This window comes from Agelaius phoeniceus, chromosome 1, assembly GCF_051311805.1.
Source record: "Agelaius phoeniceus isolate bAgePho1 chromosome 1, bAgePho1.hap1, whole genome shotgun sequence".
Lineage (NCBI taxonomy): Eukaryota > Metazoa > Chordata > Aves > Passeriformes > Icteridae > Agelaius > Agelaius phoeniceus.
Genome location: NC_135265.1, coordinates 101,229,173 through 101,805,888, shown reverse-complemented (window position 1 = coordinate 101,805,888; position 576,716 = coordinate 101,229,173). Strand labels below are relative to the sequence as shown.

Genomic DNA, 576,716 nt, shown 5'->3' with positions numbered 1-576,716 from the left:
AGGCCACTGCTTCTATATGAGACCAGAAGATTAGAACAGAGCATGCCATTAGGCAGGTATACAACCACAGGTGACTGAGACATAAAAGAAAGACACAGTCCCAAATTTTTTGCTCCTTAAAAGTAATAGGAAAAGTCCATAGTCTACTGCCTTTGCCTTTGTGTCTAAAGAATTTACCAGTGTGGCAATGTAAAGCACCATGCAAAATCTTTTTGTTGAATTGTATTAATATTGTCCTCAATTAATCTGAAGTAAATTAGAGATTAACACCACCAAGCAGATGCATGCTTAAATAGCCGCAAAACCATCCTAGTCAAAAGAAAAGGAGAAATCAATTAATGATACAAGCCTTCAAGACTTCTGGACATCATCAGCTGGTAGCTAATGAGATGAGGAAAGAGCTTGACCTACAAGCAAGTACTGTCAGCAATATTACACCAGCCAAAATGGGATGCAAATCTGATCAAGGAAGGCCATGCACCTATCACACCTTCACATTGAATTCAAAGGTATTAGAAAGGATCAGACAGTTTTTGAATTTTTTACATGTCACACAGCAATCAGGTGGAGTCCATAGCTCAGTGGTCATGGTTATAGTATCATGGCTAGGAATTTAAAGCAGGACAGATGGAATTTCCTTCATTTAGGGAATCCCAAAAGTCTGCAAGAAACATTTGACATGCTCAAATGGTTTTTATGAATAGAACACTGTTATCTAACATGAAATTTTGCCATTTCTAGACCAGAACTCAGCTAATACAAATTAGCACGGGCTTTCCTGCAGGAAGTAAAAAATAAATATATCATGTTAGAACTACAGGGGGAATTTCATGTAGGCAAAATCTAATTACACAAGATGGAGTACAGCCAGTGACACCAAGTAACACACTTACTCTTTTGAAATGTGTAATAGAAATTTTTTTTAATAGTTAGGCTTTCTCTGGGCCTTCCTTTTTATTCATCTGAAATGCTCATTTGTGCAAAATCAGTTGTAATGGATATAATGAAAATTTACACAGGTCTTGTATAACTGGATTTAACAGCTAGAATCTGAAGTTTAGGTTTGGCCAGCATCAGGCCACAAAGGCACCTTTGTATAGTGTCAAAATTTTTTTGCAGAAACTGGAGACAAGTGGCAATAAAAATTAAAGTGTTGAGACTGTCTTTTAAAATACTTCACACACTTCATAAATAAAGCTCTGTATTTTTAGAATATTAATAAAACTGTCCTACTTCTACCCCTCCGGTTTTAAGTATCCATCGTGTCCCTTTAAAGCAGTGACCCCTGAAAAAGGGAAGGAGGCAGAAAGCAAAGCCAGTAATAGAGCACATATCCTGATGAAACAAAACCAGAAAATTATTGAAATACTCCCCACAGAACTGTTCAAAACCTATACAGCAAATTTCAAAACATCAATTTGTGATTGTGTGTGTGTGTCTAATGCCAACAAAATGGCATTGGAAGTTATATATGATTTCCACATTGCCCAGAGTTCTAGGTGGCTCATTGAGCCCTGTGCCAAATTCAGTGAATTCCTCATGTGTTCAGTGGCAAGCACTGTTGATCATGCAATGGTAGTAGTAGTGGTGCTCTGTACCAAGAGCTGGCATTTCTAGTTCTCTATGTTTTAATTCCTTCCTCATGCCTTTGGGGTACTTCTGCTGCAAAACACCTTTGCTATCCTGCCACTCCAAGGCAGAAAGAACATCATGGTGTGCAATTTGCAAGAGAAGAAACCCAGGAAGAGCGAGCATAGCTGCAACCACCCCTTGTATAGACACCTCTTTGGCTTATTGATTAAGGCTCCCAGAAAGCAGAAGCAAAGGAGATTCTCTGCAGGAGTATTTGTACTCCACACACTAGCATCAAGAAAACAGTCAGCAAAATCAATCAGCAATAGTATTTTTTTTCCTCCAGTTTCTAGGATTTTTTTTTAATACTTGGAGCACTGCAAAGTCATGCCCCAGACATTTCACATTACATTTACATATGGCTTGCTCGTCACCCATTTTTGTCTTTCCCATTCCAAAACGAACAAAATTATCTTCCATTTGCTCATAAAAGAAAATTTGTTCATATCCACATTACATGTGGAAGAGATTCCAGCCAAAATGATGCCCAGTTATCTCTGCAAAGCTAAAAAAATCCCCAAACGGGATTTTAATACCCTGACATGACAATAGGCATTTCAGAAGTTGGTCTTCGTCAGCTGCATCTTGCTCTGTGTTTGAGATTCTTTCTTTTTTAATTGGATTCTGTAAATACATATCTGCTAACTAACTGTACTAAATAATCAATATCAACAAAACAAGTCCATAAACTGAAACAATGTTATAAAATCAAATACATATTAAAGTATCAAAAAGACACTGACTTTTTAATCATCTTCCCACTGTAGCAATCTCACTCACATATATATTTCCATTATTAAATTCAGTAAGTTAAAAAAAAAATCACTTTTTTACATACAAAAGTACTATTCTGGAACATATATTGTTGGGATAAGGGGCATAGTTAAGATAATACCTTGGGAGAACTCTAGGTAAAACCAGAAAGCAAAATTTGGACCAGAACACTCCCTCTGTTCAGAGTTAGTTTGAAGCAGAGTATTTTTATTCAGGTCTCTCTGGAAATTGTTCCTGTAAGCAGAAAATCTACTCTTTGACTAGCTTCTAGCACTTCAAAGTCTGGGCTCATGCCACAGGATGAAATAGCTATTGAGTGAGAAAGGGAGAAAAAGCTTTCTGAAGCCACCTTGCCAACATGACTCAAAACAACTATGAAGGGACCATCTATAAAGCTTGAAAGTTAAAGCTATCTTCACACAGCATTTTTTTACCTTTCTGCTAAAACTACCAGAAAGCATAATTTAGTTCTTTAGAGCTTCTGGCATCTCCAACCCGCCTGAAACCACCAGTTTGTCTTTTGAAAGGCAATGATTTTTTTCACATTTTTGCTTACTGTAACAGTAAAGATTTAATACAATGTGATCTATGAACACATTCTATTTGTCCTGAATATTAATTATCATAACAGAAAAATGATTGTGCTGCACAGCCAGTGCGTGGCTAGACAGTAGAGAAAATATTTCCACAGTAAATAAACAATGTAGCAGACATGGGTATGCCTGAGTTTATTTCAGGTGATCAAGTGATTAGCTGTTGTTTGAATTCCTGAAAGGAAAGCTGCCATCATCAACAATGTTTTCTTTTAATTTTTCTGCCAAATAAATAGGTATGTACACAGGAGATTTCCTCTAGTACCATAACATCTGTATTCAGAGTATGAGACAAACAATTAGTCTGTGTTAGCTGTCAGAGGTCATTAAAGAAAAATGGGTAACAAAAGAAAAAAGAGAGCACTGGAGAAATGGGGAAAACAGACTGTGTATGTGTTTCTGTTTAAACATTTGCCAAGCAGACCTCACTTACATCTTAAACACATACATGACACAAAAAGGAAGAAAAATCCATTTCATGAGGAACACTTTGTTTAGGATATTTCTTTAATCATGTGTTTATCAAAATTTTTGTATTTGTGCTTATCTATAGAGTTTAAAGCTACTACTCATATTTTAAAAACCTTTTGCTTGTTCAAAAAATAGTCCTTTCACAATCCCACAGCTTGAAACCTGTAATTTTGCCCACATTTTCTCTGTGCCTTGTGTCAGCTTCTCATCTTTCACATGGTTGGCAATTTTCAGCATTAAAATATGTGTAAATTACTACTTTTGCAAGAGAAATTAGCAAGTCATTATGGCTAGTTAAAAAGAAAGAGTAAATATGGAAATAGAAATATTAAAAGTATTGTCTTCCCAGAGTCTCTGAATGCAAGAAGTATTCAATTTTTCAAAAAAATTCAAAGTATTCCAGATATTTTATATGAAACAAACAACTATTGCTCTCAAATTGAAGAAGTTTTGAGGAAAGTATTGGTGTTAGTAGATGTTATGTTCTATCATTATTAAAATTTTTTTAACCTTATTCTGAGACCAAGTGGAAAAAAATATTAAAATTTATTACAAAGGGGAATCAGCATTCTGAGTCTCTAGATATGTATCCTGAATAATTAAAAAGTGGGTGTCTTTTGTTGTGTAGAAAAGCATTGCTGTAATTTTTTAGAGTTTTTGAATGTCAGAGCAATATGAGGGAATTAAAAGACGAACTTGAAAATGAAATCCTAAGGGGGGTTTTAGGTAGTTAGAGTTATGTGGTGATGCTAGCTGTGATATTTTTATATTAATCCTACTCTTTTTTCTCTATAGATCATAACTTTCTTAAATATTATTTACATTTGAAACTAGTCTCAAAGTCACCAAGACCTGTATTATCAATGAAGTTGAACCAGTGCTATCAACCTGCCCACTCTTTTTAGTTGTGACAGAAAAATTTCAGGTGACAGAAATTCAGTGTAGCATGCAATCTACTAAAATATATTTAACAAATTGTTAAAAGCAAGCCATATACCAACTGATGTCTACCCCTCTAATATTATTTTATTTTACTCTAAAAGGCTTGAACCTAACAGGAGAGGTGTCTTACATGGTTTTTTCTAATGGCCATTGAATCCATAGGAACTGAAAGGAAGCTGAAATATTACAGCTGGTGTTCTGAGAGAATGAACAAGATAAATGTACCATGAAAAGGATGGATAATAAAAACACTTCTGCAGGTGAAACTGAATTCTTTTGAAGAATATATAAACTTACTAAGTCATAATCATTATTTAAATAGAGAGATTCATGTCATTTGTGAAGAACAAACCGCCAATAGACTCTGAAGTTTCAGTCCATTAAATACAGAGGAGTTTTATACTATAATAGAAATATTCTAAAAAATTTAATTGTTGGTGTCCTATTGTGCAAAAAAGTATATCCTTAACTCTGACACCAAATCCAGTCACAGTGAGAAAGCATTTCAAACACAAGGTTCTTAAAATGTAGTTGAAACAAAAACAGTGGCAGCACCATAAAAACATGGAGAGTGAATAATGGTGAATATTTTGCACAAGAAGAGAACATTCAGTGGAACCATTGGGTATCAAATTTTAAGCAAATGGAAGCCGCAAAGTATTTCTCAAAATAATGTAAATTTATGGTGTGGAATCCATTGCCACAGGGCACTGTAAATGCCAGAACTATAAATACACGGAAGAAAGGTCCATCAGGGGCTATTAACATACTAGATGAAACGACCAGTTCAGGAAGTGCCCAAACTTTAAGCATTCATGGAGTGGTCCTTGTCAGTGGCAGGACAGTCGGCTAGAAGAGCTGTAGGTTTGCTTGGGTATGACAAGTCTTAGTTCTCTTGATGCAAAAGCATGCCACAAACAGTTGATTTCAGGTCAAGCTAAAAATAAATAGTTAGGAACTTAGCTCAGTGTGGCCTGGAATACACCATTTAGAAAAAGAAAACCATGTAAGGACAGAACCTTAAATGCAACTATATACACAAGGTACTTGGCCACTCAAAGTCACGGCAGGTTAAATTGAAAGAGTTCATCATATTGGTAATTCAGAGAAACCCATTTAAGTTAATGGAATAAGATGCTGATGGAACTCCTACAGAAGCACACAGTTAAAATCAATCCAACTGAAAAGTGGAAGCATTTTTGGGAAGTAGGATATCAAATGACACACTGGATAGCTACACAGGTTTTGGATTAAGATCAGGAGATAAGATGAAGTAATGGTTTTTTATCATAAGATATACCATAGAAAAGCATCAAGTAAAGTCAGCACATAGTGCTTAAACATTCTTAAATATATCATAAAAGAATTTTGAATTTTGCAGTATGCAACATTCATTCAAGAGATATTCCTTAAAACGTACCCAATGTCTAGGACCATGCTTCTCACCATGATGTTTTCTGTATAGTGGTGCAGTGCTCTGCACAGGTACACCTTCATATGATGTATCACCTTCGACAGCAGCCTGTATTACAGCTGGCACATGACATTAAAGTAGATGAGTATGGGCATTTGTCTACAATATAAAATTGGAATGAGAAATGCTTATTTGGAAGAAAAGACATGAAAATGCAGCTCAGAGGCAGCTTTTAAGTTTATATTAGACATTACAGGATATATTGCAGGTCTTCCAAACAACCACAAATTATTCATTCAAGCTCAGTAATTACAGTTGCTGGTATTTCAGGAATGTCACAAACTAAAAGTTACATACTAAAGACAGTACATAATTTTCTCCAAGGTATATCAGAAATCCTTTTCCTGGATCAAACTGGTACAGACAACTATTTCACTTGTGAAATACCTGGCAGGTAAATTTTGTTTAATTGTTGGTTACTAATCTAATTCAAAAGTCATTAAAGCCTGCCTGCTTCCTCACTGGTCAACCTACTTATTAAGGTCAGCTCTATTTGCATAATGAATGGTTACACTGGTGAGCTTCTGCTTGAGTTTCTTAGAAAAGGCCACTCAGTTTAACTGGAGATGCTCACAATGTCATGTCCAAATCAGAGGCAGCTCAAGTGTTTCAGTTAAAATTTAGACTCAGATGTTGCACTGCTTGTAAGGCTTTGCCTGGGGTGTGGGGAGATGTTGGAAAGCTGCCAGTCAAGTCACTGCATTTCTAATGCCAGTTCTCATATCCAATACTCCCACAATTTGCTTTCTCTGCTTAATAGGAGTCTTATCTCACTGAACTCTGCTGAGTGGACTGAAATGTTAGAAATTTGTATCTGTTCACCTTACAGATCTCCCATCCTCCTACCTGGATGCATTTTCAATGTTCAATTCCTGCGTTTCAGTTTTGACTTTTCAAGCACCTTCCAGCAGGCTTTTAGGTGTTGTACAACAAGGGTTGCCTGAGACTCTTTTTATTTGTTTTTCATAACATGAGAAGATATTTTGTGGAGTTGGCTGCACTCCAGTTACACTTCTGTTGAAACGGTTTCACAGGCACAGAAACTCTTTCCTTAGCGGCATTCCCAGCCCCAGAGTAGAGCAGCTGGCAAAGCACGTACTCAAATGCTGTTGATTTGTAAAATGCAGCCTTATTCTGCTCCAGTTTGAGCATGGATATCACCAGACATCTCCCACCTCCCTGACAGAAAAAGCGGCCAGAACTGAGCACCTTCCCCTGTAGGTCCCCTCTGGACCTTCTCTGGGTTTTATATATATTTAGGTATTAATCTGGAGGAGATAGAGGCAGCAACAGAAAGTAACTTTATTTTATGGCCCACAGAAAATAAAGAGCACACAGCTGGGAGGTGGGATAACACTGTCAAAGCTGTATGGATTAAAGCAGCTTTTCCCACACTCTGGGTGGAAGAGCTCAGTGTCTGTGCCAATAACTATAACATACTTTCTAATTTATTGTGTAATGTCAAGAATATATGGTGCATGCTATTTATTCCTTTGCCAGTCTGGCTGTTAATTTCTCTTTCTTCTAGTTTACAGGTCTCAAAGACAATTTTTTTTACATTACATTTAAAAGTGTTGCCCATGCCTGAGTCGACATCAGACAACTTTGGACAGGCTAGTTTAGAGATGCCAGCCAGTCTACCTGCTAAGCAATGTGGAAGCAGTGCCTAGGCCTTTTGCCAGGCCTTGTTTTTCCACTGTGACTGCCCTTGAGTCCTTTTTAAAACAGGATGGAGAGGGGGTTTGGTATTGCACACTTGTTCCACATTTTAAACAAGATCAAAAATATTAGGATTATCCATGAATTTAAATCAAAATGAAGAGTGGATAATCAGAGAAACTCATCAACATTGAAGTGCCACATAACTTCATGTCATCATTCTTTTAATTCTACTGTTTCACAGTGTGTACTTATGAGAACCTATTCTTTGGTAGCTTCACTCTTACCTAACAAAAAATGGCTTGACTTTGCTGCCAGCTTTTGTCTCCATTACTCCTCCAGACATGTTCCCTCTTATCCACAAGTACCAAGTTTTCTCCATCTTTACTACCTCCCTCCCCTTTTGTTCAGACAACAGTCCTCATATTCTTGTTCACAGGATTTTCACACAGCAATTAGAGCTCACAGGAAGAAGATTCACAGGAAGCTGTTTCCCAGTGGGATTCTTTCATAAACAAATTCAGCATGTGCAGGTCTTATTTAGTACATTTCACACAGTGTGTTGTGAACTGCTATGTATGAGGAGCCATATTTTTTTAACTTCCTGTATTTTTATACCAGAAGTCCCAGCAGAGCTGACTGGCTCTAGAATCTAGAGCAGGATGATCAGGTTCTAGTAATTAGTCACAGAACGATAGCTATTTGTCAAACAGCCCTAGGCAGCTGCCGATCTTGGGTTCTCTCTTTCCTACAGGAAGCAATAACAAAACCTCAGTCCTCTTCAAATCAGTGAACAGATGGGTAATCACCTAACTGTAGCAACCAAGGATGACCCCATCCCTACATGATATCAGGTTCAGCTTGATGTACTTATTACCCACCATTACAGCATCTCTTATGGCATGCAGATCCATAAAGAAGTTGGTAGCACAATCTTGTCAAATTTCTTGGGTATGCAATTAACCGAAAGGAGAAGATTCTGTCAGAAAAATAGGGATTTTTTAGTTCTCAGCTCACATCATGATTTTCTCTAAGAAACATGAATTACCATTCTGAATTAGTTGAATCATCCATGGAGAGCAGCATCTCCTTTAGTAGGATGTGTTTCAGTGTTAGGAACTTCAGAGAATTCTGCAACAGGATGAGTGTAACAACATGCCATCAAGGAGGTTTCTTCCATCCAGCAACAAAATTGTCAGCTAAGTTATAGCTGATACCTGCTTCCCTTGTGTTTAAATGAAACAGTGCTCATCACTAATGGGCTGGTACATCTGTTCTAAGTACCTAGGTAGGGCAAGAAACATTTAAATGCCTCAGACACATTGACCAAAGATCTAGGCTTTGATTTCCAAAGTATTTCACAAATCATTTTCTAGAATCTTGCTTACACAACTCAGCTATAAATTCAGCTCCACTTAACCATGGCCTTGTTATGACATCCAAACAAAGCTGATGAGAAATACAACCTCTGAACTAAAATGAATTATTGGCAGCTATATAACAAACTTTCCACAGGACAACTCCAGATTTCGTCTATCTTTAAGGAACATTGGAAAATCTCCTTTTCATGTAAATTACTTTATTGCCAGTCACACATTTTTTTTTTCAATCCCAAGTTCTATGGTATTTGTTACATGGATATATCAATCTTAATCTATTTATTTCCTTAAGAAGACTCTAGCCTGCAGGTCTACAGAGAAAGGCCTATAAGCATGTACCATAAAGGCTCAATCTATAAGAAGATCTCTTAAAGAAATCCAAGCCAACTATTTCTTAGAATCTCATTAAGTTATACAACCTTCAACATAGTTTCTTGTGTTAGAGGAGATAGTGAAAAAATGAGTTTTTCTGACATGATTTTTTAACTACCACCACAGTTTCTGAATGTTTGGATTGCTACTACTTGGTAGATAATAATTTTTTCACCCTAGGGAGAATTACTTTCACTGCATCCTTGGCCCCTATAAGCATACAAAAATAAAATAAAATAAAATAAAGTCTTACCCATTAGCTCCTAGATATGTATAAAGACTGAGATAGTTACACCACTTCTCATCCCTGGATGAAGAACATTTCTTTCTGTTTATACCAAAGTAAAGTTACCTATTCCGTTTGTCATTCATTGGTTTTATATTTGTCTGTCATACCATATTCCCCACTTCCTTTTCCAATTACACATCATGTCTTGTGATATTTAAATAACTGCTAAAAATAAAATTTCACTTTTCCTTGCTCAATGAAAGGAATGCACTCTACCAATTAAAGAGCTTTCTATGAAGAAATCTAATTATAAAAACACAAGGCCTAATTCAAAGCCTATTTTAGTCCATGGAAATACATCTATTGACTTCTTTAGCCTCAAGTCCATATTCAGCAATATTTAAGTTGAATAAGAGAGCTTATTTCAAGTTAACAAAAAAATCATGGGCATATTAAATGCAAATATATACTTACATTATCTCTACATGTTCCTATGAAGCATGTAAATTGACCACTTTGGAAATACAGTGTTGTGCCGGACCAAAAACTTCACATGAAAACTCATATATTCCTGCATATCTATACAGGATTTTTACAGATAACATATGGAATGAGGAAAGAATTTCCTCTGTGAACATCACGTAATGGGGATGTGAAAGCTTCTCTGGGAAATGTTGGCATTCTTCAAGTTAAAATTCCTCATTCAATAATTTCCCATAAGTTAATGTCTGGATTTCTAGAATGGTCAAATAGCCAGAGGCTATACTTGTTTATTAGTGGGCATGTCTGCAGCCTTGAAAACCTGTATTTATCAAGGGACCTGAGCACAGAAATTTTCTCTCTTTCTTCCCCTCAGCAGGGCAGTGGAAGCAATGGGATTTGCTCCTTTTTTGCATTGCCTGTTTTGTGAAAGACCCAGTGAGCAAGCCATTAGTAAATGGAGCTGGCAGAGGAAGGGCTTGCTTTGGTCAGTGAAAAGACTACACCTAGATCCAGCCTCTATGCCTGAGACAGCTTGCTGTGCAAAACAAAAGTCTCTGTGTGCAAATTCCCTCACCACACAATTTCTTTCTCCACTGTGTGAATTCAGCCTGGCTGGGAAAATGCCAGAACTACCAGCTGAGTAACTCAATAGAGGAGAGTTTGTTTTGAGGAAAGGAACAGGACTTGTGGCTCCAGCCCACCTTAGTGTAGGAGCTGGAAATTAACCACAAATACTGACAAGTTTTTCTGTTTTCTCCCTCAGTAGAAAGAATTACATTTGCAGAATATTACCATTCACAGGAATGGGATCAGAACTACATTTCCAAACTTTTTTAAATAGAGAAAATCCCCTGAGTAATCACTACAGCAACTAAAGATTGTGGAGGGGATGCCAGCTATAAAACATGAATGTATATTTTGAAAGCCAGCCAGAATATTTTTAATGAACTTTCTCAACCCATGTGGCCTCTAGATAAAAGAGAGACTTTGCTTTGAGCGTATGTCCTGAATGCAGGCAGACCCTGTGTCATTTGAAAAGGGAGATGAGTTTAAAACAGTAAATTTCTGCTAAATTCAATGTTATTTCAGAGCAGAACTTTGCATCTTGGGCTTATTCTGTCTCAACACGCACATTCATGTTTATTTCCCAACCCATGTTTTTAACACAGCTGGCTAGATCTGCCTTCCCATAACTTTATTTAAGGAAAGCTATCCAAGTGTTTTCTGGACAATGCTAACTTCCCATTATATTGCTAGATCTCCAGAAAGCAAAATCATTTCTAAAGGCATCATAGCACATTCTCAGCAGCAAAATACTATCAGATGAATCATGACATTATTATTTGAGTATCCAGAACCTTTTGTGAAGTAAGTATGAGTGACAAAACACAAACTTCCAGTACAAATACTGGAACCTCATAAAGACAGGCATTAACATTACAGGTCTTGACTGAAGTTTCCTGAAGCATGTCCATATGTAAAATTATATAAATATTGCAATGTTAATTAGATGTGTGCATTTGATTCACTGTAATTCATCGGACTACTCAAAAAACCAAACCAAACAAACAAAAATGTAAAGACTGTGAAGTCCAAATATAATAGAAATAGTCACAAATTATGTAAGACAACATTCCCTTCTTGCAAAAGATAAAATACAATTACAGGAACAAAAGTATACACGTTGTGAGCAGCACTGTGGATATAATTATCTCATGTAGAAATTCGTAAGAAGTTTGCTTCCAGTTTTGATCAAAGATTCAGTTATAGCATATTCCTCAATTCACTGTTCTTTTCAAGCCTCTAGACATGAATTTGTTATAATTATTCTTAAACACAAATCAGTACTTTAGTCTTCATTTTTCTGTCTGCCATTCTGTGAGTTTAACACTTCAGTCTTCATCATTGTTTCAGCATAAATATTGCAATATACTGTAAAACAATGAATGATAGTAATTCATGTACAGCTGCATTGTTAAACCAACATTATTTCTGTATGCTATGGATTTCTCAAAGACCAAAATTACTCAGTTGCAAAAATCCCCTGTATCTAAGCAATTTAAGAACTGACTGTTTGGGAGTATCTTTCAAAAGAAAATGAGAACATATTAATGTGATAGAAAAGCTTGCCTAGTAGAAAAGACCCATTTATAGTAATGGAGATAAAGACATTAATTGGCTTATAGTGGTTACTAAAAGCCAGTCAATGGAATATCAAATCTCTCAAAAATGGAGGGAGGAAAACACATTGTAAGCCATCAGTGTTAAATTAATCTTTTAGACTGCAATGACTGACAGACATGTCTAGCCTAAATGTCCTTGGATAAAAATTCAAAATGAGTTTTTCATAACCTATATACAAAAGGCAGGGAAATCTGTTTATATCTTTCATTTCTTTTGCTATCTATTTATGGGTGACTTGCTTAAACTCCTGATGAAACTTCTAAAACTCAAATGGAGTATTTGTACTAATTTTCTGGACTGCAGATCACAACTTCAGTATGCAAGAGTTCAGAGACTAAGCTCCTCTATCACTTTTGTCATTCCCCTGGATCTATCTAATTTTTGATAAAAATCCATATTACATCTATAAGATTCAACTAAACAACCTTGAAATGCATCGCATTCATTTGTTACTATTTAAAGAAGATGAGGACCAAGTCAAAAGCTTGTATACAGACCAGCAGAAAAAAACCGACTGGAAACACTGAGCTATAAACTGAGACTCGAGAGTCAAACTGGGCTATGTTGTAGAGTAGCTAGTTCAGCATATGAATGGAGGCAGGCAGAAAACGGGAGTGCTAAATGTTCAATACTTGGTTAAAATCAGATCTTCCAGTTTTAAGGAACATCACTTTTTGGCACAAATTCAAGCCAATCTTATTCAAAAAGAGCTTAACTAACCACTAAATTTATCTCTAAAATCTGTCTGATCAATTTATTCTCTCTTTAAACCATTTTTAATGCCCATTCTCTTTATAACATTACATTTTCTTTCAATGACTCTGTCTCTCATTCCTTATCTGAACTAAAATATGGACTTGAACTTTAGATTTCATATAGAGCACCTTCTCTAGTTGTCCTAGAAAAGCCAGACACTAGGAAAATTAATCCTACTTGAGACTAGAAGACGCTTGTGGACTCCTAACAAGCCAAAATGCCGTTGTTTTCAATAGGTAGAGGAAGCCAACAGGCAGCTTTTACAAAAAGAAACCCAGCTGCCATGCACAGACACATATACTGTATTATGTGTGCATCTCTCTCTATACACAGATGAAATGTTATTCTTGACCTTGATTCCACTTACTGCACTGGAGGTTGAAATCTGGGGGGTGATGTGGGCATGGGTGTGGTGTTTTCAGAGGAACGACCCACCACCATTATGCTGTGGAAACAGAGCGGGGAGGAGAGAAAGTTAATTCAAGCATCTTCTCTGATTTCCTTTATGTGTCATCTGTGAGAAGTTGCTGTCTGAATTCCTTGGACCTGAAGGTATTCCAGAGCAATTAGACAGTGCATCCCGTGAAGTAGGATTGCAAATTTTCTGAGCCTTGTTAGATCTTTTGATTCTTTTCTGTTCAATTACCTTGGTGGATAGGGAGGGGAATGCTTAGGGCTGTATCACAGCATAAATCCTTTTTAAGACAAAACATGGATCTCTGTTTGTACCCACTCACCAATGTAACCAACTCTTTTTTTCTTCTTCAGTTTTTCAGTTTGTAAGAAGTTTTGAAAGTCTGTGAGAAAATAGCAGTCAAGTTCAGGACTGTAGAAAAATGGAAAGCTCAGATTTACCTGACTTCTTCTTTAGTGACTTCAAAACCTGTGATGTGATCAACAAAATACAGACAAGAATCTGTATTCCAAATGCATTCAAGAGTCATGTGTTAGCTGAGGATCACAGAATCACAGAATAATGAGGTTGGAAGAGACCTCTAAGATCACCAAGTCCAACCTATGCCCTAACACCTTAACCAGACTATAGCACCAAGTGCCATGTCCAGTCTTTTTTTAAACACATCCAGAGATAGTGATTGTACCACCTCCCTGGGAAGAGCATTCCAGTACTTTATTATTCTTTCGGTGTATATTCAAACAGCAGTTCATCCAAATTATTTCATATTATTGCCTGTTTGACAATATGTGTGTAAGTCTTCTCAGATGGAACCAAAACCAGGCAGTGCCAAATCTGGAAGCCTTATTTTAAAGAGATTTAAAGCCAGGGGAACTCAACAGCAGAAGAAAGTTGAAATGTTAGCAGCATTGAATCATGCAAGCTCCAGAGGTCAATTCCTTTCCTTATGTTTTAAAAGATGGCTTTTTAAATGTTGATATAACTCCAAGTGTATGGTGTTACTGGCTTCTTTACATCTTAAATATTATTTGATATACCCACCATAGCTTTTTAAAGGTCTAGAAGCCAGCTATGCAAAAAAGGAGCTCTCCAGATACTAGACTCTTAACACTGCATTTTTTCAAGTATTGGCACACTGTTTATGACAGGCTTCTATAAACTTTTTATTCTGATTCAGCAAAATAATCTGGCTTGCTGCAGAAAGGAAGAAGCTGCTAGACGGAATATTGCACAAAGAGTAGCAAGGTACGAATACAGTGTCTAAGTGCATTCTTTGCAATTATGCTAAGAAAAATGCATTCGAACTAGGTGAACCTGTAAAAAAAAATATGTAAATAAAATAGTCATCAATGTCAGATTAAGCAGCACTTGTAACAGAAGAACATTGCTATATCCACTGCTTTTTTTCTTTCCAGGCTTCAGTCTAAACTTTGAGCTATGTTTTTTTTTTTATGTATTTTACGCTCCTCTGAATCATCTAGTAATTGCATGTGTGGACTTAGGTAAAGATGACAGTTTCCAAATCAACTCAATATATTGCAGCAAGTTCTTATAGATGCTGTAACTTAAAGTTCTTGTAGCACTTAACTGTTCTGAGCCTGTGAAGTCTCATGATGCAGGACGGTAAAGAGCGATATCCTTCATCACTGTCTAGTAAGTATTGGTGTAGTTTCATATCCAGAAAGCCAACTTCTTCATCCTCTTTTGCTGCAGATGAGCCATTGTAAAGTCATTTTCCAGGAAAGTATATAATCTCACCTCACTGCATCTACTGTCACAGGGAAGAGGAGAAGATCCCCCTAGTCTCTCTTCTCTTCTCTTCTCTTCTCTTCTCTTCTCTTCTCTTCTCTTCTCTTCTCTTCTCTTCTCTTCTCTTCTCTTCTCTTCTCTTCTCTTCTCTTCTCTTCTCTTCTCTTCTCTTCTCTTCTCTTCTCTTCTCTTCTCTTCTCTTCTCTTCTCTCCTCTCCTCTCCTCTCCTCTCCTCTCCTCTCCTCTCCTCTCCTCTCCTCTCCCCTCTTCCTCTTCCTCTTCCTCTTCCTCTTCCTCTTCCTCTTCCTCTTTCCTCTTTCCTCTTTCCTCTTCCCCTTTCCTCTTCCCCTTTCCTCTTCCTCTTCCCCTTTTCTCAATATGGGATACTCGGGGAGAGCATTCATCATTGATCTCCATCCAGACACTGAGTTGTTGACCATCCATCAGGTCCATATTTCTCCAGTCCTGACATGTCAGCTGGGCAAGAAATGGGTTTACATGCATGAAACACAAGCACTCACAGAAATAGGGTAACACAGTGTGTCCATTTCCACCATAAATTTTCTTTCTTAGCATACGAGAGCAACTGAAGGCACTAGGGACTAATGAAAAACACACATCTCTGTCTTGTGATCCTGGCTGAAAGTAACTTCAATTAAATGCCAGTCTGATTCCTTTCCCTCTAAAGGGGAAAGTCCTTCATTCATTTTTTGCAATTAAAGTAACTCCCATTCCAAGTAATTTTCTCAGTGGTGCATTCTTTATTCTTCACAAACTCAATAGATATCAAAAGATTTACTACAGTTTAGTAATCTGCACCAATCAAAACTCTTTTACAGTGTTTTCACCATCCTGGCTATTATTTCCTCCTATGTGCCACAACTTCAGCTCAGTCAACACTGCTGTCTGGGTCTCATTGAACTATAGTCATTTTGAAGTGAAATGTACATAACAAATACACAAATATGTAACTTCTGATATTGTAGCCTTATTCTTGCTTCTGAAAGGGTGTCATGGCTTTAGGCAAACCCTTTAAAGAAGCTTCACTAGGTATATTCTATCCCCAGAGATGTGAACTAGAAAGTTAGAAAGCTGTATTAAAAATACAGGTGTTCTTTGTGACATTTCCACAATATGTGTGGTTGAGAACACCATGGGAAAATGAAGCTTCCCTAAACAACTAAGTGCATGACAGCACATTCAACAAGCTTGGACCTAGAAATAATGCAATTTTTTTTTTTTCCAAAAGGAGAAAAGGCTGCACCATTGTTTGCTGACACATAAAAGTTCTCAGAGCAGCTTTGGCCCAGGCACAGTAAATGAAGTGGATTACAAAACAGAGACAGATCCTACTTTCATTAGTCTACTGCTATCAGTATTTTATAAACCTTCTATTATTTTGGAGAAAGAGAAGAAGTTCCCATGAGACCAAAGAGGAAAGGTTATTCATATTATTTATGATATTTAGGTTCCTACAGCCATTCAGATGTAAAATAATTCCACCTCTGGGTAAAAGGTTATTTATAAGGGCAGTTTATTTAAACATATCAATTTTTGAAGGTGTTCATATGAAGATATACCGTTGCTTCCTCGATGGTGTGAATAATTCATTCTTTTCAAGAAAAGCATACACTCATTTCAGAGAGGAAATGCCTCCAAAACCACATTTATTGACTTGGGGACTAGCATTCACCAAGCAACATCAGATAAGTAACTCACAGTAGGAAGTAAGAGGAGCTTTAAGAAACATGCTGAAATGAGAAAAAAAAATTAAAAAGTTTTTTGCCCTTTACTGTTCACAGCAAAACAAATGTTGTTTCTTCAACAATAAAAACCCTATTTCACATTTATTAGTGTTAAAACTTAAAAAGATATTCTGGCTGCAAAATTAAGCAAATGGTGTACCAAGAACAACTGAAAGTAAACTGCATCCTGCCTTTCTCAGTGACTGGAGCTCTCCGGCACAGGGGCCTGTTAAAAGGCCCAGCAGTGTACCCTGCCCTTGGAGAAATGTAACCACCTGGTTTGGGGACACAGCCAGATCCACAAAACTACTTGTAGTACTTGGCTACAAGCTCTGAAAGACTGCACAATGCTCCATTCTCAATCGTGCAAGTGGAGCCCTCTTTTGAAGGGTCAGGTCTCTCAGGGATTATTTAAGGGGGTTGCCAGGGTATGCAGGAAAAAAGTACAGAGGCCAAAGCTCACTTCGAACCTAATTTGGCAACTTTTGTAAAGGATAATAAAGAATGTTTTTACAAATATAATAATGGCAAAAGGAAGGGTAAGACCAACCTTTGCTCTCTACTGATGCGGGAGGGAACTCAGTAACTACAGATGAAGAGAAGACAGAAGTGCTTAACACCTTCTTTGCCTCAGTCTCTAGTGGGAAGACAGCTTGTCATCAGGACAACTGTCCTCCTGGGTTGGTAGATGATGTCAGGGAGCAGAATGGTCCCCCTGTTATCCAAGAGGAGGCAGTCAGAGAACTTTGAGCCGCTTAGATGTTCACAAATCTATGGGACCAGATGGGATCCATCCTAGGCTGATGAGGGAGCTGGCAAATGAGCTTGAGAAGCTTCTCTCCATCATTTACCAACAGTCCTGGCTCACTGGTGAGGCTCCAGATGACTGGAAGCTGGCCAATGTGACACCCATTCCCAAAAAGGGTGGGAAGGAGGACCCTGGTAATTATAGGCCAGTTAGCCTGACCTCAGTACCCAGTAAGGTAATGGAACAGTTTATGTTGAGTGTCATCAGCCAGCACCTACAGGACGGCCAGGGTATCAGGCCCAGTCAGCATGGCTTTAGGAGGGGTAGGTCGTGTTTGACCTACCTGAGCTCCTTTTATGACCAGGTGACCTGCCTGGTGGATGCAGGAAAGGCTGTGGATGTTGTTTATTTGGACTTCAGCAAGGCCTTTGACACTGTCTCCCACAGCACACTCCTGGAAAAGCTGACAGCCCATAGCTTGGACAGGAGCACACTTTCCTGGGTTAAGAACTGGCTGGATGGCTGGGCCCAGAGAGTGGTGGTGAACGGTGCTGCATCCCGCTGGCAGCCAGTCACCAGTGGTGTGCTAGGGCCAGTTCTGTTCAATATTTTTACTGACAACATGCTTGAGGGTATTGAGTCCTTCATTAGTAAATTTGCAGATGACACTAAGCTGGGAGCATGTGTTGATCTGTTGGAAGGTAGGAAGGCTCTGCAGAGGAACCTGGAATGGCTGGATGGATGGGCAGAGTCCAATAAGATGAAGTTTAGTAAGTCCTGGATTTTGGCCACAATAATGCCCTGCAACATTATAGGTTGGGGACAGTGTGGTTAGACAGTGCCCAGGCAGAAAGGGGCCTGTATCAGGAATAGTGTGGCCAGCAGAAGCCAGGAGGTCATCCTTCCCCTGTACTCGGCACTGGTGAGGCTGCGCCTTGAGTGCTGTGTCCAGTTCTGGGCCCCTCAGTTTGGGAAGGACATTGAGATGCTTGAGCACATCCAGAGGAGGCAATGAGGCTGGTGAGGGGCTTGGAACACAAGCCCTGTGAGGAATGACTGAGGGAGCTGGGGGTGTTTAGCCTGGGGAAGAGGAGGCTCAGAGGTGACCTTATCACTCTCTACAATTTCCTGAAAGGTGGCTGTAGTCGGGGGGGGATGGTCTCTTTCACCAGGCAGTAACTGACAGAATGGGAGGACAGTCTCAAGCTGCATCAAGGAAAATACAGGCTGGATATTAGGAAAATTTTTTTTACAGAAAGACTGATAAAGTACTGGAATTGTCTGCCCAGAGTGGTGGTGGAGTCACCATCCCTGGATGTGTTTAATAAAAGACTGGATGTGACATTTGGTGCCACGGTTTAGTTGAGGTGTTAGGGCATGGGTTGGACTCGATGATCTTGAAGGTCTCTTCCAACTTTGTGATTCAGTGTGTGATTCTGTGTGTGGTTCTGAACATCACTTCCTGAGGCACCCACCTGTGGTGGCTCATTCTACTTAGACACAGCCATAGAAGCAGTAAGATATTCTTTCTACCAGATTTTGTATAAAACCCTCAGAATTTGCTGTAGAATGGGTTAGTCTCTGATTTATAGTGAAAATGTAGTTTAAAGAAAAGTTTGTGGACTAAGTGAAGTGAAGCAAGAAATTGTGGGGTATGGGTGACAGATGACAGCAGACTGCAGAAGAATTTTTCACCAAAATCAAATGAACCAGACAATACACAACTTCAGAAAGAAAAGTTACCTTCTCATGTAAAGGGCACTCCATTGGCAATTATAAGTGTACTGGATTCACATTCAATTAAAAGGGTTTGAGATAGCATTAGACAGTGGGGATCTATTTCCTGCTGTGCTTGAGTCCTGGTCACTCGGCAGATCTGGGACTAGCTCCTGAGGTGTACATTCACATGCTGCAGCAAGGACATCTGGCTTTTTTTTCAGTGCCACTCTTTCCCTTCCAGAATGTAGAAAATTCCCTACATAAAAGCATTCTCTCTATATAAAATCCAGTATTTATAGAAAAATGGATGTGTATTGTCTTACATTTTGAAGGGAGAGGGATGGCAAGAAGTTCTCAGATGTAAATCTTCAAATGGAGATTTTCAGATCTTTTCTTTTATCTTCCCAAATCCATAAAACAATTGGACCTCCACCCATGAGCAACTTTACAACATATTACAAAATCAGAATATTTCTTTAATTCAAAACAATCATTCAGCTCACAAGTTCCATTATCATTCTTCATTGAAACAGCAGAAAGATCAGCAACCCAACACATTGCAACAGACATGCCATAAAAACCCCTTATGCTTTTAACAACCAATACATCACACATATTCCAAGTAGGTAATTTTGACAGTGTGAAATACAAGCAAAAAATACAAACTTAATATTATCTATAATAAACAAAGGTGTTTCTGTGCAGGCAGTCAGGACAGCTCAATGTCTTTACAACAATTCCTGAAGAATAATCTTCTAAAGAGTAATTTTTTTTTTTTTTCAGTCAGCATTAATTGTACACTTTCAAAAGTGTTGCAATAGAATTTGTAAGAGGATCATGACTGAAACTCAGGAGAGAAGTGGAGAAACTCTAGTCCTGTAAACTTTTAATAATGAGAATAGTTGCCTATGGTTTTTATGGCAATATTTACACAAGTAATATTGGAAGTTATTAATGTTTGCAAGGTAAAAAAATTAAATTTGCAAAGAAAAGATTATAAGCAATTCTACTCTGGCATCTTTCCCAATAATGAAATGGGAAACTGTATGAAGTCAACCAAAACCAAGTATTTACACACAATTCTTAAGAACCTTGATACCTAAGAATAAAGTTTTTAAAAGTACCTTGATTAGCAGGGCTGAAGATAGATCCTTTCCCAAAAAATTAACACAAAGCAGAAGTACTCTTTTTATTCAGAATTAGAATAGCATTGGAAAAAAGTTTTTTAAAAGGACACAAAGTATTTTTCATGTTATGGAAATCTACAAAATTCATTAGTGAACAGTACTAATACAGACTCTCAGTTCAACCCAAACCACTCTTCTTCACATGCTCGTCCTTTCTTTTGAACAAAAAATCCCATCCTCTAAGAATTCATCTTCAGTCATGTTTACACCCTCACTCCCATTTTTATTAGTCATTTTTATTTCACTGTCCCTGTGAACAAAACAAGAACAGCGACTCATTGTGGTGCATGCCGCACAAACAGGCCAACATCAGGTACTGCCCTGCTGAGCTTGCATATAAAATAAGAAAATAGCCATGCATTTCAATAGCACAAATGCCCTTATGAACCAATGTAGAGACAGTCACAAGAAGAGGAAAATGTTTTACAAAGCAATCAGGAGGGAACATGCCAAGTTAATATTTCAGAACATATGTGAGCTGATGTAGTTTCAAAATAGCTGTAATATTTTCCATTGTATTTCTCAAAAAATGTTCTTATTATTGAATCTAGAGCTGGACTACAAGTAAGTGGATCAGCTTTCACACAGTGCCAGATAAATTCAGGATCGGTTCAACTCTACCCTAAAAGCACCAAAGGCTGTTCCAATATCAATAGTATTTTCCTGTTTTAATAATCATTATATTTGCTCATACATGCTTTGATTTCACCTTTCATGAATCTGGTACAATAAGCTCAGCATTTATAAGAAAATTAATAGCCAAGGGAAAAAGTTATTTCCTTTGGCTCAGGCCTCACTCTAGCTGGGCTGGGCAGAACTATTCTTGACCCAGTTTTATAGGTTTCACAGTTGGCTGACCCATCCATTGTCAACTGATACGGATGTTAGCTCAACATTGTCCTAGCAACCAAGAAAGCACACAGAGATCTGAAGGAACCCCAGCATTTAAACACATAATCTGAGATCTCCCACTCAGTGTGGTTTAGGCAAGTGCAACAGAGAACACCAGCTAACATGTAGTAGGTAACAAGCTGCTTTGTAAAAAAGGCCAATAGCTCAGCTGGCTAAAACAGGGTGCACAGCATGCTGCAAATGACTGCCTAATTAATAAATAGTCTAAAGAACATGTGTCCAATCCAGAGATCATGTACCAAAACTGAATGAAGCAGATGTGACTATCCTGAAGTGCGTGCATACTGACAAAAAGCTCTTCTCCTTCCAGCAATAAACAGCAATAAAAAGGGTTTGTGCAGACTCAGAAAGGTTGAGAGTGTCCAAAAATAGCCACGGCAACCCTGATACCTCCCATGAATCAAGTTTCAATATGCTGTTAATTACTTGTCCTTCCCTTTCTTGTGTTTTAACTGTAAGTAACAATGATGCCACACTTTGTAAAGTGCATCAAATCCAGGGTCAAAGGGAAGCACTGCTGTAAATAATTTTAAATTTTAAAAGAAACATGTAGTAATGTAGTGAGTGAAGTTCACCAATTATTGTAGAATCTCCACTCATGCACACTGCTCCAAAATGGCTTGGAATTACCATGCTAATTTAAATCTGAAAATTAAGGTAAAAGCAAGAAATGGAAACTTAACTTCTTTTGAAATGTTTGCCAAGTTGAAAAATATTCAGAAAAAGAGGTTCAAGAAATAATAGCTTGCACTGGGAAAACAGTCTTTTCTTTATTACTGTGTCAATATTTTATAGGTTACTCATGTAATTCTTGTAACAAGCTTCTTAATTATATTGTACTACCTGAGTTCATTTCATTAGTCACCTTTTATTCATTCTTTCATATATTCAAAAGATTTTTTGGTCCTTTTTCCTGTTTTACATGTTCTGGACTATCATCTTGCTCTTACAAGAAAGCTGCCATATGAAAACAGGAGCAAAAATGTCAGTTTGTGGCTTGTCTATATTTCAGCAATCCACTTGGCATTCTGTGCATGAATTACAGCTTTCCCATAGCTAAGGTATGTGTGACACTATATTCAGATTAGTACGCCTACAGATTTGGTGGAAAGCTCACATGTAAAAATCCTCATGAAATGGACTTTTACTGAAAAGTTGTATTTACCCTTAACTAGGTATTCCTGCTATTCCCTATATATAGAAAGAGAAAATGCAAACCTGTCATAGGAAGTTTAACCAGAATAAGTCATAAAGAGACAGATTTTAAAGGGTATTCATGGCACTGCCTGTTTCTTATTGCAAAGTCTCTTAGTGACTCCATACAACCAGCTGATTTCCCGGTTTTTCTAACAGGATTTTCCACTGGCATCAGGCACCAGTCAAGGTGCTACACTGTCATATATTGCTCCAAAACAGAGCAAATAGGTGGCTATTATTCCCACTCTTCCTGTGGAATGAGAATAAGATGCATTTAGGTCATCTATCTACTGATACCAATGAGATTATGAATTTAAGTCCATAACAAGGAAATTCTTCCATTATATAGAGCTTCTGGGTCACATAATCAGAGAATATGCTGAGTTAGAAGGTATCCACAAAACTCATTGAGTCCAGCTCCCTGTCCTGCATAGAACTATTATCCCCAAAAGTCACACTGTGTCCCTGAGAGCTTCCTGAACTGGTCAAGCTGGTGCTGTGACCATTTCCCTGGGGATTAGGCTCCCCAGGGAACACTCAGCCACCCACTGGGTGAAGAACCTTTTTCTAATATTCAGTCTGAACCTCCCCTGACTCAGTTTTGTGCCATTCTTTCTGGTCCTGACACTGGCCACCACAGAGAAGAGAGCAGTGCCTGCCCCTCCTCTTCCCCTCATGAGGAAGTTGTCAACTGCAATGGCTCCCCTCAGTCTCCTCTTCTCCAGGCTGAACAGACCAAGTGACACCAACCTCAGAGCCATGCGCTGACCTGATGGATTTGCCTATTCTTATCAATATAATTAGGAGTCAGCATTTGCCACAAAAGCAACAGTTTTCAGAAAACAGTTTTTATTTTGTGAGTTATAAACTGGATCTATTCACTCCACATCTGTTGAGCCAAATGCTCTGGAAAAGATAACTATTTATCTGATGGGATTGTTTGTTGGTGATGGCATTCTTGGCTAGCACAAAATATATGAAGTCCTTATATTGGGAAGGCAGGAATCAAAATAGACAAATCTAGAAATATAGTATTCATTGGGAAATCCAGGGATTATTTGCTTAAATCGTTTCATTCTTGCAGAAACATTTCACCATGGATGATGGATAGTACACTACAGTGGATGATGCTATTTTAGCTGAATATACTATACATTCTAATGTGGTAGAGAATAATTCCTTAACTAGAAATCATGTAATGACAATATTTAAACTAGGTTTAAATTCAAACCATTTTCTAGATTATAAAGCTTTGCATGGTGCACTTTAATAACTTTCTGGTATTTAAAGTAATTTAGTGGACACCTACTCTTTTAAGTCCCTGTATGGTAAAAGATTCTAAAGTAACTATTATGCCATTCTATATTCCTATAATGTTTAATTTTAATAAGGACTATAAAATCAATATTTAAGTAGTACTCGTCTCAAACTTGGGGTTTTTTAGATTTCCTCTGGCAGTACAGAGTGCTGTGTCAGACCTTTCACAATTCTGGAGGAAGACATTTTTCCTAATTTTTAAAGAGGGAATTGAGACTTACTATGGAACATTTTTAATTGAGCATTCATTAAACAGCATTTAAGAAAGAAGATTGGGAAAGTGCATATGCTTTAATGTCTTCAACATTCACCATAATTTGTCACCAAGTACTTCTCCTAACTGATTAACATTATTTAATAATTTTGTGAAGTCATTCAAAACAGAATTAGTAAATATTAACCCAAGCTAAGACTAAAAATACTAAAATATCTTTTCAGTTAAATTTTTTGTAATCTCATCTCAGAATACAAAGATAACTCCTGATTGAAATGTTCTGCACTTGTGTTATTGCTTGAATTCTGCTTCTCTTTCAGACTTGAGTAGGTAAACAACACTCAGGTCTGTATGCATTCTTCTACCAAGCATGTAAGAAGTACATAAAAGAAGTAGAAAAAGACCACAAATAATTTATTAAAGTATCCAGTGCTTCCACTGTCATGAGGATGTCTTAAGGTAATTTACTCCACAAGACATTTCTCCCTTTTTGTAAAGAGAATTTGTGTTCTATTATCAAAAATAAATTCATTTGTGTTTCCATACCTGCTGAAAATAATAGAGAGGGAAAAAACCACCAAGAGTGATGTCACCAACTGTGACATTAATAAATAGCCAGAAGTACTACACTAACAAATAATGCAGAACCAGTTAGACAGTTAGACCTTTAATGTCAACAGTAATATTGCCCCATGATGAATGTGGTTAAAGGGTCAACTTGGAATAAAAGTCAGCAAATTTTTACTTCCTTATTGTTAGATTTATATGCAAACCCATTTTTTAGAAAAAATTTAATCCCTGTATTCAATAATTCTTAATTAAAAACAACACAGTTCTCCCCAGGTTTTGGAGGAAGAGTGCATGTGAGATGCCAAATACAGGTAAGTAGACAAGTCTGAGGAAACTTAATATGAACAGTTTGGCAATAACCATAAAAACCAACAAAGTCACAGCTTGCACAAAAAGAAAAGAGAACCATATAAGAGTGGCCCAGCCTTTCTATTTACCAGCCAAACAGTACCAGCACCACCACAGCTCACAGGACAGCAATACCTTCATGTTAGAAATGTGAGGGAAAATTAAGCTATTGTTTCCTTAATTCTTACAGATATCACAGGTAGCTTGGATTTCCTTGTCTAGTTTTCTCTAATGCTACAGGTGGATCTCCCCACTGACCTCCAGGGAGTATATTTTCTTTATCAGGCCTTTTTGCCTCTCTTTTATCATCTACCAGCCTTTTGGTAACAGCATTCTAAAATGTTCATTTACTCATTCTTCTGACAACAATGGGCATAAAGATGAAAGAACAAAAAATACACTCATGATACAAGTCATATTTCCAAAATGTAGCACTGTACAAAAATTACTAGAGAATGGCTACTTTGCCCACACTTTGAAAACACAGGCCTTATATTAAAAATGTGCATTCTCTCATCTTCAACTGTAGTGATTGTTATGCAGAAGTCACAGATATAGATAGAAGCAAATCTGATGGTGTCTGTTTATTGAGCTATCTAAGATTAATTGGTCACTTTTCCATCAATGATAGTTATAAGCACTACATTCTGTAGTTTGTAGATATTTTGTTAAAGAAACATTTCTTCTTATATCAGCAGTGTTTTTCTATTACTGCATCTTTCATAAGCTGAGATCCTTGCTTATTTTGTGTACACATGAAATTCAAATTGAAAAGGATTGTGGCAGAAGAATCGGAAATGCTGAAAATACCACAGAGATTTTATGCGAGATTACTTAGTGAATGCATATTTTTTAAACACCTAAAAAACCCTGTTCAGAAGAATGTAAGAATGGAATTTCATTTGGAATGGTCATGGGAAAAGGAATTGTCATGATAAAATAAGGGGTTTACCAGGAATGCTTAGATTTTAAACTACTAGCTGGCTTCCAATTACTTCAATCAGTGACAGCATTCAAATCACAGCACACAAAATAAAGGCTCAATGAGAAAGGAAGACTGATTTTCCATATTCTATAGAATTCAATTTCAAGTAAAGTACTTGAAGAAAAATTTAAAGTAATCTAATCCAGTTAAAGAATAAGGTTTTAATTAGTCAAAGGCATTACTTTTATTTTAGTTATATCCCTCTGTTCCGTAACAACAATTCAGAGTTCAGAGGAGGTTATGATTTTCCATTACTAAATCAACTGCATCATAGAATTGTACAAAGGAATATTTTTTCCCCAGTGAGTGGCAAGATTTTTCATTTTCCAAATATGCTGCAAGGATCCTATGAAGTTAAGAGACTTTCACTAATAATTTGTTTGCTTGTAGATCAAAAAAAAAAATCCCAAATCTATGCAAATCTAGGAAAATACAGAATCCCGTAGTTAAAATGTTTGTCCTTTCATACCTATAGGAAGATATTTTACATAATATTTTGGACTGAAGCATAGGAATTTTTGTTACTTGTAACTAACCAGGGCTGTAGGAACAAAAGAACTGTTCCTACCATTTCCAAGCTGAAAAAGACATTGAAGTTTTTTGCTCCTAGTAGGCTTTACATGCCAAAGACTGCTCTCATCTACCTAAATTCCCACATATATCAGTAAAAGACAATAGTATTATACAAGATATAAAATCACCTTTCATTTCCTCAATATCCAAGAAATAAGGACATAATTTATAATGTGATCTGACTTATGAAAGTCATGACCCTGAAATTTGGTTGGTGGTGGTCAGGACAAAGAGACACATGAACAGTAGACAGAGGCACATGTGGCACATTAGCCACAATCTGAAACCTTCTGGAAAAAGGGGTTTTTTTTCCCATTAAGACTTCTGGAGAAAAGGATCAAGAAGAAAGCATACTATGCAAATTAAAGGTGAGACCAAACAATAAATGCGGATTATTAAATTCTGCAAATAAAAGGATTCATTTTTAAAAAGTAAATTATTTGCTTTTTCAAGGATAGTTTTTATACTTCTCTAGAATTAAGTTCCTGATTAAAGGTCAAGTACATAATGTAATTTACAGCTGGTGTCAACACTTCTCATAGGCATAAAAATTTTGTATCCTCTCAATGCAAGTACATATAAAAATCACTAAGAAGAATGCTAGGAACAGGGCAGTGTAATGTAATATTTTTTTCAAATTTCAAGTTCTGGTGCGTTTTAATGTTGGAGATGCAAGGACCATACCTAACTAAGCCATTAACTGATTCCTTAGCAGTAAAAAGACAAGCAGGTATCTGAAATACAAGAATTAACTACTATTTCTGCTTCAAACTGATAGCAAAAGCCATTGGGATAAAAACCATCAATTTAAAATTCCTTGGTTCCTGTTATTGTGCATGGCAATTTCAATCACAGGACTACCTCAGGTAAACATGGGTCAGTAAGCCTTCTGTCACATTCTTTCCAGCTAAGAACTCTTCTATGTTTCAACAGTGATTAAAATTCTTGTGGCTGAAAGTAGTTGTTATCGTGCATTCAAACCATTTCACTTTATTTTCCTAATTTCCTCATTCAGATTTTCATTTTTTCACTAGGTGGCTTAAAATTTCATTTTATTGGAGCACATATTTCTGTGAATATTTAACACAAAACACATGTTCACTGTTCAGGCCTCTGAGAACTCTGAAATCAACAAGGAATTTTAACTGCAGTCCAGTCACTTCACCATGAAATCTTTGTGTCAAAAGATTCATACCAAAACAAAATATTTTTATGAACAGATATTTTCCTTAACTTCTGGTGTTAGGACAATAATTATATTGTCACATCTTACACGGCACTACAGTTTTTGTTTTCCCTTTCACATTTTCAGTACGTAAATTTCTTAGAAATTCATTCATCAAAAAGCCTGACATCAGAAACTGAAAGAATTTATTGAATTTCTTTTGAACACAGTTGATGGCACAAAACAAAAAGCATGTTGTTCTCTTGAACTAAAATACCATGTTATTCCCAGCTGAACAAGAGAAAATGCCACTTCAAAAGAAAATCATCAGAACATTTAAAGGAATAAATTTTCAATGATTTCAGGAACATTTGATCCATATAAATGTCCTAGAAGTAAATGCTTTCAGAAGCACTGCTCAAGCAGTAGGCAAAAGGGTTTCCATTTATAAAATGGTTCCTATTTAAGGGAAGGAAGGGAGTGCCCACTCTTGCTAACCCGCCGGGGGCTGTCCTTATGCTGCCATTAAAGCTGTCTCTCAACTCATAAACAGAGCCATTTCAGTTTAAATGAAAAGGGGAAAAGTCATTAAAAAACATAAAGAACACGTAAAAGGAAGAGACCTTTTGCAAAACGCTTAATTGCACTAAGCTTTTTGGAATCACAAACAATAGGGTTGTTCAGTGGAAGCAAAACTCCCAGCTACAGTGACTATAGCTCAGGCAATTTATTAAGTAGCCTTTTGATATCCAAGAGGACTTTTCTTTTTCTTTTTAATTAATAAAAAAGCACAATACTGAAAGGATCATGGGAGATCCTACACATCCATCCCCTTTCTAAGCTGACCTACAAAAGCCAGCAGACATTAATATTACACAAACCTTCAAAAATTTGCTCCAGCATGTTTTTTGCAAGATTTTAGGCTAGGTCTAGCGAATTCTTGCATCTGGAATTCCTTTTTTGGTTAATGGGAACTAAGGACTTTCAGGAGTGAGCACAGGTCTATTTGGAAATGGCACTTCCTGCTTCAACAAGACGAAACCCACCTTCTGATCAGCAAACATGAACTGATTAAAGAAAGTTATGTGGCAATGACAGAGGCACCAATGACTGATTGCACTGCCAGGTACTTCTCTATTTAACCCCTGCAAAGATACTGTCAAGGAGGGGATAATAATATATGCTATAGCTTTTTCCAACATCATGTGATGTACCAGTGAACAATTTTTTCCTTTCCAGCTTTGTTTCTGGATTGCAATCTATCTATCTCTATCAATGAGATAGCAATCTCTCATTGAATACATCACTTTTCAAAGCTTCTAGTTTATTTCCCTTACCTAATTCCCCTTCTTTATGAAATTTTATGTGAACTTTAGCTTCTCCCTGAAAATTTTCAACAGTTTCAGTGTTTTACGAAGCATGTAGGAATAAAACATTAGTATTCTGGGGGATCTATATCAGATGGAACAATTCAAACAAATTAAAACTTATTAAACACAATTCTCAAGAAGTTACTTTGGCAAGAGCATTTTAAACCATTCGTCATACTTGAACAGCACTCAGTAAGGTCTTTGGACAGAGTAGAATGTGCCTCCAGGGTTTTCCTTGGCAAATTAGGAACTGAGTTCCAATCAAAGACTTTAGTAGTTACCAAGGTAAGTACCTTGAACGAATCAAAATTTGATAAATTAAGAGAATTCTCATTTAATTATATTTTTTTAAAATTTTATTCAGGGGAAAGAGCATTATTTGAAGAAGCAACAACTGTAAGGTTGCTTTTCCACAAGTTAAAAATCAGTTTCAGGTCTTGCAGTGAAATAGGGGGAAAAGTCACTGACACTTGGCACAATAAAAGTAGAAATAACTGCACCAATGGGCTTGAAATGTCCTTCCTTACAGAGAAGCCAAATTCAGATCTGCTCTAAGCAGTAGTAAATCCATTAACAGTAACAGCATATTCAATTAAAGTTGCATTTGTCATAGATCTGAATGCAGCATTATAAACCCACATTAACAGCAGAATTCCAACTCTACAGTAGGTCAGGGTTGAGTGCAAGAAGGTAACCCCAGCCTCTGTAAAAGGGAACTTTGTTGAATGCTAAAAGCTTAAGTCAGAGCCAAATTATAAACCAATTTGCTTTCTGCATGTCAGGCAAGATGAATACCATTCATTGGCATGAATGCCTGCTTTGAAGTGTAAGAAAGCCCCTTCTCTTTTCCAGGAGATATGCAATTTTAAGATCACAAGATAAAAACTGTGAGGACTCATAAAATAGTCAACCAACCACAATGTGACACACGATGCCATTGGGTGTTATGTCCCTATGATAATGAAGGGCATAATTTTCCTGGCCCCTGCTGTACAGATTCCAACTCTGCAATGGGAAAAACAGTGAGTTTTAGGCATACATTACTTCCATGCCACATTATCAAGTCAGAAGATTCATGATTCCACACCAGATTACAGACTCCTGCAGCATTCCATTGTTAATTAGCACATATGTTGGGAGCCCACATTCGTCCATTTATATGCAAGTCTGAAAATGGCCATTGTCCCATCCTCTAGAGACACTAGACACCCACTCCCATACAGGACTCCTCTGGGTTACCAGTTTATCTTCAACCATTTTTGACGCAGAACTTAGCTCCACAGGTCACTTTTTCATTATAACATCAAATAAGCTGCTTTTACAAGTAAGGTCACTGTTTTAAGAAATGTTCTTTGGGCAAATGTGCCCTGGGCAAATGTTCTCCTTAATTATACTGGCACAACCAGATCAAGTTCAGCAAGGTTGAACAAATATAAACAAGAGAAATGCTGGACACATGATTTCAAATCAACAACTAGCTGGTCCTAGATGAAAGGCTCTGGATAGATTTTAATGACCTTAGTTCCCTTGCTAATCCATTGAGAAGTAAAACATAACACGATCTCTGGAAAACATATCAAGGAGGTATTCAACAAGCATAATTACAGAAAGAATGAAATAACATGGGTTCGTAAAAGTCCAGAGGAAAAACTAAAGAAACAATTGATGAGGCTGAATCAAACAAATGGATTGATTCTATCTTAGAAAACATAAGATAAAATCATAAAATCATCAATTGAAAGCTTGAAATAAACACTTTTAAGTCAGTAACAATCCTTTGTAGTATAATTTAAATCATGGAAGAAAATAGCATTCTTAAATTCCATTATTTAACAGTTAATTATGCATACTCATACAAGATAAGAATATGCTATTAAGAAATACTCTCTCATTTAGGAAGTGGAAGAAGAGGCTCTAGTTGCTGAATAAAGAAGCTTACTGTGAAGAAATATTTGTCTGGTTTGATCAAAATATTCAGTCCTGCTTTTATGTCTATGAATCTAGGTTTTCATGTTTTGAATTTAATAATATTTATCCCTTCTGAATGCTCCTTCCCCATGAGAAAGCTTCTTTTATTTAGCTGCATTGGCTTTCACGGTCATTCATTTCTGTAGACTTGACCAGAATAAATTTCAATTTTGGCCTCACAGTCTCCTAAATATTTGCTTATTTGGACCAGATACTTTAGAGCCTTTGTACAATTAAAAAACAAAATACAGATTCATATTACACCCTTGCAAAATAAGTCTGCAAGGGAAGAGGGTGCCTGCATAAATCCCTGTAGGGTTTGCCAGTGGCTGTTTCTACAATCCACTTTCTCTCCTCACAGTGTCATTCTTTATCATTTTTATCACTTTCCCAGTCTAGCTTCGTGAGAAATCTCTTAACTATGAAGTCCACTAAAAAACCCCCACTTTTAGAGAGTCATCTACCTTTTCCCTTGGACTCAAAATGGTTTGCCCATGCCACGTTGGAACTTCACAGTACCAGTTGGAAACCAGGATCTTGATTTTGGGGGGATTGTTTGGAGCAGTATGTTATAAACAAAATGAAAATATAGTATCTGGTAGATGACATCCGTCTCTCCTCTACTTAAATTCTATGTGTCAAAACCAAATCTGGAGGTTTTGAAGCAAGGATTTAAAAATTATTCACCCAAAGAGTTCTATCAATGGACAACATTGATTTTTAAGAAGTTTTTTCTTTTAAACTAGGGAAGGGCTAAAGAACTGGAAGCTGGAAAGCGTGAAGTTTGCATATACCAATTTTAACTGCATTATTATTCCTTCTTTTCATGCAACAATTAGATATGCACTGATAAAGGACAAGAAAAATCTAAAGGATTCAACCCTTTAGATTTCAACAAGACTAACAATAAATTCAAGACTAACAATAATTTTTTTGCTTTACTGTGTATGAGGTGTGATTTGTCTTTTCCCATAAGCAAGATTTTAACCACAATAAACTGAAAGATGTGAAATTTTTGCTGACAAAAATTTTAAATTTTTTTTATTTTACAAAAGCTGGGGAAATATCAGGTAGGGAACCTCCTAGGCCATCAGCATGGAATATGCTAGAAAATAATGGCATTAAAAAATCCAGCTCACATCCAGCCATACTTCCAGATCTATCTTAGCAAGCTGAAAATCTGCAATAGCTATAGACTGAGAAACTACACAATAGTTGAAAGTAAGTCTTCTATAAAATCTCCTAACAACTAGAAACTATTGATTACATTTTTCAGTATTTATATGGTTTTCTTTTCTCTTTTGCAACTTCTATAAAAATAATGCTTTCAGGCTTCCCTAGTGAGAAAGCACAAGAAAGAAGTAAAATGCTAAATAGCTTTAATGGTTTAGGGCCATCTTCAGCAGGATATGTAAATCACTTCCCTGTTGGATTCCATTGAACCAGAGTTCTCTAAAACTTTAAACTATCATATTAAAACATTGATATAGAAGAGGGGATCTATTGGTGTGTAGTCTGCTATGTATAACAGTATGTGTAATCATAGAAACCGAGAACTGTACAGGAAAGGACATCTGGAGATCATCCAGTCCAATCCTCCACTCAAAACAGACTATTTCAGAATCAGATCCACCTTTGAAGATATGTCAGGTTGCTCAGGCCCTTGTTGAGTTGAATTTTCATAATCTTGAAGTATGGAGATTTCACAGCCTCTTCAGGCAATATTATTCTGTGTCTGACTACCCTCAGAATGAAAAAATTCTTTCCTAACACCTACTACAAAATTCCTGAGTTTTAACTGTCACCTGTTGTCCCTTGTCCTGTCACTGTGGCCTACTAGAAGCACATAGTTGCATTTTCTCAGCATCCACTTAATTGATGCTGAGGAGAGCCATAACATCTTCTCTTAGTCTTTTCCACACACAACTATCCAACCCTCTCCATCTCTCCTTAAATGCCATGTGCTTCAGCCCATTACTGCCTTGATGGTTCCCTGCTGACTTTGCTCCATTGCTGAGTTCTGTGTAATCAATCATCTAATGTATAATAAACTACCCAAAGGCATGGGTTTTCAAAGTATCAAATCCTCTAGAAAAACAGTGGAATAAATATGTCATTGCTCAGAAAATTCACCCACAACTCAAGACATTATATATAAGAATGGAGGATTTTGAACTTGTCACACAAAATGATCCCTCTGTACAACATCTTCTAGTGTAGCACAAAGAGTCTGAAGGATACAAAAAGCAATTTTTAAAAAGCAGCGTAATGCACGTAACAGTGGAAAAGAATGCCAGTAATCGAGTCTGACTGCAGTATCAGACAAAATTAGAGAGTGGAATTTAATGACCAGCAAGAATATTAATTTAGGTGTTCATCTTTCAAGCCTGTAAGAATCTGTAGAGACAATGATAAATACCCAAAGAATGGTCATGGGCATTGAAAAACATATTTATTAGATCCCTAGGAGCTTTTTTCTATTTATCTAGGAAATCATCTAGATAAATTTGAAGACCAGCTATGAGGGGCTTAGCGTTTAGCTTTTCAGAAAAGTAGAAAAGATCATTTAAAGCTGAGAACAGATAAAATGAGAGAACTGAGGGAACTAACTGCCTCAGGAAGAAGAGCAGTTAGAGGAGCCACCAGAAACCAGACAAGTCCCAAAAACAAGGTAGCTTGAAGAGACCAGGATGGAAGCTTTGATTAGAGTTGCAGAGCCCTCTATTTTATTTCATCATGGGCTGGTCTAGCTGTTGCCTTGGAAAATTACACAAGACCCTGTTCTGTTCTCTTTCTTAGTGTCATCTTCTTTCTCCCTACCTGGAAAAATCAAATCAGTGGGATTATGGCATAGCAGATGAAGAAGGAAAGAGGGAATTCTGTCCATTTTGTACCTGAACACAACACTCTAAATAGAGTGTAAAGGGTATGGCATGCCATGTTGTCAGTCAGTAGTGTTCATTCTGCCCAGAGGGACAAAGTACAGATGGGAAATCAAAGGAAATAGGAGTGTGACTGCAACCAGTGCTCCCCTTGTTGTGTCACATGGAAGAATACTTCCCATCACACTGCCTCCCAATGCACTGCTGGAGCTGCATATGGCACCCACAGACCACACAGCTACCACTACATTCAGTTTACAGCTAATATTGGCACGTAATAATCCATCCGAAAACAAGAAAGTGCTCTGTGTCTCAGGGTCTTGCTATCTTTCCAAAGATTTTTCTTGTCTTACAATATCATGTTTTTCTTTAAATTCCCAATTCAACTTAAAAAATAGTAGGAGCTCAAACACTAGGGAGAAGGTGGGTAGAAAAATAGTCCCAGGCAGTACAGGAAGGCCCCTTTGGGTGGTAACCTGCATTTAGACTGGCTCACAGTGCTTGTGACCCCACAGTCTCACTCTTCCTAACCATTTTTCTTTCCCAGAAGAAGGAGTTCTTTATTTTACTGTATACTTTGCAAGAAGTTTCAGTAACTGCTTAACCTCTACCATATAAGCAGATCTATTTGACAGTAATATGTAACCAAAATATTTTCTAAGCATAGCAGCAAACTACTTCGCAAAAATCCTTTTGAAATCTGCATTTCATAAATTATATTTGGTTCTGTAATACTAGTTGTTAGTGTCAAAATGTTCATGAAAAGCATTTGGTTACCAAGAAAATATAATTTATGTCCATTAGTGTTTCAACAAGAAATTTTCTGGACTAAAGAAACAAAACAGAATCAGAAAAGGAATCTGTCCTCCTCTCTTTTGAAATCTGATTCCCAAATATGTTAGGAATAGGTATCAAAGTAAATAATTCTGTTCGCCTGCAGAAGCTGGCAACCACACTTTACAATCCCATTCAGAATTATCAAACTACAATCTGAAAACAAGATAATGCAAAGAAGCCCCCAGCAAATCTAACTGACTGCATGGGAAGGCTGTTTCAGAACCTCAGCGTTTCTGTGACTGGAAGCCCTTTCCAAGTTTTTTGCATTCTTTTGCTTATGACCAGTCCAGATGTTTTTCTTGTGCCAAATTATTCTTCAGGTTGAAGAGTTGAAACAATGTATCTTTATTTACTTTCAAAGTAGCTTGCTGGCCTCCCTAGCTATAAAGGGACAGGAGAGAGACAGATCCAGAACTTCATTTGAGATTGTTAGCTGCCTCCTCTCTGTTACAACAACATGAAAAATAGCATTCCAGTCCTCCCAGGTCTACCTGAACTGCCCTCTGCAAGAGACAAGCAGAATAAAAGTAAGCAAGCAACAAATTTCTTCATTAGCAAAAAACACATGTATTTTCACTGCAGAAAGACAGGACAAAAGTCTAATGCTACATCTGAAGAACATAAATTTGAATGAAAAACAGATTTCCAGGATGATTGATTTGGAGAGCATGAAACCTATGATCTTGTTCATGGGCTCAAATTTGGAGTTCTTGACCTATCTCCTAAGAAAGGGCACATCACCATTGCTTTTATAGGCACTATTCTCAAAAAAACATGCCTGGAAGAACAATAGGATTTCTAGGAACATTGTTTTTTTAATTTTCAGATCAGAATAAAGGCAATATTTTCAGGACATTGGAAGCATAAAGCCTTCAAAAGCTCAGGAGAAAAAAGTAGACTAAAAAAGCCGTATTTTTCAGTTGCACAGGATAAATTTACAGTACACTGACTGATCATTAGAGCATAGAGAAAATCATGCTGATATTTTCAAGGCTAAACTTAGGGCTTGGGGAGTATAACTGTCTCCAGGGTGGAGTTTTTTCCTTTTTTTTTAAATCTCAGTTCTACTTTTGTTTTCTCCAAGGCAGTGAAGTTCCACGACTTTGAGCAGAGTTAGATGCTCCGAGTTCAGCTTTGAATCTGTCATCTACAGTCTGAAAGATTCCTCCTTATTTTTATCATCTTAGTTGGAATGAAAGAAGCATTTTCAGCTATCTTATCAGCTAGCATTGCAAGACTCTGTTCTAACTCCCGTCTTAGGATGTATTATTAATGATAGAAAAGAACAGCAGGCAACAGAATTTTACACAATTGATGGTGCTGAGTACCATGCCAAGATATTATTAATGTAGCTTTTTATGAAAACAAAAACAGTTTTAAAATACAGCCTGTAGGTCTACGGTTTAATATTTCAGGACAGGAGTCTTCTGTGGACATTTTGTTTCAAAACGAAAAGCAAGATGGCTCTAGGTCAGCACTACCCATGTCTGTGTGTGTGTCTCTACTCCTTGTTTTACCTCCCCAAATCACTGGGCATTCTCAATACATCCTCGGTGCTTTTATCCCCAGTCTAAAATCCTGCAGGAAACTTGAGAACAGAATCAATTATTTTTGTTGTGAAGTTCAGTAAGAGTCTTCATATCACAGTTTCACAAAAACAGTTATTAAATCAGAATTGGAACAGAATCTAAGTTGGTTCGCTTTCAAGGTCTGGTTTAACTGCCAATCATTGTCCAAAAAAACCTACTGAAAAACTTCATTGTTTTAGCTTATTTTCATTATCAGAGATGTTTTGCTTGCTGTTCACATTATTATTGCAGAGAATAAGAAAAGAGTTGTTCCAATACTAGTCTTCCACACTGAGGCTATGGATACGAGGATCCCAAAGTTCTCACAAAGCAAAGGCGGTTTGAAGAGAACCTGAAACTTCGGTCAGGGGTAAGATAATGCAAGTATCAGTTTGGATCTAACAGCAGTCAGGTATCAGCATTGCTCTTCTGCTTGCAAAACACCAAGCACTGGAGCTGTGGCTTGCCTACAGGAGTTTTCTCCCAGCAGTTTCCTGAAAGCCAGAGAAAGATGAACTTCATTTCCACCAGTGAACTGTAACGGGAGAGCTCTGATGATACATTACGCATAAGAAATGAGTCATGCTGCGGTTTCCTGCTTCAGTTGATTGAGTGCAGAGTTGTTTGGCCTTTTTCTCCAGCCATGACCCTTCTCCTGCTCACAAGTCCTTGAAGATAGCTCTTTCCTTTTCCAGTCTCCATAGTTACAGTAAGGCTCAAGGATACAAGTTTGTTATGCAGACTCTTACTTTTGGCCCAGAGGCAAAATCTTACACCCACATCTTGTAAAATCTTGTAAAATCACAGTGGCCAACAACAGCCTGAAAGACAGACAAGATCAACAACTATACAGCTGGCTTATAGCTGCACCAGTGTTTTAAAAATAATCATTATTAAGGAGCTTTATTGTAAATTCCAAATAATTCCGCAGGCTGCCTTTCTGATGTCAAACTCCTCCAGAAACAGCAGCATGATGGTTCTGAACAAACCAAGAGCTGCCTGCTGATTTAACATGACAGGGCCAGAAGTTCAGAACACTCTAGGTACAATCAACTGGTTGAAGGGAAATTTGTGCAGTACCTGATAATTCTTTTATCTAATAAGATAAAGCATTCTCATATATACACAGCCATCATAGGAAGTTAATGGCTTATAATTATGGTTCAAATATTTTGCTAATAGCTTAAATATCAGTTAGGTATGGGAAAGGAAAGCCAATAATGAAGTGGAAGTGCCTAAAGAGAAAGTAAAAAAATCAGTGCTCTAAACAGTGTAAACAAGATATGAAGCAGAAGAAAAAAAATGCAGATGGTCACTTTTGACCCCATGATGTGTGCAACTGCTTATCAGGGGTACACAACCATGGATCTCCTTGGAAGACAGTCAGGCTACTCCAGTTCATGTCTAACTAAGCTCTTGTCCTTGAAATCAAGAATGCTCTTGGCTACAATACTTTTTGGTATGTGAATGTGAAGTGTCACATTTGACTAAATTTTATCATTTTTCTATATGCATACACATGCAAATCCCCGCTGTCAACCTGCAGATTCCATACAGTATGGAATTTTTCTTTTTTTTTTTTAATTTTCATTTTCATTTTTCACATGAAATACTAAAAATGTTATTCTTTTGACCAAATCATTTCCCACATCTGCCTCATTGATCCCTTTGTCCTCATACCATCTTAACATATATTTTCTCATTTTCTGATATTTTAAAGGATCTTCCACACCCCTTCTTACTAGCTTCTTTCAGAATAATCCAAGTTCTCTTGGAGCAGCAGTGACTGGCAATTCCTTCTTCTTAACAATTATGTAACTCTTAACTCTTTGCCAGTGACAGTCTTATCTTCAAACTCCTTAATATTGCTGGAAAGTTCCTTGAAACATTCTTCATGAAAGGGAGTTGCATTTTGGCAGCTCTTATGCAGTTTTCTTTTTGTTGGAGGCAGAACTAATTCATCTGAAGGGCATTTTTGTCGTCATAAGGATTATTGTGGTGACAAGCAGTAGGCATTTTGAATTCTTCTCTGGTGCACCTACTACTCACAGACTTAGCTCTTTTAAAGCCAAATCCTTCATATCTACATCAGGGAGGGAAAGTTTGTAAGCAAAGCTCTGCAGATGTGTGCAAGCATTTACCCACCATTACATGTGGGACTCAGATTCAGCAGATCTTGTGGCTGTCTCTCAGCTTTCATTCCCTGGATTTCCTAATAATAAGGGTATAAATTACAGCCAATTAGGATGATAGTTATTGCTTGGGGAAAGGCAACTGAAAGGAAGAAAACTCTTATTTCAAAAACATTGGGAAGAGGGCATTCATTGATGGGAATAGTTAATTTTTATGGAGTCTATTCAGTCTGGTTTCTAAGTGCAATCTTAAGTGGTGCTGAAAGCACTGCAGTAAGAGATAAAGTATATGATGCATTAGAGTCTCATAGCACCCAGTGCATGATTCCAGTCTTCACATGATAACAACTTTTAAGACTAGATCAACCCTGGATAACATCAGGAGAAATATCTTTTTTGTCAGCTATGCATCAGTGCAGACCCCAGTCTTCCCTACTGCCTTTTTAACACAGAAAAATCACATTTAAATCCCAAAGCTATATCCACCATGCTGGTAAGTGACTCTCACTAGCCTTAGTCACCCAAATCTAGATAGAAACCCTTAAAATACTTTCTCCAGTCACTGGTAATCTAATTCAAATTATTTATAAAAAAAACTTTTATACATCTTCTGAATTACTGCTGGAGTCCTCTATTAGCTTGAATAGTCATTTTATTTTTTGTGTTGCTATTTAGTTCTAATGCAGCTTGTCATGTCTCCCATCATTTTTTGAGAAAAATAAAATGTGAGCAAGTTACAAAACAATGTTTCTGTGAATGAGCCGGTAGGGCAGGAGTTCAATACTTTAATAACAATTATTCTGGACATATTTCACTTTAATTTGCAAAGAGATGAGTTTTAAAAATACAGCTTTTTCTGCAGCAACTCCTGTTGTGATACCACATATCTTTTAATGGTATAGGCAGTAATTCTGTGCCTATATCCTCTGTTACAATGTCCCTAAACCCTCCTCTGGTTCTGCCTGTGAACAAACTGTTAACCAGGTTCTGGGATCCCTACAAGTAGATTAGCACAGTCCAGCAGAGCACCTCCAAAGGCACTATTTTCCTGAGTTGTTTCTAAACTTGTCTGTGGGTGTCTGGACACACAGCCAGAATTATTTGTTTCAATAGTCCTTAAGATAATTTCCCAGGGAATTCCTTCATCTGTGAAAGATTGTATGAACTGTTGAGCTGTGGGAGCCTGAAGAAAGCCCTCAGTATTCATAAGATATTTTCTCCTTATGAGATGCATGAGCTCCAGCCAGAACTAAAATCATTCCTGGTTTGCAATACACTAATTCAGGTGGGTAAACTGCAGCAAACTTTCACTTCCATCAGACCCTGCTCAGAAATGGTTTTGCTTTGTCTAAGCATAGTACAACCCCAGACTCACCCCTGAGTGTGGGTGTTATCCCCCCTTATCAACACTGTGCAAGGGCTAAAATTCAGGTAACAGCCCTTACTACTTGTGCCTTACAAACACACCCAGACAATTACTGCAACAAGGGGCAAGAAGGACAAAGAAAACACTGGACAAGTGTTAAATTAATTCCTGTGTCAGAATATATTACGAAGTCTTCTCTGCCCTTTAAGGAATAACTTAACATCTTTATTTCACATCTGTATGATATAGAAATTGATAAAGCTTATAATAAGGAGAGAAGTGAAACTACTTTTTTAAATAAAGTGAAGTTGTTGTTTTTTTTTAATGGTACTTAATTTATTATGATAACAAGAATACATTTCTTGTCCTCGTGCTTAGACAAAAGAACTTGAAGGTGTGATTTCTTTAACCCCCTGTGCTCATTATTTGTAACATCTGTCTGCTTGAAAGTCAGTCCATTTATTTATATTTTAGAGTAGAACTGTATCTGGAGTACATCAGTAAAAATATTGTATGGGCTTTTAAGCAAGTTTTCAAATATTTAACAGGAAAAAATGAATTTCCATGTGTTTTGCTGACACACACGTGTTTCAGGAGGAACCACTTTAGAGTTTCTGACCCCACTACAGGAAGAAATATGTTGGAAGTATCCATGTGAGTAGATTTGAACTTGATTTGTGAGACCTCCAACACTGGTTTTGACTGTTTTCATGCAAAAAATGTCTGTTTGTGAGGTTCAGAGAAAGGTGGATTCTGTGGATAGTGTTTCTATAGTGTGAATTAACAACAGAAGCAACTCACATCTGCTGGTGGTCATATTTTTCATCATAAACTACATCAATACCTGGCTAAGAATCAACTTAAAATCATGACTAACCTAGAGTTTCTGCAGCACATTTCTATCCTGAACTATTCTCTACTCTAAGAATCAGACACACATTTTTCTACAGGCAGTGGTCAACCTGCCACCTTCTTCCAGTATCTATGAATCTATCATGGGGTAGAGAAGAAATGTATTAGAGAATGTAGAAAGTATGATTAGAAGTATGTTCTAGTAGTACTTGTTCCATAGAGTGTATTTCTCTGTGCCCTGCAACACCAAGAGCTGGTGGGCATCCACTTGACAGTAAACTACAGGGACAGTTTCCCAAAAGTATCAGCCTGTTGCACTCTTCAAAAAATTACTGGTGTAATTCTCTGTCTCAGAGAGACAGAAATAAGAGATGAAGATATGTAAAAACAATTTTTGTATTGCTTGCAATTATCTCTAGTAATCACTTGCAGACTGAGTGTGTTTTTGTATACGGGGTGTTCAGGATATGCCTACAACAATTGTTTTAGGAATGTCTGGGACAAAATGATTATATACTTCTGTAGTTTTCTGCAAATTAATAAATCATTACAAGAATCACGTGTGCACATCTGAGAAATAATAGATGAGATAAATGTTAACACGGGAAAAACAAAGATTAAAAGCTGCAAACAAATTGCTCATGGAATTAATTTGAAAAAGATTATTTAAGGACCATTTTCAAAAAATTATACAGTACTTATCAGAACTGGCAAATTTAATGTGCTGGATTTCAGCTTTAGAATGTTTTGTTGGATTTTGAAATTCCAGCATGTTTCATTTAGGGATAGGGTGGGATGAGATAGGCGGGGATGGATTGAGATGGGAGAGATGGTGCAAAAAAAGAGGCACTGCCTGTAGAATAATGGTGCATTTTTCAGTAAATAGATCACAAGCATTAAATCATTCCAATTATATGCGAGATTGTTTCTTTGATGTGAAGAGGATATCCTATGTGTCTTTAAAAGGAAAGATTTACCCTAAAAAGCCAAGGAAACTGTGTTGGTATTCAAGATAAAAATCTTGAAGATTTATATTTTCTGAATTCAGCATCTGAAGAATGTAAATCATAGAGAACAATGAAGTTATAAAAAGCATCAAGTGTTCCTCCATGATCATTTGTGAGGGTTTTTTCCCTCACACTTTCTACTGTTGTGACTCAAACAAACAGTAAAACTACTTGGTTTAACTTTGTTATTTCAGTTAAATTCTTATTTCCTGTCATCTCTATTGTGGATTCTACAGACAGGATAAAATACAAAGAGTTCATCTGTAATTAAAATTGATTCTATCTCTGCAGCAAGACAGAGCATGATAGAAGATAGACAGTGTATTTGGTGAGTAATTTTAATTAGGATAGTTGGGAGAGAAAAAAGTCTCAAAGCTTTAATTTTCTGGTATGTTACCTAGAGAGTGAAGTAGATTAGGGACTTTTAATTTAAACTTGTAAGGTAGATGATAAAATCTGTATTACAAGTATATATTAATATAGGCTGAATCAAAAGGTAAAATGTAATTTCAAAACTGGGTTTACACAAGTGAGTAAATCCTAAGGAAGCTTCCAAAATTAGTGAGTAACAGAAAAAAAAAATTTCTTCTCTAACTCCCACACCTATGATTTGTAGTCTCACCTCCTCATGCTTTCCCATGCTTTACCTCCCTAATCTGGGGTTTAGAAATTCTTTCTTACTAATAAAGGCCAAAACCCTTGTGCATTCATACGACTACAATTGCTGAAATGGAGAAAGGGAAGCAGCAGCAAGCCCTGCAATAAAATCAGGAAAGCTGGCAGACCTGACGCAGCCACTACTTCCACCGCATTTCCGCACAGCTGGCAGTGATACAGAATAAATCCACTGCCCACTGCCTGTCCTCCTGAAGAGTTTAGGTCTCTGACCTCACCACTGATTCCAGATGGAGATTGCTGCAGCAAGTAGCTTTCCAGCATTTTTGAAATGCAGTTCTATTGCCTCAAGTCTTCGAAACCTTGTCTCCAGGTTCAGTGAATGACAGATGGTGCAGTCTGCCACAGCCATTAAGTTTCTATTCTATCCTTTCAACACTTCTGGAAATTTAATATCTGTTAGCAGCCTTATTTATACAAGTGAATAGAAATTATGCAGAAGGAATTCAAAATACATAGAAAACATGAGTCAAGATCCATTTTTATGGATCTTGTAGGAGTATAGGAGTCAGAGGAAGCTGACACCTGATCCCTTTTTAGCCATCTGTAAGTAAATGAAAGTAACAAAACCAAAACTCAAACATACACAAAAGCATGCACACTCTGAGATTACTCATCCCCTGGTGAAACTTCAGCTCCCCTCTGCATTAATTCACCTTTCATCCTTCACACATAGAAACATTTGAATTAATAAACCACACAGGTTCAAACCCAAAATACAGGGTCATCACTTTTCTAAAACCCTAAGGAACTGCAGGGTTATGATTCCTGATTTGCAACCATATTCTCTGAGAAATGTTTTGGACAGAGAAGGCCAAGTATGACCAGAGAAAAAGACTTCCACTTTTTACAGCAGAATGTCCAAAACTTCACAGGTAGGGAGACGTTCTTATGGGCAATACCTGACTTGAAGATGCACATCCAGAACCTGTCTTCAACTAGTGGAGATGTGCAGCCAGTCACCTCCACACCTTCTCCACCCTCTTGACTGTATGAAATAGAAATGTCTATTCCCCTGGCACTCAAAGATACTGAAATTAAATAAGTCCCCAAATATAAATAAAGAATCCCCAAGAAAAATTATTAAAGTGACACTAGAGCTGAAAAGAAATCTAATTTTGTAGTTGTCTCCAGTAGGACAAGTCACGGAGAGACAGTGTGATCCTCTTTTTCTTTTCTTTTTTGATAATTTCCTTTTAACTGAATGATCAGTTTGAAAGAGAGAGGAGAAAAATGTCCACAGAGGTACCAGAAGGCAGCAATACACAGCCATTTAAAGCAGTGTAATAATACCATGGGGCAGGGCAGGTTTGAAATCATTAAGGAGACCAAATCCTGAGAAAGGAAATTGTTGCAAGATTGCATTATTTATAAAGTTAAACTATTCACTGGACTGAATCCAAAGTAGTCGTTATTAAGCAGTGAAACTTTGCCTGCTATGAACAAGCCATTCTGTCCTGTCTCATATCTATATTACACACAGCTGGTTTTAGTAAAACTCCTGGTAATGAGTTTTGGACCTATGTAATTCTGCTTCTGATCAGCTTTTTAATTTTATCATTACAAGTCTCTTTGAATGAAGTTTACAAATGTGCATGTACAAACAATCCCTCCAGCTATAATTGCAGCATTTTCAAAGGAAAGAAAGAAGTTGAAGTCTGACCTGCAAACAGCCTACTTGCGTTCCAATGTCTCTCTCATAGCTTGAAAATGTTCCTGAAAACTTCTCCACAAGTTTCATTTTCTGGTTTGGTGGCCAGTCCTAAAAAAAAAAAAATTATATAATATGTAGATGGCTATCAAAATCTTATGGGTTATCCCCTGGGAGCATGACCCTACTAATCATTCCCATAAAGATTTTCCTTTTCAATAACCATGGAGAAATTGGCAAATGTGCTCACTCTAGGCACTGAGAGATTTAAAGCATGGTGCTGTAACATTTCATTGAGGTTGGGTAAAATAATTTGCCAGAGACAATATCATTATGCACCCCACCAGAATCTTCAGAGTATGGGAAGAAAAAAGGGATGGAGAATGACAGAAGAGTAAGCAGAGAAGAGTAAGTAGCAAAATGCAGGAGATATTTCTTAGTTCTCTTCAAATGGCTTTGTCTGTAAGAGAAAACGCAATATTCTTGTTCATGGTTTGATCTTTCTTCCTGTAAACACATTAGGACATAAAATAAGAATTGAGGGCCATAGAGGTACAATGTTTAGTTTCATCAATGCTGAAAAATAGGATCCTCCAATGCAGAAGTGGGATTAGGAAACTCATCTAAACAGGCTCACAAAGCAAAAAACAAAAGGCATTATTATATCACATTTGAAAGCAGCATTCACAACAGGTTCAGACCCTGATGGACCTCTATTCACCTCCCACAAAACCTGTGGAGGTCTCACACCATGCCTGCAAGGGAAATTTTACAGATCCCCAACAGAATCTGTCAGAAACCAAAGGGGAGATTTCCCAGTAGGAAGAATAAAGCTATAACCACACTACCATGCTAATAATGCTACAGCTGGCAACAGCTCTCATTATTTGCTCTGAAGAAGAAGAGTTTTTAGAAATCATTATCCTATGGAACACTGATTTCCTAGTAACACAATGAATAGTGGAAAGAAAATGAAAGAAGTTTTTTTACTTTGAACTGCAGTAGGGATATTGAATTTTATGAATGAAAGTAAAGGTGCCATTCCCATTCAGCACCAACACCCCAGTCCTCCTCTTTATGAAGACTTCTGAAAATAAGGCAACTCATTGCAAATAAACAAATAATTGGGAAAGAGAAGAGTATGAATATGTTCATACATAGTCAATGCACAGAGGGTATGTATTCAGCTGCAAACATCTTGAAATGAAGCCAGAATGCTCAAAGTTGTCTTTTCTTAATGTGTATATGTTTATAATTTTGAACATGATACAATTTTCATATTATAGGTAAACAAGAACAAAATAAAGTGATATTATCAAATTTCCACTCCACTTGATAACTTATTATCCTTAAAAACAACTGATGGATTAAAGTGACAGATTTACAATTACCTGTATCTCAGGAGAATGTAGCAAAAATATTTTCCACAGATGGCACACCAACAGATAATAACTTTATTTATAAAATGTCTATGTGGAGAGCAAAGAAAACACATTCTTCCAATTTCCCATGCTCCATTCTTGATGTTTACAGGCATTTTGAGGGAAAAAAATCTAATGGCAATTTTCTACAGAAAATCAGTTTCTGTGCAAGCCCTTTAAATAAATGTTTCCTAAGGACACATGCAAAGGGAAACGAGTGACCTGTATGTCAGGTGATTATTCCCCTCCAGTGGATATAATTCATATAATTATTCAATAATCATCAAGATTTGAATAATTATATTAATCATCAAGACACAAGTGGACCATAATAAGTGAACTCCTTCAGATCATGATGCAAATCTTATGATTGCTGTAAGTTTAGGCAGCCTTCTGCACAGCACCACAAATCAGTCTTTTCTCAGAGAGATCCTTGAGGACTTCTTTTCACAAGGAGAGGAGAGGAAAGGAAGAAAGTAATAGCAAATTGTATGGATTTGAATCACTTGCCAATTCAGATTCACTTACTAGAATTCTTTTCTGACTGTTATTTATTTTTCAGGAGAAACAGGACACCGTAGAATGAATTTACTTCATGTTTGACATATACAAGTGTAATGTTCAGTCCATATCAGGAAATGTCTAGTTCACATAGCACATATCACCCAGAAGGCATTATTACCTATAACTGAATAAAAATTAAAAAATAATAAAAATAATAAGGATCTGGTTTCACATACATAGTTTTCTGGTTTAAAGAGGAAGGTGGAATATGTTTTCCAGAGAGTATAGAAATATTTCCCACGGAGGATACTCCACAGCAGAAAGTACCAGAAAAACCACATTAAAAAAACCACTCTGTGAAACTCAAGTGTTTTCAGATGAATGTATCCACTTCGTTCACGTACTTCTTGCTTAACAGGGATGACTAATAAAATTCTTTGCAATCACCAGTCAGATAATTATTTGAAAAGATGCTCGACCTAAAACGACCTAACAAAGGCTACTGCAAAGAGACCAAAATACAAGACCAAGAACAATCTAACATAGTTTCTGCTGTACCAATATATTTTAACCATTTTTTGTTTATTTACTTGAAACTGAATCACAACATGATTCCCTGTGTAAAGAACTTATCATTATTTCAGGGTCATCAAAAGTTCAGCAACATCCATCAGCATTTTGTATGAAATTCCAGCCAAACCCTGAAGTTCACCAGATGTCCTCATATTGGATTTAGGTATCATCACAGGGCAGGGTCAAGAATATTGCAGCTACCATTGGTTTTTATACATGTCAAAAACAAACAACTCACAACAGCACAAGATGAAAAAGGTTATAAAATAAAAACATCTCATGTAAGCAAAACTGATTGAAGTTGATTCCTGGCATAAAAAACAGTATCCTCAGAAAGTATAATGCCTCTGTTCCTGCCAAACATCTGTGATGGGTTTACAAGTCAGCCAGAGCAGGGGGGTAGCTTTGCCTTGATCTCTCTCAGCAACTTTCCCCCAAAAAATAATAGACTTTAAAATGTAAAAAACAACTAAATCATAAAGAGAGGGGAGGGCATGGATGAGACACACCAAAACCTAGAAAATACTGAAACACTACTTTTCCCCTTTAATTTTATCTTTTTGGTCCCATCTTCTCTCCAGCTTGGAACCAGTGATTATCCTGGTTGCAACAACCTCCACTCAGTTTCCTTTCATCATTAAGAAATTTTATGACATTCAAGATGTGACTGTCTAATACTCTCTGCCCCTCCCAGGGGTAGTCTCTAGACTTCTCTCCCATTGTGGAGTCTTGAGAATTTTCTCTTTCCTGAAAAAAATTCTTGCCATGGTAGATCCAATCCAATTTGTTTAAAAGGAATACAATAGGATTCAAATAGAATACAGTCCATCCAACACCTTCAGTGTTTCCTCTCTCAGCATATGGTCCAAGCTTGAAGTACTTATTCCTGGGCCAAATCCTCTACCTTTCTGTTACAAAGAGTGGGAAAGAAGAATAGAGAAAGTTTTGCTGGATTACAGCTTTACTGCCACATCTGCTCTGACTGCAGAGGCATGGTTTGCAAACAACTGCCTGGACCAAAAGCCAGGACAAACATACCAAGTTCTGTCTGCAGTTTATGTGCCTTAAGACAAAGAGACTGTTTCAACATTTACAGCACTGGCTATATTTTGGCTCCATTGTGCTTCCCAGGAACTGCTGCTATATATGTGCAGTATTGTATTTAACTTCAAACTTAGGCGTTTTATTTCTTCATGTTTAATTTTGGGTTTTTTTTTCCCAAAATGTGTAGGAGTTAATGAATTAATTTGCAATTAATTTAGACTAGAGTCCTCAACAGCTATTTATGTGTTGAAATATCTCATTAATGAAAGCACAGCAGAATATAATCTAGCAGCAAAAGGTAAGTCTATAAGCATCTTACTTCTAAGCCCATCTTTCTCTACTACAGCTGTGTCTGACTGTGTTTTGGCATAAGCTAATCTCCATGTTCCCACACAGCTCAGTGCTCTTTTAGAACAGCTGCATAGCATTTGGGGGGGGGGGGGGGGAGGAATTGCATGATGTGAAGTATTACAGTTAACAGCATTCACTCTGTAATTATTTTGAAGCCACACAATGTCTAATTGGATTCTAGGACTTTAAAAAGGGATAAAGGAAACAATACTCTCACTCAAATCTTCCGGTATCCCATTAACCATCTGCTTCAAAAATGCACTCCAGGTTTTAGATAGCAGTAAAGCAACATGTGGAAGATGCTATTGGATGTTAAAATTCATTATCATCATCAGTTTTATAGGTCTTAGGAGCCATGAGTCCAGCTGATGGCAGATGAGTTGAGGGACATCAAAAGAGAGATAGCAGAAGACTAAGCAAAATCCACAAAACTTTTTTTCAGAGCAACTTTGCTCAGTTGAACACTACTTCTGGTTTCAGCCTGGACACAACTGTAATGCAGACCTGGCATGACCTGCATGGAATGGAGTGATGACAGAGTCATTTTTCTAAAAACCACTGCAAACTTACTCTGAAGACAAAATCAAGGTTTTTTTAGTAGAATGAAAAGAAGTGGCCATTACAATTTGGAAGTTCACCACCACAGCTTCCAATAATTGATAGCTAGCCAGTTTTGTACACTAGAACAATCTTCAAGCTCTTCTGGAAGCAGGTAACATTTAGATACTAAACTGCATTAGAAGTGCTATTCAGACTGTCTGCTCCAGGTGTACAGTAAAGGAATTCAGAATTCCTTTTCTTCTTTTCCAGACTTAACTCCCTCTGTGAACTGCATAGGTAATTCATCTCTGAATTTTTAATTATATTTAAATGAGAAAACGGATGGATCCAGCCCCTAATCTTTCTCTTGCAGCAAGCACAAATCCTACAGGGCATTTCTGGTTAAGGCCCATTTAACAGATGTGGAAATTTCCTGAACAACAAGCATAATCAATAGTTCCTGAATAGTAAGTGTAAAGAATAATGACAGGAATGCTTGATGGCAATGGAAAAATATTTTGCTCCCAGATCCACAGTGTTCATTAAGGATGGTGGAGGTACTTTTGTCATTGCATGAGATTTAGCATGCTCTGCATTTTTCTAGATGACAGATAAGAGAGAGAAGTTTATCCAAAACCTAACTGAACTAGCTGAAAACTACCCTGTGGGTTGGAAAGGGATTGTGGGTGTCCTACTAGAAACAAAAAGTACCTGCTTCCTGCTTCTTGAAGCATAGCTCCCACTTTGCACAAATTCCTTTTGAGGAAGTGAAAAAGTTCTCTAGCAAAGGAGATGTTGAGAATTTTGTCTTCTCTGAAAAAAACAATTCTTGCCATGGTACTTCTGATCCAATTAGCTGGATGTAAGAAAGAAAGAAACTTTATAGACATGCCAGTCCCATGAAAATCATGCATCTGAAAATCTCCAAAACCGTTGAGGTGGCGTTCTCACACCTTAAATGCTGGCTATAAGAAAATAGAAAGCATTCTGCCAAGAAGTAAATTAACAGTATTTGTATAAACATTTATTAGTCATTGTTGGTTTGGACTGAGATCCAACACAACAGGATGGATTTAAAACACAGGAAACTGAAGAGGTCAAACAAGGTGAGTACACATATGTACTTAGTACATGACAGTGACATACCCAAGTCACTGTGTTCACAAAGGACACACTGAGAAAACCTTGGGAGGCTCTTCTTCTTCCAAAGCAGGCATTTTACAGCACTATCAGCCAACCATCCAAGAGAGGGAAAAAAGTGGACAGCTGGCACATAAACTGTCTGAAGGTTCACAAGTTGCTACATTCCATGTCAGTTAAAATCACCATCCCTAAATGTAAATATTCTCCTGATAGCTCCCTGCCTTTCCCAGGAGCACTTATCATATCTCTTATTCTGCTTTCTGAGCATGCTGACAAAATGCTTTAATAAAAGTTTGTTCTTTTGATTAATCACAAATTAAGCAGCCAATGAGAGCTGATAAATTAAAGAGAGAGCAAGTTTAATCTCACAAGAAATTTTTATTTGACCTCTTTTCCCTTTTGTCCTCTTTCTCCCAACTCCCTCTCCTGCCCTTTGTGAGGAGATATGAGATATTTCAAAGCATAATGAAAATCTGGAAATATTCCCCTGATCATAGACGAGTCCACTGCTCAAAGGCGTACCTGTTGTTAGAGATACCACATGGGGCCACTCTGCTCTGGATACGACAATGAGGATCAGGGAAGATCTCTCAGCATTCTTTTAGCCTAAAAAAAGCACAATTCTTTCAATGGAAAAAAGTTTACAAATGCATAAAAATCTACTGTTTTGCATGCCCAAGGATTGTGATGCTTGAGTACTTACACAGTAAGAAATGTCACTTAGCTGTTCCCTGGAAGGAACAGCTGCTCTTTACCTTCACTGTCTGACCACACCCAATAGGAAAGTGAGAAGGCAAAAAAAGGGAAGCAGACAAGAGGTAGTGAACATCTTACCTTACTGTTTTTTTCCATAGGATTCTTCTTTAGTAAACAAAATTATTGGTTAATATTACCTTTTGATATGCAGAGAGTTTTATTCATCGTCTCAAGGCAAACTGCCAGAATTAAGCACAGAGCATAAGAGCTCAAAATGCTGATCAAACCATGTGCCAAAGTACTTTTCCTCCCTTGGTTTCTTGTCTGCTGTAAAAGCAGTTATAGAAACCAAGCAGTGATGCCATTCATTGCATTTAATACTGATGGCTTCCTTTACCTTGAGGTAAGCAGCCAGCCAAACAAAAAGAAAGAACAGGAATGAGCAGGGCACTTGGTACGGCTGCACAGTGGATTTTCTAGTTTTAACAAGCAAACATTAAGCATCTGGCTCTCTTAAGAAACTAAGCACCTAAAGAGGCACATAGACCAAAATGACAGAAACAGAAGTGCTTAGCCATTGTTTGAAACTATCTTACTAAATGCACCTACTGGATTTTATTGCAGTTTCTCTTTTATTTTCCAGCAGGACTGCTCCACAGCAATATCTACCTGGATTTTGTATCTTTCCTTTGATGAGTAACGTGCCAGACAAGAGTCTGATGTCTGGCAGACCTGTGCCTTCTCTGAAAGCATATACTGGCCCAGAAAGGCAAGTGGATTCAAGGTCTTGCCCCCATCAGCTCAAATCTCTGTGACAGAACCAGGTAGCAGCAACGCCTCTTGCACAGGTTCAGTCACTTTCTCTCAGTACCTACAGCAGAAGTCTGGTTCCCTTCCTGTACTAGCACATGATACAAAGAGAGATACAAAATGGTTTATGAGTAGCTGAGGGCTTTTGAACAAGTTTACAGGCGCACAAAGAAAGTTGGCAGATTGATACAAAGGAGGAGTTGTGCTGTATGGAGGGGCAGGGAAAACATAAACTCTCTAGTCCAGTGAGCTGCTGCCTTTTTTGTACCCACAGGAATATCATTCTAACTGCTTGTTCTGGAATATTTTCAAGTAAAACAAGACCTAGGAAGGGGCTATCCTTTCTGTAGTAAGATTAGTATCTTGAGTCAACATTGGGAAAAAAAATAAGACAAGAAAATAAGAGATTGCTGTTACTAAGTAGAGAAAGTATGTAGCATATATGGTCCATGTATAAAAGAATAAAGCACATGTAAAAGAATAGCACCTTAGTAAGAAATTATCCTTGCAAACTCTACTATTATTCTAGCTCCTTAATAAGTAGCATATTTAAAATACTTTCCATGATTCCTTCTTGAAATGCATTTCAAACTTTTTAGGCATCTTAGAACACTGATTGGGAAGTTTAGAAATTAAGTAGCAAAATGTGAATGTTTCCAGAGCACCTGAGTATAAAGTTCTTTTCCTTAGTATCTTTCAGGAAGTATCTTTCAGGAATGGCCTCCAAGGTAAGTAAACTGATGATACTTTTCTTTCCAGTCACATTTGGGGAGTTTTGAGTTTCAAGTCTCAATGAAGTCAAGGAACTTATTTTACTTATTGTTTTTTATCTTTGAATAAAAAAAAATAGAGTGATAAAGACACAGTCACCTTTAAAGTGGTTTCTTCACAAATCAAGACACTTCTGATGCTTTAGAGGGAGAAATCTGTGTGAATGACACCAAAGACACTCAAAGGAGGAAGTCTGAATTTGTTCCAAAAATCCTTTGGCTTCATACAGAGAAACCCCAGCACCATAGTTTAGGGATAAAAGAATAGCTCTCTCTACTATAAAGATAATTCCTTTTTATTTCTAGAAAAGGAGTTTTACAAAACCAGTAAAAATAGTTTTCCTCTGAATCTTCCAACAGAAGATTCAGACAATGCTCAGCAATTCCCAGAAAGAGACAATCAAAGTAGATGAGCTTCTATCATTAAATTGTTCTCAGAGAAAATATTTGGACTATTAGCAAATTCTTACCTAGACCACAGAAACAGGACAGAAAATGTTCATGTCTGTGTTTTATCCTCCTTTTCTTTGCTTAAAAGGGTTTTGATTAGTAGGCAAAAGGAATAAGTGCTAGCTCTCATTTCCTGGGGAAAAGTATGCCCTTCATCCCATGTGGGCAGAGACTAACAGCTGCAATCTACCTATTCATTTCTGCAGGTGACATCACTCTAAAAGGGCTGGTTCTTTCAATGCAGAAAGCCACAAGGGACTGATCATCTGGGGCAGTATTCTCCTTATCTCATAGCCAGACACAGTTTTAATCAAAGATTTTTTTTTGTATGAAAAAGAAAATACAGGGTTCGCAAAATGAGTAAATTTCACCCGAATTTCACTTCTGATTTCATTTAGAAATGCATTGGCATTTTCAAAGCTTCTTTGTTGCCATTTCATGATTACTATTTGCCCGCATCACCATCTTGTATTTACTACCATGTGAAAACAGTTTACTTCATAAACCACAAAAGCCCTTAGATATTCCTTTCAGTGTAGCATTAATAATGTAATCTGATGCCCTGGGCATTCTGCTGCATAGCTTATCAACAGCACATTAACCACTCAGTACTTTCTGCACAGTGTTGCTATCTTATATACCATCAGTTCCTGCCTAGATCACATCTATTTTGACTGAGAAAAAAAGGTACCATCAGCCCACTAGCTGATGGTGATTAACTGTGGTCTCATCCCAGAGACATCAATATGGTTCTTGAGACACCATAGACAGTCATTCCACATAGCATCTGAAAATGAAATTTCAGATTTACAGGAAAGGCTGCAATTCTTCAGCAGACCTATATGCAGCAGAGTTCTTATTGCAAGATCTTTTTTTTTGACCTTGCAAAATCTATTGTTCACAAAATCCCAAAATGGTTTGCATTGGGAGGTACCTTTAGGGTTGCCTTGTCCATCCCCCTCTGATCAAGTAGGGCCAATTGACTCACTTGTATTCAGCAAGAAGTATATGAATACCAAACATGAAAATCCAGCCCCTTGCTACAGCTCACCATCTTTTTAACCAGTCTGACAGCAAAGGGAGATATGCAGTAGCAACACTCATCCTGGCTTGCCTCACTGCAGGCTGCAAGGGGCAGTCTGCCTACCCAACACACTCCATCCCAGATCATCAAACCTCACACCACCTGGATCATGACTTCAGCACCTTCATATCCCTTGTACTCAAACAGGTACTTTTTTTTTTTCTTCCAGCTTACCCCTCATAGTTTTCATCCCTGTAACATACATACTTTACTGTTATCCTCAAATTCATCCATTCTTCTTTGGTGCAACAAGCCCAGAAGATTAGGCAAAACCAGATCACCCATTATAGCTTTGGCTTGAACTTCACTTTTGTACACCCCATGCTTCACTGCTTTATTTCAGCAGTTCTTGAATGTACATTACTCGCAACTGAGATCTCAGGAGATTTATTTCATTTGATAATAAGCTGACTATCAGCAGAGCTTGCCCAGCCTGACCACGATGCACACAAGCTGCACTTGACAGAAATTTTTTGTGAATATTTGCTTATGATAAAAGGTAATTCAAACATTTGAAACTACAGCTTCTTTAAAATAAAAATTACAGCAGTTTCACAGCCTCATAGTGAGAAACCTTGTGGGAGAGAAATCTGACCTACAGTAATTTCAAGTTTTCACAGTCTCAACCATTTTTAAGATATTCATACCACTGTTTGGGCTCAGAAAATAACTTGATGAATTTTCTGAAGAGTCTCAGGCTGGATGATATCAGAAATTCCAATAAATCTTTCTTTGCTCATTTTTTTAATGGAAATTTGAATCAAATCACAGGAGTATCCAAAAGTTAACTCTAAGGAATATGAGATAAGTGAAATCAATAAAATTATGCCAGTATTGTTTATGTTAAAACCAAGACACAGAGATGTACCCCATAGCTGTTCTTCATACAAAAGTACAAGGAAAAAAAGGTATTTTGGCCAAAGTATGTGAAAATTGAGCAGCATGTTCAGATTTTAATGGTAGTCAAGAGAGAGTTCAAGAAGCAGCATCTGGGCAATTCTCACAGGGACATGGTGGGATCCCGGGGTTGCCCTGTGCACAGCTGAGAGTTCTGAGTCTCTTCCAACTCTGGATATCCTATGACTCTGATTCTAGAAAAGTAATTTTGTAAAACACAGACATCTAAAGCATGAGGTCTGAGGTTGGGACATGGTTGTCCAAATATTTCTTGAATTCTGTCAAGCTTGGTGCTGTGACCACTTCCCTGGGAGCCTCCTTCAGTGCCCAACAACCCTCTGGGTAAAGAACCTTTTCCTCGTGTATAACCTAAACCTCCCCTGACACAACTTGAGGCCACTCCCTCAGGTCCTATCACCGGTCACCACAGAGCAGAGATGAGTGTTTGCCCCTCCTCTTCCCCTCATGAGAAAGCTGTTGACTGCAAGGTCCCCTCAAGCCTCCTCCAGGCTGAATAGGCCAAGTGACCTCAGCCACTCCTCATGGGCTTCTCCTCAAGGCCCTTCATCCTTGTGGCCCTCCTATGGACACTCCCTGAGAGTTTGCTATCTTTCTTAGACTGCAGTGCCCAAAACTGCGCACAGCGCTCGAGGTGAGGCTGCCCCGGTGCAGACCAGAGGGGGACAATCCCCTCCCTTGCCCAGCTGGCCATGCTGTCCCTGATGCCCCCCAGGACAGGTCTGGCCCTACTGGCTGCCAGGGCACTGCTGACTCATGTTCAACCTGCCATGCTTTGTAATGAATAAAACATTTCTAGGTTAAGTCCACAACTTAGGAAATGAGACAAGTTAAAACAAAAAGCTGCTGCAATGCTACTAATTTTAAATATTTTGGCTTCCTATCAAATCAGAGATCTTCAGGTTAGGTTCTAAGGTATTTTAATTACAAGAAGTGTTATCTGAAGTTCTAGATGCTTAACACTCCCAAATGCAATGTAAGTTTGCAATTACATATCATGGGCTTAAAACCTTGTATGAGAAGAAAAAGAGAACTCTCCTATACTCTTGTTTAGTTCTATAACTGCCTAGGCAGGGCAAGGTGGCATTTTTAGGGGGAAAAATCAGCCATTTAAAGTTACAAACATAATGTGTTGTTGACTGGGCTGCAACTGTGTTTCCTAAATGGATTCCCATGGTGCAGTTGGTTGAAAGAACCAGGTATCAAAAATATCAGATATCACGGATGGGCACATGAACTTTTATTTATGCACAAAAAGATCCCAGCTGCTAAGCATTAATACCACAGATGGGGTTTTCATTACATCACTCTTTTCACAGAGGATGAACATATTCTGTGTTTATACAACTGCACAGAGAGAAATAGATGGTTGGTTTTGCTTGTTGCCAGAGAATCTGAAACTTCTTATAAACTTAGAAACTTATAATCAAAAAAATAGCTGTCCCATCCAACATATTCTTATTTTCATAATGCCACTGAAGACAATACTGATCAGTACCAGCAAGAATTCAATCTTAGAGGCAGAATCAAACTCTACCACCTCAAGTTTGTACACAAATTAATAACATACCTTGAAAACTGAGTATAAAAGTTGTGTCTCTTCCAAATCTAAGTGGTTAGGCTTGAAATGGCTGATTTAAGTTCGAGGCATGCAGGTAAATAGGCAGTTCATAACCACAGCAGCTAGGTCTGTGTTCATACTTCCACCCATTTATCAAAGTCATTCTCAGTTATCTTTGAAAGGTCATGGCAACTTGGGGAATGTTCCTGAGGACTGGCAGAAAGCAATCATCACTGCTCTCTTCAAGAAAGGCAAGCAGCAAGATGGGAGAGCTATAGACTGGCAGCCACACCTTAGTGCCCAGAAAGGTGATGGAGCAAGTAATCCTACAAAACATTTTGAAATATGCTATGAACAAGAAGAAAATTGAGACAAGTCGTCATGGATTTAGAGACTACTCAGCCCTTGGTGAGCCTGCATCTGGAGGGCTGGGTCCAGTTCTGGGCTCCCTGGACAGAGATGGGAGTCAGTCCAGAAAAGTGTTGTGAAGGTGGTTAAAGGACATGGGGGATCTGACACACAAGAAGAGACCCGAGATTGTTTAGCCAGGAGAGCGGAGATAAGGGGTAAGACTCAAGGGTAATCTCATCAATGCAAATAAATATCTGATGTGAGACAATAAAGAAGACAGAGCCAGACTCTGCTCCGTGGGGTGCAGTAACAGGACACGAGGCAATGGGCACAAATGCAAATCCACATAATTAAGCTTAAATATAGCAGAACCTTTATTACTGCAAAGGTGGTTGATGACTGAAACAGGTTACCTAGAGAGGTTGTGGAGTCTCCATTCTTCAATATAATCAAAACCAAACTGGAGAAGACTCCCAGCAACCTACTCTAATTGAAGCATTAATGTTGAACTACATGTTTTTCTTCTATCCCAAATAATTCCTCTTTACCAGGACAAAGCTAGAAGAAAACTAAAATTCCATTATTTTTAGGTACCCTTTCTGGTCATAGTAATGAAGCACTAAAGTTGTGTGCATAGCTGTCAAATCTGTGTTCTTTATACACCTTACACCATGAGGTCTGCTTTCCACATTTGTTTAGTAACAGAGAGCTGTGCAGTTTATTACTTGGCTCAGAAAGATAAAGTCATGAGCTGAAAACAGGGGAACTCATGCAAAAGGAAAAATATGAAGCCCAGTGACAAAATTTCTCTCCCTAATATCATCAGTGTATGGCCATGTCTCCCATTGAGCTCAGATGAAAGGTCACAGAGGGAAAAATCTCTAAATTTTACTAGAAAGTATAGGCCTTTACCAGAACACCTGATTCCACTAAAAAGGATCTAGCTGTGCCCCTTTTTCTGTAATACAAGGTATTTCAGGTCTGCAAGGGCACAAAAGGGAAGCTCTGGAATACAGCTTCTCATCCTGGAACTTTCTCTAACCATTTTATTCTTCTCCACATGGCAGCTGCTTTTCAGAAACTATTAAAACCTCATGTCATTTCACCTTGTCTCTAATACATACCACTCAAAGGAAACAAATTCCTCATTATTTCTCTCACAACATTACAGAAGCACAGAACAGAACTAAATAAAATGGAGACCCACTACCCATATGCAATAGTTATTTCCTTCACAAATTTCTCCATACCCCATCTGTTTAGGGGGAAGGAAGGGGTACAACATCCCTCCTCCTCAGAAGTTATGGCACAATGCAAAACAAATGGATTGGAATGGAATGGAATAACTGGGTTTTGGTACCATTCATTGAGTGCAGACAAATGAATTCACCACACATCATCTTATTCAGCCACAAAGGAAAATAATTTACTGCCAGGACAGTGTCTCTCAAAATCTCTGACACTTCTCTCAACTCTATTCATCACAGCCTGGATTTATTAACTTGCAAAAGATTGTTTAAAACTGAGCTCTTCTGGTACTTTAAAAATGGGAGGCTGAGTAGGATAAGAACAATAGGACTCTCATTTATGTGATTTAATTAAGTTCGATGGAAGCTTCTGATTAGAATATGTGTGGGCAGTGGTTTCTTCCCTATTTAAAATGTTATTAGAGGGAATCCAGTAAGTGTTTCATTATTGTTAAGTGCAATCAGGGAAGTTGTTTTCTACCAATTAAATGCTGCTAAATAAATAGTTAAAAGCAGTTAACAGTATAATGCTTTGCAGCTGTTGGATTTCTTCTCAGAGACTTCACAGTAGACATGTTCCTCTATGCACACATATAAAACAAGAGAAATTTGAAGAAAGCACCTTAAAAGCCAGAATTATATCTATTCATTGTCAAGATCATACTAATGAGGAAAAAATAACAGCTTTTTATGTAGTGGATAACAGGATAAATGGCCTTCCATCTTTCTCATACACAGTTAGAGCCTGACTTGCTGCATGATAACTTGCATGTAGCCTGTGAAACTCCACTGAAGGGGGCTTCTGTACCCACATACAAATGTGTCAGGACTCTGTATTGCAAGAACACCTTAGTTCAACATCTTTTTTTAATGGAAGCCTGAAACAGAGACCTGTACAACAAATTATTACCACTTGTCTTGTGGATAAAATCCAGAAGAGTTGGGGTTAGGTAACCTTCCCCCATGCATCACTAAGCCTTGTACAGCTCCACAGCTTTGGGAACAGCTGGGAAAAGACTCACTGAGAGCTGTTCTACAAGCACTATTCCCATAGCACAGGGCTGTACCTGCTTAGAGGGACCTTCATTGCAGAGGTGAAATTAGGATGACAAAACCACACTTGTATAAAAAGGGAAAGTTACAATTTCTAAGTACACAGCAGAGAAAAGAGATGGAAAGTGATCTTCCTAAAGTCCCCAACAGCTAGGTAAGTGTTTGTGGTGGGTTTTTTGTGTTGTAGCAAAACAAGCACATTTAGGGCACTTCCATTCCTAATTAGACATCATTGTGCTTATAAAAAATTTTGAAATAGCTTAAATTGGAGGTGAGTCTTGTGGCTTTCTTAAAGCCCACAGAAAGCCTTTAAAACAAACAGCAGTCAAGCATAAATAGAACATGGATTTTACTCTTGACACATGCCCATCCCATTTCACCAGCAGAACATCTGTGAAGCATTTCAGATGTGAATGTAACATTGTTCTACTCCTAAAATGAGAGGTGAGGGAAACAAGAGAATAGATTCTGAGTTGCAACTCTGCCTTTTTTCCTTTTCCAAAATCCCTTTTGTTTTATTACCCCTGTATGCTTTGCCTGGCAACCCCAAAGCACACTTGTTTCCCTCTAATACTTGTGATTTTTTTTTTCTCCTTGTTTCCCTCACAGTTTGGTGTGGTTTCTTGCATAAGCATGGTATTCCAAGCACGGAGTTATATTTAACAATCCTCTCATTTCATTGTTTGTATGTCAAGTCTAACAATGGAAAACCACATTAAACACAGACATATTTGCTCTTTAAAGGCATTTTCAACCAAGGCTCACAAGATGGAGTCACAACTGTCTCCTCAATAATATAAGAATGTGCAATCTTTGCCAAGCAGCATGGTATTTTGATACTCCTCTACTTATCTGAGTTACTGAAAATAAGTGATCTCACCTTATCCAAAATGGTCTCAGATCCCCTTTCTTCATCTACAAATAAATTGGGGCCCTTTCTGCCATGCTATACTTTCATAAATTAACGAATAAGCAGTATCTGAGTTTCTCTCAGAGGATATAACTTCATGTTCTGCATTCATTTACAAGTAGTGTTACTCTACCATGGTTACTCCTACAGGTACACAGTGAGAACTCGCACTTTGAGCCATCTTTCTCCCCGCCATTTTAGATTGTTGTCTACAGAAATTTTCACACTGAGATAAGAGTTAGAATCTCCTCAGAGTCTCATGAAGCATCAGGAAATTAAATACAGGGGAAACCAAAAGGGGAGCAGCAGACACAAATACCCCTGCAGTTATCAGAAGACAGAAGTACAAGATAATCATAAATCCTGCAGATAACACTGCAGCCCAGAGACAGGAAAGTCAGTTGTGGATGTAGGCCTGTGAAGGGCTGGGTATCAGTCCTCTCCTCTGCCAGTTTCAACTCATAAGCTGGCACTGAAAAGTTGTGAACTGTCACAGAGAATTCGTGGGCTTCCTACTGAGAAACTGGACAATCAAAAAAACCCCTTGGAATCCACAATGCAACATCTCCTTTTTTTGATTCTCACTCTAGGGTTTTATTTTGGTGCTGACTGAGAAACTGCCCACTTTTCTGTGGAGTTCTGTGGAGTCAGCAACCCACAGAGCAGTCAACCTGATGTGTGTGGGTCTGTGCGGTGCTGCTCAGATTCCTTGGCTGCAGGACAAACTCACTCAGCTGACAGAAACAGAGGAGCCTGCAGGTAGCTCCCACTTGGTACCAACAATTATCCTGCCTGGGAGGTCTTGCCTTATCTGAAAGTGTGGCAAGAAGTTCTCATGATAGCCTCCCTCAGGAATACAGCTGTTTTCTTTTAAAAAATTTTACCTTGGAGGACCAAAAGAGAGAGGATCTTTTCACAGACAGGGTTGGGTCTGCTCTGTGCAATGCACCACGGAAAAAGGCATCTGGACTCCAGCTGATGTTGCCCAGCTGTGGAGAACCCAGTATCTGCAAGGATGCAAGATTTGTAATTTATATTCATGTTCTTCTATCTAATTAAAGAAGTTATTAAGACTTTTTTTTGTTGTTTAGACTTCCTTAATGAGATCCAGAAAGAAACCTGCACTGTCTCTCTTTCACCTCAATGCTCCTAAGCTTCCCAAGCCCATGCAGAACAGATTTGGAGGCCTGTAGGTCCAACCAACAAGTGTACACATGAATTTACAGCTGCTAAGGGAGACAGGCACTCTATGTACTCTGAACACCTCTTCAAATATGGGATATAGTTTTTAATCCCCACTTTGCAATTTGTGCAGGACCTTAATGACAATTCCTGGATTTTGATGTAACAGCTAAGCCTGAAAAAACTTGGAGACAGAACAGAGGTTAGTGATGTTAGATGAGAACCAATGTGAAGGCAGCACCAGGAACAGGTAAACGGGTCATTAGTAGAAGAGAGGTGGCCGCATACACATCAAGAGAAGGTTGCATCACTTGAAAAGAAAAATCTGCTTTGAGAAGCAAGAGAGGTATTACAATAGATTCAGTCTTGATTATGCTGAAGGATTGAAGAATTCCTATCACTACAAAGAACTTCATTTTTGGAGAGTTTGTTTGCAAGAGCTCAGAGCACAAGTACATGCTATAAAGTTAATCAATACAGTTTAAGAATTTAAGAATCTGACAGAACTCCCTCTGCAGATGGAGGGAGTTGAGACCCTCTGCATTTTAGTTGGGCTTTGTTTGAATAGTGCTAAACAGTATTCAGTGTTTCAAGTACAATGAATACTGTTATGAAATTGGGAATAATATAAAAACTACATTACAGGAGTTTGCTCCTAGTGCATCAGCTTATTCTCAGTAGGACTATAGAACTACTAAACTGGATCATATCCATAGCCTGCTCCAGTACTGCCCTGCAGCTATGACCAGGACCAGACATTTGAAAGGAAGAAGTAATCAACTCCACAGGACTCGATATTGTAAGACCTTCCTCCAAACCAAATTTCTTCCTGAGTCTGTGCTGTTAGCTGCAGCCTGGCTTACACCCTTAACCTATCACTATAGTTAGAGACACTGTTAGTCCACAGGAGCTGGAGATGCCACACAAAGCATGTCCAGAACAGCTGTTCCAGTGGAGCAGCTCCTTGGTTAAGAGCAGGCCGACAGAAGGTTGCCATGAGCAAGTACTGCTGCCAACTTCAACCCAGTGTCCTGAGCACAACTCATTTAGCACTTTCCATTTTACAGCAAGAATTGTTCATCAGACACTGAGCCCAAACCACACAGTCTAAAACACTACCATGCTAAGCATTGTTTCACAGTGTGACATCTGAACCTCTCTTCCAAGATATTTCTCACTCAATGTTCCATGACCAAGGATTTCTCCACAGGAGCCTTCTTCACAGAGTCAGAAAAATATTCAACTCAAGATTTTTGTGGACATGACTTTCTTCTCCTTTCACAGATCTGATTTTTTTTTTTTTTTAAGAGAGAGACTAAAAAGAAATCCTGGATTTAAGATTTAATCCTATTGCAGCTAGGTTGCTGACCTACACATGTTTTTTCTGACCATGCTTCTAGTTCAACTGAGCTCTTCCAGCAGGTGAGTATGTTGAATTAGTTGCTGTATCCCAATTTGTATCCCAAATTCAACTATACAAGCTAATTGAGTTTACCAGCTTCCATTAATTGTTCCTTTTCTTGGTCAATTCACAGATTCTTGTTACGCTTTTGTTCTCAATGCCTTTTTGTGGCATTAGCCAATGTATAACAGCTACAAATTTCCTTTTATATGCACAAAATATCTGCATATTGCAAACATTAATAAGTGAAACAAGTTCAGTGGGATAGAAAAAGAGAAAGGAAATGGGATAGAAAATTATTGATATTTTTCTTTCTTTAAATAGAGGCTAGGCCACGGCAGAGTAATTGTTGCCTGCTGGTCTCACAAACTATGCTATAAAAATGTATACACTGATAAAATATCATTTATTTTAGTCCTATTCAAAATCACACCACACTATGAACAATTACGATATGAATAAAATGGGACCCAAATAGCTTACATTAAAATACCAAATGGAACAGGAATAATTTTGCAAAAGAAAAATTAATCCACTGTATGAACACAAACATTAACCTATTTCCAAGCAAAAGATGTACTGTGAGTGGAGTAAGGAAGGGCAAAGGGCAAAGTATTGAGACTGGGAAGCAATATAATTGCATTCTATTGCTAGATCTGCTGCTGATTTCTAGAATGCCTTTGCATAAGTCAGTTAAAGTGCAGAGCTTTTTCAGCTGACATAGCAGCCCCTCTCCTTCTTCTTCCTTCCCTTTCTCCCACTTATCTGGAGCCATGTTCATGATTGGAACACTCTGAATTTCCCACTGCCTGGCATCCCTAGAACTCAACAAGATCTGAAAAAAATTATAACCTATTTTGATGAAAAAGTAAGAATCAGATGTAAGTTTCTGATGTTTAATAAGTAACACAAAAATAAACATTTACCATGACAGTTTAGATATTAAAGACAACCATTCTAACAAATTCTATTTTTTAATACAAGCAAAAAATCAAGGTATGTTGCAAATTATTCAAATCAAAACATTTTAAACTTCACCTAATTAATCAGTAAAATGAAATCTTATTATTTTCCCTGTTTGTCAATATAAGTTCAGTAACAGAAGTCAAATGCAAATTTTTTTAATTTCTACTTTTAAGGCTTCTAGAGGACATGCTGCCCTTAAATACTGTGGAGAACTAAAAAGGTACTCAGAGTGCATGAGGATCAGCCACTCACTGTTTATATGCAAAGCGCATTGCCTTGACCTTCCTATAAAGCTTCTCACACCAAAAAAAAGTCTGTCAAAGTAAATACAAAAATTAAACAGATTACTTTTTCCTTGTCTTCCATCATGTTTTATTACTAAATGTGAAGTGTGATCAAATGCCAGAGTTAGCTTTATGATATACAATAATCTTGTACTAAGCTGCTCCTGGCATTTAGGAAATAACATTTTAGAGATACATTGGTATGTGATGCTACCTATGGCCAAAGCAATTTAAATTTATCAGGAAACCATTTAGTCTATTAAAAAAAGAGGGCCTAGTTAAAATGCTTTGACAGCTCCTAGGGACTCTAAAATCTGGGGTGCTCATTTGCCATATGGAGTTATACCACTGTAAGAGCTTTTGGGGACACTGCACACACTTGTGTGAAGCTGTCTGAGGGACTGGGGTGCTTTCCCCTCTCCCCTGAGTAGCTGCTAAGTGTGTGCTTCCATACACATAGCCAACCTATCCAGCCTTCAGCCAGTGTCAATGCATTGTGCACCCTGGGGACTAACAGCACTGCACATTGCTCTGCTTCCTCAGGTGAAAACACTGAAAAAGTTTGGTCTGGAAACTGGAAAAAGAGTGGTCTGACCTTTCAACCTTTCCAGCCTGCAGAAGAGCCAAGCACATTAGATCTCCTCTTGCTCTTACTGAGCACAAAAAAATGAGAACATCACCTCAACAATTATACTAAATCTGTCTGTCTATAATGCTGAAACTCATTTTCTCTACCACTTTGAGAATCACAGAGTGATAAACACTGATGAACCCTGCATATTCAAACAATACAAGGAAAGGATACAAGATGTCTTCATTTGAAGTGGCTTTCCAACAAGCCCTGGTTGCATTCAAAGAGGAGCAGTCAATGATTCACCATTCCAATGGACAAGTGGCATCCTTCAAGAGTCCATACTGGGACCAGTAACAATGATGTCCATATTTAACATAATTGACAGGAACATGGAGAGAGGAATTGAGTGCATCCTTGGCCAGTTTGTGAGACAGCACTAAGAGGAGTGGTGCAGGGAAGTGGTGCAGTGGCAAGGGATGTCATCCAGGTGATCCTAAGAGAAGCCTGAGGCCCATGGGAACCTCAAGAAGGTCAACAGGGTGGAGTGCAAGGTTCTGCACCTAGGTCAGGGCAATTCCAAACATGGATTCAGGCTGACACATAAAGGAGTTGGGAACAGCCCTGAGGAAAAAGGCTGTTGGGGGTACTGGTGGATGAAAAACTGAATACAATTTGGCAGTGAGTGCTCACAGCTCAGAAAGCCAAACGTGTCCTGGGCTGCATCCAAACCAGTGTGGCCAGCAGGGAAAGGGATGGGACTCTGCCCCTCTACTCTGCTATGGGGTTACCCCACCTGCAGTGCTACATCCAGCTCTGGGGTCCCCAGCAGAACAAAGCCATGGAGCTATTAGAGCAGGTGCAGAGGAGGCCACCAAGCTGATTAGAGGGCTGGAGCACCTCTCCTATGCAAACACACTGAGAGACCTGGGTGTTCATCCTGGAGAAAAAAGGCTCCAGGGAGATTGCTATAAAGCAGCCTTCCATTCCCCAAAGGGACCCTGCAAGAAATGCAGAGAAAGAACTTTTGCATGGGCAGGTAATGATGGAAACAAAGGTAGTGGCTTTAAACTGAAAATGGGTCGATTTAGATTAGATGCAAGGAAGAAATTCTTCCCTATGAGAGTGGTGAAGCACTAGAATAGGCTGCCCAGGGAAGTTGTCAATATCCCATCCCTGCAAGTTTTTTAAGAGCAGGTTGTGTGGGGCCCTGAGCAACTTGGTCTAGAAGAAGGTGTCCCAGCCCATGGCATGGGGGAGTTCAGAACTCAATGGTCTTTAAGGTTTCTTTCAACCCAAACCATTCTGTGCTATTTTACAAGCTGACAAGAGTGATCTTTCTGAAACATGTCCTGTATTTCCAGCTAATATTGCCCTAAATCCTCCAAGAATATTTTTCCCTGAGCATCACACAATGGGCCAGATATTCAGGAATTGAATGTACATGTCTCAGATTTAAATCAGTCATAGATCTTACCCAATGAGCAGGGAAAAGCTATTCTATTCTTTTGCACATTATGGGACACAGAAGAACCCAACCAAAGCAAAAAATATGTTAGCCAATTGCTAATGGGAGGAGAGAGACTATTTTTTTTCTTTCTGATGCATGTAAAAGGTAAAATGCAGGTCTAAATGCAAGCATTTTGCCTGTATTGACATCATTTATAAGTGCAACATAAATGAGAACAGTACAAGGCAGTTTATAGCTTTCTTTCTTGCTATTAACAACACCAGAGTGTATTTTGAGGACAGAACTGAAATTAACAGAAACATAAGGGGCAAAATAAGGTAATCTGAGATGGCAGCTTTCCAGACAACTACCTTTTTGCCAGTTATTCTTTAAGTAGGAAGCCCAGGACAGACGCAAGTAGCCAAAAAAAAGTAAACTTTGTTTCTAAGCCAACACATACAGAACAATTTTTAATACTTTATATGACCCTGATATGGAAAGAAGAAAACACTGATTTTTAAAAAAAGAATATTTTACTCTAATAATTAATTCCAGATCTAGTCAACAATGGTTTCTAAAGATTTTAATATAAACATATTTTCACTTGGTTTATATTAGACATTCTGCTCAAAATCTATACTTAGATATTCTCAAATACCATAATAATATGTACCAAAAATACAGGGGAAAGTAGATTGGCAGATGTGATTTTAAATCCCGAGTAGCTTCAGAACTCCACTAGCACAGACTATAGTTCACAGGCAGTAGAATAAATCATGATCTTCTCAAGAAAGTGTCTACCTTAGCATGATAATAATGAGTAAATGAATGTTAGAAAAATCTCCCACAATTTTGTTAGAGACATTTGTAAGTTGATCTGTAATTGGGGTTAGCCTAAAAAAATTGGGATCATTATCTGAACAGCTTGCAAACTATTTCTCTAAAAGAAAAGTCTGAAAAGGTAAAGTGCTTCCCTCTGACAAATGCAGCAAGGAAATGTTCATATTCCAGTCTCATAAAGAAGTTTGGAGGACCAAAAAAAAAAAAAAAATTAGGCTGGATAAATTACAGACAGTCCCTAAGGGATGGAGGAATTTCCTTCTCCAAGGACAGTGGAATACCAGTTTAGTCATCCAATAATTGCAACCAATATGGATTTGGAATATATTCTTCTTTTTTTTTTTTTTCCTATTAGCCATGGTCCACTAAACACATCACTCACTGGTATGTATGCTCTGTATGCTCTGCTGCAGAATCTCCTCCCTCTTAACTCAGACCTAATGGCACATATGGCACCTGAGTGCTTCCAATACGTCCCAGAGAGCTAATACAAGCTTTATGGAAGGACATCCTGTCCAAGAGAAAACATTATGTTCTTTCAAGCCAAAAGCTCCACCTTACTCCTTTCTGTGACTGGTCTCTCTCCTTACTTCAAATTTTCAGTTCTTCAGAGCTTTTTGTCTCTTCTCACATTCATGCCATACAGATGTACTTATTTCTTTTAATGTGAGAAATTAGGAGTGTCAAGCTACCAATCCAATACACATATTTTTAATAAAGGGAAGACTTGATAGCAAAGTGGTATTGCCCCAGTTCTCTCCCTTTGAGCAAACCATTATGTCAGTACCTCGAAATATCAATTCTGTCCCAACCACCAATCATCATTCTGCTGTCCCAATGCTGTGAGAAAACAGCATCAGTGGAGCAGAAAGCCACCTTCCTGCATAAGGGCTGTTACACTGTACAGTAATTGCCCAAGAAAGGAAAAGAAGAGGTTTTGGGGAAAAAGCATACTTCCTTCATATCTACTACACAACACATTGGCCTTCTAACAGATGTGTCTTTTTCCAGGCAGGACACAGCACTGGGTTATGCTTAGGAAGTTTTAATCTATTTAAAGGATAATGTTGATTTATTTTTCTTTCATCATGGTTCCACAGCCACATTTAAGAAATGTGATTCAGGCTGTCACCTAGAAAATAAATGTGTAGATTGGGTTTTCTGGTGTCTTTTCTCTGTATTCCCTCTTAATGTGTGAAATCCTGAAGAGGTTTAACGAGTACTACTTCTTTTTGTTAAGTAGTTCTTGAGAGAACTATTGTCACCAGCTGCTTCCTATGCAGCGGCAGCACACCTCCATCTGCACTCTGTCCCTGTGGGGATACTCATCCTGTCTCCATGTTTCTGTCTGGGAGGAAAGAGGGGCACTCATCCTTGGCCTTCCTGGCTGACCTCAGAACAAAGAGCTCTGAGCAGAAGGAAGTGCAGATGAAACTCACCCACATGAGCTAATACTCACTCCTAATACACAACTAACCCCTCCCCTGCACTGTTCTTCCAAAGCAACAGTAAACAGATAAACACTTATAGCTGGAAATACTGTTGTAAGATGAGTAAGAGGAGCACAGAGGCAGATGTAACATCTGCAACTCTGTTCTGATCATAACAGATTCAAATTTATATCACACGGAATTGTTAAAGTTTTGGTTTTTTAAGGTTAGATCTCAAGTAGAACTTTGCCACTGCAGTATTTTCCCTCACATGCATGGCAGTGGTGAAATCTATGAGTAAGTGGAGATAGTTTCTGGGATTCTATAAGGACAATGGTATTCTCTGTGGCCTAGAAATTTGCTTGGATAGGCATTTAACTAAATTACCTGGATTTTGATTTAATAAATTCTGAACTTGAAATCAGAGGACAAATATTAAAGTAATTGTTACATAATTTCAAAAAGAAATACAGAAAAAGAGAAAGTTCACAACAGTGATACACAGCCAATGAAAATACTCTAGTGTATTTGAGTGTGCAATACAAGATTTATTCTCCTATGTATATAAATCTGTTTCACACATCCAAATAAATGCAGCTGTGTTTATTCCAGAGAGCAGAGTTCCAGATGTATACATACAGAACTCCAGATATACATATGAGCACCTTATTACATTACAATTTTCCATTACATTTTTCTAACACGTAGGATTTTATGCCACAGAGCCCTCTGGAATATGCCCCAGTACTTTCAGCACTTGCCCAAACAATACAACCTGAAATCCTAAGGGCCACCCAAGTTTGAATGGCTGTGATACCACATCCATGTTTTGCCTGGAATTTAGAGGAGGCTTTCAGACTGTAAGAATATAAGGTACAGGTTCAGCACTTGAATAATACCATTCTTTCAGCAGAGTGGTACAACTGTGAAGTCTTAGACCTTACATAACTTCAAACTATACTAAAAAAAAGAGCAACTCCAGAAGAAATTCATATTTTTGCAAACAGGCAATGTCTGCTTGCAGCCACAGTATTGAAGATATGCCAAAAAAGCTGACAGTGATACACACACAGGAAAGCACTGGACTGAAAATGTCTGCTGATTTTTAAACAAAAAGAAATTCTTCTCTAAGTCAAATTACATTAGGATGGATTTCAGAGCCTCACAGCATTAAGTAGCAGTTCTCATTAATAAAAATGCAAAAGGTATTAAGAGCATAAAGCAATAAGCTTGAAAACATAAACCACACCATTCACTGCATAGCCTGCTTTTTAGATACCATCAGCATTATGGTACTATTTAAGACACAGACTATAGAATTAGTACTGCCAATGCAAACTGCTGTGTTCTATAAAGTGCAAACAAGAACCCTAGACAATTTAGATTACAGTTCTATAGATTATTTCACATAATTGTTTGTTTAGCAGATTATATTCTCAATATGAAATGTACAAAGGCAATATACATAGTAAATAGTGTCATGGAGCACAACCCGAAAATCAAAGCCACAAAAGAGTGTAAAATAAACATAAATACAGGGAAAATTCTCTACTAATGTGCAAAATGGGTTACTTATATTAGGAAAAGTTTAATTTTTTAACTAATAGCAAAGGACTGCAGCAGGACAATATAGTGAAAATACTGTTATCAAAGGCAAAAATTGAAGATCACTTTAGACATTTTGGGTTTTTACTCCATCAACTTATTGTGAAGATTTCAAACAACTAGATACTAGAGGCATTTATTTTTTTTGAAACCATTGGTGAAACCTTTGTGCAAATCACACTGAAACCTGTAAATAAGTATTTTTCAAAGAATAAAAATGTAAGTGCATTTCACAGTTGTTTTCTGATTCAGTTCATAATTTAGAAAGCCTGTTCTCTGTAAATGATCACATGCTGTATTGCAATTGGTTTTTAAAATAAATCAATTTTTCAAATAAAAAACATCTATCTTTATTGACTAATAGCACAGAGACAAGTTGGAAATACTTAAAACATAATTGTTAAGGGATCTGATCCCTGAAAGAAGAATTTTGCTTTCCGTAAAATTACTCCATAATATTTTAACTCCTTCATTGTGCAGGCAGTCTAGAAGAATAGTACCAAAAAGCTTCCATGACACTTCCCTTCTGGCCTGAGAAGTTCTATATAAGGAATGTACACAAAGGGCACATTTTAGGAGGTTACTGGCACCTGAAAGTGGCCCCTGAGGTACAGATGTAGCATTGCTACCATGAGAGCTTATAGTTAACAGTTTAAAAATGAGGTGTGGAGGGAGAGAGCCCAGCATTGAACCTTTTCCGGCGCATACACTGAGGCACTGTACTGCATATGTATCCAGCAGAACCCTCATTCAGCTTGTAAAGTCTAATCCCATACCAGGCATACTTCATGGAAACAGTTTAAAAATAAGTTTTCCCAGTGAATAGCAGGTGGGACTGCCCTACAAAATCTTTTTTGGCTTGGGGCACAAATCTGCTGAAATACTTCACCCTAAAGAACGATAAAAGAAGAATTGCTTGAAACTTTGGTCTAGTCTGGCTGGTGTCTGGACAGAGCCTGATAACTCTTACATTTTATGAAGGAATCTGCCACACTGTGTGTGTTTACACTGCAGGTGATGAGCAGCTGAAACAGCCGGTTTCTGTTCTAGGTGGTCTCACAAGTTCAAGCATTTTTTCATCCAGAGACAGACTGAAGGGAATCCACTGTACACACAGAGCTGTAATGGGATTTACAAGCACCTAAAAAATGAAAATACCTTATGCTTGCTGCAACTGAAACTCCAGATCCTTTACTAGCAGATGACTGGATTGCTGACAAGATTTCAAAGAGTTGGTGATAATGAAGTCAGGCATAAGCAACCTGCACACCCTGGAGGAGTCAGTAAAGCAAAGTAAGAGGGAATTTGCCAATTAGATTGTGTTAGAAAGCACTATAGTACAAGGCAAACAAACTAAAAGATGTCTGACAAGTCAGCAGTGAGATTATCTGAAATAGTCTAAATTTATACTAATCCGCCTATGCCCATTTCTCCCTCATATAGACTCAAAATACCTTGGCAGGACTATTGGCTGTCCAAGTGAGGTATAATTGAACTCTGATTTAGCATTTCTACAAGATTAATTAAAAGGACATGAATATTCAAAACTGAAATTGTGTTAATTAAACATTCTCTATATTATGTGCTGGTTTTGACTGGTGTAGAGTTAATTTTCTCTACAACATCTAGCACACAGAATAAGACAAGGGACTTAGAAAATGTGATAAATACTAAAATAGTTTTCCTAATGCCTGAAATATGACACAATATTATATTTTGATCCAAAGTCCAGGTCTTTACTGACTGAGTGGGACAAATAAAATAAACTAATGACACATCCTACAGAAAATATAAACACCGAATATAAAGAACATTGATGTTGGGTGTTACACTACAACAGCCAAAGTAGTGGCACAGGGGACTACTTTTTCTGGATTTCACCTGTAAGCCACTGGGAAAGAGAAACTCTCCCAAAGGCTAACTTAAAGCATCCAGATTGGGCTTCTCTCAGGCTGATTCCATAGTGGATTCACTCTTGTAAGAATAGGAAGCTTTCTCTTCTTCCTATTTATAAACAGCATTTCCTAGTCCCCATTGAACCTATTTTTCATTGAATTCTAGCAGCTCACTGATTGTTTCCCAAACTGTCTCATCTGTGCCCCCAAATCCACACCAAGTACATTTTAATGCCCTATTCATACAGAACTGAAAAGGGTCATTTTCATGAATAGAACTATGAATGCTAATACTTGACCAACTACAAAGAAAGTCTGCTGCTACTCATCCATACCATCCCCTTCCACAAAGGATAACTGATCTTTTGCACTCAGCCATCTGTGCACAAAACAATTCGTGGAAGCACAGAAGAAGCCAGACAACCTCAATGACTTCATAAGGCTGTGCTTACTCTTTCAGTATTTCTCTACAATATCCTGTCCAGTGCCTGCAATGTCTGTTTCCATGTAGAAAAAAAAAATACACCAGCAAAAAATACAAATTCAGACATGAAATATCCTTAACCTGTGACACTCTGATAATAATCTGCAACAAGCACCACAGAAGTGGAGGGTCCTGGGCTGCAAGGTACTACAATGTTAGCAGTAAAAGTAAGTTTATGTTACTATGACAAGAGGGATCCAAATCCCAGTGTTACATCTAATCTGCAACATAACAAACTGAATCTCCATGCCCTTCTGTGCCAAATTTTAGTCTCTAGAGCATTTCTTATTTTCAACCATCATATAGTTACTGTCCACTGAGATACACAAAAAGTTGAAAAGTCTTCCAAACAAGAAAATATTCTCAGAAATAGATATGTGAAACCAATGTGGGTATTATCTCTTTTAGAGAAGTAAATTAGCATTTGCTCTATGTGATTAAATAATCCTTTATTGATCAGACAAAATTATGCTTTTCAAAAAAAAGAATGTATCAGTATACCTCACCAACTCTGTATGAACCATACACATGCAGCAGACTGTGCTGCTGCTACACACTATTTATTCCTTTAACACTGGACCACGGAATGCTGGGGTTGGATGGCACCTCTGGAGGTCACCTTGTCCAACCCCCTTGCTCAAGCAGGGCCACCCATAGCTGGTGGCCCAGGGCCACGTCCAAATGGCTTTTTAATATCTCCAAGATTAGAGTCTGAAAGACTCCACAACCTCCCTGGCAACCTACACCAGTGCCCAGTCACCCTTACATTAAAAAAAGTATTTGTGGAGATTCAGAGGGAACCTCCTGTGCTTCACCATGTGTCCACTGCCTCTGGTCCTTCAGATGAAGGCCTTGCTCTGCTACAAAAGCTTTGTTTCTACTGCCAAAGTTTATCACTCATTTTATTTCCTATTTCATTTGTATGACAAAAATAGATATTCTAATATACATGTAAAATCTCCTCAGTTAGTCATCAAGGTTTTGTTTGATCCACAAGGCTGTACTACCCTACATCACAATGGCATTTAATTTTTATTAACTAATGAATACTATTTTAAAATAAAGTACTCTACTCAAGCAGCTGGTAAGATTATGCCTCTTTCTTCCCTAATTTTAAGGCAAAATGCCTACTGTAGGTTTTGTGCTCCTCCATATAAATTTGCATGCAAATAGGTGCTGTGAATTAGGTAATGAAGTAGGCCCTGGCATTATTTTTGTCATTTCCAGCAAATCCCAATGGCAGGCAGCACATTTAAGGCAACTTTTTATCTGAAGTACAAGTTTGGCTGGCATCAAGGCTGCAGACTGCCATGAAAAAGGCAAAGTAAAGAATACAACCAGCAAAGGGCAAAGTCAGAGGGTTCTAGATGAACTTCTAGCTGGAGATACCCACTCCCATGAATGCCCTGGTGCCAAGAGAACCACACTGAAGGAAGTGTCTTGAGGTACTTGAGTTTAGATGGGAGGCTACAGGCAATGTGAGAGAGGAGGGGCCCAGCTGTGCAAGCACCCTGGCACTGTAGCACTGAAGCAAACACTGCTGATCTGCCAACTGTGAAGTTTTTCCAGTTGCTAAACTGATTTAAACAAGTTTGGTACGTGTTAGTGCTTGTTCACAGCACTACATGAGGAGAATTTGAATGTTTATAATGTCATGCTTGGCTAAAGGCATCTTCTCATTGCCTGATTGCCAATAACCTCAGCACTTCTACAGCACTTTGGGGCAAGAAACCTCACTGCAATTGAGGGCAGATGGGCTAAGTCCCATGCAAATGTGAGGAAAAAGGGAGACATCTCTCTCTTTAAATATCCAAGGAAGAGTGGCAGTAGAAGGAAAAACAGCTTAGGGCTAAGAAAACACAAAAACTTAAAGCCTGGCAGACAATTACATCATGAACTATGCACAGTGACTTTGATGGGCAAAAATAAATAACATACTGAAAATACCTCCCTTTTCATCACTTATTTAAGAAAAAAAGCAATGTAATATCAAGAAAACAGTTGGGCAATTATTAAGCAGACCCAAAAGAACAATGAAAATGTTTTTTTTTTTAAAAAAAAGAGTGGTTGAATGGGGACAAATAAGGTGAAAAGTCAGTTTCTTCACTTCAGATGAGAAAAATTAGGTCAGACAAAACTCCAGAAAATGTGCTTGAGGAGGCTTATGAGCTGCCAGAAGAACTGGCATTAGCCTAATGATTAATTGGAAGTCAAATTATTCAAAGTCTTACTTAAAAATACTTGAAATTAAACAAAGATCTTGGGACTCATTTTCCTTACACTTTGAGTACAATTGTAGAGGGGCTGATATCATGCACACAGTCATCAAAACAATTCCTGTTCTACCTATTTAGCTGATGAAAGATAACAGTTAAAGAGTGAATGATAATGAAAGTGCTCACAAAAATGAATGGAACATATGTTAAAATGTGGAGTACTACAAACTAATGGTAAAGAAATAATATCAAAATTAAGCGGTAATTCTGACACGTTTTTATATATCATAACCAAAATATGTTTGCAACATTTAAAACAAGAACAAGATCATATTTAAAGCACAAAAGCAGGGATTGAGAGATGTCCTTATTTGTTTAGAGTAATTTTTGTTTGGTTTTTTTGGGGTTTTTTGTGAAGTGAATTTTACTACCAGAATTTCAGAAAGAAATATCATATCTGAATGAATACTGCATTCACATAGGACTACAAAGAACAGGAACCCATCAATCCAAAGCAGTCTTAGAATGTATTTCAATATTGCATTTTGGGATATCACATACTGTTTTTTAACAAAAGAAATTGAATATTGAACTGATTTTTCAACCAAAATTTAGAGGGTGGGCCATTTTGGAAATGAATAATTAAGGTATTCAGCAAAATGTTTTTTCAACATTCTCTCATACCAACTGTAATGAATTAGTTAATCAATTTTTATGAATATTAATAGAAAACACTGGGGAATCTTTTTTTTTTTAATCTGTTATCTACCTTTCCTGTGGCACCTAAACCACTAGTACACAGATGTCTTGATTAATGACATATCCACTATGGAACCCATTATTAAGCCTTGGTTGCACTCCACTGGATGCCTGAGACATCTCAGAACCCTCATTAATGAAGCAATGTATGTTAGATAGTATGATATGTTGAATCATCTCATTTCTGTAGCAGTGGACAACTTTTCTGGGAAAAAAAAAGGTATCAGGAAATCAACAAGAAATTTATAATCTTCACAGAATTTTACCCCAGGGCAGAAAAGTGAAAATACCAGTCTTTAGAATCAGAAAAGGTTAGAAATAACACTAAAAGTCCTGAGGCCTGAAATAGCCCTATATGCTATTTCTCAAGTAAATAGGAAAGGAAACATTTATAGTTTGCAGAAATGTGCAAAACAACTGTCCTGAGCCTTGCTGGGATGGAGTTAATGTTCTTCATAGTCACTAATATGGTGCTGTGTTTTGAATTTGTGATCAAAGCCAGTTTTGGCTTTTTCTGAACAGTGTCAAGGCTTTCTCTGTTTCTCACACCTCCTAACCTGCAAGTAGGCTGGGGCTGCCCAAGAGGCTGGGAGGGGACACAGCCAGGACAGCTGACCCCAACTGATGACATCATCCTCAGCAATAAAAGAGAGAGGAGTGGAATTTTGGTAGGTGAGCCATACTTCATTGGGGAACTGACAGGGTAACGTTCTAAACACAGGAGTTGATGCATGATTACATTTGTATCACCTGTTTTCTTTTCTTTCTCTTTTCTTCCTCTTCTCCTTTTCTTACATAACAATTTTTATCCTGACCCATGAGATTTCCTGCTTTTGTCCTTCCTTTCTCCTTCCTTCATCCCCCTGCAGGGATGGGGGGAGTGAGAAAGTGGCTGTGTGGTGCTTAGCTGCCTGTCAGGATTAACCCACAACAACAGTATAGTTAGTAATGGAGAAATGTCCTTTTAAAAAGTCATTTTGTAGCATGAGTCAACCTGGTTTGCTGCCAGAATGATTTGACATTTAAAAGAGTTATACCAAAATGTGCCCGTGTGCCACGTCTCGGATGACAAGACCTGGCTGCCTGCCCATTCACATCTGTTCCCAATATGTACCCCCAGAAAGCAATGAAAATCCTATGACCACAGCCTCAATATTTATTTATTTTTCACAGCAAACAACAAGCTTTTTCATTAACTGAGCAGTGACATTAGATCAAATGTGTTCAGATCTAATGAGTTCCTGTCAAACAGGAACAAGCATAACCCTTGACAGATGAATTCAAATAAGGATTTGTAAACCTTAGTAAAAAAGGAGGTAGAAAGAACAGATAAAAGGAAAAGAAAATATAAACAAGTATTAGGACAGTTTGCATTTCGGCTTTCACCTCCAGCTGCATATTTAGTTTCAGAAGGCTTAGAAAGCATAAACAAAGTGTCCAGACATAATGAGTTCTTAGTTATGAAAGTAGATTCATTTAAAAAAAGCAGAAAGTAATCATAGCCATCTCCACCTCTAGGACAGCAGATTTCTGAAGACAGGATAAAAAACAAGGACAAAATTTGGACCCAAGTTAGACCTGTTCTAAATTACATTTTTTCTACATGCTGAGTATCAACATCTTCCATCTATGTTCTTTTCAAAAGGACTGACTCTTGCAAGTGATGAGTACTTCCCACTTCAGTTTAAATCTGTTACTTATTCATGCATTTAGATGTCTAATTTTAGACATGTGTGGTTAGCAAATATCAGCCTTGGACTATATTAAAAATAGCATCAGCATTTCTTTGTTCTGCTTTGAATTCTCAATGGAAACAAAAGAATGCTTTTCAGTTTTTAAGCCTCAGACTTTTAAAAACACTCTTTTCTGTCCTGAGGTATATGGAAATCAAGGGTGCTTGTTTACAGTGCATTGCTCATCTTCTCCATTTTCCCTCTCCCACTCATCACTCCACTTGAAGGCACGCTCCCAGTTCCTGCTTTGTTCTCTGGAGAACTGAGGTGTGATAATTCACCCTCCTGCATTGCTACAGAGTAGCAACAGATTCCATTTAATTACAGAACGGACAATCAGCCCAAACCTTTTGTCCACACACAAGGTGTGTTTTTTACAAACATGTATCTTCTCTAACAAAGCAAAACATATATTTTAGAACAAATAAAAGCAAATTTCTAAGTAAATGAACCAGCCTATAGACAAGGACACACCACAAGTGACAAGCGTGAGTCACCTCTCTTAAATGCACTGGGAACGTGTCTTGCTCTTAGTTAATGAGAGTGGTATTAGATCCTACAGGTTCTCACCTTCACCTCTCCCTTAGGAAGCTGCAAGTGGTGGCTCTGGGATGTAGATATTACACAGAATTCTTCTCATACTCAACCTAGCTGATTAACAGCAATATCACACACAAAAGCAGGGTTACGAAGACACATAACATCACCAGGAGGTCTAGAGACTTTCTGCTGAGCAAAAGCCTAAACACTTTCAAAGTCCTAAAGAAAGGGATCCATTTGGTTTAAGATCACATCTGTCCTAAAGCAGGAGTTCACTGATATAACCCTCTACTAGCACAGTGCAAAACTACTTCTACCAAACAGAAAAGAAAAAGAAGGAAACCAAAAGCATCAACAAACCCCTACCTGGTGTCCCAAAAGCACCAAAACATGAGAAGTTCATCACACGTTCTTTAAAATTATATAAAATTTTATTGAGTAGTTGGTGTTCTCCATATTTTCATGTAATATTTATACAGAGATAGAGATACCAAGACATAGATGTTTGATAATAAAATACTCAGTTATGAGTAGTATTTAATCTTACTTAATAATTCTAAATCCAGGAATAAGCAAGATACTTCAGGCATGTTCTGCTTTTTAACCTATAATGTCCAAGTCCCCAAAATAGTCAAGAAAATGCTTCAATTTTCCCTCACGTGTCTTTAGTAAAAAGAGTTTTGTTTTGAAGAATATTACTTGTCTTGGTGCATCAAGTGTTTTTCTCTGACATGGATATATTTGCAGTCTGAGTAAAAACTTTCATTCTCTCTAGTTTTCAACTTTGGATTTTTCTATAATAATCAATATCATGCTTACTTTAAAGTATACCTATTTTGCCATTTGCAATTTCAGGAATATTTTCTAAGCCTCATCTCTAAGTTCCAGCACCTGCATACTAGAAAAAATCAGGCAGAGCCATGGAACAAGGTGTGCATTGTGGATTGTGCTGAAGCATTACCTATGACCATGGCTCATCTGGCTGCTGGGTTAACAGGTCACTGGCATGGAGCCACCAAATTTCAGAGAACAGCCTCTCATGGTATTTTGATATTTCCCTTTCTGGATTTGTCCCAACAGGGAAGTGCTGGAGCATATGAAAACTGGGAGTGGAGCTGGGAAGCTAACCAAACTATTTCAAACCTCAAATGTTTAGGTTAGATGTTTATGTGGTCTTAACAGACTCACCCATCCCTAAATATTAAAGCATCAGGAATGATAATTTAAAAATACAGGAATGATACAACACTGCCAGCCACTGTTAAGAGCATTTCACATTTCTTGCAATCAGTTCTGCACCAATGAGCACACTATGTGAGTACTTTGGGCATAGTTAGAGGAATAGGATTTTCCTAACTCGTTCTAAGCATGGCATTGTAGATTGCCTGGATATGCTATCCATTTGCTGTCTTTAACCTGGAGCTGCTGGAAGAGCAAGCTAAATTGAATCTGCTAAATAGTCAGGTATCAATGCTGGGGAAGAAAACCAACAACCAAAACCAAACAAATCTATACAAACAAAACCACCTAGCCCTATATTCCTGCAGAGAACATGGTATTATCCCATGCGTGGTTCAGCCCTCACTTGAGACAAAAGGAAAAAATAGTTCTGTGCAAGATCCTGGATTTGGGTGTATGGGATTCATGGCTATAAAAAGACAGTAATCATTTCTCTACGGAGGGGAAGGGGAGATCTTGTAGTGCTTGAAAGGGTCCTTATCACTGCAAAGCACATTTACTGTGGAGCTTGTAGGGCCATAACTACATCCTTTGATTTCAGGGGGGTTTTAATCTCAATGCTGAACAATACAATAGCACCGAAAGACTCAAGGGTCTGTTAGCTGAAACAGAACAAACTGTGTTTTTCTTTCATTTTACTTACAGTTCACAGTGATGGCCTCATCGTTCACCAGTTTATTGTCCTTTTTTTGTGCTGGGCACCTGTGCCCAGGCGCCGGGGGAGACTCTGTGAGGGGAGCCAGGGCTGCCCTACAGCCCCCAAAGCTGGCTCCAATGGACACTCTGCAGGACACGGCTGAGCCCCACAGCCCAGATGGAGACCGCTGGAAAAGACAGCTAAACACGGGGCAAAACACTGCCTGGGAGAGATGAAGGAAGGGGCTAGAAACAGCCCCACAGCCCAGGTGGAGCCGCTGGAAAACACAGCTAAACACGGGGCAGAACACTGCCTGGGCGAGATAAATGAGGGCGAGGACGGTGCTAGAAACAGCCCCCGAAGGAGGAGGAGGGGGAGGAGCTGCTCCCGGCGCCGGAGCAGAGACTCCTCTGCAGCCAGGAGGGACCGAGCTCCCCCTTATCATTTATCTCACTCCTCCGTTTGTTGCTCTCTCCTCACCGCTCTCTGAACAGGCCCGTGGGTGCTTGACACAGCACACCCTGCAAGTGCACACCTGATGGCGCAATCAGAAAATGAGAAAGGAGGAAAAGAGCTGAAAAACCTCCAGTGTCAGCTGTGGGTGATGGCTCTGGGCTAGGAGAGGGACTCCTGAAGGACACCAAGTGCAGAGCGCAGCTGCCATGGCTGCCACTGCCAGTGGGCCTCCATAGCCCAGCCCTACGCCCAAAAGGGGCCCAGAAGGATAAATGTATCATTCCTTTCGCTCTGTTTTACCATGGGCATTTTAAACTGCATTAAGAGGCTTATACTAATGTTTTGAATCATTACGCTATCAGACTTTCAGTTTGACTGGCCACTGAGGGCAGACCTGAAAGCATTCAATAATGTTTCAATATTTAAGTGCATGATGATGATGTAGAACAAACAAACATATGTTTTATCAATAGAGCATAAAGTATAGCCATGAACTGTGCAAAACAAATCTGGAATGACAAAGCTCAAGCTAATCTCATCAGCCCAGCAACCTGCTATGTAAGATTCCTTAATGTCTTTGGTCTCATCTCTGACACTCTGCAAAAGTGATGTAAAATCCTTCACTGTGCAATATTGAAAAATCTGGGATGGGGAGTGATAGCAATGTGTGTGAGCTCCTTGAAGGGCTGAAATTCAGCATCCAGCTTGGAGAGGGAGTTTGAGCTTGGTTTGCCTTCTTCAGTCCCGGAACCTTGAAGATTTACTGCTCATATCGTAACTGATCCTAAAGGGTAATTTTGGGGGACAATTATTTTAGAAAAGATAACTCAAGAAACATTTGAATGAATTTAGAAGGAAATGACCCACCTAAGAATAATGAACACACAAAACATTATAAGTTTTCAGCCTAGGACAGTGTATCCTTTCAAATTTAAGCCAACCTAGGGAAAAAGAGAAAAACAGACTATTCAGATAAGATGGCAGGTGTTTTCAGACACATTGACAGATGTCAAATAAAGCTTTAGTGGGAATGACAGTGACATTCACCAAAGACAAACATGTATGCCAGACAGTGGAAGAGCTAGTGACTTGTAAGTGTTTAAGGTTTTTTTTAAATCCTCCTTCTACAAACCACTCTTCTTTCATTAAAATTAGAGACGACTTTGATCAGACAGCCTTTCACACCACCAGTTACTTACAGAAATTGAAGGAAGCTCCTGGTAGAGGACAGCAGTTATTGATATAAAGGAGGTGTAAAGGTAAATGAGGAGCAAAGGTTTTTTTGTTTCTTGATTTTCCATGCACTTAAAAAGGCAAATTTGCTGAGTGGCTTTGTTTACAAGTGTAGATTGAATGCAGGTACTACTTGACCCAGAAAATTGATGATTAAATATTTGCAGAAACATTTAGAAGTTAACATATTCTGTTTTGAAACCTTTTTTATAAACTATTGTGTTTCTGTTGTTCAATCCAGGAAGTGCCAGAATTTCTTTTGAACATATTCTATATTCCTAAGCAAAATTTTCATGAGTTAACACCTTAAAACTCAAGACAATATTTTATTTATTTAATTTTCCCCATAAGACTTGAAATAAAGTCCTATTCAGGTATCCAAACCAGAAACTATTAACAAAAAATAATATCACCTTGTAAATAAAACACCCACAAGAATTGGAAGAGGGGAAATTGATGGAAGCTAGAGAGGAGGGAAGATACCTAATCTAACAGCCATGGTGCAAAAGCAGCACTGGTTTCAAAGCAATGATTTTGATGGTGCAAAAGCAGCACTCGTTTCAAAGCAATGATTTTGATGCAGCTCTATGGGTGATTGGCCTTTGTGGAAGTTTTTGAGTATATAGGAATATGAATGCTACACTGCAGAATTTAAACCTCAGTAAATAACAGTAAGAACCTTCAGCTATTTATCAAAGCTCTTTGATCTGTAAACCACACAAACAAATTTTACTATAAATTTTATATTCTACTTCTTGAGCCCTGTCCACAGAAATAATGATACTAGAAATTCATATGCCAGTAGGAGTTCAAGTATATTGAAAAAGAAACATAGAATAATTAGCTATGAAAATATACTTTAAATGTATCTCTCCACAGTAACCCACATGACTACAAATAATCTCTAATTATCTACATGGAATTTGTTGTGTCATCCACAATCAGGAATGATTAAATGTGCTCCTTTCTTTCTGCATTGTTTATTCTGCATTAGATATTTTATTGATGCAGCATGTCTTACCTGAAAGACTACCCTGCTGTGGAGCCTTGACTTTAACATTGTAGAAAATTAGCTGTCTCTAGAAAGATATAATTTTTTTTATGTTTCCTTGAGCACAGACAAAATTTCTTGATTTCTGGTTTAACACACATTTTCTTACTAATTTATGTACAGGTGAAACTGAGTGCATGTTGAGTAAAGAGAAGATATATCCTCCCAGCTACAATTCTAAAAAAAGATTTTGCTTACAGCAGATATCCATAGTGGAATGACTTCTGTGTGTGCCATTTGATCCAATATGAAATAAGCAATAGTACATAATTTTTAGGTGGCAATCAAGAATAATGCCTACACATACTGTGCAAAGAATAATGAGGGAGCTCAGTTAATCACATGAAATTGTAGCAGAAGGAACCATTATCTTTGTTACCCAAAACCAGCAGGTTTTAAGAAAAATTTTTCATGGACGAGGCTTGATCTTATTCCAAAAACAAAAGGGTTTGGAAACAAAAAGATTGAGACAAAAGACTTTAACAAAGACAAAAAACTATTTGCATGTGTGCATCACTACATTTTCCCAGCAGAAGGATAAGTAATGTAAAGTCTCTTTGGTCCTCCTGATATACTAGTCCATCACAGGAGAAACTAGGAATGCAAAGCAATGAGAAGAAATAAGAGATGCACTTTGAAAAACTATCTAGTGTCCTAAGAGGAAGATATTAAGAACTAAATATATTATTGACAAACTGAACCCTTTAAACTGTCCTAATCTTTGTATATGGATGTTGATCTTTGCTGGAGGGATTGTACCCATTTTACTACCTCATGTAACATTGTTTTGGTACAGAATCTTTGTGGATCTGGAATATCCTTTACTAAGACTGAAATTTATTCATGATAGATGTCATCTTTCTCTTAGGAAACAATGGGATGAAGGAGACTAACAGTAGACATTTCAGAGGCATAGTTCTTCCAGAAAGTAGATGTATGAGCAGTGGAACAGAGTTAATTCTTTATGTCTTTAAAAGCTCGGCTACGAAAAACCAAACAGCTTCACAGATGCTCAACAATGCCTCTGCTAAACCACAAACAGTTGCCAGTAGAAAGTATATGCCTGAGAAAAAAAAACATTTAAAGCTTTATGGAAGGTAAGCTACTGTGAGAGGTTCACAATTCTTTTGGGACTCAGCTTTGAAAACAAAGCTCATAATGTCAATATAGAAAAGCCCTATTGCTTTTAAACTTTATTTGAAAACACTGTAAGGGAAAGAGCTCTTTGTTTTGTTTTCATATGTAACAGTGGGATTTTTCAAGTATCTGTTTATGACTTTTACAGTCTGAGCATGGCTGAAAACAGAAGTAAGCACAAAGTAATCAATGCACAGTATTATTTGTTTTATTCCATTCTTTTATGTCTACCTTTCTCTTTAAGAAAACTGGTCACATTTTATGCTCTAGAGGATAGGTTATATAAAAATTTGTCCTATATAGAAAGCAAGCATCCTCTGAGAATATAATTTCTTCCTGGCTAGCCCAGCAATATTTTTATGCTTTCATGTAGTTAAAAAATCTGTTTGACGTTTCTGATTTAATACTGGAAAAGCACAAGCCAATTTAGAATATACAAAATCAGTTATTATGGCTGAGTTCTCTTACCATGGCCATGTTCTCAATCAGTAGTACTACATGAGAGTTGTAACAAACTTCAACTCTACTAGACAAAGGATATTCTATTTCAGAGCCCCTGTCCACTAGTCCTCTGGAGTAAAGCTTATTGTTGTTACAGCATGATTAATGGAAGTAAAATAAAACATGACCAACAGCAAAACAAAACAAAACAAACAAAGAAAAAGATAACTGAATTAGGTTTTTGAATAGTACTTTGCAATTATCATTTTGTTATGTTTGCATATCAGGTTACAGAACATAAATGTATTTTCTACATAATCCTTTTTGGTATGATGCCATTGGTGTTCTTTCCTAGTTAATTTATGCAACAAAAGTTATGTGCTTTGTGTAGCAGGACATCATAAATGAAGAATTATCATCTTGTGATTTCAATTCCAACCCATTTAGAGATTTTTACCTCAGACTGATTTTCCACAGTCCCAGTAGCGCCCCCAAGTATAACCTCTTAAAATATGGAAGAGAGAGGTACACAAGTGCAAGAGCTGTCTGTATGGTCACACAAATGGAAATGATGGCTGTGTGGTGAGAAAATATTGATAAAGAAATTCTTTTTCTTCCATAACTCCTTGTTTCCCTTTAGAAGATGAAGGATAACACACCATACACCCTGCCCTGTTTGCAGGTGCTCATGCTTTGTGATATTTATCAGAATATACAGTTTGGCTTCCCAGCAGCAGGCGAGGAAATCAGTTTTCTGAAAACTATGCCAAAGGCTTAACATGTGTTGAGTGTTTCCAGCTCTTGAGATCTCTTCTGGAGTGTGATCCAAGTCTGGTTAGATCTGGAGGCAGCTTTGCAACACCCTATTTCAAAATCCACCCCTTTCTTCTCTCACAAACTGCCTCTCACGCTTGTTCACATCTGAGATGGATGATGACCAAATTTGGAGCCAAGGCCACTGGAAGAAGTTGTCAGAGCTCCTCCACCTTCACATCTGAGCCCACACTTCTTCAGGAAATGAGGCACACAAGCAGTTGGAAGAAGCTTTTCTCCCTCCTTTGTCACTCCTTTTTTTTTTAGGAATTAGGTAAGCCTTGAGTTCTTCCTTTAATGTGCAGCCTGCCTCTAAATTAGGAGTTTCTGAATAGGTTCATCCCAGCCTAGAGGTTTCATACAGGGTTGCTTCTTTGCTCTAAAGCCTTACAGAATATCTTCCAAAATACAAGTTGGACAGAGGGTTGGTCAGAGAGCTCACATAAGAGGTTCAGGCTGGCTAACCAGAAAGCTGACAAATAAATTATAAAGTTAGCAGAACACTATTTATTGAGGCAACTAGGATATAAACAAGGCACAAAGAAACACACCAACAAGGCAAATTTTACCAGTGAATATAAAAAAAGACAAAAACAATGAGGAGGGGGACATTCATTGAAAGACTCCCTCTTGTCATTCTCTGCTGTATGTTCTTGACTTTATCAGCCCAGAATGTGGACACACCTTGGAGAACTGAGTCCCTTACAGAAGTCACCAATGCCCTGCAAGATGTCTCAGGCTGACAGAAAGAACATCTGGAAAATGAAGCTTTCAGTTTTCAGGATGTTGGAACAAATATGGCAATCCCAGTAGTCAACAGGGCAATCCCAGGAGTACAGCTCTGCTCTCAGAAACATAATATTTGAGAGACAGAAGTCACTAAAAAAAAAAAACAAGGACAGTATAATCTTTCTTTTTAAAAATCTGGGTCAACTATCAGATCCTATCTGATTTATGGCTTTGAGCCTTTGGATTGCTGAAGCATACACTGTTGAGTGATTCACTCTTGTACTCTCTCTGCACATCAAGGGAAGCTGCTGCATAAATACGTGCATAACCTATTCTACAGGACAACTGAAGTCATAAAATATCTACCATACAAGGCAGATACACAACCATAAAGTGTTCCAAAAAGCTATGAAATAAGTATAGCTTTAGAACTCTATAAATATATATGAAATATATATTTATATATATGAAATATATATTTCCAAATATATTTGGAAATATATTAAATATTTTCAATGAAGTAAATGTCTTTTACTTTTTCATTTAAGATTCTTTTGAAGAAAGACATTTTTCTTTAAATGTTTCTTATTTTTCTTTTAAAAATTTCTTTTTTCTAGAGAATAAAAAATAAATTTCTTCCTAGGAGTATTTAACTTGACATGAGAATATGAGGCTTAACAAACACAATGATTAATTTTGCATTCTATTAGCCTTCTTATTTGCAACATTGTTAATGCCAAGGGACTAAGTGGGACTTTTTAGGTGTTTAAAAATAGGTGTGAAAGGTAAAATTAAGTCACCTAGTAAACACTGAGAGGGGTCTTAAACATTAAATACAGGAAGTACTGGTTTTATTTCTGCTCCTCATATGAGAGAGTAGTTGTTGTTTTTATTCTATCCTTAGTCTCCACAGCCCTCTTTTGACACAGTGTCCTAGTACATTAGGGAAGGTACTCCAATAAGTGTGCTAGGTTTTCTGTTTGAGATTGCTTTTCTCTCCACCTTGTTCTTTTCTTGTTACTTTATTATTGGTTGCACAGAATCTTCCTAGAGGAAGGGCTTTTAATGTTCTCTTCCTTTTGTTTTCCACAGACAATCTGCACTTTCTTTCATACTCTTGAAGGGAGGCAAGCTAGCAAACATATTGGTGTCAGCCCTAAAATAGTCTGAATGCAGATTTAAAGCTGCCAAACTGACAGGAGACACAGTAGCACTTTGTGATTTCTCTGGTGGCAAAACTAGCTCCAGATATATTCAGTTTGCTGCACTCTCAGTTTTGCCAATTCAGCTCTCTGCAAAGTAGACTCTAAACAGATCAATGAGCCCAGTAAAAAGTGAGACTAGGAAAAGTCTGTACCTGTGTATTTTAAAGGCCATGAAGCATTCAGGAAAAAAAAAATCTTGGATGTAGACAGGACCTCAGCTTGAAAATCCAATTCTTAACACATTATATAATGATCTCTAGTCCTCAAATTCATTGATCAGTCAAGGACAATGTGTCAGATGTGTCAGATATGTCATTTCTCAAAAGAAACTCAAGCAGACAGTAGAAACAGAAACTTACTAGAACAATGTCACATGGAAGGAAATAGTACAAAATAGACAAGAGCATCTGACAAATTAATAAGCAAGATAAACAAACAATGTTTTACATTACCTTAATTGGGGGTAAGCTACACTATGAGAAACAGAAAAGGCATCTATTCAATATTCACAGAGGGAAAATTGATTGAAAAAGCAAATCTAGAGAGGCAGAAGATAAGTGGAACAATTTTACTAGGGGTTCTACATATGAGACCTTCACAATAAATTAACTGAATTTATCTTCATGACACCTTTATAAAGGAATATTCTCATTTCACAGATGAAGGACCAAACCACAGAGGAAACACATGGCTGATCCAACTACCAAACTCATATCACACATTCCTTCAAAGCTAAACTGGAAAATACATTTTGAATGTACTTCAGAAAGTAAATAATAAGAAAGGGAATGAAAAGGGAGGAAAGAGATACAATGCAGAGTGTTACTGAGCAGAGGTGTGATTTTCACTAACCTTCCATTATATTTCAAACTTATTGTCATTTTGAATAGCTACAGTATGCTTGTCTACTTGAAAGAGGAGGTTTTAGTGCGCATCTGTGGTAAGTATCTAGAAGTAGTCTCTTTTGTTGAGAAAGCAGATTGTGTTAAAGTCAGACCTAACTTCTCTCTGTTCTCTACAAAATTAGTCCAAAACCCAGAAAGGGACTAGTGCAATAGACCAATCTCATAACAGGTCCTGTATACCTTTGAGCAGCAGGAGTATGTCTATACGAACAAGTAGTACAGTGTAAGAGAAGCAGGTCTGTGAGGTGAAATAGCTGCTGCAGAGCCAAGATCTGCTCCATATGTATTTCAGGCATTTTACATCAGACTAGCTCTAAACAACTTGACAATCACTGATCACTGGAAGATGTTATATTCACTCCTGAATCACACCTTCTAGTCCAGCTTCATTCAAGAGCAGCCCAGCTGGTTGCTTTGCAATCACTCCACAAGGCAAACCCTAACATGGTAAAGGGGCCACTGCTGCTGTTTGCCCACATATCCAACAAGAGCACTAATTTAAACATTCTTCTATATTGCAAACTCAGCACTGTGTCAGATAAAAATCCTTGAATTCCTTGTCTTTGTGTACAATTTTATGCCATAACATGGCTGAGAGCTGGGAATTTGGGAGATCTGGTCTTTGAGGTGTCACTAATCGTCACTTTCTGTGGAGCAGATTCAGTACAGGAAGATATATTTACCTACAGCATACATGATTATGCAAATTGGCTTGAATGCACAACCAGACTTGGTTAGCTTAGCATGCAGATTATCCCTTAGGGATAGAAGAGACTTGCCTACCAAAGAATAAAACACTTTCCTGGAATCAGAATGCTGCAGAAAGAAAAAAATCCCACTAAGAACTAAAATCTCTGTGGCCTTCCTCAGATATATGACACATATTCAGTCTATTCCAGCCACAAACACACATCATTATTATCTGGTTGGGGGACTGCATCAAGGATTGCTTTTGTCCAAAATTTGAAGGCACAATTGGTTAAGTATTCATTAATGCTTCCAGGAATGCAGTGAGTTACCTTAGCAATTTCCTTCTCACTAGGATGCAGACAGTATTCCCATGCAATGCCTCTAAGGAGAAATCATGGCTGTCATTTCAAAGTTAACATCTTAGACTATTAAATCCCTAATTTGGTTTATTATTTTAAAGACTTACCTTGTAGTCATTTAGACAGGCCTTGGAGAGTACTGGGAGCCATTCCAATTAGAAATGAAATTAGAATCTAAGTCTGCAAGAGAAATCTCAGTGCATTTCCCGATCAGCAGACATACCCCGCTCCAGTTCTTTTCCCATAGTCCAAAAGATCCAGGAAGGGAAAGGATCTGAGTATATCCTGTGATGCTTACTGTATCTCTATATTCCAAAAACGGCTGACTTCCAATAAGTTGTAGATTTAACAATAAATGCTCTTGACCAAAAATAGTTTGGTGTTCAATTACCAAATGCATTTTCCTATATTGAGGGTTCAGTTTTGCTGAATGCCCTGAACAATAAGATGAATAGAAAAGTGGTGGTTTCCTGTTGATTGCTGCAAACTTATTCAGGATAGTTAAAAACTGGCTGCAAGGAGTTGCAGAGTTGTACTGAGTGGTTGGGAAATAAAAAGGCAAGTGGAATTCAGTGTTGATAAATGCAATGTGCTGCACATGAAAGAAGTGTTTCTAAATAAAGATGATGGGTTTAAAATTCGTATTATGACTAGTGTAGCCATGTCTTGAATAGCAGTCACAGTTGCTATATGGAAGCACATAATGAATAGTAGAAATAGAAAGTTTGGTGAAGAATGTATGATTTGGACAAGTTTTTTGCTTAAAACTTGTCCAAATCATACATTCTTCACCAAATTTGGTCTCTTCAGCCTTGAAAATAGATAGCTAAGGATTATATTAAATACTTATGTAAAATTTCTGCTGTCCCAGAAAATGCTTCTATCCTGTGATCAGAGAATAATGCTGAATCCCTCAGATTCTCCAAAGCTGTTAAGCGTGAAATGGATGGTATGCTCACGAGGCACAATTATTTCATTAAACTGAGACTAAGAGATGTCCCAACATAATATTAGCTGATATAAAATATGACAGGGTGAACAGACTTCCAAGTTCTCCTCACCAGTGTGTACTTACATAACCATATATACTGTCTCAGTCAGATAGGGAATGAATGTCCTTCCAAACTCTGTGTCCCATTGTTAACTCAATTGTCTTCACTGGCATTTCTTGTTATGCCATTGGTTTCAAGGAGAGCTAATTTTTCCATTCTAACTCCCACCATTGTCCTCATTGCCAAGTTCTTGAAACTTTACCTGTTTGAGTTCCATATTTTAGCACAGTAACAAGCACATTTGCAAAGGTTAGTTTGGTTCTAAATGTTAAATAACGAATGGTTATAAAGGGTGTTAATGAAAGTTCTTTCAAAGGACAAGTGAACATTAATTTTGCTAAAAATTAGAGGACTCACATGCTAATGTTAAAATAATAGTAGTAATTTTTTGTATGAATTCAGGAGAGGTTTACATTGTTGGCATATGTTTTATACAAGCAGACATTCACTATAATTATCTTCCCATTTTCCTTGCCATTTGATATTTGACTATCATTACCTCTATTTTTAGTAAAAGTATTTATATTTAAGTTTTCAAACTACTCAGAATGCATAAACAGGCCTTTGCCACAACGTACAGAGTGCCAGGCACAAGAAGAAACTGAATGTTGCTAGAATATCATGTCTTGTTTCTCTACATGAATAGAAAAATCAATTTCAGTCATACAGCTGAAAGGATGGAGACAACATGTTGAGCAACTCAGCTTTTCTCACAGCAGAAGGCAGCCATTTCAGAGGCAGACCTCATAAAGACTATGTTAATAAAACACAACTTTTATTTTGTGTTAAATTGTGGAACATTAAATTTGAAGAGCAAAAGTTTCAGACTTAATGGTGGAACATGAGCTAGTTGGAACAGTTCTTAGCCAAACACTGATTGACCATTCCTAAATATCACACAGAAAAAAGCAAAGCATTTCATTGCCTGATAACCTTCACACACCTTCATGGAAAGAAAATCTCACTGAAGGATATTTAAAATGATAAGATTTGTTTCAGGACAGGATTGAAAATCTGGAAAGCGTACAAAGAGAAAGCACTACAGGAATTTTTTTTTTCTAGCTGGTAACAGTGGGGAGTGTTGGATGTATGGATCAGGGCTGGTCATGACTGGAAGCCGCAGGGTGTGATAGCAAGAGGCATAGCTGCACATCAGCCACCTGTTTCTCACAGAGAATGAGGTTCTGTCAGTCAGCACATAGCTTTCTATCCAAAGTCACACTGAAAACTGGCAAATTAGAATTTGAAGCTCAAACCCAAGTTCACTTCTGGTTTGGAGGTTGTAATTTTCCTGCTGTTACATATCGTATCCAGGGATGAATGAAGAACTTGGACATCCTGCACACTCTGCTGGCAAGTTGAATTATATTTGCACTTTTCAAACATAAAATAATAGTTATGCTTCCAGAATTCCTCTAACATTGGACAACAAATTATTAATTTTTTTAAGGCATTTGATCTTCTTTCCATACAAAATCCATTCATTCAGTTCCATAGCAGAGCAATTTTTTGAAGGATTATGTTCTTAATGCCAGAAACAAGGCTGTTACAGAGTATCTGGAAAACTCTTATTGGTAAAATAATCTACAAAAAGCCTATGACTAACAGATAAAGGCTAAGTTGTCTAATGAGAGGCATGGAGCAGAACAGAAGTTAATGTAGTTTCCAGAATCAGGACCTGGTGACAAAATGCAATTTACATAGGGGGTTTGTCTGATTCTAAGATACAGTGAAAGTATCAGAGCTCACCATGGCTGGGTTGAAATGTGATAGCAAAAAGATTATTAGAAAACATATTATTTCTAGTATTCACAAGACATGGTAATGTGAACATAAAAACTTTTGTGCCTGGGTGTTTTCTTTTGAAGAGCCAGAGAGTTACATATGGAACATGCAGACACCATGTAATACTTCTGTTTCTTTACAACATATAAACGATTTGATGGCTTTTTCCATAAAAGTAGCTTTTTTAATGACTCCATTAAAAATATGTTTTATTGAAAAACAGTGGTGTAATGAGGTTTGCCTCTGCAGTTTGCAGTAGAACAGGACCAGAAGCCCCAGGCTCAATGGTCCAAAAAAAATTACAGAACTGTGATTCAATGTGATGTTAAAACATAAAGAAATCAAATGTAATGCTAAGAATTTAGCCATAAAATACTAACCAAATTGTCATGTCATGTCCAGTAAATCAACATCAAAAAATTTAAATTTAATTTGCTTTGATTAGAAAATAAGCCAGCAGAACAGAATCCCAGTACATTGCACATGATTTTTATAGTCATTTGTATAGCATTGCCTTCCCCAGCTGATTGGAGTTGGGCTTTTAATACAGCTGATTGTCTTCTGCAAACAGGATGTGATGCAAGTACAGAACTGGGCATTGCCTGGTATATGCTGGCATTTTACAAGCGTCAGAACAAAGCACTGTGCTGCACCTGCTTCTTGTCTGTGGGGAAGTGAGACCACTAGAAACATGATGGGCCTGCAGTAAACCATCCTTAGAATCTGTGCTGATATTCCAGTTGCAAAGATGTTTCCAGAGCTTGTGTAAATGGAATGTAATTTGGGACAGTTGAACTAGCTTAAATTTACAAGAGAGATCTATCAAGGTAGTAGGGAAACTATATATTAAAACTCATTTCTGAAAGAAAGACATATAGCCTACCCAGCCAGCCACCTGGAAGGTCTTATTCACCTCAACAAGTTCAGAGTACGCGATGGTCCTGACAAACTTCATCCTTTACATAATGAAAAAAAAACGAGAGCTACTGCTGGCTCCAGGAAAACTCCTCCTGCTTTTTAGGCAATAGTTTGGTCATCCAGCTGGCCAAAAGCAATAGCAGATGCAAAGAAACTAATGGGATAAGATAAAGACATTTTAACGTGTGAAGGAAAGGTGAAAGGAGGGGAAAACAAACGCAAAGGCTCTCATCACCTCCCACAAGCAGACAGATGCTCAGCTAGCCCCAAAGCGATGGCTACTTCCCCCAAAGCCCTAAGTTTTTATTGCTGAGTGTGGTGTTAGCATGAAATAACCTCTCAGCTTGGATCAGCTGTCCCAACTGTGTCTCCTTCCAACTTCTCTCCCACCCATAACTTCCTCTCTTGAGAGACAGAGTGGGGAAGCAAGAAAATCCATTATCTTCTACCTGAGAAACCTAACTATGGCTTTGATAGGTCATTGCCTTGGTACCACATTTCTTGCCATGAGCACTGAGATATATCGCAAATGTGAACACTCCAGGTTTTGATACTGATGACAGCACTTGCTCTGCCCCAGTTTTTTCTGGCAATTTTAAAGTAAAAAATGTTCTCATTTTCATTGTAAGAAATTGGTGAAAGTTTTCAAGCTTTGTTTCAAAGTATACTTAAGGTATAATGGAAAATCACTAATATCTTATTCTTCACTTGTCCTGACTCTCTGTTCCAGTGGGCATAATGGGTTTTCAAAATGAAGATGTAATGTACTGTAGATATCATTACAAAATCAGAATATATTAAAGTTGTGCCAGCAACATGCTATTGGAAGTTACTATTGCTCCTTCACAGCAGTGATATATAAGCCAGCATTTCTGGGAAAAGTTCTCTGTGAACATCTCTGAAATGCTTTTTGGAAAACTCTTGAGTTGCTGCTAAGTTCTTAATTTGGGTCAGTCGTCTCCCTTTTGGTTTCAAACACAACTTGTGGAGTCCCACATTTATATAGTGCAAGAGCAATTCTGCTGCAGCTGAGCTTTTCCAATAAAGTTACCACACTTTTTGGAGCATGAATAGTGTAATATTTCATAGGGCTCTTCTAAAGAGGGAAGAAATACCTCTTATTTTTGAAGTCCTATCCATCTTTAGCGTATTTTGCAATGATAAAATGAGCCCTTGGTCCTTATGCAGGGCAATGTGCTCAATAATAACACTGCTGTTCTCATGGAAGCTGTTTTAAGTAGATCATACTTTGGTAGCCACTTAGAGGTAAACTAGCAGTGGTAAAGTCTTACAGAGAGTTCTGTCTGTAAATGTCATAATCAATACAGTTTCCTTTTACTAAATCCCCAGAAAGTAGTTGGGTCTCTGCTGTAGGTAAAGGTCACTGCTCTAGTCAAATTTTCTTCCTTGCACTCAAAAGAAGCAAAATCAGTGTCTATTTCATCCACTGGGCCATTCTCAAAAATCCAGACCAAGGGATTATAATGGTGAAGGAGAAGATAGGTTTCCCCTTCAATTAATTGTGTGGTCTCACTTTTTTTTATGACTGGCTTTTACTCACTGCTGTCTGTATTTTTTTCTTCTATTCTTTATATGATTCTGCATACTCCTCATCAGTGTGCCTGACAACTAACTTTAATTGTATAGTTGTATATTTGGATATCTACCTCATGTGGAAATATATGAAAGGGAGTGCTAAGCAGGTTAGAAAACATGAGGAAATTATAATAATATGGTGATAATGTTGGCATGTGATGTGGGAATTCAGAACTGTGCTGTCAACACTGCAATGTTCCTTGATTAATGTTTCTACATAATTAACTTCACTTGATTACATAGACAAGCCTGAACCAAAACAATCAAAACCAGGTAACTTTTATATCATTGAAACAGACTGAATAAAACTATTTAGTAAACCTGAATAATAACCTACCCATCCCTGAGAAAAGTAGATTTGATCTTTTTGCTCCCCAATAGCACATCATTTTGGATGAATATGAATTGTTGCTAGAATATAATTTCAGAAACATTAAGGCTTGTATAAATGTATATCTAAAATCTAGAATCTAAAAACAAGTCAAATGGAATAATTTTAATTTCCTATTGGAACTTCAATAATCAGATGTGTAACATAAGCAAAACGACCAATCTGTTTAATACAGAAACCATTAAGGTCTTGATCTTGCAAATATTTACATCCACAAATTCAAGCAGAGATTTAACTGTACTTGACTCCCAGACCTCTTCTTCAGCTCTCTTTCCATGAAATGAAAAACCTCATTTGATGGCAATTCAGACAAGAGTTTTGATGACCACTTAGGTTTAACAATTTAATCTCTCCCTTTGTTTCTCTCCACTGACACACTCCTTTTCTGCAGCATCAAAATCTGTCAGTGATTTCACCTTAGGTATATTTACAAAAAAAACCCCTTCAATGTCTTCTATATCAGAGCAAACTACTTATGCTCATGTATAGTTTTATTTTTCCTGTGTTATTTTGTATGTGAGAGGAAAAACATTTTTTAAAAGTTCAAGAAAACTGCTTCAAAACTTACCATTCCTTTTGTAATGTATCTTACATGTAAGATAACCAGTTTCTCATATAGTGCTTAAAACAGAAACATTCTGGTGAAAAGTGTGCCCTTCCTAATTTTACTGGCATTAGGTTTGCTCTTGTGTTGCATTCTCTTTTTCTCTTGGTTTGGCTTTTTTAAAAATTTCTGGTAATTGCTTTAAAAGAACAAAGCTCTTTGTTTAAGGGTAGCTCAGGGACATCATAATTGCTGTAAGGTACAAGACTGTTTCCAAGTATTTCTGAATTGCTTCTCTTCTGTATTAAATATTTAATGTCTAATGTTTAGCCAAACTGTAGAAATTCCCCCTAGAACATGGGTGATGACTTCAGGAAGAGAATCAAGACCTGTCAATTCAATTTTCAATATGACTCTCTTTAGAAAACCACAGCTATTAAAGAGTGGGTTTTTTAAAAAAATGATAATTCCAGGAGTACATGAAAATGTCCTTGGTGAAAAATATCAAGCAATTAATTCCATACTATAGATTCACAGACCATGAATTTAAGAAAGTGATAATCATGCTTTCCCTGCTGAAGGTTTTTGGTTTGGGTTGGGTTTCTTTAGGACTGCTGTTAATATAGCCTGGTTGGTCAGGTCTTCCCCTCCCCCTCATGCGCCAGTTCCTCATGGGCTTTGTCAGACAGACCTTACTCTTATCTCCAGCTAGAGCCAAGAGTAACGTTATCTGGTGGCATCCGGCAGCAAGGCCATAACCCAGCAGCCCAGGAGGGAAGTGTGTCAAGGCCTCTTTTGACCAGCAAAATCCTGCTGCATCAGCTAAACAGCACCTGCTCCTTGATCAGATGTTCCCCTTCCAGATGGCCTGTTTTCACCTAAGAGATCAGTGTGTCCCAGGAGAGCTGACTACTACTTTTTCATTGTATGAGAACCTGACAGCACCCTGGGAATAAACCATTTCAAAGCCTAATGAAAACAAGCATGTGCTTCCTTCCTAGCCAGTGACACAACTCTGATGTGAATGCTGGTGATCACAGAATATGGGCCAAACATTACAATAGCATTGTACAAAATTGCACATTGTACAAAATATAAAAAACATCACATCATTTTGATACTCTGTAAATTGTTTCTCTTTCCCAGGCTATTTCAGCTTCTGTCAGGACAGATGGACACCATTGTCCTACCCACCCATGATCACTGACATATCTTCACCATGCAGCTAAGTATGGGAGGAATGATATAACTGATTCAAAGAGCCATAACACCACCTTATTCCAACTGCTCAGCAAAGTCTCATGAAGGGCATATAACCCAATATATTGAACTGGCTTCCAACAGTTTAGGAGAGAAAAAGATCAAAAGGAAAGTCAGTAGCAGAAGAACAGAACTTATGTCAGTCAGAATTGTAATAAAATTTCAATACTTATGAGTAGTATTAATTAAGATATATTGCATGTTGCATGCTAAAGTTTAATTTCATACAAATCACTATTTGTAGCATCAAGTATATATGAAGAAATAGGTTTAGTGTTGCTGTTTTACTGTGCTCAAAACCATCTATTAAATATCTCATCATTTTGTGATCACTGTGGGCGTCCTCTAATAACTTAGGAAAATAGCCTTTGTATTTAAACTTAGAGTGTCCCTTTTACACATCACTGTTCCTAATACAGCAGCAGCTGCTCACAATAGAGAAGGTGGGTTGGTTCCTGCAGGAAGCTTTGGTTGTTTCTGAATTATCCAGGAGGCAGCTTTCCACCTTTCTTCTCCCTCACCTTTCTTTTGCATATTCAGTCCAAGTTACCCAAAAGAAAATTCAAAAGCACATTCAATGTGCTGTCAAGAAAACTGACCACAGGTGAGGATTAACACACTCTGAAAATGCATTTCTTGCTTCAGGGGAGAAGGGTGGCTTCCCTAAGAGAAGCCACTCTCCAGGGCTTTTCCAGGGTCCCCAGGCCTCAGGTCTGTATGAGCTCTCTGCAATGCAAGAGAGGAGCAAGATGGGGATCCTAAATTAGAACCCAAGTTCAGCTCTCAAACTGAATTCTGTGGATCCAGTAAATTTTAGTCTGAGATTCGATTTCCTCACACTGAAGCATGCCACATGCAACTGCCAAGCCACAGGCTAGACCCAAAACAAATATTTTAAAAATGGTGAATGAAATAAGTAGCTCCTAAATTTAGATTTAAAAGTCCCCAGTGTTGGCACATTCCTTACTTCTGCTGGCAATGAACTTTAAAAGTGAGTGTCTGTTCCATAATCTAAGTAACAGTTAATAGTTTAGTGTCTACTGATCTCTAGTAGATATGCACAGAGGTGGGAGTAAGTGCACACATGAAAGGAAAAATTAAAGAATGAGAAGCAAATCAAACAAGGAGTCTTCTATATTTGCTGAGATGATCTGTTGACATAAAACTGAATCTTCAGGAGCTTCATAAGTAGTCAAGTATTATCAGTATCTTGGAATCATTGTAGCACAGTCAAGGAACAGAATCTGGAGTATGTTACTGTTCAGCAACAAATTAAAGGAACCCCTCTGACATCCAGAGGGAGCTGATAAACTTGGGTCTAACACATTTCCTTAATACTTGGTTTCAAGAACAGCTAAGGTTCTAAATGCTTCTGAGAACAAAGTATCTCAGATAGGTCACCCAAGAATTGTGTCACATGAAACTATCGACCACTTTTGGAAACTTGGCCTGGCTGTTGGAAACCAACATTCTTAACAGTACGCAAGCTAAAGTAAATACTGAGAAACTCAAATGTAAAGCTATTATAAAAAAAGCCCACCTAAAAGTTCAAGCACAAAGTAAAAACATCTTTAACCAACCTAATTAAAATATAGTAAAACCTATTTTTAAATACAATCTTAAAATCAGAAGGCTGAGCCAGCCATAGGAGAAAGTAGAAGCCAAACCACAATCTTGCTAGAAGACACTCAAGTATACAATGCCACACACTTTTTCCATACTTGAACATAAGAAATTTGGACTGCACTTCTCCAGTTTTGGTACCTAGGTATTGAACATGATTGTTTTACCACGTTGCTTAAGCTCTCTGCCAACAAGCCACATAGCATGGGAAAGGTTGATAGAAATTCAAAACAATTCAGTACAAAGCATATTGTATATAGGACAATTGTCATGTCAGCTTCATAAAGCAAAAAGTAATCTTCATTATATACATATGCCTTTGATTAGCAGCCAAGAAACTAAGTCTGTAAGTTAAACCCAATGTCTATGTAGTGTTATCACCTGTACAAAGGTTTTCCAGCATGATTGGAACAATAGAATCCATTTTGAACTGACCCATTATAGAACAAGTAGATCTTTTTTTGTTTGTTTTGCCTAATCTTGAATGGTGGGGCACTTGGTTGTGCTTTTATAATCACAACACCAGGACTGCTACAAATGAGGATTACTCATCTGTCTGATCCAAATTTTATCCAGACTGGAGCCATGGGGAGGTAAAGTCTTTGTTTCTAATGAAATAATAGAATATGGCAAAAAGATGTTCTATAAATTTGAATTTCCTCCTGGATTTTTTTCTTAAATATGAACAGAGATAGTCACTGTTAGTGCATAGGACATTACTGGAAAGCAAGTCCTTTGTCCAACTTACAAAGTTTTTAAACTGTGAACCGAAACTATTAATAAAGTTATCCTTCCTGCTCTTTAGATTTCTACCACAACTGCTATTCAGATTTATTCATGACTTCCTTTTATTAAGGACATGCCAAATCTGCTAGATTGTCCACCTGGAAAAATGCCGACTGTTCACAGCTACTGAAGTAGTCAGATATTAATCTTCATAATTTGCATTGTAGCCATCCAAACTGTTTTCACTCTTATGAAAGTTTTAAAGCAACATATTTTTTAAATGCATTTTGAAATACTTTCTTATGAAATTAATTTCTCAAACTGGAAGGTTTTGTCTCATTTATACAAATGACTTATTTACAAATCTTGTTTTACATTAAAAAACTGTGGTTCCAAAACTGTCTGGTGTCTCAGAACACAGAATTCCTTTTAGGGAAATCAGAGATACTTTTCATGTGTGAGCACTGGTTTTAATTAGATCCTGCTGGGTGGTGACATAAGTACGACAAAACACACATGCAAAAAAATCAACTGAAAAATGAGAAATTATGTTTCACAGCTCTAGCATCCCTACTGAAAATTGAGAAGGTTTGTGCAAATATGTTTAGTCGTATTGTCTTTCTTTTCAGTGCTGATCTCTTCCAGACTCTTTACCGAATCAGCATTCAGGATAAAGCTTGCAGAGCTAGTGGCATAGATGAGTTAGAGCCAAGCTCTTAAGAGTCCCTTTCATAGTGGCAATGACAACTCTTGGAGTTTATTAAAAAAAATAAAACATACAGTAAATGTAGTGTTTTGAATAGCACTATACACATACTGCCACCACTGCTAGTTCCCTTGTGTGGACTCGAATCATGGTTAACAGTAACTAGGAAAAAGAAGTTTAAATGCAGCAATGCTCTGTTGAGGGGTTAGAACATCACAGAATCTGTAGAAAAAAACACAAGTGCTGCTGTACAGCCCCAAATAATCAGCTGGAAAGGCAAAAGGGACCTCAAAGAGTTAGGGTTCCTGGGGTGGGCATGCAGACAGAAAGAGCCCCAGGATCCTACAAGCAGCCAGCCAGAGTAGGCAGCCCACTCCTCCAGGGAGAATCATTCCCCACATCTTTGAAGTCTTGTCTCTCCATAATGTGTTTCAGCTTGAGGACACTTCCATCCACTTATCCACGTGCTACCTGATGCTTGAAGCTGTCATTTTCCCAAGCTGCACCAGGTGCCTTTTCCTACTGCTCATTCACATTTTCTGGTTTCACTGCTGCATTTTTTCTCTTGTTACCTCCTAGCTCTTAAGAGCACTCTCAGTGTGCAATGCTTGACTACCAGAGAGTAACTGATTTTCTTGAGACCTGTTTCCATCCTTGGATCATATTTTCAAGACCTTTATAATTTCCCCACATTTAAACACCACATCATAGTGGGAGACACACCTCGTATATTGATTCACAAGCAACTCCATATAAGTTGATACAAGAACACAATAACCCAGAAGTTGGACTCTGTGCTCCTTGTGGGTCCCTTCCAGCTCAGGGCATTCCCTGACTCAATGATTCTAGGCCAGGATGGAGACTTCGAATGAGTAGCATTAAGCTTGTAGTCTGTTACTAGCAGCAGCAATACTGGTTTTAGTGGACAACTTCACAGCTCTAGATACATCATGAGTTTTTCCTCTGAAGTTTGAATGCATTCCTGCTGCTAGGTCACAATACAGCAAATCCAATGCATAAACATTCAATGGGAATTTCTTAAAAGAATATAAATGTCTGGTTTAAAGTCATTTGCACTGGATATTTTTCCCACACAGAATCTTGGGCCATTGGATAAAAGCCTATGCATGGGAAATGGTCTACTGTCATACAAAGCAAAGCAATTTCCTTTGAGTTCCGGGGTGCACATGTGGAGCAGGGGGGAGGCACTAGAGTATTGTTGGAATCATCTCTAGGTCATGGGGAAATAAAATGAGCTTCAGTAGAAGCCAGCAGCAGTAACTAGGAATCTACAGTATGTTGTATAGAGATTTGCTCCTATTTTAACATTTATTCAGAGTATAGAAATTCTCCCTGCCAGGTTCTCAAACCTGGGCCAGTAATCCCTTATATACTCACAAGAAAAATACAAAAGCTTCTCCCTATGTTTAGCCAAAAGACATTGGCACTTTGCTGCATCAGATGAAATTTTTTGATAGTAGCACCAGGATACTTCAGTCTGACAAGTTCATCTGTAAGTTCTCTCACCTGTAGAGTGGAACCAAGGGAGACTTCCAAGTGCTTTGAAAATTATTAAATATTTTTCCAGATGGAAAGCTAGACAGAGACAGGAAAGCAGTAAGGGATCAAGCCACTTTTATGTCTATGTTGTATTTTTATCAAAGGTTTGAACTAAGGAGCAGAGATTTATTTTTGCCTCTGACAGGATAAGATAGAGAAGAATATGGATATTGGTTTTTTACATTTATATCAATTTTTTTAAACAGGTCCCAGAAAAGTAAAGCTAATTCAAAAAGAAACTGAATTAGAACCTATTCATGAAATCTGTTAAAAAACATCACAATATATTCCCATTACCTCCATTACCCCCAAACCAGCATCAAAGATCAAGAAATAATCACAGTACATTACTAGTTCTTAGAATAAATGGAGCATGAATGAAAAAAATTTAGTTTGTGCTCTACTGCAGATAAAAATATCATCTATATAGTCTGAACAAAAGCATGTCAGGGTCTAGGAAATAAAGGTGGCACTTAGCAACGTGCTGAGGTGTTGCAGAGGACAGCATAGTGACAGCAGCTGAATAAAACAGTAAAGCCAGTTTGATTTCACCCTCCCTCCTCCAGTACATTTGTACAAGTCAAACATATGTTGGTGGGACCAGAACTTACTCCTGCATCATCCTGTCAGCACTGGCTACCCTATCATTATGGAATTACTTCACAATTTCCAAAGTGTTTCAGTCCAGATAGCTAGGGGAAAAAAAATAACAAAAAAGAGAAATAGAAAGAAAAAAAAAAAGCATCAATGTATTCACAACAGCATTTCATTCAAATATGATCACTGGTGGAGTCAGCACAAGAGCTGAGAGAAAAGAATTTCTGATACATCACACATGGTCCTGGGTCCTCTAGTCACACAAAGGGAGGAGATTTTAAAGCTTTTATTTGGACTGTGCTAATTCTAGCTAGTGAAAATAAGACAAGGGTTGCAGAAGTTTGGGATACAGCTTTCCTGGCATGAACACACATTTTCTTTTTTTCTTCCTTAGTAACATTTTCACTCCTATCAATCTCTGTGTTTCACAAACACAGCCCCTAATGGCCCATGAAAAAGTTCAAAGTGGGTCACAGACTGCTGTGGGGTGAGAACAGACTGTATTAATTGTCTGCAATGGGGAAACTAAGTTGCTACCAGCAATTCAAGGAGGCTAATAGCTCCTCAACTGATGTAAACACTTGCAGCCAGCAATTACAGCTATCGCATATTCCCCAGACCTGAAAAAATTGAACTGATGCCATCTTGTCTGAGAAGTGGTAATTGACAGCTTAATTGACTTTTTAAAATGGAGAATGGGAATTCAAGCTACATGAGAGCAGTAAAGTTACTAATTGTAAATCAACATTATTTTTAATTGTAGAGAAGTTTTTAAAAAGAAACACATGCAATGTGGATTTAAGTTCAGGGGTCTCATACTCAAGAGACTGGCAGCAAGACTCAAGGAAAAGAACTTCTCTGCCATACAACAACCTACCACACAGAAAGCATCACCTCCCTTGTCCTGCTAGCCATGCTACTTTGGATGCAGCCCAGGGCACAGATGGGTTTCCAGGCCACAAGTGCACAGTGCCAGTGCATGCTCAATATATCACTCACCAGTACCCCCTGTTGTCATTTTACTGCAAAACTCCCATAGCTTCTCAGTGAGTTCTCATAGGCAGCTCCTTGCAGCACTGATTCCGTCTTCCTCACAGCACAGCCAACACAATCCAACTCTCTTCTTGAGGAGCTAGCCCACTCTTTTATAGCACTCACCCTTATTGGACACAGCTGTGGCCTGTTAAGGGCAGGCCTGTTCCTAATCTTTGGTAATTAGTACAGCTGCAACTCCTCAGGAGTGAGATTGCCTTCTGCACTGTCTTTATTTTCTTACATTCTATTCCCCCCCAATCCCCAAGCCTTTCTCCACAGGGCTGCAGTCAATCCCTTTATTCCCCTGTCTGCACTGAGATTGCAGATTGCCCTGACCCGTGTGTAGGACCTTGCACCTGGCCTTGCTGACCCTCATGAGATCCCCATGGGACCCCCTTTCCCTCCTGCCAAGGTCCCAGTGGATGGCCTCCCTTCCCTCCAGTGAATTCACTGCATTGCTCCCTTGGTGTCAATCCTGCTGAGGGTGCTCCCAGTCCCACTGTCAGGGCTGTTAGATGTTAAACAGCACCGGGATGGGAACAATGAAGGGATGAAGGGATCTTGCTTTAAGGGAAAAGCCTTTAGCTCCTTCAGGACAATAAAATATGAAATTCTAATGAATGCATCTCTTCTGTGACAAGCCTTTTCCTGCCAGAGCCCAGGGACCCTGCAGCAGGATATTAAGGAACAGAAAATTCCACTTCAGGTGGAATTGAGTTTTTTTCAATAATACATATAACATCTAATAAAACTAACAAGAAAAGATACCACGTATTAATTCCCACTTCACTGAATATATTTCTTTTTTTCCTATTCCTGCCTACAAAATAATAATAAAAATAGTCATAGGGAATTTTTTTTTAAATAGTAGATCAGGTTTGGTCAGGCAGCACAGCATTAATACAGCTGCAATATTAACCATGGAGTTATTTTTAGTAGTCAATTTCCTTTGCTTTAGCTTTGAATATCATGCATGTGAGATGTAAAAATCATGTTTAGCTGACCATGCCCTTGGAATATCTAAGCTCTATTTTGAAAGTCTTACATCTTGTTCAAAGACCCCTGGTTTCACTTATTAATGCTGTTAATCACAGCCTAGAGTTCTGGCACTATTAGGATCTGATGAAACTAGGAGCTGAGAACTGCATATGCAAATGTAAAGTCTAGGGCTTAAATTGCACAGCAAGAACATAAAATATAGATAAATATGCGTTAAAGAGGTGCAGCTGGGCATTTTCCAATGTTTCAATATGCAATATACAGTCTAGGTAGAAGCAGTGGTTCTGAGATCCTGAGAGGTAACCAAATCGCACTTTATGTGCCATAGGAAGAAGCCTGAATTTAGTTGCGATTTAACCTGAGGTCTGTGACTGTCATGGTAAATTTTCTTAGTCTAAGAAATATCCTCAGGTTAGGAAGACACAGCACAGCCAGAGACTCCAGAAATCCTGCAGAAGTCAGCTGCCATCCTGAGAATGGAGGAAACCCCACAAGTTAAAAACATAATCAGAAAAGTACCTTGATAGTAACAGCTAATTTAGCAGCAGATTATTGGTGTATATGTGGGATTGGTAATCAGCCTCAGATTTTAAGATTTCCCTTCTGCCACACTTGAAGTTTAAGCTGTTTCTTATTTTGATAGCAATAAAGTGCCTTCTAAAACTCTATAAGCTGTTTCTTGTTTTGATAGCAATTAAGAGCCTTCTAAAATGCAAGATCATCAATCCATAGCACTATTCCCATACCTCTAAGAATAAGAGTGTAGGAGCTAAAAATGCCAACATGAGCTAATCAAGGTATGCAATATAATGGATCAAAAGGGGTGATAACAGTAACAAAATACTGAGTATTTCCCACCTCATTGACCACTGTAATGGTAGCTCCATCTAGCTCAGCATTATTAAAGATCAAGTGCTCTGATCCACTCCATTTTATTGTGTGAAGAAGGGAACATGGCTGATGACCAAAGCTGCTTACAGGAGATGCTTTTTTATTATCACTAGCAATTATTTTCATTTAAATAAATTTTGGCATAATGAGCCTTCATCCCTTAATGGCTGCTGGGCCTAATGGAATTACCAAGACAGCAATTTTATGGCTTCAAACTTAGGCCATGAGATTCTGGGACTTCCACTGGAATGTGCATTATTTCTCAGGTAATCTGATAATATGCATAAAAATAACAAGAGAAAATATTAAGTTAAAAATATAGGATGACTGTATAGGAAACTGCAACACACAATGTCTTTAGCAATGCAATACTTGGAACAGCTGCTGCAAAATGAGTTTCACAGAGCACCTGGAACCTGGGAATTCCAAAAATTGATTAAACATAAGCTGAAAGTTTCTTGTCACCAACAAAGAACAGCATCACACAATGACATTTAAATTTTTCTTTAAATATTTATGATGTTTCAGAGTGAGAAAAGAACATTATCTGCAGGACTTTTGTGAACAATTGTTGAAGAGAGACCTGATGTTGGAAACATAGTGGAGGCACCTACCCAGGAAATTGTCAAGGTTCATCAATAGTTTTATTTCCCATTACCTTACTCTAATTTGACATTTAATAAATTAAATTAATTAATTTCGCCAAATAAGATCTGATTTGCCTGTGAAAGTAGTTGCTGAGTGATCTTTCCCCATCCTTATGTCAATCCATGAGCCTTTCCTATATTTAGTCTCTCCTGTCCAGATGAGGAGAGAAGTGATAGAGCAGCTTTGGTGGCAGGGAGGAACATCCAGCCATGGTCAACCCACCACAGCACATAGCAAAGAAATTGTTCCTCCTCACAAATTGAATGTAATGAAAAAAACATCCCCCCCAAAGGTAGGAATGTAGTCATCTCACAAAATAATCTTTTTTGCTGTTGAAAATGTCAGACATTCAGTAAGATTAATCTGCTTAAAAATGGGCATCTCAAAAGATGGGAACTTCTAGACATAATATCTTGACTTAAAGTTGATATTTAATAGTGGCTTAAATTAAGACAGCTTCTTCCAGTTCACCTTGGAAATCAAGTAGTCTCAGTACTAGACATGTGCAGTAAAATATTACTGAATCCCACCTTAAATGTCACTGAGTGTGCTTTGTTTTTACCCATAAATAAGTATTTAAAACCAAAAAAAATGCCCAACAGAGGAAGTTATAGGATAACCTACCTCTTTGGTAGATCTTCAGTACAGCCATAGCAAAAATTTCATCTCTATATCTGTGAAAATGCAACCAGATTCTTTATTATTATTATTATTATTATTATTATTATTATTATCACTAACCAGTAAAACAGAATTATTAGAGAAGACAGTTGCTAAATTTGCAACCTCAAGTTGGTGCTAAGCTGTTGAATGAACAATTGAAAAGCTAAAAAATCAAGATCTTCATTGGTTACTCCATTATTTTTTCCCCAAATGCTTAGTGTATGTTTTGGAATGAGATAATTTGTCTGTGTGGTCGCTGGTTATGAAAACAGAAGTATCAAAAATTCTCCCCAAATCCTTTTTTTTTATTAAACAGAATGCATATTGTAAATTTTTAAAAAATTAAAGTTTTTCATAGAACCTGCATCTATATCACTGCAGAACACCACCAGAGAAAAAATATGGTTTCTAGGTTTTCCCTTGCTTCTTAAATCAAAGGCAATTTAGTACAGAGGCACAAAAGCATCTCCTACAAAAGAATGAAAAAGGCACTTGTCCTTTTCATTTCCCAAAAACACCAGAAAAAAAGCATGCCACAGGAGATCCCATGGATTAGACAGCCGGAAAGAAAAGACCAAGGAGAACAGAGTAGACAATAAACCCTGAAAGGATTTTGAGATCCAAGTGATGAAGTAAGCTGACTGAGGAAATATACAATGCGGCATTTTTTTCAGAAAAATAAAATAAAGCAATAGCAACTGGCCTTTTGAAAGTAGAAATCTTAGATCCACTGGAGACATGCTTGGGGTGAACCACGCACCTAAGTACAGAGGCCTCTTCTCTCCTGGGGAACCTCTTCTCTGTGATGCTTGCTCAGCACACTAATATAATAAAGGTCTGTAATAGCTGTAAGCTCAGATCTAGATTTTTCATTCATCACAGCCTGAAAACAATATGTTTGTCTTTTGAACCCCCATTACAGCAGTTCAATCAACAACTGTTTAACCTGCAACACCTTTCAAAACTCTTCCAAAATTACGTACATTTTTATAAAAAGCAAATTGAACAGCTTTGCAGCCAATTTTGTATATGCTCTGAGAGAAGACAGTAGCTAGGGGGGTTTACTACTCAGGGGTAGTAACAACAAGCTAAAATGCTCCCTCCTACTGAGGCCTCTAAGTTAAGACCCCTCCCTGCATCTCCCCATAAGCTAAAAGTTGACCCAGAGTGATGGCATGCCCAAGTTAACATAAAGTTTTAGACCTGCCTAGGGCTGCAACACCAAAAATGAGTAAGAATGCTGCACAGTCCCACAGGAAAAACCTGAGGGGATGAAACTGTGCGCATAACCATGATGGAAAGGGTTCTAGGAGTGTATTAGATCTGTCCAAGCTGCCCTAGGGCTCTCTGATGGAGAGCTCTATTTAGTCCTGCTGATCTCAGACTGACAGCCAAACTGCCAGTGGGGATGGTGGAGAAATCCACTGATGGACAATGGCAAGGTGCAGCACAGAGGTGTGCCCAAAGCTTTTCCACAAACAGGTGGAAATGTAGCTGCACTTGTGGTCAAAGATGAGACTAGATAATTGTCACAGACATGTTTTATGAAAAATCCTTTCCTTAAGATTTTTTCTCCTGAGAAGCTGAGAGGCCTCAGGAACAAAATGTAAACAATGATTATCTGCTGCTGTGGAATGCAACAGGTGGATCTGTGATTGGTCTCATGTGGTTGTTTCTAATTAATGGCCAATCACAGTCCAGCTGTCCGGACTGTCTTGGTCACACAAGCCTTTGTTATCATTCTTTCTTTTTCTATTCTTAGCTGGCCTTGTGATGAAATCCTTTCTTCTATTCTTTTAGTATCGTTTTAATATAATATATATCATAAAATAATAAATCAAGCCTTCTGAAACATGGAGTCAACATTCTTGTCTCTTCCCTCATCCTAAGACCCCTGTGAACAACTCCACAGATAATGTGTTGGGGAGAGAGCCAGTGACAGAAAGCTGCATCATCCCCTGTGAAGCAGATGATGGGGATCCATGAGAACAGCATAGGAATCATTTTGTTCACACATACATTACTACAAAACTTCTCCTTTATGTGTTTTCATTTATCTTTGATTCATATCTTGCAACAGCAACTTTCTGTCCAGCAAGTGGGCTCTTTTCTGAGATGTGCTGCTTCCTGACCTCACCCTGTGTTCACTCTGTTTCATCTGCCTAAATTTACTCACTGAGAACAAAGACATCATTGTACACCACTGGCCCATCTGTTCTAGAGAGCTGCTTCAAGTTGTAGTTAGCACCAGATGTTTCCTAAGGAAGCACCCTCAATATTCTGAATATCCCCAGTGAATGTTCAGATGTATTAACTGCAAGAAATACCATCACATATTTATAAAAAAAGGCCTTTTTTGCATGTTTTGTTACTGTACTTCCTTAAAAATAGGATAAGAGTTTTTCACAGTGAATTATAACACATTTTCACATTCTGCAGTTGTCTGTCAACATTTTGAAGTGTTTAAGATGATGTTTTATTTCACCAAAAAAAAAAGCCTTAGTATTTCTTGCTGCATAGAGCACTATACTGATTCCTCTAATGCTGAGAACCTGCAACAAAATGATGAATCCTCTAAGTCCTTATATGCCCCAATTAAGGCTTTGGGAAGAATTCCTGTATCCATAGTCCCGAAACTTTTTAGAACCCACGTTTTTCACCTGGCTCCTGTGACACTGCTACTGTTTTCAACAGTTTTGTCAAAACTTAGTGGATTTTGTCATTTAATTGTGCAAAATTAATAAAATGTGGGGTATCATCTATAGCCATTTGAATACTGAGTGAAGTCATGCCCCTCTACTTCAGACTGCAGGATAATTTTTTTTTTAATAGGAAATCAGGAAGGAAAACTTCTTCATTATACATTTCTTCAATTTCTATTTGGTTTTTTTTTCTGAGTTCTATTTCCAGTTGTTTAATTGTCCACTGTTTCTGCCTCTTGAGACTCCCAAAAGCTATTGCCCTCAATTGTAACACATATATGAGCTGTCTGCTGAGCCATACCTCTGTGCCAAGTAACTGTTGAGGAGCTAGTATAAAGTCCTTGTTTCATTCAAAGCAAGTATTAAATCTTAGAAAATGTTCTGAATTACATGGAAAATGTCTCTGAGATTACTTCCTTTTCTAAATTAATCTATTTTTTTTTTCTGTAAAGTATTTTTACTTTTCAAAAAGCATGAGAAATTACAAAGCCAGTAAATGAAATCCAAATAAGCAGAGATGGAGCACATGTTCATTTTAAAACAGGAGGCAGGTCTTTCTTAATAATTTTATCAAGCTGTCATCTCAGAGTGGCCACCTCTGAGAAGCTGTCAGTTTCACTGGTATAAATGAAGTTGGAACAAGGGAAGATTGCCAGGCACAGGCTGCTCCAAAGGACCATAAGCAACTGCAGCCTCCAAGGGGCAGTACAGTGAGCTTCAGAAGAGTATTCTGGGCATGCCCCAGCACCCTTCAAAACTCTGGGGAAACCCTGTAGAAAATAGTGGTACTGGTGAACATGGTGGTGGTATACTAACTATAAAATTTCATCTTGTACAACCAATCAGTCTGGGCCACTTCAAGTGTTTTTAACTCTCCTGAAGGTGTATAATATTTATTTCTAGTTAGAATTAGACTGCTTCCTTTTTTCCACTGCTGGATCCTGTTGCAGTTTGGCCTGCTAGCCAGAAGAGACCATTGTTAAATTTCTATTTCTCATATATCTTCTAAAATCTTCCCTTTATAAACATATATTTTGTCTTTTTAAACATTTTTCTTTCAGTGAGAAAGAACAACTTGATAGGCAGACTCATCTTAAACTTGCTATTACAAAGCATGTTTTCCAATTCTTTAATAAATCCTATAGCTACTAATAGCCTTCCTTTGAATGTGGATATCAAAACCAGGGCTAGAATGCCAGTTATGCTGTGCTAGAAGCCAAATGCTGCATTATCCACCTGCCTATGTATCTAAAGATTACATTAATCCTTTCTCCATTGCAGTGCTCAAGGAACTTCTGATTAACCACAAGCTCAATTTTTTGGTCCCACTCTTACCACCCCTTCCGTATTCCTTCCATTTCTTTCTGTACATAAGCCCAAGCTCCATATTTCCAGGTGTCTGACTTCTCTAAATTCAGGGACTCAAATCACATGGATCACTCTTCCATTCTCAGTCTTTCTGTTATTTTTTTCCCCAAGTTTATCAATAAGAAATCATATACCTTGTGGCCAGAGCATTTTCTCTCAGTATACAAATCCCCACCAAAACTCAAAAAATAATCCACCAAGATTCCTGGTGTGTAATACAAGAATATGTCATTTCACGTACATTTTGAAGCATTAACAGAAAAGTAACAGATTTCTAGAAATATTTGTAATATACCCTTCTTTTCACAAAGTGATGCTGTTTTTTGGTTTCCACTGCTTCAATTGGAAATTGAGGCTATAAATGATAGGAGTGGAGAGCTGGTAAAGCACTAACAAAATAAGACAAAAGCATTGAGTGACCTGAAGGAAGGAAGGAAAACCACTGGAAAATGTTTAAAATAACTGAATTCTATCTTAAAACAATTGGAGACATTACCCCAAAGTAACGGACAAGTTGAGTTATAAGGAGGAAGAGCATGTGTTAGGAGGTTACATCCTGAGCTAAATGTGAATGGAGGATAACTAGACAGCTGCATGAACTTACCACCTTTTTACCAGTGTTAAAAAACCTACATACAGGTGAGTGGTTTCATGTTAGTGTACACATTTAGCCAGGATTCAAAAGGATTGAATATTCATACAGGTACACATCAGACATCTACTCAGTCTACACATTTGCACTGGTACTTCACTTTTTCAAATGCAACCCCCAATATTCTTATTCCTCTGTCAATGGTGTGATGACAAGGGGAAGCAAATTCATGCATGTTTAACATCTTTGCTGTATGTGCACAGCCACACAGTCATCCAAGACTGGACCGTGGGAGAGGTCTGACTGACTTCAGCTAAGTAAAACCTCTGTGGTGAATCTAATTATTTCTGTAGAGAGCTCTGAATAAGCAGTCATTATGTCATTTTTTTTGTTTGTTTTCTTATTTAATGGGCAGTAAAATTGCACCCATATACCTAAAACATCTTTGAAAAAAGATGTGTATCACCACTATCATTGCTATAATTTCCACATGCAAGATGGAACATTTTTGGCAGTTGTGCATGTAGTGTTAGCCCACAATCCTTCAATCAGTAAATATTTTCCAGATGCATAAGATTGTGAATGATTCAGTGAAAATCATATAGTGAGGGCTGTATGTGTCAATATAGAGAATCTCATCACTTTGCAAGTCCTGAGCATGACAAAGAGTCCATTAATAAAATAAAGTCACAATCAAATAAATACAAACAAAGTATCATAACAAAATTAACAGCAAGTGCTGGTAAATATGATCTAAAAGTGAGGCAAATGCAACATGAGGCAGAAAATATTACTGTAATAGTTAAATCTATGTTTACAGCTATTTTTAAAGCCTTTGAATTCTGGAAAACTCATTATTCACTCATTTACACACAGATCTTGACCTCAGATTACATTTGTTTTTGTGGGATCTTCTAATGCCCCCAAAAAAGAAATTTACAGTATTCACATAAAAATGCCTAAAAATGCCACAGAATGTATGTAACAGCATTTTGATGATCAGGATGGAATTTTGAAACAGTATAGTTGTAATATTTCTATTTTTGTGGCTATTCAAGAGACATGATCAAGTCTATGTTGGATTCAATATTTGTTTAATGTAGAAACTTCAACAATGAAATGAACTGTTTCTTTGTTAAAAAGGAAATACTAGCCATCTCTGAATCTGCATTACACAGTTCCTTCATTCTTCTGACCTTTCCTTGTAGTGACAAGGAAAAGCCCTTCCTTCCATGTATTTATTGAGTAAACTAAGCAGCAGGATTTCTCATCAGATAAAATGTCAGCTGCAACCATCTTCAAACACTTCCCAGAGCTCTCCCATTGTTTTTTTTTAAGAAATATTTTAATCGCTCCACCAAAATCAAAGCTCTTAAATAGTTATTTTCTGCCTGGATTAAAATTGGTCCTTTCCAGGCATTCCATATAAAGGATTTGCACTTATATGGGGTTTAGATTCACAAAGATTAACAATATTTCATTAGAGCCACATTATATACTGATTTATCAGTATTTCAGGGGACTACTGTACCTATATTGGTTTTAATCCTTTTGCTTCAAATGCAGTTCTTACAGAAAATCATTTCTATAAATGGATTCCAATATTAGATTACTTAATTCCAGAAGCTTTCACAAAAAAAAAAAAAAAAAAAATTAGTCCTGAGGTGTCAAAGAGTGAATGGAGAAAAATTTTTTCTACAGACCAGAGATGAAGCAACTCCTCTGTGAAATCTGCAAAAATGTGTGAATAAATGGAATGTGTTAAAGGCTGGGAAGGAATATCGGCTCTGCTTTCAGAGAGAACAGGGTTTGAGAACGTGGCACACAAAAGCCATTGCCTAGCTTGGAGTTTGTTCCCTAGCTCATGGTTTTATCCCTGCCTCACCCTCAGACTTCCAACTTGATTTAATCCTGGTTTTATCAATGTTAAACTCAGCAAGAGTGAACTTGGATATTTATTTTGTAAAAGAAATTAGAGCTGAAGGGTGGCATGAGACAGCGAAGTGCTTGGAAAGTAGAAAAACTGCTCCAGTTGGGGAAAAAATAAAAAATAAAAAGAAAAAGAAAAGAAAAAGGTCCAAAATACTTTTAAAATAGGGACAATAGCAAAGTGATGCCTGGGTCAGTTTCCTGCAGGGCCAGGGAGCAGGTCTGTGCTCCCCCTGGGCAGGTGCCGCAGCACCGCCGAGCGCGGCTCCCGGAGCGCCAGGATCCCACCAGGAGCGCCCAGGCGCCTCCCGGCTCGGACGTCGCTTCTCTTGGTTGTTTCTCGTACGTGAAACAACCAAAAAAGTGAGGAATAGCTGAGAAACTGCTGGACTCTCGAGTAGGAAACGCTTTCCCCCTCAGTGTTAGCTTTGGCTGTCTCAGCAGGACAGCTCTCCTTCAGTGCTGCGGGTCACAGTGTCCTTCCAGGAGGGTTACACACCCGCTGGGCACTGCTTCCAGCGGGAGAAAGTCCTAGAAATGGGATCAGCTCGAGCCGGTTTTTCCTATCCTCATCCACCCGTAAAGCTCCAGGGTGAAAAAGCCTCTCCTCCCTTACAGAGGGTCTCTGGATACAAACCCCACAAGCAGGAGCTCTTCCCTGAGGACGCGCTCCCTGCAGGCACACGGCGGTGCTGACCGCCCTCCCCTCACGGACAGCGGGCAGCGAGCTGAGGCTGGCCCCGTCGTGTGTGAGGCATTTCCCTGGCCCTCAGCTGAGGCTGCCCCTGTCGTGTGTGAGGCATTTCCCTGGCCCTCAGCTGAGGCTGCCCCCGTCGTGTGTGAGGCATTTCCCTGGCCCTCAGCCCTCAGTCACTCCCTCCCTCCGTCTCCCAGAGGAGCCGTTCCCTGCAGTGTCCCCGGCAGCTCCGGGCGCTCCCCGCGCAGGGCACTCGCACCCTCTGCTGGCGCTCCGCGGGGCCCCGCCGGAGAGAGAACTCGAGAGATGTTAAATGGATCTATCTGACCCTCATCCCTGTCTCTAGCTGTCATACACCGACTGGCTGCACGGATGAACAACCGGTTTTAAGGAAATGGATGAATAAACGAGATTTAATACATGTCTTTCTAAGATACGTCCATTTAAAACCACTTTTATTTAAAGTGTGTTTTTATTTTAAGGTCGAAAGGAACTATTCAACATCTAATGTGAAAACAGTAACATCCGATTTCAAAGGCATGGCAAAAGTTTCTAATTTTCTTTTTTTTGTTCCAATAAATAAACTTTTTAAGTATTTCCACTAATATATTTTACCACAAGGACTTTACATCTGCTTTATTATTTCCAGTTAACTTAGTAGAAGAAAACTACAGGAATAATATTCCACTAATAAAATTCCCTCTACTCCAAGTGACACATACTGTTATGGATCATAATCTATAGAAGTAAGGCCTATATAAAAAGATGTCCTCAAGAATTTCCCGCGCACTTTCTGGGACAAGTCTTGGAACAGGTTGAAAAAAATCCAGTGAAATCAGCAGGGTCAGAAGCTTCAGCCTCATCTTTTTCTTTGGCAGAAACACCTGAGTCCTCCTTCTCAGGGTGTGTTTGACTGCATGGCTGTAACCCAGAGACAAACTGAGCAGAAGCAGAATCTTTCTCCAAGTGGCAGCTCATAGAGACTGACAATCACTTTTAACCGGCTTCAAGAGTAAATATTTTACACCCAAGAACATTCCAAGTAGAGCACCCTGACACATAAACAAGACTTTCATCTTCGGAATCCTCTGGTCAACAAACACAAGAATAAGAACATATTTTGATTAACCCTTCCACTTCAGAATGAATATGGATTCACATTCAGTGGTCTCTCTAGTTACAGAGAGTTTAATATTTCTCTCAGCTGAAAGACATTTATATTTTTTTTAATGGTTCTGTTACTAGTTGAACATTTCAGGTGTAAGTCCCTAAAGAGCCACCATATTTCACAAGTTACTATCACACCCCAAACTGGTTTTTACATTCTTTGAGAGTGAAACACGTTTAGAAGCATTTTATGTAGAACTTCAGAACTGGTTGCGGTTTGTGCTGTGATTGTGAAAGGCTCTGCACAAAATGAGGCTGTTGTCCTCTGTAGGTCATGGCTAGGAGTTAAGAGGGTGAGAGTGGAGTGGTCTCTCCTGTCCCCTTAATTTAGTCCTAGCTGGACTCCAGGAAAAAGATGTTGCTGTTAAGGTAGACAGTCACACTAATGGATAAATGTCTCCATGGACTTCCCTGTAGGGACATAGAGCCTGTTTTAAACACAGAACTTCTAGACAAACCTTCATAAAGTGGCTGCTTCCAGAAGAAGACTTGAAAAATGATGTCAAGGTCGTTTCATGTCCTCATTTTTCCTTTGCTCTGAGCAGGTGCCACTTTCAGTTTGCCTTTGATGCAGACAAGTCAGGAAAAGGTTTGGGTTTTTGTAATGTATTGCATTAGCCCTGGTCTTGCCAAGAAGATGTCAATAGTCCAGAGACTGAACCAACAGAGTTATAAAGAAGTATTACTAATGCACCTCTCTCAATGGCATCAAAGCATTTGTCTTTATGATCTAAATCACTTAAATCATTACAGCCAAGTCAGAATATCTACTATACTATACTGTAAACCAAAAAAGTATTAACCTTTTGGGAAATTCTGTTTTACACAACTCCAAATCTCAGAACCTCTTGTTTTTTTCAATGAAAATTCAGGCTTGGTATTTTTACTTTCTATTTTACTTTTCAGTATTCCCAAGCTCAATAGGAAAACCAGATTATTAATATAGTACTTGAGCATTTTAATAAATTATAATTATCTCTGCAGCTTTAAGATTTTTTTCAGCCCCAGTTTCCAAAAGTGAAAGAAATCAGACACAGACACCTGATTAAATTTTTTTTGTTATATAAATCTGTAATAATTTAAAAATTAGAAAGAGCCGCTATATTTTACAAGTATTGAAATGGATAATCATTAAATTCTATTAGGTCATCTGCCAAAATGCAACATTGAATTTTTTTCCAGATAAGAATGGGAATATTTTTAAGTCTTCATCCATAGGCATCTGTGTTTTCTGGTGGTGTGGTTTTATGATCTTTGCTCACTACCATTAATAAATGAGAAATAAGTGATAGATGTTGAAAGCAGATAATAATGATTGTTTCATTTTACATTCCAGTGATTTGAGAAGTACTTGTTCATAGCTGATGTCAAACCACATCAAGCATTAAAGAACAGAGTGTGTGTACTCAGGGAACACATCTCTGTGATGCTGAAAATTAGTCTTTCGTCACGGTTATGCAGGTCAGCAATTTCCAAATCACAGAGGCCAAGGGTACTATGCTAATGCTCATCATTTCTAACACTCTTCTGCTGTAGCCACATTTAATTGACCATTTTGTTAACTGAACTTCTCAGTGTGATTCTCTGCTCTGGGTCATAAAACTGTCCAAATGCACTGTGAAGGCAAATGAAGTATCCTCATGTGCCCTTCAGTTCCAGTGGGTGCCTGTTTCCTCAGTGACTTCCTGACTCAGTTTGAGAGCATCCCAAGACTGGCAGCACAGGCCACTGTGCCTGTGACAGTTCACATGGACAAGGATTACAGTACAGGGCTGAGGCTGTCGGAGACAGCACCTTCTTGTTCTCCTGAAGCACTGTGGAAATACAAACACGAAATACAAACCAGCTTCAGTCAAAAAATAGGGTCAAGTGAATGCCTTTTGCTGTGGCTGCTGCAAGAGGCAGTCATTCCAAGTAGGTTTGGTCTGGAGCACAGAGAAATTAAATCCATCACAAGGGCAGAAGAAACAGTTCAACCTGCACAACATCATAAATAAGTTGGTAATGTGCCTACCTGCTGGTAGAATGAGGTTATGAGTATTTAAGTGATAATACAGAATACAAAAGGGAGTAGAAGACAGAAGGAAAGTTTTCCAATGTCTATGCTTTTTAATATGCAGTGGAGGAAATTGCAGTTCTTTTGATACAATTTTTTGATGGAGATGGATCATTTCTGCATTTTTGCTGTGCTTTTTCTTGTTTATTTTTCTGAATAAGACCATTTATCTGTAGTGTTAAGTAATAGGAGACCTATTACAAAACATAATGTTGTGTCAGCAGGCTCCTGGTTCTATCAAATAATAGATTAGTGAAGACAGGGCATGATGAGAAAAGAAGTTTTCAAAAGGAGACAAACCTTTGGATCATGTTACAAAGCCCTCCTGAAGCACACAAAATGTTTTGGCTTTTTTTTTCAGGATAAAACTACACAGGGAGATCCATTCAGGAGCACAGAAAATGCGCCCCTGCTGCTAAGTGAAGGGCAGACTGCAGGCCACAGCCTTAGTTTAGTTAAGCTCTGTCTTTTTCATGCCTTGTTTTCTGTCATGGACCCAGTCATCAGCTCTAAGCCAGAGGAACAGCTGCATCACTGGAGACTTCCTCCTGGCCTTCAGCATTACCTCTCTTAAGCAAGGCACATCTGTGAGCTCAGAGACCTTCTAGCTGTCTCAAAGACCTTTGAACCTGGATATCTGAGCACTTTCCTAACCAATTTTGTTGGCTTGGCTTTTGACTGACAGGTGAGCAATAAGCACTGAGAACAAATACTCAGGAAGGCACAATGTTTACTGAAATAATTCAGGCTTCTTCCTCATGTACTTAGAGTTCAGGGAGTTGTTAGCAAGACTGGAAATGAGAGGGTGGCCCTGAGAAAGGCAAAGTCTGGATGTACTTTCTCAGAAATAAGCCAGGTACTGAGTGTATTTGGACATTTGTGGCTAAAGTGGGTTGTCATGTTCTTACCCAATTCAAATGCAATCATTATAGTGGATTTTAAATAACATAAGTGTTTATTTGAACACAGAAGTATATGAAATATAAAATTGGTATTCTTGAAATTGCCCTTTACCCTCCCATCTCAGTTCTGTGTATGAAACAGTAGTGCTCTGTTTCTAAATTGGCTTCAAATCACTAGTGTGTTTCTCATTTATAAAATACTTTTTACAGCCTAATTGGGAGCAGTTTAGTTCTCAGATTCTCAGCTCCCTGCTAGACCAGTTAAGACTCCAATTGACTGTAACGATTCAGAAAGAGGCTCTTTTGGAGCTTTTACAATATGTCATGTAAATTGGTGTTCAGGGACTTTAAAAAATTATTTATATTATATTTAACTAGAATATTATTCACATGATAGGAGCCCCATGACATAATGGATGGTAGAAGCTTAGAAAATTGGTCACAGTTTATGGCCTCAAGGCCAATGAACATTTTACCCTGGAAAATGGTCCACAGTGTAATGCATGAGCCCAATTCCATGTCACCAGAAGAACCTAGAAATCTCAGATGCTCATTACTTGCCCAGTCATTGAATTCTGTTCCCTACACATTTATCAGTGTTCATGAGTGTCCCACCTAATTTTTCTATAATTATGAAATCTTACTTATTCATCATTTCCCTTTGATGACTGGACAAACTGACTTACTAGACAAGACATAGGAATAGATCCTTCACAGATCCATTCTAAAACCTCTGTTAAAGTTATTTCTTTCTAAATAAAAATGGCCAAAAATTGTGAAGCTTTTCCTTACAATATAATTACTACACAGTTTTCAGCTGTGGCTGTCCAGTATCACAGCATGAGTTATGACTGGAAAAAATATATAAATGGGTTTGGAGGTTTTTTTAATAGCTATTTCTAAAATAATTTCTTCACTAACCCTTGCACTTCTGCACTCCTAAGGTGATTCTTAAGAGATGTGTTACAGATAGAGGAACTTTTGCTGCATGGATGAACTGCCCAGTAGGGAGAGGCAAAACTTGTTCTGCAGAAATAATTAATACAGATAGCCTTTCTCTTGAAGGGATTTTAATCAGAAACAAAAATGGTGCCCATAGGATTCAGGCATTTGAACTGAATGAGTCAAGACACTGAGAGGTACCAGCAGCAGGATTTGGTGGGTTCTGCTGCTTTGAAGTGGCAGGACTGGACTTTTAGCTCCATTCTCACCATTATTAATCACCTGGAAGGTTACATTACAGAAACGCCTTCATCTCTCACTCCTCCAATTCTCCACATCCACCATCTTTTTTGTCTCATTGGATTTTTAATTCTGTGGAACAGGGTCTGTTAATCTGTATTCATGGTTCCAGATTTTTACAGAGGCTTCCAGCAGAACTTATACTACAATTCATAAATAATAAAATCTGTACATTTTCCTGGGGATTTTTCTTGACATTGCTAGTCCTATAAACAAAAGCATTCTTTATCAAAACAAAAAATGAATGTTTAGAGTACCTGTGAGAAATAAAAAGGAGATGTTATATATTTTCTGTTGTGGGAATTGCAACTCAATCCTCCTCCCCTCATGCTGATATACAGTCAGTCACCCACTTACTTTTCTGAAAGCAGATCTAAGTGACATATTTCTTTTATAAATAAAATGCTAACATCATAACATGCTGCATGAGGTGAAATATGCAACAGATTGATGGAGTAGCAAACTGATGAGCTGTACCTAAGAAGTGCAATCTGATTTCAGAAAGCCCAAAGGGGCTACAATGCACAAGAGGAAAAAAGAAACATTGTTTAATCACTTCTTTCAAAATAGACTGCTGTGAAAAGAGGGTCGTTTATTTTACCACAGAAAGGGCAGAACTCAAAATATATGTGCAGGCAAAATGCTGAAACTAACCTCTTCATAAAAGGCAGCTTTTTCTCACAAGTTTGTGAGCACCTTCTGTAGGGACAATTACCTTAAAGTGTATCATATTGATCTGCAATATACTTTGAAAATGTCAATATATACCTAGTCTTGCTGCCTGCAGCATATGAGGAAGTGAAATAAAAATGAGTCTGGACTTAATGACATGTAACCATCTTGGATGAATAATGTATATATGGTCAATCCCCAATCCTCAGGAGACCATCAGGCTAACTTTAATGTTTGAGACAAGCAACTGTATGTTTTAGATTTATCACTTGAGTCCTAATGCACTTGCCAAAGGACATTAATATTTAAATATTGAAAAATATACTATCAGCAGGAAAATAGGCAGATTTACAGTTAGGGAGGTTTTCTTTGGTTAGCCTTTAAAACATACCTTTTTCTTTTTCTGAGAGAGTTTAGGAAAACTACTACTCTTTTAATCTAATTCCATATTATGAAAGATATTTAACTTCCTATTTTAAGCCTAGAAATATATGCAGAAGCCAGTTTTTAGGTAGTTCTGTTCTGAGGTCCTCTATAATCTCCCCACTAAAGTCTGGTATAAGATTTGTTTTAGAAATACATGAACATGCCAAACTTCTTTTGAAGTCACGAGACCTCAAAACATAGAAAAACAGAATTATCCAAATCAACCAATAATTAGATGAGAATCTCTTCTAATACATTCCTTACCAAATAAGCAATAATTTTTATTATTCTTCCTGAGTCATCCCAGAATATGTTAAAAACATAAGACTTCCTACAGACTGGGTTTGGCTCAATCTTTGTCTCTATTTCCTGACTACTTAATGTGGTGCTAGATGATATACTTGGGAAGTGAATTCCCACTTTGTTGGGTAGAGAGTGAGCAGCACCACTGTATTTGCCTCCAGGCTGCCTGGCAGACATTGGTTGAGATTTGTTTAGGAGACACTGTGGCTGCTGGTGAAAATATTCAAATTGTGAACCTATTTTACATTTGGTAGCACATTAGGATTCATGGTAGAGACAATGTTTTCATTTGCTCCGTTGCTCTCCAAAGACAGTAGAGACATTGATTTCACATTTAGAATATGAGTGTAAATTATTATGAGGTACTTCTTCATATTTGAATTGCATGATAGAAAAACGTGCTCCACTATGCCATGAAGTAAAAAGAGATCCCAATGTGATGAGTATAGTTAATAAACAATATACTTTCTGATAGCTGACAGAACCTTCATTAAAAGCTGAATGTAAAGAAATACTGAGAAATAACAAACATCTTCAGTGCTGGCTCTAATAAGTCAAGGTCTCAGAAAGTTTATAGATTAATTCTATTCTCTTGAGCTCAATAATAAAACGTTTGACACTAACAGGTAGCAAACCCTCTTCCCCACTGCTTTCCCAAAGGTGCTCTGGGAAGACCCATGTAACAACCTCACAGCAGATGATGTTGTTAAGTAGAAACAGGGAGAGTTCCAGGCAACTGGCTAGTCCCCTTGGAATGAAGACAGAGGAAGGGATCAAGGGCACTCTCAGCAGATTGGCAGATGACACCAAGCTGAGCAGCACAGTTTACACACCTTAAGGGCAGGATGGAATCCAGAGGGACCTGGACAAGCTCCAGAAGTTGGCCCAAGGAAATCTCATGAGGTTCAACAAGACCCAATGTAGAGTAGAGGAAATGTATTTGAATATCTGTATAGAGGCTTTGCCCCAGAGGTCCTGGTTGCCCTTGATGGGCTGCAGCTGTGATGTCCTTAATTGGGCTGCAGCTGTAACCAATGAAGATAACTGGGATAAAAGTGGGCAGGATAGCGAGTCAGGGAGAGCTTTGGAGGAGCCCTGGCCTGAGAGAGAACAGTGTGCAGAAGAAGGAGACAGTGAAGACCTGCAGCCATAAGAATGCACCAAAGAGGTATGGACTTTAGAAGTCTGATAATATCATTATAAGACTCTAGAGAAGTAATAGAAGAACCAGTGCAAGCTGCTTTATCTGGGCTGGGGAACCTCCGGTATCAACACAGGCTGGGGGATGAACAGATCAAGGGTAGCCCTGCTGAGAAGGATGTGAGGGTGCTGGTGGCTGAGAGGATGATGTTGGACATCAGCCAGCTATGTGAGCTTGCAGCCCAGAAAGCCAAATGTGTCCTGGGCTGCATCCAAATAATCAGCAGCAGCATCTGAGGGAGGGGATTCTGTCCCTCCATGTTGCCCTGGTGGGATCCCAGCTGGAGTGCTGCATCCAGCTCTGGGGTCCCTAGCACTAAAAGGACATTGACTTGTTGGAGAAAGTCTGGAGGAGGCCACCAAAATGATCAGAAGACTGGAGCACCTCTCCTGTGAGGAAAGGCTGAGAGAATTGGGAATGCTCAGCCTGGAGAAGAAAAGGCTTCAAGGTGACCTAATTGCAATCCTCCAGTACCTGAAGGGAGCTTTCCAGAAAGATGGGGGGGAACTCTTACAAGGGTATGACAGAAGAAGAGGGAATGGATTCAAAGTGAAAGAGTGAAGGCTTACATTAGAGATTCTGAAGAAATTTTTCACTGTGAGGGTGGTGAAGCATAGGAACAGGTTGCCCAGAGAAGCTGTGGATGCTCCTTCCCTGGAAATGTTCAATACCAGGCTGGATGAGACTTTGAGCAACCTGCTCTAGGGGAGGTGTCCCAGTGGAAGGTGTTGATGCCCATGGTAGGGGGTGGGATCTAGATGATCTTTGGGGCCCCTTCCAACCCAAACCATTCTATGAGTCTACAAAATTTCTTAGAGATCATTAAGGGGCATGGTTACCTAATGTCTGTGACATTATGCATTGGTAAAATACTAGGCAAAGTATATTAAAAGTATATATGCATTAAATTTATAAGTATATATGGATGTTACATAGTTTTACAGAGTACAGTATATTTTTTACAGTCTATTTTGTCCAGAAGAGAGAGATTTACAACACCCTTCAATTCTTCCAAAGCAGGGAACCAAGCCTGTAGCATTAAATGAACATAGGTGGTCTATTGCAGCATAGAACTTGGCCCATTATGGTATTTGGATATTAGCATTCACTAAGATTTCGGGGCATTCACCATATTATAAGGGAGCTCTGTCACCATTACAAAGGAAACACTTTCATTTCAAAACCCCTATTTTATTCTCAAGTTGTCCTTTTAAAATGATTGAATTCATAAAGAATCTAGATCAGCTTTCTGACATAATCCATACTGAGCTTTTCCTATTAAGTCTGATTCTAGAAATTAATAAAATGGCTGAAGCCTCCTTTCAAATGGTGAAATACAGAAGTGCAGGTCTATAAGAATTTATTTCATATTACTTTTGCACTGTAAGAATATTTAAATGAATCTAAAATTGATGGGGGGAACATTTATCAATGAACGTTTAACTTACATCACATATTTTAAAAGAGATAAAAAGAGGAAGAAAACGAAAATCAGTAAGAGCAGTGCAAAGGACAAAAACATGCAAAACTACTCTCCCAGAGGTTGCAAAAGCTGGGGAAAAAGTCAAGGAGGAAGACAAAACTAGGAGGGTAAGATATAAAAGAGATGGCATGGAGGCTCAAAACAATATGGAAAAAAAAAATTTTCTTTACAAAAAATTTTTCCCTGCTCTTCCACTATCTGGGAGCTTACTTTTGGCATCTTTTGGTCCTTGGCACTGCTCTGATAGAACCCCGGTGCATTTTCCTCTTCTCGCTAAATTGACCAAATTTCCCAATTTTCTTTTTTTTCTCCTCCAATTGCTATTCCTTTGAAGGGATCTCCATTCCAGCCTCTTTCTAAGTCCTTCTTATCTCTTTTGGCCTTCAGCGCGGACCAATTTTTGGAAGCTTTGCTGCATGTGCCTGCACTTGATTGCATATGGGGAAGATATTTTCCTTTTCTGTTTTTATTTTTTTTTGGTGATTAAGCCATGTCCCTCATATCTTCCCCTCCAAGTTTTGTCTTCCTCCTTGCCTTTTTCCCCTGCTTTTGCAACATCTGGGAGCTTAGTTTTGGCATCTTTTGGTCCTTTGCAATGCAACTCATTTCTTCACAGACCATTTCTTGAAGGCTCTAAAACTCCCCATTTTCTGGTTTTTTTCAGTTGCATTTCATTTGATCCTATCTCCTTTCCAGAGTGTTTGTAAGCCTTTCTTTTGGGGGTCGCAAGATTCCCTTTCCCTTCCCGAAAGGAAATGAAATTTCCTTTCGGGAAGGGAAAGGGAATCTTGCGATTTCAATGGGCACCATGAGAGGAATCTTTGGTGCATGTCCCTGCACGTGATGACATGCCATGCCTTTTGATGGCTTTGACTTTGGGAAAGATTTTTTCTTTTTTTTTTTCCAGTTTTTTGCAGCATCCATGCCATGACTTTTCTATCTTCCCCTCCAAGGTTTTTCTTCCTCCTTGCCTTTTTCCCCAGCTTTTGCAACATCTGGGAGCTTCCTTTTGGCATCTTTTGGTCCTTGGCACTGCTCTGATAGAACCCCGGTGCATTTTCCTCTTCTCACTAAATTGACCAAATTTCCCAATTTTCTTTTTTTTTCTCCTCCAATTGCTATTCCTTTGAAGGGATCTCCATTCCAGCCTCTTTCTAAGTCCTTCTTATCTCTTTTGGCCTTCAGCGCGGACCAATTTTTGGAAGCTTTGCTGCATGTGCCTGCACTTGATTGCATATGGGGAAGATATTTTCCTTTTCTGTTTTTATTTTTTTTTGGTGATTAAGCCATGTCCCTCATATCTTCCCCTCCAAGTTTTGTCTTCCTCCTTGCCTTTTTCCCCTGCTTTTGCAACATCTGGGAGCTTAGTTTTGGCATCTTTTGGTCCTTTGCAATGCAACTCATTTCTTCACAGACCATTTCTTGAAGGCTCTAAAACTCCCCATTTTCTGGTTTTTTTCAGTTGCATTTCATTTGATCCTATCTCCTTTCCAGAGTGTTTGTAAGCCTTTCTTTTGGGGGTCGCAAGATTCCCTTTCCCTTCCCGAAAGGAAATGAAATTTCCTTTCGGGAAGGGAAAGGGAATCTTGCGATTTCAATGGGCACCATGAGAGGAATCTTTGGTGCATGTCCCTGCACGTGATGACATGCCATGCCTTTTGATGGCTTTGACTTTGGGAAAGATTTTTTCTTTTTTTTTTTCCAGTTTTTTGCAGCATCCATGCCATGACTTTTCTATCTTCCCCTCCAAGGTTTTTCTTCCTCCTTGCCTTTTTCCCCAGCTTTTGCAACATCTGGGAGCTTCCTTTTGGCATCTTTTGGTCCTTGGCACTGCTCTGATAGAACCCCGGTGCATTTTCCTCTTCTCACTAAATTGACCAAATTTCCCAATTTTCTTTTTTTTTCTCCTCCAATTGCTATTCCTTTGAAGGGATCTCCATTCCAGCCTCTTTCTAAGTCCTTCTTATCTCTTTTGGCCTTCAGCGCGGACCAATTTTTGGAAGCTTTGCTGCATGTGCCTGCACTTGATTGCATATGGGGAAGATATTTTCCTTTTCTGTTTTTATTTTTTTTTGGTGATTAAGCCATGTCCCTCATATCTTCCCCTCCAAGTTTTGTCTTCCTCCTTGCCTTTTTCCCCTGCTTTTGCAACATCTGGGAGCTTAGTTTTGGCATCTTTTGGTCCTTTGCAATGCAACTCATTTCTTCACAGACCATTTCTTGAAGGCTCTAAAACTCCCCATTTTCTGGTTTTTTTCAGTTGCATTTCATTTGATCCTATCTCCTTTCCAGAGTGTTTGTAAGCCTTTCTTTTGGGGGTCGCAAGATTCCCTTTCCCTTCCCGAAAGGAAATGAAATTTCCTTTCGGGAAGGGAAAGGGAATCTTGCGATTTCAATGGGCACCATGAGAGGAATCTTTGGTGCATGTCCCTGCACGTGATGACATGCCATGCCTTTTGATGGCTTTGACTTTGGGAAAGATTTTTTCTTTTTTTTTTTCCAGTTTTTTGCAGCATCCATGCCATGACTTTTCTATCTTCCCCTCCAAGGTTTTTCTTCCTCCTTGCCTTTTTCCCCAGCTTTTGCAACATCTGGGAGCTTCCTTTTGGCATCTTTTGGTCCTTGGCACTGCTCTGATAGAACCCCGGTGCATTTTCCTCTTCTCACTAAATTGACCAAATTTCCCAATTTTCTTTTTTTTTCTCCTCCAATTGCTATTCCTTTGAAGGGATCTCCATTCCAGCCTCTTTCTAAGTCCTTCTTATCTCTTTTGGCCTTCAGCGCGGACCAATTTTTGGAAGCTTTGCTGCATGTGCCTGCACTTGATTGCATATGGGGAAGATATTTTCCTTTTCTGTTTTTATTTTTTTTTGGTGATTAAGCCATGTCCCTCATATCTTCCCCTCCAAGTTTTGTCTTCCTCCTTGCCTTTTTCCCCTGCTTTTGCAACATCTGGGAGCTTAGTTTTGGCATCTTTTGGTCCTTTGCAATGCAACTCATTTCTTCACAGACCATTTCTTGAAGGCTCTAAAACTCCCCATTTTCTGGTTTTTTTCAGTTGCATTTCATTTGATCCTATCTCCTTTCCAGAGTGTTTGTAAGCCTTTCTTTTGGGGGTCGCAAGATTCCCTTTCCCTTCCCGAAAGGAAATGAAATTTCCTTTCGGGAAGGGAAAGGGAATCTTGCGATTTCAATGGGCACCATGAGAGGAATCTTTGGTGCATGTCCCTGCACGTGATGACATGCCATGCCTTTTGATGGCTTTGACTTTGGGAAAGATTTTTTCTTTTTTTTTTTCCAGTTTTTTGCAGCATCCATGCCATGACTTTTCTATCTTCCCCTCCAAGGTTTTTCTTCCTCCTTGCCTTTTTCCCCAGCTTTTGCAACATCTGGGAGCTTCCTTTTGGCATCTTTTGGTCCTTGGCACTGCTCTGATAGAACCCCGGTGCATTTTCCTCTTCTCACTAAATTGACCAAATTTCCCAATTTTCTTTTTTTTCTCCTCCAATTGCTATTCCTTTGAAGGGATCTCCATTCCAGCCTCTTTCTAAGTCCTTCTTATCTCTTTTGGCCTTCAGCGCGGACCAATTTTTGGAAGCTTTGCTGCATGTGCCTGCACTTGATTGCATATGGGGAAGATATTTTCCTTTTCTGTTTTTATTTTTTTTTGGTGATTAAGCCATGTCCCTCATATCTTCCCCTCCAAGTTTTGTCTTCCTCCTTGCCTTTTTCCCCTGCTTTTGCAACATCTGGGAGCTTAGTTTTGGCATCTTTTGGTCCTTTGCAATGCAACTCATTTCTTCACAGACCATTTCTTGAAGGCTCTAAAACTCCCCATTTTCTGGTTTTTTTCAGTTGCATTTCATTTGATCCTATCTCCTTTCCAGAGTGTTTGTAAGCCTTTCTTTTGGGGGTCGCAAGATTCCCTTTCCCTTCCCGAAAGGAAATGAAATTTCCTTTCGGGAAGGGAAAGGGAATCTTGCGATTTCAATGGGCACCATGAGAGGAATCTTTGGTGCATGTCCCTGCACGTGATGACATGCCATGCCTTTTGATGGCTTTGACTTTGGGAAAGATTTTTTCTTTTTTTTTTTCCAGTTTTTTGCAGCATCCATGCCATGACTTTTCTATCTTCCCCTCCAAGGTTTTTCTTCCTCCTTGCCTTTTTCCCCAGCTTTTGCAACATCTGGGAGCTTCCTTTTGGCATCTTTTGGTCCTTGGCACTGCTCTGATAGAACCCCGGTGCATTTTCCTCTTCTCACTAAATTGACCAAATTTCCCAATTTTCTTTTTTTTTCTCCTCCAATTGCTATTCCTTTGAAGGGATCTCCATTCCAGCCTCTTTCTAAGTCCTTCTTATCTCTTTTGGCCTTCAGCGCGGACCAATTTTTGGAAGCTTTGCTGCATGTGCCTGCACTTGATTGCATATGGGGAAGATATTTTCCTTTTCTGTTTTTATTTTTTTTTGGTGATTAAGCCATGTCCCTCATATCTTCCCCTCCAAGTTTTGTCTTCCTCCTTGCCTTTTTCCCCTGCTTTTGCAACATCTGGGAGCTTAGTTTTGGCATCTTTTGGTCCTTTGCAATGCAACTCATTTCTTCACAGACCATTTCTTGAAGGCTCTAAAACTCCCCATTTTCTGGTTTTTTTCAGTTGCATTTCATTTGATCCTATCTCCTTTCCAGAGTGTTTGTAAGCCTTTCTTTTGGGGGTCGCAAGATTCCCTTTCCCTTCCCGAAAGGAAATGAAATTTCCTTTCGGGAAGGGAAAGGGAATCTTGCGATTTCAATGGGCACCATGAGAGGAATCTTTGGTGCATGTCCCTGCACGTGATGACATGCCATGCCTTTTGATGGCTTTGACTTTGGGAAAGATTTTTTCTTTTTTTTTTTCCAGTTTTTTGCAGCATCCATGCCATGACTTTTCTATCTTCCCCTCCAAGGTTTTTCTTCCTCCTTGCCTTTTTCCCCAGCTTTTGCAACATCTGGGAGCTTCCTTTTGGCATCTTTTGGTCCTTGGCACTGCTCTGATAGAACCCCGGTGCATTTTCCTCTTCTCACTAAATTGACCAAATTTCCCAATTTTCTTTTTTTTTCTCCTCCAATTGCTATTCCTTTGAAGGGATCTCCATTCCAGCCTCTTTCTAAGTCCTTCTTATCTCTTTTGGCCTTCAGCGCGGACCAATTTTTGGAAGCTTTGCTGCATGTGCCTGCACTTGATTGCATATGGGGAAGATATTTTCCTTTTCTGTTTTTATTTTTTTTTGGTGATTAAGCCATGTCCCTCATATCTTCCCCTCCAAGTTTTGTCTTCCTCCTTGCCTTTTTCCCCTGCTTTTGCAACATCTGGGAGCTTAGTTTTGGCATCTTTTGGTCCTTTGCAATGCAACTCATTTCTTCACAGACCATTTCTTGAAGGCTCTAAAACTCCCCATTTTCTGGTTTTTTTCAGTTGCATTTCATTTGATCCTATCTCCTTTCCAGAGTGTTTGTAAGCCTTTCTTTTGGGGGTCGCAAGATTCCCTTTCCCTTCCCGAAAGGAAATGAAATTTCCTTTCGGGAAGGGAAAGGGAATCTTGCGATTTCAATGGGCACCATGAGAGGAATCTTTGGTGCATGTCCCTGCACGTGATGACATGCCATGCCTTTTGATGGCTTTGACTTTGGGAAAGATTTTTTCTTTTTTTTTTTCCAGTTTTTTGCAGCATCCATGCCATGACTTTTCTATCTTCCCCTCCAAGGTTTTTCTTCCTCCTTGCCTTTTTCCCCAGCTTTTGCAACATCTGGGAGCTTCCTTTTGGCATCTTTTGGTCCTTGGCACTGCTCTGATAGAACCCCGGTGCATTTTCCTCTTCTCACTAAATTGACCAAATTTCCCAATTTTCTTTTTTTTCTCCTCCAATTGCTATTCCTTTGAAGGGATCTCCATTCCAGCCTCTTTCTAAGTCCTTCTTATCTCTTTTGGCCTTCAGCGCGGACCAATTTTTGGAAGCTTTGCTGCATGTGCCTGCACTTGATTGCATATGGGGAAGATATTTTCCTTTTCTGTTTTTATTTTTTTTTGGTGATTAAGCCATGTCCCTCATATCTTCCCCTCCAAGTTTTGTCTTCCTCCTTGCCTTTTTCCCCTGCTTTTGCAACATCTGGGAGCTTAGTTTTGGCATCTTTTGGTCCTTTGCAATGCAACTCATTTCTTCACAGACCATTTCTTGAAGGCTCTAAAACTCCCCATTTTCTGGTTTTTTTCAGTTGCATTTCATTTGATCCTATCTCCTTTCCAGAGTGTTTGTAAGCCTTTCTTTTGGGGGTCGCAAGATTCCCTTTCCCTTCCCGAAAGGAAATGAAATTTCCTTTCGGGAAGGGAAAGGGAATCTTGCGATTTCAATGGGCACCATGAGAGGAATCTTTGGTGCATGTCCCTGCACGTGATGACATGCCATGCCTTTTGATGGCTTTGACTTTGGGAAAGATTTTTTCTTTTTTTTTTTCCAGTTTTTTGCAGCATCCATGCCATGACTTTTCTATCTTCCCCTCCAAGGTTTTTCTTCCTCCTTGCCTTTTTCCCCAGCTTTTGCAACATCTGGGAGCTTCCTTTTGGCATCTTTTGGTCCTTGGCACTGCTCTGATAGAACCCCGGTGCATTTTCCTCTTCTCACTAAATTGACCAAATTTCCCAATTTTCTTTTTTTTTCTCCTCCAATTGCTATTCCTTTGAAGGGATCTCCATTCCAGCCTCTTTCTAAGTCCTTCTTATCTCTTTTGGCCTTCAGCGCGGACCAATTTTTGGAAGCTTTGCTGCATGTGCCTGCACTTGATTGCATATGGGGAAGATATTTTCCTTTTCTGTTTTTATTTTTTTTTGGTGATTAAGCCATGTCCCTCATATCTTCCCCTCCAAGTTTTGTCTTCCTCCTTGCCTTTTTCCCCTGCTTTTGCAACATCTGGGAGCTTAGTTTTGGCATCTTTTGGTCCTTTGCAATGCAACTCATTTCTTCACAGACCATTTCTTGAAGGCTCTAAAACTCCCCATTTTCTGGTTTTTTTCAGTTGCATTTCATTTGATCCTATCTCCTTTCCAGAGTGTTTGTAAGCCTTTCTTTTGGGGGTCGCAAGATTCCCTTTCCCTTCCCGAAAGGAAATGAAATTTCCTTTCGGGAAGGGAAAGGGAATCTTGCGATTTCAATGGGCACCATGAGAGGAATCTTTGGTGCATGTCCCTGCACGTGATGACATGCCATGCCTTTTGATGGCTTTGACTTTGGGAAAGATTTTTTCTTTTTTTTTTTCCAGTTTTTTGCAGCATCCATGCCATGACTTTTCTATCTTCCCCTCCAAGGTTTTTCTTCCTCCTTGCCTTTTTCCCCAGCTTTTGCAACATCTGGGAGCTTCCTTTTGGCATCTTTTGGTCCTTGGCACTGCTCTGATAGAACCCCGGTGCATTTTCCTCTTCTCACTAAATTGACCAAATTTCCCAATTTTCTTTTTTTTTCTCCTCCAATTGCTATTCCTTTGAAGGGATCTCCATTCCAGCCTCTTTCTAAGTCCTTCTTATCTCTTTTGGCCTTCAGCGCGGACCAATTTTTGGAAGCTTTGCTGCATGTGCCTGCACTTGATTGCATATGGGGAAGATATTTTCCTTTTCTGTTTTTATTTTTTTTTGGTGATTAAGCCATGTCCCTCATATCTTCCCCTCCAAGTTTTGTCTTCCTCCTTGCCTTTTTCCCCTGCTTTTGCAACATCTGGGAGCTTAGTTTTGGCATCTTTTGGTCCTTTGCAATGCAACTCATTTCTTCACAGACCATTTCTTGAAGGCTCTAAAACTCCCCATTTTCTGGTTTTTTTCAGTTGCATTTCATTTGATCCTATCTCCTTTCCAGAGTGTTTGTAAGCCTTTCTTTTGGGGGTCGCAAGATTCCCTTTCCCTTCCCGAAAGGAAATGAAATTTCCTTTCGGGAAGGGAAAGGGAATCTTGCGATTTCAATGGGCACCATGAGAGGAATCTTTGGTGCATGTCCCTGCACGTGATGACATGCCATGCCTTTTGATGGCTTTGACTTTGGGAAAGATTTTTTCTTTTTTTTTTTCCAGTTTTTTGCAGCATCCATGCCATGACTTTTCTATCTTCCCCTCCAAGGTTTTTCTTCCTCCTTGCCTTTTTCCCCAGCTTTTGCAACATCTGGGAGCTTCCTTTTGGCATCTTTTGGTCCTTGGCACTGCTCTGATAGAACCCCGGTGCATTTTCCTCTTCTCACTAAATTGACCAAATTTCCCAATTTTCTTTTTTTTCTCCTCCAATTGCTATTCCTTTGAAGGGATCTCCATTCCAGCCTCTTTCTAAGTCCTTCTTATCTCTTTTGGCCTTCAGCGCGGACCAATTTTTGGAAGCTTTGCTGCATGTGCCTGCACTTGATTGCATATGGGGAAGATATTTTCCTTTTCTGTTTTTATTTTTTTTTGGTGATTAAGCCATGTCCCTCATATCTTCCCCTCCAAGTTTTGTCTTCCTCCTTGCCTTTTTCCCCTGCTTTTGCAACATCTGGGAGCTTAGTTTTGGCATCTTTTGGTCCTTTGCAATGCAACTCATTTCTTCACAGACCATTTCTTGAAGGCTCTAAAACTCCCCATTTTCTGGTTTTTTTCAGTTGCATTTCATTTGATCCTATCTCCTTTCCAGAGTGTTTGTAAGCCTTTCTTTTGGGGGTCGCAAGATTCCCTTTCCCTTCCCGAAAGGAAATGAAATTTCCTTTCGGGAAGGGAAAGGGAATCTTGCGATTTCAATGGGCACCATGAGAGGAATCTTTGGTGCATGTCCCTGCACGTGATGACATGCCATGCCTTTTGATGGCTTTGACTTTGGGAAAGATTTTTTCTTTTTTTTTTTCCAGTTTTTTGCAGCATCCATGCCATGACTTTTCTATCTTCCCCTCCAAGGTTTTTCTTCCTCCTTGCCTTTTTCCCCAGCTTTTGCAACATCTGGGAGCTTCCTTTTGGCATCTTTTGGTCCTTGGCACTGCTCTGATAGAACCCCGGTGCATTTTCCTCTTCTCACTAAATTGACCAAATTTCCCAATTTTCTTTTTTTTCTCCTCCAATTGCTATTCCTTTGAAGGGATCTCCATTCCAGCCTCTTTCTAAGTCCTTCTTATCTCTTTTGGCCTTCAGCGCGGACCAATTTTTGGAAGCTTTGCTGCATGTGCCTGCACTTGATTGCATATGGGGAAGATATTTTCCTTTTCTGTTTTTATTTTTTTTTGGTGATTAAGCCATGTCCCTCATATCTTCCCCTCCAAGTTTTGTCTTCCTCCTTGCCTTTTTCCCCTGCTTTTGCAACATCTGGGAGCTTAGTTTTGGCATCTTTTGGTCCTTTGCAATGCAACTCATTTCTTCACAGACCATTTCTTGAAGGCTCTAAAACTCCCCATTTTCTGGTTTTTTTCAGTTGCATTTCATTTGATCCTATCTCCTTTCCAGAGTGTTTGTAAGCCTTTCTTTTGGGGGTCGCAAGATTCCCTTTCCCTTCCCGAAAGGAAATGAAATTTCCTTTCGGGAAGGGAAAGGGAATCTTGCGATTTCAATGGGCACCATGAGAGGAATCTTTGGTGCATGTCCCTGCACGTGATGACATGCCATGCCTTTTGATGGCTTTGACTTTGGGAAAGATTTTTTCTTTTTTTTTTTCCAGTTTTTTGCAGCATCCATGCCATGACTTTTCTATCTTCCCCTCCAAGGTTTTTCTTCCTCCTTGCCTTTTTCCCCAGCTTTTGCAACATCTGGGAGCTTCCTTTTGGCATCTTTTGGTCCTTGGCACTGCTCTGATAGAACCCCGGTGCATTTTCCTCTTCTCACTAAATTGACCAAATTTCCCAATTTTCTTTTTTTTCTCCTCCAATTGCTATTCCTTTGAAGGGATCTCCATTCCAGCCTCTTTCTAAGTCCTTCTTATCTCTTTTGGCCTTCAGCGCGGACCAATTTTTGGAAGCTTTGCTGCATGTGCCTGCACTTGATTGCATATGGGGAAGATATTTTCCTTTTCTGTTTTTATTTTTTTTTGGTGATTAAGCCATGTCCCTCATATCTTCCCCTCCAAGTTTTGTCTTCCTCCTTGCCTTTTTCCCCTGCTTTTGCAACATCTGGGAGCTTAGTTTTGGCATCTTTTGGTCCTTTGCAATGCAACTCATTTCTTCACAGACCATTTCTTGAAGGCTCTAAAACTCCCCATTTTCTGGTTTTTTTCAGTTGCATTTCATTTGATCCTATCTCCTTTCCAGAGTGTTTGTAAGCCTTTCTTTTGGGGGTCGCAAGATTCCCTTTCCCTTCCCGAAAGGAAATGAAATTTCCTTTCGGGAAGGGAAAGGGAATCTTGCGATTTCAATGGGCACCATGAGAGGAATCTTTGGTGCATGTCCCTGCACGTGATGACATGCCATGCCTTTTGATGGCTTTGACTTTGGGAAAGATTTTTTCTTTTTTTTTTTCCAGTTTTTTGCAGCATCCATGCCATGACTTTTCTATCTTCCCCTCCAAGGTTTTTCTTCCTCCTTGCCTTTTTCCCCAGCTTTTGCAACATCTGGGAGCTTCCTTTTGGCATCTTTTGGTCCTTGGCACTGCTCTGATAGAACCCCGGTGCATTTTCCTCTTCTCACTAAATTGACCAAATTTCCCAATTTTCTTTTTTTTCTCCTCCAATTGCTATTCCTTTGAAGGGATCTCCATTCCAGCCTCTTTCTAAGTCCTTCTTATCTCTTTTGGCCTTCAGCGCGGACCAATTTTTGGAAGCTTTGCTGCATGTGCCTGCACTTGATTGCATATGGGGAAGATATTTTCCTTTTCTGTTTTTATTTTTTTTTGGTGATTAAGCCATGTCCCTCATATTTCCCCTCCAAGTTTTGTCTTCCTCCTTGCCTTTTTCCCCTGCTTTTGCAACATCTGGGAGCTTAGTTTTGGCATCTTTTGGTCCTTTGCAATGCAACTCATTTCTTCACAGACCATTTCTTGAAGGCTCTAAAACTCCCCATTTTCTGGTTTTTTTCAGTTGCATTTCATTTGATCCTATCTCCTTTCCAGAGTGTTTGTAAGCCTTTCTTTTGGGGGTCGCAAGATTCCCTTTCCCTTCCCGAAAGGAAATGAAATTTCCTTTCGGGAAGGGAAAGGGAATCTTGCGATTTCAATGGGCACCATGAGAGGAATCTTTGGTGCATGTCCCTGCACGTGATGACATGCCATGCCTTTTGATGGCTTTGACTTTGGGAAAGATTTTTTCTTTTTTTTTTTCCAGTTTTTTGCAGCATCCATGCCATGACTTTTCTATCTTCCCCTCCAAGGTTTTTCTTCCTCCTTGCCTTTTTCCCCAGCTTTTGCAACATCTGGGAGCTTCCTTTTGGCATCTTTTGGTCCTTGGCACTGCTCTGATAGAACCCCGGTGCATTTTCCTCTTCTCACTAAATTGACCAAATTTCCCAATTTTCTTTTTTTTCTCCTCCAATTGCTATTCCTTTGAAGGGATCTCCATTCCAGCCTCTTTCTAAGTCCTTCTTATCTCTTTTGGCCTTCAGCGCGGACCAATTTTTGGAAGCTTTGCTGCATGTGCCTGCACTTGATTGCATATGGGGAAGATATTTTCCTTTTCTGTTTTTATTTTTTTTTGGTGATTAAGCCATGTCCCTCATATCTTCCCCTCCAAGTTTTGTCTTCCTCCTTGCCTTTTTCCCCTGCTTTTGCAACATCTGGGAGCTTAGTTTTGGCATCTTTTGGTCCTTTGCAATGCAACTCATTTCTTCACAGACCATTTCTTGAAGGCTCTAAAACTCCCCATTTTCTGGTTTTTTTCAGTTGCATTTCATTTGATCCTATCTCCTTTCCAGAGTGTTTGTAAGCCTTTCTTTTGGGGGTCGCAAGATTCCCTTTCCCTTCCCGAAAGGAAATGAAATTTCCTTTCGGGAAGGGAAAGGGAATCTTGCGATTTCAATGGGCACCATGAGAGGAATCTTTGGTGCATGTCCCTGCACGTGATGACATGCCATGCCTTTTGATGGCTTTGACTTTGGGAAAGATTTTTTCTTTTTTTTTTTCCAGTTTTTTGCAGCATCCATGCCATGACTTTTCTATCTTCCCCTCCAAGGTTTTTCTTCCTCCTTGCCTTTTTCCCCAGCTTTTGCAACATCTGGGAGCTTCCTTTTGGCATCTTTTGGTCCTTGGCACTGCTCTGATAGAACCCCGGTGCATTTTCCTCTTCTCACTAAATTGACCAAATTTCCCAATTTTCTTTTTTTTCTCCTCCAATTGCTATTCCTTTGAAGGGATCTCCATTCCAGCCTCTTTCTAAGTCCTTCTTATCTCTTTTGGCCTTCAGCGCGGACCAATTTTTGGAAGCTTTGCTGCATGTGCCTGCACTTGATTGCATATGGGGAAGATATTTTCCTTTTCTGTTTTTATTTTTTTTTGGTGATTAAGCCATGTCCCTCATATCTTCCCCTCCAAGTTTTGTCTTCCTCCTTGCCTTTTTCCCCTGCTTTTGCAACATCTGGGAGCTTAGTTTTGGCATCTTTTGGTCCTTTGCAATGCAACTCATTTCTTCACAGACCATTTCTTGAAGGCTCTAAAACTCCCCATTTTCTGGTTTTTTTCAGTTGCATTTCATTTGATCCTATCTCCTTTCCAGAGTGTTTGTAAGCCTTTCTTTTGGGGGTCGCAAGATTCCCTTTCCCTTCCCGAAAGGAAATGAAATTTCCTTTCGGGAAGGGAAAGGGAATCTTGCGATTTCAATGGGCACCATGAGAGGAATCTTTGGTGCATGTCCCTGCACGTGATGACATGCCATGCCTTTTGATGGCTTTGACTTTGGGAAAGATTTTTTCTTTTTTTTTTTCCAGTTTTTTGCAGCATCCATGCCATGACTTTTCTATCTTCCCCTCCAAGGTTTTTCTTCCTCCTTGCCTTTTTCCCCAGCTTTTGCAACATCTGGGAGCTTCCTTTTGGCATCTTTTGGTCCTTGGCACTGCTCTGATAGAACCCCGGTGCATTTTCCTCTTCTCACTAAATTGACCAAATTTCCCAATTTTCTTTTTTTTCTCCTCCAATTGCTATTCCTTTGAAGGGATCTCCATTCCAGCCTCTTTCTAAGTCCTTCTTATCTCTTTTGGCCTTCAGCGCGGACCAATTTTTGGAAGCTTTGCTGCATGTGCCTGCACTTGATTGCATATGGGGAAGATATTTTCCTTTTCTGTTTTTATTTTTTTTTGGTGATTAAGCCATGTCCCTCATATCTTCCCCTCCAAGTTTTGTCTTCCTCCTTGCCTTTTTCCCCTGCTTTTGCAACATCTGGGAGCTTAGTTTTGGCATCTTTTGGTCCTTTGCAATGCAACTCATTTCTTCACAGACCATTTCTTGAAGGCTCTAAAACTCCCCATTTTCTGGTTTTTTTCAGTTGCATTTCATTTGATCCTATCTCCTTTCCAGAGTGTTTGTAAGCCTTTCTTTTGGGGGTCGCAAGATTCCCTTTCCCTTCCCGAAAGGAAATGAAATTTCCTTTCGGGAAGGGAAAGGGAATCTTGCGATTTCAATGGGCACCATGAGAGGAATCTTTGGTGCATGTCCCTGCACGTGATGACATGCCATGCCTTTTGATGGCTTTGACTTTGGGAAAGATTTTTTCTTTTTTTTTTTCCAGTTTTTTGCAGCATCCATGCCATGACTTTTCTATCTTCCCCTCCAAGGTTTTTCTTCCTCCTTGCCTTTTTCCCCAGCTTTTGCAACATCTGGGAGCTTCCTTTTGGCATCTTTTGGTCCTTGGCACTGCTCTGATAGAACCCCGGTGCATTTTCCTCTTCTCACTAAATTGACCAAATTTCCCAATTTTCTTTTTTTTCTCCTCCAATTGCTATTCCTTTGAAGGGATCTCCATTCCAGCCTCTTTCTAAGTCCTTCTTATCTCTTTTGGCCTTCAGCGCGGACCAATTTTTGGAAGCTTTGCTGCATGTGCCTGCACTTGATTGCATATGGGGAAGATATTTTCCTTTTCTGTTTTTATTTTTTTTTGGTGATTAAGCCATGTCCCTCATATCTTCCCCTCCAAGTTTTGTCTTCCTCCTTGCCTTTTTCCCCTGCTTTTGCAACATCTGGGAGCTTAGTTTTGGCATCTTTTGGTCCTTTGCAATGCAACTCATTTCTTCACAGACCATTTCTTGAAGGCTCTAAAACTCCCCATTTTCTGGTTTTTTTCAGTTGCATTTCATTTGATCCTATCTCCTTTCCAGAGTGTTTGTAAGCCTTTCTTTTGGGGGTCGCAAGATTCCCTTTCCCTTCCCGAAAGGAAATGAAATTTCCTTTCGGGAAGGGAAAGGGAATCTTGCGATTTCAATGGGCACCATGAGAGGAATCTTTGGTGCATGTCCCTGCACGTGATGACATGCCATGCCTTTTGATGGCTTTGACTTTGGGAAAGATTTTTTCTTTTTTTTTTTCCAGTTTTTTGCAGCATCCATGCCATGACTTTTCTATCTTCCCCTCCAAGGTTTTTCTTCCTCCTTGCCTTTTTCCCCAGCTTTTGCAACATCTGGGAGCTTCCTTTTGGCATCTTTTGGTCCTTGGCACTGCTCTGATAGAACCCCGGTGCATTTTCCTCTTCTCACTAAATTGACCAAATTTCCCAATTTTCTTTTTTTTCTCCTCCAATTGCTATTCCTTTGAAGGGATCTCCATTCCAGCCTCTTTCTAAGTCCTTCTTATCTCTTTTGGCCTTCAGCGCGGACCAATTTTTGGAAGCTTTGCTGCATGTGCCTGCACTTGATTGCATATGGGGAAGATATTTTCCTTTTCTGTTTTTATTTTTTTTTGGTGATTAAGCCATGTCCCTCATATCTTCCCCTCCAAGTTTTGTCTTCCTCCTTGCCTTTTTCCCCTGCTTTTGCAACATCTGGGAGCTTAGTTTTGGCATCTTTTGGTCCTTTGCAATGCAACTCATTTCTTCACAGACCATTTCTTGAAGGCTCTAAAACTCCCCATTTTCTGGTTTTTTTCAGTTGCATTTCATTTGATCCTATCTCCTTTCCAGAGTGTTTGTAAGCCTTTCTTTTGGGGGTCGCAAGATTCCCTTTCCCTTCCCGAAAGGAAATGAAATTTCCTTTCGGGAAGGGAAAGGGAATCTTGCGATTTCAATGGGCACCATGAGAGGAATCTTTGGTGCATGTCCCTGCACGTGATGACATGCCATGCCTTTTGATGGCTTTGACTTTGGGAAAGATTTTTTCTTTTTTTTTTTCCAGTTTTTTGCAGCATCCATGCCATGACTTTTCTATCTTCCCCTCCAAGGTTTTTCTTCCTCCTTGCCTTTTTCCCCAGCTTTTGCAACATCTGGGAGCTTCCTTTTGGCATCTTTTGGTCCTTGGCACTGCTCTGATAGAACCCCGGTGCATTTTCCTCTTCTCACTAAATTGACCAAATTTCCCAATTTTCTTTTTTTTCTCCTCCAATTGCTATTCCTTTGAAGGGATCTCCATTCCAGCCTCTTTCTAAGTCCTTCTTATCTCTTTTGGCCTTCAGCGCGGACCAATTTTTGGAAGCTTTGCTGCATGTGCCTGCACTTGATTGCATATGGGGAAGATATTTTCCTTTTCTGTTTTTATTTTTTTTTGGTGATTAAGCCATGTCCCTCATATCTTCCCCTCCAAGTTTTGTCTTCCTCCTTGCCTTTTTCCCCTGCTTTTGCAACATCTGGGAGCTTAGTTTTGGCATCTTTTGGTCCTTTGCAATGCAACTCATTTCTTCACAGACCATTTCTTGAAGGCTCTAAAACTCCCCATTTTCTGGTTTTTTTCAGTTGCATTTCATTTGATCCTATCTCCTTTCCAGAGTGTTTGTAAGCCTTTCTTTTGGGGGTCGCAAGATTCCCTTTCCCTTCCCGAAAGGAAATTTCATTTCCTTTCGGGAAGGGAAAGGGAATCTTGCGATTTCAATGGGCACCATGAGAGGAATCTTTGGTGCATGTCCCTGCACGTGATGACATGCCATGCCTTTTGATGGCTTTGACTTTGGGAAAGATTTTTTCTTTTTTTTTTTCCAGTTTTTTGCAGCATCCATGCCATGACTTTTCTATCTTCCCCTCCAAGGTTTTTCTTCCTCCTTGCCTTTTTCCCCAGCTTTTGCAACATCTGGGAGCTTCCTTTTGGCATCTTTTGGTCCTTGGCACTGCTCTGATAGAACCCCGGTGCATTTTCCTCTTCTCACTAAATTGACCAAATTTCCCAATTTTCTTTTTTTTTCTCCTCCAATTGCTATTCCTTTGAAGGGATCTCCATTCCAGCCTCTTTCTAAGTCCTTCTTATCTCTTTTGGCCTTCAGCGCGGACCAATTTTTGGAAGCTTTGCTGCATGTGCCTGCACTTGATTGCATATGGGGAAGATATTTTCCTTTTCTGTTTTTATTTTTTTTTGGTGATTAAGCCATGTCCCTCATATCTTCCCCTCCAAGTTTTGTCTTCCTCCTTGCCTTTTTCCCCTGCTTTTGCAACATCTGGGAGCTTAGTTTTGGCATCTTTTGGTCCTTTGCAATGCAACTCATTTCTTCACAGACCATTTCTTGAAGGCTCTAAAACTCCCCATTTTCTGGTTTTTTTCAGTTGCATTTCATTTGATCCTATCTCCTTTCCAGAGTGTTTGTAAGCCTTTCTTTTGGGGGTCGCAAGATTCCCTTTCCCTTCCCGAAAGGAAATGAAATTTCCTTTCGGGAAGGGAAAGGGAATCTTGCGATTTCAATGGGCACCATGAGAGGAATCTTTGGTGCATGTCCCTGCACGTGATGACATGCCATGCCTTTTGATGGCTTTGACTTTGGGAAAGATTTTTTCTTTTTTTTTTTCCAGTTTTTTGCAGCATCCATGCCATGACTTTTCTATCTTCCCCTCCAAGGTTTTTCTTCCTCCTTGCCTTTTTCCCCAGCTTTTGCAACATCTGGGAGCTTCCTTTTGGCATCTTTTGGTCCTTGGCACTGCTCTGATAGAACCCCGGTGCATTTTCCTCTTCTCACTAAATTGACCAAATTTCCCAATTTTCTTTTTTTTCTCCTCCAATTGCTATTCCTTTGAAGGGATCTCCATTCCAGCCTCTTTCTAAGTCCTTCTTATCTCTTTTGGCCTTCAGCGCGGACCAATTTTTGGAAGCTTTGCTGCATGTGCCTGCACTTGATTGCATATGGGGAAGATATTTTCCTTTTCTGTTTTTATTTTTTTTTGGTGATTAAGCCATGTCCCTCATATCTTCCCCTCCAAGTTTTGTCTTCCTCCTTGCCTTTTTCCCCTGCTTTTGCAACATCTGGGAGCTTAGTTTTGGCATCTTTTGGTCCTTTGCAATGCAACTCATTTCTTCACAGACCATTTCTTGAAGGCTCTAAAACTCCCCATTTTCTGGTTTTTTTCAGTTGCATTTCATTTGATCCTATCTCCTTTCCAGAGTGTTTGTAAGCCTTTCTTTTGGGGGTCGCAAGATTCCCTTTCCCTTCCCGAAAGGAAATGAAATTTCCTTTCGGGAAGGGAAAGGGAATCTTGCGATTTCAATGGGCACCATGAGAGGAATCTTTGGTGCATGTCCCTGCACGTGATGACATGCCATGCCTTTTGATGGCTTTGACTTTGGGAAAGATTTTTTCTTTTTTTTTTTCCAGTTTTTTGCAGCATCCATGCCATGACTTTTCTATCTTCCCCTCCAAGGTTTTTCTTCCTCCTTGCCTTTTTCCCCAGCTTTTGCAACATCTGGGAGCTTCCTTTTGGCATCTTTTGGTCCTTGGCACTGCTCTGATAGAACCCCGGTGCATTTTCCTCTTCTCACTAAATTGACCAAATTTCCCAATTTTCTTTTTTTTCTCCTCCAATTGCTATTCCTTTGAAGGGATCTCCATTCCAGCCTCTTTCTAAGTCCTTCTTATCTCTTTTGGCCTTCAGCGCGGACCAATTTTTGGAAGCTTTGCTGCATGTGCCTGCACTTGATTGCATATGGGGAAGATATTTTCCTTTTCTGTTTTTATTTTTTTTTGGTGATTAAGCCATGTCCCTCATATCTTCCCCTCCAAGTTTTGTCTTCCTCCTTGCCTTTTTCCCCTGCTTTTGCAACATCTGGGAGCTTAGTTTTGGCATCTTTTGGTCCTTTGCAATGCAACTCATTTCTTCACAGACCATTTCTTGAAGGCTCTAAAACTCCCCATTTTCTGGTTTTTTTCAGTTGCATTTCATTTGATCCTATCTCCTTTCCAGAGTGTTTGTAAGCCTTTCTTTTGGGGGTCGCAAGATTCCCTTTCCCTTCCCGAAAGGAAATGAAATTTCCTTTCGGGAAGGGAAAGGGAATCTTGCGATTTCAATGGGCACCATGAGAGGAATCTTTGGTGCATGTCCCTGCACGTGATGACATGCCATGCCTTTTGATGGCTTTGACTTTGGGAAAGATTTTTTCTTTTTTTTTTTCCAGTTTTTTGCAGCATCCATGCCATGACTTTTCTATCTTCCCCTCCAAGGTTTTTCTTCCTCCTTGCCTTTTTCCCCAGCTTTTGCAACATCTGGGAGCTTCCTTTTGGCATCTTTTGGTCCTTGGCACTGCTCTGATAGAACCCCGGTGCATTTTCCTCTTCTCACTAAATTGACCAAATTTCCCAATTTTCTTTTTTTTCTCCTCCAATTGCTATTCCTTTGAAGGGATCTCCATTCCAGCCTCTTTCTAAGTCCTTCTTATCTCTTTTGGCCTTCAGCGCGGACCAATTTTTGGAAGCTTTGCTGCATGTGCCTGCACTTGATTGCATATGGGGAAGATATTTTCCTTTTCTGTTTTTATTTTTTTTTGGTGATTAAGCCATGTCCCTCATATCTTCCCCTCCAAGTTTTGTCTTCCTCCTTGCCTTTTTCCCCTGCTTTTGCAACATCTGGGAGCTTAGTTTTGGCATCTTTTGGTCCTTTGCAATGCAACTCATTTCTTCACAGACCATTTCTTGAAGGCTCTAAAACTCCCCATTTTCTGGTTTTTTTCAGTTGCATTTCATTTGATCCTATCTCCTTTCCAGAGTGTTTGTAAGCCTTTCTTTTGGGGGTCGCAAGATTCCCTTTCCCTTCCCGAAAGGAAATGAAATTTCCTTTCGGGAAGGGAAAGGGAATCTTGCGATTTCAATGGGCACCATGAGAGGAATCTTTGGTGCATGTCCCTGCACGTGATGACATGCCATGCCTTTTGATGGCTTTGACTTTGGGAAAGATTTTTTCTTTTTTTTTTTCCAGTTTTTTGCAGCATCCATGCCATGACTTTTCTATCTTCCCCTCCAAGGTTTTTCTTCCTCCTTGCCTTTTTCCCCAGCTTTTGCAACATCTGGGAGCTTCCTTTTGGCATCTTTTGGTCCTTGGCACTGCTCTGATAGAACCCCGGTGCATTTTCCTCTTCTCACTAAATTGACCAAATTTCCCAATTTTCTTTTTTTTCTCCTCCAATTGCTATTCCTTTGAAGGGATCTCCATTCCAGCCTCTTTCTAAGTCCTTCTTATCTCTTTTGGCCTTCAGCGCGGACCAATTTTTGGAAGCTTTGCTGCATGTGCCTGCACTTGATTGCATATGGGGAAGATATTTTCCTTTTCTGTTTTTATTTTTTTTTGGTGATTAAGCCATGTCCCTCATATCTTCCCCTCCAAGTTTTGTCTTCCTCCTTGCCTTTTTCCCCTGCTTTTGCAACATCTGGGAGCTTAGTTTTGGCATCTTTTGGTCCTTTGCAATGCAACTCATTTCTTCACAGACCATTTCTTGAAGGCTCTAAAACTCCCCATTTTCTGGTTTTTTTCAGTTGCATTTCATTTGATCCTATCTCCTTTCCAGAGTGTTTGTAAGCCTTTCTTTTGGGGGTCGCAAGATTCCCTTTCCCTTCCCGAAAGGAAATGAAATTTCCTTTCGGGAAGGGAAAGGGAATCTTGCGATTTCAATGGGCACCATGAGAGGAATCTTTGGTGCATGTCCCTGCACGTGATGACATGCCATGCCTTTTGATGGCTTTGACTTTGGGAAAGATTTTTTCTTTTTTTTTTTCCAGTTTTTTGCAGCATCCATGCCATGACTTTTCTATCTTCCCCTCCAAGGTTTTTCTTCCTCCTTGCCTTTTTCCCCAGCTTTTGCAACATCTGGGAGCTTCCTTTTGGCATCTTTTGGTCCTTGGCACTGCTCTGATAGAACCCCGGTGCATTTTCCTCTTCTCACTAAATTGACCAAATTTCCCAATTTTCTTTTTTTTCTCCTCCAATTGCTATTCCTTTGAAGGGATCTCCATTCCAGCCTCTTTCTAAGTCCTTCTTATCTCTTTTGGCCTTCAGCGCGGACCAATTTTTGGAAGCTTTGCTGCATGTGCCTGCACTTGATTGCATATGGGGAAGATATTTTCCTTTTCTGTTTTTATTTTTTTTTGGTGATTAAGCCATGTCCCTCATATCTTCCCCTCCAAGTTTTGTCTTCCTCCTTGCCTTTTTCCCCTGCTTTTGCAACATCTGGGAGCTTAGTTTTGGCATCTTTTGGTCCTTTGCAATGCAACTCATTTCTTCACAGACCATTTCTTGAAGGCTCTAAAACTCCCCATTTTCTGGTTTTTTTCAGTTGCATTTCATTTGATCCTATCTCCTTTCCAGAGTGTTTGTAAGCCTTTCTTTTGGGGGTCGCAAGATTCCCTTTCCCTTCCCGAAAGGAAATGAAATTTCCTTTCGGGAAGGGAAAGGGAATCTTGCGATTTCAATGGGCACCATGAGAGGAATCTTTGGTGCATGTCCCTGCACGTGATGACATGCCATGCCTTTTGATGGCTTTGACTTTGGGAAAGATTTTTTTCTTTTTTTTTTTCCAGTTTTTTGCAGCATCCATGCCATGACTTTTCTATCTTCCCCTCCAAGGTTTTTCTTCCTCCTTGCCTTTTTCCCCAGCTTTTGCAACATCTGGGAGCTTCCTTTTGGCATCTTTTGGTCGTTGGCACTGCTCTGATAGAACCCCGGTGCATTTTCCTCTTCTCACTAAATTGACCAAATTTCCCAATTTTCTTTTTTTTTCTCCTCCAATTGCTATTCCTTTGAAGGGATCTCCATTCCAGCCTCTTTCTAAGTCCTTCTTATCTCTTTTGGCCTTCAGCGCGGACCAATTTTTGGAAGCTTTGCTGCATGTGCCTGCACTTGATTGCATATGGGGAAGATATTTTCCTTTTCTGTTTTTATTTTTTTTTGGTGATTAAGCCATGTCCCTCATATCTTCCCCTCCAAGTTTTGTCTTCCTCCTTGCCTTTTTCCCCTGCTTTTGCAACATCTGGGAGCTTAGTTTTGGCATCTTTTGGTCCTTTGCAATGCAACTCATTTCTTCACAGACCATTTCTTGAAGGCTCTAAAACTCCCCATTTTCTGGTTTTTTTCAGTTGCATTTCATTTGATCCTATCTCCTTTCCAGAGTGTTTGTAAGCCTTTCTTTTGGGGGTCGCAAGATTCCCTTTCCCTTCCCGAAAGGAAATGAAATTTCCTTTCGGGAAGGGAAAGGGAATCTTGCGATTTCAATGGGCACCATGAGAGGAATCTTTGGTGCATGTCCCTGCACGTGATGACATGCCATGCCTTTTGATGGCTTTGACTTTGGGAAAGATTTTTTCTTTTTTTTTTTCCAGTTTTTTGCAGCATCCATGCCATGACTTTTCTATCTTCCCCTCCAAGGTTTTTCTTCCTCCTTGCCTTTTTCCCCAGCTTTTGCAACATCTGGGAGCTTCCTTTTGGCATCTTTTGGTCCTTGGCACTGCTCTGATAGAACCCCGGTGCATTTTCCTCTTCTCACTAAATTGACCAAATTTCCCAATTTTCTTTTTTTTCTCCTCCAATTGCTATTCCTTTGAAGGGATCTCCATTCCAGCCTCTTTCTAAGTCCTTCTTATCTCTTTTGGCCTTCAGCGCGGACCAATTTTTGGAAGCTTTGCTGCATGTGCCTGCACTTGATTGCATATGGGGAAGATATTTTCCTTTTCTGTTTTTATTTTTTTTTGGTGATTAAGCCATGTCCCTCATATCTTCCCCTCCAAGTTTTGTCTTCCTCCTTGCCTTTTTCCCCTGCTTTTGCAACATCTGGGAGCTTAGTTTTGGCATCTTTTGGTCCTTTGCAATGCAACTCATTTCTTCACAGACCATTTCTTGAAGGCTCTAAAACTCCCCATTTTCTGGTTTTTTTCAGTTGCATTTCATTTGATCCTATCTCCTTTCCAGAGTGTTTGTTAGCCTTTCTTTTGGGGGTCGCAAGATTCCCTTTCCCTTCCCGAAAGGAAATGAAATTTCCTTTCGGGAAGGGAAAGGGAATCTTGCGATTTCAATGGGCACCATGAGAGGAATCTTTGGTGCATGTCCCTGCACGTGATGACATGCCATGCCTTTTGATGGCTTTGACTTTGGGAAAGATTTTTTCTTTTTTTTTTTCCAGTTTTTTGCAGCATCCATGCCATGACTTTTCTATCTTCCCCTCCAAGGTTTTTCTTCCTCCTTGCCTTTTTCCCCAGCTTTTGCAACATCTGGGAGCTTCCTTTTGGCATCTTTTGGTCCTTGGCACTGCTCTGATAGAACCCCGGTGCATTTTCCTCTTCTCACTAAATTGACCAAATTTCCCAATTTTCTTTTTTTTCTCCTCCAATTGCTATTCCTTTGAAGGGATCTCCATTCCAGCCTCTTTCTAAGTCCTTCTTATCTCTTTTGGCCTTCAGCGCGGACCAATTTTTGGAAGCTTTGCTGCATGTGCCTGCACTTGATTGCATATGGGGAAGATATTTTCCTTTTCTGTTTTTATTTTTTTTTGGTGATTAAGCCATGTCCCTCATATCTTCCCCTCCAAGTTTTGTCTTCCTCCTTGCCTTTTTCCCCTGCTTTTGCAACATCTGGGAGCTTAGTTTTGGCATCTTTTGGTCCTTTGCAATGCAACTCATTTCTTCACAGACCATTTCTTGAAGGCTCTAAAACTCCCCATTTTCTGTTTTTTTTCAGTTGCATTTCATTTGATCCTATCTCCTTTCCAGAGTGTTTGTAAGCCTTTCTTTTGGGGGTCGCAAGATTCCCTTTCCCTTCCCGAAAGGAAATTTCATTTCCTTTCGGGAAGGGAAAGGGAATCTTGCGATTTCAATGGGCACCATGAGAGGAATCTTTGGTGCATGTCCCTGCACGTGATGACATGCCATGCCTTTTGATGGCTTTGACTTTGGGAAAGATTTTTTCTTTTTTTTTTTCCAGTTTTTTGCAGCATCCATGCCATGACTTTTCTATCTTCCCCTCCAAGGTTTTTCTTCCTCCTTGCCTTTTTCCCCAGCTTTTGCAACATCTGGGAGCTTCCTTTTGGCATCTTTTGGTCCTTGGCACTGCTCTGATAGAACCCCGGTGCATTTTCCTCTTCTCACTAAATTGACCAAATTTCCCAATTTTCTTTTTTTTTCTCCTCCAATTGCTATTCCTTTGAAGGGATCTCCATTCCAGCCTCTTTCTAAGTCCTTCTTATCTCTTTTGGCCTTCAGCGCGGACCAATTTTTGGAAGCTTTGCTGCATGTGCCTGCACTTGATTGCATATGGGGAAGATATTTTCCTTTTCTGTTTTTATTTTTTTTTGGTGATTAAGCCATGTCCCTCCTATCTTCCCCTCCAAGTTTTGTCTTCCTCCTTGCCTTTTTCCCCTGCTTTTGCAACATCTGGGAGCTTAGTTTTGGCATCTTTTGGTCCTTTGCAATGCAACTCATTTCTTCACAGACCATTTCTTGAAGGCTCTAAAACTCCCCATTTTCTGTTTTTTTTCAGTTGCATTTCATTTGATCCTATCTCCTTTCCAGAGTGTTTGTAAGCCTTTCTTTTGGGGGTCGCAAGATTCCCTTTCCCTTCCCGAAAGGAAATGAAATTTCCTTTCGGGAAGGGAAAGGGAATCTTGCGATTTCAATGGGCACCATGAGAGGAATCTTTGGTGCATGTCCCTGCACGTGATGACATGCCATGCCTTTTGATGGCTTTGACTTTGGGAAAGATTTTTTCTTTTTTTTTTTCCAGTTTTTTGCAGCATCCATGCCATGACTTTTCTATCTTCCCCTCCAAGGTTTTTCTTCCTCCTTGCCTTTTTCCCCAGCTTTTGCAACATCTGGGAGCTTCCTTTTGGCATCTTTTGGTCCTTGGCACTGCTCTGATAGAACCCCGGTGCATTTTCCTCTTCTCACTAAATTGACCAAATTTCCCAATTTTCTTTTTTTTCTCCTCCAATTGCTATTCCTTTGAAGGGATCTCCATTCCAGCCTCTTTCTAAGTCCTTCTTATCTCTTTTGGCCTTCAGCGCGGACCAATTTTTGGAAGCTTTGCTGCATGTGCCTGCACTTGATTGCATATGGGGAAGATATTTTCCTTTTCTGTTTTTATTTTTTTTTGGTGATTAAGCCATGTCCCTCATATCTTCCCCTCCAAGTTTTGTCTTCCTCCTTGCCTTTTTCCCCTGCTTTTGCAACATCTGGGAGCTTAGTTTTGGCATCTTTTGGTCCTTTGCAATGCAACTCATTTCTTCACAGACCATTTCTTGAAGGCTCTAAAACTCCCCATTTTCTGGTTTTTTTCAGTTGCATTTCATTTGATCCTATCTCCTTTCCAGAGTGTTTGTAAGCCTTTCTTTTGGGGGTCGCAAGATTCCCTTTCCCTTCCCGAAAGGAAATGAAATTTCCTTTCGGGAAGGGAAAGGGAATCTTGCGGTTTCAATGGGCACCATGAGAGGAATCTTTGGTGCATGTCCCTGCACGTGATGACATGCCATGCCTTTTGATGGCTTTGACTTTGGGAAAGATTTTTTCTTTTTTTTTTTCCAGTTTTTTGCAGCATCCATGCCATGACTTTTCTATCTTCCCCTCCAAGGTTTTTCTTCCTCCTTGCCTTTTTCCCCAGCTTTTGCAACATCTGGGAGCTTCCTTTTGGCATCTTTTGGTCCTTGGCACTGCTCTGATAGAACCCCGGTGCATTTTCCTCTTCTCACTAAATTGACCAAATTTCCCAATTTTCTTTTTTTTTCTCCTCCAATTGCTATTCCTTTGAAGGGATCTCCATTCCAGCCTCTTTCTAAGTCCTTCTTATCTCTTTTGGCCTTCAGCGCGGACCAATTTTTGGAAGCTTTGCTGCATGTGCCTGCACTTGATTGCATATGGGGAAGATATTTTCCTTTTCTGTTTTTATTTTTTTTTGGTGATTAAGCCATGTCCCTCATATCTTCCCCTCCAAGTTTTGTCTTCCTCCTTGCCTTTTTCCCCTGCTTTTGCAACATCTGGGAGCTTAGTTTTGGCATCTTTTGGTCCTTTGCAATGCAACTCATTTCTTCACAGACCATTTCTTGAAGGCTCTAAAACTCCCCATTTTCTGGTTTTTTTCAGTTGCATTTCATTTGATCCTATCTCCTTTCCAGAGTGTTTGTAAGCCTTTCTTTTGGGGGTCGCAAGATTCCCTTTCCCTTCCCGAAAGGAAATGAAATTTCCTTTCGGGAAGGGAAAGGGAATCTTGCGATTTCAATGGGCACCATGAGAGGAATCTTTGGTGCATGTCCCTGCACGTGATGACATGCCATGCCTTTTGATGGCTTTGACTTTGGGAAAGATTTTTTCTTTTTTTTTTTCCAGTTTTTTGCAGCATCCATGCCATGACTTTTCTATCTTCCCCTCCAAGGTTTTTCTTCCTCCTTGCCTTTTTCCCCAGCTTTTGCAACATCTGGGAGCTTCCTTTTGGCATCTTTTGGTCCTTGGCACTGCTCTGATAGAACCCCGGTGCATTTTCCTCTTCTCACTAAATTGACCAAATTTCCCAATTTTCTTTTTTTTCTCCTCCAATTGCTATTCCTTTGAAGGGATCTCCATTCCAGCCTCTTTCTAAGTCCTTCTTATCTCTTTTGGCCTTCAGCGCGGACCAATTTTTGGAAGCTTTGCTGCATGTGCCTGCACTTGATTGCATATGGGGAAGATATTTTCCTTTTCTGTTTTTATTTTTTTTTGGTGATTAAGCCATGTCCCTCATATCTTCCCCTCCAAGTTTTGTCTTCCTCCTTGCCTTTTTCCCCTGCTTTTGCAACATCTGGGAGCTTAGTTTTGGCATCTTTTGGTCCTTTGCAATGCAACTCATTTCTTCACAGACCATTTCTTGAAGGCTCTAAAACTCCCCATTTTCTGTTTTTTTTCAGTTGCATTTCATTTGATCCTATCTCCTTTCCAGAGTGTTTGTAAGCCTTTCTTTTGGGGGTCGCAAGATTCCCTTTCCCTTCCCGAAAGGAAATGAAATTTCCTTTCGGGAAGGGAAAGGGAATCTTGCGATTTCAATGGGCACCATGAGAGGAATCTTTGGTGCATGTCCCTGCACGTGATGACATGCCATGCCTTTTGATGGCTTTGACTTTGGGAAAGATTTTTTCTTTTTTTTTTTCCAGTTTTTTGCAGCATCCATGCCATGACTTTTCTATCTTCCCCTCCAAGGTTTTTCTTCCTCCTTGCCTTTTTCCCCAGCTTTTGCAACATCTGGGAGCTTCCTTTTGGCATCTTTTGGTCCTTGGCACTGCTCTGATAGAACCCCGGTGCATTTTCCTCTTCTCACTAAATTGACCAAATTTCCCAATTTTCTTTTTTTTTCTCCTCCAATTGCTATTCCTTTGAAGGGATCTCCATTCCAGCCTCTTTCTAAGTCCTTCTTATCTCTTTTGGCCTTCAGCGCGGACCAATTTTTGGAAGCTTTGCTGCATGTGCCTGCACTTGATTGCATATGGGGAAGATATTTTCCTTTTCTGTTTTTATTTTTTTTTGGTGATTAAGCCATGTCCCTCATATCTTCCCCTCCAAGTTTTGTCTTCCTCCTTGCCTTTTTCCCCTGCTTTTGCAACATCTGGGAGCTTAGTTTTGGCATCTTTTGGTCCTTTGCAATGCAACTCATTTCTTCACAGACCATTTCTTGAAGGCTCTAAAACTCCCCATTTTCTGGTTTTTTTCAGTTGCATTTCATTTGATCCTATCTCCTTTCCAGAGTGTTTGTAAGCCTTTCTTTTGGGGGTCGCAAGATTCCCTTTCCCTTCCCGAAAGGAAATGAAATTTCCTTTCGGGAAGGGAAAGGGAATCTTGCGATTTCAATGGGCACCATGAGAGGAATCTTTGGTGCATGTCCCTGCACGTGATGACATGCCATGCCTTTTGATGGCTTTGACTTTGGGAAAGATTTTTTCTTTTTTTTTTTCCAGTTTTTTGCAGCATCCATGCCATGACTTTTCTATCTTCCCCTCCAAGGTTTTTCTTCCTCCTTGCCTTTTTCCCCAGCTTTTGCAACATCTGGGAGCTTCCTTTTGGCATCTTTTGGTCCTTGGCACTGCTCTGATAGAACCCCGGTGCATTTTCCTCTTCTCACTAAATTGACCAAATTTCCCAATTTTCTTTTTTTTTCTCCTCCAATTGCTATTCCTTTGAAGGGATCTCCATTCCAGCCTCTTTCTAAGTCCTTCTTATCTCTTTTGGCCTTCAGCGCGGACCAATTTTTGGAAGCTTTGCTGCATGTGCCTGCACTTGATTGCATATGGGGAAGATATTTTCCTTTTCTGTTTTTATTTTTTTTTGGTGATTAAGCCATGTCCCTCATATCTTCCCCTCCAAGTTTTGTCTTCCTCCTTGCCTTTTTCCCCTGCTTTTGCAACATCTGGGAGCTTAGTTTTGGCATCTTTTGGTCCTTTGCAATGCAACTCATTTCTTCACAGACCATTTCTTGAAGGCTCTAAAACTCCCCATTTTCTGGTTTTTTTCAGTTGCATTTCATTTGATCCTATCTCCTTTCCAGAGTGTTTGTAAGCCTTTCTTTTGGGGGTCGCAAGATTCCCTTTCCCTTCCCGAAAGGAAATGAAATTTCCTTTCGGGAAGGGAAAGGGAATCTTGCGATTTCAATGGGCACCATGAGAGGAATCTTTGGTGCATGTCCCTGCACGTGATGACATGCCATGCCTTTTGATGGCTTTGACTTTGGGAAAGATTTTTTCTTTTTTTTTTTCCAGTTTTTTGCAGCATCCATGCCATGACTTTTCTATCTTCCCCTCCAAGGTTTTTCTTCCTCCTTGCCTTTTTCCCCAGCTTTTGCAACATCTGGGAGCTTCCTTTTGGCATCTTTTGGTCCTTGGCACTGCTCTGATAGAACCCCGGTGCATTTTCCTCTTCTCACTAAATTGACCAAATTTCCCAATTTTCTTTTTTTTCTCCTCCAATTGCTATTCCTTTGAAGGGATCTCCATTCCAGCCTCTTTCTAAGTCCTTCTTATCTCTTTTGGCCTTCAGCGCGGACCAATTTTTGGAAGCTTTGCTGCATGTGCCTGCACTTGATTGCATATGGGGAAGATATTTTCCTTTTCTGTTTTTATTTTTTTTTGGTGATTAAGCCATGTCCCTCATATCTTCCCCTCCAAGTTTTGTCTTCCTCCTTGCCTTTTTCCCCTGCTTTTGCAACATCTGGGAGCTTAGTTTTGGCATCTTTTGGTCCTTTGCAATGCAACTCATTTCTTCACAGACCATTTCTTGAAGGCTCTAAAACTCCCCATTTTCTGGTTTTTTTCAGTTGCATTTCATTTGATCCTATCTCCTTTCCAGAGTGTTTGTAAGCCTTTCTTTTGGGGGTCGCAAGATTCCCTTTCCCTTCCCGAAAGGAAATGAAATTTCCTTTCGGGAAGGGAAAGGGAATCTTGCGATTTCAATGGGCACCATGAGAGGAATCTTTGGTGCATGTCCCTGCACGTGATGACATGCCATGCCTTTTGATGGCTTTGACTTTGGGAAAGATTTTTTCTTTTTTTTTTTCCAGTTTTTTGCAGCATCCATGCCATGACTTTTCTATCTTCCCCTCCAAGGTTTTTCTTCCTCCTTGCCTTTTTCCCCAGCTTTTGCAACATCTGGGAGCTTCCTTTTGGCATCTTTTGGTCCTTGGCACTGCTCTGATAGAACCCCGGTGCATTTTCCTCTTCTCACTAAATTGACCAAATTTCCCAATTTTCTTTTTTTTCTCCTCCAATTGCTATTCCTTTGAAGGGATCTCCATTCCAGCCTCTTTCTAAGTCCTTCTTATCTCTTTTGGCCTTCAGCGCGGACCAATTTTTGGAAGCTTTGCTGCATGTGCCTGCACTTGATTGCATATGGGGAAGATATTTTCCTTTTCTGTTTTTATTTTTTTTTGGTGATTAAGCCATGTCCCTCATATCTTCCCCTCCAAGTTTTGTCTTCCTCCTTGCCTTTTTCCCCTGCTTTTGCAACATCTGGGAGCTTAGTTTTGGCATCTTTTGGTCCTTTGCAATGCAACTCATTTCTTCACAGACCATTTCTTGAAGGCTCTAAAACTCCCCATTTTCTGGTTTTTTTCAGTTGCATTTCATTTGATCCTATCTCCTTTCCAGAGTGTTTGTAAGCCTTTCTTTTGGGGGTCGCAAGATTCCCTTTCCCTTCCCGAAAGGAAATGAAATTTCCTTTCGGGAAGGGAAAGGGAATCTTGCGATTTCAATGGGCACCATGAGAGGAATCTTTGGTGCATGTCCCTGCACGTGATGACATGCCATGCCTTTTGATGGCTTTGACTTTGGGAAAGATTTTTTTCTTTTTTTTTTTCCAGTTTTTTGCAGCATCCATGCCATGACTTTTCTATCTTCCCCTCCAAGGTTTTTCTTCCTCCTTGCCTTTTTCCCCAGCTTTTGCAACATCTGGGAGCTTCCTTTTGGCATCTTTTGGTCCTTGGCACTGCTCTGATAGAACCCCGGTGCATTTTCCTCTTCTCACTAAATTGACCAAATTTCCCAATTTTCTTTTTTTTTCTCCTCCAATTGCTATTCCTTTGAAGGGATCTCCATTCCAGCCTCTTTCTAAGTCCTTCTTATCTCTTTTGGCCTTCAGCGCGGACCAATTTTTGGAAGCTTTGCTGCATGTGCCTGCACTTGATTGCATATGGGGAAGATATTTTCCTTTTCTGTTTTTATTTTTTTTTGGTGATTAAGCCATGTCCCTCATATCTTCCCCTCCAAGTTTTGTCTTCCTCCTTGCCTTTTTCCCCTGCTTTTGCAACATCTGGGAGCTTAGTTTTGGCATCTTTTGGTCCTTTGCAATGCAACTCATTTCTTCACAGACCATTTCTTGAAGGCTCTAAAACTCCCCATTTTCTGTTTTTTTTCAGTTGCATTTCATTTGATCCTATCTCCTTTCCAGAGTGTTTGTAAGCCTTTCTTTTGGGGGTCGCAAGATTCCCTTTCCCTTCCCGAAAGGAAATGAAATTTCCTTTCGGGAAGGGAAAGGGAATCTTGCGATTTCAATGGGCACCATGAGAGGAATCTTTGGTGCATGTCCCTGCACGTGATGACATGCCATGCCTTTTGATGGCTTTGACTTTGGGAAAGATTTTTTCTTTTTTTTTTTCCAGTTTTTTGCAGCATCCATGCCATGACTTTTCTATCTTCCCCTCCAAGGTTTTTCTTCCTCCTTGCCTTTTTCCCCAGCTTTTGCAACATCTGGGAGCTTCCTTTTGGCATCTTTTGGTCCTTGGCACTGCTCTGATAGAACCCCGGTGCATTTTCCTCTTCTCACTAAATTGACCAAATTTCCCAATTTTCTTTTTTTTTCTCCTCCAATTGCTATTCCTTTGAAGGGATCTCCATTCCAGCCTCTTTCTAAGTCCTTCTTATCTCTTTTGGCCTTCAGCGCGGACCAATTTTTGGAAGCTTTGCTGCATGTGCCTGCACTTGATTGCATATGGGGAAGATATTTTCCTTTTCTGTTTTTATTTTTTTTTGGTGATTAAGCCATGTCCCTCCTATCTTCCCCTCCAAGTTTTGTCTTCCTCCTTGCCTTTTTCCCCTGCTTTTGCAACATCTGGGAGCTTAGTTTTGGCATCTTTTGGTCCTTTGCAATGCAACTCATTTCTTCACAGACCATTTCTTGAAGGCTCTAAAACTCCCCATTTTCTGGTTTTTTTCAGTTGCATTTCATTTGATCCTATCTCCTTTCCAGAGTGTTTGTAAGCCTTTCTTTTGGGGGTCGCAAGATTCCCTTTCCCTTCCCGAAAGGAAATGAAATTTCCTTTCGGGAAGGGAAAGGGAATCTTGCGATTTCAATGGGCACCATGAGAGGAATCTTTGGTGCATGTCCCTGCACGTGATGACATGCCATGCCTTTTGATGGCTTTGACTTTGGGAAAGATTTTTTCTTTTTTTTTTTCCAGTTTTTTGCAGCATCCATGCCATGACTTTTCTATCTTCCCCTCCAAGGTTTTTCTTCCTCCTTGCCTTTTTCCCCAGCTTTTGCAACATCTGGGAGCTTCCTTTTGGCATCTTTTGGTCCTTGGCACTGCTCTGATAGAACCCCGGTGCATTTTCCTCTTCTCACTAAATTGACCAAATTTCCCAATTTTCTTTTTTTTCTCCTCCAATTGCTATTCCTTTGAAGGGATCTCCATTCCAGCCTCTTTCTAAGTCCTTCTTATCTCTTTTGGCCTTCAGCGCGGACCAATTTTTGGAAGCTTTGCTGCATGTGCCTGCACTTGATTGCATATGGGGAAGATATTTTCCTTTTCTGTTTTTATTTTTTTTTGGTGATTAAGCCATGTCCCTCATATCTTCCCCTCCAAGTTTTGTCTTCCTCCTTGCCTTTTTCCCCTGCTTTTGCAACATCTGGGAGCTTAGTTTTGGCATCTTTTGGTCCTTTGCAATGCAACTCATTTCTTCACAGACCATTTCTTGAAGGCTCTAAAACTCCCCATTTTCTGGTTTTTTTCAGTTGCATTTCATTTGATCCTATCTCCTTTCCAGAGTGTTTGTAAGCCTTTCTTTTGGGGGTCGCAAGATTCCCTTTCCCTTCCCGAAAGGAAATTTCATTTCCTTTCGGGAAGGGAAAGGGAATCTTGCGATTTCAATGGGCACCATGAGAGGAATCTTTGGTGCATGTCCCTGCACGTGATGACATGCCATGCCTTTTGATGGCTTTGACTTTGGGAAAGATTTTTTCTTTTTTTTTTTCCAGTTTTTTGCAGCATCCATGCCATGACTTTTCTATCTTCCCCTCCAAGGTTTTTCTTCCTCCTTGCCTTTTTCCCCAGCTTTTGCAACATCTGGGAGCTTCCTTTTGGCATCTTTTGGTCCTTGGCACTGCTCTGATAGAACCCCGGTGCATTTTCCTCTTCTCACTAAATTGACCAAATTTCCCAATTTTCTTTTTTTTTCTCCTCCAATTGCTATTCCTTTGAAGGGATCTCCATTCCAGCCTCTTTCTAAGTCCTTCTTATCTCTTTTGGCCTTCAGCGCGGACCAATTTTTGGAAGCTTTGCTGCATGTGCCTGCACTTGATTGCATATGGGGAAGATATTTTCCTTTTCTGTTTTTATTTTTTTTTGGTGATTAAGCCATGTCCCTCATATCTTCCCCTCCAAGTTTTGTCTTCCTCCTTGCCTTTTTCCCCTGCTTTTGCAACATCTGGGAGCTTAGTTTTGGCATCTTTTGGTCCTTTGCAATGCAACTCATTTCTTCACAGACCATTTCTTGAAGGCTCTAAAACTCCCCATTTTCTGGTTTTTTTCAGTTGCATTTCATTTGATCCTATCTCCTTTCCAGAGTGTTTGTAAGCCTTTCTTTTGGGGGTCGCAAGATTCCCTTTCCCTTCCCGAAAGGAAATGAAATTTCCTTTCGGGAAGGGAAAGGGAATCTTGCGATTTCAATGGGCACCATGAGAGGAATCTTTGGTGCATGTCCCTGCACGTGATGACATGCCATGCCTTTTGATGGCTTTGACTTTGGGAAAGATTTTTTTCTTTTTTTTTTTCCAGTTTTTTGCAGCATCCATGCCATGACTTTTCTATCTTCCCCTCCAAGGTTTTTCTTCCTCCTTGCCTTTTTCCCCAGCTTTTGCAACATCTGGGAGCTTCCTTTTGGCATCTTTTGGTCCTTGGCACTGCTCTGATAGAACCCCGGTGCATTTTCCTCTTCTCACTAAATTGACCAAATTTCCCAATTTTCTTTTTTTTCTCCTCCAATTGCTATTCCTTTGAAGGGATCTCCATTCCAGCCTCTTTCTAAGTCCTTCTTATCTCTTTTGGCCTTCAGCGCGGACCAATTTTTGGAAGCTTTGCTGCATGTGCCTGCACTTGATTGCATATGGGGAAGATATTTTCCTTTTCTGTTTTTATTTTTTTTTGGTGATTAAGCCATGTCCCTCATATCTTCCCCTCCAAGTTTTGTCTTCCTCCTTGCCTTTTTCCCCTGCTTTTGCAACATCTGGGAGCTTAGTTTTGGCATCTTTTGGTCCTTTGCAATGCAACTCATTTCTTCACAGACCATTTCTTGAAGGCTCTAAAACTCCCCATTTTCTGGTTTTTTTCAGTTGCATTTCATTTGATCCTATCTCCTTTCCAGAGTGTTTGTAAGCCTTTCTTTTGGGGGTCGCAAGATTCCCTTTCCCTTCCCGAAAGGAAATGAAATTTCCTTTCGGGAAGGGAAAGGGAATCTTGCGATTTCAATGGGCACCATGAGAGGAATCTTTGGTGCATGTCCCTGCACGTGATGACATGCCATGCCTTTTGATGGCTTTGACTTTGGGAAAGATTTTTTCTTTTTTTTTTTCCAGTTTTTTGCAGCATCCATGCCATGACTTTTCTATCTTCCCCTCCAAGGTTTTTCTTCCTCCTTGCCTTTTTCCCCAGCTTTTGCAACATCTGGGAGCTTCCTTTTGGCATCTTTTGGTCCTTGGCACTGCTCTGATAGAACCCCGGTGCATTTTCCTCTTCTCACTAAATTGACCAAATTTCCCAATTTTCTTTTTTTTTCTCCTCCAATTGCTATTCCTTTGAAGGGATCTCCATTCCAGCCTCTTTCTAAGTCCTTCTTATCTCTTTTGGCCTTCAGCGCGGACCAATTTTTGGAAGCTTTGCTGCATGTGCCTGCACTTGATTACATATGGGGAAGATATTTTCCTTTTCTGTTTTTATTTTTTTTTGGTGATTAAGCCATGTCCCTCATATCTTCCCCTCCAAGTTTTGTCTTCCTCCTTGCCTTTTTCCCCTGCTTTTGCAACATCTGGGAGCTTACTTTTGGCATCTTTTGGTCCTTTGCAATGCAACTCATTTCTTCACAGACCATTTCTTGAAGGCTCTAAAACTCCCCATTTTCTGGTTTTTTTCAGTTGCATTTCATTTGATCCTATCTCCTTTCCAGAGTGTTTGTAAGCCTTTCTTTTGGGGGTCGCAAGATTCCCTTTCCCTTCCCGAAAGGAAATTTCATTTCCTTTCGGGAAGGGAAAGGGAATCTTGCGATTTCAATGGGCACCATGAGAGGAATCTTTGGTGCATGTCCCTGCACGTGATGACATGCCATGCCTTTTGATGGCTTTGACTTTGGGAAAGATTTTTTCTTTTTTTTTTTCCAGTTTTTTGCAGCATCCATGCCATGACTTTTCTATCTTCCCCTCCAAGGTTTTTCTTCCTCCTTGCCTTTTTCCCCAGCTTTTGCAACATCTGGGAGCTTCCTTTTGGCATCTTTTGGTCCTTGGCACTGCTCTGATAGAACCCCGGTGCATTTTCCTCTTCTCACTAAATTGACCAAATTTCCCAATTTTCTTTTTTTTTCTCCTCCAATTGCTATTCCTTTGAAGGGATCTCCATTCCAGCCTCTTTCTAAGTCCTTCTTATCTCTTTTGGCCTTCAGCGCGGACCAATTTTTGGAAGCTTTGCTGCATGTGCCTGCACTTGATTGCATATGGGGAAGATATTTTCCTTTTCTGTTTTTATTTTTTTTTGGTGATTAAGCCATGTCCCTCCTATCTTCCCCTCCAAGTTTTGTCTTCCTCCTTGCCTTTTTCCCCTGCTTTTGCAACATCTGGGAGCTTAGTTTTGGCATCTTTTGGTCCTTTGCAATGCAACTCATTTCTTCACAGACCATTTCTTGAAGGCTCTAAAACTCCCCATTTTCTGTTTTTTTTCAGTTGCATTTCATTTGATCCTATCTCCTTTCCAGAGTGTTTGTAAGCCTTTCTTTTGGGGGTCGCAAGATTCCCTTTCCCTTCCCGAAAGGAAATGAAATTTCCTTTCGGGAAGGGAAAGGGAATCTTGCGATTTCAATGGGCACCATGAGAGGAATCTTTGGTGCATGTCCCTGCACGTGATGACATGCCATGCCTTTTGATGGCTTTGACTTTGGGAAAGATTTTTTCTTTTTTTTTTTCCAGTTTTTTGCAGCATCCATGCCATGACTTTTCTATCTTCCCCTCCAAGGTTTTTCTTCCTCCTTGCCTTTTTCCCCAGCTTTTGCAACATCTGGGAGCTTCCTTTTGGCATCTTTTGGTCCTTGGCACTGCTCTGATAGAACCCCGGTGCATTTTCCTCTTCTCACTAAATTGACCAAATTTCCCAATTTTCTTTTTTTTCTCCTCCAATTGCTATTCCTTTGAAGGGATCTCCATTCCAGCCTCTTTCTAAGTCCTTCTTATCTCTTTTGGCCTTCAGCGCGGACCAATTTTTGGAAGCTTTGCTGCATGTGCCTGCACTTGATTGCATATGGGGAAGATATTTTCCTTTTCTGTTTTTATTTTTTTTTGGTGATTAAGCCATGTCCCTCATATCTTCCCCTCCAAGTTTTGTCTTCCTCCTTGCCTTTTTCCCCTGCTTTTGCAACATCTGGGAGCTTAGTTTTGGCATCTTTTGGTCCTTTGCAATGCAACTCATTTCTTCACAGACCATTTCTTGAAGGCTCTAAAACTCCCCATTTTCTGGTTTTTTTCAGTTGCATTTCATTTGATCCTATCTCCTTTCCAGAGTGTTTGTAAGCCTTTCTTTTGGGGGTCGCAAGATTCCCTTTCCCTTCCCGAAAGGAAATGAAATTTCCTTTCGGGAAGGGAAAGGGAATCTTGCGATTTCAATGGGCACCATGAGAGGAATCTTTGGTGCATGTCCCTGCACGTGATGACATGCCATGCCTTTTGATGGCTTTGACTTTGGGAAAGATTTTTTCTTTTTTTTTTTCCAGTTTTTTGCAGCATCCATGCCATGACTTTTCTATCTTCCCCTCCAAGGTTTTTCTTCCTCCTTGCCTTTTTCCCCAGCTTTTGCAACATCTGGGAGCTTCCTTTTGGCATCTTTTGGTCCTTGGCACTGCTCTGATAGAACCCCGGTGCATTTTCCTCTTCTCACTAAATTGACCAAATTTCCCAATTTTCTTTTTTTTCTCCTCCAATTGCTATTCCTTTGAAGGGATCTCCATTCCAGCCTCTTTCTAAGTCCTTCTTATCTCTTTTGGCCTTCAGCGCGGACCAATTTTTGGAAGCTTTGCTGCATGTGCCTGCACTTGATTGCATATGGGGAAGATATTTTCCTTTTCTGTTTTTATTTTTTTTTGGTGATTAAGCCATGTCCCTCATATCTTCCCCTCCAAGTTTTGTCTTCCTCCTTGCCTTTTTCCCCTGCTTTTGCAACATCTGGGAGCTTAGTTTTGGCATCTTTTGGTCCTTTGCAATGCAACTCATTTCTTCACAGACCATTTCTTGAAGGCTCTAAAACTCCCCATTTTCTGGTTTTTTTCAGTTGCATTTCATTTGATCCTATCTCCTTTCCAGAGTGTTTGTAAGCCTTTCTTTTGGGGGTCGCAAGATTCCCTTTCCCTTCCCGAAAGGAAATGAAATTTCCTTTCGGGAAGGGAAAGGGAATCTTGCGATTTCAATGGGCACCATGAGAGGAATCTTTGGTGCATGTCCCTGCACGTGATGACATGCCATGCCTTTTGATGGCTTTGACTTTGGGAAAGATTTTTTTCTTTTTTTTTTTCCAGTTTTTTGCAGCATCCATGCCATGACTTTTCTATCTTCCCCTCCAAGGTTTTTCTTCCTCCTTGCCTTTTTCCCCAGCTTTTGCAACATCTGGGAGCTTCCTTTTGGCATCTTTTGGTCCTTGGCACTGCTCTGATAGAACCCCGGTGCATTTTCCTCTTCTCACTAAATTGACCAAATTTCCCAATTTTCTTTTTTTTCTCCTCCAATTGCTATTCCTTTGAAGGGATCTCCATTCCAGCCTCTTTCTAAGTCCTTCTTATCTCTTTTGGCCTTCAGCGCGGACCAATTTTTGGAAGCTTTGCTGCATGTGCCTGCACTTGATTGCATATGGGGAAGATATTTTCCTTTTCTGTTTTTATTTTTTTTTGGTGATTAAGCCATGTCCCTCATATCTTCCCCTCCAAGTTTTGTCTTCCTCCTTGCCTTTTTCCCCTGCTTTTGCAACATCTGGGAGCTTAGTTTTGGCATCTTTTGGTCCTTTGCAATGCAACTCATTTCTTCACAGACCATTTCTTGAAGGCTCTAAAACTCCCCATTTTCTGGTTTTTTTCAGTTGCATTTCATTTGATCCTATCTCCTTTCCAGAGTGTTTGTAAGCCTTTCTTTTGGGGGTCGCAAGATTCCCTTTCCCTTCCCGAAAGGAAATTTCATTTCCTTTCGGGAAGGGAAAGGGAATCTTGCGATTTCAATGGGCACCATGAGAGGAATCTTTGGTGCATGTCCCTGCACGTGATGACATGCCATGCCTTTTGATGGCTTTGACTTTGGGAAAGATTTTTTCTTTTTTTTTTTCCAGTTTTTTGCAGCATCCATGCCATGACTTTTCTATCTTCCCCTCCAAGGTTTTTCTTCCTCCTTGCCTTTTTCCCCAGCTTTTGCAACATCTGGGAGCTTCCTTTTGGCATCTTTTGGTCCTTGGCACTGCTCTGATAGAACCCCGGTGCATTTTCCTCTTCTCACTAAATTGACCAAATTTCCCAATTTTCTTTTTTTTTCTCCTCCAATTGCTATTCCTTTGAAGGGATCTCCATTCCAGCCTCTTTCTAAGTCCTTCTTATCTCTTTTGGCCTTCAGCGCGGACCAATTTTTGGAAGCTTTGCTGCATGTGCCTGCACTTGATTGCATATGGGGAAGATATTTTCCTTTTCTGTTTTTATTTTTTTTTGGTGATTAAGCCATGTCCCTCCTATCTTCCCCTCCAAGTTTTGTCTTCCTCCTTGCCTTTTTCCCCTGCTTTTGCAACATCTGGGAGCTTAGTTTTGGCATCTTTTGGTCCTTTGCAATGCAACTCATTTCTTCACAGACCATTTCTTGAAGGCTCTAAAACTCCCCATTTTCTGTTTTTTTTCAGTTGCATTTCATTTGATCCTATCTCCTTTCCAGAGTGTTTGTAAGCCTTTCTTTTGGGGGTCGCAAGATTCCCTTTCCCTTCCCGAAAGGAAATGAAATTTCCTTTCGGGAAGGGAAAGGGAATCTTGCGATTTCAATGGGCACCATGAGAGGAATCTTTGGTGCATGTCCCTGCACGTGATGACATGCCATGCCTTTTGATGGCTTTGACTTTGGGAAAGATTTTTTCTTTTTTTTTTTCCAGTTTTTTGCAGCATCCATGCCATGACTTTTCTATCTTCCCCTCCAAGGTTTTTCTTCCTCCTTGCCTTTTTCCCCAGCTTTTGCAACATCTGGGAGCTTCCTTTTGGCATCTTTTGGTCCTTGGCACTGCTCTGATAGAACCCCGGTGCATTTTCCTCTTCTCACTAAATTGACCAAATTTCCCAATTTTCTTTTTTTTCTCCTCCAATTGCTATTCCTTTGAAGGGATCTCCATTCCAGCCTCTTTCTAAGTCCTTCTTATCTCTTTTGGCCTTCAGCGCGGACCAATTTTTGGAAGCTTTGCTGCATGTGCCTGCACTTGATTGCATATGGGGAAGATATTTTCCTTTTCTGTTTTTATTTTTTTTTGGTGATTAAGCCATGTCCCTCATATCTTCCCCTCCAAGTTTTGTCTTCCTCCTTGCCTTTTTCCCCTGCTTTTGCAACATCTGGGAGCTTAGTTTTGGCATCTTTTGGTCCTTTGCAATGCAACTCATTTCTTCACAGACCATTTCTTGAAGGCTCTAAAACTCCCCATTTTCTGGTTTTTTTCAGTTGCATTTCATTTGATCCTATCTCCTTTCCAGAGTGTTTGTAAGCCTTTCTTTTGGGGGTCGCAAGATTCCCTTTCCCTTCCCGAAAGGAAATGAAATTTCCTTTCGGGAAGGGAAAGGGAATCTTGCGATTTCAATGGGCACCATGAGAGGAATCTTTGGTGCATGTCCCTGCACGTGATGACATGCCATGCCTTTTGATGGCTTTGACTTTGGGAAAGATTTTTTTCTTTTTTTTTTTCCAGTTTTTTGCAGCATCCATGCCATGACTTTTCTATCTTCCCCTCCAAGGTTTTTCTTCCTCCTTGCCTTTTTCCCCAGCTTTTGCAACATCTGGGAGCTTCCTTTTGGCATCTTTTGGTCCTTGGCACTGCTCTGATAGAACCCCGGTGCATTTTCCTCTTCTCACTAAATTGACCAAATTTCCCAATTTTCTTTTTTTTCTCCTCCAATTGCTATTCCTTTGAAGGGATCTCCATTCCAGCCTCTTTCTAAGTCCTTCTTATCTCTTTTGGCCTTCAGCGCGGACCAATTTTTGGAAGCTTTGCTGCATGTGCCTGCACTTGATTGCATATGGGGAAGATATTTTCCTTTTCTGTTTTTATTTTTTTTTGGTGATTAAGCCATGTCCCTCATATCTTCCCCTCCAAGTTTTGTCTTCCTCCTTGCCTTTTTCCCCTGCTTTTGCAACATCTGGGAGCTTAGTTTTGGCATCTTTTGGTCCTTTGCAATGCAACTCATTTCTTCACAGACCATTTCTTGAAGGCTCTAAAACTCCCCATTTTCTGGTTTTTTTCAGTTGCATTTCATTTGATCCTATCTCCTTTCCAGAGTGTTTGTAAGCCTTTCTTTTGGGGGTCGCAAGATTCCCTTTCCCTTCCCGAAAGGAAATGAAATTTCCTTTCGGGAAGGGAAAGGGAATCTTGCGATTTCAATGGGCACCATGAGAGGAATCTTTGGTGCATGTCCCTGCACGTGATGACATGCCATGCCTTTTGATGGCTTTGACTTTGGGAAAGATTTTTTCTTTTTTTTTTTCCAGTTTTTTGCAGCATCCATGCCATGACTTTTCTATCTTCCCCTCCAAGGTTTTTCTTCCTCCTTGCCTTTTTCCCCAGCTTTTGCAACATCTGGGAGCTTCCTTTTGGCATCTTTTGGTCCTTGGCACTGCTCTGATAGAACCCCGGTGCATTTTCCTCTTCTCACTAAATTGACCAAATTTCCCAATTTTCTTTTTTTTTCTCCTCCAATTGCTATTCCTTTGAAGGGATCTCCATTCCAGCCTCTTTCTAAGTCCTTCTTATCTCTTTTGGCCTTCAGCGCGGACCAATTTTTGGAAGCTTTGCTGCATGTGCCTGCACTTGATTGCATATGGGGAAGATATTTTCCTTTTCTGTTTTTATTTTTTTTTGGTGATTAAGCCATGTCCCTCATATCTTCCCCTCCAAGTTTTGTCTTCCTCCTTGCCTTTTTCCCCTGCTTTTGCAACATCTGGGAGCTTAGTTTTGGCATCTTTTGGTCCTTTGCAATGCAACTCATTTCTTCACAGACCATTTCTTGAAGGCTCTAAAACTCCCCATTTTCTGGTTTTTTTCAGTTGCATTTCATTTGATCCTATCTCCTTTCCAGAGTGTTTGTAAGCCTTTCTTTTGGGGGTCGCAAGATTCCCTTTCCCTTCCCGAAAGGAAATGAAATTTCCTTTCGGGAAGGGAAAGGGAATCTTGCGATTTCAATGGGCACCATGAGAGGAATCTTTGGTGCATGTCCCTGCACGTGATGACATGCCATGCCTTTTGATGGCTTTGACTTTGGGAAAGATTTTTTCTTTTTTTTTTTCCAGTTTTTTGCAGCATCCATGCCATGACTTTTCTATCTTCCCCTCCAAGGTTTTTCTTCCTCCTTGCCTTTTTCCCCAGCTTTTGCAACATCTGGGAGCTTCCTTTTGGCATCTTTTGGTCCTTGGCACTGCTCTGATAGAACCCCGGTGCATTTTCCTCTTCTCACTAAATTGACCAAATTTCCCAATTTTCTTTTTTTTTCTCCTCCAATTGCTATTCCTTTGAAGGGATCTCCATTCCAGCCTCTTTCTAAGTCCTTCTTATCTCTTTTGGCCTTCAGCGCGGACCAATTTTTGGAAGCTTTGCTGCATGTGCCTGCACTTGATTGCATATGGGGAAGATATTTTCCTTTTCTGTTTTTATTTTTTTTTGGTGATTAAGCCATGTCCCTCCTATCTTCCCCTCCAAGTTTTGTCTTCCTCCTTGCCTTTTTCCCCTGCTTTTGCAACATCTGGGAGCTTAGTTTTGGCATCTTTTGGTCCTTTGCAATGCAACTCATTTCTTCACAGACCATTTCTTGAAGGCTCTAAAACTCCCCATTTTCTGGTTTTTTTCAGTTGCATTTCATTTGATCCTATCTCCTTTCCAGAGTGTTTGTAAGCCTTTCTTTTGGGGGTCGCAAGATTCCCTTTCCCTTCCCGAAAGGAAATGAAATTTCCTTTCGGGAAGGGAAAGGGAATCTTGCGATTTCAATGGGCACCATGAGAGGAATCTTTGGTGCATGTCCCTGCACGTGATGACATGCCATGCCTTTTGATGGCTTTGACTTTGGGAAAGATTTTTTCTTTTTTTTTTTCCAGTTTTTTGCAGCATCCATGCCATGACTTTTCTATCTTCCCCTCCAAGGTTTTTCTTCCTCCTTGCCTTTTTCCCCAGCTTTTGCAACATCTGGGAGCTTCCTTTTGGCATCTTTTGGTCCTTGGCACTGCTCTGATAGAACCCCGGTGCATTTTCCTCTTCTCACTAAATTGACCAAATTTCCCAATTTTCTTTTTTTTCTCCTCCAATTGCTATTCCTTTGAAGGGATCTCCATTCCAGCCTCTTTCTAAGTCCTTCTTATCTCTTTTGGCCTTCAGCGCGGACCAATTTTTGGAAGCTTTGCTGCATGTGCCTGCACTTGATTGCATATGGGGAAGATATTTTCCTTTTCTGTTTTTATTTTTTTTTGGTGATTAAGCCATGTCCCTCCTATCTTCCCCTCCAAGTTTTGTCTTCCTCCTTGCCTTTTTCCCCTGCTTTTGCAACATCTGGGAGCTTAGTTTTGGCATCTTTTGGTCCTTTGCAATGCAACTCATTTCTTCACAGACCATTTCTTGAAGGCTCTAAAACTCCCCATTTTCTGGTTTTTTTCAGTTGCATTTCATTTGATCCTATCTCCTTTCCAGAGTGTTTGTAAGCCTTTCTTTTGGGGGTCGCAAGATTCCCTTTCCCTTCCCGAAAGGAAATGAAATTTCCTTTCGGGAAGGGAAAGGGAATCTTGCGATTTCAATGGGCACCATGAGAGGAATCTTTGGTGCATGTCCCTGCACGTGATGACATGCCATGCCTTTTGATGGCTTTGACTTTGGGAAAGATTTTTTCTTTTTTTTTTTCCAGTTTTTTGCAGCATCCATGCCATGACTTTTCTATCTTCCCCTCCAAGGTTTTTCTTCCTCCTTGCCTTTTTCCCCAGCTTTTGCAACATCTGGGAGCTTCCTTTTGGCATCTTTTGGTCCTTGGCACTGCTCTGATAGAACCCCGGTGCATTTTCCTCTTCTCACTAAATTGACCAAATTTCCCAATTTTCTTTTTTTTTCTCCTCCAATTGCTATTCCTTTGAAGGGATCTCCATTCCAGCCTCTTTCTAAGTCCTTCTTATCTCTTTTGGCCTTCAGCGCGGACCAATTTTTGGAAGCTTTGCTGCATGTGCCTGCACTTGATTGCATATGGGGAAGATATTTTCCTTTTCTGTTTTTATTTTTTTTTGGTGATTAAGCCATGTCCCTCCTATCTTCCCCTCCAAGTTTTGTCTTCCTCCTTGCCTTTTTCCCCTGCTTTTGCAACATCTGGGAGCTTAGTTTTGGCATCTTTTGGTCCTTTGCAATGCAACTCATTTCTTCACAGATCATTTCTTGAAGGCTCTAAAACTCCCCATTTTCTGGTTTTTTTCAGTTGCATTTCATTTGATCCTATCTCCTTTCCAGAGTGTTTGTAAGCCTTTCTTTTGGGGGTCGCAAGATTCCCTTTCCCTTCCCGAAAGGAAATGAAATTTCCTTTCGGGAAGGGAAAGGGAATCTTGCGATTTCAATGGGCACCATGAGAGGAATCTTTGGTGCATGTCCCTGCACGTGATGACATGCCATGCCTTTTGATGGCTTTGACTTTGGGAAAGATTTTTTCTTTTTTTTTTTCCAGTTTTTTGCAGCATCCATGCCATGACTTTTCTATCTTCCCCTCCAAGGTTTTTCTTCCTCCTTGCCTTTTTCCCCAGCTTTTGCAACATCTGGGAGCTTCCTTTTGGCATCTTTTGGTCCTTGGCACTGCTCTGATAGAACCCCGGTGCATTTTCCTCTTCTCACTAAATTGACCAAATTTCCCAATTTTCTTTTTTTTTCTCCTCCAATTGCTATTCCTTTGAAGGGATCTCCATTCCAGCCTCTTTCTAAGTCCTTCTTATCTCTTTTGGCCTTCAGCGCGGACCAATTTTTGGAAGCTTTGCTGCATGTGCCTGCACTTGATTACATATGGGGAAGATATTTTCCTTTTCTGTTTTTATTTTTTTTTGGTGATTAAGCCATGTCCCTCATATCTTCCCCTCCAAGTTTTGTCTTCCTCCTTGCCTTTTTCCCCTGCTTTTGCAACATCTGGGAGCTTAGTTTTGGCATCTTTTGGTCCTTTGCAATGCAACTCATTTCTTCACAGACCATTTCTTGAAGGCTCTAAAACTCCCCATTTTCTGGTTTTTTTCAGTTGCATTTCATTTGATCCTATCTCCTTTCCAGAGTGTTTGTAAGCCTTTCTTTTGGGGGTCGCAAGATTCCCTTTCCCTTCCCGAAAGGAAATGAAATTTCCTTTCGGGAAGGGAAAGGGAATCTTGCGATTTCAATGGGCACCATGAGAGGAATCTTTGGTGCATGTCCCTGCACGTGATGACATGCCATGCCTTTTGATGGCTTTGACTTTGGGAAAGATTTTTTCTTTTTTTTTTTCCAGTTTTTTGCAGCATCCATGCCATGACTTTTCTATCTTCCCCTCCAAGGTTTTTCTTCCTCCTTGCCTTTTTCCCCAGCTTTTGCAACATCTGGGAGCTTCCTTTTGGCATCTTTTGGTCCTTGGCACTGCTCTGATAGAACCCCGGTGCATTTTCCTCTTCTCACTAAATTGACCAAATTTCCCAATTTTCTTTTTTTTTCTCCTCCAATTGCTATTCCTTTGAAGGGATCTCCATTCCAGCCTCTTTCTAAGTCCTTCTTATCTCTTTTGGCCTTCAGCGCGGACCAATTTTTGGAAGCTTTGCTGCATGTGCCTGCACTTGATTGCATATGGGGAAGATATTTTCCTTTTCTGTTTTTATTTTTTTTTGGTGATTAAGCCATGTCCCTCATATCTTCCCCTCCAAGTTTTGTCTTCCTCCTTGCCTTTTTCCCCTGCTTTTGCAACATCTGGGAGCTTAGTTTTGGCATCTTTTGGTCCTTTGCAATGCAACTCATTTCTTCACAGACCATTTCTTGAAGGCTCTAAAACTCCCCATTTTCTGTTTTTTTTCAGTTGCATTTCATTTGATCCTATCTCCTTTCCAGAGTGTTTGTAAGCCTTTCTTTTGGGGGTCGCAAGATTCCCTTTCCCTTCCCGAAAGGAAATGAAATTTCCTTTCGGGAAGGGAAAGGGAATCTTGCGATTTCAATGGGCACCATGAGAGGAATCTTTGGTGCATGTCCCTGCACGTGATGACATGCCATGCCTTTTGATGGCTTTGACTTTGGGAAAGATTTTTTCTTTTTTTTTTTCCAGTTTTTTGCAGCATCCATGCCATGACTTTTCTATCTTCCCCTCCAAGGTTTTTCTTCCTCCTTGCCTTTTTCCCCAGCTTTTGCAACATCTGGGAGCTTCCTTTTGGCATCTTTTGGTCCTTGGCACTGCTCTGATAGAACCCCGGTGCATTTTCCTCTTCTCACTAAATTGACCAAATTTCCCAATTTTCTTTTTTTTCTCCTCCAATTGCTATTCCTTTGAAGGGATCTCCATTCCAGCCTCTTTCTAAGTCCTTCTTATCTCTTTTGGCCTTCAGCGCGGACCAATTTTTGGAAGCTTTGCTGCATGTGCCTGCACTTGATTGCATATGGGGAAGATATTTTCCTTTTCTGTTTTTATTTTTTTTTGGTGATTAAGCCATGTCCCTCATATCTTCCCCTCCAAGTTTTGTCTTCCTCCTTGCCTTTTTCCCCTGCTTTTGCAACATCTGGGAGCTTAGTTTTGGCATCTTTTGGTCCTTTGCAATGCAACTCATTTCTTCACAGACCATTTCTTGAAGGCTCTAAAACTCCCCATTTTCTGGTTTTTTTCAGTTGCATTTCATTTGATCCTATCTCCTTTCCAGAGTGTTTGTAAGCCTTTCTTTTGGGGGTCGCAAGATTCCCTTTCCCTTCCCGAAAGGAAATGAAATTTCCTTTCGGGAAGGGAAAGGGAATCTTGCGATTTCAATGGGCACCATGAGAGGAATCTTTGGTGCATGTCCCTGCACGTGATGACATGCCATGCCTTTTGATGGCTTTGACTTTGGGAAAGATTTTTTCTTTTTTTTTTTCCAGTTTTTTGCAGCATCCATGCCATGACTTTTCTATCTTCCCCTCCAAGGTTTTTCTTCCTCCTTGCCTTTTTCCCCAGCTTTTGCAACATCTGGGAGCTTCCTTTTGGCATCTTTTGGTCCTTGGCACTGCTCTGATAGAACCCCGGTGCATTTTCCTCTTCTCACTAAATTGACCAAATTTCCCAATTTTCTTTTTTTTTCTCCTCCAATTGCTATTCCTTTGAAGGGATCTCCATTCCAGCCTCTTTCTAAGTCCTTCTTATCTCTTTTGGCCTTCAGCGCGGACCAATTTTTGGAAGCTTTGCTGCATGTGCCTGCACTTGATTGCATATGGGGAAGATATTTTCCTTTTCTGTTTTTATTTTTTTTTGGTGATTAAGCCATGTCCCTCCTATCTTCCCCTCCAAGTTTTGTCTTCCTCCTTGCCTTTTTCCCCTGCTTTTGCAACATCTGGGAGCTTAGTTTTGGCATCTTTTGGTCCTTTGCAATGCAACTCATTTCTTCACAGACCATTTCTTGAAGGCTCTAAAACTCCCCATTTTCTGGTTTTTTTCAGTTGCATTTCATTTGATCCTATCTCCTTTCCAGAGTGTTTGTAAGCCTTTCTTTTGGGGGTCGCAAGATTCCCTTTCCCTTCCCGAAAGGAAATGAAATTTCCTTTCGGGAAGGGAAAGGGAATCTTGCGATTTCAATGGGCACCATGAGAGGAATCTTTGGTGCATGTCCCTGCACGTGATGACATGCCATGCCTTTTGATGGCTTTGACTTTGGGAAAGATTTTTTCTTTTTTTTTTTCCAGTTTTTTGCAGCATCCATGCCATGACTTTTCTATCTTCCCCTCCAAGGTTTTTCTTCCTCCTTGCCTTTTTCCCCAGCTTTTGCAACATCTGGGAGCTTCCTTTTGGCATCTTTTGGTCCTTGGCACTGCTCTGATAGAACCCCGGTGCATTTTCCTCTTCTCACTAAATTGACCAAATTTCCCAATTTTCTTTTTTTTCTCCTCCAATTGCTATTCCTTTGAAGGGATCTCCATTCCAGCCTCTTTCTAAGTCCTTCTTATCTCTTTTGGCCTTCAGCGCGGACCAATTTTTGGAAGCTTTGCTGCATGTGCCTGCACTTGATTGCATATGGGGAAGATATTTTCCTTTTCTGTTTTTATTTTTTTTTGGTGATTAAGCCATGTCCCTCATATCTTCCCCTCCAAGTTTTGTCTTCCTCCTTGCCTTTTTCCCCTGCTTTTGCAACATCTGGGAGCTTAGTTTTTGCATCTTTTGGTCCTTTGCAATGCAACTCATTTCTTCACAGACCATTTCTTGAAGGCTCTAAAACTCCCCATTTTCTGGTTTTTTTCAGTTGCATTTCATTTGATCCTATCTCCTTTCCAGAGTGTTTGTAAGCCTTTCTTTTGGGGGTCGCAAGATTCCCTTTCCCTTCCCGAAAGGAAATGAAATTTCCTTTCGGGAAGGGAAAGGGAATCTTGCGATTTCAATGGGCACCATGAGAGGAATCTTTGGTGCATGTCCCTGCACGTGATGACATGCCATGCCTTTTGATGGCTTTGACTTTGGGAAAGATTTTTTCTTTTTTTTTTTCCAGTTTTTTGCAGCATCCATGCCATGACTTTTCTATCTTCCCCTCCAAGGTTTTTCTTCCTCCTTGCCTTTTTCCCCAGCTTTTGCAACATCTGGGAGCTTCCTTTTGGCATCTTTTGGTCCTTGGCACTGCTCTGATAGAACCCCGGTGCATTTTCCTCTTCTCACTAAATTGACCAAATTTCCCAATTTTCTTTTTTTTCTCCTCCAATTGCTATTCCTTTGAAGGGATCTCCATTCCAGCCTCTTTCTAAGTCCTTCTTATCTCTTTTGGCCTTCAGCGCGGACCAATTTTTGGAAGCTTTGCTGCATGTGCCTGCACTTGATTGCATATGGGGAAGATATTTTCCTTTTCTGTTTTTATTTTTTTTTGGTGATTAAGCCATGTCCCTCATATCTTCCCCTCCAAGTTTTGTCTTCCTCCTTGCCTTTTTCCCCTGCTTTTGCAACATCTGGGAGCTTAGTTTTGGCATCTTTTGGTCCTTTGCAATGCAACTCATTTCTTCACAGACCATTTCTTGAAGGCTCTAAAACTCCCCATTTTCTGGTTTTTTTCAGTTGCATTTCATTTGATCCTATCTCCTTTCCAGAGTGTTTGTAAGCCTTTCTTTTGGGGGTCGCAAGATTCCCTTTCCCTTCCCGAAAGGAAATTTCATTTCCTTTCGGGAAGGGAAAGGGAATCTTGCGATTTCAATGGGCACCATGAGAGGAATCTTTGGTGCATGTCCCTGCACGTGATGACATGCCATGCCTTTTGATGGCTTTGACTTTGGGAAAGATTTTTTCTTTTTTTTTTTCCAGTTTTTTGCAGCATCCATGCCATGACTTTTCTATCTTCCCCTCCAAGGTTTTTCTTCCTCCTTGCCTTTTTCCCCAGCTTTTGCAACATCTGGGAGCTTCCTTTTGGCATCTTTTGGTCCTTGGCACTGCTCTGATAGAACCCCGGTGCATTTTCCTCTTCTCACTAAATTGACCAAATTTCCCAATTTTCTTTTTTTTTCTCCTCCAATTGCTATTCCTTTGAAGGGATCTCCATTCCAGCCTCTTTCTAAGTCCTTCTTATCTCTTTTGGCCTTCAGCGCGGACCAATTTTTGGAAGCTTTGCTGCATGTGCCTGCACTTGATTGCATATGGGGAAGATATTTTCCTTTTCTGTTTTTATTTTTTTTTGGTGATTAAGCCATGTCCCTCATATCTTCCCCTCCAAGTTTTGTCTTCCTCCTTGCCTTTTTCCCCTGCTTTTGCAACATCTGGGAGCTTAGTTTTGGCATCTTTTGGTCCTTTGCAATGCAACTCATTTCTTCACAGACCATTTCTTGAAGGCTCTAAAACTCCCCATTTTCTGTTTTTTTTCAGTTGCATTTCATTTGATCCTATCTCCTTTCCAGAGTGTTTGTAAGCCTTTCTTTTGGGGGTCGCAAGATTCCCTTTCCCTTCCCGAAAGGAAATGAAATTTCCTTTCGGGAAGGGAAAGGGAATCTTGCGATTTCAATGGGCACCATGAGAGGAATCTTTGGTGCATGTCCCTGCACGTGATGACATGCCATGCCTTTTGATGGCTTTGACTTTGGGAAAGATTTTTTCTTTTTTTTTTTCCAGTTTTTTGCAGCATCCATGCCATGACTTTTCTATCTTCCCCTCCAAGGTTTTTCTTCCTCCTTGCCTTTTTCCCCAGCTTTTGCAACATCTGGGAGCTTCCTTTTGGCATCTTTTGGTCCTTGGCACTGCTCTGATAGAACCCCGGTGCATTTTCCTCTTCTCACTAAATTGACCAAATTTCCCAATTTTCTTTTTTTTCTCCTCCAATTGCTATTCCTTTGAAGGGATCTCCATTCCAGCCTCTTTCTAAGTCCTTCTTATCTCTTTTGGCCTTCAGCGCGGACCAATTTTTGGAAGCTTTGCTGCATGTGCCTGCACTTGATTGCATATGGGGAAGATATTTTCCTTTTCTGTTTTTATTTTTTTTTGGTGATTAAGCCATGTCCCTCATATCTTCCCCTCCAAGTTTTGTCTTCCTCCTTGCCTTTTTCCCCTGCTTTTGCAACATCTGGGAGCTTAGTTTTGGCATCTTTTGGTCCTTTGCAATGCAACTCATTTCTTCACAGACCATTTCTTGAAGGCTCTAAAACTCCCCATTTTCTGGTTTTTTTCAGTTGCATTTCATTTGATCCTATCTCCTTTCCAGAGTGTTTGTAAGCCTTTCTTTTGGGGGTCGCAAGATTCCCTTTCCCTTCCCGAAAGGAAATGAAATTTCCTTTCGGGAAGGGAAAGGGAATCTTGCGATTTCAATGGGCACCATGAGAGGAATCTTTGGTGCATGTCCCTGCACGTGATGACATGCCATGCCTTTTGATGGCTTTGACTTTGGGAAAGATTTTTTCTTTTTTTTTTTCCAGTTTTTTGCAGCATCCATGCCATGACTTTTCTATCTTCCCCTCCAAGGTTTTTCTTCCTCCTTGCCTTTTTCCCCAGCTTTTGCAACATCTGGGAGCTTCCTTTTGGCATCTTTTGGTCCTTGGCACTGCTCTGATAGAACCCCGGTGCATTTTCCTCTTCTCACTAAATTGACCAAATTTCCCAATTTTCTTTTTTTTCTCCTCCAATTGCTATTCCTTTGAAGGGATCTCCATTCCAGCCTCTTTCTAAGTCCTTCTTATCTCTTTTGGCCTTCAGCGCGGACCAATTTTTGGAAGCTTTGCTGCATGTGCCTGCACTTGATTGCATATGGGGAAGATATTTTCCTTTTCTGTTTTTATTTTTTTTTGGTGATTAAGCCATGTCCCTCATATCTTCCCCTCCAAGTTTTGTCTTCCTCCTTGCCTTTTTCCCCTGCTTTTGCAACATCTGGGAGCTTAGTTTTGGCATCTTTTGGTCCTTTGCAATGCAACTCATTTCTTCACAGACCATTTCTTGAAGGCTCTAAAACTCCCCATTTTCTGGTTTTTTTCAGTTGCATTTCATTTGATCCTATCTCCTTTCCAGAGTGTTTGTAAGCCTTTCTTTTGGGGGTCGCAAGATTCCCTTTCCCTTCCCGAAAGGAAATGAAATTTCCTTTCGGGAAGGGAAAGGGAATCTTGCGATTTCAATGGGCACCATGAGAGGAATCTTTGGTGCATGTCCCTGCACGTGATGACATGCCATGCCTTTTGATGGCTTTGACTTTGGGAAAGATTTTTTCTTTTTTTTTTTCCAGTTTTTTGCAGCATCCATGCCATGACTTTTCTATCTTCCCCTCCAAGGTTTTTCTTCCTCCTTGCCTTTTTCCCCAGCTTTTGCAACATCTGGGAGCTTCCTTTTGGCATCTTTTGGTCCTTGGCACTGCTCTGATAGAACCCCGGTGCATTTTCCTCTTCTCACTAAATTGACCAAATTTCCCAATTTTCTTTTTTTTCTCCTCCAATTGCTATTCCTTTGAAGGGATCTCCATTCCAGCCTCTTTCTAAGTCCTTCTTATCTCTTTTGGCCTTCAGCGCGGACCAATTTTTGGAAGCTTTGCTGCATGTGCCTGCACTTGATTGCATATGGGGAAGATATTTTCCTTTTCTGTTTTTATTTTTTTTTGGTGATTAAGCCATGTCCCTCATATCTTCCCCTCCAAGTTTTGTCTTCCTCCTTGCCTTTTTCCCCTGCTTTTGCAACATCTGGGAGCTTAGTTTTGGCATCTTTTGGTCCTTTGCAATGCAACTCATTTCTTCACAGACCATTTCTTGAAGGCTCTAAAACTCCCCATTTTCTGGTTTTTTTCAGTTGCATTTCATTTGATCCTATCTCCTTTCCAGAGTGTTTGTAAGCCTTTCTTTTGGGGGTCGCAAGATTCCCTTTCCCTTCCCGAAAGGAAATTTCATTTCCTTTCGGGAAGGGAAAGGGAATCTTGCGATTTCAATGGGCACCATGAGAGGAATCTTTGGTGCATGTCCCTGCACGTGATGACATGCCATGCCTTTTGATGGCTTTGACTTTGGGAAAGATTTTTTCTTTTTTTTTTTCCAGTTTTTTGCAGCATCCATGCCATGACTTTTCTATCTTCCCCTCCAAGGTTTTTCTTCCTCCTTGCCTTTTTCCCCAGCTTTTGCAACATCTGGGAGCTTCCTTTTGGCATCTTTTGGTCCTTGGCACTGCTCTGATAGAACCCCGGTGCATTTTCCTCTTCTCACTAAATTGACCAAATTTCCCAATTTTCTTTTTTTTTCTCCTCCAATTGCTATTCCTTTGAAGGGATCTCCATTCCAGCCTCTTTCTAAGTCCTTCTTATCTCTTTTGGCCTTCAGCGCGGACCAATTTTTGGAAGCTTTGCTGCATGTGCCTGCACTTGATTGCATATGGGGAAGATATTTTCCTTTTCTGTTTTTATTTTTTTTTGGTGATTAAGCCATGTCCCTCATATCTTCCCCTCCAAGTTTTGTCTTCCTCCTTGCCTTTTTCCCCTGCTTTTGCAACATCTGGGAGCTTAGTTTTGGCATCTTTTGGTCCTTTGCAATGCAACTCATTTCTTCACAGACCATTTCTTGAAGGCTCTAAAACTCCCCATTTTCTGGTTTTTTTCAGTTGCATTTCATTTGATCCTATCTCCTTTCCAGAGTGTTTGTAAGCCTTTCTTTTGGGGGTCGCAAGATTCCCTTTCCCTTCCCGAAAGGAAATGAAATTTCCTTTCGGGAAGGGAAAGGGAATCTTGCGATTTCAATGGGCACCATGAGAGGAATCTTTGGTGCATGTCCCTGCACGTGATGACATGCCATGCCTTTTGATGGCTTTGACTTTGGGAAAGATTTTTTCTTTTTTTTTTTCCAGTTTTTTGCAGCATCCATGCCATGACTTTTCTATCTTCCCCTCCAAGGTTTTTCTTCCTCCTTGCCTTTTTCCCCAGCTTTTGCAACATCTGGGAGCTTCCTTTTGGCATCTTTTGGTCCTTGGCACTGCTCTGATAGAACCCCGGTGCATTTTCCTCTTCTCACTAAATTGACCAAATTTCCCAATTTTCTTTTTTTTCTCCTCCAATTGCTATTCCTTTGAAGGGATCTCCATTCCAGCCTCTTTCTAAGTCCTTCTTATCTCTTTTGGCCTTCAGCGCGGACCAATTTTTGGAAGCTTTGCTGCATGTGCCTGCACTTGATTGCATATGGGGAAGATATTTTCCTTTTCTGTTTTTATTTTTTTTTGGTGATTAAGCCATGTCCCTCATATCTTCCCCTCCAAGTTTTGTCTTCCTCCTTGCCTTTTTCCCCTGCTTTTGCAACATCTGGGAGCTTAGTTTTGGCATCTTTTGGTCCTTTGCAATGCAACTCATTTCTTCACAGACCATTTCTTGAAGGCTCTAAAACTCCCCATTTTCTGGTTTTTTTCAGTTGCATTTCATTTGATCCTATCTCCTTTCCAGAGTGTTTGTAAGCCTTTCTTTTGGGGGTCGCAAGATTCCCTTTCCCTTCCCGAAAGGAAATGAAATTTCCTTTCGGGAAGGGAAAGGGAATCTTGCGATTTCAATGGGCACCATGAGAGGAATCTTTGGTGCATGTCCCTGCACGTGATGACATGCCATGCCTTTTGATGGCTTTGACTTTGGGAAAGATTTTTTCTTTTTTTTTTTCCAGTTTTTTGCAGCATCCATGCCATGACTTTTCTATCTTCCCCTCCAAGGTTTTTCTTCCTCCTTGCCTTTTTCCCCAGCTTTTGCAACATCTGGGAGCTTCCTTTTGGCATCTTTTGGTCCTTGGCACTGCTCTGATAGAACCCCGGTGCATTTTCCTCTTCTCACTAAATTGACCAAATTTCCCAATTTTCTTTTTTTTCTCCTCCAATTGCTATTCCTTTGAAGGGATCTCCATTCCAGCCTCTTTCTAAGTCCTTCTTATCTCTTTTGGCCTTCAGCGCGGACCAATTTTTGGAAGCTTTGCTGCATGTGCCTGCACTTGATTGCATATGGGGAAGATATTTTCCTTTTCTGTTTTTATTTTTTTTTGGTGATTAAGCCATGTCCCTCATATCTTCCCCTCCAAGTTTTGTCTTCCTCCTTGCCTTTTTCCCCTGCTTTTGCAACATCTGGGAGCTTAGTTTTGGCATCTTTTGGTCCTTTGCAATGCAACTCATTTCTTCACAGACCATTTCTTGAAGGCTCTAAAACTCCCCATTTTCTGGTTTTTTTCAGTTGCATTTCATTTGATCCTATCTCCTTTCCAGAGTGTTTGTAAGCCTTTCTTTTGGGGGTCGCAAGATTCCCTTTCCCTTCCCGAAAGGAAATGAAATTTCCTTTCGGGAAGGGAAAGGGAATCTTGCGATTTCAATGGGCACCATGAGAGGAATCTTTGGTGCATGTCCCTGCACGTGATGACATGCCATGCCTTTTGATGGCTTTGACTTTGGGAAAGATTTTTTCTTTTTTTTTTTCCAGTTTTTTGCAGCATCCATGCCATGACTTTTCTATCTTCCCCTCCAAGGTTTTTCTTCCTCCTTGCCTTTTTCCCCAGCTTTTGCAACATCTGGGAGCTTCCTTTTGGCATCTTTTGGTCCTTGGCACTGCTCTGATAGAACCCCGGTGCATTTTCCTCTTCTCACTAAATTGACCAAATTTCCCAATTTTCTTTTTTTTCTCCTCCAATTGCTATTCCTTTGAAGGGATCTCCATTCCAGCCTCTTTCTAAGTCCTTCTTATCTCTTTTGGCCTTCAGCGCGGACCAATTTTTGGAAGCTTTGCTGCATGTGCCTGCACTTGATTGCATATGGGGAAGATATTTTCCTTTTCTGTTTTTATTTTTTTTTGGTGATTAAGCCATGTCCCTCATATCTTCCCCTCCAAGTTTTGTCTTCCTCCTTGCCTTTTTCCCCTGCTTTTGCAACATCTGGGAGCTTAGTTTTGGCATCTTTTGGTCCTTTGCAATGCAACTCATTTCTTCACAGACCATTTCTTGAAGGCTCTAAAACTCCCCATTTTCTGGTTTTTTTCAGTTGCATTTCATTTGATCCTATCTCCTTTCCAGAGTGTTTGTAAGCCTTTCTTTTGGGGGTCGCAAGATTCCCTTTCCCTTCCCGAAAGGAAATGAAATTTCCTTTCGGGAAGGGAAAGGGAATCTTGCGATTTCAATGGGCACCATGAGAGGAATCTTTGGTGCATGTCCCTGCACGTGATGACATGCCATGCCTTTTGATGGCTTTGACTTTGGGAAAGATTTTTTCTTTTTTTTTTTCCAGTTTTTTGCAGCATCCATGCCATGACTTTTCTATCTTCCCCTCCAAGGTTTTTCTTCCTCCTTGCCTTTTTCCCCAGCTTTTGCAACATCTGGGAGCTTCCTTTTGGCATCTTTTGGTCCTTGGCACTGCTCTGATAGAACCCCGGTGCATTTTCCTCTTCTCACTAAATTGACCAAATTTCCCAATTTTCTTTTTTTTCTCCTCCAATTGCTATTCCTTTGAAGGGATCTCCATTCCAGCCTCTTTCTAAGTCCTTCTTATCTCTTTTGGCCTTCAGCGCGGACCAATTTTTGGAAGCTTTGCTGCATGTGCCTGCACTTGATTGCATATGGGGAAGATATTTTCCTTTTCTGTTTTTATTTTTTTTTGGTGATTAAGCCATGTCCCTCATATCTTCCCCTCCAAGTTTTGTCTTCCTCCTTGCCTTTTTCCCCTGCTTTTGCAACATCTGGGAGCTTAGTTTTGGCATCTTTTGGTCCTTTGCAATGCAACTCATTTCTTCACAGACCATTTCTTGAAGGCTCTAAAACTCCCCATTTTCTGGTTTTTTTCAGTTGCATTTCATTTGATCCTATCTCCTTTCCAGAGTGTTTGTAAGCCTTTCTTTTGGGGGTCGCAAGATTCCCTTTCCCTTCCCGAAAGGAAATGAAATTTCCTTTCGGGAAGGGAAAGGGAATCTTGCGATTTCAATGGGCACCATGAGAGGAATCTTTGGTGCATGTCCCTGCACGTGATGACATGCCATGCCTTTTGATGGCTTTGACTTTGGGAAAGATTTTTTCTTTTTTTTTTTCCAGTTTTTTGCAGCATCCATGCCATGACTTTTCTATCTTCCCCTCCAAGGTTTTTCTTCCTCCTTGCCTTTTTCCCCAGCTTTTGCAACATCTGGGAGCTTCCTTTTGGCATCTTTTGGTCCTTGGCACTGCTCTGATAGAACCCCGGTGCATTTTCCTCTTCTCACTAAATTGACCAAATTTCCCAATTTTCTTTTTTTTCTCCTCCAATTGCTATTCCTTTGAAGGGATCTCCATTCCAGCCTCTTTCTAAGTCCTTCTTATCTCTTTTGGCCTTCAGCGCGGACCAATTTTTGGAAGCTTTGCTGCATGTGCCTGCACTTGATTGCATATGGGGAAGATATTTTCCTTTTCTGTTTTTATTTTTTTTTGGTGATTAAGCCATGTCCCTCATATCTTCCCCTCCAAGTTTTGTCTTCCTCCTTGCCTTTTTCCCCTGCTTTTGCAACATCTGGGAGCTTAGTTTTGGCATCTTTTGGTCCTTTGCAATGCAACTCATTTCTTCACAGACCATTTCTTGAAGGCTCTAAAACTCCCCATTTTCTGGTTTTTTTCAGTTGCATTTCATTTGATCCTATCTCCTTTCCAGAGTGTTTGTAAGCCTTTCTTTTGGGGGTCGCAAGATTCCCTTTCCCTTCCCGAAAGGAAATGAAATTTCCTTTCGGGAAGGGAAAGGGAATCTTGCGATTTCAATGGGCACCATGAGAGGAATCTTTGGTGCATGTCCCTGCACGTGATGACATGCCATGCCTTTTGATGGCTTTGACTTTGGGAAAGATTTTTTCTTTTTTTTTTTCCAGTTTTTTGCAGCATCCATGCCATGACTTTTCTATCTTCCCCTCCAAGGTTTTTCTTCCTCCTTGCCTTTTTCCCCAGCTTTTGCAACATCTGGGAGCTTCCTTTTGGCATCTTTTGGTCCTTGGCACTGCTCTGATAGAACCCCGGTGCATTTTCCTCTTCTCACTAAATTGACCAAATTTCCCAATTTTCTTTTTTTTCTCCTCCAATTGCTATTCCTTTGAAGGGATCTCCATTCCAGCCTCTTTCTAAGTCCTTCTTATCTCTTTTGGCCTTCAGCGCGGACCAATTTTTGGAAGCTTTGCTGCATGTGCCTGCACTTGATTGCATATGGGGAAGATATTTTCCTTTTCTGTTTTTATTTTTTTTTGGTGATTAAGCCATGTCCCTCATATCTTCCCCTCCAAGTTTTGCCTTCCTCCTTGCCTTTTTCCCCTGCTTTTGCAACATCTGGGAGCTTAGTTTTGGCATCTTTTGGTCCTTTGCAATGCAACTCATTTCTTCACAGACCATTTCTTGAAGGCTCTAAAACTCCCCATTTTCTGGTTTTTTTCAGTTGCATTTCATTTGATCCTATCTCCTTTCCAGAGTGTTTGTAAGCCTTTCTTTTGGGGGTCGCAAGATTCCCTTTCCCTTCCCGAAAGGAAATGAAATTTCCTTTCGGGAAGGGAAAGGGAATCTTGCGATTTCAATGGGCACCATGAGAGGAATCTTTGGTGCATGTCCCTGCACGTGATGACATGCCATGCCTTTTGATGGCTTTGACTTTGGGAAAGATTTTTTCTTTTTTTTTTTCCAGTTTTTTGCAGCATCCATGCCATGACTTTTCTATCTTCCCCTCCAAGGTTTTTCTTCCTCCTTGCCTTTTTCCCCAGCTTTTGCAACATCTGGGAGCTTCCTTTTGGCATCTTTTGGTCCTTGGCACTGCTCTGATAGAACCCCGGTGCATTTTCCTCTTCTCACTAAATTGACCAAATTTCCCAATTTTCTTTTTTTTCTCCTCCAATTGCTATTCCTTTGAAGGGATCTCCATTCCAGCCTCTTTCTAAGTCCTTCTTATCTCTTTTGGCCTTCAGCGCGGACCAATTTTTGGAAGCTTTGCTGCATGTGCCTGCACTTGATTGCATATGGGGAAGATATTTTCCTTTTCTGTTTTTATTTTTTTTTGGTGATTAAGCCATGTCCCTCATATCTTCCCCTCCAAGTTTTGTCTTCCTCCTTGCCTTTTTCCCCTGCTTTTGCAACATCTGGGAGCTTAGTTTTGGCATCTTTTGGTCCTTTGCAATGCAACTCATTTCTTCACAGACCATTTCTTGAAGGCTCTAAAACTCCCCATTTTCTGGTTTTTTTCAGTTGCATTTCATTTGATCCTATCTCCTTTCCAGAGTGTTTGTAAGCCTTTCTTTTGGGGGTCGCAAGATTCCCTTTCCCTTCCCGAAAGGAAATGAAATTTCCTTTCGGGAAGGGAAAGGGAATCTTGCGATTTCAATGGGCACCATGAGAGGAATCTTTGGTGCATGTCCCTGCACGTGATGACATGCCATGCCTTTTGATGGCTTTGACTTTGGGAAAGATTTTTTCTTTTTTTTTTTCCAGTTTTTTGCAGCATCCATGCCATGACTTTTCTATCTTCCCCTCCAAGGTTTTTCTTCCTCCTTGCCTTTTTCCCCAGCTTTTGCAACATCTGGGAGCTTCCTTTTGGCATCTTTTGGTCCTTGGCACTGCTCTGATAGAACCCCGGTGCATTTTCCTCTTCTCACTAAATTGACCAAATTTCCCAATTTTCTTTTTTTTTCTCCTCCAATTGCTATTCCTTTGAAGGGATCTCCATTCCAGCCTCTTTCTAAGTCCTTCTTATCTCTTTTGGCCTTCAGCGCGGACCAATTTTTGGAAGCTTTGCTGCATGTGCCTGCACTTGATTGCATATGGGGAAGATATTTTCCTTTTCTGTTTTTATTTTTTTTTGGTGATTAAGCCATGTCCCTCATATCTTCCCCTCCAAGTTTTGTCTTCCTCCTTGCCTTTTTCCCCTGCTTTTGCAACATCTGGGAGCTTAGTTTTGGCATCTTTTGGTCCTTTGCAATGCAACTCATTTCTTCACAGACCATTTCTTGAAGGCTCTAAAACTCCCCATTTTCTGGTTTTTTTCAGTTGCATTTCATTTGATCCTATCTCCTTTCCAGAGTGTTTGTAAGCCTTTCTTTTGGGGGTCGCAAGATTCCCTTTCCCTTCCCGAAAGGAAATGAAATTTCCTTTCGGGAAGGGAAAGGGAATCTTGCGATTTCAATGGGCACCATGAGAGGAATCTTTGGTGCATGTCCCTGCACGTGATGACATGCCATGCCTTTTGATGGCTTTGACTTTGGGAAAGATTTTTTCTTTTTTTTTTTCCAGTTTTTTGCAGCATCCATGCCATGACTTTTCTATCTTCCCCTCCAAGGTTTTTCTTCCTCCTTGCCTTTTTCCCCAGCTTTTGCAACATCTGGGAGCTTCCTTTTGGCATCTTTTGGTCCTTGGCACTGCTCTGATAGAACCCCGGTGCATTTTCCTCTTCTCACTAAATTGACCAAATTTCCCAATTTTCTTTTTTTTCTCCTCCAATTGCTATTCCTTTGAAGGGATCTCCATTCCAGCCTCTTTCTAAGTCCTTCTTATCTCTTTTGGCCTTCAGCGCGGACCAATTTTTGGAAGCTTTGCTGCATGTGCCTGCACTTGATTGCATATGGGGAAGATATTTTCCTTTTCTGTTTTTATTTTTTTTTGGTGATTAAGCCATGTCCCTCATATCTTCCCCTCCAAGTTTTGTCTTCCTCCTTGCCTTTTTCCCCTGCTTTTGCAACATCTGGGAGCTTAGTTTTGGCATCTTTTGGTCCTTTGCAATGCAACTCATTTCTTCACAGACCATTTCTTGAAGGCTCTAAAACTCCCCATTTTCTGGTTTTTTTCAGTTGCATTTCATTTGATCCTATCTCCTTTCCAGAGTGTTTGTAAGCCTTTCTTTTGGGGGTCGCAAGATTCCCTTTCCCTTCCCGAAAGGAAATGAAATTTCCTTTCGGGAAGGGAAAGGGAATCTTGCGATTTCAATGGGCACCATGAGAGGAATCTTTGGTGCATGTCCCTGCACGTGATGACATGCCATGCCTTTTGATGGCTTTGACTTTGGGAAAGATTTTTTCTTTTTTTTTTTCCAGTTTTTTGCAGCATCCATGCCATGACTTTTCTATCTTCCCCTCCAAGGTTTTTCTTCCTCCTTGCCTTTTTCCCCAGCTTTTGCAACATCTGGGAGCTTCCTTTTGGCATCTTTTGGTCCTTGGCACTGCTCTGATAGAACCCCGGTGCATTTTCCTCTTCTCACTAAATTGACCAAATTTCCCAATTTTCTTTTTTTTCTCCTCCAATTGCTATTCCTTTGAAGGGATCTCCATTCCAGCCTCTTTCTAAGTCCTTCTTATCTCTTTTGGCCTTCAGCGCGGACCAATTTTTGGAAGCTTTGCTGCATGTGCCTGCACTTGATTGCATATGGGGAAGATATTTTCCTTTTCTGTTTTTATTTTTTTTTGGTGATTAAGCCATGTCCCTCATATCTTCCCCTCCAAGTTTTGTCTTCCTCCTTGCCTTTTTCCCCTGCTTTTGCAACATCTGGGAGCTTAGTTTTGGCATCTTTTGGTCCTTTGCAATGCAACTCATTTCTTCACAGACCATTTCTTGAAGGCTCTAAAACTCCCCATTTTCTGGTTTTTTTCAGTTGCATTTCATTTGATCCTATCTCCTTTCCAGAGTGTTTGTAAGCCTTTCTTTTGGGGGTCGCAAGATTCCCTTTCCCTTCCCGAAAGGAAATGAAATTTCCTTTCGGGAAGGGAAAGGGAATCTTGCGATTTCAATGGGCACCATGAGAGGAATCTTTGGTGCATGTCCCTGCACGTGATGACATGCCATGCCTTTTGATGGCTTTGACTTTGGGAAAGATTTTTTCTTTTTTTTTTTCCAGTTTTTTGCAGCATCCATGCCATGACTTTTCTATCTTCCCCTCCAAGGTTTTTCTTCCTCCTTGCCTTTTTCCCCAGCTTTTGCAACATCTGGGAGCTTCCTTTTGGCATCTTTTGGTCCTTGGCACTGCTCTGATAGAACCCCGGTGCATTTTCCTCTTCTCACTAAATTGACCAAATTTCCCAATTTTCTTTTTTTTCTCCTCCAATTGCTATTCCTTTGAAGGGATCTCCATTCCAGCCTCTTTCTAAGTCCTTCTTATCTCTTTTGGCCTTCAGCGCGGACCAATTTTTGGAAGCTTTGCTGCATGTGCCTGCACTTGATTGCATATGGGGAAGATATTTTCCTTTTCTGTTTTTATTTTTTTTTGGTGATTAAGCCATGTCCCTCATATCTTCCCCTCCAAGTTTTGTCTTCCTCCTTGCCTTTTTCCCCTGCTTTTGCAACATCTGGGAGCTTAGTTTTGGCATCTTTTGGTCCTTTGCAATGCAACTCATTTCTTCACAGACCATTTCTTGAAGGCTCTAAAACTCCCCATTTTCTGGTTTTTTTCAGTTGCATTTCATTTGATCCTATCTCCTTTCCAGAGTGTTTGTAAGCCTTTCTTTTGGGGGTCGCAAGATTCCCTTTCCCTTCCCGAAAGGAAATGAAATTTCCTTTCGGGAAGGGAAAGGGAATCTTGCGATTTCAATGGGCACCATGAGAGGAATCTTTGGTGCATGTCCCTGCACGTGATGACATGCCATGCCTTTTGATGGCTTTGACTTTGGGAAAGATTTTTTCTTTTTTTTTTTCCAGTTTTTTGCAGCATCCATGCCATGACTTTTCTATCTTCCCCTCCAAGGTTTTTCTTCCTCCTTGCCTTTTTCCCCAGCTTTTGCAACATCTGGGAGCTTCCTTTTGGCATCTTTTGGTCCTTGGCACTGCTCTGATAGAACCCCGGTGCATTTTCCTCTTCTCACTAAATTGACCAAATTTCCCAATTTTCTTTTTTTTCTCCTCCAATTGCTATTCCTTTGAAGGGATCTCCATTCCAGCCTCTTTCTAAGTCCTTCTTATCTCTTTTGGCCTTCAGCGCGGACCAATTTTTGGAAGCTTTGCTGCGTGTGCCTGCACTTGATTGCATATGGGGAAGATATTTTCCTTTTCTGTTTTTATTTTTTTTTGGTGATTAAGCCATGTCCCTCATATCTTCCCCTCCAAGTTTTGTCTTCCTCCTTGCCTTTTTCCCCTGCTTTTGCAACATCTGGGAGCTTAGTTTTGGCATCTTTTGGTCCTTTGCAATGCAACTCATTTCTTCACAGACCATTTCTTGAAGGCTCTAAAACTCCCCATTTTCTGGTTTTTTTCAGTTGCATTTCATTTGATCCTATCTCCTTTCCAGAGTGTTTGTAAGCCTTTCTTTTGGGGGTCGCAAGATTCCCTTTCCCTTCCCGAAAGGAAATGAAATTTCCTTTCGGGAAGGGAAAGGGAATCTTGCGATTTCAATGGGCACCATGAGAGGAATCTTTGGTGCATGTCCCTGCACGTGATGACATGCCATGCCTTTTGATGGCTTTGACTTTGGGAAAGATTTTTTCTTTTTTTTTTTCCAGTTTTTTGCAGCATCCATGCCATGACTTTTCTATCTTCCCCTCCAAGGTTTTTCTTCCTCCTTGCCTTTTTCCCCAGCTTTTGCAACATCTGGGAGCTTCCTTTTGGCATCTTTTGGTCCTTGGCACTGCTCTGATAGAACCCCGGTGCATTTTCCTCTTCTCACTAAATTGACCAAATTTCCCAATTTTCTTTTTTTTCTCCTCCAATTGCTATTCCTTTGAAGGGATCTCCATTCCAGCCTCTTTCTAAGTCCTTCTTATCTCTTTTGGCCTTCAGCGCGGACCAATTTTTGGAAGCTTTGCTGCATGTGCCTGCACTTGATTGCATATGGGGAAGATATTTTCCTTTTCTGTTTTTATTTTTTTTTGGTGATTAAGCCATGTCCCTCATATCTTCCCCTCCAAGTTTTGTCTTCCTCCTTGCCTTTTTCCCCTGCTTTTGCAACATCTGGGAGCTTAGTTTTGGCATCTTTTGGTCCTTTGCAATGCAACTCATTTCTTCACGGACCATTTCTTGAAGGCTCTAAAACTCCCCATTTTCTGGTTTTTTTCAGTTGCATTTCATTTGATCCTATCTCCTTTCCAGAGTGTTTGTAAGCCTTTCTTTTGGGGGTCGCAAGATTCCCTTTCCCTTCCCGAAAGGAAATGAAATTTCCTTTCGGGAAGGGAAAGGGAATCTTGCGATTTCAATGGGCACCATGAGAGGAATCTTTGGTGCATGTCCCTGCACGTGATGACATGCCATGCCTTTTGATGGCTTTGACTTTGGGAAAGATTTTTTCTTTTTTTTTTTCCAGTTTTTTGCAGCATCCATGCCATGACTTTTCTATCTTCCCCTCCAAGGTTTTTCTTCCTCCTTGCCTTTTTCCCCAGCTTTTGCAACATCTGGGAGCTTCCTTTTGGCATCTTTTGGTCCTTGGCACTGCTCTGATAGAACCCCGGTGCATTTTCCTCTTCTCACTAAATTGACCAAATTTCCCAATTTTCTTTTTTTTCTCCTCCAATTGCTATTCCTTTGAAGGGATCTCCATTCCAGCCTCTTTCTAAGTCCTTCTTATCTCTTTTGGCCTTCAGCGCGGACCAATTTTTGGAAGCTTTGCTGCATGTGCCTGCACTTGATTGCATATGGGGAAGATATTTTCCTTTTCTGTTTTTATTTTTTTTTGGTGATTAAGCCATGTCCCTCATATCTTCCCCTCCAAGTTTTGTCTTCCTCCTTGCCTTTTTCCCCTGCTTTTGCAACATCTGGGAGCTTAGTTTTGGCATCTTTTGGTCCTTTGCAATGCAACTCATTTCTTCACAGACCATTTCTTGAAGGCTCTAAAACTCCCCATTTTCTGGTTTTTTTCCGTTGCATTTCATTTGATCCTATCTCCTTTCCAGAGTGTTTGTAAGCCTTTCTTTTGGGGGTCGCAAGATTCCCTTTCCCTTCCCGAAAGGAAATGAAATTTCCTTTCGGGAAGGGAAAGGGAATCTTGCGATTTCAATGGGCACCATGAGAGGAATCTTTGGTGCATGTCCCTGCACGTGATGACATGCCATGCCTTTTGATGGCTTTGACTTTGGGAAAGATTTTTTCTTTTTTTTTTTCCAGTTTTTTGCAGCATCCATGCCATGACTTTTCTATCTTCCCCTCCAAGGTTTTTCTTCCTCCTTGCCTTTTTCCCCAGCTTTTGCAACATCTGGGAGCTTCCTTTTGGCATCTTTTGGTCCTTGGCACTGCTCTGATAGAACCCCGGTGCATTTTCCTCTTCTCACTAAATTGACCAAATTTCCCAATTTTCTTTTTTTTTCTCCTCCAATTGCTATTCCTTTGAAGGGATCTCCATTCCAGCCTCTTTCTAAGTCCTTCTTATCTCTTTTGGCCTTCAGCGCGGACCAATTTTTGGAAGCTTTGCTGCATGTGCCTGCACTTGATTGCATATGGGGAAGATATTTTCCTTTTCTGTTTTTATTTTTTTTTGGTGATTAAGCCATGTCCCTCATATCTTCCCCTCCAAGTTTTGTCTTCCTCCTTGCCTTTTTCCCCTGCTTTTGCAACATCTGGGAGCTTAGTTTTGGCATCTTTTGGTCCTTTGCAATGCAACTCATTTCTTCACAGACCATTTCTTGAAGGCTCTAAAACTCCCCATTTTCTGGTTTTTTTCAGTTGCATTTCATTTGATCCTATCTCCTTTCCAGAGTGTTTGTAAGCCTTTCTTTTGGGGGTCGCAAGATTCCCTTTCCCTTCCCGAAAGGAAATGAAATTTCCTTTCGGGAAGGGAAAGGGAATCTTGCGATTTCAATGGGCACCATGAGAGGAATCTTTGGTGCATGTCCCTGCACGTGATGACATGCCATGCCTTTTGATGGCTTTGACTTTGGGAAAGATTTTTTCTTTTTTTTTTTCCAGTTTTTTGCAGCATCCATGCCATGACTTTTCTATCTTCCCCTCCAAGGTTTTTCTTCCTCCTTGCCTTTTTCCCCAGCTTTTGCAACATCTGGGAGCTTCCTTTTGGCATCTTTTGGTCCTTGGCACTGCTCTGATAGAACCCCGGTGCATTTTCCTCTTCTCACTAAATTGACCAAATTTCCCAATTTTCTTTTTTTTCTCCTCCAATTGCTATTCCTTTGAAGGGATCTCCATTCCAGCCTCTTTCTAAGTCCTTCTTATCTCTTTTGGCCTTCAGCGCGGACCAATTTTTGGAAGCTTTGCTGCATGTGCCTGCACTTGATTGCATATGGGGAAGATATTTTCCTTTTCTGTTTTTATTTTTTTTTGGTGATTAAGCCATGTCCCTCATATCTTCCCCTCCAAGTTTTGTCTTCCTCCTTGCCTTTTTCCCCTGCTTTTGCAACATCTGGGAGCTTAGTTTTGGCATCTTTTGGTCCTTTGCAATGCAACTCATTTCTTCACAGACCATTTCTTGAAGGCTCTAAAACTCCCCATTTTCTGGTTTTTTTCAGTTGCATTTCATTTGATCCTATCTCCTTTCCAGAGTGTTTGTAAGCCTTTCTTTTGGGGGTCGCAAGATTCCCTTTCCCTTCCCGAAAGGAAATGAAATTTCCTTTCGGGAAGGGAAAGGGAATCTTGCGATTTCAATGGGCACCATGAGAGGAATCTTTGGTGCATGTCCCTGCACGTGATGACATGCCATGCCTTTTGATGGCTTTGACTTTGGGAAAGATTTTTTCTTTTTTTTTTTCCAGTTTTTTGCAGCATCCATGCCATGACTTTTCTATCTTCCCCTCCAAGGTTTTTCTTCCTCCTTGCCTTTTTCCCCAGCTTTTGCAACATCTGGGAGCTTCCTTTTGGCATCTTTTGGTCCTTGGCACTGCTCTGATAGAACCCCGGTGCATTTTCCTCTTCTCACTAAATTGACCAAATTTCCCAATTTTCTTTTTTTTTCTCCTCCAATTGCTATTCCTTTGAAGGGATCTCCATTCCAGCCTCTTTCTAAGTCCTTCTTATCTCTTTTGGCCTTCAGCGCGGACCAATTTTTGGAAGCTTTGCTGCATGTGCCTGCACTTGATTGCATATGGGGAAGATATTTTCCTTTTCTGTTTTTATTTTTTTTTGGTGATTAAGCCATGTCCCTCATATCTTCCCCTCCAAGTTTTGTCTTCCTCCTTGCCTTTTTCCCCTGCTTTTGCAACATCTGGGAGCTTAGTTTTGGCATCTTTTGGTCCTTTGCAATGCAACTCATTTCTTCACAGACCATTTCTTGAAGGCTCTAAAACTCCCCATTTTCTGGTTTTTTTCAGTTGCATTTCATTTGATCCTATCTCCTTTCCAGAGTGTTTGTAAGCCTTTCTTTTGGGGGTCGCAAGATTCCCTTTCCCTTCCCGAAAGGAAATGAAATTTCCTTTCGGGAAGGGAAAGGGAATCTTGCGATTTCAATGGGCACCATGAGAGGAATCTTTGGTGCATGTCCCTGCACGTGATGACATGCCATGCCTTTTGATGGCTTTGACTTTGGGAAAGATTTTTTCTTTTTTTTTTTCCAGTTTTTTGCAGCATCCATGCCATGACTTTTCTATCTTCCCCTCCAAGGTTTTTCTTCCTCCTTGCCTTTTTCCCCTGCTTTTGCAACATCTGGGAGCTTAGTTTTGGCATCTTTTGGTCCTTTGCAATGCAACTCATTTCTTCACAGACCATTTCTTGAAGGCTCTAAAACTCCCCATTTTCTGGTTTTTTTCCGTTGCATTTCATTTGATCCTATCTCCTTTCCAGAGTGTTTGTAAGCCTTTCTTTTGGGGGTCGCAAGATTCCCTTTCCCTTCCCGAAAGGAAATGAAATTTCCTTTCGGGAAGGGAAAGGGAATCTTGCGATTTCAATGGGCACCATGAGAGGAATCTTTGGTGCATGTCCCTGCACGTGATGACATGCCATGCCTTTTGATGGCTTTGACTTTGGGAAAGATTTTTTCTTTTTTTTTTTCCAGTTTTTTGCAGCATCCATGCCATGACTTTTCTATCTTCCCCTCCAAGGTTTTTCTTCCTCCTTGCCTTTTTCCCCAGCTTTTGCAACATCTGGGAGCTTCCTTTTGGCATCTTTTGGTCCTTGGCACTGCTCTGATAGAACCCCGGTGCATTTTCCTCTTCTCACTAAATTGACCAAATTTCCCAATTTTCTTTTTTTTCTCCTCCAATTGCTATTCCTTTGAAGGGATCTCCATTCCAGCCTCTTTCTAAGTCCTTCTTATCTCTTTTGGCCTTCAGCGCGGACCAATTTTTGGAAGCTTTGCTGCATGTGCCTGCACTTGATTGCATATGGGGAAGATATTTTCCTTTTCTGTTTTTATTTTTTTTTGGTGATTAAGCCATGTCCCTCATATCTTCCCCTCCAAGTTTTGTCTTCCTCCTTGCCTTTTTCCCCTGCTTTTGCAACATCTGGGAGCTTAGTTTTGGCATCTTTTGGTCCTTTGCAATGCAACTCATTTCTTCACAGACCATTTCTTGAAGGCTCTAAAACTCCCCATTTTCTGGTTTTTTTCAGTTGCATTTCATTTGATCCTATCTCCTTTCCAGAGTGTTTGTAAGCCTTTCTTTTGGGGGTCGCAAGATTCCCTTTCCCTTCCCGAAAGGAAATGAAATTTCCTTTCGGGAAGGGAAAGGGAATCTTGCGATTTCAATGGGCACCATGAGAGGAATCTTTGGTGCATGTCCCTGCACGTGATGACATGCCATGCCTTTTGATGGCTTTGACTTTGGGAAAGATTTTTTCTTTTTTTTTTTCCAGTTTTTTGCAGCATCCATGCCATGACTTTTCTATCTTCCCCTCCAAGGTTTTTCTTCCTCCTTGCCTTTTTCCCCAGCTTTTGCAACATCTGGGAGCTTCCTTTTGGCATCTTTTGGTCCTTGGCACTGCTCTGATAGAACCCCGGTGCATTTTCCTCTTCTCACTAAATTGACCAAATTTCCCAATTTTCTTTTTTTTCTCCTCCAATTGCTATTCCTTTGAAGGGATCTCCATTCCAGCCTCTTTCTAAGTCCTTCTTATCTCTTTTGGCCTTCAGCGCGGACCAATTTTTGGAAGCTTTGCTGCATGTGCCTGCACTTGATTGCATATGGGGAAGATATTTTCCTTTTCTGTTTTTATTTTTTTTTGGTGATTAAGCCATGTCCCTCATATCTTCCCCTCCAAGTTTTGTCTTCCTCCTTGCCTTTTTCCCCTGCTTTTGCAACATCTGGGAGCTTAGTTTTGGCATCTTTTGGTCCTTTGCAATGCAACTCATTTCTTCACAGACCATTTCTTGAAGGCTCTAAAACTCCCCATTTTCTGGTTTTTTTCAGTTGCATTTCATTTGATCCTATCTCCTTTCCAGAGTGTTTGTAAGCCTTTCTTTTGGGGGTCGCAAGATTCCCTTTCCCTTCCCGAAAGGAAATGAAATTTCCTTTCGGGAAGGGAAAGGGAATCTTGCGATTTCAATGGGCACCATGAGAGGAATCTTTGGTGCATGTCCCTGCACGTGATGACATGCCATGCCTTTTGATGGCTTTGACTTTGGGAAAGATTTTTTCTTTTTTTTTTTCCAGTTTTTTGCAGCATCCATGCCATGACTTTTCTATCTTCCCCTCCAAGGTTTTTCTTCCTCCTTGCCTTTTTCCCCAGCTTTTGCAACATCTGGGAGCTTCCTTTTGGCATCTTTTGGTCCTTGGCACTGCTCTGATAGAACCCCGGTGCATTTTCCTCTTCTCACTAAATTGACCAAATTTCCCAATTTTCTTTTTTTTCTCCTCCAATTGCTATTCCTTTGAAGGGATCTCCATTCCAGCCTCTTTCTAAGTCCTTCTTATCTCTTTTGGCCTTCAGCGCGGACCAATTTTTGGAAGCTTTGCTGCATGTGCCTGCACTTGATTGCATATGGGGAAGATATTTTCCTTTTCTGTTTTTATTTTTTTTTGGTGATTAAGCCATGTCCCTCATATCTTCCCCTCCAAGTTTTGTCTTCCTCCTTGCCTTTTTCCCCTGCTTTTGCAACATCTGGGAGCTTAGTTTTGGCATCTTTTGGTCCTTTGCAATGCAACTCATTTCTTCACAGACCATTTCTTGAAGGCTCTAAAACTCCCCATTTTCTGGTTTTTTTCCGTTGCATTTCATTTGATCCTATCTCCTTTCCAGAGTGTTTGTAAGCCTTTCTTTTGGGGGTCGCAAGATTCCCTTTCCCTTCCCGAAAGGAAATGAAATTTCCTTTCGGGAAGGGAAAGGGAATCTTGCGATTTCAATGGGCACCATGAGAGGAATCTTTGGTGCATGTCCCTGCACGTGATGACATGCCATGCCTTTTGATGGCTTTGACTTTGGGAAAGATTTTTTCTTTTTTTTTTTCCAGTTTTTTGCAGCATCCATGCCATGACTTTTCTATCTTCCCCTCCAAGGTTTTTCTTCCTCCTTGCCTTTTTCCCCAGCTTTTGCAACATCTGGGAGCTTCCTTTTGGCATCTTTTGGTCCTTGGCACTGCTCTGATAGAACCCCGGTGCATTTTCCTCTTCTCACTAAATTGACCAAATTTCCCAATTTTCTTTTTTTTCTCCTCCAATTGCTATTCCTTTGAAGGGATCTCCATTCCAGCCTCTTTCTAAGTCCTTCTTATCTCTTTTGGCCTTCAGCGCGGACCAATTTTTGGAAGCTTTGCTGCATGTGCCTGCACTTGATTGCATATGGGGAAGATATTTTCCTTTTCTGTTTTTATTTTTTTTTGGTGATTAAGCCATGTCCCTCATATCTTCCCCTCCAAGTTTTGTCTTCCTCCTTGCCTTTTTCCCCTGCTTTTGCAACATCTGGGAGCTTAGTTTTGGCATCTTTTGGTCCTTTGCAATGCAACTCATTTCTTCACAGACCATTTCTTGAAGGCTCTAAAACTCCCCATTTTCTGGTTTTTTTCAGTTGCATTTCATTTGATCCTATCTCCTTTCCAGAGTGTTTGTAAGCCTTTCTTTTGGGGGTCGCAAGATTCCCTTTCCCTTCCCGAAAGGAAATGAAATTTCCTTTCGGGAAGGGAAAGGGAATCTTGCGATTTCAATGGGCACCATGAGAGGAATCTTTGGTGCATGTCCCTGCACGTGATGACATGCCATGCCTTTTGATGGCTTTGACTTTGGGAAAGATTTTTTCTTTTTTTTTTTCCAGTTTTTTGCAGCATCCATGCCATGACTTTTCTATCTTCCCCTCCAAGGTTTTTCTTCCTCCTTGCCTTTTTCCCCAGCTTTTGCAACATCTGGGAGCTTCCTTTTGGCATCTTTTGGTCCTTGGCACTGCTCTGATAGAACCCCGGTGCATTTTCCTCTTCTCACTAAATTGACCAAATTTCCCAATTTTCTTTTTTTTCTCCTCCAATTGCTATTCCTTTGAAGGGATCTCCATTCCAGCCTCTTTCTAAGTCCTTCTTATCTCTTTTGGCCTTCAGCGCGGACCAATTTTTGGAAGCTTTGCTGCATGTGCCTGCACTTGATTGCATATGGGGAAGATATTTTCCTTTTCTGTTTTTATTTTTTTTTGGTGATTAAGCCATGTCCCTCATATCTTCCCCTCCAAGTTTTGTCTTCCTCCTTGCCTTTTTCCCCTGCTTTTGCAACATCTGGGAGCTTAGTTTTGGCATCTTTTGGTCCTTTGCAATGCAACTCATTTCTTCACAGACCATTTCTTGAAGGCTCTAAAACTCCCCATTTTCTGGTTTTTTTCCGTTGCATTTCATTTGATCCTATCTCCTTTCCAGAGTGTTTGTAAGCCTTTCTTTTGGGGGTCGCAAGATTCCCTTTCCCTTCCCGAAAGGAAATGAAATTTCCTTTCGGGAAGGGAAAGGGAATCTTGCGATTTCAATGGGCACCATGAGAGGAATCTTTGGTGCATGTCCCTGCACGTGATGACATGCCATGCCTTTTGATGGCTTTGACTTTGGGAAAGATTTTTTCTTTTTTTTTTTCCAGTTTTTTGCAGCATCCATGCCATGACTTTTCTATCTTCCCCTCCAAGGTTTTTCTTCCTCCTTGCCTTTTTCCCCAGCTTTTGCAACATCTGGGAGCTTCCTTTTGGCATCTTTTGGTCCTTGGCACTGCTCTGATAGAACCCCGGTGCATTTTCCTCTTCTCACTAAATTGACCAAATTTCCCAATTTTCTTTTTTTTCTCCTCCAATTGCTATTCCTTTGAAGGGATCTCCATTCCAGCCTCTTTCTAAGTCCTTCTTATCTCTTTTGGCCTTCAGCGCGGACCAATTTTTGGAAGCTTTGCTGCATGTGCCTGCACTTGATTGCATATGGGGAAGATATTTTCCTTTTCTGTTTTTATTTTTTTTTGGTGATTAAGCCATGTCCCTCATATCTTCCCCTCCAAGTTTTGTCTTCCTCCTTGCCTTTTTCCCCTGCTTTTGCAACATCTGGGAGCTTAGTTTTGGCATCTTTTGGTCCTTTGCAATGCAACTCATTTCTTCACAGACCATTTCTTGAAGGCTCTAAAACTCCCCATTTTCTGGTTTTTTTCAGTTGCATTTCATTTGATCCTATCTCCTTTCCAGAGTGTTTGTAAGCCTTTCTTTTGGGGGTCGCAAGATTCCCTTTCCCTTCCCGAAAGGAAATGAAATTTCCTTTCGGGAAGGGAAAGGGAATCTTGCGATTTCAATGGGCACCATGAGAGGAATCTTTGGTGCATGTCCCTGCACGTGATGACATGCCATGCCTTTTGATGGCTTTGACTTTGGGAAAGATTTTTTCTTTTTTTTTTTCCAGTTTTTTGCAGCATCCATGCCATGACTTTTCTATCTTCCCCTCCAAGGTTTTTCTTCCTCCTTGCCTTTTTCCCCAGCTTTTGCAACATCTGGGAGCTTCCTTTTGGCATCTTTTGGTCCTTGGCACTGCTCTGATAGAACCCCGGTGCATTTTCCTCTTCTCACTAAATTGACCAAATTTCCCAATTTTCTTTTTTTTCTCCTCCAATTGCTATTCCTTTGAAGGGATCTCCATTCCAGCCTCTTTCTAAGTCCTTCTTATCTCTTTTGGCCTTCAGCGCGGACCAATTTTTGGAAGCTTTGCTGCATGTGCCTGCACTTGATTGCATATGGGGAAGATATTTTCCTTTTCTGTTTTTATTTTTTTTTGGTGATTAAGCCATGTCCCTCATATCTTCCCCTCCAAGTTTTGTCTTCCTCCTTGCCTTTTTCCCCTGCTTTTGCAACATCTGGGAGCTTAGTTTTGGCATCTTTTGGTCCTTTGCAATGCAACTCATTTCTTCACAGACCATTTCTTGAAGGCTCTAAAACTCCCCATTTTCTGGTTTTTTTCAGTTGCATTTCATTTGATCCTATCTCCTTTCCAGAGTGTTTGTAAGCCTTTCTTTTGGGGGTCGCAAGATTCCCTTTCCCTTCCCGAAAGGAAATGAAATTTCCTTTCGGGAAGGGAAAGGGAATCTTGCGATTTCAATGGGCACCATGAGAGGAATCTTTGGTGCATGTCCCTGCACGTGATGACATGCCATGCCTTTTGATGGCTTTGACTTTGGGAAAGATTTTTTCTTTTTTTTTTTCCAGTTTTTTGCAGCATCCATGCCATGACTTTTCTATCTTCCCCTCCAAGGTTTTTCTTCCTCCTTGCCTTTTTCCCCTGCTTTTGCAACATCTGGGAGCTTAGTTTTGGCATCTTTTGGTCCTTTGCAATGCAACTCATTTCTTCACAGACCATTTCTTGAAGGCTCTAAAACTCCCCATTTTCTGGTTTTTTTCCGTTGCATTTCATTTGATCCTATCTCCTTTCCAGAGTGTTTGTAAGCCTTTCTTTTGGGGGTCGCAAGATTCCCTTTCCCTTCCCGAAAGGAAATGAAATTTCCTTTCGGGAAGGGAAAGGGAATCTTGCGATTTCAATGGGCACCATGAGAGGAATCTTTGGTGCATGTCCCTGCACGTGATGACATGCCATGCCTTTTGATGGCTTTGACTTTGGGAAAGATTTTTTCTTTTTTTTTTTCCAGTTTTTTGCAGCATCCATGCCATGACTTTTCTATCTTCCCCTCCAAGGTTTTTCTTCCTCCTTGCCTTTTTCCCCAGCTTTTGCAACATCTGGGAGCTTCCTTTTGGCATCTTTTGGTCCTTGGCACTGCTCTGATAGAACCCCGGTGCATTTTCCTCTTCTCACTAAATTGACCAAATTTCCCAATTTTCTTTTTTTTCTCCTCCAATTGCTATTCCTTTGAAGGGATCTCCATTCCAGCCTCTTTCTAAGTCCTTCTTATCTCTTTTGGCCTTCAGCGCGGACCAATTTTTGGAAGCTTTGCTGCATGTGCCTGCACTTGATTGCATATGGGGAAGATATTTTCCTTTTCTGTTTTTATTTTTTTTTGGTGATTAAGCCATGTCCCTCATATCTTCCCCTCCAAGTTTTGTCTTCCTCCTTGCCTTTTTCCCCTGCTTTTGCAACATCTGGGAGCTTAGTTTTGGCATCTTTTGGTCCTTTGCAATGCAACTCATTTCTTCACAGACCATTTCTTGAAGGCTCTAAAACTCCCCATTTTCTGGTTTTTTTCAGTTGCATTTCATTTGATCCTATCTCCTTTCCAGAGTGTTTGTAAGCCTTTCTTTTGGGGGTCGCAAGATTCCCTTTCCCTTCCCGAAAGGAAATGAAATTTCCTTTCGGGAAGGGAAAGGGAATCTTGCGATTTCAATGGGCACCATGAGAGGAATCTTTGGTGCATGTCCCTGCACGTGATGACATGCCATGCCTTTTGATGGCTTTGACTTTGGGAAAGATTTTTTCTTTTTTTTTTTCCAGTTTTTTGCAGCATCCATGCCATGACTTTTCTATCTTCCCCTCCAAGGTTTTTCTTCCTCCTTGCCTTTTTCCCCAGCTTTTGCAACATCTGGGAGCTTCCTTTTGGCATCTTTTGGTCCTTGGCACTGCTCTGATAGAACCCCGGTGCATTTTCCTCTTCTCACTAAATTGACCAAATTTCCCAATTTTCTTTTTTTTCTCCTCCAATTGCTATTCCTTTGAAGGGATCTCCATTCCAGCCTCTTTCTAAGTCCTTCTTATCTCTTTTGGCCTTCAGCGCGGACCAATTTTTGGAAGCTTTGCTGCATGTGCCTGCACTTGATTGCATATGGGGAAGATATTTTCCTTTTCTGTTTTTATTTTTTTTTGGTGATTAAGCCATGTCCCTCATATCTTCCCCTCCAAGTTTTGTCTTCCTCCTTGCCTTTTTCCCCTGCTTTTGCAACATCTGGGAGCTTAGTTTTGGCATCTTTTGGTCCTTTGCAATGCAACTCATTTCTTCACAGACCATTTCTTGAAGGCTCTAAAACTCCCCATTTTCTGGTTTTTTTCAGTTGCATTTCATTTGATCCTATCTCCTTTCCAGAGTGTTTGTAAGCCTTTCTTTTGGGGGTCGCAAGATTCCCTTTCCCTTCCCGAAAGGAAATGAAATTTCCTTTCGGGAAGGGAAAGGGAATCTTGCGATTTCAATGGGCACCATGAGAGGAATCTTTGGTGCATGTCCCTGCACGTGATGACATGCCATGCCTTTTGATGGCTTTGACTTTGGGAAAGATTTTTTCTTTTTTTTTTTCCAGTTTTTTGCAGCATCCATGCCATGACTTTTCTATCTTCCCCTCCAAGGTTTTTCTTCCTCCTTGCCTTTTTCCCCAGCTTTTGCAACATCTGGGAGCTTCCTTTTGGCATCTTTTGGTCCTTGGCACTGCTCTGATAGAACCCCGGTGCATTTTCCTCTTCTCACTAAATTGACCAAATTTCCCAATTTTCTTTTTTTTCTCCTCCAATTGCTATTCCTTTGAAGGGATCTCCATTCCAGCCTCTTTCTAAGTCCTTCTTATCTCTTTTGGCCTTCAGCGCGGACCAATTTTTGGAAGCTTTGCTGCATGTGCCTGCACTTGATTGCATATGGGGAAGATATTTTCCTTTTCTGTTTTTATTTTTTTTTGGTGATTAAGCCATGTCCCTCATATCTTCCCCTCCAAGTTTTGTCTTCCTCCTTGCCTTTTTCCCCTGCTTTTGCAACATCTGGGAGCTTAGTTTTGGCATCTTTTGGTCCTTTGCAATGCAACTCATTTCTTCACAGACCATTTCTTGAAGGCTCTAAAACTCCCCGTTTTCTGGTTTTTTTCAGTTGCATTTCATTTGATCCTATCTCCTTTCCAGAGTGTTTGTAAGCCTTTCTTTTGGGGGTCGCAAGATTCCCTTTCCCTTCCCGAAAGGAAATGAAATTTCCTTTCGGGAAGGGAAAGGGAATCTTGCGATTTCAATGGGCACCATGAGAGGAATCTTTGGTGCATGTCCCTGCACGTGATGACATGCCATGCCTTTTGATGGCTTTGACTTTGGGAAAGATTTTTTCTTTTTTTTTTTCCAGTTTTTTGCAGCATCCATGCCATGACTTTTCTATCTTCCCCTCCAAGGTTTTTCTTCCTCCTTGCCTTTTTCCCCAGCTTTTGCAACATCTGGGAGCTTCCTTTTGGCATCTTTTGGTCCTTTGCAATGCAACTCATTTCTTCACAGACCATTTCTTGAAGGCTCTAAAACTCCCCTTTTTCTTGTTTTTTTCCGTTGCATTTCATTTGATCCTATCTCCTTTCCAGAGTGTTTGTAAGCCTTTCTTTTGGGGGTCGCAAGATTCCCTTTCCCTTCCCGAAAGGAAATGAAATTTCCTTTCGGGAAGGGAAAGGGAATCTTGCGATTTCAATGGGCACCATGAGAGGAATCTTTGGTGCATGTCCCTGCACGTGATGACATGCCATGCCTTTTGATGGCTTTGACTTTGGGAAAGATTTTTTCTTTTTTTTTTTCCAGTTTTTTGCAGCATCCATGCCATGACTTTTCTATCTTCCCCTCCAAGGTTTTTCTTCCTCCTTGCCTTTTTCCCCAGCTTTTGCAACATCTGGGAGCTTCCTTTTGGCATCTTTTGGTCCTTGGCACTGCTCTGATAGAACCCCGGTGCATTTTCCTCTTCTCACTAAATTGACCAAATTTCCCAATTTTCTTTTTTTTCTCCTCCAATTGCTATTCCTTTGAAGGGATCTCCATTCCAGCCTCTTTCTAAGTCCTTCTTATCTCTTTTGGCCTTCAGCGCGGACCAATTTTTGGAAGCTTTGCTGCATGTGCCTGCACTTGATTGCATATGGGGAAGATATTTTCCTTTTCTGTTTTTATTTTTTTTTGGTGATTAAGCCATGTCCCTCATATCTTCCCCTCCAAGTTTTGTCTTCCTCCTTGCCTTTTTCCCCTGCTTTTGCAACATCTGGGAGCTTAGTTTTGGCATCTTTTGGTCCTTTGCAATGCAACTCATTTCTTCACAGACCATTTCTTGAAGGCTCTAAAACTCCCCATTTTCTGGTTTTTTTCAGTTGCATTTCATTTGATCCTATCTCCTTTCCAGAGTGTTTGTAAGCCTTTCTTTTGGGGGTCGCAAGATTCCCTTTCCCTTCCCGAAAGGAAATGAAATTTCCTTTCGGGAAGGGAAAGGGAATCTTGCGATTTCAATGGGCACCATGAGAGGAATCTTTGGTGCATGTCCCTGCACGTGATGACATGCCATGCCTTTTGATGGCTTTGACTTTGGGAAAGATTTTTTCTTTTTTTTTTTCCAGTTTTTTGCAGCATCCATGCCATGACTTTTCTATCTTCCCCTCCAAGGTTTTTCTTCCTCCTTGCCTTTTTCCCCAGCTTTTGCAACATCTGGGAGCTTCCTTTTGGCATCTTTTGGTCCTTGGCACTGCTCTGATAGAACCCCGGTGCATTTTCCTCTTCTCACTAAATTGACCAAATTTCCCAATTTTCTTTTTTTTCTCCTCCAATTGCTATTCCTTTGAAGGGATCTCCATTCCAGCCTCTTTCTAAGTCCTTCTTATCTCTTTTGGCCTTCAGCGCGGACCAATTTTTGGAAGCTTTGCTGCATGTGCCTGCACTTGATTGCATATGGGGAAGATATTTTCCTTTTCTGTTTTTATTTTTTTTTGGTGATTAAGCCATGTCCCTCATATCTTCCCCTCCAAGTTTTGTCTTCCTCCTTGCCTTTTTCCCCTGCTTTTGCAACATCTGGGAGCTTAGTTTTGGCATCTTTTGGTCCTTTGCAATGCAACTCATTTCTTCACAGACCATTTCTTGAAGGCTCTAAAACTCCCCATTTTCTGGTTTTTTTCAGTTGCATTTCATTTGATCCTATCTCCTTTCCAGAGTGTTTGTAAGCCTTTCTTTTGGGGGTCGCAAGATTCCCTTTCCCTTCCCGAAAGGAAATGAAATTTCCTTTCGGGAAGGGAAAGGGAATCTTGCGATTTCAATGGGCACCATGAGAGGAATCTTTGGTGCATGTCCCTGCACGTGATGACATGCCATGCCTTTTGATGGCTTTGACTTTGGGAAAGATTTTTTCTTTTTTTTTTTCCAGTTTTTTGCAGCATCCATGCCATGACTTTTCTATCTTCCCCTCCAAGGTTTTTCTTCCTCCTTGCCTTTTTCCCCAGCTTTTGCAACATCTGGGAGCTTCCTTTTGGCATCTTTTGGTCCTTGGCACTGCTCTGATAGAACCCCGGTGCATTTTCCTCTTCTCACTAAATTGACCAAATTTCCCAATTTTCTTTTTTTTCTCCTCCAATTGCTATTCCTTTGAAGGGATCTCCATTCCAGCCTCTTTCTAAGTCCTTCTTATCTCTTTTGGCCTTCAGCGCGGACCAATTTTTGGAAGCTTTGCTGCATGTGCCTGCACTTGATTGCATATGGGGAAGATATTTTCCTTTTCTGTTTTTATTTTTTTTTGGTGATTAAGCCATGTCCCTCATATCTTCCCCTCCAAGTTTTGTCTTCCTCCTTGCCTTTTTCCCCTGCTTTTGCAACATCTGGGAGCTTAGTTTTGGCATCTTTTGGTCCTTTGCAATGCAACTCATTTCTTCACAGACCATTTCTTGAAGGCTCTAAAACTCCCCATTTTCTGGTTTTTTTCAGTTGCATTTCATTTGATCCTATCTCCTTTCCAGAGTGTTTGTAAGCCTTTCTTTTGGGGGTCGCAAGATTCCCTTTCCCTTCCCGAAAGGAAATGAAATTTCCTTTCGGGAAGGGAAAGGGAATCTTGCGATTTCAATGGGCACCATGAGAGGAATCTTTGGTGCATGTCCCTGCACGTGATGACATGCCATGCCTTTTGATGGCTTTGACTTTGGGAAAGATTTTTTCTTTTTTTTTTTCCAGTTTTTTGCAGCATCCATGCCATGACTTTTCTATCTTCCCCTCCAAGGTTTTTCTTCCTCCTTGCCTTTTTCCCCAGCTTTTGCAACATCTGGGAGCTTCCTTTTGGCATCTTTTGGTCCTTGGCACTGCTCTGATAGAACCCCGGTGCATTTTCCTCTTCTCACTAAATTGACCAAATTTCCCAATTTTCTTTTTTTTCTCCTCCAATTGCTATTCCTTTGAAGGGATCTCCATTCCAGCCTCTTTCTAAGTCCTTCTTATCTCTTTTGGCCTTCAGCGCGGACCAATTTTTGGAAGCTTTGCTGCATGTGCCTGCACTTGATTGCATATGGGGAAGATATTTTCCTTTTCTGTTTTTATTTTTTTTTGGTGATTAAGCCATGTCCCTCATATCTTCCCCTCCAAGTTTTGTCTTCCTCCTTGCCTTTTTCCCCTGCTTTTGCAACATCTGGGAGCTTAGTTTTGGCATCTTTTGGTCCTTTGCAATGCAACTCATTTCTTCACAGACCATTTCTTGAAGGCTCTAAAACTCCCCATTTTCTGGTTTTTTTCAGTTGCATTTCATTTGATCCTATCTCCTTTCCAGAGTGTTTGTAAGCCTTTCTTTTGGGGGTCGCAAGATTCCCTTTCCCTTCCCGAAAGGAAATTTCATTTCCTTTCGGGAAGGGAAAGGGAATCTTGCGATTTCAATGGGCACCATGAGAGGAATCTTTGGTGCATGTCCCTGCACGTGATGACATGCCATGCCTTTTGATGGCTTTGACTTTGGGAAAGATTTTTTCTTTTTTTTTTTCCAGTTTTTTGCAGCATCCATGCCATGACTTTTCTATCTTCCCCTCCAAGGTTTTTCTTCCTCCTTGCCTTTTTCCCCAGCTTTTGCAACATCTGGGAGCTTCCTTTTGGCATCTTTTGGTCCTTGGCACTGCTCTGATAGAACCCCGGTGCATTTTCCTCTTCTCACTAAATTGACCAAATTTCCCAATTTTCTTTTTTTTCTCCTCCAATTGCTATTCCTTTGAAGGGATCTCCATTCCAGCCTCTTTCTAAGTCCTTCTTATCTCTTTTGGCCTTCAGCGCGGACCAATTTTTGGAAGCTTTGCTGCATGTGCCTGCACTTGATTGCATATGGGGAAGATATTTTCCTTTTCTGTTTTTATTTTTTTTTGGTGATTAAGCCATGTCCCTCATATCTTCCCCTCCAAGTTTTGTCTTCCTCCTTGCCTTTTTCCCCTGCTTTTGCAACATCTGGGAGCTTAGTTTTGGCATCTTTTGGTCCTTTGCAATGCAACTCATTTCTTCACAGACCATTTCTTGAAGGCTCTAAAACTCCCCATTTTCTGGTTTTTTTCAGTTGCATTTCATTTGATCCTATCTCCTTTCCAGAGTGTTTGTAAGCCTTTCTTTTGGGGGTCGCAAGATTCCCTTTCCCTTCCCGAAAGGAAATGAAATTTCCTTTCGGGAAGGGAAAGGGAATCTTGCGATTTCAATGGGCACCATGAGAGGAATCTTTGGTGCATGTCCCTGCACGTGATGACATGCCATGCCTTTTGATGGCTTTGACTTTGGGAAAGATTTTTTCTTTTTTTTTTTCCAGTTTTTTGCAGCATCCATGCCATGACTTTTCTATCTTCCCCTCCAAGGTTTTTCTTCCTCCTTGCCTTTTTCCCCAGCTTTTGCAACATCTGGGAGCTTCCTTTTGGCATCTTTTGGTCCTTGGCACTGCTCTGATAGAACCCCGGTGCATTTTCCTCTTCTCACTAAATTGACCAAATTTCCCAATTTTCTTTTTTTTCTCCTCCAATTGCTATTCCTTTGAAGGGATCTCCATTCCAGCCTCTTTCTAAGTCCTTCTTATCTCTTTTGGCCTTCAGCGCGGACCAATTTTTGGAAGCTTTGCTGCATGTGCCTGCACTTGATTGCATATGGGGAAGATATTTTCCTTTTCTGTTTTTATTTTTTTTTGGTGATTAAGCCATGTCCCTCATATCTTCCCCTCCAAGTTTTGTCTTCCTCCTTGCCTTTTTCCCCTGCTTTTGCAACATCTGGGAGCTTAGTTTTGGCATCTTTTGGTCCTTTGCAATGCAACTCATTTCTTCACAGACCATTTCTTGAAGGCTCTAAAACTCCCCATTTTCTGGTTTTTTTCAGTTGCATTTCATTTGATCCTATCTCCTTTCCAGAGTGTTTGTAAGCCTTTCTTTTGGGGGTCGCAAGATTCCCTTTCCCTTCCCGAAAGGAAATGAAATTTCCTTTCGGGAAGGGAAAGGGAATCTTGCGATTTCAATGGGCACCATGAGAGGAATCTTTGGTGCATGTCCCTGCACGTGATGACATGCCATGCCTTTTGATGGCTTTGACTTTGGGAAAGATTTTTTCTTTTTTTTTTTCCAGTTTTTTGCAGCATCCATGCCATGACTTTTCTATCTTCCCCTCCAAGGTTTTTCTTCCTCCTTGCCTTTTTCCCCAGCTTTTGCAACATCTGGGAGCTTCCTTTTGGCATCTTTTGGTCCTTGGCACTGCTCTGATAGAACCCCGGTGCATTTTCCTCTTCTCACTAAATTGACCAAATTTCCCAATTTTCTTTTTTTTCTCCTCCAATTGCTATTCCTTTGAAGGGATCTCCATTCCAGCCTCTTTCTAAGTCCTTCTTATCTCTTTTGGCCTTCAGCGCGGACCAATTTTTGGAAGCTTTGCTGCATGTGCCTGCACTTGATTGCATATGGGGAAGATATTTTCCTTTTCTGTTTTTATTTTTTTTTGGTGATTAAGCCATGTCCCTCATATCTTCCCCTCCAAGTTTTGTCTTCCTCCTTGCCTTTTTCCCCTGCTTTTGCAACATCTGGGAGCTTAGTTTTGGCATCTTTTGGTCCTTTGCAATGCAACTCATTTCTTCACAGACCATTTCTTGAAGGCTCTAAAACTCCCCATTTTCTGGTTTTTTTCAGTTGCATTTCATTTGATCCTATCTCCTTTCCAGAGTGTTTGTAAGCCTTTCTTTTGGGGGTCGCAAGATTCCCTTCCCGAAAGGAAATGAAATTTCCTTTCGGGAAGGGAAAGGGAATCTTGCGATTTCAATGGGCACCATGAGAGGAATCTTTGGTGCATGTCCCTGCACGTGATGACATGCCATGCCTTTTGATGGCTTTGACTTTGGGAAAGATTTTTTCTTTTTTTTTTTCCAGTTTTTTGCAGCATCCATGCCATGACTTTTCTATCTTCCCCTCCAAGGTTTTTCTTCCTCCTTGCCTTTTTCCCCAGCTTTTGCAACATCTGGGAGCTTCCTTTTGGCATCTTTTGGTCCTTGGCACTGCTCTGATAGAACCCCGGTGCATTTTCCTCTTCTCACTAAATTGACCAAATTTCCCAATTTTCTTTTTTTTCTCCTCCAATTGCTATTCCTTTGAAGGGATCTCCATTCCAGCCTCTTTCTAAGTCCTTCTTATCTCTTTTGGCCTTCAGCGCGGACCAATTTTTGGAAGCTTTGCTGCATGTGCCTGCACTTGATTGCATATGGGGAAGATATTTTCCTTTTCTGTTTTTATTTTTTTTTGGTGATTAAGCCATGTCCCTCATATCTTCCCCTCCAAGTTTTGTCTTCCTCCTTGCCTTTTTCCCCTGCTTTTGCAACATCTGGGAGCTTAGTTTTGGCATCTTTTGGTCCTTTGCAATGCAACTCATTTCTTCACAGACCATTTCTTGAAGGCTCTAAAACTCCCCATTTTCTGGTTTTTTTCAGTTGCATTTCATTTGATCCTATCTCCTTTCCAGAGTGTTTGTAAGCCTTTCTTTTGGGGGTCGCAAGATTCCCTTCCCGAAAGGAAATTTCATTTCCTTTCGGGAAGGGAAAGGGAATCTTGCGATTTCAATGGGCACCATGAGAGGAATCTTTGGTGCATGTCCCTGCACGTGATGACATGCCATGCCTTTTGATGGCTTTGACTTTGGGAAAGATTTTTTCTTTTTTTTTTTCCAGTTTTTTGCAGCATCCATGCCATGACTTTTCTATCTTCCCCTCCAAGGTTTTTCTTCCTCCTTGCCTTTTTCCCCAGCTTTTGCAACATCTGGGAGCTTCCTTTTGGCATCTTTTGGTCCTTGGCACTGCTCTGATAGAACCCCGGTGCATTTTCCTCTTCTCACTAAATTGACCAAATTTCCCAATTTTCTTTTTTTTTCTCCTCCAATTGCTATTCCTTTGAAGGGATCTCCATTCCAGCCTCTTTCTAAGTCCTTCTTATCTCTTTTGGCCTTCAGCGCGGACCAATTTTTGGAAGCTTTGCTGCGTGTGCCTGCACTTGATTGCATATGGGGAAGATATTTTCCTTTTCTGTTTTTATTTTTTTTTGGTGATTAAGCCATGTCCCTCATATCTTCCCCTCCAAGTTTTGTCTTCCTCCTTGCCTTTTTCCCCTGCTTTTGCAACATCTGGGAGCTTAGTTTTGGCATCTTTTGGTCCTTTGCAATGCAACTCATTTCTTCACAGACCATTTCTTGAAGGCTCTAAAACTCCCCATTTTCTGGTTTTTTTCAGTTGCATTTCATTTGATCCTATCTCCTTTCCAGAGTGTTTGTAAGCCTTTCTTTTGGGGGTCGCAAGATTCCCTTTCCCTTCCCGAAAGGAAATGAAATTTCCTTTCGGGAAGGGAAAGGGAATCTTGCGATTTCAATGGGCACCATGAGAGGAATCTTTGGTGCATGTCCCTGCACGTGATGACATGCCATGCCTTTTGATGGCTTTGACTTTGGGAAAGATTTTTTCTTTTTTTTTTTCCAGTTTTTTGCAGCATCCATGCCATGACTTTTCTATCTTCCCCTCCAAGGTTTTTCTTCCTCCTTGCCTTTTTCCCCAGCTTTTGCAACATCTGGGAGCTTCCTTTTGGCATCTTTTGGTCCTTGGCACTGCTCTGATAGAACCCCGGTGCATTTTCCTCTTCTCACTAAATTGACCAAATTTCCCAATTTTCTTTTTTTTCTCCTCCAATTGCTATTCCTTTGAAGGGATCTCCATTCCAGCCTCTTTCTAAGTCCTTCTTATCTCTTTTGGCCTTCAGCGCGGACCAATTTTTGGAAGCTTTGCTGCGTGTGCCTGCACTTGATTGCATATGGGGAAGATATTTTCCTTTTCTGTTTTTATTTTTTTTTGGTGATTAAGCCATGTCCCTCATATCTTCCCCTCCAAGTTTTGTCTTCCTCCTTGCCTTTTTCCCCTGCTTTTGCAACATCTGGGAGCTTAGTTTTGGCATCTTTTGGTCCTTTGCAATGCAACTCATTTCTTCACAGACCATTTCTTGAAGGCTCTAAAACTCCCCATTTTCTGGTTTTTTTCAGTTGCATTTCATTTGATCCTATCTCCTTTCCAGAGTGTTTGTAAGCCTTTCTTTTGGGGGTCGCAAGATTCCCTTCCCGAAAGGAAATGAAATTTCCTTTCGGGAAGGGAAAGGGAATCTTGCGATTTCAATGGGCACCATGAGAGGAATCTTTGGTGCATGTCCCTGCACGTGATGACATGCCATGCCTTTTGATGGCTTTGACTTTGGGAAAGATTTTTTCTTTTTTTTTTTCCAGTTTTTTGCAGCATCCATGCCATGACTTTTCTATCTTCCCCTCCAAGGTTTTTCTTCCTCCTTGCCTTTTTCCCCAGCTTTTGCAACATCTGGGAGCTTCCTTTTGGCATCTTTTGGTCCTTGGCACTGCTCTGATAGAACCCCGGTGCATTTTCCTCTTCTCACTAAATTGACCAAATTTCCCAATTTTCTTTTTTTTCTCCTCCAATTGCTATTCCTTTGAAGGGATCTCCATTCCAGCCTCTTTCTAAGTCCTTCTTATCTCTTTTGGCCTTCAGCGCGGACCAATTTTTGGAAGCTTTGCTGCATGTGCCTGCACTTGATTGCATATGGGGAAGATATTTTCCTTTTCTGTTTTTATTTTTTTTTGGTGATTAAGCCATGTCCCTCATATCTTCCCCTCCAAGTTTTGTCTTCCTCCTTGCCTTTTTCCCCTGCTTTTGCAACATCTGGGAGCTTAGTTTTGGCATCTTTTGGTCCTTTGCAATGCAACTCATTTCTTCACAGACCATTTCTTGAAGGCTCTAAAACTCCCCATTTTCTGGTTTTTTTCAGTTGCATTTCATTTGATCCTATCTCCTTTCCAGAGTGTTTGTAAGCCTTTCTTTTGGGGGTCGCAAGATTCCCTTCCCGAAAGGAAATGAAATTTCCTTTCGGGAAGGGAAAGGGAATCTTGCGATTTCAATGGGCACCATGAGAGGAATCTTTGGTGCATGTCCCTGCACGTGATGACATGCCATGCCTTTTGATGGCTTTGACTTTGGGAAAGATTTTTTCTTTTTTTTTTTCCAGTTTTTTGCAGCATCCATGCCATGACTTTTCTATCTTCCCCTCCAAGGTTTTTCTTCCTCCTTGCCTTTTTCCCCAGCTTTTGCAACATCTGGGAGCTTCCTTTTGGCATCTTTTGGTCCTTGGCACTGCTCTGATAGAACCCCGGTGCATTTTCCTCTTCTCACTAAATTGACCAAATTTCCCAATTTTCTTTTTTTTCTCCTCCAATTGCTATTCCTTTGAAGGGATCTCCATTCCAGCCTCTTTCTAAGTCCTTCTTATCTCTTTTGGCCTTCAGCGCGGACCAATTTTTGGAAGCTTTGCTGCATGTGCCTGCACTTGATTGCATATGGGGAAGATATTTTCCTTTTCTGTTTTTATTTTTTTTTGGTGATTAAGCCATGTCCCTCATATCTTCCCCTCCAAGTTTTGTCTTCCTCCTTGCCTTTTTCCCCTGCTTTTGCAACATCTGGGAGCTTAGTTTTGGCATCTTTTGGTCCTTTGCAATGCAACTCATTTCTTCACAGACCATTTCTTGAAGGCTCTAAAACTCCCCATTTTCTGGTTTTTTTCAGTTGCATTTCATTTGATCCTATCTCCTTTCCAGAGTGTTTGTAAGCCTTTCTTTTGGGGGTCGCAAGATTCCCTTCCCGAAAGGAAATTTCATTTCCTTTCGGGAAGGGAAAGGGAATCTTGCGATTTCAATGGGCACCATGAGAGGAATCTTTGGTGCATGTCCCTGCACGTGATGACATGCCATGCCTTTTGATGGCTTTGACTTTGGGAAAGATTTTTTCTTTTTTTTTTTCCAGTTTTTTGCAGCATCCATGCCATGACTTTTCTATCTTCCCCTCCAAGGTTTTTCTTCCTCCTTGCCTTTTTCCCCAGCTTTTGCAACATCTGGGAGCTTCCTTTTGGCATCTTTTGGTCCTTGGCACTGCTCTGATAGAACCCCGGTGCATTTTCCTCTTCTCACTAAATTGACCAAATTTCCCAATTTTCTTTTTTTTCTCCTCCAATTGCTATTCCTTTGAAGGGATCTCCATTCCAGCCTCTTTCTAAGTCCTTCTTATCTCTTTTGGCCTTCAGCGCGGACCAATTTTTGGAAGCTTTGCTGCATGTGCCTGCACTTGATTGCATATGGGGAAGATATTTTCCTTTTCTGTTTTTATTTTTTTTTGGTGATTAAGCCATGTCCCTCATATCTTCCCCTCCAAGTTTTGTCTTCCTCCTTGCCTTTTTCCCCTGCTTTTGCAACATCTGGGAGCTTAGTTTTGGCATCTTTTGGTCCTTTGCAATGCAACTCATTTCTTCACAGACCATTTCTTGAAGGCTCTAAAACTCCCCATTTTCTGGTTTTTTTCAGTTGCATTTCATTTGATCCTATCTCCTTTCCAGAGTGTTTGTAAGCCTTTCTTTTGGGGGTCGCAAGATTCCCTTCCCGAAAGGAAATGAAATTTCCTTTCGGGAAGGGAAAGGGAATCTTGCGATTTCAATGGGCACCATGAGAGGAATCTTTGGTGCATGTCCCTGCACGTGATGACATGCCATGCCTTTTGATGGCTTTGACTTTGGGAAAGATTTTTTCTTTTTTTTTTTCCAGTTTTTTGCAGCATCCATGCCATGACTTTTCTATCTTCCCCTCCAAGGTTTTTCTTCCTCCTTGCCTTTTTCCCCAGCTTTTGCAACATCTGGGAGCTTCCTTTTGGCATCTTTTGGTCCTTGGCACTGCTCTGATAGAACCCCGGTGCATTTTCCTCTTCTCACTAAATTGACCAAATTTCCCAATTTTCTTTTTTTTCTCCTCCAATTGCTATTCCTTTGAAGGGATCTCCATTCCAGCCTCTTTCTAAGTCCTTCTTATCTCTTTTGGCCTTCAGCGCGGACCAATTTTTGGAAGCTTTGCTGCATGTGCCTGCACTTGATTGCATATGGGGAAGATATTTTCCTTTTCTGTTTTTATTTTTTTTTGGTGATTAAGCCATGTCCCTCATATCTTCCCCTCCAAGTTTTGTCTTCCTCCTTGCCTTTTTCCCCTGCTTTTGCAACATCTGGGAGCTTAGTTTTGGCATCTTTTGGTCCTTTGCAATGCAACTCATTTCTTCACAGACCATTTCTTGAAGGCTCTAAAACTCCCCATTTTCTGGTTTTTTTCAGTTGCATTTCATTTGATCCTATCTCCTTTCCAGAGTGTTTGTAAGCCTTTCTTTTGGGGGTCGCAAGATTCCCTTCCCGAAAGGAAATTTCATTTCCTTTCGGGAAGGGAAAGGGAATCTTGCGATTTCAATGGGCACCATGAGAGGAATCTTTGGTGCATGTCCCTGCACGTGATGACATGCCATGCCTTTTGATGGCTTTGACTTTGGGAAAGATTTTTTCTTTTTTTTTTTCCAGTTTTTTGCAGCATCCATGCCATGACTTTTCTATCTTCCCCTCCAAGGTTTTTCTTCCTCCTTGCCTTTTTCCCCAGCTTTTGCAACATCTGGGAGCTTCCTTTTGGCATCTTTTGGTCCTTGGCACTGCTCTGATAGAACCCCGGTGCATTTTCCTCTTCTCACTAAATTGACCAAATTTCCCAATTTTCTTTTTTTTCTCCTCCAATTGCTATTCCTTTGAAGGGATCTCCATTCCAGCCTCTTTCTAAGTCCTTCTTATCTCTTTTGGCCTTCAGCGCGGACCAATTTTTGGAAGCTTTGCTGCGTGTGCCTGCACTTGATTGCATATGGGGAAGATATTTTCCTTTTCTGTTTTTATTTTTTTTTGGTGATTAAGCCATGTCCCTCATATCTTCCCCTCCAAGTTTTGTCTTCCTCCTTGCCTTTTTCCCCTGCTTTTGCAACATCTGGGAGCTTAGTTTTGGCATCTTTTGGTCCTTTGCAATGCAACTCATTTCTTCACAGACCATTTCTTGAAGGCTCTAAAACTCCCCATTTTCTGGTTTTTTTCAGTTGCATTTCATTTGATCCTATCTCCTTTCCAGAGTGTTTGTAAGCCTTTCTTTTGGGGGTCGCAAGATTCCCTTTCCCTTCCCGAAAGGAAATGAAATTTCCTTTCGGGAAGGGAAAGGGAATCTTGCGATTTCAATGGGCACCATGAGAGGAATCTTTGGTGCATGTCCCTGCACGTGATGACATGCCATGCCTTTTGATGGCTTTGACTTTGGGAAAGATTTTTTCTTTTTTTTTTTCCAGTTTTTTGCAGCATCCATGCCATGACTTTTCTATCTTCCCCTCCAAGGTTTTTCTTCCTCCTTGCCTTTTTCCCCAGCTTTTGCAACATCTGGGAGCTTCCTTTTGGCATCTTTTGGTCCTTGGCACTGCTCTGATAGAACCCCGGTGCATTTTCCTCTTCTCACTAAATTGACCAAATTTCCCAATTTTCTTTTTTTTCTCCTCCAATTGCTATTCCTTTGAAGGGATCTCCATTCCAGCCTCTTTCTAAGTCCTTCTTATCTCTTTTGGCCTTCAGCGCGGACCAATTTTTGGAAGCTTTGCTGCATGTGCCTGCACTTGATTGCATATGGGGAAGATATTTTCCTTTTCTGTTTTTATTTTTTTTTGGTGATTAAGCCATGTCCCTCATATCTTCCCCTCCAAGTTTTGTCTTCCTCCTTGCCTTTTTCCCCTGCTTTTGCAACATCTGGGAGCTTAGTTTTGGCATCTTTTGGTCCTTTGCAATGCAACTCATTTCTTCACAGACCATTTCTTGAAGGCTCTAAAACTCCCCATTTTCTGGTTTTTTTCAGTTGCATTTCATTTGATCCTATCTCCTTTCCAGAGTGTTTGTAAGCCTTTCTTTTGGGGGTCGCAAGATTCCCTTTCCCTTCCCGAAAGGAAATGAAATTTCCTTTCGGGAAGGGAAAGGGAATCTTGCGATTTCAATGGGCACCATGAGAGGAATCTTTGGTGCATGTCCCTGCACGTGATGACATGCCATGCCTTTTGATGGCTTTGACTTTGGGAAAGATTTTTTCTTTTTTTTTTTCCAGTTTTTTGCAGCATCCATGCCATGACTTTTCTATCTTCCCCTCCAAGGTTTTTCTTCCTCCTTGCCTTTTTCCCCAGCTTTTGCAACATCTGGGAGCTTCCTTTTGGCATCTTTTGGTCCTTGGCACTGCTCTGATAGAACCCCGGTGCATTTTCCTCTTCTCACTAAATTGACCAAATTTCCCAATTTTCTTTTTTTTCTCCTCCAATTGCTATTCCTTTGAAGGGATCTCCATTCCAGCCTCTTTCTAAGTCCTTCTTATCTCTTTTGGCCTTCAGCGCGGACCAATTTTTGGAAGCTTTGCTGCATGTGCCTGCACTTGATTGCATATGGGGAAGATATTTTCCTTTTCTGTTTTTATTTTTTTTTGGTGATTAAGCCATGTCCCTCATATCTTCCCCTCCAAGTTTTGTCTTCCTCCTTGCCTTTTTCCCCTGCTTTTGCAACATCTGGGAGCTTAGTTTTGGCATCTTTTGGTCCTTTGCAATGCAACTCATTTCTTCACAGACCATTTCTTGAAGGCTCTAAAACTCCCCATTTTCTGGTTTTTTTCAGTTGCATTTCATTTGATCCTATCTCCTTTCCAGAGTGTTTGTAAGCCTTTCTTTTGGGGGTCGCAAGATTCCCTTTCCCTTCCCGAAAGGAAATGAAATTTCCTTTCGGGAAGGGAAAGGGAATCTTGCGATTTCAATGGGCACCATGAGAGGAATCTTTGGTGCATGTCCCTGCACGTGATGACATGCCATGCCTTTTGATGGCTTTGACTTTGGGAAAGATTTTTTCTTTTTTTTTTTCCAGTTTTTTGCAGCATCCATGCCATGACTTTTCTATCTTCCCCTCCAAGGTTTTTCTTCCTCCTTGCCTTTTTCCCCAGCTTTTGCAACATCTGGGAGCTTCCTTTTGGCATCTTTTGGTCCTTGGCACTGCTCTGATAGAACCCCGGTGCATTTTCCTCTTCTCACTAAATTGACCAAATTTCCCAATTTTCTTTTTTTTTCTCCTCCAATTGCTATTCCTTTGAAGGGATCTCCATTCCAGCCTCTTTCTAAGTCCTTCTTATCTCTTTTGGCCTTCAGCGCGGACCAATTTTTGGAAGCTTTGCTGCGTGTGCCTGCACTTGATTGCATATGGGGAAGATATTTTCCTTTTCTGTTTTTATTTTTTTTTGGTGATTAAGCCATGTCCCTCATATCTTCCCCTCCAAGTTTTGTCTTCCTCCTTGCCTTTTTCCCCTGCTTTTGCAACATCTGGGAGCTTAGTTTTGGCATCTTTTGGTCCTTTGCAATGCAACTCATTTCTTCACAGACCATTTCTTGAAGGCTCTAAAACTCCCCATTTTCTGGTTTTTTTCAGTTGCATTTCATTTGATCCTATCTCCTTTCCAGAGTGTTTGTAAGCCTTTCTTTTGGGGGTCGCAAGATTCCCTTTCCCTTCCCGAAAGGAAATGAAATTTCCTTTCGGGAAGGGAAAGGGAATCTTGCGATTTCAATGGGCACCATGAGAGGAATCTTTGGTGCATGTCCCTGCACGTGATGACATGCCATGCCTTTTGATGGCTTTGACTTTGGGAAAGATTTTTTCTTTTTTTTTTTCCAGTTTTTTGCAGCATCCATGCCATGACTTTTCTATCTTCCCCTCCAAGGTTTTTCTTCCTCCTTGCCTTTTTCCCCAGCTTTTGCAACATCTGGGAGCTTCCTTTTGGCATCTTTTGGTCCTTGGCACTGCTCTGATAGAACCCCGGTGCATTTTCCTCTTCTCACTAAATTGACCAAATTTCCCAATTTTCTTTTTTTTTCTCCTCCAATTGCTATTCCTTTGAAGGGATCTCCATTCCAGCCTCTTTCTAAGTCCTTCTTATCTCTTTTGGCCTTCAGCGCGGACCAATTTTTGGAAGCTTTGCTGCATGTGCCTGCACTTGATTGCATATGGGGAAGATATTTTCCTTTTCTGTTTTTATTTTTTTTTGGTGATTAAGCCATGTCCCTCATATCTTCCCCTCCAAGTTTTGTCTTCCTCCTTGCCTTTTTCCCCTGCTTTTGCAACATCTGGGAGCTTAGTTTTGGCATCTTTTGGTCCTTTGCAATGCAACTCATTTCTTCACAGACCATTTCTTGAAGGCTCTAAAACTCCCCATTTTCTGGTTTTTTTCAGTTGCATTTCATTTGATCCTATCTCCTTTCCAGAGTGTTTGTAAGCCTTTCTTTTGGGGGTCGCAAGATTCCCTTCCCGAAAGGAAATGAAATTTCCTTTCGGGAAGGGAAAGGGAATCTTGCGATTTCAATGGGCACCATGAGAGGAATCTTTGGTGCATGTCCCTGCACGTGATGACATGCCATGCCTTTTGATGGCTTTGACTTTGGGAAAGATTTTTTCTTTTTTTTTTTCCAGTTTTTTGCAGCATCCATGCCATGACTTTTCTATCTTCCCCTCCAAGGTTTTTCTTCCTCCTTGCCTTTTTCCCCAGCTTTTGCAACATCTGGGAGCTTCCTTTTGGCATCTTTTGGTCCTTGGCACTGCTCTGATAGAACCCCGGTGCATTTTCCTCTTCTCACTAAATTGACCAAATTTCCCAATTTTCTTTTTTTTCTCCTCCAATTGCTATTCCTTTGAAGGGATCTCCATTCCAGCCTCTTTCTAAGTCCTTCTTATCTCTTTTGGCCTTCAGCGCGGACCAATTTTTGGAAGCTTTGCTGCATGTGCCTGCACTTGATTGCATATGGGGAAGATATTTTCCTTTTCTGTTTTTATTTTTTTTTGGTGATTAAGCCATGTCCCTCATATCTTCCCCTCCAAGTTTTGTCTTCCTCCTTGCCTTTTTCCCCTGCTTTTGCAACATCTGGGAGCTTAGTTTTGGCATCTTTTGGTCCTTTGCAATGCAACTCATTTCTTCACAGACCATTTCTTGAAGGCTCTAAAACTCCCCATTTTCTGGTTTTTTTCAGTTGCATTTCATTTGATCCTATCTCCTTTCCAGAGTGTTTGTAAGCCTTTCTTTTGGGGGTCGCAAGATTCCCTTCCCGAAAGGAAATTTCATTTCCTTTCGGGAAGGGAAAGGGAATCTTGCGATTTCAATGGGCACCATGAGAGGAATCTTTGGTGCATGTCCCTGCACGTGATGACATGCCATGCCTTTTGATGGCTTTGACTTTGGGAAAGATTTTTTCTTTTTTTTTTTCCAGTTTTTTGCAGCATCCATGCCATGACTTTTCTATCTTCCCCTCCAAGGTTTTTCTTCCTCCTTGCCTTTTTCCCCAGCTTTTGCAACATCTGGGAGCTTCCTTTTGGCATCTTTTGGTCCTTGGCACTGCTCTGATAGAACCCCGGTGCATTTTCCTCTTCTCACTAAATTGACCAAATTTCCCAATTTTCTTTTTTTTCTCCTCCAATTGCTATTCCTTTGAAGGGATCTCCATTCCAGCCTCTTTCTAAGTCCTTCTTATCTCTTTTGGCCTTCAGCGCGGACCAATTTTTGGAAGCTTTGCTGCGTGTGCCTGCACTTGATTGCATATGGGGAAGATATTTTCCTTTTCTGTTTTTATTTTTTTTTGGTGATTAAGCCATGTCCCTCATATCTTCCCCTCCAAGTTTTGTCTTCCTCCTTGCCTTTTTCCCCTGCTTTTGCAACATCTGGGAGCTTAGTTTTGGCATCTTTTGGTCCTTTGCAATGCAACTCATTTCTTCACAGACCATTTCTTGAAGGCTCTAAAACTCCCCATTTTCTGGTTTTTTTCAGTTGCATTTCATTTGATCCTATCTCCTTTCCAGAGTGTTTGTAAGCCTTTCTTTTGGGGGTCGCAAGATTCCCTTTCCCTTCCCGAAAGGAAATGAAATTTCCTTTCGGGAAGGGAAAGGGAATCTTGCGATTTCAATGGGCACCATGAGAGGAATCTTTGGTGCATGTCCCTGCACGTGATGACATGCCATGCCTTTTGATGGCTTTGACTTTGGGAAAGATTTTTTCTTTTTTTTTTTCCAGTTTTTTGCAGCATCCATGCCATGACTTTTCTATCTTCCCCTCCAAGGTTTTTCTTCCTCCTTGCCTTTTTCCCCAGCTTTTGCAACATCTGGGAGCTTCCTTTTGGCATCTTTTGGTCCTTGGCACTGCTCTGATAGAACCCCGGTGCATTTTCCTCTTCTCACTAAATTGATCAAATTTCCCAATTTTCTTTTTTTTCTCCTCCAATTGCTATTCCTTTGAAGGGATCTCCATTCCAGCCTCTTTCTAAGTCCTTCTTATCTCTTTTGGCCTTCAGCGCGGACCAATTTTTGGAAGCTTTGCTGCGTGTGCCTGCACTTGATTGCATATGGGGAAGATATTTTCCTTTTCTGTTTTTATTTTTTTTTGGTGATTAAGCCATGTCCCTCATATCTTCCCCTCCAAGTTTTGTCTTCCTCCTTGCCTTTTTCCCCTGCTTTTGCAACATCTGGGAGCTTAGTTTTGGCATCTTTTGGTCCTTTGCAATGCAACTCATTTCTTCACAGACCATTTCTTGAAGGCTCTAAAACTCCCCATTTTCTGGTTTTTTTCAGTTGCATTTCATTTGATCCTATCTCCTTTCCAGAGTGTTTGTAAGCCTTTCTTTTGGGGGTCGCAAGATTCCCTTCCCGAAAGGAAATTTCATTTCCTTTCGGGAAGGGAAAGGGAATCTTGCGATTTCAATGGGCACCATGAGAGGAATCTTTGGTGCATGTCCCTGCACGTGATGACATGCCATGCCTTTTGATGGCTTTGACTTTGGGAAAGATTTTTTCTTTTTTTTTTTCCAGTTTTTTGCAGCATCCATGCCATGACTTTTCTATCTTCCCCTCCAAGGTTTTTCTTCCTCCTTGCCTTTTTCCCCAGCTTTTGCAACATCTGGGAGCTTCCTTTTGGCATCTTTTGGTCCTTGGCACTGCTCTGATAGAACCCCGGTGCATTTTCCTCTTCTCACTAAATTGACCAAATTTCCCAATTTTCTTTTTTTTTCTCCTCCAATTGCTATTCCTTTGAAGGGATCTCCATTCCAGCCTCTTTCTAAGTCCTTCTTATCTCTTTTGGCCTTCAGCGCGGACCAATTTTTGGAAGCTTTGCTGCGTGTGCCTGCACTTGATTGCATATGGGAAAGATATTTTCCTTTTCTGTTTTTATTTTTTTTTGGTGATTAAGCCATGTCCCTCATATCTTCCCCTCCAAGTTTTGTCTTCCTCCTTGCCTTTTTCCCCTGCTTTTGCAACATCTGGGAGCTTAGTTTTGGCATCTTTTGGTCCTTTGCAATGCAACTCATTTCTTCACAGACCATTTCTTGAAGGCTCTAAAACTCCCCATTTTCTGGTTTTTTTCAGTTGCATTTCATTTGATCCTATCTCCTTTCCAGAGTGTTTGTAAGCCTTTCTTTTGGGGGTCGCAAGATTCCCTTCCCGAAAGGAAATGAAATTTCCTTTCGGGAAGGGAAAGGGAATCTTGCGATTTCAATGGGCACCATGAGAGGAATCTTTGGTGCATGTCCCTGCACGTGATGACATGCCATGCCTTTTGATGGCTTTGACTTTGGGAAAGATTTTTTCTTTTTTTTTTTCCAGTTTTTTGCAGCATCCATGCCATGACTTTTCTATCTTCCCCTCCAAGGTTTTTCTTCCTCCTTGCCTTTTTCCCCAGCTTTTGCAACATCTGGGAGCTTCCTTTTGGCATCTTTTGGTCCTTGGCACTGCTCTGATAGAACCCCGGTGCATTTTCCTCTTCTCACTAAATTGACCAAATTTCCCAATTTTCTTTTTTTTCTCCTCCAATTGCTATTCCTTTGAAGGGATCTCCATTCCAGCCTCTTTCTAAGTCCTTCTTATCTCTTTTGGCCTTCAGCGCGGACCAATTTTTGGAAGCTTTGCTGCATGTGCCTGCACTTGATTGCATATGGGGAAGATATTTTCCTTTTCTGTTTTTATTTTTTTTTGGTGATTAAGCCATGTCCCTCATATCTTCCCCTCCAAGTTTTGTCTTCCTCCTTGCCTTTTTCCCCTGCTTTTGCAACATCTGGGAGCTTAGTTTTGGCATCTTTTGGTCCTTTGCAATGCAACTCATTTCTTCACAGACCATTTCTTGAAGGCTCTAAAACTCCCCATTTTCTGGTTTTTTTCAGTTGCATTTCATTTGATCCTATCTCCTTTCCAGAGTGTTTGTAAGCCTTTCTTTTGGGGGTCGCAAGATTCCCTTCCCGAAAGGAAATTTCATTTCCTTTCGGGAAGGGAAAGGGAATCTTGCGATTTCAATGGGCACCATGAGAGGAATCTTTGGTGCATGTCCCTGCACGTGATGACATGCCATGCCTTTTGATGGCTTTGACTTTGGGAAAGATTTTTTCTTTTTTTTTTTCCAGTTTTTTGCAGCATCCATGCCATGACTTTTCTATCTTCCCCTCCAAGGTTTTTCTTCCTCCTTGCCTTTTTCCCCAGCTTTTGCAACATCTGGGAGCTTCCTTTTGGCATCTTTTGGTCCTTGGCACTGCTCTGATAGAACCCCGGTGCATTTTCCTCTTCTCACTAAATTGACCAAATTTCCCAATTTTCTTTTTTTTTCTCCTCCAATTGCTATTCCTTTGAAGGGATCTCCATTCCAGCCTCTTTCTAAGTCCTTCTTATCTCTTTTGGCCTTCAGCGCGGACCAATTTTTGGAAGCTTTGCTGCGTGTGCCTGCACTTGATTGCATATGGGGAAGATATTTTCCTTTTCTGTTTTTATTTTTTTTTGGTGATTAAGCCATGTCCCTCATATCTTCCCCTCCAAGTTTTGTCTTCCTCCTTGCCTTTTTCCCCTGCTTTTGCAACATCTGGGAGCTTAGTTTTGGCATCTTTTGGTCCTTTGCAATGCAACTCATTTCTTCACAGACCATTTCTTGAAGGCTCTAAAACTCCCCATTTTCTGGTTTTTTTCAGTTGCATTTCATTTGATCCTATCTCCTTTCCAGAGTGTTTGTAAGCCTTTCTTTTGGGGGTCGCAAGATTCCCTTTCCCTTCCCGAAAGGAAATGAAATTTCCTTTCGGGAAGGGAAAGGGAATCTTGCGATTTCAATGGGCACCATGAGAGGAATCTTTGGTGCATGTCCCTGCACGTGATGACATGCCATGCCTTTTGATGGCTTTGACTTTGGGAAAGATTTTTTCTTTTTTTTTTTCCAGTTTTTTGCAGCATCCATGCCATGACTTTTCTATCTTCCCCTCCAAGGTTTTTCTTCCTCCTTGCCTTTTTCCCCAGCTTTTGCAACATCTGGGAGCTTCCTTTTGGCATCTTTTGGTCCTTGGCACTGCTCTGATAGAACCCCGGTGCATTTTCCTCTTCTCACTAAATTGATCAAATTTCCCAATTTTCTTTTTTTTCTCCTCCAATTGCTATTCCTTTGAAGGGATCTCCATTCCAGCCTCTTTCTAAGTCCTTCTTATCTCTTTTGGCCTTCAGCGCGGACCAATTTTTGGAAGCTTTGCTGCATGTGCCTGCACTTGATTGCATATGGGGAAGATATTTTCCTTTTCTGTTTTTATTTTTTTTTGGTGATTAAGCCATGTCCCTCATATCTTCCCCTCCAAGTTTTGTCTTCCTCCTTGCCTTTTTCCCCTGCTTTTGCAACATCTGGGAGCTTAGTTTTGGCATCTTTTGGTCCTTTGCAATGCAACTCATTTCTTCACAGACCATTTCTTGAAGGCTCTAAAACTCCCCATTTTCTGGTTTTTTTCAGTTGCATTTCATTTGATCCTATCTCCTTTCCAGAGTGTTTGTAAGCCTTTCTTTTGGGGGTCGCAAGATTCCCTTTCCCTTCCCGAAAGGAAATGAAATTTCCTTTCGGGAAGGGAAAGGGAATCTTGCGATTTCAATGGGCACCATGAGAGGAATCTTTGGTGCATGTCCCTGCACGTGATGACATGCCATGCCTTTTGATGGCTTTGACTTTGGGAAAGATTTTTTCTTTTTTTTTTTCCAGTTTTTTGCAGCATCCATGCCATGACTTTTCTATCTTCCCCTCCAAGGTTTTTCTTCCTCCTTGCCTTTTTCCCCAGCTTTTGCAACATCTGGGAGCTTCCTTTTGGCATCTTTTGGTCCTTGGCACTGCTCTGATAGAACCCCGGTGCATTTTCCTCTTCTCACTAAATTGACCAAATTTCCCAATTTTCTTTTTTTTCTCCTCCAATTGCTATTCCTTTGAAGGGATCTCCATTCCAGCCTCTTTCTAAGTCCTTCTTATCTCTTTTGGCCTTCAGCGCGGACCAATTTTTGGAAGCTTTGCTGCATGTGCCTGCACTGGATTGCATATGGGGAAGATATTTTCCTTTTCTGTTTTTATTTTTTTTTGGTGATTAAGCCATGTCCCTCATATCTTCCCCTCCAAGTTTTGTCTTCCTCCTTGCCTTTTTCCCCTGCTTTTGCAACATCTGGGAGCTTAGTTTTGGCATCTTTTGGTCCTTTGCAATGCAACTCATTTCTTCACAGACCATTTCTTGAAGGCTCTAAAACTCCCCATTTTCTGGTTTTTTTCAGTTGCATTTCATTTGATCCTATCTCCTTTCCAGAGTGTTTGTAAGCCTTTCTTTTGGGGGTCGCAAGATTCCCTTCCCGAAAGGAAATTTCATTTCCTTTCGGGAAGGGAAAGGGAATCTTGCGATTTCAATGGGCACCATGAGAGGAATCTTTGGTGCATGTCCCTGCACGTGATGACATGCCATGCCTTTTGATGGCTTTGACTTTGGGAAAGATTTTTTCTTTTTTTTTTTCCAGTTTTTTGCAGCATCCATGCCATGACTTTTCTATCTTCCCCTCCAAGGTTTTTCTTCCTCCTTGCCTTTTTCCCCAGCTTTTGCAACATCTGGGAGCTTCCTTTTGGCATCTTTTGGTCCTTGGCACTGCTCTGATAGAACCCCGGTGCATTTTCCTCTTCTCACTAAATTGACCAAATTTCCCAATTTTCTTTTTTTTCTCCTCCAATTGCTATTCCTTTGAAGGGATCTCCATTCCAGCCTCTTTCTAAGTCCTTCTTATCTCTTTTGGCCTTCAGCGCGGACCAATTTTTGGAAGCTTTGCTGCATGTGCCTGCACTTGATTGCATATGGGGAAGATATTTTCCTTTTCTGTTTTTATTTTTTTTTGGTGATTAAGCCATGTCCCTCATATCTTCCCCTCCAAGTTTTGTCTTCCTCCTTGCCTTTTTCCCCTGCTTTTGCAACATCTGGGAGCTTAGTTTTGGCATCTTTTGGTCCTTTGCAATGCAACTCATTTCTTCACAGACCATTTCTTGAAGGCTCTAAAACTCCCCATTTTCTGGTTTTTTTCAGTTGCATTTCATTTGATCCTATCTCCTTTCCAGAGTGTTTGTAAGCCTTTCTTTTGGGGGTCGCAAGATTCCCTTCCCGAAAGGAAATTTCATTTCCTTTCGGGAAGGGAAAGGGAATCTTGCGATTTCAATGGGCACCATGAGAGGAATCTTTGGTGCATGTCCCTGCACGTGATGACATGCCATGCCTTTTGATGGCTTTGACTTTGGGAAAGATTTTTTCTTTTTTTTTTTCCAGTTTTTTGCAGCATCCATGCCATGACTTTTCTATCTTCCCCTCCAAGGTTTTTCTTCCTCCTTGCCTTTTTCCCCAGCTTTTGCAACATCTGGGAGCTTCCTTTTGGCATCTTTTGGTCCTTGGCACTGCTCTGATAGAACCCCGGTGCATTTTCCTCTTCTCACTAAATTGACCAAATTTCCCAATTTTCTTTTTTTTCTCCTCCAATTGCTATTCCTTTGAAGGGATCTCCATTCCAGCCTCTTTCTAAGTCCTTCTTATCTCTTTTGGCCTTCAGCGCGGACCAATTTTTGGAAGCTTTGCTGCGTGTGCCTGCACTTGATTGCATATGGGGAAGATATTTTCCTTTTCTGTTTTTATTTTTTTTTGGTGATTAAGCCATGTCCCTCATATCTTCCCCTCCAAGTTTTGTCTTCCTCCTTGCCTTTTTCCCCTGCTTTTGCAACATCTGGGAGCTTAGTTTTGGCATCTTTTGGTCCTTTGCAATGCAACTCATTTCTTCACAGACCATTTCTTGAAGGCTCTAAAACTCCCCATTTTCTGGTTTTTTTCAGTTGCATTTCATTTGATCCTATCTCCTTTCCAGAGTGTTTGTAAGCCTTTCTTTTGGGGGTCGCAAGATTCCCTTTCCCTTCCCGAAAGGAAATGAAATTTCCTTTCGGGAAGGGAAAGGGAATCTTGCGATTTCAATGGGCACCATGAGAGGAATCTTTGGTGCATGTCCCTGCACGTGATGACATGCCATGCCTTTTGATGGCTTTGACTTTGGGAAAGATTTTTTCTTTTTTTTTTTCCAGTTTTTTGCAGCATCCATGCCATGACTTTTCTATCTTCCCCTCCAAGGTTTTTCTTCCTCCTTGCCTTTTTCCCCAGCTTTTGCAACATCTGGGAGCTTCCTTTTGGCATCTTTTGGTCCTTGGCACTGCTCTGATAGAACCCCGGTGCATTTTCCTCTTCTCACTAAATTGACCAAATTTCCCAATTTTCTTTTTTTTCTCCTCCAATTGCTATTCCTTTGAAGGGATCTCCATTCCAGCCTCTTTCTAAGTCCTTCTTATCTCTTTTGGCCTTCAGCGCGGACCAATTTTTGGAAGCTTTGCTGCGTGTGCCTGCACTTGATTGCATATGGGGAAGATATTTTCCTTTTCTGTTTTTATTTTTTTTTGGTGATTAAGCCATGTCCCTCATATCTTCCCCTCCAAGTTTTGTCTTCCTCCTTGCCTTTTTCCCCTGCTTTTGCAACATCTGGGAGCTTAGTTTTGGCATCTTTTGGTCCTTTGCAATGCAACTCATTTCTTCACAGACCATTTCTTGAAGGCTCTAAAACTCCCCATTTTCTGGTTTTTTTCAGTTGCATTTCATTTGATCCTATCTCCTTTCCAGAGTGTTTGTAAGCCTTTCTTTTGGGGGTCGCAAGATTCCCTTCCCGAAAGGAAATGAAATTTCCTTTCGGGAAGGGAAAGGGAATCTTGCGATTTCAATGGGCACCATGAGAGGAATCTTTGGTGCATGTCCCTGCACGTGATGACATGCCATGCCTTTTGATGGCTTTGACTTTGGGAAAGATTTTTTCTTTTTTTTTTTCCAGTTTTTTGCAGCATCCATGCCATGACTTTTCTATCTTCCCCTCCAAGGTTTTTCTTCCTCCTTGCCTTTTTCCCCAGCTTTTGCAACATCTGGGAGCTTCCTTTTGGCATCTTTTGGTCCTTGGCACTGCTCTGATAGAACCCCGGTGCATTTTCCTCTTCTCACTAAATTGACCAAATTTCCCAATTTTCTTTTTTTTCTCCTCCAATTGCTATTCCTTTGAAGGGATCTCCATTCCAGCCTCTTTCTAAGTCCTTCTTATCTCTTTTGGCCTTCAGCGCGGACCAATTTTTGGAAGCTTTGCTGCATGTGCCTGCACTTGATTGCATATGGGGAAGATATTTTCCTTTTCTGTTTTTATTTTTTTTTGGTGATTAAGCCATGTCCCTCATATCTTCCCCTCCAAGTTTTGTCTTCCTCCTTGCCTTTTTCCCCTGCTTTTGCAACATCTGGGAGCTTAGTTTTGGCATCTTTTGGTCCTTTGCAATGCAACTCATTTCTTCACAGACCATTTCTTGAAGGCTCTAAAACTCCCCATTTTCTGGTTTTTTTCAGTTGCATTTCATTTGATCCTATCTCCTTTCCAGAGTGTTTGTAAGCCTTTCTTTTGGGGGTCGCAAGATTCCCTTCCCGAAAGGAAATTTCATTTCCTTTCGGGAAGGGAAAGGGAATCTTGCGATTTCAATGGGCACCATGAGAGGAATCTTTGGTGCATGTCCCTGCACGTGATGACATGCCATGCCTTTTGATGGCTTTGACTTTGGGAAAGATTTTTTCTTTTTTTTTTTCCAGTTTTTTGCAGCATCCATGCCATGACTTTTCTATCTTCCCCTCCAAGGTTTTTCTTCCTCCTTGCCTTTTTCCCCAGCTTTTGCAACATCTGGGAGCTTCCTTTTGGCATCTTTTGGTCCTTGGCACTGCTCTGATAGAACCCCGGTGCATTTTCCTCTTCTCACTAAATTGACCAAATTTCCCAATTTTCTTTTTTTTTCTCCTCCAATTGCTATTCCTTTGAAGGGATCTCCATTCCAGCCTCTTTCTAAGTCCTTCTTATCTCTTTTGGCCTTCAGCGCGGACCAATTTTTGGAAGCTTTGCTGCGTGTGCCTGCACTTGATTGCATATGGGGAAGATATTTTCCTTTTCTGTTTTTATTTTTTTTTGGTGATTAAGCCATGTCCCTCATATCTTCCCCTCCAAGTTTTGTCTTCCTCCTTGCCTTTTTCCCCTGCTTTTGCAACATCTGGGAGCTTAGTTTTGGCATCTTTTGGTCCTTTGCAATGCAACTCATTTCTTCACAGACCATTTCTTGAAGGCTCTAAAACTCCCCATTTTCTGGTTTTTTTCAGTTGCATTTCATTTGATCCTATCTCCTTTCCAGAGTGTTTGTAAGCCTTTCTTTTGGGGGTCGCAAGATTCCCTTTCCCTTCCCGAAAGGAAATGAAATTTCCTTTCGGGAAGGGAAAGGGAATCTTGCGATTTCAATGGGCACCATGAGAGGAATCTTTGGTGCATGTCCCTGCACGTGATGACATGCCATGCCTTTTGATGGCTTTGACTTTGGGAAAGATTTTTTCTTTTTTTTTTTCCAGTTTTTTGCAGCATCCATGCCATGACTTTTCTATCTTCCCCTCCAAGGTTTTTCTTCCTCCTTGCCTTTTTCCCCAGCTTTTGCAACATCTGGGAGCTTCCTTTTGGCATCTTTTGGTCCTTGGCACTGCTCTGATAGAACCCCGGTGCATTTTCCTCTTCTCACTAAATTGATCAAATTTCCCAATTTTCTTTTTTTTCTCCTCCAATTGCTATTCCTTTGAAGGGATCTCCATTCCAGCCTCTTTCTAAGTCCTTCTTATCTCTTTTGGCCTTCAGCGCGGACCAATTTTTGGAAGCTTTGCTGCATGTGCCTGCACTTGATTGCATATGGGGAAGATATTTTCCTTTTCTGTTTTTATTTTTTTTTGGTGATTAAGCCATGTCCCTCATATCTTCCCCTCCAAGTTTTGTCTTCCTCCTTGCCTTTTTCCCCTGCTTTTGCAACATCTGGGAGCTTAGTTTTGGCATCTTTTGGTCCTTTGCAATGCAACTCATTTCTTCACAGACCATTTCTTGAAGGCTCTAAAACTCCCCATTTTCTGGTTTTTTTCAGTTGCATTTCATTTGATCCTATCTCCTTTCCAGAGTGTTTGTAAGCCTTTCTTTTGGGGGTCGCAAGATTCCCTTTCCCTTCCCGAAAGGAAATGAAATTTCCTTTCGGGAAGGGAAAGGGAATCTTGCGATTTCAATGGGCACCATGAGAGGAATCTTTGGTGCATGTCCCTGCACGTGATGACATGCCATGCCTTTTGATGGCTTTGACTTTGGGAAAGATTTTTTCTTTTTTTTTTTCCAGTTTTTTGCAGCATCCATGCCATGACTTTTCTATCTTCCCCTCCAAGGTTTTTCTTCCTCCTTGCCTTTTTCCCCAGCTTTTGCAACATCTGGGAGCTTCCTTTTGGCATCTTTTGGTCCTTGGCACTGCTCTGATAGAACCCCGGTGCATTTTCCTCTTCTCACTAAATTGACCAAATTTCCCAATTTTCTTTTTTTTCTCCTCCAATTGCTATTCCTTTGAAGGGATCTCCATTCCAGCCTCTTTCTAAGTCCTTCTTATCTCTTTTGGCCTTCAGCGCGGACCAATTTTTGGAAGCTTTGCTGCATGTGCCTGCACTGGATTGCATATGGGGAAGATATTTTCCTTTTCTGTTTTTATTTTTTTTTGGTGATTAAGCCATGTCCCTCATATCTTCCCCTCCAAGTTTTGTCTTCCTCCTTGCCTTTTTCCCCTGCTTTTGCAACATCTGGGAGCTTAGTTTTGGCATCTTTTGGTCCTTTGCAATGCAACTCATTTCTTCACAGACCATTTCTTGAAGGCTCTAAAACTCCCCATTTTCTGGTTTTTTTCAGTTGCATTTCATTTGATCCTATCTCCTTTCCAGAGTGTTTGTAAGCCTTTCTTTTGGGGGTCGCAAGATTCCCTTCCCGAAAGGAAATTTCATTTCCTTTCGGGAAGGGAAAGGGAATCTTGCGATTTCAATGGGCACCATGAGAGGAATCTTTGGTGCATGTCCCTGCACGTGATGACATGCCATGCCTTTTGATGGCTTTGACTTTGGGAAAGATTTTTTCTTTTTTTTTTTCCAGTTTTTTGCAGCATCCATGCCATGACTTTTCTATCTTCCCCTCCAAGGTTTTTCTTCCTCCTTGCCTTTTTCCCCAGCTTTTGCAACATCTGGGAGCTTCCTTTTGGCATCTTTTGGTCCTTGGCACTGCTCTGATAGAACCCCGGTGCATTTTCCTCTTCTCACTAAATTGACCAAATTTCCCAATTTTCTTTTTTTTCTCCTCCAATTGCTATTCCTTTGAAGGGATCTCCATTCCAGCCTCTTTCTAAGTCCTTCTTATCTCTTTTGGCCTTCAGCGCGGACCAATTTTTGGAAGCTTTGCTGCATGTGCCTGCACTTGATTGCATATGGGGAAGATATTTTCCTTTTCTGTTTTTATTTTTTTTTGGTGATTAAGCCATGTCCCTCATATCTTCCCCTCCAAGTTTTGTCTTCCTCCTTGCCTTTTTCCCCTGCTTTTGCAACATCTGGGAGCTTAGTTTTGGCATCTTTTGGTCCTTTGCAATGCAACTCATTTCTTCACAGACCATTTCTTGAAGGCTCTAAAACTCCCCATTTTCTGGTTTTTTTCAGTTGCATTTCATTTGATCCTATCTCCTTTCCAGAGTGTTTGTAAGCCTTTCTTTTGGGGGTCGCAAGATTCCCTTCCCGAAAGGAAATTTCATTTCCTTTCGGGAAGGGAAAGGGAATCTTGCGATTTCAATGGGCACCATGAGAGGAATCTTTGGTGCATGTCCCTGCACGTGATGACATGCCATGCCTTTTGATGGCTTTGACTTTGGGAAAGATTTTTTCTTTTTTTTTTTCCAGTTTTTTGCAGCATCCATGCCATGACTTTTCTATCTTCCCCTCCAAGGTTTTTCTTCCTCCTTGCCTTTTTCCCCAGCTTTTGCAACATCTGGGAGCTTCCTTTTGGCATCTTTTGGTCCTTGGCACTGCTCTGATAGAACCCCGGTGCATTTTCCTCTTCTCACTAAATTGACCAAATTTCCCAATTTTCTTTTTTTTCTCCTCCAATTGCTATTCCTTTGAAGGGATCTCCATTCCAGCCTCTTTCTAAGTCCTTCTTATCTCTTTTGGCCTTCAGCGCGGACCAATTTTTGGAAGCTTTGCTGCGTGTGCCTGCACTTGATTGCATATGGGGAAGATATTTTCCTTTTCTGTTTTTATTTTTTTTTGGTGATTAAGCCATGTCCCTCATATCTTCCCCTCCAAGTTTTGTCTTCCTCCTTGCCTTTTTCCCCTGCTTTTGCAACATCTGGGAGCTTAGTTTTGGCATCTTTTGGTCCTTTGCAATGCAACTCATTTCTTCACAGACCATTTCTTGAAGGCTCTAAAACTCCCCATTTTCTGGTTTTTTTCAGTTGCATTTCATTTGATCCTATCTCCTTTCCAGAGTGTTTGTAAGCCTTTCTTTTGGGGGTCGCAAGATTCCCTTTCCCTTCCCGAAAGGAAATGAAATTTCCTTTCGGGAAGGGAAAGGGAATCTTGCGATTTCAATGGGCACCATGAGAGGAATCTTTGGTGCATGTCCCTGCACGTGATGACATGCCATGCCTTTTGATGGCTTTGACTTTGGGAAAGATTTTTTCTTTTTTTTTTTCCAGTTTTTTGCAGCATCCATGCCATGACTTTTCTATCTTCCCCTCCAAGGTTTTTCTTCCTCCTTGCCTTTTTCCCCAGCTTTTGCAACATCTGGGAGCTTCCTTTTGGCATCTTTTGGTCCTTGGCACTGCTCTGATAGAACCCCGGTGCATTTTCCTCTTCTCACTAAATTGACCAAATTTCCCAATTTTCTTTTTTTTCTCCTCCAATTGCTATTCCTTTGAAGGGATCTCCATTCCAGCCTCTTTCTAAGTCCTTCTTATCTCTTTTGGCCTTCAGCGCGGACCAATTTTTGGAAGCTTTGCTGCGTGTGCCTGCACTTGATTGCATATGGGGAAGATATTTTCCTTTTCTGTTTTTATTTTTTTTTGGTGATTAAGCCATGTCCCTCATATCTTCCCCTCCAAGTTTTGTCTTCCTCCTTGCCTTTTTCCCCTGCTTTTGCAACATCTGGGAGCTTAGTTTTGGCATCTTTTGGTCCTTTGCAATGCAACTCATTTCTTCACAGACCATTTCTTGAAGGCTCTAAAACTCCCCATTTTCTGGTTTTTTTCAGTTGCATTTCATTTGATCCTATCTCCTTTCCAGAGTGTTTGTAAGCCTTTCTTTTGGGGGTCGCAAGATTCCCTTTCCCTTCCCGAAAGGAAATGAAATTTCCTTTCGGGAAGGGAAAGGGAATCTTGCGATTTCAATGGGCACCATGAGAGGAATCTTTGGTGCATGTCCCTGCACGTGATGACATGCCATGCCTTTTGATGGCTTTGACTTTGGGAAAGATTTTTTCTTTTTTTTTTTCCAGTTTTTTGCAGCATCCATGCCATGACTTTTCTATCTTCCCCTCCAAGGTTTTTCTTCCTCCTTGCCTTTTTCCCCAGCTTTTGCAACATCTGGGAGCTTCCTTTTGGCATCTTTTGGTCCTTGGCACTGCTCTGATAGAACCCCGGTGCATTTTCCTCTTCTCACTAAATTGACCAAATTTCCCAATTTTCTTTTTTTTCTCCTCCAATTGCTATTCCTTTGAAGGGATCTCCATTCCAGCCTCTTTCTAAGTCCTTCTTATCTCTTTTGGCCTTCAGCGCGGACCAATTTTTGGAAGCTTTGCTGCATGTGCCTGCACTTGATTGCATATGGGGAAGATATTTTCCTTTTCTGTTTTTATTTTTTTTTGGTGATTAAGCCATGTCCCTCATATCTTCCCCTCCAAGTTTTGTCTTCCTCCTTGCCTTTTTCCCCTGCTTTTGCAACATCTGGGAGCTTAGTTTTGGCATCTTTTGGTCCTTTGCAATGCAACTCATTTCTTCACAGACCATTTCTTGAAGGCTCTAAAACTCCCCATTTTCTGGTTTTTTTCAGTTGCATTTCATTTGATCCTATCTCCTTTCCAGAGTGTTTGTAAGCCTTTCTTTTGGGGGTCGCAAGATTCCCTTTCCCTTCCCGAAAGGAAATGAAATTTCCTTTCGGGAAGGGAAAGGGAATCTTGCGATTTCAATGGGCACCATGAGAGGAATCTTTGGTGCATGTCCCTGCACGTGATGACATGCCATGCCTTTTGATGGCTTTGACTTTGGGAAAGATTTTTTCTTTTTTTTTTTCCAGTTTTTTGCAGCATCCATGCCATGACTTTTCTATCTTCCCCTCCAAGGTTTTTCTTCCTCCTTGCCTTTTTCCCCAGCTTTTGCAACATCTGGGAGCTTCCTTTTGGCATCTTTTGGTCCTTGGCACTGCTCTGATAGAACCCCGGTGCATTTTCCTCTTCTCACTAAATTGACCAAATTTCCCAATTTTCTTTTTTTTCTCCTCCAATTGCTATTCCTTTGAAGGGATCTCCATTCCAGCCTCTTTCTAAGTCCTTCTTATCTCTTTTGGCCTTCAGCGCGGACCAATTTTTGGAAGCTTTGCTGCATGTGCCTGCACTTGATTGCATATGGGGAAGATATTTTCCTTTTCTGTTTTTATTTTTTTTTGGTGATTAAGCCATGTCCCTCATATCTTCCCCTCCAAGTTTTGTCTTCCTCCTTGCCTTTTTCCCCTGCTTTTGCAACATCTGGGAGCTTAGTTTTGGCATCTTTTGGTCCTTTGCAATGCAACTCATTTCTTCACAGACCATTTCTTGAAGGCTCTAAAACTCCCCATTTTCTGGTTTTTTTCAGTTGCATTTCATTTGATCCTATCTCCTTTCCAGAGTGTTTGTAAGCCTTTCTTTTGGGGGTCGCAAGATTCCCTTTCCCTTCCCGAAAGGAAATGAAATTTCCTTTCGGGAAGGGAAAGGGAATCTTGCGATTTCAATGGGCACCATGAGAGGAATCTTTGGTGCATGTCCCTGCACGTGATGACATGCCATGCCTTTTGATGGCTTTGACTTTGGGAAAGATTTTTTCTTTTTTTTTTTCCAGTTTTTTGCAGCATCCATGCCATGACTTTTCTATCTTCCCCTCCAAGGTTTTTCTTCCTCCTTGCCTTTTTCCCCAGCTTTTGCAACATCTGGGAGCTTCCTTTTGGCATCTTTTGGTCCTTGGCACTGCTCTGATAGAACCCCGGTGCATTTTCCTCTTCTCACTAAATTGACCAAATTTCCCAATTTTCTTTTTTTTCTCCTCCAATTGCTATTCCTTTGAAGGGATCTCCATTCCAGCCTCTTTCTAAGTCCTTCTTATCTCTTTTGGCCTTCAGCGCGGACCAATTTTTGGAAGCTTTGCTGCATGTGCCTGCACTTGATTGCATATGGGGAAGATATTTTCCTTTTCTGTTTTTATTTTTTTTTGGTGATTAAGCCATGTCCCTCATATCTTCCCCTCCAAGTTTTGTCTTCCTCCTTGCCTTTTTCCCCTGCTTTTGCAACATCTGGGAGCTTAGTTTTGGCATCTTTTGGTCCTTTGCAATGCAACTCATTTCTTCACAGACCATTTCTTGAAGGCTCTAAAACTCCCCATTTTCTGGTTTTTTTCAGTTGCATTTCATTTGATCCTATCTCCTTTCCAGAGTGTTTGTAAGCCTTTCTTTTGGGGGTCGCAAGATTCCCTTCCCGAAAGGAAATTTCATTTCCTTTCGGGAAGGGAAAGGGAATCTTGCGATTTCAATGGGCACCATGAGAGGAATCTTTGGTGCATGTCCCTGCACGTGATGACATGCCATGCCTTTTGATGGCTTTGACTTTGGGAAAGATTTTTTCTTTTTTTTTTTCCAGTTTTTTGCAGCATCCATGCCATGACTTTTCTATCTTCCCCTCCAAGGTTTTTCTTCCTCCTTGCCTTTTTCCCCAGCTTTTGCAACATCTGGGAGCTTCCTTTTGGCATCTTTTGGTCCTTGGCACTGCTCTGATAGAACCCCGGTGCATTTTCCTCTTCTCACTAAATTGACCAAATTTCCCAATTTTCTTTTTTTTCTCCTCCAATTGCTATTCCTTTGAAGGGATCTCCATTCCAGCCTCTTTCTAAGTCCTTCTTATCTCTTTTGGCCTTCAGCGCGGACCAATTTTTGGAAGCTTTGCTGCGTGTGCCTGCACTTGATTGCATATGGGGAAGATATTTTCCTTTTCTGTTTTTATTTTTTTTTGGTGATTAAGCCATGTCCCTCATATCTTCCCCTCCAAGTTTTGTCTTCCTCCTTGCCTTTTTCCCCTGCTTTTGCAACATCTGGGAGCTTAGTTTTGGCATCTTTTGGTCCTTTGCAATGCAACTCATTTCTTCACAGACCATTTCTTGAAGGCTCTAAAACTCCCCATTTTCTGGTTTTTTTCAGTTGCATTTCATTTGATCCTATCTCCTTTCCAGAGTGTTTGTAAGCCTTTCTTTTGGGGGTCGCAAGATTCCCTTCCCGAAAGGAAATGAAATTTCCTTTCGGGAAGGGAAAGGGAATCTTGCGATTTCAATGGGCACCATGAGAGGAATCTTTGGTGCATGTCCCTGCACGTGATGACATGCCATGCCTTTTGATGGCTTTGACTTTGGGAAAGATTTTTTCTTTTTTTTTTTCCAGTTTTTTGCAGCATCCATGCCATGACTTTTCTATCTTCCCCTCCAAGGTTTTTCTTCCTCCTTGCCTTTTTCCCCAGCTTTTGCAACATCTGGGAGCTTCCTTTTGGCATCTTTTGGTCCTTGGCACTGCTCTGATAGAACCCCGGTGCATTTTCCTCTTCTCACTAAATTGACCAAATTTCCCAATTTTCTTTTTTTTCTCCTCCAATTGCTATTCCTTTGAAGGGATCTCCATTCCAGCCTCTTTCTAAGTCCTTCTTATCTCTTTTGGCCTTCAGCGCGGACCAATTTTTGGAAGCTTTGCTGCATGTGCCTGCACTTGATTGCATATGGGGAAGATATTTTCCTTTTCTGTTTTTATTTTTTTTTGGTGATTAAGCCATGTCCCTCATATCTTCCCCTCCAAGTTTTGTCTTCCTCCTTGCCTTTTTCCCCTGCTTTTGCAACATCTGGGAGCTTAGTTTTGGCATCTTTTGGTCCTTTGCAATGCAACTCATTTCTTCACAGACCATTTCTTGAAGGCTCTAAAACTCCCCGTTTTCTGGTTTTTTTCAGTTGCATTTCATTTGATCCTATCTCCTTTCCAGAGTGTTTGTAAGCCTTTCTTTTGGGGGTCGCAAGATTCCCTTTCCCTTCCCGAAAGGAAATGAAATTTCCTTTCGGGAAGGGAAAGGGAATCTTGCGATTTCAATGGGCACCATGAGAGGAATCTTTGGTGCATGTCCCTGCACGTGATGACATGCCATGCCTTTTGATGGCTTTGACTTTGGGAAAGATTTTTTCTTTTTTTTTTTCCAGTTTTTTGCAGCATCCATGCCATGACTTTTCTATCTTCCCCTCCAAGGTTTTTCTTCCTCCTTGCCTTTTTCCCCAGCTTTTGCAACATCTGGGAGCTTCCTTTTGGCATCTTTTGGTCCTTGGCACTGCTCTGATAGAACCCCGGTGCATTTTCCTCTTCTCACTAAATTGACCAAATTTCCCAATTTTCTTTTTTTTCTCCTCCAATTGCTATTCCTTTGAAGGGATCTCCATTCCAGCCTCTTTCTAAGTCCTTCTTATCTCTTTTGGCCTTCAGCGCGGACCAATTTTTGGAAGCTTTGCTGCATGTGCCTGCACTTGATTGCATATGGGGAAGATATTTTCCTTTTCTGTTTTTATTTTTTTTTGGTGATTAAGCCATGTCCCTCATATCTTCCCCTCCAAGTTTTGTCTTCCTCCTTGCCTTTTTCCCCTGCTTTTGCAACATCTGGGAGCTTAGTTTTGGCATCTTTTGGTCCTTTGCAATGCAACTCATTTCTTCACAGACCATTTCTTGAAGGCTCTAAAACTCCCCATTTTCTGGTTTTTTTCAGTTGCATTTCATTTGATCCTATCTCCTTTCCAGAGTGTTTGTAAGCCTTTCTTTTGGGGGTCGCAAGATTCCCTTCCCGAAAGGAAATTTCATTTCCTTTCGGGAAGGGAAAGGGAATCTTGCGATTTCAATGGGCACCATGAGAGGAATCTTTGGTGCATGTCCCTGCACGTGATGACATGCCATGCCTTTTGATGGCTTTGACTTTGGGAAAGATTTTTTCTTTTTTTTTTTCCAGTTTTTTGCAGCATCCATGCCATGACTTTTCTATCTTCCCCTCCAAGGTTTTTCTTCCTCCTTGCCTTTTTCCCCAGCTTTTGCAACATCTGGGAGCTTCCTTTTGGCATCTTTTGGTCCTTGGCACTGCTCTGATAGAACCCCGGTGCATTTTCCTCTTCTCACTAAATTGACCAAATTTCCCAATTTTCTTTTTTTTCTCCTCCAATTGCTATTCCTTTGAAGGGATCTCCATTCCAGCCTCTTTCTAAGTCCTTCTTATCTCTTTTGGCCTTCAGCGCGGACCAATTTTTGGAAGCTTTGCTGCGTGTGCCTGCACTTGATTGCATATGGGGAAGATATTTTCCTTTTCTGTTTTTATTTTTTTTTGGTGATTAAGCCATGTCCCTCATATCTTCCCCTCCAAGTTTTGTCTTCCTCCTTGCCTTTTTCCCCTGCTTTTGCAACATCTGGGAGCTTAGTTTTGGCATCTTTTGGTCCTTTGCAATGCAACTCATTTCTTCACAGACCATTTCTTGAAGGCTCTAAAACTCCCCATTTTCTGGTTTTTTTCAGTTGCATTTCATTTGATCCTATCTCCTTTCCAGAGTGTTTGTAAGCCTTTCTTTTGGGGGTCGCAAGATTCCCTTCCCGAAAGGAAATTTCATTTCCTTTCGGGAAGGGAAAGGGAATCTTGCGATTTCAATGGGCACCATGAGAGGAATCTTTGGTGCATGTCCCTGCACGTGATGACATGCCATGCCTTTTGATGGCTTTGACTTTGGGAAAGATTTTTTCTTTTTTTTTTTCCAGTTTTTTGCAGCATCCATGCCATGACTTTTCTATCTTCCCCTCCAAGGTTTTTCTTCCTCCTTGCCTTTTTCCCCAGCTTTTGCAACATCTGGGAGCTTCCTTTTGGCATCTTTTGGTCCTTGGCACTGCTCTGATAGAACCCCGGTGCATTTTCCTCTTCTCACTAAATTGACCAAATTTCCCAATTTTCTTTTTTTTCTCCTCCAATTGCTATTCCTTTGAAGGGATCTCCATTCCAGCCTCTTTCTAAGTCCTTCTTATCTCTTTTGGCCTTCAGCGCGGACCAATTTTTGGAAGCTTTGCTGCATGTGCCTGCACTTGATTGCATATGGGGAAGATATTTTCCTTTTCTGTTTTTATTTTTTTTTGGTGATTAAGCCATGTCCCTCATATCTTCCCCTCCAAGTTTTGTCTTCCTCCTTGCCTTTTTCCCCTGCTTTTGCAACATCTGGGAGCTTAGTTTTGGCATCTTTTGGTCCTTTGCAATGCAACTCATTTCTTCACAGACCATTTCTTGAAGGCTCTAAAACTCCCCGTTTTCTGGTTTTTTTCAGTTGCATTTCATTTGATCCTATCTCCTTTCCAGAGTGTTTGTAAGCCTTTCTTTTGGGGGTCGCAAGATTCCCTTTCCCTTCCCGAAAGGAAATGAAATTTCCTTTCGGGAAGGGAAAGGGAATCTTGCGATTTCAATGGGCACCATGAGAGGAATCTTTGGTGCATGTCCCTGCACGTGATGACATGCCATGCCTTTTGATGGCTTTGACTTTGGGAAAGATTTTTTCTTTTTTTTTTTCCAGTTTTTTGCAGCATCCATGCCATGACTTTTCTATCTTCCCCTCCAAGGTTTTTCTTCCTCCTTGCCTTTTTCCCCAGCTTTTGCAACATCTGGGAGCTTCCTTTTGGCATCTTTTGGTCCTTGGCACTGCTCTGATAGAACCCCGGTGCATTTTCCTCTTCTCACTAAATTGACCAAATTTCCCAATTTTCTTTTTTTTCTCCTCCAATTGCTATTCCTTTGAAGGGATCTCCATTCCAGCCTCTTTCTAAGTCCTTCTTATCTCTTTTGGCCTTCAGCGCGGACCAATTTTTGGAAGCTTTGCTGCGTGTGCCTGCACTTGATTGCATATGGGGAAGATATTTTCCTTTTCTGTTTTTATTTTTTTTTGGTGATTAAGCCATGTCCCTCATATCTTCCCCTCCAAGTTTTGTCTTCCTCCTTGCCTTTTTCCCCTGCTTTTGCAACATCTGGGAGCTTAGTTTTGGCATCTTTTGGTCCTTTGCAATGCAACTCATTTCTTCACAGACCATTTCTTGAAGGCTCTAAAACTCCCCATTTTCTGGTTTTTTTCAGTTGCATTTCATTTGATCCTATCTCCTTTCCAGAGTGTTTGTAAGCCTTTCTTTTGGGGGTCGCAAGATTCCCTTTCCCTTCCCGAAAGGAAATGAAATTTCCTTTCGGGAAGGGAAAGGGAATCTTGCGATTTCAATGGGCACCATGAGAGGAATCTTTGGTGCATGTCCCTGCACGTGATGACATGCCATGCCTTTTGATGGCTTTGACTTTGGGAAAGATTTTTTCTTTTTTTTTTTCCAGTTTTTTGCAGCATCCATGCCATGACTTTTCTATCTTCCCCTCCAAGGTTTTTCTTCCTCCTTGCCTTTTTCCCCAGCTTTTGCAACATCTGGGAGCTTCCTTTTGGCATCTTTTGGTCCTTGGCACTGCTCTGATAGAACCCCGGTGCATTTTCCTCTTCTCACTAAATTGACCAAATTTCCCAATTTTCTTTTTTTTCTCCTCCAATTGCTATTCCTTTGAAGGGATCTCCATTCCAGCCTCTTTCTAAGTCCTTCTTATCTCTTTTGGCCTTCAGCGCGGACCAATTTTTGGAAGCTTTGCTGCATGTGCCTGCACTTGATTGCATATGGGGAAGATATTTTCCTTTTCTGTTTTTATTTTTTTTTGGTGATTAAGCCATGTCCCTCATATCTTCCCCTCCAAGTTTTGTCTTCCTCCTTGCCTTTTTCCCCTGCTTTTGCAACATCTGGGAGCTTAGTTTTGGCATCTTTTGGTCCTTTGCAATGCAACTCATTTCTTCACAGACCATTTCTTGAAGGCTCTAAAACTCCCCATTTTCTGGTTTTTTTCAGTTGCATTTCATTTGATCCTATCTCCTTTCCAGAGTGTTTGTAAGCCTTTCTTTTGGGGGTCGCAAGATTCCCTTTCCCTTCCCGAAAGGAAATGAAATTTCCTTTCGGGAAGGGAAAGGGAATCTTGCGATTTCAATGGGCACCATGAGAGGAATCTTTGGTGCATGTCCCTGCACGTGATGACATGCCATGCCTTTTGATGGCTTTGACTTTGGGAAAGATTTTTTCTTTTTTTTTTTCCAGTTTTTTGCAGCATCCATGCCATGACTTTTCTATCTTCCCCTCCAAGGTTTTTCTTCCTCCTTGCCTTTTTCCCCAGCTTTTGCAACATCTGGGAGCTTCCTTTTGGCATCTTTTGGTCCTTGGCACTGCTCTGATAGAACCCCGGTGCATTTTCCTCTTCTCACTAAATTGACCAAATTTCCCAATTTTCTTTTTTTTCTCCTCCAATTGCTATTCCTTTGAAGGGATCTCCATTCCAGCCTCTTTCTAAGTCCTTCTTATCTCTTTTGGCCTTCAGCGCGGACCAATTTTTGGAAGCTTTGCTGCATGTGCCTGCACTTGATTGCATATGGGGAAGATATTTTCCTTTTCTGTTTTTATTTTTTTTTGGTGATTAAGCCATGTCCCTCATATCTTCCCCTCCAAGTTTTGTCTTCCTCCTTGCCTTTTTCCCCTGCTTTTGCAACATCTGGGAGCTTAGTTTTGGCATCTTTTGGTCCTTTGCAATGCAACTCATTTCTTCACAGACCATTTCTTGAAGGCTCTAAAACTCCCCATTTTCTGGTTTTTTTCAGTTGCATTTCATTTGATCCTATCTCCTTTCCAGAGTGTTTGTAAGCCTTTCTTTTGGGGGTCGCAAGATTCCCTTTCCCTTCCCGAAAGGAAATGAAATTTCCTTTCGGGAAGGGAAAGGGAATCTTGCGATTTCAATGGGCACCATGAGAGGAATCTTTGGTGCATGTCCCTGCACGTGATGACATGCCATGCCTTTTGATGGCTTTGACTTTGGGAAAGATTTTTTCTTTTTTTTTTTCCAGTTTTTTGCAGCATCCATGCCATGACTTTTCTATCTTCCCCTCCAAGGTTTTTCTTCCTCCTTGCCTTTTTCCCCAGCTTTTGCAACATCTGGGAGCTTCCTTTTGGCATCTTTTGGTCCTTGGCACTGCTCTGATAGAACCCCGGTGCATTTTCCTCTTCTCACTAAATTGACCAAATTTCCCAATTTTCTTTTTTTTCTCCTCCAATTGCTATTCCTTTGAAGGGATCTCCATTCCAGCCTCTTTCTAAGTCCTTCTTATCTCTTTTGGCCTTCAGCGCGGACCAATTTTTGGAAGCTTTGCTGCATGTGCCTGCACTTGATTGCATATGGGGAAGATATTTTCCTTTTCTGTTTTTATTTTTTTTTGGTGATTAAGCCATGTCCCTCATATCTTCCCCTCCAAGTTTTGTCTTCCTCCTTGCCTTTTTCCCCTGCTTTTGCAACATCTGGGAGCTTAGTTTTGGCATCTTTTGGTCCTTTGCAATGCAACTCATTTCTTCACAGACCATTTCTTGAAGGCTCTAAAACTCCCCATTTTCTGGTTTTTTTCAGTTGCATTTCATTTGATCCTATCTCCTTTCCAGAGTGTTTGTAAGCCTTTCTTTTGGGGGTCGCAAGATTCCCTTTCCCTTCCCGAAAGGAAATGAAATTTCCTTTCGGGAAGGGAAAGGGAATCTTGCGATTTCAATGGGCACCATGAGAGGAATCTTTGGTGCATGTCCCTGCACGTGATGACATGCCATGCCTTTTGATGGCTTTGACTTTGGGAAAGATTTTTTCTTTTTTTTTTTCCAGTTTTTTGCAGCATCCATGCCATGACTTTTCTATCTTCCCCTCCAAGGTTTTTCTTCCTCCTTGCCTTTTTCCCCAGCTTTTGCAACATCTGGGAGCTTCCTTTTGGCATCTTTTGGTCCTTGGCACTGCTCTGATAGAACCCCGGTGCATTTTCCTCTTCTCACTAAATTGACCAAATTTCCCAATTTTCTTTTTTTTCTCCTCCAATTGCTATTCCTTTGAAGGGATCTCCATTCCAGCCTCTTTCTAAGTCCTTCTTATCTCTTTTGGCCTTCAGCGCGGACCAATTTTTGGAAGCTTTGCTGCGTGTGCCTGCACTTGATTGCATATGGGGAAGATATTTTCCTTTTCTGTTTTTATTTTTTTTTGGTGATTAAGCCATGTCCCTCATATCTTCCCCTCCAAGTTTTGTCTTCCTCCTTGCCTTTTTCCCCTGCTTTTGCAACATCTGGGAGCTTAGTTTTGGCATCTTTTGGTCCTTTGCAATGCAACTCATTTCTTCACAGACCATTTCTTGAAGGCTCTAAAACTCCCCATTTTCTGGTTTTTTTCAGTTGCATTTCATTTGATCCTATCTCCTTTCCAGAGTGTTTGTAAGCCTTTCTTTTGGGGGTCGCAAGATTCCCTTTCCCTTCCCGAAAGGAAATGAAATTTCCTTTCGGGAAGGGAAAGGGAATCTTGCGATTTCAATGGGCACCATGAGAGGAATCTTTGGTGCATGTCCCTGCACGTGATGACATGCCATGCCTTTTGATGGCTTTGACTTTGGGAAAGATTTTTTCTTTTTTTTTTTCCAGTTTTTTGCAGCATCCATGCCATGACTTTTCTATCTTCCCCTCCAAGGTTTTTCTTCCTCCTTGCCTTTTTCCCCAGCTTTTGCAACATCTGGGAGCTTCCTTTTGGCATCTTTTGGTCCTTGGCACTGCTCTGATAGAACCCCGGTGCATTTTCCTCTTCTCACTAAATTGACCAAATTTCCCAATTTTCTTTTTTTTCTCCTCCAATTGCTATTCCTTTGAAGGGATCTCCATTCCAGCCTCTTTCTAAGTCCTTCTTATCTCTTTTGGCCTTCAGCGCGGACCAATTTTTGGAAGCTTTGCTGCATGTGCCTGCACTTGATTGCATATGGGGAAGATATTTTCCTTTTCTGTTTTTATTTTTTTTTGGTGATTAAGCCATGTCCCTCATATCTTCCCCTCCAAGTTTTGTCTTCCTCCTTGCCTTTTTCCCCTGCTTTTGCAACATCTGGGAGCTTAGTTTTGGCATCTTTTGGTCCTTTGCAATGCAACTCATTTCTTCACAGACCATTTCTTGAAGGCTCTAAAACTCCCCGTTTTCTGGTTTTTTTCAGTTGCATTTCATTTGATCCTATCTCCTTTCCAGAGTGTTTGTAAGCCTTTCTTTTGGGGGTCGCAAGATTCCCTTTCCCTTCCCGAAAGGAAATGAAATTTCCTTTCGGGAAGGGAAAGGGAATCTTGCGATTTCAATGGGCACCATGAGAGGAATCTTTGGTGCATGTCCCTGCACGTGATGACATGCCATGCCTTTTGATGGCTTTGACTTTGGGAAAGATTTTTTCTTTTTTTTTTTCCAGTTTTTTGCAGCATCCATGCCATGACTTTTCTATCTTCCCCTCCAAGGTTTTTCTTCCTCCTTGCCTTTTTCCCCAGCTTTTGCAACATCTGGGAGCTTCCTTTTGGCATCTTTTGGTCCTTGGCACTGCTCTGATAGAACCCCGGTGCATTTTCCTCTTCTCACTAAATTGACCAAATTTCCCAATTTTCTTTTTTTTCTCCTCCAATTGCTATTCCTTTGAAGGGATCTCCATTCCAGCCTCTTTCTAAGTCCTTCTTATCTCTTTTGGCCTTCAGCGCGGACCAATTTTTGGAAGCTTTGCTGCGTGTGCCTGCACTTGATTGCATATGGGGAAGATATTTTCCTTTTCTGTTTTTATTTTTTTTTGGTGATTAAGCCATGTCCCTCATATCTTCCCCTCCAAGTTTTGTCTTCCTCCTTGCCTTTTTCCCCTGCTTTTGCAACATCTGGGAGCTTAGTTTTGGCATCTTTTGGTCCTTTGCAATGCAACTCATTTCTTCACAGACCATTTCTTGAAGGCTCTAAAACTCCCCATTTTCTGGTTTTTTTCAGTTGCATTTCATTTGATCCTATCTCCTTTCCAGAGTGTTTGTAAGCCTTTCTTTTGGGGGTCGCAAGATTCCCTTTCCCTTCCCGAAAGGAAATGAAATTTCCTTTCGGGAAGGGAAAGGGAATCTTGCGATTTCAATGGGCACCATGAGAGGAATCTTTGGTGCATGTCCCTGCACGTGATGACATGCCATGCCTTTTGATGGCTTTGACTTTGGGAAAGATTTTTTCTTTTTTTTTTTCCAGTTTTTTGCAGCATCCATGCCATGACTTTTCTATCTTCCCCTCCAAGGTTTTTCTTCCTCCTTGCCTTTTTCCCCAGCTTTTGCAACATCTGGGAGCTTCCTTTTGGCATCTTTTGGTCCTTGGCACTGCTCTGATAGAACCCCGGTGCATTTTCCTCTTCTCACTAAATTGACCAAATTTCCCAATTTTCTTTTTTTTCTCCTCCAATTGCTATTCCTTTGAAGGGATCTCCATTCCAGCCTCTTTCTAAGTCCTTCTTATCTCTTTTGGCCTTCAGCGCGGACCAATTTTTGGAAGCTTTGCTGCATGTGCCTGCACTTGATTGCATATGGGGAAGATATTTTCCTTTTCTGTTTTTATTTTTTTTTGGTGATTAAGCCATGTCCCTCATATCTTCCCCTCCAAGTTTTGTCTTCCTCCTTGCCTTTTTCCCCTGCTTTTGCAACATCTGGGAGCTTAGTTTTGGCATCTTTTGGTCCTTTGCAATGCAACTCATTTCTTCACAGACCATTTCTTGAAGGCTCTAAAACTCCCCGTTTTCTGGTTTTTTTCAGTTGCATTTCATTTGATCCTATCTCCTTTCCAGAGTGTTTGTAAGCCTTTCTTTTGGGGGTCGCAAGATTCCCTTTCCCTTCCCGAAAGGAAATGAAATTTCCTTTCGGGAAGGGAAAGGGAATCTTGCGATTTCAATGGGCACCATGAGAGGAATCTTTGGTGCATGTCCCTGCACGTGATGACATGCCATGCCTTTTGATGGCTTTGACTTTGGGAAAGATTTTTTCTTTTTTTTTTTCCAGTTTTTTGCAGCATCCATGCCATGACTTTTCTATCTTCCCCTCCAAGGTTTTTCTTCCTCCTTGCCTTTTTCCCCAGCTTTTGCAACATCTGGGAGCTTCCTTTTGGCATCTTTTGGTCCTTGGCACTGCTCTGATAGAACCCCGGTGCATTTTCCTCTTCTCACTAAATTGACCAAATTTCCCAATTTTCTTTTTTTTCTCCTCCAATTGCTATTCCTTTGAAGGGATCTCCATTCCAGCCTCTTTCTAAGTCCTTCTTATCTCTTTTGGCCTTCAGCGCGGACCAATTTTTGGAAGCTTTGCTGCGTGTGCCTGCACTTGATTGCATATGGGGAAGATATTTTCCTTTTCTGTTTTTATTTTTTTTTGGTGATTAAGCCATGTCCCTCATATCTTCCCCTCCAAGTTTTGTCTTCCTCCTTGCCTTTTTCCCCTGCTTTTGCAACATCTGGGAGCTTAGTTTTGGCATCTTTTGGTCCTTTGCAATGCAACTCATTTCTTCACAGACCATTTCTTGAAGGCTCTAAAACTCCCCATTTTCTGGTTTTTTTCAGTTGCATTTCATTTGATCCTATCTCCTTTCCAGAGTGTTTGTAAGCCTTTCTTTTGGGGGTCGCAAGATTCCCTTTCCCTTCCCGAAAGGAAATGAAATTTCCTTTCGGGAAGGGAAAGGGAATCTTGCGATTTCAATGGGCACCATGAGAGGAATCTTTGGTGCATGTCCCTGCACGTGATGACATGCCATGCCTTTTGATGGCTTTGACTTTGGGAAAGATTTTTTCTTTTTTTTTTTCCAGTTTTTTGCAGCATCCATGCCATGACTTTTCTATCTTCCCCTCCAAGGTTTTTCTTCCTCCTTGCCTTTTTCCCCAGCTTTTGCAACATCTGGGAGCTTCCTTTTGGCATCTTTTGGTCCTTGGCACTGCTCTGATAGAACCCCGGTGCATTTTCCTCTTCTCACTAAATTGACCAAATTTCCCAATTTTCTTTTTTTTCTCCTCCAATTGCTATTCCTTTGAAGGGATCTCCATTCCAGCCTCTTTCTAAGTCCTTCTTATCTCTTTTGGCCTTCAGCGCGGACCAATTTTTGGAAGCTTTGCTGCATGTGCCTGCACTTGATTGCATATGGGGAAGATATTTTCCTTTTCTGTTTTTATTTTTTTTTGGTGATTAAGCCATGTCCCTCATATCTTCCCCTCCAAGTTTTGTCTTCCTCCTTGCCTTTTTCCCCTGCTTTTGCAACATCTGGGAGCTTAGTTTTGGCATCTTTTGGTCCTTTGCAATGCAACTCATTTCTTCACAGACCATTTCTTGAAGGCTCTAAAACTCCCCGTTTTCTGGTTTTTTTCAGTTGCATTTCATTTGATCCTATCTCCTTTCCAGAGTGTTTGTAAGCCTTTCTTTTGGGGGTCGCAAGATTCCCTTTCCCTTCCCGAAAGGAAATGAAATTTCCTTTCGGGAAGGGAAAGGGAATCTTGCGATTTCAATGGGCACCATGAGAGGAATCTTTGGTGCATGTCCCTGCACGTGATGACATGCCATGCCTTTTGATGGCTTTGACTTTGGGAAAGATTTTTTCTTTTTTTTTTTCCAGTTTTTTGCAGCATCCATGCCATGACTTTTCTATCTTCCCCTCCAAGGTTTTTCTTCCTCCTTGCCTTTTTCCCCAGCTTTTGCAACATCTGGGAGCTTCCTTTTGGCATCTTTTGGTCCTTGGCACTGCTCTGATAGAACCCCGGTGCATTTTCCTCTTCTCACTAAATTGACCAAATTTCCCAATTTTCTTTTTTTTCTCCTCCAATTGCTATTCCTTTGAAGGGATCTCCATTCCAGCCTCTTTCTAAGTCCTTCTTATCTCTTTTGGCCTTCAGCGCGGACCAATTTTTGGAAGCTTTGCTGCGTGTGCCTGCACTTGATTGCATATGGGGAAGATATTTTCCTTTTCTGTTTTTATTTTTTTTTGGTGATTAAGCCATGTCCCTCATATCTTCCCCTCCAAGTTTTGTCTTCCTCCTTGCCTTTTTCCCCTGCTTTTGCAACATCTGGGAGCTTAGTTTTGGCATCTTTTGGTCCTTTGCAATGCAACTCATTTCTTCACAGACCATTTCTTGAAGGCTCTAAAACTCCCCATTTTCTGGTTTTTTTCAGTTGCATTTCATTTGATCCTATCTCCTTTCCAGAGTGTTTGTAAGCCTTTCTTTTGGGGGTCGCAAGATTCCCTTTCCCTTCCCGAAAGGAAATGAAATTTCCTTTCGGGAAGGGAAAGGGAATCTTGCGATTTCAATGGGCACCATGAGAGGAATCTTTGGTGCATGTCCCTGCACGTGATGACATGCCATGCCTTTTGATGGCTTTGACTTTGGGAAAGATTTTTTCTTTTTTTTTTTCCAGTTTTTTGCAGCATCCATGCCATGACTTTTCTATCTTCCCCTCCAAGGTTTTTCTTCCTCCTTGCCTTTTTCCCCAGCTTTTGCAACATCTGGGAGCTTCCTTTTGGCATCTTTTGGTCCTTGGCACTGCTCTGATAGAACCCCGGTGCATTTTCCTCTTCTCACTAAATTGACCAAATTTCCCAATTTTCTTTTTTTTCTCCTCCAATTGCTATTCCTTTGAAGGGATCTCCATTCCAGCCTCTTTCTAAGTCCTTCTTATCTCTTTTGGCCTTCAGCGCGGACCAATTTTTGGAAGCTTTGCTGCATGTGCCTGCACTTGATTGCATATGGGGAAGATATTTTCCTTTTCTGTTTTTATTTTTTTTTGGTGATTAAGCCATGTCCCTCATATCTTCCCCTCCAAGTTTTGTCTTCCTCCTTGCCTTTTTCCCCTGCTTTTGCAACATCTGGGAGCTTAGTTTTGGCATCTTTTGGTCCTTTGCAATGCAACTCATTTCTTCACAGACCATTTCTTGAAGGCTCTAAAACTCCCCATTTTCTGGTTTTTTTCAGTTGCATTTCATTTGATCCTATCTCCTTTCCAGAGTGTTTGTAAGCCTTTCTTTTGGGGGTCGCAAGATTCCCTTTCCCTTCCCGAAAGGAAATGAAATTTCCTTTCGGGAAGGGAAAGGGAATCTTGCGATTTCAATGGGCACCATGAGAGGAATCTTTGGTGCATGTCCCTGCACGTGATGACATGCCATGCCTTTTGATGGCTTTGACTTTGGGAAAGATTTTTTCTTTTTTTTTTTCCAGTTTTTTGCAGCATCCATGCCATGACTTTTCTATCTTCCCCTCCAAGGTTTTTCTTCCTCCTTGCCTTTTTCCCCAGCTTTTGCAACATCTGGGAGCTTCCTTTTGGCATCTTTTGGTCCTTGGCACTGCTCTGATAGAACCCCGGTGCATTTTCCTCTTCTCACTAAATTGACCAAATTTCCCAATTTTCTTTTTTTTCTCCTCCAATTGCTATTCCTTTGAAGGGATCTCCATTCCAGCCTCTTTCTAAGTCCTTCTTATCTCTTTTGGCCTTCAGCGCGGACCAATTTTTGGAAGCTTTGCTGCATGTGCCTGCACTTGATTGCATATGGGGAAGATATTTTCCTTTTCTGTTTTTATTTTTTTTTGGTGATTAAGCCATGTCCCTCATATCTTCCCCTCCAAGTTTTGTCTTCCTCCTTGCCTTTTTCCCCTGCTTTTGCAACATCTGGGAGCTTAGTTTTGGCATCTTTTGGTCCTTTGCAATGCAACTCATTTCTTCACAGACCATTTCTTGAAGGCTCTAAAACTCCCCATTTTCTGGTTTTTTTCAGTTGCATTTCATTTGATCCTATCTCCTTTCCAGAGTGTTTGTAAGCCTTTCTTTTGGGGGTCGCAAGATTCCCTTCCCGAAAGGAAATGAAATTTCCTTTCGGGAAGGGAAAGGGAATCTTGCGATTTCAATGGGCACCATGAGAGGAATCTTTGGTGCATGTCCCTGCACGTGATGACATGCCATGCCTTTTGATGGCTTTGACTTTGGGAAAGATTTTTTCTTTTTTTTTTTCCAGTTTTTTGCAGCATCCATGCCATGACTTTTCTATCTTCCCCTCCAAGGTTTTTCTTCCTCCTTGCCTTTTTCCCCAGCTTTTGCAACATCTGGGAGCTTCCTTTTGGCATCTTTTGGTCCTTGGCACTGCTCTGATAGAACCCCGGTGCATTTTCCTCTTCTCACTAAATTGACCAAATTTCCCAATTTTCTTTTTTTTCTCCTCCAATTGCTATTCCTTTGAAGGGATCTCCATTCCAGCCTCTTTCTAAGTCCTTCTTATCTCTTTTGGCCTTCAGCGCGGACCAATTTTTGGAAGCTTTGCTGCATGTGCCTGCACTTGATTGCATATGGGGAAGATATTTTCCTTTTCTGTTTTTATTTTTTTTTGGTGATTAAGCCATGTCCCTCATATCTTCCCCTCCAAGTTTTGTCTTCCTCCTTGCCTTTTTCCCCTGCTTTTGCAACATCTGGGAGCTTAGTTTTGGCATCTTTTGGTCCTTTGCAATGCAACTCATTTCTTCACAGACCATTTCTTGAAGGCTCTAAAACTCCCCATTTTCTGGTTTTTTTCAGTTGCATTTCATTTGATCCTATCTCCTTTCCAGAGTGTTTGTAAGCCTTTCTTTTGGGGGTCGCAAGATTCCCTTCCCGAAAGGAAATGAAATTTCCTTTCGGGAAGGGAAAGGGAATCTTGCGATTTCAATGGGCACCATGAGAGGAATCTTTGGTGCATGTCCCTGCACGTGATGACATGCCATGCCTTTTGATGGCTTTGACTTTGGGAAAGATTTTTTCTTTTTTTTTTTCCAGTTTTTTGCAGCATCCATGCCATGACTTTTCTATCTTCCCCTCCAAGGTTTTTCTTCCTCCTTGCCTTTTTCCCCAGCTTTTGCAACATCTGGGAGCTTCCTTTTGGCATCTTTTGGTCCTTGGCACTGCTCTGATAGAACCCCGGTGCATTTTCCTCTTCTCACTAAATTGACCAAATTTCCCAATTTTCTTTTTTTTCTCCTCCAATTGCTATTCCTTTGAAGGGATCTCCATTCCAGCCTCTTTCTAAGTCCTTCTTATCTCTTTTGGCCTTCAGCGCGGACCAATTTTTGGAAGCTTTGCTGCATGTGCCTGCACTTGATTGCATATGGGGAAGATATTTTCCTTTTCTGTTTTTATTTTTTTTTGGTGATTAAGCCATGTCCCTCATATCTTCCCCTCCAAGTTTTGTCTTCCTCCTTGCCTTTTTCCCCTGCTTTTGCAACATCTGGGAGCTTAGTTTTGGCATCTTTTGGTCCTTTGCAATGCAACTCATTTCTTCACAGACCATTTCTTGAAGGCTCTAAAACTCCCCATTTTCTGGTTTTTTTCAGTTGCATTTCATTTGATCCTATCTCCTTTCCAGAGTGTTTGTAAGCCTTTCTTTTGGGGGTCGCAAGATTCCCTTCCCGAAAGGAAATTTCATTTCCTTTCGGGAAGGGAAAGGGAATCTTGCGATTTCAATGGGCACCATGAGAGGAATCTTTGGTGCATGTCCCTGCACGTGATGACATGCCATGCCTTTTGATGGCTTTGACTTTGGGAAAGATTTTTTCTTTTTTTTTTTCCAGTTTTTTGCAGCATCCATGCCATGACTTTTCTATCTTCCCCTCCAAGGTTTTTCTTCCTCCTTGCCTTTTTCCCCAGCTTTTGCAACATCTGGGAGCTTCCTTTTGGCATCTTTTGGTCCTTGGCACTGCTCTGATAGAACCCCGGTGCATTTTCCTCTTCTCACTAAATTGACCAAATTTCCCAATTTTCTTTTTTTTCTCCTCCAATTGCTATTCCTTTGAAGGGATCTCCATTCCAGCCTCTTTCTAAGTCCTTCTTATCTCTTTTGGCCTTCAGCGCGGACCAATTTTTGGAAGCTTTGCTGCGTGTGCCTGCACTTGATTGCATATGGGGAAGATATTTTCCTTTTCTGTTTTTATTTTTTTTTGGTGATTAAGCCATGTCCCTCATATCTTCCCCTCCAAGTTTTGTCTTCCTCCTTGCCTTTTTCCCCTGCTTTTGCAACATCTGGGAGCTTAGTTTTGGCATCTTTTGGTCCTTTGCAATGCAACTCATTTCTTCACAGACCATTTCTTGAAGGCTCTAAAACTCCCCATTTTCTGGTTTTTTTCAGTTGCATTTCATTTGATCCTATCTCCTTTCCAGAGTGTTTGTAAGCCTTTCTTTTGGGGGTCGCAAGATTCCCTTTCCCTTCCCGAAAGGAAATGAAATTTCCTTTCGGGAAGGGAAAGGGAATCTTGCGATTTCAATGGGCACCATGAGAGGAATCTTTGGTGCATGTCCCTGCACGTGATGACATGCCATGCCTTTTGATGGCTTTGACTTTGGGAAAGATTTTTTCTTTTTTTTTTTCCAGTTTTTTGCAGCATCCATGCCATGACTTTTCTATCTTCCCCTCCAAGGTTTTTCTTCCTCCTTGCCTTTTTCCCCAGCTTTTGCAACATCTGGGAGCTTCCTTTTGGCATCTTTTGGTCCTTGGCACTGCTCTGATAGAACCCCGGTGCATTTTCCTCTTCTCACTAAATTGACCAAATTTCCCAATTTTCTTTTTTTTCTCCTCCAATTGCTATTCCTTTGAAGGGATCTCCATTCCAGCCTCTTTCTAAGTCCTTCTTATCTCTTTTGGCCTTCAGCGCGGACCAATTTTTGGAAGCTTTGCTGCATGTGCCTGCACTTGATTGCATATGGGGAAGATATTTTCCTTTTCTGTTTTTATTTTTTTTTGGTGATTAAGCCATGTCCCTCATATCTTCCCCTCCAAGTTTTGTCTTCCTCCTTGCCTTTTTCCCCTGCTTTTGCAACATCTGGGAGCTTAGTTTTGGCATCTTTTGGTCCTTTGCAATGCAACTCATTTCTTCACAGACCATTTCTTGAAGGCTCTAAAACTCCCCATTTTCTGGTTTTTTTCAGTTGCATTTCATTTGATCCTATCTCCTTTCCAGAGTGTTTGTAAGCCTTTCTTTTGGGGGTCGCAAGATTCCCTTTCCCTTCCCGAAAGGAAATGAAATTTCCTTTCGGGAAGGGAAAGGGAATCTTGCGATTTCAATGGGCACCATGAGAGGAATCTTTGGTGCATGTCCCTGCACGTGATGACATGCCATGCCTTTTGATGGCTTTGACTTTGGGAAAGATTTTTTCTTTTTTTTTTTCCAGTTTTTTGCAGCATCCATGCCATGACTTTTCTATCTTCCCCTCCAAGGTTTTTCTTCCTCCTTGCCTTTTTCCCCAGCTTTTGCAACATCTGGGAGCTTCCTTTTGGCATCTTTTGGTCCTTGGCACTGCTCTGATAGAACCCCGGTGCATTTTCCTCTTCTCACTAAATTGACCAAATTTCCCAATTTTCTTTTTTTTCTCCTCCAATTGCTATTCCTTTGAAGGGATCTCCATTCCAGCCTCTTTCTAAGTCCTTCTTATCTCTTTTGGCCTTCAGCGCGGACCAATTTTTGGAAGCTTTGCTGCATGTGCCTGCACTTGATTGCATATGGGGAAGATATTTTCCTTTTCTGTTTTTATTTTTTTTTGGTGATTAAGCCATGTCCCTCATATCTTCCCCTCCAAGTTTTGTCTTCCTCCTTGCCTTTTTCCCCTGCTTTTGCAACATCTGGGAGCTTAGTTTTGGCATCTTTTGGTCCTTTGCAATGCAACTCATTTCTTCACAGACCATTTCTTGAAGGCTCTAAAACTCCCCATTTTCTGGTTTTTTTCAGTTGCATTTCATTTGATCCTATCTCCTTTCCAGAGTGTTTGTAAGCCTTTCTTTTGGGGGTCGCAAGATTCCCTTTCCCTTCCCGAAAGGAAATGAAATTTCCTTTCGGGAAGGGAAAGGGAATCTTGCGATTTCAATGGGCACCATGAGAGGAATCTTTGGTGCATGTCCCTGCACGTGATGACATGCCATGCCTTTTGATGGCTTTGACTTTGGGAAAGATTTTTTCTTTTTTTTTTTCCAGTTTTTTGCAGCATCCATGCCATGACTTTTCTATCTTCCCCTCCAAGGTTTTTCTTCCTCCTTGCCTTTTTCCCCAGCTTTTGCAACATCTGGGAGCTTCCTTTTGGCATCTTTTGGTCCTTGGCACTGCTCTGATAGAACCCCGGTGCATTTTCCTCTTCTCACTAAATTGACCAAATTTCCCAATTTTCTTTTTTTTCTCCTCCAATTGCTATTCCTTTGAAGGGATCTCCATTCCAGCCTCTTTCTAAGTCCTTCTTATCTCTTTTGGCCTTCAGCGCGGACCAATTTTTGGAAGCTTTGCTGCATGTGCCTGCACTTGATTGCATATGGGGAAGATATTTTCCTTTTCTGTTTTTATTTTTTTTTGGTGATTAAGCCATGTCCCTCATATCTTCCCCTCCAAGTTTTGTCTTCCTCCTTGCCTTTTTCCCCTGCTTTTGCAACATCTGGGAGCTTAGTTTTGGCATCTTTTGGTCCTTTGCAATGCAACTCATTTCTTCACAGACCATTTCTTGAAGGCTCTAAAACTCCCCATTTTCTGGTTTTTTTCAGTTGCATTTCATTTGATCCTATCTCCTTTCCAGAGTGTTTGTAAGCCTTTCTTTTGGGGGTCGCAAGATTCCCTTCCCGAAAGGAAATGAAATTTCCTTTCGGGAAGGGAAAGGGAATCTTGCGATTTCAATGGGCACCATGAGAGGAATCTTTGGTGCATGTCCCTGCACGTGATGACATGCCATGCCTTTTGATGGCTTTGACTTTGGGAAAGATTTTTTCTTTTTTTTTTTCCAGTTTTTTGCAGCATCCATGCCATGACTTTTCTATCTTCCCCTCCAAGGTTTTTCTTCCTCCTTGCCTTTTTCCCCAGCTTTTGCAACATCTGGGAGCTTCCTTTTGGCATCTTTTGGTCCTTGGCACTGCTCTGATAGAACCCCGGTGCATTTTCCTCTTCTCACTAAATTGACCAAATTTCCCAATTTTCTTTTTTTTCTCCTCCAATTGCTATTCCTTTGAAGGGATCTCCATTCCAGCCTCTTTCTAAGTCCTTCTTATCTCTTTTGGCCTTCAGCGCGGACCAATTTTTGGAAGCTTTGCTGCATGTGCCTGCACTTGATTGCATATGGGGAAGATATTTTCCTTTTCTGTTTTTATTTTTTTTTGGTGATTAAGCCATGTCCCTCATATCTTCCCCTCCAAGTTTTGTCTTCCTCCTTGCCTTTTTCCCCTGCTTTTGCAACATCTGGGAGCTTAGTTTTGGCATCTTTTGGTCCTTTGCAATGCAACTCATTTCTTCACAGACCATTTCTTGAAGGCTCTAAAACTCCCCATTTTCTGGTTTTTTTCAGTTGCATTTCATTTGATCCTATCTCCTTTCCAGAGTGTTTGTAAGCCTTTCTTTTGGGGGTCGCAAGATTCCCTTCCCGAAAGGAAATGAAATTTCCTTTCGGGAAGGGAAAGGGAATCTTGCGATTTCAATGGGCACCATGAGAGGAATCTTTGGTGCATGTCCCTGCACGTGATGACATGCCATGCCTTTTGATGGCTTTGACTTTGGGAAAGATTTTTTCTTTTTTTTTTTCCAGTTTTTTGCAGCATCCATGCCATGACTTTTCTATCTTCCCCTCCAAGGTTTTTCTTCCTCCTTGCCTTTTTCCCCAGCTTTTGCAACATCTGGGAGCTTCCTTTTGGCATCTTTTGGTCCTTGGCACTGCTCTGATAGAACCCCGGTGCATTTTCCTCTTCTCACTAAATTGACCAAATTTCCCAATTTTCTTTTTTTTCTCCTCCAATTGCTATTCCTTTGAAGGGATCTCCATTCCAGCCTCTTTCTAAGTCCTTCTTATCTCTTTTGGCCTTCAGCGCGGACCAATTTTTGGAAGCTTTGCTGCATGTGCCTGCACTTGATTGCATATGGGGAAGATATTTTCCTTTTCTGTTTTTATTTTTTTTTGGTGATTAAGCCATGTCCCTCATATCTTCCCCTCCAAGTTTTGTCTTCCTCCTTGCCTTTTTCCCCTGCTTTTGCAACATCTGGGAGCTTAGTTTTGGCATCTTTTGGTCCTTTGCAATGCAACTCATTTCTTCACAGACCATTTCTTGAAGGCTCTAAAACTCCCCATTTTCTGGTTTTTTTCAGTTGCATTTCATTTGATCCTATCTCCTTTCCAGAGTGTTTGTAAGCCTTTCTTTTGGGGGTCGCAAGATTCCCTTCCCGAAAGGAAATTTCATTTCCTTTCGGGAAGGGAAAGGGAATCTTGCGATTTCAATGGGCACCATGAGAGGAATCTTTGGTGCATGTCCCTGCACGTGATGACATGCCATGCCTTTTGATGGCTTTGACTTTGGGAAAGATTTTTTCTTTTTTTTTTTCCAGTTTTTTGCAGCATCCATGCCATGACTTTTCTATCTTCCCCTCCAAGGTTTTTCTTCCTCCTTGCCTTTTTCCCCAGCTTTTGCAACATCTGGGAGCTTCCTTTTGGCATCTTTTGGTCCTTGGCACTGCTCTGATAGAACCCCGGTGCATTTTCCTCTTCTCACTAAATTGACCAAATTTCCCAATTTTCTTTTTTTTCTCCTCCAATTGCTATTCCTTTGAAGGGATCTCCATTCCAGCCTCTTTCTAAGTCCTTCTTATCTCTTTTGGCCTTCAGCGCGGACCAATTTTTGGAAGCTTTGCTGCGTGTGCCTGCACTTGATTGCATATGGGGAAGATATTTTCCTTTTCTGTTTTTATTTTTTTTTGGTGATTAAGCCATGTCCCTCATATCTTCCCCTCCAAGTTTTGTCTTCCTCCTTGCCTTTTTCCCCTGCTTTTGCAACATCTGGGAGCTTAGTTTTGGCATCTTTTGGTCCTTTGCAATGCAACTCATTTCTTCACAGACCATTTCTTGAAGGCTCTAAAACTCCCCATTTTCTGGTTTTTTTCAGTTGCATTTCATTTGATCCTATCTCCTTTCCAGAGTGTTTGTAAGCCTTTCTTTTGGGGGTCGCAAGATTCCCTTTCCCTTCCCGAAAGGAAATGAAATTTCCTTTCGGGAAGGGAAAGGGAATCTTGCGATTTCAATGGGCACCATGAGAGGAATCTTTGGTGCATGTCCCTGCACGTGATGACATGCCATGCCTTTTGATGGCTTTGACTTTGGGAAAGATTTTTTCTTTTTTTTTTTCCAGTTTTTTGCAGCATCCATGCCATGACTTTTCTATCTTCCCCTCCAAGGTTTTTCTTCCTCCTTGCCTTTTTCCCCAGCTTTTGCAACATCTGGGAGCTTCCTTTTGGCATCTTTTGGTCCTTGGCACTGCTCTGATAGAACCCCGGTGCATTTTCCTCTTCTCACTAAATTGACCAAATTTCCCAATTTTCTTTTTTTTCTCCTCCAATTGCTATTCCTTTGAAGGGATCTCCATTCCAGCCTCTTTCTAAGTCCTTCTTATCTCTTTTGGCCTTCAGCGCGGACCAATTTTTGGAAGCTTTGCTGCATGTGCCTGCACTTGATTGCATATGGGGAAGATATTTTCCTTTTCTGTTTTTATTTTTTTTTGGTGATTAAGCCATGTCCCTCATATCTTCCCCTCCAAGTTTTGTCTTCCTCCTTGCCTTTTTCCCCTGCTTTTGCAACATCTGGGAGCTTAGTTTTGGCATCTTTTGGTCCTTTGCAATGCAACTCATTTCTTCACAGACCATTTCTTGAAGGCTCTAAAACTCCCCATTTTCTGGTTTTTTTCAGTTGCATTTCATTTGATCCTATCTCCTTTCCAGAGTGTTTGTAAGCCTTTCTTTTGGGGGTCGCAAGATTCCCTTTCCCTTCCCGAAAGGAAATGAAATTTCCTTTCGGGAAGGGAAAGGGAATCTTGCGATTTCAATGGGCACCATGAGAGGAATCTTTGGTGCATGTCCCTGCACGTGATGACATGCCATGCCTTTTGATGGCTTTGACTTTGGGAAAGATTTTTTCTTTTTTTTTTTCCAGTTTTTTGCAGCATCCATGCCATGACTTTTCTATCTTCCCCTCCAAGGTTTTTCTTCCTCCTTGCCTTTTTCCCCAGCTTTTGCAACATCTGGGAGCTTCCTTTTGGCATCTTTTGGTCCTTGGCACTGCTCTGATAGAACCCCGGTGCATTTTCCTCTTCTCACTAAATTGACCAAATTTCCCAATTTTCTTTTTTTTCTCCTCCAATTGCTATTCCTTTGAAGGGATCTCCATTCCAGCCTCTTTCTAAGTCCTTCTTATCTCTTTTGGCCTTCAGCGCGGACCAATTTTTGGAAGCTTTGCTGCATGTGCCTGCACTTGATTGCATATGGGGAAGATATTTTCCTTTTCTGTTTTTATTTTTTTTTGGTGATTAAGCCATGTCCCTCATATCTTCCCCTCCAAGTTTTGTCTTCCTCCTTGCCTTTTTCCCCTGCTTTTGCAACATCTGGGAGCTTAGTTTTGGCATCTTTTGGTCCTTTGCAATGCAACTCATTTCTTCACAGACCATTTCTTGAAGGCTCTAAAACTCCCCATTTTCTGGTTTTTTTCAGTTGCATTTCATTTGATCCTATCTCCTTTCCAGAGTGTTTGTAAGCCTTTCTTTTGGGGGTCGCAAGATTCCCTTTCCCTTCCCGAAAGGAAATGAAATTTCCTTTCGGGAAGGGAAAGGGAATCTTGCGATTTCAATGGGCACCATGAGAGGAATCTTTGGTGCATGTCCCTGCACGTGATGACATGCCATGCCTTTTGATGGCTTTGACTTTGGGAAAGATTTTTTCTTTTTTTTTTTCCAGTTTTTTGCAGCATCCATGCCATGACTTTTCTATCTTCCCCTCCAAGGTTTTTCTTCCTCCTTGCCTTTTTCCCCAGCTTTTGCAACATCTGGGAGCTTCCTTTTGGCATCTTTTGGTCCTTGGCACTGCTCTGATAGAACCCCGGTGCATTTTCCTCTTCTCACTAAATTGACCAAATTTCCCAATTTTCTTTTTTTTCTCCTCCAATTGCTATTCCTTTGAAGGGATCTCCATTCCAGCCTCTTTCTAAGTCCTTCTTATCTCTTTTGGCCTTCAGCGCGGACCAATTTTTGGAAGCTTTGCTGCGTGTGCCTGCACTTGATTGCATATGGGGAAGATATTTTCCTTTTCTGTTTTTATTTTTTTTTGGTGATTAAGCCATGTCCCTCATATCTTCCCCTCCAAGTTTTGTCTTCCTCCTTGCCTTTTTCCCCTGCTTTTGCAACATCTGGGAGCTTAGTTTTGGCATCTTTTGGTCCTTTGCAATGCAACTCATTTCTTCACAGACCATTTCTTGAAGGCTCTAAAACTCCCCATTTTCTGGTTTTTTTCAGTTGCATTTCATTTGATCCTATCTCCTTTCCAGAGTGTTTGTAAGCCTTTCTTTTGGGGGTCGCAAGATTCCCTTTCCCTTCCCGAAAGGAAATGAAATTTCCTTTCGGGAAGGGAAAGGGAATCTTGCGATTTCAATGGGCACCATGAGAGGAATCTTTGGTGCATGTCCCTGCACGTGATGACATGCCATGCCTTTTGATGGCTTTGACTTTGGGAAAGATTTTTTCTTTTTTTTTTTCCAGTTTTTTGCAGCATCCATGCCATGACTTTTCTATCTTCCCCTCCAAGGTTTTTCTTCCTCCTTGCCTTTTTCCCCAGCTTTTGCAACATCTGGGAGCTTCCTTTTGGCATCTTTTGGTCCTTGGCACTGCTCTGATAGAACCCCGGTGCATTTTCCTCTTCTCACTAAATTGACCAAATTTCCCAATTTTCTTTTTTTTCTCCTCCAATTGCTATTCCTTTGAAGGGATCTCCATTCCAGCCTCTTTCTAAGTCCTTCTTATCTCTTTTGGCCTTCAGCGCGGACCAATTTTTGGAAGCTTTGCTGCATGTGCCTGCACTTGATTGCATATGGGGAAGATATTTTCCTTTTCTGTTTTTATTTTTTTTTGGTGATTAAGCCATGTCCCTCATATCTTCCCCTCCAAGTTTTGTCTTCCTCCTTGCCTTTTTCCCCTGCTTTTGCAACATCTGGGAGCTTAGTTTTGGCATCTTTTGGTCCTTTGCAATGCAACTCATTTCTTCACAGACCATTTCTTGAAGGCTCTAAAACTCCCCGTTTTCTGGTTTTTTTCAGTTGCATTTCATTTGATCCTATCTCCTTTCCAGAGTGTTTGTAAGCCTTTCTTTTGGGGGTCGCAAGATTCCCTTTCCCTTCCCGAAAGGAAATGAAATTTCCTTTCGGGAAGGGAAAGGGAATCTTGCGATTTCAATGGGCACCATGAGAGGAATCTTTGGTGCATGTCCCTGCACGTGATGACATGCCATGCCTTTTGATGGCTTTGACTTTGGGAAAGATTTTTTCTTTTTTTTTTTCCAGTTTTTTGCAGCATCCATGCCATGACTTTTCTATCTTCCCCTCCAAGGTTTTTCTTCCTCCTTGCCTTTTTCCCCAGCTTTTGCAACATCTGGGAGCTTCCTTTTGGCATCTTTTGGTCCTTGGCACTGCTCTGATAGAACCCCGGTGCATTTTCCTCTTCTCACTAAATTGACCAAATTTCCCAATTTTCTTTTTTTTCTCCTCCAATTGCTATTCCTTTGAAGGGATCTCCATTCCAGCCTCTTTCTAAGTCCTTCTTATCTCTTTTGGCCTTCAGCGCGGACCAATTTTTGGAAGCTTTGCTGCGTGTGCCTGCACTTGATTGCATATGGGGAAGATATTTTCCTTTTCTGTTTTTATTTTTTTTTGGTGATTAAGCCATGTCCCTCATATCTTCCCCTCCAAGTTTTGTCTTCCTCCTTGCCTTTTTCCCCTGCTTTTGCAACATCTGGGAGCTTAGTTTTGGCATCTTTTGGTCCTTTGCAATGCAACTCATTTCTTCACAGACCATTTCTTGAAGGCTCTAAAACTCCCCATTTTCTGGTTTTTTTCAGTTGCATTTCATTTGATCCTATCTCCTTTCCAGAGTGTTTGTAAGCCTTTCTTTTGGGGGTCGCAAGATTCCCTTTCCCTTCCCGAAAGGAAATGAAATTTCCTTTCGGGAAGGGAAAGGGAATCTTGCGATTTCAATGGGCACCATGAGAGGAATCTTTGGTGCATGTCCCTGCACGTGATGACATGCCATGCCTTTTGATGGCTTTGACTTTGGGAAAGATTTTTTCTTTTTTTTTTTCCAGTTTTTTGCAGCATCCATGCCATGACTTTTCTATCTTCCCCTCCAAGGTTTTTCTTCCTCCTTGCCTTTTTCCCCAGCTTTTGCAACATCTGGGAGCTTCCTTTTGGCATCTTTTGGTCCTTGGCACTGCTCTGATAGAACCCCGGTGCATTTTCCTCTTCTCACTAAATTGACCAAATTTCCCAATTTTCTTTTTTTTCTCCTCCAATTGCTATTCCTTTGAAGGGATCTCCATTCCAGCCTCTTTCTAAGTCCTTCTTATCTCTTTTGGCCTTCAGCGCGGACCAATTTTTGGAAGCTTTGCTGCATGTGCCTGCACTTGATTGCATATGGGGAAGATATTTTCCTTTTCTGTTTTTATTTTTTTTTGGTGATTAAGCCATGTCCCTCATATCTTCCCCTCCAAGTTTTGTCTTCCTCCTTGCCTTTTTCCCCTGCTTTTGCAACATCTGGGAGCTTAGTTTTGGCATCTTTTGGTCCTTTGCAATGCAACTCATTTCTTCACAGACCATTTCTTGAAGGCTCTAAAACTCCCCGTTTTCTGGTTTTTTTCAGTTGCATTTCATTTGATCCTATCTCCTTTCCAGAGTGTTTGTAAGCCTTTCTTTTGGGGGTCGCAAGATTCCCTTTCCCTTCCCGAAAGGAAATGAAATTTCCTTTCGGGAAGGGAAAGGGAATCTTGCGATTTCAATGGGCACCATGAGAGGAATCTTTGGTGCATGTCCCTGCACGTGATGACATGCCATGCCTTTTGATGGCTTTGACTTTGGGAAAGATTTTTTCTTTTTTTTTTTCCAGTTTTTTGCAGCATCCATGCCATGACTTTTCTATCTTCCCCTCCAAGGTTTTTCTTCCTCCTTGCCTTTTTCCCCAGCTTTTGCAACATCTGGGAGCTTCCTTTTGGCATCTTTTGGTCCTTGGCACTGCTCTGATAGAACCCCGGTGCATTTTCCTCTTCTCACTAAATTGACCAAATTTCCCAATTTTCTTTTTTTTCTCCTCCAATTGCTATTCCTTTGAAGGGATCTCCATTCCAGCCTCTTTCTAAGTCCTTCTTATCTCTTTTGGCCTTCAGCGCGGACCAATTTTTGGAAGCTTTGCTGCGTGTGCCTGCACTTGATTGCATATGGGGAAGATATTTTCCTTTTCTGTTTTTATTTTTTTTTGGTGATTAAGCCATGTCCCTCATATCTTCCCCTCCAAGTTTTGTCTTCCTCCTTGCCTTTTTCCCCTGCTTTTGCAACATCTGGGAGCTTAGTTTTGGCATCTTTTGGTCCTTTGCAATGCAACTCATTTCTTCACAGACCATTTCTTGAAGGCTCTAAAACTCCCCATTTTCTGGTTTTTTTCAGTTGCATTTCATTTGATCCTATCTCCTTTCCAGAGTGTTTGTAAGCCTTTCTTTTGGGGGTCGCAAGATTCCCTTTCCCTTCCCGAAAGGAAATGAAATTTCCTTTCGGGAAGGGAAAGGGAATCTTGCGATTTCAATGGGCACCATGAGAGGAATCTTTGGTGCATGTCCCTGCACGTGATGACATGCCATGCCTTTTGATGGCTTTGACTTTGGGAAAGATTTTTTCTTTTTTTTTTTCCAGTTTTTTGCAGCATCCATGCCATGACTTTTCTATCTTCCCCTCCAAGGTTTTTCTTCCTCCTTGCCTTTTTCCCCAGCTTTTGCAACATCTGGGAGCTTCCTTTTGGCATCTTTTGGTCCTTGGCACTGCTCTGATAGAACCCCGGTGCATTTTCCTCTTCTCACTAAATTGACCAAATTTCCCAATTTTCTTTTTTTTCTCCTCCAATTGCTATTCCTTTGAAGGGATCTCCATTCCAGCCTCTTTCTAAGTCCTTCTTATCTCTTTTGGCCTTCAGCGCGGACCAATTTTTGGAAGCTTTGCTGCATGTGCCTGCACTTGATTGCATATGGGGAAGATATTTTCCTTTTCTGTTTTTATTTTTTTTTGGTGATTAAGCCATGTCCCTCATATCTTCCCCTCCAAGTTTTGTCTTCCTCCTTGCCTTTTTCCCCTGCTTTTGCAACATCTGGGAGCTTAGTTTTGGCATCTTTTGGTCCTTTGCAATGCAACTCATTTCTTCACAGACCATTTCTTGAAGGCTCTAAAACTCCCCATTTTCTGGTTTTTTTCAGTTGCATTTCATTTGATCCTATCTCCTTTCCAGAGTGTTTGTAAGCCTTTCTTTTGGGGGTCGCAAGATTCCCTTTCCCTTCCCGAAAGGAAATGAAATTTCCTTTCGGGAAGGGAAAGGGAATCTTGCGATTTCAATGGGCACCATGAGAGGAATCTTTGGTGCATGTCCCTGCACGTGATGACATGCCATGCCTTTTGATGGCTTTGACTTTGGGAAAGATTTTTTCTTTTTTTTTTTCCAGTTTTTTGCAGCATCCATGCCATGACTTTTCTATCTTCCCCTCCAAGGTTTTTCTTCCTCCTTGCCTTTTTCCCCAGCTTTTGCAACATCTGGGAGCTTCCTTTTGGCATCTTTTGGTCCTTGGCACTGCTCTGATAGAACCCCGGTGCATTTTCCTCTTCTCACTAAATTGACCAAATTTCCCAATTTTCTTTTTTTTCTCCTCCAATTGCTATTCCTTTGAAGGGATCTCCATTCCAGCCTCTTTCTAAGTCCTTCTTATCTCTTTTGGCCTTCAGCGCGGACCAATTTTTGGAAGCTTTGCTGCATGTGCCTGCACTTGATTGCATATGGGGAAGATATTTTCCTTTTCTGTTTTTATTTTTTTTTGGTGATTAAGCCATGTCCCTCATATCTTCCCCTCCAAGTTTTGTCTTCCTCCTTGCCTTTTTCCCCTGCTTTTGCAACATCTGGGAGCTTAGTTTTGGCATCTTTTGGTCCTTTGCAATGCAACTCATTTCTTCACAGACCATTTCTTGAAGGCTCTAAAACTCCCCATTTTCTGGTTTTTTTCAGTTGCATTTCATTTGATCCTATCTCCTTTCCAGAGTGTTTGTAAGCCTTTCTTTTGGGGGTCGCAAGATTCCCTTCCCGAAAGGAAATGAAATTTCCTTTCGGGAAGGGAAAGGGAATCTTGCGATTTCAATGGGCACCATGAGAGGAATCTTTGGTGCATGTCCCTGCACGTGATGACATGCCATGCCTTTTGATGGCTTTGACTTTGGGAAAGATTTTTTCTTTTTTTTTTTCCAGTTTTTTGCAGCATCCATGCCATGACTTTTCTATCTTCCCCTCCAAGGTTTTTCTTCCTCCTTGCCTTTTTCCCCAGCTTTTGCAACATCTGGGAGCTTCCTTTTGGCATCTTTTGGTCCTTGGCACTGCTCTGATAGAACCCCGGTGCATTTTCCTCTTCTCACTAAATTGACCAAATTTCCCAATTTTCTTTTTTTTCTCCTCCAATTGCTATTCCTTTGAAGGGATCTCCATTCCAGCCTCTTTCTAAGTCCTTCTTATCTCTTTTGGCCTTCAGCGCGGACCAATTTTTGGAAGCTTTGCTGCATGTGCCTGCACTTGATTGCATATGGGGAAGATATTTTCCTTTTCTGTTTTTATTTTTTTTTGGTGATTAAGCCATGTCCCTCATATCTTCCCCTCCAAGTTTTGTCTTCCTCCTTGCCTTTTTCCCCTGCTTTTGCAACATCTGGGAGCTTAGTTTTGGCATCTTTTGGTCCTTTGCAATGCAACTCATTTCTTCACAGACCATTTCTTGAAGGCTCTAAAACTCCCCATTTTCTGGTTTTTTTCAGTTGCATTTCATTTGATCCTATCTCCTTTCCAGAGTGTTTGTAAGCCTTTCTTTTGGGGGTCGCAAGATTCCCTTCCCGAAAGGAAATGAAATTTCCTTTCGGGAAGGGAAAGGGAATCTTGCGATTTCAATGGGCACCATGAGAGGAATCTTTGGTGCATGTCCCTGCACGTGATGACATGCCATGCCTTTTGATGGCTTTGACTTTGGGAAAGATTTTTTCTTTTTTTTTTTCCAGTTTTTTGCAGCATCCATGCCATGACTTTTCTATCTTCCCCTCCAAGGTTTTTCTTCCTCCTTGCCTTTTTCCCCAGCTTTTGCAACATCTGGGAGCTTCCTTTTGGCATCTTTTGGTCCTTGGCACTGCTCTGATAGAACCCCGGTGCATTTTCCTCTTCTCACTAAATTGACCAAATTTCCCAATTTTCTTTTTTTTCTCCTCCAATTGCTATTCCTTTGAAGGGATCTCCATTCCAGCCTCTTTCTAAGTCCTTCTTATCTCTTTTGGCCTTCAGCGCGGACCAATTTTTGGAAGCTTTGCTGCATGTGCCTGCACTTGATTGCATATGGGGAAGATATTTTCCTTTTCTGTTTTTATTTTTTTTTGGTGATTAAGCCATGTCCCTCATATCTTCCCCTCCAAGTTTTGTCTTCCTCCTTGCCTTTTTCCCCTGCTTTTGCAACATCTGGGAGCTTAGTTTTGGCATCTTTTGGTCCTTTGCAATGCAACTCATTTCTTCACAGACCATTTCTTGAAGGCTCTAAAACTCCCCATTTTCTGGTTTTTTTCAGTTGCATTTCATTTGATCCTATCTCCTTTCCAGAGTGTTTGTAAGCCTTTCTTTTGGGGGTCGCAAGATTCCCTTCCCGAAAGGAAATTTCATTTCCTTTCGGGAAGGGAAAGGGAATCTTGCGATTTCAATGGGCACCATGAGAGGAATCTTTGGTGCATGTCCCTGCACGTGATGACATGCCATGCCTTTTGATGGCTTTGACTTTGGGAAAGATTTTTTCTTTTTTTTTTTCCAGTTTTTTGCAGCATCCATGCCATGACTTTTCTATCTTCCCCTCCAAGGTTTTTCTTCCTCCTTGCCTTTTTCCCCAGCTTTTGCAACATCTGGGAGCTTCCTTTTGGCATCTTTTGGTCCTTGGCACTGCTCTGATAGAACCCCGGTGCATTTTCCTCTTCTCACTAAATTGACCAAATTTCCCAATTTTCTTTTTTTTCTCCTCCAATTGCTATTCCTTTGAAGGGATCTCCATTCCAGCCTCTTTCTAAGTCCTTCTTATCTCTTTTGGCCTTCAGCGCGGACCAATTTTTGGAAGCTTTGCTGCGTGTGCCTGCACTTGATTGCATATGGGGAAGATATTTTCCTTTTCTGTTTTTATTTTTTTTTGGTGATTAAGCCATGTCCCTCATATCTTCCCCTCCAAGTTTTGTCTTCCTCCTTGCCTTTTTCCCCTGCTTTTGCAACATCTGGGAGCTTAGTTTTGGCATCTTTTGGTCCTTTGCAATGCAACTCATTTCTTCACAGACCATTTCTTGAAGGCTCTAAAACTCCCCATTTTCTGGTTTTTTTCAGTTGCATTTCATTTGATCCTATCTCCTTTCCAGAGTGTTTGTAAGCCTTTCTTTTGGGGGTCGCAAGATTCCCTTTCCCTTCCCGAAAGGAAATGAAATTTCCTTTCGGGAAGGGAAAGGGAATCTTGCGATTTCAATGGGCACCATGAGAGGAATCTTTGGTGCATGTCCCTGCACGTGATGACATGCCATGCCTTTTGATGGCTTTGACTTTGGGAAAGATTTTTTCTTTTTTTTTTTCCAGTTTTTTGCAGCATCCATGCCATGACTTTTCTATCTTCCCCTCCAAGGTTTTTCTTCCTCCTTGCCTTTTTCCCCAGCTTTTGCAACATCTGGGAGCTTCCTTTTGGCATCTTTTGGTCCTTGGCACTGCTCTGATAGAACCCCGGTGCATTTTCCTCTTCTCACTAAATTGACCAAATTTCCCAATTTTCTTTTTTTTCTCCTCCAATTGCTATTCCTTTGAAGGGATCTCCATTCCAGCCTCTTTCTAAGTCCTTCTTATCTCTTTTGGCCTTCAGCGCGGACCAATTTTTGGAAGCTTTGCTGCGTGTGCCTGCACTGGATTGCATATGGGGAAGATATTTTCCTTTTCTGTTTTTATTTTTTTTTGGTGATTAAGCCATGTCCCTCATATCTTCCCCTCCAAGTTTTGTCTTCCTCCTTGCCTTTTTCCCCTGCTTTTGCAACATCTGGGAGCTTAGTTTTGGCATCTTTTGGTCCTTTGCAATGCAACTCATTTCTTCACAGACCATTTCTTGAAGGCTCTAAAACTCCCCGTTTTCTGGTTTTTTTCAGTTGCATTTCATTTGATCCTATCTCCTTTCCAGAGTGTTTGTAAGCCTTTCTTTTGGGGGTCGCAAGATTCCCTTTCCCTTCCCGAAAGGAAATGAAATTTCCTTTCGGGAAGGGAAAGGGAATCTTGCGATTTCAATGGGCACCATGAGAGGAATCTTTGGTGCATGTCCCTGCACGTGATGACATGCCATGCCTTTTGATGGCTTTGACTTTGGGAAAGATTTTTTCTTTTTTTTTTTCCAGTTTTTTGCAGCATCCATGCCATGACTTTTCTATCTTCCCCTCCAAGGTTTTTCTTCCTCCTTGCCTTTTTCCCCAGCTTTTGCAACATCTGGGAGCTTCCTTTTGGCATCTTTTGGTCCTTGGCACTGCTCTGATAGAACCCCGGTGCATTTTCCTCTTCTCACTAAATTGACCAAATTTCCCAATTTTCTTTTTTTTCTCCTCCAATTGCTATTCCTTTGAAGGGATCTCCATTCCAGCCTCTTTCTAAGTCCTTCTTATCTCTTTTGGCCTTCAGCGCGGACCAATTTTTGGAAGCTTTGCTGCGTGTGCCTGCACTTGATTGCATATGGGGAAGATATTTTCCTTTTCTGTTTTTATTTTTTTTTGGTGATTAAGCCATGTCCCTCATATCTTCCCCTCCAAGTTTTGTCTTCCTCCTTGCCTTTTTCCCCTGCTTTTGCAACATCTGGGAGCTTAGTTTTGGCATCTTTTGGTCCTTTGCAATGCAACTCATTTCTTCACAGACCATTTCTTGAAGGCTCTAAAACTCCCCATTTTCTGGTTTTTTTCAGTTGCATTTCATTTGATCCTATCTCCTTTCCAGAGTGTTTGTAAGCCTTTCTTTTGGGGGTCGCAAGATTCCCTTTCCCTTCCCGAAAGGAAATGAAATTTCCTTTCGGGAAGGGAAAGGGAATCTTGCGATTTCAATGGGCACCATGAGAGGAATCTTTGGTGCATGTCCCTGCACGTGATGACATGCCATGCCTTTTGATGGCTTTGACTTTGGGAAAGATTTTTTCTTTTTTTTTTTCCAGTTTTTTGCAGCATCCATGCCATGACTTTTCTATCTTCCCCTCCAAGGTTTTTCTTCCTCCTTGCCTTTTTCCCCAGCTTTTGCAACATCTGGGAGCTTCCTTTTGGCATCTTTTGGTCCTTGGCACTGCTCTGATAGAACCCCGGTGCATTTTCCTCTTCTCACTAAATTGACCAAATTTCCCAATTTTCTTTTTTTTCTCCTCCAATTGCTATTCCTTTGAAGGGATCTCCATTCCAGCCTCTTTCTAAGTCCTTCTTATCTCTTTTGGCCTTCAGCGCGGACCAATTTTTGGAAGCTTTGCTGCATGTGCCTGCACTTGATTGCATATGGGGAAGATATTTTCCTTTTCTGTTTTTATTTTTTTTTGGTGATTAAGCCATGTCCCTCATATCTTCCCCTCCAAGTTTTGTCTTCCTCCTTGCCTTTTTCCCCTGCTTTTGCAACATCTGGGAGCTTAGTTTTGGCATCTTTTGGTCCTTTGCAATGCAACTCATTTCTTCACAGACCATTTCTTGAAGGCTCTAAAACTCCCCGTTTTCTGGTTTTTTTCAGTTGCATTTCATTTGATCCTATCTCCTTTCCAGAGTGTTTGTAAGCCTTTCTTTTGGGGGTCGCAAGATTCCCTTTCCCTTCCCGAAAGGAAATGAAATTTCCTTTCGGGAAGGGAAAGGGAATCTTGCGATTTCAATGGGCACCATGAGAGGAATCTTTGGTGCATGTCCCTGCACGTGATGACATGCCATGCCTTTTGATGGCTTTGACTTTGGGAAAGATTTTTTCTTTTTTTTTTTCCAGTTTTTTGCAGCATCCATGCCATGACTTTTCTATCTTCCCCTCCAAGGTTTTTCTTCCTCCTTGCCTTTTTCCCCAGCTTTTGCAACATCTGGGAGCTTCCTTTTGGCATCTTTTGGTCCTTGGCACTGCTCTGATAGAACCCCGGTGCATTTTCCTCTTCTCACTAAATTGACCAAATTTCCCAATTTTCTTTTTTTTCTCCTCCAATTGCTATTCCTTTGAAGGGATCTCCATTCCAGCCTCTTTCTAAGTCCTTCTTATCTCTTTTGGCCTTCAGCGCGGACCAATTTTTGGAAGCTTTGCTGCATGTGCCTGCACTTGATTGCATATGGGGAAGATATTTTCCTTTTCTGTTTTTATTTTTTTTTGGTGATTAAGCCATGTCCCTCATATCTTCCCCTCCAAGTTTTGTCTTCCTCCTTGCCTTTTTCCCCTGCTTTTGCAACATCTGGGAGCTTAGTTTTGGCATCTTTTGGTCCTTTGCAATGCAACTCATTTCTTCACAGACCATTTCTTGAAGGCTCTAAAACTCCCCATTTTCTGGTTTTTTTCAGTTGCATTTCATTTGATCCTATCTCCTTTCCAGAGTGTTTGTAAGCCTTTCTTTTGGGGGTCGCAAGATTCCCTTCCCGAAAGGAAATGAAATTTCCTTTCGGGAAGGGAAAGGGAATCTTGCGATTTCAATGGGCACCATGAGAGGAATCTTTGGTGCATGTCCCTGCACGTGATGACATGCCATGCCTTTTGATGGCTTTGACTTTGGGAAAGATTTTTTCTTTTTTTTTTTCCAGTTTTTTGCAGCATCCATGCCATGACTTTTCTATCTTCCCCTCCAAGGTTTTTCTTCCTCCTTGCCTTTTTCCCCAGCTTTTGCAACATCTGGGAGCTTCCTTTTGGCATCTTTTGGTCCTTGGCACTGCTCTGATAGAACCCCGGTGCATTTTCCTCTTCTCACTAAATTGACCAAATTTCCCAATTTTCTTTTTTTTCTCCTCCAATTGCTATTCCTTTGAAGGGATCTCCATTCCAGCCTCTTTCTAAGTCCTTCTTATCTCTTTTGGCCTTCAGCGCGGACCAATTTTTGGAAGCTTTGCTGCATGTGCCTGCACTTGATTGCATATGGGGAAGATATTTTCCTTTTCTGTTTTTATTTTTTTTTGGTGATTAAGCCATGTCCCTCATATCTTCCCCTCCAAGTTTTGTCTTCCTCCTTGCCTTTTTCCCCTGCTTTTGCAACATCTGGGAGCTTAGTTTTGGCATCTTTTGGTCCTTTGCAATGCAACTCATTTCTTCACAGACCATTTCTTGAAGGCTCTAAAACTCCCCATTTTCTGGTTTTTTTCAGTTGCATTTCATTTGATCCTATCTCCTTTCCAGAGTGTTTGTAAGCCTTTCTTTTGGGGGTCGCAAGATTCCCTTTCCCTTCCCGAAAGGAAATGAAATTTCCTTTCGGGAAGGGAAAGGGAATCTTGCGATTTCAATGGGCACCATGAGAGGAATCTTTGGTGCATGTCCCTGCACGTGATGACATGCCATGCCTTTTGATGGCTTTGACTTTGGGAAAGATTTTTTCTTTTTTTTTTTCCAGTTTTTTGCAGCATCCATGCCATGACTTTTCTATCTTCCCCTCCAAGGTTTTTCTTCCTCCTTGCCTTTTTCCCCAGCTTTTGCAACATCTGGGAGCTTCCTTTTGGCATCTTTTGGTCCTTGGCACTGCTCTGATAGAACCCCGGTGCATTTTCCTCTTCTCACTAAATTGACCAAATTTCCCAATTTTCTTTTTTTTCTCCTCCAATTGCTATTCCTTTGAAGGGATCTCCATTCCAGCCTCTTTCTAAGTCCTTCTTATCTCTTTTGGCCTTCAGCGCGGACCAATTTTTGGAAGCTTTGCTGCATGTGCCTGCACTTGATTGCATATGGGGAAGATATTTTCCTTTTCTGTTTTTATTTTTTTTTGGTGATTAAGCCATGTCCCTCATATCTTCCCCTCCAAGTTTTGTCTTCCTCCTTGCCTTTTTCCCCTGCTTTTGCAACATCTGGGAGCTTAGTTTTGGCATCTTTTGGTCCTTTGCAATGCAACTCATTTCTTCACAGACCATTTCTTGAAGGCTCTAAAACTCCCCATTTTCTGGTTTTTTTCAGTTGCATTTCATTTGATCCTATCTCCTTTCCAGAGTGTTTGTAAGCCTTTCTTTTGGGGGTCGCAAGATTCCCTTTCCCTTCCCGAAAGGAAATGAAATTTCCTTTCGGGAAGGGAAAGGGAATCTTGCGATTTCAATGGGCACCATGAGAGGAATCTTTGGTGCATGTCCCTGCACGTGATGACATGCCATGCCTTTTGATGGCTTTGACTTTGGGAAAGATTTTTTCTTTTTTTTTTTCCAGTTTTTTGCAGCATCCATGCCATGACTTTTCTATCTTCCCCTCCAAGGTTTTTCTTCCTCCTTGCCTTTTTCCCCAGCTTTTGCAACATCTGGGAGCTTCCTTTTGGCATCTTTTGGTCCTTGGCACTGCTCTGATAGAACCCCGGTGCATTTTCCTCTTCTCACTAAATTGACCAAATTTCCCAATTTTCTTTTTTTTCTCCTCCAATTGCTATTCCTTTGAAGGGATCTCCATTCCAGCCTCTTTCTAAGTCCTTCTTATCTCTTTTGGCCTTCAGCGCGGACCAATTTTTGGAAGCTTTGCTGCATGTGCCTGCACTTGATTGCATATGGGGAAGATATTTTCCTTTTCTGTTTTTATTTTTTTTTGGTGATTAAGCCATGTCCCTCATATCTTCCCCTCCAAGTTTTGTCTTCCTCCTTGCCTTTTTCCCCTGCTTTTGCAACATCTGGGAGCTTAGTTTTGGCATCTTTTGGTCCTTTGCAATGCAACTCATTTCTTCACAGACCATTTCTTGAAGGCTCTAAAACTCCCCATTTTCTGGTTTTTTTCAGTTGCATTTCATTTGATCCTATCTCCTTTCCAGAGTGTTTGTAAGCCTTTCTTTTGGGGGTCGCAAGATTCCCTTTCCCTTCCCGAAAGGAAATGAAATTTCCTTTCGGGAAGGGAAAGGGAATCTTGCGATTTCAATGGGCACCATGAGAGGAATCTTTGGTGCATGTCCCTGCACGTGATGACATGCCATGCCTTTTGATGGCTTTGACTTTGGGAAAGATTTTTTCTTTTTTTTTTTCCAGTTTTTTGCAGCATCCATGCCATGACTTTTCTATCTTCCCCTCCAAGGTTTTTCTTCCTCCTTGCCTTTTTCCCCAGCTTTTGCAACATCTGGGAGCTTCCTTTTGGCATCTTTTGGTCCTTGGCACTGCTCTGATAGAACCCCGGTGCATTTTCCTCTTCTCACTAAATTGACCAAATTTCCCAATTTTCTTTTTTTTCTCCTCCAATTGCTATTCCTTTGAAGGGATCTCCATTCCAGCCTCTTTCTAAGTCCTTCTTATCTCTTTTGGCCTTCAGCGCGGACCAATTTTTGGAAGCTTTGCTGCATGTGCCTGCACTTGATTGCATATGGGGAAGATATTTTCCTTTTCTGTTTTTATTTTTTTTTGGTGATTAAGCCATGTCCCTCATATCTTCCCCTCCAAGTTTTGTCTTCCTCCTTGCCTTTTTCCCCTGCTTTTGCAACATCTGGGAGCTTAGTTTTGGCATCTTTTGGTCCTTTGCAATGCAACTCATTTCTTCACAGACCATTTCTTGAAGGCTCTAAAACTCCCCATTTTCTGGTTTTTTTCAGTTGCATTTCATTTGATCCTATCTCCTTTCCAGAGTGTTTGTAAGCCTTTCTTTTGGGGGTCGCAAGATTCCCTTTCCCTTCCCGAAAGGAAATGAAATTTCCTTTCGGGAAGGGAAAGGGAATCTTGCGATTTCAATGGGCACCATGAGAGGAATCTTTGGTGCATGTCCCTGCACGTGATGACATGCCATGCCTTTTGATGGCTTTGACTTTGGGAAAGATTTTTTCTTTTTTTTTTTCCAGTTTTTTGCAGCATCCATGCCATGACTTTTCTATCTTCCCCTCCAAGGTTTTTCTTCCTCCTTGCCTTTTTCCCCAGCTTTTGCAACATCTGGGAGCTTCCTTTTGGCATCTTTTGGTCCTTGGCACTGCTCTGATAGAACCCCGGTGCATTTTCCTCTTCTCACTAAATTGACCAAATTTCCCAATTTTCTTTTTTTTCTCCTCCAATTGCTATTCCTTTGAAGGGATCTCCATTCCAGCCTCTTTCTAAGTCCTTCTTATCTCTTTTGGCCTTCAGCGCGGACCAATTTTTGGAAGCTTTGCTGCATGTGCCTGCACTTGATTGCATATGGGGAAGATATTTTCCTTTTCTGTTTTTATTTTTTTTTGGTGATTAAGCCATGTCCCTCATATCTTCCCCTCCAAGTTTTGTCTTCCTCCTTGCCTTTTTCCCCTGCTTTTGCAACATCTGGGAGCTTAGTTTTGGCATCTTTTGGTCCTTTGCAATGCAACTCATTTCTTCACAGACCATTTCTTGAAGGCTCTAAAACTCCCCATTTTCTGGTTTTTTTCAGTTGCATTTCATTTGATCCTATCTCCTTTCCAGAGTGTTTGTAAGCCTTTCTTTTGGGGGTCGCAAGATTCCCTTTCCCTTCCCGAAAGGAAATGAAATTTCCTTTCGGGAAGGGAAAGGGAATCTTGCGATTTCAATGGGCACCATGAGAGGAATCTTTGGTGCATGTCCCTGCACGTGATGACATGCCATGCCTTTTGATGGCTTTGACTTTGGGAAAGATTTTTTCTTTTTTTTTTTCCAGTTTTTTGCAGCATCCATGCCATGACTTTTCTATCTTCCCCTCCAAGGTTTTTCTTCCTCCTTGCCTTTTTCCCCAGCTTTTGCAACATCTGGGAGCTTCCTTTTGGCATCTTTTGGTCCTTGGCACTGCTCTGATAGAACCCCGGTGCATTTTCCTCTTCTCACTAAATTGACCAAATTTCCCAATTTTCTTTTTTTTCTCCTCCAATTGCTATTCCTTTGAAGGGATCTCCATTCCAGCCTCTTTCTAAGTCCTTCTTATCTCTTTTGGCCTTCAGCGCGGACCAATTTTTGGAAGCTTTGCTGCATGTGCCTGCACTGGATTGCATATGGGGAAGATATTTTCCTTTTCTGTTTTTATTTTTTTTTGGTGATTAAGCCATGTCCCTCATATCTTCCCCTCCAAGTTTTGTCTTCCTCCTTGCCTTTTTCCCCTGCTTTTGCAACATCTGGGAGCTTAGTTTTGGCATCTTTTGGTCCTTTGCAATGCAACTCATTTCTTCACAGACCATTTCTTGAAGGCTCTAAAACTCCCCATTTTCTGGTTTTTTTCAGTTGCATTTCATTTGATCCTATCTCCTTTCCAGAGTGTTTGTAAGCCTTTCTTTTGGGGGTCGCAAGATTCCCTTTCCCTTCCCGAAAGGAAATGAAATTTCCTTTCGGGAAGGGAAAGGGAATCTTGCGATTTCAATGGGCACCATGAGAGGAATCTTTGGTGCATGTCCCTGCACGTGATGACATGCCATGCCTTTTGATGGCTTTGACTTTGGGAAAGATTTTTTCTTTTTTTTTTTCCAGTTTTTTGCAGCATCCATGCCATGACTTTTCTATCTTCCCCTCCAAGGTTTTTCTTCCTCCTTGCCTTTTTCCCCAGCTTTTGCAACATCTGGGAGCTTCCTTTTGGCATCTTTTGGTCCTTGGCACTGCTCTGATAGAACCCCGGTGCATTTTCCTCTTCTCACTAAATTGACCAAATTTCCCAATTTTCTTTTTTTTCTCCTCCAATTGCTATTCCTTTGAAGGGATCTCCATTCCAGCCTCTTTCTAAGTCCTTCTTATCTCTTTTGGCCTTCAGCGCGGACCAATTTTTGGAAGCTTTGCTGCATGTGCCTGCACTTGATTGCATATGGGGAAGATATTTTCCTTTTCTGTTTTTATTTTTTTTTGGTGATTAAGCCATGTCCCTCATATCTTCCCCTCCAAGTTTTGTCTTCCTCCTTGCCTTTTTCCCCTGCTTTTGCAACATCTGGGAGCTTAGTTTTGGCATCTTTTGGTCCTTTGCAATGCAACTCATTTCTTCACAGACCATTTCTTGAAGGCTCTAAAACTCCCCATTTTCTGGTTTTTTTCAGTTGCATTTCATTTGATCCTATCTCCTTTCCAGAGTGTTTGTAAGCCTTTCTTTTGGGGGTCGCAAGATTCCCTTTCCCTTCCCGAAAGGAAATGAAATTTCCTTTCGGGAAGGGAAAGGGAATCTTGCGATTTCAATGGGCACCATGAGAGGAATCTTTGGTGCATGTCCCTGCACGTGATGACATGCCATGCCTTTTGATGGCTTTGACTTTGGGAAAGATTTTTTCTTTTTTTTTTTCCAGTTTTTTGCAGCATCCATGCCATGACTTTTCTATCTTCCCCTCCAAGGTTTTTCTTCCTCCTTGCCTTTTTCCCCAGCTTTTGCAACATCTGGGAGCTTCCTTTTGGCATCTTTTGGTCCTTGGCACTGCTCTGATAGAACCCCGGTGCATTTTCCTCTTCTCACTAAATTGACCAAATTTCCCAATTTTCTTTTTTTTCTCCTCCAATTGCTATTCCTTTGAAGGGATCTCCATTCCAGCCTCTTTCTAAGTCCTTCTTATCTCTTTTGGCCTTCAGCGCGGACCAATTTTTGGAAGCTTTGCTGCATGTGCCTGCACTTGATTGCATATGGGGAAGATATTTTCCTTTTCTGTTTTTATTTTTTTTTGGTGATTAAGCCATGTCCCTCATATCTTCCCCTCCAAGTTTTGTCTTCCTCCTTGCCTTTTTCCCCTGCTTTTGCAACATCTGGGAGCTTAGTTTTGGCATCTTTTGGTCCTTTGCAATGCAACTCATTTCTTCACAGACCATTTCTTGAAGGCTCTAAAACTCCCCATTTTCTGGTTTTTTTCAGTTGCATTTCATTTGATCCTATCTCCTTTCCAGAGTGTTTGTAAGCCTTTCTTTTGGGGGTCGCAAGATTCCCTTTCCCTTCCCGAAAGGAAATGAAATTTCCTTTCGGGAAGGGAAAGGGAATCTTGCGATTTCAATGGGCACCATGAGAGGAATCTTTGGTGCATGTCCCTGCACGTGATGACATGCCATGCCTTTTGATGGCTTTGACTTTGGGAAAGATTTTTTCTTTTTTTTTTTCCAGTTTTTTGCAGCATCCATGCCATGACTTTTCTATCTTCCCCTCCAAGGTTTTTCTTCCTCCTTGCCTTTTTCCCCAGCTTTTGCAACATCTGGGAGCTTCCTTTTGGCATCTTTTGGTCCTTGGCACTGCTCTGATAGAACCCCGGTGCATTTTCCTCTTCTCACTAAATTGACCAAATTTCCCAATTTTCTTTTTTTTCTCCTCCAATTGCTATTCCTTTGAAGGGATCTCCATTCCAGCCTCTTTCTAAGTCCTTCTTATCTCTTTTGGCCTTCAGCGCGGACCAATTTTTGGAAGCTTTGCTGCATGTGCCTGCACTTGATTGCATATGGGGAAGATATTTTCCTTTTCTGTTTTTATTTTTTTTTGGTGATTAAGCCATGTCCCTCATATCTTCCCCTCCAAGTTTTGTCTTCCTCCTTGCCTTTTTCCCCTGCTTTTGCAACATCTGGGAGCTTAGTTTTGGCATCTTTTGGTCCTTTGCAATGCAACTCATTTCTTCACAGACCATTTCTTGAAGGCTCTAAAACTCCCCATTTTCTGGTTTTTTTCAGTTGCATTTCATTTGATCCTATCTCCTTTCCAGAGTGTTTGTAAGCCTTTCTTTTGGGGGTCGCAAGATTCCCTTTCCCTTCCCGAAAGGAAATGAAATTTCCTTTCGGGAAGGGAAAGGGAATCTTGCGATTTCAATGGGCACCATGAGAGGAATCTTTGGTGCATGTCCCTGCACGTGATGACATGCCATGCCTTTTGATGGCTTTGACTTTGGGAAAGATTTTTTCTTTTTTTTTTTCCAGTTTTTTGCAGCATCCATGCCATGACTTTTCTATCTTCCCCTCCAAGGTTTTTCTTCCTCCTTGCCTTTTTCCCCAGCTTTTGCAACATCTGGGAGCTTCCTTTTGGCATCTTTTGGTCCTTGGCACTGCTCTGATAGAACCCCGGTGCATTTTCCTCTTCTCACTAAATTGACCAAATTTCCCAATTTTCTTTTTTTTCTCCTCCAATTGCTATTCCTTTGAAGGGATCTCCATTCCAGCCTCTTTCTAAGTCCTTCTTATCTCTTTTGGCCTTCAGCGCGGACCAATTTTTGGAAGCTTTGCTGCATGTGCCTGCACTTGATTGCATATGGGGAAGATATTTTCCTTTTCTGTTTTTATTTTTTTTTGGTGATTAAGCCATGTCCCTCATATCTTCCCCTCCAAGTTTTGTCTTCCTCCTTGCCTTTTTCCCCTGCTTTTGCAACATCTGGGAGCTTAGTTTTGGCATCTTTTGGTCCTTTGCAATGCAACTCATTTCTTCACAGACCATTTCTTGAAGGCTCTAAAACTCCCCATTTTCTGGTTTTTTTCAGTTGCATTTCATTTGATCCTATCTCCTTTCCAGAGTGTTTGTAAGCCTTTCTTTTGGGGGTCGCAAGATTCCCTTTCCCTTCCCGAAAGGAAATGAAATTTCCTTTCGGGAAGGGAAAGGGAATCTTGCGATTTCAATGGGCACCATGAGAGGAATCTTTGGTGCATGTCCCTGCACGTGATGACATGCCATGCCTTTTGATGGCTTTGACTTTGGGAAAGATTTTTTCTTTTTTTTTTTCCAGTTTTTTGCAGCATCCATGCCATGACTTTTCTATCTTCCCCTCCAAGGTTTTTCTTCCTCCTTGCCTTTTTCCCCAGCTTTTGCAACATCTGGGAGCTTCCTTTTGGCATCTTTTGGTCCTTGGCACTGCTCTGATAGAACCCCGGTGCATTTTCCTCTTCTCACTAAATTGACCAAATTTCCCAATTTTCTTTTTTTTCTCCTCCAATTGCTATTCCTTTGAAGGGATCTCCATTCCAGCCTCTTTCTAAGTCCTTCTTATCTCTTTTGGCCTTCAGCGCGGACCAATTTTTGGAAGCTTTGCTGCATGTGCCTGCACTTGATTGCATATGGGGAAGATATTTTCCTTTTCTGTTTTTATTTTTTTTTGGTGATTAAGCCATGTCCCTCATATCTTCCCCTCCAAGTTTTGTCTTCCTCCTTGCCTTTTTCCCCTGCTTTTGCAACATCTGGGAGCTTAGTTTTGGCATCTTTTGGTCCTTTGCAATGCAACTCATTTCTTCACAGACCATTTCTTGAAGGCTCTAAAACTCCCCATTTTCTGGTTTTTTTCAGTTGCATTTCATTTGATCCTATCTCCTTTCCAGAGTGTTTGTAAGCCTTTCTTTTGGGGGTCGCAAGATTCCCTTTCCCTTCCCGAAAGGAAATGAAATTTCCTTTCGGGAAGGGAAAGGGAATCTTGCGATTTCAATGGGCACCATGAGAGGAATCTTTGGTGCATGTCCCTGCACGTGATGACATGCCATGCCTTTTGATGGCTTTGACTTTGGGAAAGATTTTTTCTTTTTTTTTTTCCAGTTTTTTGCAGCATCCATGCCATGACTTTTCTATCTTCCCCTCCAAGGTTTTTCTTCCTCCTTGCCTTTTTCCCCAGCTTTTGCAACATCTGGGAGCTTCCTTTTGGCATCTTTTGGTCCTTGGCACTGCTCTGATAGAACCCCGGTGCATTTTCCTCTTCTCACTAAATTGACCAAATTTCCCAATTTTCTTTTTTTTCTCCTCCAATTGCTATTCCTTTGAAGGGATCTCCATTCCAGCCTCTTTCTAAGTCCTTCTTATCTCTTTTGGCCTTCAGCGCGGACCAATTTTTGGAAGCTTTGCTGCATGTGCCTGCACTTGATTGCATATGGGGAAGATATTTTCCTTTTCTGTTTTTATTTTTTTTTGGTGATTAAGCCATGTCCCTCATATCTTCCCCTCCAAGTTTTGTCTTCCTCCTTGCCTTTTTCCCCTGCTTTTGCAACATCTGGGAGCTTAGTTTTGGCATCTTTTGGTCCTTTGCAATGCAACTCATTTCTTCACAGACCATTTCTTGAAGGCTCTAAAACTCCCCATTTTCTGGTTTTTTTCAGTTGCATTTCATTTGATCCTATCTCCTTTCCAGAGTGTTTGTAAGCCTTTCTTTTGGGGGTCGCAAGATTCCCTTTCCCTTCCCGAAAGGAAATGAAATTTCCTTTCGGGAAGGGAAAGGGAATCTTGCGATTTCAATGGGCACCATGAGAGGAATCTTTGGTGCATGTCCCTGCACGTGATGACATGCCATGCCTTTTGATGGCTTTGACTTTGGGAAAGATTTTTTCTTTTTTTTTTTCCAGTTTTTTGCAGCATCCATGCCATGACTTTTCTATCTTCCCCTCCAAGGTTTTTCTTCCTCCTTGCCTTTTTCCCCAGCTTTTGCAACATCTGGGAGCTTCCTTTTGGCATCTTTTGGTCCTTGGCACTGCTCTGATAGAACCCCGGTGCATTTTCCTCTTCTCACTAAATTGACCAAATTTCCCAATTTTCTTTTTTTTCTCCTCCAATTGCTATTCCTTTGAAGGGATCTCCATTCCAGCCTCTTTCTAAGTCCTTCTTATCTCTTTTGGCCTTCAGCGCGGACCAATTTTTGGAAGCTTTGCTGCATGTGCCTGCACTTGATTGCATATGGGGAAGATATTTTCCTTTTCTGTTTTTATTTTTTTTTGGTGATTAAGCCATGTCCCTCATATCTTCCCCTCCAAGTTTTGTCTTCCTCCTTGCCTTTTTCCCCTGCTTTTGCAACATCTGGGAGCTTAGTTTTGGCATCTTTTGGTCCTTTGCAATGCAACTCATTTCTTCACAGACCATTTCTTGAAGGCTCTAAAACTCCCCATTTTCTGGTTTTTTTCAGTTGCATTTCATTTGATCCTATCTCCTTTCCAGAGTGTTTGTAAGCCTTTCTTTTGGGGGTCGCAAGATTCCCTTTCCCTTCCCGAAAGGAAATGAAATTTCCTTTCGGGAAGGGAAAGGGAATCTTGCGATTTCAATGGGCACCATGAGAGGAATCTTTGGTGCATGTCCCTGCACGTGATGACATGCCATGCCTTTTGATGGCTTTGACTTTGGGAAAGATTTTTTCTTTTTTTTTTTCCAGTTTTTTGCAGCATCCATGCCATGACTTTTCTATCTTCCCCTCCAAGGTTTTTCTTCCTCCTTGCCTTTTTCCCCAGCTTTTGCAACATCTGGGAGCTTCCTTTTGGCATCTTTTGGTCCTTGGCACTGCTCTGATAGAACCCCGGTGCATTTTCCTCTTCTCACTAAATTGACCAAATTTCCCAATTTTCTTTTTTTTCTCCTCCAATTGCTATTCCTTTGAAGGGATCTCCATTCCAGCCTCTTTCTAAGTCCTTCTTATCTCTTTTGGCCTTCAGCGCGGACCAATTTTTGGAAGCTTTGCTGCATGTGCCTGCACTTGATTGCATATGGGGAAGATATTTTCCTTTTCTGTTTTTATTTTTTTTTGGTGATTAAGCCATGTCCCTCATATCTTCCCCTCCAAGTTTTGTCTTCCTCCTTGCCTTTTTCCCCTGCTTTTGCAACATCTGGGAGCTTAGTTTTGGCATCTTTTGGTCCTTTGCAATGCAACTCATTTCTTCACAGACCATTTCTTGAAGGCTCTAAAACTCCCCATTTTCTGGTTTTTTTCAGTTGCATTTCATTTGATCCTATCTCCTTTCCAGAGTGTTTGTAAGCCTTTCTTTTGGGGGTCGCAAGATTCCCTTTCCCTTCCCGAAAGGAAATGAAATTTCCTTTCGGGAAGGGAAAGGGAATCTTGCGATTTCAATGGGCACCATGAGAGGAATCTTTGGTGCATGTCCCTGCACGTGATGACATGCCATGCCTTTTGATGGCTTTGACTTTGGGAAAGATTTTTTCTTTTTTTTTTTCCAGTTTTTTGCAGCATCCATGCCATGACTTTTCTATCTTCCCCTCCAAGGTTTTTCTTCCTCCTTGCCTTTTTCCCCAGCTTTTGCAACATCTGGGAGCTTCCTTTTGGCATCTTTTGGTCCTTGGCACTGCTCTGATAGAACCCCGGTGCATTTTCCTCTTCTCACTAAATTGACCAAATTTCCCAATTTTCTTTTTTTTCTCCTCCAATTGCTATTCCTTTGAAGGGATCTCCATTCCAGCCTCTTTCTAAGTCCTTCTTATCTCTTTTGGCCTTCAGCGCGGACCAATTTTTGGAAGCTTTGCTGCATGTGCCTGCACTGGATTGCATATGGGGAAGATATTTTCCTTTTCTGTTTTTATTTTTTTTTGGTGATTAAGCCATGTCCCTCATATCTTCCCCTCCAAGTTTTGTCTTCCTCCTTGCCTTTTTCCCCTGCTTTTGCAACATCTGGGAGCTTAGTTTTGGCATCTTTTGGTCCTTTGCAATGCAACTCATTTCTTCACAGACCATTTCTTGAAGGCTCTAAAACTCCCCATTTTCTGGTTTTTTTCAGTTGCATTTCATTTGATCCTATCTCCTTTCCAGAGTGTTTGTAAGCCTTTCTTTTGGGGGTCGCAAGATTCCCTTTCCCTTCCCGAAAGGAAATGAAATTTCCTTTCGGGAAGGGAAAGGGAATCTTGCGATTTCAATGGGCACCATGAGAGGAATCTTTGGTGCATGTCCCTGCACGTGATGACATGCCATGCCTTTTGATGGCTTTGACTTTGGGAAAGATTTTTTCTTTTTTTTTTTCCAGTTTTTTGCAGCATCCATGCCATGACTTTTCTATCTTCCCCTCCAAGGTTTTTCTTCCTCCTTGCCTTTTTCCCCAGCTTTTGCAACATCTGGGAGCTTCCTTTTGGCATCTTTTGGTCCTTGGCACTGCTCTGATAGAACCCCGGTGCATTTTCCTCTTCTCACTAAATTGACCAAATTTCCCAATTTTCTTTTTTTTCTCCTCCAATTGCTATTCCTTTGAAGGGATCTCCATTCCAGCCTCTTTCTAAGTCCTTCTTATCTCTTTTGGCCTTCAGCGCGGACCAATTTTTGGAAGCTTTGCTGCATGTGCCTGCACTTGATTGCATATGGGGAAGATATTTTCCTTTTCTGTTTTTATTTTTTTTTGGTGATTAAGCCATGTCCCTCATATCTTCCCCTCCAAGTTTTGTCTTCCTCCTTGCCTTTTTCCCCTGCTTTTGCAACATCTGGGAGCTTAGTTTTGGCATCTTTTGGTCCTTTGCAATGCAACTCATTTCTTCACAGACCATTTCTTGAAGGCTCTAAAACTCCCCATTTTCTGGTTTTTTTCAGTTGCATTTCATTTGATCCTATCTCCTTTCCAGAGTGTTTGTAAGCCTTTCTTTTGGGGGTCGCAAGATTCCCTTTCCCTTCCCGAAAGGAAATGAAATTTCCTTTCGGGAAGGGAAAGGGAATCTTGCGATTTCAATGGGCACCATGAGAGGAATCTTTGGTGCATGTCCCTGCACGTGATGACATGCCATGCCTTTTGATGGCTTTGACTTTGGGAAAGATTTTTTCTTTTTTTTTTTCCAGTTTTTTGCAGCATCCATGCCATGACTTTTCTATCTTCCCCTCCAAGGTTTTTCTTCCTCCTTGCCTTTTTCCCCAGCTTTTGCAACATCTGGGAGCTTCCTTTTGGCATCTTTTGGTCCTTGGCACTGCTCTGATAGAACCCCGGTGCATTTTCCTCTTCTCACTAAATTGACCAAATTTCCCAATTTTCTTTTTTTTCTCCTCCAATTGCTATTCCTTTGAAGGGATCTCCATTCCAGCCTCTTTCTAAGTCCTTCTTATCTCTTTTGGCCTTCAGCGCGGACCAATTTTTGGAAGCTTTGCTGCATGTGCCTGCACTTGATTGCATATGGGGAAGATATTTTCCTTTTCTGTTTTTATTTTTTTTTGGTGATTAAGCCATGTCCCTCATATCTTCCCCTCCAAGTTTTGTCTTCCTCCTTGCCTTTTTCCCCTGCTTTTGCAACATCTGGGAGCTTAGTTTTGGCATCTTTTGGTCCTTTGCAATGCAACTCATTTCTTCACAGACCATTTCTTGAAGGCTCTAAAACTCCCCATTTTCTGGTTTTTTTCAGTTGCATTTCATTTGATCCTATCTCCTTTCCAGAGTGTTTGTAAGCCTTTCTTTTGGGGGTCGCAAGATTCCCTTTCCCTTCCCGAAAGGAAATGAAATTTCCTTTCGGGAAGGGAAAGGGAATCTTGCGATTTCAATGGGCACCATGAGAGGAATCTTTGGTGCATGTCCCTGCACGTGATGACATGCCATGCCTTTTGATGGCTTTGACTTTGGGAAAGATTTTTTTTCTCTTTTAAATAAGATCGGGCAATGATTAATCTTATATTCTTTCATGTTTAAAACTTTTAACGATGCATTCTGATACCCAGAGATTTAGTTTCAGGCAAGAGGAATATTTGGTTATCTCTAAGCAAATCTTAGATGAATATTCACAGATATTTAATTTAATAAGCTGAGTAAAACACAAGCGACAATTTTTATCAAATCTTTTTGTAGGAAAAATCCAGCCAATAATAAAGTTTTAGAATTATTGAAAATTGAGTTTGAATCGGAATGTGAGGGTTATCCTTTGAGTTCATAGTATCATGGAACCATGGAATGGTTTGAGTTGGAAGGGACCCTAAAAGTAATCTAATCCTAGCTACCCTGCTGTGGGTAGGGACACCTTCCACTAGACCAGGTTGCTCAGAGCTCCTTCTAACCTAACCTTGAACACTTCCAGGGATGGGGCATCCACAACTTCTCTAGGTAACCTGTTCCAGTAAAAATCCCTTCCCAATAGCCAATATTAATCTGCCCCCTTTCAGTTTAAAACTCCTACTCCTCAACAAATCCCTGCACTCCCTGACAAAGCGTCTTGCAGGATCTCTAGAACAGCCCCTCATTGAGATAAAATAGTAGAAGTTATCCTCCTAAATAGGCTTTAAGCCAAACATTTCCAACATTTAGACCTTTTGTAGGTGGAATTGATCCCAGCACCATAAAAAACACCCTTTACCCCATGTAAATCCTGCAAGCCCAAGAGTTAATAACTTTCTTTATTGCTCAAAGCTTGGAAGAGGGAGAGAAGGGAATCAGACACATTTCTTGATGACTAAATAAAAGGTTTTAAAGAAACCTAACTTTTTACCCATATTTGGTGTTATTTTTAGATTTACAAGAATAAAAAACTCTTTTCACACAGCCCAGAACTCAAGACTATAGTTAAATAAGCATAGTTATACACATACATATCTTTTAAATAAGTTAGCTCTGCTCCTAACAACTGAAGTCTCCTGGGGGTTCTTTTTCAGGTCTCAGGGACCATGGATGCGTTAATGACACTCTCATGTAGCTTGGCTGTATTTCCCTTTATTAAAGTTGTATCATCCATTTTAGGCACAATTCATTCTAAATCCCAAACTTAAACCTCTACAAAAGGTTAAAAATATATATTTAGAATTAATGAAATTCAAATTACACAGTTTCTCAAAGCCAGTGTACTTGTAAAATGAACCCTCTCACTGCAGCAGGGATAAGTGAAGCTTAAAATGACATTATAAAAAAAAAAGGCATTTTTGCCCTGTATGGATCAACTATTTTATAAAATATTGCCTCTCTTCTGAGGAGAAGTGAAAACCTGCTGTTCCTGCAAAAAACATGAGTGATTTCATCTAGGAGAGCACAAGATGGGGGCAGTGAGGGAAATACCATATGAAACACCAGTATGGCACCATCTGGGTGATTCCCAAGTCACAAGAACACTGACTGCAAGGAAAGGAGATTAAATGAGACACAATAATTACAGAAATTAATCCTGCATAAATGAAAATCAATGGAAGAATGCCTTAAGTTTCCCTTTTTTTTTTTTTTTTTAATTTCTTATTAGTAATTGTTTGTGCTACCTTTGTCTTATGAAACTCTCTTTCATGTTTAGGTTGGCCAGTCACCAGGCTCTCATTTTGATGACCCTCCAACTGGAGACTGGGTTCCTGTTTGAGATCCTAATCATCTCCGCCACATTTTGAACAGAATCAGAGATCTTTCTGTCTTCTGATGCGTTTTTAGAGCAGTTACCATTAACTTTTAGTTAGAACTTTCTGATGTGTTTCCTTAAAGTGCATGAGAGAGGTGGGGTCTGTATAAATTTTGCGCAGGGTAGAACAAGCAAAGAAAAATTTTAACATGGAAACATGCAAATAGATGCATGCAACATTATCAGGGGAAAATAACTTTACCTGAAACAAAGGTAATAAATGAAGAAAGAAATGTAAAAAATCTACAAAACAGTGCTAGAGGAATCAACAAACCAGTAAATTAGTCATGAATTTGTAGTGAAATAAGGTAAGAGAAAATTAGTTCAGTCTTCCCTGTATAAAGGATTCTTGTGATCTACACATTTAATCTTTGCCTCTCTCTGTCATGCTCTCTTTCTGTCTCTGGAAAATAATTCTCAAATTGTCAGAACTAAATAGCTTTTTAATTAAAAAAAAGAAACCACACCAGAAATTTGTGCAGAAACACAGAACATTTTCAAAGGTAAAGGATAGAATTTTTTAACATTTGAAAACAAAATCAAGTAGAAAGGTTTAGAGAATATGACTAAAGAAGAACACAGCAAAGAAAAACAGATACAAGTAGGTTTTCTGAGTGCAAATTGCTAGGATGTAAAAATAATAATGATGGTCTTTGAGGAGAACCATTTTTTCAGTGAAGTGTAAGTAAGAATAATTAAAAATCAGGATGGAGAAAAATATGGGGGCAATGCTCTTGACAAGAAGCTCTCCAAAGGTGGGAAAGCCTCTCCAAGGCAACTCTGGCATCTCAACCCCTTATCCTGTGCATTTGCCCAGGACAAAGCAATTTAAATGGAAAGAACAGCCTTGCAGTTTCAGGGGAAAAGTAACTAAGGGGTTACTAAGGAAAGGGTTGAAACATCAACTTCTTAACCTCAGTAGTCCAATCACAGGAAGACTGTGCACAGACTAGGAAATCCATATCCAGGGCAGCAGAAGGCCATGCACATTGAAAGAAGAACTAATGAGGCAGATCTAACACCTTCCATGCCTGATATTCCAGCACTGTGAGACTGAAACCCCTTTACTAGACCAAGAACTGTGGATTGACTTTCCCTTCTGGTCTGGGCAATGCACATTCTTGTCATTGGTCTAGATAGAAATTTAAATTTGTATGAAATATATCTTTCAATAAGATTTTGAAAACATTGTTCTGAGGAGTGAATCAATGGTTAAGAAGTACCTTGCAGTTAACATTTTCAGCAGCATAACATAATTTGTTTAACCTATTGTTTAAGTCAAGGGGAGCAGGGATAGGTTTTACATCTGTTTTTTTATCAGATACATGCTTATTGGAAGTTTTAAAGTAAGCCTTTTTGGCTTTGGCTAATGGGTTTTAAATAACTACCAATGCTAGCTTGAAGCAAAGCACCTTTCTTGAAATACACATTTATTGTTTTTTGAATGACTAACACTGACTTAAACAGTGATATCAAAATAAAAATCTAATACTCAGTATGAATTTATAGCAGTGAAACAATGTTAGCTGAAATTCATCACAGCAGCTCAGCAAGAGGCCTGTGATGACTACAGAACAAGTATACAATCAATTACAGCCTGACTGGCAAGTTGTGGCACTCATATTTTCTGGAAAAATCCCTTCACCCAGGATTTTGCTCCTGGGAAGTTGAGAAGCCTCAGAGAAAAAGGAAAACAATAATTATTTGATTTGCTTCTCCTGTGTTTTGCTCCTTTGGGATGTGTTTGGAGATTGTTTACCAACAGGTGGTTGTTTCATTGGTTTCATGTGAATTGTTTTGACTTACTGGACAATCAGGTCAAGCTGTGTCGGGGCTCAGTAAAGAGTCACCAGTTTTTATTATCTTTTTAGCCTTCTGTGAGTATCCTTTCTGTATTCTTTAGTAAAGTTTAGTATAGTCTTCTTTAATATAATATAGTATCATAAAATAATAAATTAGCCTTCTGAGAATATGGAGTCAGATTCGTCATTCCTTCCTGCCATGGGGCACCCTGCAAATACAATAGCAAATCACCTGGCAGTGAATTTGTTTTCATGTAAGTTTTCATAGTTAGTTCCCCTCCATTAAAAACAAAAAATATAGAGTGAACAAATTATGGGTGATAGAGCACTCCAGAGCAGAATGAATGTTATAACACCACAAGCAAATTTTATCTAAATGTCATAATTTCTCAAAGTGATTTCAGTAAAACTACTTCATTCCTCTGTTTGTATTTCCATATGCTCACAAGTTAATGGAGGAGTTATAAGCACAATATCCTTTGGTTTAGTGCATCTTCCAAAAAGCTTTAATTGCGAGGGCGCCAGTCCTTGAAAGCAATTTGAACATTTATTCCCTTCCAGTCTCCTTCATTTCATTATATTTTAAGTACATATGTGATTTTCATGAATGGTCATTGCACAGGTCAGGTCAATCAAAGACTACCATATTAATGATTAGGTCAAGCATTATTACTGGCAGGTATTCTCCTCTTTTTCTAATTGCTTTTAACTGGTGAATGACAAGCCTACTCAAAGAGCTTTTATACTTTATTGCTATGATTTTTATCCAACTCTGCTGTCTTTCCAAGTGTCATTGACTATTAACAATGGTCTCTACACAGAGAACTGTAAAGGGCAAGTAGTGATTCACTTTAAAATATTTTCTTTTCTTTTACCAAGAAGAGATGTAATCATCCAAATAATTGTATTTATATTGCCTCTAAATCTGCTATTTATGAAATAAGTCTATGTTAAGGGACTTTAACAGGGATTTCATCCATTTTAAAAGAGGTAAAAGCTGAATTAATTCATAGATCTGGCTTTAGTTCAGTAGTAAAAGAAGCCAAAAGAGTCCAGTTACAGAGTACTTATCCAGCTCATTGGAGAAAGTGACTGAAGGCAGAAGAAAAAAGTCTAACTCTTTCCAACATTTGGTGCAATTTCATTTTTGAGAATTGAAAGCAGAAGCCAGGCTGCAGTGATATATATTTTTATACCATATAAATATAATTGTCCTGCAGTAAAATTCTGTAGATAATAATTTGGCTTATTCATAAATACAACCTCATGTTGTAAAGCTGCATTCATAGGCCTGACACCACTTTAAAAGCACACCAGGTGCTTTCATCAAGACATTTTTATACATTAGATAATGGCACAGCCTTCATGAGGAATGAAGAACAGCTTTAACTAAACAGTAAATTAAAAAAAATACAGAGCATTAAAAAAATCTGTTCATATATTCATGATATGAACCTGCCTCAGAGGGCTCTTTGACAAATAATTGAAAAAAGTTGAAATACAAACACACTAACAAAAGCTCAATTTCATACAAATGGTGTTTCTTAAGTGGCTGATTCATTGACCCTGTACAATAGGCAGTCTCACAAGTAATCTTTTCCTTCTCTCTCTCTATTTGCCATTTTTGCAGTTTGGTTATCTTATAACAATGTTGCAAGCTATCATCCTCTTAAGAGCCATGAAGGTCTCTAGAAAGAATTAAAATATTCAAGTAAATGTACTGAAAAAGAAAAGAAAGCTGGTATAATTTCAACAGAAGACCTGCTAGTGGGACATAATATGTAGGCAGAAAAGAAGTGCAATAAAAATATGGAAAAAAGAGAAATAGAGTGATCTGCAACTGTAAAACTAGTGAGATAACTGCACTTGATAAGACAGACAAAATTCAGTCTGCATGGAGAGCTAAAAACAATAGAAAATGGAAGAGTTAATAACTCTTGGAATGCATTTGAAACTAATTAAAGGGAAAAGAGTAATGAACTGTGCTGAAAGCAAAAACTATTAAAATGTGAGGACATTATGAACAGCCTTCTGGACCTGGTTATTTCATATTTGCAGTAATCACTCTGGCCAAAAAAAAATTTTAAAAGCTAGTTAAATGCACTCATTAGAAAGTTAATCTTTAGTGCAAACATAGGGCAGGACTGCAAAATTACATTAAAATACAGATTTGAGATATTAAGCTAGAGAAATCCAATAAAATTTAGTAAAAAATGGCAAACATTTGTGTTATGAAATAATATCTCATAACCAGGAACAAACACAGTAATGAAGATAAGTGCTCATTGGATCCACTAAGTATCCAACCTCAGGATAGCTTTTGGAATATAGAAAGACACGTTAGGGAAATCAGGGATTGTGGTACACCAGAATAACACCTACAAAAAGAGCCTGGTTTGCTTAGCCCAGAAAAATAAAGGCTGGCAGCAAGTGCAAAATGACAAAGGTGGTTTGAAGGATGTTAAAGAGAGAACATAGATGTTAAAGAGAGATCATGTAAAGAAGATCATGTAAAGAAGAATTTTGTCTTAGAGAAAACAGATAAACAATCCATAAAAATAGAGACTACTAGGTTCTTTTCATCAAAATGAAATCTTCCAGCAGGAGAAATGAGGAAAAGCAAAACACAAATTCTGTTAGAGTCACCACCAAAACTTATATCTAAATTATGGGGGGTTTGTCCCTACCTTGATGTTTAGATGTTTACCAGGAAAGGTGAGTGTTAGCATATTAATTCCTATAACCCTGTTGAAATTCATAGAATAAGACTTTATTGTACCTAATTTTAAACCTCTGTAGTAGAAGTTTCCTTATCAGCTAGTTGTCTATTTTCATCATTAATGAAGAGAAATAAAAAATCCTGGGACAAGATATATCTGGTCAATTTGAGTGTTTGTGTGAGATAACTTTGCTCCTCAAAATTATTATTCCTTTTTCTTCTCTGAAAAGAGTCTGGGTAAATAGATAAGCTATTGTCTAGAGCATAGAAATGTATATTTGATACACAGCAGGTACTGTAAGGATCTAAGGACTAAAATGGAAGAACTGTCTAGCAATTTACAGGGCACCACAACAAAATTCAGGAAGATAAAAAGAGAAAAAAAGTAATTCCTTGTATAGAATCTGTTTCTCTCTTTGTCAAGGTATCTGCTTTTACAGCAGAAAAAGGACACATATTGTTGTCATTTTACCCACTAAGGTAATATTGAACTTGGAAGTACATTGTGCCACCTCTATGACAGGGTGCAAGCGAAAGATGTGAACAAGTGACTGAAGGCTGGTTTCCACATGTCTCACAAATTTGTTTTTCTTGCTGTATTTCCAGACTCGATGTCTTTCTCACTGGAGCAAAGACTTCATCATTACTTTAATAGCAAATTTTTATCACTAACTTTTAAGAAGCTTGAAACAAACCTTTCTGTACCAGAAACTGCTCAGTTTATTTAATTTCAAAGAATTCAGAAAAAACACAGCACCACATCTTCAACATGCAAGGTGCTGTCACTTGTTCACCTTTTAAGTGAGAAAAAATATTTTAAATGTACAGTCTCTTTAGCTTGACAATTCGTATTTCTTGGGATAGTTCTAGGGACTAGAATCCTCACATGGAAAATTCATTTGCCCCCAAAAGATTTTCCTAGGAAAAATGATCTCCCAAGTGTATGTGTGAAGATTCCAAAAGCACATTTGCAAATGTTAGCCTAAAAAGTCAAAGTAAAAGAAATTAAAGCAATGTGGTTAAAACTTCCTCTTCAACTAGTTTGAGACAACCCCAGTAGACTGCAAAAGATTCCATGGGCAGTGTTAAAGCAATCAGGGTTAAAACAAACCCAGAAACTATTTAGTTTGACAGTATTTCCTAAGCAGTTTAATGGGTTTGTGTAGAAAGGATATTGGCTTTTGACATGCAAGCATTTGCTGAGCTGGTTTGTCATCCTGCTGCTTTGTGCTGGCAGATTCCACCTGGCTCTGCTGCTCCAGCACTGCCAGCTCCCACTGCTCAGTGGCAGCCATGGGTTTAAAGACAATCAGCTCAAAGAGGACCAGTGACCCTGATATATTTGAAACTATTGTGACACAGTGCAACAAAGCACTGTCCCACAGGGTACAGGGAGAGGAGAAATGCTCACACAACAGAGCTACATTAAGTTAATCATCTGCTCCAAGACTCTGAGTCAATTTGCTGAAATAAAGGGTTACCATGCTTCTTCAGGAACACCTTGAGATTATTTTAGTGCACAGAAATGCCTGAGGACACACCTACTTTTTGTCTGTGCACTACGCTAGAGAGCCTTAATTCTGTCAATGGCCCCTGGTACAACTTCTATAGGAGTGTCACATAAATCATCACAACCTGGACCTCTTACAGGTGAAATATCAATTAGTGGCAAAGAAAGAGGGAATTGAGTTCAAAGCCTGCTTGTGAGACACCCTTTGGAGTCTCTGCATAAAAGACCACCAGCACACTAGGTCACACAAGTCTTGGTGGTAAACAAAGGGCTTCCTTTGGTACTTTTCAAATTCTGAGTTAATTCAAAGCTTATTAATTCAAAGGCAAATGCAGGAAGGAAGTACAGACACTGATAAGCAGTACTGTTGGAAAAAAATACATCCTAAAATGGAATTTGAAGCAAAGGACTTTTTTCTTCACTCAGCTGCTGGGAAGAAACTTAGAATTAAGTATATGCAAACTAATGGGCTTTGCAGGGATCTAGAACAACCAAAACAGCAAGCTCTAGAGGTATGAATCCATCAGAAACAAAAAGATTTTCTGCATGTCCTCTCCCCCGTTTTCCATTGCCATTTTCAAGGTTATACTACATCCTTATTGACACATACATAAGCATAAAGGTAATATTTCAGCCATTTTCTAAGAAAGCTTGGATTCTATTCCATCTCACATCCTACACTTTTGACAGTCAGAGCAAAGCACCTCCAAAAGCACAAGACATAATAAGAAAGTTTACTTTCTTTTAGTTTTCTGATTCCTGAACAGGTAACTAGGATGCATTTCTTTCAATCAGCATATCAAATCTTAGGTGCTGCTAATTGCAGAATAGCATGGAACAGAAAGTACAAAGAGATCACGATGATTCTCAGTGTAGCCTCCAGGGGATTTTTTTCTTGTATTATTTTCCTGGATGTAACCTTGTAAATTCTGTCCAGGGGGTTCTTAGGGTTTCTTTACATTTCACAGCCTAATGGGATCAGTGGGTAAGCACAGTAACTCCTGCCTGTTACCACACTCTGGCATGCCTGGGGTTATAGTGCACAGACCCCATAAATGCAATTTCTTCAGGAAAACCTCAGGCTGCACACCATGTACTCTCTTGGAAGCACAGGACCTACTGTGCTCCCGCTGCCTGAGCATGAGCTACGTGTCACTGCAGGATCAGATTTACCACAGCTGCAGGCCACCTGTGCTGTGCACACAATGAGCTAAAAAGAAATCACAGAAAGCTTATTTCTTAGCCATTTAACCCATGCTTGTGATGCTGATATGCACAAAATTATGCTTGGCAAATGTTTTCAATGTACTGGGAAGTAGGGGGGAAGCTTTAGGTGATAACACACCTTCTCCTGAGGATAGTATAATGTATTGACAGAGGGTAAAAAAAGAGTTAAGGCCTCATTAACACTCCTCAAATGAAGGGCCTTTGTTTTTCATTAAAACCTGCCATCTCAAAGTGTGTCACACAGATGAAGTTACAGCATGGGGAAAATACAAGAAGGTTCACAAGATTTTGAAGACAAGTTCATAAGCACAAGTTATCTGTGGTTAGGGATTGAATTGCAAACAGCAGTTGCACCCTGGCACCTCTGCAGGTTGAAATGAGAGCAGAGATGCCAGTGCTGCCTGTCCTGCCCCGTGTGGCTCCTGGGGAACAGTGCCTCGGGCTGCTGCCCAGAGGTGGCAGTGAGGAGACCAAGCCACCCTCCTCCTCCTCAGGGAGGACTGATACTGGAGCTGCTGTGCTTCAAAATACTCCTTGGCTAAATCATTTACCCACACCCTTCCTTAAATATCTCATCTTTCGTAACTGTTAGCGTATTTTTCTCTCTATTATAGCATTAATCTCTATTTCTTTTCACTACAGCACAACCACTACCAGAAGTTATGACTTTTATGCACTCCCTGTGGTTAGGGAGACTGTCCTGAGGAGCAACTGAAGCCTCAGATCAGTTGCCATTTGTGCAGTGGCACATAATGAAAGAATGGTCCCTGACAGTTAAGCCTAGCAGACCTGAGTATCACTTTGAAATCTTGCTGCTAATAGGAATTCCTGTATTAAAATATGCAAAAGAATGGCCTAAATTAGAAAATATTTCTATTAATCACGTTTCTGAAAAATTGTGTCAATTATTTAGACTTCAACTAATTTAATAAAATTCTTCTTAATTGAATCTTCTGTTCTTCGTTAAGCATTAAGGCCATTATGTAATTTTGTCCCACGCAAAAATAATATTTTTTTTTTTAAGTAACATTTCAGCTTTACTATTTTACTCCTTACTTTCAGCTGAGGCAGCCAAGCCTATTAGTAGAGAACATGTTCATATTGCCAAAGGTAGTTCAGGAGTTCACTAGCAGATAGGCACAGGTGTAGACCATACGACAGCTAAAATTACATTTTTAAAGGGCAACATAGAGCAATTTTTTAGACTTTCTGAGGCTCCCTCATCTTCTAAAAGTTCAAGTTTAAGGGACTGAATAAATGGTCTGGTCATTTTTTTGAGAAGATTGCAAAAGCAACTATGACTAAATTTCCAGGAGCTGTTACATGTGAAAAGCCAGATTTGACAATACCTGAGTTCACAGTAACTCTTTATTTATCTGAAAGGCAAACCACCACTGCATCAATGAGCAAATGCTGCACATTTTTCAATATTTAAAAGAACAACAAGGCAAAATAGAAAACAGGATTCATTGCATTACTTCTCAAGAGGCTTCTATGGTACAGTGAGAAAAAACTTCAAAGTGTGGGCAAAACTCCTATTTCTTGTGAAAGCTGCATTATAACTTCCCAGTCTACATCTATGCTGTACTTGATCGGTAGCTGAAGGGGAGGAACCTAAAAAAAAATCTTTCCCAAAACCCTGCTTCCAAGTTCTTATTTGCCCTGCAGCCAGCCTGGATCGATGCGCTCGCTGGGTGTTTATTTTCCTTTCCTGAAGACAACAGCACAGCCTTTCAAGAAATGCTGCTGGGTTTTTGTCTGCCTGGCATCTGTTTTCTGCTCCTGTCAGACACCAGCACAAAGGCATGCAAGAAAACAGCTCACCAGGCATGGAAAGCCACGGCCCAACCAGACTGGAAATAATCTGGCTTGAGCAAACTGCAGGCATGCTACAGGCTTTACCCCAAAGTGCAGCAGTTTGCTGAGAGATACCCCAACAGATAAGCAGTGCAGATAGTCTGCAGGTTAGTTAGTTATAAATCTTGTCCTCAGTCCTTAAAACACTACTAAAAAGACACTGCAGACCTCAGCATACTCTATTACACACATCTTTCCTAGATGTTATCTCCATTCAAAGAACATGTGGACACAATTTGGAAATTGTCCTAAATCTAGAAAATCCTGAGAGGCTTAGGAGGCATTTTGTAGGAGGCATTTTGTTTCCAAAAATTACTATAACTTATTTCAGTCATATCCTGAGACATAATAGCAGTCATGTTGAAATGAAATTGTCTTAGCTCCAAAGGACAAAGGTATATTTTTTGTATGTAAAGTGTAAGGCATGTTGACAGTGCTGTTGAAAGCAACTAAAAGAGATTGAGCCCTGAAGTCTCTTCTCAAGTGAAGTTCTCCTGGATTCCATTATGTACTGTGATACAGTAGTTCTATAACATTTATTCACTTATTCCCAGTTTTCTTTAATATTATGTATTTGAATGCATTTTTTTATGTTAACTGCATTTTCTAATTTTGATTTTGACCAATTCTACACAGCCCCTGAACTATAGCTTGGGGATTTCCAATATTACACATTTGAGGAGGACAAGAAAAATGAGAATTTAACACCATTTCATCAAAAGTACTTCAGATAATGGTATAAAAGAAAGCTGAGACTGGTCATATACCTATCAATGAAACAGGGGTAGAACTGAGTTAGAACAGATTTTTTTATAAACAATTTTTACTAGACTCTTTTAGAAACCCCCCCCTCTCAATCAAATAAAACAGAAAAATATTTTCCAATTCAAACTACCTGGAACGTGTCCTGCAGAAGGCAGGGTATAATTATTCAAATACACATTTGGCCAGTTTACAGAGTTAACACCCAGTGCCATGAAAAGAGCCATGGAATTCTGCTGAAGCTGTGAGACCTTGGTTTTAACACATCTCCTGACACACACAGCACCTCCCACAGCAGCATGCTGCTCACTGTAGAGCTGGGTGGGCTCTGAGGGAAGAAATCTGCCCCCCAAACCCACATGGATCACCCTCCTAGCATCATGCCTCATGGTGATTTGTCTTCATATTGGTATATTCAGGGGTTTTTTACAGCAATATCATAAAAGAAGCTTTAAAACCTACCAGGCTAATGTTTTTGTTTTCTGCTCACAGTAAATGACAAAAATCACAAATTGTTCATTCTCTTTCCTCATAAAATTATGCCACATGAGGATCTCAACAGGACACCCCACTGAAAGCATATCCAGATCCCCCTGGCAATATTGCAGTTTAACAATAAAAAATTCAATCAAATAAGCTCAGTTTTCCACTTCTCATTATTCTGCTTATTTCTTTTTTTTTTTTTCCTGGCTTCCCTACCAGCCTTTCCTAATGCTGACCCCTGAGTGCTCCCTCCTCCCCAAGCTTCCTTTCCTCTGCAGATGAGGTGGCAACCTTCTTCACCCTCTCTACACACCACTGGGGGCTTTTCTTGGAATTAGCTCTGTTTGCTTTCCTCACACTCCTGCACTGCCTTCCTGAAGTTTAGAATCATCTCCTCTATTTAGAGAACAAAATTCTAGCAGCTTTTATGTTCAGCTAGGGCCAAGAGCTAGAGGAAGGCTCAATTGCTTCTCCTTCCCCTTCCTTTTTTTTGCTCTTTGTGAGTCAGAAGCACAGAGCAGGCAGCTGTAAAACTGGCTGAGGGAGTACTGAGGGTTTGAAGTCAAAAAATGTTAATAAATGAGACTTATTCGATCAAAGCAACTTTAAGAAAAACAATTATTTTTATTTGAAAACAGTACTGAACATTCTTAATGATAGAGCAATAATAGTCTATCTCTTTCTGTTTCCTGAAAGTAGGTATAAATATGTCAAATTAATCCACAAATTAGATAATTAAATAAATATTTTTCATTATGTATGGAGGCTATCTTTCTTTTAATGGAGAAAATAATTCCATTAACTACTCATCTACAGGACTCCTTGTTTTCATATTGCTGAATTTTTTACACATTATTCAGAATATTGTAAGACTAAAAATTCAGTAAGAGGCCTACTTCCATTTAAAAAACTGTAATTACAACATGAAATTACTTTCACACCAATAAAGCTTTGTTTTAATGATGTGCAGCCCTTCAGCATAGTATCCTTAGTTCAACACACATTAAGCAATAAGGAAAAATATTTTTGTCTATTAATTTCAAGAAGCTTTGGCTAGCCCTGCCTATTTTTGTAATTTCTGTAGTACAAAACAAGTATAACAAACACTATTTTTTCAGTGTTATTCCTTTATTGTTACTGCTTGTTTTTATCTATATTTATATTTTATTTTCTCAGCTATTTTTTACCACCATGGTAGCATCATTTTAGTTTGATGAAACAAAATGTTTCTTGAGAACAGACATGGCAGTTTTTTAATAGAGTCAAACATAGGAGGTTTCTGTTAAACAGTTGTAGCAACTCCATCCAAATGTTTGCTTTACCTGCATAACAGTGTGGAAGAAAAGGAAAAAAATAAAGATTGTTTGTTTGTTTGTTTTTGTCTGTTTCTTAGAAGGAATGCTAGCATTTCATAGTGGAAATGTTTATATCTCGTTGAATCCTGAATTGAATAGGAAATTATAAGGCATAGAAAGTGTGACCTAATAGCTGCTATAAATTTCAAAAATTTCTTCCTAGATGATTTCATATTTCTGATATAAATGTGAATTTTATAAAAGCTATCGCCTGATATAATTGTGAATTTTATAAAAGCTATGTGATGTGAAAGTTATGACACTCCTTGGGCTGGAATCAGGATCAAGAATCCATTAGGCATCACCTGATAATCTCACATCTTTAGTTAAGTAAATTGATGGAAAGTAACCCGTCCTGTGAGACAGCTCTGTGAAAAAGCAGTTCTCAGCTCTATATGAAATCATTGTTACTTCTAGCTCAGGTATGGCATTTGGACTGGAGGCCAGAGAAAAAATCTCTTTCTAAGGCCAGCATTGCCCCCTTGTGCTGTAAAGGAGCCAAGACATGTAACTTTCTGATTCTGAAGTTTGGAATGGGTTATCCACACACTAAGGTGTAGTTCATTTTAGCAATCTTTTTTTTTTTTTGGCGTTCTTTGAATGTAGAAATTTTAGAACAAAGTTTCCTTCTCATAAACATTTATTCCCTTTCCTCTTCAGAGACTACTTGTACAGAAAAAGTTTTCTCCACCTACACATTTCTATATATCTCTAAGGTCCACTATTAAATGGCCATTGTTAAGATATTGGAGAAACAACAGTGGAAATTCACAAAGATTTTATATGAAAGTGAAAAGAACTCATAAAACTTTTTGAGATTTCACAGTTGAAAAAGAAAGGGTAGAATATTTTAGATACAATATTCTAATACTAGAAAATAATAGATAAAGCTATGCTACCACTTAGAAGAGAAATCTTGATTTTGTGGCTCTTTCAGTTTAACAAATTAAGAAATTGGTCTGGGCTCAAACTCTCAAATATCAAGTATCACTCCACTGGAAAAAGTCAATAAATATTTCAAAATAATAAAAAAAAAAAGTAGCTAGAGCTATTCTTAATAATAGTAGCTATTAAATGTCAACTTTCCTGACCACTTTTCTCTACTTTCTTCTTACAGAAGCCAGGAAATCTGTCCATAAACTTCCTAGAGAAAGGGACCCTTTCTCTTTTAACACTAGAAATAAACCACAAAAAGCCCAAGGTTCCTCTAGATTAACTAGACTGCAAAGGCAAATTAATAGAGTGAAAATTCAATGAACCATAGAAAGCCATTTGCTTTCTTCTAAGAAGTTGATGGAGTCATCAACCCAATGTTGTTGACTTATATTTAATAAAACTTGATCATCCTGCGTGTGTGGGTTTAATTTAACTAGCAACAGTAGGCTTCTCCAGGTCTGGTCATAATTGCTTTAAACCTTCTCCACCTCAGATATTTTCAGTTGGTGTAATTACTGGTGTATTTTCATCTGCATAAGTAGGAAAACTAGGATCAAAATATTTTGCACAGCCCAAACCCAGATGGAGAATTTTATATTATAATACCTAGGAGAAATATGAATCTTTATAATACATTTAAAAACTGGGGCATTCTCCTAGGCGTACAAAGATAAAGTTGACTTGCAGTCACTTTTGTAAATAAAAAAAATCTAGCAACTCACCTAGAGTTCAATAGCAAATATTTTTCCTAAATCCACAAAGGGAAAGGAAGGGTTGAATTTGCTTTTGCTGCAAATGTACTGATATTTTCTTTTCCTTGTCCATATTTGGTCATCCTCAAAGACATGTAACATTCACAGCATATTAATATTGACAATTTGGATGGAAAAAGTTGATCCAGTGAATAAGTATACAATAACTTTTGGGAGTATGGCTTAATCCTGTTGGCTGAGCCACATGACTAGACAAGTACACCTAAATAATTACTTCTCCCCACTTGTTCTTTAATAACAGCTGCCAGTCCACTCTATCAGTATCGCTCCTGTTTAGTTTCTCCTCTTTTGCTGTTTAGACCCCCCATAACATTATTGAAGCTTCTAAAAGCAGATGTTGGATCTCAGAGGCTATTTTTAAATCACTTGGACATCACCAAGAAACTCTGAAAATCTTGCAATTAGTTCATACAGAAGACTGCCATCACGAAGCTGTCATTTACGTGAGCATGAAATTCAAGCTAAACTGGGTATTCCATAACTGAAACACATTAGCTAATCACCTAATTTTAAATGTGGGTTCTGAATTTTGCACGTGTATCTAGTAGGTTCTGGTGGTTCTCACTCACATAACTTGCTCCAGCATGATTGCTATTTTTTAGCATACCTTATCAGAGAGCGAGAGAACACCAATACATGGAGATGAATGTTTCCTACCTGAGCACAGCACAGAGCACTAAGTTAACAAAGCCCAGTGTTTTGTAAATTTGCACATTTTATTCTTAGACCTGGGGTTAGGTCAGAGTATCAGCTACATTCCTTGTAAATAACCATATCACTGAAGCTACAAAGCACCAAGTAAAAAACACCATTTTAAAACAGAAGCAGATACAAATGCTGAGCGTGATCTAATCAATGAGTTGTAAAAAATAAACACATGTGAAAAATGGAAATTGATTCTTTCAGTCAATTAAGAAGCAACAGGGGTAATGACGTACACACTTAACCCTGTTCTTTCACTGCAATAACAGAGTGATTACCAAGATAAGATGCTGTGATATGGCATATTATGTTACAATACAATCCCTTAGTTTTGCCCTGTGACAGCACTAAGTAGTGCACCTCAATAGCTGAGGTGGACAGACCTGCACCAGTAAGTTGACAATTCCACAAAGATTACATGACCCAAGCTGGAAGAAAGCTGGGATAGAGAAATGTCCTGAACAGTACTCACAGCCAGCCATGGGGGGTGGCCAAACAGCACATCCCAAAACAGATTTTTGGCTTCTCTGACTCAAACCTCCCATTTTGGGTGGAACAGAGAGGCAAGAGAGCAAGACTAAAACAATCCCCAGCAGAATTCCAGCAGTTTTTTTCCATGTAGGATCGTACCCCCGACTTTGGAACCCTGCTGCTGCTCCAGAAAGACTGCAGGGTGCTTGCCGCTCCATCAAAGCTGAGACAGGCAAAGTGCCAAAGCACAACAGGGAGTCTTTTTTTTTTAATTTCCTCTCTGAAATAAAAATAAACACATTTTCTGACACCAGCTTTCAGCATGTACAAGGTTTGAAAACTTGCAGCTATCCAACTCTTGTTCTGTTTGCAGTATCTGTTGGTGTGCCTTGTCCTTGCAGATCTGTTTGAATTTGAAGAAATTAAATCCCAGGTTAATGGTTGCTTCTTGCACACCATAACAAAAACAGTGTTATGGTACTGTGTCCTGACAATGTCTAAATAGCTGAGCTAAGTTGCTGCAACCAAGAAAAAAGGGCAAAAAAAAGCACTATCCCTATTTTCATTTTGTGGTACTCCAAACAGGATGAATTGAGAATTGGGCCCAAATTCCTCATGGTGTCCCCAGGTGTCATATACATATTTTTATCACAAATATGCTGTATACAAAATGACATTTGTTCTTAGCAGGTTTTCTACTCTTTATTGAAATCTTCTCCAGAAGCTTTGCATAAATTACAAGCTACAATAATTTTCTCTGAAGCTGATCAAAGACAGTCCAGAGAATATAGAGCATGTTTCCTGTGTCTTATTTGAGTACAGGAATGGCCAAAACCAATCCCATCACTGTTGTAACACCTCTCCAGAGCAGAGGTTTGTAATCTGACACTGCTGTAAAGCAGAGGTTTCTAACCATTCCAGCAGAATTTGGCACCTCAGAGGCTCTGGTCACTCACACCCATGGCACAGCTGCACAATGAACATCCAGAGAAAAGATTTGTTCTTGGGCAGTGACCAGAGGCCAAGTAGCCACCTTGCTGGCACAGGAACACAGACATACATTCTATAGCTCTCTGTGGCAGCCTCGTGCCCCACAACAACTTAATCCACAAGAACAGAAGAAAAAAACTGTCTTGTGTACTCCACCTCAGTAGAGGTGGATGGTAGAGTTTTATTTATCAGAGGCTGCATCCAAAAAATAACATATTATGTCTAATGAGATATGGGTGATGGCTTTTGTCTTCTCTAGCAAGGTTCTCTCACAAGCTTTCTCTGTACTTGGAATGTTTAGCTGTACTCCTCATTCTGCTGCCCACATGAGGTGCCTCCAGAGGTATCATACAGTGGTTTTTTAAGTCACCAATACAAAATGACCCCCAGAGCTTAGAAGACACCTCCCTTCCCCTGAGGAGACTTTTCAATACAAAGTAAATGGTGTGGTTCAGAAGGTTTACAATAAGTGAGTTTGACAGGAAAGACCAGCTACACTTGCACCTCCACCTGTCACTCTCAGCTTTCTCTTGTCCTTCAAATTCAGCTGCCACTGGCTGGATCTGCCTGGCTATTGGACCCTGCTTCCCGTGCCCTTCTACATCATTAGCTAGCCTTCATAAAAGGAAAGCCAGCACCAAATGCATCCTCTTGATTTTGTGGTCCAGGTCAACCTTCATCAGTCATTCAGGTTCAGCTCCCTCCTTATTACATTTAACCTAACCCATCAATTCAGCTCCTTCTCTGGAGATAGTAAAATTCACTTGGCCTTGTTCAAGAGTGACATTTAGCACACAGGAACTTAATTTTTTGTACTGGATTTAACCAGTATGAAATAATATTAAGTCCTCAAGTGCCATGGTGCTTTTAGTCTTGAACTTGAAAACTATTCACACTTTGTTGTGGACTTCCTGTATTTCATATGAACGTGGCTGAAAGGACACAGTACAACAATGCTACTTTACACAGACATATGAATAGGATTAACAGATATCAGATTTCTGACAACAAACAGTCATTTCAGAGCAACAGTAGAATCTAGATAAACTGACCCCTTCCCCCTTATTTTAGAGATATTGTGATAGATTCAAAGAAACTGTTTCTCTTTACTTATATCTCAATAGTGCTTCAGAAAAAACATCCTATACAGAATCTCCTGTTATTCCAAGACTTACCTTGTAAATGCACTTGTCAAGAAGAGATACTTGCTGAGAAATTAAGCAGCCCATTAATCCATCTAAACAGACTAAATTCTAATTAGCACAACTGAAAAGTGCAATATGACATTACATTTACATAGTATGCATGGGCATATTTCTGGAAAAGGCTGTGTATTTGTGTTGTGCAACATGCTGCATAAGATATGTGATCAAAATTAGAGAAAAGTGTGAACATGAAGGGCCATTCTGTACATGTTTTTGAAAATTATCTCACAGATGGCACTTTCACTCCATAATGTAATTTTTTTATGCATCAAAAGAAATGAGAGATAAGGACAGCTTGGTAGTTTAGAAGTAAAGGGACTCATTGCCTCTGACAAAAGATAATCTCCGGTTAAGAGTACAGTCTATCTAGGCATTTCAAGTAGGAACATAGAACCCTTCTAAAGAAATTACTTCCCTTGCCATTCACAGCTTGCAATGACTGGCACTGGGCTAGCTTTTGTCACCACCCCACTGTAGAGAAATGCACATGTATAATCCTACGTCCTTCATTCTACACAGGCCTCTCTCAAAACTCGCCTTATTTAGAAGAAGAATAAACTACTACCAGTATAGAAAGTTGCCACTGTCAGTTAGAAAGATACAGTTTTAGAGAGTTTGTTTGTTTGTTTGTTGGCTTGTTTGTTTGATTGGGGTTTTTTTCCCAGCAAAAAATCTCACATGATATGGTGTCATGGAATTACACCTGGCTTTTACAATCAGGATTGAAATGATATCCAATAACCTTTACAACAGCCCAATACAAAGGGAAAAAAAATGGGATTTTTTTTTAAGTTCTGATTTTGAGCTCTCTCCTAATTCTCACTATGGAAACAATCCATAGGTATGAAAGCACTGCAAGTTTATGGTAAGTAATGTAATTTTAGTCTTGAGACCTACACAAATTTTATGGCTTTCAAAGCCTTCACATCTATTCCAGCCTCCCATATCACTGTACCCACACAACCTTCCAGAACACTTTTACTTTCCATGTACTATTTTTCTACAGTAAACAAGACAAGGACACTGACTTCAGTATCCAAAATCCAATGAGCAGTACTCAGTTCCCCATACTGAGAACTTGCATATATTTCTGTTTCATCAAAGGCCCAACCGTTTGCAGGATGAAGAAAATGGATAATTCAATGAAGCCCAGAGAAACTATATTATAAAACAACTGGAAAAAAAATAAGTCTGTCTTTCACAAAAGAGAAGGGAAACACAGAGCTTTCCAATGCTATCAAGTTTCCCTTACAGATCTGGAACCTCACAGAAATAGTATCAGCTGCTCTCTTCCTACAAGCATCACCAGGCTCCCAAAATGATGGAGAAAGAAAGCAAAAGATCTCTGACTATCCCCTTTGGAGTCTATGACCATCTGTTTTTCCCAGAAGCAGGAGAGATAGTGAATTAGAGAGCTTTTCCAACATCAACACTTCTAAAACTCTTGATGCCTGTAGTTTCAAGTTCCAAAGAGACCAACATAATTCTAATCAAAGTTGCTGACTACAGTGATTGGCAAGAGCACAGAGTCTTCAGCTGCAAAAAGAAGTCTATCACTGCCACAGAGGCACAGAAAAACAACTTCCCTCAGATAACTCAGACAAACTTTAATTTGCAACCAAAACCAACGCCAAAACAAACAAGAAGGATACCAATGATATGTAACAAGTTAGCAGTTTGGTATGCCAGTTGGAATATTGTCATTCCATGGACACAAAACAGATGATCCAAAGCATGCACACAGTCACTCACACACAAGGTGGGGGGTCACTCACTTGGGGTACTCAGAAGTTCACTTTGCCTCACCCAGAGGGTTAAAGAATCACTCAGGGGTATCCAGCAGTAAAACAGACTCTCAGGAAGGAGAGGCATGGTATGGGTGAAGGCATTCAGTCCCAGGAAGTTTCCTTGGGTAGCATCCCATCCCAAGGGGAGAGCTTCCCCTCACAGACCCACTGATCCCATGAAAACCACACCCAGGGCATTTCTGGCAGGTCCCTGTTTGCATGTCCAGAGAAGGGCTGTGAAGCTGGTGAAGTCTAATGAGGAGCAGCTGGGGGAGCTGAGGGTTTTTAACCTGGAGAAAAGGAGGCTCAGGGAGGTGGGGTTTTTTAACCTGGAGAAAAACAGGCTCAGGGAAGACCTTATTGCCCTCCACAGTGACCCAAAAGGTTGTAGCAAGCTGGGAGACTGGATTACTTGTCCCAGGTAACAAGTTATAGTACAAGAGGGTATGGACAAGTTGCACACGGAAAGGGTTAAATCCTTTGCTGAAAGGATGGTCAGGCTTTGAAATAGGCTGCTCAAGGAAGTAGTTGAGTCACCAATCTTGGAAGCATTAAAAAAATGCATAGATGTGGCATTTGAGGACAAGGCTTAGTAGTGAACATGACAGTGTTGGGTTAATGGTTGGATTTGATGACCTTAGAAGTCTCTTCCAACCTTAATGATCCTGTAGTTCCATAACCTGGCTGTGTCAAGGCTCATGGTCATGGTAATGGTCCAGAAATTTCTCTGGACCGAGACTTCTCATGGGGACCCTGTCTGCTCACCAAGAGGTCATGCCTTCTCCACTCCTGCTGCTGGGAGGGTTCAGGGCAAGGAAGTGGAGGTTCTGGTGTGTGTGCCACAGCCATGGAGTGGTGCTGTAAGGGCAGAAATACTGGCACCAAAGGCTGGCAGCACCACATATTGGCTGGGGGGAAATGTTGGGGGGGGGAGGTGCACCTGCCACAATCACAGGTATGAGGCCCTGTCCCAAGGTTGCCTCTGAGCCCTGAGGGCTCTGTGAAGAGTTACAAACTTGTTCGAACTTCAGATCTGGCCATCATGCCCAAGCACAGCCATGAAGGGAAATCAAACAAGCCTGTCCAATCCATGCTATCCATTCAAGCAGCTGGGCAGCTTCAGAAATGTATCCTAGAGGCAGGAGGGGCAGAAAAGCCCTAGAACCCCTTTCTGTCTACATAATCCAGGCAGCAGTTCAGCAGATGGTGGACCCTTTGCTCCCTAATTGTGTTTTTAACAGCCAGATTTTACCTTGCTACCAGGAAAAATAAGGTAATAATCATAACCTATTTTTTCAACCCATATTAATAATTAATAAAGAAAATAAGTGTGTTTGACAAGTAGAATACTGTCTACCTGAAACTGCTACATGCAATATCTCCTCTAACATCTCAAGAAACTCTCTTGGGTTTTTTGTAGTTTTTTTCACAGTTGAATGCTGGCTTGGCCACTTGTGACCATTATAGAAAAGAAAATTCTTGTGATAGCACACTACGGCTGTGAGAGCCACAATGCAAGAAATAAAACGGTGAGTGCTGCCCATGCAAGTACCACACTTTCCACCCACCTCTTCTTCCCTTTTCCTCCCAGGCACACCGTGGTTTCAGGGTGTTGACAGCCTCATGACCTGCATGATCCTGGAGAAGAGAACAGTGCTGAAAGCTGTGCACTCTGCACTAAGAACAAAACCAGATCCCTTCAAGAGAAGAACAGCTGAATTCTACATTTGCATTTAAATAACATTAAGGCCGTCACTAAGGCCATTTATGCGTGAATAATGGAATAACTTTTTGCAGTTCACTACTGCAAGACCCAACCTAAATAATGGTTAATTAAATTCATCTCAAGCTGGACCTGAAGTTTCTCATAACAGCCACTAGAGGAAAACTAATATACAGAGAGCAGAAGGCCTTTGCTATACAATTGAGAGGTTCTGTTTGTCACTGCACTGTGTTTTAACATACCTTAAATGAAATCAAATGGCAGTCACCTGACACTGTCAAGTAAAGCAGAGTGAAATTCAGGTATAACTTTTGTGTTCTTGAAATCTGCCTGGTATTTCTACTCAAAGAAGAGAATATAGGCTAAAAGGAGAGAAAAGCAGAGGATGAAGAAAGCAGATGATCCTCTCTGTTTACATTTTGTGAGGAAAGGAAAGCTTGTGTCACTCTAGATTTTGGGATTGGCATAAAGCTGCTTGAAAGGGACAGTCTCTCCCTAGCAAAGAGAAATCTCGAGGTATTTAAAATTCTCTGCTGTGTCAGGCCTGAGAAGTGTGGAAAGGCTGATGAGAATTCAGGTTCCAAATTTATTTCCTTGATAATGAATCAAAAAATGAATAAGAGTAAAACAAGGGAAGAAAGGAATGGGAAAGTTTCCTCCATGTTAATTAAATTAAATTAGTCTTGGGGATTTAGAAAACACAGGATCAAGAAATTACTATTATAATTATAAAAATTGCTCTGAGGTTTCCACCATTGAATGGATTTCTCAGTAAAAATAAATAATAATTAATTTCACTAGTCATAAAAATCCAAGAAGGTTTTTCTCATCTTCTGTTAAAACTACTTCAATATTTTTAACCTAAGACAAACATCATGTCAACATATTTTTATAAAGTCTGCTCTTAATTTAATATTCTTTCCTGCTTTTTCTCTTTGATTTCTACAATAAGCACTGATTAATTCTTTCCTATTTTCATTGCTTTCCCAAGTGTTAGCTATTTCAGTCCTGTTAAGTGGCTAGTCTTGGAAGGAACTGTCAATCCTGATGCAGCCTAATTTAATTTTTTGATTGAGTATTCTGATTTTAACAATTCTGTCAATTTTCACCAAAAACTGCACTGCAGAAAATAATTATTTTATGAGCCAAATTTTGTCATCGATTCCTGCTTATATTGTTGTTCTCTCCTTGTATTAGCTTCCAAAATTCACATTTGAACTACAATACCCAGAATTACCTTCCAAACAGCACTTTTCCATTATTTTATAATTCAGTATATTTTTTACATGGATTCTCAGTTGAAATAGAAAGCATAATTTGCTTACTATTAAAATGAAAGTTAAAGTTTGTATGATAATATACATGTGGGCCTCAGCTCATCTGTTTTCTATTCTCTAGCCTTAATTTAGTTTTTTCATTTAATCAATAATCTAAAAGGATCTTCTAAAATAAAACAAATTTTCCAGTTATTCAGAAGGTTCTAGAAATCCCTTTCGCTTGCTAAGACTTTTTTTACAGATCTGCTGGCTGTTCACATCAAGAGCTGAGAGTCTCCAAAACAAACAGCTTAGTCTGGAGAAGTTGTTTGTGTGAAGTTGAAGACTGCATCATGATGAATATTTATATGGAAATGAATTGAGGTTGCACAGATAAAGCATGCTTCCCTGACTTAAAAGAAATTCGGTATGCGATTGATACATACATTATTCACATGCAAAATAGGAACAGAATCTTTTAATAGCAGTGTTCCCAAAGCCCTATCCTTTCTCTCTACCTAGATCAGGTCTGTAGCAAGTAGGACTGTTCCTTGCTGTAAAAGCAAGCTGTGGTGGCTTTTTGCTTTGTATTTCAGATTGTGCAAGTCACATTTTAAAAGCGTCACAATTTAGTCAGATTCTATCAGATTTTATCAAAGCAAAAATCCCTGTTCAGAGTGCAAAAAAATATTACAAACCCCTGGTTCAACACCATGGGTCATCAGTTTTTAAAGAAATCTTTACAAAGATATTTTAAAGAGATCATTAGGAGCCTTGTAAATTTATTGTCCAAATTCCTTTAGAAGTAGCAACAAACTAAATGCTGCAGAGACAGCAGTAGTTATGCCTGCACAACAGTGCACTATTTTATCTGGTAGCACTGCTAGGTATACATAGACTTCAATTTTATTTGTTTTCCTATCACTCTTTCCTTCCCTGCTTTATGCAGTACCACAGAAAATTAGCTTATCCCACAGTTTGCATTATAAATCTCTTTCTAAATGTTTTCTTACTTCATTTGCTCAGAACCTAGTTTTCCAGCAAGCTGACCTACTTTATCTTATTTTTGGTACTTGCAGTAAATTCCCTTAAGCTTGTCTACTCTGACATTGCTTAAAATGTCTTCTATATCCTGGTAATCACTTCTCTTAAAGCAAAAAGATCCACCATGACTGATACAAGAGCTATAATCTGTTGGTCCTTCTGAAATCCAGTAAGATGCTTTTACATTGCAACAGTATTTTTCTCATTAAACTCTTTGTGAAAATGGCTGAGGTATTTTGGAAGGTAAACCAAACAAAAATATTCATCCTGAGACAGATTTCAGCATGTGCTGCAATTTAGCTGAAATCTCATTTTTGCACAGTTTTAAGCAAGGAAAAAAAATGTCTAATAATGGGAGATACAAGGCAACTTTACTACTGGTGTCACTAATGGCCTGACTTTTAATAAACTTATATCAGTTTTTTCAGCAGGACATTTTATGGAGGATGCTTTAAGAGCTGCTAAATTGTTTACAGTATTTACATAGAAGGAGCTTTCCAAAAAGAAGTGGTAGATGGTTTTACTGCTATCATGCTCAGATATGACAAGGTGCAAAAAATACCATGGTGATGAGTGAGAGATGATTTGATAAAATTAGGTTTGAATCACTGTTGCTCTACAACTATTACAGTTGTAGCTGAATTCCCACTATAAGGCTTGTTTTTTTTCCCCTTTAAAAATCTTCAAGCAACCAGTAAAAGTGGCATGTAAAATCTGTGGTGAAGGTTAAAGTTCTGTGAAAACAGAGTGGGCGGCAGGGAGAGAGTTTGTATCTGTGTCTCTGTGTGTCTTGTGTGTAGGATGGATGGGTTATAAATCCTGCAATGTCCTGTAAAGAAGACCAAGGGAAAATACACAGTTTTCTGTCTTTTCAGTGGTCTTCTGTCTTTGGACAAATTGAGGCTGGGAGGAGATCAGGACACTCATCTAATCTCTGGACATTTCACGTAGAGATTTGTTATTGTAGCTGCGCTTACCAGCAAGTTTTCTATCAGCAGCAAAGGTTTCAGCTTTTAGAGAGAAAAACATACATCAAGGAGGATTATTTTCCTCTTCCTGTATACCTGCAATGACAGTAGGGCAGCACAGGCACACTAGTGTTTATTGTAAACTGTAAGAACAAGGATAATAGTACTTATCCCACAAGAAGCAAGTAGATTTTTGACAAGTGTCTATCAAAGAAGATAAGAGATGTTCATTATCTGATGGCATCTGGGTAAATCCTAGACCCTTTATCCATGAGGGATATTAATCTCAACAGGAGTTTTGCAAATATCTAGTGGTTGTCATGGCACATGACTTTCTACTTTCTTTTTTTCCTTCTAGCATATTGCTTTCCTCTTTAATAAACCTAAAAATCTTGCAGCATTTTTCACTGATCATCACTGAGGCTCTGAAAAATCTCAAGGAAAATATGTCAAACCCGTTTAGAAATAATATCCCACTGCAGGTTCTGAATTTATAGTTTCTGAATTCATAGCAATATTCTAAGATACAGAAAAACAATATGGCAAAGCTGTAGTCAGAATATGGACAAACTCATTCACCACTACAGTGATTTATCAGAGGAAAAAGAACATAAGCAAATGTCCAGCCCCAGAACAGCTTCTCCTTGCCTTTAAGATCCTTGCCTGATCAAAATTCTTACAGATTCGTTTAGCTGGAGTCCCTTCGATTACCACATAGTTATATTTTCAAGGCAACTGCATTTACTATATTTGTTTTGGTTTGATGGCAAACACTCATTTCTTGGTTAAAACTTGTTACATTGCATAAATCCCAAAAAGTTATATTGTGTTGATAAATATTGTTAAATCAAAATTATTATAAAACTAGGAAAAGAACACAAATTATTTTCATATGAGTTTTCAAGAAACGCATATCTTGCACTTCTTTTTAATAAATAGTAAAGATACATCTTCTTAGGAATAATATTTATAGATTTTCTTACTTGACTTGTATTACTCCTTGGAGTAAATAAAGCCATCTCATGGTCATACCCAGCTCCAGCATATGACTGGATACAATCTCTTATTAGTTATTTCTTCGGTAGAACTATACACTGAAAGCAAAAACAAAGAAGAAACAGTTTAAAGTGGTTGACTAGAAGTTCATATCCAAAGGTATTTATTTATTAACCATCCCCACAATTAAAAAAAAAATGTGGATGGACTGGAGAAGGTCCCAAGAAAGGCCAAAAAGATAATCCAAAGGCTGCAGAACCTACCCTGTGAGCAGATTGAGAGAAGGAGAAGGCTCAGGAGTGACCTTCTCTTCTCCTTGGAAAATAGAATGCTCAAGTGAAAACCTCATCACAGTATTCCTGTATTTAAAGGGTGGTCACAAAGACAAAAGAGAAATTTGTAGCCACAAGAAGCTATGGGGTGAAGACAAGAGGCCATGAGTGCAAGTTGCACCAGGAAATGTTTTATTTCAATGCAAGAAATAATTTTTTACAGTGGGAGCAACCATTCACTAAAACAACCTTGCCAGGGACATGGTAGAGTCTCCATTGCTGGAGATTTTTCAAGATGCAGCTAGACAGAGTACTAGGTGATCCCATCTAGGCTGCCTTTCCCCTGAAAGGTCAGACCAGATGAAATTCTGAGGATCCCTTCTCCAGAGAACAGTCCTGGGCTGTTTTATGATCCTATGATTCTAATTTCAGTTAACACAATGAAACTTGTGGCTAATTAGTGCTACTGAAAAACTGAGCCTGTCATTAAGTCCTGGTTTGGATGACTAACCTTTGAAAATTCCATGAAAGAGGAACTCTTCAAAGAGTTCAGATCAGAAAACTGCACTGTACTGACTTTTTCACTTTAAATTCTTGAAAATCTCAGTCCATGGTAATCCGGAAGTAGTGATGATCACTATTCCTCTGGGGAAGAGAGAAGACAGGCTGCTTATTGTTCTTTATTAGAAGTTCTAAGAAAATAATTATGGAAGACTCTCAAGACACAGTTTGCTCTTGTAGGTCACTGAAGGATCTTTCAGTGAACATACTTTATGTGCCACTTCATAAGGTAGAGCATTTATTTCAGTGTTTGGCAGAGTGGTCAGTTCTTTTAAGGAACCTAACTATACATAGTTGTTAATACACAGGCTGCTATTTCAAAATTACTTACAAAGCATGGGATTTTACAGTGCCTTTTTTTTCTGCCAGGTCTCCTCTAATTTCAAATATGTCATTCACCTTCCCTGTTACTCACTGAGCACACACTGTACATGCCCAGAAGCACTTTAAGAGAAATTTTACCTGATCTGAACTCATTTGGCCAGGTTATGGCATTTCTTCTGCTATTTGGAAAGCAGTTCATGGTTCTGCAAATGCTGTTGTATGCATTGAGCTCTAAGGATCACCTTCACAAAACTAAGTCCATCAACATTTGGACCCCAAATATTAAATCCCTAACTTTCACCATTACTTTCGCTTTTGCTTGTTATTGGGTTTTTCTCAGGTTTTATTTTATCATTGGATGAGTAGCAAATTCTCCAATGTGATCCAATTACACCAGAAAGCATACAGCTACTAGGATCCCAGCTAGCCAGTCCATTTAGATTCCTCTTATCCAAATTCCTGTTTGTTTTCAGCCAAAAGCTGAAATCTTTCACTCCCAACCTAAGAAATATTGAAGCTCTGCAAAAGTGGTGAAACATCCTCTGCTGTGATGTAACTGCTTACATGTTTCGCAAGAAGATTGCAACCAGCACACTGTAGGGTCAGGTATTAAAACATACAATAGAAGCAAAAGCTATGGGGTGGTTTCTTGGAGCCACAGCATCAGCCAAAGCTCAGTTGGTGAGCATTTTGAAGGGTATAAGAGAACAACATCTAGAGTGTGCTGGATCCTCCTAATATTTTCAGTAGCAAAATTTCCTTTGTGTGGTGAAATTACAGACACTTGATACTTTCAGTTGAAAGGAATCTATTTATTTTATGCCTGTGTAGGGTGTTGGGGATTTTTTTCCGGTGGATGTTAACACACAACTCACTGCTTTGTAAATACATATTTTATAAGATATTTGTCAAATCATTTGACACAAATAAATCTGTCACAAAACCAATTCTGTTTCCCATATCCAGGAACTAAAAACTGAATCCAATTTGCTCTAATTCATTAATTGTAAAGAAGTCTGAGAACTTTATCTCCCTCCATTTCTACACACCACATTATATAAACAGTGGCATCTATTAACAGAGTACTGGTCACTGCAAAAAAATAGGAGACAAAAATCAATGACCTAATACAACAGGTCATTGCAGAATCCAAAGAGATGCAGCATGAATAAAGATGTTTTTGAACACAGTCAAGGTTACTGAAGTTAAAAGCCTCTAAATTATGCTAATGTACATGTCAGTCATAATAGTGAACACATGACATGATCTTTGCTTTAAGATTCAGAGACCCACTTTCATCCACTAGCCACGTGTTCCTGAAAAAGGACTGCTGAGATTTCGAAGAACACGGAGATGCATGAAGCAGAAGGAGAGCCTATTTGAGACACATTCCAAGTAACTTGAATTTTTCCAGGTCTTCTCTTGAGAAGGGCTGCCACCGCCTTGGAATTGGGTTTCTAGCACCAGCCTTTCCTCCACAGCCCACAGCAGCACGCTGCTGGAGTACTACTGCTGCCAACACTGACTGAGACAGCGAGCAAACCCCAACATTGCCTATTATTTTCTCCTACCGTCGCACCCAAAGCCTTCCTCCCACGGCATCCTTAGTCAGCGCGTGGGCGCGGAGCCGCATGTGTGTGCACAGGGCTCAGAACCGCGTTGTAGCTGTGAGGAGGATGCCAGGCTGCCGGGGGCTGCCTCGGCCTCTCCGGGGCCGCTGTCACCTTGCGGGGTGCCCCTCAGTGAGAGGCCTCCGCCTCGGCCTCTCCCCCTGGGATGCCGGGGGAGACGGTGTCTGTCAGGGGCATAGCCCTGCAGGGGTAGGGCTGCGTGCAGCTCTCGGGGCTCGCACAGGCGGCACGGCGGCCCTTCCAGGCAGGGAGGAAACAAGGAGTGCGGGAGGAAGCAAGGAGGGCGGGTGGCTTGGGGGGCGAGGGTCTCCGGGCAGGGCGCGGAGCGGGAGTTCCGGAGACCCCGGCCCCGTCGGGCGGGCCGGGCGGGGGGCGGGGGGCTGCGCTCCGTGTGCGCCTGTGTGCCGGCGCGGCGCCCCCGCCCTTCCCCCGGCGGCGCTGCGCGGTGGGCTGGCGCTGGGGTATTTACGGTAACGTGGACCCGGCGGTGGCAGCTCGGTCGGTGTCAGGTGATCGGCGCCGAGGAGCCGCCGCCACAGCCCGGGAGGAAGATGCAAGATGGCCCAGCGGGGCCGTGAGGGGCTCCGCGGCGCCCCTTCCCCGCCCGCCGCCGCCGCCTGCCCGGCCGGCGGGAAGCGCTGAGGCCATCGCCGCCGCGCCACAGCCCGTCCCCGGCGGGGGCACCGAGCCATGGGGCTCTGCTACAGCCTGCGCCCGCGGCTCTTCGGCGACGCCGGCGGCGGCGGCTCCATCTCCAGCGCCGGCGCCGCCTCGGAGCCCGAAGCGCCGGCGGAGCCTCACGCCGCCCCGCAGCCGCAGCCTCTCGGTGTCCCGCTCCGGCCCGGCGGTAAGCCCGGCGGGGAGACGGACGGGCCGCCGCTGCTGCTGCTGCAGAACGGCGGCGGCGGCAATGGGGCGGCCCCCGAGCGGCAGCCGGCGCTGCCCAAGGCCGGCGGCCCCGGCCTTGGCGGCGGGGGGAAGGCGGCGCGGCAGCAGGCGCTGCACCAGCCGCCGGCGCTCCAGCGGACCTGGGAGAAGCTGCGCCTGGAGGAGCGGGAGGCGGAGAAGGAGGCGAGGAAAGTCAGTAAGAGCATCGACCGGGCGCTCAAGGAGCAGAAGCGGGAGTACAAGCAGACGCACCGCCTGCTGCTGCTCGGTACGTATGTGTGTGTGTATGTCTGTCTGTCTGTGCGGGGGTGTGCCGGGGCGGGCAGGTGCCCCGCGGGAGTCCCCGGCAGCGCCCCCTCCCCGGCTTTCCCTGTTTTCCTTGGGCACCCTCCATCCCTCCTTTGTCTCCCCGTGCCCCCCCCCCGCGGCCCTGCCCTGCCCTCCCGCCCCCCGGCCGTGTCCGTGCCCGGGCTCTCCCCCAGACAGGTTTACACCTTCTTTTCCCTTCCTCCTCCCCGCGGTCTCTCCTCCCAGCTTCTGGCCTTGGCAGTGGTTTTGCAATGGAGATCGGCTCTCGTCGGGCGAGGGCGAGCGGCTCCACCCAGGCGGGCGGGCGGGAGCGATGCGGATGGGGGAGCAGCGGGGTCTTCCCGGCTGGAGGAGCCGTGCCCGGGCCGGGGCTGCCCCATTGCCCGCGGCGGGAACTTCGCTCGGCGCCCTCGCGACTCGGAAACGTTAATGGAAAAAAATGAAAATAATAACAATTTTTTTAAAGCACGGTAGAAAAGGAGGAAAAATGGCAATGCGTGCATGAGGTGTGTGTAGCCTGTGGATAGTCCTCCTGTGCCGCGTGTAAGCAGGGATGGTTTAATGAGCAGCGGCTTGAGGCTCCTAAATGAGAGGAGTGGTGATGAGCAATAGGCTCCTTATTTAAAGAAGCAGTGAGCGGAGTAAGGGGAAATAAGAGGGTGTAGATATGTACATTCCTCAGACATCGCCTCTACTACAAGATGTGTTCTTCAGCTGCAGGCTCTCAGATTTTTTAGGGACGATTTGCCAGCTTTTGTCCCCTATTCTCTGAGGTGCTACGTGCGGTCTGCTGTTGCCACTGCTCTTTCTAAGCATTAGTTAATAGTCCTCTCCGGAGGATTTGTACCAGCTGATACATTTACAGTATGAAAACCACAGGGGTATCTAATACAAGCATCTCATTTCCTGCAGGAAACAGAACAGTCATACTGCAGGGCTTTTTTTTTATGGTCTGAGCAGAGGGCTTATTTGGCCTCTTAGCTGTAGTCATAAATATCTGTTTTCTGTTAGCATGAAAATACTGATTTGCTTTTGCATTAGCTTCTTTGCCTGTTCTCGTAAAGTTGCGTGGCACAGAGTTTTGGTGCTTATCTAAGTGCATTCCAGATTTGGGGTAGTCTTTACATCCTTCTTTATAAAACTCTGTTTCTGTTTTACTGGATTCCTTCATTCCTGTTGGTGGGTAAGGGGAGGAGAAAATATGAAATACAGCAGTGGACAAAAGATATACCAGAACTGTAGTGTTCAATTTCCAAAATCAAAGAATGGGCTTTATTATTACCCATAAAGTACCAGCTTGTAGGATAATAGTGCAGCTGGTAGAAAGAAAGGAGGAAGAAGATGTAATTCATACTCCATGGAATTATTATTATTATTAGTAGTAGTAGTGGTGGTAAAATGTCTCTTCTGATTCTTGAACTGTTGCAGTAATTAACTCTTTGATACACCTTTTTAATGGTATATTAAATTTTTTTTTTTCTTCCTGAAGCATCTGTACATGTGTTCTGGCTAGTATGGCTGCAAGAAGGCAGAGACCCCGTCTTTTGGCCTTCCTCTGGAGAGCATTGTCATTGAACAAAAGAATTCTAACAAGTAGATACTGTGTGTAGTCTATAACATAGGTGGTTGTCATAGTAAACCGGAGCAGTAAACACCTGTTCAGAAACAATGACATTTGAAAAATAAATCATCTCTGACCTTTGGCTCCCTAAAAGAAATTCAACACTCCTAAGACTCCCTGTGTTGATTTTTTTTTTTTTTTTAATCCTTGTCAAAATCAAAAAAGATTCTCTTGATCTCTGTATTGCTGGGAGGAAATGTTGGATTATTGTCTCAGGCCTTGCAGATCAGGGCCTGACTTAAATGTTTCATTTGGATGTAGGGACAGCTGCAGATGCTTTGTATTGTTTTTGAAAGTAGTGGAAATGCTGCTTTAGATAAGAGGAAATTATTTAGAATTGGGAAGGGTTTATTTGTCAGAGAAGGAGTAAAGCAAAATTGCATTGCACAAGGTAGTAGGTTTCAGTCTTGCACAGAGGAAAAGACTTTAAATATACACAAAGGTCTTTTAGAATAAAGAATATTACCAGCCTGATATTTTATAGCATTTCAAGTTGTAAATAACTGGATCCCTCCCCCTAAGGTCTTCCTGGCAGAGTGAACCTGAAAAGTGTACCTTTGCTAGAGAGAGGAGGAATATTTTTGTACATCAACATGGAGGAAATGCACAGCAGAGGCGAAATGGTGAATGCAGTGACAGCAGAGCACCATCACAGAACAAACAAAGTTGAGCAACAGCGTTGGTGTGGGCTTCGTGTTTCTTTTTTTAAACACAAGTTTGTAAATAATAGCCTTATTTTGGCTTGTCCTTGTATATGTCATATATTTACTGGGGCAAGTTTAGAGGATATTATTGAAATTTGAGAGAAAAATACAGTGTATATTTTAAGGAGCTACTATTAGATATCAAAAGGGTATGCAAATAAATGCACTAATGTAAGAATACTAAGAATCCTTAGAATCTAAGTAAGTAGTATATTAGTAAGAGAACCTTATAAATGTTTGAAAACGACCTTTCCTTAAAAGCACACTTACTCTTTTATTATGTCAAATGAAAACAATCAGCTTTGTGATGAGCTGTGCATATCAGTTACCAAGATATTATGAAGTCTCAAAGGCTTTTCATATGTATGTTGGTAAATACCTCTCAAAGAGCCTGTTCTTGCCTGTTAGAGCTTACCCCAACTAATGTCTCGTGGTGCATGTGATGTTTTGACACTCTCCCCTAACCTACATTCGGGAGCACTTAATGTGTTTTGTCATAACCAGTGATTGTGAAAGGGAGGGTGTGCAGTAAGTGCTCAGGATCAGCTCTCAGTCTGTGCTTCCCCCATAAATAGGTGTGTAAGTATCAGGTGGCTGTAGCTGAGATGCTGAGGCTTTACTGATGTACTGGAGTAACAGCAGACATGGTTTGGGTCTATTTGTTTGTCTTCTTCTGAAAGAAGAGCTGACATAAAATAGAAACTGGCTTTCCATCACAGCTGGCTGTTTCTTGCTTAACATCCACTTTAAAAAATACAGTAAATTGATTGATTATTGAATTGATTATTGGGTTATGTATTATTTGTAGGGGGGTTTATTTCCTTTTCATTTTGTAAGTGAAGTGTTCATCTGTGCAGAATTCTTAGGGTGCTTTTACTAACCCTGAGATGAGGTGGTGTTTTTTCTAAGCATACGTATTTATTGAGCATATTTGCAGAGCTTGGTCAGAGTTTTGTAGCTTTGGTTTCTGTCTTGTTTTCTGTTTGGTCTTTTTTTTCGCAGAATTGCAGCCATCTCTTCTGCAAGACTGTTTTAGCTGCTGATTTCCTAGAAACTGTAGAAACATTACAAATCACTTTATAGAAGCAATTTGCATTCTCATTTGCAGTCTCATATTTTAAACTATTTTGTGAGTAAGTGAGGTGAAGGGGAATTGGCTCTAAACAGATTGTTAGTGATTGTGGTATAATTAAGGCTCATGTAATGTTGAAATAAGCTGTATAAACTTGATTTTTTTTCCCAGATAGCTGTTGTCTTCTAACCTCTGACTCCTATTTTTCCCATTTACCCTCACTCCTGGTTGCTATCTTAACTTTGGATGACTTTCTCAAGCAGAACACATTCTTTTACACTTCCCTGCTAAATTGAAACTGAAAGTGGTCTGAGTAAAAGCTTTTCTGTTCAGCAGAAACTGAAAGTAATGATATAGGGATGAAGGGATGGGGAAAAGAAATATTAATTTCTTCACTTAAAAGGTACTGGAACTACTTATGTGATATTTAAGTACTGACTTGATAGAGAAATTTAGATATGTTGGGTGATGTTCATGTACAAAAGTATAGAAAATGTACCAAAAAACGTAGTTCCTCTGAATTGATGGAAATCTAACACAAAGATGCCTTGTCAAGCTTGGGAAACTCCTACACAGGAGAGCCCAGAAAGCTCAGAAGTGTGTAACAAGAGTAATGGTTTTTTTTCTTTTCTTAACTATGCACCAAATGACTGTTGTCAGAAATGAACTTTTTGTGCAAAGAGAGTTTCTGGTCTGACAGCGGTTTTTAGACTGAAATTGCAGTCTCGTATATGGTTCTGCATCAGAACATACATCATGCATCATCATACATCCTCAAGCCAATTTTAAATCTTAAACCTAATGAATTTTATTTTGAAAATAATTTTAACTTTTGTGTGGTGTCAACTCCTGCTTTTTGATAAATACCTGAATATAGTTGAGCTTGATGCGGTGATACTTTCCTCATGTCTGCATAAGATTGAATGCTTGAGGTGTTTTTCTGTTACCACCAGAGAGGACTCCTTCCCTGGTCTGTAAGGAAGCTTGGCATATTTAGGATCCTTACAGCCAGCTGTTTCTAATATGGAGATAATGCACAGATAATTGGTAGGAAAAGAGATCTTCAGGACTTTGAAATCCTGGGCTGCGAATACTGATCAATGTAATAATGCAAAAGCGTTTTATAATCCCTAATACGTTGCGTAATTTGCAATGTCTTTGCAAAAGCTCTTCTGCTTCTGTTGTAACTTCACAGGAAGTGGGATATTCACTCCTTGCACAGGAGGAAACCAGTAGGCAGGAGTCATCAGGACATTTGGGATCAGTGCTTGACTTCGGGGGAGTTTTAAGTGTACAGAAAACAATCCCTGACTTACAATCCTTAGCTTTTCTTTCTCTGTAAAATAAAAGCTAATTAGATTTAGCCCATATTTATGTGTTTTAGCTTATTTCCATTCTTTGATTGATTTTGCTTATCTTGAATCACTTGATATTTAAGAAAACACAACTAAATCAATTTTCCCACTGTTAAGTGTAGTAATACTGAGAGGCTTTAAGTGCTGTGGAAGGGTGGGTTCTGCAGCTCTTAACTAGAACTTTTGGTCATTAGGCAAGTTTTGTGTATCAGTGTGTATTCCATGAATCTTCTTGGAATGCAGTGTCTTAGCTAAGCAAACTTTGCAAGTATGTTATGTCATGTTAAGGTCCCATTACCACTGCAACTTTTGACTGCTGAAAATTCGAGGAGGAGGTACAACTCCTAGATTTTAATCTTAGTTTTCCCTTCTCCCCCCAAACAGTTTAGAAGAAGTATATTGCTACTATGTTCATCCCTTTCCGCTGCCCAACCCACACACCCAATTGCTTTTTCTTTCGATTTTGACACAGTGTGACTACAAATTTGGGGAAACACATAATGGTGGGGGTTTTTCCTGCAGTCATGGCTTCCCTCAACTTTTTCAAGTCAGGTACCATTTGAGCTTGTAAAGTGTAATTAAATTTTTTTAAAAGTTTTTTTTGTTTGTTTGTTTGTTCTTTGGTTTTTGCTTTTTATAAACAGCAGTCTGTCCAAGCTGTGGCAGAAACCTGGCCTGCCTTCTGCTTACCAAGTGTAACTTTTTTGGTAGTTATGTTCTAGAAATGTTCTAGAAACATTTTGCCTTTGCTGAGTGATGTGGAAATGATTCTTCTCTGTGAATGCTTGAATAGCAGTAGAGAAACAAAACGGTGTAAATAAGATAACAGAGGTATTGCTTATTTTCACGTAAAAGGGATAGAATCTTATGACTCTCATGCAGGATCTGGAGGAAATGCAGCCTTGTATCTGGCCTGTGCACATCATATTTATGCTTTTTCCAAGAGTGGATGAGCATGTTAAGAACACTGACTAGTATATTTCATATTATCCCTGCAGCAATGTTTGAATGCATGTTTGAAACTCCTGTGTCTTGCGATTTCTCTGCACATGAATATTAAATAAAAGTTTAATAACTTAAAGCCTTGTGGAATAAGCTCTATGAGGAAAGAAATGTGTGCTGTTGTGTTGACCAGAATAGGCAAAAACTCCTTAAGAAAGGATTTATTATTTTCTTTTTCTGTGTTCTTGTGCAGAAGATGAAAAAATCTGAGAAAAAAGCTGCCAATTAATGTCTGTAACATAAGACATAACATCAATCACCTGTAGTGGAACATCTTAGCTGATAAGGTCTCTTTGCTGATAAGGTAAAACTTGAATTGCATCCTCAGAATCTGGTATTTTGTTTCTTTGGTTTTAAACTTAAGTTTGAATATTTATAAATTCCACTTATGTTTAAGGTAGTGTTAGGTTTCAAGAATAATAAATTTGTCCTTTTGAAAATACCATTACTGTAGTAAGTCAGGTCCAGGTAGAATTATAAATTCTATGCTGTTATCTTTATTTTAGAGAATTTACATCCTGTGGGAACAACATGAATTTTGCAGCTTAAAGCTGTTTAAAAGTAGAAGGTGTTTTTTTTTTTTTCTCCAAGTATTTAAAATAAAAATTAAAAGAATGGAAAAGTTTTGCACTTTTTCTATGATGCACAATACACTTTTAACAGTTTCTTTTAAGATGGCTTCATTTCTTTAAAGGACAAAAAGAAAGTTCTTCTCAGCAGTCAATTCAAGCATATTATCTAGTTGATCTTCAGAAAATGAGACTATTCCTTCTGTGATTTGGGTTAGTGCATGCAATGGAGAGAAGTAGCAGGCTGAAAAACATCTGTAATAAAAACGCAACAATAAATTGAGTCCTCATTCTCTGTGGGTATACTTTCCTTACCCCCAGCCTCTTTTCATAATTTGAAAGTCTATACTTTTTGATACATGTAAAATAATCTGTGTTTAATTTGTATCTGTAGATTAAAATGGATAAGGAAAAGTTGTATTTTTCCATCATGAAGAATGAAGTCTATGTTAACCTGCCAAATGTGTGAACATAGGTCCTTAGTATTGTGTGCAAGTGTAATTTATATTAAGCAACTTAATCTTTTATTGAAAACTGTTGTGAGTGTTGTTGAGACATTGCCAACTCTGCTATGCTGCAACTCAGTGAACTACGGGGAGTTAATTCTGTATCTTGGAGTAAATGCAGAATGCACTTCACGGTGTTAGGCAGTGCCTTCTCCAGAATCATCTTGATTTTCACATGTGGAGGACAAAACTAGAGCAAAAACAAGTTGGTTTTTTTCCTTAAGTGAAAGAACTCTTTCCAGGTTCATGTTTGAATTGATTTTTTTGTGTTGATTGTAGAATCATTTTCTATTCCAAACGATATTTTTTCAGATAGAGGTGCACTCATTTGTCTGTGTGTGCATGTGGCCACTCAAGTTCTTGTAAAACTGAGGTGATTGCTCTGGAGTCCAGGTGAGATAAACCAACCATCAAGTATATGTGGTTGGATTATGTCCTGGCATATCTCATAGCCTTCAGTCTTCATAGGCATAGGGCAAGTGTAATGGATTCTGTAACAAGATTGCTTTTTTTCATCCTTTGACTCACTGGACGTCTGAATTACAAAACAGACTTATGGTGTTATCTTCTGCCTGTTCTGAGCTTCCTGTGTTTGTCTAATTCACTGTCTAGCAGAGATAGGAACGTGATATTAAGCACTTCTAACGTGTCAGCCATTGCAAAGATGTATATAATTTTTTATGTCCATTTTTAAACTATGAACCTAAAATGCAGAAGAATATAATAATTTGTATAAAGGGCATACAGAATTAAGCACTTCATAATCTGAAAAAATATGATTAAAGAGTTTGGGGGAGGTTTTGGGGTTTTTTTATTTTTCTAAGGTTTTGGTAGGGTTTGGTTTGTGTGCCTTTTTTTTTTAATCTAATTTTTAGATAGGCAAAAGGACTGTCTAAGTGGCAAGATGCTGTGGAAGGTATTTACATCTCATAATGTGTCTGCTTTAATTTAATTTAGTCATTTCATCACCTAATACTAAAAACTGAATAAATAAATAAATTTTAAATAATAATAAATAATAACTGAAATAATAATTTAAATAATAATTGAATAAATAAATAAATAAATTTTAAAATTCCTTGACGTGTGGGAGACATTCTTCTGCTTCAGCTGTGCTTAAGAGCCTCATCGTACATTGTCAGTCTGGTACTGTTACTTGTGGTGCTGTGCAACCTGGTCATGTATAAACAACCAGGAAAATGGCATGAAGGACAGGCTATAACTTAAGAGGACTTTCAGATCCTTTTATTCATTGGGTCTACTAATTTGTGAGCATGGCTGAAGACAGAAGAGTAGCTGTCCACTGTTTTTGCTTTTATCCCTTGAAAATATTTCCATGAATGAAAACAGATGGGAACTACAGGACAATAATTCTGGTTTAGTTTGAGTAGTTGATCTTCCTTTGATTTAACATTTTGAAAGATGAACAGAAATCTCAAATTCTTTAGAGTATTTTCTCACGCTTGGGATGGGGTGAGTGGAACAAAAATACCCAACCAACCAAGAAACCGCACATGTGTCATGTAAATTCTGATAGCTTTGTTTTGTTTAACAGAGCTGTACTTCAAATTCACATTAATCTGGACTGTCCCTGCAGGTGAAATAGCACTGAGAGGGGAACATAAGCTTCTGACACTTCGAGAAAGACTGGATAACCAGCTGTATTTAAGTAACTGTCACGCATCATTCCTTTTGGAAATACATTTTTCTTCTTAATTTTGGGAATATCTTTACTCTTTGATTCTTCAGTGTTGCAAATTATTTATTTTTTTAATGGAAGACTGATAAACACTAGAGTTGAGTTTGATATTGTGGTTCCTGACATCTTGCTTCTAGATCAGGAGTCATATCAGTCCCTCTTCCTTGAAGTTCCTCGTGCGCTCTGAGTGCATAAATCTGTTGTTCCAAATTCCACTGCTGCTCCCTCAGGTTTTCTTATTCTGTTCAGTGTGACATCTGAGTTCATGAGCTTGTTTGTTCAGTAGTGTCTTTCCAACTTGGTTACGATTGGAACAGTACAGTTGGTGTCTTGTTCATTTTAGATTTGTTTTTTTTTTTAATGGGTAAACTACAATTATATTTTAGAGGGCTACATCTTCACTCTGAGGGCCTTCTACTTCTTAACTCTTTGTACAGAGGTGAAAATGTTTGGTCAGCAGAGATGGGGGAAAAGAACAAAAAACTGCAGTTGTGTCTGGCTTGTGATATGCAGAACTCTCCTCTGTCAGGCAATCCTGGCTTCAGGTGTATGTCAGCTATGTCTTTGAACTACCAGAGGTAGGAAAAAAAAACCATTTCACAGAAAAGCTGAAGTGGAGAGAGTAGTTTTTTGATACTTGAAGTTGCTCATAATTTAATGCAGAAAGGATCACCTGAAGAGCACTCGACTCCCTATCAACTGCCATTTGGCAGTAGTCCTTGTCTAATTAAAGCAGATTCACAGATATGTGATCTATCTGCCAGAGACTGAATTAATGCTTTCTAATATGTCAGGAAAAGTTAAAGCAGTGCAGTAAAAGGTCAAACAGCCTTTCAGACATGCTGGAGAGGTATTTGGAGGGTGGGCAGGGAAATTGGGACTATTTTTTCACGCTGCTTCATGCTAAGTACCACTGCTTGTTCTCCTGGTCCAGCTGTTTCAGGAAAAACAGATAGGAGCTCTGATGCTCTGAAAGAGAATGAGCAGTTGTTCCACACTTGGTCTGATTCCCTGTACAATGCTGAAGAGCAGGTACATGTTAATACCTTGTTCTGCTCTAGGGGGAGGCCATTCATCTTAATACCACAGTTTCTCTGGGTTTCTGTGCATTGGTTGTGTGAGCAGTGTCACAGTCTGCCAGGGTTCTGCAGCACCTCCTGTTCTAGTACATGTAGATTGTGTGCAGGACAAAACAAATACATAACCTTCTCAAGCTGAAACAGCTTAAGATCAGTACATCCTACTGTGCTGACTGCCACTGAAATGTAACCTTTTCTCAGTGATGGTATTTCCCTTAAGATAAAGATGGCTGGCCAAGTATGGGAGGAAAAGTTTTCTTTTTGTTTTTCTGTTCCTACCCTTACTCTTAAAAGTAAGAACTTCTGCTGTTTTGAGATTGTTGGTGGGTTTTTTTTAATATGTATTCTGTATCTTGATACCCTGATAAAAGATAATTAGATAACCTGATGAAAGAGTAATTAGAAACTTGAATTAATTGGCTGTTCACATAATGTGCAAAGAAATGTTGAATTAATATTTCTTAATCTTGTGTCAGACAAAAATAGTTCAAAGATATTACGGAGTCCCACATAAATAAATAGCTTGTTTTGAGTTCAGTCCTTTATTCCCTAACACAGTTCTCTCTCTGAATTTAGGCTGATAAAGACTTTGGTATTGGTAGCTGCTTAATCAGCTTGAGGTAAGCAATCAGACAATGGATCAGACTTCAGGAGTTTATGAATAATTAGACTAAAGTCCAGAAGTGACTAGTAAGATTTTTTTCATTTGACTATATATGTAACCAAGACATCATTTCATTTCCTCATAGTCTCTGTGCTCTAAACTCATAGTTGCTTGAATTTTAACATGAATATTACACTATTACTTCATACAAAGTGTTCAAGCAGTGTTACTGTTTTGAACCCTAGTTCAGAGATACACTGCTCCACCCAGCCACTTCAGCTTCTACTGAGAGCTGGAATTCATACTATGCTTGCTTTCTCCATCTTGTTTTCTATCTGTACCTCACATAGTTGCTCCATTCCTTGAAAGAAAACAGTCTGGAATATATTCTTTAAAAGCTAAATGTGCTTATCACCTATAGCTCTTGTCTGTTTTTTCCAATGTGTTTGGAGTGGGCCGTGCCTGCCTTAATGGTGTTGGTATTTCTTTTCTGCAGGAAGCATTGGTTTTATTTTTTGAATTTGTTTATCTGACAATTCATAATTAGTATATATCCAAGGGTTTCTGAAACTGGCCTATAAAAATCTTTGTACTCTGCTTCTAGAGATATGACCTTGCAGTGGCTCATGGAAGAATATTACTTGATTGTACCAGTTTTATCATAGTTGCTGTTCTCCTGCTTGTCCACACTTGACTCTTTTGATAAGCTGGCCTTATTCACAGTGATGTCTTTAATTAGTGGATAAAAGTTTACTGTAGCTAGTTGATGGTTCACACTTCATTCTTGAAATCCATGTATTATCTGATTCCTGATTCAACTTAAAATGTGTTGTATCAATTGTTTGCAGAGCAACATCAGACATACGTGTGCTGCTTATTTATAATATCAAATCATATTGACATAAGCCTTCAACCTAATCAACTGTGTTTGCTATCAATATCCCTCAGATAGTTATTATTAATTAGGCAAATAACTTATTACTGATTCATTGGCATTAGTTAGTAGATACAAGTCCTGTGCTTGATGGAATGGGATTTTTCTCAAACTGTGTGTAATCTAAATAATGAGATCTTGTCTCTGGAAAAACCTTGATTTTCTGATGCCTTCAGGTTATCTCATAGAGTAGCAGCAAATGTGATTGACATTCCTTACGCCATTATCTGCTGTAATTTGCAGGGCATGCTCAGATCCTTCTTGTAGAGGGTTATCCTGTAAATATTGATAAAACAACTGTTTAGATCACGTTGTGAAGACCGAGGGCAAAAATCTCTGTTTAAAGAATTAATTGTGTTGACACACAGGGCAATTTGTTGTTACTGTTTTAAGGTAAAGAAGCTAACTTGACATTTCTGAGTGAATATGAATGTTTTTGTTAAACAGTGAAGCTGATGAACCACATCTTGGTCTAGCATGGTGCAGAAGAGGATGCTGCTATTATGATTTCTTGTAAAACAAATAATTTTGTTAACTTGAGATACTTTAGAAACAGCAGTACTTTGCTCGGACCTTTTCATCTCTGTTATGTAGTCTGGTTTTAGGGCATTTGAAACTGTTCTGTGTCCTTTTCTTAACAAAGAAACCAGATGCTTATTTAAATTTATATTTTCAACAACCTGAAAATGCTTTATCAAGATGAAGTACTAGGCCAGTTAAATACTTACTGCTACTACAGACCAGCACAGAAGAAAAAAGATAATCTCATGATGTTGTGTTTTTTGTTTTCTTCTTTTATTTGTTACTGGCTGTGGTCCAGAAGTGTCTTCTGTACTATGTTAGATCTTGCAGGCAATTACTTGGACCTTTTATGAACGCTGTCTTTCAAATCAGCTGACTCTTGTTACTTTTTGCCTTCTTTGTTTATGGTTGAAAAGTTTCTTACTCAGATTTTAAAACAATCTTTACCATAAAGGAGGCTAAGTCAAAATGTAAAGCTCTTAAATTCAAGCATTTAGTAAACCAATACTTTCATTTTAGGTCAGGTTTTTGGTGGCATTTTTTAATAATAGTTAGGAAAGGTAACATCTGTTACAAAACCTGCTTATTGCCAGAATTCTGATATGTGATGCATGTAGGAAATCAATTCTTACTCTAACCTTTTGCTAAAATAAAGGAAGCATTCTTACCCTCATTATCCTCTTCTTTGTTCATAGGTATTTGACTGATGAATTAAGTCTCTCTGAGCACATCGGGGTAGTCTCATTTTTTAACTCATCCTAAACATGCACTAACAATTATCTCAGTTCATAAAATACCTGGCCAAGTCTGTCATCCCATCATAGACAGTATGGGATGATTCTGAGGTGTACACATTTTTTTCAGAGCATCAGATGGCTTGAAAACCTTTCTTGACCCCCATCCCTGACTGACAATGTATTTAACATTTCAAAGGGTAGCCCGTCCTCTGTGGGTGTTCTGATAAATATGACTCTGACTGGAGCCTGGTCTTCAAGTGTTTTAATTAACTCTCCACACAGGGACCCTTCCTGTGGAGAAAACATGCATTTTCTTTTAAAAGAATTTCCAGAATAGATTGTGAGCATAAACTGTGGAGGAGGAAAATTTACTTGCAAGTATAGGAGCAGTTGTGTTTCTGATTTTGCTGTAGTATATAAAGATCTGAAATCCTAAGTCAGTGTAATGTGAAAGTACGTAAAACACATGCTTTTACACTAAAGCATAGTAAGTTTTGCTGTGACTGCAGGAATCCCAAATGTGAACTTAATTTTGTGGTGTCATCAGTCTAGAATTTACTGCTTAATTTGGAGGAGGAAGCGGAGATCCAGAAGCATGGCAGAAAATTTTCTTGAGGGCCTGATTTCCCAGTTTGGTTTTGGCACATGTCATCAAAAGTGCATCAGGAGTACTGAGTTGTTCTGTCTTCTACCAACTTCACTTGGCGTCAAATGCTCAGCACTGATGAAGACTTACAAAAGTGTTTTGTTTCACAGTCTGAATGTATCAATTCCTTCAAGGAGAATATTCTTAATTTTTGTTTTAGTGGTATTTTTGACACTTTGTACTTGGCTCAGTCCTTGAATATGTATTTAAGTGATGTCAATAAATTAATTCATTCTTTTATTTTGAGTTGAATTTCTAAGGGTACTCTTATTCTTAGCCCTAAAACTGCAATATCTTTCATGAAGCCTATAGAATGCAGCATGTAACTTATGGCTCAACAGCAGGATGCTGAAAAAATGAGGGTAGATTTCAGAACAACAGATTTATTAAAATATTGACAGAAACACTTTGTTTGTTTTCCTAATTTTCCCTTCAGGTCATAAGTATCCATTGGTATTCATGATGGAAAACTTTAAGCTGAGAGGTTAAAACATAATAGAATCAGCTGGATAGTGTCATATAATGAATATCAGTAGGGAGACTCAACTATAAGGATCTGTTGGGTTTGACTGAAGTCAGACTGTCAAATATACATGCAAAAGTTGGGCATTCCATCATGAAGGATATCTGCCCAAACTTTGGTACATGTGCCTTATTTCAACATGTGTTTTGTTGTCTTGGATTAAATAGCTGCTTCCTTTCTGTGTTCCTCATTTTATTCTCATTCCTTACAGTGTAGAATAAATAATAGTAAATGTGTGTGACATGTTGACTGTATGTGATTTTTTCTTTTTTTATGTGGAATAATTCTTGTACTGTATACAGAAGTCTTTAGTGTCTAGTGTGGATTTTTCCAAGGAGTGGACCATTGATGATATATTTCCTCTTGTTCAGATGGAAAATCGAAGTAGAGGTGGATTGTGTTCAAATTTACGTATGATCTAATTTTCAACTATTAGTTTAGATGTCTACAGCCTGGCCTACTTCTAAAACTGTTTTAGAGAGCTATTAAAATAAGCTGCTACCTTTGGTGTCCGAATTATTATGTTGATATTTACTCTAATTTCTGAAAACTGCTTCTCAAATTAAATAAATTACATCTTGAGAGTGGAGAAACATAGCAATAATGCTGCAGCTGCATGACCTTCTCTGATGGTTACACATCCAAGATGTGAAAGCCCAGCCGTGAAGAAACTGAACTTTCTGGTACTGTTTTTATGTCCCCATGCCACCATAATGGTCTGGGCCTCTCAGATGCTTGTCAGACAGGTTCCCTGTCTTGAAAGCATGGGAATGTCTTCAAGTCTTAAAAGTACACAGTTCCTGGCTTTCCTGTGTGCAATCTTCACTTCTAGTCCAGTGGAAATTGCTGACTGGTAGCAACTGTTGGTATCCTCCTGTCTCACTTCGGATAAGCATGAGAGGCAGTGTACTGGAGGGTGTCTTGGCAGCAGCATTCCAGCTTGGGAAAACTGCCCCATGTTGCAAAGATTATCAGACTGCATTGCTGCTGCAGACTTCCATGACTGAAAAGTCTCCATCTGACCAGCTTTGGCAGCCAGAGGCCAAGCAAAGAATGAGTCCTTTACTGCACCAAGTAAAAGGTCTCTGAGCCTAGGCAGAGGGATAGCTACACTCCTATGAGGGAAAACTTTGTCCCTGCCCCTTGCTGCTAATGCATGACAAGAGTGCATGGGAAAAAATTTAGGCAGAAGCTCGTTGTTGCAGTCAGTAATCTGATTTACCCCAAGATGCAGCAAATTCTTAGTTAATGAATTGGAGGTTACCAGGATTTTCTTGTATGGTCAAGTTGCTGTATCGTGCTCACTGCTTAGGTTTACCTGCTCTGGTCATAGAACTGCTTACGTAGTGGTAAAATTTTTATAACAAAGCTTCTGTGTAATTATTAGATTTACCTTTTTTCCTTAGAAAATGTGTGCAACTGTAAAAGTAACACTTCACAAATATTTCTGTATGCAGTAGAAGTTATTGAACGTGTCATCAGTGAGCTTGATAACAGTTTAGATTGGAAATCCTGTATTCCTTTATTGGAACAAAATGGGATCCAAATCCCATTCAAAATATGATGCAATTTTATCTTATTATTTTAGATCACACATCTGTTCTGTTCCTCAATGCTTGTCTTCTACCTGTGGTACTATGCCAGAACTAATGAATTCTTTGGGATCTTATCTAATCTGAGGTCAGTGTTGGATAAACCATGTCAGTAATTCAGAAAAAACTGAGTCAAAGGGTATTGTAACTTCCAGCTATTGCTGGTTGCTCTAAAATAGCCAGTGAAATTACAAAGAAAGTTCAATAACTTGTTTACAAACACAGAGTAAATTAGTAAATTTAAATTTAGAATTTGAATGACTGTCTAAGCAGATACTGTGTTCTCAAAATGAAGCTGTGATACTCAAAGCTGTCTCCACCTGTGTTCCCAGTTACCTGCTGGTTCTGGTGTGAAGAATGGTGCTGCTGCACAGGAAGGGATTTGTGTGTGTGACCTGCCATGCAGTGAAGCAAGCTTCTCTGTGGCAAAAAGAGGCATACAGTTCTTTTTTCTCAAAGAAAACTGTATCAGCCTCTTAGCTGAGCCAAATGTCTTACACCAGTTACCCCAGTTTTATAGGTACCATGGTATCACCTCTGTTTGCTCTTTACTCACCATTTGCTTTGCCCTGAATGAAGCAGAATTCTATAGCTAAACTGCCATGGCTTATCCCACTGCATGATTAGAACTGTTAGTGCTGTCTTTGCAATTTTGCAAATTGGGAGTAAACTGGGAAAGAAAACTTGTGGTAATTTCATTATGAAGGCAGCATGGATTTTAATTTTTTTAAACTTGGGGGCTGCATGATGGTTAATTTCAAGATCAGCTCATGAAATACCATATTCTGATGAAACTTCTGTAAAAGACAGAGGGTAGTCTAGCATTTTTATAATGGTAACTGCAGACTGAAGTAAATTCTCAGATTCCTGATGGCTCTTTATTAAAGAGTTGCAAACTTCACATGGTTTAGTAGATGTTCTTTATCAGTTTCTGCATCTTGCCTATGAATGAGAATATGCAAAAGTCAGGTTTTGCTTATGGTTGTTTATTTTTCAAGCCCATATATTTTCAGTCATCTTCTCCCAGATGTAAGTTAAAACTTCTGCAAGATATTCTCCCCGCTAATGGTAGGAAATAGGTCCTTTTGGAAAGCCAGGTGGTCTTTAAGAGTACTTTGATGGAGTGAGGTGCACTGGATTGGCACTCATCACACCCTGTTACAGTAGATGCAGATGATGGAGCACTGTGGCTTTGCCCCAAAAAGGCAGGTGCAGTTTTCATAGATACAGGGATGTGAAGGCAAGTGCCAAGGACCTTATGTTACATGGTATCTCACTGTGTAATACTCACAAGCTATACTCACAACACTGTTAACTCCTTTAAATATTTCTTAAGCTATTTTGTGACGTTATATGAAAAAGACTTTCTTGCATCTCAAGTCACAGATAAACCCATTGCCACCAGAACAGTAATTGCAAAGGTCACTGTGAATAGTCTTAAGTGGAGATATATTCTACAGGCTGCATTCAGGCTTTGTAGTTAAAGAGCGATAACTGGTTAACTGTAGACATGGCAACAGCAACTCTGAAGATATTTGTCAAAGTTTATTAGAGCTTGTGCTTTAATTTTCTGCTTTTTCCCACTCCCACCATGCCCTGCTCCAGTTTACAACACATTTGGGATGAAATGCATACATTTCCATGTTGATGCTTGGGTGGCAGATAACAGACATGCAATTCAGTTATTTCCTTCCTGTCTCACAGTTTCTCCAACTTGGCCATTTTATTGGAACCTCTTATATGGAGAATCTTCTCTGGTTGAAGGTAGATACTGAAGACATTGAGAGCTTTAAAACCAGTTCATGTACCCTTCATGTTTTCCACAACTGCTGTTCCTGAAGCCCTATGGGAAGGAAGGATGATTGGTGACTACCCTTGACTTAGTGTAAATGGTTTGAGTGGTGGCAGTATCCAGTGTTACTCAGGGTTACCCTATTAGGTCAGCCTCACCCTATTTTTCTTGTAAACCAGTAAGTCTCACCAACTTTGTCTTAGATAAGACTGGTGTTGATTCAAGGTGCATCTGATTCTTCTTTTGCCAGTTGTTCACCTTTCATCTCTTGAGCTTTCCTCCTATTTTTGGGTTGCCAAATGCATCAGACATAGGTGAGATCACCTTTACTCATCCAGAAACTTAGTTACTTAAACAAACAGACCCTCCTGCTAACTGGTGCCTATGCTGCCCTTCTGATACCCTGGTTTGAATGTCATACAAGTGATGGGATTCACTGAAGGAATTATCCAGTCTTTAGAGATGGAGAGATTCTCATCTATTAAACTTTGTGTCACAATAAATCTTAGCCAAGATGTGGTAGATGTAGATGTGATTCTAAGATCACATCACTTTTCAAGACACTCAAGACTTTACTCTTCTGCACACACCAGTGTGTTGAGCTTGAGGAAAGCTTGAGTAGAAAGTGTTCCTATAGGTTCATCCTCTTTATTTTTGAGCAATGTGATGTGCACATTTACAGTACTGATGTGCATATTAACTGCAGACATCAGTCATTTGAAACTCATTCATAATGAGCAAATAATAAACTTTGGGTGGGTGTTCCTAACTTCATGAAATCTCCCTAAATAGTTTTCATTAAATTCTGTTTTGCCTTGAATTTTGAGATAGAACTGATTCAAACTCAAAAAGGGATGTCAAGTTTTGAGAGAAAAAGCAAAGCTGAGAAACCTTGCCATTTTCTGATGCAGAAGGGATAACATATTATAACTGATACCTGGATTAGGAAAGTTTAAATACAAATATTTTAGGGAATGTCATGTTTCCTTAAAGATGTTGGAAAGCAGCAGTCTGCCTTGGGACTATGAGGGAATGAATATTGTCATTACAAGTTCTTGTCTTCTCAGGGCATCACACATCCTTGACTACTACAGTTTTGTGTATATCAACTTACCAACATTAAAAATATAAATGTTCTGATGCAGGTTTGTTCTGCTACCAAAAGAGGTAGCTGAAGAATTTAAGAAAAGTCTGTCCACCCTGATAATCTATAAAATTACCAGTGCTTTGTTCTTATGATTTAAAAGAAGTAAGATGTGCTTGTCCTGTTACATTTTGAGAAAACTAATGACTAATTGACTGCTTGAGACTTTGTTGTTGTTGTAAATTTGTGAACAGATTTGTTTATCAAAACAATATGCATGATATTTTAATGGTGATGTTAATAAAGTAGTGCTACTGTCACTAGGAATACTGGTCTCTTTGCCAAAATTTTTATGGTTGTGTGGACCACTAAGATGATTAGGAGGAAGCCTTCTTGTTCAATAAAACTTGGATGCATAAATTGTGTGTAAACATGGCAGGAGGAGTGAGAATGGTATGGATTCTCAGCTGTAGACTCTCAGCTTAGGACATCTTAGCCAGTTTGGAGAGTGTCCCTGCTTGATTTGCCCCTGAATTCTTCCTACTTTCACCCTTTCATGGCTTTCAGAGGGGGTTAAGAGTGATAGGCTGGAATGGGATAAAAAACCCAGAAGTGAGACTGACCAGAGAAAGGTTTGCAGTTGAGTGTTGCTCTTCACCAGGTGATCTTGAGGAATTCCTGCGTTCTTTGCATTTTGTCTTTAATCCTCGTGGTGGCAGCACACACCAAGAGAAAGGGAGCCAGCCGAGTGCTGCTGACCTTAATTACAGTTAAAGTGAGCGTGCTCGTACTTACAATTTTAGCTTTTGTTTCCAGTGAGGCAACTCAAAAACAGAGGGTCAAAACTTCATCATCTGCAATGTCAGTTTTTATGAATTTCTGAGAGACATTTAGTTGGGAGAAATATTTCCTCTCCTCCTCTCCATCCCCACACCAGCAGGTAAAGGCAGCATTTGTGAACATCGTGAGCTGCTGAGAAAACTTACATGGCAGGGTTGACGTTTCAGTTGTCCAAAATGTTATCCAAAGGCTATTGCAGTTTTTGAATGGTGAGGGTTTTTTTTAACACCAACACTAGTGTCAGAACTCTTGTTGTTCAAGGCACTACCTTGCTGTAGTCTTTCCTAAATTTGCACACAAAGTCAGGGTCTGTCTGATGGATTCCAGCTGGAAACAGAGAGACAGTGTCAGGCATCTAGTGAAACCTATCGACACAAGGCAAAGAAATACCAAATGTTAGTAATGAGGTACTGGTAACCAAATAACTGAAAAGTCACTAATACACTGAAAAGTTGGCTGTAGATTTGACACTGTGCTAATTAAAGATGGTAGATAGAACTAACTTTTGGTATCTGAAACAGCCTTTTCCAAAATAGCATCATAGGCAATTCTTTTACTGTAGACTGACTTGATAATGTGAGTGGACAGTTATTTCAGGGTAGAAGTGTTCGTTTGTAAACCACACAGGGATGGATTCATTTTATGTCATCTGCCTCAGAATCACACATCAGTTTCTTGAGATCTTTTTTCACCTCACCAAAAGTGTCAGTATTTGTTCTGTCTTCAGTGTTTCCTTGCCATACTGTGAAGCTCTCATCATATATATCAATCTTGTGGAACTGAAGACAGTATTACTGAAATTCATAAAGCACCTAGAAGAAGGAAATAAGATAGGAAAACAAACAGCAGTTTATATGGAAAACAGGTAAATGTAACCTGTACACACTTTTTGCAGGACTGCTTCTGGTATCTGACCTGAAATTGTTTAACTTTGGGAACACTTTAGGTGTTTCTTACTCAAGTAAGGATGAAAATATGCTCTGTCTGCACTGTATTCCAGTTAGAAGATTCAAGAACTGGAAAATGGGTAATAAATATTTCAGTGAGGGCATTTTCAGTATCTCAGAAGTGGGCTAAAAGGCCAATTTAATGGTTCTACCTTCCTGAGCTGTTTAGATACAATGAATTTTAAAAGGAATACAAATTGAAGGGATAGACCATTGTGCCTATAGACATCTGCTTCTTTACCTTTGCATCTTTATTTTAGTTAATTGAAGTCTTTTTTCACTTAAATTTGAGAGCTCAAGATGGAAGTCTCTGCAGAACTAGTTATAGGACTAGAATAAATTGTTACTGTATGAGAATCAAGAAGATTCTTTGCTTCTCATTCCATAAAGGGGATTAAAATACTACCAGGAAGAAGAACTGTATGTTCTCTGTATTCGTATTGGTCTTACAGGGAGCATGCATCAAGCCCAACACAGCTGAAACAGGAGCATACTTTCTAATATGAGAACTTGTATATGAGCCTAAGCTGCATCCAGAAGAGGACAAGCTCATGTGTGCAGCTTTTCATTTTCAGTCATGCAAATTTAAGAGCTATACCAGAAATTATCCAGAAAATCACAGTGTTAGATCTTAAAACTACAGTGTTACTCAACAACTGGCAGATCACATTACCTTTTTCATAATACTTATTTTGCCTTCTTGCCACTATCTCATTCAAGGAAATTTTTGAAGCTCAATAGCCTTGTTTTATGTTGTTAAATGTGGTAGATTTATGAACTTCCATTACCCAAATCACTACTTGTATTGTAAGTGTTAATGATGGGATTGCTCTTTCATGTAAATATAAATATAATACAGTCTACTGACCTTCTCTGCTGAAAAAGCACTATTTGATGCAGTGTGGTTATGGAACAGAGTACAAATAAAGTACTCTTTCTTTCTTGGTGACTGAGATGGATATTCTTTTCCTTTGTTCATCCTGTTAATTACACAGTGTAAAGCAAATTTGTGGGAAGAGAACTTACATTAGACCAATCAGGATAGTTGGAAGTGGGCAAACTGTTGTGTACACAAGTATTTGTGTGTTTTATGGTCAGAGCATTGCTTTTATTCTACAACCCAATGTATTGCAAAAGCTGAGCCACCTTTGAAGGAATGCAATGTGGTTGTTTTTTTCTGTATGATCAGAAAATGACTGATGAGTGACTTGATACTGGGATTTTTTATTTTTTTTTTTCTTTGAGCATGTTGTTTGGTTTACTTTTTTTGCTGAGAGTTTTGAAAAACCTTTGAAGAACTCCGCAGGGTTCTACCTGCAGGGCAACCTAAGACTGCATTCAGGAACAGCTATGGTAATAGAAAATGCCCTGTCCAAGGACAGTCTGACATGCAGTGTCCTAGACTGAAAATTCAGAGGGAAAATTACAAGATGTAGGAGTTCAGAAAAGTAATTTGTAACATGAATTTTGGGAGAATTGATTTCTCTGTGAAGCACCTTGGTGCATACACTGGGTTACTTGTTTTGTAGAAGGAGCTGCTGCTTTCACTTGAGAGGTGGGAAGGGGAGTGGTGGACACTTGTGGATGCAGTAAAACTAGGCCAGCAGTTGGTTCATTTATCGAATAGTGGGGGTTTTAATGAATGTTTGGTGTTCCATGCAAAATTGAAAGGTGCAGAAAATAAGGCATAATTGCTGCAGTCATTTATAGGTACTTGTGTCTATATAGTCTTTGGAAACTGTATGGTTTCTGTAGATGGGCCATAGCACTTCAGCCTTTTGTATGAAATCACATACTTTCTTTTACTAGCATCAAAACATGACTTTATTGCCCTGTGATGTTTTTATTTTAAGACTGTGCAACATATGTAACCTCTAATTGTTGAACAGCACCGATTCATAGTATATGTAACATGGATCAGATAAGAAACAATTCCCAAATACAGTATATACTACACAAAGAGTAATTGCTTAAGAAACAGGCTGCTTGCTTCATCTGTTATGTATTCTGCATTTAAAACTTTGTGGTTTTCAAACCACAATGTTTCAGTGGTATTGGCAACATTCAAAGACTGATATTGCTTATGGGTGGAGTCAAAAAGATTTCTGTATAAAATATTGGCAGCTGAGTCTGGCATGATTCACTTTCCAGACTAAGTAAGCAAATCCATTTTAATTGGCGTATAGTGTTATGTCTTTCATCACTTACAGAGTGTTACCAAAGAGTTAAGGGCAAATACAATGATTCCCCACTTTGTTACTGTACAACAAAGTGAACATGGGCACTTTTTACTTTATGGGGCCTTGCTGGGCCCAGAAATAAGTTTTTTAATATATTATCCTTTCTTGTGTGGTGTTGCATGCTGAAGAAATCTTTTCAGCTTTTGAGAGCTTTGGGGAATAAAGGTCTAAACTACATCCTTCTGCAGCATGTCTGTCACTAAGTCAAAAATGCTTTTATATACAGCCATTTGACAGCATCTATTAAGATCTCCATCACTTTCTTAGGCTATTCCTTTGGAGAGGATGAGTTGGAGTAAGTAAACAAAGATTTTTGGGTCTATTTTGAGATCTCTGTATAAACATATGGTCTTCTGTGTCTTTAAGATTCTTTTAGGCATGAGTCAGGATTTTAGTGTAAGAAGTGAAAATATTTTTATTAGGTGGGAGTGGTCTTGATTTAGAGTTGGAGTATTCTTTTGCCTATGCTACTGATAAATTCAGTTTGTATGTCTGTAAAAGATATATATGTGGAAGTGTATTGGATATAGTAAACTAATTTCTGTTTAAAAATGTAATGAAATCCTTAAAAGGCCATCTAGCTGCATCATTTTTGAAGGACAAAAAAAATACTGACTAACATTAAAAAATCTGGTTTAGGTTATCTGTGTCACAGTCACTGAGCTCATGTCCTTTCCCCTTCCTTTTGTTAATCATTCCCTCATGAACTCCAGTCATCCATTTGGTTCCAGGAGGGGATCGGTCAATTCTCCCTGAGTTAAAATGCGGGATCTATAAACTGCAGCTCTTAACGTCTGTCTTGTGTCCAGATTTTTGAGACTATGTTCCTTGTAGAAAAAAGAGGATTCCTAACCCCTGACTGAAGAGTCTTTGTAAGGCACAGCATTGTCTGTTACAAAGAAAAAAAAATCCTGGAGAATGTCTTTTTAAAACCGTGAACATACCTACGAGTCTGCTCGTCTCTCTTCTGCTTCCCTTTGCAGCCCTCTTCTTCTATGATAAATCTGTTGGGGTTTTTTACAATCAACACACATCATCCTGTTTTCTTTTCTTTTTTTTAAATTTTATTTCAGTTTTCCTGCAGAGGAACTTCTCAGCTCCAGACTCTGCTTTCGAATCTTTTTTTTGGAAGAGTGCCTTTTGCAAATCCACGTTGCCCTTTGCTGGAAGCAGAGCAAGGGTTTACTGAGCTCTACAGCTTCCTTGGCACTCCTTTGGCTGTGTTTGAATATTTGTATTTAGTAAACCATTTTGGTAGTCTTGTGAGCAGGCTAGAGCATTAGAGCATAAGAGGCTGTAAGAATTAGCTACACAGGATGATTTGAGTAATTAATCAAAATTTACAGAACCTTTACCTTTTAGGGGATTATATGCAGTGTTCCTAAAAATGCTGTGGTTTTGTGTTTTTCAGTTATGACAGTACTAAAGCAGTCAGTCTGGTTGTATTTCTCATTAATGTTGAGTCATACATTTTAATAATAGCTGTATGTTTAGAATTTCCTAGGATTTTGTACTTTCTAAAGTAAGAGTGAGGTAGGCGAATTAATCTTTAATTTGATTATGTGGCTATAGACCTCAGATAAATTTGTTAGATAAACTGCGTGTTACGAGAGTGCTGTATTTGTCTTATGTAATCATGAAGTTGCTATTATTGCTTGTTACAAAAAAGGTATTTTAAAGACTTGATGTTTGTAGAATGAACATTCAAATAAATACATGATAAACACTGCAGGTGCGGTTCAGCAAAATGTGAAAGTCGATGAAGAAATGGTACCATTTTAATTTTTCTAGGTAAAAATTTTTCATTAAATGCCTTCCTTTTTTTCCCTTTTTTATGACACCTCCACTTTCTTCCCCTCTCCCCAATATTATAACACATGCATTTAAACTTTTTTTGGATCCTTATAATTTGTGAACACTTGCACTATTCACACTTCCCACACTTGTCAATCTTCAGTAAAAACGCCTTCGTAAGGTAGATATTATACAATTTAAAACATAAAATCCCCTTTACAATTATTTGTTATAGCTGTCTTCAGCTTCACTTGTGTAGCAGCAGTGAAATAGTTCCCACTTACTGATTTTTCATCATGCAGCTCTAGCAGTATCCTCAGGTCCATATTTAGCATGAGTGGCTGAGACTGGGGGGGAAGTGGGGGAAAGGAAGATGTCCAAGGAGCACCTGGGGTTGTAGGAGACAGCAGTGCTTCTTAATTTGGTCGAGGGCGTGCTTCTTTTTTTGGTCTTGGAAAGACACAAAATTCACAGTAAATAAAATGATAGTAGAGGAGTGAAATAAGAGCCACGTAGGTAATGTTAAAAGCAGGAAAAGCCAGTCTTGGCTTTTTCACAGGATATTGCTATGTGCTTTGTTCCTATTTCTTCACATAATGAGAAGGAGGTGAACTGTAAGCAGAAAAGTCTCTTCTGCCTAAAAATGGTATTTTAAAAATCCTGGTTGGCAACCCTTGAATTCATTGCAGTTGAGAGGAAATCTTCACTGGTATTGGTAAAGTGAACTCTTTTTTCTACTGCAGCCTGGGCCTTTCCTTGTGCTCACTAGAAATGTGACACTCATTGTAATGACTAAGTGAACTAATCTCTTTAATCGACCAGTCAGATGAAATCCTGACTACTTAGGACCCTTGGGAGAATGGCATGTGCTGAAGCCTGTTTGTGAACGTGCAAAAAGGTGCAGTTTATATGCTTTTCTTCATTTCAGTCCATGCCAGTGATGCAGGTGGTGTCACCCAGCTTCTTTCTCCTGTCATATGCAGCTGAGCAGCATGGTTTTAGCAACAAGGGTAGCGCTGTAACCAGCACTGTGGGAATTCAGACTGTGGATCAGTTTTCTCTTCCAGCCTCAATGACAGACAAATGTATTTTCCTGAAATCTTAGCAGCATCTTCTTATCATAGCTGTAGGCTGTTGTTCTTTTTTTTTTTCTCTTTTTTTTTTTTTTGTGTTTGAATGTACACCCCCTTATTTTAAATACACTCCCATAGCATTTTACTTCCCTTTTTCTGCCATAACAGCCCACCTCAGGGGTATAAAAAGGGATTTCCAGAACCAGGTTTTCTATCTCGAGGATCTTCTGGCATTCACTGCTGCAAGAGAAGTAGTGTGATTGATTCTTAGGAAGCTTAAAGACGGTCTTGGAGCTGAAGGGGAAGTAGGTCTGTTGCAATAATAGCTTAAATACTGCAAGAAGGCCCTGAAATTGTTTTATGTTCCTGAGAGCTTGGCACCAATGATGCAAAACTGAAGGCTTAAGGATTGCAACAGCCTTGGAGGGAATGGTGTATGTGTATGAGAAGTTAGTAAGAGGATTTTTAAAAGGTCATGGGAAACCCAAGACAGCCCGTCAAACACCAGTGACTAAGGACTGCCAGGAACCCCTCTGTGGAACTCATGCCTTAGATGGCTCTTCTTAACTGCTCTGCCTTCTACCCAAAGTTCCCTGAGACAGCTCAAGATGGGCTGTTAGCAATAAAGTTATTCCCATGCTTTGATAATTAATAACTCTTGTATAGAAGTGTCTGGGGTGTGGGGATAACAACCAAAAATAGCAGTAAGCCATCTGTATCAGGATTTCATAGCTGCTTTTTTGTGAGGTGCTCCACTCTGTGGAGGGCAGGCCATCCAAACCACCCCTTAGGAAAGGCACTGGCCTGTGGTGAGCCATGCATCAGCTGAAAACGGGCTTCCATTGTGCCACGTGACACACGCCCTGATTTGGGTGTACTGGTCTGTGATTAAGCTTTCATGTTTCACTGAAAAAAATACTTTCTGACCACCCAAAAATGTTCAATTCTGCCACAAATTAGTGTTGTAACTTTTAATGAATGGCTGTGCATTTGCACAGTATGTGAAACTGGGGTGGTATCCTACCATGAATTCCATGAGAAAGATATTATTGGTACTGTTACTGACTTTGAGTTTTGAAAATAAATCTAGGAGCTATGTCCAATTATCAGCACAATGGTACATTTTCTGTTTATGAAGGACTCTTCTCAGGTGCCAGTCCTTTATAACATTTGGAGAAAGTGGCTCAAAATGTCTCATGGAAGTAGTATGAAAATTAATATTATTAACGCTAGGGTTTGTTTTTTTGTGAAACAGTGTGTGTTTGCAGGCCTTGCATAAATATGTGATATGTCAAGTGCTGTGGTTTTGTCAGTTTTTAAAAGTGTGGTATCAGTTGCAGCTAATACTCCTGTTCAATAGAAAATAAAATCATCTTTGGTACACATTTCTATTCTGACAGGTTCATCTTCATAGTGTTACAGAATGTCACTTAGAAAAGCAATAATTTATAAAAAGACTGAGTAATTACAAACGTTATGGTCATATTTTGCAAAGGAGAAGTTGCTAATAGTCCTCCAAGTTAATAGCTGGGGTTAATGTGTATTTTTTAATGGGACAGATTTATTTTCATGAGAGCCAAAATTCTTTCTTGCTTAGATTGTGAATTCCATAAGGGAATAGTAAGGAGTTAAGAAGGAAACATGATGAAATGTTGGTCTTTGCATCCAAAAGAGGATTTGAGTCATGAACTCCTGACCTCGTGATCCTCAATTACTTATCCCGGGTGAGGGAAATCTGCTCTACTTTAATGTTTTTATTATTAATGTGACTTGGAATGAATGCAAGCATTCTTTTCTCTTAGAACGTGTTTAAAGAAAGTACCTCTGGATTAAAAAATACTAGATCTTTTAATTTTTAGTCCAAGTTTTTTTTTGCATAGCCAGTTTCTAACCAAAAAAAAAAAAGTTTTTAGAGAGGATTGGTTGTTGTTTTACAGGGCACACTGAACCTTGACAGTGGTACACTGAGAGCTGATGGCCAGTATATTAGAATGTTACCTAATAAATAATATATTTACGTCACTGTTATGACTTGGCTTCCACGAAGAGCCCTGTAAAGGCTCAGTGCAAGGGCTAGCCAGTGGTTGGTTGCATTAACCCATCTTCTGCAGGTATTGCAAACCATCCAAACACACCACCAATTTTTACCAGATTTCCTATGAAAAGTACGTCTTGTCTTTATTTCCAATGTATCTTCTCTTTTACCAAAAAACCAGAGACAAATCAGCCCCATGTTTTATTTTCCTAAGTGTCTCGCTGCTAACCATTTCTGAACATCAGGGCTGTTTCCGTGTACTGTGCCATGTTTGTCTTTATTATTTGAAACACGGCAAATTTCTGTGAAGTGTAGGAAAAGCAGTGCAGATATGTTTATGCAACTGCAAATTAGTCCCCACTTTAGAGAACTTATTTGTAGGTCTCAGAGTTCAGAGCTTCTTTAGTAAAATGTGAACTCACAGGAGGATGAAGAAGGCAAATGGAAATGAGTGCTAGAGCAATGTACGTTAGTATGACTGAAAATTAACTCCTGACCTATCAAAGCACCCAGTTTTTAAATCTTGTTTTTCAAATGATAAATCATGCTGTTGTAAAAGCCAAATATATTTTTTGGTGTGCTGTAGCTCAAGGTCTGCTTTAAGTTAAGGTTACTTAACTTGTCATTCTGGATGCTTGTGTAATGTTTCATTAAGTGTTTAGAATTCACAAAGCATTGCATGTATTTGCTTTACAGAGCTGTGGAAACCTCTGCAGGAAAATAAGTGAAGAGAGAAAAGGAAATAAAATTGTCAGATTCTGGAATCTGACCTGATGTGACCAATTGCTAGTTCCATCAATTAGGTTGAAGATAGTGTTTGCAAGGCAGACTATTGGATTTTTGCTGGGGACTGGGAATCTCATATTTTTGTGTCTAAGATAGCAAAGAATTCTTGAGTTTGGATTCTTTGTTTAATAATATTAATGTGGTAGATCTGCATGTATTTTAGCAAATATCACTGGTCTGAAAGCTATTTTTGTCAAATGTTGGAAATGTGTTTTAACAATTCCCAAAGACTGCTTTGGGAGAAGTTTATATAGGCTGTCATAACTCACATGTCAGTTAACAACTTAACATCCTTGAAGTCTTTCTTTAATAATTTGTGCATGAAAAACTTAACTTTCATGAACAGAAATAAGTACAATTATTCTCATCTGAAAAGTCAAGTGACATTAGAATGAGAAACAGCTCCCTGAGAGGCAGCACATCTCTAACAGAGTGCCAGTATGCTGCTGTGAATACTCAGGGCAGTGATAAACCCTTCCTAACTCATTTTCCCATTCATAAATTGAAGTTAATGACATTTTCTCACTTTCTTTTTAAAAGAAAGTGCTAGGTCATTCATGACCATTAATATTGTGAGCAGGGAGCTAGTGCTCACTTAAAACACATGAGGACTGTTCTTCATGATCCTGGCTGATGCCTGCAAGGGACACTTGTTTTTATGCATTGGTATAAGCAGCCTGTGGCCTGCAGGCCTACTGCTGAATCCACTCTTGGCTGCCCTTTGAATAGGAAGCTCCTTACAAGCTCCCTATATTGCTGTAATTCTGGCAGTCTGATCCTCAGGCATCTTTTGTGGGGGATCTTTGGCAGGAGCCAGGGCTGACTTGGTTAGGATAAGCTCCTGTCTGACTTTGCACACCACTGTTTGCACAAGTGAAAGGTGATGATCATGTGCAGTAATCCTACTTACACAGTAAGGAAAGGTGGTACATGGCCTGCATGACTGGAAGGCTGGGATGTAGTGCTAGGAACCTTTTAACAGTGCTTTGAAAACTGGAAGCTCTGAGGCTTCTTAGAGTACTTGCCTCCACCATGTATGTGGATTTCACAAATACCAATAAACTGATGTGCATAGCAGCTAACTGAGAGGAGATTTTAGTAGCATAGGCACCTGGAAACTGAATCTCATAGACTCTAATGATCAACTGTTTGTTAAACTGTGGTATGGGTTGAGTTGTTTGGGGGTTTTTCGAGATGGGTTATATTTATCTAGTTTAGAGCTCCTAAGGCTTTCCATGCTTTCTGGTAAGCACTTTGAATTACATGTATTGAGCTTATGATACCTATATATAAGTGGCATGGCCGCCAAGTCCAGCATCTGGGACACAAAGCAAACAAAACAAAACAAAACAAAAAAAAAAAAACCAACCAAAAAACAAAAAAACCCACAACCAAACACAAAAACCAAAACCACAAAACAAGAAAAAAAGCCACATCCCAAAAAGTTGAGATGAAGGCTTGATTTAAAATAATTGCTTAAATTCACACTGAAATCCTGTGAAATTAGGAGAGAGAGTATATTTCATGCTCTGTTTTGTCTTGAAGAAATGTTCAATTGTTTTAATGACTTTTGCAGTTTATAAACTTATTCACAACAGCTTTGCAAGAGAGGAGTAAAGAGCCCTAAAACAAGTATCCCTTACAGCATAACACTTGTTCATTCCCAGAGGAAGTCAGTTTTGTGCTTAGCATGAGTAAGGAATCCTGATGGGAAAAATAGGACATTGTCATTTAATTGGACATTGCATCATAAAGCAGATTCATCGGGGAGAATGGTGTGAAGGGAATTAGAGCCACACAGGTATTCTTAGTTTAGAAGAGTCTATGTCTTGCTAGTTTTCGTATTTGTATTAAAATAAAATTATGAGACATGCTAGATCTTACATCACCTTGACATGAGCCACCAGAATGGTTCTTGATATATAGCACAGTAATGTCAGTGTGACCAAAATGCTTTCTGTTTCCATTCCTCTAACCTCCTCCTGCACTGTGGTGTCTGTGGTTACCACAAATAAATTCCATCTCACAGGACCTCTCTGAACTGATGTTCACTGCTTAACAAGATACTTGTCAGTCTCAGGTCCACAGTTTATCAGATTCAGTTCCACTGACTTTTCCATTAGTCTCTCCTTCCAGAAATAGCCTGTCTTTTTCTTTGACCAAGTTCTGGCTGACATCACTCCTGCCCGATCTGTCCTCCACAGTTATCAGTTCTAGGTTTTCTCTACCTTTTTCAACTAATCTACATTCCCAGTTTTTGGTTTGGTTTTTTTTTTCCTTTTAGCAGCCACTGTTCTGCCTATGGCTGATACCACTTCTAAGTCCATGACATTTGAACCTTGCACAGAAGACATGAGGAGCATATGTTTTTTCCAGAGTATCCTGGTCCCAAATCAACTGCAGTTTTGGGAATACAGAATTTCTCATGGGTTGAAGCATTCCACCTAGGGAAAGCAAGCATGTACCAAGCAGGTGCAACATTCTTCTTCTTTACACCACTTCAAAAAGAAAAGGCTTGGAAAATTGACTGATTTTGGCAGAATTTCACATGAATAGCAGATAGATCCCATTATCTTAAAGTTTGCATTGCCCTCTGGACTTCCAAATCTTGACTTAAAGCATATGGATGCTCAGACTTGATTATATTGTGTTCATGAGCTTTTTGTTTGATTTTAACATGTCATCAGAGTATGTTAAACCAGGCAAAGCAAACTATTTTCTCCATGTCCACAGAAATTATCTGTTTTGGCTAAATTTCCCAAAAGGTTCAGTCTGACGTGACTCTCAGCACAGAGCACTTCTGCACAGCAGCTGACATTTGGTGAAGTCTCAAGCAGTTGATAGCAGGGTCTTCTAATGGAAGTTGTTGGACAATCTTATTAACAGGCAAGCTTGGAAGCATTGCTGCTGATCTATCTCAAGAGCTCCATAATTTGAGGTGTTTTCCACCCCAATATGTATATTTTCTATAAAACTGAGGTAGCTAGTCATTGATGACAGTCACTGAACTCCACAGTTACATTGCTTATGCAGCAGTATGGATTCGTAGTGCAGTTGTCTGTCTGTTTTTTAAAGCCTCAGCATTGGTAAGGTTTTTTTGTCAGATTAAGGACCATAAAAAGTTTAGGAGCTACTTTTATATGTCTGCTATTAGGCAGTTCACTGAAATTTTCAAATTGTTTTTTTTGGAGTTTGGTGATGAATATGTTTCATGCAGTGCTGTTAGGAAGTCTGGATTAAAAAGCAGACACTATTTGGGCTGAGATGTCAGCTGTAACTTGTCAATAATGATGACAGCCTGCATATCCCCCTTAGTCTAGGAGCCACGGTCTGAACTGTTTTGAGCCAGGACACAACTTCCTGTCTGCAGGGGAATTCAGTCTTGCAAAATTTCAGGTGTTTGTCAGTATTTAAAATAATTATCTTCATAATAAACTTGAACCTGAGCTTACATCCATCAAAGTAAAAGAAAGATCAGGTTTGTTGTTGGAGCACTGCAGATTAGGTTTATGATGATGGGCTTTCTTGATTAACTGTTGAAAAGTTCCATTTGCTTGACATATTCCATACACTATTATGAAATTCAGAGTATGCTCTGCAAAGACATTTGAATTACCATGGTTGTTGGACTTAGAGTAAAATAAGGTGTCCCTTAAAATAATGAAAATGTGGTGTTAGAGAAGAGCTTTCAGATGGACCTCCCTGATAAAGAGCTATATTTAAGCTCTACCTGACAAACATTTTTCCAACTTGCTCTTGATAATCCCCCAGTTGTTATTTTCTGAATTAACCTGTTGCAGTGCTTATGTGATTCTTGTAAGTAAGCCTTTTCCTGGTATCAGGCTGAACTCTCTGTTGTTACAAATTAAGGTAAGTATTTCCTGTTCTCTCTGAATGAACTGATCAGTATCTTCTTTGCAATAGCCTCCTTCATTTTAAAAAGTATTTTGTATTTGTTTCAGGTTAATCTCTTCTATATTGAACACAATTTGTTCAGTCTTTCTTTACAGGTAAGGGCCTTTGTACATGCTACAGTTTTTGGACACTGTTCTCCAGAACTGATTGAGAAAGTCAAGTTCAAACATGAGCCATCAGCTCATGTTAGTAATTCCTGTAAAGTATTAAAGAGCTATATCCTCTACCTACTACTGGAAGATCCTGCTTTCTGTTAAAATCTGTATTTAACAATCAGGATTAAACTTTGGGCCCTATCTCACCTGTTACTACACAACCACTCCAGTATAACCTAGATTATCCAAATGCTATGTAAACAGTGGTTTGACCTCTTGGCTCTTATGACTCTTAATTTTTGACTGGCATGTTAGAGAAATTGGAAGTGGGCTGATCAAAGTAAGTGCAGAATAGAAACTGAAAGCTTCTTACCCACATGAACAGTGTTGATTGGGACAGCAGTTTAAGTCACAGTGAGCTTGAATTACTGTCTATTATCAAACTTGCACAAAACCCTTTATGATGGATTAGGAAATTCCTAGAAGGAAAAAGCTCTCTATCTGTAATATGGATTCTTATCTGTGTTGACATATTCAGTGAGTTTTGAAAGATAGCAGGACTGTTCATTTGTTGCCTCTATAGTCCTTGCCTTATCTTACATTAGTTCAGTTTTAGTATTCTTGACTGTGGAAGGGATTGCAGGAAACTTGTCTTTCCTTTTTTAAATTACACTTAGTGCATAATTGGAGTTCAGGCATGTAATTTTGTCTTTTAAGGAAGTCTTTGTGATGATGCAGAAGATTTGGTTGGAAGGTCTTACTGAGTTGCCAAAAAAAAAAAAAAAAACAACCCAGAAGTCATTAAACCTGTAGGTCTACATATATGTATTGCTCCAGAAAATATAATTGTCTAACATGCTGCTGTTTGTGGTTTCTTGCCTTACTTGAGGTACCCAGCTGGTGTGTGCTGCTTGCAAGTTCATTAACACATTTCCTGCCTTGGCAGGAACCTCAGGCACTGGTGATACCCTTGACCTCTCTGGAAGAACTCATGGTTAGGACTTTTGCCCTTTTCTGCCATGCTCTCATAGATCAGCATGTCATGTTTATTGCCTGTGGAGCAGAGCAAGCACTAGCAGTGTACTCTGGACTCTCCTCAGCTAATTGCCTTGAATGATTGTCTGTGATTACATGAGCTTGTAACGTTGTTCTTGCATTGCAGTCCTCTGCTCCTTTAGGCACCATGAGATTCTGTCTAACCACCCTTCATTAATCATCCCTGCAGGTGGTTTTATTCTTTTAGAGTTATGATTTTTTTTCCCTAGTGGCATTTCTTTCTTCATTGACCCTGTGTCCATATCTTGAAAATTTTCTTATTCAGAACATTTTTGATATTCTATAATTTCATGCCAGTGCAAAGAAAAAACAAAAAAATACCACAAAAAGAATCCCCAACCTATAAGAATCTGAAACTTTCAATGTTTCTTTCCTTTTCTAACTGGAAATAGTCCACTACATTTTTTAAAAAAGCAAGATTTGAAGTAATTTTCTTTAACCGAGCAGTGACTTCCTTTATAGATGGACTTGTTTCACATAAAAACATTCTGGAGCCTAGCTATAGATGCTGCTTGAAAATTCCTGGCAACTTGGCATTGTTCCCTTCTTATTCATATTCCTTGCAAACCTTTTTGTCTCCAACTGATGATGCAGAGCGGTGAAATGCCATTCAGTGGACTGAAGTCCAGAGTGTACTTTAGATACCAGCTTAGACCATAAAAACATAGCATTGTCCCTCTACAGCCAGATCTTCATATTCTGAGTATCAGAAGTGGTCACATGTTTGTGTTGCAGATTTAGACATTTTATGCACAAGACTGTGCATACCCATTGTAGGATCTTTCTTTTTCAGCCTTGTATGAATAGACTTTATTTACACAGCACACTTTTAGAAAGCCTATTTTTGAAATTACTGTGGAAGGTCTTACTGAGTTGCCAAAAAAAAAACAACAAAAAACCCAGAAGTCATTAAACCTGTAGGTCTACATATATGTATTGCTCCAGTCTTACCCACTGTGAAACAGGACATTTCTTACTGCTAATATGTTGTCCAGAAGTATAATCTTATTTAAATTTTGTGGAGGTTTTTTTCATTTCCTGCGATGTCACCCACGTTCAGAGTGAATACTGATTCTAAGTTTAAAAAGTAACATTAGTATCTGGATTCCTAAGTGTAGCATGAACCGTACTTCCTGGTAAGATGTAATGTATGGATCTGTGCAAAATACTGTAGCACTGCAGTTTTAGGCTGAAATCAATTTAAAAATGAACTCAAATCCAGAATAGGCTGTTCTTAGCTATACCTTTGAAATTTATTTTAGTTCAGACTGAATTTACATTGTTAATGTCTGTCTTGAAATGCTTAGCAGACTTTAAAACACTTCTGTCCTTCCTCGCTCCAATTCATTCGGAAGATCATGTGGCTTTAGAAGAGATTTTTGTTTGTTTGTTTGCTTTTAATTTGGGGGAAAATGCTAAGCATGTTTTTGGCTATTTTTAAAAGAAGTTATAATTATGTCAAAAATATCACAATGAGGAAATATTGAGTATGTATAATGGGTTTCTAATGTATTTGGCATATGGTAAAAATGGAGCCTGAAAAGATTTGTACAAGGACATATTAAATTAGTACAGAAACATGCTAAACTCCTTAAAATGGATAACACTAGAAGTCCTGTCTATATTTTTCCAAACCATAATGAGTACTTGGTGAAAAACATATTTTCCTTGCACAAAAGTACTCTGAAGTGAACTAAGTGTGCCAGAACTCTAGAGGATGAGTTCCTCAGCCAGCCTAGTAAGTACAGGCTTCTTGGTCATCATGTAACTTACTTGTTCCTATACCACTTTAAAATGCACAGTGGTAAAACAATCGAAATATCAGGGCATGTATGGTAAAATGTGCAACTGTAATGTTTGGATTATTAGAAAATAGCTGTTTGTCTGCTTTTCTGCCCATTAAAGTTACTTTGCAATGGAACAGAGCTATTCTAAGAGGGAATTAAATTGGGAGTTCATTTAAAAGCTTTCATGGTTTTAATTTTGAAATACAGGATTATCATTTTACCAAATACTTAAAATCTAAGAAATTAATAATCAAAACCAGATTGATATATAAAGAGAATAATAAGTAATGAATAATAAACTATGTTAGAATAAGGAAACTTAATTCTGCTTTCTAAGAATTTTGAACTTTTGAGGTCAAACAAGTTTAAGCTCTCTTAAAATGTATTATTAAAAGACAAGGCAGTATCCATAACAGCATCACAATCTAGCAAACTTGAAGGAGTTCTAGTATTCAAGACAGACGTAATCTTCAAAGTGTACTCATGTCAAGTTGTACAGATATTTTAATAATAAAAAAGTATAAGTCTAGAAAAGAAAGAACTTGAATATTAAATGCAGTGAAATTTCTGCTGAAGAACACCACAGGTGACAAGAAAAAGAAATTAGTAAAACACTGCATTGATACCTGTCTCCAGAAAAGCTACTGTAAATGTATTAAACTAACAGAACCAATTTTACATAATTAGTGATAAAATCATAGATTAAAGATATTCACAGTGCCCAATTTTAGACTCCTGCAATATGATATAACTTTGTCAACCATGAAACAACAGCTTTTATGAAGCAGCTGAAATGGATGTTTCAAAGCAGTAAATGTTTCAGCAGTATAAGTTTAATTTTCCTGTGTGTCTCTCTTTCTCATTCTGCAATACCTCAGAAGAAATTTCACTCTTTGTCACCAAGAGAAGGAACACAGGGAGAATTGCCACATCACTGGGTGCCAGAACAGTCCTGCCAAGTGGCCTGAAGTTAGGACCTTTCCTCAGCCAAACTGTGTATATAATTCAATGTCCTGTTACTATGATCCATAGATGTGTGATCATTTTTCTTACAGCGCATTCTCTAACCTGTTCTAAGCAGGGTGCTGCACCACAAGCAGAATCACCCTCAGTGCTGTCCTGGGGGGCACCAGCATTGCCAGCTGGACAAGGGCAGGGATTTACCCCTCTGCTCTGTGCAGGGGCAGCCTCACCCCGAGTCCTGTGAGCCCTGCTGGGTGCCACAGCATCAGAAGGAGGGAGAGCTGTGGGACAGTATCCAGGAGAGTGACACAAAGATGATGAAGGGCCTTGAGAGGAAGCCATGGTCTGTTCAGCCTGGAGAAGACTGAGGGGAAGCCTCATTGCAGTCTGCAACTTCCTCATGAGGAGAGGAGAAGGAGCAGACACTGATCTCTGCTCTGTGGTGACCAGTGACAGGGCCAGAGAAAATTGCATGGAAGTGTGTCAGAGGAAGTTTAGGCAGGATATTTGGAAAAGATTCTTTACCCAGAGGGTGACTGGGGACTGGAACAGGCTCCCTGGTCACAGCACCAAACCTTTTGGAGTTCAAGAAGTGTTTGGACAATGCTCTCAGGCAAATGGTGTGACTCTTGGGGTGTCCTGTGTTCAATGATCCCTCCAGGTCTTTCAGGATAGTCTATGATATTTTGGTTCCAAAAAGAAAGTGCTCTTTAACAAATTCTGCTCTCAGTTCTACCCATGAATGAAACATTTTGATGTTGGGATTTTCTTTCTCATCTGTGTTTTCCCATTGAGGACGTTTTGAACAGATGGCTTCAATTTTATGAAATGTGTGGCAGTACCTTCCATTAAACTCTGTGAACTAATATTGTGAACTAATATTGGTTATATTTGGCAAATTGTTTACTGTGCTACTTTTATCTCTACAAGACATCATGTTTCCTTACTTGAGGAAGTTTAGCCTGTGTCTGAAGCTTAAGATGACTTTTGCATTACTATCACTGGCATGCACTTTTTTTTCCCTAGATTTCATTTGGTGTGTCTTTATGAATCTCAGTTATTTGTGTTAGTGCCTAAAAGTTTCAAATAAAGATCTTAACTTGCATTGTAGGAATGTGCATAACAAAATTGATGGCTGTACCTGCTTTTATATATGGCTACCATAGCAGAATCCTTTATATTCCTTTTCCTTTATATTCCTTTATATGTTCCCCCCTTCCTTTTTTTTTTTTTTTTTTTTTACATATATTGGGAGAGGTTCTTTATTCCTTTTAGGCAGAAGGTTGAAATCTGTATGGGCTGGCCTGTTAAGTGTAAACTTTGTCTTCTAAACTTGTTTTATTAGAAACATTTTGGTAGAGTGTAAAATGGATTTGCACCTCTTACTTAGAAGTTTACTAAATATGGCTCATAATGCACTTTATGTAACTTTCCTACAAAATAAAAATCATGTTTATGGAGGAGAAATGGATCCCATCTTCAAACATGCTCTAATTTTTTCGAATATCTAAGAGTAGATTTTGGCAGCTGCTGATCCTCTGAGGGGATCAAAATCACTTTGAGGGCAGTGTGAAGCCCTGTTCACTGGAGCAGCCATTTCATCTGTCCTCTGCCTGTGTTCTGGGGCTGGATGGTTGGAGAGCAATAGCTTTTTTGGAGATTGCAGGCTTTGCTGTGTAATTATGTTGACATGCCTGGTATTCTTGTCTTTAACTCTTCCCCATGCAGAAATTATGCCTTTGGGCTAAAGGATGGATGTGGAATTTCCAGACCAAGTTTGCTTAGCTGCTGCTGTCAGCAGCAACAACTATGCATTCGTGCCTGACTTTGAGAATGTTTTCCTTAGGGACTTCTGGAAACTTTTGGAAGCTTGTTCAAGCTATGATACAGTATTCTAAATGAGCTGCCATAAGCTGCAAAATTCCAGGCATTTCTGTGCATGGGTGTGAATCAGCTGTACAGTACAGCTGCAGTAAGACCAGCAGAGGAGGAAAAGCCATGTGCATTTATTTCTGTCCAGGAAATCCCAGACAAGGATAGTAGCCCAGCATACTCATGCAACATCTCTTTTCCAAAGCAGAAATCGATCCTCCTCAGGATCCTGTTCATCTCCCTGATCTGGAATGCCTATGCCAATATCATAGGCACCCATGCTTTACTGTCAGGACCCAGGATATCCCTCTGGCTGTCCTGAGCAGCCAAGACCCCTGCCAGGGGTCTCAGAGACCCTGGCACAGAGCCCAAAATGCCTGTGGTTTTGACTATGACCCATGGAGCAAGTTACCAACCTTAGATGAAGATCTGCAAGCCATGACAAATTAAGTAGAACAATGGTGAATTTATCACAAGGTGAAAAAGTAGATTTTGGGGTTTTTAGAATGGGGATTCAGGGGGGCAAGATGGAGGGATCTGGGTGTGTCCAGCCTTTCTTCTTCTTCTTCTTCTTCTTGGCCTCCATCTTCTGCTGTGATGTTGGCACTTTTAGATTGGTTAAGAGTAGAAGCTCACTGTGTAACATAGGTGATAGGTATTGGAAAGTAATTGTAAACATTTTATACGTAGTTTCTAGTATAAAGACATAACACTGCCCCAGGGGCAGGCAGAATGCCTCGGACCATCGGTGCTGAGCAGGTCTTGGCAGGACAGGAGAAAGAATTTTATAGATAAGATAAAATAAATAACCTTGAGACCGAGAATGAAGAGCTCTGACTCCTTCTTCAAGCGCCAGGCTGGGAAAAGAGACTTTCAAACTTTTCTTGGGGTCACTCTGACCAGCTAGAGGCCCTGACAGTTTACTACCTCTGCTTCTTCAAATTTGAACCCTGTTCAAATGTGCTCTGTCATACATGTCAATCTAAGCTTGTGCTCCCTCCATTCCCACTGCAAAGGGAGCTCTCTCCAAAGCAAAATACAATCCTGTGCTCTTCCTTCCCTTTCCCACTCCCATCTGATTCATGCCTGCCCAGCACATACCCTCTCTGCTCTCCTGTGCTGCTCCTCCCTCCCGACACGCAAACAAGGTCCCAGCACAATTCCTGCCCTCAGAGGTGGCACAGCCCTGTAGCACTGCCCATATCCCAGGACAGAGCCTCCTCCTGTCTGCTGAGCCACAGGTGTGGATCCCAGGCAGGCTGGTTTAGCCTGGCCAGGTGGCTGCAGGCACAGGGGGCTTGTGGCAGCTTCTCAGAGCAGGAAGTTTTGGTTGGCCAAATAATGATCTTTATCTTGCTGCTCCTGTGGAAGGCTGAGCCCGGGAGGCACTGCGTGGCTCTGTGCCCTGACTGCAGATACTGGACAGGTAGTGCCAGCACATGCACAGGGCACTGGGTTGATGAGATCCTAAAATCACATTCTGGTAGATTTTGGTATTTGGCACTAGCTGGGACAGGACTGTGCTAAACTGTTGTCATTTCACCTGCTAAATTGCTTTAATTGTAGACAAATAGGTTTCTTTCTCTTTTACTTTGTAGAAAGTAGGGAAAGAACAGTGGATTTTGCTCATCGCCTGAAGTGATCCATGAAATGATTCCTGTTCAAGGAAAGACTTCTAAAAAAATAATTGAAAATGGGCATTTGAAATATACATGGAAACAGGTGCCAGGCATTTACCTGGAATGAGATTAATTTTGGCAAGTGGGGAAACTCTCAGCAAGCTGATTTGTTGAGGCGTGGGTTTGAAGATTTCCAGTCTGCTCTAACCACGACAAGAAGCAAACTTTGCTTCTTCATCTTTAAAAAAAAAGTCAGAAAGATAAGAGTTCTCAAATGTTTTCTGCCAGTAAAATATAGTTAAATTAGACAAATAGTGGAATGCAATTTTTACGTGGCAAAACTGTTCTTGGTGCACTCTGCAGTCTGTCACACTCTCACAGAAGTGGTGAGTGGCATTTTTGCCTTATCTTCTGCCACTTCCCAATATTTTCTTTTTCCATCTCTCAAATAACATTCAGGTCTTTCATTAGCTTCAAATGAAGATAAGACAGTGAACAAATTTTCTGAAAATAGTCTTGAGATACACACCTTGATTGAAATATTTCCAAAAACAAATCTCCTCATGGTAAAGATCGATGAGAAAGGTGATTTTGTTTGGTTGAGGTTTTTTTTTGAATACTGTAACATCAGACACATATTTAATATAGTTTCTTAAATTAGAAATATATTTTTTTACTAAAGAAAATTATTTTCAAAAGTGTTTTCAAGCACCAAGGGTCTTGGATCAAGTCTAAAAACAGCGCTAAAAAAAGAGTTCAAACTCCATATTTAAATTTAAAAATACTAAATTGAGTAACTTCTTTTTATAGAAGATATGATACCTAGAGCTTAACTTAAACTTTGCCCTCTTTATTGCAGTGAGAGTTCCCCTTACCTGACAGTGGTCTAACCATGTTAATATATTAAGCCAAATCTAAAAATACTGAAAAGAGAAGGTAGTTTGGTACATCTTATGCTTTATATGACTTGTTATATTTATTAACTCTATATATAGTTTCCAAATAAGTAGAAAAATGTGGAAAGCAAAGCTTAAGCAGACCTAAATTCCTTGGAGATGGCATTCCAGTGAGAAAAAAATACCCTACAAATCTGTGTCCATAAAGGTAAATATTCATGAAATATGCAGAAGTGGAACCTGGTTTACCCATAGGTCTGGTCTCTCAAGTTTCGTGAGACACTTTGAGCCCGGATTTTTCATGTTGGCTCATAAGTTAGCAAAACTGATGTTCTTGTATGTTTAGGCTTGGTTCCTCTCTGCCTGGGAAGCAGGAGGAGTTATTAATAGCTATTACTACTAAAATGGTTTGTGATTTCAGGCTGTATCAAATGTGTGACTGTCTTCCTGCTGTACTGCGTGAGGGACCAAAGCATAGGCAGGGCTCAGAATCTCCTGCTGCGGATGTTGCCAGATGTTTGTTGTTTGCCAAATTTTAAACAATTACAAAATTTCCACCATATCTTCAGAGCACAGCTTCCTTCCCTTCCCCCTCAGCCAACTTTCCCTCTCCCCTCCCCTTCCCTTGGCTTTGCTTGTAGCTGTGAGTGCTCACTGTTCCTGTGGATCACAGGCACTGGTTTCTGCTGACTAGGAACATTTATTTACGTTCAGGTATTTCGCACTGTTGGGTCTACAAATGCAGGCCAGTGAGCAGGAGGTTTTCTTAAAAATTTACCTGAAGCCTCTCAGAGTGGAAGAAATAATTTAGACCTTGAAATATGACTGAAATACGTATAACAGATGAACACAAAGTTCCTGGGTCTTAATAATGAATTGACATATATTTCAAATCATGGTAATTTCAGTGTTCTTACAAGATGTATGTTAAGTTTGGCTGTGCTTTTCTCAGAAATTTGTAAAACAATTTCAGATCACTGTGGTGTTCTGATGATAAACAGCACAAAGGAAGTGGAGATCACACTGTGTAAGGTGCACAACCTTACATGAGATTTTAAATGCATTAACATTTTTTCATGAATGAAATTATTTAGTGTTTAATTAGAGCTAATATCCAGGGAAGAGGCTTCTAGTATGTGGTGTTACAGAGCCAGGAGGTGGTTGCATAGTACAAGAATTAATGACTGCTAATTTCGTTAGCAAATTTGAAGTATTTTAATAATAGAACAAGTGCTTAGATGCTATCTCTAAATTCAGAACCTACCAAATAGTTATTCAGTCAGACTATTTTTATCCAAGTGTCACTGTTTCTCAAATCAAATATCCATCCAAATACAAGCTTACAAATGGATCTAGAGATGAGGACAGACTCCGGTTGTCCAAAATAATGTTCAAATGTTTGAAATAAGAGAAGCTATTTTCATCCATCCGCAGTCCTTCTCTTGTCCACATGTCTGCTCATATTATTTGACCAGGAACTTGCTTTGTAGCCTTTTCCTTACTGCTGTCTTTGTATTGTATGGATGCAGTTCCACACAGCTTCTGTGAAGATGAAGCAGGACTCTGAGAAAAGTCTTTACCTTTGCCCTGAATCACGCTAAAAGCAGCTGGCTTGCTCGCTGAAAGGAGTTAGATGACCTATGGAAAAGTTGATACACCAACCTTCAATTACAGTCTTTGATCTTCCTGTCCATGCTAAGGACCAAAATAAGATTGTTCTGGCATCCTCTTTGTTTTTATAATCCTTATTTGTTGCTGCTTTGTTTAGTGGAGTTTGTAGTTATTATTTGAGTTTAGTTCTTGTAATTTAATAGTCATCTGTGATAACCAAAGGCTGTTTTGTCTGGGACAACAAATTTAAACATTTCCTAGGAAAAGTGGAAGTGTATGCAAAAATTGCAAGTTACTTTATTGTATTAAATTTTCTGGGTGTGCAGTTATCACTTATGTTGTTCTGGTTTTGTTAGCCATGAATTGTAGAGATTTTCAGAAGCGTAGCTTTTGTTAAGACCTGAAAGCACCTTGTGGGAAAGCATTGTTATCGCATTCCACTTCGCTTTTAGACTTTTTTGTTCCTATTCTAGCACCCTTGACTGTCAAATAAATTGGATTATTCCAGTACATTTCCCTCCCACTAAACCTTTCTATTTCTTCTTAGGTATTCTATACTCTCAATTTAAGAATTTGGTTTTTTCAGTTGTGAGTTCAAGATTTAGATGTTAAATGTATTTTCTCTGGAAGGTACTTGTATGACTTCTAGCATGTGTTTTGAAACAAGCTTTGAAGCATATATGTGAAATACCTCACTGGATGTTAGCTGTATGGTTTCATAATATATATGTCCCACTCATTAACTTTGTAACAAAAGTAGACATTATCAATACTATCTGGAAAATAACTACTGGACAACTTGCAGTGTGACCAAAATCCTGAGATTTCAATGTAGCCAATTTCCTTCGGCTTCTAGGAGTTGGGCTTGCTTGCAGCTGACACTCTCACAGTCTCCTCTGTGACTAAGTACTGTACCTTGAGATGTCCCAAGAAGCTTTTTCCTAGAGCCTGACTCTTCTTGGCTGCATGCTTGGGCAACAGGAAATCCTCTTCTCAAAGATGCCTCCAAAATACTCTGGAGATAGTGGGGAGGCAGTGGAAGCTAACCCTTGGAATCTACTTTGATCTTCCCAACAACTATCTTGTGGTACCTATCAGTTGACATGCAGTTGTTCTTTTCCTTCAAAAACATGGGTGTATGATAGCAGTGCTTTCTTAGGCAGAGAAACTCTAAAAGAAATAAAGAAAAATAAGAACTTCTTTGTTTTCCTCTCTTTTGTCCTCTCTTTGGCAGCTATGATAAAAAAACCAGAAAACCAGATAAAAAGGTATCTGGGGATCTTAAATAGATGCATTTTTTTGAAGCTATATTAACTAACTACACACATTATTTGGGGGGTTATGAGTGTTTATATGCTTTGCCTTTCTCTTGGAAGCTAACCAAGAGCTTGAAATTTTTTCACACTTTGTGTTGTGAAATCTGTAAGTGTGTAGTTCCTTAATGACTACCTAAACAATACTTTTTTGTGTGTCGATTTTACTGTAATTTTTTCATCTTTCAACATTCATAATGCACATCTGGAGCCTGGTTGCTCAGATGCAGACTTTTGTATTAGATCCTCTCACTTTTTGAGTGAGTCTCCACTAGCTCTGGCACAAATGTCTGTGGGACTTAGTTTTAGCTCACAGACCCCTCAGTTACTCAGTGATTGTGGCTTTAGAGGTGCAGTGTGACATGTAGATGGCAGAGTACCAATAGCTGTGCACAGATGAGAAATTCTTAATTTAACAGTTCCTCTAATTTTGGTGTGTATAAAGGTTAAAATAACATGCACATTGGGATTATTATTAATCCAGAGACTCTAAACGTGGTCTCTTAGTAACCTGATGGTAGTAGGGAAGAAGCTCGGAGTAGAGCCACTTCAAAAATACACTGGTTGCCCCAGTTGAACTCATGTTGACATTTAAATAGGGTGTCATGTTCCACAACAGATGAGAAACAATGCTTGGCAAGAAGACCATTTCAAGAAGTGTACAGGAAAATGGGTCTACTTTCTCTTTTCCCAGTGGTGGATGAGCTATTTTGGTGCTGGACACTGTTCCTGTGTGAAGTGTATGGGAAAGAAATAACAAAAGTATGCTGAACCTGGAAAATGAAATTATTTCACAGAGGGTAGCACAGAACAACCTTAAGCCTGTACTTTTACCTGGGGAAACCAAAACCTGGCGACATGGCAAACAGCAGCTTTCCAGAAGACTAGTAACTAAAATCTTAAAAAGACTGAACTTTTGGAAAGAAATCACTTGGAGGAAGTAGGAGCAGTAAAAGTAGTAGCTGGACTAACTTTTGCTTCTGGAGGAATGCTGGTGGTATTCCACAGCCAGCTCATTGGCAGTCGTAGAAATAGCAGGGATTAATAGTTAACTGCTTTGCTTTGCTGTTTGTCTGATTTTAACACACTGCTGCCAGAGCAATGAAGTATATTATGAATAATATAACAAAGCAAATATTTGTAATATTTTTACTGCTAGCCCAGGTATGTATATATATATATAGCTATTCTATTACCTGCATGTGGAACACAATACTTTAAAACTATATAATTAGCCTATCACTTTAAGTAATAGCTTCTTTAAACCTGCTTCTTTGTTTAGATTGCCTTAGATATTCAGTTGAGAGACTGGTAATTTAAAACTTGATTTCAAAACATGCTATTTTCTCCTTGTTTTCTAAATAGATCAGTACTAAGAGTAAAAGCTTGGCACATTGTGGTCAGTAGAAACTATTGTCTTGGACTATGGATCCTATTTATCTAAACACATGATAAATCTAAGCAAGCTGTGGGAAAGACTGAAGAGTCCTTTTCAAACTTTTCTTAGAGGAGTATTTAGCCTCCTTGCTCTTGCATTTTGTGATCTTGGAAAGCATGATCATTAGTTGGGAAAATCTTCCCTGAGATCGAGAAGAGTAAGAATTCAGTCTTCAGTGATTTAGGAATTCTTTTCTTGTGTAAAAAGTGTGATGTAGTAGCTCGCTCCCTTCTGTTTTAAACTTACACACCTTCCTGCCAGGGAGGGCAGGAAGCTGATGTTCAGGTGAGGAGTCCGTACCATGGAAGAGCATCTGTTGTAACTCTGCGTGGTGGGTAAGGCATTCCTCTCTTTCAGCAGGAATTACTCTGAGCTTGTCACAGAAATAGGAGTCACAGCTACCTGAGTTCTGCTCGGTAACCACACTGGGATGTTTTTAACAAGATTTAATAAACTTTGACAGGAGCAGGTAGAGGATAAATCAGCAAGACATCCAAGAGCAGGGCTGTAAGATTGTGAGAACATACTATTTAGTTGGCCTGCAGTAAGAGGCATGTTTTCCATACTGAGGCCTTTAAAACCAGCCTGATTTGAGGTTATTTCCAGTATCAACGAGTTTAGGGTTTTTTTGTAATGCTAGCTTTGGACCATGTTTTCTGCACACCCCCTACATATACTGAGTGTTGTTTCAAGTGTGGATGATCACTTTAATTTCATTTTCAATTGTTATCCTTCATTTTTTTAAATGGTTTGTATTGTTTAAAAAAAACCAAACCACAAAACCTCAGTTTGAAAGTATATTTTTAATATTTTATCAGCCCTGCATAAGGGGTAATATTAGGATAAAAAGGGGGAGATTATTCAAAAGAAGTTCAGTAACTTGAAATCCCAGAGTTGTGAGAGTTTGCTTGATTTGTTTTGAAAGCCAGTCCAATCAAATTAAAAGCAGACAAAACTAAATTTGATTCAAAGTTGGCTCACCTCAGGTTTCAGCAGGAGCTGTGAAAGCCAAGTTTAAATTGGGACAGGAAGGGAGGGAATGTGGTCAATAGCCTTAAAGTTGAGCATTTTAAATAGGAAGTCTGTTTATGACTCCAATGGCACTTGCTGTTCTGATTTGTTTAGAAAAGCTAAAACAATTCAGGACAGTGGAGTTGCTTGAGGCTTTTCTGGCTGGGATTGAACTAAACTTTGTCAGAAATTTCAGCTCATCTCCAAGCTTTTATTCGTCCAGTTAAATAGTGTGATTCCAATTTATACTCAAGGCACCATCTTGGCATTACTTTCCTCATTTTGCAATATTGAGCAGAGCATCAATATTTCCTTGCTTAAGAATAGATTGTAGAACTTATTCCATGTGCTTTTCTAAGAGTAGGTCTGATTTTATCATAAATATTAAAATACTGTTTTAAGGCAATATGGGATCACAAAAATTTTTGGAGGGATATTGAGGAATTTTTGGAGCAATATTGATATTGCTCACTGCTGAAATGTGGCAGGGTTAGTGTGTGGCTTGTATTTGATAGCAGAAGCAGAAGAAAAAGTGTTCACTCAGAGAGGTGAAAACTGAGGAGGATATAATTGCTAGATTTTGTTTGGGATGAACATCCTCTCCCTCCCAAAACCTGCACAGAATTTTCAATAGGCAAAGCCTTTGCATTACTTATTTTATTTCTTTTCATTCCTGAGTTTAACCTCCTTCTTCTCCCCTCAAACTTACACATCTTCTCCTCCTGCCCCCACATCAAAATGCCAAGGTTTCCAGAAGGCAGTTCTCAGAGCAATCTGCTGAACCATTGAAACACTGGTGATTTAAAGCATCATCTCTGCTGGTTCACTAGTGCTCCTAGCTGGATAATTTACTGATTTATGTAATACATCATATTTCTATATGTACAATTTCTAATTTGTGCAATACATTGTATTTATGGAATTCAGGCAAATAGTGGGGACAAGAATTCTATTCAAAGTACTGTATTAGGAATTCATGGGCTGCTAATGTGGAAGAAAATAACCACATTGTTTGCTCAAATAGCAAAACTCTTAAACTGCAACAAACAAATTTAACAGAAAGAATACATGCATATGCAGTTGGAATTGATACATCCTTAATTTAGTTCATACCAAGTTGATATTCATACATTTAGTACATGTGATGTTCTCAATCCAAATCAGATCTTGCCTCTTTGGGGTCACTTTGCAAATTACTGGTTAGAATATTTTAGATATCTGTAATACAAACAGATCTCAAGACTTGGCACCTCCTTCTCATCTGGCAGCTGTAATGGGAAGATGTGCTACATGTTAGGAGCTATAGCCCAGAATTTGCAGTCCAGATGTGGAGCATTCAGAGGACTTGTGAGGATAGTTCATGGTTTTCCAGAGTGGTGAGTTTTATAAAATTCACTGAGAAACACATGGGACACGTACACATGCTACCTTTGCTCTGTCCCTAATAAGTGCCAGCAGCAGTTTGGACAGTTTTGTGAGAACACTGCAGCCACCCTCCAGCCCTACTGAATGGTGTAGGGAACAACTGGAATATGTTGGCAGAGCTGGAATTGTAATGTGATGCAGAAGATCATGAATATGTTATGAGAAAGATGTGATTTCATAAATCTGTCAGCTGTGAAGGGGAGGTGATGGTGGTTTGTAGGCTTAATGAGACGTTAGTGAACAGTTATTGTTAGTGGCATAGGAGTGAAGAAACTGTGGAATTTGTCAGGTGTTTCATTCTACAGGGAAGAACTCAGTACATATTGACAGCATTTATATTTGTAGTCCCAGAGTACCAGGACTCTAGCACCAGGATTTACTTTGGAATTGCCCTAGATTGTGAGACACATTGGTCAGGGAAGAAGTTAAAACTACATAATGGTTAAAGCTTTTCTAAAGAATAGCCAAATTGCTTATATTCCCTCTCCCCACCACAGCTACAAGCTCTGCTCTCTCTCCTGGTTTTACATAAGGAGTATGACACTCACATTTGAAGAGCAGGGGAGCTGATCTCAAAGAAACTTAAAAGGAAACTTAAAGGAAAGGGTTACTCCAATCTTGAATTCAAGGGAAGGGAGTATGGAGCTGACAAGCATTCCTCCCACTAATATTCCTTTTCTGTCAAATACCTATATTATTTTCTTTGTCATCTGGATTCTCTGCATCTGGATAAGGATCTTCTCTCTTCTCCTTTCTTCTCTCCACCTGCACTAAATTTTGCTGCTACTGAGCAACACCTTTTTATTCCCATCATTTTTTCACTACAGCTTTAATCCCCTTTTCTTATTAGCTCTTTACTTTATCTTTAATTTTCCAGTTCCTGCAATCGTGCATTCATGTATGAAGTTCCTCTTTTAAAAATAAGTTTGATTCTTAAGAATTCTGCTAACATTTATTCAAAACAAAAGCATACAAATGCCAGTTGTAGCATTTTTCTTACAATTTTTCAGTTTTCTGCCAGTCATGTTGCATAAACTGATACTGTTGGAGCGCAGTTTAAATTCAGCGCCTAGCCTGTCTTTTCCATCCTCTCTCCTCAAGTGAAAACTAATCAGCTAGAAATTAATTTGGATATATAATTTTTTCAGAGACACTGTCTTTTAAGCATAAAACATGTGCCTGGGCTAACATTTGGCCTTGAAATCTGGTGTTCCCTTTGCTTTTTTGACTGTACAGTGAATGGTTTACTCTAAATCCAGGGGAAAGTGTTGAGACAGAGAACGTTTTCAGAGTCTAAGCCGTGGTTGGAACAGTCACCTTTGTATTGCAGGAAAAAAATAGCAACATTTAGAAAAGCTAATGTGGTGAGGGTGAAGAAAAATTTATCTGTATCTCAGATTTAAATATGCATTTATTTACAGGTGCTCAAGTTGAGAACATGAATGTTACCCGTTTCCTCTCCTACCCCTTGCCCCTGTCCCCATAAATGTACCAAACTTCAGAGCAATCCTAAACAGTTCATATATTTTGCTTTGTTTTCTGATCTGTTGAAACCCTTTTACATAGAATTACATTATCTGTTTACATATTACTGTGGAAATTTTATTTTGGGGAGACAGTTAGGAGGCATTTTCATTCTGGGGGGGTTGGCACCTGCTAAGTGTGCAGAAGCAGTCTTAGTCCTAACTAAGAACAATCTCGAAAGTTTCTCTTAGTGTAATTGACTTAATGATGCTTTGTTCTTTCTGGTTAAGCAATAAACACAAACAGATTCTAGCTCGGATGTGCTGGTCTGCTCCTCTGTAAGAGATAAGGGCTCGTCTTAGTGGCACAGTTTCTGCAAAGGGAAATAGTGTCTCACTCATTTTCTAGAATTCTTTGAAAGTGTTTGGGGAGTAGTGAAGTAAAGACAATCAGCAGACAATTTTCTTCCTGTTTCAAAGGCCTTTCACAAGTTTTATTTGGAGGGGTCAGCTAAGCACTGAAACAGTGACAGGGAGACTGACAGAGTATTCTCATTATATTAATGTGTTGTCTGTTTATCTGTGTTAACAATGGATGTATGAGAAAGTTTTATATCTTTATATATCTGTCAGTAGGCAAAGGAGATATTTTGGCTACACAAATCTAGAAAAGGCTGAGGAACTTGGAAAGGGACCAAGCTAGGGGTATCAGCTGGAAGATTTCTGCATTTTTGTCATTGGAAAGCTTATATTTTGGCACAGTTACAGAAAATAAGGACTTCTCTTTTTTGCTTTTGAGACACGTAGTGGTATACTTGTGCTTGTTGGGGTTTTTTGTTTGTTTTTTATAGTCACAGATTTTCTCTTTCGAGTGTCCAAAAGCAGTTCAAATACCTGTAATCCCATATTAAACTCTTCCTTCAAGAGCTCCATTTGCTTTTTACAGCTCTTCACAGGTTTGCTTTGGGCAGATCTCAGGCTTGTTTATCTATGCTAATCATCACTTGCAGAATTTTAACTTTAACATATGTGGCAAATGGCATTTCAGCTACTCTCTCAAAACAATGTTCCCACTTCTGCTTGTTCAGCATCTCCCTTGTTGCACATCTTCCCCAGTTAATACAGTTCTGAGGTCTGCTCAGGTGAAATTTCTCCAGTTTCTGTTCTTCTTGATGTGTTGCATTAAACCTCCCTCCACGCCACCCTTATCTACTTACTTACCAAAGCTTTTTTAGTAAAATGTTGCCTTAAATGCATATTAACAGTTGCCTTCATATCAGTGCTCTTGAGTAACACACAAGTGAGAGCTGAAACAAAGAATCAGTAAATACATTAGAAATCCCTCTTAAAATGTCAGTAGTTTAAAATTCAATACAGATGCATCCACAGATTGAGAAAGTTTGGAGACTTTCTTTCATGTCAGTACTAGAGCTCATAGAGATGGTATTTGTAGAGACTATTTTGGGAGAGAGGATCAAAAGAATGTTGAAATAAATTATTAAATGGAATCAGGAGGCATCTAGGAAAAATTCTGCCACCTCCAACCTCAATGGTTGTCACATACTCTTCAGAGATTGAGAAAAAAATCTGGTGGCTGATGAATGGTTTCATTTTTTTAAATTATGAAACCTTGATTGATTGGAATGTTGGTTGTCTTCTTATGACCTAATTTACCTCTCATCTTTTCTAATTCAGATCTTAGTCAGAATTGCGTAATTTACTAAGTACTGCAAATAGAGATTCAAGATAAATTTTTAGGTGGGCTAGCTATGTCTTAAAAAGAGATGGGAGAGAAAAATGCACTTCATCAGGAGCAGGGCAAGAGGACACAAGCTGTGCCAGGGGAGGTCCAGGATGGAAATGAGGAAGAATCTTTTTCACAGAAAGGATGATTAGGTTCTTGTGGACTCACCAACCCTGGAAGTGTTCAAGAAACAACTGGACGTGGCACTTAGCACTGTGGTCTAGTTGAAAAGGTGGTGATTAGTCAAAGATTGGGCTTGATGATTTTAGGGGTCTTTTCCAACCTTAATGATTCCATGATTCTGTGATCAGTGTATTAATGAGTCTCTGTTTACATTAACTTGTCTTCCTCGGGTCTGCATGAGATTCTTCATATGATGCCTTAATTCTCCTCTGAAAATCCCCTGCATCACCATCAGTTCTTTCCCCTTCTGCATTCTCATGCTTTTTAATGTGCTTTTGTTTGAAAGGAAGTCACCAGGAGCAGTTGGTCATAACCTGGTTTTTAGCTGAACATTGGTTGAGAAAATTGCCATCTTTGTTCATTTGGGGCATTTGGGCTTTTTTAGCCACAGAAGAACACTTTGCAGAAGACTTGACTAAATTCAAAACAATTTCATGAACCACATTTATGTTCTTAAAGAAGAGAAGTCTGTACCTATCTGGCAGGTCTTGAGTTTGCCAAATCATTGTCATCATTGGACACTCAGGTGACACTGGAGATAAAGGATAAACTCTGAGAGGTGCAGCATGTTGGCAGGAACATTGATGACAGGTACACTGTGCAGATTTGTGAGAGATGGATGCATTGATGGCAGGACAATGGACAACATTAGTGGCACTTTAGAGCATTATTTGCTGCTTGCTCTTCAGTTCTTTCCATGGTATTCAGCTTTACTATTATAACTGAAGAAATTGCTTTCAAGCAGGGGAAAATTGAACAAGAAAACAAAAACATTGCATGCAATTTGAGATCCCAGTTTTTTTAATGTCTACATTAATCTACAGCTTGAAGCCTCTTTCATGTGTTCCTCAGAAATGCACACTGCTATGATTGCTGATGCTCGTCTTCCAGCTGGAGCAGACCACATGTCCTGAGGTGTCTGTGGAAGAGTCTTGGACAGTGTAATCCTTCCCCATCAAACAACCAAGCACATGTCCTCTTTGGCCAAAATGCAGACTCTTGCATCTATCTCATACTAGATGCTTTTGGTCCTGTGATGTGTAGGAGATGTGTAACAGCTTGCTGTCCTCTAACCAAAGCATGCCAAACATATGGGGGAGGAATACTTTTGGACCCATAAGATGTGTGGTAGTGGAGTCACTGTGAAGGAAGAAGGGGAAGAACAGCACAGAAGTTGTGATTGGAACAGGTCCTTTCTGGTTCACTCCTTGCTCCCATGTAGGGGAAGAGAAGGGAGGGCTTCAAGGCTGGTGCCATCTGATGTCTTGAACTAGACTTTTAGAGGAGACACCTCCTTGATGTGCTTTGCCTGCAGTTCAGCAACCCTACCCTTATTAGTATGGCTTCACTGAAACCTTTGCTTTTAAGACATCTTCAGAGCCTGATGTTGCTCTGGTCTGAAGGCCCTTGTTAATTTTTATCATAAGTAATGCTTTAAAAGAATGATTGAGATATTTTGTGTTATGAATCTGTAGCAAATTAGTTGATGCCATTTTGGCAGCAGCCTTTTTTGCATGAATTTGGAGGAATCTGTCATCTTCTTGCTACTGTTCTGGGCCTTGAAACTGTAAAGAATGGCACAGCTAGTGATCTGCAATAAAATTCAGGTCAGTCTTTTCTTCTTTAGAGAAATTATTTATAAATGTCCTTGTTGCCAGGCACTTCATAACTATATAAGTGGGAGAACCTCTTAGTGATATACCTTAATAGCAGAATTAATGATGTTTGAACTTAAGTCTGTTTGTTGAGACTTCATTAGCTTTTCAGCCGAGAAAGCGAGCGGGGGAAAATGTGCTCCAAACACCTGAGTTGTGCACTGGGGCACAACTGCCTGGAGACAAGCAGCCAGCTAAGGCCCCTATAGCACTGCTTTCTCACTATGAAACTGCTCTTGTTTCTTTCATGAGTTACATCTCTTGTGGGTTCCTTTCACCTTTTAGTTTATGTCTGTGCTCGATATCTTTTATTATTTTAAATTCTACATGTGTGTGATTACCATCAGAAAAGTGTTTATGTGTGTGTATATGTACACCTTTTTTATTTTCAGGTTTCTGTAAAGTGTTTTCATGACTGAGCATCAAACACATGAGCTATTTTTACACAGTGATGAGTCTTTAGATAATCCTGTTTAGGAGTTGATTTTGCTTTGATTTTGGTTTCAAACTGTCTGAAGTGGGACTACTTGGAAGCCTGCTAACCACTGCCCTGTGTTGATGACGGGTAGTCCCTCTGTTAAACCTCTTAATGTCCTGCAGCAAACTTTTTCAGTTTCTTAGAACAAGAGGATCTTCTTATAATCATAAGTGTGAAACACGGTGCTGTGTACTACAGTACTGGATTTTTTTTGCAGAAGAGCCCCCTTTTAATGAGAGTGAATTCCTAGTGCTAAGAGGCAAAAATCATGTTTTACTGTTTTTACTACTTGGCATGTCCTCAGACAATTTGTTTGTTGTGCTGGATCATCACGGGGTCTGTTAGATCATCTAACTGAAAAAAAGGGAGTTTGTAGTCCTGGAACATCTCCAGAAGTTGTTTGTTCCATAGCCAAGTCCCTCCTATGCTCTAACTCTGAGGTCATCTCCATAAGTCATGTTTATTATGTTTAATTTATTTCCCTATTGCACACTTGGAATCGAAAGGTTTGTAATGAAATATATGACATAAAGTGCATTTTAAAAATAACAATGTAAATATGTCTCTAGGGTTGGTCACATGGCCTTCAGCTTTAGGTTGAAGGTTATTTGTTCAGTACTTCAACTGAAACATCCTGATTATCATTGCTGCTAAGATACAGATAAGGTGCTGAACAGTGGACAAAGTTTTTTAAGTTACTATATATTTGTTTGTGGGGGGGAAAAATGAACATGCTTAGCTTTCCATGTTTTCACATCTGATTTTTCAGGAACAGTAGATACCTTACAACATGTTCTATTAACATCAGGCCTGCACAGTTTATGCCTTTGTTTCTGATCACAATGTCCCAAGTTCTTCCCTCACCAGCTTTAATCAAGTTTTTCTTGAAAAGTATATTTAAGGGTAGGGTGTGTCTGGTTTTTTGTTGTTCAAGATCATTCAAAACCCAATCTGCTGCTTAAAAGAGGCACTGAGAAATGGGGTGGGACTTCCGAATTTTACATACTGGTCTGTGAGCAGGAGTTTTTCAGGAAACAGGAGTCTTACTGCTTCTTTTGAGAGAGGTTTTTATGCCCTATAAATCAGGAAGAAGAGTTTCAAAGGGCTAGCTCTTATCTTTATGTCATTACATATTCAGTGCAATCTTCTGAAATGTGTATCATCTGTATCAAAAAAGAAAAGAGACTGCTGCTGACAGCTCTTGTAAGCATGAAAAGTCAGAGGGAGGGGGTTTAAAAGTTTATACCATTCTTTTATGATGGTTTTGGGTTCTCACAGAACTTTTTGAAATCATCTGTATGATTCCCTGCAAAACTGAAGCTGCTGGCGTTGTTTGTTGCAGTGGATGGAGGGCAGGTACTGAAGAGGCCCCAAACCAGAGAGTACAGAGCAGAGGGGTGGTTTGGGGGGGCAAGGGGGAAGAAAGAAATTTATCAAAGAAGGCACCTATAATAATTAGAGAATGTAATTGTTCATAAAATGATAGGTTAGTCCTGACAATTAGACTTGGAAAGCAAGTAAGGAAGATCAGGGCACAGAAAGAAAAGGAAGGTGGTATTGCTTAATGCACTTACTTCCTATTCTAAAGATAGCTATCTTGATAAAAATGTCAGTGGTATGACAGTCATTGTAGACCAGGATGTATTCAGTTTGCTCCAGCTGCCTGACCTTGCCTAGCTGTTGTCTGAAATGAAACAAGCTGTGTTCCTATCAGCACTTTCTCTGGGTTGCTGTGGAAAGTTATACGAACCCCCACTGGTGTCTGTGCAGGTTTTGTGAGCTATGGCACTGAATTGTGTTTGCTGCAGATTTTTCAAGCTCAAAGGAAAATTGTTCTGTGTGCCCAGCTCTGCCATGCCTCTCAAAACACCTGAAATAATTCTTATTTGGGCTGTCTGACCTGTCAGGAGCCAAAGATTAAAACTGGCATGCAGCCCAGTGAGGGAACAGCTTCTTCATGTAGCTCATCAAATCACTGGGCTCTCGTTTTGCAGTGTAACTTGTCTTGCTCAACATAGATTGACTTTGAGTAACTTGAACCTAAGTCTTCTGGCATTTTTGTATGGAAAATACAGATCTTTCTTCTCCTGCCACCCTCTTCCCCCCAGAAAGGGAGTATCAAAGAGCAAGGTCCACCTTGCACACTGAAACTGTATGACAAAACCTGTGGCATTTTCAGATGGATTCCAATAAATTGAACATATTAGCAGATTCTGCAAACTTTCATGTTGGAAAGTGCTGTTTTATCATAAGTTTGCCTGCTCTTGATTTAAAGGTCTGTCTGTATTTTGCCTCTCAGGATTTTTGAGGACATGTATGCCTGCTTCATAAATGGGTTGATATAGACAGCTCTTTAATACAAGTTGTGGAAGTTGGCATCAATAGTGAAAAAGAGCTCAAAAATAAAAATATCAAAAATGCATCACAAATAGGGATATACCTGCAGAATGATGGCTAAATTTCATAATGTCCATTATAACTTCATTGCAGCACTCTACAGTGATCCTTTTAAAGTTTCAAGCAGGTGTTTATCTAGAGCAGTTTAATTTAGGCATATGCATGATTTTGTTCACTTTATAGAAATATGTACAGATTTCGAGTATTCCTTATCTTGCATTTTGATGAAAGGTTTGATCATTTGGAAAAAAAGAATTCTGAAGTAAGGTAGTCTTTATAGGCCTTGGATCTCAAGGCAGTTTCATCAGACTCCACAGAAACTCAGCCAGTAAAGGTGAACACTGTCCACATTTGGATGGTGGAGAGCCCATGAAAAAGTTGATGAATTGGATTATATCACTAAATGGAGAGGTAACTTCATACCAAGAGATAGAAAATTTGTGTGTGTGTACATAACATACCTATTACCTTAGGCTTTTAATTGCATAATTCTACATGGAGAAGAGGGAAGCTCTGATATGCTGCTTGCTTATCATTTTTATTTTAAGGGAAATTCAGGCTTACCTCAGTGGGTTGATAGGTAAATGCTAATTTTCATATGTACTAGCATCAGTACACATAAAGCATTTTATTCAAATTCTCCTAGCTTGCAGTTGTGGTAGAATTTAGAGGGGGAGGAATTTAAAATACAAAAAAAATAATGCAGAAGATAATGTATTGTCACAATCCCTGTAGTGAATAGATACAGAGTAGTTTACAGTTGAAGCATTTTTCTTCTTCCATCTTCAAGAAGTATCACAGAAGTTGGAGCTGTTTTCATGACATGTTGAAGGTATGAATTGCTTGCTCATATGGATTTTCTCATTGCTTGAGGTCATTGGATGCCTTATGGACTAAACTGTACAGCACTGTATTGAAAGAACTATTCCTTTTAAGTGAAGAAAAGCATTAAAATGTATTAGCATTAATTCTTAAGAAAAAAAGGAGATTCGTTAATACCACTAAAAATGATTAATCAGCAGCAGAGTTGTTAAACTGCATGAAAAGCTCTGTCACTTGCTGGTGACCAGCAAGTTTGACTGGTCACCAGCTCTGCACCTTTGCTTTCCAAGTTATTTACACATCAATGAGAATTCACTAATTTTGGCTTGCTGCCATGCAATGCAGTTGCTCAGCTGTATTTCCTGCTAGTAACCTTTACTTCCATTTCACAGTGATTTCTGGGCACTAATTGTTAGATCTCTAGATGAACTTACCTTGAATCCATTTATAGTTTGGGAAGAGAAAAAGGCATTTCAAGGGAGGGATTGATCAGATAATAATCTAATATTTTTTTGTAATTAGATTTTAAACATTTGTGTCAGAATGATTTTAGTTGTGGCATTGCACCCCACATTTGATTACTACAAGATTCAGCTCTTTGTGCTACAGTTGCTTAAAATTGTTACTGATGGTGGAGTTTTGCATAATGTGCAGGGTTTTAACTCTCAGTGAATGTAACATCATGTAACATCACTGTTCATGATTATAGAAAATTTTCTGTATGGCCCACAGCACAATTTTCTCTGCTTATCATTGTTAACCCCAAAATGATCAAGTGAACAGATTCCAAGCATAAACTTGGAATATGTAACAAAAATATTTAAATCTGGGGTCAAGATTTTCAAGTGCCAGGTAAATAAAAAATTTATATTAAAAAAACACCATAGTGTACACTTAGAATAGAGGAAGCTGTAGAAAAATTACAAATTTTTTTGCATTGTATATGGATAATATGGCATTGGTTTGTTTAGTTTGTAAGTAATCCAAATACTTCTGGAGTATTTTTCAGTATAAAGCATGACTTTGTAAGTTACCATCATGGTTTCAATAACAGAACAATTATCTGCTAAGATTTATTTCTTAAAATCTGATCGTACAACTAAAAACAAGCCAAACTTTAATAGTTATGTAGTGTTTGTATTTTTTTGTCTGTTGATATTTTGAATTTTTGAAGTGCAATCTATTCACTCAGTATTTTCCAGAAAGGCACAGAAAAGAATCATAGAATGGTTTAGGTTGGAAGGGACCTTAAAGACCATCTAGTTCCAATCCCCATGCCAGGGGAAGGGACATGTCCCACTAGACCAGGTTGCTCATGGCTCCATACCCATTCAACAGGTTCATGGCAACAGCATGCCATAAATTGTCCATTGTATACTAACACTAATTCAGGATTCCATAGGCAATTGAAATTACTAAGAAACACAGATTTTGGCAGTACTGGAAGTATTTTGCCACAGCACAAGTTTTTTGTTAATCTTTGGCTGCATGCTCTGTGCAGTTAACAGAAGACAGCCATTGGCTCATGCTGCAAATCACATAAAATTTCAGAGATAGCATATGGAAAGTATCCAAGTTAAACTGGAAAATGTGGGCACTTGACTCAGTGACATCTTTTTCTCTTTTCAACTTACCTTCTTGCAGGGCATACAGAGAAGTAATCTGACTGTTCCAGAGAGCTGTAAATAGCAGAGAAGGTAACTGGGGCTGGGGAAGCAGTATGGTAAAGGCATGAAGGGAGCCTGAGGAGATTCACAGATTAGCAGGAGGCTATTGTTTGCTGACACAATAGAAGGAACAGGCTCCAAAAGGTGTGTGGATGCCTGCCATCTTCTGCCTCCTTTCCCTCTGCTGGATTGGACTTCCACAGCAGAAACAGCAGCTCACCATGATAAAGTGGAAGCATGATGAAAGGGATGCCCAGGTGCCCTCTCTCCCCTGAGACAGTTGCACTAGTCTCTGAGCTGGAATTGGGTGATGTTTTCTCCAGTCATGCTCTTACCAGATCCAGGCTCTTTTGGCAACTGGAAACTAATTTCTTTTTCTGTTTATTTACACATGGCTTGCAGCATCTCAAGCCAGAATTATTAAATTAGGTGAAACAGTACAGTTTGGAATATGTTAAATCTTTTTCTCTAGTCATGGGAAAGCTCTCTGGTACTTCTCTGGAAAGCAGCAACATGCCTTTTGATTTCTGTAAGGCTAAACCAGTGGTCCTGACCCACAGATGTGGATGCAACATTGCCTGCAACAGCCCTTTGCAGTGTTCCTGCTGTAGTAGGAAGCTGCAGCCCTTGTGCCCAGGATAGCAAGGGAAGCCATGGTGTGCTGTGTGCTTCACCTGTCATCACAGGCAAACACAGTGATCCCAGGTCTGATAAATCCTGCTCCTCCTAGTCTCTGATACCAGCCATCCAGTTTAGCCTTCTTCATCCCTCTTCTCTGTACCTCTGCCAATTTGTGTTCCTTTATCTTCAGGGGAGATGACCCATATTGATTGTGTTTTCCACAAATTCCTACAATGTTAATATTTTTCTCTTTGTGAGGAATACCTTGTTTGATATGTTTTGGGCCTCATTTTGGCAAGGTGGAGAGGGCATATCCTTGTTTAGTTTTGATTTGTTTTCATGGTCACTCTGACAGCTCATGGTCATTAGGAGATGAAATATTTTGAGAAATTAAGCTTTCAGAGGGGAGGACTCTATGACACATGCAGAAGAGCTGCATCTGAGATGAATATACAGCTCATGTTTAGGCATTTGCTATTTTTTTCATAGTTTCTGCAGCCTCAATAAAATTATATGAAAATAATTACATTGAATAAATTTCTGTCTTGCACTCTGTGCCTTTTACAGACACAAACCTTGAATCTTTCTGAACATACAGCTGTCCATTCCCAAACACACTGTAAATTGTTGCATGGACCACAAGCATGTGAATGGTACTGAGGAGTTTTAACCTAGCATAGTGTAAGTCATTTGCATGTTCAGACAGAGCATCCTTGTGTGCTTCTTCCAAGCTCTCCTCTTTGTATACAGTGTTACAGTGGTTTGTATTTCTGATAAACATTTTGCAGGGTTAGCCTTTTTAATAGCTGGTTTTCCCTACATCAGCAAGCAGCACCCTACGCTGTCTAAAGGTTAAAAACAGATTTGTCAATGAAAATGTATAGTGCTTGATTTTATTTAAATCAAGTGTTCTCAATTAGTGTCCATGTGAAAGAACTATGTAATAGAATACAATAGTCATAATGTATCTAATGATCCTTAAGTGGCAGATTATGATCATATCTTTATTAGTGGCAGTAATTGTGGTGACAGTGTTGCTGACAGGTTAAACCATTTCTTACGACAATAGCTTTTGTGCTGTTGCATTGGGATCAGAAATGCAGTTCCTGAAGATTTGCATATTGTGAAGAATAGGCTGCAAAGACATGGAAGCATAATCTTGTCATTGTGTTTAGTGATGTGGGTGGCAGATTGTGTGTAGCTGTTTCTGAGCAGGAGGAGTCTGCATATGGGTAGGCTTAAAGCCCTTTAAATGTTTTAGGATTGGTAGGCAAATTGGTTGACAATGTAAATGTTGTTGTAAATTGTTAAATATTCCAAGCAGCTATAAGCTTTCTAAAACCTTCTCAATGTTTTAAAACATACAGTGCAGTGTCTGAGCAGCTGCATTAGCTGAAATTGCTGGATTAAACCCCTTTTGCACTTGTGCTATTCCTAACCTCAGACACTGCTGTGGTAGTTCTGCATAGCATTGTGCTGCATCATTGGGGCATTAGAATTTAAAATTTTAAGGAGGTTGCGAGGCATCAAGCTAGAATGGGTCTCCTTAAAAAACAAACAAACCAACAAACTAGAAAAACCCAAACCAAAAAACAACCAAAACCAAGCCTACAATTATGCCGATTGTACAGAAACGTGGCACCATTGTTAATAAGTGTGAAAACTTAAACCCAGTGAAAATGTTACCATAGTTTAGGAAATTTTCTCACATTGTGCATTTTTATTGTAAAAACAAACTATTTCTTTCCCAAAGTATGTGAGAAAATACTGATTCCTCAGTAACTTATTAAATGGCTTGTTCCAAAATGTCTGCAAGTTCTGTGGACTTTTCAACCTTTCCCCCTTCTCCTTCGTGCACGAATGCTTTTATCACCTTTCACCCCAAGTGAAATGATCCTGTGAGAAATATTTGCTCCAAAGAATCTAATCCATGTTATACAAGCAGCCCAGTAGATGCTAGAAAAAACTTTTGGGTTTTAGTAAAAATAAGATCAGTAAAATCATATGGGTTTGAATTTCATGAACTCATTCTGTCAGAACAGTATTTGAGACTAGCAGTGAATAAAGTGAGTAAGTAAACAGTAGAAAAAGAGAAAAAAATAGACTTACTTTCCAGGAGATTATCACACTTGAAGATTGTATTTCCCCCTCTGCCACATAGGTATGCAAATGGAATAGTGTATGTCTAAATAATGTAATGTATCTGCTTAGTCTTCATATTGACCATTTTCTCTCTCCAGAGAAATAAATAAATTCATGTCATGAAAGCCTAAAGTTTAATTGTAACATAAACCTTGTTGTGGAAAGGACCACGTGGGTCAACAAGCCATGTCTCTTCAATTATGAGCAAATATGTGAAAGCTATTTAATCCAGAGATCATCAGCTTTGTACAAATATACCCTAGAAATACTTATAGGAAACTTAAGATCTAACATCACAAAAAGCCAAGCAGAACATGACTCAACAGGTATTTGTTACGAGCAGATATATAGTTTAAAAAATTAGATGCATAAGGAGAAAAATACTAGGTTGTTGTTTATTCAGTAAGTTTTGATATTTTATCTGGATTCGCTAGTCATGCAGTCAAGCAAAAGCTGTATTTCTGTGGTAAATATTATTTATGTAAATCAGGTTGTGAGTGCACGAGGCTACCAACTTACTGGGAACATTATTTCCTGGAGTGAATTTTTAATGACTGCTCTTGTGTGTAATTGCATGTTGGGATCCTTAAACAGGGTTAAGAACCAGTTACAGAATTCCCCACTTCATGCTAAGGTAGTTGTAGGCAGTGATTTTCTATATTTGTAAGAATTTTCTGTGGAGAGATACCACTAACGATTCAGACACTCACAGGAATTAGAGCATAACTTTTTAAACATGTACTTCCTTTTTCTTTTTTGGAAAATCGACCATTTTTGGGGTGGCTAAAACTTAATTTCTTGAGCAGAGAAGTTAAAACAACTGAGAAGAAACTAAAAAGTATCTCTAAGTTTATATCAAGATAGAGGGGCAATACAAGGAGATCACAGGTCAGATGTGTTTGGGGTAAATGTAGAGAAAATCTGGCTCAGCAGAATGTTGGGGTGGAGGCAGTGACTGTGAGAGTCCTGCTCGGAGGTGTGCCTTGGAGTTAAAGGTGAGGTTAAGGCACATCACACGGATGTTCAGTGTCTCACAAGTTGGTTTTCCTTCAAGTTTTTTGTTCCTGTCCAGCTAGTGAGATCCTGATAGTTGACCTGAGCATTTATTACTATATGCAAAATTTTACGTGACATACAAAAGCTTTTACAAACTGCAGACAGATGATCTGGCTTTGCTGTTACAGCTGTGTAAGATGTTAGTCAGCATGTTGCAGAGAATCCAGGACATGTCTCCTGTATAAGTTTTACTCCTTTTCTGAAAGTGGTAACTTCAGCTATAATTCTAGCTGACTTCTTTATTTATTGATTAATTCACTTCTAAATTAGGGCAATATTAGCATGTTTTGCCTGGCTTTAATCTGTTTAATTCTAATGACTCCCCTAAACAACTGATTAGAACTAATTTTCCACTGCCTTAAAATGGGAATGTATTATTTGTTAAAGGGGAGGGGGGACGGGGGGGAAAGGAAAGTTGGGGAAGTGCCCTTGGAGTGTCCAGCCAAGTGAAATTCTTCATAAACTGGGATACTGACAGAAAAGTGCCTTTTCTTTTGCCAAAAATGTAACATATCCTATAATACTGTTGTCTTGCAAATTCATCAAAAACTTATCCCTTTTGCTTATTGCAAATGCATCTGTGTCATTTTGTTTAACAATGTTACTTCATTGTAATATGTAAGACTATTTAAACCACAGGAGATTGCTTAGTCTTTTAAATGCTATTAGGACGTTGCTGGATTCGTGTTAGTTTCAATCAGCTGCTTCTGCCTCTGGTACCAACAGATGGACCTGTGTGGAATGATGCCATGTGAGTCTCTCTTCACAGATAAGGGATTTTCTAGTCAGAAAAGACAAGAATAAACACTGAAATTATTTTACCAGTAAGGGTCTAAAGGGAAGCCCTGAGCTGATGGGATGGTCATAGCAGAAGTTCTCTGTTCCCTCTGCTTTCTCTGGGAGATGGATGAGGAATAACTAGCTTGGATTAGGAATAACTAGCTTGTATCAAAGAGGATTGTCTTCTTTCTTTAGTGTAATCATACTGCAAATCTGCTTTTCACCTGATGCTTTTCTACACAGGCTTCCCAAGGAGCATCTGGCTCCTGCTAGATCTAATCCTCCCCTTCACAAATGCTTTCTCAGGGCTAAAGGCTATCATTGTCATTTCTGTAGACTGCTGCCTGCAGTTTTTCTGTGAAAAACTTTTCTTTTTCTTCAGACTATTATCATAAGCCCACAGCCTTCTACTCCATCACATCAGCTACTTTCTCCCTTTTGCTGCTTTCTCCCTTTTGGTCCCTGTGCTGCACAAAGATGGGAGAGGAGTGGGCACAGGAGAAGTTGGTTTGTCAGGTGAGTTACACAGTGGCAGCTGCCAAGTAAAGCAGTATGGCTTGGAAAACAACCATGTCAAGGAGCCAAGGACCTATTCAGAGCTTTGCCAGGCCTGTCAGCATTGCCTGACCCTCTTCTGCATCAGTGAATTTGTCCTTAATCGATGGACATGAAGGCAGTTCGGGATCAGGTCCACAGTCACTGTGCAAATGCATACCTCATCTTTTCTGGCATGTCTCCCATCCTGCTTGTTAAGACAGATGACCCCCTCTCAAAAAATTGTAATGACTTTTTTGAGGTGATGGGTTTAAAGAAAAGGATGAAAGTTAGATTTGGTTTGGAGTGTGATATTCACTTCTCTGCAATGTACATGCTGGTTTTTTCCTAAACCCTTAGTCAGTATTTTTAACACAGAGTAATATTTTTTTTTTTGGTTCCTGGTTCACGTATCTTATAAAACTCCAAATGTAGCCTTCCACAGAGTTTGTACTTTTGTGTTAATATTTGACATCTACAGAGAGAGAAACTTACCAGTAATTTATGACTAGAGAGAAAGAATTATTTTTCTTGCATGCCTATGCAGTTACAATTAATTTTTCTCTTTTTTTTCCTCCCGAGTTCGATGTGAGGTGGAGTAAAAACTCAACCACTAGTGAGTTGCATATCCTGATTTGCCAGCAGTAGGCTACATGAAAAAGAGAGGTCAGTGAGGAGAAGCAGAGATCAGGGCACCAGTGTTACTCACCTAGTACAGTGCCCATACTTGAGGGTAGTGTCAGCAGAGAGTTCAGAGATCCCTGTGAAAGTTGACCCAGGAAGACTGGCAAGCTGGAAGAATCTCTTTACCAGTGGCTTAGGTCCCTCCTATGTTTTTGATTACCTCCATCTTTCCATTTGTTCTTTCTTAAAAAATGGATCCAAAGCTCAAAGGAGGCCATGTAATGGGAAGATGGGCTGCAAATGGTCTGCAGGGTTGCTGTACAGAAACTTTCTCCACTTTTACCTAGTGTTTGCCAGAAAAAGCTCTGCATCAGTCCTGCTCTGGATTGGAGGGGCAACCAGAGCAGGTCTCTTTAGCTGCATCTGTAGGAGCTCCACATTAATTCTTTCTGGGGTTTTGTCCCTTCTTACTCCAAGCAGAACAAGGCACAAGAAACAAGACTGACTTTGTGGCAGGGGGTGGCCACCCAGTGTGATTTCAGCTGGGCTATCAGTCCTCCTCCATACAAAAATGCAAATACGGCCTCAAGCAAGCAGCTTGTGCTCCCCAACATTCAGCCTGAAGCTCACAAGCAGTGCATCCTGAGGTGGGAACTCAGAGAGGAAAGCAGGAAGTAAAGGTGTCTCCAGTTTCCCTCCAGGAGGGTTTATGCTGTATTGCCTGGTTTCATGAGGCAATAGCACCAAATTTAGCACAAAAGTAGAAGGCAAATCTCATTTTTCACACAGATATCCACTCAGTGTGTAGCTATATTTATAAATATATGCATATATAAATGTGCATATATAAATATATGTATAAATGTGCTGCCTGATATGAAGGGGCAGAAGCAATGTGAAATACCTCATCCTTCAGGAACTCAAGGAGGATCCCACAAGATTTCCCCTCAGAAGAGAGGGTAAAACCAGGAAGAGACTTCTTTCCTTTGTCCAGGGTTTTGTTTTTATTCCTGTGGACAATTTGTACTGGAACTTGGTTTGGTGAAGCAGCACCACTGCCACGTTTTATAGAGTTTTAGATTTATCTGTGTGCAGAAGAGACATATTCATATATGATAGCTATGGTTTCTCTCTGGAAAAAAAAAAAGAGCTGTGTCCAAAGGGGGTGAAAATTTCTCTTTTGTTTATTATTGCTTCTAGGATTTTGTAGTTCAATTATGTTGGGATAAATGCTGTGTTTGGGAAAAGCAAAGGGGAGGGTTGGGAATATAATTACAGCTAAAAGTTCTTTCTGGGCACAGGTTGCTTGCATATCATTCTTGAACTGTGTGATCTTTTCTCAGGAGGAAGAGACCCAAAGGGGTCATGGGGTTTTTCGAGGGGGAGAGAGGAAATGAGAAACACTTTCCCTCTTTTGGAGAAAGGTAAAAGCAGGATATACCAGGATCATGTAAAATTCTGTTTATTGGCACTGAGCCATTTCAAAGCTGAGAACAAGTCTGCACCAAAGATCCCAGTGTTAGTACATGAAAGAGGAAAATTGCTGGGGAGAGGAGGGGAAGAAACAGGGCAGATTCCTGCAGACTGACTGACACTAGCCAGGTTTGGGACTTGGTCTCAAACTGAGGTATTTATACAGGTAATGAATATGCTGCACACATCTTGGGCATCATAAATTACAGCTTCTGACACTGAAGGACTATGAAAATTCAGACCCAGTTAGTGATTTCTAACCAAGCCATTCAGTTTTGGGCTCTCATAGTGCTGTGGCAGGGAGCAAACATGACTGCTCTTCACAAAAGCTATTCATCATATGTCCTGTGTCTGACAGCCTCCAAAACCAGTAGTCACCCTGAACTGTGCTTCCAAACCTATCTGTATCTGAGTTGCTTTTTGTCTCTCCAGACAGAAAAATGCCAATAGGAAAAAAAGCAGTCTGTCCTAAAAATGCAGCTCAGAAACACTTTAAAAATGCATATTTTGACTTGGCAGATCCTGTCAATCCTGTAGTGTGTTAGCCCAGCTCCCCCCACCTATGTAAGAGGGAAGATGAAAACAGCTTCCAGGGTCAAGATCGAGCAGTACCATAAAACCACATATCTGGCACTTGAATTTCCTAGTCTCCTGAAAACTCCACATACCCAACCACAGGTTGAGCAGTACCTGTTCATTTTCTGGGTTCTGCCCTTTTCGCCTTCCTCTGATGTGTGCTCAAATTAAGACAGTACCAGTTTCTCTTACTTGATTCAGCATTTCCCACCTGAGTAAGGGAGCCATTGAAAAAAAACAAAAACAGCTAAACTAAATCCTCCTGCTTGTAAAATCTAGTTTCTTTTTGCTATATACTTTCCAACACATTTTAGATTAAAATACTGTTTTGTTTGATTGAAGCTGATGGCAATCTCTCTTTGATTTTAGTTGTGACCAGGATTTTGCACACGTATGTATCTGTCAAAATATTAATTTTTCAGTAAGCCATCTTTGAAAGTATGGGGGACTATTTGGAGATAAAAGCTGAAAGTATTTGGGGACTGCAGAGTAACATCCATTCTTTTTCTAGTGTTCTTGTGTCTCAATGCATCATGTCTAAGCAGTGCAGGTGGTTTCTATGCAGGAGGAGTTTAGGACGAGCCAGGTGTTGTACTGCTGCTGCTTTTGCACTGAGGTGCCAGTTTGCAAGGCAAGAGATTTGAAGCAAAAAGGAATACCTATAGGGTTATCTAGCTTGAAGTTTCATTTTAGGATCTAAAATGGAGGCAAATGAAGGAACGGAGATAGGGTTTCTTGTCGACATTTGTTGTTGTAGTGATATTAGACGTGCTTATTATCATGTTCGTATTGCACATTATCATGAGCTGTTTGGGTAGCTTCATTTTCTGGTTCAGCTGATGCAGTTTGGAATATTCAAAGGGGAAAGACGGCCCATGTGCTGCCGTGACTACTTGTGTGGCAAGGGACATTTTGTTGGTTAAGCAGTCGAGGCAGGGTGTTTGTGCATATGCGTGCTCTGTGTGTCGGGGTTCACGCGGGCAGACCCCGGCCGCTCCCACACGCCGGTGCCAGGGGCTGGCTCCCGGCGCTGCTCCCGCATGTCGGTCACGATGGCAGCCATCACCTGTGCCAGCCTGGGCAGCCGGCAGTGCCAACCCTCGCTCCGGTAGCGGCCAGGCTCTTCCAGTACCGCCGAGGAGCGCGGGGAAAGGTCGGGAAAAGCCCCCCCGGTCCCCGAGCGCGGCGTCCCGCAGCTCGCTGCCCCTGCGGCAGGCCGCGGGCGGGGGTCCGGAGGCCGCAGGTCCCGCGGCGGCCGTGCCAGCTCCGGGTTTTGGCGGCAGCAGCGCGGCCGGGGCCGCCGGGCGGAGCGGGGCGGGGCGGGCGGGGGGCGCGGACCCCGCGGCACCGCCCGCCCCCGGCCCGCAGGATCCAGGTAGATCCGTCCGGCTTTTACCTTTCTCCTTCGGCTTCCCTGCGCGTTGGGCTGGTAGCGGGGCTGTTTCCTGGTCTCGCAGAAAGAGGCAGTGCTGAGTTAGGAAGACAAAAATAGACCTTTACAGAGAAATATAGGGATTGTGTGCGCGGTGGGGAGGGAGAGCGGAGAGCGGCACCCGGCTGGTTTCCAGGAGGAGCCCTTTTCTCCCTCTCGTTGCATGTTAGGCATTTTTGCACAGCTTTCTCCCCCCACCCCCTCCCCGCCGGGGCAGGGTTACCTCTGCCGCCTGCTCTCCGCATCTCTGGTGGGGAGCGAAGCAGCCAGCTCCGCTGCGATCGGAAAGCGGCCAGAGACCATTTTATGTGAGCGAGCCGGGTGGGAAGAAGCGGAGAGAAACCGTCGCAGGGACACACACGGATATAAAGACTTGTCTTCTGCCTCCCCCCCGCTCCCTCCCCCTTGTAAATACTAAATCTGAGAAGGCAGCGATTTGACATCCACCCTGAGCAGCGGCTATGGGGTGTTTGGGCAACAGCAAAACGGAGGATCAGCGTATCGATGAGAAAGCGCAGCGAGAAGCCAACAAAAAAATAGAGAAGCAGTTGCAGAAAGAGAGGCTGGCTTATAAAGCGACACACCGCTTGCTGCTGCTGGGTAAGGAGGAAGCGGCAGAGGTGGGGGCCGGGGCGAGCGGGGCGAGCAGGGGGCAGCAGCCCCAGCCCGCCGGGAGGGGAGATGCGGCGTGCGCCTTGGCCATGAAAAATGTGGGCTGCTCTATTGAGCAATAAGCGAGGCGTCCACAGATCGCCTGAGCCACATGGATGCACACATACAGAAATGCTGCCGAGGTGGGAGATGCTGTCGCGTCCAAAAAAAACCTTAAAAAAAAACCAAACCAAAAAAACTCTCTGACCACCCAGCCTGAACCATGTATCACAATGTTCTCCCTTTCCTTCTTTCTCTTTTAGGGGCTGGTGAGTCAGGAAAAAGCACTATTGTGAAACAAATGCGAATCCTACATGTCAATGGATTTAATTCAGAGTAAGAATTATTGACACTTTGTGACTTATTTTTCCTTAAATGTTGGAAACAGGTTAACACACAGTACGCTAGGAAATTTCTCCTCTCATCCCCTATGTTTTGGTGGCTTGACACTGTGTTGTGAGGGAGGGAGGGGAGTGAGAATAAGGAAATTGCTGCTATTGTATGTTTGCATTTTCTCCTTCTGGCCCCTTTACTGTATTTTACACTGTTGCTACTGCAGCGCTTGACAGGCCCCTGTGTAGCAACAACATGGCGACTACTTTTTACATAGAAGCAAATAACCAAATATTGCATCTGTCTGTAATATAAAAATACATGTCAAATCATAATCAGATGACACTGTGTGCTGTTTTTCCGGTGCTAGGGTTAGCATAAAACTGAAACTAATTTTGCCTATTTGCTAGAAATCCTCCTGTTTTGTGGGGCTACATCATTTTCTCTCTAAAAACTCTGCCAGAAATCATTATTAATCCATAGCATTCATTTTAGATATTTGTTGGCCTTCACCTACGTGTTGTTAATTTAGAGCATGTTTACATCATGCTGTAGAAATGAAAGAATGACTTCCAGTTCCATCAGGGGAAGCTTTGCAGATGTGGCTGTGATTGAATGATTTAAAAAAATATATTAGGGATGAATGTGCATTGCTCTTTATACTGTGCAAGAAAATGGATAAGGGCAAAATGTATTTGTCTTGCCTTTTTTTTTACTATTAGTATGTTTTAATGTTTGAAGAGCAGATAAACAAGCGATCAGTGAAAAAAAATTAAATGCAAGTGACTGAACTGCTTTGGAAAAAAAAATCAAAGTGTTCATATTTCTGTTTTAATGCAGAGAAAAGAAACAGAAAATACTGGATATTCGGAAAAACGTTAAAGATGCGATTGTGGTAAGAACACACTTTATACTGTTCTTACATGCTTGTTTGTACTGGAAATTATAAGGATTATGCTTTCCAAGATTGTGATGAGAGAAATCCCATTTTGCTGATCAGATTGGATTATCTTCTATTGATCCTGTATCCAGATTAATGTGTTTGTTTTTCTGTTTTATCCAATTCTAGACTATAGTTTCAGCTATGAGCACTTTAATACCCCCAGTTCCATTGGCCAACCCAGAAAACCAATTTCGAATGGACTACATCAAGAGTATAGCTCCTCTTTCTGACTTTGACTATACACAGGTAAGAATAGAAACCACTGATTTATTCTGCTCGAGGGGGAGTATGTTGCTTCACTTGGATTTACTGAAACATTGGGGTTATTTACTCTTTGGAAGATGGTCATAGAAAGTTCTTATGCCAGCATCACCTCTGTTAACTTTCCTACAAGACTGTGGTGGTTGCACCTGTTTTAGTGGTGCAAGGTTTTGTTGTTGCGCACTTATTTGCTAATATTTCTAAATGCTGTTTCTGCATTTAGTCCTGTTCAAATTTTCTGATGCAATCTTACATATTGACACATCAAATAAGACTTTGTTGAAAGCTGATTTCCTACGTGGAATTAGATGCAGGATGTTAATCTGAGGAGTTACTGTCTACCTGCAGAAAAGGATATAAGAGGAAATAAAAGGCTAGACACTAAACAACACTGGCCTCAGTGTTGTTTCCCATACTTACTGCACTTGAGAGTGGAAACCTGCGTAAGCAGTGGTCAAGTGAGGTGCTTTGCTTCCTCATGTATTGTAGTTGGCATGGGCAGTGGTTTGCTTGTATGTAAATGTTGCTTTAATTTGATATGGGATCAATGTGGGACTTGTGTGTGGAGGCTGATCTTTTGTATACAAATGAGAGATACTTTTCAGATAAACTTGCATAGGCATCGTACATTATTTTTATCTTTTTATGTTATTATTTATAGGCATATGCATAGAATGTTTCATTTTTTATGCATGACAAGAAAGCAAGTGCATAGACATTCTGAATTTTATTTTTGCTGTAGCACAGTTTTAATTTACCTTAAAATGGTACTGAAAGCAATTTGTTATGGATACAGTAAAGACTTAAAAATATCTTCGTTTGTTGGCTAAACGATTGTGAGTTGTACATGCTATCAATACTGCCAAAGAAGCCATTTACAGTAGAGTGTCTTTAGGTTATTATGGCTTCAGGGTGCAAGGAGGAGAAGGGGAAGAGTCCTTTCTTTGTTATATGACTCATATTCTCTGATGTGTGGTTTTGCCTCTGGTAAACCTACCACTTTGAAGGTTCAAGATAAAGAAAAATTATCAGACATCTTGTACAGTTAGAATTTAACACAGAATGCAGATGTTTAAAAAAAACGACTGCATGGTACACCCACATATTGCATAATTGCTCAATTGGTGGATGTAAGTTAGTGAAAATGAGAAACTCTTTAGAAATGGAATGTGAGCTTGACATGAAGTATTTGTGTTATGCAGGTATTACAGTTCTGAGGCATTTGTTGTTCATTTTATGTGGATTTTTTGTCTTGAATTTTGATCCTTAGAGGAGTAAAAAAAAATGGTGATACATATACTTTGCAGTTCTCTATAGTACATATGTTCTTTTGAGATTCTGGGATAAAAGGCTAAAGTGGACTTTTCATAGTGCTGGAGATGTTTTCATTTTATAATTGCTTTCAAATTTTCTCCTTTTTCACAGAAGCTGGTTATATCTAGTCAAATTTGATTCATGGCTTGGTATTTTATATAGAGGAAAATTTAACCTTCTTGGAGGGGAAAAGAATAGGACCCTGTGGACCTTGAAGCAATTAATAATTCATTTGAAATCTCAATTCATAGTCCATTTTGGTTTAAAATAAAAATATTAATAAGTGGTTTTTAACTAAATAGGTTTTTCTGAAAATACCATCCTGTTATTTAAATAGTGTCAATTATTAGTCCTAATTTTAAAAAAATATTTAAGAGGTTGTTACAAGTTTAAAAGAAGAAGAGAAATCTAATGCTGATTTAGAAGTAAATATGTTTCTGTGTCACTTTCATATTTTCCCTTCTGTTTTCATCTCAGTTGAATTCATAGGTTTAATATTTGTAAAATGTAAAGTATGTCAAGATTTTTGGGGGCTTTTAAGTTTTTTTTGGTTCGAATGTTATTTATCTCCAGGAGGATTTGTGAGCAAGGCAGATTGAAAAAAATGCTATTGTGCTTCAGGGCTTGATTTTACTCCAGTTTAAGCCAATGATAAAGTAAAATTAGGTTTCCAGCTGAAATAAATTTTGACCCATTTAGTATTTTTGGATAAGGACAGATATAAAAATAAATACTTGGATAGTAATCAGTCAGGCATCCTCTGCTAAGCAGTACTGATTCTGTAATTAAAAGCTGATGTATGGATTAAGGCCTTCTGAGCCCAAACCAAGAGTTTAGCAGCAGACATGCAGGACTTTAGGGCTAATCATCCTTACTTCAGAATAGTTGTGAAGGGAAAAATGCTGATGTAGGCAGTTCTGGGGCCCATTTTGGCACGTTCTGTAGAGTGACAAAGGTTACTGTCCTTTGAATGAGGGAAGAGGCAGCTTTAGGGTTTGTGACAGTATGAATGGTAATGAGTTGTTAAAGACCCTTAGTGTTGCAATTTGAATTACGGATGTGTCATTTTTTTGGATGACATTAGCCATGTAACCTTTGTCATAAAAATCGATGTGTGTTAGTTGAAGATGGATTTCAGATACATTGCATGCCAAATGTGGGAAAATGACTGCACCTTATCAGGAGTCTTTAAAGAGAGATTCCTGATGAAATACAGAAACTTCACTGATGGCACAATCTGACCAACACTCCTGGGATGCATATTTGTGACATATTGGGTGTGCTTGGACAGACATTCTAAAATTGCATACAAATTAACTAGTACACATTTAATTGTGAAAATTACCCTTAAAATAGGTGGATATGAAAATACTGATTTCCTGTGGGTGAAATCATACTCTTAATTGCAATTTATGACTGAAATTCCAAGAACTTGAGTAAAGGTGGGGACTTCATATTTAGACTGAAATATTCTGGGTCTTTGTTTGTCTGTTTTTTTTAATTACATACCTCTCTATAAAATGTAAGTAGAATGTTTTCTTTAGTAGTGATACAAATCTTAAAACAAATGTTTTTCTCTTTACAGTGCTTTAACATTAGAGTCTGTGGAGTGCCCTCCACAAGAGTTTTACTTAGTTAAAGAAGATCATTGTATATATATGATTTGGTTATGCTAACTTGATGGTTCTTTTAGTTGGTATAAAAAATTGAAAGCTTTCTGGATTTGTTTTATAATTTTTACATAGTCTTTCATTACTTTTATAAAAGACTGTACAATTTTTACAAAGTATTTCCTGGCTGACTGATGTGTTCTAATTCTATAAATCATAAGAATTAGAGATAGAGTTTTCACAAAATTGATAAATAGAAATAAGTCAAGTGTCCACTGTATTTTCTTCCTTGAAGTTGTGACAGGAATCAAGATAAATTTTTGTCTGACCAGATTAGGTATTATCTTTGCTCAAAGGTAGAATCAGTGGAAGTGCTTTAACACTGGAATTGTAGCATGCGTGCCCTATCAAAAAGGATTTTTTTATTATTTTTGGCAATGTGATGATTGATATTTGCTAAAGTTAACAGGAATTGACCTGCTGCAATTTTAATCCTTTATTGATGGGAATTTATTTTATCCTTTGTGAATCAGGGTGAACATATTAAGGCCATATTATGCTGGTAGCTGTGGTGTATCAGCTAAGTTGTGTTTACTCAAGGTCAGTTGTCTTTGTTAAAGTTCTTGAATTTTCTAGGAACTACAGAGCTGATCAGTGTATAATTCCTTTACCCCTTGTCTTCCCTGAAAATGTAGCCAAATGAAGTCACTTTGCATAAAATATGTCTTGAATGAAGCTCATCTGATCAGTTTTGTGTAGGTTTATAGCAGGTGATGGTCACCTACCCCTGGGCTGCATTGCCAAGTGTTTGGCTATACAAACCAGTTACCAGCAAACATGAATTATCTGCTTAGTAGAGAACATGTAAACACTTCACAGGTTTTAGGGAAAGGGGAGAGTTTTCAAAAGATTCGTCTTCCTTTGCGAGGAATGTTTTAGGGAAGCAAGGTATTTTTTGGAAACTTCATAAGCGGTGAGTTGTGTGAATGCAGTCCCTTGTGCTGATTTTAGTGTGTGAGTTTTAAATATAAATTTTAAAGCTGTTTTATTAGTCAGGCAAGCTCTTTAATTTAGCTGTTAAGAATGAAATGTTAATGTGGGCATTGACAGGGAAAGTACTTTAGATTAATCAGGTCTGCAGTTTGCTTTACATTTTCAGATATTGCAGTTTGAGTTCTGTCTAATGACTTTAATTTTCCTTCAGGTTTTCTTTTTAAAAATCAGGGCATCACATTCATAATATAAAGACATGATAAAGAAAGATAAATACTTCCTCTCAGAATTTGAAGTTACATAGACTTTTGTTAAGCATTCCAAATTTTTCTGATACCTGGTATTCAAATTCCATCTTGTGTTGATGCCTAGAGGTAGCTGCTTTTCACAGTGTGCATCTCAATGTTTGAAGCAACTGAAAATCTTGCTTAGGTGAAGTGTAGTGTTGGGCTGTAGAAAGTCTTTATCCTGGATTAAAAAAAAATTGATAAGTATGGTTTATATATGGTTAAACTTGCTTGGGTTGTACAGTTAATCCTGTCGCTTTATTTGACCACAAATTCTTTAAGTTTCCCTTTGATGTAGCCCAAAGGAGTTACAAAATAGCATCACCTTACATTTTCTGATTTTCACTTAACTCACAATTTTCCCATCTTTTTTGTGAGTGTGAAAATATACATTTTACCTGAAAACAAAAGAGAGAATGCAGAGAATATTGTGACTCAAATAGCTTCACTTGATTTTTCTTTCTATTTAAATTTTTACTTTAGGGCTTTGTTTACCATTTTGGTTAGAATGAACACAGGTTTTTATAACTACCTGTAATTGCAGTACTTAACATTACTCAATATTAGTATCAATATTAACTTTTTTAAATTAATTAGACTTAAAAAAATGAAGTGATTTGTGGTGTTCTGTGATCTAAGATGCACATTGGTAGATTTTCATATTTACATTAAAACATATTTTCATATTTAAACAAACACAGAAAGTTTTTGAAAGGCCAGGCAACAATAAAGTTGTGTTGGTCTGGCAACCTTATTACTGCCCTGAATTAATAACACCTGAAGAGCTAATGAAGAAGGCTGACAGAGAAGGACAGCTGGAAACACATATGCTGTTACAGCTGTTGGCAGCTCCTTAGTCTTCATACAGAGGTTAAAATTGTCCAAACTGATGCTGAAAAGTAGAGGATATTAGGGAGAAGAAGCAATCAAGTAACCCATGAAATGTTTTTATTGTGGTAGCAGGTTTTTTCATGCTGTACACTATGCATTAACAACACATACTGAATTTGAGCTATTTTCATGTGAAGAGCAGATTCTGCTGAAGCCCAGCTATAGTTTTTCTTCCTTATGAAATACCTGTTTGCATGCAGATATGGCTTAAGTTGTCTGCTTTTCATTAAATCAGCAAACTGAGTCCTTAATGTTCTGATTAGTCAGTGTTAAAGTTACAAGCATTTCATACATGAGATCCAAAAAAATACTTCTTTCTTGTTATGTGTTTCTTGTTATGTTGTTCTTGTTCTCTGTAAGCAGTGAGTTTGCTTTTGATGGATCAGTCAATCCAGTTGTGCTTTCAGAATTAATCAGTTATTATTTTAACTGTGTAGTTTCAAAAATATGAGACTGGAACTGGGATCATACTACAAACAAGTATAGAACAGTTTGAGAGGAGAGAAAAAAAAGGAAAAAAACCCCAAAAATCAACAAATCTCAAAAATCAACAAATCTCAAAACATCGTAACTTCTCAAATTTATAATATATACTGGAACTGTAAAATTACAAACCTGTACCATGGTTTTTTTTAATTCTTTTATCTCCTTAATAAATACTCTGACTTTACTGAGAACAACTGGGAGTTAAAATTGGAGTGGTTTGTGTATAAAGTACAACTCTTCTGTGAAGCTCAGGACTTCTTGCTTAAAATACACAGTCTGTGTTTGGTATGGTGCTTGCTTTAGACAAAATAACTGATGTTCAAGCATAAAACAAAGTAAGTTTTCTGCTATAGTAGAACATTGTTCTGTAATAAAAGTGTAACATATATCTTCCATCCCTTGTTCCAAACTCACTGACCCAAAACAGTTTATAGCAATGAGAAGTAAAGAATTAAATTTGTATCCCAGGAAAGGAGCCCAGGGATCTACTTAGGCCCCCAACAATTAGCAGTAGCAATACTGGGACTGAGAGAATAAGAAATCCTGTACATGGTCACAAATGATCCAAAGTTAATAAATAGGAGTTGTATTCAGAAAAAAAATTAAAGAAATTTTAAAAAAAATTTAAAAATTTTAAACATCTAAAAATATTTTAAAAAGTTAAATATTAACTTTTGTTTCTAAGCCTTCCTGTCTCAATATTTTTAAGAACAGATTCAACTTTGAAGTATCTGGAAAAGGTTCACTTTTTTCATAAGTACTTTGCATTTTTAGAATATTTTTTTTTCCTAGTTTACAGTGTAAAATAATTAATTCCATTCTGAAAAGGCAATTATTTTAGGAAGTCTTATGAACAATGGTGCTTGTGAATGAAGTTCAATGTTGCATTAAGTATTACATCATCATAGTAACACCAAATTAAATGTTTGTTGTATACACTGAGTCTGATTTCCCAGTTAGTGAGGTGGTATTCACATTTTATCCAGCCTGACTTATTTATTATCATCACACAACACAGAGACTTTTATTGTGAAACTGGAAAGATATTATCATTTATTATTATTACTGCTGCTGCTAAGTAAAACTTAAGTTATTTCCGTGGTCTCCAAACCTGTTGACATTTTCTGGTATTACTTCCAAGTTTTGTACCTATTAATACAAATTAATTAGAGGGTTTTTTTATAGTGAGTTCAGCATCCAGTCAACTACTGCAAAGTATTAATAATAAATCCACATTTTGCCTCTTTTTGCTACAATTTGAGATTAAAAGTTCATATACTTTTATTGCATTTTATTAGGATAAAAATATTTTTACATCTAAATTTGGATATTAGATTTGATGGCAACAGAAAGACTAATAACTTGAATTATCATTTTAAGTAGGAGTGACTGATTCTCCTCACAGAACCAAAAATGTATTAGAGGATCATTTCTGAACATTAGAATATTTTTGTTCATCAAGTATTTTTCAGTGTACACCCTAATTTTGAATTAAAGGAAGGCAGAATCAATAGGTTAAAGCCTGTACTGCCATTGTCCTGGCCACAGACTTGTGAAAGACACAGATTTATTTTAAAGTGTGGTTGCTTTTGGGGTCTGCTGTTTTGAATTCTTTCACAATTGTGGCTGCTACCGGGGTATCTTCTGAAAGCGATCGTGCGATGCTGAGGTGGCAGCAGTCCTGTGCCACCCTAGAAGGCCAGGTTTGGAGAAACAGCCAGTGGAGTAGCACTGATCCCTATGGTGATGCTTGAAAGAGGTGTAGGAGCCTGGCCAGAATCACAAACTGATCCTGATTCCCAGTCTTTTATAAGGCAGGAAACAAAAGAAGTTCTTGTCATTTTTACCACTACTGTTGAGGTGCCCTGAAATCTTGGTAGATTTAATTATCAAGGAGTTCATGTATTAAGATTTGACATGAACATCAAATGATGGCAAGAAATTCACTTGTTTTTCTGCTTATGTGTAAATCAAACTGAATTAAAATGGAAGTAAATGTAAAGAAGTGCAAAAAGTAACCACACTCTTAATGAAGACACATTGTCCATTTAGTCGAAGGGTGATGACATTTCAGGCTTTCAAAAGTGGCAGTTTTCAGAAGAAGGATATTGAATTTTTTTATGAATTGCCACTATTTATAAACTACATAAAAACATATTTTCCATCACATCCAGAAAAAAAGGCAGATGTAGCAGAGTATGGTTCAGAATTGCCTTTATTATCAATTAATTCTTTCAATCTCTAAAGCCAAAGATCACAGGTTGATTTTCTGTTTTTGCCATTTTTGAGTGCTCTGCAAAAGTAGTATATTTACTAGTCAGGGAGAATCTTTGTTTTCTGCTTCAGTGATCATGATAAAAGTGTACAGATCATGAATAAATCATTACATGTATGCACCTTGTCACTGAAGCCAGTGGAAACCTATGGAACAGAGACTATCACTTACTCAAATAATATTAGTGTCACTATTTAGTGTTCCAAAGAAGTGAGTGTTCATCTGCACAGCAGCAAAGAGCTGCAATCCCCTTTCTTCAGCACCTGATGAGATCACAGCTTCTCTTTCTGCAGCCATGTTGAGCTTAGCCCTTTGCTTGTTTTTTTCGTCACCTCCATAGCTTCATCCATGGCTTGTACTTATTGTCAACATCAGATTACCTCTTTTAATGTCAACAAAGACTGCATACACAGACAGGATATTTTGTTTGCAGAAGGTAGCAACCTGAGCTGAGGAACAGAGAACAAGCTAAATAGTGTGAACAGAAGACTCTATGTATACCTTGCATACAGTGAAATAGATAGGTTAAAAACCAAAAGGTATTATGAACAATTTCTTTCCTCTGAGGATCTAAGAAGCTCTTTATAATAAATATAAATAGGACTGCTAAAAAGCAGATAAAAGGCAAGAAAAATGCACATTTGCAGTTAACTGCTAAAAGTTTCCATAAAATGTTTATGGTTTTGTTCTGTCACTCTTGTCATATAGTTTGTTTTGCTGTAGTTAAAGAGATTCAATTCAAGTTTCAGGGCCTTCTCTTTAAAAGGAGTCAGGAGGAGAATGTAATTTGTACAACACAGTTTCAAGTTCATATTGCCTTTTACTTTGGGAGCTTGTAATAATTTCTTGGAACGAAGCTACCTCTGGTTGTAAGCATGCCAGCTATCACATGAAGCATGCAGATTAGGGTTTCTTGCTTTAAATCAGTGGATTAATTTTGGCTGGTTTAAAGTGTACTCTTGTAATTAATCTACTAGTATTTGTTTTAAAAACCTAAGCTGGATATTTTGAAAGGATATTTTTCCTTAGGCAAGATAGAATATTGGAATTTTTTCTGCTATGTCGACATTAGATATGAACTTTGCCTTTTAAATCTTTTAAAAGTAAACATTTTCTGACACTTCTGCCAATTCATTACATTTGAGTTTTCTTGGTGCTGTCAGTAGGACTTAAACATATTTTAATGCAAATAATTATCCCACTGTTTTGAACTGAAATTGTTTAGCAAGATGAAATAGGCTAAAGATATGCAAGCCCTCTTATCTCTGTTAATTTGGTGAATGCTTTTTGATCACGTCCACCCTCACTTCCAGAGGATGTTAAGTGACAGAGCTGTGCAGATCATTCTTTTCTTAACATACACCCACATACTTTCTTTCATAGGAGCTAAATAATACCAAATTTAAGAACTGTCAGGTAGGAAAACAAGAAAAGGCAAAGAACAGTTAACTAAAATAGTGGAACGTGTGTCCTTGCTGCCTTCTGTGCAGACAACAAACTGCCCCTTGCCTGCAAACCTCCAGCTGCCACAAACAGCAGCAGGACTTGGTTGTCAATCAGCTCCAGAGTGCCTTTGGTGCAGGCTGTGTGCCATGAGGAGTTACCAACTCCAGGCAAAAAAAAACCCAAACAAACAAAAAAAGAAAAAAAAGCAGAGGAGAAATGTGAATGAATAAACTATGTAGCAATATGTGGTCACTAGAGGAAGAGGTCAGGTGTCACCATGTGCTACTGAAACCATGTCATTAATTACTAGATTTCCACCAGGTATCACAGCAGAGTGAGTCTTCATGGTAGGATTTGTAGCTTTTAAAACGTGCATGAGAATATTCTTTCTGGCAGATAGGTGTCCTCTAACTTTAGCATTTCTTTCCATCTCAGGATGTCAGTGCTGCCTGTTCCTTTTGGGAAAAGAAGACTTACTTATTTAGGATAGCATACTTTTAGCTGAACAGTAGAGCTTTTCCCATCCCTAGAATTAGCATTTCTAATCACTGTTGTTATCTGCTGAATTTCTCCCCAGATTTTAACAGCAGCAAACTTAACATGCTAACCAACAGCAGTGTGGGTATTCATGGACCAAAAGAATAATTAGTCAGGGAATGTGTAAGTGAGAAATCATAATCAAAAAATAATTTTAGGGACTAAAAACCATGTCACTAGAGGAAGATGGCTGTTGACATTTCTGAGAGCCAGCCATTCAAACTGCAGAGGATTTTCACTGGATTTTAAAGAAATGAAGTATTAAATTTCATCCTTGGCCTTCAGTTCTATAGAGCAGGTTTGGATTCTTCTCACTGATGAATGAAAGGCTGGCAAGAACTATTATATTCCATAAATACAGAAGTCATCCTAAACAGCTATATTCCCAAGGGTCTAATGTTGCAAAGGCTTAAGCAGTTGGATATATATGGACCTAAATGCACAGCTAGTACTGCCAGCACAGCATTCATGCAGCTGAGCTTCCGGTTATGCAGTGATATTAATATAAAAATCACAAATACTTTCAATTGAAAAACAAAACAAGCAGATCATTTTTCCCTGTTAATTTTATATTTGGGAGGTCGCTGAGCACTTTTATGGATTTTCTTGGGGGTGGGTAAAGTTGTGTAGGTTAGAGATTGGCACAGAACTTGAAATAAGCAAAATCCTTTTCAGATAAGTGACAGTTCTCTGGATGCTATTAAGCTGTGAACAGTAGGTCTTTTCAATCATTGTGATTCATTTTCATATTGTGGGGTTTTTTAATAATAATATCTTTAAAAGGCTTGCTGAACAGTAGGCTGCAGCAGCATAACTTTCTGTGCAGAAGGAAAGGTTTTATGCACAGTGTCCTAGATAATTTACCTTAAATTGATTTGCACAGCTCAATAAAACCATAAGAATACTGTACCAGCTCAGATCACAGGTTCATTTAGCACCAGATCTCATCTCTGATCGTGACTGATAGTGAAACAGGAGAAGGACCCGCACATAGTAACCCGCACATTGGTTGTCCTAGTCTCTACAAATTTATGGCTGAGGTTTTTTTGGCTGTGAGTGGTATTTTTGAATTTAATAATTTTGGTAGCTTTTTCTTCCAGGAATTTTTTTTTTCCCCCCAACCTGTGTGAGCTTTCAGTTAGGGCAGTGAGTTCTGCAGTTAAAGTATGTGTTGTATGAGGAAGTGCCACTTGATTGATTGAATTGATTTGGAGGTTTTTGTTTGGTTTGTTGTTTTTTTTCCCCTCCAAGCCTGCTGCCCACAAGTCTTCCCTAGTTTCTCTATTAGAAATATTTCATCTTTCCTACATTGCACCCCTCATTGCATATCACGTACCTCCAAATATTTGTCTTTCCACTTAAAGAGTCTCTTTAACTTCTCTCATAGGGCTTGTTCTGTGTCTTTGCTCATTCTTGTTGCCCTTCTAGTTTTACAAGACCCTGTTGGCAGCGAGAAACCCAAACTACAAAAAGTGTTCAAGGTGTTGTTTTCTTTTTCATTATCTAGTCTTTTTTTATTGTGGGGTGGGGGATTTTGTTGGTGTTTTGCTGTTGGTTTGGTTTGGGGAGTTTTTGACACTGAGTTATAGTAGATTATTTTATAATTCTATGAGAGCTTGAGCACAATTGCAGGTAAGAGGAATGTGTGTGAAGGCCTCTGTACCAACACATTAGCAGAGCCCAAAGGGTACTGTTAATGATAATTATCCTTATCTCAGGTATTTTAAGATCTGTTATACATGTTGACTAGTCTGTTCAAAAAATCCATTGCGTTCAATTTTTTCTATTCTTTCATGTGTAATGACATGTCTTCTCATTTGCTTTACTGCCATGTATGACTTTGAAGATGCATTTTTAAAATTGTGTACCATGACTAATATTTTCTTCCATACAGATGGAGACCACACTTTATTTTTGTTCTTAAAATGGAAAATAAATTGCTCTTCAGCCTGATTTTGGAGAGGCAATGTTTACAGTACCACAAAGGACATTTGTGCTTTCAAATCTGCTCATAGTTCCTTAATCATTCATTATGGTTTGCCTGATTTAGCAGAAAAGAACACCATTATTTTGAACCCTTCTCATTAGAGAAATAAAATGTTTAAAAATACAAAATGCCCTTTTTTTTTCACAGTTCCTAATGCTGTGTGTCACTAAGAGAAAATGGTCTGGACTTTTTGATATCCCTTGGGGAAATACTGCAAGTAGCAGAATTTTGTTATTTTTATGTCAATTTAGGTCTTACATGATTCAGCACTTGTGGTTTGTGGGAAAAAGTGTTGTAGATTGTGATTAAAGAGGCAAAAATAGTAAGGAGTGGCTACTAGTGAAGGGCTCTTTTTACTGCTAAAATACTTCTTTTTATTGACTTATTTAATTTTTAAATCTGTACCTCTCTTCATCATATTTTCTCTATCAGTTGTGACTAGCACATTTCAAAGAAAATAGTTCAATTCTGTTTCGCTTTTCAGGCTCTTTTAGCAGTACAAGCAATTAAGAACAAGTCGCTATAGGATCTGTGCATTAAAGTCTGTAAAACCAGTAGGTCAACCAGTCATCCCCTTCTGGTAGCCTCTCAGGAATAAACAGAAAGTCTCTAGGGAAGGGAATGGAAGAGGATACAGGATGCAAAGAAACTGCTTGTAGTGCAGGAAAAATTCTTTGTTGTAGTAATGGACCACAAACAATAAGTTAACTCATTCTGGGATACATTAACAAGGCTGTTGTACAAAAAAGCATGAAGTAATTATGCCATTCTCTTTGGCAATGGTGAGTCCTCAGCTGGGGTATTGTGTCTAATTTTGGGAATTGAATTTAAAAAGAAGTACACAAATGGAGTCCAGAGGAGAGCATCAAGAGTAAGAGGAGACAAAGTAAACTGGATATGTTTACTCATAGAAAGAGATCACTCCAAGTTGAAGAGAAAAGGGAGCCAAATACAATTTTTAGTATTTAAAAAGCTGTAATTACATATTATTGTGCCTTCCTGTTCTGAGGGAGGAAATGAAGTTGAGGAGAGGAGAAAATTCCTCTCTTCCATGGTGTATGGCAGTCCACATGTTTGGGATATTCTGCAACAGTGAATTTAACAGTCACAATCTCATAAATACACTGAGATACGACTGCCCAGTTTCAGGCACTTACATCTGCATTTTCAGTTAGATGAATCAGCTCATGCTCAAGAAGTTAAAAACTTCTGAAAATCTGGGAAACTCTGGAAGATACAAGGTCATGTCAGTTGGTCTTACACATTTGCCACTTTCTGTTCACAGAGCTTTTATGGGCATGTTGGTTGAAAGACTCTGGGACTTCTTTTCCAAAACTAAATCCTCTGTAATCATGTCTTGAAGGAATCTAAGGTTTCATTAGTTATCTAACTAATTTTGTCATGGCCATGGTGTATAAACAGACAGTGATAATTTCTCATAAATAGTGCATGTTCTTCCAGGGTGCTATGTCAGACAGCAGACTATAACATAGCATACACAAAGTTCTCTTGTGCTTCCACATGTTGATTGCTTTAAAACTAATTCCTGGCAAGATGCACATGATTCACTTCTCATGGAGAAGTCAATTATGCATGTTTCCTAATTCGGCAGGGCCTAGCATTTTCCTCCCTAAAAGCAGAAAAAAATGGCTGAGAGAAATAATGCAGTCAGAAGTATTATCTCTAAAACCTCAGAGGAGTAAAGAGCTTGCCTTCAGATATTTTCAATTCAAACCAGCAGGCAGGGGTATTTGTTTTACGTGTGTGTGCACTGGCACACATATGTGCATTTATGTATAAGACTTTTCCTACTTCTGTGCAAGGTTCTAATCTGTTCAAGATCTAGAACGTATGGTGACTAACAATGGGGTGAAAAATCCAGTTCAGAGGCTGTTAGCTGTAGCCCCTGGAGCATATGGAAATGAAAATAGAATTTGGAGGATAAAACAAGTTTGTTTCAAGTCTGTGGCATCAGTGAGAAGGTTCTCCAGGTGGAGGGTGGCAGGTGAGTAGCTTTGAAATGTTAGTGATAGCTCCCAGCCATCACCACGAGAAGGTAAACTCATGAGTCCTGTGGCAAGTCCTTGGAAGTCTGCAGGCTTTTTAGAGACTGTGTTTTGCATTTGTCTTCAAAATAGGGGGTTCAGAATAGAGTCAGATGTTGACTTTGCTAATGAGAGGTTTAAAGAACTACAGACACAGAACTAATGTATATTAGTTCTCCTGCTTGTGATAGCAAGATCTATAGGAAAAAAAAGACTACTTCCATTTCATATTCCCACTAAGAGTAGTTCCTATTTTCCTAATGAAATTAATTTGAAGGAAAAATGCTGACATGGATGCTGACATCAATGTTGTTGACTCAAAGGATCGTTACATTGAAAGGCATATATTTTTTTTGTTTCTGTAATTGTTAGGAGTGGTGGGCTTATTATAAGTACAACTACATGTCATGCTAACACCATTCCTGATCCATGCTTACATGACAAATGTCAACATACTTTAACTTTAGGAGTTGGAATCCTGGGGAAATACAGAGATTAAAAATATGTAGTAAATCAAAGTTTTCTTTTCTTTTACTTTTTCCTTTTCCAAAATACAAACAACAAAACATCTTTGCAAATAGCACAATTAGGTGTGTTTGTTTTGTGGTTTTTTTTTTGTAAAAACATATCGTGCTGCATGCTTCCAGGCACCAAGAGGGAAATTTAAAATAAAAAGTTTCAGCACTTTGTGGAGAGTTGCTCTATGGAATGTGAAGATGTAGTAGGGAGAAAATTGTGACTCTAACAGTTGGCTTGACTTGGGGGGGGAATTCCAGGCATTTGCTCCTAGCAAGTTTGCTCTGAGCACTCTTTGTTTGCTGTAGGTGAGGTCTGGCTCAGTTGTGTCAGTGCATACTCTCTCTGGGCAGGTTTTTCCAGTGTGGAAAGGTTGGGTTCTTGTTGGGACCTGATGTTTCAAAACTGAAGGGTCTATCACTGGCCAAGTGACTTTGGAATTCATTTACTTTTTTTGAGATTTAGGCTCATGTGATACTCTTTTCATGGCTCTACATCAATTATTTTTCTCCTCAGCTTCTGTAATTTAAGCAAGTAATCAGTCTTTGAGTCATGTCACTGCTCTGGGCAGCTAAGGAGTGCCTACTGCTTAGTTTCATGTGCATTGTTTCTAACAATGCTGCCAGGCTAAGCCATTGTCCTCCTTCCTCCAGCCCTCCCCCATCACTATCCACTCCACTTTCCCATTTTTATGCACTGTGCCCTCAGCTGTGTCCTGGTAAAGCTGTTTGTTTGGCCTGACCAAATGAGGTGGAGGGAGAGGTTATTTTTAGTGCGGAGCATTTCCGTGGTTTTAACTGAGGGCGGGTGACACAAAACGGAGAAGAAGAAAGTGGAGATGGAAACCAGCAGAAGGATGTAATGGGAAAGTGATGCCTATCGAAACAAGCCGGCTTATTTCCTCCACCTCGGGATCTATGGGTAGATATTAGAGCCAGACCAAAAGCCACTGAGAATCTGTGTCAGGAGAAACCCAGCACAGTGGGTTGGTTTGGCTTCTTCTGATGTGAAGACCGACATTCCTTGCAGAGGTTAAATGGTATAAGAACAGGTCTGTCTTGCTCACCTTTGCCCTTTTCGATAAGTAAACATAGCAACATTCACTGGAGTTAGTCCTAAACTTAACTTTGTGGAATGGAGCTTTAAGGCTTAAGGCTTAGTCTGATGCCTTTCAAAAGCAGCCGACTCACATGAACTTGAGTGTTCAAGTCAAACAGACTTACATGGCTGTTTGAGCCTTATGTCACAAAAACCCTTTTCTCTTGGTTTTGTTATGTAACTGCAAGGTACTTCCACTCTACTACTCTATTATTTTTACTGAAAATATGCTAGATAGGTATGCAGAAATTCCATGAGGGGTCATTTGACCACAAAAGACATGGCAGGGGAGCATACCTATATGTGTATATATATTCATTTAAATTCTGTTTACATTTTCCCATGGTATTGGATCAGCCAGCATAAGTGTTCCTGTGGTTGTAAAGTAAGAATGAAGCATTGTTCCAGTGCACGTCATGTCAGTGATAGTATGTAGAATCAAAGCTATTTTATGAAGTCTACATGGCCTTTGGAGGAGATGGGATGAGTTCAGAGTTCACAAAACAGAAATCAGCTGTGGGCTCCTGAGCATGTAGAAAGCCTGTTTGGCTCGAGTTCTTGAGAAGTCTTGGAAGAATGTTGTTATGTATCCTTGTCCTGACCTTGCCCATTTTTTTTTGGGCATCCACTGTTGGAAAAAGGACAGTAGGCTAGAAAGAGGTCTAGTGTGACCTTGCCTTCTTGATATAGGATTTAAGAAATCATTTCTAAAAGAGATTACTTTCCAATCTATCCCATATCAGCAGTATGCTGATTCATTTTTAAATAGGTTAACTAAAAGAACAAATGAATCATAGCTGTTGAGCAGGTGAAAGTTTTGGCTTATATGCCAGTGAGATTCCCCTATTAACCCTTACTTAATTTTTCCAGTTGCACCATAGCAAGTGTGACACCACATTGCCTTTCTTGCCAGAATCCATAATGGTTTTCTTGCTGGTTTTCTTTCTTTAAGTTGAGATAGGCTTCTGCAACAAGAAAATCCCTCTTTTCTACCAGCTTGTCCTTGTAAAAGGTGTTATCTGATGTTAACATGAGGGAGCCTGTGGCTATCCAGAAGGGAAAGGGCTCTCCACAGGAGCAGTGAAGCTCCTGAAGTTTCACAACACACTTTAAAAGCCTGAGGATCAATTCAGATTTTAGCTAAGCTAAATTGTGTTGTTTAGGAGATAAATGGAGAGCACACATGATAAGATCTAATGTTTTGTCTTCATAAAGTCCAGTGAAGTTTTTCAGTTGAACTTTTCAACTCCTGCTAAAAATGTTAAATACAACCCTGGTATCTGTGCCTGTGTTAACTCAAGCATTAAATTATTTAATCTCTTTTCTCATGGAGGTAAAAAGAGGAAAAATAAAACTTCCTTTGCATTTCAACCTGGATTTATGTAACCAGAAAAAATGGAAGGAGAATATGTCAGTCTTTGCAAAAATACAGATGCCATCTTAGCTGAATATTTTAAGTATTAATTATTATAAGCTGAATACTTAATAACAAGTACTATGTGGAGACAATCCACATAGTACTTCTATGCATCTAGCAGTATTTGTAATTTGTTTTAAATTGTATTACTGCCATGCTTTACCTTAATTTCCATGTTTAGTTCTCCAAAATCAGAATCCTCTCTTATCACAAGGAAAATGTACCAGTGATGTTTCCTGAGCATGTAAAGAGGCACTTGGAAAGGAAGTTCACATTTTTATTATATGAAGTAAAATATTGGCATGAGCATGTTTGTCACCAGGTTTGTTAAAAGAAAAAAATCAAGCCACTTTAGACTAGAATAAAATTGCTCTCCATCTGTGTCTAAATATAAATTATCTGCAATATAAACACATTACATGGTCAAAACTAGAACAATGTTCTATTAGTAGAAGCCAGTATTGTTACTTTAGTCTTCAAAATAAATGCAAAACAAGAATAATTACATTTTACTCAAAGTTAAAGTTGTAATTTAGGAAGGTTTTATTATGTTGTTACTTTTTTTTAAGATCGGGATACGTTTCCAAGAAAGTTTACAAAGTGGTAGATAGAAAATGTGATTGAGGGCCAGCCAACTGAGAATTAACCTGTCCAGCCAACTAGAACTGAAAATTAGCAGTGAGGAAGAGAAAAAACTAGCTTGTTTTCTTATTTACCTGAATGGATGTCAAAAATACATCAAAAACAAACAGAATAAGACTTGGAACTGAATCATTAGTATCATTTTTAAAAATACCTGAAACTTCCGACTCTTCACTTCACAAGTTGATAATGTTCAAGGAATGTAATACAATTGGTTTTCATCAGTTGCAAAAAAGCAATAATATTTGGGGCTTAATTTTTTTTCTGATTTTCCAAGAGCTTTATACCTTGTATGCATTAGTAAAGTGTTTACTGTAAAAACAGTATTTGATCATTACAGCAAATGCATACACCTGAGTACTGCACCAGTTTTTCAGATGTTGTTTATTATGCTGCTTATTTTATTTATGTGTTATTATATTGTCTTTCTGACAGTAGTCTGAAAGAAGTGTCAAAAACTTTCAGTATTTATTGTCGTTTAACAACAGGAATTATGTCAGTTTCTTCCTTTTTTCATGGATACACATAACACTGCATACTTGAGTAATTCATCAGAATATTTTCTTTCTTTATTAGTGCTTTTCACAGCATCAGAAAGGCTTTCCTGCTCTGCTTTCCCAACTCTCCATGAGCATGCTAGATACTCTCTTTTCCTGTCTAGGGACATCTGCTCTGGGATTGAGGTGAAGGAAAGAGGATGCTGAAGAAGTCACCCCAATATTTCCCCTGGTTTCCTCTTTCCTCGCTATCCTTGACTTGTCCTTTCCTTCCCTGGTGGGACCTGGGCAGTAAATTCACCCAAAGATGTCTCCTCAGCAGAAGGCCTCTCAGGAATGGCTTTGCTGTTTCTGCTTCGTGCCACCTGGGCAGACATCACAGGAGGCTGAGTTATATTTTTACCTAACACAAGCTCTCTGACGTGAAAAATGAACTTTTGCCCTACATATATGTGATACTGTCCTGTTGAATTGTTTTCTGTCTAAAGTACATGTTTCTCAGTGGGAAACACTTCCAGCTAATCAAAAAGCACTGAATAAATACACTTGGGTAAAAGGAAGCATGTTGGTAATATAAACCTTATATCAGTAACATCTGTATTTTAAACCTGATTGAACAAAGAACAAATAACTACTGATATTTACGAAAACCTTTTATACCGATTACATAAAAGCAAACATCTTGGAGAACATAGTCACTAAAAAATAGGAGATTTTTATTAATTCTTTAAACCATTTAAATATAGCTTTAAAATCATATACACAATCTGGGCTTCTAAGCTTTTACTGTCTTCCTTTAAGGTTGAGATTAATTAAAGGTCAGTGCCACAAACATTTCCACAATGAATAGTAAAGCCCTGGAATGAAATAAGCCTCACTTGAACATTTGATTAGACAAGATAATGTATTTCCCCCTGGAGTAGTTTGTTATTCAAAACAAGCTCTTTAGGGAAGGAAGTTCACATCAGTTGGTAACTGTTCCTGTGGATACCAAAGAACTTTGTACAGTACACACTACAGTAAATTGCACTGCAGGTCATTTAGGAGCTGGAAGCATGTCCCATGTCTAAAAGTATCAAAATGTATTAAAAAAAAACCAGCTAGATAGCAAAAAAACAGCAGGCTGTGATACTAGAAAAAAAAATTAAACCCACATTTACAGAGGTATTCATGCTTTTATCTAGTCAAGAAATTGTACCTTTCTAGCAGATGAATTTTAGAAATGCTGTTTTACACCTCGTCAAAAAGAAAACCATTAAAAATTGACTGTCAATTGATACCTTTAGATATAATATGGAATTTAATAACTTCCAGCTTTAATTTTCCTGTAAACATGTTTGTAGACTTCAAAATTATTAGCTATTCTGATGTGTAGATGACATCTTTTTTTTCTGTCATTGACCTATTTGGACCCTTTTTGTCTTCACTCATTATGTATCTTGAAAGTTCTAGTGACCGATAGCAAGCTGTGCTCATTAGGACTCAAATAATTTAAATTCTGACTATTTCTGATTATCCATATTAATTGATTTTAGACAGTAAGCACAAATGTTTTGTTTTAGACTCCTAAAGATGCTCTAAAACAAAAACTTCTTTTCGTGGAATGGGAACATTCCATCCAGTTAATAAATGTTTGCTGCTGGAAAAGCAGTTTTCAAACACTTGACACTATAGCAATAAAGTCTGCTATATCTCTGGTGGGTACTTGAGTTTTGAAATACAATTTAAAACTAATTTTGACTTTGTCTTGGACTGCCATGTTTTTTGTGTCTTTGATTACAGAAGTTTCTGTTAAATAGCCAGCCCAAAGAGTTATTGTGCTCTGAGGCTGCTGAAGGTGCTAAAAAAGCTGTGGTTTGTATCTTAAATTTGTTCTGTGAAATTATGATGATGATGGGCATCATAAAAGTTTCTTAGATTTGGGGAAAATGTTGTGCAAGATTTATGTAGTATGTGTTATATAATATATAGTATTAAAGAGTGACTCAATATAGCTATATGTGGATATTATACAAGTGAGCTAACACAGATTTATATTGCCACCCTTGGTATCTAGTACTAGCATTTGAACTGCAGTTTGAGTTAGTAAATAGTCCCTAATGTGAAAAATAGGCATATTCTGGCAGCCAGCTTGGATCTCCGTACAATTCCTGCAAATAACTTAAATCTCATTTCCTCCATTCCTTCTCCTGCCTTTCTTCCTAGCTAAAGCAGAATGGGGTATGTGCTTGGCATAATCTGCTTTTGATCTTCACCAGGAGCTTTAAGTGGGCTTTTTTTTTTTTTCTCTCCTGTAGAGTGTAATTAGTTCTCTAAGTAAAGGAGCTAATGAATTCTGGTTGTCTGTGGATGTTGTAGACACTCAGTCTACTTCTCTCTCCAGTGACAATAAATAGCCCATTTCTCCTTCAGGTCTATTGTTTGATTCTCCTCCAGATCAGGCCTCGTCCCCTTCCAGGTGGACAAGAGGCAGAGCATGTCAGGGCATTTTTGGTGAGTAAGTGCTGGCTGGCTGGTCAGACTGTATGTGTCCATCAGCAGCTCATTCAGCACAAACAGGTAATTTGTTAGGATCATGCTGAAAACTTCCCTTCAGCGAGGAGGTTCGGTGAGTGGGCTGGGAAACCAGCCCCTTTCTCCAGCCAAGGGCAGTCTTGATAGACTTGGAGGCCTTCTTTGAGTCCTCTGCCTTTTTGTGGCATTTGTTTGGAAGTGGCCAATGGATTGCAGAGTTAGGTGAAAGCCATGATTGCTTGTCAGACAGGTGATCCAACAGTGTAAGTCACCATTTCTTAGGAAACTAAGTTGAGACAGCGTACTTTGGCAGTAGGGCTGAAACAGATTGATAAATTAAGCTACAGCTGAAATTTAAATGAAATTTAAACGTACATTTTATGCTTATGGTCACATTTTATGCTTATGGCTACCAATAACCTTTCTCCCTCAAGACAGTATATTTTTTAAGAACTGTGGAGTGCTGCATAATATTTTTCATTCTCAAGGAGAATGGAAGGTTTTCTGCTCATAAGTTAAAATAAATGAATTCTTGTGAACAGATGGGTGTAGTGCTGGACCCAGGTGCAGAATGTTGAGTGCAGCATTGCCCCAGTGTTTTGATGCATGAGTCTGACTTTGCTAGATGTACAGAGTCTTCTGAATAATGTTGTATATAAAAGTGGATCTTGTGTCGTCATTGTTAATGTATCTTGCTCTTGCAACAAGTTGTAAAGTGTTTGTATCAACTACTGAAACTTTCATTTCAGTCCTTCTGGTTTTTTTGTATGGACTTTTCTGCTGCCCTGCTTCAGTCAAGCATAACACATCTTGATTTCTGTCCTTCTAATCACGCCCAGAGCACAAGACTGATTTTCACAAGTATGTGCACATTGAAATTGTACATGGCTAATTGATATGGAATAGTTTTTAACTATAAAAGTAGTTTTTAAGTATGTTTTAGATGAAGAAGCACATTTCCCTGAGCATACTGGGGAAGAAGATGTTCTATGTCCTGTACTTCATTAAAAGATCCTGTCTTACAGTGTCAATACCATCAACATAAAGAGTATGATTTGCTGGAGAATAGCATTGGATTTGGGGTTGATATCTATCATCTCCAGTACCTGTCAGATTTGTAGTGGTTGTCTCATTTTTGCCTCATCACTTCTAAACCACCTTTAAAATACAATCACTACAGAAAATAACAACTTTTAAAATAGAAAAATGACAGATTTTTAACTAATTTTACAAATTTATGGTTTCGTACATTTTAATTGGTGTCCCCTTTAATGTCATGTCATTAAGTTCACAGTAAGATAGTTCTTGATGTATATACAGCCACATAAAAGTTCAGTTGAAGTGTCTGCTGCTAGCTAGAAACATTATGTGTAGCTTTTTCTTGTAATTCATCAAATGAATGTAACAGGGGAAGAGGATAGCTGCTGTGAAAAGTTGTTACTACAAAATACAGAAGACGTGATCTAATGGTGTGTTAAAACAAAAATTGCCCTCTGTAGCTGCTCTAAATTGGGCAGAGCTTAATGGCTGAACAGACATGCTTCAAGTTTTTATTTGAAAAATCATAAATTGCTGAGGTGCAGCGTAGCCATGTCTTGTAGTTGGAAGGCTGTGACAACATCTTCCAGTGACAAAACTGCTAGTTTTTGTCACTTTTGGCATCAGGAGCCAATAGCTTGCAACATACCCAAGGTCTACTTTCATCCAAGAAAAGATACACTGCCATAGGTCTTTCATGTAGTGTGAATTCATCATTGCCTTGGGCTGGCCAAAGTGGTTGTGGGTGGTACAGAATGCAGAGTTGTTGTAGCCATCATTTTCATACTATGCTGTTCAAAGTAGGGGAAGGTTGCTGTTGCTGAAAGGAAATTTACAGAGGGTTCCTAATGTCAGAACACTTTAAAATCTCTGTCCTGCACAGTACTGATGGTTTGATATTTTAAGTACATTGAATAGTGTTTAAACGCTTGTTTTGATGCCTGAAATACTACATTAATAACTTTTTTAAAATTTTTTTTTAATTTAAGATCACTGTTTTGTAAGTGAAAGTAAATATCCATTTTACAAATAAAAATGTAATATGATATCACTGTTTCAGTGAATTACAACAGAGCTCTGGTTTTCCTTACTGCAGATAAGACACGAGCAGCGTAGTGCTTTTCAGATTACTGAGCATTTAATGAATTTTGAGATGAGATTATTCAGTTCATAGCTAAGTAGTTTGAAGGTATGCTTTCTTTAAACATGATAGCTCTTCATTAAAAGTTGCAGGTATCATTTCAATTTTCATATCATAGTATTAAATTTCTTATAGGCAAACCATAATCTGAAAACATTCAGAACAGCTAGAAAAGTGAAAATACTGATTGAAAATGTGAGAAAATCTGGTGATAACAGTTGAGAGTGTTTATTCAGTACTGTAACTAACTTAACCAAAATCCCATTAATATTTGGGGTGATTTATTTTTTCAAGGTGGACAGTGGAATTTCAACTGAACTGAGATGGAAAAAGGAAAAGTATGGGGTTTATATTTTTGAGCCCTTATAATGTATCAAGAGTAAGTGAATAATGATTTGTAGCCTTTTTTTGCAGTACACAAAACATGGAGATGGATTTACACACGCACAAAAATCTATTGCACTTGTCTTAGTTTAGCAGAGTTGAAAATAAATACATTGAATGATTGTCATCTTCCTTAATATGATCTTACTGTAATGTATACAAAATATATTAGTATAAACAGACTTTAATGTGTGAATTTAGAAGTCCTTTAGAAAAAGAATACAAGCAAGCAGGCAGTTAATTTTTTTTTGTGTATGTCCCTAGTAACCTCTTAATGACATTCCATGTCACACAGTACGTTTCTCAGTCCAGTGAGTGACTAATAAAGTGATTTCCCCCTTCCTATTCCCCTGTCATCAGGGTTGCGTGAATTGTAAAGCTGCCTAAATCGTTTGTAAGTATATCCTGCCATACTTTATTAATCTCTGCATGAGATTGCTGGGATACAAGCATTGTGAAATACATAGTATCATGCAGGCTCAGGCATCCTGTGATTGCAGTAGAAGAAAAGAGATTTAATTTTATGCATTTGTATTATTCTCCCATTATTGAAATGCTTTCTAAGCAGTATGCCTTATTTTTATTTTGGAAGTCTACTGCTGACTTCCCAGGACTTGGTTCAGTTGCTGCAGCCTCTGGCTATTTTTATTCCACTTCTTAAGAAATGTGCATCTTGACACAAACCTTTTTCCAATCCACACATTGTCTACAAATCTTACATACTATATAAAAGTTAATCTACTTACCTGAAGACCCAACTTCTTCCTGAAGTATCTTGGATCTCTTCCAGCATCAGCAAAGAAAGCTCGTAATTTAGGGCTATCATATACAGAACCATTGTTGAAAAAATAACTCGGTGTTTAAATTTAAACTTCATTGTTATGTGTTTAGTTATTGACCTGTGTATCTGTGAAAAGAAGTGCATTTCTTCCTTCCTCTCTCTCTTCCTCTCCCTCCCACCAAGGGAGGTCAGGTCCTCCTGCTACCTTTCAGCCTTTGTCCCTTATTAAAAATAGAGCTCCTCCACTTCATTATCATTTTCCTGAGCAGCTCAGCCCCAGTGCACTCAGTCACAAGATTCACTTTCCACTCTTGCCAGCATCCCTACAGACTTCTTTGTCCTAGATAGCACTTCCCCAGTGAGACACCAGATGACTTAAGGAGATTAGGCAAGGGTGACCAGTTCTGTGGGAATAAAGTGGGAGGTGTCTGGGTTCTGTTTGTGTGGGAACCCTCCTGGTAGGCAGAAACTCTCTACTTCTGCTGTGTTAGCACCTGTGGAAGAGTCCAACAAAACACTTTAAATGGGGGTAGCAGGTTTTTGCTTGCTGCAGAAGTTTTCTTTTTGGCTTGAATCAGAGTCGGGATTGGTGCTAGTTTTTAGTCATCTGGAGATTTTTTCAAAGAGCTACTGTTCCTTGGTGGGATTTTTTTTGTTTGCTATTCCTCCAACAGGTTGATTTTGCGTTATCCCTATGGTAAACTGTCAGCGGAGTTTGGAGAAAAGAAAGCAAATCTAGCAATATATCCACCTACTGCTACCAGTCTGAAAGTGTGTGAGGCTCTGAAAAAAGTCGTTTGGTGGTGAAGGGAATCAGCATGTCTTGTAGATATTGATCTGGTTACTCAATTGCCTTTGTTCCCTACAGATGATTAGTTAAAGGGTCAGCAAAATGGTAAGAAATTCGGAACTCAGGAGTATTTTAGATTATACTTTCTACAGCTCAGTAATGATAGTGAGCATTAGGCTGGATGTGGGGAAGATCCAGTAAGATCTTCATCTCACTATGTACAGATCTTTCCTTCACATGATTAATGCACATTTTCTTCTGAAGAAAAAGAAAGAATCTCTTTATTTTAGAAATGTCCCAATTAAGAATACTGTCCAGCTTGTTTTGAAATTCTTTTGGTTTAACTCCACATTATGAACTACCTCCCTTGACATGCTTGTAATCTTTTTGTTAATACAAAGGGCAAACTCAGATTCAAAAAATAAAATAACAATTAACTCTAAAATTATTATTAATAATGTAAATAAATAATCATACTACTGAAATAGTAGTAAGTGTGAATTCTTACTGAAGTATCAAAATTTCCTAGAGAAGAGAGTAGCTTTTTTTCCTGATTTGTATATGGGCAAACTGAGCCACCAGAGGTCACAGAAAATAGTTTGCAAGAGCCAGAAATAGAGCTCAGGCATTTCTACTTTCAGCTCAATGTTCTTGTCACTGGATACCACCAGATGGTCTCCAGATTATTCAGTAAATAAGCCTCTGCATCCTCCCTAAATATTCCGCCAAAGCCAACTGGCTGTGTCTCTCGCTTGCTAGTTCCCAGTCTGTGAGAGTGGCTGACTTGGCAGGTAGTGTTGTAGCTGGCCCCATTGAGCAATCCTCTACTCTACAGGTTCTCTGGTTTTACCAGGCAGGATTTTACCAGGCAGGACAATCTCTTCTCTGCCACTGCTTTTAGCAATTCTTCTCTTCATCTCAAGGAACTTTTTCTTTTTTAGTGTAAGACTTTTCTGTATGTGCTTGAGGCAAACAATCTAATTTAAAGAAAGAAACCCAACTGATAACTGCCTGCAGATGTCAGAAAAGCATCTAAAGAAATATTTTATCTGCTTTTAAAATCTAGGTGACTTAATTGTTTCTGTGTGCCTTGAAATTCACAGGGTAGAAATATATATGCATGCACTTGTGGCTCTGTGTGTCTGTGTGTGTGTAGCATAAATACCAGATGGGAGAGGAGGTTAATGACTACAAAACAAACTGTTTTCTAGTCTCTCTTAAATCACTTCTTCACTTCCCATTTGTAGGCCTTTTTTTTTCCTATCTGTTCTGCTGAGGGTTTTCATGGCTCTTCAGTTCTTCACAATTTTGCCTATAAAATAATATGTGCCTCATATAGAAGTGTCTGAACTAAACTTTATGTGCTGCTGTTCTGTTGGCGAATTTAGCAGCAGAAGTCTAAATGCTGGCCAACAGCAGCTTTCCTCAATTTACACTGCTGCCATTGTTGTGCTGCCAGTATTTTGAAAAAAATCCATTTTTTCCAAAGTAGACAGCTGCAGGAGCACATTCACTGCAGGAGCTGCAGGGTACATGAGCCAGTTGACTGGAATGGACCTTTGACTGGTATTCCCCAAAACTGGGTAAAACAGTTGACTGGCTGGAGACAAGGCTGCCATTCACAAGGACCTTGGTATACTCTGCAGAAATAGGCTCCAAGAGTTCAGCAGTGAGAGTTCAGCAATATGTCAAGCACCTGGGACAAAAAAATCTTGGAGTATCAGTGTGGACAGGAGACCAGCTGTCCAAGTAGCATCTCCACTGAAAGTTACCTCGGAGGTCTGAGGGAGACTGTAAGCATTGAGTCAGCAGTGTCTTGTACATACTGAGTAGCACTAGGAAGAGTGTCAGTTGGTCAGGGGAAGGGATTATTCCTCTACACAATACTCCTGAGGTCTTGTCTAGGGGTAGTGTCCAATTCTGCACCCATCCCAAAATATCAGAAAGCTGCAGTAAGTCCAGTGGAAGAATGACTAACAAAGTTAGTGAGGAAAATAATTGAGCCTGGAAAGAGAAGGCTAAGGCTAGAGTTAATCAGACCCCATTTAAAAGAGATACAGAGTTACAGTAACAGCCAGACGCCTCTCAGAGATACACAGGGGTAAAACAGGAGATAACAGACTCATGCACAACAAGGGAAGGTCATATTAGGAAAAAAAATCCACTTTGGCCAGACAAGAACAGATGGCCCAGAAAGGCTGTGACATCCCCATCCTTGGAGTCTCATCAAGACTCAGCTGTAAATGTGATATGAGTCCTGCTTTGAGCAGGAGGTTGGACTGGGTGATCCAGAAACCACTTCCAGTATAAATTTCTCTGTGCTTCTGTTCCTATACCTGGTTCGTGCCAGAGATGTGTGTCCTCATGGGGCGACAGGCTTTGGAGCACCTGTAACAAGTGAGATTGATCTGCATCTTCCCTGTAAAGAAAATACAGCTGTATATAATGCACATCACACAGTCAAGAAGTCTAAAGCAGTAAGCAGCCGGCAGATATTTTTTTTTTCCTCACCTGAACTTAGAGCTTGAACAACTTGAAGATGGAGCTTGTACTCTTGGTTTATAAATTTTCCTGATTGTGGTGAAAGTGAAAAAACAGCTGAATGTGAAACAACATTCGACTTACATGGATGGAATCACCAACAAAAGACATCTAGATTAGCATTGGATGAACTGTTGTAACTCAGTTGTGTAGATCCCCATTGTTCAAGAGCCAAGTACACCTGTGAAGAAGTGGCCAGGGTGCTGATGGTATTAGGTGGTAACAGAAAAAGAAAGCATTACCTGCTGTCAGACTTGTTCCCCTGTTTCAAGTAGCCTGGTTGAAACTGTTTCCCACTGCAAGCACATTTCTTGTATCCTCCGTCCTGTTGTATAGGTGTTGGCCACCATCCTTAACAACCTGAAGACAACTGACCTAGAAGTAAGATGCACAGTTTTACAGGGCCCGAACAATATAGGAATCACATAACACAGTGTCAAGGTTTAGGGCAAATTTGGAGGAGAATTTCCAAATTAGGGCTCCTCCAGTTAGCAAACCCACACAGCCCCTCCCCCCAGCCGGTTCGGGAAGGATTTCTCGGAGAGGAGTGGAAAGAACCTGTTTATTTAACAGGCACAGCACCCCCCAGCACATAAAATGAACAATACCAGATGACACCGCTCTGAAAAAGATGACAAATTCAGAAAGTCTCTCTGGGGGTGGTCACTCTGTTCTCAGTCCCTCCGGCGCTGGGGCAGCTGCTGCAGGCCAGAAGGTGCAGGATCTTGGTGTTTCTCAGGTCCCAGTCCGGAGCAGGTTCGAAGTGATCAGAAAAAGGAAAGGAGAAACCGTCCAGGAAGAAATTGGACAGTTTAGCTGAATTAGCTAAAGAGCAAAAGCAAGCAGAAGCAAAGCGAGCAAGAGCGAGAGAGCAAAAGCAAAAAGCAAAAGCAAGCAGAAGCAAAAGCTGCAGTCTCGGTGTCCCGCCAGGCTGATAAGAAAACCAAAACAAAACTTTCCCGCTTCAGAGCCGGTCTTAAAGGTACAGAACATAATATCCAACATTAACAGAACACATGAATGGGGATACAAGCATCATAACGTCACCCTAGGACACACAGAAATTACAGGTCCCACTTCAAGGGACAGTGTGTTTAAAAATGTAGCAGGTAAAGGTAAGAGTGAGAGAGTTAAGTATTAAAATGGCTGCTTTAACAATTTCCACATTCGCAAGGTCTCTCCAGTGACCTGTTGCTTCTGCTGCAGCTTTTCCAGGAATTTTCGTTCTTTTTTCTGTTGACTGGTGTTGTCCTCAACCACTGTTTTTGTCTCTCTACAGTAAAAGACCCCAGCTACTCTGCTATGAATTCTTCCATCTCCACAGGCTTTAACTGAAAATTGGAAGATAGAACAGTTTATCTGCCTTTGCATGTGAGATTCAGAGTTCATTTGGTGTAAAAATAAGTCATAAGATGGAAGTCAGCTGCCTTTTCATGCAAATCAGTGTCATGGTTTCAACTTAATAATTTTGATACTGTGCAAATTGTTCATTTGTTGCAGTCTGTTCTCTGCAGTTCCCTGCCTGACCATAGGTACGCCAAAAAGTAAATGTAAACTGAATGGAGGAGGAGGAGGAGAAGGGAGGGAGATGCTTATTGAAAACTCTACTAGGATTTTCACAATTTACCAGCATTGGTTATGCAATCTTAATGTTTCAATTTTAAAAATCCTCAGTAATTGAGTTCACTTAAAATGTGAGGACAGTAAGGAATTCCATGGAACCAAATCATGGTTCCATGGAATCCATGAACCAGTTGTTTCCTGCAGTGAGTTTCTTTTAGGTACAGACATGTATCACCATGCTTTATGATTATTTTATATATGAAACCCACAGGAACAACAGGTAGGGATTTCCTATCGCTATCATCAGAACTGGCTTTGGAATCTGCCTAGTGTGTTGACATTGGAAAATGTAGGCTCAAGAGAACAGGGATAATGTGTTTGTGGAATGCTACAGAGCTTGCTAGCCTTAAAAGTAGACATTTTGATGCGTGATACACACACCCACCAATCTTTTTTTGGTTGTCCTCCCAATCTTTTGGGTTTTTTCTAATGGCAGAATTGAAGTGCAATTTGCAAGTTACTTGGAACTTCTGGAGAAGAGGATTATTCTACATGAAGGGAGAAAAATACAACCCTCAGCTACTTAGAAGAATGTGACAGAGAAAAGTGTTTACACAGGCTTATGTCATGCTCAGCTGTACACTAAAACAGCTGCCTGCTCTAATTTAAGACTAAGAGCCTTGGCAGTGTCCACTAAAAACACTGGACCTATTGTGTTAACAGTGCAGATAACCAGTAGTTGGCATCTAGGCTACTATTTTCTTTTTTTTGTTGTTTTTCTTTTCCTTTTCTTTTTTCTGGTCCTCTCCATGATCCTAGTTGCATAGCCTTTCAAAAGCAGTTTTCATTTTCATGTTTTTACACAAATATACACATGCATGTCCTATTTGCCTTACTTTTCACTATTACCAAACATTTTTAATCTGAGGCCATAAAGGACGATGGGACCATAACCTCGCTGGTTTCTTCCTACAACATCTCATGTATTTAAAAAACCCCTTAAGGATTCTAAAGTATAATGTTTACCTTCAAGTATTCTTTGCTTTAAGCACAGAATTTTGGTTTTAGTGTGAGGTTTAGTTAGTGTGAGGTTTTATTTCTAGAGAAATGTTAGGAGCATAGTTTCAGGTATTTTCTTCAGCTACTAAAATCCTATGCCTGATTTTATATGGTCAAGAGCTACTCACCTTTTTAAAATGTCAGGTTCTGCTTGGCAGCTGACGTCTCTGCAAAATACACAGGCTGGCTTGAAGGAGACCACTTCACTGAAAATGCTGAGTTCACAAAACTTTGAGTAGAGGGCACAAAGCTCAAAGTGTTGTTTGTGAAAGAGGTTTTGACAGCAAAGTCTCCTGAATCTGCTTCTTTACTTATGTCTGCCACATTCATAAATATTTGCTTCTTTTCCTCGAATATAATCGAGATAGTACAGTTTTTTGCATCGTTTCTTCTTTGTTATTGATCTCCAGAGATTGCAAAGATCTCCTATCTAACAGGATCCGTGTATGCTGCATATGAAAAAAAATCTGGGGGATTCCAGTGACCAGCCTTCAACAAACGAGAATTCTCCATCCAAAACTATTAACTCATCATGAGAAACTGAGCTCTTATCAGACTGAAAAACAACCAATTTCTACATGTGTCTCATGTAAAATAATAATATTTTTAAAAAACCTCCTTAGAAGTACTTTCCTTTCATTGTGGGAAGGCAGCAGTGGTAGACTACGAAATGTCATCCTAACTTAAAGGATCAGACAGCCTTAAAAAAAGAAATCCCACTTCCCTCATCCCCTTGAAGGACCTCCCCTGCTTTTTAGGTTAAATGGAAAGAAAATCAGGTGGAGTCATGTCTCAGTCTCCAAGGTTTGCCAGTCAAGGTGATCCTGGCTTCTCATTCCAACACCAACATCACATTTTTGTTTCTGGAGAAATGCAAGAAATTAGGGAAACCAATCTTTTTTCACTCCTGCACATGTAGAGAAACACAGATAAATAATACCAAATACAGTATATTAGTTTTCCTTTCCCTCAGATGGTGTGGCCCTAGTTGATGTGTGTAACTGTTCAGAGAGGGAGGTGAACTACTGGAATTTAAACCATTGTTTAGAGAAGATACTTTACTAAGTGTATTGGTCAGAAGCAGATCAAATCTTTTAAGTCGTGGATTATACTTTTATGTGTCTTCAAGGGAAAAAAAAGGCAATGCAAAACTCTCAACAGAACAGAGCAAAAGAAATTTAGCTAATGCTCTCATTTTTGCCTAGTAGACTTGTTGCACAAGATGCCCTCAAAGTGTTTCAAGGTTTTCTGATTCCCATAAGGTTTTTATAGTATAAGTGATGGGTTTCAGGGCTTTTTCTGATAGGTATCATTTTTTGCAAAGTTATTTTACTTCGCAGGACCTAAGATAGCTGTGAGAAGTTCCATTTGATGAAGATGATCTGAACAGCAAATGCATAGAAAATCTTCAGAAAAAAAAAATGAAAACCTGTAAGATATTATCAAAACTATGTAAACAATAATGATTGTAAATAGCAAAAAGAGGTTCAGGAGCAGTTTGCCAAACAGAACTGCAGCAGTGATCAAGAGGGTGTCTCTGTAGCACCAGCCAGCGTGAACACTGACATGGACAGCTTTAATGTGATGTTTGCCTGAAGTTAAATAGTTGGAAAACAAACTGTGTGTTTATGTCAATGTGTTCAGGATACCTCCTGCTGTGGGGGGTAATCTGAACTGGGTGGCAAAGGAATGCAAAATAATTTTTTTTAATCTAGTAGAGGAAGTTCCTAGTCTAAAATCAAAAGTGTTGGACAGTTTGGCCATCTGGAGACTCCATCCAGTGATAGGATAGGTGCCCAGGAAGACAGAAAATCCAGATGCTTTTTGAAGGCATAAGAAAACTGTCAGTGAAATATAAAGTTCTCAAAAAAAATTTCCCACTACTCTCAGGTCATATATGCACCTCATGACATTCTGTTGCTTCATCAAAACTTAAAAGAACTAGAGATCACGTACAACTGAATATAAAGGAGAAAAATTGAATAATCTATGACCATTATTATTTTAGTAATGATGAAAAATAAAATTAAATTCTTGCCCAGATCATAAAGAAAGATACAGAGATCAAAGGCAACACTTACTTGGAATGTTTTTATTTATTTAATATTATTATATTATTTAATTCTTCATGGTTCTGTTTAATTTCATGTTTATAGGACCTTAGTGTTTAAAGTCCAGAAACAGTAATCAGACTATCAGTATGAACTGTTGGGAAAAGAAACTCCAGCTCTAATACAAGTATTTTTTTAAAATCACATCCTTCCAATATAGCAAATAAGTGCAATTTAAAATGTGTTGGTGACCATTTAAAGAAAAATATTGACTGTAATAGTTTATTACATTTATCCTTATGATAAGTTTCCATTTACTCTGAGGGATGAACATAGAAGAAAAATTAAGATCTATAATGATTTAAAGATGTATGAGGTAAAAAACAATGTAGCTACAGGGCAGTACATTTGTACATACTAGCACAATAAAGCATATTTATCCTGTGACATTCCCCCTTATTTCTGTGAGATGATTACTAAGTATTACCAAAAAAAACCCAAAACAAAAAACAAACAAACAAACAAACCCACAAACTTCAGCTTTAAATCTCAAAGTTCCAGAATACAGTCAGTGAGGCAGGATTTAGTGGATTGGAATGGATCAGACAGTATCCACGGAAAGTGCAGAGCAGATTCTTGCAGAGCCCTAAACCTGCAAAATGCTCAGGGATCCTCCAAACAATGAAGACCAACTGGTTCTTTAAGGGAAAGGCCCTTCCAGTTTGAACCATTTGCTGTTAGTCACTGGTGCTGGCACCCAGACAAAGTATCCCTCCCTCATGCATTCCTTTCTCACTAGATATATAATTATTCCTTTACATGTTGTCATAGTTTTAAGCTCCTGACTCAGATTTCTTAAATACCATCTAAGACAACTGTGTAGTCCCTTCTCAGAAACAAGAGTTAGGGGTAGCCTGGAAGGAGACACAGTTGCTCTCCGCTCTTCTTTGTCACCACAGCTCTGCGCACAAGTAGATGTTGTTTTCTTCAAGAGAAGGTTTTTTTAAGGATTTCTTAATGATACAGATTTCTGTCAATAAGAAGTTCCTTCTTTTAGGCTTCAGTGGGACTTTGCATCTGTGGAGTCAGATGGTCACTTCCTTTGAGGCAGGATGACACAGTTGGTTCCCAGCTGCATTTTAAGTGTTACTTCATTCACATCTCCTGCTGCAGCATTTCCAGCCTTGGCGAGACTTGAAAGGAAGCTGCTGCCAAGTCAAACCTTTTTTACCTCATCTCTGCCATTGCAGAGTCTGCACTGCTGTGGACAGTCCCAGGACAGCAATAAATGATGGAAGTGGCCAGGGAGGAGTGTCCCCCACTCAGCTGTGCAAAAAGATGCTGCTGTGCTGGACATGGCACACTCCTCAAGGCACAGAATCTGCGTCCTGTGAACTGAGCACGCAGGGAATCGTGAGATGCCCAGATCAGTAGCAGACACTGTTCATGTGACTGCTGTCTGCCATACACCTCTGCACACGTGGAAGTACGAGTTCTCTCTGTTGTTACTGCGGCTGGAAAGAGCTCATCTAATTCTTTGGAATTCCTGACAGAATATGGGCAAAGTCTTTTACATGCCTCTTACTGCCTTCTTATCCACCAGATATCACTCTTTCAAGTGATTTTTCTGTACTTCAAGTCTGTTCCTCTATAAGAAAGAGAAACAGGACTTGCTGGGCTTTCTTAGAAAGATTTTTGTGAATTAGTGGATTTTAATTAAGGATTCATTAGAAATCTGTAATAATGAGTTTTGCTTATTTTGAAAGACAGTTTATAGTTGTTCTGTATTAATGCTAACGTTTTGAAAAGGGGCATCTGCTACCTCATTGTTATTTTTCCATTTTCATTGATTTGTGGGGTTTTTTTAAGCTAGGAGTATGAGTGAGATGGAATAAAAATATATAAATAGATTAATTATTACAGAAGCTCTTAGGACATGAGAAATTTTAAGTTTATTCTGAAAGGCACAATTATATGGAATGACACAGCCAGTAAAAAACTGCATCTGTTTTTTTGAGTTTATATTCCTTTCCCTCATCATCTATAGGTCCTTCTTATTTAAAAAAAAAAACACTGACTGACTGTGAGCCCTCATATCTGTGACATGTACATGCTGAAAAGGTTAGAGGTGTGGCAAAACATATTTTAGTCAAGTCTTCAAATAGGAATTATGAAAGATTGGGTTGTGGTCATGAATACTGGGAGTGTGCAGCCTCCTCACTGTTCTGAGCAGAGGTTTTGGGCATTTCTCATCAGGAGGTCTGTGATCTTTTGCTGGGGCCCATGGACACAGAGCTGCTTCTGCTGCTTCCAGGTTCAAGAGTTCAGCACTGGTGTTCACAGTGTGAGGCAAATGGAGTCTCTGAACTCAGAATTGGTCTGGAAGCTGGCTAGCCAGCTTTGTCATCTGACTTCAAAAGCACCACATTGTGCTTGGTTTGGGAGGGTTTCTTTGTTCATTTTTCTCTCCAATAAAGGTAGACTTCTTTGGAATTGTTACAGATTAGGTTTCAAAAGTATTAAGTGGTTCGTTTTGCTTTCCATTTCTCCTGGGCCAGAACAATTTGTTTTAGGCTTTGAAAATGAGTAGATGATAATTTCAGTTGTTTCTGTACACCTGAAATAATCTTATTTCAATTGTTTGCCAAAGTGTAAATCTCCAGCTTTCATTTTGATTGTGAAGTTTGCTTTGGTGGTCTGCATGGGTATAGTAATTTTTAGTGATTATTTAATGTTCAAGCACAATTTAAATCTTTCATTTTAAAAATTTTTTAAACATGCTTGGGTTTAATTAATTAGAGCTAAATTCTGTATTGTTTCTCTTTAAAATGGAAACTTAATCTCAGTTTGCATTCTGTTTGTTGTAACATTATTGGCTGAGTACAGATGTGGTGTAATCAAGTATGAAGCCATTTAAGAAACAAAGACTCAGGAAAATTTAACTGTGACAGTTTGCAAAAGAAAATATTAAGATTTGAGCATAAATTTTTGCAAGATTGACTTCCCTGGGAAGTTGAAAACATAGGAAAATCATGTATTGCTTCAAATAGCCCTTTTCCACAGAAATCCATGGAGTACTCTGTGGGATCATTTGAAAATCAGATGATGTATTCATGTTGGTTAAGGGAATCTGTGTTAGGAATCTAAAGAAAACATTGTAAGATTAGGAATTACAATATTTGCTTCAGTTGGTAACTGCAGTTAGATCAATGAAAGCAAAACCATATATGTGGGTTTTTCATCCATCAGAACAGAGAGAAGTCAGATAGGAAGGAGTTTTTAGGAATACTCTTGAATTTTTCTAAAATAAATCAAGTCTTTTATTTTTGTGTGTATGTGTGTGTGTTGGGGGGAAGGGGAGAACTACTGGGCTTTTCCATGGTACTTCTCTAAATGACTTTTCATTGTTTTCTCAATACAACATATTCCAGGTAGTACAACATGTGAGCTGGTATCTTCTGTGTGGGTACTGGGCATTCCTTTTAGAATTGGATGTCACTTAGACTTATGTGCCACACTTGTACTGTGCAGACAGTGCATGCTCTGAGAATACTTCATAGAAAACAGTATGTACCACTGCAGCTGAAGGAGGACACTTGAAACCTGGACATGATTTTGCTGCATAAGGCTATTTTAGTAGTAAGGAAACCTTTGTAAGAATCTGTGGCTCTGTGTTCCTATATTTGCTTTTAGAAAATCAGCTGTTGAGGAGACATTGTGCTGTCTTGAGAGGGTAGTCATATGGGAAAGTGCAAGTGTTTTTATGTGCCATGACACAATATTAATTTTTTTCTTCTTTCCTCTTAAGTGTAAGAATAAATATTTGTACTTAGAAAGATTTTTTCCATAGAAGCGTGTTGGACAGATTTTGGTTTTGTAGTAGTGTAGTCCATGTTTCTGAATATACAGATTTAATATATAATTAAAATATATATTTAAAAGTTGTGTGAGAACAGATGTTTCAGAGATACAAGCTACACTTAGCTACTATAACCTGATTTAGCTTAGTCTAAAAGGATTACTGTGGCTTAAGGAATTGGTTTCCTATGGTAACATCAGGATGCATGTATTACATGCAGTTACAACTTACCAGGGATTGTGCTTATCCATGTCCATGGTAGCAATAATGGAAAAGTAATACTGTAGTGACTTAGTGTTCCTTACATAAAGCACTGACCAATTTCCAGGTAATTACTGAATATTCAGTGTGGATAGGACTCTATAAAAATGTGCTATCTGTGTGCCAGTCACCACTAATTTTGAAGTGGTATTTTAAAATTACTACTTTTTTTTTCTCCTTGTATTAGTCCTACCACAAATAGTGGGTTTCATGAGCTGCAGGTGTAGAGAGATGGGTTTGTTTCATGTTTGGAGGTGTCCATTCTTGCTTGTAATTGTAATTTTAAGTCCATATTTACATTGCTCCCCTCTTGCTGCAGCAAACAGGAGCTTTTGCCTGAGTTTTCAAAGCAGCAGAAGGATGAATGCTTTAATACAGTCTCAGTGGGTTTTTGACAGTCCACAAATGGCATTTTTAAAGTCCACAAAAAGTTATGTTTGGGCTTTATCTTTAATATTTACAGAGGCCTTTGGGCATAATCAGAAAATACTGCTAACTGTATCTGAAATAAACATTTTATATTGTCAAGTGAGTAAACTGAGTAAGCATTCTTCTGTGGACCTTGATTTACAGTACCAACAAGAAGTATATATACTTTTAATGAAGCATCCTAATCATTTAAGTCCCTTACAGTTTATCTGTACTTAAACATTACAGAATGAAATAGTACAGTTTGGTAATTCTAAATATATCTTAAGTGTTTACCACAGTGGGTTATCTTCTTGTGGTGAAGTTCCTTATTTTGCAGCCATGAGGAAACTATCAATTTGATATTGAAGTTGTAGTTCTCTCCTTTTCCATAATGACACAAATACATCAACATCATGAGAACACACATTCTTGAAAGAGCAGTTTATTTGAATCAGTAAAATTTTAAAGTTCTTAATAATTTACTGATTTAAGTCCTAAGTGCATTTGGAGGGGAGGAGGGCATGTTCTAGTGGTCAAGTTAGCTGCTAATACACAGCTAACTGTTCGGTCAGAACTACAAAATTGATAAGTATCATCTCAGAGGTTGTTATAAATACAGCTGCTCATTAATTTTTCAATACAGCAGCTTTTCGTCAGGAAATGCTGATTCATTGAAACCAAAAGTTTGTAATAATCCAAGAAAACTTGGAAGAGTGTTTCCTAACAAAACTGTCTGCTAAATGTGCAGCCAGGGAGAACTTCCAAGGCAGACAGTCGGAGCACTCATCTGGGAAATTCAGATTTCTGCTCTGCCTGGTTCTCAGTCAGAGGGCAGAGCAAGATATCTCTTTTCCCAAAGGACTGACAGGACCACCAACTCACTGGATTTGCAGGAATTCTCTTTGGTTTAGATATTAAGTGTAGGCTTAAGTGATGTATGTTAAGACGTACGTACTGGATTTTTAAGTGCATGTATCTTAAAAAACTTTGCTGCTGGAAAAGTGAACTAACACAGCAGCAGTTCATGTTGTTGTCATTTTGCTGTCCAAACAGAAAACAAAGGTCGCTCTATAAGGAAAGTTCTCTTAATCCATTAAAAATGAGACAATCTTGGCTCGCTTGAGCTGATGTTGCTAAAATGCCTATTTCCTCAGCGCAAAGAGCAATAACCAGGAAATAACAAGGTCAGCTATCCCGCTCTTTGTCCCTTTCACTTGCTAGAAAACACTTTCACCCTCAGCTAGTTTCCTCCCAGAATCAGCAGGGCCCTTGGTTGGAAAAGGGTGGGGTCTTGGCTGCTGTGCTGCATGGCTGCATGCTGATGTGCTGGGCTGATTTGTAATCATTGACGTGCTGCATACTTCCAAACGTGATTCCATAGTCCCAACTATTATTCTATTAAGTACTGTAACAACTTGCAAAGGACAGCGTGAAAAACGACCGTTCTCAACTTCATTCTTACAGAGAAGTTAGAAAATTAGGAGTAAAAGAGCATCTCTGCATCTCTCTTCATCCGTTTTTCAGGACGAAGCTGTGAGCATTGGATCTAGGGTATGCTGGGAGGATAATGTGAAAAAATGTAAGAGCATTCCTTTTTCTGAATCTCAAGAAAAACATAGCCTTAAATAAAACTACCACATAAATAAAGTTTCGAGTCTTCTCAAGAAACTGAATAAAAATAAATAAGTTGTGTTCATATAAAGAATAGTTTCAAAATTCCTTGACTGTAGAAAATATTAATTCTAATAAACGGAGTATCTCTTAGGAATTTTGTTGAAATAAATAGATGCCTAAAATGGGGTTTCATGACTATATTTGACAATTGTACCAGCTCCTCATCAATCCTTTTAGGCAAAGCCAGAATCAAGTTATAAAAATCAACCTTCTATTTATCTTTGCAGTTTAATCATTTGTAAATTATCAATCTTACTGATAGCATTCATAATAATCTACTTGTGTAAGCATGTGTACATTCCACTGAATGCATTTTTGCCATTCATTTAGGATGATTAGAAATTGCTGGGTTGAGTATTCTGTGAAAGTTTTACAAAATGTTTGCCTTGTCTTTCTGCAAGTATATATAGAAATCAAGATATTGCTTACATTCTTCTCATGTAGTGAAGTTACTAAATTGAGAAAAATGTCATTTTTGGCTGCAGCTGAATTTCGATTTATTTTGTATTGAATAATTCTAACTTTTGAAATGGCAAGTCAAAAGGGGAAAAATAGTTCAGTGTTAAATAATTAAGGAATATTTTTAAATTAGTATTTCAGGAGCGAGATAAAATTTGGCAGTAGAAAGAAAGCATAATAGGTACGTTTTGGCTTTTTGGATTAGTAACAGACTATTATGTAAAGTCATTCTCTGTTATCTCTATTGTTACGAAATCGAGGGTAATTTTTTAATTTGACTAATGATGATACAAGTTAGAAAGTCAAAAATACCTTAAAGCCCAAATGACAAAATGGAGATACATTAAAATATGTGAGCTAAGGTGAAATAATGCTTCCTTAAAAAACCCACAGCACAGGGAGAGCAGAGTACTATGGGTAGAGATATTTGAGTTTGTTGGGTTTTTTAACACTCTTGAGTCATAGCAGAAATGAATGTGGATCTTTTAGTCTCTCTCTACTGGAGTGCTTTCCTTAGTAACACTTCTTTTCTGCTACTTTACCATAGAAGAACTAGAAAGGTAACTCTAGTACTAAATCTCGAAGATCAAACACCATTCTTCCTCTTACCTGCCATACTAATTCCAGAGGACCAATGGGTCCTGGGAGTACTTTTCCCATAGCTACTATGAGGGTGGTACTTAGGTGCTGAGGCTGATTTACAGAGCAAAGATTCACTTCCATGATAAATGTTGGAAATCACAGAATGTCTACAATTTTTTTATTTTCTCTATTTAATTACTGCAAATTTTCTCCTTTTTTATCACTGAAGAAACAGAGTTTTGACATTCTCTACCAGATTAATTGGATGTCCAATTGGAAATTGTGAATAAAGAGGAAAAATTTTCAGTAACTACATTCACTTCCTACATATTCTGAGATGCTTTTGCTTATCTCTTGCTGTTCATTTGTTTTCTCCTCAATACTTTACATTGTTAAAATCTGGAGATAAACCATCATAACCAAATTTACATACTTGTTCCCCTGCCCTTTAAAATAATCAAAATGTCTGCTGCAGATTTTAGGTGAGTTTCACACACTGGTGTGGCTCAAGTGAAATACTTTCCACAGTGAAACTCTTTGTTGATTGAGAGATCTCTAGGATATCAGAAATCCAATTAAGAAGGTAAAATTTTTAAACTGCCAGAGAAAAATAATTAAAAATCACTCTTTTATGTAATATTTTTTTGCAAAATACAGTTGAACTCACAAGTGAGCATCAGTCAGGGCATTTTTATAATTGCCAGAGGGTTAGCTGTGATGGTTGTGAATTCTTGTCAAGTGAAGAAATTAGTCATTAAAACTGCCCTTTTTTCCTTCAAGTTTTGAAAGTTTCTCTTAAGTGCCTAATTTCCTTTAGGAATATTTATTTTTTTCTTTTCCTCCTATTCAGATTATTTGGAATGCTTTATTTCTCTTCAAACTCTCCCTTCTCCTCTTCCTCCTAGCTGTATAGTAGAATAGATAACCAATTTAGAATAAAAAATAACCTCCCCTTTACTCCTTATAGCTGGCTTTTAACAGTACATCAAGTGGAATCAAAATCACATCAAAAATGTATCTTGTTAGAGAGCTAGCATGATAAGGAGAGGGAGCTCCCCACCTGAGGACACATTCAGGGATTTATTTTTTTTCTTTTTCCCCCCTACAGTTTGACTGGAAGGTCAGAGTCTCTTTTCTGGTACAAAGGATCTAGTCATAGGCTAGATCTCAACCATATCATAGGAGCTTTAAAAATAGGAGAGAAATTAAATGTTCTGGAGGTTGAAATATGTCACTGATTCAAAACTTCAGTGCCACCTGAGCATGGAACCTAAGCACATTTTTGAGTAGTGTTTCAAAGATGTCTGTTTCTCTAAAGGTGGGAGTGTTGCATCTGATTTAAATTGAAGTATACAGCCATGTTCTTCAGGCAATTTTTCAAATTGCATCTGTAGATCCAAGAAGATTTTTCCCCACAACCTGTACTTTTAGCACAGAAAAAAACTGACCTAGACCAAAACAGTCATTGTAGTGGGCACGTTCCCATCACGTGTTCTTACTTGTTCTGGAGGATTTGCTCAGCTGAAGGCAGATGATTCTAAGGTTGTTACTTCTTCTGCTGTCCTTGTTGGTGGCTTAAGCTCCAGAAAGGAAAGAATCATTCCCCCAGCTCTTTCCTTGTTTGCTGTTTGTCACATATGCTGCCTACCCTTGTCCTTAAGAAGCCAGTGAGAAACTTCTCTTTACAGCTTCTACCCCTTTTGTCACGCAAAATCCCCATTAGGCAGTGTCCGCTCCCTGGGATGTTTGCATTAGAAAAGCTGATTTATCTTTGGCAATAGCTGCTTGTTTTTGTCTTAGAACACCACAGTTCTAAGTATCATGATTCCCTTTCATTAGACTGTTGCCCATAGTTTCAGTGGTTTGGGGAATCTGGCTCAAATAGATGAAGTTTAATACAAAAAAAAGTTTCATAAGCAGAACTTGTTTTCCAGATCATTTCCAAAAGCCATTATTGCTACATTTGAAACTTTCTTAGGTAGTTTGTTAGGATTATTGCATGAAAATTTGCAGGCAAACCAACAATCACAGTGTACTTCATATTTTTTTCATGCTGATGTGGCTATAATTGCTTTTTTATGTTTGTAGGGGAGAAATATTCCCAGTTCATATTTGCACTGTTATTGAATTGCAAAAAATAACACAACATCTAGCCATATACTTGACCTACTCATGTTGAATGTGCCAACAGGGACTTGAATAATATCTGTCCAAAGCATTACCCAGTTGCTCAATCCAAATCACCTCCAAGAACAGGTATTTCCAGTAGTGTGCTGTACTTCTGCCAGCATGATTGGCTTATTACAGTATTATTTATGTTAAATACTGAAATAGGAGTGTTACCAAAATCCCCCATTTCTTAAAAAATCATAACAGTAATATGGCAAATTCATAGACTGCATGGTCCAGACTGTTCAGAAAAAGAAAAAGTAAGATGGAACGCTGGAACTGATTGCCTTGATAGAATATTTAATAGTTTTCAGCTAACGTAGAATAGTTAATAAAATGGATAGCAAATGGTTTTCCCTCTTTTTATAATTCTACAGTGATCTAGGTAAGACTGATTGGAGGTTTTTAAAATAATTTTTAAACAAAAGTCTCAAAGAGAAAATAAAACTCTGGAAGGAAAGTCAAAGGCTTGCTGTATTCCTTTCTTTGGACTCTCTTATATGCTTGCCCTGGCTCTCCAAGTGGTGTAAGCAAGATGTATAATCCCAGATAAATGCAACCATCTGAAGTGAGCTTAATGATTTAGTCTAGAGCTATGACATGCTTCAGTTTCAGCAGAAGTACTTTGTGACCTGTGCTTGAGTAATTTTAGAAGAGCACATGAGTTTTTTTTACTGTTTATACTTAGAAAGAGATATGGAAAACACTTGTTTTCCATGGGATATCAGTGTAGAACTTGAATAATTTAGTGAAAATAGATATTTTTCCATGCATCATTAGAATTCTGACAGGTTTTGTAAAGCCAAATAGAATGGGATCTCTTGTCCCACTATTTAGTGATGTGTTTGGTTTTTCTCTGTTAAAAGTTTTAACTCCAAGTCAGTTAAAGCATTGTCTATGCATGTTCAGCTGGTGGTTTTCTTGAGCCCTGGCAGTGCCCAGGGAAAGCTTGGACACCCCATCCCAGTGGTGTCTCCATCTCTCTCCTGCTTCTCACACTGGCCCAGCTGAGCTCCCACCCCAAGACTGTGGCAGGGAGGGTGTCTGTATGGGGCACTGCCTTTCCTGGGCAGTGGCCCTTGGAAAGAGGGAGAGAATGACCATTTTCATGCAGCTGCTCTATGTGGGGGGTGAGTGACTGCCTCCAGGAATGGCCTCTGTAATCCTCTGGCTCAGACATCTCAGTGGTTTGGCATGGCAGCATGGGAGCCCTGAGTTAGACAAGAAGCAACCAGTTTGTTTTACAAACCATTAGGGAAAAGGCAATGCATCCACAAATAAAGTGCATGCTTTTCTTCAAAGACTTTTTTTACCATTTTAGTGCTGACACTAAATGGATGTGGAAGAGCAGTTTGGATGCTGAATATGCAAATTGATGTGCTAACTTCATTTTACAATACGTTTCATTTCTGATTTTTCTTAAGGCCCGAGATGAGTAGCACAATATGAATGTTGAGGGAAGTACTTTCAGATTTCAGTACTCTATCTGTTGACTTAATGTCTTAACTTAAGAACTCAAAGATGAATGTGTCTACATCTATGGTCTATGACATACCATCTTATATCTGGTTTATGACGTGTAATCCAATGATACGGCCACACAGCAGCTGTTTTCTGGGAGGTATGTTAGATTATCTGTAGTTTTCCAACTTTGTTCCTGGAAATCTTCATTATGAGCAGGTAAGTGTTAATTACTACATGTGAATGCAGTATCTATAGCAGTAAATTACAGCTGGAAGTTGCTGATGTGGCTGTAAATCCGCAAACAGAAAATTTCCAAGTCAGAGGATTGACTGCATTTTGCAGTGTACCAGATTTATACTGCACTAATGGAGAATAATTTTATATATTCAGAAGAATATTTTAATTGTTCTATAAGTTGCCATTAGAATTTCTTGATTTAAATTAGCAATCAGGTACACAGTTCAATAACATTTAAAAACTGGTAGCTGTGGATTATGTTTTCAAAGAGTTATATTTTGAGAGCTGAAATCTAAGAAAGATCAATTTTTTTATATGTTGATATATTAAAACAATGTATAAATATGAAATTTAAATTGCATGATGTAGAACTGATGAGTGAGGTTGATAAATGTCACAATTTCACCAAAAGATTTAATAACCATTTTGTTCTAGTCACAGGGAGCAAACATCTGAAAATGTAAGGCCTATTAAATTACATCTCTTAAATTCATATAGCATGTAAATGCAGTATATCTGCATTGATCTATCAAGGTAGAATAGGTATTCTGGCTTAACGATTTTTTCCACCATTGTAATCATGCTGTCTTTCTGAATGATGCAATTAACCTATCAGAGGCTCACTCCTAAGAAATATTTGCTTTCACATTAGGTTTTTGCTCTTACACTGCTGCTATTCACAGATTTTATTTTCTCACACATTGATCAGGTGTGATTAATCTAGCAAAACTTTGTGATATACAACTCATATCTGTCTCTAAAGAAAGAAAAAAAAACAACAGAACTGTTTATAACAGCTTTCCTATGAAAATTCTTGTTTTGTTTTGTTTTGTTTTTTTTAATGTGTATCAACTCTTGTGGCTGTTACCTAACAAAGATAGCTATTTTATTTAATGATATTTCATCATACCTTTGTTGTCCTCTTCTGATGCAAATTATATTCTACCATATTTTTAGGAACTTAATGCAATTTTCCTTTTGGAAATGTTTACTTCAGTCAGCTTACCTGGAGTAACAGGAACCACTTAATATATTTGGTGAAATATATTAAATCAGTTCAGCTAGCTGTTTAATCTTTGGTATCTAGTTTGGAACGAGTCTTTATGATTTATATAATTGAAACATGGCAATACAATATTGCTGTTGCTTTACCTGTTGCTTTACCAAAAACCTGAAATGTCTCTTGAATCCTGCTAGCCAGTTTACTCCAGTAGAAGCAGATATGTTTATCTCATTGTTTGCTTCTAAAGGGAAAATGACTTTTCAGTATTCTCTTGATAATAAATATCTTGCAGTTTACTAGCTCATACCATTAGAAGTATATGTAGTAATGAACCAGATAATAATTGTGCGTCAAGGGGCTATTAGCACTGACTTGTGATTTAAAAGTGTATCATAAACAAGATGATCATGGATCAATTACTGGCAATTGGACTATGTTTATTTATGCTATTTTAAGATTTGCTTGCAGACCTACATTTCATCTTCTTGTGTGGTGTAGCTCTATGGATCCTGTAGCTATTGTTAAAAAGCTGGGGCAGTGTGTTTGCCATCTTGTTTCTACTAAAAATGTAGAAAAAAGGTATTCCTAGTTGTCCACAACAGTCACCATCAAGAGAAGTGCAACTGCTGTTGTACTAAAATGCTGTTTTATGAAGCCAGCATTTTCTCTATGTTTTTATTAATTGTTCAAGGGAGCAGCAGCCTGCTTAGGCTGTGTTGAGAGTACAGTTCTGCCAGCCTGTTCACCAGGAGCAAAGGACGGGTTAAAGCCTTGCCCCATCTGGGATGTCTGAAGATGCTGATGGCCACTGGAGCTGTGCACAGTAGTTTATGTACTTTAAAGGTTCAAATCAACATCAGGGTCCCATTGCACCAAGTGCCTGGGGTGCAAAAGCAAAATATCCTCTAACCTTGCTGAGATTTGCTGCAGCCTACATGTGCTCAGTGCAGTCATTTTGTGTGGGAAACATCCGACACCCAAGGACAGTGCTAAATACTCAGCTGTGTGGGGAAACAGTAAAAAGTAGAAATTGTACAAATGCAGTGCATTGAAGAGCCAGTGAATTAAAATACTTGCTTATTTTCATGTTTTAATATGGTCTCTAGAAGTCAATGTATGTGTTAGAGAGCTAACTTACATTTTTTGATTCTGAGCAACAAAAAACCATACCTTATATAGGGGATGTGAGTGTCCTTTAGTTTTCAATAAAAAAAATCACAAAACTTTGGTTTGTAGATCACTATTCTCTTGTGAAGATCACTCTGCTCTTTATCCACATTTTATTACAGTTTCATTTAAAGAAATCTTTGTGAAAAATTATTACGCTTGCAAAAGTATAATAGGCAAAAGGGTTTATTATTTAGTTGCCTTTTTAATTGTAGCATAAACACAATTTCAGAGTATGGTTCTGTAGAAGGCAAATCCTGAAAAGCAAAGCTCTTACACGAATTTCCTCATCTTACATGCTGAATCTGTCATGAACTTATCTGTATTAATAGATTAAAAATGTATATCAAATGTTTGTTTAATTAAATTTTATTGCATTAAAAATAAACCTCAGTCTTTAAAAGGTAGATAAGAAAGCCACAGCTCAAAATAAAGAAACACAGCTCCATATGAAGAAGGCATTTATGTTTAACCAAATGTGTCATACACCAAGTGTGACAGATCAAAGTACTGTTTGGAGTCTTGAGTTCTCCAAGTCAGTGCCTTTTTTTCCCAGAAATAGACAGCTTTTCCATTGCGTATTTAAATGTTTACTGTTTGCTCTGAATGTAGATATTGGATTATTTCGCAGTGTTAGGGTTTGGACTTGCTACAACTGATCAAGAATTTCACTTCTGGTGTTTACATATGTTTTCTGGTTTAACTGCCAAAAGTCTTTGATCAAATTAATGACAAAGGCTCTTTCCCTTGCTAGTGTATTTTAAGTTGAAAAATTGAAAAAGCTATGGACTAATAAACAATGGATCAGTGGACAGGTAGAGAGGAAGAGGAGCTTGTCTAGAATGTGTTTGTTTGTTTGTTTAATTAAAAGTAACTACTGGTGATGAACTACCTTCAGTTCTCAAAAATCTATGGTTGCTTAAAGGCTATTGTCTACAATGCACCTGTTCCTGGCATTCTTCAAGGAGATACTTTGAGAGTTGGGAATAGCCTGTATGCTTTTGTTGCCCAGCCATCTCTTTCAGTCATTCACAGGAGGCAAGAGCTCTGAAGAGGCTGAATGTCTCTGGAATGGAGTTTCCCTAGAAATTCACAATGGTCACTGCTAGAAGAAGTTATTTATTTCTGTCAGGTTTTCTCTCCAGATCCAGCTGAATTAAATTTGTTCACCAGGTGCAACATCAGGCAGGTCCTTTTTGTTCATGTGTAACCACTCATCTTGCAGAGAGGTTGCTGATGGCCCTGTGGTGGCTCTGGCAGGCTCTTTAGCCAAGTAGTACCTGAAGGAAAGAGAAGGGAGAGGAGGTGCAGGGAGGCTCCTTGGAGTCTCAGCTCAGTTGTTGCAGGTTGGTAGGGTCCAGTATCAATGACCTCAGACTCTAAAGTTCTGTATTTTACTTCAGGTAGGCAGTGCTGTAGTTGGTGGCAGTTTGATTTTAATTAATACAAAGAAATGGATTTCCTACCATTTCTGAGACAAGTGTAAATAATTTCTTTCTCTTTAAGGAGTTCTGGCAATATTTGCCTTTTAAACTGAAGGAATTATCTAGTTTTATTATCTCCCTCAATTCAATTATTTTACCTCACGTCCCTGTTCCAGCATCATTTGTTGAGATTCATTAGCAGTTCTTTGGCAGTCACAAGACACTAATCATCTGTTTACAATATTGATCAGCAGCTTTTATGTTAGATTACATTTGAAGTGAGAAATAATCCTGCAGCAAGTAATAAATAAAAGACTGGGAAGAAAGGGAAGAAGCTATCTTAGGCTCTATAAAGTACTTTTTTAGGTACCCTGGAAACATCTACATGCCAAACAGTTGGGCCCCTTTGATGACTTTCAGCTCTGAAATTCCAACAGAATTTCCCATCCACAAGTTGTACATTGTCTCTAGTCATCTATGTTTGTAAAGACATAGATTATTATGCCTATGGATATACATTTCTGTTGACTTCTAAGCAGTTTCTGAGTGGTAAAAATATTTATGGGCTAACAAAAAATACTTAGCTTCTGATGCCTTAAATATTTCATTTGTTACTGTATACACCTTTTTTCCATGTTATACATAATAGGATATTGTTATCTTACTTCTTGAAAATTATGTACTTTTCAGAATGGGAATTGAGAACCAAATAGTAGGAATTAAAAAGTTTACTTTTCTGAAGTTGCTAGCTAAATTTCTTCTAATTTAGTCTGAAAAGGCTGATTTCAGCAGTAGATTTGTGCGAATTGGCATTAGAAAAATGTTAAAAGTTATATAAATTGCAGCCAAGATTTACTTGCATTTACTTTTATTACTTCTCAGAGCTTTATTAAGGTGCCTTAATCTTACTGAATAAGGTAGAGTGATTTTACATCCATGAATGTTGTAAGCACATCTTCAAACTATGGGGTTGCTTTAAAATATATTACTTTCAGATAGTCAAAATTACTAGTTCATGCAGTTGTATCCAGTCATTTCCCAGAACAGTTCTAAAAGGCAACAGCTATCAGATAGAAAAGACAATAAAGTTTTTTCTTTTCATAGGAAATCCTTACTCATATACATATATCTATACTTGTGGTTGTTAATTAGAGGAAAAAGTTTCCTGAAACTCAATTCAGTTTAGCCATAGAGATATAATAAAGACTTGTATTGCCTTTTCCTACTATTATAAATATTTAAGAAGGAGTAAGTTAGTGTGGTTTTGCTCATGGATAAGGACAGGAAGAAGTGTCAAAAGAAGAGAGATAATGCTGCAGAATTTAGATAAAACTTGGGCAGTGGAACAGGACACTAAATAGATCTGGCAGCAGCGGACTGGCTTTTCCATTACTTCTGATCCAATTATGAGAGTTGCTCAAGTTGTAGATGCTGCCCATTTGTCACGTGATGTTGCCAGCATTTATTTCCGAATCAAATCTATAAAAGGAAATGAGAGTTCCCTGTCCTTGCAAACCACTTGTCTGGTAGGAAATCACTTACAAATAATAAAGTGCATATTAGAGCATGAAATAGTTCCTTGATATATGACCTTCAAAACTGGTTTAAGGAAAACAGTTGAAGCTGGGAGTAGCAGAAACTTTTCTTACTCTGAAGAATCACAGGCTGCAGTCCTGTGTTTGTACAGCTCGCTGGATGCTTGTCTTCACTCTGAAACTGTATTTACAGAAGCAGCAGGGGTTCCCTATGGGCAGGGCAGGAGAACTGCCTGGGAGCAGGGAAGAGCTGCCTCCCCTCAGCGTTGTACTCCACTGGTTTGACTTCTTTGGGGGAGTCCTCACCCTCTGAGTAACAACAGAGGCAGACTTGTAGGAGGGGCTGAAAGCATGCAGCAGCAACTCGCATGGGGGTCAGGTTCTCAGTGTCAAAAGGTGACAAAGTTACATTTAATCTACATTTAGAGTTATCTCTTCAAAGCAGCGGGTGAGAATTAACTTCATGATTTTCACTGCTCAGTGAAATAACAATCCACTGGAGGGTATCCAATTTTTTGTACTGATTTGTGCCCAAATATATTGTGGCATAGAATAGAAAATTACCTTACTATACAGCTAATACAAAATGTGATCTAATACAAGGCTACTTGAGATTTATAATCAGGAGGATTCAGATCCAATTTTGACATGTTACAGCATGTAAGTTATTGGTTTTGGCCAATGTTTTGAAAATAAAAATCTCGGTAATATTTCCTGCCATGAAATGCCTCAAGTTTACTATTTTATAATAAACATCTAGCAGCAGCACTTCTCAATTCCATTACATTCCCTTCATCAAGGATTGCAGAGTGAGTTGTACATACTCACTGACTGGATGTTATATTGACTTAAAATTGAATGTGGTGTTCACTGCAAAGGCCCAGGAGTTCAATGATTGCAGAACTAGAAGCAGTAACAAAAGTGCTGTGGGCTGGTTTGCCATCCTTTATTCCACATGGACTCTGTTCTGTTCAGTCTTACCTAGTCAGTTTAAGAAACAAATTTTTGCATACAGAATCTGTACACTTGCATGGTGCCATTATTGCTTTCAATAAATAAACAACAAGCAAACCTCTCCCAGTACAGGTGACATACAGATTATGTGATTTTCAGTAATTTTTCCAGTTTCAAGGCTCAGTGCTCTACAAAAGACAACTGTGTAAGCAGCATTTTGATAACGAGGATAAATCACCTGCTCCCATTTTTTGTCAAGTCATTACATATTTTTCATTCTTTTTACATCTTGTTCAGCACTTACAGATTAATTTCATGCTTTGTTATCATCTGTTGTCCACAAAAAAATTCTGCTTGGGGGAATTTTAACAGTTCCTATATTTTTCTTTCCACAAGTACTTCAGAAATACAAGGGACAGCAATGTTGTAGGATTGTGTAATGCACCTTTAATTACTTTCACAAATATTTTGAGAGGTGGTTGTTTCCTTTTTAATTAAGAGCTTTTATGTACATTCAGGGAGAGGTCCTGACTCTCCAAAGCCACCATGATTTCAAGGAAAAGAATGGGTGTGAGCTTTCCATCCTCAACACATTTTTAGGCACTATATACACTAAGTAATTTGCTTAAATTATCTCTCCTCCTTTTCTTAGTTGAGAGCTTGGTGGCCCCTTAAAATAGCAGGTAGGCAGCAATGTTCAAGGATTTGAACAGACTGAAACTTGAAGTACACAGTTAAAATGGAAACTAGAAGACTGAATCAGAGGTTTTTGGTTTTAGTATGATAAAAGCTTTGTTATCTAGCTCAGAAAAAAAGTTCCACTATTTAACAGATAGTGAAGGGAAAAATGTGGAACTGTTCTCTGACTTATAATGTATTCTTATTTGCAAAGCCTATCTAAACCACAGTGCTGGCCTCAAAATATTACAAAAGCACAAAATTATGTTATTATTTTTGCTAGTATGATCTAAAGACCTTTTGGACCTTTTTTTAGGGCTTGACAGATAGAAGTTTGAGGCACATATTAATATATTTCTCAGACCTTGCAGATGAGTTTTGTGATCTATGAAAGTTGAACTTGTTGATTTCTGTAAAATAGGATGGCAGATGGAACATGTTTCCAGCAGGCAGAAATAGAACTGCTAGGGCGATCAGGCTGATCCCTCAACTGCACACACTTCTTGGAAATTTAGTGTAGAGTAAGAGCTTAAAAGTGAAGTCACAGAAATAGTTCAAGAAAGGGATGTAGAATATATCTGTGCTGGTCGCACTCGTGGTTTGTGAACACTGTCAGCGAGCTCCACAACTGATGCATTTTGTCTAGTGGTGTTACATAGGGGCAGGTGGTGGCTATGTGCTTTTATACATTTATAAATGCTGTTTGTTGCCCCAGCTTCTTTCCTTATACTTGCAAGTCAGATAAGATTCTCCTAGGAGTTAATAACATACTAGTTTTGTTTTCTTGGAATATGAGATGCCCCAACACAAGTTGTGTTTTGTGAAGGTGGTATTTCCCATCCTCCCATGTTCAGCTCTAATGAGCTCAGGTTATGCTTAGTGCAGATTGATCATGCTTGAAGACTGTTGCATCTGGCCTTAAAAAAAGGCAAAATAAGTCAAATGAAAATGAATAGAGGTAGATCTGGATGTATTATTCTGTAATTCTCTTAGACAGATCTGAAGTTAGGTTTTGGAGGAGGGTTAGAGGCCAAACTGCTGCTGTGCCTATCAGAATGAGTCACTAACTAGCAGAGTAATTGCATTGATTATTGCACACCCACAAATTACAACAGAAAATACTTTGCAGGGGGTGGAGGTTGTACTTTTCCTAAAGGTTTCTGTATAATTAATCTACTGTAAGTGCTGGTTCTTTAGAAACATCTGAACCCTACTGTAGAGCATGGTCCTTGTGTGCCAGTTGGCCACCCCTCCCTACATCGTCATTGCAGTGTTTCTTGTGCTATTGCTTTGGTGCTAATGAAGGTTTTGACAATGCTGCTGTTGGGGAAATTCAAGTAATGTATTCTGCTTTTGTTTTTACATTGTAACTGTTTGCCTGTCTTCATTGCAGGCATTAGGAGTTTGAGCAGCTGCATTTGTATACCTACAGCAAAACAACTCCCTTGTTAGGCAGAACATTTCATAAAGGACTAAGGAGAGTTGACTGAGCCATAAGGGACAGTTTTAACTCGTAAACAAGAGGCTGATTATCAAGAGGCTGTGCTTGTTTGTGGAAGAGGTAGCTGAGCAGGCTTCCTTCTCTCTTGGGTGCCTTACCTTGTACTTCACCCAATCATTAAATCCATTTAATTTTTTTTTTTGTTGACACAGCTTGCATTTGCACGCAGTAGATGTTTGGGGATGAAGAGCAATTTTAATAGAAAATTAGTTGCTACACTTGGTACAAGCAAACCAGTAATAATTGGAGTCACTGGGGCAGATTGTCACTCACTGTCTCTTGTGGGTTTCTTGGAACATCAGTTTACAGCCACCTCAGTTAAATGCTGGGTTAGGATTCAAGTTTAAAGTCAGGCTCTCAAAATGGAGACTGTCTACAGTGAGTAGAGTCTAGAAGCTTGCAAAAGAATTGGGGATTGACAAAAGTAGTTTTTGCTTCATAATATTAAATTCCAGGTGTTTACTTGGCTCAAATATAAACTTTTTAATTGCCATTCTTCTGTTACTTTACAAGGCCTGTGCTGCAAAACCCAACAGAATATTGAAACACCGATCAGATTTGTGGCGTGTGCCAGGGCGGCAGCACAGCCCCAGGAGCTGTGAAGTTTTCTGGAGCATGAGGGGGAGCTCAGCTGAGCTTCCCATCACCCACGATGCAGTCACTCTGATCATCCCCTGGGCACCACTCACAGCTCTGTGGGAGGAGATGAAAGTGCTAGGTTAGAGTTCTTCCTCCCAGTCACCTCTCCATACAGTGTTGCTGTCTGTCCTCTGCTGTACCAGCACAGCATCCTGCTGTCTGCTGTCATGCTTCGGGACTTGGGCTGCAGGCTGATGGATCCAGTTCTGTTTTGTCCTCAGATTTGGTACAGAAAAGGATGCTTTGAAGGTTATTGTTTGAGTTGCAGAGTCAAACATGCCACATTTAGAAAGCCCTGCTGGTAGTTTGCCTCTACACCCTTCATTTGACTCCACTGGATGTCATCCTTATGATATTACAATTTTCCCCATCAGTTGTCACTCTTTTATTCCACAAAATGTTTCCATGGTTCCATAGATGGGAGACTGAGACTGCCTATATGTACACACATATATATATATACATAAGCCCTGCACTATGCATTGGGAGGTACAAGTACCTTGCTCAGTAGGGAGGCACATACCTCCTTTCCTGTGTGAATTAATTCTCTGGATCATCTTGCATGGCAGTTGTTGTTGGGAGTTGGGAGGTGTTAGGTGGGGATTTTTAAGGCATTGTGTGATTTACTTTTTTGTTTGATTAAGTACTTGAGAGAAGAAGTAGTAACTGAAATTCAGAATAGAAGTGATGACTTCATTTCACACCCACAATGGCAGAACTATGAAAATGTGTAACGTTTGCCACTTCTTTAAGTGGTTGTCAGGTAATCAGACAGGTTTAATCTGTGTTTTAGATGAGAAATTGTCTTACAGTCCTGACAGTCCTGAAGCTTAAGAGAATAAGAGCATAAATTTTGGCTTGAGGGAGATTGATTTCACATTGATGTAAGCAGTTGTTTCCATGTTTACAATATATTAACAGAAGTAGAAAATAAGGCTCTGGATGGAGCCTTCTACATTCCACTTTCTGGAGACTGAAGGTGACATCAGGATAGCTACTAAATGTATGCTCCATCCGGAAGAAAGGCAGAAAGAATCTTAGTAGAATAAAAATTGTATTCCTGACCTAACATGAACTTTTGTGGTTTGTAAAGCAGTTAGATGAAAGCTTCTTTTTTCCGAAATACATGAAGATACATAATTGTTTAATCATCAATAGTATTTATTCCAAATTTAGGTATCTGAAAAGTGAGCTAAGTCCATTTCTTAGCTACTTGATTTTTTTTTGTAGGAGTTATAAAGGGAAGGAGGTTTCTAAGGTAACCTATCAATAAATAAGTTTATTTCCAAAATAAGGGAAATTGAATTTCTAGACCAGGCTGTAACTTCTAGTAACACAAAGCTGAAAAACAGTGCCCTGAGGTTTAGCTGTATTACATTGCATTTGTTACCAGAATTGTTTTCTTGGAATGCTATGTATGGGAATACATTGAATCAGGAAATTTTTCCCTGAATTAGGTGAGTAAAAATATTTTCACAAGACCTTTTAAAACACAGTAAAAATAGCCTATTGTTTAGATCAGTAGTATCAGCTCAGGGTGTTTTTAACCTGCTTTTGGCTCTTCATGATTTTTGGATGATGTATGATTATTTATAGCAAAATGTATCTGCTAGTGAGAAGGAGATTCAGGAATGCAGGTTTGAGGTTTTGGATTGTCTCAAGAAGAGTGGAAAATTTCCAAATAGTTTTATATTAATAAATATTTGAGGTGTTGTGTGTCACATCTTCATTTTGATGACATCCAAATATCACACCAAGGTTTTGTATGGTCTAGTAATTGCTATAAATTCTTAGATAAATGGTGTAAATTAATGTGTGCAATGTAAAAAGTACCTGCAATTCATGGCACCTCTAACTCATGAGATCTAAAGCATTATCATTTACTTCTTTAATACTCCAATTTAAATACTAAATTTAAAATATATTGATTGCTTTATTTTTTATGTATCTTAATAGGTGCAATTTTTTGTATGCCTCCATCCCTAAGGAAGAGTTTGGCTGAAGCAACTATTCTGTTTGATCATGACATAGATGGTTTTCTGCTTTCAAGCAGAGTACATTATTTCCTGGTTCTCTTCAGTATGCTAAATATTTTTGGTAGATTTTGGTGGCTTTGATCTGATAGAAGTCAGCTGCATGTGCTTGCAAACACAGTGCATCAGATTACCAGAGTGATTTACCATCTCCCTGTTTTATTCTGTCCCAGTCAAGGTTTCTCAAAGGACCTGGCTTGTGACTTCTAAGAACTGAAAAGCCACTTTCCAGGAGTCACACCTTTAAGAAAGTCTTAGTTTGACCAATTCAGAATGTAAGCTACTACAGTCACAGCCTGTTCTTAAACACTTGATTTGTCTTTTCCTGACCTAAGGTAACATTTTATAATGTTTTAGTCCGTCTCCCCTTAGCAGCTGGAGCAAAGCGGAATTCTCTGTTCTCTGAATTATCCTGGCTCTTCCTCATGACAGGAATTGCCAACTGTGGCTGCCACCCCAAGGATAGTGCAGCCCCAGGGGAGGTGCTGCAGGGCAGGCAGAGCCCAAAGGCCACACCAGGGCCTGCTTGCCACTGAGGTGGCCACAACGTGGCCGTGGTGGGAGGAAGGAGGAAGGAGTAAGGAGTAACAAGCATTGGGATTCATAGGAATGAGTAGTAAGGATTGAGGGGAGGGGAGTGATTGTTGGAAGGCTGGTCAGGCAAAAGGGGCTTGATTGCAGGGGTTGAAGCTGACCTGGTAACTGCTGTGTGAATGTTGTCCTGTGATGGAGAGGGGGCTGGCATCCAGACCTGTTTGCCATGTGCAGAATCCTCCTCTGTGCTTGCAATGGGGGGGCCTTATGCAGATGAGCAGAAAAAGTACTGAGGAACTTAGAGCAGACAAGAGAAGGGTTAAAAACAAGTGTGAAAGTTGGATCATGGTACTTGGCACCTTGAAATGAAACAGGATTTTTCTGGAAGGCTTTAGTCACCTGGGAAGGAAGGATCGAGTAGCTAGCTGTGTGGGAGGCAATTTGCAATCAAGTGTACTCCTCTGCAGTAGATTGGTACATTTTAATGAGGGAAGTATATTTGCTCTGTTTTATATGATTTGCTTAGGACTAGAAGTCTGGAAATCATTTTAAATAGACTGCTTTGAGATGGTAATGGTCAGGTGGAAATATTTGAAGCATACGATATGGAAACCCTGTATTTACAATATATTTGTAGGGTCTCAAGAAGCTGAGCTGAAATGATTGCCTCTATTTCAGAAGAGATTTTTAAGAGTAAATAAAGCTCATACAGAGGATGTAAAGGCAGTAGTGAGGAACTACTATAGCTGTGCAACTTTATTTATTTGTTTGCTTATTTACTTCATTAGTTATATTTTCAGCTGATCTTTTAATCCATGCCACCCTTCAGAAAAGGATACCTTTACAGTCACCTCCTCCTCATCCCTTCCCCTTCCTGTAGGCTCTGTGGGGCTGAATGGGAATGGTTTTTACATGTTTATTCCCCTTAGAGATGGTTTTTGGGGTGAGTGGGAATTCCCACTCCCGGATGAGGAGGAGGGGAAGGCAGCCACACTGTGCTCAGACCCCACACCTGTAGCAGCGAGTTCCTGTGGGAGGAAGGGCTGAGTTGGACACTGCTCCCATCTGAGGGGATGCAGAGCTGGCTCCTTCTGCCTCAGGACCTGACACTTAACCACAGTTCACTCCATCCACTGAGAAGGCAGTGCTTTTCTTTGGCCAAAGTGCCAGCAAGGCAGTAAGAGGCATTCAGCTGATGCCTCAGGTATCAATCAAGAATAAGCTTCATATTTGAGGAATGTTCCATGGTTTCTGGTATTTATCATTTTGACTTTTCCAGTTCTTTCTTTTTCTTGCAGTCATTCTCTCTGTTATGTGTGTTTGCTTTATCTTTCTACTTTAGTTTGGTATCTTGTCCTTTCTTCAGCTTGTTTTTGCTTTTTTCCTGCTGTAGGAACAGAGAGTTTATAATAGCTGTAGCATCACTTCAAAAGGTGGATCAAAAGGTGTTTAAAACAATAATTATATAAGTAATTAAAATAACAAAGATTAAATAAACATGTCCTCGCCAAGTGAAGAAATAAATTTCAAGGGCAGTATAAGCATCTGTCTATATATGGTGTTGCTTCCTCTCTTCATCCAAGACTTTCTGCAAAGGTTTCTCATAGGTTTCTCCTTTAATATCTTCTTTTCTCTAACATTTTCAAAACTTCTTAAAGAATGGAATTTTCTCTCTCTCTACATTGTGCATGGTATAATTGGAGAAAAAAAAGACAAAAGGCTTTACATCCTGAAAAGATGTGGGGAGAGACTGGCAAGCAATTTCAGAAAACTTTCAGAATTTAGATGTTTATGCAAAATTTTGACAGGATCATGAAGTGAATAGTGGTATTACACCCATTTTACACAGAGCCAAATTGAACTGTGGAAAAGCAATTTGTTAGGTTTCACAAATTTGTGACTAACCAAAGGACTCCGCTGATTTATTAGCAGTGTTGAGGTGTTAAGAAAACAACTTCTGTGTTTGAGTTGACATATTGCTTTAACAATTTTGTTCAAGGGAGGAAAGAGCCATATAATAAAGGAAATACTAATTCATCTAAACATCCTTCATTTGAATTTAGAATGATGTAGCAGGAAAAACTCTGTTACAGTGTCATTTACCAGTAATGATAAAACATAAAATGGACTCCCAGCTTTAAAACAAGCTGGATCCTTGAGTCTCTAGAGCTGGGGCTGGAGAAAAGAAGGAGCCAGCAGGCAGGGTTGGACCTACCTCTCTGCCCATGTGTTGCTGTGGCTTCACAGGCACCAAGAATGGCTTTGGTTCCTCTTTCAAATAATTCTGGATTAAGCTTGCTGGCAGACATTTCTGGATTGGGTAGCCTGGGATAGCTGCTAGGAAAAGCACATTGTGCCAGGCAGCTCTTTGGAGGATGCAGTGTTGAGCAAAGACTCTGAAAGTCTTGCAATCAAGTTAGTATATTGCATGAGAAAACACCAACTAGTGGAAAGTTGTGTTTTTCAGGAAAAGTTGCACAATCTTTTTAAAGTTACAGACGGGTTCTTTCTCTGGAAAGCTAATGTTTATAAGCTGAGCGGCTTTTTGCATCACTTTTATGTCCTTTCTATGACAGAAGCATAAATTCAGTTAAAAATGAAGTGAACATTCTTCTAGGTAACTTCTGTACTTACAGTAAATTTTATATATGGACTGGCATGAATTTTGAAGACAGTCTTCATTATATATCATGTGCTGGAAACTCTCAGCAGCCATATGTTTTGTATATTTTATTGCAATTTTGCTAATAAATGCTTATAGCTTTTCTTCTGTAAGTGTATAATCTATCATTTTGCAAAGCATAAAGCATGAAGGCTGGGGGAAGGAACAGCGCAGATTGAGGTTTGAAAAAATTGAGAAATGTTCTCTGATTTGTTGCATTTCCAATTTTCAGGAGTTCTTTGAACATGCGAAAAAGCTCTGGGATGATGAAGGTGTAAAGGCGTGCTTTGAGAGGTCGAACGAATATCAGCTGATTGACTGTGCACAGTAGTAAGTATTTCTTTTTATGAAATTTATAGCCAAGAATGTAATCATCTATAACAAGTTGGAAAATATACCAGTGAGATTCAGGAGTTTTGCAATGTAGGAATTAACATTTCCATTCTCTGTATAGGTGGAGCATGCATAGCAAAATTAATTTATCATCCTAGTTTGCCATTATTATACAACTAAATATTATGTCTCAAATATTTCACATCTAATAAGGAAAAGTATAAAAAAAATCAAATAACTTTAAGTATCTTTATTCCACTCAAAATTGATTTACATAAAATCATTTCAGTTGAAACTATTAAGTTGGAAAAATGTTGAGTCAATCTAACGAGAATCCTTTGTTTAAAATTCTGATACCTAGACAGTGCTGAAATTGCTCTGTCTTTTCACATTCCATAAAAATTTCTGAGACATTTACATAACCAAATGCATACCTGCATTACTAATACATTTTCTAGGTGGAAAAAATTATAAGCAGTATTTAATTAAAGACAGTGGTACATTTGGTATTCTGTCCTTCAACGTGAAGTGGTACGCCTATATGTAACACAGTCAAAATCTTCAAACAGATTCAGTTATGTAAAAGAGTCAAAATGTGTAAACAGATTCAATCTGGTCAGAAATGTTCTGAGAAGTGTAGTAGATTGTGGAGGTGCAAATCATAAATACATAGTACAGTGAGGAAAACCTATTAATCAAAAAATAGTCTGTTAACATTACAAGCGCTACAAACTCAGCTGTCCCTGATAGCAACACAGGTCTGAGGTAGATTTCCATGGAAAATACACATTTCATGTGAACTGCTATTGCCAGAACACATACTCATGCAGTTCTATGGGATTTAGGGTTTCCAGAGAACACACTCCAGAGGGTTACAATTTATCTAATTGGCAAGATGGTCAGCAGCAATGCCACAAGTCTGTTCTTGCACGCAGTGTTTTGCTTTTCCCTCCTCTCTGCTCTTGGTGCTAAGCCTGAAGCAGAGGAATAGGTCCATGTCACTAAAGAACTTGTCGTGCTTCTGCCACAGTGGGGAATTTTGTGAGTTTGTTTTCCCTCTTTCCAGACCATTTTTGGGAAAAAAATGATTCATCAGCACATGGAAGTGAGGAAAAATTAGATTTGTGTATGAAGGAACTCATTTGACCTTGGTGCATTTACCAAAACCTGGGCATTTGCTCACAGTCCAGAGTAGCTGGAAATTAAAGCAGTGGTTGTACACAGAGAGACAGCTGTCCTAGGTTGTAATCAGTGGGTTTCCTCTCTGCCCTCACTCACCATAGTACAGATCAGAGTGTGCTTGCTGAAAAGTGCAGACTGACTGTTTATCATATCTATTCACACACTAAAACATCAGACCAAGAAAACAGTACATATTTAAAATACATGAATGTGAACCCTACTTCAAAGATCAGTAAAGGTCTCACAATCCTCCTTGAAAAATGGTGCTGAAAGGGCCACACAAAATCAGGAATACACCAAATTATAGTGTTAATGGTGGTGTGTTTTTCCTTTAAAAAAATGATGCCTGTCTACAGGTTCTGACAGGAAGAATGTTGTGTCTCATGTTGTGTCCAAAACCAAAACACAAGTGAGGAAAATAAATGGGATCTAGAATTAAGTCCACTGTCTTGGAGTAGAAAACTAAATCCTACTACCTTTTTTCTCTAAAAGGTTAAAGCAAGTTTAATAGGGTTTTTTTCTGTTTCTTCCCTCCATAACTTCTAACTGGCTTGCTTTTCCTTTATTCTAAGATTATTTGTTATAGTAGTGAGTGCATTTGCAGAATTCTTCACCTTCAAGACCCTTTATGAAGTATCGTTTGATATTTAAATATTCCTTGAGTGTATATGTGCTTTTCATGTCATTATCTACCTGAAAATATAACAGCTGAGTGACTTATCCTTGTTTATACACCTTCAGTCTTAGAGCAGAAACTTGAAATTCAGGTACAGCTGTGTCAGTGATCTGATCAAACAGCCTTTTTCTCACAGGTATTGATGATTTCAAACACTGAAGTATAGTCTTGATAGAAAAAAGCTAAAAATTCACCCAACATTTATCTGCCCCTCCCCCCAGAAGAACATTTCTGTGCTAGCAGTGGATGGACATGTGTCAGGGTGGTGGGGTCACATCCTCCTCATAACTGAGAGCCTGTGAGCAGAGGTTGGAAATCCAGTTCTGATACCTACACACCAGTTCTTTCATCCACTTAGGAAATACAGAGGGAGAGGGTGCTGTGTTCTAGCTCAGCAGGAGCGTGTGGCATTTCTCTCAGAACCTGTCCATGGTCATTTTTCACTAGTGAAGGGGAAAAGGGAAGGAGTGTAATGCTGGTACACATGCTTACTGTGGGACTTTGAAACATCTGCAGTATTTCCATTACTCTGGCTTTAGGAGAAAACGTGCCATACCATCAGCTAAATCCTAATCTTCTGTTTAGTAGTGAAGGAAGAACATTATCAGTAGGTCACCACTTCTCAGCTTAAAAAAACACAAAGCCAAACCTAAAAAATCCCAGCATGAGTTATAAATATCCTTGGACTATAAGTTGGGTGGCTGGCTTAAGAATACTGAAAAGCATTATTAGCAAATTATAATGTCAGCGACCAAACTTGCTGACTATTAAATGAGTTGCAAATACAGGGTATTTTGGAATAGTTTAATTTGGCTACAGTACAGGGCTTCTGTATTTTTAAAACTTAACCTAATTTTCTTTATTGCTGTGGGAGAAGTATTTTGCTGGAATCAGAGGTAGTAGAAGGACACAGAGGCAAATGTTTTATTTATGTTATGCCTGAAAGTTAATTTTCCTTGATCCTCAGTACCCTTTCAAATTATCAGGATACTGCTCCTTCACAGCAGTGAGAATGTGGGTCTGCTTTTCCCTCATTCTCACTCATTTAATCATTTTAATAATTTTAATATTCTTACATGAGTCTTTATGTATCTTACTTCTTCCTTTGTTAAGGAATATATTTAGTGCACACATCATGTTGATGCATCATGTGGTATTTGTAGCAAATACAAATCTATGGCCAAGCCAGAGGTCAGCAAAGATCAGGATTGTTCTTTATCACCAGCTACAAAGACATTTATGTAATTCTTGGAGGGGGTATTATTGCATGGCCATCAAACATCTTCTTTCCTTAATGATCTTCATATATTTCTTCAAGATTAATATCATAAAACTGACAGGTTATTGTTTTCCTTGTCATCTGATTTAATATTTCTTACAAGGTAAATTTCAAGTTTAATCTCAAAAACTGATACTTACTTTGAAAAGTTGATTTTATTTAGTTGTGTCCCCATTTGACTTAGACAGATTTCAGCAAATTTATTCTGTTTATGATGATAAATCTCCCATCTAACTTTAACTTATTTGAACTTTATTCAAACTGTGCTTTTTGTCTGTTTTCACATAATTTAAATTCAGCAAGTTCTAGGTCTATGAGGGACTTTCAGATTGTGATCTAGAGAAATTTTGGCATTGAACTGTCTAGTATATAAACAATAGGCAGAAATTAAAATTTTCCTGTGATTCTAGGACAGTTTTCTAAAAGGTAGTTTCCTGTATGATTAATACAGTTCCATTTTTAATATTTCAGTTTCTTTATACTGGTTACCAAATACCCAAATTTTATTGTATCCATGGATGGGAACCACAAAGAAAAATTCTATAAATGCAGAACAGAACAAAACAAATAAAGGTTCAGGTATGATGGCCTTCAATTAAAAAATGAAAAAAAAAAGCTAGTTAGTTGATTATGTCTTTAAAAACTTTGTAAATTTAAGTCAATTAATTTATGTGGCAACAGAGAGGTATAAAATTTCAATTCAGAACATCAGTCATCCTTGGGGGGGATATCAGGCACCCCCAGTCTGGTGATGTCCATCTGTTGTTTCCATAAAGCAAGCATTGAGCTAACTTAGTTTTGGCTACTCAGCTGTCAGGTGGCTTGCTAAAATTACTTTCAGTGATCAGAGAAAAGGTGTGGGGATGCTTGCAGTGCTCAGACATTGCCAGGGAAAGGTGGTAGTACTAGAGCACAAGAGTAGACCAGCAGAGCTAGGCACTTTGGGATGGGGACAAAAAAGACAAAAGCAAAACATTCAGTTCTCTTTTTAGGTCACACACAGCTCAAGTTCAAGCTGTTGTTGTTAGAAATAAAAAAACAACTCTTTTAGGTTTATTAGAAAGTTCTAGACTAGAATTTCGTCTCACTGTGTTCACATGCAAATAGCAGCATGTGTGTTCATGAGTGGCCCTGGCTCGAAAGGGCTCACTGAGTTCCTTGGAATAGGAACTAGACCAAGAATTTAAGGGAACCCTGCCCTCAACCAGTACCATCAACTTTGCCCCATTTTATCAGTCTTCTTTCCCTGATAAAATTTCCATGACCACTTCTGATCTACTTAGTGTGAAGGCCTAAATTGGTCTCTGTGTGAACATTGGGGCTAATAAAACTTCATTATACAAGTTCTCAGGAAAGCAAACACAAGGGATGTGAGCTTGGCCAAAGGAAATTGATTTTATATTTGAGCTGATACAGATGGAAAAGACACATATTTTCTTTTTCTTTCCAGTCATTCTGTCCTGGGGGGGGGGGGGGGGTTCAGCCAATTTCTGAGATGTCTATCCTATATTAGGTAGAGTAATAATAAAAAAAAACCCCAACGCTTGGGTTGTTGGGTTCTATTGTTCTGTTGTTCTGTTCTGTTGTTGTCCACAGATTCAACTCTCGATGTGAGAAAAAAGATAATCCTTTTCTCAACAGCAGCACTTCTTAAAACCAAGCATATTTTTGACTTGCCTTGCACTCTTCTAGACATAAGGTTTAATTGCTGGCATGCACAGTCATCAGTAAGTTCCCTCCTATAGGCTGAGGTCAGAAAAGCTGCCTTGGCATTCTCTGCTTTTTTGTCTAGTGTGGCATTGCAGTCAGGTGTATTGGTATACTCTTTCTTTATAAGGGGCAGTGAAGTAAATGTGGATAGATTTATGATAAATTAAGCTAAGCACTGTTATTATTGTTGCTGTTGTTTTCTAGAGAACATTTTTTAAAGCAGTGATTCTTTTTACATTTGGTAAGTGCTTAGTAAATATAGGACTAATAATTCTTACTTATAGAAGCAAAAGAAAAGCATTAATATGAAATGTTTAATGTAATGAGATTTCAATAACTAAATTTTTCTGGTGATACAAGAAAACCATAATATTATTTTCTTCCATCTATTCTTCATTTTTTCCTTTTAAAGTTTCTCATGCAGTATCACTTTCAAACCTTAAAAATTCATTGCTGAAGTTAGAAGAAAATTTTGTTTGGTTAATTCATGAACAAGTTTTCTCCACTTACTTGATCTAAACTATAAGACTTAACCAGCCACTAAATTGTTGTTTAATAGTAATAAAATAAAATAAAAAAAAATAGAGACAGGTTATATTTATAGAGTAATCACTTTAGCCTCACTGATGAGTCTTCTAAACAGAGGTGGCTGCCAGATAGGACAGAAGTCATCCTCCAGTGTGTAATGCTTGCATTTTTCACTGTTTACTAACTAATAGACCACACTCTCAAGAGGCAGAATTGTGGTTTCTTAAAATATGCACTGGGAATTCTATGAAATAACCATTTCATGTGCTGCTGTGATTTTTTTGTTGTTGTTGCTGTTCCCCTTTTTGCCTTCACTTACAAAAAAAAAAACATTAGATTAACAAATTCTATCTTAATTTTGGTAATCAAAATGTAACCATGATGTTATAATCCTAGTATTTAGAAGTACAAAGATATGGAATAAGAAGTAGCTGGAGAAACCTCCAAAGTGCATTTGTATTTTCAGTTTGGCGGATGAAGCAGTATGAAAATACCATTCAGAAGTAGGCATGTACCCCCCTGTTTAAACCACTTTGGTTCACAAATGCCTTCCATACCTAGAGAAGACTATAGCACTTTTCAAATATAAAAATGAGATAGAAGGTAGTTTATAAACACAGCACCTCCTCTACCTTTTAAAATTGCTGTGACAAATACTTTTTCTTATTAACTAATTGCCACGGGAGAACTGTTTAGGCTGCCCTCGATGGGCTGCTCAAACATAAATTTAAACCATACATTTTCCCACATGCTTCACTGTGTATGACTGGTTCTGTTTCCTGCGGTTTTAGAACAAGCAAAAAGGTTGAAAGTCAAAGGCAGAAAAACATAAAATATTCCCTAATCTCAATTTAAAGGAGTAATAAAATCTAAAGACCAGGCAGAGTCATGACAGATGCATAAAAGTACACTTTGACTCTTTTTGATGTTTTATTAGACAATGTTAGTTTTCTTCGAAAAAATACAGCAAAGCTGGCTTTATTCTGTCGAGGAAAGAGTTCTTTCCTCCCCTAGTCATCAAATTTTTCAGTTTTTCCTGAACAACTGATGAATGTTTTTCCTCATTTTTTTTCCTGACTGCACACATGGGGCAATAATAGGTGCAGGACATGTTAGTGTAACATGGCAACTCAGCCTCGTTTGGAAATGTAATCCATTCAGCAAATTGGAGAATTGCAAGCAGGTCCATCACCTGAGCTTGTCTGCATTTAGTTTTCTCTATTAGTATCCTGTATTTAATTTGGAGATATTTTTTTCCAATACCCTTTCTACAGACTTAAACTTCAGGCTTTTGCAATACAACACTTGAGGAGCTTTTCAAGCCTGAGCAAAAGACTGCTGAAGCACCAAGATACTCAGTGTTACCCTCAGCATATCCACTCTTAAAGTATCAATATCCTTTATAACAAAGAAAGAGCCTTCTGTTACATTTATTATTAGACGAGAAAAGACTGTGTTTATTTTGCATCACAGCATTGAGGACAGATGTGAATAGGTGCTGGTACAGGGCTGAATCAGTGAGCTAGCACAGTGGGCCAGTGTGACTGGCAAAAATGACCAGACTCTGGGATACTGAGCAGCAAGAAGGGAAAGCTTCTCTGTAAGACTGGACTGCACTGAGGGACATTTTGTTTGAATTTTGCATATTAAAATCATAGAAGTAGTTATTAAAACATAGGAAAGGAAAATAGCAGAGTTAATCAGCATACTTTGAAATTGCCTTGAAGGTTTATATTTTATCTAGAGTACAGATAACTGCCAATAAAGAGAACCTTAAAAATATGTGTATTCCTACTGGCAAGTTAAAGAAAGGGTACAGTAAACATGCTGATGCAGTTTAACTCCAGAAATCCTGATTATGAATCATTGTTCGGGGTCAGCATCTCAAAATGTCTCCAAATGAAGTAAAACTGCCGATGATTGTTATCTAGAATCTGCATGCAGGATTTATGAGTGGATTTCAGAAGGAAGTTGTGGGTCATTCTGACAATTGTGGTGTTATTTATGTGCTGTTCTTGGTTTAGAACTCTTCCAGTGTATGCGTGGGAGAAAGAGTAAACTATGACCAAAGCCAGCTTCATTATATTGCAGGGAACATTGAGAGTCGTTTATATTTATTCCATTTCTAAGAATTTAATTCAATCTGTTCATTTACAATTCATTGCTGAGTGTGTGCATGTTCTCTGTGTGCAAAGATTAGTTGGTTAAAGAATATATCACCTTATTAATCATTATGTAACACAAATGTATTTTAAGTTCTATCTATGGGAATTTTTTTTTTACTATGCTCTATTGAAAAAGTGTGCTCTAAATTCTCTTACTTTAAGCCTAACCTACTGTGAAATGCATCTTTACATAATAAATTTAATATAACAACTGTATAATAACTGTGAGTTAAATGCATAAAAAAGAAGAACATTGAAAATTTAATGGCAGGTTATATGGGATACTGCCAAATTATTCATATTTGAAGTTTAAGTTTTCTTAAATGCCACGTGCATTTTTTCACTTAGGGATGGTCAGTTTTTCTTTTTTTCAAGTAGTCAGTTTCACATGACAGGATAAAGAAAGGCCAAGAGTCATATTTCTTCCTTAAGAAACTGCTCACTGGCCAGACTCTGCATACACAGCCTGCTCTGCACTAATAGATGTACACAGCCTTGTTTATGTTAGGATCTACAAGAAGCCAGGGTTTGGGTGGCTGTGTTTTTCTAAATTAACGCTGCACTGACAGATTTGGAAAAAGAAAGATGGTGGAATGCAGAAGTTAAGAAATAAGAAAATTAAATACAGTTGATACTGTGTTGAAAAAGTCTAAAGACTAAGCATCTATGCTTGAAAAATAAATTTTACACCTCAGACTAAATCAAAATAGAGTCATGGTATTTATCAGTTTGGTTGTAATCCCAGTTTCAAGACAAATCAATCTGGGAAACTAAGCAGTTCAAGGGTATCTCTCTACTTCTTATAATTAAGTTAAAGCTAATTTTGTTCATTTTAGTACAAGACAACAGTGATGCTGCCAGAATTTTTTAAAGGTTTATTTGACTTTAGAGAAATTGTTTCAGTTGTGTCTTTTGTAAAAGTATTCTTTCTGATTTAATTAAAATTGTTTGTTACATTGTGGGATTCAACCTGAAGTTTAATTTGTGCCTAAATTAAGCAGTAGAAAAGAAAATACGTGTAAGACATATCAGTAGACATCCTGTTTAATGGGCCTACCAAATAATAAAATTTCTGAAAGATCATTAATTCTAGAATTGGTTGAAAAATTAGTTGTTCCTCCTCTTACTACTTCCCTGATAATTCCATTAATTGTAATCAAAAAAGAGAGAAGAGTTTAAGCAGTTTTCACATATAAGTGCTAATGCATGGAAAGGTGAATCTTAAAATCAGTTATATGGATTTTCTGAGAACAACCTTTCAGTTTTGGTTTTCTTTCATGAACGTGGTAGGGAGGCTGGAGCTTTTGTTTTGTTTTGTTTTTCAGATATTTGTTTGTGTAAATCAATTGGACTGAATATCAAAATAACCCTTAACTACATTTCCTGACCAAAATCTCTTGCTACATTTCTTTATTCCCTGCTTTTGTGCCCCATGCTGCTTTTTGTCTTTCTTTAAGAAGGGTTCACTACCTTTCATTTGGTTTAGAAGGATGAGTTTGGGAAGATCTGCATTCTGATCATTAGCATCCTGAAATCCTAGTGGTGCAGAATTTGCATAGTTATTCTTTATGAAGTTTCCTTCCCAACTACATTGTGGAGAAGTTGAATGGTCAGTATGGGTGTAATTTCTTGGCCTCAACTTATTTATTGGCCCAACTATGTCAAACATGTAATTGCCAACACTACTGTAGCAATTATTTTAAAACAGTTTCTTAAAGAGTAGTAGAATGCTATAGAGCAGCATTGCCACCAGAGTTTATTCTGTTCAGGAAATATAGAAGTAAGCTTTAAGTGTAAAGGAACTTGTTGGTCCAGTATGACTTGTATATTCTTTTAGTTGGTTGTCCTATTTTCTTACATTGTCAGGATCTTAGAAACCTTTTTTCCCAGCAAGTTTGCCATAAACTTGCTTTTCAGCACAAACATCGTGGGTTTGAAAAGCTTTTCTCTAAAGAAGTGTATGCCAGGAAGCATTTTTCTACATTATACAGAACTGATAGTAGTAAACTATATTTCATTACATCAGCATTGTTACAATTCTTCAAAAAAAGGGGGTCAAATGTAGTCACTAGTTTCCCCAAGTTTCATTTTCTTTTAACAACATGGAAGTCTTTGGTTTTGGGGGTTTGGTGGTTTGGTTTGGTTTTGTTTTGCATCAGAGCAGAACTTGTGTTCTGCACTGGTTAGTCACCCCTTTCCTCTGAGGTTTGTTGGCAGCTCCTGTCAGTAGGGACTGAGGTCGAGGTGGGAGGTTCTCCAGAGGAGATTGTGGTGCAGAGTGCACAGCTAACACAGGCAAAATTTAGGGGTCTTGACCTGATAATAACCAGCAAATTATGTTATGTAAAACTGACAAGAGTGAGACCTCTATTAAAGCTTATTCATAAAAATTTCTTAATTTATTTATAAATATACCATTCTATACCTGTGTCAGGGAGATCATCCTAATATACAGTATGTTGAAAGAATGATTAAATTATTATTAAAAATTATTTTAGGCATGCTTTTACTAAGTTGTAAACAAGTTATACCTTTTTAGAGGATGAAAAGAAGATGAAAAGAGAAGATTGTATGTGGGCGAAGATAATAAATATGGGTTCACAAATAAAGCAAAAGGAATAAAGCACCAAGTATTTTTGGCAGAAATTCAGTCTGTTATCTCTCTTTAATGAGGCAAATGTTAAGAGTGTGGGATTGCACAATGTTGAGGGGGCTTAGCCTGTGTCCTGATGGAAGTGAGCAGAATGGATATGAGGAGGGAAAAAGAACAAACCATCACAAAAGATCCTGGAAACAACAAAAGAGACATTGCTAGTGAGATCTTTTATTTCCACACCGTATGAAGAGCACAGTGCAGGTGAATGTTCAGAAACTTGAGTAAATGCACAGTTGGATTCTGAGCAATCAGGGTAGCCTGGCTAAAAGGCAGTGACAATAAACATGAGATATGGATATGGCATGGATACTGTGAGGTTATCAGAAATACACAGAAGACCACAAAAACTGAAATACAGGAAAAAATCCTTAAAATAAGAAAAAAATAACAAAAAGTAAATGGTTATGTATTCCATGAATTTCTTTAGAAAAGGAAATAATTGAAGGACAGGTCCAAAGCATTTAATTCTAAACCTTTCAGCCTGTGGGATGAGCTTAAGACAAATGTCTTTATTCACAAGCAAGACAGGTTTCTTCATCTCAGCCTCATTGTTCCAGAAGATGGGTGTTATCTGCAATAGTAGGCTAGGAGCACAAGTATACACTTTTTTTCCAGAGGAGAAATAGGAAAGGCTTTCCAAGCAAAAAGTCTCAGTTTCATTCTGCCTCTAATAGGATTGATTCTAGTTTTCTAAATTGCAATGTGGACCTCAGAGCACTGAGACAGGTGCTTGTCTTTTAAGCAGTGTGGTGCTATCCTCTTTGCCTGAAAAAAAGGTCCCTACAAAAATGAAGAACACTGCTCTTTAAGCACAATACTCAGTAATTCCCTGAACCTCCATAGAAATCAGTGAAAACCTGTGAAAAAATCATGGCTTCTTCATGGGAACTTACTGGCTTTCTCCAACCCCAGAAAGGTTCAGCATCACCGATGTTTCATCAATTTTCTCTCTTAAAATGGAGTCAGAGGCATATCTCACTATCACACTCTTTTGGGTAGATTTCAGCATAAAAGCTGCTTATTTTCTGGAGATTTTTCACCTTACACATATGTAACAGTTATTTCAACACTGGCTGAAAGTCTTCTGAGCAGAATCCAGCATGTTTGGATTTTTGCTTGCATTGCCTTTTTTCTTCTGTTTCAGTGCACAGACCTATGACTTACTTGTGGTCTTGATTTAAATTTGGTGGCTGACATATTTCCCTTTTTTCTCTCCACTTACTAATAACTTCAGATCCATTTCTTTGCTTTACCCAGTTTTGTTTGTTCATTGTTTTATTCTTGAGAAATTGATCATTTTCTATGATTTGGGCCTCTGGGCAATTGAGATAGAAGATAATGTGTCATTTTTGTCAGTCACAATGAGATGTCTTGCATATCTACCTGGGTGTGTGAGGTTGGCTTATCTATCTGCTATTCCCAGTCCTTCTTTGACCTTTTCTTAATAATTTCATTCTTTTCTATTTTATGTATCAATGCAATCAGACAAAACATACCAGCAGGAAAAAAATGGGGGGAAAATGGGCACTGCTTTCAGAAGAGATGTTTTCATCTTAGTAAATTCCTTCTTCCTTCATGATTCTCAAGTGAAAAGAATCCATCAGAAGCTCTTATTGGAGTATGCTGGAAATTCCCAACTGTTGTTGTGAATAAATAATAAAACTATCAACAAATCAAAGATTAGGCTTTATGTGCATTTCTGCTTTTAATAGTTTAAAAGTAGGCAGGTAACATGCTTATTTCTCAGATGATGAGAGAAATAAAGTAACAAGTAGAACCTTGGCTTCAGGATACAAACTTCCTAGAAACATAATCCTTTAAAATATTTATTTGTTTGAAGTCCTCTTTGTCTGTAAGAAACTACCTTTTCAATGAAGGAGCATTCCTTCTCCAGTTATATGGCCTCAATAGAAATTTTTAAAGCCTGAACTGCCCAGTTGGATGAAGCACTTGTGTTCATTTCTGGGGAATGTGAGGACTCTTCACTTATTTCTCCCTTGCTAAAAGATAAATAATCAAATCCTAATAGTTTCTCAAAATGTAAATAGAAGCAGGCATTGAAATTAGTCTTCTCTTTTTTGTGAACTGGAGACCACTAAGGAGTGCGAAGGAAAGGAAATATATGGAATTACATTGAGTTTCAACACACCTAAAACAGGAAAAGCAATAAAAATGCTTCCCACCAGCAGTGGAAGGTGTTGAGTGACATGGACTGTGCCAGGAGACAGCACAGCATGGCTGTGTGCATGCGGGGCTTCCCTTTCTTTGCAGCTGTTTCATTGTCTTTTTATTCCATAATGGGGCCCCAGTTTGGGTTTTGCATTTCTTCCCAGGAGCTGTTCACATGTTTAAACTCAAGACCTTTTTCAACATTTATCTCCTTAGAGTTAAATGCAATGCAGTTGCAGGTATCAATTCAGATCTGTGACTCACTCATCTGCATGCCTTGCTTGGTGCTCTGAGCTAGAAGTGACTTACCAGATGCAGCTTTCTGCAGCAAGGTTCTTTCTGTATATACAATTGTGTGAGCAGTAGTGCATGTGTTACACGGGTGCAGGTAATACAGAGTATTTCTCCCCTGAGTGATGACTTCCAGATCCACTGCCAACTTGAGAAGGTAGGAGAACTCTGGAAACAAGATGCTTTCCTTTCCTTTCTTCCCCTGCACCAAATGGGGCTCTGCCTCTTAGTTCCTTGCCTTCCAGTCCCCTGTATCACTTCCCCTATACCATTCTCTCCCAGCAGCACATTTTAGTCTCCAGCTTATAAATATTTCATGGGTTATTTGGGGGGAATGCCTTTCAGAAGAGCATGCTGAGATGGGATATAGAGCCAAATCTGCAGCTATACTGCCCTGTACTGCACTGACACACTATAGTCAGATCATGCCAGAGATATTCTGCAGACTCAGAAACAAAGAATGATGGTCCAGTATTGTGTGTATTCCTAGAGTATCACAAACAGCAGTGTTTCACCATTTAAGAAAAAAACAGTCCTTTCAGGTCGCTGCATGACTTTGTTCTTGTGCAAGATGGAATTAGGAGTAAATTGGCTTTGGTTTCTTGGAATGATTGTGCCCATGTTGCATTGTGTTCTGTTCACAAAGCTCAAGGTTGATTTTTGTTCTGCCTGTGTTAAGTTCTTTGATTATGGTAAGATAAAATGTTATGGAAACTGTTTTTTCACTGATCTCATTTGTGGGTTTTACAGCAGACTTATTCCTAAGCCCAGCTAGTGAAAGTATATAGGTGTGGGGATCTTTTGGCTCTTCCATTTGTAATATTCTGTTCTATTTAAAGAATGAGACTAAATTGAAAGCATTCATCCTCTTTTGTTTGTTTGGATTTTTCTTTATCCCCTGCTCACTGTCCTTTGCAAATTATGGCATGTTGATTTCTATGTGTCTTTTTGGTAGTTTGAGATACAGTTAGATGCCTTTCTAAGGATGAGTCTGAAACTCTGTGTGTGATACAATGCACAGTGATGTGAATGGCCTGTTGTCAGCACTGGTTAAAGGAGCTGTGACAAATCAGCAGTGGAGATGAAGGGGGAGGAATCAGTTTACAGCTAGGAAAACCACAATGGCAGTTGTATTGGGCAGTCAGTATTCACTTGGTGTGTTTTTTATTGCCCAAATGTCAGTGTTTCTCAATGGCTTGCTCACAGGAAAAGGAGTCAAGGGAATTCTCAATGTCCAAATCACAGAACATGTGCTATTGTTTGAATTCTCCTCAATTTGTGAGCTGCTCACAGCAGGCTGTAATCATGTATCATGCTGATTTGTGGTATCTGTTATGCATTACTTCAGTTTCTTATGACTTTTGTCTTCCTTATTTACACAGGAGAAGCAAAAGGGCAAACTAGATCAGGAAGAAGAGCTTTGAAATGTAGCTTTAATCAAGAGTGCATTACCTGGTTTGACCTTGGGTATTTTATACATGTCTTTCAGTTCAGCTATCTGTAAAAATAAAAAGGGTAGTGCCTTTCTTAAGACCTTGTAAAAGCTGTTACTGTGTTTGATATTAAAGGTTACTGTGGAGGAGTCATAAGCTTTTTCAGTACAGTGCAGTCATAGATATCAGTTTGTCTTTCTGATTGCAGTGAAGTAATTGCTGGTGCCACTCTTTGCCGAGGACATCATTAATCTGTCTAGAAAATATCAGGAGAGCTTCAATACTTCCTGGTGTTTGGTGTGTTACAGATACAGATCTGGTCCTTCTCAATTCTCACTGTACTGCACATCAAATGAACTCTGCTCCATTTCACTACAGCTTTACATGAGAGCAAACTAAAAGTTTGTAAAAGCTGGGATGTGAATCCTAATAGTCAGATTTTGTAAAAGTAAAATAAATGCAGCCAATATCTTTTCATTCCACTTTATAAATTAAATATTTTGAAATTTTGTTTAATATTGCAGATGTTTTCAAGTTTTTAGGAAAATATTTACATTAGAATTAAGGACAGAAGTAAAGCAGCATAACCATCTTATGTAATCTGTGATGCAAAGATTTTTGAAGTTCCTCTAAACAGCAGAGGAAAATTTAGAAAGTGATTGAGGAACATTTTTCCCTAACCAGCTCAATTCTCTAACCAGTTCAACTCTCTGTCCACTCTGACAAAATACACCATGTTGGAAAGGAATTAGCTCTCAGTTTTATCTTTCATGTGCATAAGGACCAGTGTGTAAAATGTGACCAATTCAAACGTCATTAAGAATTATTTTTCCTATCTATAATAACAGTAAAACTGTGTTCAGTAGTCAGTGTGTTTTTACTGTGTGCCAAATGTAGACAAAGCCTGAGTTGTTCATTGTGAAATGCAGACACCAAAGAGCTTTTAGTTGTGGGAAGTCTATGACCAACATTAATGCTTGTAGAACTGTCGGGAACAATGTAGATATTTATGTAGATATTTTCCAGTAATGGCTTTGAGTGTTATTTGCTTTAGACTCTGTAAAACAAACATAATACACCCATCCAAATGTCAGATGCTTCTCTTAATAGAAAGAGTATTTTCCATGGAGGATGCTAGTGAGGAGCCAAGCTAGATCATAAGAAAGCACCCACATGAGTTTAACTAGCCAAAAAACATTATCTTCAGAAAGTTGCCTGGTAGTTAGTTCAGAAGCATCAGTGAAGGCCGTTGACCAGTGTATCCATTGTATCAGTTAGAAGAGTTCATGCAGGAGCTGTTTGGATTTCCAGTGGTCCAGCAGCCCAGGGAGAAAGTGACCATTCAGGGTTCTGAATTGTTAGATGCAATAATCTGTCTCTAAAATGGGTAACTCAGTGTAATCTGTGGTTATTGCATTTAGAATAGATAAAGGAAGGCATCTCTTTTTTTAGTAAATACAGTGCAGGTAGGCAGTGTCCTTCTGTAGGATTGACTGCTAAGATTATATATGCTATTTAGTTTCCTGCTGATTAAACTATATTACAGTTTCATCTGCCACCTGGCCCTTTTAGGCATGCAAAGCAATAGACCTGGGTGGACTTACAGAAAGGCACCTGGGTGCCTTACAGAAAGGCTTGGCCTTCTCTGAGGTTTTATCAGAAGAGGAGAGTGAGAAGAGTCACACCCTTAATCAACATGGCTGCATTGATACAGAGCTCTTACTGAGAGACTTTTCCAGAAAGGCTTTGGAGAAACATACTCAGTAATCTCCTCCAACCACAGGCTGTGGTGGGGATGACTTTTTGCATTCTTAGCAGGGGAGCAGCCCCACTGCAATCCCTCTTCATGCAGCCAGTGTAGCCACTCTGCTGTTTGTCCTGTCTACTGCAGACAGTGCAGCAAAATATTGCAGTTAGAGAAGAATTGCAAAACATAAAGGGACTTTTCAGAATAATTTAAAAGCTTATCATTAAAGCTCAAATTATTTTCTTTATTTTGTAGTTCTGAAATATCCTTTTATGTGGATATATAAGACTGGCTTAGTCTTCTTTACTTTTATTTTGTTAGGTCTGTTGGTTGATCTGACCTTTTAAAAAATCTCTCTTGAGTGGCTGTGATCTTTATAGGGGAACCCATTCTTTTATAAGAACAAAAACAGTGTAGGCATTCACTTTCATGTGTAATACTTCATTGTCTTAAAATAAGTATTTTCTTCTAGTTGCTGTGGTTGGTAGTTGAAAGCTGTTAGAAAAAGGTCTACAGATTTAATTTGTGATGTGATAGAACTGGGAAGAAAAGCAGCTAACAATGATAACAACTCTTAACGTAAACTTGTTTTCCAGTGGTGAGGCTTATGCTGTTTTCTTTGTCATGCAGTGAGTAGTCCGAGCATAAATCATGTTTGTATTTAAGGTTCACATTTAAGCAGTTTCCAGAGTTGTCACTGGATTTTCAACCAAACTCGCTATTTTTAATGTGGATTTTCTGACCGATACTAGGAGGTTCTGCCTGTGCAGAACTTTGCATGTGTAGTAGCTGGTCTTCCTAAGAGGATATATTAAATGCAAATAATTTTGAGAATGATTTCTGGGGGCTAAAAGGTATAGCATAAATGGTAACATATTTGAATTACACACTAGTTCTTTATGGGAAGTGCTGATTGCACGTTGCAGAGTTGAACCAGCCAGCATTTGTAATTCACAAATATGCCATGTCTTATTTTTAATCTCACAGCATGATACACTACCACTGTGCGTGCTGTACTGACTTGCTTTTATTTTACTGCTTACAATGTGTGAACTTGGAAGGGGACAGAAAGGGAAGTCCTTGGGCCTGCCTCATGCATCTGCTGCAGCAGCCAGTTTCTTAACCATGTCATAGCTGCTGCCAGACTTTCTGGTTCTGATGAATGGTCCTTGTTCCTCTGGAACTGGACCCTGACAGTCTCAAAGTTGGAGTAAAAATTTACATTCTCTCAGTTGAGAAAACTTCAAATAATTTCAAAAGGTCCTTGCAAATCCTGGTGCAGGTGAATAAATGAGCGATGGCATAATTGCATGGATAGATAAGTTTTGTCTCTGCTTTTTCCCATGCTTGAGCCTGAGACAAAGCCAAAGCATAAAATTGGTCAATAAAGCCTTTTTCTGGCCCCAAAGGATAGAGATCATTAAACATGTCTCTGTTTCCCTTTTCTTCATCAACCTCAACTCTGCAGCAGATGACCAGATGGCCACAGGGCATGTTTTGTAGCTACAAAATACATCTCATGGCAAGCAATTTCCTTCCATCAGTTACATCAGACACATGCATAAAAATTTAGATTTATTTCCCAATTAAAAAAAAAAAAAATCCCTGAAAACTCTGTTCATGAAAAACACTGCTTTATGTGCCAGATGGGAGAATGTGCTTCTCTTTTTGTAGTGCAGGGCAGCCAAAAATGGTTTGTGGTTCTAAAAAAGTTGTAGCGTTTGAGAAAGTACAAATCCAGTCGTATTGAATAGAAAAGATCAGGATCATCTTTTTCTTCTGGACTTCATAAGAAGGACAATGCCTCCTGTCTGACCTGAGATGGTGATGGGTGAGAAGTAACAGGCACCCCTCCAAGGAGTCATGAAAAATACTGGCATGTGCTGTTAAACCACTTAAAAATAAAATCAGGCAAGACAATGAATAGGATTAGAGAAGTGTGGAAGTTTGTAGAAATAGTGGCAGTGGTTGACCGCTTATATCCACCAGCAGACCTTGTTCACAGGGGAAGTTGGAAGAAAGCTGGCCATTACTACAACTTTGTTTGCTCTAAAGGAAGAGGGCCCAACAGAAGGGAGCTTCAGATAGCAGTAGTGGGAATTTTGATGTATATTTTTAGTACAGCTAAGATAACATTTCTAGAAGTGTAGTTAATGTTTAAACTCTGATTTGGGGTTCTTGGTTTGTTTCATTTTGTTCAGGGATTTTTATCAGCACTTTCCATGCATTCCTTCTTTCCTTTCCATGGCTTTTCTAGTTGCTGTTCTGGAGCAGTGCACTTTTGTTTAAAGGTACTTGTAAAGTTTTTTAAAAATAGCTTTTAATTGACTAGAAACATACGGAGTTCAATCATTGCTTATCAGTGTGAAGCTGGCTCACTTTTCTTTTCACGGCCTCATGCTTTTGTTTTCATTCATCAGTAAGACGAGATGCAATTGACATTGCTAGAAATGTTTCTTACCAGACCATGGAATGTGTACATTAGAGATTGTGTTGGGGGTTTTTCCTGGGATCTTCCGTAACACTGCCCATGTATTTTGTGCAGTGAGACATTTCAATAATGCATCTTTCACCCTAATTGCCTGGAATTAAGTTCACAAAGCCAAGAAGTACCATTTAGTTTCTAGCGCATTTTTGAAGGTGCATGTAAAAGATGTGACCTGTCCTGTGTTGCTGTGGGTAGGCCAGAAAATGGTTTGGAAATGCTTCCTGTGTTGCCAACCATTTTACTCCTTAGGATTAGGGGAGGGAAAAGGAAATAAAAAGTGTAATCTGGCCATATTTAAAATCTTGGCATGTTTATCCTGCACATGGTGTTAAAAACTACATTGTCCTAAAAGAACCAAGAATGCCTTTAGAGTTTGGTATTTATGGCCATATTCTTTCCCTTTATGACAGTCACAGTGTATGAGCTGGGAATCTAAGTGAGTAGTCAGCTGAATATACACATGGCCAGGTTATCTCATTTCTAGCTGCCTGCTTTGTTTATCAAGCACTTATGTAACGTTCAGAATTATATTAAGGCAGGGCCGAGCTTTGTATTCACATGCTGTTATCCTGCTGCTGATAGGGGAGATGAGCAGAGCAGGGTGTGAGGTGGTTAAAGGGATGGCTGCCCCTGCTCTCTCTCCTCTCCTAAGCTTAAGACCTCACATCTACATCCCAGCTCTCATTTGCTTTCTAGCAATTGCACTGCTAGGTTGTTGGACTTCATGCTTCTCACTTCCATCAGCAGCATAGAGGCACAGAGCTGAGGCTGCAAAAGCAATAAGTGCCAGACTGTAAACATTGATTTGAATGCTATCAAACTGATTTGGGGTTGGAGATAGACCAGGGATTTTCAATACTTGTTCATAATTAAGAATGTAAACAGAATTTCATGTTTATATGCCCCAGATTAAAAAAAAAAAAAAAAAAAAAAAAAAGAGGCTTTTAAAGCTCTCGTTTGAACTCCTTGAAAATAAAAGAATTCAGTGGTTAGGGTGGAAAGGAAAATGACACTCCTGCAAGCATTAAATCATATCATTTCCTCTTTTTCTTCCTCTCCCTCTCCATCACACACACTTGCACATAAAAACTCCACTGCAGAGCCCTGTTTTTCATTCTTCTCATAGACTATACCCTTCTTCTGAACACATATGCATGTAACAGGTTTTGTTTGTCCTTTCCTCCCCCCACCACAGCAGGATGTTAAAAAAAAGGTTTGACAAAAAAAGTTATTGAAGTTAATAATTGCCTGTTAAATTGAAGACCTTTCTAATGGTAACACAGCACAGTATTTTTTGCATAAATAGGTTGATATAGACTCACTGTGACCATTACTTAGTCATGTAACTCACAAGCAGCTAACTGCAGCCAGCCTAAACTGGTTTCAGGATTCTGTTGGAATTTTTTGGTCAATAACTCATAACCTCTCTTGAGACTTATGAAAATTCCTTTTTAACTGTGGTAGTTGCTCAGTAATGTCCCTACTTGGATAACAGTTTAGACACCAATCCTTAAATTGATAGTTTGCATACAGACTGCTAAATTTATGCAGGGAGCCTTACTGGACAAAGCCAGATAGTTTAATTGCTGGTTTTTACAAGAGAAAGCCTTGAAATCCCTGCTTTAGCTGGTGATAGCCATCTGAATTTTCCTTAACTTAAGGTTCGTATCTAAAATAAAATCTGAATCCCAGTTTCCTTACAGCCTTCATTACTCACTCTAAAAACTTTTAAAACAGGCCTTGCTTTTCAATTCTGGCATTTTTATTCATTACTTCAGTGCTTCAAATTTAAACCATTAAAAAACAGTGCATTAATACAGATACCAGACTTCTGCCATCCCTGTTTCTAATTTGGTTTTCCCTTGAAACTAACTCCAGCTCAGCTGGTGACACTTCTAGACGTGGTACTATGAATGAACATCTGAAAATTTTTGCTTTACAACATAAAAACCCATTCTTTTGTAGAAAGAGATGTAACCACTTGCTTGAACTTACTTTGATTTTGAGTTTTAACATAAACTTGGATTTTTTTCAGAGAAAGCTCTATGTCAGATTTATGTTGATGCAAAATGTTTCACACAGACTTGAGTTCTGTGGCAAAGTTTGTAAAATCGGCATTTCGTTCAGGGCATATTTACATGATGACTTTCATGGAACAGGGAAGTAGTTTGTATAGAACATGTGAAAGCTGTTAGACCAAACAGGAGGTTTGTAATCTTATTATAAATTTCTGTTCTAAATTCTAGGCATTTTTACATAGCATAATCCAGCTGTCTGACATTTTCAGTTAAATTATCATTAAAGCACCTTAAAAACAAATTGTGCATATTTAGCATTTTCATCTTTCCCCTTACCCACCATTAACTGCAGGGTAACATTTTGAATTTTCAGTGATGCATTTCAGGAGGCCCAGTGAGATGAACAGCACAGGCTGTAGAGTCGTACGTCGCTCACCCACTAACAGGGGCCTTTTTTTCTGTGAGTTTCCATAAATTAGATGTGGAGCCAAAGCAAGCAGAAGCTATTTTTAGTGCAGCAGCAGCAGCACTGCAGAACAGAAGCTGGCGGAGCTTCACGTGTGTCAGGCTGAATCAAAGGGAGTATCCCAGCAATGCAGTGTAAACAAAACAAGGGCGCTGTCAAAAAACAAGCTTCAGGTACTGAAAGAACCCAAATCAAAGCCTCACACGAGAGGCAAATGCACCATTTCTGTTTCTTAGGAGATTTTCCTATTTTGCAAACATGGGAGCCTAATAAGAATTCCATGTTTCCTGGTGTCCCATTGTCTCACTCGATGCAGTCTTTGCCATTAGGCATTTTATTTAGAAATTTTCTCTTTTATATAGTAATTTTCTATCTTTTATCAAGAGTGTAGTTGTTGTCTGAAGACACATGAGTGTAGCAGAAGCACATGCAGCTGTGTAGAGCCACGGCCCAGGGGATGTCCTTGCTGTGAAAGCACAGCTTTACAGCTTGGGAGATGTTGTTTTTCAGCAAGCAGAAGAGCAGTATGAGCAAATCACTCTTACACATGAATTGGATTGCTGTATTCTTATATGAGGTTTCTGATTCATAACTGGTATTTTTATTTTGTGGGATATTTGCATGAAATGCATTTGTCCTCAGAAATTATACATTAACCTGAGTAAATACTCAGTGAACCTTTCAAAGATTAACTTTTACTTAGTTTACTTTGGTTTCCATGTGTCTGCATGCTATCAGAGGCACAAGTACAAGCTAGGTAGTTTCAAGACTGTCTTGTCTGTTACTCAGAGTCACTTGCAAAGGCCATGCCATGAAAGCTTATGGTCAGTCTGTAGCATCATCTTGTTATTACTCAATAATAACAGCCTTTATAAAGGTTAAGAAAGGTGTTGAAATTTTTCATTTCATTTGATAGTTTAAAAAAAAAAAAAAACAAAAAAAACAGGCTGCCTCCCTTCTTCCTGGAAACCACCTGTTCAGTTCAGGTGATGCATCCTTGGTTGATCCTGCACGTGCACGTATTTTAATGGACTTCAGGGCTTGAGTTTGTTGGGGTTTCTCTTTCAGAAGCCTGGGAGATGGGAGAGTGATTGTTGGCCTTACAGTAAATGCAAATAGCTGTGGAAAAGGACTTAGGGAAAAGGTCGTCAGCCTAAGCTGAATTGTACTATTTCCCTACAATAGCAGCCTATGCAAAACAGGGTCATATGAGATTAATGTACAATAGGAACATCAAGAGAAATTCAAATATCAAAGCAAGTTGTGTCACTGAATGGCACAAAAGAGCTCTTGAGTGCAATACATCCCTCTTGTTACCTCCCTGCTTCTCCTGCCTGGGTTTTCCCCCCTGGGCTGGGAGAAGAGTCTCTTAAGCTGGCATCTGGGTTTGGAAGGAATAGTGATATGGGCTCCTAGGCACATCAGACGTGGCATGAGCCCTGTATAGGTGCTGTGAGTCTTCTTGGAATTGTCAGTTTAGTAGGCTTTGATATCAAAGAGGACCTGTAGCCCCATCTGACCCACTGGCTGTGCATTTTTGTTTATTTTTTTATTTTAGGCAAGTTGCAGCCAGGAAAAAAAATCAACATAGAATGTAATGTTGAGAATAGGAAAAGCTAAGAAACAAAGAGTAGAAACAGGAAATTGTTAAAGAATGTTTCATGCACTCTAAATTCATTCAATAATGATTAAGTCTTTTTTCATGGAATGTTTTGGGTAACTCAAGACTTGGAGCCAAGAGTTTGTAAACTATTCATTCAGATATTAATATTTCTTTTTTTTTTTTTTTTAAGGAAAGTATTTTGACTTTTTGAGGCCAGGTTTTCAAGTGCCTGTAGCCAAACCAAGGGAGCACCCAGCTGAACTCAGAATTCACAGTTGCTGCATGAACTGAGAATCTGAGTGTACCATACTGCCTTACTGTAAGCTAAAATTACAAGATATGGCCATGAATATCTCTGAATAAACCCCTGAACTTACTTCTTTTCAGTTCCTTTGCACAGGTACGCTGCCTCCTTATTCCAGTACCCATCTCTTCCTCTTTAAAATGCAAGATGCAACACATTCTCATGCCTCTTTTTGCTAGAATAGCTTCTACCATTGTAACTTCAAAACACAAATAAGCTGAAAACATTTTTATTTGAAGTAACTGTAAATCACAGGAAAGTAGTTGGTTGTCATCTAGAATTTTTGTGGTGTGTTTAGGTCTCAGAAAAACAGAATTTGGAGAGCAGGAGCTAATTGTGCTTTGGCCAATACTAGCAAACAATGTTGTTCTTTCTGTAACAAGTAATTTGCTGTTTATTCCCAGCAGATCTGCCACACCGAAACAGAAGTCAGTAATCACCTACATGTTTGTGGCCAAACTAAGTGGCCTTGCAGTGCTGACACTGCTTAGGAGGGCTGGCAGTTGTGTGTGTTGCAACCACTGCATTTCCTGTCCCAGCCCTGGGAGGAAACCAAGGCAGGCAGCAAGGGTGGGGAATCTCCCGCTCGCTGGATGCCATGCTGGCCTTTTAGACACACACCTCAGTGTTATCAGGAGTAAGCAAAATAAATAAATCGGTGTGCCTGTGAGGCCGTATGTCACATCCAGCTCACAAATTATAGCTTCTACAGCACAGCTCGCCACTAAAACACCCATAAAACAGATTTTACTGAATGAAGCATAGAGCAGAGATAGCACACTTAGGAAGTAATTGCACTGAGCTCTTAGTGATGCAAAAAATTGCAAGTTGGAGTAATAGTTGCTGTGAATCTGCTAGCTGCAGGGGAACTTAGAACAGATGCTACTTTACTTGGATACTAGGATACAATCTTTCAGTGGGTCAGTTATGACATGTATGTAAACAAAAAATCTATTAAAAGCCATCCTATTAACATACGGCAATATAATTGTACAGGAAGAAGGTTTCTTGAAAATTATGCTGGGTTAACATATGACTGCTTAAATTAACTTTGGCAGATAGAACTGTTTTAATTAGGTAGTGAATTAAATACAACTAGATCAAGGCTGGCATTATTATATATAGTTGCAAAACCTTTGCAAGGACATAATATTTGTAAACTGCTTGTAAGAGGTGTAATTTTCTTGTTCCACAGTCTCTGGGGAAGAAGCTGCTATACATGAGCCGTAACTTTCCACTGATTTACAAAATTCAGAAGGTTTTTTTCATATTTCTTCTCTTGCCAGCTCCTTTTCAGGCTCTTTGAATCTTTTGACACAGACTACAGGTGCAATTGCAGCCCGTGTGGACACACCCAGCCTGCCATTAACCTAACCAGTCTGGGCACCTCTGCAGAGAAAAGAAGCCTAAATACAGTCAGGTTTCTAAAATACAAGGCTCAGGTGCTAAAGCCTTGACATAGCAGATATACAGCTATCCATGATTGATCTAGCTAATTTAAATTTCAGTCAATGTCTGCAATGATTCTCTGTATGCCTGTGGATCACCATGAAGATAATGTCTGAGGTATAATTTTCTCAAATTCATAGTTATGTACCTATCCTGTGGGTGTCTTTTTTTTTTTTCTGTAATGTGAGTTTCGTAAGCTCTACTTCAGCATTTCCTCTTCCTTATCCAAATGGCCTTTTCTTTGATATTTTTCTCTTTTTCTTTATTAGTTTCCACATCTTGCTCCATTATTCTCAACTCTATTAATTTGAAGTAATGATACTGGATTTTAATAATCATGTTTCCTGACACATTGGGAAAACCCTTCTTACTTGTTCTACAAATATGAAGTATTTAGTAGCCTCCACACCCCTTGCTGAGCTTCAAAGGTAAATTGCAAAGTGTGCTTGATTTCATTCTAAGAAAGAAGGTCAAGTTGCTGCATTAATTCCACTGGGAGTAGAATAAGCTGCATGTTTACCTAGACTCACAGAATCATCAGGGCTGGAAGAGACATTTAATATCACCAAATCCAACCATGAACCCAACACTACCTCTGTAAAACCCTAAACCACATCACCCAGGGCTGGATCCAGACACCTCTTAAACACCTCACTGGGCAACCTATTTCAGTGCCTAACCACTCTCAGAAATCACTTAATCCCTCCAGTATCTGAAACATGGGTAGGCACTTGTTTTGTAAACTAGACACAGGGCAGAAAAATGCCTGCCCTTATGAGATTAAACATCAAAAAAACTTTGTTATAAATACCCAACAGAAGGCAGAAATATCCTTGTTTTGTGTGACATAGTTGAGTAAGGCATACAGGTGTTTTTCTGCTGTTGTGGATTGTCTTTTGTTTGTTTGAGCTTCTGTGTATTTTCTTAGAAATACTCAGTTATTTCAGCAACTTTAAGTAATATCAGCTGGCTTGCTTTTAGTTGTTACATTCCTGATTATATACCACGTATAGGAAGAACTACCTACTGCATATGCAGCATGCAGAAATGGGGCTGAGGAGGTGATATTTTCTTAGTTTCATCAAGGGTACAAACTACAGCTCATCTGTATCCTCTTTCTAAACAAAACCCTTGCTGTCAGCAAAACATCCTGCAAAGGGTCCCCTCCCACAGCATTGTCATGCTTGTGTCCTGCAGCAGAACTGCTCTTGCTGACAGAGGGCCTCCTCCTTGGGGTTAGGTTTGCCCCCCTGGTCTTAACCTTTAAATAACAGATGATTTAAAATTGGAGTTTGTATCAAGCAGCTACCTATCACTGACAGATTTAACCACTTTAATGAAAAATATACGTATTTTGTGTTAATACAGCAGTGATAAGTCTGAGTGCTGAGTTGATGCTAATGAACACTATTATATGGTAATGCTTGGCAATGCCAGTCCATCTCCCCCCTCTCATAGGTGCTTCTTATGCTCACTTTCTACTTGTTGCTAGGCTGAGATTTGGGCCTTCTTGCACAAATTCAGCAAGAGGAATTTTATGTCACAAAGCGAGACAGGTGGGGGAAAAAACCCCAGCACTCTCAGTGTGCATCCAGCAGATAGTGCTTCTCTCATCTAGTACTTGGCAGGAGATTTTTTCTGTTCTTGGATCCAGCTGAATATCCTCAACAGTCTCAGCTTAAGGTCTCTGAAGAGGATCTTGAATAAATTGTACTCTGAAATACACACCTCTCTCAGTTGTTTTTTCCAAGATGGCAAAAAGCTGTTGAGTTACAGAATTAAGACCCTGTAAGCAAGCAGAGGAATCCTGGTCATCAGTAGAGAAAGAGTGATATGATCAAGCAACTTTCCTAGCTGCTGGAATTTTTCTTTGGATAAGGCATGCAGGTTGCAAAGTGGAAATAGTGTATTTGGATTCTAACAAGTTCTACAGCAGTGACAGAAAATAGCTAGTGGTGAGAGCTGAGGGCCTTTTTTGAAAGGATTGTGAGAGAAGGCATGAACTTAGAACAATAGCGTTTTAGAATAAGACTGTATAATGTAACTTTGAACTATTTATAACATGCACAGAGATAGTGCAGGTACTTGTGTTTAGTGTAATTATGCTTATGCAATCAGCTTTTTTAGGAAGATAACCATTTGACTAGTTTATTTTTGGAAATGTACTCCAGGGTGCTAAGATGTGTATCTATATATCTGTCTTTATATAATTTCCAGCTTCGGTTCTAAATCTGTTTTCTGTAACTGTCAGGAAATATCCGTCTACCTATAAACTGTATGAGGCTGATTAATGACTGATGGCAGACAAATCTACAAATATCAAGCTTTTGGCATCATAAGTGAAAATGCCTTGCTTTGTAAGAGGGGGAAGGGGAGAAATTAATTTCCTGTTTAATTTCTACAAGAAAAAACCCACAGGCTGACCAGATGGAATTTCTTTTGTACTATAAATAACAAACCTTCCTTTCTTTCATGGTTTCAATTTTTATATATTTCTATCTAAACTGCTTCTTCCACAATATTCTTTGTCCTGCTGTGTTCAGGGATGTTCCTTCAGATGCTCAGTAGATGATGTAAATAACAGAACAAAGCTCTTCAACACTGATAAAAATGTATATCAGTATATATCTGTAAAACTCTAAACATGCTGTGTGGCTACCTGGGGCAGTCCCAATCACTTGAATGTGTGTTTTGGGGATAGTCAGAATTAAAGACATCTTGTCTAGATTTGGCGCTCATCTAGGTAAATGGGTTTATTAACAGTTACAGAAAATATTGACTGCCTAAAAATGTTGGGTTGTGGGTTTATGGGAAATGCATTTTTTCCCTCAAAACACTGCATGTGTATTTCATGTCATGTCATAATTCACTTTCTCAGTTGGGTGTAGTTTGGCAGTATTGTTTTTATTTATTAAGGTTAAAACATTGTTTTCTCATTATGTCTTTCATTCCATTGCTTTCCTTAACAATTGTAGGTCATGTTTAATGTTAAAACATTGATCATTTTCATAGAAGCTATGATGGCACAGTGCACTGGCTCTTTTGTAAAACTCTTACTTTGAATCCCTCACGCAGTGTTGTGCATGGACACATCTTTGACTATTGGTGTGTATATGGCAGCTATACTAAATTTTAATTGTAGCCAGCTCATTACCAGACTTCTGGTGATAATCAGTATAGCTGTGTTAAAGCACTAAATACAAAAAAAAGTCTAGTTGAATCACCAATGCTGTGCTCTTGTATTCTACTTCCAGCACCTCTGTCTTCTGTCCTATTTAAAGATAAAGACCATAGTCATTCAGATTCTCAAAGCAAACAAATTTAACTTAAAAACACTTCATGAAAGGATAGAGGTGGGGTAGGGCTGTAAAGAGCTGAGATGCTAGAGCTTAATTCACTTTTCTGGTCTTTTTTTTGTTCTTCTGATGTAATTAAGCAGGGCATGGGTGTTGCATGATGTTGTACTCCTTGCCAGAACAGAAAACATTTTAAGTTGAACTGCTGAAGAAAATCAATTACACTGGAAAACAAATCCTGCATGCATAATTAACAAAACCTCCTTAGCACTCGTGAGGCTATTCTTCTCAAGAGGAAAGTTGGGGTTAATGATGGCAAATTATGGGGTTTTCCTGGTTTTCCTATTGTTTCAACAGATCAGTGTGCAGGTCTGGCTGTATAAGCAGTGAGTGTCCTGGGGCCCCCTCAGCTTATGGGCCAGCCCCTGTTTTGTTGTGGCAAATGATCCTGGCCCTGGCAGTCACCAGGGAGACAGCAGGCCCTTCCTGGAAAGTGGAAGGACAGACCTAGGCTGTGTCTTTGCTGCAGTGTCCCCATAGGATCATCCACATTATAATGAGGAGAAGTGTTTAAAATACAATATACCATACTAAGAGGTAAAGCTGGAGCATGCCTTGATCCTGGTGGCTTGGTGGAGGTTGCAGAGGAGCCTGTCAGTGCTGGTGGTGGATTGTGCACTGGTGGTTCCCTTGGGTCACATGTGGGCAAAACCACTGTTAGGTAGGGTGGTTTTCTTGCATTTATTATATCCTGTGCTAAGCATTGGAAGATATGAGAGAGGGCTAACAATCTGTATCTAAAGCTGCTGGATTTTTGAAAAATTACAGGTTACTCTTAATAGCAAGATAATTACACTTGTGGAGAATGACACAGTTGTGATCATTCCCCAGAATAAAAAGCCACCTCTGTACTTTCTAAGTACAGAGACATGCTGTGATGTCACATGGTGTTGGGCAGTAGTTCTGACTGTGGGGTTTAGAGTTGGGCTGCAGTGAGTGAAGAGTGGGTCTTCATTTGCTTTGAGGGGGACAACCCTTCATTAAGGCTCCACATATCCAGAATTTTGCACACATTACTGATCTTTTAAGCATGAGTGCTGTCCCATTGAATTCCAAGGTCTTTTCACAATCAGTAGGATTACTTACATCCTTAAAGCTATGCTTATGAGGGAGTCTTGGTAGAATCAAAATTTTTCTTGCACTGAACTTAGTCCTTCTGTATATCTAAAATATTTAATCACTCTGACATAATAAAAAAAAGTGCAGGGAAGCTCAAAACTGACATGTAGTCAAAATATCTTGCCATTTGTTTGAGTTTATTTTACCTACTTTTGTTCTACAAAATTCCCTCTTACTTGTAGATTCTGTGAAAAAAATGCTCACCCTGAAAATGGTGTCAGTTTTGAGGAAAGGGTCAGCAGTTTTTCAGTGCACTTCTATTATGCTCCAGATTAATTTTGGTCATCGTTTCTTTCCTGCTGGCATGGGCTGTCCATGTCTTTTCTAGAGGAGCAGAGGTGGCCCGGGACATCCACAAAGGGTGGTGGTGGAGCCCATCATACAATTTCTCAGTGCTGAGATGGGGAGAAACACAAACACAAGGCATTTAGAAAGGTTGGAAACATCCCCGTTTTCTCACTTCTCTAATTTGGCTTTTGTCCACATGAGGTTTTGACACCAAATCTGCTCAGAAGTACATTGCAGTGCTTGAGCTGAATTTAGATCAGAGCAGGCCCAAATCTAACATGTAACCAATAAATGAAGATATATGTCCTAAAGATGTGTTGTTGTTTGTTACTTACATGTCTTGATTTGTTGTAGGGTTTTCAAGGTATTAGAAATACTTTTAAAAATACTGAAATTTAGAAACCATAGTCAAAAACATTTCATTTAAATATGAGTATTATTTGTTTTCACTTTTTGAATGAATTGCATTGAGACCTTCTCAAAAAAACATCTTGCAAAACAGATGAAGTATCAGTGTCTGCTGAAGTAATAAATGGCTTTTGATTTCAAAATATCACAGTTATGTTGTAAACCTGTACTTTTTGGGTTTTCTTAAAATTTTTGTCAAGGCACCCCCAAACAAAGTAATGCCCCACAAAGCAAAGTTATTATTCTTCTGAAGGAATTGTTTTGACATCTAATGCATGATGGCCCATTGCAGTACAGACATTTGTTAGGAGCAGGAGATCAGTATTTGTAGTGCTGGAGTTAGGACTGGATTATGTGTAATCTAATTAGGGAGGTTACTAACAATTTGAAGGGATTTTAAGATTGGCAATTATCTGTGTGCTTATTTGATTAAAATAAATGCTTACAGATTTAGCTGCCATACCTGTGCTCTGGTATTTGGGATCAGAAATCACGTTTGGTTGGCAGTAGAAGAAACAAACAACAACAAAACTTCATGGTTTAATTCTGTTTCTGTGATGATTTCAATAGAATGTGTACGCCCTAATTAATTTTCACTGAATTGCAGTGGACTTTATCATTAAAAGCCCTTTTGAAGAAAGGTTTTTTTAGGGGAGGGAAGACCACTTTTAAAAATAACATAGAGTCAATCTAAAAATTCATTTTTTAGGTAGTGGGCAAAGACAGTTATTCAATAGGATATGCCTTCGCTCAGGGCTGAGGCTTTGTTTGTAACTTTGCAATTTAGATCTGGTATCACTTAATGAAGCTTCCCAGACTTCTTGTTTGAAAAATGTCCAACTCTGTGTGATTGAGAGTTTCATCTCATTGTAGAGCCAAGATCCCAGAGAATAAAATCCCAGAGGATAAAGGTTTTTCTTCTTCTTCCTTACACTCCACTTTGGATCCTTCCACCTCTACTTCCTGAGGGCTTGAAGAACTTTTTTATTAGAGGTTTGGTTGAATTCCGACTTTCTGTGAAAGCAGTTCAGATCCTTAGAGGTCTTCACAAGAGTCGTTCTCGCCCTCAGCACGAGTGCTGGGCACTCTCCTTCTCAGAGCATATCCCAGCATCTGAGCCACAATGTCGTAGACATGGTTTGATGAGGGAAAGGGAATCTGTTAGGGAATTTGTTGTTTTAGGCATCCTTATGTTTCCAGTGAGAAAGAAAAAGCCAAAGTATAAAAAGGCATCTCCTTTTCTCCCTGAAAATACAAAACTTGCACCTGCCCTCGGAGCCTGACCACTAGGTGACCTGCCTATATATGTAGGCAGCTCTAAATCATTGCATGAACACAAGTGATAGTTCCATATTTAAAGAACAAATGATTCCTGGTTTCCATTTCCACAGGTTACATTCAAGCTGGAAATAGTATTTTTAATCTTCTCTTTAAAAGAAAAAAAAAGAGAGAAAAGACAACATTTTGAGATCTGAACTGATATGTGGCTTTGGGTTTCTGACATTTATGGCTTATTTGTATATTCCTTTTCAACCTTCTCCAGCTGCTACTGCATAAATCTTGCACGTTTTTCCCACTAACTGTATCGATGGAGAAGACGAATTAGGAAGTTCAGCTTCTTTCTCAGTGCCTGTTTTTAGGAGTTTTAAGAGTAGTCCAGGATCTGAAACTGGCCTTGGTGAATTTTTTTCAATAGGTAGCTTTTATCAATTTTCTGCCCTTTCTTGTAGATGTGAATATGGTGCAAAGCAATAGCTCTAGGAAGTGGCAGGGTGACTTTTCAGCTGTAAAGGCCTAAGTTGTTCTCCTAGTAGCACTATCATGCCCTCAGGGGTAGTGATGTTGGCCACAATCCTGCAAGGAGCTGCAGCTGCCAGGCTCCCAGGTGGCTCCCTGCAGATCCTCAGGCTGGCTGGGCCATGCTGAGACCCAAGAAATGACAGCTGCTTGTTGGGTACAGGGTAGAGAGATTAAAAACAGAAGTGTAACTTAATCTTTAAAGTAACTCAAAGCAGGACATAATCAGGTTGTTGCATAATTATTTTCCTCATTCCTCAAACTCAACTCATTGTATATTGTTTTAATAGTACAAATGCACTGTGCACTGTAAAAGTCAAGAAAAATTGATGAGAATGTAAAGAAACTTACAGGGAGTACAGCATTAGGAATGCTTTTCACAAAATGCTCTATTAATAGTAAGAAGTTGTTAATGTGACTTCCTCTCAGATGTACAGTTAGCAGGGTTGTAGGGCTAGTTTTTAACACTGAGCTGTTTAAATAGCTTATAGCTGTTAAATGGAATTAGGCCAATTATTAGCAAGTTGGATATAGTCACTGCTTTCTTCTCCTTCCATTTTTGTAGTAACAATTCATCTTCTTGCTTTAGCTCCATGCCTTCCTCCAGCTACCCGAGGTGATCACTCAGCCAAGCTGTAGGTGGTGTGACCAGTTGCTTGAATACATTCAGTGGTTAAATATATTCTGTTCTAAAATGGGCAGGATAATGGTGATTTAATGAAAACATCTCAGCAGCAACAGCATTTGTAATGCTACAGGAATTTTCTTATGACTCTAATGGTTATGTCTAGCATTTTTATCTATACTGTTAGACCTCTGCTTGATGTTACTACTTTCACCTGGTAATTTCTAGGGCAAATGATCATATACAGATATTTACCTGGTGCTGTTTTTCATTAATAGCTGTGGAGTGTGTTGTACATGGGAATAAGAAGGATAACCTGTCTGCTCTAGACTACAATTAGGAAAGCCCTAATAAACTGTAGTGCCTGGCATGAGCAAGTTTGGGAAGAACAAGCTTTGAATCCTTCCCATTGAAGGTGAACCGTTGCCATGTCACTGTGCTTTGCTAAAGGGAAGGCAACAGGTCTGCCTCTGAATGATGGGTGAAGTGGTTCTGTTGGGTGTTTGGAGGTTAAATGCTCAGGAACTGCTGGAAGGATGTCAGTTCTCATCATCCTTCTGTCCTTAACTCCTAAGCCATTGATTTTTGGCCTGTTGTGTAAGTTTTCTTGCCTTCAACATTGACAAGGTAATATCCTATGTCAGTAACTCTGAGAAGAAACTGGTGAACCCCACAGCAGCCCAGCACATCAAAGGATTACTCAGAGTTGTGTCCAGCATGACCCTTACCTTTAGTGAAACACGTCCTTCACACAAGGTAAAGGTATGAGAGTGCATGTTAAAGCTGGGACAAGGATTAAGGAGTGCAAAAGAGAAATGATCTGTCACACTTCATAAACTGCAGTAAGGTAAAAGAAATTGTTCCAGGTGTTCTGCAAGGTCAGCATTAAGAGTTTCTTTTTTCCACTGCAGGAAGCTGCTTGCCTTCCTGACTTTTCCATGGAAATATTTTTCTGTTTCCTTAGTTTGCACTGATGGCATACTTCAGGTTTTACATGCAATCCCAGAAAGCTTCTTCTCTGGTACGATGGTTGTCAGGAGCCCTCATATTCCTTGAATGGGTGTTACCTGTAGAAACTTCAGATGCTGTCTATGTCTTGGAGCCTCCAAGATATTCTCATGAGAGCTGTGATCCTGTGATTCAAATGTCAATCCTTGATGCTACTGCAATTCTCCTGTTTAACACCAGCACTCACTCAGACTCCAGCCATGTCAATTCTCCTGGCCATGTCAACACCTGACAAGCATGATAGGTGAAAGCAAACAGATAAGACTCTTGTTTTGCTCAGGATTCTAACATGCTGTTCCTTTCATTTACATGTCAGCAAAAATGCACAGGTCTGAAAGCAGTAAGAAACATGCATGTGTGCTTTTTCTGGCCAGGAGCGTTCACCACCCTAAAGAATTCACTATTCTTCATCTGGGTTTTCAAGAGAGTATTAGCATCCTCTTTGGGGAATCATCTGGCTTGATTTTAGGCCTGAGAACTTTTGGCAGCAAGTTCTCTTGCACTGGGTTTGGACTGGTGCCACAGGTAAACACAAACTTCTCATGACTTCCTCTTCAGTCTAGTTTTGTTTACCTTTGTTTCTCCCATTTGAGGATTTTCTGCTTTCTCTTTTGTAGAAATCTGCAGTCAAAGTGGTTTTTCCTTTTTGGCAGTCACCATAACAGATTTATTATTCCAAACCACTTCCACCAAAGTGATCTTCAATTTCCAACAACCATTGCTGTTTCTAACCTGGATTTGGCATTCTTCACGTCTCATAGTGCTCGGTGAATTTGTGTACACTAGGAAGATATCTACAGTGCAACCATTTTTGAAAACAAAACCATCAACCAGAATGTGTGAGTTGCACTGAAGTAATTTTCCATTAGAGAGAGCAAGATAAACTTGTAAGCAACAAGGGAAGCTCTATTTACAACATCCAGGGAAGATACATTTTGTTAACTTTTGACATCCCCTGGCAATGCTGTGGTATGTATCTGCTGCTTGTAAACCTGATGCATATTATAGCTTTGAGTTATTATCAAGACTTTTTCCCACAGCTCAGCTTTCCTGAACATAAAAGTCCAAGTCTTTTTTGAAGAGTTGACCAGAAGAGATGGAGGTGAGGTCTTGTATGCACTTCAGTTAGTGGGACATAAACCCAAGGTTTTGATCTGTTCTTCTGTCAAAAGGCACATTTTGCAGGTCCTGATGGGACAGCTGTATTCTGCCCACGTGTCTCATCTGATGTTTCAGGTATTCTCAGCTTCCCTTCCAGCACCGGTCTGTGTAGTTGCTGGAAGATGCTAAACAGTTGTTTCATTCAGACAGTGGATAAAGAGATCCTAATCTGCCATACATGAGCTCACAAAGCAGTCAGGATCCAGATCTCTCTGGATACCACAATATGAGCTTTCTGCTTTCAGGTTTTTATCTTTGGGTCCTCTATTCAAAATTGCACTTATGACTGCAGAATATGCTCTGTGTAGCCTTTACATTGCAGAACTCAAATCTGGATCTGTATAAACACTCCATGGGTGTATCAATATGCACATAACGATTGTCTGCCTAGGATTATCCACTCACAAGGAAGAAGAAGATACACTGAATTTAGTGGATTCAAGCTGGTCAGAAGGAGGGTCTGCATGTGCCAGTCTAAGCCTCAGATTTTATCAGTGCTTCATTCTTAGTCTGTGTTTTGCAGTGGCTCCACCACTTGCACCCCTGGGAATAAAACGTCTGAACGCACGCAGTAGAAAAATAATGTCCCTTTTAAAATAAGTAAATAAATTACCTTTCTTCTTTATTCTCTCTTTGCCTGTCATCTTCCCTGTTCTCTGAGATCCCATGTGGCAGAAGTTGCAGATGATGAGTCTCATTTCTGCTGGAGCCTGTTAACCTTTTTGTGTGAATGACAGTTTTCCAGATTTAAGTCTTAGTCAGTGTTTATGTTAAGAAGAGGGTTAATGATGATCCCCATAGGCCTCTCGCTCAGAAAGCAAAAACATCTGCTTAGCCAAGAAGTGGTTAGTTTGCTAAATTTAGAAGGAAGAAATGCATTTCCCAAAATTTGCACTGCTTCTTAACAAATTTAGGGAACCAGTGGGGGCAAGCAGTTATGGAAGTCATACTGTTTATTCATTTTTAGTTTAGTTCATGTATTTTCAGTTAAAAGTGAGATTGTTCTTATTGAACAGAAGGGGGGTATTACTCATATGTCTGAAACATTTAATGCAATTGAACTCTTTGTGCATTTGTTTAGGTTAATAGCTGGACACATACCAAAGCCTGTGAAGCTTAGAGATGTTCTGCAGTACGTGCTTAGTGGTGGAGAAAGTGAGTTTGAAATGGATGTCTGCTAGGAAACTCCCTTAACCAAACCCATAGATCAGGAGAACTACAGGTTTTGGCCATCTTTCTGTCTCCTCACCAAATGTGCCCCCAGTTGCCACCAGCAGTCTGGCTCCTTACAGGAGAAGGTCACGCGATGAGTGGTGTATGAGCCCTTGGTTGCAGCCATCATTCTTTGTCTTTGCTCTTAGTGTCTTGGCCAAAGGTGCCATCAGTCAATAGGGTTCAAACTGGACTTCTCCTGCTTTGTGCAATGGTGAGGGAGCATTGATGGCTGGTACCAGTAAAGCCTCTCATGACAGCAGTGCTCTTGATGACTTCATGGTGGCTGGGGCCACAGCTGGCAGCAGCCGTGGCCAGTGACAAAATGGGATGGATTATGTGCTCCCAGTCATGCTTGTGCAGCAAACTTGGGTGTCCAGGAGAGGTCACCATCGGTGGCCCAAGACCCTCCCAGTCTTGTTGCCCCTCTCCCTCTGGAGCAAGCACAGTGGCCGGTGCTGCTCTAGGGAAACACCCAGTTTTGCTAAAGGCTGTAGAATCCTCTCACTTGTCTGTGTTCCCCAGCAGACTGGCGGTGACCCGGCTCCAGCCGCTGCATCCCCCCAGGCCGAGCAGAGGGCTGGGCAGATGCTTTGAACCGCAGATCCTCAAGCTTCCCTGGGCGGAAAAGGAGCTGGCGGTTTTCAGGCATGACTGTACTTTGCTCTCCCTCTTGGCATCCTGTTTAACCTTTTCATCTCCTGACACAGCAGGCTCTCCTTGCTGGCGAGCTGGGAGGTGCGGATGGATGAAGGAATCCCACCGGTTTCTGGTCATCTCCACGCAGCCCTTTGCCAGCCCCGGGCAGCGCAGCATGAGCTCTGCTGGGAGGCTGGCGGGCCGTGGGCAAGTACGGGAGTGAAAACTGAAAAAGAGGATGAGCAAAGTAAATTCAGGAGATCTTTGCTAAATTCATGTTTTACCTGTGTTAGAGCAAAAACCTCACGGCGAGACCCAGCAGAGCCTCACTCCGCCTGCGGACACGCTCTGGGGAAGGGGTGGGCAGGGAAGGGAAGGAAAAGGAAGGAAAAGGAGCGGGAGCCGGGCAGAGAGCGCCCCCTCCCGGCTGTCACCCCCCGCCACCGCCCGTGTGTCACCGCCCGTGTGTCACCGCCCGTGTCACCGCGGCTGGAGGGACGCGGAGAGCGGGATCGCGGTGAAACAGAGCCTCCGTACAGCCGCGAGCATCCAGGGCACGGAGCAGGTGCCAAAGCCGTGTGACAAGTACATCCGTGGGTTCCCAACCCTGCTGGAGGCGTGCTCTGTTCCAGCAGCATCTTCAGTACTTGCATGTCTGTTTTGGGTGTTCTGTTCCATAACAGCAGCAACTGGTGATTCAAAACTGGGGCACAGCACCCGTGAGCCAGGGTGGATCCCAAACAGGTCTGGTTCTCCCTCTTCCCTCTGCCCTGCTGTGCCCTCTCACCAATGCTGGCTCCTGGTGGGAAGTGGCTGCAGAGTGCTGTGGAGGGAGACAAGGGGAGTGCTCCTCTTGCACGTGGAAGCTGTACTTAAAGTATATAGATTTAAATTCAGCAGGAAAATCGTTAGCCACTAAATTTTGCCAAGCCTTCCAAGGGATTTCTGCTGATATTTTCAGCAAATGACTTGGGAAAATGAATCCTTTAGGGGTTAGAATATTACTGGAGGCTGTTTTCATTATGTCTTTCTCAGTTACCTAGAAATACATCAGGATAGTGTGAGTTTGCTTGAAGCCCAACCTTAGAGCCTAAGGTATTCAGGTATTCTCGAAAACAAAAATCTGCAGTTTCCTGTTTCAAATGTTGCTGGAAGAATTAACAGGATTGTAATGGCTTAGCTGATTAAAAAAAAATATATATATTGGGGGGGAAGGGGGGAAAAAGTGCAATAAATATGTTGGTCTTGAGAACTGCAGCAGAAACTAAAAAGAAAAAGGAAAGTCTTTTCTATTTCATCTCTCTAGAGACTTGGGGTGTGTGTAATTAAAAGTCCTAGTGCTGATTCCATATATATACATATATATAGTTATTTGAGCCTGGCTGAGATGTTTGAAAAGCTCTTAATGGTCCATCTGAATTGTAAAGGTTTGCTGCCACAACTTACCTGAAGATAGTTTTGGGATTCTTCACTTAAAACCTTTAAGATTTGCCACAATATGTTTTCCTTTTAAAGAGACAAGCATTTTGAATGGGTTTGATTTCTTGTTTTTCTTGGGAATTTTTTGATGTGAGGCCATTGAAATGTTCAGGTGAGAGCATAAAAATGGTTGAAGGAGATCAAGAGTTATTAAAATGCCAAGTTTGTTGTATTGATCTGTGATTTAGCATTTCATCTTTCCAGTTCTTTGGATGTCGAAGTATGCTCTCACAAATACAGCATGGGTTTTCTGTCAATCATATTATTCTCAAGACATGATTTTTCTTTTAATTGTCATTTTGTTTGTGGAGTCAGAATATCTACACAGAGCTGTGTAGTGATTTATTTAGTGAGAAAAGAATTTTCATGTACGATTACCTCCTCTTTATTTGTGCATTTATGAATCCTTTTTTCAGAAATTCTTATATAGCTGCTACTGCTGCTCAAATTGCCATGGTTTTTAAAGAGAATAAAGCTTATTGATAGTTCCCACATTCACTGGCAGGCACATCTAAAACCTGTACTTTTGTGTTCACAGCTTGCATAATATAAAATTTAGAGATTGCTTGTCAAACTAAGTGTCAGCTGAGTTTCCTAGGAAACTCACTGAAGATATTTATAAAACTACAGATCAGCTTAATAATAGATATAATAATGTCAGTAGCTCATTATTTTTTAACTTTATTGGTCCATTTTAGTTTGCTTTAGTTTGTTGCTAAACCACTGCATTTCCAACCAGAGCAGAAGAGACCTTCCTTCCAATAACTTGCCTAATTAAATTAAGAAAATGGTCGTTTCTGCTATTTCATGTAAGGAAATTTAAAACACCCTATGTAAAATTAAAAAGAATATAAATGTCATACTAATTATCTGACTGAATCCTTATAAGTAAAACCACAATTGTGAAATATAAATGTAAATATTGTATCATGTTACTGTTTTATTCACTGTTGAATTGTATGTGTGAATTTGAAGTTCATTGCACATGCATGCAAAACAGTCACTGCAGAATCAACATAAATCCTGAGTATGGGTTTCTATAGAAGCTAGATAAATAGAAGACCTGTCAGTATTGTAAAAAGGCATGATTCTGTGAAAATAATTACATCCTTCAGTGGAAGAAAAAAAGTATCTAAGAAGATAGTAAGTGATACTTGGTGTCCATTTTTATTCATTCTTCTGTTACTATGTTTTCCTCGCACTGATTCTTTGACTTGAGACATCAGCCTTGCCACAGTTGATGTTTTTGTACTTTGGGTTCTTTAAATGGAAATTTCAGTCATGTAAATTCAAAATTTGCTGATCTGTAAATATATATATATGTATAAAATAATCTATATTTTGTCAGAACATAATTATTCAAGACAATTAGGATTAGGTGAAGTTAACATTCTCTAGAAAGCAGTTTAGAAAAGTAATTTCAGCTTTCCCATTTTAATACAGTAATAAGAATGAACTTAGTGTATTTAGAGATGAGGCGGTACTGACTCCTTATCTCATCTGGAATCCATTTCTTGTACCCAGTATGTACATTTGCCTGTCAGGACTATTTTTTGATGCTGTGCTAATTAGTCAAGTAAGGAGTTCATATGAAGGATATTCAAGAACTGATTTTTCTTTTGAAAAGCTAAGGGAGTAGCTGTCTCTGTTCCTCTAAGAAATCTCATTGCACACTTAACGATGTCGTTGCAGAAGAAATCTTAGGAAGCCTCTCCATCACACACTGAAAAGGTTAATTTCCTATAAAGCTACAAAATTTATCCCAATCCTAATAGTAGCTGCATGTGGATTTATTGGATGCTAGTGATACCATTCCAGCTTGTTACAGCAAGGTGGCAGGTAAAACCTTGTAAATCATTGCATTTATTTTAATATGGCTTACGTGAAGACAGAAACCTCACAAGCATAAAATGGCACAGCTGCTGTGTCAAATGATATTTTTTAAGCATGTGATATTTGTCAGAGCTGGCTCTCTCTTAGCTGTGGTGTTGCAGTTTAGGGGATTCAAAACCGATCTTTCTACTGGGAGGAAGTGGAAGTTGACTTCAGCTCATAGATAGGACATCAAATTGGGAGACTTGCCTCTTTCCCAACCTGCCATGGATTGTGTGTAGTGTAACTGCATTACTCCTCATCCTCTGTTCCTTACTATAATTTGCCTGTTTGAAAGTGCTAACAACCACGAACCTCCCTTAAGTACTTGTATAGGTGAGAAAGGGGTGAGTTAGCACTTAATACTGTGTTGCACCATTTTGGATAAGTACTACCAAAATGATAGTGATATTGTGGAGATAAGATATATTGTTTCTGATTTATACAGCAACTTCACAAGACATGTTTCTACAAAAAAAAAAAGCCAATTCACACTGTCTTGCAAGGTTTGTGATGGAGTTGTATTTGTGCACAAACACTGACTTCAGTCCATGCTCTTAAGTAGATCCCTTTCTGTGTCAGACATAGTCTGTACTTTGGAACAGACTTTGAAGAACAACCATGTTAAGGAAAGTTACTCTGATCAGGAAGTTTCAGCCTGGAGGCATTTTTGCTTTGGGCTTTTTTGCCTTCTTTTTTTCATGTTCTGTGCTGCAAGCATGAAGCGAGAGTTCTCTCAGTGATAGGTGTGTCACTTAAAAATGCATCACTCTGCTCCGGCCTCTGCATGGACCGTGGGATAACTGAAGTTAAACTTTGCTCAGTCTAGGTGATGACAATCATCTGACCAAAAGGTTCAGCCTGAATAAAACTGCTTTCCCATGGTGACTGTAGCTGACTATAAAAATGTACTTTTATATTCTCATATAAATTTATAGGGCTTTTGGCAAGGAAGAAGGATTTGTGAAATGATGGTTTTTCTTCAGAGTTTCTTCCATAGAGTTTTGCTAACAGGCACCCATTGGGTTGTGCTAAACAGTGATTTTTATTTTTTTTTAACCCTGTGCTTAGCTATCACACCTTGATCATCCAGACAGAGAAGCTGGATATTCTAACTGTAGATACTGCATTTTGTTTCCCTGCTAACAATGGAGGTTTGAAAAGGAAAAACATTTTAAGTGAATATATATGCAGTGTATTTTCTTTTCCTTTCAGTTCATATCCGTGGGAAACTGCTATGAGAATTACAAACTGCTTTTAGGGGGCTATTTTTTCAACTGGCCAGTGTGTGTGACCCTTGTGTTAACAGTGAATTACATTTTAAGTCAAGAGTTCACTGGTTTTTTTCTTTCTTTCCCACTGCAATTAAGTGGGACACATATTCCATGTGCACACTCAAGTAAAATTGGGGAAAACTTGCCTTTTGATAAAGAAGTCTTGATAATATTGTAGTGGAATATGTCAGCCAATGGGATATTCGCTGCCAAATACCAAATAACAATGTAGAAATTCAAGAAAGCTTCTAAGTCGTACAGGCAGTCTGGAGAAAATGAGCCAGCTGGGCTCAGAGGAGATCTAAGAAATGGATGGAAGCGAGAGAGGAGAACCTGCCTCTTTTAGCAATAAATATAAAATCACATTTTTATGTCTGTAAGTGCTGCCATTCTAACACATATTAGGAAAGAACTAAAGCTTGGAAAATCTTTTAAATAATCATAGAATGTAGTTTCCCCTGTTTTCTGTTTCTCTTATCTCTTGCCCTTCCCTGAAGCCGTCTTTCTTTCACTCCGTGCATGTCGCTGAGTTTTGGTGACATAAAGAATCAGATTCATTAACTTCCACTTTTTGTGCTTTAGTTGCAGTGTTGGAGGGCAGCAAGTCAGTCCAAAGCTTTTTGTATATACCAACAAGCATTTCTGCTAACATTACTGAGACCATAATTAACATAACGTTATACTTGATCAGCATTATCCTAAATAAAGGCACCCCTTTGCCACATTTCCTATATTAAATCCCAAAATATTTTTTAAGTCTTAACAACCATATAATGTTATGATCTGTGGTTAGTCGTAGTATTTTTTAGTGGACCTCACAAAATTGTAACATTTTAACTGCCTTTTGAACCTCTGGTGAGTACTGCATAATGGTAACTTTGAAAGTGCCGTATTGAAACACAGTCTGGGTAAAATGTTTGTTTGGCTTATAAAATATAACCTTGAGCAATATATGGAAATAATCAGGCTCCTAACTTTACCATTCAAGTTGTGTTTTACTTCTCAGCAGGACTGTAAACTAGGAAAGTTAGTGAAATGTCTTTTACTAGACGGTATTGTACATATCTAAGTGCATGTTTATTTTTCTTCCAGCTTTTTAGAAAGAATTGACAGCGTCAGCATGGATGACTACACACCCACAGATCAGGTTAGTAAAAATAATGGGGTAGGGTCTGAACTAAGACTGACATTCATCTGGATTTTCTGTGTAATTTATTTTAGTCCCTACTGCAGCTGAAATAAGACATATGGCAGAATAGCAAAATATGGTCTAGCAGTTTAAGTAATGGATATTAAAGAAGAAGAGGCATTTTGGTGGTGCACACTTGTATTTTACTGATGTAACATCTAGGTCTGTGATTTTTGTAATACATCCGTTTTGTCTTCTTGTTTCCCATTCTGTGTCCCACAAAAATCAGGTGAATGGAAAAAAGAACAGAAAGCATAAATGTAAAAAGTTATGGTTTCCCTCACCAGCCTTTGGTATAGAGAAGCTATGCTTTATTTCAGTGGTGGAGGTGAGCCCAGAGGGAGGCTTCCCATGTCTATCAGAAGGGTCCTTCACAGGCAAAAGCTTGCAGTGAATAAGGTGTCCAGATCCAGGGGAGAACACCTGTGGCAGCAGCAGAGCTTGCAAACTTCTCTGCAGGCCTGCAGATTCCTTCTTTGCAGGCTGTGCCCATCTCCTGCAGGTAGCAGAGTTTCTATTCAAGCCTTATTTGCAAGGCAGTACATTTTTTTCCCAGATACTGTGGTACATCTTGAGGGAGTGCTCTAATGGCAAACACATTCATTTAAGGCTGAACTGGTGCAGTCTTGAAGTAAGGAGGGGCTTCACCATATTGCCTGGCTTCAGCTGCTTTCCCTGAGCTCAGGCTGTGTGCTTTCCTTTGCTGTCTCTTCTGAACATTCTGAAGTTATTTTTCAGTGCTGCTATCCCACTGTGATTTATCAGTCTCAGTCAAGATTGTGGGCCACATCATAAACTCCAAATACAGGTGGCAGAAGAGAATCCCTGCACTGGATAATTCAGTCTAACAATGCAAGGCATATAACAGGTGGATGCCCTTAAAAAGAAGGCAGAGTTGTCAAATCTCACTGTGCAATTAGGGAGTGAAATTCAGAGAAATGAGGTGACTTGCCAGAGATCACCCAAGGAAGCATGCAGAGAAGAGCCTGTTCCTTCAGGTCCATAACCACAAGTATGTCCTATAGGCTACCCAATATAGGATCAATTAATCAAGCACTCAGGACATTTTCAGACCAAAGGAATTAGCACTGGGGTTTGCTCCCTCTAGACCTTATGGTTTTAGCATCAAGATCACGCACCTGGAGAGAGAAGTCAGTGAAGAAAAGCCTCGTTTTTGCTTTCATTATTTACGTTAGTTCCTGTTTGTTCCTGGGAGGCCCTTCTCTACCTGAAGTAGTCTTTCATCACCTAGAAATTTTCCCTGATATTTCCTTTGTGGAGAAATGTCTTGAAAGATCAGAAAAGGCCCTTGATATTTGGCAGGTGGAAAACTTGCTCTGAGAAGGGGATTCTGCTTTTGTTTTTGTCCTGTTGCCCTGTATCAGTTGTCTTGCTGAATTAACTGGTAAAAATCACTTGTTTTTTCTCTTCCCTTGCTTTCTGCTTTTTGGGTTAGTTTTTTGGGGTTTTTTTGCACCATAACAAAGTCAGCAAGTGACAGAAAATGACAGGAGTGTATAAAATAACTAAACATATTTAATAAGTGGCCTTCAGCTGAGTGCATGCAGCTGTCAAAGCAGCCAAGGTTTGCCTTGGCTACCAGAAGCAGTAGATGGTAGGGTAGGAAAAAAAAGGCAAGCTGAGCCTGCACTCTGACTGCCTCCTTCCATCCAGGAAGGAGGCATCATAAATTGCTTTTACCTACTCCCCTTGAGAATTCAGGAAATTATTCTTTTTTAATTATTAAAGGAGAGTTGGTTAAGTTGTAAAGTATTGCTAGTTTAAAAAATAGGAAAGAAATGCCATATTTCTGCACGACCTAAATTCTGTTCCCTTGTGCTCTGTAACAGAGCTTTAATTACTCAGTCACAAGCTATTATTTCGATAGGATTCCTGTCTCATTCAGTACAAAAGAGGGCAGAGTTAAGGTTGCCTGGGCAACTGTAAATCTGGAGTTTTCTAACATTTGAATACTTGACTTTACAACATGAATAACATTTCTCTTAGTTTTATGTAACTTCAGAATTCATTATCGTCATGACATACCAAGGTGTATAAGAACAGGTTTCAGTGGGCAGTAAGAAGAACATAGATGGAGTCTCCTGCTTGCTGAGTGCACAAACCAAATGCAGTGATCATTATTAAGTTTATTTACCATGTCAGTACAGACAAATGCAGATTTATCAACAGGTCTGATTGAACTTACATTAAATGAAACATTTAAGACTTTTCATGGAAAATAATATTCCAAGCTTTTAAGAACAAAATTAGGTTAGAAAAAAAGCCTTACTAATCAGCTTCTGTGTTCTCATTTCCAGGACCTATTAAGATGCAGAGTGTTGACATCAGGGATTTTTGAAACAAGATTTCAAGTAGATAAAGTAAATTTCCAGTAAGTCTGTTAGTAATGATTTATGAATATCATACTCATTTTTAATAGCTTCATTCAGATGTCTCTGTTCATGTATGCATGGTATAGCAGGCTTAGGATGGGAGTGGGTGGGTTTTTGTTGTTTGGTTTGGCTTTTTAGCTCTCTTTCCAGAGGTCCTAGTAAAATTACCTCATACTTTGCAAAAATAGCTTTAATTAGTTACATGTATTAGCAATGCTCTATAGTAGGGTTGTGTATGGCTTCTTGTAAAAGCTGGTGCATTGGTGTAGCACTATAAAATCATAAAATAGCTTTGGGGATGAGAGCTCACAGAAGTCAATGGAAATCCTCCCTTCTTCCAGAGGGCTGCAAGCTCTGTGTTTGTCAAAGTTTTTTGCTGTGTGTCTAAAAGACCCACAGGCAGACTGGCTTCTCTTGACACTTCTTGCCCAGAAAGGTGGCAGTGCTCACAGGGCTGAGCTGCCTCATGTCCTCCCCCATACAGAGATGCCCTTTCCCCACCACCCTTCAAAATATCCCGAAACCTGTTCTTGTTTTTAGTACAATATCACGTGCCACATGCACTGCTGTGGACTGGAAAGGCCAACTCTTGTCCTTGAAGAGTGTATTTCTCATTTTATGGGTTCAGTAGCCTTCTCCTGGCAAAGCAGGGCAGGTGGAGCAGTGCAGCTGTCTCTGACATGCAGTGCAGCATCAGCAGGTCTCTCTCCTCTTCAGGCAATATTTTACTTCCCCTGTCCTTGGGGCTGTCGGATTTTTAAACTGAACCCTCGTGCTGTGCATGCTTCATGTGATTTTTCCTAGTGCACATAAGTGATATAACATCCTATGGCTTTTTAACAGCATGTTTGATGTAGGTGGCCAGAGAGATGAGAGAAGAAAATGGATCCAATGCTTTAATGGTAAGTAAAAACATTCTGTGTTTTATTTTAAACTTACTCTCTGAGGTGTGAGCAGCTTAGTGTTCATACCCACACACAGTACCTCACTAGCACAGAAGTCCAGTGTTACAGATAACTTTTTGCTGGTATTTTTGGCTGATTGGTGAGTAATGGTGGTGTTACCCTGAGGAGTATGTGCTGGGATAACAGATATGTTCTATTCTCTCTCTTTTCCTTCCTTCTCTCTTTTGTGTGTTCTGCCCAGATGTCACAGCTATCATCTTCGTTGTGGCTTGCAGTAGCTACAACATGGTAATAAGGGAAGACAATAACACAAACAGACTACGGGAATCCCTGGACCTTTTCAAAAGTATCTGGAATAATAGGTAAAACAAACCTCATTTCCCACCCATCCTCCCCAGTTTAATTACAGTTCAACTCCTTTCAAAATAGGACTTCCCTTGCTGTAGGCTCAGATTGTTTATTCAGAAAATATCCAGGTTGGGCCAGGTCTTAGAGTGCCCCCCGGGTGACACCCCCCCTGACAGGGGCTGTGGCACAGGGACAGTGCACGTGGCATTTCATCACTCCTGCCAAAATGATGCAGGGCATGGGAACAGCTTGGAAAGGGCAAGCCCCCCCAGGCTGGCTGCTGCAGGAGAGCAGGGAGGCAGGAGAGACCCTCTCCTGGCATCACTCTGCTGCTTGGCTGAGACCAAGATCCTCTGAGGAACATTTGATCTCCCCCTCCAAAGCAGCAGCAGGAGCAGCTCCCTGTGCTTGTTCCTTATGCAGGCAGCTGCTCTTGTAAGGGTCAGCTCTGAGAGCACAGGCTACCTCTGCCTTGGGGGGTGATGCTTCACACCTAATCTAACTGGAACTGCCATTAAATTGCCACAGTGCCTGTAAATTGTAGGTACATAACCAAATAGCAACCCAAATGGGCTCCTGGTAGAGAACAAGTGAAAACAATGTGCAAAATAAGGTGATGAAGTTTTCAGCACATACCTGTGAGGATGCTCTGCACTGAGACGTGATTGAAGGTAGAGTGAAGGAGGAATGTTAACTGCACATCCCAAGACACATTGTCACAGTGATGGATTAATTGGGGAAGAAAAGAGACATTATTTTCTTTCCATTCATCAGGTGTCATATAGGCCACCCTAAAAGATGGGATAACTGTGTGGATGAACAGTAGCTTAGAGCAGTCTGAGGGAAGGGAGCTTTCTAGCCTTTTTTTTTTTTCCCTCCCCTTTATCACAACCAAATAAAGCAGACAGTAATGTCTGGTTGTGAACTGTGGTGCTTCTAGAAAATGTCATCAGTTTCCTAATTGGTAACTAAAAGAGAATTTAGAAAAAATTTTGAAAACTGCTCCCTTCAGCAATGTCCACTGCAGTTTTTATAAATGCATTTATTGACCTTAGAAATATACCCATTGTTCTGCACAGGTGCAGACCAATCAAAACAATCATTTAAGTCATCTTTTTTTTTTCTGTTGAAGCATGTTCTACACTATTTCACTCTCTGTCCACACAGGGATAACCAGTAAATTTCCTATCAATGTGATAGGTTTTTGTTGAATAACATGTCAGAGATAACACAAACGTTTGGTTTGTTTTTGACAGGTGGTTACGGACCATTTCTATCATTTTATTCTTGAATAAACAAGACATGCTGGCTGAAAAAGTCTTGGCAGGGAAATCAAAAATTGAAGATTACTTTCCTGAATACGCGCATTATACTGTACCTGAGGATGGTAAGGTTTCTCCCTGTGCTCAGTTGGACCTGCTGGCATGGCCCAGCCCATAGCTCCTCTCCCTGTCTGTCTGTCTGTCTGTCTCTCACACACATTCACAAGCACACACTGTTCCTTGACATGAGCTGCTGGTCAGGTAAGGAGCATGCCAGCAGCATGGAGCTCACAGGCACCCCAGTGTGGATGGGGTCTGAAGGGGTTCCAGCTCCACAGCACCTGCTCTCCTCTTTTGGGAGGAACCACCAGTCCCAGGACAGCAAAGCAGCCCCACATTTCCCCCCTTCCCAGATGCTTCTGGGCCTCCCACAGTGCTGAACTTTGTTGGGGATTCATGAGACTTATTTTGCAGCCATTCTGCATCCTCCAATACTGTAAATTTCAGTTTTTGAAATACTGATGGGAAGCCCAGCAGACCAGTAAGGGAGCTTTAATGGAGGAAAACCACATCAATACATAGGAAGAGATTTGTGGTGATGGAATGATCCGTTTCTTATCTTCAAGAAGTGCAATGGTTCCTGCAGCACAGTAACATATTGCAGAGGTAAACTCTGGTATTATGCCAGGCAGAGATCTCCCCAAGGGTCTCAGCTCTGTCTAGCAAAAGTGGTAAAACTTTTACTTTCTGTCCACTCGCCTCTGCCTTACCTGGGTGATGTCCCTGGCATGGTGCTTGCAGCCACCTGTTGGAAAAGGCTTTCATTCTCCACCAACCACCACCAACAGCCTTGGTCACAGAGGTGAAGATGGCGATTATCTATTTTCAGCCTTCATTGAGGTGTGGAACTTCATGAGTGTGATTCTGAGTTTCAGGTATAGGGGATAAATGAACTATCCTAAAATCTGGGTTGATCTGGCATCTGTTTTGTAATGGTAAGGATTTTCAGAAGAAATCTTATCTCCATCACCCAAATTTCCCCTTCCCAAACATGCACCACATAGACAGAGATTGAGTGAATTTTCTGCATTTTTTATAATAAGCCAATTGTCAGGAAAAAGTAGCTTTTGGTATTTCTCAGAGGGATTTCACAGTGGGTATATAGAGTGATCCAGAATATTCACACATGAAACAGCTCTCTATTTTTAACCTGTAGTTGTTCACTTATTCTTCAGTTCCAGCTGACATTATTTAAGGGCAGCAGCACTGAATTCCAATATGCTGTTGATTGTGCTGCTGCTCTATTTTTACCCCCAGCAGTATGGATGAAAAATACATTTCCATATTCTGATAAATTCTGGCCTTTACAATGTTATGTTTATAAGCATCTGATTTTGGTATCCAAGATGAGAGATAACACTGAAAGGAAATAAATAGGTTATCTCTTCACTGCATTGTTACTGAGAGTAAATACAGTCATTGCATGGCCTAGATAGTGACAACTTCATCTGCTGACAAACAGTTAATACTGAGCAACAAGTCTCCTGCTCAACAAGAATTTAATCCAACATCCCTTGATGGGCAATATATCTGAAGTATTCTGCTGAATTGGGGCCTGGAATTAAAATACATTTTTATATATATCAAAAGGTCTTTCAGTGCTATCATTTTTTCCAAGTGTAGTCTTGGACTAACCATTTTTTAACTCACATTCCTGCCTGCAGAAGCTTTTTTCAGGAGACACTGTTCTGCTGCAGAAACTGAACAGCTCAGCTGCTTTTTCTAGTCATATTTTCTGATAAAAGCTAAACCCTAACTCCCACTTGGTTTATATCTATGTGAACAAACTTGTGGATGTGAGTAAGCCTTTTTGTGATATGACCCATGACATTGTTGCAATGATTTCAGCAATTTTCAGGTTCCTAAAATATGTTGTTCACATAGTCAGGCTTTACTGTAACTCTTAATTTTAGAATTACCTGCTGGGAGTCTCCTCTAGTATTTAACATTTCAATTTCTGTACTGAAGGGCTACTTCCTTCTTATTAAATCTTTTGTTACAAATAGATGATTTTTTGGTTTTCGTGTTTCTGATGTCATTTGTTTTTACTTGAACAGCAATACCAGATGCAGGAGAAGACCCCAAAGTCACAAGAGCCAAGTTCTTCATCCGGGATGAGTTTTTAGTGAGTAATTTTCATCCTATGTGTGATTCTATCATAGGAAATACTGACAGATGGCATAGTTTATTTAGGGAAAACTGATGGGATTTTGCAGAAAGCTAGAAGGAGAGGACAACGTCTGGCAATTCCCTACTTCTTTTCAGCTGCCCATCTTGCAGAACCTTCCTCAGTGCTGCACATTTTTATGCCAATTTTGTATAAAGTCACCTGCCATGCTAATTGACACACAGTAAGTGCTAGTGCTTAGAATGGTCATGTACAGTCCATGCATAAACAAATAGGCTTTCTTACTTTTATCCTGCATTCCTTCAAGGAGTTTGGCAGTGATCAGCTGACAGCAGGAATTTTAAAAAGAAAAAAAAAAAACAGATTTTATGATTTTATGCTTAAATAAGATTTCTGGTTTGACATTTAGGAGGTTTAACTCACCTTTGGACTGATGTCATGGCCCTGCTGAAGCATCAAAATAAAGTTTCAGTGTATAGTCACATTTTTCTTGCAATTAAGGTTTCTTCTATAGCTGGAGTGAAGAGGTGGTGTTTACATTTTTACATTTTGAAGGTGAAATGGTTGTCAGGCACACAATCACAGCCCAGCCCTGCTGTCAGAGAGTGTAATCTAGTATCACTTGTGGCTTCACTCATTCTGAGTTGTTCCCACAGTGCAGGGCAGTACCAGAGACCAGAACCAAGGCTCATCCATCATGCCCTACTGGTAGAAACTATATGTGTGTGTTTGAGACAACAAATTGAGTCATTAGAATTAAGAATTTTAAAGTCATTATGCATTTACAAGCATTGTTAGGATTTACAGCTGCTGACGCACCAAGAAAGAAGCAATTACTGTATTCGCACTTTGGGGATTTCCAGTTGCTGCCTTAGCCTTCCAGATCCTGAGGAAAAATGTCAGATTGTGCTCTGTTAATGTAAGAGTTACCAGAAAAACTCCCTTCAAGGCAGATCTCTCCTGTGGTGATGCTGGAATCCTGTGAAGCAGGTGATGATATCCAGTCTGGAAGGAGAGTGGCTCTGGGGGATGAGTTACAGGGAAATTAGGGTGAAACTCCCCACCTTTATCTATTTTCATGATTTAAGGACACACATTGAGGGTGAGGTCCTCACTTGCCATGACTCCCTGGCATTACAGAAGGGGGCCACCTATGAAGCAGGGAGGGGAGGTGGCGTGGGCACTGCAGCCACCCAGGAAACCCCTGTGGGTGCTGGGGGCAAGGGAAGCTCCGGTGCTGGGGCCAGCACCTGCCAGCTGCCAGACACTCCTTGGGGCTCACCAGGCATGGGGCCAGAGCAGCTTCTCCCTCATTTCCCTGCACTGCTGCAGGTTTGGCAGAGAGCATCTCGTCTGTAACACATCTGTCTCCTGGCTCAGTGCTCTGAGTAACATGGCCATGCCTGGAGAGGGCCAAGTGGAAGTGATCACTTCCAGTTCCAGGGGGTCAGGCACAAAAGGCTGAGGTTTCAGAGAGGGACTGATAAGGGGCACAGGAGAAATACAGACTGGCAGGGATCTGATGGCCTTAGCCAGGTGCCAGGAAGAAAAGGCCTGTATGTTCTACCTGTGTCTGCCTTGGCTTTGCTTTATACTTACTTTCTCAAGTTTCCTGGTTTATGACCTTTTCCTTGCCCCACTCTGTTAAATTTTCAGGCATGGTTCAGAGAAGCCTGTGTTTATTATGCTTTATTGTGATTTTTATCATGGTAGTAGGTCTGCATAAACCATGGATATGTGTGACAATCAGCACCATGGTGCTGCACCCCTTAAAACTGCCTGGATGTAGGAATGGTAGTGGCAAATTTAAAGCCTGTAATTTGAGGAATTTTAGTAGGAGGTTAAAATTGACCATATTTCCAATAACTATTGCTACACAGGATAGATTAGAAAGGCAAAAGATGTCAGCTCCTGGCTTCAGGGCTGGTGTGGGGGCTGTGGCCCCTCAGGGTTGGGCAGCAGGGCTGGGATCCCTTGGATTTCAGTCAGGGAGCAGCATGGGAGGGGTGGCTGGGCTTGGGCCTGCACCTCAGGGCTGGGCTGGCAAGGGCATCTCCCTGTCCTGGAAGTGGATCTTGTGGGAAATCCTCTGTCCTGCAGCTCAGGCACATCCTTTCTTCTGCCAGACTCTTCCTGGAGGCAGTGTGTGCGTGTGTGCTCCTGGGTGAGGCTGCTCCCCAGCCCTGTTTTGGTGTTCTGCACACAGGGCTCTCCAGCTGCTGATGTTTAGTTTGTATACATCCCCAGTGTGAAAACACCCCCATTAGAACAGTGGCATGGCCCCTCTGGTTCCTGTCCTGCTGGTTTTACAAAACCTGAATCTGGGAGGTGAAGGAGCTGCTGCTCAAACACACAGGCCAGGATTCCTCAAATTTGCATGTCATCCTGACCCCTGCAGTGTAGGGATGCCAGTATTAAATATTCCTGCCTGGAAAGCAAATGTTCTTTCATCAGTGTCCCAGGGGATTTTTTCCCCACTGAGAACTGGTGCTGAGTAACATGCTACTTTTCAAAGTGAGTGTCGAGTAGGGGTGACAATTCTGCATTTATCTTCAAATGAGGGGACTGCAAGAGCTGTCAGATGACAAAAACAGCCCCCTAATATTTTGAAAATACATCCTGTGGCATGCTGTATATGTAACCAGGACACTGTGGGCAGATTACTGCCATAGACATGAGTGAAATCAGTGAATGATAAACACGAGCAGACAGTTCTCAGTATTTTTCATGAGGTTAAGCCTCAAACTTGGTATTGAAAGTCGCATGGTAAGAAAATAATTTTTAGACTGTGTATGAACACCCCTGTGGAATCAGTGTTGAATGTGTAATATTACCTAAATTACCTGGAAAAAGTCTGCAATTGCTTGTTGATCTAATTATGTAAATCATGGCTTCTAAATGCCTATAGTTTTGCATATCTGTAGCTTCAGGTATTTAAAAGGTCAAACCTACACATAAAATAAATCCTGTGTTAAAAATATATGGTGTAGCCTGAGTGAGATGGAACACTCTTTTGTTGTTTAGCTAGAGTAATTTATAATAAAATATAGAAAATAGTTCTAGAAATCATTATCCCAAAAACTGACCTTCTGCTTTCATTACATTTTGTTTATATTCTGCAAGATAATGGTCTAGAATGGATTTATATTTGTCAGTCCTATAGTAATACAGAACAAAAATTAGGATATCTTTTTTGAATATATGTTTTAAGATCTTGGGGAATTTTAACAAGATAACCATGGGAAAAATGATCCTTGAAGTTAGAACCTAAAAAGGTTTGCAGTAGCCTTGAGAAAATGTAGTTCTGCATGGTATGATGTTTACTAGATTTTTGCATGCTTTATTACTCTAAGTGAACCCAGCCACTCTGGTGACAATTCCACCAAATTCTGGGCTCAGTGATGATACCAATCCTTCAGCTGGCTTAATAGGTGCTCTAAGTGAAGGTAACTTGAGGGGCCCACACACAAGAAGCAGAAGCAGTAGAATGCTGTTCTCCGCCACTGCTGGCTCCACAACTGGGAGGGTTTTGGTTTTGTGTTGCTGATGTAAAACAAGAGTTCAAGAATTTGCCACATGATGGCACCAAAAAAAGAAGAGAAAACAATTCCTGGGGCAGCTGCATGGCAGGCTGCACAGCTGTCAGCAGCACAGATTTGGCTGCACAGTGATGCACAAATGGCGACAGCCTGTGCAGCTAAGGATGGCATCCGTGGCTCCCACAAAAGACTCCTGTCCTGAGCCCTGTATCCATAATGTTTTGTAATCTTCATTTCAGATTTGTCATTTAGACTGACCAGACCACAGCCACCACAGCCCTCCCTTCCTTTTGTTTACTTTTTTTAGTGATCTATGTACAGATTTCCCAGGGCTCTTGGTTCCCCCAAGTCTGTAGACTGCTGAGATGGGAAACTTCTCATGGCATGGCACCTGATGCTTTTTGGTTTTGCCTCCCTGTTTGCACAGAGGATAAGTACAGCGAGTGGAGACGGCCGGCATTACTGCTACCCACACTTCACATGTGCAGTGGACACAGAAAACATCCGCAGAGTGTTCAACGACTGCCGAGACATCATCCAGAGGATGCACCTCCGCCAGTACGAACTCTTGTGAGGGGGATCACCGTGGAACCTGTGGTTTTAAATTCTTTGCTCCTTACTCTTTCTCTTGATACTACCCCACACAGGGTGGAAGAATATACTATAGAAATGTCAGTCTCTTCACTTTGTTTACTTTTAATTGTTTAACCTTAAAGCTGATTTGAAGCAAGTTTGGGTTATTTTCCCTTCATGCTTTTTGGGACTATTTTTGTGCTTTATTTTGACATGCCACTTCTTCGTCATTCCACTAAGCCCTTTGGCTACCTCTGTTCCCTTAGGTTTTTGTTTTTTTTAAAACTGAACGTGACCTGCTAAATTTTTTCCAGTGGGTTAACCTCAGTTCAGACCGGTATGTCATCTGGATGACACTGAAGTCATACCTATCCCTCTGTGTGGGTTTCCTTTTTAACATGACATTGAAGAGTACTTGATGGGTGAAAAAAAGATTAATGCACTTTGTATCAGGTTATTAAATACTGTTGAGGAAGTAGACACACAATGTAGCAGCACCACAATATTTATTACTCTGTCACAGTTTTTAGCATTTCTGAGTTGCAGGTCAACTGATAAAGTGACCTCCTCTTTTAAGCCGTTACTGGCACAGGAAGTAGAGTAGATAATGAGAGGAACGGTGAAGACAAAGCAATTTTTCTGGGGTTTTGGAGCTAAGTGTCTCTGCACACCTCAGGCATTTGAATTACAGCTACTTTTCAGCCTGTTGCATCTAGGCAGAAAATTTACCACCCTCACTTATGTTATTTGTGCTGTCCACAATGATCCTTTTAGTTCCGATCATTCTTGGACAACAGTCCTCTCCCTATATATATTTTTTTGTTTTACTGCTGGTTTATTATATTGTACAGACTGTAAAATGTAATATTATTTTGTACAACTTTATTGAAGAAAAATACTTGTAGAAGATCTTTGTGCCTTGATTATGGCTGTACCTGTAAAATGAGCTAAGATGTAAGTATGTTTTTGATTGCGCTGTACAGCTTGATGTCAACCTTACCTGCAGCAGTGACTGGAGGTAAGAACTTTATCTGTAGAGTTTAGGGGTTTTTTTCTGGTTTATATAAAAATGCTCTTTAGTATAAAAATTATAAATTATGCAAATTAACCACTTACCTTTCCAAGTAAGGTATTACAGTCACCGGATGTTGCAGCAAACATGCCTTTCTCTTTTGAAGTCTCAGCTTTAAAACATTGGAATTCATTCAAGTGTCCAAATTGCAACCTGGTGTTGTTTTAATGGGAAACAAGGATTTATTTTCTTTTTCTTTCTTTTTTTTTTTTTTTTTTTTTTGTCCTTTATATTTAGAAAATATGTTTGGTAATTCTTTGGTCATTCATAGAACTTCACAATTGCACAGACCGATTGTGAATGTGTAAAGCACCATTATATAGAGCTCTTCAATCTTTGTACCAACAGCGGCTTTCATTGTGCAAGTAAATAGCGAGAAAGAAGATAAGAAAAAAAAAGTGTATAAACCCTTGTGTCTGGCCTAAGAGAATTACAAGATGACATTTTTATTTCTCTTTTAATAAAGAGACACATTAGAAAATTATTTTATTTTAAATATTGTAGAATCAAAATGTGTGAATATTTCTCAAACTTGAATAATTTATGCAAATGACATTCTCAAAACAAGTTGTGGTACAGTACAATATATAAAAAGCAAGAATTGCTGTAGCAATAAGGCATGTCCTTTTTAGTAACTATAACACTGCTTTATATTTTATACATAGGTGTTTTATGTCTGTGACTATATACTTTTCCTGTGTCCAAGATAACCTGTACAAATGTCTAAAATTACAGTTGCAATAACAGAAACCTAGAGAAGTGTTAGACTACATTACTTTATAGAATGTTTTACCACACTTCGGACCATTCCCCCCACTTCATTTTAAATTTAGGGAGAGATGAAGAGCTAACATAGTCCCCACACTGGCATATAAATCAGCAGGTTTTATTAACTTTTTACTGTATTGTTATTAGTTATAAACCCCAATAAGTCATCTTTTTAAAATCAGACTACAGTCTAATTGAGAACTTGTTTCCAGTTGAATATAAAACAATCCCATTTTAGATACTATAATATGACCCATTTCTCTTCCCAGAAATCTCTATGTTCAGTTTACTCGTATTTCCCAAAAAGTGAAAGGCTGGGTGGAATAAACTAACAGTAAATAGAATTCTCTTATTTCTCATGCCAAAGAAAGTAATAGAATGAATAACAAAAGATAGTATTTTTTTGTTTTTAAGCTAGCCCCAGCCCAGGAGTTCAGGTTAGAGCTCCCAGCCTCTGCAGGAACATCAGCAGGAAAACTGGTCCTGGTGTGAAGTAGTCCCTCTGTTTTTTCTGGGATGGGTGGGGAGCAGCAGTAGGCTTGTCCCACCTGCCCCCACACACTGGAGACACTGAGCTCAGATTTTGTCTTTGTGGCACAGCTGGTGGCCTCTGCCTCCCCACAGAGGAGCTAGTGCAGTTCAAAATGTGACACTACATTCAAGTCAATGGAACTTGTGGAATGTAAAATAAGGTGCATTCCTATCCCTGGCTGTAGACCGAGGGCTGAGGCATAGGATAATGTTACTGCAGCTGTATTTGACCTTCCTTCTTGCAGGAGATCGGCAACTGGAGGGCCCCTCACCACAGATCTCTGGGGTGCAAAAGGGCCCTCTTTTTTAAGCTCATCATAGCACATCTTTTTGAAAGCAGCAGCTTGAGGTGTCACCCTAATTTTTTTTTAAAGTGGTTTTCAAATGTGTATCAGCAAACTGGATCCTCGAGCTTTTCTTCCCCGTGTTGTCTGGTAGATGGATAACTGCAACTTATAGTCAGCTAACAATTTACTGTGTCAGGAACCAGAAGATTTCTTGTCCCAAACCACAGTCCCTTACACACAACACGAAAAAGGTTATGGAAATCTGCATCTCTCAGTGCTGATGCATCCAGATTCTGCCTGACCCTAACAAACACAAGTATGACATTTGAAGGGCCATGCAGCAATAAAACAGAGAAACATTTCCAGTTTGCAAGATTCAGCCTCCACCAGGGTAAGACACAAGTGCAGACAAGTGATGAGGCTATAGGATTTACATAATGTACAGTTACACTTTTAATATACATATTTGATACAAAAATTATAGCAGGAAAAGAACTCATTTGATTGTCGAATACAGTATTTTTGTACAGCATGAAACGTTCATTTCAGTTAATTATTTATCCTGTAGTAGTCATATCAGCTGTATAGGACTTCTATGGTATGTGTAAATGCAACCTGCCTTCAGACTAGCAATCAAATTAGGTCATTTGCTGGCATGAATATAGTCTGATGTTTGACTGTTCTCAGCTTTGGTATTTCAGTGACTGAATGCAGATGTCTGGCTCTTCATACTGCTTTATGCTTACTGATTAAACGCTGAGCAAAATAAAACGGTGGAGTGAGAAGCTGAACATGAGCTAGTACCAGGATCACAAGCAGAGCACCTGCCGCACAGTAGATAGTGAAGACTCTGCTCTCAAATGGAAGGAAGCATTTTTGGAGGGAGAAGTCAGTTGGTGTTATGCTGCCCTGGAAAAGAAATGAAGACTGTCACTTTGCTGTGTTACAGTGGGTTCTGAATCAGGAGTGAACACCACAGCTGTCAGATCTCCAATTTCTAAATCCCTATGTTGGGTGGCAAGGGTTGGGGCCAGTTTCCTAGTACCAGTGCCTTCTCCGGGGGGCTGAAGAGTCCATACCTTGTGGTGCTGGGCACTAACTGGAATATTCACCAGGCCAACATTAGCCCAGAGGCCAATCTTCCCATCTAGCATAAACAAAGAGCTGGGCTCCTCATCTGATTTGCCTTCAAGAGAAGCCTAACTTTAGCTGCTGCAAATCCACCTGGAAGGAGCCTTTCCAGGCTAAAGTTAGGTTTTGTGAATGTGCCCCTTCCTTCCCCGAGCCCCCCTCCTTACCCAGTACATGCTGCAAAAACACAGGTTGGCTAATCCAAATTAGGAATAGGAACTTGAGCAACAAAGAACTTTGTTGGGTTTTGGCTTGACTTTGCAGTTTAAGGTAAAGTTTACAGCAGCTCGAGGCTGAGGAGTTCAAACAGTAGTGAAGAGGATGCCACTTTAATTAGCCAACCTCTTGTTTTGCAGTGAAGATGTGCTGTCTGGCGTGTGCAGAGCGTGTGTGCAGTTTGAAGGCAGCTACTCTCAGGACTATGAAATAAACAGAACTACTTTCAACAACAAATATTAACAGTTGCATAAAATGAATTTAAACATTTGGGGTTACCTGTGTATTAAGCAGCCTAAATTCAACAGCAGTAAAACATACATAAAAGATTTCCCTCTCCAAGTCACAGACTACTCTGTAAACAGATTGTAGGTTTTGCTTCTTACTCCAAGTTTCTAAGAGTTCTGTTTTATGTTTGAACTGGGGAACTAATTGATTTACCTCTAAGGATATACTGAGCACTGGAACTGCCTGCACGAGCATAACCAAGACACTGTATAAAATGTGAACTGGCGATGAGGAGCAGACTGTGGGCACGTCACAAACACTTTCACTGCTTTAATGCACACGTTTGAAAACCATGATCACCGTGCAAAAGGGTTTGAGGTGGATACAGTCTTGTTTTCATAGTTGGTAAATCAGCCAAGCCAAACTGGTCTTTCTACTGTTCAGTGCACAATACTGATTATTTTTACAAGTCAATAGTTTACAGTGCACCCTCTTTCTAAGAAAATGTACCCAGATACTAATTAGGTCTTTAGCAGCATTGCTTTGTACCACACAGAACATGTGGCTCCCACAGATGTACTTTATAAAGTGGATGCAGTGTACTGAGTGGGTTGGGTGGGTAGGCAGTTTTTTTTTATTATTTTTCGTTTTTACAGGTAGAATCAGTTTTAAAATATAGCTGACTGCCATGTTGATTTATCTATGAAAGTTATCTGACAAAAATAAAAAAAAAATTAAAACTTACCATGATGAAACTAGGATTGTTTCTATTCCTCCAACTGAATGATGGGACACTGATTTCTGGAATTTTCCCTGCGTGCAGCACTTCACAAGCACTATGAGTGTGCCCACTGAGAATCAAACGGGGCTGAAACCACCATAGCAGCTAGAACACAAAATGGCAAAGCACAAAAATTATGTCACAGCTAAAAAGAAATTGAACTTAAAAACCCCTTTTATTCCTTTGAACATTATGGCAATTCTCATATTCTTACAAACTTCTGCTTTCCAGTAAGAAATCTCTTGGTATTGCAATATCAATCACACTCGTTTAGCCCTGATCCCAACTACTGGGCTTTTCTTCTTTTTTTTCATACAGATCAGAACAAAGGCAACAGCATGCTGTGGATATCACAAAGAGAAAAACTTTGGGTTTAGTAAAGCAATGCTATTTTCTTGTCTAAGGAAGATTCTTGTAATGACAATCTTTGAGTGAAGACATTTATGCAGAAGGAAAGAAACAATGACCATTGAGTTTTAAGGGAATACTTTAAATTTTCTTGTAGTTACTAATTCAGCAGAAATGATGCTTTCAAAGTGTTGGAAAACTGTGGCTTCATACCAGGTGTGTCAATAAGTTACACAGTACAGAAAGTACAGAATGCTGAAGTGAAGGTAATGGCAGCACAGCAGATTTAAGAGTGCCAAGACTTAGGAGCTGTACCGGGGAAGCCTGGCAGGACCAAGGCCAGGGTGGTGAGGATCCTCAGGGGAGCAGCTCTAACAAGCAGCCTCTCCCAGGCCTCATTAGACGGGAGCAGCTGTGCTCTGTTTGTCTCAGCCAACAGCCTTACCACAATTTTTTAACCTATTTATATCTACAGTCATGTCCCCCTCTCACCCACCCACCACCACTCAAGTTCCCAAGAAATCAAACCTTTTGTGATGCCTCTTGAGACAGTACATCATACTTCTCTTTAAAGGGGATGTTTTTCTCCTCTGGAGGAGCAGAATCTTCTCCAGTACATTCAGCATCACTTTTCCGATAGAGAGGATAATGCTGGGAGTAATTAAAAGCAAGGATTAGTTGTTAATGATCCAGCCTTTCTGCAACAGTAATAAATCCACAAAAACAACATGGCAATATGTTGCCTCACCCCACCTCTAACACACCTGTAAAAGGATGGGTTCTGAAGCTGGAAGCTTTTCCACATCACTGCATCTTTTGTTGGAATGATGTGGTTTCTGTGAACAAAACCAAGCCATAGAAGGGGTGACAGTAATTAAGCAATAGCAAGACTTTAAGGGGTTAGGGAGGCTGGGGTTGTTGTTGGATTTGGTTTTTTGTTAAGCGGTTCAGCTCAGATATACTACCGACTGTATGAACTCCTAAGTGTTTTACTGTGGACTGGTGGAACTCCCCATTCTGTACATGCTGTAAATACATTTCTGACTGATGCCTTAAGTTTTAGCTTTTATATTTTTCAGATTATGTGCTGCTTTAGTGTGTACTTTTGAGCTTCATCAACTGCAGAAAGCAGCAGCAGCAGCAGGATCTCTGCACCAACAAGGCAAAGGAGTTTGAGGGCAGCCCAAGGGAGACAGAGTCTGGCAGTTTTTCCACTGGGAGCTGGTTTCCTGATTGACTGCCAGCCCAGTCACTCATGCTGCCTACTGAGCATCCTGTCAGCCTATGGAAAAGGGAAGAGGAAGGAAATACAAGAAGAAATTTGATAAGATGAAAAAATACAATTAGAACACTACTAGGGTGCGACGAAAGGATTGCAGTAGAATAAGGAATCTAAAAGAACATGCTTGAAGGGTATAAAACAGAATAATATCCATAAATATAAATGCAGGATATGTATCCGGAGTCAAAAGGGAGGGTTACAGAATTGCCATTGCTCAGAACAGAGGAAATGACACTTGGCAGCACTGACAAGGAAGTTGACACCAGTAGTGCTAAGCAACACTGCTAATAGTTAAGTAAACATGGTTAAGAGGGATACGAGGGGGAGACAGATTTGCTAACAAGTTGCACTGTGAATTGGAAGCAGATTTTTTCGGGACAGTCTGGTTGTATCCTGGCTGTGCTACAGTATCAGCATTCCCATTGTGGCAGAGGAGTCTCTGGCTGTAATCAGATGTTCAATAATCTCTTACCTGCTGGGAGCAATTCAGTTTGTGAGAAAGTGCCACAAGTTTTGCCTCTGTGGTACTGCAGACAGCACAGCCATCACCCTCCATTGCTACACTGTTCACTAGGACAAAGCTGGAAAATACCAGGGGGTGGACAAAGAGAAGTGGGGAGGACAGGAAGGCATTTGTTGTTCATACACACGTGTTTATAAGATAAACTTCATCTCATAAAATGCAAGTGTTCCTGAGTTGGACATAGCTCAACAAAGCAGCAGAATGTAACCGCTCCTGAAATCAGGTGTTCAATCCTCCTCTGAGTATCTGTACCACAGCCATGTCTCTGACTGGTTGGCTCCTTTATGCAGTTGTTGATTAGGTTGCACAATGTAGCTTATGCTTCATGCTTACACTAAAGATTTTTTTGTATTTTAATAGATACTTAAGTTGTATTCTAGTGGAATGTTAGAAGTTCATCACTAAACTAAATTCTGAGGGAAAGGAGAACTTGCTTCTCTGCCCACACAGTTTAGACCTCAGAGACAGCATTTGAGACATTGAATTTCTTCAGAACAACTGAAAAGCTGAACAGCACTGCATTTGGGTGACTCCCCTGAACAAGCTTAGTTTTTTACTTTGCAGTCTCTGACACATAAAACAGGATTTTATTCTTAATAGAAGGTTTCCCGGTACATTTCAAATAAACCTAAGTTCTGCCACAAGATTCATACCCATTTAGTCACACATTCAGCTTGAGATACATCCCCAGTTCAATTCAGTCTGTTTAAAAAACAAAACTAAGCTGAATGCTTCACTTAAGAGATACTAGTCAATAGTAAAACAAAAATTAATTCTCTTTTAGCAAATTAAGCTGCTTTTATACCATAGATTTGTTGTAAAATAGTTTATAATTTTGGAATCTTTATTTTAGGAATATTAATAGTGCAGCTCATTGCAGCTAATGGATACCAGACATGCCATCTGCAACTGCATAGGAGAATTCTGCTGTGCTGTTTTATCAAAGGAGACATGGAGATGTTCCTTAATAATTATTTTTTTAAACAGCTGAAATACATATCTTGAGGACCCCACATCTGCATGATAAGCAACAGCTATACTGAGCATTCATGAAGCTGAGAGATCTTCCTAAAATAGACACAACTATTTCCAGACCTGTTCAGAATTTTTAATTAAACCTTTATGTTTTCTTAATTAAGGGAACCAGTGTGAACCTGTAGGTTTTGAATCTCACGTTCCCACGAGTGAGTACACCCCAAGGGCACAGGTGCCAAACACAGAGTGGCAATGGGCCTTCCCTTCCTGAATCTGAGGCTTCAAGACCTTTCCACAAACCCAGCATTGCATTCCCTCTTCGGGTTCCTGCACGGTGTCTGGAGGTACCAGAGCACCCAGCAGCCAAGTGCAGCCACGGGGACACAGCTGTGAGAACGAACGAACTGCACCGAGGTCTGCTCGAAGCCAAAAGCAGCTCGAGCATTACTACCCCACCTTGTGGAACAACTGCAGACACACAGCTGCCGTGTCCCTCAATTCCTCAAACAAGGGTTAAGCTCTGCAGACTAAAGAAGTTATAAAAATTAATGGAACTCCTGATTTGTAAACACAGAGGGGGTTGGTTCATGTTTCTTTATCCTGCTATGTTTACAGCCATGGCTCATTAGCAGCTGCAAGGAAGTATAAAGGCACACCAGAGAAATGGATTCTGACTCCACAGTACTTTTCCATTTAAAAGGAAATTGTTACACTTTACACAGCTCTAAGTACAGCTTCCTGTCCATATCAAACTACAGGTTTGTACAAAGTGTCTGGGGCTTAACACATCATAAGGTAGGTGATTAAAAAAAAGGCCCTAAGTGAAGAATTCCCATACTATTTCATTAGAAAAAAATTAAATATACTCACTTTATTCCTTTCCGAGTTATCAGCTTTCCTGAAGTAAAGTTGAAAACCTTTTCAAATCGATTTACCTTGTAAGTAGTCATTCTGTGTCACAAAGCAAAAATACAACTGAGGTAAGAAATTGCCATTGGAACTCAGCTGACCCAGTTGCTTTACAGTTTACTGACTATTCATGCAGCTTGCTGCTGCAATATCCAGCTCACATAATCATTCAGGAAACTCACAGGGATGCTCTGACACCTCTTGTGTCCTCCAGCCCCTCCCATCAGTGCAAGCACCAGCACAGTGAGGGCACTTACAATCTCCTGTGCTAAAGGGAGTGCAAATATGCTCAGGTGCCTTCCTAAGGAGGAGGCCCAATACAAGGAAAAGCAGCTTCAAGGATTCCATGTCAGTGCAGAAGGATCAGCTCTGAACAACCCTCGTATGGTCAGAGAAGCATAAACCTGTTCTGTGCGCAGGCCTTACTCTCAATTACGACCCTTTCTAATTTGATTGTGATCAAGAAGTTTTCTGTATAAGCACAAAACAGGTGCCTCAGACCCAGCACAGTTACTGTGGGCAGGCTGGCACTTCATTCTTGGCACCTGTGTGCTCCTGGCACCAACAGACTCACTCATAATGAAATCCAATGTCGTGATTCCCAGCGATGACCACCAGCTCCGTAAAAACTGAATGCCTGAACATCTTCTGGAACCTCCGGACATCATCTGCCCAGGCCTGCAGGAAAACAACAGAAGAGGAAATTGATGCTGTTCCACAGCATCACAGGTTTTGAGGTGGGTTTGCAAGGCAAGGTTTTGGTACTGTAGGGGCTGCAGGGGTGGATTCTGTGGGAGCCTGCCCTGTGTCCTAAAGAGCCGATGCAGCCAGCTCCAAGATGGACCCACTGCTGGCCAAGGCTGACAGTGCCTCTGGGATTACAGAATTAGGGAGGTGGCAAGAAAGGAAATTCTGCAACTGCAGCCAGAGAGAGGAGTGAGAATTTGTGAGAGGAAGAGCCCTGAAGACACCAAGGTCAGTAAAGGAGGCAGGTCTGTTTGTATTTTCTCTCCCCTCTCCAGCCAAGGAGGGAAGTGACAGGGCAGCTTTGTTGGGCACAGGCATCCAGCCAGGGTCAGCCCATCACAAGCCTATAACACAGAAGCACAAACTCAGATGTTTGTCTTTTATAAGTTTTATAGGAGGCATAAAACTGTCAAGGTACTTCCAAAAATGCAGGAGAATCACAACATTTCAACTCCTATGTGAAAAGCTAGAAACTACTACCAACAGGACAACTGTAGCAGCATTAAACAAAGCTTTGCATACCTAATCTGCTTCCATTTCCTTCAAGAAATCCTCATTTTTTGAAACAAGACAGCTGATGATGTCATACCTGAGGTGAGCTCCATTTTCCTTCATCAAAAACATCTCCCAGAATAAAAACAATATCTGGCTGCAGTAACCATAAGGCAGTTTGAAAAGATCTCTCCATTTGCCATTCTCTGAAAGGAAAACACAGAACCAGTTATCACTGCCTTACCTCTGGATCCTCAGCTCTGAATATAGAGACACAGCCTGGTGATAGGAATGGGAAACCTGCTCTTGCACACTAAAATATGAAAATATATTATGAAATCCAAATTAAATACTTAGAAATCAGGTGTAGGGATAGTAGGTGGGTAATTCCACCATGATACAATCAGGACCAAGACATGCAAGAAGTAACACCAGCTTGTTTATTTTTTCATTACAGTTCTAATGAATTGCTGTTTAATAGAACAGTGAATTATTGTTCCATTAGCTACTATTAAAAACTCTAAAACTGGCTAGAGATTATTTAATAAAATTAATAATTACCTTCTTAGCTTATCCAGCCAATGTCCTTTTATTTCACCAAGCAGGTGTGTATCAGCTAAAATGATGGCCTTTAGGACTGAAGTTTCTTTTTCAGCCATGTGAGCTCCACCTTTCACATTTGGCCATCGGCATTGAAATATCACCACGTAGTAAATTAAAAATTCACAAAATATTAACACTGAGCTGACAAAGCACACAAGTTTCAGCAGAAAACAGAGCCTCCTCTTCAGAGGGAGATTCTTCACAGCAGTTGAGCTAGAACTCAGCATTGCAGTACCAGCATAAGACAATGTCTCAAGTTCTCCTCTCAGATGAAAACAGCTTGGGATACTCAAAGGATCACATTGGGCTTTTTGTCAGCACAAAATCCCTGTGGAGAAAATACAAAATAAAATATTCATTGAGTCTGCATTCCCTATGGAAAACTACAATGTAAGGCCTACAGTGTTAGCTTCTTGTCACCCTGAAAGGCTTGAGAATATGTAATTGACCTAAGGAATGAAGTTCTCCTCCAGGCACACAGAGGCCAGCTGAGCACAGAACTGCACTCACTCCCACCAGCACCAAGGAAAGCAGATTACAGCCAGCCAGGATCTTGGTGCATGATGCTTTTTCAAGAACTTCACAGTGAAAACACTATGAGTGGGGGTCAAATGTGGGTAAAGACAGAGCTTAGCTTGAACAGCAGCTTCAACAAAGGAAAAAAAAAACTGTTAGGATCCATATAGAATCAGTGAGGTTGGAAAAGAACCCCAAGACTGAGTCCAAGCCTTAACACAGCACTGCCAAGTCCACCATTAAACCACGTCCCTAGGTGCCACATCCACACATCTTTTAAATACCTGCAGGGATTGTGACTCCTCCACTTCCCTGGGCAGCCTGTTCCAATACAGAACAACCCTTTCAGTGAAGAAATTTTTCCTGGTATCCAATTTAAACCTCCACTGGCAAACTTGGGGCCACTTCCTCTTGTCCCATCACTTATTTGGGAGAAGAGACCAACACCCCCTTGGCTACAGCTTAATTTCAAGTACTTGTAGAGAGCAATAAAGTCTCCCATCAGCCTCCTTTTCTCTGGGCTAAACAACTCCCAGAGGACATCTGGCACAAGTGAAGAACATGGCTACACCCAATCAATAGCATTACCACCTTTACTATGGTTCATTGTAATCTCCAAGAACCCAGGGCAATTCACTAGCCCAGGACAAGTTTACAGAACAATTCCAGGAACACAGGCACAGATACACAGGTAATTCACTAATGCTGCTTCATTTCTGACAAGAGGAAAACAAGAAACATCTAAGCCTCAGAAAAATGAAACTTCACTGCAGCTGTAGAGAAACAGTTAATGAGCCCAAATTGGTGAGATCACTGTATTTACTGTTTTCTGCTGCCTTGGATACCTTGTAACCTAAACAGGGAATTGACCCCTTTTGAAACTGGAGTGTTTTTTTCTGTTTCTTCCAAAGCCCTTGGCAGGAACACTTTTTCAGGGTAAGTGCCCACAAGAAAGTATCCCAGCTGAGAGTACAGGGGCACCAGCCCTTGTTCTCCAATGAAATCCCTGTTTCCAGGTCCAGCCTCTCAGGGTGTCAGTCTGAAGAGCACTGCAGGTCTGAAAGCCTTGCTCTTTAAAGGTAAACTCTGCAGCATGGTCACAGTAAAGGGACTCCAGAGGACCTGTAGAGATGCTGCTTCACAGGCTCAGGAAGAACTTCCAGAGAAATCCACAAAATGTGATGCCCCACCCAACAACAGCATTGCAATTTTGCTTTCTACGTTAGAAAAATATCCTAATTTAGGACTAATACCCAGGATGTGAGCAATTACTCAACATAGTGATTAGCAGACCAAGTCTGAATTAGCTAAATCTGACTACAGCTGTAAATATTTGGTACCTTTGAAAATTTATACTCCACATATCAGGAAAACTGGGAAAAAATTACAAATCCACACAAAATTGTTGTGGATTGTTTCTAAAATCTTGGCCTTAGTTATATGCAGAACACAGAACAAAGTTGAATTGCTTCACTGTCCTATGAACCTGCCCATTTGATTTATGTCTCATGGAAAGTGAATACTGACACATGATTATTACATTTTTTTCAACCAAAACCCCTATTTGATAATAGCCACTTATTCTCAAACACAAGCTTCCCATATCAGCACTACAAAGTACTTGAGACAAAGAACCACTAGCCTGCACCATGAAACATTTCTAATATGCATTATCAAACAGTAGCATGACTAATACTTAATTGCATGGAATTCAGTTCTACCTAAACTTGGTTTAGCAGGAAAAAGCCACTGGCCAAATGTCACAATTCCACAATATGTGGAACTACACATATAGACTGATTAACCTGCTTAATACTCATCTTGCCTGCATTTTAACTAGCAAACAAAATAACAACACCTTGCTTGTACATCTCACATGGAGGAAAGATCAAAGCAGAGGTATCTGCTAACTGGCACAGCAACAAGGACAGAAAGACAGGCAAATTCTTATCCACAAAATGTTATTATCCACAAATTTGTAAGGCTTTATCCTGCAAAGTAGGAAGTAGTGCTTATTTGGAAGTAGACTTTGGTAGTCTGAGACAGTCTCCTCGTCTAACAAAAACAGCATTAATTTGAACAGAAAATGCCAGTAGGTTATTTAACTTACATTAGCCATAAAATAAATCCAGAAAATAAATAAATAAATAAATAAATAAATAAATGAAAATCACAGCTTCAAGAGCAAACTGATATTTTCAAGTTAAAAAAAAAAAATAGATGCCCACACCAACAAACCAAACCTGCAATCAGTAGACTATAAAAATATCTTCAAGGCAGAACTGTCATTTTCAAAAGTCTCAGGCAGCAACAGACACAATCAGTGCCCCCGAGCCGGTCACTTCCACACGCGTTTCTCCTCCCGCTAATTGTCACTGGCTGGGGAGTCGTCCCGCAGATGTGGAGCTTGCCGGAGGTGCCCCCATCTGCACCCTACACCGTCAGCCTTCCTGATAGTGAAAGGAAAAGCGGAAAGGGAAATAAAAAAAGAAAAAAAAAAAAAAAACCCCGAACCCAACCTCATAGAAAGTCGGCGATGCAGATCGAGCTGAAAGACAGCTCCTACTAGTGGCTGAGAGAAATCCCTGCCCACCACGCTCTGCCACCTGCCAGCCCACGGCTGCCCCCATCCCATATCCCATCCTATATATCCCATCCCATCCCATCCCATATATCCCATCCCAGCTGACCCCCGCCGGGGCTGCACAGCCGCTGCCGGGTGGAGCTGCGGCTCCCCCGCACACGGCTCATTATTCTCATCAGAGCAGATTTCCCTACCAGAGCGGGAGACTTTAGTTATGAGAAAAGACTGGAGGATTTCTCACTGTTTCTTGTTCTGCACGACCTTTAAAAATCAGCCTATGGACGAGGACAATTACTGAATCATTTAACAACGGGACCAAAGTTTAAACATGCTGGAAGTGTAACTTTAAACCTCAACACTGTGGGGAAAAAGACTCCGGTAACTGGCACTGCTTCCGTCTCCAGCATTCACGTTTATTTTACTTATTAGTGAATGTTACAAACATTTTGCACTCATAATTTTCTGTTATACTTGCTATGCTCCTTATTTTTTTCCACGAGGTTTACTGGCAACACAGATTTGCATTGCTCCTCTTTTGTTTCCTTTTTCCATCTCTTGTTCAGAACATTATCCAGTTTTCATTTACAATGAGCCAAGAATGAAGCAAGGGAACACAGTGGTCTATAGCCAGAGCAGGCACAAGGAGTTCTGGAGCTTTACCCTATCACTTGGTGAATATGCAACTCTGAACACTGCACATGCTTTGAGGCAAATTTCTTTACTAAATTACAACTGCACAAAACTCTCCTAACAAACCAAGTGGGACCAGAGAGTCTTAAGAAATCCTACTCCTAGTCCTATCCCTCAGGAGTGTCCATGTATTTTTATGAAGCTAAAGAAGCTGTATTAGTTTATTAGCAAGCTAAGTCTTTCTACCCTAAGCACTTTTCACTCAACTCTACCACCACAATGTCACAAAGGCAGAGATCTACACCTTTCAGAAAAACATAGTTCTGCAATGTAACTATGTTAAACTTTTGTGGCATGTCATTACAAACAGGCTGAGATTCAAATTGCCCAGGTTCTGCAAGCTACACCTGTAACTGGGAGTTGTCTCTTTTCATTCCCTGCTCACCATCCCTGAAGCAACACGACATTTCTGCCTCATGGACTGTGACTTTCTGCATTCCCACTTTCCTTTTCAGCTCTTCAAATACCAGAGTTCTTCAAGCTCTTGAATCAAAAGAGCTTCTGAGGAATTCTTCTTTTGATGATGCAAAATGCTCTGAATACACTTTCCAATTCTGAACACTAAATCCTTCCTTCATCCACAATTTTTCACTTATTATTGGGATTGAGGAAAAATTCCAAGCGGTGATTTAGCATTTTTCCTTTAAGAAACCCCTCTGCAATAATTTAATGATATAATTAATTTCTGTTTGCATTAGCATATCCTTAGTGCTGAAATTCACGCAGACTGACAAATCTACACAGACACTTTGATTTTATGTAGCTTACAGAAAAGGATAAATTGGGAAATTCTGAAAAATACAACAATTTCATTTTATTCCCATACACACCCATGACCAGAATATATTCTGCAAGTGTGAAAGAGATGGGTTTGAAACTTAGCTGAAGTTATGCAGATCACAGTTTATTTAAATATATATACAAACAAACAAAATCAAGGTCACAAAATACAACATTTCCAAGCACTTGTCATAACGAGATCACATTACTGAATCTGTATTATCAAACTATGGTACCACTTAAGCAATGGTAGGTTTAAATGTTGCAATAATTATAAAAAAATATATAGAAACTCTACCTGGTATTAAATTAACCAGTAGTTACAAATGTGCAGTAAAAGGAAGTCCATACATTACACTGATTTGTTTCAAGCACTTTTCATACTCATTGTTGAGTTTCACAGATTCCTGTACAGCATGTTTTAGATCTTCTACCTCTTCAAAAAAATCCTAGAAAAACCCAGAAATATTCACCTTAAACTCTTTTTTCAAAGACATTCTCAGTAAGAGCTAGTCAGGAGTTCAGTTATTCCAAGACACTTTCTGTGTTTTTACCAGTGTATGGCTGAGTTATGCAAACACAGCTGTGGTGAGATACAGCAATCAACTACAACCTTAGGCAATAATTTAGTAATTTCTGCCCTGAACACACAAGCAGAGTTCAAGTTATGTTAGAGGCTGGAACACAGACTAGTAATAGGAAAAATCAGTTTTAAAAAGGAAAAAATATGGATTTACCAGACAGCTACAAAATGATGGTCCAATATGACAAGGGAATAATGTCACATTCTGATTCTTTATAAGTCAGAAATCGTTGGGAAACACATGGACAGAAGAGTATAATCACCCAAGACTTCCTTTCACCAATCCTTGAATGTTCCAGCTACAGAAATAACAATGTATCTACCTGTAACCATCAATATTTGACATTCTCCTCCCTATTCTTCCAGCATTTTTAAATGAACAGCCACATACATGTAACACAGCAACTTAAAACTACCTTAAAAAAGGACCACTGCTAAAAAGCCACAACCTCAAGTTTATGTATGTCTCTTGCAAGATGAAGCTCTCAGCCACACATTATCCCTGATTGCCAAACACAGGGATCTAGAACTCACCCTGGCTTAGTGTTCTGCAAGTTACACATCCAATGAACTACCACCCTCTCTTACTGTTACCCCTGCAATTAATACCATAATGTTATTTAGTTTGGGAGAAAGGACTGCAAGGTAAGAAAAGAGATTATTTTTTTAAAAAATCCACAACAACAAAACAAAAAGACTTGAGGAACACACAAAAATCAGCTTAAACAATTTGCTGCTGAAAATAAAACCTTATGTCACTACATTAAACTGAGTCTTCTATAGTTAGGTAAGAGCTCAGCATCTTGTTACATAACTTAAAGAATTACCAAATGTTCACATTTTCAATTTTTACACCTATAGATCTAACAAAAAATCCCAAGCCTCTGCCCTCCCTAAACTTGGAGTTCTGTCAGAGGCATAACTTTGACATGCTTAAGTTCAAGAGAAAATAGTCTTCCTTAGCTGAGTGGCCCTTCAGGACATGAATGTTTCAAGGAGTCACTCATTTCCATCTCTCTCAGAATGCCATACACTGGTTTCTTTATCTATTCTACTTGATAGCAACATATGTTCAGCCTAAAGAAGTTTCAGCTCAGGCAGAAAAGTTTAGTTTTTCAAAAATCACCTACTGTTAAGCTTGTCTTAAAATAAATTACCTTGTCTAATCCAGCTAATTCATTTTTTAGTGCTCTCTTTTCTGCAGACAACTTTCCATTTTCTTTCTTCAGCTTTTTAATCTCCTTCAACAATAGCTCTATATTCAAATGAAAAAATGTAGAGTTCAACCATTACAGTCAACCTCCCCCTCATATGAATCATATTACAGCTAAAGAGCTGCCTACCTTTTGTGATATTAGAAAATTATAGTTCAGCTCCTTAAGTACCTTTTTCATACAGTGATTTGTTCTTAAGAACTGGCCCTGCATATCCCTGTGAAAGGTATCAGGATCTGCCAGTTGGATAATCTGGATCTGCCAGATTCTTAGATGTGGGATTATTTTACAAATAATTTTACAATCCACAAAACACACATCACATGCTTTGATTATCTTTTTCTGGCTCATGAGAGGGTCACATCACCCCTTGCTGCTACACATTTCCTGAAAAATATGCCTACACTATATGATCTCATCCATCTCTTTTCTCTGCTTTGAAATGGAAGAGGATCACACCTTAAATTCTGGATTTACTTATGAGAGGAAGAACGTACTGAAACCAGCACTGTCCAGGCTTGTCCAACGTTTTAAGGCTAAAACCAGGTTATTCTGTGACTCAGTGTCTGAAAACCAAAGGCTGGTGCTGCAAACACTATTACTAAGAGATCTGCACAGATACATCTTACTAGAATAAATACCAGCCCTAAATACAGCCAGCACTCCCACCTCTGATTACAACAACAGATCTGTTTCAGAAAAAGAGAAAACAGCAAACATTTTATCACAAACAAATGCAAGGAGGAATCCTAGATTATAAAATGCCATTTTTACACAACCAGTTTTCAAAAATGAAAAAAACATTTTAGATATTGCTGGTTGAAGGAGAAGAAATAGCCTGGAGTGGCTGTTTCTCGATCAGAAATAAAATGCATTCTCTCTGCTGGGCATACTGGAAGGAACATCATCAGAATTAACTGTACCATTACCTAAATACCTACTGCAACAGGCTTCCTTCTCTGCAGAAATGTCCTTGTGAGAAGCTACTCCTCCCTCTGGGGTTTGACTTCTTTTTCTAGAAACAGCACTAGTTTTCCAAGAAACCTTTTTACATTCCAGTTGCTCAATTCTTTGCCTCTGCTCTTGAAGATTATGCTCTAGCTCATTAATTTTAATCTGTCAAGAAAATCTTTTTTAAATGCATAGAAAAAGCACAGTTCAACTGAATACAACTGGAAACATTTCCCAAATGCAAACCTAGAGCTTTCAATTGCTGGTTTAAAAACTGCATTCACCCAAAGAGTCTGAAAGGAAAAAAAAGCAAAGTGCAGATGAAGAAATTAGACTGGTGAGCTGCAATGCTCGATCCATGCCTGAAGAGGCAATACCCTCTTGAAGCTTCTAGAACTGCTCCTGATCACACAACCCCACCTTCACTCCAGTTATGATGCCAGACTCTTTGCACAGCAGGGCCACAGACCTTGCTATCCAAAAGAACACTCTTTGTCTTCATCTGGTTTACCTTCTGCTGAACTTCTGAGAAAAATCAGCTCATGACACATGCAGAAAAACACCAGGGCTGGTGCAAAAGAGGTCACAAGGTGCATATCCAATTGGAAGGAGGGGTAGGTGGATGAGTAAAGAAAAAACCAAGGGAAGGGGAGACATCTTTCTGCTACAGACACACCAATGACAGAGTTTGCTTTTAAAGGGAACTGCAGGCTACCCTCCAGTATCCCTGTCATGGGAAACTAAGAATAAAAAGAAAAGCATGGTCTCGTTTCACAAATGTAAGAATTACTTTTCAGTCTCCCTAAAAGCTTATGTTTGGCTGTTTGATACCAGCTCCAACAAATTCTACTTACAGTGAGATTTTTAATGGCTTCACTTTGCTCCTTGTTTGTTTTGGTTTCTTTAACATAACGCTTCTGTAGCTCATTATACATCTGAAGTAGTCTAAAACAGAAATGCATAAACTGCTGTAAAACATGAAAGACAACAAAATGTGGCATCATTTATGGTAAAAGTATTAGATATGCCCCACAGAGATCACTTGACCTGTAGCTGTGCTGCAGAGACTCCTAACAGAAATATTCAAGATGGCAGTGAATGAAATGTGACTGTCAACACAGAAAGAGAAAGCACCAGAAAATAACAGCAAAGCAAGTTAAAAGAATGGTCTGTAGGGATGGCAAAGAACCCTTTTTACTCAGCCAGACTGAGGATCCCATTGTTTTTGACCAGCACACATGGCCACACTCTGATTAAACCTCAGTGCAAATCACTCTTTGAGGGAAGTCAGCAGCAACAGGAGGCTGGCAGTGACTTTGCCCCTGTCACATACAGCATTCCTCTCCCCATTAGCACAACAGGAATAGCAAAAGGATACTCCTAAATGATTTTTAAAAGTTTTTCCAGCACCAATCAAGAACCCATGATGAGGACACATGAGGCAGCTCCCAGCTCTCTGTGTTGCACAAAACATCTCATTGCTTCCAAGTGTGTGGGTGTGAGGATATGAGTGAATGAAATCTATGTGAAAGTGAGTGGGTAAAATAAATGTCAAATAAACAGATTAGGGTTATTAGCTTTCCCTCTGATGTTATTTTGCATCGTGTTCTGCTGTACTAATTTCCTACCATATTTCATAGCCAACATACACAAGGCCCACAATTTAGCTGATGGACATGAGCAGACATTTTTCCTATTTTTTTTAGGAATTACAGTAAGAGCTGCCATTCATAATAAGTCATGACTGCACACCACAAGCAGGATGAGCAATACTGTAGCACAGCACAGCTTTGTGAAAGAACACACAAACATATGCTAGGAAAAAAAGCTAGGTTGGGTTATCTACGTGCAATGTAGCACAAGGCAGGTACAGCACTCAATTCAAAGACTAATTTGGACTTCTTCTACATGAGCACCTAACCAGGAACTCAGTTTGAGCCCAGAGCCAGTCACCCAGCCTTCCTATGTAACTACACAGCTTGCAAAGAGAGCCTGGCACACTGTAAACATATTAAAAAAAAAAAAAAAGAAAGTGGGTCTTCTACAGCCACCTAAAAACACTAAAATCAGGGCACTTGGCCAAAGAGCAGCAGAGATCTGTGTAAGATCCACATTTATGTAAGTGGACAAAAAGCAGCCTTTGAAGGGGTGAGCAGCCTAGAATTTTACAATTTAACAATCAAGTCATAGAGGGATGGAGCAATGTTTTACATAGCTTGCCTAGTTGTTAAAATGTTCCAGTATATTTTTTCTTAAAGACCAAATTGTAGCTTTTGCAGCAGAAAAGCAGTTGCAAGAGTTTAATTCTATCACTTACTGGAAAACTACAGTAAGTAGTGGCTCAACTCTAAAATTATTAGACTGAAAAGTAGAACTGCTTCTCTAGCTTATTTCAAAACCAGCCTATACATTTTCTATGCACAAAACAGTGAGCAATATAAAATGAGCTGAGAAAGGTTCCACAAAATAGAAGTGAAACCACAAAATTCTAGGTTGAAAAATCTTAAAAAAAGATCATATGTGTGCACACAGACACATGAAGGAGGATCCTAGCTCATTGACTTTTTCTCGATGAATTACTTGAGGAAGAAATCCAGTTTGCTCTTTGGTTGGTGCTATTTTCAAGTTTAACCCAAGATTTTGTAATTATTTTTAAAATGTGAATGATTTCCCATGGTTTCAAAGGCTGAAAGCCACTTGCATAACAGCTTAAAAAAAAACAACTGACTTAACCATGAACATTTTCTCCACTACAAAGAATAATTCTGTGAAGAAGCAGCTTCCAAGAACTCACCTGACACTGTCACTCTCTAGAACCAGGTCCTTCCTGTCTCCACCCTTATGGCATAAATGGGTTTCTGTTTGAACCTGAACACTTAATTGAAACAAACACAGCAGCTTCATAAAATCATATTTCACCAATTTAATTTAATTAAACAAAGCAACTGAAAAAGGTCAAGTTACTTTTCAGTTTAATTTTATGGTAAAGGTTTCCAGGCAGTTCACAAACACACCAAAACTGAAGCCTTGGAAGATTTTTGTGAACCAGTGTGTAAATCCTGGCAGGATACTCTCCAAACCATTAGCACTATAGTTTTTCAGATCTTTAGGTTTTAAATCTTTTAAACAGCATGGATGCTACTCAATTTATCTTTATCTTACCACTTTTATCAATTTATCTTTATCTTTACTACTTTTTGGTGGGAAAAAGTGTAAAAGCCTCTGTAGTTTGACAGAGAGAGTGTACTGGCTAAGCAGGAGTATTACTTTTTGATATGACAACTGTTTCTTTCACTACAATAAATTTTGTACAAGATGCCCCAGATGTCCTTTGTTCCTCTACAGGGCCCCAGCATTTTCCACCCCACCATCCTGTTCACAGATGACTCCTCAACATACTCAGAGCAGATAATACCTAGCTCATCTTAAGGACATGCAAACAGAAGTCCTGAAATGCTGCACTTCTTTTGATGCAAAAGAGAAATGTTTGACAAGTCTTACTCTCTGCTTGTGCCACAGACATGCATTAACTGCTGCAGATACAGTTGTTCCTGGATCTGACCCAGATTCCTTTCTAACTCCTTATTTTTTATGTGTAGTTTTTTCACCTTCTTGACTAACTGCTCATTTTCATCAGTGAGCTGAAAAGGAAGAGAATTGAAAAACAAAAAATCAAGGAACACTTTCAAATCAAATGTTAATTAAGCTGATAACGCTTCAAATTAAAACCCTCTCCCAAATACTTTACTACATTTTTCCTAAACTATAGAAGCATCTAAAAGGAAAATGGTGGGAAAAACAACTGGCTTCAAATTTTATGAACATTTGACTACAACAAATCTCCTTTAACAGGTATCTATTAAAGGCGTCTAATAGAACTTCATAAGTCATTAATTCATTAAGGAATGTTGGGAACTGGTTTTGCATTTCAAATTAATCACACAGGGACAAAGCACCCAAGTTATATTCCTAAACTATCAATACCAGCTCTGCAAGGTAGTGTTTATTTTTGATTTAACCTCACCAGAGACAAAAAGACAGTCACACTGGCTGAACATCTTGCATGCATGTCTGCTGGACCTTGCCCAGCAGTATATAGTCTCATATATATTATATGTATATTATAAATATATATTATATTATAGTAATATGAGGCAATATATAGCTATATGCATTTTGTATATATAATTATATGTATATATATTAATGCATATATAAAATTAATGTGTGTAAATATAGTATATATAACATATAAAGCTATATATAAGGCAATATATTATACATATGTAATACATATAACTGTATTTATAGTTATATATATAATATATATAACTACAGGGTATGCATATAGATATATAGCATTTATGTGTGTGCATGTGTGTATGCGTGTATATATAATACATAAAGCTATATATAAGGCAATCTATTATACATATATAATACATATAACTGTATTTATAGTTATATATATAATATATATAAGTACAGGGTATGCATATATATAGCATTTATGTGTGTGCATATATTTATATATGTATGTACATATACAAAACTATTATTTATATAAACACAAACCCATATAAGTGTAATGCCTTATCCTACAGGGTACTGAGTACACCCGACGCCCTGGGCCAGCGCCGAGCCCCGCGCTGCGTTCTCAGCCTGAGCTCGGCGCCGAGGGCAAACCCGGCCCAGCCGAGCCTCCGGCGCCCTCCCGGGCCGGGCTCCCGGGAGCAGGGGCCGCACTCACTTGGAGGCACCTGTGTACGACGGGCACGGCCATGGCGAGCGTCGGGGCAGCGGGCGGGATAGACCGGGATAGGACGCCGGGGTAGGCCGGGATGAGCCCCAGGATAGGCCGGAACGGGCCCGGGATAGGCCGGGATAGGACGCCGGGGTAGGCCGGGATGGGCGGGATGAGCCCCAGGATAGGCCGGGACGGCCCCGGGATAGGCGGGGATGGGCGGGATGAGCCCCAGGACAGGCGGGACGGGCCCGGGATAGGCCGGGATGGGCGGGGTGAGCCCCAGGAGAGGCCGGGCCGGGCCCGGGATAGGCCGGGATGGGCGGGACGTCAGAGCCGAGCGCCCGCGCGCGGTGCAAGTGCGCTGCTGCCGCCGTCGCTGTGGGCCGGGCGCGGAGCGGAGCTCTTGCCTAGCCCGGGGCGGCCGGGCCTGCTCCGGCCCCGGGAAAACAGCCCCGTCCCTTTCCAGTTGTCATTTGTGTTATTCGCGGGTTCAGTTGGTGCGTGTCAGTCTCAGGGTGGCCTGCGCAGGTCCCGGAGCTGGGCTCGATAATCCTGCTGGGTCACTTCCATCTCAGCAGGTTCTGTGACTTTCTGTGGCGGACAGGCACCGACCGGGGGATACCGACAACTCTGCCGGCCGCAGATGGCACGGATACACCAACACATGCCAAATGAGGGATCTCTGCAAAAGCAGGTTCTGCATCTCCCCCCATCACAACGGGTCCCATGACATCCTCCCGGCAGGAGATAGCAGCGTGCCTGGAAATGCTGCTGCCCCCGGGAAGCAGGGACTGTGTCCTCGGTGCTGGGGTGCTTGCTGTTGCTGCTTCTTGCTGGGCTTTGCCTTTTATGTATAAATATCTAAAGAGAAGGTGGCCAAGAGGATGGAGCCAGGCTCTTCTCGGTGGTACCAAACAATAGGACAAGAGGCAATGGGCACCAACTGACCTGCAGGAAGTTCCACTAGGGTATGAGGAGGAACTTCTTTACTGTGGGGTGACCACAGACTGGAATACGTTACCCAGAGAGATGTGGAGTCTCCCTCACAGGAGATATTTGAGAACCATCTGGACACAATGCTGTCCATGTGCTCTGGGATGGCCCTGATTGAGCAGGGAGGTTGGAGCAGATGACCACAGTAGTCCCTTCCAACCTAACCAAGTCTGTGATTCTGTGATTTGGGGTTTTTTTATTTTTCTGGGGTTTTTTGGCAGATCAAGCTGCAGGGCACGCAGGTAGGACAAAAGCATTCCACCCTCAGGACTGCACCTTACAGACACCATACCAACAGCATGCACTCACCAGCCACAGGAAGAGCACCTATCACAGCAAGACTGACCCAAAGTAGTGATTATTGCCTGCTGGTCTTCCAAGCCTTTGTCAGTGGCAGTTTAAAACCTTTCCTGTTCCTCTCTCATTCGCTAGGTCTCAAATCTGGCTCTTCTCTTGTTCTCTGCATCTCCTGTCTTTGTACAAAATCTTGCCTCATTTATTTCTTAAAGCACATCACATTTCCTTTTTTCCTTCTTCTTCTTTTTTCTTTTTTTTTTTTCTTGCGTTAAAGGTTGCCAGATGCCACCTGCTCCTCCATCTTGACCACGTAGCCTACCTGATTGCAGTGCCTGGCAAATTTTGCATAGAATCAATCACAAAATCATAGAACACTAAGGGTTGGAAGGGACCTTTGTAGATCATCTAGTCCCAAACCTGCTGCCCTGTGCAGGGATACCTCCCACCAGAGCCATATCCAGCCTGACCTTGAACACTGGCCAGGGCTGGGGTACCCACAACCTCCCTGGATAACCTGTTCCAATGCCTCGCCACCCTCAGTAAAGAACTTCTTCCTAATATCCAGCCTAAATTTCCCCTTTCCATTTGTACTCATTACTCCTTGTCCTGTCACTACTGTTCCTGACAGAGTCCCTCTCTGGTTCCCCTGTAGGCCCCCTGGATACTGACAGCTTGCTGTGAGGCCTGAAGAGCCCCATCTTGCTCAGCCTGCTGTGCCTGGGAAGAGGGTGTGGGCATGAGGAGCTCATCACTGCCTGCCTGTGAGCCAACAGTTCACTGGAAATGTGGCAGGAGACAGGTCAGGTTGGGCTGCAAGCAGGAACTGGAACTGTAATCAGATTGAGGGAAGTATTACACACCTCTGGCTCCAGGGCACAGCCTGGCATCTCTCCTCCTCCACTCCCAGCCCAGTCACCCATCCAGTCAACTTGTTGAACTTCACACAGGGGTCACAGTGAAAGGTGAAATCCTTGTCTATATTCAGCTCGGGCTTTGCTGTGCTGAGCTGAATGTTCACAAGATCCCAGCTCTGAGGCTGTCAGCAACCTGAGAGTCCATGTGAGGCAAGGACTTCCCGTGGTGTTACCTGCTGCCAGGAATCCTGCCTGGGAAGACTTCTGCATTAGTTCCATAGAATCAGCCACCCAACACTGCTAACTGCTGGAGCCTGTGACAAATCACCTTGACTTCAATTGCCTGGCATCAAAATTGCTACTTCAATCAGCAACTGGCATGGAATGAACTAGCAATGGACAGTTCATGCTGTGGAAACCACAAGGTCACTTCTTGGTAAAAGGACAGCTGGATGTAACTAGCTACAGTAGCAGCAAGGAGAAAAAAAACTTGGGAGGGATAGTAGCAGCCAGCAATGCCATGGTGCTGTAGGGAAAGGGAAATCTCATTTTCAGATGAAGCTGCAGTACACTGAGATGCACTTACGCAGTTTTATTCTGGTTTATCCAACAGAAACAATGTCTCAGATGAGGAGACTGTAAAACAGGAATAAAAACTACACACAGAAGAAAATACAGCATATCAGGACGTGTTAAAATCAGAATCATTTTAACTGACTTTGGTTATTGTAAAGACAGTAGTAATTGTTTCCTGTGTCTTCCAGAGGAGAATGAGCACAAATAAAGTAACTGTCTAACAGAGTAGACATCTCTCATCCCTACAACTGGATGAGAGGGAAAATGTCTTGATATCAAAAAGAAAAACACACATAGTTCTTCCTCACTATATATTATAATAAACACATCATAGAATGATCAGGCATGACTTTGAATACAGGTACACCTAATATGCACAGCACAGTGGCATAGAGCAAGTAGACAAAAGGTCCCTTCCAGGCCACCATTTCAATGAATCTATGTTATTGATTTAGAAGAAAACACACTGATATAATAGATTCTGATTTTTTGCAAAACTTTGTAAAATTACTTCAGAAATAATTTTTCCAATGACAAAGAGAAGGTGCATGTAAGAGTGCAATGGAGAGAGATTAGCACAGTGGAATCCCAGAGAGATGTGGAGTTTCCCTCACAGGAGATATTTGAGAACCATCTGGACACAATCCTGTGCGACATGCTCTGGTATGACCCTGGTTGAGCAGGGAGGTTGGAGCAGGTGACCCCCTGTGATCCCTTCCAACCTGACCCATTCTGTGGCTCTCATGTGTGAAACCTGCAGGCCCAGTTTCTCCAGCTCTTCCAGCAACACAACAACCATTCTGGGCACACTGCTGCTCTCCTGCTTACCCAGGAGTTGACAATGCAGCTGTGCACAGTCTTTAAGGCCCAAGTGTTTTCAAAACTCAGAAACTGTTACCAGTAGTACACAAAAAAGTTGGGAAATAGACCAACAGAGGTAAAAGGGAAACAAGAATTCCTGATTTCTGACCTAGAAGGCGAGCCATGCAGCCCCCTTCTTTCCCGGTTTTCCATGCCTGGCAGGGGAATTGATGACAGACAGAGGAAGCAGACAACAGCCAGGTTTCTCAACTATGCAGGAGTTTGAAAGATGCAGATTCTGTCAAACAAGCATTGATCCATCCAAATGACACCAAAAAACCCCTACTTGTATCTTGCAACTCTTGGGAAAATCTACAGCTGAAGTTCTTGTTGGTTTAATGATGCACATTATGATCAAACATCTTCAAAATCACCATTGATTTTGAGAGGCTCCACTTCAAAATGAGCATCCATTCTTCCAAATTAAAGATACTCCATCAATTTGTAAAATTGGCCTAAAGGGTGTAGCACTGGACATAAGATTTTGAAAATCAAAAAGCTACTATTAGCCTATGTGTGTACAAAATACCCCATTGCTTATACAAATTATAAAAGACTGATGTGCACTTGATTAGGAAATATGTTCATTTTCCAAAGATCCTAGCAATACATTATTTTAAAAAACTTCTCAGTGGCAGTGAATGTGTGAAGTGCCACTAAGATACTTTCCACTGTAAACAATGATAGCAGGAACATTTCCTTACACTATTGTTCAGCTCATTTGTTGAACACAATCTTTTTTCCTTTCATTTTTGTTTTAATGTAGTTTGGTATGAACAAAGACACATTTCATGCTGGCTTACATAAATGAAAATGTCATTGATTGCAGTGGTGCTGAGTCTCCTACTTGCTGCCAGACAGCAAGAATGTGACCCATTTCACCCTTTTTCACCTCCATGTGCACCAAAATCATTGATTTGCCAGAAAACATATAAGCATGGAATTATACAACCCTACAATATGATGCAACCCTACAGTAACTCCCAAGTGTAGCCTTTTTCTACATGGATTAAAGGTGAATATGTGTCCTTTCAGCCCCCAGAGAGATCTACCATCCATCTGATTTCCAGGAATGAAAACTTTCCTATGAAAATCTTCATGCCTTTGTAAATCATGTACAAATTTCACATGCCCCAAATGAATCTCTTTTATTCCATCCACCCACTGTGTCAGCAGTGACTTCTTCCTGAGTCCCTTTCAGGCTGGAAGATGGCAAACATGATTTTTCTGCCTGGTGTGTTCTGTGGCACAATCAGGGCTGCCAGTCTCACACCCAAATGCCAGTTGAAAAATCATGGAACAGCCTTGAACATAATGGCCAACATGGAAAAAAGGCCCTTTCCCCATCTTGTTCAGATCTTTGGTCACAGAGTAATAATCCCATTTGTGTTCAGGAACCTATCCTGAAACAGGGAGAAGCAGTCTGGCTTTCCCAAGCCTCGGAACAACCACTTTGGCTAAAAGCAAAAATTCAGAGTTCAGTTCATGAACATTTTCTGCATATCAAGAGAAAAAGCACCAAGACATGATTGGATTAAAGGTGATCATTTGCAGAACTGGAAAATAAAATACTTTCTCATAATGTATAAGAAAGTCAATTTAATCTTAAAGCTGACAAAACCAGAGGCAATATTTATTAAACCAAATTAAGCTACAGGCATCCCTGTCACAGCACACTGACAGAAGTTCTGTATCACCTTCAGTGACAGGAACATCAAGTTATAATACTAGATTGTTTTCAGTGGATAATGTTCAGTGTTTTCAGTGGATCAAAATACAATACCAGCATGCATATGGCAGTCTGCTCTTCTCCCTTCAAGGCCAGGGAAAAATACCTTTTTATTATATACCCACAAATGTGGTCTAGGAAAAAGAGTAACAGCTTGGGACTGTATTACCTTGTCAGAGAACCCCCTACAGAGAAGAAAAACATCTCTCACTGTAGAATCAAAGGCACTCACACCTCAGGAAAGTTCTTGCAGCCATACCTCCTGGAAGAGAAAATTTCCCAGGATGACAGAGCCAGTCTGAAAACTCCAGAAAAAAAAAACCTGAAAGATGTCATTTTACCAGTAGAGCTATCTGTCAGACCTTGAAGTGACAAAAAATGTCCTTGTTATAACCTACCCCCAGGGTAGATCTAAAGGGAGAGCCTTGCACTGTATGTTTAAGACAGTTTCTTAGTTGATGGCAGGAAGGAAAATGTGAACTGTGTCTAAGCAGTGATCCCTGAGCCTTCTGGACATAAAGAAGAAAGGTGGTCAGATTATGGCTCTGTGTGATAGAAAGGGAGCACAAGAAATATCTCATACACCACTCAGAACAGTGCATTAATCAAGCACTATGCCATAAATAACTCATTAGCGAGCATTATGAAAAACAGTGCCAGTGTTAGGAATTCCTGAGTGTCTTTGATGAAGCAAAAGTGGGATCAGCACAGCTCTTCTGGGGAGTTGAGCAAGAAGAAAGAGCATTTCCTTGTGATCTAACTTCCCTTCTTGTAGGCAATAGGAAAATCTGGGCCAAACAGCGTCTTTCATCAGGTATAAAATCTCCCATTGCAACATTAGGTTTACATTAAACTGCAATATTGTAGCAGTTTGCACAAACAAAAAGCTGCTCGGCTGGGTTACCACGTAAAAGCAGGCTCAAACTACATGCTTTGTGAGATTCCTGATAAAACCTCTGGGGAAAAGGACTAGAGATGGTAAACAACAATTTTATATGACTAATCCAATGTAATCCTATGCTGGGTAAAAAAGCCATCTGCACGGATTCCCACTGAAGTGCACTTTAATAACAGTGCAGCGAGTCTCTGGCTGTCACACTGAGGAAACTCTTTCTCACTCAGGCTAATAATTGCAAAAGATTTCTTCCTTTTTCATTTTTTTCACCCCTCTGTTTCTATTAAAGCTGTTATACACTTGTCCTCCCGTTTTATTCCCTGTTAGGAGATCGTCCATCAAACCCATGAAGTGACAAAGATCCATCAAACCTGTGAAGTGACAAAGATCCGCACTGGAAGGCATCTGAGGATTCCACGTGGACTGCCAGGTAGCGAGGTCACCCTCTCTCTGCGAAACTACAACCTTTTTTATTACATCACTGCAGCCTGCAATTACTGTCAGAGTAGAGAATGGCAAGCTGTCTGCTGAGGCAGAATTAAACCAATTCCAGCTGCGGCAGCTTCCCCCCCCCGCCTCCCGAGTGACCCTGGGTTTTGCTCCGAGCAGAGCGCGGTGGGGACCCCTGTGTGGCACACAGAGCAGCTTAGGGCCGGAAGGGAAGGAGACTGCCACCCCCAGCTGAGCCACACCTAAGTCAATTAGGGCTTCACACCCCGGGAGAGAAGGAAATCCGTGACTAGCTCCCTTCTCTCCTCTGAGGTCAGAGAGAAGAGGTTTTCCCCTCCACTGAGCATTCATTGTCTCAGGGAAGGAAGTCTGACATCCACACAAATCTGCCTGGGGCTCAGGAGGATTGAGGCAGACAAAACACCCAAGAAACACTTGTATTTCAGGTTCATCAGGATGGGCCCATTCCAAGTGGACGAGATTAAACACGTGGCGTGTGTGTAGGTTACGAAAGGCATGTGAGAGGAACTGGCTAGTGTTTGGGGTTATGAAAGATCAGAGGTTATGAAAGACCTTGGCAGTTATGAAAGATGAGCCAAAAGTCTGATCCAGCAAGGCAGAGAGCAGCCTCAACCAGCTCGGAGGTGAATGGATAGTCAAAATCAGCCAGCAGCTCACATGAGGAAGCTCACACTGCCTGGGCAGGTCTAGGCTAAGGAACATTTGAAAAAATCATGGACTAGGAGAATGATAAAGGGAAATATTACCATTTAAAGGCCTTATAGACAGCTGTATTTTTTTGCAAAGTATTTTGGAAGGTCTTAAAATACTAGCTGCAGTTACTGATTTTGTAAGTATTCTTTACTGGCCTTCTAGTTCTGTTTTAAATCTACCTGCACAAGTCACATAGCTGCAGTGAATCTGTAAAAAATGAGGTCTCATTCAGACATTTTGGCCTCTCAAGTTCAGTCTCTGGTGACCCTATTATTACTATTCTACCACCAGAATGAAGAGAAGGCTGGGGAAATTCTCCCGTTCAAATGCTTATTTTCCAGACATCACTTAGAAAGAGGACATACTCCTGCTAAGAAAAATATTGAGGAGAACAGCTCCCCCTCTTTGTAACAGTACTTCTCTGTGATGTTGTGTGTAACTTCCTGTAGATACCTTCAGTGGGGTTACTTGTGTATCCTGCCTACTGCATTGTAATTCACACTGCCTGCTTTTAAAACATGCCTTAAACAACTTTCCAAATGCCCCTGCGGCAGCCTAATAACAACAAATCTCCAGGTATTGAGGCATATGGGAAGAAACCATCTGCACTACATCAGAATAGGATCTAGCCTGTTTCAGCAATAGGTATAGACTTTTACTGTTCGTAAATTCAGTAACTAAAACTTTGTAGTTCAAGGTAAAACACAGAAAACACTTCTATCATGGTCTGAGTTGCTTCCTAGAATGCAAAGATTGACTGTACATTTTCTTTTTCACCAAAGTTAAAGCTGTCTATACCACATCTCAGCAGTCCACAAATCTCACCAGGAAATACATTTACCCATCTGGCCCTACACAGAAACTTTCTAGGGAAGGTCCTGAAGATACCTCATGTTATGACAGCAGTAAAAAGCACAGATTTCCAGAACCTAGAGGAAACTCAGATTAAAGAAGGATCCAGATCAATTCTGTTCTATACTAGTCCAAATTACACTGCATGTTTGTAGGATTATTGCACTTATGGAAACTAATCTAACATAAGAACAAAATAAATATGCATTTGGAGGAAACAAGTCACTTAAAACAGTCAGCAGAAAAATTGACAAGCATTTGGTGAGGATTTATTCAAGAAAATTTCATAATTTCATTATTCAACCATAATTTTACACTTTGTTAATTCACCTTCTCAGAGTTTGTTAGAGTTGGTTTTTTTTTTTTATGATTCAAAAAAGGGGACTAAAAAATAGTTCATTAAGTAGACTGACAGCCTTGCTGTCTTTGTGGCATCCACTGCCAGGGTGCAGCTTAGAAATTTAAAGAATGAAGTTGAATTCCTGTGCTACAATCCACAAAGTTCAGTCCCTTGCTTTAGAAGAAAAAGGTCCAAGTCTTTAATTTTAAAAAGTGTCTGTTATTTTTGTGAACTACCTAGGCAAGAGTGTCCCTCTTATCCCAAAGTCATCTGTGTCCTACAAAATAAACAACAAAAGAAAATAGATCTAGATTTAGGGTCTGTTACATTAAGTAGAATACCCACGTCAATTTAATTTGGCCTAGTCTCTAGGAAATTAATTCTGTGCTCAGAGATAGTAAATGGTGGTGTTATGCAATTTTCACATGCAAATTTTTGCTACTAAAGCATCTCTATTCTAGCCCTGAAAATGAAACTCTCAACCACAAAGCAGGTGCTGAAAGACAATAACAAATTTCATACACTCTATGTACCTAATGCCTCTTTCAAAAAGCTACGCTGATGGACTCTGTCCCTGGGCTCTCTTTTTTCCCATTCAATGCCAAGTGTGCATCAGAACAAGTCATTTGGAAAAGCCTCACTCTGACAGATAAAGTGTGTGTTCCCAACACTCACTCGGTGTTTTAAGCACAACAGTCTGGCTGCTCTATTGCATAAGCATGCACTCATCCTGGGCTGCCCTCCTTCTAAGAGGCGGATCCAGAATCGCTCAGCTCTGTTCCCTGCTCTGACGGCATGGCAATTTGGCTTACACGGATTCTGGAACAGCGGGCTCTGAATTCTCCTCATCCTTGACAAATTCAAAATGACACACAAAGATAAGGGGAAAATAGAAAGGGCCATGTATTTCTTACCACACACTTGAACACCCAAGCACTAACACGCTGAACTCCCGAGGCCTCTTTTCCCACACTTTTCCCCTTTCCTTCCGGAGACGGCCAATGCCAGCCCTGGCCAGCTTTCCCCCCCGCCCCGACAGCGGGGCCCTCGTTCCGCGGGATGGCTCTGGGGACTCGGGGACAGCGGAGCCCCGAGGGGTCGCTCGGCCTGGCAGCGCGGCTGCTCCTCCTTCTCCCGGGGGAAACAGGAGCGCCCCAGCCCCAGCCTGGCGGTCCCGGCGCCATGTCAGGAGGGGCGGCCGGGCCACGGCCACAGCGATGGCGGCGCAGCCTGCCCTCCGCATCCCGTATCCCGTACCCCGCACCCTGCCCTCCGCATCCCCCCTGCGCACCCTGCCCTCCGCCATCCCGCCCTCTCGGCTCGGCCCCGGCGCTGCTCTCCGCGGTACCCCCGCCTCTCCCGGCGCTCCTCCGCCCCCGGGGCTCACCTAAAGTCAGCGCCCAGCGCCCAGCCCGCCTTCCCCATTGACCGCGGCGGCCGCCTCTCTCCGCCCCGCTGCTGCGCTGGGCGGGGCGCGGCCGGGGCGCGCAGTGACAGCGCCGGGCGGTGTGAGCGCCCAGGGCATCCTCCCCGGTGGGCGCTCCTGGGCGGGGAGCCGGGCCCCCCGCGCCCCCCGGCCCCGCTCCGGGCAGCGCGGCCGCCGCGATGAAGCCGTGCGAGGAGGAGGAGGAGGAAGGGCGGGCAGCGGCGGCGGGCGGCGGTGGCGGGGACCCCTGGAAGGAGTGCGCGGAGGTGGCGGTGCAGCTGGCGCGCCGCGCCGGGCAGGTGAGAGCCGGACCGGGCTGCCCCCGCGGCCGGAGGAGCCTCTCCCGGTGTGAGGAAGGGCCGTGCGGGCGCTTGGCTGGGGCGTAGAGCTGGGGAGGGGGAGGAGGGCGGCGGGCTCGGCACCCGCTCAGCCCGGCTGCCGCGGAGCCCTCGGCCGCGGGAGGGATGGCGGCAGCGCGGCCCCATCCCGGGGGATCCCACAACTTGAGGGGCACATCCCTCGGGGGCCCCGTCCCGTGGGGACCCCAGAACTGGGGGGGCATATCCCTCGGGGGCCCCATCCCGAGGGATCCCAGAACCTGAGGGGCACATCCCTCGGGGGCCCCCTCCCGTGGGGGCCTCATGCCGCGGGGCCACTTCCCTCGGGGCCCCAGCCCTTAGGGGTGCTTCCCTCGGGGGTTGCATCCCCTCGAGGGCCCCTTCCCTGGGAGGCCCCATCCCTTGGCGGTTGCATCCTTCGGGGCCAGCATTTGTTTTCCAGCAGCTTGTGCAGAGAAAAATAACCGTGTCAAGGAGGTTTTCTCTTGTTGGATCTGGCAGAGTCTTTAGAGTGGCCGAAATTCACTTGCTAGGGACAAATAGCTGTGAGGAAGGTTTGTAGTAGCTTATTTCAGATCTGTGTTTTGACACAGCAGGTCAGTCATCTCAGGAGACATCCTGACCCCACTCTGTGCAGCAGCAGAACTTCTAAAAGAGCCAAGAAGTGGGATCAGCAGATTGATTGATTGAGAAACTGGGGGAAACACCAATTTATTCAGCAATGTATATTTCTCTCTCACTTCCATTCTGCTCTATTTTGAGCTCTCTACCTATACACTGTGATTTAAGAAGCCCCCTTTTCTGTCTTGAGTGCAAGACCCATAACTTTTCCTTAGGATGTGTTATTAAACATATTTTCTCCTTAGTGAAAAACAACTACACAGATGAACCAAATGCCAGAGGAGAGGAGACTTGTTTTAATAATACAGGGACTAAATGGATAATCCAAATCAGGATGACAGGTCATGCTCTCACAGACTCTCAAAACAGGAGTTTCTCTGGAATAGTCATTCTGCCAGCCATTTCACAAGAAGAGACTCATGACTTGCTCAAGCCTCCACACCTTATTTCTCAGAATACCAATTTGTGAAGCCAGCTTTAAGCTTCCCTGATCATTTCACTTGCTTAGAAAATCACAGCTGAGCACCTTTTCCTGGAAGAAGTAAACATTCCATAAGACTAATCCTTGAATTCAAAAACACAGTTTGCCATTGCTACCTTGCAAATGGCAGGAAATAGCTGATTCCTTGGCAGGCCAAATTTAAACCAGCCAAGGATGTTGTTTAAGTAAGACTTTAAAAACTGGGTAATTTTTTTCCCAGTTATTTTGTCATGCTAAGGAATCTTTTTTGTTACAAAAGGCACTGGAGATCCTTCTGAAAGAAAAGGTGCAGGTATGGCTCTATTTTATTTAAGTGTCAATCTGCTTCCAGCTATTCCCAAATGAAACTAGAGCTAAGGACACCTAGTGCAGTATAGCGTGCATTTGGTAGGACTGGAATTTTGTTGAAAATTGACTGATAAAGATGGGAGTTCGTTTGATCACCAAAAGCAGTCAGTTCCACTAGTCAAGTTCATTTTTTTCTTCTGCTTCTCTTCCCATCTCTCAGACCTTTCCACCTTCACCTCCATCCCCAGAAATCTGCTTGCACTCTCTGTCTCCCCAGATCCAACTCCAGTCTCCATCCCTGCATGAGACTTTGCCTCTTCAGCCTTTCTTTTCAGGGGCTCCATTTCTCAGGACTGTGGCAGGTTAGAAAGGGTTGGAGTCATTAGAAAATGTCTACAAGGGTCTTGGCCTGAAGAAAAATGTGAACTTCCAGATTATTTTGGATTTCTAGGAAAAGTCAACCAGTAATACAGTTTTCTGGTCTCCCCTTTTGGCTTATACGACTACTTGATTTTTATTGCATTGTGTTTCATGACTACAGATAAAATATATCTTCTTTCCAAGAGATAGGAGTCTATACTCTGGAATAGTTTCTTCTAAACTTAAAAGGCCAATAAAGTGATGCTTGAATATGTGCCTAAAGTGTTGTTGATGGAGTAACCTCTATTACTGGGTTAAAATCATTGCTTCTCTTGCCCATCCTGTTGTTTAGTTCTTATTACTTTTATGAAATATCACAGGCTCTCATTTAATATATGTGGCTGTTTCATAACGTGAATGGTCATGGTTTTGTAATGTCTGTAATTGACCTGCTTTAAAATTCACTCTCTAAGCCCACAAATAACTGCACTTTTCCAAGCTTCTCTTCTGTTCTTTCAGTAAGTAAGCTGCTTGCTCTGTTCATGAGAGTACACCGATAGGTTTGATATGAATTTTTGCTCAAGAAAAGCAGCCATGACCAGTCTGTGCATCTTTGATGCTGTTAAGAGCACTGAGTAATACCTGCACTGTTCTCTCCAATTGCAGAATTGGAAAAGCTTCACCAAAATGAGTAAACATACATCCAGATAAAAATAAGAGTAAAAAACTAACACTAGGACATAGTATGCTGAAGTCAAAGCCTTTTTTTTTTATTTTTCTTTTTTTTTCTCTCTTATTTTTCTTTCTTTTTTTTCTGGGAAATCATTTTATGAGGCATAGCAGACCTAGCAAAATACCACTAAAAAGTAAAAAGACAAAACTTTCACTGGTATTCTAAAAAGCCAAAATTTTTTTTCCATGATGTTAGGTCCCAGGGGAAATTTTTAGGCTATTTTCTATGTAACATGGACAGATGTTTTAGCAAACCAGATTGGAATTTCCTGAATTATTTGCAGGTACTCATGCTTTTTATCTAGGTGTTTGAGTTTATCAGTCAACAAATATTTCAGGACAGTATTGCAAGCATCCAAAATCCATCTTGGATCTCCCAGAAGTGTATGGTGAGTGCAAGCAGTATGGTGAAATGAAATACTGAAATATCTGACATGAGCACACTACTGTAGGTGGCTCTCCTGGCAGGTATTGGGGGAAAAGGCATCTTGACCCTCTGTCTTCTTCATTCTGCTTTGTTGGAATAAGTTTTACAAAGGCATTAAAGAAGGAAGAGTCCAGGACTGACTGCACTGAGCCCCAGTGTCTCCATTTCCCCTGCTCCATGGGAATGAAGGAGGGAGCAGGGAGAGCCTGGCTCTTGCTGTGTGGTGTGGTCTCCATGTAATGATGTAAATGCCCCTCACTTTGCATAACCCCCCAAATGCTCCCAAGCAGGGTATTAGGATAAGATCTGCATTAGAGGAGGGGCAGCATGAGCTAAGAGTGTTAAATGACTCTGCTCTAAATAACCATGTTCCCAAAAGTCAGTTGCTTAGAAATTGCTGAAAAATCTAGGGACAAGCCCTAGTACAGGAATAAAGTCTAGTAAAATACATTTAAAGTCAAATTACAGCATCTTGATTGCCAATTTCATTGTACAATGGGGATAAGGTGCAACCTCCTCTTTCCATTTCATCATCCTGTAGTTCCTCTGCTTTCTGCTTGGCTGCTACCTGTAACCTAGAGTGAGACTTCTATGGAACCCCACTTCCATAAGGAAAGACCAGGCAATTATAGCAGGTATCCACAGACATTATTGTAAGGCTTTTGCAAGGAGAGGAGTTGAGTGATGCTCTCAAAGTATTCTGAGGCAGCAGGCTCTAACACTCCTTTGGTGACTTTTAGGGATTTTTCAGCATAAATTGAATTCTACACTGCTCTGAGCTGTTTGATCATTTTCCAGACAATAAAAGTTTTTCATCAATTATGCAGAAAATGTGATCCTTGTGTGGGGCTACCCTGGCTTGGGTTGCATACCCGTACAAGCTGGAGCAAATGCATGGGGTCCCTTTTGTCAAGCCCTTTGTCAGTGGCAGAGAATTAGCAGAATCAGAGGCATCCATCCTGCGTGCTGTGGGTGAGCCTCCACTGATGTGGTGCCCATTTGTGGCCGGTGACCTCAGCCCAGCACCATGACTCGTCTCCTCCTCTGCTCTTGACATTCTGCTTGCACAAGTGGTGGGGAGAAGCAGCTCACTGCAGGGCTGGTAGATGCTAAATGTGTGTCGTGGCTCCTTGGCACGACAAAGGAGGTGGGTGAGAGGGCCATTGGCCACCACTTCAGAGTGCAGGCACACCCTTGGCTGGTCCCACCTCGTGCTGGCCACCAGAGAAACAGACAGGGTTAAGGTTAAAAATAGTGGTGAGCAACTGGGTAAAGGATCAGAGATGAAAAAATATTCATGTGCAAAGAGTCGTACTCAAACCAGAGAGATCAAGTGCCAGAGCATGCAGTGCAATCAGCTGATTGCAGAGCACGTCCACAGGAGAGAGGTTTCATCTCTGCTTTTTCTTTCCCAGCAAGGCTCAGGTATGATCTCACTGCCCTGCTGAGCAGTGGCACTGATTTAAATGGCTGCAAAAATCTTTATTATGCATTCAAACTGAATAGAAGTCAAGAGCGTGGCATTGCGAAGAAGAAATTCAAATCTTCTCTGTCAAAAGGAGGACATTCCTTATCTATTTCACTATGTGAAGTTCCAAGCAGTAAAGACAATAGGAAAGTAATGAAGAGCAAATAAACTAAAAGGTATCAGCATAGCAGATTTTTTAGAATACACAACTGAGGAGTGTTTTGGATTTTGCTTTGGGCTGAAGAGGAGCCCAAGGGCCTTGCTGGAGTTACAGTTTTATGCTTCCATCATAAATCCTTCAAGACAACCACACAGGGCATTGAGAGGAGTAAAAAGATTAAGTGTGGTTAATATTTTGGTATACAGTAATGAACTTAGCAAGACCTCAAACTGGAAAGTACTACCTGCCCTCACAAGCTCACTAAATAGGCACAGCTGATGTTTTACAGCTCACAAAGCAAAACATTAGTCCAGATACCTTCTATAGTAAGGCAATAGTTGGCCATATCCATTATTTTTCAGATCAATTAGCACACTCTTCAAATATAGTATTTTATACTACAAAAACCAAGAGCTGAGATGACATTTGGGAGTTTCTGATTCCCTTTCCCGTGCATAATGCAGAAGAACCATTTTCTTTGGTCATCAAGTATTTCTCAATGGTTTTGAAATACTTTGATCAATGGAAATTTAGTTAAGCAATTTAAATATATAAATTTTAGATGAGAGTTAGAATGTTGATCATGTTGCTACTGGGTTACAAATAAGTGGTACTTAATTTTTGCTTTGTTTTGACTTGGTTTTTGTAAATTTCAAATAATTTATCATTTTCACTGATTAAAAAATAAGTGATCTCCTTTTGCATCCTGTCCCTTTATTTTTCTTTTTAATGAAGAAATGGGAAAAAAAAAACAAAAGAGAAAGAAAATGGGGAAAATGGTGAAAAGCTTTCATGAAGTGTTTTCCCATATGTGCATTTGTACTTGAGCTTGTAACAGTTATACCCTGGAGAATCAGATAAAGACATTTCCAGAAGAGAGTCCAGGTTTAAATCATTTTTTCATATCTAGGGAAAGCTTCAATTTTTATTCTTGTTAAATACATAGCAATTATTTGGGAACCAGAGGGTGGTCAGCATTTAAAGTTCAAAAAACCCCACAAAAACCTCAAAAAAACTATGTGTCTTTGTTGGCAAAATGGAAACCAATTATGACTGCCTTATTGCATATCTTTTAAATTAAGAGAGTAGTGGGGTATTGGCCATGTACATTAAAAAAAAAAAAAAGTAAAAAGAACAAGAAGAAAGAAAAAGCGCTTTCCTTGAAAAATGCCTGAGCCTTGAGGTTTTTTCTCACCTTGTGTATGCTTTTGGTAATTTTTTAAATCATGATCACTGCCGTTATCCTTTTATTCCCTTAGTTGCATTCCTTAATCAATCCTTTTCTGAACTGTCAAGAGTGGTTTTTGCAGAGTGATTCAAAATGCCGTATTCCAAAAGAGCACTCATTAGCTCAGAAGAATTTTTTGTCAAAAAATTATAACAGCCTCTGGTAGAATTAGGCCTACAGCTGTTTTTCAGGATTAGCTGTATTTTTTTCAGTGAAGATATTATTTTAGTATGCACAGGCTGAATGCCCAACAAATCTGATTTATGAACTTCTGTTTCAGATTATTAGGAAAGCTCTAACAGAGGAAAAACAAGTGTCCACAAAGACATCTGCAGCAGATCTCGTGACAGAAACTGATCATTTTGTGGAAAATTTAATTATTTCTGTTCTGAAAGAGAAATTTCCTTCCCACAGGTGAGTGCCTATAGAAACTATCAATGACCTTTTTTTGTCCTTTCCATGCTGCATATCTGACTGGTATTTAAACGGAACTTTAAAAGTCTGTGTATCTTTCTTATGTCTCTGTATCTTTCTTATATATTAACCTATTGTTCCTACACTTTTGTAGGACTCCTCTTTTTTTAAAAAGTACCATTTCCTTGTACTTAGTAGTTTATATTTTCTGTGTTTCTTGATATGTGTATTTAATAGCAATGTTTCCCCTGTAGGGACATCATGGATGAAGGTTTCATGTGGATCTCCATGATGTTCAGAATACTGGTCTGTTGCCTACTGTATAAGAATTATGCTAATGCTATCTATAAAAATATAGCAGAAATATATGCTAGCAAAGGTCCCATCCTGCAGACCTTTCCTGTTGCCATCACACATATGCCTTTGCCAGATCAGGAGAGGTAAAGGGGCATTTAATTACATTTACCTTGTGTTCTGTAGTGAGAAGATCAGTGGGAAGCAGGGCTGTTTGTCATCATCATCATTATTTGATGCCTACTCATAAACAGGCTATAAATTACTACATGGGGTGCAAACCCAAGGTTCTAAAAGTAGATCAGGTTGTCAATTCCTCTTGATTTATTGTGATCAACTTGAAAATAACAACTCAGCTCACGTACAGATTAGAGAGAGGGTTTGTATTAGTTGCCAGGTTTGGTTTGATGCAGAGACTGACATTGATTTCTACATTTGACTTCAGTGGATAAAATTAATTTTCCTGCAGAGCCAGTGCAAAGCCTGTGTATCCTTTAAATAGTGTCTGACTCCCTTCTAACTGGGAGCATCTCTGATGGGGATGAGCCTTGCATTCTAGTGCTGTGCAGAAATGAACAAAGAGCAAAATCTGAAGGGCTCAGCTACTAATCTAATTGTCAGCGATGCTGCTGGGCAAAAAACCAACACCATAAGAAGGAGCAGAAAGCATATTTTTGTACTAAATATGGCTTGCTAAATACATGCTGTATGTGATGGCATACTGAAGCAGTACTGTACAGCATAATGTGTGGTTCTTGGCTGCAATTCTCAAGAGAGTGCCAGGCTTTACAAGCCTATTATTTGTGTAATATTCCTTCTACTATTGCTGGCTGTGCTCTTCTCTCATCTCCACTCTTATGTTAGTTTTTTTTTTTTCCCCTGAGCAGTCTGGAGAGAACATAAAACCTACACATTTCTCATAAAATGCAAATCACCAGACACACTCAAGTTACTCAGAATGGGAACAAAAGTTGTAAGGTCAGCATAGGCCTGGCAACTGAAAAATCCCAGATATTATCAACTCCATACAGGTAACTTCTGACTTTATAAGTAAATTAAGGAACTGCCATTTCTTCAAGACAATCTTATTTTGATAGTGGTTGTTGGGTTTGCTTAGAATTTGTTTAGATAATTAATGCATTTAGATTAAACAATAGATTAAAGCTAAATTTAACTAGACTAGATTAAAACATGTGCAATGAGGAGTCTACAAAACCAGTCAGGGGTTAAATTGAAGTACAATTAAAATATTAAAAAACCATTTATATTGTATTCAGTCTTTCCCCTAACCAGGCCGTTGAAAGCAGCACTGAAGATTTCTGTGATTTCTTTTTCTTCTAAATCATCTTGATTCTTATGTCTTCTGAATCAAAAATGGACTTTACATGTTAGAAAAATTAAAAGGGATCTCATTAGAATCTGCCATTGAGTCTTGAGATACTAGAAATAGTATATTTCCAATATATACTGAAATAGTATATAATAGCATATACTGAAATGCTCAGAAGTACAGAGAAATACTAGGAAAATCCATTCAAAAAGTAATTCTGTCCCATGTTTCTTTTTGTTTCTTGGTTAAGTGGTGTGTATCATCTTCATTCACACTTCGCTCAAGTTTTAATCTTTGCTCACTTCTTAGTACTCTGATGTGCCCCAGAGATGTTTTTTCAGATGGATCCAAGAGTTGTGGGTAGGCACAGCCGGACTACCAGGGGCTGCTGGTTGCAAAAGGCTATCCCAACATTTAACCTTGCTATTATTACACAAACTGTCATCTTTTGTGTTCCTTGTGGCCTTAATTCTGTAGACATTAAAATCAGGACACAGGAGTTTAGGAGGGTTACATCCAACTCTGGCTTCCCATTTTTCTGTCCTCGGATTCCCATATGGGGATAGGTGAGGTACCTGCCCAGCCTGAGTCTCCTGCATTTGACTGGGTATCATTCCTGCTGCACATTATGGGATGTTACAGCTTCCCTGCTGCTCCTGCAATGAATTTCAGAGTGGCATGAACAGATGTAGTCTAAAGCTTGGCTAAAATTACTAGAGTCATTTTCAGTGGGAGTGAAGTGTAATCCAGATTTGAGCAGAGGTCAACAGAGCTGGCAGGCTGGCATGGTAAATTAACTGTTTTAATGAGGTTGTTACCCTTCCCACTTCTCAAGCTGCTCTGAGAATTTATTCCAGTACTTCACACTGGGTGTTTTGCTTCATTTGCAGGTTTTTACAGGACACAGAGCAAGACATCAGAGATGACCTTGCAGGACTCTCACATTTCCCAGTGTTGTATAGCAGTAAGGGGGGTGTTTTGTTACCCATTAGTCCAGATTTCATAAAACATGCACCTAATTTGGTCTACATCCATTTTGGAAAAATTGCTCTTGAGCATGAAGATTTTATCAGTGGCATTGCTGTGGCCCAGCTCCAGGTTAGCATTTCTGAGCTCAGGGACTGCAGCATCACACCCCCACTGTGAGGGAAAGGCGAGGGACTGGCTCATGATGCTTCAGGGAGAATCATCTTACACAAAAATACTCCTGTCTTTAAGGAGGTTCTCATTTCACCTTTCTTTGACTGGACAGACAGCAGCTATAGTTCAAGCTTCAGCTGGGGGAGCTGGCAGAGGCTGAAGCAGAGGTATCATTTATGTGGAATATGGATAATCTGAGGTGGGATGGAAGGTGCTCCACCTACAAGAAGATGAACCTCCTCTGCATCCAGCAGCACGGAGAAGGCATGGGCTGGGTTTGGATGCTGATTACAGGATTTGTGAAAGCAAAAGTCAAGTGATACAGCACCAACAAGACAAAATAATGAAATATTTAGAGCAAGGAGCCTGCAAAGTGTTATGTTAAACTGAGAGTTTCAAACACCTGTTCAAGTCTTTCTCGTTTCTCAGTGTGCATTAGCTCTTTGTCCTTCAGCTGTTTCTTTTAATGGAGATGAAAATAGTAACAAACACTTCCTAATTCCCTCTTTGTACCAGCTGGGGGTCTGTAATGCCATCAAAATAGTCTATTTCTGCTTAGGTTGAGGCAGAGTAGCACTTGGAAAATTCAAGAAGTCTCCTCCTGTGCTGTCTGCAGAACATTTTAAACTCATGACTTCAAGTGTTATTTGGAATCATGAGGTACAGGTTGAAGACATAAAATAAAATAAAATAAAATAAAATAAAATAAAATAAAATAAAATAAAATAAAATAGCTGCTACTCTAGTCCTAGGGAAGGACTCTTTTGCAAAAGATATTTTCTCTTTATTTTATCCTTTTTTGTTTCTCTTTGTGTCTTTGAAAGAAGCTTTTTTGTCTTCAAGCATTTGCAGAAACTCTGAATACCACTACCAGCTGTTCAAATGTGAAACCACCAGCAAGATGCAGTACTAGCAGTTGGATTCCACTCCTGCTGTATATAAAGGATTTTATGAAAATCTGTGAGAGTAGCACCTGCACATCTCTTACAAAAAGAGACCTTGGGCAGTTTATGGGAAAGCAGGGATAATTAAGGTTGACAGGAAATGTGCCAGAACTGGATGTTCGTTTCCCAGGGAAAAAGGAGGAAAAAAAACCTACTAAAAGAAACTGGGACAGAACAACAGAAGAGAAGATGATCTCAGATTTCATTTTGTGCCTTGTGCATCCAAACAACAAACAAACAAAAAATAATTTGTTGATTTTTTTCTGGGTCATGGGAAAAAGAAAGTCCAGCTTTGTAAACCTCTTCATTTCCTGAGTCAGATTACTGTAAAAAATACAGATAGGAGCAAGATTGTGGATTTTCTAAGAGTGTATTATTTCCTTCTGACTGAATTTGACTGCAGAAGAGAAGCAGATACAGTTTGCATTTTGTGTTAGTTACTGGAAGAGACAGACCTAACCCATAATAATTTTATTTATTCTGCATAAAATAATCTTCTCCTTAAGTTCCAGGGATGCCAGTTCAGGTCCATTTCTGCATTCATTTTCATGGCTTCCTTAATAGTATATTGGGGAAGTGTACATAAATACAGTTCTTTTTTGCCATGTAAAATAGTGTGCTGTAGAGTTGAGAACTCTCCCTCAAAGTCTCTATGAAAGTTACCAAGTCCTAAATTTAAAAAGCAGTATGTGTGTTCACATTTATACAAGAATGTTTTATGGAGAGAGGGAGAAGTTCTCTCTTAAAAACCAGAATGATGGGATTGTACTTTCCAAGTCTTGTATCTAAGCTAATGTTCTGGGATTCTTGTTTTACCCTTGCACCAAATGCAGGTTCATTGCAGAAGAATCCACTGCTGCAGGTTCAAAATGTGTCCTCACTGACAGTCCCACCTGGATTATTGACCCTGTTGATGGAACGTGCAACTTTGTGCACAGGTAAGTGCCCTGGGAAACCCATCAGAACCCAAAGTGTAGCTTCTCACAGTTCCTCCTGATGGTGCTTTTCCCTGGTGGGGACTCACACATAGGAGCCATCCCTTTATCTCTTGGTACCTGGTGTGGTGTGTGTGGGGAAGGCTGTGTTTGTGCTGTTACCTGAGGGCAAGATGGAGTTATTTGTGCTGCTGCCCCATGGCTCACAGCCCCAGCTCACAGCCCCAGCTCACAGCCCTTGACTCACAGCCCCAGCTCACAGCTCTTGGCTCACAGCTCTTGACTCACACCCCCAGTTCACACCCACCAGCTCACACCCCCAGCTCACACCCCCAGCTCACACTCCCAGCTCCCAGCCCCAGCTCAGAGCCCCAGCTCACAGCCCTTGGCTCACACCCCCAGCTCACACCCCCAGCTCACATCCCAAGCTTACACCCCCAGCAGACACTTCCAGCTCTCACCCCCAGCTCCCAGCCCCAGCTCCCAGCCCTGCTCACCCACAGCCACCATGGGTCACCGTGCAGGGAGAACAAGGCAGTGCTGTGAGCACAATTGGCCCAGTGCCTCCAGTGGGTTTCGCACATTCCTGCCGGGAGTTCTCCCCTTCAGACCCAGGCGCTTCCTTCTTCCTGGGAAGTGCCACCCCTGCATGGCACTGAAAACTGAGCTGTGCAGAGATGCTGGTGTTACATTTTTAAAATACCTCTACAAAACTAGGGGTCCTTGCTGCAAAAATTAAGACTTTTAATTCATCATTCGAGTGTTAGGAGCTGTGAACTAATGACTATTCATAATATTTGTACTTAGAAACCCTGTCTTATAGTTAGCAGCTTAAAATAACTACAACTTTCATAAAGCAAAAAAAGAAAAATTTCCTTGACTATTGGTGCAATTACATGGAATTCCAGGGGAGGTGGGCAGTGTCATGTGGTGATGGTTCATGCAATTAAGTGACATTTCCTCTTTCTAGCAATATTTTCTGGACTTCCAAAGTCCTTTTTGAAATGTGTTTTTAAGAAATGAATTTATTTCATTGTTTAAAATGTAATATATAGTAGTCAAAAGGACCAAATTAAATACATGATCATCACTTTGAAAAACATAGAGGAATTGGTTTCATTTTATGTTGGTGTTAACAGCAAGGTGTCTCCATGCTACTTAATTGCCATCTCAGATGCAAAGCTTGAACAAAGCGTGTTCTTAAAAGCAATGACTTGTTACAGCATTAGTGGTTTTATACTGGATAATTCAATTACACTAAAGCAAAAACTTCCCTAAAATATACTACGTGTTCAGTGCAAAAAAATTGGGATGTCTTCATGAGTTTATTTCTTGCCTTCTCCAATATTAACTTACATTTTAAAAGGAATTGACAAAGTTAAAGAGACTGACAAAGGAGAAATAGTCAAGGGCATTTTGACAAGCCCCATGTGGGGTTTTGTTGCCTAAGGGGGTTGCATAGGGAGTAAGTTGAGAGATTTTTCATCAGTACTACTTAATTTCTTATTTTTCACAGATTTCCAACAGTGGCAGTGAGCATTGGATTTGCTGTTAACAAAGAGGTATGAAGTATGTTCTTTAAGATGGGCACCTGAGAGTTGGCTAGAAGTCTCAAAACCATGTGGGAACTTTAAATTGAAAACCAAAAATTTAAAAAATCAGTCACTACTCAGGTTTTCCTATGCTTTTTAAACACATCTGATCACACTCTACTCATGTAAAATCATAGCCCTGCGAAACCTATTTATGCCAACTGGCAATTAAAAAAATTATATGAATTATTAACAGTATTATGGGATTTATTTGGATAAAAAGGATGTACTGATGTGAGCAAGGTTTAGTTAGACAAAACCAAAATAAGTTCAATTTAGTGTTGCCTCTTCATAATTTAAACATATATCCCAGTGTTCCTGTGTTATTATTATTGCTTCTTTCCTGCTAGCAGTATCTGTGAAAGCTAACTCCTGCTAGGAGTTAATGTAGAGCTGATTTTATGAAGAGTGCAAAATTATGGGCCTAGTTCATTCAATCTACATTTGTATTTTTCTTAATGTAGTAAAATAGCTATATTTACCCCATGAGACCTTGATTATAGTTAGGGTGGGAAGGTACCTAGCCTTCCAATGTGCCATTTTGAGTTTCCTAGCTATAGTCATTTGTGCTAGTGCTTTTTCTCCAGATGTTGCTGGTTTGCAATTTGATATATATCTATGAAGTAACTAGTTACTCAAATTGCCAATGAATGTGCCTCTTTCAGCCTAATTCCACAATTTTTAATATATGTATAGCTTTAAGCAAAGCCAGCAAAAATTCTGTGCAGAAACAACCAAGTTTTCAGATGTGCTAGTACCTCCTACTGATTTAAACAGAATAATGTTGTGTACTTCTCTGGTTAGAAGGTTTCCAACATAGAAACTGCAGAGAAACACTTCCATGCTTTTCTGAAATTTATTCATTGCCAAAGGTTCTTTTGAACACTACATTTTATTACCAGACAGTTTTCGCTGATATTTATGTTTTCTAGAACACCATCATGATTTTGATGCTGCATATTTTGGGTTATGTAAACTAAACAAAGCTGAAACAAAAGTAAAGAATGATGTTAAATCTCCCTCAGTTAAACAATTAGGACAAGCAGAAAAAAGAGTAAACTGAAAAGAAGCCAAAGTACACACAGGGGAACTGGCCTGATTATAAGCCTTGAAGAAATTCCTGCAAGATGTCTTGAGGGAAACAGTCTATAAATAGTGTGTCCCTCAAAAAAACCCCTTGGTTTAGATGGGACCTCAGGGTAGGGAGCCAGGACAGTCTATTGCCTTTAAATTGTCTCTGATGAACTCCAAGTGCAGCAAGAGAAGATTTGAAGTTTAGAACATCTGAGATGTTTTCTTGACCTTGTGGCCAACTTCAGACGCCTCGGGCAAGTCCCTTAATTTTTGTGTACCCCTAAATTAAATAATGCTCATATTACTGATCTAGGGGAAATTTTCAGAGCTGACCCTTGAAGTCTGTAAAGTGTTTTAAAGTCTTTTGATGGAGCCTATTAAAGTAATAGAAATTTTAAATACCAAGGGTGTAATTTTGACCCTCTTTTCATTGGTAAACAGAATCTCCCATGAAAAGTCCAGTGTTGCACATTCTTAAGCTTTCATTGAGGGTATTTCTGTCCAAACTCCTTCTCTTGGAGTCCTGTGACTTCAAGAGATTTTCACAAAAGGATTTTGCAGAGAAGGATTTGAACAAGTGACTGGAGTGTACTGCTTTGATTGAAAAGGCAGAAAAATTCAATGCACCACCAAAGCTGCCTCCAAAAGCATCCGCTGTTAATAAAGAGTGCCATGACTCCTGAGTTTGGATGCCTGACTGATCCTGGGGCTGTAAATCTTTGTGGTCCAGCCAAGGTCAGTGGGGTTGCTTCAAGGAGTAACTGCTCACCAGTGAAAGCAAAGCATTCAGAGTCTTGCCTCAGAGGTCTTGCGTATTTTCAGTAAAAACATTTCAATTGCATTTGAAAACAACTCCGTGTTTAATCCATTCTAATGTGAACAGAAACAAGCTGTGAGTAAGGATTTAGAGGATCAGGAACACCTTGCATTAACTTTTCTTTATAAACTGAATTTTATATGACCTATATCTCAATATCACAGTAATAGTAAAATTATTCCAGTTTTTTAGCATCAGTGTAATCTTTATTATGTGTACCAATTAAAATATTGCTGATCTTTTTGCCATTAGTAGTTGTTTATATTTATGATGAGTAATTTGAGTTGCATTCATTTCTTTCCTTTTCAAAATCTTAAAGCTTGAATTTGGTGTAATTTACCACTGCACTGAAGAACGATTATACACTGGTAGAAGAGGTCAAGGGGCATTTTGTAATGACAAAAGGCTTCAGGTATCAAAAGAGACAGGTTGGTCTAGATTTTGTTAGAACTCTAAAAGGAATATATTAATTTTGTTTCAGAGTTGTTGCAAATCATCATTAGGATAATGAACATCATTATCCTGATGGAAAGTATTTCACCTGCATGATAATTTTGTTGTTTTGTGTTTGTTTTTTTCTGAAAAATCACTTTCCTCCTTTTCTTTTTAAAATATACATCTGAATATGAACTATTTAAATAATTCTAAACTATTTTGCTTCACAACCACTGTTTAAAATAAGGAAGAATGTGTAGATTCACCAGTTTCATTCCAGCTGAGCCCTGGCATAACTTTTTATAAGCAGGATGCAATGGGAATGGTGAATCAAATTCAGAGTACTATTGTGGCTGCTATTCACTTCTTTTCCAATGATCTTGTACGTCACAGAGTGTCTGATGTCTGTAGGCAAATGTGCTAAGAGTGAATTAAAGGGTGCATGCTTCATTAGGGGCTCTTTAACAGCTCGCTCTGGTGTGTGAGGTTTGTTTCCACGTACAAATAGCCAGCAACACTTGGCCAACGCTTGAATGGAATTCTTTTCCCTTTTATTTATAGTTAAACCAAGTCATAGACATGTCTGTTTACCTAATGATTATAGAAAATAATAATTTGGTATTATTTAGAGAAGTTCTTTTAGTTAATCAAAATGCAGAGGAGAGCATAGCACTCAGCTGTAAGTGGAAGCAGACATATGCCAGAAGTGTGCACCACTGTACCCACAAGATGGTAAAAATTTCACCCTAAAGAGAGATGTAATGATCTCAACACACAGTAAATTCAAGCAATTAGACATACAGATTTCTTTAGTGCCTGAAGTAGACCCTGCATCAAAATTTCACCTGAAATTTGGGAAGTTTTGCTATTCATCTAAGTTAATAGTGATCTGGGGTCTACATATTTGGAGAGACAGATTGTAAAGTCATTATGAATCTTAAATGCCTAAGATTTTAATCACTGATTACACATCACATTTTTATCAATGCTCAAATAGCTCATATTCCAAGAAAGCCCATACTGGCAGAGACTATTAGGGAGACCAGAGGTGCTCCCAGCTGGACTGCATGAGCCACTGTGGAAATGGCCTCGCATGCTTTTGCAGTCAGAGAGTTCTGATTTCCAGCTGAGCAATGAACAATTTTGGCACATGTCACTTCTGTCTTCCTTTCTCTAGACATCCAGTCCATGTGGGTGTCTAGAACACAGCAAGGGAAAGAGACCTTCCGCCCTTCCAAAGGCTTTGAAATTTTCTTTTGTTTTGAGATACATTATTTTGTGGTGGGAAATTTTCACCAGTGAACCTGGATCTGCTTTAATCTCACTCCTACTCATATTATAAGTTTTTTTTTTAATCACAGTTGCTCTCTAAGGGCTGTGGCTTCAGTGAAATAAACCAACCCTGGAAGACAGACTTGTGTTTCCCTCTACCTGCCACTGGAATTGAAGTGGCCATGATGTGTTTGAGACCTAAGCTGTCATATCACTTGCTGCCATTTGTTTTCAGGAAATGTGATGTATGATGTTGATCTACACTTATACATTCATTGTTCAGGCTTAATCATCTGAAATCACAGCCCAGGCAAACATTGTTCTTTGTCAACACCCAGTTTTGTAGAGGTTTGTTAGGGAGTCCGTGCAGCCATGATACACTTAAATGAAGGATCCATCTTCCCTCTTATCTTGAGCTATACTTTCTTCTCATGCTTAGATTCATGTCAGGCCTTACATGTGCTAATATTGTAAATGTATTTTCTTTTTTGATCTTCTGGGGTCAACAGAACTGATCTTTTCCTCATAAATTTATCCATATCACTGTTAAATCTTTTCTACTAAGCCCATATATTGAATTCCTGAAATCTTAGAATGTCTTGTGATCAGTCAGCTCCTTTTCCTAAGCAGTGACCTCCCTCTTAGTTGCCTTAGTCTATTCATCCAATTTCCAGCTGTAGCCTTGAGGAAAATTGAAGAGATCTGTCTATGATTTAGAAATATTTTTAATAACATAAGAATAACTGTCTCAGTTATAACTTAACTATGACTGGCATGGTGTGAATGCTTGGTGCATTTCAGCAATGAGATGGACAAACTGGGTCTCTTATGCAAAATAATCTAAGGCAGATTGCTTTCACCATCCAGAATTTTTAGTTGTGACTAAACAACAAATAGCCTACAGTGTGCCTGGATTGGTGTTTTTCTGTTTTAACACAGTAATTTAAAAAGCAGCAGTTGAATCTATGTTCCTACAGTTAATATTTGTGACACCCTATAACTTTTAATCTTATTACACACCTGTTACTTACCAACCATTTTACCACATTGCTTGAATCCATAAGGTTCATCTGCAATAGTAAATTTTTTGGTAGCCTGTTTAATTAAATGGTGCCCCACTCCAGCCTTATTTGCTCTCAAAAACCTCCTTGCTCCTTGTGCAGAGCACTTTCAGCTGATGCAGGTAGCTGTAAGAACCAGGCAGAGGTTGCCTACCTGAAGGAATGCCTCACCTTCAGCCCAGGGTAGGAGGTGACGCCTGGCACGGGGCACAGCCCAGTCAGTGAGTTCTCAACCACTAAACCTTTGAGTTTTGCCATGCCTTTAATGCCTCTGAGTTCAGCTGGCACAGCAGGAGCAGGGACACTTGGCATTTGATCAACCATCTCCACCTACATTGGCACACTCTTATTGTAGCCTGGAAGTATTCAGATCTCACATGAGGGCTGCTTCAACACCTCTCAAGTCACTGTGAGTCTCTCCTTTGACTGTACACAAGGTTGGAATCTCCATCTGCTCTTGGACAGCATTGCCTTTGCTGAACATAAGACAAATGGAACTTTCACAGATTATTATTATTATTATTATTATTATTATTATTATTATTATTATTATTATTATTATTATTATTATTATTAAAAATACTGCTTTAATTTGTCATAAGAAGGGGTTTTTTTTAATGTCATAAGGTGTCTTCAGTCTTTGAAATGCCAGAGTGGGCTGTTTCTAGGTCACTGGTGATTTAGGGAGAAACTTTTCTTTCCTCTTACTGGGTTCCCAAATGTTTATAATTGGTTAACAAATTACATTAGAATTCCCTATTCAAGAACCATCGTGTTTTCAAATATGAATAGATTAACAACATTAGAAGTTACTAGATTACTGGATTATTTTTAGTTGACTGCTAATATTAGTGAATTTGCTAAAAGGTGACTGGTCGATGAAATAAAGCAATGTATGGAAAGAGAAGGAATGTAAAAATGCATTCTTGATTTTAATCCTCCTGTTTTGGGTTTTTTTTTTAAAGTGTGTTTAGAACAGACCATTTCTTAGGAGAAACTTAGTCTTGCTTGAGTTTCTATGCAAAGTTGTCACTTTAAGAAAAAGTTTGGGGTAGAAAAAGGGGTGTGAAAATTATTTTTGTGTGAAAAGTCCATTAGTGTTTAATTTAAAAACAAATTAATGGAACCTACCTGGTAGCTGCTGAATTAATGGAAACATCTCTCTACCATTGCAGATATCTCGAAGGCCTTAATTTTAACAGAAATTGGTCCAAAACGTGACCCTGCAACTTTGAAATTGTTCCTTGGTAACATTGAGAGACTGCTCAAGGCCCAAGCACATGGGTAAGATGTTTTACAGCATATGTCTCACGTTTGTGACCAAAAAGTCTTTGAAAAAAGTAATTAAAAAAAAAGATTGAAACAAGTGTGTTGTACACATAGGTTGAAGTCAAAAGCACTTTCTTCTTTGTGTTGCTGTGGGGTGCAGGGTCCGTGTCATCGGGAGCTCCACGCTGGCCCTGTGCCACTTGGCGTCCGGCGCTGCGGACGCCTACTACCAGTTTGGCTTGCACTGCTGGGACCTGGCAGCAGCCACTGTCATCATCAGAGAGGCAGGAGGCACTGTGATAGACACTTCAGGTGAGCAAAATGCTCTTGCTTTTCCACTGACTCTCAGGGGGACTGGGTGAGTGTCACCCCTGTGACACTCATTTCTAGCACTATCCTGTAGAAAGGTTTGTACCCTCCACTAGGCTCCAGCTGGTTATTCAGAACACACTGATGTAATTCCAGCATGGGCTTTCAGCACATCTTCTGAGTCAAACTGTACTTCCATGACTTTGAGTAATTCCCTCAAAGCCTCGTATTCGCTGTAAGGAACCAGCCCAGGAGACTGGCAGGTACGCTCAGACATTCCAATTAGATTTCAGCAGAGACATCCTCCCGAGAAAGGAGGACTCTGAGGTACCAGTTTGGACATATATGACTAGAAACTACTCAGAGGGAGTAAAGGGCGCAGCACAGTCTCCAGATTATTGCTTAATTAATTTAGATGGTGCACATCTCAGAGTAATGGTTTACTGGTGACCAGTACCTGGATACTGTGGAAAGATCTGGTCGATTAAGAAGGGTAATGAATGAACTGATTGAACTAATGAACTAAGAGAACTAATTTCTGTCTCGTTGCTAGAAAAGAGGAATATTGCTTTTATTGTTGGCTACTGAACAAATCCAGGCATTCACTGCTCCTCTTGCATACTTTGGGTCTGTATCTAGAATTTTATAAAATATTTTTTTGCTGGAGGTTTCCATGTAGGCATTGTTGAGTTAGGTTTTCCTTCCCATCCCAAAAGGAGCTACATATGAAGTTGTTTCTGTGTTTCTGACCCAATCTAATTACAGCATGGCTTATATATAAGGCACTTCTCATTAATCCTCTTGTCCTCAGGGGGACCTCTGGACCTTATGTCCTGCCGAGTGATTGCTGCAGGCACGAGAGAGATGGCCATGTTCATAGCTCAGGAAATACAAACCATTCACTACCGGCGGGACGATGAGAATTAAAGCTCCTTGGGCGGAGCTCGCCCTCTGAACCGCGTAACGTTTGCGAGATGGGTGTCCTGAAAGGGTATGTGATTGCAGCAGGAAGGTTCCTGGGAAGATTTTCTGTGTCAAATATTTTTTATAAATTTATTACCACGTGGGAAGGCATAGGGAGATTTTTAGACCTCCTAAGAACCGTGTTTCCTTTTTAATATGTATCTCTTTCAGCAGTATCTTTTTTATGAGATAGAATATTTTACTTGTAGCAAATGAGTCTCAAAATTAAGTTGTAATTTCATATCTGTGGGGCTGATATTTAGTCTTTTGTAACACTCAGCTAAAAAATGGAATTTTATTTTTACAGATGCAGATCTCAGGTAAATGAGCTTTAGGACTGTAGTAAGGGAGGAGTAGTTGAGATGTGTGCCTATAATAATACCCCTGTTCCACGATGCTTAAGAATGCAATAAAAATGGCATTGTTATTTCCTAACGAGGTCATAGCTCTGTATCCATATATGTACATGTCTGTTTGTCTGTGTGTGTGTGTATATATGTGTATATATGCACCTACACGTGTCCATGCATGTATACACACACATCCCCAGGGGTGTATGTGTATATATATGGATACCTGGATGTTTACAGAAACTTAGAGAATGCATAGAGAGAAGAAAGCTAATATTGGAAGCTGTTTTGAGGTAATGGTTTTTTTTAGGTTACTTAGGTGATTCCAGTCAGGGCTATCCAAATGGCAAATAGCAGAGCTGACCATGGAAAATGTTTAATTGTTTTACAAACTGCCCAGGTAGTTTTGTTTCCCTTCGTCCCTCCGCATGGGCATAAATCATACTGTCCTGTAGGCCTCTGTGAGATACTCAGACCTGCAAACAATTACTACCATAGAGTACTTATAGTTAAAACCAGGAATATTGAACTCAAGCTGAGTTATTCACAGTATTAACTATGACACGCAGCAGTAGGAGGCCAGCAGAATAGAGCACAGTGTCAAAGAGCTATTGATTTTAGAGAAACTTCAAGCAGAACAGCAGGATTTGGCCCCTTACAGGCAAGTTATTAAAAATATGCACATAAGATATGCTTGCAAAAAGTTGTAAATCACATGCCCTTCTTGCACAATGTTGTAATCACACTTTTTGATCAGAAAAGCCTGTAAAATCTGTTACATAGATTTCCTAAATACACAGTTGTTCTCTATCCCTGTATCTAGCCCATAATTTCTATTTAGATTGTGTTTTAAATCATGAGCACAGGGAAAACACAAGTGTGTTGAGAAAAGCAGTTGATATGAAATCACTTCTATTTTTTCATCAAAAATTTAATTAAAAGGTATCTCTTTTTTGCAAGAGTGCAAATTGAGTAAAGGAATGAGCCAAAAGAGTTGGTTAAAAATCTAACTTTTTTTTGTACACTGCATGTGTAGACTTTTTAAACGTGTTCAGATATCTGCTTAGAAGATACAAACTAAACAATATTTTTAAAAAATAACCTTGTGTGTGTTTCTTGCAATGAAAAATGTTTTTCACTGAATATAACATGAAGTTCTGTGTGATTTCTTGATATTTTTTCATGAGAAATAAAAATTATTGACTGTGTAGGGAACATCTAAATTGAACTAAGCATTTAAAAGCTAATGGTTCTTTGCAGAAAATCAACACTTTCCATCACAGTGATGAACATTTTGTCACTGCTCCCTTTTACCCCCTCCATCTCTTTGTACCCCTGTTTGGAAAAGGAGATTGTAAGCCCTCTGGGGCAGGGACTACAGTAGTTTGGCTCTGGGTTTTCACAGTGCTAATAGGATGAGATTCTGGTCCACAGCTAGGCACTGAGGTGCTATAATAATACAAATAATAAATGCTAATGGGCTCACTTGTCTCTTGTTCACTCTCCCCCCACGTCCCGAGCACAGAGGAGATGGCAGTGACAGATGCAGGGCTTGGTGGCACCGCTCTGATTCCAGGCTGCTTAGCCCTGGCAGCCATGGGAGCAGCTGGGGCTTTGCTCAGGCTTGTGCCGTGCCCGTAAGCCCTGGAAGGAAGCTTATGCTGGCAGGGAACCAAGTGTGGGGGGAGCTCAGCCCCACTTCATCCGCTCCCCCTCACCCTGTCCCCCCACTGCATGTGTGAGAGGCTGCTTCGTGGCTCTGTGAGGTTTCCCTGCAGCTCAGCTCCCTTGTACAAAGAGAGGCTCTGACCCAGTTAGGGCTGGTGTGCCCTGGTGCTCCCAGAGCTCGGCAAAGCAGGGAAATCTGTGCATCCACTTCAATGGCACATGCCAGAGATTCACAGAGCTGGGAGCCAAGCAAGGCAGGAAGGGAGAAGTTCAGAAACCCAATCCCAAGTTCTCATTTGTGCCCAGGATGCAGTCTGGGTTTTTATTTGGACTGTAGTCCAAGTGTGTTAAACTGGCCCTGTGTGTGGGGAGCAACAATCCTGCCTCCCCCACCTCCTCTGCTGCCTGTGTGCCAGGACAAACATTTCTGAACCCTTCCAGGGGAGCAGATGAGTGAAGTGATCTGCCTGCAAAGTACCCCAGTGAACAACAAAGGGATTATTCTTGAGGCACACCATTTTCCCAAGCCAATTCAGTCCCTGGCCACCATGAGTGGCTGACTTCAGGCACCAACGGGGGTGGCAGGGGGCAAGCAGGACAGCTCCCTTCACAGATGGTGTCACAGTATCCCCGTTCAGAGTTTGCATCAAATTGCAGCCTTTAATTTATTTGACTGCAATGAACTGTATGGAACTTGTCTTCTCTTCCTTATTTCTTGGTAGCCAAGTGAAACTTTGCTCAGCATGTGCCCAGCAGCTCATCCTGTGAGTGCAAGCATTCATAGTGCAGCACATTAGCCAAAAACTTAAATCCCCCAAAACGCTCAAACACGTGGACTCTTTCCTGCCAGCTGTGGTAAAATGCTTTAACTGTTTCCCAGTGCATACATTATGGAGTACATAATGTATCCAAGATGGATGAAGATTTTCTCCCTGAATACCAGCACAACAAAATGCCTGTGCTCTGAAAAGTGAGTGCTTCCTCTGTAAGCAAATGATTCTCAGCTTCCCAGAGCTGTTCCAGTTCATGCCTGCATCACTCACCAGCTCACTGGCAGAGAACAACCTCCAGTCTGCTGGTCTGATCTCAAAGGTTGCTTTCTGGTAGAATAAAACGTGAAAACAGCTGTAAACTCCAGGAAAATGGTCAGTGGCTGATCCCTCTACAGTGTGTGCCTTGTTGAGCTTGTCAGATTTTGCAGAACAAGTCCTGGAATGTTTCAGGTGCTGAAGGACTGATATTTTCCCCTTGATTGTACTAGTTAATCTCCCAGCATTGAAGAAAATATGCATGTATTGGAACACTTACCTAGGGGCCCACAGGCAGCATTCTCCATGCTTCATCTAGAATTTGGTTCCTGTTTGCCACTGCTTTGATTAAAGGAGTAAAAATATCACTTACCAGTAGCCATTCTGGTGTCAGAATTAGAGTTTTGCTGTTCCCCATGCAGGGCTGGATCTGTTCACTGCATAGGAGATGTGCAAGGGGAATCTCTGAATAATGAAATAAGACTTAAGCCACTATATCAAATTAACACAGACCGCACCTTTTTCCTGGTACCTTCCTAGAGCTGCCAAGACTGTTTAAATTATTATTTTTTTAATGCTAGTAGGGAAGCTGTGTACAAATGTGCTCTGCTTCAGGACTGTATTGTCAAGACTGAAAACGCAGAAAAGTCAAAATTATTGTTCCTCCAGCAGTTTCCATTTTCCATTTCAAAGTTAAGTCTTTCATAAAACATCTCCCCAACTCTAAGGAGTGCAACAAGTCATTCACCAGCAGTGGAAGTAGGAATTTCCATTTTCTTTTAATCTATCTACCAGGCATGACAATAGCACTATAGGATGCTGCATTTAATATGCATACTGTGTTCACCCAGCAGAAGAACTAATTCTATTCCAAAGAGGAATGACTGTTGACACTAACTCTGGATTTCCATGGGGTTTGCTCCTGAAGTTTTAATTTTAAAATGCATGACAATGGTGGGTTTGTACTTCTGTCCTTTTCATCCCATTATATTTGTACAGTGATTTTTAGAGTAAAATGGACATAAGTGTGACCTTTCTTGTCACAGAACAGGAAGGTGCATGTTTCACAACATGAAGAAGCTGAATTTCTTTATCAGCATAGTGAATGTTACTATTTCAATGACCAAAAAAAAATCATGTGCAATTTCCCTTGTGTACAGCAGTGAAGTCCATGCATATCCACAAAGGTACCACGGTGCAGCCTGGTAACAAGGCAGCCAGAGAGACCCACTTCATACAGGTGGTGTGGGAATTGGTCAATGATCAGAAGGCTCTTGAATTGCAGTCCCTTCTATGCAATTACTGAAATGTATTATATCATACTGAATACTTCAGTACATACCCTTATAAACAGCATTTATACATTTTTCATCCTCTGCTGCCTTTTATGCACACTGCTGCTTCATGCTGCCTACTGCACTATGGTTCTTCAGTTAGCTACTGACTTTTAGTTTTACTAAAAACTAGTATTTTTTTAGTGGATGCTCAGGGTTTTTATAATATTGCCATTAAAACTATTTTTTCCCAATTCACTGAAACAAAAGGATTCAAAACCGAGGTCTGAGTCTTCCTGCCAACACTTACCAGGATGAATTGGATAAATTGGTGGAGTTGTACCTGTTTTCAGGAGAAATAAAATAGCCAACATTTTCTCATGCAGGCAGAATTTTCTGTCTGGTCACAGAGGGGGAAAGCCCCCTTTCATTCAGCAATGCCTGATTTGCAACATGGAACATTAATCAGCTCCAAACAGGAATGTTTTCCTCCTCCAAACACTTAATATCAAAATCAGTGCTAATGGATATGTGACAATACAATTTGCAAAAAAATACTATTCATATATTCACTATTAATACAGTCTTATATTTCAATATTAATTTAATGCTGGAACAAAACTATTTTATTTATATATGCATATAAAGGTATAGATATGATAGATAAAAATTGAGTCTGGAATAAGTTTTTTTATACAAATTATTAATACAAAGGCTCACAAATATTGTCTTAAAATTTCTCAGTGTTTGTGTCTCCATCCACCTGTCACAATCAAATTCAAAGTGGTAATCTGTGGAAAGAAAAGCATTTATTCAGAGATGTTTTCTAAGATAAACAATTTTGCAGACACATTCTTTGCACAGAAAAGATTATGTTAGGTATTAAAGAGGTCAGTAGGGAAGGGATAATCTTTATCATATTAAGCTGGAAACCTCTTAAAGTGTGAAAGGTCTGTGTCCTTCAGGCGTGCTTTTCTTTTAGCCAAAAATACGCAATGGTGGTATTTGAATTTGAAGATACTTGATAAAGCAAAACTGTATATGAAAGTGCACTGTTGCTGTATGAGGGATGCAGCAGGACTTGGAAATACTGTGACATTAGTGGTCACTTACAGGACCCAGAATTGGCTATATTCATGGTGAAAATACTGGTTTATTCTATATATAAACACATACATCCATCAGGTGATGCACAGCCAGGATTTTTGGAGACACCAAGTGATTCTCAAGTCCTGCTTTAGGTGGTCAGCATGCCTCAGGGCCACACTTAACATTTGAGACAGCAAATGTTTTAAGAACTCTTTTAATGTAAAATACAGTCATTATTATACACACATGTAGAAATTTAGAAATGTGATGTTGGTTCGTCCCTGCTCTGCACCTGGTGTTTACTATTTGTAAAATGGACAAAACATGCAAAGTTAACAGAATATTAATACTTCACATTCACTTTTCAAACATAGAAATAAATATACAAGGGCTCACCAGTTTCCAAAGTTTAGGAGAAAAGCACTGGAGATTTTTTTCAGATGCACTCCATCCCTGCACTATTTAATCTATACATAAAAGAGCAGTGGGTGGATGAATTAGTCTTACAAGATGCAACTTGACTTCAAAAGAGATTAAGGCTACTTAATTACACCAGGATATCCCCCACTGATTTGCTAAGTCTGTAGTAAATCTGAACCTAAGTGTACATCTGGAAATGGACAACAAAACATAAAAGTCATTATAATTCATGTAGACCTCCTAATAATTAATATACAATTTTCTTATCTAAGACATTCTTCTGTAATTATTATATTGGAAGCTAAGAATAATTACTTTTAAATGTTTTATACAGGCAAGGGAAAGATGGATTTTACAACTAATAAACTACTCTAAATCAAGAAATCAAAGACCTTAATAATTCATCATATTAGCATATGCAATTTCAAAGAATTCTCTCCACCCACTGATATCAGCTGAATTTAAGCTCATCTCCATCATACAGAGATTTCATCATGGAAGTATAATTTAGAAAAGCAAAAATATCCATGCTGCAGTCTTGTTTATTTTTTGCAACATGATGCTTTGTTCTTTGGAAACTATCATTTCATCCTGTATCTTATACAAGTTAAAGAGTTTCTGATTATCTTTTAATGAATGCTACAAATCAATGATCACAGAAATCATTACATGAGTGTGCATGTTAGAAACATTCTCAAGTGAAGCTTTCATTTTTAGAAAAAAAAAACATGCATTAGCAATATTACCATAGTGAGAAAGAAAAAGAAAGAAAGAAAGAAAGAAAGAAAGAAAGAAAGAAAGAAAGAAAGAAAGAAAGAAAGAAAGAAAGAAAGAAAGAAAGAAAGAAAGAAAGAAAGAAAGAAAGAAAGAAAGAAAGAAAGAAAGAAAGAAAGAAAGAAAGAAAGAAAGAAAGAAAGAAAGAAAATCTGTGTTGTTCTCTGTGTAAATAACTTTCACACTGGACACACCTCTCAGTCTAAACAGATTCTGTGTGCATGTGAGCTCAGATGAAGCTATTTCTGCTCTGAGTCTGCCAGTTCCTGAAGAGACTGAGAAGGAGTAACTCCAGGAGGCAGAGTAGTCAAACTTCACACCCAAAAAGGATGCTTAGATGATATAAACACAAAATGACTCATGCTAGCCATAGAAGAGTAGAATTTCATTAAAACCTGCACATTTTGCACAGTTCCTCCCTTCTCCCCACTGACACAAGTGCAAAACCGAGTTTCATTATGGTTATGCCTCCTTTGAATTCCACTTCCCTTTTATTTCTTTAAGTCAGGCAGTTTATCTTATTAGCCAGCCTCACAAATTCACTGTCAGGACTTTGAGTACACTCCCAGGGGTTTAGCTGGCCACATCCAAGGCAAAGGTGATTTGATCTGTTTTGAAGAAAGGTCTGGAAAAAGCTCCAATGAGGCTTCTCCCCGTGGGAGATGCTTGAAAGCTGAAGCTCTCCCTCTCAAGCCAGGCACTGCAGGTCCAGGGAACCTGATGGAGAGCACCTACAAGTGCAGTGGGAACTGGCTGATGTCAGTCTGATGCCACTTTTGATTGTCTTTGAAATGCTGTGATCTAGGGACATTCTTAAGCATTGGGAAAAGGCAAATGTCACTCCTGACTTCAAGGAGGACAAGAAGAAGGGCCCTGGGAACAACAGGCCAGCCAACCTCACCTCAGTCCCTGGGAAGATTTCCAGAGTAAAAACTGCTGAAAACCATTTCAAAGCACATTAAGGACAAAGAGGTGGCTGGGAATAGTCAGCATGGATTTATGAAAGGAAAATCATGCTTGACTGATCCAATGGCCTTCTGTGGTGTGTTCTGTGCTTAGGATTGCCCCAACCCACATGCAGAACCTTGCAGAGAAATAATTCATTGCCAAGCAGAATGTCACAGAACAGCATAGGTAAGACTGAAAGGTCAGGGCTGAATTTTGAAAAAGGTGGTAATTTCTTTCTGAATCTCATGAAAACATTGAAACATCTTCAACATAAGCACTGTAAGTACATTTAATCTATCTCTATCCTAAGCTATGGAAATGGCCAGTACTATTGAACTGTGGCTAACATATTGTTTTGCCCTTTCCTTACACACTGAAATCTCTCCACAGCCCACTCAACCAGTGCAAGCCAGTTCTCTTTCTCAAAACCTTACTCAGATTCACCATTCTCATAAAAGCTCTTAAATATGCTTTCACACAAGATCCTCTCACCTGCTTATGACAGACAACTGCTCCCCACCATTAAAACAAGAAGACAACTGAAATACTGGGAAAGCACATTCCTCTTGTTGAAATCACATTGCATTGTTTATCTAATAAACTATCATTTCAAATAAGGGTATCTTTTTATATATTCATGAAGCTATTTTCAGACACCATCTGATCTGTAACCCTGCCAGAGAACCACTGGTACAGTCCTCAGGCTGACACTACGAGGCAATCAGGAGCCAGTCCTACCCCCACTGAATGAAACTGAAAGATTCTCACTTACTGCAATCAAATAGGTAAGATCCTGTGCCCCAGTGCTTCCATTCAGTGACATCATACCTTGAAAACAGGAACTTTAAAAAGAAAAAAAAAATCCAAACCCTCAAACAGAAATAAAATGCTTGATGCCATACCTGAAAACCTGCATATCTAGCAAAGCTGACATGGCTTTTGTTGAAAAGACCAGACATTTGTCTAGCAGCAGACTGTTATCATTGCCAGCTTCCTTCAAGCAAGAGCCTCTCACTGATTATCTTTCCTCTGACCACTATCATTCCTACTGACAAATTATTGGCCTTTATCATCTTCCTGTTGGCTTGAAAAAATAAAAGTTTGTTTTGAACAGTTTCAGTTCCGTGCATCCATCAAGAGCCAGAGCTCACTCAACACAGAGCCACCTGCTGACAGCCAAGTATATTCACACATTAAGTTTGAAGTATCTCTGTTTCTGGGAAAACAACATTTCTTGACACTTTTTTTTCTCTTTATCAAAGGGCTTTGAGGGACAGAAGTTAAAAAGCAGGTCATTAAAAACAAACATAACTATGCAGAAGTTGAATTTTTAAACATTTGTAAATCTGCACGGATTGGAGAGCAATGTTTGTTTCTGCTTGGAGCTGTATGAAAAAATGAGAGAGGTGCATACAAAGGACAGTTTTGTCTCTGTTTCTTTCCTTCTCAGAGCTGTATGGAAGAAGTCTGCCAAAACCTGATGCAATTATTGATCCACCAGCATTTGATCCCTTTCTGTTCCAGTCATCCTGAAATGTCTCTGGTGGCTGCATCAAGCTCTCATCTTCCCTCACCACCTTGCAGCTCAGGGGCTGTGGAGCTGTAACTTGCCCCAAATAGGGTCCTTCCCATACACAAAAAAAAAAAAAACCCTTCTTGGAGACTGACTCAGGCAGCCCGGCTTGCCAACAGAGGGCAGCTCTAGGCTGGGATGGGTTTCTGTTCCCAGGATCCACTCATCCTGATGCCGCCTGGATGCTCGCTGCCACACCGGAGCTCCCCCATCTGTCCCAATCAGCCAGCCAGAGAGAGAAACAGGCCGACCCTGCACCTCTGGCATTGCTGATCTGCTGCAATATGGAAGCACAAGAGGAGCCCTCCAAGCCTTGCCCTACATCTCCCCTCGAGCTCTGAGAGAGGAGAGAGTTGCTGATGGTGCATCTCTTTGGTTAAGGCTTGTCAAGCAACACATGGTCACTGCACATTTAATGCTTCTCCTCTTGTAAGAGAATGTATGTCAGAAGGGAAGGACTAAACACATCATCTGAGACAGGGAGGATTCATTATGAACGATTGTGGGTCTACATGTACCCACTGTAAAGAGCAAAATGCACTTTTGGCACTGATAGGGAGAGCCAGCACCACAGAAAGTCATGTGCCATGCAGAAAAGCCAATTAGATATCAATATAGTTCATGTGTAGCAACAGGGTAAAGTGCTTCAGTTATATTTGTGGAAATAACATGAAATACAACCAATTTCTACAAGGTTCTGCCAGGGACAGCAACGAGTTTCAGAACAAAATGTCAGATTGGCCTGATAAAGTGTTTCTAAATGGAGAAACAAGTAGGCAGTGTCTGGCAGACGTCTGCAGAAAGGGACAAAGTCTTCACGAGGCACCTGCAGCCAAGAGCCCTTAGAATCCACTCTGAGCACACCCAAGCTCCCAGGTCTGTCCCAAACATAGCTTGCTCCAAGGACCTCTTCCAGGGGATGCAGCTCAGAAGGCAGAGAGAGCACATCTTTCATCTGTATCCCTCCCCTCTACACTTTCCCTAAAAATTGAACTTAACTGGAATAAAACTCAGAGTTGAAACAGGCTGAATTTTACCTTGGATATGCTAATGGCAGCATATTGTGCATATAATCTCTCCCCTGATCTCTCCCCCAGTAGTTCCCAAGAGTGACTACATCAGCATTACTTTCTTCTTTTTTTATAAACAAACAAAAAAAAAATCCCAACCCCAAAATATTCAAAAATTATGATTAGGCCAAAGTTAAGCTGAGAAAACTGTTGAGACAGAGGCCTTGGCCAAGTGCCCACCAAAATCAATAGGAGTCTTTCTATTTACTTAATGGGCTTTGGCTGAGCTCTGAGTGAAGGGGGTGGGAAGGTGGTAGAATCTGTGCTGATTATCCACTAACAAAGATGTGTTTGATATAATCTGCTGCCATCTGTCTTTGTTTTGCTAAACCACTCAGCTGGGCCTAAACAGAAAACACATCAGCTGAATGAAGAATTAATTTTTGAAAGAGTGATCCCTTTGCATTTCTCACCTTCTGCAAGATTTATCCCCGCTGACCATGTGGGAGATTTCCCTGCATGATTACAGCAAACCACCATGGCACTGAGCCTATGGCTGTCACATACATGTGTGTGTCAGGCAAGCTATAACAAAAGTAGATTTATTCCATCTCAAAGAGCTGCTGTAAGATTCCTGTTGTGTCTCTTAGGAGGAATGGTTCAACAGTGACCACGAGATAAGGCTGGCAGCCCTGTCACCTCCTCAACGTGTTCCAAAGTGATGAACAGCTTCATTTCTCAGGAACCACCCAGACTTACTGTCAGTGCTCTAGCTTCACCATAAGTGGAAGGCTGTAGTAACTTCATGCTCCAAGGTGCTGTGACCCACAGTAATTGGGTTTGTTGGACAGATCACCTGGTGGCCAGAATGAAACCCAACAGAGCCAATTTGTGTGGGCTGGGGCTGCTGGGGGAGGCACAAGCAGACCTGAGGCTGTGAGGTGACAAGGACTTTGGAGCTGAGGTGGCCAGGGGCAGGAAGCTGCAGTGGTAGAGTGAGATTATTCATGCCTGGGAGCTGTTGGCCCCACAGCACAAACCCATTCTTCTCCTGCAGCCTGACCCACCTCAAGGCAGTGCAAAGACCTGCTAGAGTCCTATTTTTCAGGGATGGGTACAGATGCAGGCCAGCTCTTGTCAGAAAGCATTTAGCTCCTAAATCAGGCTTAGTTGTCAAATTAGGTCTGACAGGAACTTGACTTCAGGCTTGCAGCTTCCCAAGAGCGTTTTTGTCTAGAGAGCAAAGTACCTAAGCAGAATCTAAAGTAATAGCAATATTTTTCTAAGTCTGTTTCAATCTGTGATCCTTAAAAACCTCCTAGTGGAGCTGCTTTGGAAATTTCACATGCACATAAATTACCGTGTAGCACCTATGAATTTAGTTCCTGTTCTTGCATGCCTTAAAAATGACTGCTCAAGCTCTCAGGTGAACCCATAATAGTCAGAAACACATGGATTCAAATGCAGGGAGACCCTCAGGGAAGTCACCCATTAACCTGTCTGACTATTATTGCCTTTATCTTTGTTTTGGACAACACTGAAGTACAATAATTGTTATTTTTAAACTATGAAAGAGTGCCATGTAAGATATAAAGTTGATCCTTGTCCAAGAAGAGTTTTTAATCTAATTTTGATTAATTAGTGCAGCTACCAAAGAAGCATGAGCTCACAGTTCAATCTGAGGCCCAGTAGTTCTGGAGTGCTGCCTGGAGCCTGAAGCTCTTCAAGCCCTGCTACAGAAACCATAACATGGCTGGGCACCTATGGGACAATTCCACAGCTAACAGCCTCTCATTTTGTGATGAAAAGCCTCATAAAAGAAAATTTCAATGTTTGTAAAATAAAAATTCATATTTCTTCTTTAATATTTTTTCTTCCTGTGGGGAGTATCACTAAGCAATAAGAAATTGTAAAGATATTAGAAATGAATGAACAAAAAAGTGATTTCATTTTATTTAGAACTTACACATCTTTGGAGATCCAACTTTTGAAATATAAAATAAAATATTTGAGATTATTCTTGGCGTGATCAGAATAAGCAAATAATAAGTTTCCAGTTCATTATCTTCAAAAACCTCCTGAGCAATATTTCTGCTTTTCATTAATGCTGTCACACTGATGCTCTCCATAAGTCAGTTTTCAGCTAAATGTTGCCCACAAATATATGCATTTCATTCACACATGCATTATTGCAAAGGGGGTAAAGGAGGGCAAAGCCTGACATTGGGATTTTAATACTCCTTCTAGCTATAATCCCTCCAAATTTAAACTTGTGTGTCAAAGTATTTCACACCCCTGAGACACCCTTGACAGGGCAATTTTTCCTAAGTGTTCCTAAGTTGTGCTCACCCATCAACACTCTCTTGATCCTACTGTTAAAATCATTGAAAACCAAAAGGAACAAAATACAACAAAATACCCACCCATGAAATCTCAGAATAAAGAACAAGTTTTTTGAGGTCCAGATAATTCACTGCAGTGAAAGGTTAGTTTTTACTTCAAACAGAGCTTTCAACATTGGGATCTTTGCTGGCCACAGAACCATTTCCAGCAAATTTCAGAGGATTTTAAGCAGTACCAAAAAAAAATTTCCCATCTTCTACATTGCCATGCAGAGCAGCGAGATCACCTTTAGGAGGAGCCTCATCCCCTCTGTACAGCCAACAAAAACTCTCCGTGGCTCCTGCAAAGCTGTTAGAACTTTACTTCACAAAATATAATTTCACTAGCAAAGATTCTGAAAAATATGGAAAACAACAAAAAGCAACTTAATGAAATCTATTCGATAATCTTTTCTCAAAATATTCTGCTGTATATTAACCTCTTGTGAACGATGCTTGTCTAATTTGTTCTTTAAAACTTTAAAGGATGGTGCAGTATTGGTTAGCACAAATATTAAGAATGAACAAGCAAATCTTTAACATAAACAGCCTGACATAAACAAAACAGAACCAGAGGCAGTGGAGATAGAAATCTGCTGAGCAGTAAAAGCAGTTTAGAAACAAACATTGTTATTTTGAGGACACAGTGAAAAATAGAAAGTTGATTCTCTATGGAAGGGAGAAGAAACAAATTTGAGATTATTATTAGGGGTGATCACAAGAGTGCTTCTTACAGAAATCAAGATCAGGCTTAACTGAAAGCAGGAAAGGCCAGAAAGCTGAATAGAAGGTCAGCTTTTACAAATTTAGGCCAACCTTTCTAATCTTGCTGCCTTTGTTGCTAACACTTCTACAAATGTATCTGCTCACTTCCTTCACTCCCCTCTTGGGCCAAGGAAGGTGAGGTAGCCCCTCATTAATTTACCTCACTAATGCACTTTATTCTGCATTAATCTCATTCATATCATTTGTCAGAGCCTTGAGAAACAGAAGTAATGTCCAAATTGATTATTAGTGTCTGGACTTGTCCTTTGTGGTATTTGACCAAATGTCCAAATTGATTCTCAGTGTCTGGACTTGTCCTTTGTGTTATTTGACCACCAGCCCAAGAAACCTCAGTGTCTAATTGACTTCACATCTTCAGTCAGCAATTGAGCCCAGCACTTACCAGTCACCTTAGAGCTGAAAAGTTTCCTAATGGACAACCTGATTATCCCTTCCTACAGGTTAAGCCCCTGTAGGCACAAAGAAAATGCTATTCCATTCCTCTTCAGAGACTTCTCTAAAATCATTGAAATCCATGATTGGTATCTCCACCCAATCTTCCCAATTCCCAAACTACATAGCCCATATACCATGTTTTTCTGCATGTCAGATCACTCCCACTTTGCTCTGAGTTTGTTCCAATCTGACATTATTTTCTCAAAGGGCAATAAGGAAAAGCAGGCCTGATACTGCAAGCTCATAATGCAAAGTTGCAGACAGAACTATTTCAAGTGCCTCCTCCTCCCTGTTAAACATGCCAGATGCAAACCTTTTTCCATAGCAATATGACCCCTGTGAGGAGTTACTTAACCAAACTTGTTTGACTTGAACTGCAGTGGAAGAGTAACACCTGTGGAGGCAGTCACTGCACTCAGCAAGGGGACAGTAAGAGAGTCATTTAGCAAGAGGGATTAGCATCCTTATTTAACTCCACTCTAGTATTCACTCCCTTCAGTATCAGCCATGTACTTTGTCCCCTGCATGATTAATATCTCCAGTGATGTGACAGAAGCAAATGTTTTCTGGCCTCCTCACCTCAGCCTGCAGTTTGTTTTCTCTCCCTGTAAAAGAGTGGAAAGAGTCTACCTCTTACAGCTATTGTCTTTACACTGGGTGTTGTCTTGTCACATCAGTTTTTAATGGCATCTCATTTGATTGCCCTGGCCTGCCAGTTTGGGCACCTGCTCCTGGTTTGTATTCCTCCTCAGTAGGTTTTGTGCAAATCCCAACTGTGTCCTGTCTTCAAAGATGCTTCTTTCTCAGGAGCCCAGCTGCTAGGTCAGTGATTTTACCCCTCTGATGGTTTTACTGCTCCTTGCAGTAAAAGGAAAAAAGAAAAAACAAAAGGGGTAAGAAGTATTTGTGCAGCTACAGGCAATACCCTTCTCTCCTTTTCAGATGAGGACAGCCTTTAAAAGGACATGGTTTTTCCTGTTACTCTTGTACATCTATGTTTGCATTAGTTAGGCATCTGTGTTTGCATTAGTTACAACAACTAATGCAAATTGAAGCACCAATGCTGCTGGAGGAGCTTATCCTTGCAAAGCACACAGCTGTGGCAGGCCTAGCATGTCCCCTGGGGGGCTGCTGAGCAGTGGCTGCGCTGGTTGGAATTCTCTGCACAGAACTTTGGGGACAGCCATGTGACCAGAGAAAAACTGAGCTTCTGCAAGACCAAAATTTCCACCTCCTCCAGACATTTATATCCCAGCCTGTATAGAAAACTCCCTAAAGTTACTGCCATTTCCATAAGATTTCACAGGGGCACTTTCCCTTCCTTTCCACAGACAGAGGAGGAGACAGACCATCTGACAAAACACCTTCTTCCTTTTCTCCCTCCACAAGAGGAAAAGTTGTATATACACAAGTTTGTGACAGTGGACAAACTGTTGTCAAGAACTCCTTAAAAATGCATCACTTTTCAGACTCAACATCAGCTGTGCCCCACGATCCACCACAAGATACAAATCCAGGGGAAAACTGGCTGTTTGGAGTGCAGTGCTCAAGAATTACATACTGCCCCTCACTGCCTGCTCTCTATGACATGTTGTCAGGGACTAATTGCAGGAGAGTAACAAAACTAAATGCCATAGGAAGCAGGGGGGAAAGGGGTTAACCTATGAGAAGGATCCCTACAACACCTGCAAGACCTAAGCTGCTTGAGGAGGAAGAGATAAAAGTCTGGCCTTAGCTTCCCAGGGTTAACAGCAAGTTTCTTGGTCTAGAGTGTGCTCTGAGGAAAGAAGCTATTTGTTCATCAGGCTGGAGATGAGATGTCATCCAAGAAAGCAATTTGCCCTGGACCAAAAAAGTTGAAATCTTAATAGCTGGTAAAGGCTCCAAATGCTGAGGACTGAAGAAGACATCTAGCAGGTGTCAGACTGCCTGCTAAAGAAACCTGGACTGTAAGAGGTATCTTGAGTGGTCCTTTCTATCATAAACAGGAAAAGCAATTGAGGCAACCAAATAATCGATTATTCCTGACCCTAGGGTAACCTGAGTGCTGGTGGCAAGGGCTTCTGGAGTCAGCAGTGGCAAAGTTTCCTGTGCAGATCCTGGCCCTAGGTCAGGCTGTTGCCTGAGGCAAGTTCTGATGCTCCTGGCTCTATATTTCCTGTACAACAATTGCTGGACAGCTGTAAGCAACAGAACCTGGTTCCAGAGCCCAAAAGGACTGTGGAGAACTTGTGTCCATGTGAATAGAAAACGCTGCCTTTGTTCCTGTGTAGTAAACAGGAGCCACTGCTCCCCTGCCCGTAGGAGTAACAGTAAATACTCCACTACTGTACGCATTAATCCGAGCTCTAAGCTTATTCACAGGCCCTAAAATCAGCAGCTGAGACACTTAATCTGCTGATTTAACCTAATGCCAGGCGGCCGCAAATGAGATTGGCTTCCCCTGTTCCACGAGCTGTAAGCAGCTAACCTGCAGAGCACATCCCCCACACGCTGAACAAAACCTTTCCTCTCCTTTCCCAGGTAAACCACAAGGCGCTTCCTGAAGAAACATCCCTTCCCAAAGCGCGCTGCCCGGCACCTGTTGCTGCATCCTGGGGCACGGGACAGGCGCTGTCCCGGCCGTGCCCCCTGTCCCGGGGCTCGGCTCCCGGTGCGGCCGGGGCAAGGCGGGCAGGGAGGGGCCGGGGCCGGAGGAGGAGCCGCGCCCGCTGCACTTAAGGGCCGTGACCGGCGCTGCCCCGCGTTCGGGCGGGCCATGGAGGTGGCACGGGATTGCGTGGGATCGCTGCTGCGGTGAGTGCGGGCACGCTCCCGCCCCTTCTCCATGCCCAGTTCTCCGTGCCCTTCTCCATGCTGGCCGGTGGGGCCGGGCGGCCCTCGGTGGGCTCCGGCTGCCCTCGGTTGGCTGCAGCGGAGCGGGGGGCGCGGTGCGAGGGCGGGCGGGGCTGGCGCGGGATTAACCCCGATGGACGCTGCGTGGGAGAAGCAGGTCAGGATGGTGTCGCCGGCTGAGGCCCTGCTGAGGGAAGCACAGGTAGGAGCCCTACCTGCCTTTGAGGCGTAGTGGCCTCTCGGTGCCCGAGGCTGCTGACCACAAGCCCGGTGATGCTGTCACCGAGCCAGCCGCGGCCGGGGCGGTACCGCTCTGTGCGCTGCTCGGACACCCGTCCGCTGCCGCTGCGCTTGTGGAGGCTCCACAGTTCGTGTTTGAGCAGGAGAACCACGCTGCGACTTGAACCCCAAGTCTCCTGACTAACTTCCAACCTTTTTCTATTTTGTTTTGGTTTTTCTGTTGTTTTGCCTGGCTGTTAGTGCTGCTGTGGTTGCCAGTGAACCCTAACTTAAAAATCAATCTGTGCCGTATCCTGGAGCGCGTTGTGCAATGCTGGTTTTTCTGAGCAAGGCTGAAGACCATTGCACCACATTCTTAGATAAACATATGGGGCACATTGCAAACAAAGATAAAGAGTGAAATATGTGTTCAGGGTTCAAGGCAGGCTTTTAATCCTCATGTCCTCATAAAGAATTAAGTCATCTCTCCCACCAGATTTGACACTGGAGTGAGTGCTTGTGGCAGCACTTGTGAAGCCCTCTCTAGAAGATTGTAGCTATCCAAAACAAACTGGATAAGATTCTAGGGTCTGAAGGTATTTGATCTTTCAAATATAAAATATTTTTGTATTTTCCACAGATATGGGATTCCTTCTTCCTTTAGAGAAGAGCTAGGACTTGGTCCTTTTGGCTTTAAAGATTAATAAAGCAGTAGTGGATTTGTCTGTATTTAATGTGTCACTCTACTTTCTAGTAAAAGCAACTGCACCTTAGCTCCTTTCCACCACTTGTTTCATGACTTAGCTCAATCAGCTTTTGATAGGAAATTATTTTTGGTAACTCAAGTCTAACAGAGGAATTCCCTGTATCAGGAATTGGTTTGTCTATGTTTTGAGGACAGCTACAGCAAGAATGGATCTTTCTAAGAGCTCTGAATGCAGCCTGGTCTGTTTAATCCTATGATCTAGGAAAGAGAGTGGCACACAAAATAAAAACAAGCTTTCAGCAATAGGCCTGGAAATGGAAGGATTCACACTCTGTTTATCTTGCTGCTTTTCATCATCCTGCCTTTTGTCTTTTCATTAGCTGAAACCTCAGTCTGCCCTGGAGCCCAGACTCACTTCTTCATAGGCAGGCTTAGTTTAAAGATGATATTGGCAGGTTTTATCAATATGTAGGTGAAATGTCACCACTGTTAAATAACTTAAGATCTTTCCTGTTCAGTGACTGTCTGGTGGCCATAATGTAAGCCCTGATCTATTGATCTGTTTGTTTTTCTTGCTCTGACTTTAGATAGAACTAGGCAGCAGTGTGGGGTGGCTGATCCTGACTCCTTGAGAAACCTTTGCTCAGAGCTTCAAAGTACAGCTCAGAGTTGGCTGGGGTGAATGAACCCTGTTGGCTCAAGTCCTGCCCATGGGCTGTGTCCCTAGCATTTCTCATTCTTTATCAGCCTGTGTGTTTTGGCTGTTGCCCTTTTGCTTTGTCTTTTGTGAACGACAGCTTGGCTTTAACAGTGGGAAAGAAAACTTTTCAATGGGACTGATATTGACTGTCCTCACAAAAAAAAAAAATTAAAATTGGAGTACTCACACATATATCGCTCAGGTTACTATTCTACACACAAGTTTTTTAATTTGTGGGAGGCAATGAGGTGTAATCAACTATGAAAGCTCTCAAAAGCCCAGTGCTGCACTGTTTGCCATCAGGGTGCCCTGTGATGTCACCAGCCCCAAAGTAGATGAGCAGGCTTCCTTCCTTCCTTCCTGAGGGAGAGACTCAGTGATTCAGAATGTGAGCTGCCCACGAGCAGTGGGGTGACTGGGGGCCCATTAATTAGTCAGCAGAGAGATTGGCAAGCAGGGCCTGCCCTAGCAGCCTTCCCTTCTGTGGGGTTTCAATGCCCTTGTCAGGGCTGCTGTCTCCATGTCCTCCTCCCTGGCCCTGGCCCTTTTCCAGGAGGAACAGTGCTTATTAGCTCTTTAATATGAAACAGTGCTTGTTTCCTGAAAGCCAGGCTGGCTGCTCATCCTCTCCAGCTTTGTCACAGGGAGGACAGAGGTTTCCATCAGCCCTGTGTGTGTAAATGCCAAATGGTGAGAGCCACTGTATAGCCAGGACTAGCAACAAAGTAAGAGCATGAGCTGGAACAAGACTGCTGAACGTTCTCCTCCTCTAAAAACAATTAAGGCTCCAATAATGCCAAGGAGTTTTTGTGGAAGGTGTAAACTTATTGTTTAGAGGAAAGGTAATAGCCCAGAAGAGTGGTTCAGAATTGGATTGGTAAACAAATGACTTGCTGAAATCTGAATCTGGTCAGGCACAAAAATGACATTCTGTGCATTCCAAAAATATGCTTATGGACCAGATAAGAGGTGTGGAAAAGATATTTATTCTGCATGGTTGGTGTGGATTTGCATAAAATGGACATCAACATTTGTTGAGTAAGTCGAGTAACTTTATACCATCTCATTGTGTGTTGTTCTATGAAGTCCTGTATTTACTCCCTGGCTGCAGATAAAGGCTGGCAGTTTACTCTGCCCTCATTGAAAGAGAATAGATTTTACTACGTAAAGTTGACTTTTTGCACCTATGTGGGAGAACAAAATGGGGATGTATCCCTTTCCCACCCCTGAGCAACTCAGTATGAAGGAGCCAAAGGTACATACAGAGGGTAAAGTCCAGGAGTGTGGGAGACAAAATATTGCCTCCCTTTAAAAGACTTAGCAATCAATCCTTCCCAGGTGTCAGGCAGAATGCCATTTCTGGCAAGCTGAGTATTGACTTAGCAATTATCATTTGGCAGAAAAAATTGTCATTAGGTGTAGATGAGAGCAGATCTGTACATTGGTGTGGGAGTAGATTGTTACTGGTGTTATGTTCTTGGTTTACCAAAGGTAAATATGCAATTGCCCAGAAAAATTTCAAATCTCTTTCTAAAAGTGATTTAATTCTTCCAGTCTTGCTGGCAGCCTGCTCCCAGACTATACTTGGATATTAACTTTGATTGCATTTAACTCCTTCTCATACAAGCCTCTTATTTTGTGTTTTTCAAAACCAGATGGAGTTTTATGGGCTGCAGATATAATTTACAAACAAATGCCTTGACTCTTCAAAGTCAGGTGTAGCTGTATCACAAAGCTCTGCTTGCATTCTGCCAAGGGGTGCTTTCAATATGGGTAATATGTTCAGTCTTCCTAAAACAAACCCATATCTTAACACACAAGATTGCTTTCAACTAATTATGTATCTGACTGAGTGCTTATCTTGTAAATGAAGAGAATGAGCTAAGTAACTGAATGCAGTAAGAGCTGCTGCCTTTTAAATTCAGTTTTACAACCCATCAGCTTCACCGTGATTGTGACCTTGAGGTCAGCTGAGCTAGAGGTGTCTGCTTGAAATTGTATTAATTTTAAAAGTCTTTCCAAATGTCACAGGCAGGAGAGAGTTCAGAGATAATATATCTGTAGGGCAGTGCAGTATTTAATTTTGAAGTTAAGCTCCAAGAGTGTTGATGTGATCTGTGGATTACTTGTATAATGTGATTATGTCAACAGTCTTCCTCCTTCTTGCAGTACTTGCCATGACTGTTTTTGTAACTCTGTTGAATTTTTATTTGTCTTAGATCTTTCATATCCATGGGAGCATCAGTAGGAGCAGTAACAAAACAGACCCTGTTCCCTCCTCTCATGCCTGCAGGGCGCCCTTTCCGTGTGTCCAACGCCTCCCGCAGCAGCCGGAAGGGAATTGTTGCCAGCAGCCTGCAGGAGCTCCTCAGCAAGGTACAGCAAACCGTCCCTCTCTGACTGAAGCTCATACAGTATCCCAGAAAGACAGCCCACAGATTCTTGTTCTTCTAAAAAAAACACCATTAGGGAAGTATTTCAGATAAGCGAGTCTCAATATGAAATGATTCTTTAGAATGCTAAAATCTCCTGGGGTTTTTTTCAGACTTTGGACGCCTTCGTTATAACTGCTGGGATCGTTACTCTGGTTTTGGAGGAAGATGGCACAGTTGTGGACACAGAAGAGTTCTTCAAGTCCCTGGATGACAATACACACTTCATGGTTCTAGAAAATGGACAGAAATGGACACCAGTAAGTGTTGACTGCTTCTCTCTCATTTGAGTAGAAATGGGTGGAGGAATGTTTGTGGCTGCTAAAACTGTTGGAAAGAGGGGAGAAGAGGAAGAAAAATTCCTCTGAAGAGGTACAGTGTAAACTTCTTGTTGAGCTTTCCTGGATGAAAAATCAAGTTCCTACTTCTTATTGTCCCTTGTTTGTACATAGATCTGTTGGCAAAATCCATCAGGAATTGAAGTAAAACATTACAACTGAAAAGACTAACAGTGAAAATCCCCTGCTTTTGGAGAAGCTTAGAAATATTCGTTCTTGAGCCTTTTTGTAACATGAAGAAAATGAGGGCTTTGACTCTGTGAAGTTAAAAATATACAGTGTCTTTAAAGATTAGATTTAGACTGTGAAAATGCTCAAAACAAAGTAATATAAAGCAAGTTCTGACATCTGAAGGCAGTAATAGTTAATGATAGTTAGAAAAATGCCTTGTTTGATTTTGCAAATAGCCAGAAGTTGGCATCAGAACCTAATGTTAGTCTGCATGCTTCAAGATTTTAAGAACTATTTAAACTGGCTTGCTTTAGCCTTCTAATCATATGAATTCAGTATTCAATTAGTTCTTTTATGGGGAAATAGTAATCTGTACATTAATAACCTAGAGTCAAGCTCCTAAATGTTTTTCCATGAGATGGTTGTTGCTGAAAAGCTGGCATCAGAATTATTTGTGCCAGGCGCAGGGCTGTCTGGAAGCAGGGACACAATTTTTGTGCCTGCACACATACAGCTCAATCATGTGGCCCTGTTTTCCCAGTCTCCTGTGGCAGTGTGGGCAGCCTGTACATTTTTTTCCCCAAATACTTCACTGGTTTTTCAAGCTCTGCACCTGGGGCACGAGCTCCAAGGGCAGGAAAGGAGCTGCAGCCAGGGTGTGACTCCACCTTGCCCCTTTCCCCTGTCTCCTGTCTGGCATTGCAGCAGCGCAAGTTTGGAGGCAGCCCCTCTTCAGAATGTGCTGAGTGACAACAGAGCGATTGTCACAGCCTCACCAGTCACCTGGAGTGTAGCACCAGCCCTGTCCTGCTTTTTCCAAATATTCTGGGTGCTAACGGGGAGGGGTGTGGGGAGATGCTTCCAAGCACACCAACTGCTTGTACATGTCCAGAGCTGTTGTTGATAGGGGACCCTGTTGCTGGAGCTTGGAGGTTATCAAAGTAAAACAGGCATAAAATTGCTGGCTAATGATGAACTGCTGTGTTTAACTTTGCCTGACTTATCGTGACACTGTCTGAGGGCTGGGGTGTCAAGTACAGAAAGGCCCAGTCTTACACAACCTCATTGCTTCATTTAGCCTGCAGAAAACAGCCTGGTAGCTGCCAGCTCGGTAACCTTGAGAGGAATGTGCTGAGCAGAGGATCCCGTGTATCCACTAGATGTCTCTGTGAATATGGGTTCTCTCAGCTATTTTCTTTTTGGTTTTCCTTTCTTGAAGCACACACCCTGCAGCAGACAAGGGCTGCTTTCAATAAAGGAGGGTGCATTTAAGGTGGAAGATGACTTTTTCTATGCTCTCTCTCTCCTTTGCTTTTCCTCTTAAAATCTCATTAAACCCTTGGCCTAATCAGCAATAGTTCCCTCCCTGTGTTTCTTTTTAGTGGGAGGAAAGATGTTGTGAGCCAGGTTTTGAAATGAGTGCCCTGACTTTTCACAGATGTCATCTTTGTCAGTGTCTCCTAGAGCACTCATCAGTATTGTGTTCCTAAGCACAAGGACCTGATGTCATCCTGGTTATCTGGTGGCCTAACCTCGCTGCCTCAGAGAGAAGCCAGAATGTATCAGGATAAATAAATGGCAGCAACACTGTCCAGTGGTATTACCTCTGCCTTCAGTGTACTCTGAAGAAGCCCTACTACAGAAAATAAATATTCAGGAGTGGCTCTGTCACTCTAGAGTTTTAGTGTCTGTTTGAAAAACTTCAGAAGCCTATTCAGGACTTGAAAAATAATACATGAGCTACAGACCTCCTTTTCTGTGTGCTAATGCTTTTAATTCTAGTTTAGAATTGACCAAGAACTAGCTCCAAGACTGGAGTAAGCAAAGGTACTTCTGAAGAGCTGCACTGTTAACAATTGCCTTGCTGTAGTTTCCTGTGTCATGGTACAAACTGTCTCTCTCTTTTTAAACCAGACAAAGAATGGAGTTGTGGCTGTGAGAAAAAAGAAGAAAATGGGAGTAGCTAACATCACTTTTGATCTGTACAAGCTGAACCCTAAGGATTTTATTGGCTGCTTAAACATCAAGGCAACCTTCTATGAGATCTACTCTATCTCATATGACATCAAATGCATGGGAGCTAAAAGTGTATTACGGTGAGTGTGTTTCCACTACTGGGCAAGTGTACGTGCTAATGTAAAAATCTGTGTTTACCATTGGTTCTGTGGAGCAGTGGTTCTGTTTATAAAATCAGGATTTTTGTTATTTCTTAGCTACTGACTAATTTATTGTATTTACTGAAAGGGTATATGTAGGGTTTCTTTGTTCTGCTGAGAGAATTTCCTCACATTTCCTTGACTTGTTTGTCTGAAGAATGCAGGGGTCTGGGGAAAGAAGCTCTTTGAAGAGGAGACTTCAAGGGGATGAAATGAAAGGAATTTGAGATCTGATGTCAGGGGTCTTAAAGCTTGCTCAGACATTGCAGTTCCTGCTTGCCAGATTCACCACTAGAGCTACAGGGAGGGAAAGGAAAATGGAAGAGAGATGACACTCTGCTCTCCTAATGTGGATTTGTCATCTGCAGTAAGACTGATATCACTATTCTTAAGCCAGCTGGTGTGGTCTCTGGGCTTGCTAAGGGAGCCTGTCAAGGACCTCTCTCTCCTGCAGGACTGATCTGCTGTGGGCTGTGAGTTTGGTAGATCTGCCTGTTGGGAAAAGCTGTCTTATTCAGGGGCAAAATAATACCTGTCCAGTTCCCTGTTCTCAGCAATGAGTTGAAAGTTGGTGCCTTGTCAAGATCAGCTGAGTTCTGCCCTGGCTCAGGAAGACTCCTGAGTTCCCCTTCCCAGAGGTGCTGTGCTTTGACAGCTGTTTAAGCTGCAACCCCAAGTTTCTGTACCTGACTTTTAGAGTTCTGGTTGAGACACAACGGTGTGCTACATTTTATTACTTGAGGACCAGATCTGATGAATATGTCATCAGTGACATATATTCATCATGAATGAATAGGTCATCTGTGAAGTTTTGATTTGTCCTGAGTGACATGTGGCCTTCAGATGAAGCAGTCTTTAAGCAGTTCTTCCTCTCCTGATGCAGGTATTCTGATTAGCACTGTAATGCTGATCTTCTCTGTCCTTCAGTCTCACTGATCTCTCCCACTTGACTTGGGTGGTCCTAAATCTTTCAGGCTACAGCTGGTGTGGCTGGAGACAAGACTCCTCTCTGGTCAGGATGGAGTGATTATCCAGCTACATGATACACCCACCTGTAACACAGATCTCATCAGGGTTTCTTCAAAGCAGAGGTTTGCCCTTGGACAGCTGCATTCTTCCAGTTCTTATGTTTGTCAAACTCTCTCGAGCCAAAAGAAACTCTGATCTCTGCCTGCCTGCTATGGAACTGAGTATCTGCACTGGAACTTGTGCTGCTAAAGGAGAGTTTGAAGTGACAATCCTGCCTCCCTGCCAAGACAGGGCAGCTGGTGAGAAAGGAGCAGTGCTGGCAAGCAGCTGAACTCGCTGTGGAGTTCTTCTGGAAGCTCTGCTATGTTGCAGAGTGGAGCCGTAAGGGAATTGTCACTGTCAGGGTGGGGCGGCACTCTGCTAGCATAGAGCAGGGTGACAGAAGACATAACCTTGGGTACCCTTGAACACAACAGTGACATGGCCTGTCTCAACTTGCTGTTGAAATCAGAGACAGAGGATGTCAGGATCCTGGTGCGGTCCCTCTGCTAACGAGTTCCAGATTACCAAGTCTGATGCCCTCTGCCCGAGCCCACGTGCTGGGTGTGGAGGGAAAGGACTGAAAAATGCTGCAGCTGTTCAGATGGGAGGGGCTGGAAGCCTGCCAGGTCTGATTAGTGCACTTCCCCTGGTGGTGTTTCCCTGTAGTGTCCCACTGAAGGATCAAATGTCGGGTTCAACAAATCACTTGCTCCGTGGCTCAAGTGGCAACTGCTCCTGTGTGCAAGTGACACACTGCAGCTGCTCAGAGCCCAGCACCAGGTGCAGCTTTCCTTGCAACTGCAAAGCTCCTTGGCCTCTTCTGTGTGCTGGAGGAAGAACAGGCTGCAGTGGCACGTGTGGGAAGCATGAATAAGGGCACAGTGTTCTGAAATGGCTTCACAGGCTCTAAGTACAGGGTATTCTGCTGTGCTGAGGCATTGGATTTCAACTGCAAAGCTTTCATGACAGTGGGGTTAAAAATTAATTTGTAGGAAGAAGATTTTTTCCCTCTCTGCTTAAGCTCAAAGGATAAGTGAATAGAAGCAGAGGGTTCACAGCTGCATGTTTTCTTAGACAAGAATTCAGAAAATCTCTTTTTCTTTCAGAAGAGAGACTGATCTGGTTTCTGAATCTTCAGAAACTGATCCCATTTCCAGTTTTGGAACAGTTCCAGTTTTTTTGTACTGCTTCCCAATGCCTCAGCATCATACTTGAGTGCCCTCCTAACTTCTGGGGGAAGAGACTCACATGTAGCCCTCAGTACTTGTGTCCCTGCTGTTTCTTGCAGAATGGAAAGATGCAGTTACAACTAAGTTGAATAAATGACCATTCAAATATTATCTCTTCCCCTGTGAAGATCCACAGTTTACATTGCCAACCTCTGATACTTACCTTATGTTATCATATGGATTTGTACTGATTCTTACACAGCACTATATACTTGAATGCTGATTTTATCAAATTTGTAGAAAACAAAGTAGTTGTGAACTGAGAATTCTTGCAGCTTGGCCAGCAGTAATTTTCCTGCTTCACCTGTTTTGCTGTTGAGTACCCACTGTAATGTGATTGTTCAGCTTCAGATCTAATCAGGTTTGATCTGTGGCTTGCAGATACATACAGGGTTGTATTAGTGAATGACAAAGGTGAGACATAAGGTGAATTTATGCTGCAGGAATGCTGCTCCCAGGCAACAAATCAAACAACAATCAAAGTTGTTTTCTGTGGTACTGTGATGGTTTGAGTGATGGCTTTGCAGAAGCCTGTAAGCATCTACCAGGATGTCGGTCTGCTTTGTTGAATGTGATTTCTAGTCATGCCAGTATGCCAATGGTTTTCTGTCCATCAAGTATTTTCTCTAAAGAAGATACAAAAATGACCATCTCCTCAGAACTGAGAAGGAATAAGAGCGGTTTTTAAATATATTGACTTTACTCATCATAATGTTGTGGGTGGAAAGGGGGAATGTAATCTTGCTGGTGATTTTTTTTGTAAACAAATTACTTTTCTTCCAGGAAAGTGCTTCAGCTACTATCCCATGCAGCACAAATAGCTGGACAGTTTCTGCTCTATACTGGAACATACATGCTGCAGTTGATGGGTGAATATGATGAAGAAGAAATGTGCATGAGATCCAGGCGGGAATAGTGACCACAGCCGCGCTCCTAATGTCGAATCCTTTGCTCACAGACATTCTCCTGCCCAGCTCTGATTGTTGCAATGTTATAGCAGGGTGGTGTGCACTAATGTGAACTAACATTTTTCCTGTTTGGGTGTGCTTGTAGGCCTTAGTCATGAAGTGTTGGATGTTCACAGGCTCTTAACACCGCAAGAAGATGGGTGCCTAATCTGGCAAAAGGAGAGAAAGGGCAGATTTTTGTTCCAGAAATTCAAAATTAAGAATAAATATACTTGGAAATTTTAATACTTTGTAAGCAATGGAATATTTTTTGCACCAATCAGGACACTGGAGTTTTTGTGTGGTTATTTGTTGTTTGTTTTTCATGACTATCTACTTGCATTCTGAACAGACTGGGCTGTAAGGTGAGGGCATGGGGGAGACTGTGGGGTTTGCTTGTTTATTTGTTAGTTTTAATCCTTAACAGTGCTGGCATTAGTGTGAAGCTGACATTGAGGTGAAGTGTACCTATTTACTCCTGCTGACAAGGGAACTAGATAGACTGAAGTTGCACTTCAGTGACTGAGTCTTCTCATGAAGTCTAATTGGAGATTGTGCAAACACTAAGCAGAAGGTTAAAATTTAGCTTTACTTCCCTTGAAACAAATAAAACCTTTTCATTATAGTTCTTTATATTTTATTTTTAATCTTCAGGATGTTTGGGTTATTACAGCTCACACAGTGGAAGAACCTGATACATTTTCTTAATGAATCTGATGCCCGGTTCTGCCTGAGCATTGAACAATCTGCTGTGAACATGGCTTATAAACAACCGGCTGGAGCTTTTTTTTTCAAGGTTTAAACCACCACTTCTGCAGTTTTTACTGTTACAAGATGACCCTAGGTGTCAACTTGGGCTTGAGGTACATTTAAGAGATGCTGGATGATATTTTGTTGCCCTTGGGTTCGGGGGAGAGCAGCAGGACGCTGTCTAGTCTTGCATAACATACATGTATGCTCTAAAGTGAGAATTTGTGGGATTATGATCTCCCAAAACAAGCTGTATTAGAGGACAAAGTAATGCTTCCTGCAGTTTATTGAACTGTTGCTGTGCCCAGCTTTCAGTAAGCTTTTCCTCAACAGTGTGAAAAATTGGAGAACAAGTACCCTTGGGCATCTTCTGTCAAAATGCAGACTCATGTTGGTGAAGGAAAAAAAGCCCAATTTTGGTTGTTCACAGGTGCAGCTTTTGAGGTTTTTGTTTGCTTGCACATGAAGAACTTTAGGGAGGCTGAAAGCTCTTAAGGTGACATCAGATGCAGGAAATGTGTCTGTCCTGACAGTAGGTGCCACCTAGTAAGAGAAGCTCTGGTGCAGAGAGAACAAGGGGGGCACAGAAATCAGTGGGAGTGAAAGGGAAAGGACCACTATGAACCCCACAGTTGTTGCCATGCCTCTGAGACAGGAATCCATTAACTGTGTGCACCAACTGCACTGACCTGATCTGCTAAAAGAGAAGCAGAAAGGTGCAAAAGATGAAGTATCATGGTTGGTGGTATTTATTCTGACCTCTTAGCTGGGTCTGTTCACTTCAAAAAGGTCACTGATACATAGGAAATTGCTCTTGCTTTTAGCTGCAAATCTCACTTCCATGTGCTTATTTTTTCCTTCCCACTGTGAGTGTGGCTGTGCCAGTTGGAGCTGCATCTTTCAGATCACTGCTGAGAGGAAAGGCAGCCTAAACCCACATGCTAAAGGGACTGATGGATACAATTTTTGTTTGGTCTCTGCCCATCTCTTAAGTGATGGTATTACAAATAAATAGACAGCTAAGAAAAACTTTGTATTTTTTTTTCCTAAGCCCTGTTGTTTCCCATCTACTTCTGAGCATTTGCTGGAGGAGGCAGAGGGCATACTGCTCCAGATAAGGGGAGGACTTGTTCTTTCCTAATTTCTCACAGGAGAAAATGCCTGGAGCTTGCAGCACTGTCAGGTGTCCTTCAGAAGAAAACAATAAACTATTCTGGGAGTAATGAGAAAGCTTCCATTTTGATATAACCTCTTTATGTTTTATCTGTATTTTTCTTGACATTGCCCGCATAAATGGTTGTTGCCATGCTAATAGTTGGCCAAAGTCTTTCTTTCCCTGTCAAGGAATTGCATTTAACTGACTTTACAAGGACACAGTAATTAATTTTTTCAGCTTTTAAGGACCACTTATTCTATTAAAACAAGCACACCTCTTGAAAGCAAATTCTCTTAAATGCTTCTATGAGTATTTATGTTGCCTGTGGTGGGAGCACCAGCATTAAAAGAAGGTAAAACCACTGGAATAGCTCATTGTTGCTTTGTTTGAATTGCTTCTTCAACATCTGTAGTACAGAAGTTTGTGCATGTCTGAACAGTGCAGATCCCAAATTCCAGCCTTCTCTTGCCAGAGGCAATTGTTAGAGGACTAACACACCACAGTTTGCAGTGGCACTATCTGGGAATCCAGCAGTGATCTGAAAAGCTAACCTGCTATGAATGTGCAGTGTTTTTAAGCAGCTGCTCCTTTAACAGCTTAAACACTTAAAACTTGAGCTGCTGAAGTTCCTGTGTGCAGCAGTCTCCATCTTGGAGCAATTCCTTCTGTTCAGCTGTTTGCATTTTGAATTAAAGTAGCTCAGCTTTGATATTTTCTCAAAATAGGAGGAGTGTCCTGGAAGTTGTGTCTAAAATTGTTTCATTGCTTCTGAATCTGGATCTTTCACAGGCTTAGTATTTGGAGGTGATGTTTTCTACTGTACCAACTTCTTTCTGGAAATAAAGTTTTGGCTTTGAGTCAAACTGGAGGACTTTGTCATTCTGTGAGTTGGAACCAGTTTGTTGGTTTTTTTTGTTTTTTTTTTTAGCAACATGCTTAAGAAGAATAGCTTTTACTTCAGCTGTATATTGTATGCAACACAGAAAAACTTTGGTGTTATCCATCTTTTAGAGAACTATATACAAGCGCTGTACATTATCTAGCAAGACACAGAAAAACTGAAAACACCATTTTTACTGCAGGAATGTGGAGAAGCATCTAGATTTTTCCACTTGGCATTTTTAGCTTTAGTTTTATTTCCCATAAATCAGTTAACCTGCACCTGTTGCTGCTGCAGACAAGGCTGGGAGCAGGGGTGTGCAGGAGGTGTGGAACACGTTTGCTGCCTCCTTGTTTTACTGACCCTTTTTGCCTGTTGCTTTGCATCACTTACTGACAATGCACCAAGTCCTACTCTCTGGTGACCAAAAAAGGAATTTTCACTGAAGTAAGAGACCTTGTTGACTCAGGCACTGCTCATGTTCTGCAAACAGAGCGAAATTGCTTTCTTCTCTACCAGAATGAAGGATCTAGTAGCTTTCATCTGTGTGCAGTTTATCATTACTTCATTTCCTTCCTTTCATAAACCCCTGGAAGTTTTCTTGCACCTTCCAATTCTTTCAGGAGAAAACTTTTCTGTGCAGGGAGAGAGGAAAAGCCAGGGTCTAAATTCTTTAGATCTTTTTAATTATACTGTAGGAAGCATTATGAATCCCTTCCCTACAGAGGAGGGAAGATAAAAGCAGGAATATTGGACTTTGAACTGCAATTTTTTCAGTGAAGTGTGCAGAGAGGTAGGTATTCACAGTTTTGGAAATGTTGGTATTTCTGTATATGAAATGTGAAGAAAACTTTATATGATCATTCCTAACTGGCAGAAATATAATTCTCAATCATTTCAGTGTGCTTCTTTCCTGAAATCACGCTTGAACTAAAGACACAAGCTACTTAATTAAAAGTTTAAAAAAAAAAATTGAACACCATAGTACAATTTATATTTTTGACTTGATGCCCCAAGGTTTATTAGAGGGGATTATTGTGGTGGTTATTATTGTGATTATTATTTATTATTGTGATTAACATACCACTTCAGTTATGTATCAGCAAGTATCCTTGTGGGGCTTAGAGTTTATCACTGCTTTTTTGTTGACATATATGTAGCTAAGATATCTTTAAGGATTATTGTTTTGTGAAGGGAAAATACAGCATTTTTGCACTGCACAATTTTTAATCTCAGATTATCTTGCTGTAGATTACCTTGCTGTGAAAACTGAGATGGGTGAAAATTGCATTCAGTGATGGCAATATTTTCTGCTGTGTGGTGCCAATTTGAAGGAACATCGTTCATTAATAAATAAAATCACGTAGTGGCTTTGGATGTTGTCTCTATTAATTTCCAGAATAACTTATTCCTGAAATAATCATTAATATTAATGAATCTATGGTCTGGCACAAACTGTTTCCAAATGCTGGACTGTGGCAGTGAAGTAACTGGATACTATTTTGTGCCTCTGAACTCCTAACTCCCAACTGCTGACTCACTTTCTGGCCTCAGAGAAGCTGTGCAAACTGTGTTTCCCTTCATACAAAAGCTTTGCTTTCCTCCATCTTTTACAAAGTTGCAAAAGAGCACAAAATACTGAGTAGAGGAGATAGAAAGGTCCCGTGATCTCTGGAGCTCACTAAACAGTGTTAGGATCAAGGACTTTATTTTGCCTCAAAAAACCTCTCTGCAGTCATTTACCTAGAGTAGTAGACATTTGACTGCAGGGAAAAAATTAATTTAGTTTAGTGAAATATCCTATTTGTCTAGTTCAGGATTAACTTAAGCTTGAGGGGGGTTAGCATGCAAGTGTGATTTGTCTGTTGCTCTCCTATCTAACAAGTACATCTTGTATTATCTTAAGGGACAGTTTTGCAGGGCTTGACTAGAGGAGCAGTGCCCCTCTTGTGAGGGAATCATGGTCTGGTTTCTTGCTGTGGGAAAGCACAGGATAGAGCTGTGTTTGGTTCAGTGGCAAGGCTTTGGCAGTGGGAATCAAAGAGATGCTGTGGAGGTAGCTCCTGTGTCATACAGAGCTCCTTCCATCTGGCTCTGAAAGGAACCCACCACTGCCCAAAGCTGAGACCCTCAGACAAGCTGCTGGGTCTCTGTGGAAACATTATTTAAGAAAAGGTAAAAAATGCTGGGCAGCAGCTGTGAGAAAGGACTGAAAAAAATGTGGGAGATAACCTGCAGACACCAAGGTCAGAAAAGAAATGTGAGGAAGCACTACACGTGCCAGACTGAGCTTTCCCTGCAGCCTGTGGAGGAACATGCTGGAGAAAACAACATCCATCCATGGATTCCCCCCACCCAGAGCAGGGGCCCTGCCTTGGAAGAGCTGCAGCCACAGGGAGCCCATTGATGAGGAATTGCTCTGGCAGGAGCTGTGGCCAGTGAGGGACCTGCTCTGGAGCAGCCTGTTCCACAGGCTATGGAAGGAAGCCACAGCAGCAGGCTCTGAAGGACTGTACCCTGGAAGGGCCCAGGGAGGAGCAGGGGAAAGGGGGAGAGGGAAGGAACAGCACAAAAGAATGGATGGGGAGTGACCATGGCCCCCATTCCTCTGTGCTGCTTGGGGACAGGGAGAGGAGGTCAAAGAGCTGGGAATGAAGGAGTGAAATTCAGCTTTGGAGCAAAGCAGAGTTTGGAGAAGGTGTTGTTGTTTTGTCTTTGTTTCTCACCATCTTATTCTGTTTTTTTCTGAAATTAAATTGATCTTCCCTGAGTTCTGTCTGTTTTACTGATGTCAGTAATTGGTGAGTGGTCCCCCTGTCTTTATCTTGACCCACAGACTATTACATATTATTTTCTCCCCACATTTGCTATGGGGATGAAGTGAGAGATCAACTGGTGGTTGTCTGGCAGACAGCAAAATTTAACTTACCACAAGCACAAAACACTGAAAGAAAAAATAAGCAAAAACCCCGAGGTGTTGGTGCTGATGGTGGCCAAATTGGAAACAAATCTTTTGGAGTGATTTCTGAATGGCTTTTCCCAGCAATGTTTGGAGGGACAGAATGCAGTCATATGCGAGACAGAGTTAATATTTTCACTGTACTAAGCTCAGTCTCAGGCATGTTTTCACCCCTCAGTCTGAATAGTTCATAGTAGGCCCCATTCCTAATCTGTTCTTGATTAGGAATATTTATTAATAAATAGCAATTATCACTGGAAAAAGAACTTTAAAATAGTACTGTTAGTAGTTTCATAAAACAAAACAACTAATAAGATGTAGCACTAGAAAGAGAGTATGTCTTAATAGACCCCGGAATCAGGATAATGCATTTTATGCAGTTTCAATATAAAAAATCGATTGACCAACAGTTTTCTAAAAAGTCTGCTTCAGTAATTAGCATACATTATGTATAGATTGGGGGGGAGTTTATGTAATGTAATTATTATAATAGGTCGTTTGTGATTGTCATGCATTAAAAAAAAAGAAAAAGCTTAGATCCTCAGACAACAACTCTATTTAAGAAAACAGTAGCTTAATGATGTGTGCAGTCAGGCTATTATAGACCCAGAGAAATCTCAGACATCTAAGAAGTCCTTTAAAGTCCTAAAGGTAATTTCTTATGACACATTTTTAATTACACCATGAAGTCCATAATAATCTTTTATGTTTAAAACACTTCTAATTAACAAAGCGTCCTCTCTTGCATAGGTTCATAGCTTGGTTTGCTGCTGCTCTTTATTAAGAATGCTTTCAAATAATCTTCTCCCACCTCAAAAATCAGGAGAGAATGTACAAGAAAACTAAAATAATCTAATTAAAGTAGAAGGACTGCAGATTGACTACTGAGCTAGACAAACTGAAGTCTATGGTAAACTCTATTTTATTCCTGAGAAGCTAAATTGCAAATGCCATCATTTCAGTGATTCCTGTACAAAATATGCTCAGTGTAGGTGCTCTCCCAGCTGCAGCTCTCTTGCTTTCTTGCCTGCTTAGGGAAGTTGTTTAGAAAAGCTGCCTTGAACAGCTGCAGAATATTGTCCTAGCTTGCACCCAAGTGATCTTGCTTTCCAAATAAAAGCCACTATCTTCCAGAATAACCAAAGTGTTTTCAGAGATGATTGATTATTCAAAAATGAATCCATTTTACCAGAAACATAAAGTATTCAATACCTGCTGCAAATATTCCAGTCTCCCAGAAGAACCATTTCATCTTTGGATGGGATGATCAAGCTGTTTTTCCTCATTCTTACAAGCACTTTCTGCATACTACATTAGGATCAATAATTCATCTTGATGAGTACTGTCTCTCATAGTTCCACCTTTGAGACCACTGAATTTAGTAAATAGTCCTCTCAATTCCTCCTAGTCTTGGCTGGCCCTGACATGGTACCATGTTCAGATTTCACAAGAGTTGTGATCAGTGAAAACAAAGCAGGTTTTGTCACTTGCAGCACCAACTATGGCTAAAGGCAGTAGCAATCCAATAGATAAAAGTCACTTTTCTTTCTCTAACTTCTCTGTCTCCAAAGGTTGTTGACTTTGGGGTTGGGGGTTTTACTGGAGTGGGGAGGTGGGTTGGTTGGTTGGTTGGTTGGTTGGTTAGTTGGTTTTGACATTTTGGTTTTCTTTCACTGGAAAAATTCCAGCTGCTACTTCTGTTCTTCTTATTCTCTGTGCCTGATGTCACCAACTTCAAGCTATTATTTTATACCTTTGGCTATTTTTTGATAGCTTGCCCTGGTGGCCCCTTTATACGTGAGACCTTTTATGTTGTTTCTCCTGTGGCCTTCCATCACCTATTCCAGATCTCCTCTGGCCACATTCAAACTAAAAATACTTCATGACTGAGGGGAGACGAGGGTGGGCATGAAGGGGTGGGCAGGTGTTTAAGCAAATACAAATTAAGAAAAAAAGACATTTCTATCTGTCTTGCTCTATTTCATGTTAAGTCTTTTCACACAGAAGTGATCAGCCTCCTTGTTTCTGGAGCACTTTTAGCATAACTGTGTTCCATGCTAACAAGGTGGTGTCCTAAGACACTGCTGATTACTTGGAGCTGTGCCCTATTCCTGACAGATCATACAGACCACATGTGACATAAAGTCCCTGTTCATTAACAGAGTCAGGACACCACAATGAAATAAATTTGCACAACAGACATGTATCTCTCTGCAAATCTCCCATGCACAGGCAACAACTGTGTCTCCACACCCTTGCCACAAAGCAGTGGCATTCAATTGTGCAGCCAGTGTCTATTGCAGCCCCATATCCTCCCCCATTCTGGCTCTCTGTTCAACAAACCGACCGTGAAGTGTGTTATTCACAGGGCCAGCAGTGGGCTGAGTCCTGGCCCTGGGCCAGACTGACCTCGTACATTCCTGGCATTCAACAGCCTTTAGATCATGAATATGGTAATGCTGCTCATGGCTGCAGGCCCAGGCAAGGGTGAGCAGCCTCAGGGCCACTGCTGCAGGGTGCTTTCCTAAGAAAAATAATGTTCACTTCTCTCTGTGTGTCAGTGCTGGCTCGCTCTCCTCATTCCCATAGGTGACTCTGGGAGTCCCCTGCTCACAGGGGGATGGCTCAGCTGCTTTTGTGCACTCAGTTTTAGGGCACGTTCCTTCAGTGGCTGCACCCACCCAGCCCCTGACAGTGCTGAGGACTGTGCTGTTAAAAATAAGCCAGGCTTTGTCCAGGCAGAGCTTGTGCTGTGCTGCTTGTCCTGGGGCTTGTGGACTTGTGAGGAATGGTGCTCTTCTCACAAATGTAATCTGAGAGGATCATCTGTGCACCAGGACAGGAGTGGTATGCTGGTCTGGGTTGGACATGTCTGACACATGAGTGGGATCTGTGCTGGTGAGGGGAGGGTGGCAGCCAGGAGCCACTCACCACCTGAGAAAACAGGTGAGGAGGAAAACTGTGACTCACCTGAGAAATCCAAGACCTCGCTGGAGCAATTTATAGTCAATTTTGGCTGCAAACCTGCTTTTATAGAAGAAGTGTTTCCCACAGTGAGATGAATCATTTTTACCTGGAGAGCTACACATTTCATCTCAAATACATGCTTTGCTAGGTAAGTGTTAAATAAGTGACAGTCTAAATAGGATTCTAGCCCTTCATCTTAGAGGTCTATTGCTTTTTTTCTTTTTTCTCAGGGAATAAAACCATGAAAAGTTAAGTTTGTTCAATAAAATCTGTACCTGTCTTTCCCCCTTCCCCTTCTGCAGGTTGCAGTACAGATCTTTGCTGCAAGGGGTTTTACTCAAGAGTGTTAAGGAGACTGAGCTGGATGGGATAAGATGCTTTAGCAGCAAAAGACAAGAAAACTCTAGATGAAGTCCATAGATTGTGCTTGGACCTGATCTGCTCATTTCTAAATTATCTGGGAGAAAAAAAAGTACTGAACTGTTAAATGTCTGTGATTGTACAAAAATCTTCAGGACAGTTAATCAGGCTGTCAGGTGGACTGAGCTTCAGAAGTATTTCATGATACTAATTTGAATAAGCAACACCTGATGAAATTTAACATCCATAACTGCATTCACAGGAAAAACAACTGCTGTGTTTCCAGTGACAGGATTTAGTTTAGCTGGAGGTAGTGTGAACAGCTCAATGAAGGAAAAAGCTCAGCAGCCACCAAGAGGGCAAACACAAGGAATATTAGAAAATAAAAAGAGTAGCAAGAAGCATCCTATTACACTGCATAAAACGATGGCCATAATTTAAATACTCTTACTCCCATTTCACAGACACTGCAGTAGAGCCAGTAAAGGAGGCTGATAAGCAGGGACTATGATAGGAGTGCAGGGTCACACTCAGGCATGGGGAGATTATTTAGTGTAATATTTTCAGCTCAGAAAATTTTGGACAGATAGGCAAAATGAAGAACAAAACCACTAAAACCTTCCCCTTACACACAGCTACAATGGTCATTAGGAACTGATAGTCACTGTTCCTCAAAACAGGAGAGTTATGGGGCACCCATTTCAGCTGTCAGCTTTACAACAGAAAGAACTACTCCCTCACAGAATGGGATTCAGTTGTGCATGGAAGGCAATGCCATAGGAGACTTCAGAGGCTGAAAGTGTAACTGTGTTAAAAAGCAATCATATCACTTCAGGGATACTTGAAAGAAACTATTAAATGTGGGGTCCAGATCCTTCCTGTGGCTCACCAAAGGTTTAATCATTGACTGCCAGATGCAGGAGGGCATTTTTGTGGGAGCATTACCATATTCTTTCCCTAGCATCCATCACTGACTACTGTCAGAGGTGGAATTCGAGGTTGGACAGATCTTCCATCTAATCAGGACCAGCTGCCATCAATGCACTCATCTGGTGAAAACACGCTTTTTTCCTTGATAGTCTTTAGCATGACTTCTGCTTAAGAGACCTTTTTGTCCTTGTTCTGATGTCTCCCACACTCAAAATGCCAGTACTTCATTGATAAGCTCTGCATTGTATTGCCATCTATTCAGAGCTGACTAAACTCCAAAAGCAAGCTGTCAATATCTCATATTCATTTTCCTCTTACAGCTGTACCACTCACTCACCACATGGTACAGACAATGGGTGGTATACATTCCAGCTCAATTATGTTTTTACTCTGTCCCCCAGACAGATTGGTTCCCCAAAGTCTTTAATGTGTAGAGAGGCTGGAGAGTTGAACACAGATAAATGCCTGCCTTAATTTTGCATTCCCATAGTCTTGGTTATAGCTGTAAGGAAACACTAGACTGGCCTCTTTACTGACTCTGCTGAACACAGAGTGCAGCCCATTCTCTGGCTCTGTTTGTTTGTGTAGCTAAGTGACCGATTAGAATGGAGGTTAAAAACACAGCCACACCAAACACACATCTCTGCCTGAAAAAACAAGCAGGTACATGCTTCCCTCTACTCCAGGTGCTACAGCTATTGCATAAAAATCACTCTGACCAACTGTGCAAAAAGTCCTGCATGAGTAATTGTTAGCATTGAGGCTAAGCATGGAGAGAAACAAAGGGCTGAAAGAAAACACTCATTTCCAAAGGACAGAAAATATGTCACAAATCAAAAGACATTAAGTGCTGGAAAGTGCAAAAGCACCTGTACTCAAACACATGAATATTCAGGGTTGGAGTTAAAGTTTTCCATCCATTTTGTCAAATAGTGATAAAAGTGTGTGAAAATGCAGCTAGAAACTCCTTTGGACCAGATGTAGAATTCCTCCAGTGTCACTTCACAGCCTCTTGGGCTTTGCACCTTAAGGTATTTTCTCCTAACTTGACTTAGTGACCTTTGCTTTAACATTACAAAGTTCAGACCACATCTTGTGGGCTAAAACAAACATCAGCAGTATCTCCATTGACAGCCAAGCTAGCAGCCAGATGAGTGGCATTAAAACAACCCCCTGAGTGCTGTGTTTGAGCATAGGTGGCAATTCGTGAAACCACAGCTGCCACAGCAACAAGTTTAATGGGTAGGGGGGGTGACAAAGCAAGAAACTGTTTGAGAACCATATGAAATACAATGGATTTTCTGGGCAGAATACAAACTCCAAAAATTTGAGCTAAATGTGCAGTCTGGTGTTTGTCATAATAGACCATACACTTCTCTGTGCATGTGTGTGTCTTGCTGTCTCACTTCCCCTTTGGAATGTTTTTGCTGGGTTCTTGAGCTGTTTCTAGACTCATCTGCAGCTGCAGGGTGTCTGTAACTCATGTGCTTCTTGTAGATTTTGTCACAAGAGGCTGATGGAGAAAGAGGTAGTGGTGGAGATACACAGGTACACACTTGAACAGGAGCATGACTGCCCATGCTTGGTTTTCTCAGGAAGCCAGGTAAAAAAAAAAAAAATTCTTTTAAGATTTTTTCCCTTTCTTAACTGGCATGAAACTCTTCAGACTAAAGAGGAACTAGCCTGGACTTTTCTCCTAAAGATCACCATGGACTTAACAGCATTTGCTAGCCTGCTACAAGCTGTCAGAGTAAACCCACCATATGGATTATATTTATTGCTTTAGTATTTAATGTAAGTGCTAACAAGTTTTATAACACATATTGTTAAATATCAAAATACAGCAAATTTATAATTCTGAAAAAAGAAAATAGTAGCTAACTTAAGTGTTCTCTTACATCATTAATTTCTCTCTAGTCCTTAAAAACTTCAGCAAATAGAAATAGTCTTAGCAACAACCCTGATATAAACTCAAATGTGTTTCCTGAAAAGCAGGAAGCAGCTTAACAATCATATCACATGACTAGTTGAATACAGAAGAACTTTGCTGGTTTTTTTCCAAGGTATTAAAGCAAATTTCCATGTGACTTTGTGGGACATGACTGTTGCTTCAGCTGCTATTACTGGAAAATCCTTTTGCTCTGCAGCATGGGCACTTTACACATTTTGTCCTGCCTGTGAAATTCATCATCTTGTAGAAATCCATTTCTATTTAGCCTTTGCACGAGCAAGGAGAACATGAGAAAACCTGAAGACAGAACACAGAATGCTCTACAACCCCCATGGCCTCATCTTGTGATTGTGTGCAGCTGTTTCAAAGCAGCTGGATCTCACACAAGATCAGAGTGAGCACTTAATTTGCTGCTATGTCTGATGCCTTGTCAGTTCTGACCAACAG

The 576,716-nt window shown here is 39.9% G+C and overlaps 5 protein-coding genes and 1 non-coding gene across 11 annotated transcripts; 3 read left to right on the top strand and 3 right to left on the bottom strand.

The window, feature by feature from the left end:
- Positions 1–277,040: 277,040 nt before the first annotated feature.
- LOC129131590 (U6atac minor spliceosomal RNA) lies at positions 277,041–277,141 on the bottom strand. The gene has a single exon (XR_008535702.1). It is a non-coding gene; the product is annotated as a U6atac minor spliceosomal RNA (small nuclear RNA).
- Positions 277,142–305,411: 28,270 nt separating this feature from the next.
- On the top strand, positions 305,412–489,916 carry GNAL (G protein subunit alpha L). Of its 2 annotated transcripts, none has more exons than XM_054649513.2 (12): positions 305,412–306,025; positions 373,385–373,457; positions 374,295–374,349; positions 374,524–374,643; positions 432,040–432,137; positions 473,635–473,689; positions 476,050–476,123; positions 476,968–477,026; positions 477,271–477,391; positions 478,634–478,764; positions 480,757–480,824; positions 484,794–489,916. In XM_054649513.2, the coding sequence occupies exons 1-12, from the start codon at positions 305,560–305,562 to the stop codon at positions 484,938–484,940; spliced, it is 1,467 nt and encodes a 488-aa protein (XP_054505488.1). In that variant the 5' UTR covers positions 305,412–305,559; the 3' UTR covers positions 484,941–489,916. The 2 variants fall into 2 exon arrangements, with proteins under 2 accessions (XP_054505488.1, XP_054505580.1); XM_054649605.2 differs by lacking the exon at positions 305,412–306,025 and adding an exon at positions 372,584–373,070.
- Positions 488,027–517,979, bottom strand: MPPE1 (metallophosphoesterase 1). Of its 4 annotated transcripts, none has more exons than XM_077184062.1 (10): positions 517,846–517,979; positions 495,791–496,160; positions 495,327–495,435; positions 494,565–494,668; positions 493,952–494,032; positions 492,056–492,164; positions 491,066–491,137; positions 490,830–490,952; positions 489,918–490,058; positions 488,027–488,506 (listed from the first exon to the last, which is right to left on the bottom strand). In XM_077184062.1, the coding sequence occupies exons 2-10, from the start codon at positions 496,057–496,059 to the stop codon at positions 488,324–488,326; spliced, it is 1,191 nt and encodes a 396-aa protein (XP_077040177.1). In that variant the 5' UTR covers positions 496,060–496,160; positions 517,846–517,979; the 3' UTR covers positions 488,027–488,323. The 4 variants fall into 4 exon arrangements, with proteins under 4 accessions (XP_077040177.1, XP_077040172.1, XP_077040180.1 ...); XM_077184057.1 differs by lacking the exon at positions 517,846–517,979 and adding an exon at positions 500,701–500,836; XM_077184065.1 differs by lacking the exon at positions 517,846–517,979 and adding an exon at positions 498,868–498,954.
- LOC129121839 (uncharacterized) lies at positions 500,716–508,204 on the bottom strand. 2 transcript variants are annotated; one of them, XR_013183663.1, is made up of 6 exons: positions 507,901–508,204; positions 506,652–506,791; positions 505,945–506,025; positions 504,005–504,095; positions 502,143–502,240; positions 500,716–500,851 (listed from the first exon to the last, which is right to left on the bottom strand). XR_013183663.1 is itself a non-coding variant. In XM_077184084.1 (6 exons), the coding sequence occupies exons 1-6, from the start codon at positions 507,931–507,933 to the stop codon at positions 502,101–502,103; spliced, it is 672 nt and encodes a 223-aa protein (XP_077040199.1). In that variant the 5' UTR covers positions 507,934–508,204. The 2 variants fall into 2 exon arrangements, 1 of the variants encoding a protein (XP_077040199.1); XM_077184084.1 differs by lacking the exon at positions 500,716–500,851 and adding an exon at positions 503,129–503,315 and having other exon boundaries at positions 502,101–502,240.
- Positions 517,980–518,048: 69 nt separating the features above from the next.
- On the top strand, positions 518,049–539,671 carry IMPA2 (inositol monophosphatase 2). The gene is made up of 8 exons (XM_054635401.2): positions 518,049–518,183; positions 524,268–524,401; positions 528,943–529,047; positions 530,561–530,606; positions 532,847–532,955; positions 536,471–536,579; positions 536,725–536,876; positions 537,685–539,671. The coding sequence occupies exons 1-8, from the start codon at positions 518,064–518,066 to the stop codon at positions 537,798–537,800; spliced, it is 891 nt and encodes a 296-aa protein (XP_054491376.1). The 5' UTR covers positions 518,049–518,063; the 3' UTR covers positions 537,801–539,671.
- A 14,491-nt stretch (positions 539,672–554,162) lies between these two features.
- Positions 554,163–567,090, top strand: CIDEA (cell death inducing DFFA like effector a). Its single transcript, XM_054642869.2, has 5 exons — positions 554,163–554,368; positions 558,252–558,408; positions 558,578–558,724; positions 560,888–561,069; positions 564,153–567,090. The coding sequence occupies exons 1-5, from the start codon at positions 554,331–554,333 to the stop codon at positions 564,283–564,285; spliced, it is 657 nt and encodes a 218-aa protein (XP_054498844.1). The 5' UTR covers positions 554,163–554,330; the 3' UTR covers positions 564,286–567,090.
- Positions 567,091–576,716: the final 9,626 nt, after the last annotated feature.

What these genes read in the sequence shown, in the direction of transcription:
- IMPA2 (XM_054635401.2), top strand. Translation starts at nt 518,064, where the DNA reads ATGAAGCCGTGCGAGGAGGAGGAGGAGGAAGGGCGGGCAGCGGCGGCG. An exon ending in GATTTGCTGTTAACAAAGAG is followed by an intron (nt 530,607 to 532,846) that starts GTATGAAGTATG and finishes AAAATCTTAAAG; the next exon opens with CTTGAATTTGGTGTAATTTA. An exon ending in TCAGGTATCAAAAGAGACAG is followed by an intron (nt 532,956 to 536,470) that starts GTTGGTCTAGAT and finishes CTACCATTGCAG; the next exon opens with ATATCTCGAAGGCCTTAATT.
- MPPE1 (XM_077184062.1), bottom strand. Translation starts at nt 496,059, where the DNA reads ATGCTGAGTTCTAGCTCAACTGCTGTGAAGAATCTCCCTCTGAAGAGG. An exon ending in TGGCTGGATAAGCTAAGAAG is followed by an intron (nt 495,436 to 495,790) that starts GTAATTATTAAT and finishes TTTTCCTTTCAG; the next exon opens with AGAATGGCAAATGGAGAGAT. An exon ending in GAAAATGGAGCTCACCTCAG is followed by an intron (nt 494,669 to 495,326) that starts GTATGACATCAT and finishes GTTTTCCTGCAG; the next exon opens with GCCTGGGCAGATGATGTCCG.
- LOC129121839 (XM_077184084.1), bottom strand. Translation starts at nt 507,933, where the DNA reads ATGGCCGTGCCCGTCGTACACAGGTGCCTCCAA. An exon ending in TCGTACACAGGTGCCTCCAA is followed by an intron (nt 506,792 to 507,900) that starts GTGAGTGCGGCC and finishes CTTCCTTTTCAG; the next exon opens with CTCACTGATGAAAATGAGCA. An exon ending in CTGTTGCAGTAGGTATTTAG is followed by an intron (nt 502,241 to 503,128) that starts GTAATGGTACAG and finishes ATTTGAATATAG; the next exon opens with AGCTATTGTTGAAGGAGATT.
- CIDEA (XM_054642869.2), top strand. Translation starts at nt 554,331, where the DNA reads ATGGAGGTGGCACGGGATTGCGTGGGATCGCTGCTGCG. An exon ending in TGCAGGAGCTCCTCAGCAAG is followed by an intron (nt 558,409 to 558,577) that starts GTACAGCAAACC and finishes GGTTTTTTTCAG; the next exon opens with ACTTTGGACGCCTTCGTTAT. An exon ending in ATGGACAGAAATGGACACCA is followed by an intron (nt 558,725 to 560,887) that starts GTAAGTGTTGAC and finishes TTTTTAAACCAG; the next exon opens with ACAAAGAATGGAGTTGTGGC.
- GNAL (XM_054649513.2), top strand. Translation starts at nt 305,560, where the DNA reads ATGGGGCTCTGCTACAGCCTGCGCCCGCGGCTCTTCGGCGACGCCGGC. An exon ending in TTATACTGTACCTGAGGATG is followed by an intron (nt 478,765 to 480,756) that starts GTAAGGTTTCTC and finishes TTACTTGAACAG; the next exon opens with CAATACCAGATGCAGGAGAA. An exon ending in TCATCCGGGATGAGTTTTTA is followed by an intron (nt 480,825 to 484,793) that starts GTGAGTAATTTT and finishes CTGTTTGCACAG; the next exon opens with AGGATAAGTACAGCGAGTGG.